A 576716-nucleotide genomic window follows, 5' to 3' on the forward strand; every position below is an offset into this window, starting at 1 on the left:
CCAATGCTAAGTGTCTACTTTGATACTGCTCCTGTCTAATATGCATTAATATTTTCTGAAAGATAGGAAACTGCATAATTAACTGGCTATATTTAGTACTGAAGAGTTGCTACTGACATCTGTATCATGCAATTTTTTAAAAAAAACAATGATTGTTTCTCTGGTAACCATGGAGGCGAATGTATCACTTTTGTAAACATCTAATCATTTAGGGGGAAGAAAAAGTAGTGTATAGGAACTACATGCAGGAAATTAAAACAAAATCCTGGGGGGGAAATCAAGTAAGACTGAAAAGATTTGGCAAATGAAATGTGGTCCTGAGTAAGAAGTCACTACATTATAAACATGTTACTTCTCCTCACATTATTTTAATATAATTTTAAAAAAGCTTTGTAGAATTTTGAAAAAAAGCATTGTAGAATGTATATATGTGTGTGTATATGTGTGTGTGTGTGTGTGTGTATATATATATATATATATATATATATATATATATATATATATATATATATGGAGAGAGAGAGAGAGTGAGAGAGAGTCAGTGAGAGTAACCAAAAAGAATTTACAAAATTACAGTGAAGCTGGGCTTATATCCTGAAAAATTAACTACATTAAAGAGTTACAGTCACTAAAGCAAGATGACACTAGTGTAAGAGAACAGATAGGTATCTAAGAACAAGAATAGAAAATTCCAAAACAGACCCAGGAATAGCACTGATATAGATAAGAATACTACAAACCAACAGGGAGGTTTTGTCCTTTCAAAATAAATAGTGTTAGAATACGCCTACCTTTTTAAAAAACTGAATCTTTATTTCATATTATTCACCAAAATGTGTATTAAACAATTAATGTAAAAAATAAGACCATGAAAGAACTAGAGCAAAATATAGATGAATATCTGTTCTGTCAAAACACTCAGTAAGTATAAAAGGAAATGAAATCAGAAAAAATATTCCTATGTTAAATAGAGAAAAATTTTAAGCTTCAACATGTCGAAAGTTTGGAAGTAGGAAAAATATCTGTAGGATTTACAACAGAAGGTTGATATTTTTTTAAGATTTTATTTATTTGAGACAGAGAGAGAGCACAAGCCAGAGGGAGAGGCAGAGGGAGAGGAAGAAGCAGGCTCCCCACTGAGCAGGGAGCCCAATGAGGGACATGATCCCCAGGATCATGACCTGAGCCAAAGGCATACACCTAACCAACTGAGCCATCCAGGCACCCTGAGGGTTAGTATTTTAAATATAAAGGTATTTTTGTAAACCACTATGAGGGCAACACCCCTGAAGAATAACGAAAACAGAAATAAAAGGCAATCCAAAAAGAAGAAACGCAAGCAGCCAAGTTAAATAAAAGTTCAAGTTCACTGTAATCAAGAAAATGAAAACTAAAACCATTATATATCAGTTTTGTTTATTACCCAGGTGGGATGTTTTTCATTGCAATTACAGAAAACCTGATGAAAAGGTAGCTCAGTAAACCAGAAAGTTTATTATCTCACACAGAAGAATTGGTCTGGTGTCGGTCCCTGCTCATTAACTTAGTGACTCACCATGATGTCCGGGGTTCACTTTCTCCATCTCTGTCATCGTCTGCACACTGCCTCTCATCCTCCATGAGTCCCCTCATGGTCACATTCTGGGTGCAGCACCTATCATTTCTAGATGTCCCCTTCCACTGCAAGAACTGGAAGAATGGACAGCATTTCCCTCTGTGTTTCTTAGAATCAAAGAGTGACCCATTTCCTAGGAGCCTTCAAAGAGTCCCTGCAGGTTCAACTGGCCAGAATTGCGTCCTGTGCCCATGACCAACTGAGTCACCGGGAAGAGATAGGGAGTTCTGCCACCGGCTTAGACTGGCTAACATTTACACTCCATGTGGATTAAACCATATAGGCTGCCAGTGGAGTGTAAGTTGATGTAAACTCCCTAGGTAAAACGTATCAGAAGCTTTGAACTCCACAGACCCATAAGCCCGCAATTCGAGTCCTTCCTAAAGAAATACTCTTCAATGGGCTCGTAAAATGCTGTTCACTTAGTTATTTCTAAGAATTAAAAAATCAGAAAGAAGCCTCATGTACAAAAATAAGAGGTGAGTTAAATAAGGCTAGTGTTCCAAGGGAGAATAGTATGGAACCAGCAAATTTATTTTTATATACAATGATTTATATGGACATATATTCATGTTCCATTAAGTGGGGAAATAAGGCTTAAAATAACATCCCATCTTTTAAAAATACATGTAAAAGTCTAGAAAGGTATATACCAATATCTTAATGACCTATGAGTGGTGTGATTACTGCAAATTAACTTTTTACTCTATTTTAGGGGTATTTTCCAACCTTTTTTATATAAATGTTATTTTGTAATTAAAATGGAGATAACATTAAAAAGAAAAAATACTCCATTCTATTTTTTCTTCCCTTTCATAGCCAAGATGAAGGCACCGACAAGTACGTTAGTCTGGGATGTTTGTGTCAATGAAGAGGACGCTGGTTCCTTGGTGCGCTGCCTGGTTCCTGGCACCGGGAGCCCTGGGAGGGACAGACGTCCAGCAGAGCACGCATGGGCAAAAGCGCGAAGACTCCCGCTCCTCAGAGCCTGGGAGCACCATTGTTACCTCCACAAATGTCTCTCCCTCATTCAGTTCTTCAAACACAATAGGAAAGTGGCTTTGCGTTCTTTTTAAGTAGAAATTTAAGTAGGTGCTTATGTTTGTGTTGAGAAGTAGCTGGTGGCAAAGGGAAGGAGCTGCAGGAAAGAATCTATACAGATGTCTAGCAATTTTGTGTTATCATTAAATAGTACAAATGCCCACCCTTCTGTCACCCTCCTTTCTGTGCGGAGTTCAGAACCACTATTCCTCTTAACCACAGAAGCTATTTGGAAGAGTTTCCTAACAACTGTCATAATGAGAGCTTAAATTACAGCATCTGGGTCGCCTTGCTCAATTTTTTGCACATTTCATCACATTTAATCCACATGACTACTTTGGGAAGGTGATGCTATTTTTAGTGCTCTTTTCACTGAAAAGGAAACTGGTAACTTTTTTTTTAAACATTTTTTAAAGTTACTTTTAAAGGTCGCAGGGCTAAGAAGGAGCAGAAGGCAGAGTGTGTCACTATCTGTTAGGCTCTGAGGTACAAGCTGCCCTCTTCTTCTTCTTCTTCTTTTTTTTTTAACAGATTTATTTATTTATTTGAAAGAGAGACAGAGAGAGAGCAAGAGAGAGCACAAGCAGGGTGAAGGGCAGAGGAAGAAGCAGACTCCCTGCTGAGCAGGAAGCCCAACATGGGACTCAATCCCAGAACTCTGGGATCATGACCTGAGCTGAAGGCAGACGCTTAACCGACTGAGCCACCCAGGCACCCCATGCTACCCTCTTCTTTACTGTGTCTCCTTAAGTCTGGAGAAAAGGGGTATAAGCATCATGATGTGTGGCTGAAGGGCAGAGCCAGAGAAGGTACAACATCCGTGACCTCTGTATCTCCCAGCAAAGTGCACGTGATAGCTGGCTGTGAAAGAGCTTTCGGAAGGGGTATGTGTTCGTGTGCGTGTGTGTGTGTGTGTGTGTGTGTGTGTGTGTGTGTGTTTATGTAGGAGCACTGGGCCTGTGTCACTTGGTGAAGCACACACGTGTCTCACTCGGCACTGGATCTTAGAAAGAAAGCAAATTAAATTGCAGCTGCATTTTTCAAATTCTGTGGAACAATCTTCTCCTTTAAGGCATCCAGGTTTGCAACACTTGACCCTTGATTCCTAAGTTATGGGACAGTCACCCTCTCAACATGGATTTGCCCGTGTGCTCCTGTAAATATACAAACACACTCAACACAGACTCACAGCAGGATTTGTCACTTTAAATTGCCTGGTTCCAGGAGGGGTGAATGTATAAGGTCTGATGAGGTGTGGACATGGGTGAGCTCTGTCTGATCTCCTGGGTGCATTACCTTTGGCAGAAGCTTCCACTTTCAATGTGAAGCCTTGGGTCAACTCAGGTATGGAAGTCACCACGGCCAGCATTCATGCAACCGATTTTGTTGAATACCTTCTATAAAACAGAAATAAAAATGATATAAGATTGACCTTCATACATATATATATATATATCCCTCAAATGTTATGCATATAATACATATGATATTTTTATATACCTCTCAACTTGTGAGTTTCTTTATATGACTATTAACTATAATATATATGATATTTTTATATACCTCTCAATTTGCGAGTTTCTTTATATGACTATTAACTTAGGGCTCTGTAAGTATGACTTATGTAAGTACCTTTCCAGATTCCCAGGAAAATTCCGGAAACTGGTACATGTGGCATTCTTTGGGGTGGGCTATAATAAACCTTTGTATTTTAGGATGGAAAGGTTTTTGGTCATTGTCTCATGATGGCTGCTTAGGGCCTAAATGCTTAATTGCCACCACTTGTTACTACCGGGAGGCCTCGTCCCCACCACCATGCACTGTCCACAGCACAGCTGGTGTCTCCAGGGCCCGCGGGATTCTACGGGGCACAGCTTCTGCTGGGAAGAAGCAACTGTCTACCACCACGGTCACACTGTGTTTTATTCTCAGTCCTGAAAGCCAACAACATATTTTAAAAGGAACTGTATTCCCATCTTCATTTCACAGCTCATTGATTCTTTAATAGAGGAAAAGTTTAGAAAAAGCAGGTCACTAAAGAGGAAAAGCCAATAAATGTGTGAAAATGTTCAAAGACACATAAAGCAAAGTAAGACTGAGGTACCAATTTCATCTTTCGAATTGGCAAGCATTTTTATTTTTATTTATTTATTTTTTATAATAATTGTTTATTATGTTATGTTAGTCACCATACAGTATATCCTTAGTTTTTGATGTAGTGTTCCATGATTCATTATTTGCGTGTAACACCCAGGGCTCCATGCAGTATGTGGCAAGCATTTTTAAACAACGACAGCCTAACTGGCGATGGTGAGGGGGCGCTGGAATTCTCCTGGCAGAATATACACTGGTCTAGAATTTCTGATGGCAAATCTGGCAAGATGCAACGAAAGCCCTAAAAAAGCGTGCATATTCCATGACCCCAAATTTCCACATGTGTTGACTTTTTGTAAGAACATAATAGCAATCATGTACACATATAAATGTCTCAAGATCCTTATCAAAATGCCATTTAGGATATTTAAAAAGTGGAAATAAATTTTAAACAATTGATGAAGTCAACTTTGCCACCATACAGTACTGATTAGGTAGAATAATCTTTAGGAAAATACAATATTTTTTCTCCAGAGTATAAAATTATTATCCCATTTGATTTTATATAATATTATATATATATGTATATATATATATATATATATATACATATATATTGTGTGTGTGTATGTGTATGAGTATACTTACAGGGTGGGTGTGAAGGAAACAGACTGGAAGAACAGATATCAGAAAATCACCTATGGTGTTCTCTAATCCAGTAGTATTAAAAACAATTTAAGAATTGGGTAAGGAAAGATATAAGGCCAAAAATACTACTTCGTGGACACAGTTTCTGTGTGAAAATAACTAACTGTACTGTGACTTCAGTGATCCAGTCAGTGCCTTGTAGAAAGCTGGCATTTAATTTCTTGCAAATGCAAATCCAAATACGGGTTCACCCAAGCCCTGATGTCAGGGTCTCAGTTAATAATAGTCTATGAGACTGGCCAGCCCCCTCACTAAAGTCCTTTCTATTAATAAAAGCTACCTTGTCATGAATACTTAATATATCCTGAGCTCAGGGCTAAGCACCTTTTGGTATAAATTCATATAATCTTTTCACTAACCCTATGATCTAGGTAAAATCAATCCCCTTATTGTTGAAAACCCCAAATTTGGGAGAGATTAGGAGGCCTACCCAGGTCACAGAGCCAGTCAATACCAGACCAGGGATTGAAACTCTGTGCAGCCCTACACCTTCACACATAATGCCTATAACACAGCCTCCCACCCGCAGGCCTGCTGTCACTGCACCAGGAACCTTCAGGGCAATGGCCTCAGAAGCATTTCAACTCCATCATGGACCCAAAGCACACCAGCTTCCTGTTTCTTCTTCTGGCCAATTGAAAGTCAACCGAATACTTTCTTATAGATAATCTGAAAGATACCTAGTGAGCAAAGCAGAAAAGGAATATGTTTGCCCAAAATTCTTTAGGTATGTTTATAAGAACATACATCTTGGAAATAGGAAAAGGTCCAATGAAGCTAATGTGTTTTGCATAAATATTATTCTTGTACCTCAGAGCAAAGCAAATATTGGTTTACACATTGCTAAAGAGCCTTAGGGGAGAAATTAGCATGAAAACCATTTGCTTCCTAAATACAAAGCTTAACTCACAAAATCCGGCTGAAATAAAGATGGCACAGTGAAATAAATCTGAGAGTAAACATCTCTGAGATGACTTTGGAGAAACAGAGGAAACTGACAAGAGCCATACTGTCCAGTAATCTGGTGGGTGGTCCCCTGGGGCCGGATGCTTTGCTTGCAGCAGGATGTTATTAAACCAGGCAGGGGCAAACAAGAATCTGGGTGGGCTGCCTCCAAAGCCAACGCATGTCACCAGGAGGAAGAAGGAAACACACCAGACCTAGAAATAGCATGGCGAGGCCAGGAGACATTGAATGCTTATCATTCTTAGGGCTGGGCCCTTTGGCATTCACAAAATTCGATCCTGTCCCAGGACCTCATCTGCAATAGTACAACAAGTGGTCTACCTATTGTCCAGCATCTGCCCCTATAATTGTTCTCTCTCCTGAGGCTGAGTTGTATTGTGCTTGTACCAGAACAATCAGTCTAGAGCCAACACGGCCCTGAATCCTCCTACTTCCCACAGTTCTGGGTCAGGTAAGGGTGTGCCGGTGGGAGCTGGGCTGGGAATCAAATTGCTAGCTAAATTCTGTGGGGAACCCTCACCTTGAAAAACCCCTTTGGCTTTGCATTGCCGTGAGCCACTCAGCCCTTTTCTTTACCTTGTCTTTTTATACTGCTTCCTCATGCCTCTAAGGTCTGGCATTTTTGTTGCCATCCTGTGTTTAGCCAGAGAAGAAAGGCATGCAAGATGAGAGAACAGAATTTTCGAGCTCCTGCCCAAATCCATTTTCTACTGGGAGCCCATGGAGCCAGCTGATCCCAGGGTTGGCAAAGAGATGAGGAGTAAGAACCAATGCTCTGCAGCCATCTCTAACAACCCTGGGAAGAATTCCCAAACAGTACCAGTTATAAAAGAACCAGAGATGACCCTTTCCTGACCCAGCCCACAGCTTGTCACAAAATCCACGTGTGTCATTCATTCCAAAGATCACTTTAAGTTCGTACATTTTGTTTTCCTCCTTAATGATGCTGTTTGGATAATTTAGATTTTAGAAATATGATGAGTGCTTTAAACACCCTAAGAGATGTATGTTTCTATGGCTAATGTTATAAATAATGATGTGCTAATCTTTGCGGCTTTAAAAACATCTTTACTCCATTATGCGATTGATCAGCATGGCCCAGGGAAGCAATCTAAAATCATACTGAGAAAAACTGGGAAGGAATTTAACAAACTTTGGTGCATTTTTCTTATGGATGTTGAAGGAGATATAAAATAGGTATTTCGCAAGACTTTGGTAGAAGGAATTGATTTTCAATTAGTAGAAGAGAAGAAAACAAGGGTGCTCTCCTCAAAATGCAAAGGATCAAACAAGTAAGCACATTAAGCTCTAATTAACATCAGCAAGATGTTTAATCTAAGACCCAGTTTTTTTAAATCTATAAAATGAGAATAACAACTGTTACTGCTTGAAGATTACATTTTAAAAAGGGGACCTCGGCCCATACGAAGCACCTCTTAAGTGCTCACCATCATCATCACCACCATCATGGCTGTCGTTGCCACTGGAACCAAATGGGATGCCGTGGGAACTTACTCGGCTACAAGGTTGGGACAATGAGGCAAGACCCTGCTTCTTCCCGGGTGGACTGGCGGATCTGATGACCACGTACTGCACGTCCAGTCTCAGGGAAGTGTTTTGTAAACACATACCTCCAGTCAGACGAAGGTCTGGGTAAATTCATGGTCTGCCTGTCAAACTTACATCCCTGCACCTGAAAACACGCCTCTCTTGCCAGTACTGTGTGGACTGTACTGGAATGTCAGATGAGTGACTGAGGTAGGCACTCCAGGGACCCATTTGTCCGTATCTCTAGATGAAGGAAATCTGGAACGCCATAGTTTCACTAGGTAGAAATGGGTAAAGAAAGCTTACCCTGGAGGACACAATTAATAAATAGGCATCCAAGTTCCCTGAAACTCTACCTATTTCTATGCTGTCATGTAAGTTACTTCTTTTGGAGAAAAGTCTTGGTCCTCTTACACGTGGATTCACGTAAACGTTTTTCATCCGCCATTCATTCATCTACCACTTACTGTGTTTTCTTTATGGGAGGTAGAGAGCTAGTTATTGGATCTATGAGCTCACAGGGATCAAGGGACAGTGTCAAGGATTCATCTGGTGGAGCAGGGGACACTTCCTTACACTACTGCCCCAAGAGGGATTATTGGGTGCCTGTTTTCAAAATCATTGGTCCCTCTTCTGCCCATAACCACACGCAGCTCCTTCTGAATATCTGGGGCCTGGATCCCACATCCCTCCATTCTACGAGGTCAACTGAGGGCTAGTGTTCTTGTAAGGTGGGCTTTTTAATTTCTCAAATAGAAGGCACAGGTGGGTATGGAATCTAAATACTGGGAATTGGCAGTTTTTTGCAGACAAGGCTTTAAAGGCCTGGGCGTTCACATAAGGTGACTAACAGGAGTGGTCAAATACACAAGAGTTGCATATAGCTTCCTGCCTGTGGCTGTGTGGTGATGTAGAGCCCTGTACACAGAGACTTCTTGAGAGAGATAGAAGCAGGTGTTGGTATTAGAGGGACATGGCCTCGCACGGCCATTAAGTCAATCATAACTCACTGATGATGGCACCACGAGCTTCATCATCCTTGAATGAAACAATTGTGGACATCTTCAGGAAACAAGGAGAATGCTTGTCCTCTGCAAAACTAATTTTTTTTTTTTGCATAAAAACATTTATCACACAGTTTGTGGAGCTGGAGCTGAAGTCGGTACTGAAGGGAACAGAGATTTGTAAAGATGGGAAGTGAAATTTGAGGTTTCCGTTCATTTTGACACGGGCGCTATATGAAGCACCAAATCCTTGTTTGGCAAGAACAAACCTGGGGCGTCATCTCATAAAGGTTCTGACGAATGCCTTTCAGTGCCAGCGAACAAGGGGTACGTGTCACCAAGTAAGAAGTTAAGTCACTAAGAGCTCATGAAAATAATCCTTCAAAAGGACTAAAGTCCTAGGAAGGTCAAGCACACAGGCAGGGCCATCAGCACCAGAGCACTATGCGTTTGGCAAAGTCACCTTGCTGGTGTTTTCAGTCATAAATTGCTTTTGACAAAACCAGCCCTCTTCTTCACTGAAAGGACGGCCACTGAAACTCAGAAAGGGCTTCAGGTAAGAGTGAATCTGCATAATCACCAGGTAGTGCTAGAGCCCTTAGCACGAGGCTGGGACAGAAGATGCAGGGAGTGGTGGTCTTATTATCATTTATTTTGTATCATTCCCATTTCACATGTGTGTCAGTTATGCCAACAGAGCTTCTCAGAGTACTATGAGAATATGGAATTTAATAGAAGTTTCTTATACCAATGGTATACGTGGGCAAGTGAAAAATCTTACGATGGGTGTTGGAGAGTCAGAGTCACGAGCGACATCTGCCTGATGTGCTGGTGGGGGCGGGAGGGGGAGCAGGAGCTCACAGGGAAAGAGGAGAAGTTGTGTGCACCTGGCTGTTGACACGGGACCACAAAGGTGGGAGTTCTTGCAGAGAACTGGGAAACTCTGGCCTCTGGGCAATCAGTCACCCCTTCGAAATTCACCCCCTGCAGCCTGCAGCCAAGCACCTGGTGGGGGGCCCCGACGCTGCCTTTGGTGGCCAGAGACAGACCAAGTGCGCGAGCAACAGGAAGAGCGTGGGGGCTGGCCGAAGCCCTCCACGCACCTTGTGACCTTCGTCATCATGCTGGCTCAGCCAAGGCGAGCATGCCTGAGCTTCACCTGCACTTCCCAAATCTCATACCAGGTCCTCCTCTGGCTCTAACGCAGAGCCATACGGGGAAGGAAGTCCTGGGAAATGTTCCCTACCTTAGAGAGGAGAGGCAGTGCCACGTGAAAACAACATCTGTCTTAGAGTCGTGATGTCACACGCGAGTTCTGGAATCAGACGTCTCATTCTGAACACGGCTCTGCCCCTTCCCATCTCGGGAACCTTGACAAGTTTCTTAATTTCGAGAAGTGTCAGTTCTTTGTATGAAAAATGAAGGTTATAACAGAATGGACCTCATAACGCTGGTGGGAGGATTACGTGAAAAAAGACTGTCAAGGGCTTTGTTCAGGCACAAAATAACAACAACAACAACAACAACAGCATACAATTTGCCTTGTAATGGCAACGGCATTCAATCCAGCATGGCCTTCTCCACTCGATACCCCAGAAACTGGCCGGGCCATACTGATTAATAGCTACAGCAGTCTAGCCTGCTCCCAATTCAGTCTCGGACAAGACAGATGTCAGAGTCTGGAGGAGAATACATTGTGTCCTGTTTTTCTAACCATGAGCCCTAGCCAGTAAATTACATGAGGAAATGTGCTTGGATGCTAAGAAAACCCTTTGGGCTAGCTGTGTGTTCAGAGTGACATATGAAAGCAGCAGAGATGACTGTCAATATGCCGTTGGGCTTGAAGGTGCCACAGGGAAACTGTCTCACTGTCAACTAGATGTGAACAAACTGGCTTTAACACTGTTGAGTTACTTCTGATGATGGCGAGTCAGTACAATTCTCTTTACATCCAAAAGTCAGGTCTGAATACACTTATCCTCTGTGTTTGTGTGTGTGTGTCTATTCACTAAGCTGAGCGTTTCCATTCACTGAGCACCTACTAAGTGTAGGGCACCATGTCAGGCATTAACTATTAAAAGTTAAAATGTAAAGTTATTTCAAAATGAGGGATAAATAAAACATAGTTCTTGCCCTCAAAAAGCTCACAATCTCATAGATTAGAACAGGAGGCAGAGGCAAAGTATCATGTAGGTTATGGAACGATTTTACAAGTGGTGAGAACACAGGGAAGTGGGCCCCATAAGGAGGAAAGAGCACATATTCAAGTGGTCAGATGTCAGCCCACATGTCACCTCGAAAAGGCCTTGCCCAAACGAAAGCAGACCACCTCCCTCTGTTATAATGTCCTGCTTTATTATCCTCATAGCCATTATCAGAACTGATGATTAAAAACACTTTTTTCTTTCCTATTGTCTCCTTCAACTGGAAGATAAAGTCCACGAGATGAGAGGATGTATCTATTTTGTTTGACTAAGACACTGCTTGTCACTCAAGAGATGCCCCATAAATACCTGCTAAACTAATGACTATGTAACTGATAGGCTCGAAGATGGCCTCACAATGGAAGCGAAGCAATGTGCCTTTACATCCACATTCAGTCACAATGTGTCTGAAGAAACAAGGGATTTCAAGCGGCGTTTGGAGTTAGAAGAGAACAGCGATTATGGAAGAAAGGAACAGGTGACTAAAAGTCCGGAAGTAGATGGCTCAATGCTCAAGCAAGCAGCTTGAACAGGGTACATACAAGTCTTGGAATGATGTATGAATGCATGTGTTAGTTCAAAGAAAATGTGACCAAAGGGGGCTGTGGTTGAAAGGGTAGTTGCGTTTCCGATGTAAGCAAAGTTTTTGAAATGACATTTTGACAACTGATAATTTGTGTTGACTTAGTGATAAGTATTCAAAAAACTAAGCAAATAAAAGAAAAAATAATAATTAAAAACAAGCTAGTTGGGTTTGATGTCAGGAACTCACTGGCGCTGTAGACAGACTCATGCTCTTTGGGGCAGTCACATGGGTGACCCCCAGGCACCAAGCTGCCACTAGAGGGGCATGAGCTCTCTCATGGAAATAAACTCTTCAAACTAGAATGCAACAATTCACTTAGTGCTTGTGGCAGAGGCTATTAATCCTCTCCAAATATACAGTTGCTGAGCATCTTCGGTAGGCCATATGAGTAATTCTTGAAGCTAATGGATCTTTTGCTTCTAGCCCTAGGTCATTAAGAATGGGAGCACCTTCTCCTTGGACCCTCTCTCTGTCGTCTACTGAAAGAGTCGGAAACAAAAGATTCCGAGATGGTCGAATGGCAGGACGGAAGAGGCCTGGGCCCCTGAGTCACTGCCTGGAGAAGAGTCATTCAGGAACATCCCTGATGCACATCCCATGTAACTGAGGGACAAAACCTGGTTGTGTAAGCCCAAGACTCGGGGTGTCTCTTTCACTGCAAGAGACTAGCCATTCTATATACATCAAAACAAAACAAAACACCCCACAACTACTTTTACCCTTTGTTTCTTTTCTGTGGGGGGAGCAGTGGAGGCTTAGCTTTGTTTAAATCTTCATATAGACCGTCATCATATTGGGCAACCACTTAAACAATTCTGCCAACCAGGCTATGACCTTGCTTTAAACCTCCTGTTCCCATTCAGACTTGGCACGTCACAATATAATATTAGTAATATACAGTATTGACTTGATCACCATTTTCCATAATTGTAGAGTCAGTAGATCCCTGTTTCGGAAGTAAGGTTTAAAACACGTCTTATTTTAAGGATTACAGAATCTGATTTCGGAAAGTTCGCTCCAATTTCCCTACATTTTTGACCATCTCTTCTTCCTCTTATTATTTCATTCTTATATTCTAGCTAATACGAACAACTCTACCCAACTGAGTAATGAAGTCTGATGGGAGGAGAGAAGTGAGGAGTCAAGCACACCAGGAATCTATGTAAAATTCAGGGCCCTTCTACTCCAGGGAGCACTGCCCAGCAGAACGCTACGTAAAAACTGCTTTCTGCAGAACGACTCCCTGAGATGCCTTGCGCTGAGGGCTCCAGGGTGCGCCGCACGCACAGAACGCTGCCTCAGAGTAATACAGTTTAGTGGCAATGTGACAAATGCAGCAGCAATCCAAAACCCATAGTGAATTATAAATGCTAACACCCTCAAATATAAATAGATCAAATTAGGCCATGGTCTCTGAGCAGAATAAGCATTTATTTAGAAGACAGAGGCTGATTAGTGCACATACTTGGAATATCTTCTGAAAATGGAATAACATGTGACCTCAGGGCCTCTAGCTCATTTCAGTCACGTGCCCTTGCATTTACTTAAAGTTAACATGATTTCCAAATAATTGGTGAAATTATTCTAGATATTGGTTCAATAATTGCATAAACATTCAAGCTTGAATTTAGAGAGAAAAATCAAATCAATATAAAAACTTACATTCACTTTAAGCCCCAATTATTCTCCTATTTAAGTAAACACAGCTCAAACTCTAAGGGTTTAAAGTTCCTTCTGATAATGACTTTCTCAGTGAGTGTGTGTGTATGTGCGTAATCCATGGTCACTAATGAAAATTTGGACAAAATAGGAAAGAAAAAATATGGGAAAGAAAAGTCACTTGGGATTCTGCCACCCAAAACTACCTACTGAACATTGTTCTGTATATTTTACAGAATTCAAATTATATTTAAAAGTATTATAATGTAAATAAAACTTTTAAGTTGCGTTTTATTTTCACAATCTGTACTGTGGTTTCCTCAAGATCATTAAAAATCATTTTTAATATATGATGGAATATTACTCAGCCATAAAGAAGAATGAGGTCTTGCCATTTACATTGACACAGATGGAACTGGAGGGTATTATGCTAAATAAAATAAGTCAGTCAGAGAAAGACAAATACCATATGATTTCACTCATATGTAGAATCTAAAAACAAAACAAGCAAAACAAAAGAAGAAAACCAGTCTCTCAAATACAGAGAACAAAGTGGTGGCTGCCAGAGAGAACGTGGATGGGGGAACAGGTGAAATAGATGAAGGGGATTAAGAGGTACAAGCTTCCAGGTAAAACAAACAAGTTACAGAGACGAAAAGCACAGCATAGGGAATGTGGTCAATAATACTGTAATAATGTTGTAGGGTGACAGACAGGGACTATACTTACGGTGACACAATAATGTATAGAATTATTGACTCAATATGTTGTATAGAGGAAACTAATGTAACATTGTACATTAATTATATTCAACTTAAAAAAATAAAACATTAAAACCTTTTTAAAAATGTTTTTAAAGGCTACACTATATTCTATACTACAAGTGTATCAACATTTAATCCTACATATCCTTATTACTGCATATTTAGATTAATTAAAAAAGTATAATTCATTTACAAAGAATTGGTTTGTTATACATCATCATGTTTATACATAAATACACTTTATGTGTTTTAAATTATGAACCTAGGATATATTCCTAGAAGTGGAACACTACTAGGTCAGAGGATATAGTCCTTTTCTGAAATATGTTTTTGGCCATACAAATATACTTCAGAATATAAAAGTAATTGTGGAAAAATATATATCTACCAGAAAATTATCACCACTGGTTTTGTTTGCCTTTTTTGATACATATACTTCTTTTCATATGCAAATATAAATTCAAATATGAATGGTACTATGACTAAGTGATTACCTTTTATTTAGCTTTTTAAAGATTTATTTATTTGAGAGAAAGAAAGAGAGCACATGTGAGCTGGGGGAGGGGCAGAGGGAGATGGAGAGAGAGAATCTCAAGCAGACTGCCTGCCTGGTATAGAGCTTGATCTCAGGACCCTGAGATCAGGACCTGAGCTGAAACAAGAGTTGGACGCTTAACTGACTCCGCCACCCAGGTGTCCCTAAGTGATTACTTTATATTAAAATGTTCTGGTGCCCCTCTCTCTGAGCCTCCAGAATCCCCAGGGTTGGGGCAGGTGCAGGGAAAATGAACGTCCAGTCCCAAGGCCAGGACCGGATGGGCACACGTAGGAAAGAGGAGAGCATAAGTGGACTATGCTGGCTGCGTTTAAAGCAATCTGCTTGCTCCTCCATATTTAATGTTCTCCTCTCAGAACCTCATTAGAAATAGTCTGTCACTTCACTCCCAAATGCATTCTGTCCACAGGACTGGCTCCTCTCCAGATAGCATCAACTTCACAGAAATCAATGTGGTGGTGGTTGCCCATTCCAAGAATAATCACTTTAAAGACTCCTTGAATATATAAAATCAATAACAGAGCAAGTCATTCCAATCCATATAATTAAATCACTCCCAAATACCCTTATTTTTTCTCCAAACAATCGTGATAAGAGTCTAAGCTGACAGAATCTCCACAGGCTGCCTCATCTGAGCTCCAGGAGGGCCAAGGCCCGACTCAGACTCATCTTGTTCCTGTAGGCAGGGCTTCTGACCTCGGACCACAGAGCCAGAGCACCAGACTGATGGACAAGGCGAGAGGCCAGGTGGAAAAACAAACACCCCTGTTCTTGTAACAGTGACCGACTGTGTGTCTGCTGGGCTACCTAGTCACTAAAGTCAGTCACTGTCTATCATCAGTACCAGCCGACAATGGTTGGTGCTCACTCAAGAGGTGTGACCAGCAGCAGGCACAGGCCGCCTGGGTGGCTCAGCTGGTTAAGCGTCTGCCTTCGGTTCAGGTCATGATCCCAGGGTCCTGGGATCGAGTCCCACATCAGGCTCCTTGCTCAGTGGGGAGTCTGCTTCTCACTCTGCCTGCCACTCCCCACCCCCCCCCCCCATGCTCTCTCACTCACTGGTTCTAATAAAATCTTCAAAAAAAAAAAAAAGTGGAACAGTAAGGTCATTAGATGCAAGGTCACTTGACAAAAATCAACTGTATTTTGAAGTACCAGCAAAAATAGCTCAAACATACAATTTTAAAAGATACCATTTATGGAGCTTAATTTCCTAGTTTCTGCCCCAGCCCTCCCTGAGGGTAGGCTAACTTAGTGACTCATATCTAAAGAATAGAGGATAGAAACGGGGAAAACTGTGGAGAGCCCTAGCAAATACCACCTCAACCGAGCAATGAAGCCTAACATTGCCAGTGTTGTCACGTGGATGCCATGTGTCCCCTGATGTGACGAGACTTCGCCTCTGTGTATTCTTCCAAAAATCCCACAACCCCAGTCTAATAAAGCAAAACACATGAGAAAAACTCAGACTGGGAACATCTACAGAGTACCTAACATTAGTATTTCATTTATTAATTGTAGTAAACTTTCTATGGATTATTCTGAAATTTCTCTGCAAAAAATCACATCTATTGTGAAAAATGACATTTTAATTTTTCCCCTCCAGTCCTTACACATTTATGTGTTTTCCTGCTTCATTACAGAGACTTTCAGTATAATGTCAAGACTGTCAAGGTCACAAGAAAAGACAAGACTAAGAAACTGCTACAGACCTCAGGAGACTCTGGAGGCATAACGACTAAGTACGATGTGGTTCCCTGGATTGGATCCTGTAACAGAGAGAGGATGTTAATGGAAAAACTAATGAAATCCAACTAATCTGGAGTTTAGTCAACAGTAATGCAAACAAAGCCTGCACTCCTAGTCAGGAGTCTCGAAGAAGGGAGGAGGACCTTCATCAAGGTCAACCCTGCACCTAGTTTGATCCCCTCCACATCATGACTAAGAGGTCACCTGACCTCAACTTGCCTTCTTACAATGACAAGAAGGTCACTGCCCGTACGTGGCTCATCGTTAGGAAGTTCTTCCCTAAGGGCTCTTGTTCTGCCCTCTGGGTGCTGATGGGCACGAAGGGCTGGTGCTGAGAAGAGAGCGCGGATTCCTTGCAACCTCCCAGACAGGTGCCCTCCCGCGGGCTGTCTCTGAATCTCAGTTATTTCCAATGCTGACAGCTTACAGGCCGTGGGGTCTCGCAGTGTAAAACGGCCCAGAGTGAGCGTAGAACGCAGCCTTTATTACAACAGCTGCCGAGGTCACTCAAGCGATTCACGCCATGTCGAAGAATGCATATGTAATCTGGGCTGTTTTCTCTTTATCCTGAAATCTTTTTTTTTTTTAATTTTATTTATTTATTTGACAGAGAGAGACAGCCAGCGAGAGAGGGAACACAAGCAGGGGGAGTGGGAGAGGAAGAAGCAGGCTCCCGGCAGAGGAGCCTGATGTGGGGCTCGATCCCATTACCCCGGGATCACGCCCTGAGCTGAAAGCAGACGCTTAACGGCTGTGCCACCCAGGCACCCCTATCCTGAAATCTTGTAAGCACCTTTTGTTGCTGTCAGACAGGAAATATGGACTTATTTTTAATAGCAACCTGAACAAAACATAATTTGGAAAGAAAGTCAGATTTGAGAGTTATTGATAGTTGGATTTTACCTGTAAGTTTTTCTTCTAATGTCTTCAAAGGATTTTTAGAAGTAACTGTAGTAAATATTTTACAAGAAAATGGTTTGGTGATGCTAAAATTAACATAGACCACGGGTAGCGGTCTTGAAATTAATATATGTATTGAACAAGAATATGCAGTATCTAGAAATCACTGAATGAAGGCTTCATTGAAATAAGTATTCTGTTGGGGTGAGGTGGGGTGGCCATGCTGTGTGAGCCTGAAGCTATCAGAGAAGCGACCGTAGGGGTCCTTAGAGATAACCCAATCCAATCATCGCCTTTTATAGAGGTGAGTCCTAGGCTCAGAAAAGGGAAGGGATTCGCCTAGGCTCATCCTATGAGTTTCTAACATCTGAACTAGAACACATTTCCAGCTCTTTGAAGTCCAGGGCCCATTGTGAACGGCCTGTAGATACAGTAGAAAGTACTAGCTTCCAATTACCTAGAAATAATTGGCCACTACTAAGAGGGGAAAAAATTCCCTTCCAACCCAATGCTTTTTCCTTACCTCTTGGGATTGCTTCCTTTTTGTCCACAGATTTTTTTCCCTAGGTCTCATAAATCAAACAAACAAAACCGAAAAATAAAGTAAAAACTAAGAAACAGAACTTAACCTAGGCAATATTATAGTAGCTACATTTAATAAGTGCCTCCGGTGTAACCGATTTTACATAATCCTCACAAATTGATGAGGTAGATATAATTTCATTCATCTTGTATGGACACCCATGTTTTAAAAACACAGGTGCCCAAAGTCAGGTCACCCTAGGTCTGAATTCCTGCTTGTGCAAGTTACTTGCTAATGTCAGCCTTTGTTTTCTCGTCCATACAATGGAGATGACACCTACTCTATGATGTGTATAAAGTACACGGCAAAACTCCAGGCACAGAGTAATTAATGGCAATTATTATTTATGTGACTATAAAGAAATGGAAATTCCAAAGAAAAATAAACTAAGTTGTTTAAACTCATATAGAGCTGGGATTTGAAGCCAAGCTTGTCTGACATATGAACACATATGAACACATGCGAACACCCTCACACACTGTAAAACGGAGACATTTTCTCAGGTCACAGAAGCCCAGAATTGATGGTCCAGACAGCACTGATGGCTCTCTGATGCCTCTGATGACCCAGCCTCCTTCTACTTTTCTGTCCTGTCTCCTTGAGGCTTGGCCCCACCCTCAGAGTATCTTCATGGTCCCAAAATGGTTGCTATACCATCATCGCGTTAAGAAAAGACAAAAAGAGGAGGGGAAAGGGGAAGAAAAATAGATGCCTCTTAGATGGCTTCTTAATATTTGGGTTCAAATACACCACCTATCACTGCATTATGCCAGGGCTGAGACACTATAGTCCACAAAGTAAAAGCTTGTTAGGGAAGCTTTCCTCATTCAGGACATTTTTCCTGGCATGTGGTATTAAGTCAAGTGGAGAGCAGAAACACAGAGTTAAGAATGTGGTTTCTTAGATTATGCCAACCCACTGAGTAGGCCAGTCTTTCTCCCATAGCTCAGTTTTCTCCCGGGGGAATGAGGACAGACAGTGAGATGATCTTCTAAGCCCTGTCCTGTACATTCCTCTCTGCCAACATTCCTGGCACCCTCAGGAGGAAAAAGATGGTGCGTTCCTGTCAACCACGTGGGCACTAGGGGCACAGAACAGATCATCACTGCCAGTCACACAACTGGCCAATGGTGCTTACTGTGACTTGCAGGCCCGCGTCTTGCTCCGAGCCATGGCATGAGGAAGCCCGTGTTCCCTGCAGCCCTTCCATACTCTTCTCTGCACTTCTTTATTTCTCTGCATGCCTCCAAGCCCCCTACACTTTATTGCTTGCAGCCAGTGCTGTGAGCCCGGGACCCCCACGCTCTATATATTTCTGAGTATTCCAGCAATTTTCCAATCCTTTTTTTCTATTCCCCACCATTGCCCCCCATTCCCGGCTCTCTAAGGGGACTAATCTAGTGAGTTACTCATCCTATGGTGTTAACAGCTGATTATGGCCCACAAGGAGCAGGGGAGGCAAAATGACATTTTAAAATACTCTCCTAAGTGCCTATGATTGCACTATTACCACCTTCTCCCGTAATCCTCACGTGAAGTTTGTGGCAATATCCCCACTTTATGGATAAAGAAACTGAGGCTTGAAAAGAGTAAATAAGGTCATAGAGCTAGTGTGGTACCAGAGTCAGTGTACAAATACGAGTCCATCTGATTCCCAAGTTCGTGAAATATTTGCAATTTCATTTCAGCAAAAATTTACATTTTAGTAAGGGCTTCCAGGGGTAGACCCAATAGTAGAATTTCTGGCTCCCCCTTAAGCTTGAGGTGTGAAACATTCTATGCACAAGATCATTTTCTTGGGCCCTAAGGTCATCCTTTTGCTGCTCCATGCTCTACTCTGGCAGTTAGTGGCAACGGATGAGCCCCATTTATCCTGGACACTGAGGTTTGCACACTGGGCTGCTTTTCTCGCTCTTCTTACCTGCTGGGGCCGATCAGGGAATGCCCAGTACTCTTTGCCAGCTGGCATGTCCTCATTGTCACTTCTGAATTCTAAACAGGACGTCTGCTCTCCCCACACAGGTACAGATGCCTCGGGCTGGCTCCAGGAAAATGCTGTCAAGGCTCCGTGCTGTGATGCCTGCTACATAACTCACCTGAGTTCATGGCCCCTTGAAAAGCATCTTTTTCACCCCTCTGCAAAAAGAACAGAGTGAAAACTAGTTTGCTAACAAAGAGACGTGAACAAATGTACCAAGAAAGAAGTCCAAAGAGAGAGAAGAAGTCAATAGCGCTGAAGAAAAACGAGATGAATGTGACACCTGGTAAGACATTTTTCACCAGCGGTATTGTCATTATAGTCTAAAGAATAACCCCATGAAAGATCCCTGCCTCAGGCTGCCAAAAAGAGCTAATTACACAGAAATATTAGTTTAGTTCAGGTCTCTGAAATGTGTTCAGGAGAACACTAATTTTAAAAAGATGATTAAAAGGTCTTCTTCAGGGAAAAACACCGTGCAGTCAAAAGGATCTGGCAAAACCTAGGATAAACAAAATTGAATGGACTTCTTTACCTCTTTACTGAAGATTTCTCAGCCTTTAATATGTTAATGAACATTATGAATTTCCAAGAGGGGAACTAGAGTATGCAGAATTTTCTAGACTTCACAACCCTTCTTGACCTTCACAAAGTAGGTCTCACTGTTACTATCATCAAACCATGTTCATTTCTTTCCCAGACTGTATTACAATTTGTAATGTTAGACTTATTTCTTGGTTTCCTGGCTTGTGGGTCCTCCTCACTGGACTCTGTGGCCTCCGTGGGGGCTGGGACTGGATCAGTTTCAGTTACAACAGTATCCCCAGCAGTTAGTGCTAGGTCGACACAGAAGACGCTGCATAAACATTAGTTTATACCTTTTTTTCTTTTCATGTGTAACATTTATTGAGTGTCTTTTACATGCTTGTCATGAAGTATCTCATTTAGTTTTCAGAGTAACCCTATAATGTAGGTACCATTACTATTCCCTTTGTACATATAAGGAAGGAGATAGAGGCGCAGAGAGCTCAAGTAACTTGTTCCAGATCAAACAGGCAGTAAGCGACAGAGACAGGATTTGAACTCAGTCATTCTGGTACCAGAGCCAGCATTATCATATTAAGTGAATGTATCAGGTTTTTGCCCAATCGCAGGAGAGAGGCAAAAGTGAAAGATTACAGTAAGTCCTGTCTCAGAGGCCAGCCAGGGTCCCTGGATCCCCTGAATTAAGAGGGGGTGGTCTGGTAGGTTCCCTTTGAATCCCTACCACGTGGCAGACCCAATTTCACACTGTGTTTACTCATTTTATCTTCTATGATGCACTTCAAGGATCAGGTAGTATCGTCTCCTTCCACAGACAACCTAACGAAGGCTCAGAGAAGCTAAGGGACCTATCCAAGATCACTGGGCCAGGAAGCTGCAGGGTAGAGGTTTACCTGATTCCAAAACTCCTGGTCTGGGTAGAGCCATGCAGGGGCAGTGCCCCAGCTAGAGCTTGAAGGAGGCTGGAGGCCTGAAGGGACTTTTCAGAGCAAAAGCTATCATTCCCAGATTCCTCTGTCTTCTGTGGCGGGTCATGACGCCATTCCACAAAGACAGGTGGCAATGATACTTCAGCCCAGATTCTGACCAAGGAACAGATAAGCCCCACTCCTGACTCTCACATGGTTACCTGGCTTACCTCGCCTTTCTGATCTGGTGAATCATGTGGACTCCACAGCCTGAATTCACACCCAGTTCTACCACCTACTAACTCTATGGCCTTTAAGCCCTTGACATCTTTGAGCCTCACACACAGTAATAGGTCCTACTTCACTAGATTGCTGGGATGATTAATTGAAATAACGCTTTAAAGTCAAGTACTTCAACTCATTGCCTGAGACATTTTACATATTTATTAAGTAGTTATTATTAATAAAATAGTTAATAGGCCCTTGTGGTCCATAGGAAACAAACTGAGGGTTGCTGGAGGGGAGGTGGGTGAGGGGATGGGGTAACTGGGTGATGGGCATTAAGGAGGGCAGTGCTGTGATGAGCACTGGTGTTACATAAGACTGATGAATCACTGACCTCCACCTCTGAAACTAACAATCCCGTATACGTTAATTAATTGAATTTAAATAAAAAAAAAAACCCCTCATGATCTAGGCTGGAGACCCTGAGGAGGCTCTGGCATCTCAGTGGCTCCTGCCTTCAGCTGGGGGCACAAGGATATATGGTTAAGTGTAGCACCCAGAAGGTGCTCGATAAACACTGTTGACTTGGCTTCCTCGCCGGTATCAGCAAAAATGAAAGGGCAGGAGGGGATGGATTTCACCGCAGGTGCCCAGAGCAGCGTGGAGCAGGGGCTTCCTGCTTGCTGTGCAAATCTCTAGGGCTCTGGTGGACAGGCACACTCTGTCTGGCGGGGCTGAGGGCAGCTTTCACATCCTTCCTCAGGAGCGCTCTGCTATCTCAAGCAACAGTTGTTTACGTGGCTCTCCCAAGGGGGACACACCAGGTTGAATCAGCTCATTTAGTTTTGTCACCTGTGTGGGCTCTGTCCCCAGTTATGCTATGAAGCAACCTTCTGTCAAGTAGTAACATTCGAGACCCGTTTTTCACACAAATGCTGCACCGAGGGCCAGACAGATTCGGAGCTCTTGTCCAAGGAATGTCTCGGCATTCCTGAGGGCTGGAGCCCTCTGACACCAAAATCTGCCCCGGAGACATTATACAACTCCACTTCCTGACCAAAAATTCCATTTCTCCCCAGAGATGTAGCATCTGGCTGGCTGTCAGGGTTCTAGTCCTAACGCAGCCTCTAATTTGTGTAACCCTGGTATCTATTTAACTTTTTTGAGCTTCCGTTGCCCTATCAGCAAGTTAAGAGTGACAGAGTGGTAACAATTTATTAAGCCATTGTCAAGCACAGCACGGAATACCTTACACGTGTCACCTCATGTAACACTCCCAACTGTGCTCTGAGGCAGAGTCAATAATTCCCCTCATTTTGCGGAACGGAAAGGAGGCCCATCAAGAGCAGATGAATGCTCAGTTCCGTGGCCTACAGGCGGCTGGGCCAGGAGCCAAGGTGGAGACTAGGATCTCAAGTGCTATCAAGTCAGCCTCTGTCCCCAGGGCAGGACGGGTGGCACTGTAATCTGGCCCCTTCGATCTCTGAGATTCTAGAGAAGGTACCAAGACAGTGCCCAGGGGGCCAAGACCAGGGCCGACTGGACAGGCGGGTCACTGCCCAGCGCACACCTCGTCTCGGCCTGCCCTCCTGGTGCCCAGCCCCGGTGCGTCTGCTCACACTCTGCCCCTGCCTGTCCCACCCTGTGCTTCTTCACATGATCTGAGCTTCATCCTTCAAGCTGCGAATCTAGTCTCACTTCCCACACCAGAGACTCTTGGCGGTGGCTGGGTTCTTTCTGCTTATTTGATACACACGTAGGTGACTCTGAATTGCTACTTAACCGTCAGCTCCAGAGCTCGGATGGGGCAGGTGCACAGTGAGTCAGAGGATGACGACTTCCCATGCACGTTCCGCACATGCGCTGCAGCCTGTGGACCTACGCTTTCTCAGCACGTATGTGGTATGGCAGTAAACAGCTCAACGCTATGTTTTCAAACAAACCTCTATTCATGACTTCCAAATTCAGGTTCCCTTTGTGCCTTTTGTCATATTCTACCCCTCTTCTGGTGCCTTTGAGGCAACTGAGGTCTCTGTGGTCTCACAAAACCAGAGCGGTAAAATGGCCATGGCAAAAGTTGAACGAGGAAGCAATGCAAACTGAGCTTCTCCCTTCTAGGTTCCCCAGCTCAGTGCAAGGGCAATGGGAAAAGCTTCCATGCGGCACAGCTAATAAGGATCCCCTCCCATTCCCTCTTTACCAGAGCCCTGTCAGCCCCTTCCAGAGAAGCCACACACAGGTGGACACCTGGAGAGGACGGTCAGCACATCTGCTCTCCAGGGACATGTGCTCATCTGAATAACTGTTGTTGAGAAATACCTTGCAGCTCCAGCTTTTCAGTGAGGCCACTGAGGAACCATGTCACACAGCTATGGCAGAATCTCATATGTTTGCTGAATGTTCCTCCTCCTCCCTCATCTAGACCTGCCCTATGATGGGACATCAGCAGGGGACCACAGACACCTAACACAGGGTGGAATCCAAGCACAGAGGGACCCCGTCAAAGGAACTTCAGAAGAGGCATCATGTCCTGGGTAGGGAATGGTCACGAGTCTTTGTCACCTACTAGAGCTCGAGGCTTTCCAGGCAGGGTACAAGGTGCAGATCCCTCCCACCCCCAACACCATATAAACCTTCTGAGAAATCAGTAGTGAACACACCAAGGGTAGTGAGGCGGACTTCTAGATGTTAACGACTTATTAGGTCTGGAAAACTGGGCTAGATAGGGAGTCCCATATCGAGAAAGGGACTAATGGGCTTGATCAATTCAATTCAGTTCAACAACCAACATGCAGGGAGTCCCCGTGCCAGGCAGTGGGGATGGTGCACTACAAGACGGTGCTGTCGCACTGAGGGTCTCCTAACTACTGATGGAGGGTGGAAGGTGTGGGAGGTGCAGATTCTAGAAAAGAGGCAGGGAACTCAAATCTGTTCTTCTTGAGCCATTACAGTGGGTGGGGATTCCTTTGGAGGTATGACTGGATCCCAGACTCACCCGTGGAGACTCTCTGAACAGTGTAAAACAGCTCTCAAACGTCACGGAAAAACATTCATTTGTTTTTGTTTTTCATTGAACATTAAGGGATTTCCGCCAGGCACCTCTCCCGGTCCATGCTCCCTGCTGCCAGAGGCTGCCTTTGCCAGGGGCACGTAATTTTGGGGAGACAACCTGCTCAACAGGTGCTGGCAGCTTCTTGAGGAGTCCTGAGCCTCATATGAGGATGGTGGCAAAATCCTTTCCTCTCGTCGCTTTGCCCGTCTCAACAGTCCCTGTTCTTAGAGGTGCTGCTTTTTCCCTGAGTTTCATTTGTTTCATGGATGCAAAATTTCACGTCAAGGTGGTTCCATAATGACCAGAAATGAGAGACATTTTCTCAAAAGTAACCCCTCACTGGCGGAGGCCCCTCTTCACTTTGGATCTGCTTTTATTCCCTGTCTTACAGTCTCAGGGAAGAAGCCCCACCATCCCGTTTCCACCTTCATCCAAAAGTTTGACCTTTATGATAAAATGGGCCTGCACGCATCAGTATTTCACTTTCTCACAACAGGATCAAAGCTTCTGTGTGCGCCCCACACGGCACCCACATGAGAGTTTATGGCAGGTTTCACATGGGTCCGCATGACGCGCATTACCCTCAGGAATGAGGGTGGCACGGCGCCATCCTATCTGCCATCCAAATGCCCAAATCCAACAGCCTGCATGAAGACTCTTCTCCGAAATGTCAAGCCAGGAAGACTTTAGGAACAAACCATGAGCCACGTGCACAGAGGACCTCCGCGTATCCACAGATGCTTCCCCCTTTAGGAGTTTGTGTCTATTCTTTGAAAACAAGAAAGGAAGCCCAGGCCTGGGAGTAAATCCAGGCTGTACCACGGATCGCTGACTAGTCCGAGGAAAGTAACCGAACCTCTCTCAGCCTCTGTTTATTCCTCTGCAGGATGGACATGATAATAATAGCTATCTTGTAGGGTTGCTATCAAGGTCCAATCTGATCATGTAGAAAAAGGGCTGGGAGTCCCATGTGCCAATGCCCAATACACGGCAGCTGCTATATGTGAAGATATGAAGACTACTGACTCACAGAGAGGGCTATTCTTCGCTGTCACCTCTCCCTAATGCCAAAGAAAAATCATATTGCTGCAAGCTCAAACTCTCCTTTTGGCCTTCTACTAAGAAAAGGAGGGAGGGGGACACCTGTGCTGGAAAAGAGCTCCACAGAGGAGAGTGACATCACTAGGTAACGGTGAAAAGACTACGGGAGAAGCCCGGAACACAGGCCAGGTCTTTCAACATGCCTGGCTGGACCTCCAAGCTTTTCCTAAGGGGAGCTGAGCTGCTCTGTGTTTCTGTGATCTGGCAGGTTCCAGTGGGCAGTGGAGCCAGGGGGCAGGCAGACAGCCTCCCAAAGCATGAAAACCTTCCAGCCTGGCTCACTGGGTCCATGCTGCTCCCTCAGTTCTCTTAAAGATGCCCTTGGGGCACAGGCTGGTTCTGCACCTGGCTGAGAGGCTGAGAGGGCCACAGGAAATGCTCTGCATTCTTAATGAAAAAGGTGTTTGTTTGTTTGCTTTCTCTTTGGAAAGACTCTTCAAAGAGATTTTAGGGGCTCTCAGATGGGCAAGATTCCTTCCTTCTATTTGTGGCTGATGTGCACCACTTTCCCTGGTGTTCTTGTTTTCTGGGGCTTTTTGTTTGTTTGTTTGTTTGCTGTGGTCTTAGTCTATTTGTTTTACTGACTAAAAGAACAGAAAAGGAAATCTTTGGAGAGAGATTCTCTGCTCACAAAAAGAAATGGCAGAAAGGATTTAGATAACAGCATTTTTTTTTAATATGCCACAATTCTAAGGAAAAATTTTATTTACACACACATACATACGTATGAATAGTGGGACAGTGATTCTACTTTATCTGTAAACAGAATGTATTTGTCTGCCATGTTTAACAAACAAGATCAGAAGGCAAGTAGAAAGGGAAAATAAAATTTGATAAATGTCTATTATGTGCCAGGAATAGGCCAGTGGTTTTCATGTTATTATCCTTTCGACAACCCCATAAAATAGACACCATTACTATTTCCGCTTTACAAATGGGGAGATTGAGACCATCCCCAAATTATGTAATTTGCAAGTGGCTAAGTCTGGATTTGTCTCATGTGAGAGTCTGGGGTCTTGACCACTATTCAGTTTCTAGACTCCAAGAGAATGGGGTAGAAGAAATTTTGCATTTCTCCAGTAAAATAATAAAATAAAAAGAAATACTGGCACTCAAGTACACGTGGTCTTACTGTTGATTTTGTTGGTTTTGTTAAGTTTGCATGCAAATTTAACATTTTAGAGGTTGTTTACAGTGATTACACTCTTGAGTTACAAAGAAACTGAACTGGGACAAATAAAAGTTAATAAAAACATGCATTTAAAAATTATTTTTATTATGTATTCTTAGTAATAGCTACTCAGTTGTTTCTGCCAAGGTGTACAGAAATGGAACGGAGGAAACTATGTGTGGTGGACAAGACTTTAAAACTGAATGAACCTGAGTTCAAATCTCTCCTATTTTACTGATCGGCGGTGTTACCTTAAGGCAAACTACCATTTTTCTACTCTTAAATTTGCTTTTCTGTTAACCGAAGAAAATCATATCTCCTTCAAAGGGGTCTTGTGGGGGAAAGGAATAATTTCAAGTATGTAAAGCACTCCAAAGCAAGTATACATGACATAATGGGAGACGCTAAGAATGAAACTGCGGTCGACATTTTCATTATGTATTCACAAATATTTACTGCATTCTATGGATGGAGAGTTTGCCACCTGCCAGGTTTCTCCTTCAGAAGATCAGCCATTCATAGACAGCTGCGCAGAACCTGGCCAATCAACTGGCAACTATTAAAGGGTGGGACTATCTCCACTATAGGGAAGAGTTCTCAGAGATATCCCACTGGGAGAGATTCACAAATACCACCTTCACTGCAAAAGTGAGGACCTTCTCTCCACAGATGACTACATTTAGTTTTCTTCCCATATTTATATGTTTATTTTTCTAAATATTTATATCTATTATTATATACTGGTTTTCTTTACACACACACACACACACACACACATACACACTTCAAAGTTCCCATCCCTTCGTACTCCCTGAATATTCACGAGAAAAACTAATCCTTATGAGATATTTTCAAAAGGATACTTGGAGAAGAGATTTGCAGCTATTTGGAAGAATTCCTCATCCTTCCTTTCTTTTTGATCTCAAAGTCATGAAGCACTTTTGACTCTTGCTAAGATATTGCCAAACTGATTTTCCAATGTCTTGGCCTTATTCTTCCCAGACTGAACGCTCCCGTTCAGAGCTGCTTAATTAAACTGGGCCCAAATGACTGTTTTCTGTTTTTTAAGATTGATTGATTGATTGATTGATTGATTGATTTATGGGGAGGTGGAAAGAGAGAGAGAGCAGAGGAGGGGCAGAAAGAGAGGGAGAGAGAAAATCTCAAGCAGATTCCGCACTGAGGGCAGAACCTGACTCCAGGCTTGATCTCACGACCCTGAGATCATGATCTGAGCCAAAATCAAGAGTCAGACACTTAATTGACTAAGCCACCCAGGTGCCTCCCCCTTTATAAAAGATTATTTATTTATTTTAGGGAGAGAGAGAGCGAGCCGAATGACTGCTTTTTTGAGTTGCTTGTTCAACTTTATGGAGTGTTCAAAGTAAAATTTAAGAAGCAGACGAGGTAAGCTGCTATTTTCTCCACAGTAAAGGACCTTTATTTGCTTTTCTCTTCTTTTGCTGCAGACCTAAGAACTTCTTCCTGAAACCGTGATTAGCCATCTCCTACTACAAAAGGACTTCTCATTGTGCCAACTAACTAATAACACTCTTTCTGAGGGAAAGACCAGAGGCCTCTGGCTAAAGCATTTTGATCACTTGTTCTTAATGAAATAAAACAAGTCAACAACTAAAAGTCAGAGATAGCAGGATCTAAGACATTAATTGAGGCTGTTTTGTGAGAAAAGAGGCATTAAATGAATTTTCATATAACATTCAAAATAACATTTTGACATATTTGTAGTTTGCCAGGGTGGGAAGTATCTGGGAGGTTAGGGAGGGGGAACTGGCCAAAAGGAAACATGGCTGGCTGATTTAATTACTTCTCTTTGGGCAGAATGATATCCTGTGCAGGAAAGAACTGTAGTATATTAGCCTGTATAAATTATGTTAGTTTTCCTTCCCCGTGGGAAAGGAGGTGGAGCGAGCATTAGTCTAACCAACTCTGCCTAGGGGGACAGCATCATGGGAATGTAGTTAATGGGATTTATTAAATGCATTTTTAGCTTCTGAGCAAAGAAAAGAGATCTCTGAATAAAGGACATTATTGTTTTTATCTTCCCAATCTGAACCTAATCCCACCTTTATGCATACCTTCATTATGGGACAACTCAGGATGTGAAAGGTCCATTAATTTGGGGAGATTAATTCTTTTTACATTCATGCTTTGAAATCTTAAAACATGAGCAGGTCAGCATCTAATATTCAATGATCACTCATTATAAATGTTCTAAACTGTAAAACCTTCTAAAACATACACATTCAGCTTTCCCATGCTCACTCCCAGCTTGCACACTGCATTTCTGGTTGGAAGGTATGCTGGGCTCTGGGGACTGTCTCTGAGGAAGTGCCCCAGGTGATTCTGTTGGTCATCCGTATTGGGCAACAGTTAGAATCTTTCTAACTGTAGCATGCATCAGAATGTCCTGATGCTGAAACGGCTGAGCCCCATCCCTAGAGCTTCTGGTTCAGTAGTTCTGGGGTAGAGCCTAAGAAGTTGCTGTTCTACCAACTTCCCAGGTGATACACTGTGGATCCTGCAATCATACTTTGAAAATCTGATCTAAGACAGGAGTCAGCAACCATATGACCTGTGGGCCAACTCCAGCTTGCCTGCTGTTTTTTGTAAATATAATTTTATTAGAACATAGCCATGCTCTTTCATTTACATGTTCTCTACAGTTGGCATCACAATATAATGGCACAGTTGAGTAACTGCAACTGTATGGCCCATAAGGCCTAGAAAAATTACTATCTGGGCCTTTACAGAAAAAGTATGCCAGCCACTGATCTAGGAGAGAATGGTCTGATCTTGGGCTTTTCCTGGGGATAGGGTTGTCAGATAAAATACAGGGCACCAAGTAAAATTTAAACATCAGATAAACAATTTTTTTTTAGTATAAGTATGTTCTAAATATTGCATGCATAAAACCACTTTGGAAAAGAGTCTAGCAGTTCCTTACGAAGCTTAATATAGATGTAGTGTATGATGCTCTCCTTACTCCTAGGTATTTACCAAGATAAATGAAAGATATGTCCATATAAAGACTTATATACAAATGTTTATAGCAGTTTTATTTTTAATTGCGCAAAACACAAAGCAACTCAAACGTCCATCATCAGGGGAATGAATAAACAAACTGTGGTATACACTGGAATACTACGCATCAATAAAAAGGAATGAGCTGCTGGTTCATGAAACATGAGTGAATCTCAAAATAATTACGCTAAATGAAAAAAGTCTGACAAGAGCAAATAGGTACTATTTCATTAGGCAATATTCAAGGAAATGCAAACTATTACACAATAGTGACAGAAAGCTGCTCAGTGGTTGCCTGGGGACTGGGGTAGCAGGGAGGGATGGAAGGGAGAATTTACAGAGGGGCACAAGGAAACTTCCGGCTGTGATGGACATGATCATTATCTTGTTTGTAGTGTTGATTGCACAGGTATACAAAGATGATGAAACATATCAAACTGTACATTTTAAACATGAGCAGTTTATCGTATGTCAATTACCTGTCCATGACGTTGGGGAAAACTGAGTTCAGCAGTCCGCCTTCTGGTTCCAATTACTGTCTACTGCTCTGAGCTCTGATCTGACACTGCAGGCTGGAGCAGGTGCTGACTCACTCTGGCAACAACCGCATTTATCTGAACTCTTTATAGCTGGGAGTCTAATGTCTCCTATTAGATTATAAGGTCCTGGGAGGTACTTAGATGCCCCTGGGCCTGCGCCTGCTGGCTTCCTGCTCCCTGGTCTGCCACCTCATTGGCAACTTCAATCTGAATTATGTCCTGAGTATATGCTGTTGTAATTAGAAACCAGCTTGGCCCCACCTTGCCAACTGGTTCTAGCCCTACCAAAAAGTGCCTGCCAGCTGCCCAGAGTCCCAAATTCTCATTCCTGGCCAGAGCCAACCTCAGGCCATGTCAGTGAAGGACACAAGTGCCTCTTGCCGGTATGTATTTACATCTCTCTAGCAGCTTCTGTTAGCTCTGCGTGTAAGGCTTTTCCACCATGTCCCAGAGAACAGGTTGAGAGTAACCTTCATCTAAGTTTTCTGGGGGCAAGGTTTAAAGTTTAAAAACTAAAGCTGTTGTCCCTGAAACAGTCATTCCCCTCTGTTAGCTGCCCTGATGGGCTGGCAGGATCTGATGAGAGCAGAGCACAGGTAAGCAGAGAGGTGTCTCAGTCCTGCCACTGCCCCAGAGAAAGGCTGCGTGTGGGCGCAGCAGACACGGGGGCCCTCTCTCCAGCAGCAATTGAGTCAGGGAATTCCGAGGGGAGACTATACCACATGGGAACAGCATTTCCCTGGCTATCTTTTGAAGCAGCAATAATTTTCCCCAAAAATGTTCTCCATACGGGTCTCATCAAGATTCTCAATATTAAATAAATCAATATAAAATGGAATGGTAGCGAAACTGTGGAAGGAGCCGAGATGCCCTTCAACAGATGAATATGGATACAGATGATGTGGTCCATATATACAACAACAATATTACTCAGCCATCAGAAAGGATGAATACCCACCATTTGCATAAACATGGATGGAACTGGAGGAGATTAGGCTAAATGATATAAGTCAAGCATAGAAAGACAATTATCATATGGTTTCACTCATCTATGGAACATAAGCAATAGCACGGAGGACCATAGGGGAAGAGAGGGAAATCTGAATGGGGAGATCAGAGAGGGAGATGAACCATGAAAGACTATGGACTCCGGGAAACAAAGTGAGGGTTTCAGAGAGGAGGGGAGTGGGGGATGGGGTAACTAGGTGATGGGTATTAAGGAGGGCACGTGTTGTGATGAGCACTGGGTGTTATACACAACTAATGAACCAATGAACACTACAACAAAAACTAATGATGTACTATACAGTGGCTAACTGAACATAATAAAAAAAAAGGAAAGGGGAAAATGGGGAATTACTGTTCAACAAGTATCACAGTTTCAGTTTAGCAAGATGAAAAGTTCTAGAGATCTGCAGCAACGGTATGAGTGTACTTAACACTACTGAACTATATACTTTAAATTGGTGAAGATGGGGGCGCCTGGGAGGCTCATTCGGTTAAGCATCTGCCTTCGGCTCAGGTCATGACCCCAGGGTCCTGGGATGGAGTCCCACATCGGGCTCCCTGCTCAGCGGGGAGTCTGCTTCTCCCTCTGCCTCTGCTGCTCCCCCTTGGGCTCTCTTGCACCCCCTGGCACATAAACAAGATCTTTTGACCCCCCCCAAATAAAATGAAACGGTAGATGCAAAAGAAGTCCTCATAAATGTGAAATGATGTGGTGCGGTCCCCGTGGTGGATGGAATTATTATCAGTACAACTAATTAATTTTTTAAAAAATGCTCAATCCAAACAGCCACAGCTTCCCGTTCGGCACTTTGCTCGTGCACGAGGTACTGGCAGCTCGCTGAGATCCCAAACAGGATCTCGCCCATTGTGGATAAGGGACTGGACAAAGTGAGAGAGGTCTGGGTGGGCTTCACTGGGGGTCTGGCTCAAAGCAGCTAAGCACTGCAGGTCAGCACACACTTGTTCTTGGAGGGGCCCTTAAGAAGCAGAGAGAGACAGCAGGCCCTACTCAAACCCGGGCCACGGTGACACGCTGCCTTCCCCGTTCGCCCTCTCCCCACTGGAGGGCTGCTAAGCCTGCTCCACCTCACCGCAGGGCTCACTGGGGTAGACTGCAGACCGCTCGGTGTGGGCCGCTGCAGACGGCTGTCCCCTCGCAGAACAGAAGCTAATAGCCATGGCTCCATCCTGCACGAGACACTGTGTGTTTCCTTACTCATGCCTCCCAACAGCCCTGTCAATCCTCTTCCCGTTTCACAGCTGAGGAAGTTAAGGATCAGTGAGACTACTGATGTTTCTCAAACTTTAGTGTGCACTGGAATCACCTGAGATTCTGATATGGGACCTGGGATTCTGCCTTTTTAGCCGTGGAGGTGAGGATTCAAAGGCTGAGTGGGTTCTGTCCAACTTCAAGGCCCAGGCCCAGGCCCTTCGACTTGACAGTCAGTTGTGTGGGGCATGGGGACACTGTGATGAATGAGGACGAACTCTGCCCTTGAGGCCTCCCCACCTGGTCAGGGAGGCAGACCTCCCCAGGCAACATGAGGTGTGAAGTGCTGTCTTAATGCTGGAAACAAATTCCTGCAAGGGGGAGCCACAGATCAAGGTGGAGAAAGTGGTCCTACAACATGAGGAGCAGAGGGTCAGGGAGGAACTCACAAAGCTTAGCCTTAAAGGAAAAGCAGAACTCAGCCCCCAGGGGAGGAGAGAGTTGGCATCAGGGGACATTTCAGTCTGAGAGGGCGGCACAGGCATCAGGCCCAAAGCTGTGACGGGGAGTGCTGTGTTCCGGAACGGTGAGAATTCTAGTGTGGCTGGAGTGTGTCCTCTGCTCCCCATCTGCACAGTATTTGGCTCTGTTAATCATTTCTGCTGTCCTCCAGTCCTCAGTCCCTCAGGCTGCGGGCCCTGAGTAAGTAGGTCAGGAGGGGGTGGTGAGGGCTGCAGCCAGGTGCTGGAGGGCGTGGGACTGGCCCCGCTTCTGCCTGGTTCTGGCCACCTGCTCAGGCCCATTCCTCCCCCTCCTGCTCCCTGGCCATCCCAGAGCTGATGAGACAGAGAGGAAGGAGGAGGCTAAGGATGCGCTTTGCCACTTTCTACCCTAGTTGCTCCCCAGGAAATGTGTTTAGAAGCTCGGAGCAGCAGGGGGAGGAAGTCCACTACCCAAGGATTCCGGACCCTGGCTGCACAGTTGAGTTACCTGGGGAACTCTGAAATATAAGGAGGCCCAGACCCCACCCCAAAGCTTCTGTTTTAGCAGGCCTGGGGGTGAGGCCCTGGCATCAGATTTGAAATGCTCCCCAGAGAGTCAAATGTGGAGCCCAGGTTGAAAAGCCCTGATATGCACAAACTCAGAAAAGCTTGGGGCAGAGGAAGCCAACATCATTCCTGGGGGAGCAATAAATGTTTCAGACAAATAGCACAGACGAAAAAACCAAACCAGGCTTCTTTTATAATATAAAGAGCTGAAACGCAAGAGGGAAGAGGACAGAGCCTAAGCCATATGCCATTTGTCAGGATTTTCTAAGATTAAATTCTGTTTTTAATAATATTTACGGGCTTCATCTGATTATATCAGAAATATTCTGCCACTGCAGAATATTTGAACAATTTCAAAAAAGTGGGAAGGAGAAAATAAAAATGTGACAACCAAAGATAACCACCCTTATGGGTATATGTCTTTCTAGTCTTTTTCTTCAGCACGTTGGTAATAAGCACATATCCACACATAGCTATCAGTCCAGATCACATGGCCCACATATCTCTTGCTCCCTGATACTACAGTGCATGTTTATTTAATTGTTCACTGTTCCCCCAGCATCCCAAGGAAGTCTCTACAGGCAGGAACTTCATTTTCCTCTCTTCCAGATCCCCAGTGTCCAGAGCATCCGACACACAGCAGGCACTCCGTCAGTACTGGTTGAACGGTGAGTGTATTGATTTGGTTAAGGTCAGGGCTGTTGAAACTTGCATCCGACCCCAGCTCTGCTGCTTACTTCGGCAATTTACCTATATCTGCTAACCCTCAGTTTCCCCCATCTCTCCAATGCGTGTAAGAAGAAAACTGGTCTGACATAGCTTCTATAAAACTGCTCGGTACAGGGTCTGGTACGTAGTAAGTCCTCAGACAACTATTATGTTAACTATTATGTCATATATTTTTTTTCCAACTAACATCTTTCTTTTTTAAATTTTTCATTTAAATTCAGCTAGCCAACATACAGTACATCATTAGTTTCTGGTGTAGTGGTCAGTGTTTCATTGGTTGCGTATAACACCCAGTGCTCATCACATCACATGCCCTCCTTAATGCCCATCACCCAGTTACCCCATCCCCCCACCCACCTCCCTTTCCACAGCCCTCAGTTTGTTTCCCAGAGTCAGGAGTCTCTCATGGTTTGGCTCCCTCTCTGATTTCTTCCCATTCAGTTTTCTCTCCCTTCCCCTATGATCCTCTGAGCTGTTTTTCTTTCTTTCTTTTTTTTTTTTTAAAGATTTTATTTATTTATTTGACAGAGATAGAGACAGCCAGCGAGAGAGGGAACACAAGCAGGGGGAGTGGGAGAGGAAGAAGCAGGCTCATAGCGGAGGAGCCTAATGTGGGGCTCGATCCCATAACGCCGGGATCACGCCCTGAGCCGAAGGCAGACGCTTAAGGACTGCGCCACCGAGGCGCCCCCCCTCTGAGCTGTTTCTTATATTCCCCATAAGAGTGAAACCATAGGATAATTGTCAATCTCTGCTTGACTTATTTCACAAAACTAAAAGGCAAACTACAGAATGGGAGAAGATTTTTTTTTTTGAGATTTTATTTATTTATTTGAGATAGAGCAAGTGAAAGAGAGCACAAGCAGGGGGACAGACGGAGAGGGAGAGGCAGGCTCCCCGCTGAGCAGGGAGCCGGACCTGGGGCTCCATCCCAGGACCCTGGGATCACAACCTGAGCCAAAGGCAGACGCTTAACTGACTGAGCTACCTGGGCACCGCATTACGTCATATATTTCATAGTAGACAAATCCTTTAGGAAGTTGGGAAAGAAGGGATGGGTCATAAAGTCTGCTGGTGTGGAGGGAGGATTAGTAGATCTTAAAGATACTCAGACCTGAGAATAAGAAGCACTGAACTTCAACTGACCTTATCTATAAAGTTCTGTTCTAGAAGACCCCCAAAAAGGCATATTCAGAGTATGCTCTCTCCTTAGAGCTAAGGTGCTTTCTTCGAGACACGGGAAAAGATGAAAAGCACCCTGGAATCATGCTTAGTAAAAAAGCTGAGTGCTATTCAACAACCACTACTTTTCCTTTCCCCAAATCCTTATTCAGAGGGCAGAACTGTGTCCTGGCAAAGATGTGGCAACGCCCCTCATGTGACGTGGAAGGGGTCCCCCCGCAGGTCCACGCTCCTGAAGATGCACATTGCTGGTTCATAGCATCGGCGCCCCCACAGGACCCCTGCCCTGAAGAGGAAGGTTTGTACCTGGCCCTGGGGAAAGTGGATTTAGATCCCATGTCACCTTTGGGTCAACACGAGTTGTCTTTAATTACATGATGATCTGAGAACCATGACAGAAGCTTAAATAGAGGGGGAAGTCTCCAGCATCTGGCACAGAGCCTTCCAGAGAGTAAACTAAATACTCAGTAAATATTTCTTGAATAAAGACCAAAATCACACATACTGATTTGATGTGACCAAGTTTCTTTTTACTAAATGCTACCTGTTTTAGCTACATGGGACACACGATTGGCTGTATCTCTCTATTTCACGCTGAACATGACACATTTTGTCACATCTCTTCCTACCTTCAAAGTGCTCAAAACCCTTCACCTAGAAAGCAGAGAAAGACTGCGTTTTTCCCTTGGTTCATGTCTCTGCTGTACCTGGCAAGCATTCTTGATATATAGCTCTTCCTAAAGTAACGGCCACTGCGATGGATGAGCCCTGGAACGTCGGGGGAGGGGGGGGTGGCGCCAAAGGGTGACAGAAAGCGCAGCAGACTACGGTCTGGGACAGGTTGGCGGCAGAGGCCACTTGAGTTAGAACTACTGGTGCTTCCTAAGTGATGCTTAAGCTGCTTTTGTGAAGCTATCTCGGGGGTAAAAAAGGCGGGCTTTTCCATCAGACAGAAAGAGGTGTAAGGCTCAGCACTGCCAATCTCTTTTCTGTGACTGTGAACGAGTCATTTCACTTCTCCAAGCCTTAAAAAGTGATGGCACGGGTGTGGAGCTCACAGGGTCACTGGAAGGGTTAAATGGGATAAATGCATAGCAAGGATTTAGCAAAGGGTCTGAACTATTGAAAACCTGCAATAATGGTAATAACCAACTTATAATTATAAATGAAAGCAACTATAGCCAAGGTTCACTCTTGAAATAAAAACAGGATGAAGTGTTGCAAGTGGCCTCCAAAGACCCGGCTCTTTTTTTATTCCTTCCTCGCTGTCCGTTGTTCATGACGGAAGCTAAGTGGAGCGGAGAATAACGCAGAGACAAGCTTGGCCCGGAGGGAAAACTCTCCTGTCCCGCACGGGGACACGGCCTCCCCAGACAGCAGCCAGAGCCCCTCCGCTCTTCCTCCCCTCTGCTTCAAGTGTCACTGTCACTAAACCCCAAGGCTTTGGGAAAGGCAGGAAAAAAGATTTATATAATACTTCATCTAAGGGGAAAATAGTTTCCTGGGAGGAAACCAGTACAACAAGCTGTTTTTTCATTATAGGTTAAATGCTCTGCAGATTCAATGTAGAATAAATTTAGATCATAACATTCAAGAGCTAAACAGCTAGACAGCTAACTAAGCGAATACAAACCTAACATCACACACCCCCGATGAACGCAGTCTTTGTGCAGGCTGCTTTTATCATTGGCTTGCTCGTTTCCTTCAGGGCCGAACTGCCTTCAGGTGGGGTCTGGAGTCACTTTTCCTCCCAGGTATGAGCATTTCTAAAGCCAAGCGTGGCATCAGAACAAGATGCGGATGGAGAAGGTGTTTGCAGGGGAGAGGCTGCTGCTGCAGCTGGGTGGAACCTGGCCAAACACGATTCTCTCTCAGAAATGGACTCACATTAACTAAGTGCCCAGAGACTGATGTAGAGTCCAGAATACCAACGGACCACTTTCCCGTGAAAGTGAGCAATTCTGAGGGGACCGCACCTGTTGCACTCTCGATCTGCAGCCTTGTCCCTGTGCACGCTCTCTTCACATGAAGGCCAACGATCAGCAGAAAGTGGCCCCCTACTCAACAAGGGATCACAACAATGAACTCATGCAACAACCACTTACTAAACAGCAGCTCTGAGGGTGACCCTGTGTGAGGTACTGTGAATTACCAACTGATCATACCTCCCTCTTGCCAGCACGGAATCCACAACCTATTAAAGGATACACGCAGGTGCACAGGTAACTCTGAAATGATGCGGAGCGTGAATGATGTGGCACGGGAGGTGTACGATGCTCTGGGGGCCCCGGGCAGAGGCACCCGTCCCAGAATGAGGGGCTGCAGTGGAGCACAGTTGGGAAGAGCTTGGAGGCAGTGCTCCTGAAGCTGACGCCTAAAGAATGATGATGAGGTAGCAGGTGAGGAGAGGCCTGGGAAGTGGTGGGAGGGAGAGGAAAGCAGGGAACTGCATCCTATGGCTCTTAGTTCTTGTGGCTCATAAGCCATATGCCTTGTTCTCTGCCGGGATGTTTGAAGTTGGATATTATTTCCTCAAAGTCCACACCAGGTGTCCTGGCGCTCCTTTTTCTGTGGACATTGCTAGGAAGGCTAATGTCAGTGTCTCCCTTGGTGACTATCACACTGACTAGCAGCCTCTCAGTGAAAAAAATCAAACCAACCTTGCTGGCCTGGAGTATTTTCTATCTTTGACTTCGTGTCTATCTACCCTGATCTATTATGTTTTGGTGCTTTCCTCATTTCTCAGAGATCAGCTAAGTATTTATTATGACCAAGTTGTTATCCAGGGAACATATCCCTTGATGTAATACCTATGTATTACCGATATGGTAAGTTTTGCAGATGGTAAGGAAGATTCTCCCGGATTTGAGGACCAGTGAAATGCAGTAGGCTTCCCTGGATAAGACTACATGGTTTCTTCACTTGTTTGGTAAGTTTATTATCCGGGTGTCCTGTCCCACAGAACACAGATAAGGTGTTGAACAAAAAAACAGACAGAGTTGGGGCCCCAGTGGAGTTCACAGTGAGAGAGACATATGATAATCGAGTGGTCAAGGACCTCACTGTGAAATTACAACTGTGCTAATAAGACACTAGAATAATGGCGGCAAGGAAGAGAGGAGAAGCGAAGATACAAGGAGGGTAGAAGTTGCCACATTATGGAAAGGGGGTAGTTGCAGTCTAGGCAGGACAAGTAAAACCACCTCAAATCAGGTGGTACAATTGTGAACGAGGTCACAGTTTTCTGAGAACTCTGAAGGGAAGCAGAGCCTGACTATAAAGTAGGGCTCAGCTTCTAAAGCTGAGGCTCAGGTGCATTTATTCTGCACATGCAGCCAAATCCGTCAGTATCCCATGTCTTAGGCCAGTGACCTCAGCTGGCCAGAGATGGCACATCTGCTCTCCCTATTTGGGGAAGTGTCTTTCCACCCTGGGAAGTCTGGAAATAAGCCTAGAGTGGATAAAATAGGCAAAACACACCCACAGAATTTACGCTTTAATATGTGGCTTTGAAAGGTTTTGCAATCATAATAACTCAAGTGTCTTTATTTGTTATTTATGGAAGTGCTTCCCAACCTTTACCATGTCATGAGACAAATAATGTTTCAAAGGAAGACTGGGATTGCTAACTGACGGGGTCTGGGACTCTGGATGAGGCTGCTCTGGGCGGGATGCAGTCGGACCACGGACTCTGGCCACCGCAAGGCTCACCTGCCTGCCCCACGGACTGAGAGCATCAGTTCTTGAGACGCCCTGGGCAGACCGGTGGATAAATGCCGATTTAAGGTGTATGAAATGCGTAAGCTCACTAAGCCACTGGACTTGCTATTTTGATTTTAAATGGTTAATGGGTAATAGACTTGCGATTTTATCTTGAAATGTTTACAATAATTTGACTGATTATATTTCTAAATGGTGTTTATTTGATAATCTGATCCATTATGTCTAAAAGTTGAGATTCATTAGTTTCAAAAGCAATGTTTAAGTGCCTAAGAAAATTGTGTTCGACTTGTAGGTCCGCCTATAGCTGTGCCCTGGGAGAATCAGATCTATAATATTTGCAATCTAAAACATCTAGGGAGGTCTGATTAATTAATACAGGTTAAACTTTATAGAAAATTTAATCTGTTAAATTTATAATTAACACCCCTATTAATCAAATGACATTAATCAAATAATTAAACATTTTTTGTTTTTATGCAGAAATTAAATATTCATAAATTAAAAAACACGATTCATCATTCAGATTAAAGCTTAAGAGAAACTAGTTTTCAAAAATGTCAATTGTAGTAATTTTAGTATTAATTAAAATATAAGTAAATCGTAAACATTTCATTGAACGTGTAAAGTCCACCCCATACAACACAAAAATAAACTGACAACATGAAGACAAGAACACGGTCAATAAGAATACATAATACCAGAAATTGATTTGGTCTAGAAGGCCAGAAAGGTTTTCCTTAAGGAAATAAGTTTAGCCTAGAGCTAAAGATTAAAAAACAAGTAGGTCCAGTGAAGGGAAAGGAGAAGAACATTCCAAGTATTAAAGAAGCAGGAGAAGAATGAAAAGAAGAAGCAGCAGAAGAAAGAAGAGGAGGAGGAAGAGGAGGAAGAACTGGGGGCATGTGTAAAGGCCCTGAGGTAGCCTTACACATTGGGGAATTAAGAAAAAAATTGGTCAGTCTAGATCATGGAGAACAAGGGAGAACAGACAGTAAGAGCCCTAAGTATGCCCTCACCTCCTTTCATGTTCTGGATGGAGTCCTCTCTTTAGAGGACTAAATGTTTCTTCATAGTACTTACCATCCCCTGAAAATAAATCTCTATTTTTTAAACTATTTAATTGTTGATCTCCCCCACGAGAATATTTCTCCCACGGCCCAATGAGGGCAGGAATTGTTTGTTTTGTTGACCACGGTTTCCATGGTGCTCTGAACATATGAGCATTCAAAATATATAGGCATATCATGTTTTATTGCACTTTGCTTTACTGAGCTCCACAGACACTGCATTTTTAGAAAATGAAGATCTGTGGCAACCCTGCCTTCAGCAAGTATATGGGTGCCATTTTCCAACAGCATTTTCTCACTTGGTGTCTCTGTGTCAAGTTTTGGTAATTCTTGCAATTACTAGAGTTGAAAAAAACTTTTTCATTACCACATTTGTTATGATGATCTGTGATCGTGATCTTTGATGTCACTACTGTAACTGGTTTGGGACACCCAGAACCGCGCCCATACGAGATGGTGAAGAAAACTGATAAATGGTAAGTGTGTTCTGACTGCTGTACTGACCAGCCGTTCCCCCATCTCTCTACCTCTCCTCCTGCCTATTTCCTAAGACACAACAGTACTGAAATCAGGCCAATTAATAACCCTGCCATGGTTTCAAAGTGTTCAAGTGAAAGGAAGAGTCACACACCTCTCACTTTAAATCAAAAGCTAGAAATGATTAAGCTCAGTGAGGAAGGCAAGGTGAAAGCTCAGAGAGACAGAAACCTAGGCTTTTGGGCCAGTTAGCCAAACGGGGAATGCAAAGAAAGAACCCCTGAAGGAAATGGAAAGTGCTATTCAGTGAGCACATGAATGATGAGAAAGTCAAACAGTCTTCTTGCTGATATGGAGAAAGCTTGAGTGGTCTGGATGGAAGATCAAACCAGCCCCAACATTCCTTTAAGCCAAAGCCTAGTCCAGAGCAAGGCCCTAACTCTCCTCAATTCTGTGGAGGCTGAGGGAGGTGCGAAAGCTGCGGAAGCAGGTTTGAAACCAGGAGAGGCTGCTTCATGAGGTTTAAGGAAAGAAGCCTTCTCTAGAACATAAAAGTGCAAGTGAGGCACCACGTGCTGATGGAGAAACCTCAAGAAATTATCCAGGGGGTCTCACTACAATAATTCATGAAGGAGGTTACACCAAACAACAGATTCTCAGTGTAGACGAAACAGCCTTCTGTAAGAAGAAGACGCCATCCAGGACTTTCATGGCTAGAGGAGTCAGTGCTTGGCTTCAAAGCCTCGAAGGACAAGCTGACTCTCTCTTAGGGGCTAATACAGCTAGTGATTTTAAACGGAAGTCAATGTTCATTTACCAGTCCGAAAACCCTAGCGCCCTTAAGAGTGAGGCTAAAAGTACTCTGCCTGTGCTCTGTAAATGGAACAACAAAGCCTGGATGACGGCATGTCTGTTTCCAACATGGTTCACTGAATATTTTAAGCCCCCTGTTGAGACCTACTGCTCAAAAAAAAAAAAAAAAAAAAGATTCCTTTCAAAATATTACTGCTGATGGACAATGCACCCAGGCACCCAAGAGCTGTGAGGGAGATGTACAATGTGATTAATGTTGTTCTCATGCCTGCTAACACGATATCCATTCTGCAGCCCATGGGTCAAGGAGTCATTTCTACTTCTGAGTCTTATTCTTTAAGAAAAACATTTCATAAGGCTATAGCTGCCATAGACAGTGATTCCTCTGATGGATCTGGGCAACGAAAGTTGAAAACTTTCTGGAAAGGATTCGCTATTCTACAAGCCATTAACATCAGTGATTCACAGGGAGAAGTCAAACCATCAACATGCACAGGAGTTCAGGAGAAGGTGATTCCGACCCTCATGGATGACTGTGGGGGGTTCAAGACTTCCATGGAGGAAGCCACCGCAGAGGTGGTGGCAACAGCAAGAGAACTAGGAATCGAAGTGAAGCCTGAAGATGTGGCTGAATTGCAATCCCTTGATAGCACTTGAAGGGATAAGGAGCTGCTTCTTACAGATGGACAAAGGAAGTGGTTTCTTAAGATTGAATCTACTCCTGGTGAAGATGTTGTGAAGATTATTGAAATTATAACCAAGGATTGAGAATATTACATCAACTTAATTGATAAAGCACTAGCAAGGCTGGGGAGGACTGACTCCAATTTTAAAAGAAGTTTGACAGGGCTATCAAATAAGCATTATGTGCTACAAAAAAATCATTTGTAAGAGGAAGAATCTGTCAACGCAGCAAACTTCACTGTTGTCATATTTTAATAAAGCGCCACAGCCTCCCCAACCTTCAGCAACCATCACCTTGATCAGTCAGCAGCCAACAATTTTGAGGCAAGAGTCTCCACCAGCAAAAAGATGATAACTTGCTGAAAGCTCAGATGATGCTTGGCATTTTTTAGCAATAAATCATTTTTAAATTAAAATGTGTACGTAGTGGTTTTTTAGACATAATGCTACTGTACACGTAATAGACTACAGTATAGTGTAAACATAACTTTGATATGCACTGGGCAACCAAAATATTTATTTAACTTGCTTTTTTGCAATATTTGGTTTCTTGTGGTGATCTGGAATGGAACACACATTATCTTCAAGGTATGCTGTATTTCTTAAAAAGAATGAATCACGCAATGCATGAATAAACAAAAGAAGGGCCTTGAAAACCATGTTAAATATTATGATCTTCAAGCTAAGAGCAGGCATGAGGCCTGGTCAGTGTGCATTTTGAAAATATTTGGCTAACTGCATAGTGAAGACGAATGAAAATTGATGACCACTTTGACTAAGACTCTGGCAGTGGCAAGAGACACGTTTCTAAATCTTTAGAAGTTGAGAGAGCTTGTTGGTAGATTAGATGTACAGAGATGAGGGAGAAGGAGGTCAAGTTTGGCTCCTACAAGTCTGGCTTATGATACTGGATGGATGCCGACCTATTCACTGAGACAAAGGACATTAGAAACTAGGAACTAAACTTGATAATTTGGATATGCTGAGATCAAGGTACCTAGAAGCATCCAAGTATAGATGTCATATAGGCGGTCAATGTATGTATTGGAAACTAGGCTAAAGATTTAAATTAATGGGTCACTGTGAAGCAGTAACAGTTGAATCCGTGGATATCAATGGGGCAACCTAGGCAGAAAGTACAGAGTCAAAAGTACGGAGTGCAATGTACAGGGGGCCTATGATTAAGACTTGACTAATTCTAATATACAATGACCTAAGGACAGATTGAAGTAGATGTCATGTCACAGAAGCCAAAGAGAGAGTGTGGTTCAAGGGGGAGTAGTCAACGGAGTAGTGCATTAACACCAAGAAATGTTACAGAGAGGCTAAATAATGGAGAGCTGAAGGACGGTCACTGGACTTAGAAATGTGGTTACTGGTTATCTTAGCAAGCATTATACTGCTGACTTAATGTGATCAGGAGTCATTTGGAAGTGGGCTGAGAGGTAAGAGGTGAGGAACTGGAGGCAGGCGTAAAGGCAATTCTCATAGAATGACAGGCTGTAAGGGGAAGGTGAGCGGGTATATCAGGAGGATTTTCTCAGGGAGGATTAGTTTTGTTTATTTGTTTTTACTACAGAGGGACTCGAGCATGTGTAGATGTTGATGGGAAGGATCTGGTTTCAAGAAGATTGAAAGGAAATAGAGAAAGACTCCGTAGTCCATGTCCCTGAGAAGAGGAGGGTAGAAATAAGAAGAGAGGGTGAGACCAGGTGGAAACAGATCTAGAGTTCTGGCTGGGAAGCTGAGAGCATTTCCTACATGATGGCTTCAGTCTTCCTTATGAAGCAAGAGTTGGGGTCAACTACTGAGAGAGCAAGGGAACGAAGATGGGATGGCGGAGGTCTGATGATGGAAGAAGGTGGAGGAGGTCTAAAATAACAGAGTTATTAGTCAGAAACTATGCACAGCAGGATTATGAGAATCTGAGAAGTCTACCTCATTTTATGATGCTTCATTTTTAGTGAAACACCCCATCCTACTGGGTGACTGCCCGGCCCTACACAATTACCCAGTGCAGGTAAAAGACATAATGGAGAAAAGACATAATGCAGTACTTTCTAAGTCAAGACTCCTGCTAGATGGCTGCCTTGAGAAGAAAGAGCTGCAAAGGTGTTTGGAAAAGCATGAATGGAATTGTTGGAAAAGCATAAATGGACTCGTTGGGCAGAGAGAAACGTCAAGGAAGGTAAGGATGTTCCAGAGCGGCTGAAGAAGAGACAAGGTGGCAGCTAGGGGACAGGGAAGATGGCAGAGAAGCAACGGAGACAAGGGCAGGGAATGCTTGAACTTGTGATTCTTGAAAGATGGCTGTTTTAGATGATGGTAAGGATCAGACTGGTAGTCTTGGGTAGAATGGCCATGACAGGAAAGATAAGGAGGTCAGGGAGCTGAGAGGCCAGGTGGCTGGATGGGTCATCCATGTAGCCACTAAAATCCCCCAGCACAAGAGCCAAGTCGGGGACAGAGAGAAAGACGGTAAGCCAGGAGACCACCCTTCTGACACCTGGGAGAGGGTGAGAGCGGCAGGAAGGCATCTGAAAAGCAGGAAGCAGGGAGTCTGGAGGGCACAAGGCCTAAGAGGAAAATATGTTTTTTGTCTGATGTTCCTTTGCCAGTTGGATGGGAAGAAATGGTTCAGAAGTGACAGTGGGAAACAAGAAGGATCACACACCCCACCAGCTGACCCTGGAGTCCTGGGTAGAGAGAGAGAACTAATGAGCTCTTGACACGGCTGCAGGAAAACCAGGTCCTGAGAAAAGGGCGTTAAAGAAGGAGGAAAGGTTTTGTTTATCCATGTACATTTTCTCTATTTACTTTACTCTGTTACAGATGAGAAAATTGAGCCTGGGTTAAATGGGTTAAAACCCATTCTTGTGGCACTTTCTTTTAAATACTGTTCATCTACTATCTCTATATGCAGCATCTGAAGGCAAAGCACGTGCCCCGTTGCCCGTGTGTGTATAGAAGAGCCTAACCAGGCCTGTCACGGAGCTCCTGCTCAAAAGACAAACCGGCATTAAGCACATGCAGCACTAAATGCAACAAATAATCTCATAAGAAATGCAGGATTTGGGGGGGGGGCATATATTTGACATTCTTGAATCTCTGTGACAAGTATAAACGTTCTTTAAAAAACATTTTTGGAGTAACAGTGAAATGTTAAACTTATAAATAAAAATACGATTTCTTAGCAGCATGAAAACAAAATAGACACCACCCCCCCAGGTTTTTCTTTCAAACAGAAACATAAGATGAAGCAGACCTCTTCTTTACCAAGCAAACTTGGTGACAGAAGGAGAAAATTCCCAAGGATCAAGATACTGAGATTCCACCTTCAAATTCTGTTTCTCCAAAAGCAGGGAGACTCTCGAATATTTGTAAGGCCAATAACACGACCACTTTTATTCTAACTAAAGAATATCTTTCAAAGCAGAGATGCCCCTTTCCTGTTGTTCTCATATGTCCTCTTCTTCAAGGGGACAAAATGCCGAGCTCTATGTTTAATGTTCATTTTTCAGAAACATAGCAGCATTGAGAAGAAGAGCTTTTACAAGTGTGATATAAACTTCAGACAGAGCATAAAACGTCTTTGATACCATTATGTCACACAGACCTAAACAGAGTTTATAATTCATACATAGGTCATAAATATTCTGTAAATGTTTATCATTAAGCCCCTGTGTGTCAGGAATCCAAAGGGAACATGGTCTAGTAAATCTGCTATATCCAAAACCATCCTGAGTATTTCTTAAGACCTTTCTTTCTGATAACTCAAAATATGATCTTAAACATCAGCCACCCTGTCACTATGCATTGGGTTCAGATAACGCAATCAGCATCATGGTGAAGATCACAGATGGCGGCATCAGGGGTGGTTGGAATCGCGACCCTTGTCATGACCTTTAGGTAACCTTCAGCAAGTCCTCCGAATTCTGAAGGCTCCTTTCCTCATCCTTAGAAGAATACAGTAGTGACATCTACCCCAAGGCGCTACCGGGGGGAGCGGATAAGGTGCTGTGGATAGTCTCTGTGAAAATGTATGATTCAGAGCAGGTCCCTAGAATCAATTAATGATAGCTAATAATTTTATTAATTATAGATACTTATAAATAATTATTGGCCCCACTTCTCTCAAGATCCTGCTCATGTCCCCCTATTTTAATGAAAACCCACATCCCACCAAGTGTCCATGACCTTTCTTCCAGTTGCTGAATTCATACAGGATATACCGTCTGAACTACATGACCCAGTTTTGATCATGTACTATCATGAATTATTCTCCAGGCGATGTTATAACATACAATTCCTGTACTGTCATGCATTAATCACCCGTAATGTTATATGTACAATTCCTATCACTTCCTCTAAGAAGTCCTCCCTGATAGCCCTTACATCTCCATCAGCCTTAACCAGGTGAGCCCTGTGCTTCCCTGGTATTCTATGCCTTTTTTTTCACTGTATCAAATAAAACTGAATTAGACATTTTCATTTATATGTAAATGCTTTCCCCGTTATATTGTATCTTCCTGTGCCTTACTCATCTCTCCATGCCCAGGACTGTTACAGAATGGGTACCAGTAAACTGAACTGCCTCAAACTCATATTATAAATTCCTAGAGTATGGATACTGCTTTTTGACCATCTTTTGGCCACTCTCTAGTAAGGTTGAGTGTCTAGTTGACAATGCTTTCTGTTTAATGATCCTTCTTCCGCTAGCCATCCTACCCATGTGATAACCACTGGAACACAAGTTAGGCAGGAGGTTCCTAAGTAGGACAGGAAACAAAAAATTTTCCATATTAAAATAAGTTTGGGGAACGGTTAATAAAATAGTATTGCAGGACTTTCCAGAACCTTTCATAAGGTAATATCAATTAAGACTCTCCACAAAGGGGAGGATAATTGAAACTTGGTGCTCTTTCTGTTGTGGGAGTGGGGACCAGGGAGTTGTTCCCACGTTACACAGTCTTTTAGAACACTGCAGAGACCAACATGGCCATGATCCATCAATGAGATAACCAACCTAGCCCTGCTGGATTATCAAAGGCTTCTGACCTTTAAAATCACATGGCTCTAACTGATATGTTCCTTTGAACCACGGCTGTGAGACATATAAATGCCATGGTTTTCATACATATTTTTTATCCCTTGTTTCCTTTAGAGTTCTTACTGCTCCTTCCTTCCTTCTTTCCCTCCCTCCCTCCCACCTTCCCTGCTCTCCTTCCTTCCTTCTCCTCTGTCTTTGTTGCCTTTACCCTCTCTCTCTCTCTCCATCTCTTTCTCTTTCTTCCCCTCCTTTTCTCTTTCTTTTTGCTAATTCACTTATTGGGGTTCTTCTCCAACATACTCGTGACGGAAGGAAGTTTATCTATCTTTTTTCCTGCCAAAATTCCAGGGCCTAGAACATCACCTAGTGTAAACTAAGCCCTTGACAAATACTTAGGAATGAAAGAAGTGTCCCTCTTTGATAGTAAAATTTAAATAAATGCTGACCAGACATCAGCCCCAGGAGATCTGTTTGCTAAACTGGCCCGGTATATGATTTTTTAAAGCAAATCACTTAGTAGTTTAGCACACAGTGTACCAACATAGTAATTCTACTGAAACACGAAATCAGTTCCTAGACAAATTATACTTGGCAAGAAAGGAAAATCCCCGAGGCCATGCCTGGGGGTGAAGCACAAACTGTGAAGTCAGGGCCTTGGGAGATGAGCCAGCTGCTTGTCTTATACAGAGAAAGAGGTACCTTTTAATGGAGACAGAAAGCTCTGAGTGATGGGCCAGGAGTACCATGGGGAATTTCAATTTTGCTTGAATTTTTTTTTCCAGTTTCAAATTGCATTTTGGGGTTTCTATAAGATGACTGATTGTAAACCTCTATTCCTCTTGTTAGTAAGACACTGATTATTTGCATTGTCATTACCACTCAGGCGTAAAGACCTAATCAATCGTGCATGAAAACACAGCATGTGATGGTGCTGATATTCCATCATGCTGCAATGATACAGATCAAGTTTCACAGGCAGATTCCCTTGCCCCTTCACGAGATTTCTCCTAACCTGTGGGTACAAATGACAGCACCTATCCCAACATCTCAGGAAATCAGCCAAAGTAATTTCTTTTTGTGTCTCTGGTTGCAATAGCTTGAATGGTCAGATAGGGAAACACACATGACTTAGATGAACGGGAATGGCAGCCCTGTATCACAGTATCAGGGAAGCAATTCTTACAAACAAGGCCATTTACTAGAAAATGCCTAGCTTAGAATTCATCTTGGCAGGAAAAATGGTGTAAGACCTTCTGCCAGAATCCAGTTCCTTTTTTGGTATCACAAAGGGAGAGAAAGCTTCTAGAGCTCCCCCAAAAAGCATATTTCTAAACCATGCCTCTAGGAAATGTGTTTCTGCACCTAATAATGTATGCATTTCCCCTTTGGCCCCCTTAAAGTCTCTTAACTTTTTTGAATTCTTTAATTAATTCTGTCTGGTGAAATTTCCATTGTCCAGACTTAATTCATGATGAGGGCAACGGCACTGCCTGAAGAAGACCAGCGGAGGCCACCACAGCCAGTCCCCATGGGTCAGAGAAGGGGGTCTTTGTTACTTTGGTTTAAAGTTTAATAGAGAGGAATCTTGTTTCCTTATTTCTCAGTTATCTGGAGATGGGAAAGAGTCCTACCTTGTAAAACTTGGTATATTGAAGATCCATGTGTTCTAAATTATGTCCAAGTTTATATTTAATAGACTAGAAAAAAAGGGAAAAGAGCAATTTAGTCATTTTAAGTTGAGGGCCCTGAAGGGTAGAAAAACTCTGAAATCCAGGTAATACACATCACTGATCAGAAGCATAAGGTGTGTTCGGTGATGATTTTCATTAGAAAGAAGCTGAATCAAATATTATACTCCGTATATTCCCACAATGCTTAGCAAAGCATTCAGGTGCACAGGGAATAAAGAGAAAGTAATCGCAGGGCAGGGTATATACCACACAGGCATGCACTGTATAGAACCCTGTCTCAAAGTATTTTTATTATGATAAAACTAATGCATAAGCAATTTAAACATTCTGAAGAGAATAAAGAAGAGAATGGAAAATAAATGGTACTACCTGTTGGCTAATTGAATTTAAAAATAAATAAATAAATAAATAAATAAATAAATAAATAAATAAATAAATAAATGGTAATGCCATGAGTCACAATTTTAAAGTATTAATATTTTGATATGTCTCCCTAGTATTTTTTTAGGCCCACCTGCACATGTGTATAAGGACGGAATTCGTATCACATTCACATTGACTCCTGTAACCTGTTTTTTTCACTGAGCAGAATCATACGAACACTAGTCTACATAAAACATGCTGTGGCTGGGAAATGACGTGTGGCTGACAGTGGTTCACTGTAGTGATCCCACTCAAATGCTCGGCCACTGGTGACATGAAAACCTAATGGAAGCTCAGAGACAGTTCATCCAGGGATGCAGATTCAAATAATATGGTAGAATGTAAAGACCAGAAGCTCTTACTCTGGCCCATCTAAGTCTTCAGCAAGTGTGCTCATTGTACCTGTTACTTGACAAGTTCTGAGCTTGCTTCCATTGTCATTCTCCCTTCCTAACATTATCCTAGGGAGGTCATCCAGATTTCTCTCTGTCGTTTTTGTTATGGAAACACTTACAAAGAATGGCCAAAATAGTTTCTTTGTTCGGAAGTTGTCCTGTACTTCATTAATTACATTGAGACATGGGTTACACAAGATCCCTTTTCGTGTTGAGTTATGCCATGATGCCACCACCCACTCTATGTGCTCGGTCCTTTAAATGGCTGGACTCTTGGTAGAGTTCTGGAGAGCAAAGAAAAAAGGAGGCAGGGACAACAGTGCTAACAGTATAACCATAAAACTCAGTCCTTAAACTCAATGCTATAATTAGTTTGATGTTGACTTTTTCTCACAATAAAGGTGCATTATAATTCACTATCTCATAAACTTCCTTTAGTATAATAAATAATTCATCTGGTCTTTGTCCCTGGTTCTGGATACAGAGCTTCTAAAACCCTTGAAATTCCCTGAGCGATGGGGTGTCTGTTATGCTATTAAGGGGACTCATGGTGGAGACCCTAGATGGCTTCCATCGTGCTAGCTGGGCAGGTCACCAGAAAGATCTACCATGTGATTAGAGGGCTGAGACATGAACCAGCCCAACCTCTGGGACAGGAGGGAGTTGGAAACTGAGTTCCAACACATGGCCATTGATCTCATGAATCATGCCTCCATGATGGAACTCCAACAAAATCTCTGGACACCAAAGCTCAGTGGAGTTTGCTGACTGGTGAACACATTGATATGCTGGGAGGGTAACAAACTCTGATTCCAGGGGCAGAGAGCAGTGAAGCTCTGTGTTTCCTCCCAGACCTTGTCCTATGGGCACCCTTAATAGTAAAACTGTAATCATAAGCATTGTTTTCCAAGTTCTGTGAATAGTTCTAGCCAATTGTCAGACCTGAGGAGCACTGTAGGAACCTCATGGGTTGGTAGGCTGTTCGTCTGAAGTGCTGGTGGCCCGGGGACACACAACGGTTAGTGTCTGAAGGGCAGACTTGTTACGGACCACGCTCTTACACTTGGAGAATCTGGTGCTAACTCCAGCTGGTTAATGGCAGAATTCAAGTGTAGTGCAGTGTATCCAGCTGGGATAGAGGCAAGAATACTTCCCAACTCTCTGAGGTGGGAATTATATTTCCAATTTTATAGGAGAAACAGCAGGTAATACAGGTAGTAAGCAGCAGAACCTAGAATTTTTTTTTAAAGATTTTATTTATTTATTTGACAGAGACAGAGACAGCCAGCGAGAGAGGGAACACAAGCAGGGGGAGTGGGAGAGCAAGAAGCAGGCTCCCAGCAGAGGAGCCTGATGTGGGGTTCGATCCCATAACGCCGGGATCACGCCCTGAGCCGAAGGCAGACGCTTAACCGCTGTGCCACCCAGGCGCCCCAGACCTAGAATTTAAACCCAGATCTATGTGACTCCAAGGTCTGTGATCTTTCTGCTTCATGCCAACTTCTCTAACACTCCCAACTGTCAGACACTACAAATGCTTATCCTACAGCCATTACCAACAATGGTGCTGAAAACAGAACTACTAAGTGAAACATTTCTGGTCCTAGCTGTTCAGTCTCCTTGATGTGCGAAGTGTTCAGAGCAATTCAATTTTGCAGAATAAACCTGCAAGCACTCAGACAAAGGAGACTGCCCTGGGATGTGGCCTAAATAAACAGCTTTCCCATGTGGGACACAGGTCTTCTGATTTCCTCTAAGGAATGAGAGTTCCACAGACTCCAGTGATAATAATTACTGAACTCCTGATGTTTCAGACCACCATGTTAGACTCTAAGGATACAGAAAGGAAAAGCTAAGGCCCCTGCCCTTGAGCAGCTAACAACCCAGTTGGGAAGACAGATCAAAGCAGAGTAGGAGAAAGAATTTAAACAAAAAATATCATCCAAAGCAGATATTCCTGACAGTGACTGTAGAAGGTCCCCTGGAGGAAGAAGACCTAAAGCCAGGCCTTGAAATGTGTACGGGATTTAAAGAGGAATGATTTCCAGGGGCACCTGAGTGGCCCGGTTGGTTAAGTGTCTGCCTTTGGCTCATGTCATGATCCCAGGGTCCTGGGACTGAGCCCTACATCAGGCTCCCTGCTGTCCCTCTGCCTGGCACTCCCCCTGCTTGTGTTCTCTCTCTCTCCCTCTCTCTGTGTCAAATAAATAAATAAAATCTTAAAAAAAAAAAAAAGGAGGAATGATTTCCAGGAATGGAATAGAGCAGGATGCAGTGTGCCTAGTAGAGTGTCTGCAACGGACATGATGAGGATGAGGATGATGACAACGATGACGCTGACTGAAGCAGTTCTGCAGTGCAGACACACGCTCCCTTGTTGGAGTGCCCAGGAATAAAAGAGCTAAGTGTATGTTTTGAAATGAAACATACAATATTTAATTTTGTTCCTAGAGGCCTTTGAATTAGAGGTATTTTTATACCTTGAAGGAAAACTGGCCCTTAAAAGAGGGAGAGACCCCTGTTAAGGATGAAATAAGCCTGCAGATGCTCTGAATGGAGGCTGTGGGTATGCAATAAGGACAGTCCCAAAGCCCGACGTTGACAAAACAAGGAAAGGATTGAATGTGATGCAACTTTAAGCCCCATAGGTCACGGTCCCCACACACTGTTAGCAAGAAGCTAACACAGGTGGCAGACCAGCATCCCCAGACCATGGTAAAGAGCCATCCCTCCCCTGCTCTTTCTGACACTATGTGGTTTGGGAAGGGTTGACCCACCCTATGTTCTATGGCCAGGTCCTGATTGCTTTAAGCCAGTCATGGTTTCTTCTTTGCACCATGATTGATTCAAGATGGACACATGACAAATCTGAGCCAGTAAGAGGAAGGGTATCTAAGGGTCTGAACAAAAGAACCAGAGTGGATCCCTCCTCCTCCCTTGGACAAGGTCATTCAAGGACATCCATGAGCTTGCAGTTAGCAGCAGCCATTTGTGAAAAGGAAAAAGACTCAGAATGTGGACAGGTGCACAGGGTGGAGCCTGAAGATGAAGCCAACCCCACAGGACAGGGCAAAATAGAAAAGCCAGGTTCTGGTTATAATACAGGTGTTACTGGATCCAGCAATGCCTGAACACAGAAATATTTCTAAACTTAGATATGAACAGACACTTTTCCAATGAAGACATACAAATGGCTAACAGACACATGAAAAAATGTTCAACATCATTAGCCATCAGGGAAATTCAAATCAAAACCACATTGAGATACCACCTTACGCCAGTTAGAATGGCAAAAAATGGACAAGGCAGGAAACAACAAATGTTGGAGAGGATGTGGAGAAAGGGGAACCCTCTTACACTATTGGTGGGAATGCAAGTTGGTACAGCCACTTTGGAAAACAGTGTGGAGGTCCCTTAAAAAGTTAAAAATTGGGGCGCCTGGGTGGCACAGCGGTTAAGCGTCTGCCTTCAGCTCAGGGCGTGATCCCGGCGTTATGGGATCGAGCCCCACATCAGGCTCCTCTGCTATGAGCCTGCTTCTTGCTCTCCCACTCCCCCTGCTTGTGTTCCCTCTTTCGCTGACTGTCTCTGTCTCTGTCGAATAAATAAATAAAATCTTTAAAAAAAAAAAGTTAAAAATTGAGCTACCCTATGATCCAGCAATTGCACTACTGGGTATTTACCCCAAAGATACAGACGTAATGAAGAGAAGGGCCATATGCACCCTAATGTTCCTAGCAGCATTGTCCACAATAGCTAAATCGTGGAAGGAGCCGAGATGCCCTTCAACAGATGACTGGATTAAGAAGATGTGGTCCATATAGACAATGGAATATTACTCAGCCATCAGAAAGAACGATTACCCAACATTTGCTGAAACACGGACGGGACTAGAGGAGATAATCCTAAGCAAAATAAGTCAAGCAGAGAAAGACAATTATCATATGGTTTCACTCATTTATGGAACATAAGAAGTAGGAAGATCAGTAGGAGAAGAAAGGGAAGAAGGAAGGGGGGGTAAACAGAAGGGGGAATGAACCATGAGAGACTATGGACTCTGGGAAACAAACAGAGGGCTTCAGGGTGGGAGGGGTTGGGATAGACCGGTGATGGGTATTAAGGAGGGCATGTATTGCATGGCGCACTGGGTATTATACGCAAGTAATGAATCATGGAACACTACATCAAAAACTAGGGGTGTACTGTATGGTAACTAACATAACATAATAAAAAATTATTAAAAAAAAAGAAAAGAAATATTTCTAAACTTTTCATATCTGTGAGCCAAGAACTACCCTCCCCATCCCCATTTTCTGCTTAATTTCGTTTGAGGTCTTTTTTCTCTATCACAACCAAGACATTCCTAACTAGCAACCATAGACAAGCAGGCTCTGAGATTATTTAATTTGTTTCAATTTACTGTAAGAGAATGTTCACTGCAAGTATTAGCTGTTTGTGTAAAACAAATACCCAGCGACATTTTCAAAGCAGAATTCAGTATGGATATTTGTAGTAGCCTATATTTGGAAATATGATATGTGAATATCTGTCAAACCTATCAGATCATAATGACTACCGCATAATGGCATATTCTAATGAGGTTTTATATTCAAAATTCAAGTTCATCAGTTAAGATAATTACATCTGGAATATTACGGGTTGATAAAACATTCACACGCGGTGAATTTTAAAACACTATGTACATGAAATGATTCAGGTGAAGCATTTACCATCTCTTATTCTCACTTTGAATTCAGTGACTTGCTTTTCATTCCGGCAGATGGACCCTGCCTGATAGAGCCTTTAGGGTCTCCTCAAGTAACAATCTCAGTTCGAAGTGGGAGCAGCCACTGCCGGGGAGAAAGCCAGAGATATGGGAAGCAAAGAGAGATGGCGTGCTTGCTCGGCAGTGCCCTGCCTTATTCCCAGATGCCCACGCCTGGCACAACACATCTTGATTCACATTTCTGCCATCAAGGCACTAAGGCGATAGGATGCGAAGAATGAAGGGCTGCTTGGGGGACAGCGAGGATCATCGAAACCACTCCATCCTCACTGGTAGCTCCATGATTACACACCGAAACATTCTCAACCCCTCCAAGTCCCAGTACTGTCACCAGTAGAGAGTCACTCTTGGAAACCACATCACTCCTACCTTAAGAAGGTACCTCTTCTCTCTATGCCTCTGCTCTTTCCCATCATCCTTGCCAAGGGTAACTGACGGGGCCTGAATAGTGCATCAGTGATTTCTCATACAGACTCAGTGGACGCTACAACTCGGGCGTCCAATGTGCCAAAGCCCTGCCGGGCCTTGACAGAGGGCTTCCTGGGCTGCGGTAGAGGAGGATTCTTACGTCTGCAGCATTCCTATGTCTGCACTCCTACGTCTGGGAGTGACAATCTATAGGCCCAGTGTTACATGGAAGACTTTTCCTTCTTCGGTACTTTGCCTTTGTGCCTAGTATTCACCTCTCTGGTGATAACAGCAAAGGTTAGAAACTGCTGTTTTCATGGAGGCCAGAGCCAACAGAACAGCATGTTTAATCTGCTGGATGAAAATAAAAGGTCACATACATTATTATTAATTAATGATAATTAATAATACTGTATGTAAATAAATATGTTTATGTATTTTTATATTTCTTTAGAATACCATACAGTTTTCATTATCTTTTATATATACATAACTGCTTAAATACTATCAACTTTTTCTCATTTTCACATTTCTTTCAAAGATAATCGTTAATGGTAAAATTAATGACAATATATTGTGGGGTTCATAACAGATGTGAAAGTAAATATAAAAGAAAAAGAGCACAAGGTCAGGGTAAGGTCAACAGAAGGGCCATGTCGCAACCCTGTTATAAGAAGCTGAAGCTGTGATGGTGATCTCCAGAGTGGCCAACTAAAAAGTAACGTGAAGAGGTACAGCTAAAAGTCAATGGAAAGTGTAAAATGGAATCCTGGAAATATACCTGATTTATCTAAAAGAAGGCAGGGAAAGAGGAACAAAGGAACTAATAAGCGATGGGACATAGTTATTGGCCAAACTGTGTCCCCTCAAAATTCATATGTTGAAATTTGAAGCCCAAATACCCCAGAACGTGAGTGTATTTGGAGAGAGGGTCTTTAAAGAAGTGAGGTCACTGAGGGTAGGCCCTAGTCCAATATGACTGGGTCCTTATAAGAGGAGGAAATGTGGACATAGACGGGCACCAGGGGAAAGTGGGTGTGAAGACACACAGAGAAGATGGCCATCTTCAAGGCAAGGAGAAAGGCCCGGGACAGCACCCTCCCTTCCTCGGTCCCTCCCTCCCCATTCTCAGAAGGAACCAACCCTGCTGACACCTTAATCTCAGCCGTCCAGCCTCCAGGGCTAAGAGAAAATAGACTTCTGCTATTTAACCTCCTTCTGGTGCTTTGTTACGGCAGGCCCAGCAAACCAACATAGACATGAACAAAACAAATATTAGGAAGCCAGCATAAAATCCAGCCATATCAATACTCAGTGCTGGATGTAAAATTCAGGCATTGCCAGAAAAGACAGAAAAGCAAGGCTGTTCATAAGAAACATACTTTAAACACAAAGACAGAGACAGGTTGAAGGTAAAATAACTGGAAAAGGTATACCATGCATACACAAAGCACAAGGAAGCCGGGACAGCCGTATTACGTGAGGCAAAGTAGACTTCAGAACAAGGAAAACTACCAGAGGGAAAGTAAGGACATTTCATGATTAAAAGAGCAAGTCACTGACAAAACACAACTATTATAATACGTGTGCAACATACATGGATCAATTGTATTTGTACTATTTTGATAATAAACAGTTGGAACATACAATTAAATTTATAATAGCTTCTGAAATATTAAGCATCTTAGAATAAACCTAATGGAAGATATGCAAGTCCTCTGCACGGAAAATTACAGACATCCTCAGAGAAATTAAAGAAAATCTAAATAAATGAAGAGGCATAGACCTGTCATGGACTGGAAGCCTCAAAACTGTTGTCCAGTGTCTCCAAATTGATCTGTGGGTTTAATATAGTCCTAAGCAAAAATCCCAGCAGGAGCGCGGAAGAAAATGGCAGACTAATCATACGGAAATTCGAAGGGTCTAGAATAAGAAAAACAATCGTGAACAAAAAACCAAATTGGAGAACTTCTATTCTGTGATTTCAACATCAAGTTATAGTAATCAAGAAAGGCGGGTATGGGTAGAAGAAAGATCAGTGGGTCAGCGGGAAAGAATGGGGAATCCAGGGAGAGGCTCACACATACGTGGACAACTGAATTTCAAGGCACAAAGACAATGCAGAAAGGAACGCTATTTAACAAATGGAGCTGGAATAGCTGGATGTTTGTGCGGAATAAAAAGAAATCACAGCCGCTATTTCATTCCATATGTAAAAGCTGATTCAAGTTAGATCATATACCTAAACAGAAAGTGTAGGGGAATAAAGCTTCTCGAGGAAAATACAGGAAAGAATATCTTCATGACTTGGAGGCAGAAGATTTCTTACACAGAACACAAAAAAACATTCTGGACAAAGGAGGAAACAAAAGGTAAATCTGACTTTATCAAATTTACATTTTCTGCTCATCAAAAGACCCCATTCAGTACATAACTAGGCAAGCCACAGACTAGGAGAGAATATTTCCTAAACATATATTCGATACAGGATTCATATCCAGAAGTAAAAAGCAAATTGATAAAAAAAAAATGGACAAAACACTGCAAGTGATTCTTCACATAAGAAGATGAACACATAGTCAGTAAGCTTCTTAACATCACTGCTCATCATGAAATGCAAATTAAAACCACTATAAGGTATCATTTCACACCTACGCATGAACAGCCAAAATAAAGATAGCAATATCAAAGGTGGGCAAAATTGAACATGGAGACCTTTCTACGTTGCTGGTGGAGTTTAACATGATACAACAATTTCAGAGAAGCATCTGGCAGTTTCTCATTAAAGTCAAACACTTAGGTGCCCCATGACCCAGGGACTGCACTCCCAGGTACGTACCCAAGAGAAATGAAGATACGGGTCCACAAAAAGACTAATACCAGGATGCTCATAGCAACCTTATTCAGAACAGGTAAAATTGGGGAGGGGATGAAAATCCATTAACAAGAGAACAAATAAACACATTTCATAAAATACTACTCAGCAATGAAAAGGAATATTCTTTTCATATGTACTATGTTGTTCCATTTAACTTAAGTACAAGAATATAGAAGATTGAGGGGCACCTGGGTGGGTCAGTCAGTTAAGCATCTGCCTTTGACTCAGGTCATGATCTCAGGGTCCTGGGATTGAGTCCCAAAACAGGCTTCCTGCTTCTCCCTCTCTTTCTGCCCCCCCCCCCCCCCCCGCTTGTGCTCTCTCTCTCTCTCAAATAAATAAATAAAATCTTAAAAAAAAAAGAATATAGAAGATTGATATATGGTCACAGAAATCAGAAAATCATTGCCTCTGAAGTGTGTATGGTGGGGCAGGGGTGGGGGGGTAAAAACTGACTGGAAGGCATGAGAGAGTTTTCCAGAATCATGGAAATATTCCACATCATGATTTGACTGGCTGTTATAACTCTCAAAACTAATCAAACTGAACACTTAGAATTGGTACATTTCATTGTTTTTAAACTATACCTCAATTTAAAAAATTGCTGTTCTATGACAAAATGGTCAGAGAAAAGCTTGACAGAGTTTTTCAATTTAATTATTTCATACTTCCACCTTGTTATAATAGTCCCAATGGAAATGTGACAAAGAATGTTGTAGAGTCTTTGCCATCAGTGAGTTAAAATCCAGCAGGGAAGCCAGCTTGCATGTGGACACTAGATCTCAAGTCAACGAGATACAAAGCTTAACAGTGGCAACGCAGGAACAAAAGAGGGAGACCTCAGGGTAATGCTGGCTAGCCACGAAAATAAATGAGGGGATCTGTATGTCTGATGTGGAATAATCTGCAAAGATGTATGCTAAGATGAGGGGCGTCTGGGCGGCTCAGTCAGTGGAACGTCTAACTCCTGGTTTCAGCTCAGGTCATGATCTCAGGGTCCTGGGATTGAGCCCCACGTCAGGCTCTGCACTCTGTGGGGAGTCTGCTTGAGATTCTCTCTCTCCCTCTGCCCCTCCACTGCCTCTCGGTCTCTGAGATAAATACAACTTAAAAAAAAAAGATATATGCTAAGATAAAGGAGGAAGGGGGCAGAACAATGTGCAGAGGGAACTTTTATTTGCTGGTATAGACAACAGTCTTTGGAGACATTCAAGAAGCTAAAAAGAGGAAAACTGAGGCTTGGGTCATGTGGAAATGTATTTTCATTGTATGCCTCCCTAAATACTTTGTTTTGATTTTTTACCCACTACAACTACATCTTTTAAAATTAAAGTAAACAACAATGATCAGCAAACAAACAGAAAAAGATGTAGCTACTACCTCTGCCTCAGGGGGAGGAGAACTGGAGGGGTTCAGGAGTGGCTTCATGAAAGAGTGGGCATTTGAGCTGGGTCTTATACGATGGGCAGAGAGTGGGGCTCAGACGCCGGAAAAAGGGAATGGTAAGAGCCAAATTTCCACACCTTGAGAACCAGCAAATAGCGCACCATCTTTCTCTCTGTACCGTATAGTCCAACAGACTCTTCCCTGTGTAATCCCAAGGCTAAGAAACAAACACATACTCCGTTCCTTGCAACTGGCTCTTACTTAGGAACAGTTCGTATTTTGAATGAATTGCATGTTCTGATTTAAATGTTTACTGTAGGTAATGTTTTGTTACCTTCTCGGCATTCATAGAGGGAGAGAAAAAATAAATCTATCCAGCTGTTCTTAAATTGCTTCTCAACATGCAGTGCACCTCCCCAAGGGTTTTCCTCAGACGGCCCCTCTGCCTGCTGGGCTGACGCTGCTGCTGACTGATCTCCAGTGTAGGAGGAACCCGGAGGGAGACCCCTCTGTCCTGCAGCCCGCCCCACCCCCTCACAAGGATTTAGTTCCCTTAAACCCATTCCATCTTCTATAGCACAGTGGAAATTCCTGCATGTTTCTGACATGGGTATGGTGCCATTTCTGGTTTCCTATACTGACTAGGGTTTTCTTCCCCGTTTTTGGATTCTTTTGATCTTTTTGGTCAATTTATGGAAGGGGAGGGAAGAGCTCAATTTCTAAACCTTAAGTCACCGTCTTTCCTAGATGCCAGCCTGAGCCATTAACTTCACAGTACTGGACAATACCAGGAACCCGTCAAAACCTGCCCTGTGCTTCTATGTTTTAGGCAATTAATCTTATTGTGTTATATCGGAATTAAAAGAGTAGGTGTTTGAGTTATATAGACAGGGTTTAGATCCCAGCTCCATCACAGCCTCAGGCAGTGAATGAAGCATTTATTTCCTTATTTATTTGAGAGAGAGAGAGAGAGAGAGAGCACACCAGGGGAAGGGTAGAGGGAGGGAGAGAATCTCAAGCAGACTCCACGCAAAGTGCAAAGCTTGATGCTGGGCTCGATCTCATGACCCTGAGATCATGACCTGAGCCGAAACCAAGAATCAGATGCTCAACTGACTGAGCCAACCAGGCGCCCATGAAGGAACCATTTTTTAGCCTCATTTTCCTCACCTGCAAAATGGAGAAGTTAACAGCATCTACTTCAGAGAATAGTTACGAGGGTAAAACGAGATAGTGCTTCTAAAGCTTCGGCACAGTGCCTGGCACACAATATGTCATTACGAAATATTTAAAAGCATTTTCCCAATTTTCCCTCAACGTTAGATGTGGTGACTAAACTCAAATGCTCCCACCTAGATTCAGATTTTTCACACCTGAGTTTTTTCAAGAATAGGTTTTTTAGAAACAATAGTTTATTGTCAGGTTGAATTTGATCTAATCCTAAAAGCAGTGTAAGAAACTGGAAAGATGTGCCTTAGCTGTCTAGACAGGGCTCTATGGAGTCCCAAGGCCTCTGGCTCTCACTTTCCCCATCTGGAAAGCAAAATTCCATTTTCATCAAAATTTCACAAAGATGCATTTGGCCTCACTCCTGTACAGATGGAACGACATTCTCAGGTTATGGTGCTGTGGGTTTTTCTTCATAAATAAGGGGATTTGTGCTCTCCCAAGCTTGCTATGTAGAGAAGGAGCCGAGGATTAAAAAGGTGACACGATGAGGATTTAGGCGGATTTATTGCAAATCATTATTGGAGTGCATGAGTTACAGGCCTCAGATTAAGGGAAGTCTCTCTCTCCTCAGAACGTTTTTTTCAGTAGTAATAGGCAGGCAAAGCCTTTTTCTTTTTAAATCATTCTCTAATGAGAAACGGTTTAAGCTGGGGAACTTCTCCGCACAGTAAATTGGACAGTTTCAGGGATACACTGAAAGCTGATTCAGGAACAGAACTACAGCTCTTCTGTCTAGCAGAACCACAACAGCTACATTTAGAATGAGAGGCTCAAAACAAGTGCCCATCAGCCTGGTGCACCACTTGCCCCAGGATCGACCTGAGACAGATGCGCTCATATTAAATCCTCCTCCTGACCTCTCCCCACTGGCACCCCTTTGAACACTGTTCAAAACTTTTGAATGGGGCATCTGGGTGGCTCAGTGGGTGAAGTGTCTGCCTTCTGCTGGGATCGAGCCCCATGTCAGGGTCTCTGCTCAGTGGGGAGTCTGCTTCTCCCTCTCCCTCTGCCTGCCACTCCCCCTGCTTGTGCGTTCGCTGTCAAATAAATAAATAAAATCTTAAAAAACAAAAAACTAATAGCCCTTGGATGGCTTCATATTTCTGTCTGGGTGAAAACAGCAGATCCTCAGCATGCCCAGCAAATTCCTGCCTGGTCCGGATCCTGTTTGCATGGCCTAGAGATTCGGCCCTCACTTGCTGCATGCCAGCTACACTGTCTTCAACTGGAACATACTTCCACTGCCACGGGGCCTTTGCAAATGCTGTCCTCTCTGCTTGCAATGCTCCACTTGCCTCCTCTTCATGCTTTAGAGCATAGCTCAAGGGTTGACAATACCGTTGGGCATCTTTGTAACTCTTAAAATCAATAATTAATTATGTAGTTAACTTATTAGTATTATCTGCATCTAAATTCTCCATTAGAATAGAAATTTCCTGAGGACAGGTACTGTGTCTACTATATTAACAATTCTATTCCTAATGTTTGCACGAGGCAAGCGTTCAATAAATAATCACTGACAAAGTGAATGAACGGATTCCCCTCCTCTATCAGCACCAGAAGCTTGGACTGTAAATCTCTAAACACACCAATCTTTGAACAGAAACTTGAGTCACTCGGCTCCATGAGCGCTAGCTAACACAGACTTACTGTGTATCTCTGTTGTGGTGTGTGTGTGGATGGATGGACAGCAACTGATCTATGTTCTCACCCTCTTCTCTGCTCTCTCTCCCTGGGTTGCATTTGTGTTCCTAGGTTCCCTGCTGTGTGGCCCATTGTCTCTTCACTTCCTCCATCCTGTGCCTGTTAACAGTTATTCCTCCTTTTCTCAACTCCTTCCCAAGGGCCAGGAACTTCCTATGATTTGGCAGCTTCCTTGGCATTCATCATACTTGGCTCCCAGGCTCCTGATCTGATGGCTCTCTTACTTCCAAAGTCTGCTTACTTCCCTGCCAAGATACTTCGGAACTGTTAGTCCCAGAAAAATACTGAGAAGATAGATCTTCCCTCTCTCTTTGTGTTCATCAGGGGTACTTGGCTTCAGGGCCATGAACTTAAAGGCAAAGATTTTTTTTTTTTTTTAACCCTGGGATGAGTTGCAGGAGCCCCACAGCTCATTTTCCACTGAATATGGCATGGATCTCCTTAGTAATCCCTTTAAAACAATAATGACATAGCTAGTTCTTCAAGAGGATGAAAACTGTCTGATTTTGGAAATGAAAACCATTTAGGAAAAAAATTTTAATTACATGTAATATTATAGGGTCTGGGAAACTGTTATACTCAGTACTTATTTATTTATGTGTTCATCAATGTAACGAGCATTTACTGAATGTCTGCTATGAACCAGGCACTGCATTTATATCTAGTTGGTGATACAATGGTGTACAAGGCAGATGGGAGTTCTGCCTGCCTGAGCCGGACACTCATGTCACAAGAAACAGATAGTAAACAATAAAATATACATGTCTGGCAAGTGTAACCAATCAGGATATCATGAGTGAGTTATAAGCACTGAAAATCTCCATTTGTTTTCACAGCAAGAAAGGCACTGCTATTTGGCCTCGGCCATGCTACCTGCACCGTCCAGCTACTACAGTGCTTCTCAACATGTGACTGCAGATCCCCTAGTTGGTCATGAAATTCAATTTTTAAAACATTTTTTTTAAAGATTTTATTTATTCATTCAACAGAGATAGAGACAGCCAGCGAGAGAGGGAACACAAGCAGGGGGAGTGGGAGAGGAAGAAGCAGGCTCATAGCGGAAGAGCCTGATGTGGGGCTCGATCCCATAACGCCGGGATCATGCCCTGAGCCGAAGGCAGACGTTTAACCGCTGTGCCACCCAGGCGCCCCATAATTTTTAAAACATTTTTAATGAATAAACTAGAACAAAATATCAGGGATTATCTCACATAGTAAAGGTAAGTATTGATTATTATTTTAGGTTTAAATGTATGGATACATTGGTTCTGATGTAGAATATGTCTCACTGTAGGACGTTCATCAAAAATGCGTGAAAGCATGGCTTTTTTTTTTTTAAGATTTTATTTATATATTCGTGAAAGAGAGAGAGCACAAGCAGGGGGAAGGGCAGAGGGAGACAGAGAGGCAGGCTCCCTGCAGAGCAAGGAGCCCAATGAGGGGCTCGATCCCAGGACCCCAGGACCATGACCCAAGCTGAAGGCAGACGCCGAAACGGCTTCTTGAGCCAGAACTTCAGCAGCGTCTCACCCCACATGAGGTGCTGAGGGACCATTTATAATGACGGCAAGACAGCTGGCCAGTTCCTTTTGCGTGACAAGAAATTCAGCCCCAACTCACAGGACCTTCATTTCTTCAAACTATCAACTAGAAAATATTAGTCAAACACATGCTCAAGGGGAACTGAAAGTAAGTTATCATTCAGCAGAGGCAATTTTAAAAATGACGCTATGGGGCAGGAAGTATTGGTAGGCCTTCCTAATTATAGATATGCCACAGGATTATGAAGTTACTCAGTTCATTCAGTAAGTCTCTATTGCGTATCTATCATGTTCCAGGAAATGTTTTGAATAAATCTTGCATGGTTCTTACTCTCATTCTGTTTATAATCTTACTCTTCACTTTCTAAATTAGGGATCCTCAACCCAGCAGCAAAATACAATTATCAGGGAAGCTTTTTAAAATTACTGATTCTCATTCCCAGAGGTTCGGTTTAATTAGTCTGGAGTAGAGACCCAGAACGAATATTTTTTCAGCCGTCCAGGCGATTCTAATATTCAGGCAGTACTAAGAAGCAATGGTCGGCCACAGACATTAAGAATCTCGTCGATCTGTGTCTTGTTTAACTTGGCCTAAGATACCTAGGACATTTTCTGTCTCAGGGTGGTAAAATAAGTTCTTCTTATTAAAGTAAGGACTTGAAAATTCTTCTAAAAACATCATCATCTGTAAAATCCTTGAGTTGTTTTTTATCATTATTCACTGGTCGAATATTAGTTAACAACAATTTTTCATTGTTTTTAAACCTTAACTTTTTCCTTTCAGTATTAGCTTTGAATCCCGTTTATGAAAGCCTTTCAATTCCCCGTTATTAACCATTCCTCCTAAGTGATTAATATTAAGGACAGAAATCACCCTTGAATTTCCATTTTTAGCGTCAAGTGTCAAGTTAAAGTTCCATGTATAGACATTTCTAGATGAAACTGTTAAGCTGATCGCCACTTAGATATTTATTTCATTTCTTCTGACCTTCTGTCCCACTAGTCCTTTAACTAATTGCTCACTCGTCTTCACCTTTCAATAATGAATCTCCATATAGCGAAAGTTTTATCAAAAACTTGAAAAAAACTTTCTACCTGATTCAAGCCCTCATTTCCCTCAGCATTCTTTGTGTTTCACCTTTTCAAGAATTTTTCACAGGGTTTAAAAAAAAAAAAAAAAGCTGCTCTCATCTCTAACACCGTGTTTCGCCTTCCCTGAAGGATTAAAGTATCTGATTGCAGAACTCTGTTCTTCCTTATTTCCTTTTCAAATAAAGCTGAGCAAACCAGCTGAAATATTTGAGAGCTTCCTGAGTTTCCCAGCAACTTAGGCTCACGGCCTACTCATGACATTCCTCTTTGTTCCCTTCTGTGGAGACATCTAGAGATGCCTTTCATTTTCTTTCATTTCTTGATTGGATCCTTAATACTGCATGTGAGCTACTGAAACAAACAGTCACTTTGACTTGGGAGCTCCCAGTCTTTGGTCTGGGCCTTGCCACACCAATTCTCTGAGTCCTAATTTCCATATTGGCAAAATGAACAGAGAGAAAAGGTGGGTTAGGTATTACATATGGCGAATATGAACCTCTCGGCACGATGCCTATACTTTCTAGGATACAATAAGAGGTAGACAGGCTCAACACTGAAGTAGTCGGCCGCCCACATTTAATAGCAATCTGTTATATTGCTATAGGGCCTGTAGCGTTCTTTCCCATAAATAATTTCAGTCCAGCTCTCATTAGAGAAAGAAGGCTTAAACACTGGAGAATTGGTTCCCCGGGAGCACATCTGCCACAGGCACATTTGTTCTTTGGTTTGACAAGTATTAATCAGGTATTCTCTCTGTGCCAAGCTCTGGGCTGGGAGCCAGGGTTCCGGCAGGGACAGGGCAGGTGCGCACTCGGTTCCTTGGAATGCACAGTCTTTCCACGGAGACCGAAATGCTCATGAGCACACTGCATCTTGACGTGGAAAGTTGCCTTGAGGGACCCCAGGGCTCCGTGATGGATGAGCCCATTCCTGACAAGCACAGAAACCATGATGCCGCCCATGATGAGGACGGCAACACTGAGCCGCATCTTTTGTTTGAAAAAGCAGGGGCAGTCCCCGTGTCATTCCTTCTAAGGAGTGTTGAGATTCTTGCCAGGGTATGTGGACCAAGGAATAAGTCTTACAGGCACGGTCCAGAGTGAACACGGTCCCTCAGTGTGCCGAGTGCCGCCTGCCCACTTGGCTGTGGAGCTCTCATTCTCACAGGCTGACACTGGTTTGCACGGGTTTGTGCTGCAGCATTGCTCCCGGGGGTCTCACGCGGCACATGTATATCTATTTTGAACACTCATTTGTTTCTTGCTTTTAAAATAAAAAACAAAAAAGCAACACTCTGGCATATATTTCAAGCATTGATGCTTATTACATTTTTTCAAAGGCATCTTTGAATTTATGGCATGCTGTTCCACTTTTTCCTTTATGTTTTAATAGTATATGCCCTCCCTCTTTACTTTATATGATACTACATTACTACACTATAAATCTTTGTATATTATCTTTTATCATGTCACTAATTATTCCTTAGATTTGATATCTACAAGGTATGTGACAAAGAACTCTTACAGCTTTTAAGCTTCTTAAACTTTATTGCCAAATCTCTTTCCAGAAAAATAGTACTGACATGTACTATTTTTGTACCAATATTTCCATTAGCAGGGTATGAGTACCAGATACATCATGTCTTCACTTATTCTGAACACACACACACACACACACACACACACACACAGATTTAAAGTTTATCAAAATAATAGGAGGCACACAATGTCCGATGTATTTTGCAATTTATGATGTTAGCAGCCTTTGATGTTGAATGCCTAGATACATTTTTTTTAATTGGGGGTTACGAATGACAATAATCTATGTCTGTCTTTTCATTTTTGTTTATGGTGAGATCATTCTGAAAGACAGGATGGATCCCCATCTAAACTTGGTTTGGATGTCAAGACTTACAAGTACCACGCACACACGAGGAAGGAATGAAAGTGTTTAATACTTACATAATGGGGCTTTTGGAGGAACATGGCTGGCTTTCTAAAGTGGCCCAAAAATGAGCTGAGAAAGCAGGGAAAGGAGTTGCATATGGTTTTTATGATGATTAGAAGATGGGGCTGAGGTGAGGGTTTCCAGGCACAGATGGAGCTGAGATGGTTTGAACCACCTCCAGGTGCCAAACAAGAGAGCGCCAGCCTTTCCTGGCTTGCCCAGAGGTGGGGCAAAGGGGAAAAAGGAGGAGAATGAGGCTTAAGGTTTGTCAGCAGTCAAAGATCAGAACACGGACTGAGACATTTTATGAGCTTATTTGTTGGAATATTTGATAAAGAGACACTTGTCCTCTTCCACTCTTGGATCACCTGTGGTACAGTTCACAGGAAACTGCTTGGCCCTTTTCACTTACTCACTGTTTTTAAAGATAATGAAGTAATTTCCTGTCATTTTCTGAAGGTGATGGTACAAACTCATGGATTTAAACATATTTGATCAGTTTCAACCTATTATAATTATTACCATTATTGAAATGCAATTTGTCCCAACTTCAGCTAGTGGGAGACTCTTTAAGTCACCTCCGGAGTCTTTCTGTCTTGACCCAAGTAGGACTTGGTCATCTCCTGGCAATCCCCTCTAGGTGTGAGACAAATGATCCATGCTTATCGTGGCTTTCCTGCCCCAAACCTGGAATAAGCTATTTCTTTAAGAAGCCCAGGAGTTTTTCCATGACAAATTTTATGTCAAGACCACAGTCTGGGTACTATATCATTACTACTATGCTGCTCATTATCTCTAGGCATTTTCAGTAGTACACAGAGCTAAGAAATACACATACACAAACATGGGACCTCATGAGTTCATTTTGCTCCTACAATTCAAATTTAAGCCTGAAGAACGTTTACTTAACCTTTTCTCTATTACATACGCACCTCCTTTCTTTCACACTGAGAATCTTGCCTCTCAAGGACAGCAGGAGTGACAGAAAAAGAATATTCCATAATTACTCATTTGTTTCTCATGTATTGTATCCATGACAGTATCATAGTAACCACACTGATACTAGGAGTGATAGTGGTGACAATATGATTGCTGACAATACGAAAATTGTTTGGGCACAGGCTCTGCCCATCCCCCTCCATTTACTGGAGTCCTCCTGTATCTATGCTGGCATAGAAGTAGTGATGATAAACTACGTGTCCTGAGCTCTCACTGAGTTTTAGTTTTACGAGTACCTATATATCTAATGCTCATGGGTCCTCCTACATCTGTGTCACTCTAGTCATTTGGTGAAAAAAAAAATTCTCTGAGCACCACAAATTCTAACATCACCTTGAGTCCTTTTCCAAGTATTGCCACCTCATTTCTCACTTTTTTCTCATTCTGATTTTTTACCATCCTTCAAGGTCTTATATCCTTTTCTTAATCACTTTGAGTTTGTTTTGAAATAGTAGGTTATAGTTTTAATCTATTTTGAGAGCATATCTTTCTGGCATGCTTTCATTGTCTGCAGGGATGCTTTTCTGTTCCTTGTTCTCTTTTTGTGACAATAACTTGGTATGGATTTGACTTGCATACTTCCCTATGGCTGATTTTTGTGTGAAATCGGTTTCCTGAACTTTTCGAAGGAGGTGTGGTTCAGGATAGCTTTTATAACTTCTCAAAGCTCCCTCTTCCATTGTTTTATAATGTTCAAAAATAGGGCAGCCTGCTCCCGGCTTTCCTGGCTCTTACCCTCCCCCCCTTTGTCTTTGTCCCTCTGTCTCTGCTCTGTTCAGTTTGCTTCTCCCAGCAGCTGTGCCTCAGGGCCGGGCCCCTGTCCTGCCAGGAGCTCTGGCTAGTCCGTATAGAGAATTCACAGGGGCTTAACTACTGCTGATCCCTCAAAACTTTTTAGTATGGACTCCTTACACTCATCCAGTATTAGAGAGAAGGAACCCTTCCTCATTTCTGCTGCTATTGTCACATTAGCCTACTGTGTTTTCCAGTGAATACCTATTGAGTATGTGGGGGTTCTCCTAGTCTCAGCTCTGTCAGATACCACCCTGTTGTTCCATTCTTCCACCACAAAAATGCCAATACCATGGAGAGCTTGTGGTCACTGATTTGTCACTATCTGCTTGGATTGAATGCCTCTTAGGTATTAATTTGGGCCTGAGAAATCCAAGGCTTAGAAGTTTCAAAGAAATTAATGTGCTACTTTCTAGCATACCTACTTATGTTTATCTAAGAACTGTGGTTTCAGAAGCTGTACATACCTACAAATAAATGGCAGAATCTTACAAGGACAACCTAGAATTGCAATGGCCATTATGGAGAACATTCCCATCAGACAAGATCGTTCGTTTAAGAAATGTACTTGAAAGCAAGGGCTCCCAAGTCAAATAAACAGAATAGGATACCTATTTTAATTAGAATGTAGGGGCCTCTGAAAGGCCTCAAGATTCCAAAAGTCTAATGAAAATTAACGATACAAGAGGAACCTAGAACAAGACTATGAGACTGATGGGACTCCTACTGCTCCCCTCTATCCTCCTTTACCTGAGTACTCAGTCTACTAATGCTCTGAATTGTGTGTTTCCTCTGAAGAGACTTTAAGACCATAAACATAAGTCCACCAAGTTAGTAGTCCCTGTACCACCTGGGCCTGTCCCATGGTTGAGAGGACACTCTGAGGAATACTGTAGTAAACTGCTATGAGTTATTCCCTAACAAAGCCAAGAGGAAACTAAAAGTAAAATTAACGGTAAACCTCGCCAAATTCTGCTAGATACCAGGGCTACACTTCCTACTTTAAACCTCACTCACTCCAGAGCCTACAGACGGGTTTCTGGGGAAACTGGTAGAAGCCAGCAAAAGGTGAAAATTCTTACCAGAGTCGGCTCTCCTGGATGTTTGTACTGCAACAGTAGAGAGAAGGAGGTAACGTTTCAGGTTGTTCCCTTCCTTTCCAAATCCAGACTCTAACGAATTTAGTTTTGGGGTACCTGCTGGATGCTGATCCTTTCTCTCTCAGGAGCAGTTATGTCCTTCTTTGTCTTGTTTTGTGTCCTGAGAACCTGGCTTGGCTTTCTGCCCAGCTGGGACATGCAGGTTGCCAGTTCGAGTGTATGCAGACAGTGCAGTCATCAGGGTGGGAACTCCAAAATATGGCTGCACAGAAACATGCGTTGTATTCCATTTACAGCGAGGGGCCTACCAACTGTTGCCAGGTTTCAGGTGAATTGTCTAAGTCTTTCTTTATTTGGGCTATTTTGGGGAGCGGCACTGAAACTTCAAGGGTAGTATCCTTGCACCTTCTTTGGGGACATCTCTGTGTCCAAAGTTTGTTCCATACTGCCAAGAATATTTACTGTTTGTCCTAACTGGAATCTGACAAGATATTTGAAAGGATTTTTTTTTTTTTTTTTTTTTTTTTTGCCAGCTCTGTGGCCAGCAATTGCCCAAATTGGAAACAGATATTCAGAGCTTAACAGAAACTCTTTTTAGGCCTTCTTCCCTGAGCTAAATGAAACTATGCACCCAGAGGGAAAGAAAAACATTCCCAAGACAAACAGCTCTAAATTAGAACACAGGAACCACCAAACAAATGATCTCCCTAAGACAGAAAAGGAACGACAAGAATGACTGACTTCGAGAAGGTGAACCCAACATCATGACCTGTGAAGAGCTCACACAGATTCAGCAAAAAGTGTGACAACTCCAGAGCAGCAGCTCGGAGGAGCTGGCAAGCTACTGCCCTAGTTAGTTATTTTTTTAAATATCACCTCTCTCAGGCTAAGAGTCTAATCAGAAACAGAGAATTGTTAAAAACAAGACAACAGGCCGCAGGTGGAGTTGCTCATGCTAAGCCCCACATCACCAAAGCGAGACCGAACTTTATCATAGTTTTGGCTCTCCTGGAAATGGAATTGTTCAGGAATCACTTGACAGATACCTGCCTTCCTTTAAAGGAAAGTAACCTTACAATAACTAACCTGCTTTCCTGCTTAGTATAACTGCCTTGTTCCTGCTCTCTTCTGCCTATAAAAGTTTTTCATTTTGTACAGTTCTCTGGACCTCCTTTCTACCTGCTTTATTGGATGCTCCCTGATACGTGAATCGTTGAATAAAGTCAATATACAAAATTTACTCAGATGAATTTTGGTCTTTAACAGTAAACAGGGGAGGACCTTTTAAACATAAAAGCAATGGAAATAGTCACAAAGGAAAGTATGATTGAGCCACCCATGTGAAATGTAAGACCCCTCCTAGATTTTCAGTTATCACCACAGCATTCAGCAATGACTCCCAGAGACAGCAGAACTTCTCTGATACTCAGAAGTAAGTGAATTAAGATGTCCTCCATTGGCTATAGTCTTAAAACTGTCTTAGATTCAGCACTGAACTGGCCAAGACTGACCTCCTGATTTATACCAAAAGGTTAAAACCAAAGGATTTGAATCTTGTTATCCAGGTTGATGGAGATGCCCTGGTTTGGCAAGGTGCTAACTCAAGAACTAGAGAATGAAAGAATCCATTTCTCCCGGTAGTTGATAGTGGGTCCCTGAGAATTCAACCCTGAGAATCCAGGATCGGTTGGGTACTGTACGACACTGTAATACAGTACAGAGCCTCGACCTGGAGTGCATGCAGGATGGGTAGGCAACAAAGACAAGTGGTGGTCACTCTTGCTTTGGTTAGCCTCGTGGTTGGTGTATGTGACAGTGAATTAGAGGAATCCAAATTTACCACAGGCGGTCTCAACTCGGAGAAACCCAAAACATGAGAACAAACTTATAAAACCGGTAAGTTTGGGAGGTGATGGTTAACACCCCAAGATTATTTTTTTTATCAATTCATTTAATATCAACTAATTGCAGTGCTTCTAAGTTTCTCTGCAGGAAGCAAGAAGGAAAATAGGAGGTTAACACGGTTGGGGTCACGGCCAGTGGAAGATCCTAAGAAATAGATGAAGCTTCTCAATATTGGTGAATAATATTTAGAAATACATTTACTGGATAAATGTTGACCTAGTTGTATCAAATGTCAAGGCCAAAGTATCTGAGTGTTTGTGAAGGGAACACTGAGTGTTTGTGAATGGAACAATGAGGCGGGGGCAGGGACTGGAGTGAGGTACTCAGGGAGTAAACATTCAAGGGAGGCAAGGTTGACCCTGCACGCAAGTGACCCCAGGAGTGAGTGCCTGCTTAAATTGTGGCCTTGGGCACCTTACTCCCCTCAACCTTGTGCTGGCCTTGCTGAGGCTGACTGTTCTGCCACAGCAGCAAAGGGACTCTCTGATCCCTAGTTGTGCCCTTAGACCTTTGTCCATGCAAATGTACATCACATAGCCCCTACAGACCCAGACTGAGAAAGTTAGTTATGGGCTAGCCTAAGGGGAAATTTCACTCGGCCAGCGAGGGTAACTGAGGGCTCCATCTAGTCCCTGAAGAACACCTTCTCTAAATTCATCCCCGTCTCACATGCCAAGAGCTGTTAATAGGAATATGAACAGTAAAAATGGCAGAGAGAAAAAAATAATCTTGTCAAGGAATGTACCTTGATTTCTAAGACCTGCAACTGACAGGGCAAGAGACATTCTGCGTCAGTTTGCATCAACAGGTCCCACGTTTTAAGCCCTCTTAGTCTACACAGCAACCAACCGTCTAGTGTGGGGGTGGAAGCTGTCAGCGTGAGCTATACTCCGCAGGTCTCTCTCACCGTCCTAGAGGAATGAACCGGACTTTCTGAAAGAAGGTAATTTTGCATGATTTCTTTCCTGTTTTCTCCCTCAAAACACTTGTGGGCAAATAGGGTTCACATATGGAGTGCTTTCTTTTGCTCTATTTTCCATTAATTATGCCTTGTTCACATGGTCTGGGGTTCCTCGCCATCTGGGGAGAGGCATGCCGAAGTGGTACCCACTGGCTGCCTGGCAGCCCTCAGATGGGGAGGAAAGCGCACAGCCCATCCTTTCCGACAGTGGTTCAGTGAGAAGCGCCTTAGGGAAAAGGAGAGGAATCCACTGAGCTGAGGATACAGAGCACAAGTGCAGGTTGGCTCTGCCTCTGAGCCCGGACAGGATACGCAGTCGTCAGGGAACCGATCTCTGCACTTGCACCCCTCCACCCCCTCCCGGACCCCCCTTATCATCACCCACCTCGGCCTTTCTTTGCCGATGACACTGACAGGAGAAAACAGATTCTTCTCTGCTTCCACAGTTCTTTCTTTAAGGAATGATTATCTTATTCTGCCCACTCACTACCTCTCTTCTCATTATTCTCAGCAGGTTCAACATCAAAACCTGGCTGCATCTCTCCGGGGAACTCATTCTTTTCCTGAAGAGCGTGGTTTCACGTGTACTGTTCTGCTGCACCAAGCTTTGGGACACATTTCTTGTTGGAAATCGCAGCCCTAAATTTAGTTTCAGGGCCATAGTCTGCATCATTTCCCCAAGCAGGTCTTACTAATTCTAATACTATAAGAACTGCAGTCCCTGTGTGTAGATCAGTCCCAGACGTTGGCATCATTTGCATCCAGCCTCCCACAGCCCGGTGCCATCCCTCTCTCCGGCCTGCATCTCCTGGTCTCCTTTCCTAGAGCTGAATGCTCCCTATTCCCCCTGAACACCCTCATACTTTGCTCCTTGAAGCTCTTCCCCATGCTATGCCTTCCCACTCCCGTACCCCCACCTGGAGGGTCTTAGCCCCCAGGCCTACCTTGCCCATGGGTGCACTGTACACTGAACTCTTAATCATTCTCAAGGGCAGGGTCACAATGCACCCTGCTGTGTGAAGACTTCCCTGAGCTCCCACTCTGCCCTGTAGACCCAGAGTTCTGACTTGGGGCCCAAGGCCCTTTCCAAATTTATCTCAAAAGACCCAAATTGACAATTTTTAAAGAACGGGATCAGAGAAGGAGCCCCATTGTTCCTTGGGGCTAGCCACAATGAAATATACTCCACCGCCAGACATTTGGAAATTGGAGGTTTCCACACGGGATGTGATGCTGTGGCCCCTAGTCTGCAGGGGGTATGTAAGGTATACACAGAACTCAACAGACCATGCTCGTCTCAGTCTGTTGTAGAGGGAAAGGAAGGCCTGACTGAAACTCAACACTTACTGCACACCTTCCCCCAGGTTCTATAGCAAGCACTGGGGATACAGGGCAGATGACTACACTAGAAGGCTGATAAATGGGCCAAGCAATTTGAGTTTATTTTCCTCCCTTGTGATGAGTTAATGTGGTGATTCTCAACCCTGCCTATGTAGCACAATCACCTAGGGAACATGATTTATGTATTTATTTATGCATTAGTTCCGAATTTCATTTTACAGGAATAAATAATACAGTCACAGGATACAGAGAGCCAAGAGCCTGAAAAAGGCATACAGGAGATACCTCGCCACTTCACTTGGTATCACAGGAGAATAGCTTCACTCCACCGGTCTCTCTATCCCTAGCAGGGCTCTTTACATAGGCTGGAAAGGTGACTGAAAATCTGGGAGGGCAAGGGAGCAGGCTGCTGAAGCCAAGCACAAGTTAGGAAACCAGGCTGCAGCGAGAGGTCAGGCCTGTGCTTACAGGGGCCGGGCAGGATGGGGAAATGCCCTCCTAAGGGTGTCTGGAGTCAGGAGACCCTGCTGCTGGTCATCCGAAGTAGCCAGCTCCCTGTGAGCTCCTCAAGACGTCCCCGCTCAGCCCCTCAGAACCTAGTGCCACACATTCCTCCATCCTCCTCAGACCTGGGGGCATCAGTGCATCCAGATCTGTCGCTGTTTGACTATTCTGTGCTGGAACATGAGCACCAAACATGACTGAAGAGCCTTGCAAATCAGAACCAATAGTACGTTTTCTGCCTTTTACTTAATACTACAATACATGGGTCCTATGAGCACTGGCCAGAGCACGCAGTACCTCATTTAGTTCTTACAGTGTCCCTGCAGCCTAGACACGATAATTACACAGAGGAAGTACATTCTAGAGGTCAGAAGTATGGCATGTAGAGACAGGCTGCTAGATGCAGGGTCCTGTTCCTCCACATGCATGGGGCCTTGATATCCTCAGCATAAAAGGTAACATGGATGTAACATACTTTGCACTGTGCCCGGCACATGCTTTAAGCTCAGTTCATGTGACCTATTACTAGTTTTGGAGGAGAAATATCAACAACCCTATAGGACTACTGACATCCAGGATACCAGAAGCCATCCATGCTATCGCTAAGCCAGGGTCCAGAAGTCAGTATCATATACGAAGTACAACCAATAGTATTCAACAGCACATTAAATGGATCATACACCTCGATCAAGGTCACCTGGATTTATCCTGGGGATGAGAGGACGGTTCCAAACATGCAAGTGAGTTAACGTGAAATAGCACATTAACAGAATGAAGGAGAAAACCATGATCATCTCAATAAGATTCAGAAAAAGCATCTGGCAAAATTCAACATCCTGCCATGATAAAAACTCTCTGAAAATGAGTAGAAGAAATGTACATCAACATAATGAAGGCAATATATAACAAGCCCATAGCAATGTTACACTCACTGGTAAGAAGCTAAAATATTTTCCCCTAAAATCAGGACCAAGACAAAGATGACCACTCTTGCCACTTCTAGTCACCATAATATTGGAAGTCCAAAACGGAGCAATTAAGCAAGAAAAAGAAATAAAAGGTACCCAAACTGACAAGGAAGAAATAAAACTTTCAATATATACAGATGACATGATATATATATGACTATATACAGAAAACCGCAGAGATTCCACCAAAAAACTACTAGAACTGATAAATGAATCCAGTGAAGTCACAGGATACAAAATCAATGTGCAGAAATCATTGCATTTCTATACATTAATAATAAAGCAGCAGAAAGAGAAATTAAGGAAACAGTTTGATTTGTAATTGCACCAAAAATCATAAAATACCTAGGAATAAACTTAGCCAAAGAGATGAAAGACCTGTACTCTGAAGACTATAAAACACTGATGAAAGAACCTGAAGGTGACACAAACAAATGGAAAGACATTCCATGCTCATGGATTGGAAGAACAAATATTGTTAAAATGGCTATACTACCCAAAGCAATCTACACATTTAATGCAATCCCTATCAAAATACCAACAGCATGTTTCACAGAATTAGAACAAACAATCCTAAAATTTGTATGAAACCACAAACGACTATAAATAGTCAAAGCAATCTTGAAGAAAACAATAAAACCAGAAGCAGCAGAATTCCAGAATTCAAGTTATATTACAAAGCTGTAATAATCAAAATAGTATGGTACTTGCACAAAAATACATAGATCAATGGACAGAACAGAAAACCCAGAAATAAACACACAATTACATGGTCAATTAACATTAGACAAAGAAGAAGAATATGCAATAAGAAAAAGACAGTACCTTCAACAAATGGTGTTGGGAAAACTGGTCACCTACATGCAAAAGAATGAAACCGGATCACTTTCTTACATTATACACAAAAGTAAAATCAAAATGGATGAATGACCTAAATGGGAGACCTGAAACCATAAAAATCCTAGAAGAGAGCAGCAATTTCTCTGACATTGGCCATAGCAACATTTTTTCTAGATATGTCTCCTAAGGCAGGGGAAATAAAAACAAAAATAAACCATTGAGACTACATCAAATTAAAAGCTTCTGTATAGCGAAGGAAACAATCAAAACTAAAAGGCAACCTATGGAATGGGAGAAGACATTTGCAAATGACATATTCAATAAAGGGTTGGTATCCAAAATAAAGGCTTTATATCCAAAATATATAAAGAACTGATATAACTCAACACCCAAAAAACAAGTAAACCAATTAAAAATGGACAGGAGACATGAACAGATATTTCTCCAAGAAGACATAGCGATGGCCAACAGACACATGAAAAGATGCTCAGCATCACTCATTATCAGGGAAATGCAAATCAAAACCACAATGAGATATCACTTCACGCTTGTCATTAGGGCTAAAATCAAAAACACAAGAAACAACAAATGTTGGTAAGGATGTAGAGAAAAAGGAACCCTTGAGCACTGTGGGTGGGAATGTAAACTTATGCAGCCACTGTGGAAGAGAGTATGGCGGTTCCTCAAAAAGTTAAACACAGAACTACCCTATGACCTCATCATTGTACTACTGGGCATTTACCAAAAAAATACAAGAATGCTAATTCAAAGGGATACATGCACCCTGATATTTATAGCAACATTATTTACAGCAGCTACATTATGGAAACAGCTCAAGTGTCCATTGGTAGCTGAGTGGATAAAGAAGATGTGGTGTATGCATACAATGGAATATTACTCAGCCATAAAAAGAATGAAATATTGCCATTTGCAATGACATGGATGGAGCTGGAGAGAATAACACTAAGCAAAATAAGTCGGTAAGAGAAAGACAAATGCCATATGATTTCACTCATATGTGGAATTTAAGAAACAAAACAAATGAGCAAAGGAAAAAGAGAGAGAGAGAGACAAACCAAGAAATAGACTCTTAACTTTAGAGAACTAAGTAATGGTTACCAGAGGGAAGGTAGGTGGGGGGATGGGTGAAATAGGTGATGGAGATTAAGAGTACATTTATCTTGATGAGCCCTGAGCAACATATAGAATTACTGAATCACTATATCGTACACCTGAAGCTAATATAACACTGTATGTTAACAATACTGGAATTAAAATAAAAAACTTAATAAAGAAAGAAAAAAAGAGATGTTGGTTTATAAAGAACAAAAAACAAAAACAAAAAAAAAAACCCAGAACAAAACACTCTACAGAGCCACGAAAGATTCCAAATGGTCAAAGCACTCTTGAGAAAGAAGAACAAAGTTGGAGGTATCACATTTTCTAATTTTAAATTATATAATAAAGCTATAGTAATCAAAACTACATTACTGGCATAAAAACAGACACATAGGTCAACTGAACAGAGATCTCAAAAAAACCCCACACATAATACAGTGAACTAATCTTGGACAAATGGTGCCAAGAAAACTGGATATCCACATGCAAAAGAATGAAATTGGACCCTTATCTTACACCTCTCACAAAAATTAATTTTAAATGGATTAAAGATTTAAATATAAGACCTGAAATTAAAAACTCTTAGAAGAAAACACAGGAAAAAGCTCCTTGGACTTTAATCTTGGCAATGACTTTTTGGATATGACACCAAAAAGCACAGGCAGCAAAAGGAAAAACAAGTGGAATTACATCCAACTTAAAAACTTATGAACGGCAAGGAAATAATCAACAAAATGTTAGAACAAATATTGTTAAACTATGTATTAGGAGAATATATCTGTAAACCATATATCTAATGATGGGTTAATATGCAAAATATATAACAAACCTATATAACTCAATAGCAACAAAAACAAAACAAAACAAATAGTCCAACTTAAAAATGGGCAAACAACTGAATAGACGTTTTTCCAAAGAAGACATACAAATGACCAACAAGTACATGAGAAGGTGCCCAATGTCACTCATTATCGGGGAAATGCAAATCAAAACCACCATGAGTTATCACCTCATACTTGCTAGGATGGCTTTTATGAGAAAGACAAGAGTTAAATGCTTGCAAGGATGTAGAGCAAAGGGGAACGTTTTGCAGAGCTGATGTGAATGTACACTGGTTCAGCCGTTATGGAAAACAATATGGAGCTTCCTCAAAAAAAAAAAAAATAGAACTACCATCTGATCCAGCAATCCTAGTTCTGGGTATATTTCTGAAGAAAATGAAAACAGTATCTCAAAGACATCTGAACTCCAATGTTCACTGCAACATCATTCACAATATCCAAGATCTGGAAACAACTTTAGGTGTCTGTAAATGGATGAATGGATAAAGAAGATGTGACATACATTATTCTTTGGCTGAAAAAATTCCATCGCATACGTATACATATATATGTATGTATATATGTGTGTGTATATATATGTATACGTATATGATGAATATTATTTAGTCATGATAAAGGAGGAGATCCTGCAGTGTGCAACAAGATGCGTGAACCTAGAGGACATTATGCTAAGTGAAACAAGCCAGACAGACAAGAACAAATATTGCATGATCTCATTTACATATGTAAAATAAAAAGAAAAAAAAATGCCAAGTTCACAGAGTAGAGAAGAGAATGATGATTACCAGGGGCTGAACTTTGGGGGAAAACAGGGAGATGGTGGTCAAAGGGTATATAAGCCTTTAGTTACAAGATGAGTAAGTTCTGGGAATCTAATGTACAGCATGGTGACTACAGTTAATAATACTGTAATTTGCTAAGAGAGCAGATCTTAACTGTCTTCACCAAAAAACAAAAAAAGGTAACTATGTGAGATGATGGATATAATAATTAACCTGATTATAGCAATCATTTCACAAAGTAGATCTGTATCTAATCATCACATTGTACACTTTAAATGTATATACTTTTATTTGTCAATTATTAAGCTGGAGGGGTGGAATAAAAGAATGTTTTTCAAAGAGTTCTAAGTTTTATGGAATTGCTCCCAAATGATCACCTTGCACATTGACTCCCCAGGGTCCTGGGTTTATAAAGGTTCAGTGCACTGGATATACAGCATCACAGACCCAGGAGGAACCTCAGAGATGTCCAGGAGTATAGGACTATCGTCTTCCAGGAGAGAACACCGACTTCCGGGGACAGGGGACAGACTTAACCAGGTCAAATAGCGAGAGTGTCACCAGCCACACCCACCACCTTTCCTGTCCGAAAACGGAGCTCCTGCACATCGGAGGGTCTCAGCACACTCCACCCCTGTATTAGTTTCTAGGTCTGCCACAACTGAGTACCACAAACTGGATGGCTTAAGCAATGGGAATGCATATGGTCTCACAGTTCTGGAGGCTAGAAGTCCAAGATCAAGGTGTCAGCAGAGGCGATTTCCTTTTAGGCCTCTCCTTGGCTCACAAGCGGCAGTCTTCTGGCTGTGCTCCTACGTGGCCTTTCCTCCGAGCACCTGCACGCCTGCTATCTTTCTGTGCATCCTAATTTCCTCTCTTGTAACACCACCAGTCAGATGAAATCAGTGCTCACTCTAACCACCTCATTTTAACCTAATCACTCCTATAGAGGTCCTATGTCCAAACCCAGGCACATTCTGAGGTCCTGGGGCCTTAGAGCTTCAACATCTGAATTTGAGGGGTACACAGTTCAGTCCATAACAACTCCTTGTATCAGGGATGCTTTTCCCACTCACTTAACTAAACCCTAGCCATCTGCTGCATCCCAACTTAAATATCACTTCCTGAAAAGAGCCCATCCTAACTGCCTCTCGCTCTCCAGAGACAAGTTCAGACCCCTTTCTAGGCCCCTTTTACTTCCACTTACCATGATTGTTATCAGATAAATCACTGTGTCAGTAGCCAATTGGCATTTGTCTCCCTCCACGAGACTTTCGCCTCCCATAGATGGCCGGGGTTGCTCGCTGCTGCATCCTCAGAGCCAACCAGCCAGCAACCCGGCCAATGTTCGCTGAATAAACAAGTAAATTAACAAGGCTTTATAAGGAAGTAATTAAAATCACAGAACCCTCTTTGGAGTTATTGCTTTCAAACTATCCCTATGTTTCCTCATTGTTGCTTATGATGCCTGATATAAAACTCTCCTCATGTCCCAAAGCCCACCTCAAACAGCCCCCTCGCTCTTTCTCCTTACCCAACACACAACTGATTCTTTCTTCCTCATCAATCCTGCAGCACATTATTCTTGCAGTTGGTTTCATGCTTAACGGTGACGTAGAGGGGTAGCTTATTAACATGTTTCTGCCTCACACACACCTCACTCACCTAAGCTATGATCTCCTTGAAGACAAGAACAGACTTTCACTATAAATCCCTTGCACGCAGCCTAGTGCCTGCATAATAACGACCTGGTGCTTTTGGGGAGCAGGCATGGCTGGAGCCCAACGTACACCAGACAACCCACAGAATAGGTAAAAGTTTCTTAGACCATCTGGAGCTAAAGGACGAAGAAAATCAAAGTCCCGCCTTGCAATAGGGGGTCCCTTGATAGTGAAGGGGCTTCATAACAGACACCCTGAAGTTTTGGTAGATGTCTCCTTTTCTCTTCCCTCCCTGCCAACCCCTCTGCTGTTCCTTTATAAACCATGTTCAGAAAACGCCTAGGATATAGGAGCTTTTGGTTCATAGTTCTCAAAGAGTTCCCAACTCCAGATTCATATTTTTTCCTTAAGCAAGCAGCATAGTTATTAGCTGCGGGATATGTAAAGGGCACCGAGAGTTACTGAAGCACTGAGTCAAGAAGTGCAAATGTTAAAGGCAAAAAGAAAACTGTAAATAGAGTCACAGGCTTGAAAGTATAGGCAGCAAAACAGCTGTGGGAGAAAATGTCCTTGGAAAAGAGCCAGATGCTGATTCAGGTGCTGCTAGTGACAATGGGCAGTGCTACCCGGCGGTCCCGTCCCATGTCCTGGCACATGGTAGGAGCTCAACAAAAGCCAGTTGAATGAATGAATGAACTGCAGACACACTAAACATTTATCTTCTTGAAAAAATTAGAATGGAGGAGTTGAACTGGTTTAAAAATCACACTGTCTCCTTAAGCTCTTCCTTTCATGATATATGAATCCTTTAACATTCCCCTTTTTTACTATTATATCAAATGCCCCTCTGCTTCTAGTTATCATGACTATTTGGATGGTTGGCTCAAGCCATGACGATGCACTAAGGTCCAGTCTTTTGTCCCCTTCAGCTGAACTGACCCCAGAATGTGTCAGCACCCCCTGCAAGATCATAAAACAGCCTCGAATATTCAGAGATGATCTATGCTCTTGTTTCTCTATTCATCCCCAACCTCCTGTAAGTGTGATATGTGTTAGCTGCACAGGACTATTGTATTTCTACTTAAAATCGCCCTTAGTCTCAGGTTTTATTCCATTAAAGCTCCTGGCCCATCTCACTTTGTTCTGCTCTTTTCATGTCTGTGGTGAGCAGTGCCTTGTAGAGCCTCTTGCTTCATGGTCCTTACGCACTCCATGTAGCTCTCTGTACTGAGAGTCACTGTGACTCAGGCTTCAGTACCATCAAGGCTTGTCCCAAGTACACTGCTCCTAGTCCCCGCCTCCTCCTGAACAGTCAGTGATGTTTAAATGACTAAACAGGACTTAATGATTTTGAATCAAGCAGGTAGCATTTTCTTCCATGCTCTTCAACAATACCACCTCTTATTAGGAACCCCTGAAGGTTGCAAACCACCAGAGAGGAAGTCGTTTGTGAGTAAAATTGCCTGGAACCAATAAAGGGCTGACTGTCTGTCTACGTGAGATGAACATTTTCTGGAGAGATGACGGCATTTCTCTCACTCTTTCTCTATGCAGGAGGAGATTAGATCATAGGATATTTTTTGTTTAATCTATCTTCCTCTGGCAGTGATAGATAAGTTCTTTGCATACTACATTAAGTGAACTTATGGTAGTCATCTTTGATGGTTATGGTTCTTTTTTTTTTTTTTTAAAGAAAGGGAGAGAGTGAGAAAGGGGCAGAGAGGAAGAGAGCGAATCTTAAGCAGGCTCCACACCCAGCTCCACGCCCTGAAACCATGACCTGAGCCCAAATCAAGAGTCAGACACTTAACCAACCGAGCCATCCAGGTGTCCCTTAGTTATGATTCTTAAAAGGAAATGTGGTGGGATAGAATAGTACACAGAACAGAAAAGAATGAACTACTACATGCAACAAGGATGAATCTCACAGAAATGGTGTTAAGCAAAATAAACCAGAAACAAAGAGTATATACTGCATGATTCTGTGGTTATAAAGCTCAAGTACATGCAGAATAAGTGTTCAGTGACAGAAGTTAGCATGTGATGACCTCTGAGGAGGTTATGGGCTAAAAATGGGCACAAGAAAGCCATCGGGGGTGCTGGAAATCATCTACCTCTTGATGTGGACGGTGGCTGCCCAGATGCATTCATATGTAGGTATTTACTGAGTTGCCCACTGAAGATTTATACACCCAACCATAGGCATATTATGCCTCTATTAAGAAATTAAAAACGGAACTTTGCAACACAGACAGCTGACAATTAGATTGTACAGCACCACAAAATGATGGCTCGCCAAGACAAAATTCAGAATTTAGCTTGCAAATTTGCCTTCCAGGTGGAAAGGGTGCTTACTTCAGATGACCATCATACACTACGGGTAAAATGAATGTACTGACTGTCCCTTATGGAAGGAACCCTGGGGAGATTGCTAAGCCATTATAAGGTAGCTCCTTTCCTTACTCAACAGAATCGTAGTGCATTGCTGACAACATCCCCAGGGAAAATTGCATCAGGGAAAAGTGACATCAGAGACATCTTAATTCACATCGCCACTCACAGAATATTCTTTCTAAAACTTGAAACTGAAACTTCATTTCAAATCCAAAGAAATATGTTTTTCTAATAACAAGAACTTATATTTCTGCTAATGTCAACCAATTCTGAAAAATAATCCATCTGGAAAAACTGTATTAGCTGTGAAAATGACATTTCAATATTTGGAGTGCAGCTGGCTTAAGAGGAAGATTCCCTCTGTGGCCACATGTAGGCTGCATATTTTTCAAATAGTTCAGCCTTTCAGATCTCCTGAAATCCATTTAGTCTGGAAATTACTAGGGTCTAGTTCAATCAAAAAATAAGCCTGGGTTTCTAAAGGGTACAAGAGCCATCCTAGGGGAAAAAAAATCAATTTTGGAAGGCCTGACATAGCTCTTCGCATTGAGATCTGAAAGCTCGCTGTCCATGAAAGGCAGCAGCTGCTGTAGAAGGACTTTCCCAGGCATCCCTCTTGGACAGCTGTGCCTACTTGGACAGCTGTTTTCAGAGGTCATTTAGTTGAGCACACTGGGACATGGATTCCCTAGTGCATTGTTTTCACACAATCTTCTCTGCAAGGGCAAGTGAGGCCTTACTTTAGTGCTTCACCATAGTGTGGGGGGAGTACTGCAGGCTTCCGGTCGAAACTCATCTCTAATGCACATTACCATGTGTGTGTGCCCTACAACCCAATCTTCAGTTTCCTCATCTACAAAAACGGCTAATAACTCATAGCTTTTTTAGAATTACTTTGAACATCAGTGATCTGGCAGAGCCTGGCACTTAGAAAGTATTTAATAATTTCTACCTACTGCCATTATTACCCAAAGGACCATAACTGAGCATAGGCACCTCTGAATGTTGTTGACAGAAGTACGGTGTGCAGAGAGTACTAACCATTCAGTGCCATGGGCCACGTTCAACAAATTTCATTGGGTACTACCTACAAAGCACTGTAGAGGCCACGAAGGCGATTCACTCAAACTCCTTCCCACAAGGAACCCATGGTCAAGGAGATGAGAGAGGCATGCTGTAAGTTATACCTAGTATAGTGACCGGCACATAAAGACACTGCACTTATTTACCTAGTGACTTCCGCTAGTGTTTTTCTATTTTCCATTTAATCTGTTTCTGTCCCAATCTTCATTACTGTCATACTTGTTTCTTTGGGTCATTTGCTCTTCATTTTCTAGTTTCTTAAGATGAAAGGTGAGGCTACTGATTTGACAAATTTATTCTTTTTTTTTTCTAATTTCATACAGTCATTGACAGCTACAAATTCCCCCCTAAACACTGCTTTAGCTGCATCCTTTAAGTTTTGATGCGCTATGTTTTCCTTTGCATTCATCTCAGAGTATTTTCTAATTTCGTTTCTACTTTGGCCCGGTGGTTATTTAGGAGTATGTTGTTTAATTTACACATATTTGTGATTTATCCACATTTCCTTATTTTACTGATTTCTAGTTTAGTTCGTTCATGGTACTGGCACAAAAGCTGTAGGATTTCAATTGTTTTAAATCTGCCAAGGCTTGTTTATGGCCTAACATGTGGTCAGTCTGGAGAAGGCACCACGGGCACTCGATCCAGTGGTGATCTCTGCTATCATTGGGTTGAGTGTCCTACAGATAGATACCTGTAAGGTTGGACTTGGTTTATAGCGTTGTTCAAGTCGTCCATTCCCTTGTTGGCCTTCTGTCTAGTTATTCTATCCGTTATTGAAAATTAACTATTGATGTCTTCAAATATGATTGTCTATTTCTCCTTTCAATTCTGTCCACTTTTGCTTCATGGGGCTCTGCTAATACATACATATATGCTCATAAGGATTACATCTTCTTGATGCATTGATTCTTTTGTCATTGTAAAGTATCCTCCTTTGTCTCTACTAAGAATTTTTGTAGGATGGTATATTTTTTCTGATATTAGCATATACATTCTGGTTCTATCGTGATTATAATTTTCATGGTATATCTTTTTTCCATCCTTTTACTTTTGACCTGTTTGTACTTATGAATCGAAAGTGTGTCTCTAGGAGACGGCATAGGGTTGTATGGTGTTTTCTTTTATAGATTCTGCCACAGGTCTCCTTAGGCTTTGCTTATTTTTCTTCATTCCTTTTTCTTTCTGTTCCTCAGACTGAATAATTTAATTGACCTACAATCATTCTAAATATGCAATATTGTGGCCTCATCATAATTACTACTTAATTCAGGAGATTTTCAAAAAGTATAGATAACTTATCTCTGAAGTCTTCCCCACCTCAAGTTTTTCAAGTTCTTTTCTTGGTGACATTTTGTTTTTCAGCCACATCTTTTAAGGCATCTCATTATATAAGGAAAATAACATTTACCTAGACTTCAGCTTTATCAAGACTAATGCAAAGAAGAGAGTTTCTACAAGTTTGCAGGAAGATACTGGCCAACTCTCATCTCTATTTCCTTGTTGTTTCTCCTGCTAGAAAGATCCATGTGCATCTCTCTGTGCATCTCTCTGCACATCTCAGTCATTTTATGGCTGCCTTATTAGCAAATGTGCTCAGAGCGCAGCTGATTGGTTCCCACCAGCCCTTAATTCAGTAGGCTGTTTACTCCCTCTTAGTTTTTAGTAATCAGATTGCCAAACAAGACTTGGCCTTACCCTGTGCACTTTAGCCTCCTTCCCCAAAACCTTCTCTCATTTCAGCATCAATCAAATGCTGCTTCTGGGTGTTTTCTATTTTACTATTCTCATTTGCTAGCGGATTTGTGGACCATGAGGCACAGGCCACTCTCACCCAACATCCTTTGAATTAATTTATCAAAAGTTTCCAGATGACTGTATTCACATCTGCCTGATAATAAATATCTCCAGCAGAGATGATCCGAAGGGGTCCTGTTTTTGTTCCATCCCATTGTGTGAAGCACTCAAGCACTGTGCTTGCAATTACTGAGCAGTTACAACATATAATTGCAGAGTTATTTTATCCCGCAAATTCTATGAAAGGACAGTAATCAGAGAAAATAAAAGAAAGGAAGAGGCAGGGTATGAGTTGGGAGAAAAATCAAAAGAAGTACTCAAAGAACTGTATAAGAAACACACAAACCAATTTTTCCCTTGAAAATGTAGTTTACAAGAACTGAAAACAACACTTTCTTTGTCCTTCAGGAAAAATACATGCACAATTTATACTAACCAGACACTGACCAAATTTTAAGAGAATTCTCCCACAGCTAATACAACAAAACCTATGGAGAAAGAAAAGCCTATTATGTTGTTAAAGAAAGATTAAAAATAAATATAATATAAAAATAAATAGAAAAGATATATATAATGTTTTTAAAGAAAGATCAAAAGACAATCTCTAGCTATGACCCTAATATTGACAAAGCCTCGTCTCCAAATAGCTTTCTTACCAAATAATGGATTTTTTTGCAATAATTATTTCCCTCTCTAGGGAACAGCGCCTAACTACCACTAACATCTTGAAAGTTCTTGTCTCTTAGCTCTGTAAACCATCAGGAAATACCATGGCTTTTGTAGGTCCCAGGCAACATTCTGACCAGAGCCTAGTAACAGTCACTTCTATCATAAATTTGGCAGTTTCTGCTGGGGGGGAAAAAAGCATGTGAAGATATTTTCCTCCAGGGTATTCATAAATAGGTCTGAATGGTATGCACCCATCTTAACAATGCCAGCAAAGGCAGACCATGACAATGACAGAGGATATCGCGTCTTCTAAAGAACCACCCTTTACTCCCCACAAGATACGGCTCTTAAATGTTCCGTTCAAATTTGATACCCTCTATGTGTCTCAGAAACTGCACATGTGGGTTTTCTCCAGCCCAGCATTGCCAGGAGGAGCACAGCTCTCTCACCATTCTTAAATTCACCATGGATTGGAGAATTCCGCCAGCAGCCTTAAGAAGGAGTTTGGATTTTGCCTCATCCTTTCACTCCATGAACCAAACAGGGTTTTAAGCCAATGTGGCCAGATTGAACACTACTTGTATTATTTAAAGTAAACTTCATTTTGAGGTCATTGTAGATTTCACACAAGTTCTAAAAAATAGTACAGAGGTATTCTGTGCCCACTTTACCCACATCTTGCCAAACCAGGATATCAACATGGATGCAGTCCGGCTAGGGAGCATCTCCATCCCTGTAGGGACCCTTCAGATTGCTCTTTCAGAGCCAGTGACACTCACTTGCGTCCCTGTCACCTTCCCCTGGCCCCTGACTTCATCCACTTTGGTACTCACACAGCACCGTCTTCATTCATCCCTTCCCTCATTCATTTATTAACTCAACAGGTATGTATCGAATCTCATATGTCAAGCACTGAAGACACAACAATGTGCAAAAATCAGAGGTGACTGAGCTTCACAGTCTAGTAGGTGAGGCAGGCACTAACCAATTCAAATAAAAATAAAGTTGCAAATGTGATAAATACCACCACTAAGCAGGAGGTACTCTGAAGCTGTGATAACAGTAAGGGTAGGTGGGAAGGAGAACAGAGTATCCTTCCCAGAAGAAGCCGAGACTGAACCGGTATTTGAAGGGCAACTTAAAGAGTATGGAAACAAAGGCTGTTCTGAGCACACTGGGCAGAAGGAAGGGAGGTACTGGATAAGGACACCAGCTTTCCACCCTTCGGCGTTTCCTCTCGCTCCCCCTTTGTACTCTTGTTATGGTGAATTTTGCAGAATTGATAGTGTAATCTTAGAACAGGGACACAGAGCAGAAAACAGCAGAGCCCATTAAGAGAATTACTACCAAGCTCTACTTAGGGTCTAATTGGCGAGACAAAGTCACTATCCATTGAATATGTTCCAGTCTCTCCTAAAAGAGAATTTCTAGTAGAAAGAACCCTGTTGCTTTGTACTGAGATGTTCTCTTACAGTCTGATTTCACTCGAATTCAGTGGAGAGATTTAAGATTTAAGAAATGTCAAGTGCCTTAACAATCATGATGGCTTTGACCCTGCAGCCCCATAGGAATATGTCCTAAGGAAAAACTCAAAAATGCAAGAGAAGATTTATACATAAACTTTTTTAACCCCATTGCTATTTATTATAGTAAAATAAGCAATTATTCATATGTCAAATAATAGGGCTTCGATTAAATAATTTATGGAATATGCATATGACATAATATCACTGCAGCACCTTATTGTTATATTTTCAAAGATTTTACAATAGAATGGAAAAATGCTCTTTTCATCTAAGTTTAAGCAAAACAAACCAAACGACAAAAACCAAGGACAAAATCTTTATACACATATAATTCCAGTAATAGTAAAGACAAAGAAAATAGAGCCAAGTGATGGCAGAAGGGTAAGTGGTCATTTCTGGGTGGAGGGATCTTAAATCATTTTTATTTTCTTATTTAGCCTTTTGGTTATAAGTGCATTCATTTTACATTCAGAAAAAAATCAATAAACTATTATATACATTTAAAAGCCAGCAATACAATAGGTGGAAGGAGTCATACTGTGGGGTTTTAGCTTCATCTCTGACTGGACCAGATTTATGGCTTTAAACAGCCATTGAACTTCTAGTCCCAGTCCCTCACTCATACATTCAGGAGATGGCCCCCGGCTCTCCCACAGAGCTGTATGAGGAAAGAGACTCCAAGTAAGAATGCTTCATACAATAAAAATGCAAAACTTCAAAAGCAGCACCAATGACATTACACTGCAAAGCACCATATGGTACAACAATCAGTGTATTTTCTAAGAGCCCTGCCCTCCGATCCCTTGGCATCTAAGATGAAAGGCTACAGAAAGCACGAATGCGCAGTAGGTAAATAAATGACGTATCAGTGTCGGCTTTTTGAGGCTGGCACTCCTCCTCTCTGGGACGTGGGACTAGATTCACAGCCAAAGCCCTCTTCCCTCTTGCTTTACACTTGGTTTTAACCAGCTTGATTTTCTGGTTTCTAAGCCAACAGAGAATTAGAGGACATATCCAGGGTGCAGACATGCATTTAGTAGTTAGAAATGACAGGTGACTCTCCAAAACTGAGGAGACGGGATGGGGGGGGGGGCAGATACTAAAAAGCACACAGGCACTCCGGTAGCACAGGAATTAGTACAAGATCCAGATCTCCACATGTGCTCAGAAATGGGTGGTAAGGGCACAGGTGCACTATAGCTTGATGCAAAAATTTCAAACATATCAGTAAATGTGAGAAAAGGCTTTTAACCGAAAAGCATCAACTCAGGTTGGATGCTGAGCTTGGCGAGCCTTCAGTGAGCCTGTCACAGCTCAGCTTGCACGTTCCCACAAGGTCCGGCCGGCCTGAGTGCTTCTGAGAGCTCAAGCAGGCCCAGACTTGCTTCCGCAGCTGGCTCCCTGGCTCATTTGCTCATGGGAATGTTTCTTTTTTTTGTTTCTTTCTACTTCTGGGGAGTTCTCCCTTATACCTAGAAGCACTCTGGGGAAGGAGGATGAAAAGGAATGGAAGTGGTATTTGTAGAAAGGCCAAGGTTGAAAGTCTTGTTTCTTTATTAAAAGCCATGGAAACCTACTCTGGCATACTTCAGCTGAAAGAGAATTTCCTGGAAGGCTATGGGGAGGCCTTCAATAACAAAGTGAAGGCTGATGGGCTTGGCTTGGCATATCCAACCATAAAATGGGAGAACACGTGCCCTGGGTTTAACACCACATCGTGACTGCACACTGTAGAGTGTGATAATTCCCCCAGCAGAAACTGCTGTGCTTTCAGGAATAGATGATGAGAGGAGGGAAAAGTCAACAAAAGCCATCCACACTCAGGATGGCATTTTTAGGTCCCCACTGGTTCCAGCTTGGGATCCTGAGGAATTCCAGGCTGTGTCCACCTACCCCCAGGGCTGGAGGTGGTGGAGGAAGATGGACCCTCTCTGCTGCATCTGTGATTCTGTAGGTTTGACACTGCCACTGAGCTGTCTGCCTAAAAGCCCTGGATCTGTCATGGGTGCATTTCCCTTTGAATCTGATAACTCAGATTAAAGGTAATTTTTCTGTTCTGGTCCCTGTTATGCCTCTGCCTCATCTTCCCAGCTGCCCCTCCCACAGGTACTGTCCGGGGTGATTTGATCAGACACTGCAGGGCTGTGGCAGAGGTCAGTCACGCATCCAATTCCAGTGAAAGGAAGGCTTTTATCTCCTCTGCTGCTTTGGCTCACTTAAACATGGGGGAGCAGCTCTGGGATGAAGGCAAATACCTGGAACACCAGCTGGATTGACAGCAGAACACTGCAGAAGGTCAAAGGGTCGGCTGGATTGCACGGCACAATTATGCACGCTCCAAGTTTTACAGAGCTCACAGCAAACCCCCTGTTATTGACCTAGTATTTGGGGTTGAGCAGACCTTAATGAATGAAGCCTCCCACCGCCTCTGCCAGGTGGCCCTGCTCTCATACCCCAGACTGATTTATTTCTCATTCTTTCTTTCTTTTTTTTTAAGATTTTATTTATTTATTTGAAAGAAAGAGAGAGAGAGAGAGCATGAGTGGGGAGAGGGGCAGAGGGAGAGGCAGAGGCAGGCTCCCCAATGAGAGACCGATGAGGGGCTCGATCCCAGGACCCTGGGATCATGACCCAGGCTGAAGGCAGATGCTTCAGTAAGTCACCCAGGCGCCCCCTCATTCATTCTTTATACTGCTATTCCTCAGTAACGTTGATGGATATAGACTCTTCCAGATTTTATGAAGGTTGAACTATTCAAAGAAATGCATATATTCCCTTGTGACTCTTGTGTATTTAAAAAAAAATACTATATATGTGAACCCAATCTTCTTCCTTGGGCTCTACCTTTTCATTCTTTTGAATTTCAGAGACCTTCACTCCAAAAACGATGGTTGGCAAACTTAAATATCAGAACACAAAGGTTTAAGAATTCCACTTGACAAACATTCATTGTACCCATGGTGTGTAAAAGTATGAAAAGGATTTCAGGATTTAACAAGGAGCCACACACATTTCTTCTACTGGGGAGCTCATGGTATAATGTACAAAATAATAAAAACAATGAAAATAATATCAAACACCTGTAGAGTGCTCACTGCCCCCCAGGACTGATGTAAATGGTCTCCTTTATATATAGCAGTCCACTGAGGTGCTACAAACCACCTGATGAGGGAGGTAGTTTTAGTTCCCAGCTTTACAGATGAGGACACCGAGCTTATAATGAAGCCACGTTCGCCAAGTCGAGAGGCAGGATCTGGAATGGCGGGCCCAGACTCCTGACCGTGAGGCCACACAGCCTCCTACACACAGGCATGATAAACAGAAGAGCTGGAGTATGAGGGATGCACCCCACGAAGGGCATCAGGGGAGCAGAGGAACGCTTCCTGCTAGAACAGTCAAAGCAGTCTTCAAGAAAGCAGCAGCAACTGGCTTCGTCCAGGGAAGGTGAGTAAGATTTCGAAAGATGGGGGGGGGTAATCCAGTGGGGACACACAAGCACAGGGCCAGCGCAAGGTGTGTGACCAAACAGCAGGTCGTTTGGGGTGCTAGGGCAAGCACAGGCAAGGCCGGAAAGGGGAGCTGAGAGGAGCTCCCAAGGACATAGAGGTGCCAGCTGGCAAGCTAGGGGTCTCCTGAACACGCGACGGGGATTCTTCAAACGGGAGGTGCATGATCCGAGGGGCACTGAGTGGGACGGACCCAGCAGCGTGTGGGAGATGGCCGGGCTGGGATGAGTGATGAGGAGGGCAGTCGTGGGGGTCCCTGCCGACGAGCGCAGACAGTGGGGAGACAGAGAGGGGAGAGCACCAGCAACATGTCTGAGCAGGCCGTTGCCTGGAGAGGTGAGATTCCAAGGTGGCTAAAACCTGGGAGGCCACTGACGTGAGGGGAAAAACAGAAGGAGCAGCAGGTCTGGTGGGGAAGGCCTACAATGTCAATCGACGACAGAAAGTGTCCTTTCTGCAGCTGGATATGATGAGTGAGCCTTGGAAGTACCGAAGAGGGATCCCTTGGGGCAGGCGGAGTGCAGTGGCTGAAGCCTAGGACAGGACTGGATGCCCAGGGAAACCGTGGTCCTGTATGAAGGTCTACAGCTCTTCTCTACAATCCCGAATTGCAAGGAGTTCTGAAAATGAGCTCGTTTATTTATTTACTTATTTCGAGTATCAGGCAAAAATACGTGGCCACAAACCTGACACGAGGCCCTTACATCATCTCTACTTCTCCCCGGAGACTAAAAAGTCACATACTTTGGCACAGAAATATCCCTGCGTAGACTATGGCGTGCTGTCCCAGGCCCCCCTGAGAAAGTTACATCATGGAGCTTGTACAGTAGAGACATGCTGGTACCTTTCCAAAATCTCCCAGATCCTGAATTCCAGAGCACACCTGGCTGCTAGAATACTCACTAAGAGATTTAGGGACTACATTTACTTTCTGAAGACAGCAAGCTGAGCAACGATCGTAAAAGCTAATGATTACTGAGGGCTTCCTCTATGCCCAGCACACTTCCAAGTGCTTTATTTTACTTTTCACAACATCCAAAGTGGGAACTATGATCACCTCTATTTTCCAGATCAAGGATTTGAGGACCAGGCAGGTTAGCAATAACAGGCAGGGCTGGTTCTTACCCCAAGCAGGATGACTCCTCGGACCGTACCCTTTACCACTACGCATACTGCCTCCAGATTAATTTCTAAAACTACTTAGAAAAGATCTACTCAATCCTTAGACTAGTGAGTAGCAAGGAACAAGTATCTTTTACCATATTTCCACAGATGACACAAGGCCATGGTCCACCCAGGCTGTTCTCTCACATTCTGGCAAAGCAGAGGGAGCAGTATTAAAGGATATCCCAGGGAAGGTGCTTCTGTGTGCACCCTACCATATGTACGCAGAATTTTCCATAGTTTTCCTTGCCAGGTAAAGAAGCTGGGGATTGAAGCAGCAAAGCAGAGCTGAGAGGAACAGAAACTCTGGAGTCTTATTTCTTTGGTTCTTTGGTTCTACCATCTCATAGCTTATGGCCCTGGTCAAGTTAATTAACCTGTGTCTCAGTTTTCCCTTCTGTAAAATGGGATTAATTTCAAACATATTATATCAAAGAGTTCGGTTGGTCTGAGATAACTCGTATGAAGTTTTGGAGAGTGACAGGGTGATAGTGAATCCTCAGTAAGCTTCGAATATCTGTATTGGGCAAGGCTCCCACAGTCCTAGAACTCCTCATGGGGATTTCTGATGACCAGTAAGTTTTGTATGTGTCTCTGATGTACAGTTATTATTTGCCAAATGTAAATCCTATTCTCTTCCAGTTTTTGCAGATTCATGGACATCAATCCAATTTCAGGATCCTTTCCAATTCCACAGTCAAAAGACAAATTAGGTTACTTCCATCTGTGAATAGTACAGCCAGGACTTGGAAGGATGCTTTTCACTTGGTTTTCTCCACAGTGTTTTCTCTGGCTGTGTAGTCCGTTGGACATGTGTCTATATCTGTGCTGCATTTTGGATTCATCCCTCAGAGTGAGCCCAAGTGAGCCTGCCTGGAGCATTAGGACTAAGCCTGATGTGTGTTACCTCATTCCAAACGGATTCCTGTATAGCCTCTGGACATGGGAATGGAATTTTATTTCTGCTCCATCTTCTTCCTAAGTTAGATTTTGAACTAGAAAGGTTGGTTGGGTTTTGTCCAGATTCTTTTCATTAATGATGAGGTTCGCCACACGCTTTACACATAGTAGGCGTTCAATAAGGGTCATATGGCACAGGCTGTGACCAATGACAATAAAATGGGACTGATCCAGGAGTTTTGTGCTCTGTAGCCCTGAGTTGCCATAGTAATACATTCCATGAAGAGTGGTTTGTCAAATGTTAAGTGATGCTCGTCTTCCCTGATCAGAATAAGTTGTTCTGGTTTAGGGAAAATTCATTGTCTCTGAGTCTGTTTTCCTTGTTTGGCTCTTATCTTCCAGTCAGCAGTGCGGCTACTTGGCTTGCCTTGATTCTGACATAAAGAAAGAAAATGGAAGAATCCAGCAAATACTTAATGGGATGCCCGGCAAAGTAAAACCAGGGCTTATTCATGCGGCAGAGGAGCTGATAATTGCCTTTATTATTCTAGGCTAGATTGAGGTCATTGTCTGATAAAATTGGACAATTTAGGAAATGAGGAAAAATGAACACAACATTTAAGTTTATTTAGACACAACTTGTACATTTTATTTTAATTTCTTATCAACTTTTGGCGTTTAATAAGACGCAACAGGGAAAATGGAGAGGAGAAGGGAGAGAGTCTGGCAAACAGGGAGATATATACCAAGCAAACAAATCTTGACACATTATTTCTTCCACTTGAAATGGAAGTGGTGGAAAAGCAAATAAATATAAATAATTTTGCATCGGGAAAAATATATACTATTTTATTCCTGGAATAGAACACAGTGATAATTTTATGACGCTGTCATTCCATTGTCACAGGTTGCACTCCTAATCCTGGCCTCACCCACTTCATGAATATCTACTCTGGTATTAAAGAGAGAAAGGCAGGAGAGGGAGAGGGGAAGGGAAGGCAGGGTGGGTAGCGCGGCAGGGGTGGGGGGTGAGTGCAGGAAAAGAAAACCGCATAATCCACTGTTCCTCCCACGATGTGTAAACCTCAGTTCTCTAGAATTTTGTTCATCAGATTCTCTTCTCCTCACCTTAATTTTGGCTTTCCTCCCCGCCCTTCCATCACACTTGAATTGTATCAATTCTACCTCAAGTATACAAAGTTGAAAAAAAAATTGTGACAGCAGTCCCCTGAGGCCAGAGTTCATGACTGATTCCTCTCTGTGTCCTTCACAGCACAGCAGAGTCTGTCTCACCTCGCCAGTGATCAATACCCATGTTATTTATTGGATAATTTTTTTTGAGAAGGTCAATATACATGTAGCCCTTCTGTGCATTTGGAGAGGTATGTCCTCTGTCTGGATTTTCCAGCGTCTGTGTGACCCTGGGTTAGTCCCATTCCCTCTCCGGCCCTCAGGGTAGCCTTCTACGGCACTCAGGAATCTTTAGACCCTTCTCAGCTGCTGCTGGTGGCCAAGAAGCCCTGTTTTCTGTGCTCTGAGCTCTTCAGTTATCTTTGTTGTCATCAGAACTCTGTCAGAAGCAAAGGCCAGAACCCAAGTAAAACATTCTTAAGAGGGAGAAAAAGGAAATTATTTGCTCAGGTAATTGAAAAGTCTGAAGAATGGTGATAAGATGGCATACCCTCAGGCTTGTCTGATTTCAAGTACTAACACCATGCCACCGAAATCAGTCCCCCTCTAGCTCTGTGTTTCTTTGTTTCTGTCTCCCTCCACCTCTGCGTGTCTTTTTTTCTGCCAGTTTTCTACAAGTCGGTTCTTTCCACATAGAGGCCAAGACCAGCCTGGAGTAACTCTGGTGGGAAGGGAATCTCTTTCCCCCACTTCCACCCAAAGTCCCAGGCCTGAATGTCACTAGCTCGGAGAAGTCACCTGTTTATCTTTCACCAGTCACTGGAGGCCAGAAGCAACTGTGTATCCACTCCTAGGGCCAAGGAGAGGGTTAGCCTCATGGACTCACAATGGGGATGCGGTGATCCCTAACGTAAAAGAGCGGCACTGGCACAGGGCACCAGAAATTGTCTTCTACAAGCCCCTTCGTGACATCACCGGCTAATGCACAGTGACCTGTTGGGCTCCCTTTGGCCACAGCCCCCGTTCTCCCCCAAGCCCCACCTCCAGTGTTGTGAAGCTGAACAGACCTGTGACAGTGACCTTTCCCAGCCAGTCCTAGAAAAACAGGCAAAACTCTCTGGAAAGGGACGCTTTTCCCGGAAGGACTAAAGACAGCAAGAATTTGGGCCCGTGCTAGATTCATCAGGTCAGACCCCTAAACAGCTGTTTTTTAGTTTTTAGCAGGTGTGTGGTGTGCTGCGCAGACCCCACTCAGTCCCGGGGTGCTCATTCCCCAGCTGTCAGGGGAGCTGACCTGTCCGAAAGCTCACAGCGGAGTCTCCCTGGGAACTGCCTTTGGGCAAACGGAGCTACCTCACTAAGTCAAGCCACCGTGGGTAGGCCCACATTCAGTGACAGGATTACGCGGCTCTGGCCTTCTCGCCCCAACTCAGAACACTCTGAAGCACCCCCTCCACCAGCACCCTGGTTCCAGAACGCACTGTGGCATCAGCTGAGGCCTTTGTCACAACTGCTTTGCTGTTGACCTTCTCCCTCTGCCCGTTCTGCTTCTCTGCCCCCGCCCCCCACCCACAGGGGCTGTGCCCGAGAGCGCCCCCCAGTAACCCTCCTCATGCCAATCTCCCAAGTCTCAGAGTCCCTTCTGCGGAACCAACCTAAGACAGGTTATGTAGCTTCTACAACTTCAAGTCCTAGGATTTACCTACTACTGACGCAGGTTGATTTTGTCAGTAAAAACTCAAGCTTTGAAGTCAGACAAGCCCAGTTTCAACTTTGCCACTTACTAGCTGTGGGAGTCTAGGCAAGTTACTTAGCCTTCCCTCCTTCCCTCCTTCCTTCCTTCCTGTCTTCCTTCCTTCTTTTTAGGTGGGGAGGGGAAGAGGGAGAGAGAGAACCCCAAGCAGACTCCATGCCCAGCACAGAGCCCAATATGCAGCTCCATCTCACAACCCAGATACCACGAACTGAGCCCAAATCAAGAGTCAGAGGCTTAACCAACCGAACCACCCAGGTGCCCCAATTCTTCATATCTTTAAAAGATGGGGATATTAATAACATTATCTCCAAAGGTGGTTGGGAATTTTAAGGGAGACATTTATGTGTAAGATGCTCAGCATACGATCTGGCCTTAAGAAGGGCCCAGGGTATAGCTGTTAATATTTTATAACCCTGCAGTATGGCTACATGAATATGATTTCAATACAGACATAAAAATGTACCAATGGGCAATACCCAGTGTAACAGCAGTAACTGTTCCCACTGCTCCCGAGTCTGAAACTGAAGTTGAGTTCTCTTTTTGGAGGGTTATTAGATAATATATATTAGAAGCCCCTAAAATGTTCAGGACCCAGACAGTCCAATTAGAGGCATTTTCTCTTAAGGAAATCATCATAGTTGTGACTTCAAACTGATGAACTGAGGTATTTAAAATACTGGTATTTTTTAAACAAAAATCTGGGGATTACCTAATGTCAAATAACAGAGAACCATTTCAATCAATTCTAGTATATCCATATGATAAAATAAAATGCAGCTATTAAAAATACAGTGTAGAAACAAAGCCAATGATGTGGAAATAAGATCATGACAATTCTAAGTGAAATAACAGCCCACATAATAGTAGTATGTAAGTTGTGAGCCCAGCTTTTATAGCTGTGGAAGAAGTATGCACAGACACACGGGCACACAGACACACATACACATATACGCACACTCACTCAGTCACACATAATATGGAGAAAAGGCTAGATGGTCACAAATAAAAATCCAAAATGTTAGCAGTCATTATTCCTGAGTAGACTACTGGTAATATTGATTTGTTTTCCTTTGTGCTTTTCCGTATGTTGAAAATGTTCTACAATGAACATTTACTCATTTTGTAATTTTTAAAAAATGTTATTCCTTAAATGCCATCTACCGGATTAAAATGGCTAAATACCATTGTCCTATCTTACTAGAGGTCTGACTTCTAAAACTTTAAAAGCCTTTTAGAAATGCCAACTACATAAGGCTCACACACACACAGTTCCTAAGCAAAACAAAATATGAATACAGCACAAGTTAGTTCCAAGAAAGCCTTGCCAACCATAATTAATTCAGAGAAGCAATCACCAGAGCTGATGTTGTCTCTTGTAAGATACCTAACTCACTCGTTCTCAATAACAGGTTCCACTCAATACGCTCACGGAGACCAGAAGGTGAGTGTCAAATGTGTCTGCAGGGTCCATGCTACTTGGAGGGCATTTATTTTCATGTACTTTCCTCCCAATGGCCATTTACCTGAACCTAAATTTAAGATCCACAGTATGACAATAAGAGCAGTGATTTGAAATGAAAAATTTCCTGGAAAATCCGGGGCACAGGTCCTCACAGACATGTTAAGGCTGCCGCTGCAGATACCAGTGAATGTTCCTTCCTCGCCCTTCCCTATAACATGAAACTTTTGTTCCTTTCTCTCCTTTCTTATTCTTATTTCCATGTCCTTCTGTTTTCTCCGCATTTCTCTTCCTCTCCTAGCACACAGCTGCTTCTGGGCACGGATTTTCTCCGCCGGGGGCTTCTGAGGTTGTGGAAAGCCCTTCCCTAAGCCTGTGTGGTAGCTCAGAGAGGCTGAGATAAGCCTTGGGCACAGTTAGCAACCAGATCAAGTTCCACAATCCTTTCCCGGGAACAATCACAGAGCTCTATCACACACGGCTCCTTCCTTCCTCATCAGCACTGGAAAAGCAGATTATAAGCAATACTGGTGCGTGGTTATCGCTAAACCATTCCAATACGTGCTGTGGATGGACCCTGACAACACTCTTCAGACAATACTCGGCATCAATCTTGATGTGTCTGGGAAGCCATCCATGAGCCTCCGCAAACAACAAAGCCACTGGCCACCTCCGGTATTCCCTAGCCTCAGGAGAATCCTTGGCTGCAGAGCAGGGAGCAGTGTTGGGGCACTAGCCTAGGAGAGGCAGGACACTCTGCCCCTGTTTAGCCACGAAAATGGACTTCAGGTTCACTTAGAATTGGACTAAGCCAGAAAATATTGGAAAGCAGAGAAGTCATAAGGCCTAAAGATCTTACGGTCTCTAACAGACCAGAACCAGGGCAATAGTAAACTAATGCTTAGTGAAACAATGTGGGGCTGGAATGAATGGGGGGCAGAGGGGTACTTATTCACAAGGCTGTTTAAATCAAGCTGTGAGTCTTTAATCCTCCTGTCACTTTTGCTGTGATTAAAATCCCAGTGGGCTCCATCACACGCAGTGTTTATTTTCCAAGGCAGAACAAAATACCTTAATAAAAACAGACAACCATGCATGCTGACTCTGGGATAAGGTCAAGATTAAACCAATGGAGGAAAGAGTCTGTGAGGACCAGGAGTATTTTTTTAAGATTATATTTATTTATATGAGAGAGAGAGAAAGAACATAAGCAGGGGGAGGGGCAGAGGGAGAGGGACAAGCACACTCCCTGCTGAGTGGGGAGCCCTGAGGACACCAGGGCTAGCTCACATGACCCTGAGATCATGCCCCGAACTGAAGTCAGATGCTTAACTGACTGAACCACCCAAGTGCCCCAGGACCCGGAGTATATAACTTAATATGAAAATGACGTAGAAAATCACATCCATATAGGTCCATGAACAAAACAGGCTAGGATGTGTATTGGACCCTACAGGCAGGGAGAAGATGGAAATATGGGAAAGATTAAGCAGCTCAGTAAGCAGATTAGTCATTTTGTAATTAGGGCAGAATACAAAGTAGAGGCCAAGTGCCTTTTACCTGCATTTGTTGTGATTGATTAAAAAAATGTAAATTGTGCATTTTTGAGAAATAACTTCTTCAGTAAGACTCCACGCTGTCATTCTGCATTTAATTTTCTTACATATCTTATTTGCAAATGCAGCTGCAGCTACAGGATATTAACATCATTCTGCCAGCAATTGGTACTACAATGCGCAAACTTTCCACTTGGCTTTCCAAGTTTCTCTGATAGAAGTCTGGATTGTTTGAGATGAGAAAATGCAATCTTCTCTTCCATGCTGTAGGACGACCTTCCATCCTGGTGGAGGACGCTCAGGGGAGGAAGAATGCAGCCTCATTTCTGACAAACTAGTCCAGAGGAACCCTTTTATAACCTTTACCGTTCCCAGAGATCAACATATTTAAATGCTCACCCCTCCACCACCACTGCCACCTGCCACTCATTACTGAAAAACCTCTCTCTCCTTATTGCTTTCTGCATAAACTTGGACTATCAGCCAGTCTATCACAGCTGTTTTCCCTAGGCCCATTCGATCAGCCAGCATGACTCCCCACGACCTTCTTCTCTCTGACCAGCTGGCCTCCCCATCCCCCTGCCCCCATACACCTCTGCTACTGCTGCTCCTCTCTGCTGGGACGGTAAGTGGCCATCTACCATGAAGGCTGGGCACTTTCCACGTTTCATCTCACTTCCGTCTCCGCAACAGCCTGTCATAGAAGATGAATATTTCTATTTTGTAGACAAGGACATTGAGGCTCAGAAAGATTTTAAAACCTGCTGAACCTCACAAGATGTGGCATGAGGATTTGAACCCAGATCTATTCCATGCCACAACCTGAGCACTTAAAACACTGCCTCTACTCGCCTCTCTCTGACCCAAGTACAATTTCCCGGGTCTGGCTCAGGCCTGACTCTTCTTGGAAGTTCAGGCTGGTGAGCGTGGCCCACATTATTCCCAAACATCCTATTGGTCCGAACCACAGAGATGAGCATGGAATTGTTATGTGATTGCTCTCTATGTATTTGTTTGATCTCCCAATTCAATATTCATCTCCTCAAGGGTCAAGAGAGTGGCTCCCATGAAACCCCTTACACACACACATACCCACACAGCTCTGAGCTGACCGATGTACATTCTAGTAAGGATCTAAGTCTACTCCCTGCGGAGGGAGAGTATCATCTGCCTCTCCCTATTCTCCTCCTCTCTCCCCTGAGAAGAGGAAATAGTAATCGGATTGGATTGGCTTCCAAGACTCCAAGCCATGTTCACTAGTCGGTGGGGTCAGTGTGAATTTCCAGGATACCCTCTTTTGCTTCTCCTTTTCTCCTCGCGGCTTAGGTGGTAAAGGAAAGCAGAGTCTGTGCTCACGTAGGAGGAGGCTCAGCCATCTTGCTCTCTCTTTTCTTTAAACACATGGGCTTGACTACTCCTGCCTCCTTGTCTGCTGCCCCATGTGTCTGGCTGGAGGGCAGATGAGATTCTGGAATTTAGGTTGGACCTGAAGATTTTGCAAAGTCCTTTAGGCCCTTAGGCTAGGCTGGATGCTGAAGCCTAGTGCAGTCTAGTCTACAATGTAGCTCTTTACTGAGTTTGAACCAGTCAATAAAAATCATAATACATATTAAAATGGTACATTATTACCAACTTGTTTCCTATATGTATTTTTCTCCTAAGGACCTCTAGAGATAGAGGTCATGCTCCCTGATTCCCTAACCAAATACCACTTAATAGTGCGCCAAACCTCATGGTCTCTCAGACATCCCCTTTCACAAGCTCTTGGTTATTGAGTTCTTTCTCTTAATTCATAGGAGTTTTAATGGAAGATTTACTGGAACTGACCTTTGTAGAAATGTGCGGTATGCATATTTTTTGGTATGTGTTTTCTTTGCAAGTGATAGTCCACCAAGTAATATGAAGCATGAGCTTTTGTGTCAGTCTGGGTCTTCCAAGAAGATGCCAAGATGGATGGGCAGGGACCTTCTTAGGAAAAGGGAATAAGGAAGAAGCCAGAATAAGCTGGGAGAGCCCACAGACGGCGATGCGAGCCAGACCCTGAGTGACAGAGAGGACAGAAAGACGGCTAGCAGTGCCCACGACTGCCACAAAGTCAAAGGCAAGCCCAGCAAACCCATCAGGGAGTTCTTGAGCCACACGTGGCTGTCAGAATCAGACAGCTGCTCAGGGGAAGTGTGGCCTCGGTGCAAACTAAGCCCGTTTTCAGAGAGGAGCATCTGGGGCCTCACCTCTGCTCTGCAGAGTAAAAGAACGGTAAGACGCAGCCTCGTGCCACCACCGCTTCCATCTGGTGTCAGCAAGTGCTGCCTGCCCTGACTTTTCCCTGCAAAACTGTTCTCATTCCCCCCTACACTTCCATTTCCAAGTGGCAAGAGGAAACACACCTTTGAGATAAGAAGTACTCTGAAAGAAAAGCAGAACCAGTTCATTTGGGAAGGCTTCAAACTGGGCACATGCAATCTGTCCAGAACCTGTTATCCTGGGAGTTGGGAAACGCCAGAGACATTACTCCCCCTTCTGTTCCTTACTCTGAAAATCAACGGGGTTCTCAAAACCCTCATGCCTATTCCTGACACCTAGCAACTTCTATTGTTGGAAAAGTGTGACCCAGGCCACGTACTCAAGGGCTATATTGCCTCTGAGGCCTGATTCTCCAAATTGGATGCTGCCTGAGGATGCTGTTACTGTGTGCTGGGAGCCACAAACAGGATGCCATGATCTCTAGAGCATTCTCATGGTAAACAGACACGATGCACTCTGTCTCCTCAGGCTAGCAGAAAGTGAGTGGAAGGGATGTGTGCCCTTTCAGTCCAGCTCTTCCTTCTAATATGTGTTCCTCTCTCTTCTTCTCCATTGGCTGGTGGGCTGGAAAGAGCTCCTAGAACCCAGCGAGAGTGGTGTCTGGGTTCCTAAACGACCCAAAATTTCACTTCCCTTGAGAGTCATGACCTGCTCTGGTCAGACTTTTCTATGTGTCGACTGCATACAAAACAAGCTAAATGTAAAAATTCTGTAATTTATAAAAAGCAATCGTGCATATTCCCAAAAATGTTTTCATGTAAACAGGATCCTAAATGGCATTTTTTTTTTCAAAAACAGCTTGATTGAGGTATCACTGTTACACAAAAACTTTTTCGGACTTAATTAATGCATGCAGTTTGATGAATATGGAGATTTATATTCACTCATGAAACCGTCCCCACAGTCAAGGTAATAAACATCACCACCTGCCCTTTTGTTTGTGTTTTGTAGTGAGAACACTTACCACGAGAACTACCCTCTGGGTGGATAAGTGCACAGCACAGTGTTGCTAACTGTAAGCCTGGTCTGTACAGTGGATGCATCCAGCACAGGTGAGAGCCGAACAACAAGGCCCCATTTCCCTGCCCCCAGGCCCTGGAAGCCTGACCACCTTATTCTCTGCTTCTCTGAGTTTGCGCATTATGAGTAACTCATCAGGCAGCATTTGTCCTCTGTGCCTGACTTTCTTCCCTGAGCACAACTCCAGGTTCATCCACAGCGTCACATGTGGCAGAATTCCCTCCTTTTTTAAGGCTGAATAATATTCCATTGCATGGACACACCATAGTTTTGTTTTCCATTCATCTGTTGATGGACATGAAGGTTGTGTCCACACCATGGCTATTTTCAATAATGTGATAAATGGGGTTTCTTCAAATATTCTCTTCCCCAGGAATGCTAAACTCATTCACAGCCAGCGGGTTATCACTGGAGCTGAAAAAGAGGATACATTTTGCTCACGAGTGCCTTACCCAATTCTTCGCCTTCTTTCTCACCAGCCCCTTCTAAATGAATGAAGTTTATGGCTTGCCCCAAACATGCCTATTTTCATTATTTTGCGGAGGCAGGCTGATTGGGAAAGAGTGCCACGCTGTGGGTGACTTGCAGCACATGTTCAAAACCTTTCCATCTGAAAGTTCAAGAACTTCAGAACAAAGTAGAATCCATGTTGGTGTATACCTGCCTTCCCATAGAGCTTACCAGAGCACGGTGGCCAGTAGATTTAACTTCCAGGGCAACCACTTAAATACCAGTCATCACTAGTAGTTACAGGTTCAACACGGGCTCACCTTGACACTGTAAAGGTTTGATTTTTAACTACTGCTAACAGCTCTAACACAAGAGAAAAACAAAGAGCAAAATCCCAACTTTAATGTTATATTTCACTTGCCAAATGAATGACAGATTCTAGAAATGAAATTTCCAAGCAGTTCTATAAAGAAAGAAGCATAGACATGGATCATCTACCACAGAGCTTCCCAAATTCTGGATTGTCACACTTGACACAAATGAATTACAAATTCCCAAGATACCGACCCCCCAACTCTGTAGAGCTGATGCTGCGAAGGGCCCCAGGGCCTCTTGCCTCAGAATATGAGCAATACTATCCATTCATGCCAGTATGTTACAATTGCTGCCATTTTTCTACTACGGCCAGCAGGACACAAAACTGAGGGAGCACAGACCCGCATTAGCAACCTGTACCCTAGAGAGTGAATCAATCAGGATGCTCTGGACTGAAGTGCTAGAGACACTAACTCATTGAACGGTAAGGAAATACATTAAAAGTCCAATTAGAATCAGTTGAAGGTTTAACAGAGACCTCTCTGAACTCCTCTCAATTTTGTCCTCAGGGGAGGCTGACTTTGCCCTCAGGCTGCCTTCCCTTAAGGGACCCACACGACTAGAGCAATTTCAGTCTTCTCTGCAGCCTCTCCATCCAGAGAAAGAGAGGAGGCTGCCATTTCTGTTGGCTGGCTCTTCAGATTGAGGAAACTGCTTTCTCAAAGTGCCTGGCAGACGTCTCCTCACTGGACTGAACTGAACCCCATGACCCTTCCTGAACTAGTCCAGCTAAGGGTGTATGACTACCCCTTTATAGCCTGGTAACATGAGCCACCTGTGACTGCGCAGTCTGGGGAGCCTGCGGCCAGATCCACTCTAGCCCATCCTGGACAATGCGTCCATGAAGTCGGGGGGTGTGATGTGACAGCTGTTTTGATCGCTGATACATATGTATTAAAACTTTACATAGTAAAATTTTTAAAAGTTTGATCTCCCGCCTAATTGTGTGAGACGAGAGATGCACATTCCACACTTTGGCAACACTGAGAAGAGGAAAAGAGAGTGAAGGGTACTGGGGAGTTAGCCACAGAAGAACAGAGGGTATAGCCTGTTACAGGGACTTGACTCCGCTAATTTGACTGTGACAGAGGATTCACTGAGAAATAGTGGGAAATGAGGACAAAAATGTGTGGACTGTGGAGAACCTTAAGTTGCAGGCTGGGGAATTTTGCATAGGTCAATGGGAAACTTTTTGAGCTTCCCATCATGAAACGATAAAAGAATTGTTTCAATAACATTAAACTGCCAGGTCTATGAAAGACTGATTGAAGTGGCAGATCTTTGCAATAAGAAAGGAAAAAAGGCAGCAGGATTTGAAGTGAGAAGAAGGTGAAATACAGGAGGGGCACATTTCAAAAAGATAAGTGACTAGAGTGGAAAAATGTGCTATGCAGCCTGAAAAGAATGAGTGGCCTTGAATGATTCCAAGATTTACTAGAATAGACTCTCTGATACAAGACCCCATTTGGTTTCTTCAGAGTCACTGAGTGTGTGCATGTATGCGTGTATGTGTGCGGGTATGTGCCTGTACGTGTGTTTGTATTCTCCTTCAGATTTTTGGCTGACCCAGACTCAAGTTCCCTATCCGGCAGGCTTTTGGAGTCCTTCCTAGTACATCTGTGTTCTAAAACAAAGAAGTCAGGAGTGGGAGCTTGACCTCAGAAGGGTAATGATGTCATTGAATAAGTAGATCTACTTAATCAGTCCCCGAACTCAGAGCCCATCATCCGCCCGAACCTCCTTCCCCATCAAGATCACGGCTGGACATCTGCTTTCAGACCAAGAACCTGCCCCAGTTCTAGCCCTACCCCTTAGCGCTGTCACATCCATCCTCCCTTGACGAGCTCCAATCTGGGCCCCACACCAGGGAACCAGGACGAGTCTTCCATGCAGAGGGCTGTCGAAGCCCTGCAAATACACCATCTCCCTGATGCCTAGTGGCATCTTCACAGAAGGGGGGGCAAAGGAGCTGGTGCCGCAGCCGCAGAGAAGCTGCTGTGGGATCAGTCAACCTCGGCACAGAACAGCACTGGCAGCCTTCCTGCTCACTCACCACAGGCTGTTTTACGATCATTTCCACCCTACGTCCTGGATTCTGTGACTCGTGTTTCTTAGTGTTGCTGGCTGCCAGCCAGCACAGGGCTCTGGGAGCGGCTCCTGGCAGCAGCATCCCAGTGTGGTAGAAAACACGGGCCCAACTAGAGGTGGCTGCCACGCTGCCCCCACAGCTGTGGTCTCGGAAGTCAGGAGCACGCCAGGCAGCTGCGCCTGGAAGGGGGGCAGCAGAGCACTTGAGCTCCCTGGCCAGATGCTGGAGAGCTCAAGGTTCCAACAGCTTTGTCTTTGAGGTGCAAAGACATGTCACACAGTCTGGGTTACCTGGGAGGTCATCTCTTGATAAACGTCTGCTCACCTGGCCGACGTCACTTAAGCAAAATGGAGCCCTGGCTTATAAACATCTTGAGTCTCCTTTTCTGAGACTATTCCCTGAGGCTGGACATTAGTGAAATATATACAAATGCAGATGGTCAAGTCTAACGTTCTGCTTCCTAACTGTTCTTACTACTCTGGTTAGAAGGAAGTACTCACTGAGTGCTAGCAGAACGAGCAGTAATAGTAGTAATATAATAACAATTATTATTTTCAGTTTTTCTACACACCAGACAATATACCAGGCACTTTAGATGTGTGACCTCAGTAAATCAACACAATCCTATGAGTTACATACCATTTTTACCTGTTTTACAGATAAGAAAATGGAATTTAAAATGTTAAATGCCCTGCCTAATGTAACACAGCAAATAAGTGGCAGAGCCAAGGTCTGAGCTCAAGTTCGTCACAGTCCTGCGCAAGAGCACTTACTAGGCACCCCATTTGGACCATCTGTAGGAACTTAGTCTCCCCCTGAAACTCACTCTGTTTTTGCAATGGACAAATGCGTGGATTTCATGTAGGTCCGTACATTTTAGCATACCAAAAAGCCTTCTTCCCTCTCCCAAAAGTAAAGAAGAAAACTGTCAAATACTGTTGGTGAGAGTGTAAATTAGGACAACCACTTTGGAAAACTGTTGGCATTATTTACTGAGGTTGAAGATTTGCATATTCTGGGATCCGGCTATCCTACTCCTGGGCGGCTGCCCAAGAAAGACGTGTTCACATGTGCATCAGAAGAAATGAACAAGCATTATTTGTATTAGCCCTAAACTGCAAACAATCCAAAAATCTATCCAGAGGAATAGGGATACCTCATTGGGATACAGCCACACAATGGAGTGCCATGCAACAATGACAAGACACGAATGCCTTTACACACAACAACAGCGGGGAATGCTGTGCTCAGGAAGCCAGGCACAGAGAACGCCTCCTGTACGATTCAATGTATTTACATTTCGAACACAGAAATAAGCGGCTACGTGGCGTTTAGAGATTTATACTCAGGGGATAAAATGATGAAGTAAAGCAAGGAAGTGGTCACCACAGAAGTGACAAAAGTGGAGACCGGGAGGGGAGTGGTCATCACGGGTGGAGGCTGGAAGAGGCTTCCGGGGTGCTGCAAAGTTCTGGGGTATTTGCTTGAGAAGCTACATGTGGCTTGTTTTGTATTAATTTTCTTTATAATCTTCTGCAGCAGAAATGGCTTAAAAACAGGTTTAAGGGAGGCAAAGGCAAAAAACAAAATAAACAATGCAACTCTTGCTTTCGAACTGAGGCTAAAATATCTTGGTAAGCAGCCCATTTTAAGGCAGATTTTCTTGATAGAAGCTGCCACCTGTGGACTCCCTTCCACCCTCTTCACTGATCAGATGCTCCCCCACAACCACCCCTTTTAATTATTAATGTTTTTCTTGTTAAAGAAATGTTTCCTCGCTCCCATCCAGGTGGCTGCACTCAAATATATGTCTCTCAGAAGGAACTGCCTGATTTTTCTGGGCTGCTCTTATGGAAGTAACCGTGAGGTTTTTCAGGTACCCTTGACTCAAGGATGCTTCTGCAACAGGACAATGGAACAGCAAGGTTTGCTGTTTTAATTCACACATCTGAATAAAGGCTGGTCAGAAGGAGAAACACAGGCAGCCATGATACTAGGAAAGACACTTGGACAGAGAGCTAGGGAGGGGATGAAATGGGAGGAGGGGCTGGGTGCAATCTGGACGGGTGACCAGCTTTGTTTTCCAGGGGGCTGGAGCCCAGCTTCTCTTCTGTGGGTTTAAAAGATATTCGGTTCGGGGGTGCCTGGGTGGCACAGCGGTTAAGCGTCTGCCTTCGGCTCAGGGCGTGATCCCGGCGTTATGGGATCGAGCCCCACATCAGGCTCCTCCGCTATGAACCTGCTTCTTCCTCTCCCACTCCCCCTGCTTGTGTTCCCTCTCTCGATGGCTGTCTCTATCTCTGTCGAATAAATAAATAAAATCTTTAAAAAAAAAGATATTTGGTTGGGATGACCCTAAACTCTAAATTCTAAAAGACGTGGCTTTTAAGCTAAGAGAGTTCAGTACAGGTTGAGGATTCTTTGAGTTCCAAGCTCATCAAGAGAGAGAAGTAAGTGGTAGTAAAACATCTAGCCGCAGGTTCTGTGAAATGGTTGGCTACCCTGATCGTGATTTTTCACTCTCTTCCTCTGGCAGCAATCACCTCTACATTCACAGGCCTCACCGAACTAAATCAGTGTCCTAGTTCTCCTCGATGAGTAAGAGCAATGAAGGAAACTTCTGCAAAGCTGTATGTGGCCCTGCATACTTCATTCCACCAAACAGACGTACATACCTGCAAACCCTGAGCAAACCTTTATGTCTCTAAGTACTTGTTCTAAGCTACGTAGATAGAGAATCTGACTTTCTCTTCACAATAACCCCAGGAAGTTGGGTTTACTTTTGTTATCTCATTTTACCAAGGAGGAAACTAAGGAAGGCACAGAGAGGCTTAGTAGTTGATCTTATTATAAGCCACATTACAATCCTTCTGGGAAGAATGCAGTGCGCAAACTGAAATTAATCTCAGTTTTTCTTTCTTCCCTTTGCTTCTCTAAATCTTACTCTCCTTTCAGGATCCACTTAAAATGTTACTTTCTTCATGAAGCATTCATTAATAACACTTACTTTCCTCTGAATTACAAAATATCTTCTCAAACTACACATCTTGACATTGTTGTGATCGCATCCATGCTTTATCTCCCCCAAACAGCCTATAAGCTCATTAAGACAGAAGCCATTTTAAACACACCTGTATGCCTTCCTACCTCCTACCCCCAGCTTGCCTTAACTTCTCAAACGATGATGCTTACAGACACAAAGCACGGACCTGAATTGTTAAATGGAATTGAGGCACCTAATCAAAGTCTATTTTTATTATTTTTTGAAGTACCAAGAGGATTATACACATACATAGAAATTACGTATGTGAGGACTCAAAGAGAAATATTCAATTTTATTCCATGTACTTTGTATTATTTAGATGTCTACAGCACTAGTTTTACTTTAAAACAAAAACAAAACCAACCAACCCTTAAAATGATTTTTAACCCTGAGTTTAAAGTTTCCAGCAGGAAGAGGGGGGCACTGAGTTGGAAGAGCATGAATTGGAAGTAGAAATGTTGATTCCCAGTGTGGGTTCTGCCTTGGATAAGCATTAAAGCTTCCCTGGGCTGAAGAGAAGGGACTAAGCGGAGAGACTATAAAGTCCTGCCCCTGCTCCTTGACATTAAGCCTAAGAATATGTTCCCAAAATTTCATTACTCAATCATACATGTTTTAGGTGACATAATCCTATAAACCTGGTATATTTCAACTTCACACATTTACTGTCAATACCATGTGCTATGTGCATGTGTGTGTTCGCGTATACATGGTTCCTTAAACATGCTTAGGAAAAAATGAAATTTGTCAGGACCTGATAGTAAATGTGTTACTGAAGTTCGGGTGCCAAAATCTCACTCTGAGCTTTCTCAGATTTAAAACCGAAATATATTAAGCCATAATTGTTTAGAATTCTTATTTCCATTTAAAGGGTATGAACATACAGCATTTGCTTCTTACAAAGGAACTGGGTTCTATAGGATGTGTTGCTCCGGTGTGCAATCTTTCCAGGATGAATCTTTGAGCTGTTTAAACTGGGAGCCTTGATTATCAGTTACCTTCCGACTCAGGTCTGAGTTTATAATATGCATTAGTGTAAGGGAAACAAGAGCCAATTCAGGGATTTTGAAACTGTTAGAGACTGATGTACACATGGAACTTCTGTTTGTATTTTTTTCATGGAAGGTCATTCAACAACTGATAAAGAGAAAAGCTGAATGTGTATAGACAATTATTTCAAAATCAATATGCTTTTTCTATTAGCTTTTAAAAATCCGTTTGCATAAAAAGTTTCTTTTCAACCTAGCTCTTCTGAGGGTTTTTGTGGGCAAAAGTGACTAGGGACATGATCTCTGCAATATTTCATTTTGTTATCTCTTATTATTACATGGTGGCCCAGAGCATGGCATGAATAAAGCTGTCTTGTCATCAAAATGCATTCATTCATTTAACAAGTTCCTGAAAATAATGGAACAGTTGCTAAGCAATGGAGAAATTATACATTCTCAGGGATCTGTGCAGGCTCTAAAAGCAAAAGTAGTTCTGGGAATTGGTATAGTGTCTCTTGAATGCAACTAAATAAAACTAAGAAAGCGGCATGCTAACCTAATAGTCAAGAGGCAGTATCTTTATTTTTTTCTTCCCTCTGACCCAGGATTTCAAAGTAATAACACAGGTAGCAAATTTCCTATCAAATAGTGACCTGTGTCCATTTAAAAATTACAGATAGGGGCGCCTGGGTGGCACAGCGGTTGAGTGTCTGCCTTCAGCTCAGGGCGTGATCCCGGCGTTATGGGATCGAGCACCACGTCAGGCTCCTCCGCTGTGAGCCTGCTTCTTCCTCTTCCACTCCCCCTGCTTGTGTTCCCTCTCTTGCTGGCTGTCTCTCTCTCTGTGTCGAATAAATAAATTTAAAAAAAAATTACAGATAGCTGGCAAGTTTATAACACATGTATTTTTAAAAAACTACGGTACGAGAGAATGTATTCTTTGAATTAGGAAGTAAATTTATCTTAGATATATTAAACATATTTCAATTGAATATTAAAGTTTAAATCACATTTATATATGGATTATATCCATAATCCAACCCCTCTCCTAAACAGCCATTATTAATATTTTGGGATATGTTTATCTGTTACTTTTACAGACATGTGAAGTTATTACCTGTTATTATTTAACATACCACACACACTACCCACACACACAAATCTTGTTCTAAATGCTATGGATATATCATTCTTTCCAAAAAACATTTAATTGTTCCCAATGAATCACTATTATAAATAACTCTTAATTATGCTGTACAAACATTTTCAAAAGTACTTTTTCCACTGCAAAAGTAATACATGGAGAGAAGCACCTCTGGAATGGCAATTAATACCTCGGGGACAGGACTCCTATTGAGCAAACTCTGAGTCCAGTCAAATAAAGATTAAGGCTATGACAGGAGATTGTCCAGGAGCTGCCACATGGGTCAAATAATGACAATCTCAGGAGGTCGGGCTTTTGGGAGAGCTCCAAATCATTTTGCCCCCTCCAGTGGCTGCTAGGCTGCTGGCTTTTCCAGCATCACTAATTGTGAGGCTGCTGTCCACTAAGGTTACTGCAGATATCAGGAGAGAGGGATGGGAACAGTGCTAGGTAAAACTCCACAGAACTGGCTGTTCTTACCGAGATTCAGACATTTTCCTTAAATAGGCCCTGTTGTATTGTTCCAAGTCTTTGGTTAATTTCCAGAATTCTCCAGAGAAACACAGCAATTGAAGATACATAGACATACGTGAAGAGATTTATTATAGGAACTGATTCACATAATTATGAAGGCCCAGAAATCCTACAATCTGTCATCTGTGAGAAGGAGAACCAGGAAAGACGGTGATGTAATTGTCTGCGTATGGAGTCCCAAGAACCAGGGGAGCCAACGATTTTAGTATGAGTCCAAAGGCCCAAGAGTTGAGGGGGCCAATGATATAAATCCCAGTCTGAGTCCGAAGGCCAAAGAACCAGCAGTACCCATGTACAAAGGTAGGAGAAGACAGATGTCCTAGCTTAAGCAAAGAAAGCAAATTCACCCCTCCTACACCTTCTTGTTCTAGTCAGTCCCTCAACAGACTGGATGATGCAGACCTTCATTAATGAAAGTGATCTTCTTGGACACCTGGGTGGCTCAATCCGTTAAGTGTCTGCCTTCAGCTCAGGTCATGATCCCAGGGTCCTGGGATCGAGTCCCACACTGGGCTCCCTGCTCAGGGGGGAGTCTGCTTCTCCCTGCACCCCTCCCCTCCTGCTCATGATCTCTCTCTCTCTGTCTCTCTCTGTCTCTCTCTCTGTCTCTCTCTCTCTCTCTCTCTGTGTCTCTTGGGTAAATAAATAAAATCTTTAAAAAAAAATGAAGGTGATCTTCTTTACTCAGTCTACCTATTCAAATCCCAATCTCTTCCAGAAACAACCTCACAGACACACTCAGAAATAATGTTTTACCACCTGTTTGCACATCCCTTAGTCCCATCAACTTGACACACAAAATTAGCAATCACAGCTTAACATTCAAAAATCATATTAACAGAATAAAGGAAAAAAACACCTGGTCAGATGAACAGGGACAGAAAACGCATTTGACAAAGTCCCACACCCTTTTATGATAAAAACCCTCAGAAAACTAAGAATTTAAGGGAACTTACTCAATCTGATAATGGACATCTACAAATAACCACAGCTAACATCACTGTCAATAATGAAAGAATGAATGCTTTTCTACTGAGATCAGAAACAAGCCAAGGATGTGTATGTCTGCTCTCGCCACTTCTTTTTTTTTTTTTGATGTGAAGTTCGATGATTCATTAGTTGCGTATAACACCCAGTGCACCATGCAATACGTGCCCTCCTTACTACCCATCACCAGCCTATCCCATTCCCCCACCCCCCCCGAAGCCCTCAGTTTGTTTCTCAGAGTCCATAGTCTATTCAGTATTACATAATGACCCTTGAATAACATAGGGGTTAGGGGCATAGACACCTGCACAGTTGAAAAATCTGTGTATAACCTTTGACTCTCCAACTACTAATAGTCTACTGTTGACCAAAATCCTTAACATAAACATTCAATTAACACATATTGTATATGTTATATGTGTTACATACTGTATTTTTATAATAAAGCTAGCTACAGAAAAGAAAACATTATTAAGAAAATTCTAAAAAGAAAAAATACATTTACAGAACTGTACTCCATTTAACAGCAACAACAAAAATTCCACATATAAGTGGACCCATGCTGTTCAAACCCGTGTTGTTCAAGGGTCAACTGTAGTAGAGGTTCCACCCAGGGTAATTAGGCAAGAAAAAGAAACAAAGTGACTCCAGGCTGGAAAGGAAGAAATAAAACTATCTCTATTCAAGAAGACATGGTTTTGTGGATAGAAAATTCTAAGGAGTCAATACCAAAAAAATCTATTAGAGCAAATAAACTAAGTTGCATGATACGAGACCAATATACAAAAATCAACGGTCTTTGCCTATGCCAGCAATGAACACTGCAAAAGCAAAATTATGAAAATAATGTCATTTACAATAGCATCAAAAAAGAAAATTTTTAGAAACAGATTTAGCAAAAGTGTAAACTGAAAACTACAAAACATTGGTAAAGTATGTTAAGAAGATATAAATAAGTGGAAAGACATCCCATGATGATGGACTAGAAAATTTAATATTAAGATGGCAAATACTCCCCAAAATGATTTTCAGATCCATTGCAATACCTATCAAAATCTCAGCTGGTGGGGCATCTTCAGCTCAGGTCATGATCCTGGATTCCTGGGATAGAGTCCCGGGTTGGACTCCCTGCTTGGCGGGAGTATGCATCTCCCTCTCCCCCTGCTCCTTCTCTCACTCTCTCTCTCAAATAAATAAATAAAAGCTAAAAAAAAAAAATCTCAGCTGGCATCTTTGCTGAAACTGACAACACTATCCTAAAATTCGCAGGGAGACAAAAGTGACACCAAATGGCTAACAGTTTTTAAAACAATGACACTTTCCTATTTTAAAACTAACTTACAATAATCAAGACCGTGTGATATTGTCATAAGGATAAACATATAAATCAATGGAACAGAATTAAGAGTCCAGAAATAAATGCTTATGATTTATGGTTATTTATGATTAATTGATTTTGACAAGGTTGCCCTGGTAACTGAATGGGGGAGAGAACAGTGTTCCAAAAACTCGTACTAGAACACCTGAATATACATATACAAAAGAATATAACAATGGACCACTTTTTCACACTACATACAAAAATTAATTCAAAACAGGATGAGAGACCTAAATGTAAAACTTAAAATCTTAGGAGAACATATATTAGCAAATCTTTGTAACCTTGGGTTAGGCCAAGTCTCTTAGATAGGACATCAAAATCACAAGCTACAAAAGAAAAAAACAGATAAACTGGACTTCATCAAAATTAAAAACTTTTATTCTTCAAAGGACACTATCAGAAAATGAAAATATAACCCACAGAATAGAAGAAAATATTTTCAAATCATATACCGGATAAGAGAGCTGTTTTCAGGATATATAAAGAACTCTTACACTCAACAATTTAAAAATGGGCAAAGGATCTAAACAAACATTTTACCAAAGAAGATATACGAATGCTCAACAAGTACATGAAAGATGCTCAACATCATTAGTCACCAGGGAAATGCAAATCAAAACCATAGTGAGGTACCACTTCACAGTCACTAATATGGCGGTATCAAAAAGCCAGATAATACCAAATGTTGGGAAGGATTTGGAGAAATTAGAATTCTCATACTTTTCTGATAGGAATGTAAAATGATACAGCCATCTTGGAAAATAGCCTGGAAGTTCCTCAAAGATTAAACACACAGTTACCTTATCACCCAGCAATTTTACTCCTTAGTAACATATACAAGATAAATAAAAACATATGTCCACACAAAAATCTGCACATAAATGTTCATGAAAACATGCTGACAGAATCCAGACCACATGTTGTATGATTCCATTTATATAAAATGTCCAGAAAAGGCAAATTCATAGAGACTGAAAATATATTAGATGTTGCTGACAGCCAGGGGAAGGTTTAAGGCTATAAAACCAAAGTTGCAAGGTGTAAGATATAGAATATGAGGTTTCTTTATGGTATGACGCAAATATTCTAAATTTAGATAATCGTGATGGTCCCTTTGAATATACTAAAACCCGATGAATTACAGACTTTGAAAAGTGTGAGTTTATGGTATGTCCCTTATATTTCAAGCTATTATAAAGAAAATTATAAAATATTGTAACACATTATAATCTTTAAAAATCAGATTATAAGGACTTTTTTCTAAATAGGCCTCCTGAGGCAAGGGAAACTAAAGCAAAAATAAACTAAAGGGATCACCATCAAAATAAAATCTTCTGCACAGTGATGGAGACAATCAACAAAACTAAAAACCAACTTATGGAATGGGAGGAGATATTTGCAAATGACATATCCAATAAAGGGTTAATACCCAAAATATATAAAGAACTTATACAGCTCAACACACAGAAAACATACACTCTAATTCAGAAATGGGCAGCAGACATGAACAGACACGTCTCCAAAGAAGACATCCAGATACCCAACAGACACATGAAAAGATGATCATGACGCACCTTCAGGGAAATGCAAATCAAAACCACAATGAAATATCACCTCACACCTGTCAGAACGGCTAAAAACAAAAACACAAGAAACAGGTGTTGGTAAGGATATGGAGAAAAAGGAACACTCCCTGCACTGTTGGTGGGAAACCCAACTGGTTCAGCCACTCTGGAATATAGTATGAAGTTTCCTCAAAAAGTTAAAAATGGAACTACCCTACAATCCAGCAATCACACGACTGGATATTTACCCAAAAAATACAAAAACACTAATTCAAAGGGATACATGCACCCTGATGTTTATAGCAGCATTATTTACAATAGCCAAGATATGGAAATAGACCAAGCACCCAGCCATAGACAAATGAATAAAGATGATGTGATATATACACATATATCATGGAATATTATTCAGCCATTGAAAATAATGAAATCTTGCCATTTGCAAAGACATGGACGGAGCTGGAGAGTATAATGCTAAGCAAAATAAGTCAGTCAGAGAAAGACAAATACCGTATGATTTTATTCATATGTGGAATTTAAGAAACAAAGCAAATGAGCAAAAGGGATAAAAAGAGAGAGACAAACCAAGAGAGAGACTCTTAATTATATAGAACAGACTGATGGTTAGCACAGGGTGGGGGAATGGGTGACATAGGCGATGGGGATTAAGGAGTGCACTTGTGATGAGTATCGGGTGATGTAAGGAATTATTGAATCACGATATCGTACACATGAAACTAATATAACACTGTATGTTAACTAACTGAAATTAAAATAAAAACTTTAAAAAATCAGATTATACAAAAATATATATATAATGGAAGTTCCCTATATCACTTCAAACTTGCATTGCCTATCCCCCTTCTCAAAGGTACATTCACCACTTTTTTGTGTCATTCATTACATATTCTCTACATTACCAAACATAAATAATGGCATGAATACATTTCTGAATATATTCCTGTTACAAGATAAATTTCTAAAAGAAAAATTGTTAGATCAACCTAATTGCACATGTTAAATTATCTACATACCTATTTATCACTAATATATAGCCAAATTACATTACAGAAATACAGTATCAACTTCCTTTAATTTTGGCTGTGTTGAGAGTTCACACTTCCTTATACCTCCTATAGTTCTGAATATCAACATTCACTTTAATCTTTGGCAGTCTTGTATGTGAAATACTTATATCTTTTAATTTGCATTGCTTTATGCAGCATTAGGAATTTCTCTTTTTTTTCATACACAGTGTAGTTTTATTTATTTTGTAGTTTCAAGTTTTTATTTAAATTCCAGTTAGTTAACATATAGTGTAATATCGGTTTCGGGCCTAGAATTTAGTGATTTCATCACTTACATGTAACACCCAGTGCTCATCATATCAAGTGGCCTCCTTAATACCCATCATCCACTTAGCCTTCCAGCAACCCCCATTTTGTTCTCTACCGTTGAGTCTGTTTCATGGTTTGCCTTTCTCTTTGTTTTCTTCCCTATGTTCATCTGTTTCGTTTCTTAAATTTCCCACATGAATGCAACGTTAGGAATTTCCTGCTCATGCTCTTTGCCGATTTTTCTTTTGGGGTGATTGTTGCTTTTATGCTGATCATTCCATTACTCTATTATTATTTTCAAAATACAGAATGCAAAGGATAATAAATAACCACGTACTCACCAGTCAGAGAAACAAATGCTAACATTTTTATCATATTTTCTCCATATTTCTTAAAGAAAACTCTAAAAATAAAGGCGATGTCTCCTCTGTTCTCCACCACACTACGTTCTTATTCCCTCTCCCTGGAGGTAACCCCTATCATAAATTTAATGTAGATCCATGCCACTGCATACTTTATATATACATGCTTTAATTAATAATATACAATATTTCTATATAAAACATATTATACATATCATTTGGCAATTTGCTTCTTTTTAACTCAATATTGTTTTCAAGAAATCTACATATATTGATCAAATAGATCTTTTTTTAACTATATATACATGTTTTTTTGCTGCATCATAGTATCTCATTTTGTGAATATATAACAGTTAATTTCTCCTTTCCTTTACTGAAGGACATGTGGATTATTATCAAGTTTCTTTCTGAAACAAATAACTCTGAAATGAACAGATCTTCGTTTAGGTTTCCTGGTACTTATGTGCAAGAATTTCTCTATGATACATTCTCAGGAATGAAATGGCTGGCTTATAGGCTTTATTTGTCTTTTATTTTAGTAGCTATTGCCAAATTGCTTGTACAAATTCATGTTCCCATTTGAACAAGCAAGGCCCCTCACCTTGTGGAATTCTGTGTTCTGGTGTATGTCTGGAGGAGGATGGGAGATTATGGAGCCCTATCTCCTTGCATCTGACCCCCCACCCCAGCATTATCTGATTTTTTAAGCATCTCATTATTGTTTTAGTTCATTTCTTCTGATTTCTTCATTTAGTTCATTTTCTTCTGATTACCAGAGTAATTAGCATTACTCTTCATGTTTACCAGTGAATCTTATAATTTTAAAACATAACCCCCATTTTTAAACATGTGCTTTATTATTTGGCACCATTCTAAATGAGCCAGATGCATGGATCTAACTATTTAAAAAAGCACTGTGTAATAAGCATATGAAGTAGTCTGATTATCATAAACCAAGAGTGGGTTTTTTTGGACATTTGGCCTTTTGAAATAGTAATAACTGATGAAAATAAAGAACCAAAGTTTCTGATTAAAAAGACAATTCAGGAAATTGATTTTAAACAAGAATGGCCAATACTTTTGGTTCCTTTTTGATTGAGAGAATATTTTTTTAATCGAAGAAATCTATTCTGAAAATGTCATTTCACAGCACATCTTCCCTTGAAAATGCCTGAATTATTCAGAATCGGGTAGCCCTGGTAAGAGTGGCATGGGTGTAGTCGGGGACACACGGTACACCGTCCAGGTGGTAGAGGCAGGATTGGGGGGTGCCCCAGGCCCTCACAGCTCTAAGAGGGGAGGGACAGGGAAAGAGTTTTCAGATATAATCTCTCAGACCCAAGTTCAGCCTGGAAAGCATTTTCTTAATTTGAACACTGGACAGAATTCTGCCCAAGGCCACTTACCTAGCATTCAGAGAAGAACTTTAATTTCAATCGATTTCAAATAAATGGGCTAATAAATTACTGGGACTCAGCACATAGTCCAGGATGCTACTCATGTCTTATCAATTGTGACTAAGTCGTGATTTATTAGAATTTTTCATAACAATATTAAATTGATGGATTATAACAATTATAAAGCAGCGATCACAAAACATAAGAGTGTGCTTTTAAGAGAATATTTGAAGGATTCTTCAGTGTGGCTTCGCCTTGTCCGTCTATTACATTTTGATGGGTGATACAGATATACCCCTGCAATTTTTAAGATTATAGTCACATTAGGGCTGTAGTACAATTTCCATAGATATTTCTTTTGGACTCTTTACATGTGGCTATTCCATTGTACAATAATAAATAATCTGAACTTCCTCAACGATCACTTCCAGACCTTTGAAGGCATTACTTTCTGCTGCTTCTTGCTGAAATATTTGTTCACCAGAAGCTCTGCTAATTCTCTCCCTCTTCACCCCATACTGCCAACTCCCTGTTAGAAAATGCTAAGCTCCAAGAGGACAGAACGCACTTCTGCTTTTGTTCTCCCAAAGAAGCCCAGCCAGAGAGCAGCACACTCTGTCCCACAACTGCACCAGCTCCTTGGTTTTCCCCTGACCTGGGCTATGACTGGAGTAGCTCATTCTTACTCCTGGACTTGCCCAAGAGCCCTACCTATCCCACTGGCTGCTGACAAAAGCCAGGGACATTTTTGCAATGAAGGCAGCCAAACTCTTCTGCTGATGTGCCTCTGGAATCTTGTCCTAGTCTTGTTGTAGTGGATGCTGTCGGAACCACCCAAATCTCTTCATTCAGATTCCTTGCTTGTTCTATGGACCCATTTCTCAAGCTTCTGTTCAGTTTGCTCTTGGTGGCTCATAGCTTCTGAAAACCTTCATCAGAGAACTACCTCTTGGTTACTGGCGCTGTTTTACCCAGATACTGAGAGCCTAATATCCAGGGAGTTAACACGTTCCTGGAATAAACCTTAGCCAGTGACTGGCTATTGCAAGAGGATGAAAGCCCAGCTCCTTTGAAGGGGGAAGACTCTCCTCTTGATCCCCATGGGGGAATGGGCAAGGTTGGGAATTAACCTGGCATTGCTCGCTTGCTTGGCAAGAGGGACAGGATAGAGGCCCAGTGAGGGAAGGAGGGTCTGATCACAGAAAAAATTCATAGAACACAGGGATAATCCTTTAGATTATATTCTAAATGGGATAGATATCCACTAAAAGGTTTTAAGGAAGGGAGTGGCATGATTTATGTTTTGGAACACTCTTTCAGAAACTTGGGTGGAAACTGGTTTGTAGATAAGAGACTTGGGAGTAGGCAACCCAGTAAGAGGTTCTCCGTGGTGATCAAGTCAGCTGTTGAGACAGATACTTTTGAATACGTGAGCTTCGCAGTGAGAACCTACAAGCACTCTGTAACACAAGGAGCACTGCTATGGGGGTGGAGGTGGGGTCTAAGGAAGGTAGGTTGCCAGAAAAAATATAGGACACCCAGTTAAATTTGAATTTCAGATGCACAGCAAATAGTCTTCCAGTCTAAGTAGGTCCCAAATATTACATGGAAGGAAATGGCATGGAACATTCTTATATTAAAAAATCATACATTGCTTATCTGAAATTCAAATTCCACTGGGCATCTTGCTGTTGTTGCTGCTGTTTCCCATGTCAGGCACCCTACTGAGGGCTTCTAAATGAAGACGCTGAGTTAGCCATCAGGAGAGTTGCAATGTGCACAAGTCTCTTAAATCTCAGTTTTGTTTTTGCTTTTGGTCTGGGTCTGTAGGCTAAATGAAAGCATCCTGTCACTAAGAATTTACAATTATGTACATGGTATGCTCATGTGCTAATAAGTTCATAGGAAGACTTAGACCACCTAATGAAAAAAAAATTCCCAATGATCCAGATTCTGTATCATCAAATATGTCTCTACCCTGACTTTCTGCCCAACAGAGTTTTTTTCATGTTTTTCTTCTCCTACAAAACAGTACTAAGGTGGAAAAAAAGGGGGGGTAGTCCTTTAAAGGCAACTTGTATAGATATGAGAATAATTCAGGAGAATACTGAGTCACACTCTGCCTGGGCCATCAGTGTGCATGCACCTTAGATTGTGCCCAAGAACGCGCAGGGGTCCTGAGAACAATTTCTGACTGTACCCTCTTCTCAGGCATAATTACAGAGCTTCGGCTCTGAAGTCTGCTAGACTTGGCTTTGAATCCCATTTTGGTCACTAAGAATCTACGTGAACATAAATTAAGCTTAGTTTTCTTGTCTGGAAAAAAATCAAACAAACAGAGATACCACACATGGGGATCAGATGAGGTATTTCATAAGAAAACATTTATGGAATGCTAGATTCACAGTAAGATCTCAAAAATGCTAATTGCTGTAGCTATTATTCACCATTAGAGTTCACTATGAACTGACCTTCCCTGACACATTCCTTGAAGTTCTAAATGTTGACGTATGGGCCTTAGGGGGCATATCCCAGAAGCAGACCCAACAACAAGCATTTGTGTGAAAATGATTTTGCAAGAAATGTTCTTAGGAAAGTGGGAGAGGGCAAGTGGAAACTAGGAAGGTAAGAGGTCAGGCTAGGGTGTGAAAGCAAGCAAAATCCTACGGAGGATGGCTTTGTCTCAATCCCACAAGGGGTTCCATGATGGGATAAGTCACACCTCAGTCCAGGTCCCCTCAGGGGACAAGGGGGCTGTATGGCCACAGCCACTGGTTATGGAATGTCCCCAGGCAATGTGTCCATAGGTCTCTGGAGGGAAAGTGAGTTAAGACAGCAAGAGGGCAGCACTTCCACTAAGAAATGGAGGTGCTGGCTGTTTGGAGTAAAATGCTCTGGGAACTAGTGAGCATAAAAAAGGTAGTAGCATCCCCCCACTCAGCTTGAAGCAAAAATCCTATGTAAGAGAAGAAAGAAATATGGTTCTCATTCATTTGCTATGGTACACCACTAAAAAAATGAAAGAGAGACATGGTATTTTCTGAGATGGTAAGCAGTGGAGAATTATTTTCAAATTTTGCTTAATAAATGACAGGTATTATAATCCAACTATTAGTATAAACATCTTCAGTGCTTATTAACCATGAATCCGGGATGGTTGGCTCCTTTACTCTACCTCAACTACTAGCAAATATTACATAGGAAGCCATCTTGTTATGGAAATCCCAAAAAATGATGACTACTTTAAGAAGAGAAAGTTATACACATTGACAGAATAATAGACAAAGAACATGAATAGGCAATTTACAAAACAAAAGGTGAAAATGGACATTAAACACAAGAACACTGCTGAAACTCACTAGTAACCGAAGAAATTTAACTTAGACCATGAGACACTAGTTTTCACCTTTCAGAATTGGTAATGATTTTTAAAGTAATAATACTTAAAACTGCCAAGAACTTAGAGAAAATGAGTACCTTCATACAATGTTCTTGTAAGCTGGTATAACTTTCCTAGAAGACAATTTGACAATATTTATCAAAACAGACAAAAATGCAGGCCTTCTGACAAGACAAACTTTAAGCAATTTTACTTAGGAAATAATTGACAAGTATAAAAATTGATGTCAATAACATTTACTATGATTTAACATATAATGTCTAAAAATTGGAAATACAACATGTTTAGCAAAGGAGAGTTCAATTAAATAGACAGGGGTATACAAAGTGCCATAACTAACTATGGAGCCATTTTTAAATGTAAAATATATTTATCAACAGAGGAAGTTTTTTTTTTTTTAAATTATTATTTATTTATTTGACAGAGATAGAGACAGCCAGTGAGAGAGGGAACACAGGCAGGGGGAGTGGGAGAGGAAGAAGCAGGCTCATAGCGGAGGAGCCTGATGTGGGGCTCGATCCCATAACGCCGGGATCACGCCCTGAGCCGAAGGCAGACGCCTAAACGCTATGCCACCCAGGCGCCCCCCCAACAGAGGAAGTTTTTAATCAAATATTATTAAACCAAAAACGATTATAAAACACAAACAGTGTGGTCCAATCTAAGCACAGAAACAAATCTGAGAGGATGTATATCAAAATGTTAATACTAGTTATTGTTAGGTATTGAGGATGATTTTTATTTCTTCTTTCTGCTTATCTGTATTCTTCTATTTTTTCTATGTTAAGCGCGTATTGCGTGAGTAATAAAAAATGTTATAAAATAACAAGGTATTACCTCTCTGTACTTAGTTGAAAATGAAGTACTCTCAGAGATTGGGTAGCAATACATATCTTTCCATTGTGTTAATTTCCCGTTCCATTAAGCATATGTAATAAACAGTCTGCCTTGACTCCCACTGGTTGGAGGAGACCCAACTGCTACACAGCAAACAAGACAATGGACACCATCCATCCCCACCTTCGACCTCAGCCAGCAAACCACGGCCTTAAGACTGAAAACATCAGGTTTTGTGTTCAGAAAAAAGATTTTGGTCATGCTAAGGATTTAGGTGAGCTAAAGTTGTCCCAGGATAGGCACCCCTTTCTAGAAAGCAGCGGCTGCCTCACTGAACTCAGAATGTTATCAACGACTTCACAATTGGGAAAAGCTAACAAAATGCCCCGTATGTGGTAGAGGCTCAAGAAATGTTTGGATTGCAACTTAATAACCCTCATTTTAGGAGTGACAGAACCAAACTGGAAAGCTAGGATGATAAAATATTTTGTATGCACCACCAGGAAGGCATCAAATCGTCATATAGAAATGGTTTCTTCTTCTCAAAATTCAAAAATTGTAAGGCAACTCCTGACCGACAAACGCCTATCCATTGTTACTGCTGCCCAACTCACTGTTGCTTATTTCAAACAACAGAAACACCAACAACAAGACCTTGGTGCTTTAGAAAAGCTGGCTGTTGAGAAGCAGAAGAAACAAGACCGTGAAAATCTGAAACAACTACAAGCATATCCCGATGGCAGAGTGTGTACTGATCCATGAGATCACCTCCTTCTCCAAAGTACACATCTTCTCCCTACCACCACCCACAGAGATGGGACACTTACCCATCTGAGGATCTTCTCTCTTACCTTTCTCTTTTTTGAAAAAAGTGAGCCTTCATCAATCACCTAGCCAGGCTCTTTGTAAATTCTATATCTAGAATGAATTGGAGCTGTATTTTGCCAAATGTCTAAAGCAGATTTCAAAAGCCATTTCATCTCCAGCCTATATGTAAATTCATAAATTTCTTTGAAAAGTGTTTTTGTTTACCTAGCAAACCAGAATGGAACCCATCAGAGAAAATCTCTTCCTCCATAGAGGTTTAACGAATAAATCCCATCACAGAAATATTTCTGCAAATGAGGCAGGCACTGCATTTTAGCTCCCCTTTTCCACTCCAATAACGCACAGGAGTGAAACATTCCATTAACATGTTGACTACAGGTGGGTGGCTAAGAGTGAATTTTGAGGTTTTAGTGGTCAATTTCCAGATGGAAAAGCAAACAGAGGTACACTGTATCCCCACCCGCAGTACAATCCAACTGTGACCCTGTGCCGGAAATATAGGTTGGCAGCTTGAAATGACATTGTGGACACATACTCAAAATTAAATAACAGGATGTCCAATCCTTCCAAAATGTGAGTAATGAAATGTGTGGATGACTCAGGGACCCACCAGCAAAACCATTACACGTGAAAATACTTGGAAGTAAGTCCAAAAACATAGAGGACTTTTAAAAGTACATGAAGTCAACTATGGATACCAGGTAACACGTCATAGAAATGAAAATTAATAAAAATTAGTCATTAAATGAAAATTTAGTCTGTGGCATTGCCACACTGTGTCCTCCTTTCCTTTCCACCACGTCTCCTTCCCTTATGTGATTTAAGATGCCTGGACGAGTCTGAAAAGGACTCAGGTAAGGAAGCATAGAGAGGCGCTTCAGAGACAGAGACAAGCACACGCCCCCGGCCGCTGCCGAATTTCAGTCACGCTATGCTTCAGCCTGCCACTGCCTCCGGTTCATGAATTTGGTTCTCACATTCTCCTGTCTAAAGGCATTTTCTTCTTTGAGGAATCGCACACATTTATAAAGTCTGAATATCTGCAATGAAGGTTTTACCCTCCATGGCCGGGTTAGCTTCTCCTGTTTTAAAAGGGCTGTAGGTTAAGGTCTTTTCATTCCATAATATATCTTGTTAGCACACAAAACAGCACGGAATATGCAGAAACTCAGTAAACAGGAATCCCTTTAAATTAAACGGTCCCTTTCCCTCAATTATTGTGTATCAGCCCTCCTCACCTGGTGGTACGATCAAAAGTCAAGCGGTCTACCTGCAGCAAGGCCCTAAATCACTCACCCCAAGTCAATTCCCTCAAACTGAGGCCTGGTTCCCTGTCATCCCATATTCTCTAGAAACAAGAGCAGAGGCTACTCTCACTTGGTTCCCACCAGGACGCTCGGGTACAGCTGTGGCTCCGTCGCACCTCAGTGATACAGAGGAGTCCAGCTAACATAGCACACGGAAAAGCGGCTACCTCGCCCACCTCTCCCAGGAAACTTCCCTCTCGGCCACATACCACAGGAGTCCCTGCCCCATATGCTCTTTATTTTATTCATGTGGTGGACATCCAGAAACTTCGTTTCCCTGGAGAATGGGAACAGAGTCTGCATGGACAGTGATGGGCCTTTTTTACTGATTATCATATAATTAGTCCCCTTGTTCTGGGAAGAACTCTTATATTTTACTAGAACTATTTGGCATATTTAAAGTTCCTTGTATCCAGGATTTGTATTTTCAATGACAGAGACAAATGAATACCATATCTAAGAAACTGAGATTTCTTTAATTAAGGAAACAATTCAATCATATATGTCAATTTAGGGGACCCCAGAAAAAAAGTGGCACTAGCTAGCAATATAATATTATGATTCCTTACACTGCATTAGTCTTAACACATTTTGTTAGATTTATACATAAATATTTCATGTTTTTTGGTGCTTTTATAAATAGGAGTGCATTTTTTTTTAAATCTTCAATTGTTCACTGCTGGTATATAGTTATACAATTCTTTTTTTTATACTGACCTTGTAGTCTACAAACTTAACAAATTCACAAATTAGATCTAAGGGTCTTTTATAGATTTTTTTATAGATTCCTTAGGGGTGTGTGTGTGTGTGTGTGTGTGTGTGTGTGTGTGTATTCCTCAAAACCCCCACCAGATGACATTATATTTTAAATTTTAAATAAATTAAATTTATTAACATTTCAATAGTAGTACTATTTTAATTATGTTTTATTTGCCAAATATTTACCATTTCTATTGCTATCCCTTCATTCCTGAAGTTCTAAGCTTCCCTCTGGTATCACTTTCCTTTCACCTGAAGGACATCTCTATGTGTTTCTTACAGAACAAAGGTGCTGGCAACAAATTCTTTTATTTTTCCTCTATATGATAATGCCTTTACTTTGGATTTACTCCTGATGGATATTTTTATTGTTTTTAGAATATGAGGCTCACAGTTCTTCTCGTTCAATATTTTAAAGAAATTGTTCCACTGTCTTTTTGCCTCTGGGATTTCTCAAGAGAAATCTGCACTTAGTCAAATGGCCGTTTGAATTTCGATGAAGTACAACTAGTCTTTTTGTCTTACATCTACCTACGCTTTGGGATCACATCTAAGATGGCTTTGCCTAACCTAAAGCCACAAAGATTTACTCTCAAATCTCCTTCTAATTGTTTTCTCGTTTTAGCTCCTGCGTTGAGGTCCATTTTCCACTTGGAGTTTATTTTGCAGATGCTGTGATGAAGAAGGGGTCCGACATTGTTCCTCTGCAGGAGGATGTTCAGGTGTCCCAGAGCCATCTGTTGAACAGAGTATCCTTTCCCCACTGAGATCCCTTGATGCTCTTGTCAAAAATCAACTGACTGTAAATGGGAGGCACAGCAAACTTTTAATGATGATAATCTTTAAGGACCCCGCCACAGGCAATGAAACTGCCAGTGGCACAGGGACATGAGAAGAAACAATTTTAATTGTACATGTTTGTTTCATTTAAAGGTTTACAATGATCTTACAGGACTTCATCATTTAAAATTTTAGTTTCTACAAAAACATTTGATGCATCTTTTCTAATGAGTAAAACCTATTTCCCAAATCGGTATTATGCCTCAGAGAGGTATATTTTCTAAGGGGAATTTTCTATGCTGCTTTATTTTTTTTTAAGATTTTATTTATTTATTTGACAGAGACAGCCAGTGAGAGAGGGAACACAAGCAGGGGGAGTGGGAGAGGAAGAAGCAGGCTCATAGCGGAGGAGCCTGATGTGGGGCTCGATCCCAGAACGCCAGGATTACGCCATGAGCCGAAGGCAGACGCTTAACCACTGTGCCACCCAAGCGCCCCTCTATTCTGCTTTTAAAGGTATTTTAAGATTAGTTACATACATTCAAATCTGAAAATATTTTCTACTTCCACAAAAAAACCAACAACAACAACAACAACAACAACAAACCAAACCAAACAAAACAAAAAAACACTTGTATGTTTACTCTTCAGGTCTAAGAATTTTAGCCAAAGATACTGGGGCATGCTGACATTCTGACAGGATCCAGCTCTATGACCACTTTCCAGTCTTCCCTTTCCCCATCTTCCAGAGCAGGTGGTATACCGGTTAACTATAAAATGAGGGATATTTTGAATGACTGGTTTCATGAAAGTATATATCATGTCCCCTAATCTTATCGTGTGTTCTTGGGATGTAGCAGGCAATGACAGCAGCCATGGCCCCTGTTGTGAAGGGATTTAAACCACTGTGGAGATAGACATTAATCAAATTATGACATAAGGAAGAGTGCGCGTGTGTGTGCACGCGTACGTGTGCGCTTCTATGCACTTAACAAAGGGAGGTGAGAACCTTGAAGAAAGTCAACAGAGTGCTACAAAATTCTTCAGGGAGGGCTGCCCTGGAGAAGTGATGCTTGAGCTGAGAAGAGTGATGAGCAGGAGTTAAGAAGGTAAAGACGGAAAAAGTTTATTTCAGAGAAGGAGAAACGCACGTTTTTGCAGAGGCCCCACAGCAAGACAGACTCTACTGCAAGAATGCCCAATATGACTAGAGCACAGATTGCCCCATACAACTAGGGAGAGGTGGTAGGAAATGTGGCCAAATAAGTGAGCAAGGACCAGACACTTGCCAGCCTTGCAAAATTCAAGTCCAGCTCCGGCACTTTCTACCGACGTGGCCAGGGCCAAATCGCTTAACCTCTATGAGGCTCACTTTCCTTAGCTACAAAATAGGGACAGTAATACCTACACCTCAGAGATGTTGTGAGGAAGCCTAAAGGAGATATCACACATAAATGTACAGGAATGTTCAAACCTACCAGCTCAATCATTAAACAACAGAATTATCAGAGGTTATTCCTAACGGGTCTTCCTACTCCTCTCCTCTTCCATCAATCCTCTGATCATTGAAATCCTTCCAAAGCATTGTTAATCATATACCTACATGGCTTAAGGAAATAATAATCTTCCCTCATTGTCTACAGCAGTATTGGCAGATAGGGTTCATTCAGCTCAAGAGTCAATCACATGTCATTTACAGTTGATTTCTGGATAAAGGTTTCTGGACTCAGTAGTAAATACTCCTATAACTGACTGGTAATGTCTGCCATGGGCAACATCCAGCAGCTGTGCCACTCCTCAGCACAGAACACAAGTACTTCCTCAGTCTACCTCTTTCCCACTTTTCACTCGCCTGCCCAACTATGCTCTTTCCTCTTTCCCTAATAGAAATGTACCCCCCGAAAATGTACCAATGTATCCAAGAACCACGTACCCTAATGTACACCAGCAATGTGCTACTCCTTGCATAGACAGTGGTTCTCGCTGTTTCTTCTTTCCAACACAGGGAACTCTTTCTCATCCATCAAATCCTTCTATTTGAGAAGTCTGTGCCATGGTTATTCTAGGTCAGGCCCCCTGGATATACGCGGTCATAGGAACATGCCTCTTGCCTTCAGAGACTGCATGTTAGTATGAACTCACAGAATGAACACTGAGTTAGGTGAGTACTGTCTGTTTCTCTCGTCACTGTCAAACTCCCAGGTGAAAGGAGATGGAACTGTACCCAGCCATGCCCTCCCCATCTACCTCTGCAGCTCCAGCACCAACCACCCAGACCACCAGAGCGGCCCGATGCATTCTTGGTAAGTGGATGGACGGCCCCAAGGTACTTCCTTTCTCATATACCCTTTACTAAATTTCTCACCCACCAATTGAATATCAGTGTCAAACTTTGGGTAAGAAAGGAAGGAAAAAAGACAGGTGAAGTATTTATTTTAAATTCCCATGGTCTCTTGATGGTTCCTACATTTCAGTGAGCAACAGTTGCTATACCCTGACCCTCCATGCCTCAAACTCTTCCATTATGCTTCACTGGAAGATCTGCCTAGATTCCCCAAATCGTCACTGAATGGATGGGTTGAAATAATCCAGAGATCTAAAGGAAAAATTGGGGTAGTTCTTCCTTTCTGTCATTGGGCTCTTCTGAGGTGCTAATTTGTTATGTGCCAAGTCGCAGGCTTTGTTTTAGAGTAACCACTAAAGATCCGAATGGAATTCTAACTCTGTACCCATTATTAATTCAAGATTCACATTGAGCCAATTTTAGGTAGTATATGGAGTCTGTTATTAATATCCATAGTTCAGAAGGATTAAAACCTAAGAGAGAGGAGGTAAAGGATATACTCTTCTCAGGGAAATTCTGGTTTCTATGTCTGACTAATAAAACCCCGCCACCAATAAACCTTAGATTTTACTGACAATAGATTTCTAATTCCTAGCAGGGGAAAAAACATCTGGAATATTGGGAGAGACTCTATCAGAAAGTATAGTTTGAGGAGTACTTTGTTGTGTTATAGACACAGGGTCACCTTGAGAATGATGTCCTCCTGCACTGTATTTAACAATATATGCACGTTGGTTTAGAACTCACGAGGGTCTCAGAAAGGTTCCAGTCTAATGTTTTTATTCCACAGATGAGAAAACCTGAAAGCAGTTATAACTCAATCTGTGAGACATTCCATAAAACAGTGTTTTTCAAAGAGTGTTCCTTGGAGCCTAAGTTTTATGAGATGTTAATATTTGTTTCACGAGAGGGGAAAAAAGAATGTCATCAAATTTGGGAAATGTTGGCTTAAGCAAAGTCCAACAAGTACATACTACAGGGATTTGCAAAGCCTTTAATTTGTTAGAAGATGAGGAAAGCCTCCCAAAGGGAGAATACAGTGAGCAGTTCCACCAAACCATTTTCATGAGTGTTTGTCAGGATGGTGACTATGGAGGAATGCTGGGCTACACATGGTTCTGTGGCCCATGTTTCAAGGGGTTCCTTCAGGAGAGAGCTGGGAATGGGACAAGGGAAAGACAGTCAAATTAACTGAGCCTCTGAACAGACTGGCCAGAAAAACAAGGCATAAACAAAGAGAAAAATTCACAAGGAGAGTCCCAACAGCGAAAGAGAGAAACCCAACCATTTTGGTGAGACACTTCCCAGAAATGAGACCCCTGCTCCCTGGTTCACTGAGACAGGCTGTGCCCTGGGGTCAAGCAGATAGCTTTCCCATGTAGGGACTTAACACCACCAGCTCTGCTCTGCCACAAAAAGACTCAGGATGGAACCAAACATAGAGTTGTGTAATAACTGGACTCCTCCTTAATGTCTGTTCACACGGGAAGTAAAATGGAGATCAGCAACGTCTGAGGTAATTGCATTCTGCCTAAATCAATTCTGCCTTTGGTTACAATTGGATAATCCTGCCTTAAATTGTTGTCTAATGTATCTGTGGGTTGTTAAACAGCAAGTGCCTTTCATTTCACAGGAAATGGTTTTTGACTGCATAAAGCCATCTTTGGGGGCGTTTGTATTCCTCTTTATGCTTGTGAGGTGCTTTGGGACAGAGGTCAGTATAAAATCCAGATTTATTGCTATTCTTAGCAATAGTAAAAGTGTTATGAAGCCATTTATTCTGCCTTTGATATTGAGAGCTGAAAAAAAGCCGATTCTCCTGTGTGGAACAGGAGCTCAGCCTCAAATTATAAACATCCATCTCGTCCATGTGCACCAACTCCAGGCTGCAAGTGGACAGGGGCTGGCTGAGGGTCTGAGCAGCCGAGAACTCGGGCATAGGCTTTCCGCAGCTGACAGCCACACCTTCCAATCCAGGTGGAGCCGCGGATGTGCAGAAAGGGATAGCAGAATGCGCCCAGTGTTGTCCCAAACTCTCAGGAGCAGTTCCGTTGTGGTGCCCAGTTTTGTCTGTTGTTGTTCTCTTTCCTTGTTTATTTATTTGTTTTTACTAGCATGATTTTAATGAAATCAGGTTTAGGCTTTTAACACAACCCAGAGTAGAGGGACAAAGAATGATTTTTCTGGCCCACTGGAAATTAGATCTTAAAAATTCTGTTTCTCAGATCTTTTGAGTCCAAGCACTTAGACACTTGGTTTTTCTTATACAGTCTTTCCCTTACGTTCTTACCTTTTCCCCATGATCAAATGAATATTTTGCATTCAAATGTGTGTGCCGTTGAGGAAAAATGGAGAAAGATGCGCTTTGCACCAAGGTCGACTTCTGGCAGCCTTTAATTATTTAATTTGTTATGCTTGCTAATTTTGGTTATAGGAACAGAAGGGTTGTTTCAGTAAATATCAGCAAATAAATACCTTCTAAATCTCAGTCCATGAAGTCTTACAGTTCTTTACAAGAGTTATCAAGGTTGAAAGATACACATTTTCCTCAAATCCGCTTTGCATTAGTCACCCTCAACAAAATCACTGCCAAAATGAAATCCGGTATTGTAGTAAACTAGAGGAAGTGTAATGAGGCTGAAGGAATGTTCAGGGAGGGTTGTTCTAATATGGAAGAAACCAGAACCTGTTAAGTACTGCCAAGAAGATCACACAGACCACACTGATGAGATGGAGAGCACAAATAATGAGTAGCAGTCGGTTCCTGAGAAGATGAAAGAGAGAGAATCCAGAGTACCAGTGGAGTTGAGAGGAGGAAGGCAAAGAGGCTTGCAGAGAAGGCAACAGGAACTCCTCTCCCATGTTCTCTGCCTCCTCTTTAACAGATCACCTGCCTGAGCAGGGGAAGGGCAGAGAAGGAAATTTAGACCTCTTCTGCAGATACAAGAACAGAACAAGCCAAAATAGGTCCACACTGAAGGCCCAGTTGAAGCTGAGCCCATGAACATACAATGGAACCAACCTGCCAGGTGGCATAATTTTCTCCAGCAGTGCTTAGCTGACCAGGTGCTGACCCACAGAAGTGGCTGGGTTAGCACCTTCCAGCAGCATTCACGGTCAGGAATGTTCAGACAAGAAACATCAATGTGGCAGAGGTGTTACAAGTGAAACTAAATGAAATGCAAAGCTGCCCTGCCCTTAGCTGCCCTGAATTTGAGAGTCTGTCTCTGACCCCACCCTGTCAGGGAGGCAAAACCCCGCAGACTTTCTCCCTGTTCTGAAGCTCTACCTCCTTCCTGGCTTGGATAAAAGGGGGAACATGATTACAGCTTAGCACACGGTAGGTGCTGGAAAAGGGTGAAAACGGTGACTGAATGATGACTGAGTCTGTGATGGTCTCAGCAACAGTGGGAGCGCAGAACTGTTTTATTTATTATTTAGTCTGAACAAGAGTCTGTTTGTTTGTACAGCTCCATTTGAACTTTGCTGTAATGCTTCCCCAATGAGGCCTCTTCTCCTCCGCTGGTAAAAATAAAAGGAAGACTAGAAGAATCCAAGGAAGGAAAGGGGTGGTGGGGAAGGGGAGAAGGGAAGAAGAAGGAGAGGAAAATAAAAGAAGGGCAATTTCCACATTTTTTAAAAAATATGCCTAAGAAAGTGACTAATAAAATGGTTAAATGATTTCCAAGAACTCAAACTGTCACCATTCATTATGGGTTTAAATTCATTTTAAAGTCCTGTATAGCTCTTCCTTGGCTTATTACTTCTCTTTATGTACTCCATTTTTTCTGATAAAACAGATTCCTCCACACAATAGCCCGGGTTGCATATCAGCTTTGTTTTACACGGACTTTAAAGACTGAGAGCCATCGGAGCTTTGGTGGAGAGAGGATGGTCCAAAAACTGTGAGGTGTATGAGGTCACGTACAGGGAATCCATACTCGCTAATTATGTTTTAATGTCTGAGCACGTGAGCATTTTTGTGCTGCTAGAGCAGCGTCTCTCCCCTGGCTCGGTGTTAGGTATGGAACAGAACAGACAATCAGACAGAAGAGCACTTAACCGCAGTTCGGTGCAGTGCAACTCTGAAATATACGTGTGAGTGTTTTTCTTCTCCTGATTGTAAGGGCATTTTTTTCTTTGGCATGCCTTCCTTCGGAATTATTTTGAGTTATAGTGATGAGCAAATCAAGGAAAGCATTTTAAGAAGACACAGGATGCCCGTTTAAAATGGGTTATAATTGCAGGAAAAAGAGCTAGCTGCACTGGCTGTGTTTTTCTTCTCCCTCATCTTAGAGCCGTGTCTAGATTCCTATGACATAGAAAACCTTGCAGGCTACAATGAATTTTATTTCTTCTCACTGATTCAAATCCAATCTAAAGACAGGAGTGCCATGGCCAAGCATTTCGGCATTGATTACTGTTTCAAGTAGGGTAAGACGATGGCCTATATGAGAGCTACCGGGTTCTCAGAGTTTGTCCCATAGATTCCAGTTTGTCCTAGCTCCACAGAAGCTTGGTGTCTGAGAGTGGTGAGTTTCAGTGGTTCCAAGGATCACTTTTATTTTTTTCTGGTTGTAAAATCAAGAACGCTTGTTGCATTTTTACCTTTTCACCCACAATAATTATATCTGCTTTGTAGAGAGAAAGTAGTCGTAGTAACTCAGGGCAAAATCTCTGGAGTCCGTCAGAAACCAGGTTCACATCCTGCCCCCGTCATTTATTAGAGGGTCACTTTAGACAAACAACTCTACCTCGCTAAGCTTGAGTTTTCTCATCTGCAAAGGCGGGCTGAAATTACCTCTCTCTCGAGATTTCTGTGAAGCCTCAGTTAAAAAGCTCACCGACAATCCTAGTACCTGATGGACACTTAATCAATGTGCTGGCTTAGCAGGACTGGGGAAGAGCCTGGAGGAGCCGATATCCACCCTAACTGAGTTGTCTAAGAACAGCTTGGCAGGTTCTCCCCTCTTGGCTTCTCCAAGTTCCTGGAATTCTCAAACAAAATAGCAAGATGTGTCTGTCTTCCCAGTTCTACAGCTTAACCTCGATGGGCTCTAGACATTAAGTTCTCTCTTAGACATGAATAAACCCTAACTCATTTTCCTACTGGTTATTAAAAGAGCAAAATAAAATTAGCTTCGACTAGGCTGTGCCTGCTTTCCAATGCTGTGCTGTGGATTTCCATCTTGGTTCAGTACATGATCTCAGAGGTTCCCGAGGTCATGAGAGAAAAGCCCTCCCCCAGCCCACACCTTGACAAGACCACGATATCTTGATACGAAAAGTTATTTTTCAGTTTAAAAAGCATTTTTGACTTATTTTATCCTAACAGTTCTGGGAGCTAGCAGAGATGGCTCTCCTCAAAACCACGGTAGCCATGAGATAGCTAAGTTCTGGAACTAAAGAGACCAGCTCAGGATCCCAAAGCTCATGAGTGCCAGAGCCAAGACCCAATCTCAAGATCTCCAAAGACAAGATTTCGGATTTCTTATTCACTGCTTCTCTGCTCTTGCACTCTAGTCTTCCGTAAACATCTTGGCCAGCAGTTCTCAGATTTGGGTTTGCACAAGGATCATGTGAGGAGTCTGTGAAAATGGAGAAACATAAACCCCATCTCCAGACATTCAGATTCACCAGTTCTGGGATGAAGGCTGTCACCTTGCAGGTTTCAGCAGCTCCCAGGCAATTCTGATGTGGAATCACATTTGGAGAAACTTGGAATTCTTAGAATTCTGTTGGTTCTCTAGCCCACGGTACCGCTCCTCTCAGAATATCCCCTGAGAAGACCAGGCCATTTTCTCAATACCCTTTACAGATGCAGAGACAATTTCATCAGCTTACGCTAAGCTGTGCAGCAGTAATAAAAGATTTCCAACATTAGTGGCATGTAAAAGCAAAGGTTAATTCACTGGGCTCATATTTATGTCCCTATGAATTGGCTATGAATATACTACGTGTCCTTTTCATTTGGGGCCCTGGCCGAAGAACAGTCCCATCTGGGACATTTGATGTCACAACAGAGGCAAAGGAGAGATGGCAGAATCTAATGACGGCTCTTAAAGCTTTTGCAAAGAAGTGTTATACCTCATTTCCACTTAAATTTCACTGGCAAAAGAAAGTCATATGCCTAAGCTTGCTGTCAAGGAGTCAGGAAGTAGACTCCTCCCTTAGAAATGGGCCGGGAGCTAGTTCTAGTCATTATTTTCACAATAATATAATGAACCACAGGGGTCTTATCTGTAGCTTTAGGTGGGTCTAATTGTCCATTTTTCCTGAACTAACCAAGATTTCTTCTCCTAATGAATTATTGCTGGCTAACAATATTTTGCCACCATAATCTCCTCCCATTCTTTATTTACCTATCCTTTTCAGTTATTATGTTTTCTACCTTGTTTTGTCCTATACCTAAATACTTTTGATTAAAGATTTAAGCATCTCAAGTTCCAAGTTTTAAAATTCTATATTGTTGTTAACATTGTTCCACATGAAGAAATGTCTATATTTAAAGATGACTCTGGGTCAAACAGCGAGCGATCCTCTGTATCCTATAATGTCTATTTCTGCTTTTGGAGCATGCCAGTGGTTGCTGGCCACATGTTTCAATCAAAGGCAATTTTACTTTCTCTGTTTAGCTCTGGTTCCCAACCAACAGAGAGAATAACTTTGAAGCTTTCCCATTTTTGTAATAAACAGGCACTTCAAATGCCAGTGTCCTGTTCATCATTAAAATTCATCTTGTATTTTGCCCCTTCCCTGCACCCTCCCAGGTAGATGATGGTAGGTTGGTGGTAGAGCTGAACTGTCTGTTTTGTCCCTGGGTCCACAAAGAATGAACATGACAAGAGTAATCTTTCTTATTTTCTCTGCTGAGTAAGTGGTTGTTAGGTTACATATGAATCCAATATATCTATAGAAGGAGAATGTCATTAGACTAACAAGATAGACCATCAAACACATTCCTCCGCTTCAGAGTGACCAATACTGCAAACATAAATAAATAAATGACTGAAAAGCATCTGACAGGGAGTCAATATGAGTTTGCACAATAAGCTGTATTTATTTGCAATTTGATTTTCTGTTCTTGGGGGATTGCAAATTTTATTTGAAATTTGAGCTTTAACCTAATAAACTACACATAATCTCTGTAAGACCAATGTGAAACGGGAGTAAGCTCTGAAATATCAATACTTACTCATTTTTTCTCTTGTTCTTTCTTTCCTCCTTCCCTGCCTTCCCTTCTCCTTTAAAAATCTGGTGGATCATCAAACTTTACATCAGAAACCAGGGATGTACTGTATGGTGACTAACATAATATAACAAAAAAACATTAAAATAAAAAAAAATCTGGTGGTATTCCCAATCATTTCATTAATAAGCTCTAATTCATCCAATGCATAAAGGTATACTGAAAGGCTATCATGGATCGGGCCCTCGTCAGAGCACTAGAGGCAATTGCTGATAAACAAAACTTAGCTCCTGCCCTCATGGAAATTACATTCTAATGAGCACATGTGTCATCTTGTTTTTTTCTATTCATAGTTCACATTTATTTATAACACATTTCACCAAGTTTTGCTCAACACTTACTATGTGCCAGGCATAGCTTCAAATGCTAGGGACAGAATAGTGAATAAACCGACAAAAGTCCCTACATTTCACAGACCTTATATTTAGTGAGGGGAAGCTGATAATGAACACATATGTAAGACAAAAAAAAATGTCAGAGTGTGTAAGTGCTGTGGAGGGAAGTAAAGCAGGGAAAGAAAAAAAGGGAATGCTTAGGGTTGCAACTAAGATAGGATGTCTGACGTTGAAGAGGAAGGGAGTAAGAGCTTTCTACAGAGGGACAACAGGAGGTGCAAGGGCCCTGAGGCAGGAGAGCACCTGGCATTTTCAAGTGGCATCAAGACAGTCCTGATGAAGGTAAGAACATCCATACATAGTGATGACATGTCTAAGCCAGCTTCTATTTGAGGAATAATAAACACTGAATCATTAACTGGAGTACTATGGGAGTGGGCAGAGCACACAGGATTATAGCTGAAAGAGTTCTGTAATTATTCTTATCACCTAAAATAGATTCATCCCAATGAAAATGAGCCTACTAGCGATGACAGCAGGAAAAGTCTTCACAACCTGTCTTTGCCTGCACACAGTACCCCTTCAAAAAAAACAAAAAATTTGCATCCAGATGTTGACTGCAAGATAATTATTTTTTTAATGTTTTTTTATTATATTATGTTAGTCACCATACAGTACATCCCTGGTTTCTGATGTAAAGTTCGATGATTCATTAGTACTGCAAGATAATTAAAAAGCTTTATTCATTTTAATCCAGATGTTGAAAGTACTCAGCTAAAGAAAAACAAGTTCTCTCCTTCTGGAAACAAACAGCTTGTGTGTCCAGTACTGAATAAAGTACAATGACTTGACTCTATTTTTTTTCCATTTTACAAAAGCTATAATTCTCAAGGAGCTCTGTAATTTCCTAGGCAGCCTATTCCTAAATTCTTCTTGTTTTTCTTCATCCTCTGCAAAGTGACAGACACAGTTCTCTGCACCAAAGTCCTGAAGTTGAGCTAATTTTATAGCAAATGCTTAAAAAAATCATAATTTTATATATTATAAAATCATAAGTGTAATTATAATTAGTAGCCCTGACAATGACAACACATGATTATTTTCAGTGCTTTGTGTTGGTTTATAATAAACAGTTTTCTGGTGCCACTGTTACTGGTAGTGGTGGTGGTAGGAACTCAAGTCTTACGTTAAATATGCTCCTTTCTACTTTCTTTTTAAAAAGCCCATGACTATCAGGCCTTTGAAGACTGATTGTTAGAGGCAGAAGTCCTATAGTTTTATCAAGGAAACTAATACAAATATCAAGAGACCATAATAGCATTGTGGTTTGAGGACGGACCAGAATTTGGATGCTGACAATGATATTTAGAAGCTGTTCAATCTTGGCAGTTACTCAACCCCTCTGGTCCTGTGTAAAATGAGGGAAAAAAATCATCATAGCCACCCCACAGAGCGTATACGAGAAAAGGTAGTATTACCTATAAGATTCTTTGCATAGTCCCTGCACTCAATGCATGTCAGCTAATATTATGAATAAATAACTTCTAGTTATCTGCTCATTTACACAAGGATCTGGCCAAAAGCCAGACATGAGGGATATTATTTTTATATATACCTTTCTCTGGGTCTTCCTTGTTTTCCGGAGGTGGGAGGGGGAGGGGGTCAGAGGACAAGGAAAGTCTTCAGGTTTCAGGAACAGGACATTGAGCGCTCAGTTACTGTCACCTTGAGCTGTCAATCACCTGAGTCACACTTCCCCAGACCATCTCCTGGTTTTGTCCTCCCCGTAGGAACACATTGCCACTTGGTGAAAATGAGATTTGCCCTTTGTTAATAAAATTCTACCTTATCTCGAATCAGAATTCTAAAGTGTATTAGTTTTAAAATGGTTAAATCATTTCTTCAATGGTTTAACTTCTTTTATGCAGAGAGCATCCAAGAGGAGAATCGTTATTAAATACTCAAAAGAAAAAAAAGTCTCTCAAAGCAGGACTGGCTGTTTAATAAATAATCCATTGAATTCTTGCAGCCCTTTCTCTTAGATAAAAAGCAACAGCAAGGCCCGTTAAAGAAACCCATCACGGCAAAACCCACACCCAACAGAAAGTGTCTAATAGATTGAGATGACGGCACAAAGGGCTGAAAGAAGCTTCTCTTTGTAGGGAGAACAAAGACGTTTCTGGCAATTAGAAGCATATTCTTCTGTTTTAGCTGCACTAGAGGGGAGTCTGGGGAAACCAGTGTTTGGGATGCTGTCGGGATGCCCTTCCTCCAAGGCAAGCGGCAGAGCATGTTAGTAGGGGAGAAAATAATGATCGACTCAGTCAGTTTGGCATGGTACTATTTTAAATGCATTATATTATAACTATAGTCTCGTGATTTTTATGGTCCAGCTGTTTTAGTGTTTTATTTTTATCTACTATATGGATGTATATTTGTATGTTGATATAAAGATAAGCCACGATGGAAGGAAAAGTCTAGAACAAATTCATCCCTTGGGGACCTGTACTCATCTGGCAGGCAGGGCACTTCAGATCTAGGACCGTTCTCCCATTCGAGAGCCTCCGTCTCTGCCTTCAGATCTGTACCCAATATTCTGGCCAGACCAATGAATTCGTGGTCTCCAAGTAAGACCTGGCCTCCGACAATTTTAGCAGCCCTTTCCTCTCCTGGCCTGACCCACTAGCCACCCACAATCATGCTGTCTCACCGGGGGCACTTTTACTACCAGGAAGCCGTCCCTCCCTTCCAGCCGCAGAGTCCCTTCTTCCTTGACTTGTCCCCAGGGTGTCCAACGCCACTCTCCTCGAGCTCAGAACCCTGCACAGCCCTCTAACTATTTAGTCATATGGCTCCCCATAAGGACAGAAGTAGTCACCTCCTCATGCCAAGATCCAGCATAACTCCTAACAGAGAGGGACTCACCCAATATTAAGGAAGGCACGTGTTGTGATGAGCACTGGGTGTTACACGCAACTAATGAATCGTTAAACACTACATCCAAAACTAATAATGTACTATATGCTGCCTAACTGAACATAAAATTAATTAGTTAATTAATTAATTTAAAAGAATGAATAGGGCGCCTGGGTGGCTCAGTTAAACGTCTGCCATCGATTCAGGTCATGATCCCAGGGTCCTTCCCCCTCAGCGGAAAGCCTGTTTCTCCCTCTCCCTCTGCCTGCCGCTCCCCTTGCTGTGATCTCTCTCTCTCTCACTCTCTGTCAAATAAAATAAATAAAATCTTTCTTAAAAATTGAATGAGTAAATTAATGAATATACATTAATGAATGAAACCTACCACCAGAGGATAATAGGGTGCTTTTGGTTTGTCTTTAGCTTTCCTTACACTGGCATGCACCCTAGAGCTTCCCAGAGGTACAGATTTTGCTTTGGGCAGTTAAGGATTTGCCTCTCCCCTACTTTTTACTATTCTCTTGACAAGCAGCCAGACCAGGTCTTGTTTCTGAATAGGACTGAAAAAGCTAATTTATAAAACAGAAGAAAATTCAGTCTGGAGTAGCTGGGTAATCCCATTTTCTTCACTGAAAAAAGCAGATGTTTAAAAGTTGTCAATAGATTGATATAAATTACCAAATATACAAAATAACAGGATTTCAGATATAGGGCTGTTAAAATGAATAACTTCAGGTCAAGAATAAAAAATCTTGAAAAATGAAGAATAAATGCATTCACCTGAGGTCCTCTCTGAGTCGGAGAGTTCTCAAGGCTCTGCCTCTGAGAGCACATGGCGGCTGGTAACCAGACACTGGGCACAGAGATTAGAGGCCAGCTCAAATGCACCCCAACAATATGCCCTGAAACTGGGAAAGCCACAAACCACTCTGGTGATATCGAGGGACATCCCCAACACGATCCTGCTTCACTCCCAGATAAAAGTATTATAAAAGGAGCCAAGCTTTAAAATGCTAGCTCTATGACCACCTGTCCTTAAGTCTGCCCAAGAAACTAAAGGTCTTGGTTTTTCACATTAAAAATATTCATTCAATATCTGCCCAAGTGATGCCATCACACACACGGTTGCCCTCTGGCCTGGAGAGGTTACGAGTCTAATAAGGGGAGACAGACAAGTAAACAAGTTAATGCAGTAATCTGCTCTAAAAACCATTACAGAATGGGTTTAGGTTGTTGTGAGGCCATTAAGAAAAACACAGATACTCCACCACAGTGGCTGACAAGTTCAGAAAGGGTTCAAAGAGGAGGCAGCTCCAGAATGGGGGTCTGAGAGGTGATGACGATTGCTCTGCAGCACAGTTCCAGTGAAAGTGTAGTGGATGAGGGAGAATCAGGGGGCAAGGCGTACTCTCTCGGAGTGTGTATTTAAGGGGCTTCCAGCAGTTGATGGGACTAGAACACGGAGTGTTGGGGGCGGGGGAGTGCTAAGGAGTTGGGGCAGGTAGGAGGTTAGGCAGGTAGACAGACCTGATTATTAAAGCTTTGATGTACCCGACTGGGGAGTATGGACTCTAGCCTATAGGTGATAAGAGTCCTTCTTTAAGGGCCAGAAAGGGTAAGAGTACCCCAGAATTGAGGCAATTCCTTTACTCTTTAATTTACATATGTTAGCCCTTGGCCCACAGACTCTCTTTCGTAGAGAGAGTTCATGCTGGGCACCAAAAGCTTTTAAGACCTGTAATTCATTCCCCTTCACTTCGGCCTGTCCTACCTCATCTACTTGAGACCTGCAAGCTTTTCATTGTCTGAGATATTTAACTGGCTCAGAACCAAACCCGTGCCTTCTTGCATGATGGTATGTTCCCCCATTAGGTCATGGAACATGGATATTTCCATCCTTTCGCCTGAACTTCACTTATCCAATCACACAACTTAAAGACTACAATGCTGAAATCCTAGCACGATTTCCACACCCTCACATCTCATCAAACATGACTCCATATTTCTCCATCATATATCCAAAGCCAGGCACCAGGCACGTCATCCCTAGATGCACCTGCATCAGGATTATCTGGATCCAGCCCAGACCTAAATGAAGATGAATGGAGAGTAAGGCCTGGGACTCTGCATTACAGCAAGCTCTCTAGGAGGTCTTTAATCTCACTGATGTGCGCAACAGACTGCTCTAAATCTAGAGAAACTTATGGAAAAACATAGCCTCGTGAGTATTTTGAAAGTAAATGGCTCCAATTTAGGCATTTCAGGGAAATAAATGTTTAGAGCTCCCCAAAATATGATGTTCCTAAGCAGAAAAACACATAATAGTAACTGCCGTAAAGGCTTGTGTTATTCTGCCAAATCAAATGATCCTTTGGTGGCTCATTTCTCCCGACCTCACTATCCGCACTTCTGATGCTGAGGTTACTGACTTCACACCTCTTCTTTCCAATGTCAATTTCTTTTGCCCAAAGCCTTACTTGAAAGTAATGGGAAAATGTGTTGGTCTCTATTCTCTTGGTGCAAAAGTCACCTTTCAAGAGGCTGTCGTTAACTCAATCTCACACTTTCGGCTTAGTTAGCCATTAAATAAGCATGGCGCACAGTAACGGGTGTTTAGAAGCTGTGGGAGAGACTGAAAGAGAGAATGATGTGGACCCAAGTGAGATGGGCTGTAGTGCACCAAGGACGAGGAATGCAGGAGGGCCATGGGAGGACCCTAGTGCAGTGGGGGCACCCTGGCCAGCAAAGAACTGGCAGTAATGACCTTAAGATAGAATGTGGCATCATGGGAGTTAAGAGCAAATTTAATATTGTTCAGTGTTCAAAGGAGCTTTTCTTTGTGGAGTAAAAATGAAGCTATTTCACTGCATATAAAAAATGGTAATATTTCTGACTGTCCCTGTGTATTTTTAGCTGTTGAGATGAGATGACTATCTTATAACCATAGTTAATGCATGATTTTCAATGGTTCAGATTTTCCATGTTGCAGATTTGGGTATGACATTTTGGGATCTCTTTGTGTTGAGGAAAGATAGATGTCTTTCTTTGTTAATGATTTAGAATAATTTTTATCTGAGTTCAAACAGATTTTGTTCTTTTTGAAGACCCTTTTCTCTTTTTAAAATGACAAAGGAAGGGGGGGAAATAGGGCTAGAAGGCATTTCAAAGCCATCTTATCCGGTCTCCTGCCCCATGTGGGAATGTATTTCCATTTGAGCCACTTCAGATACTAATTTGTTTGGACACAAATGCCATGACATTCAAACAAAACATCTAAGTCAGGATTGCTCCAGACACCCAGACCCAGAGGTGCTAAAATGAGGAACACATGAGGTTTTGAGCAAAAAACATATGTCAAGTCAAGGCATAAAAATACTAGTTTATCAATTTTAAGGATTCCATGTTCGCTTCTAAGAACTGTGGTAAATACAAGGTCATCATTTTCTGACCAGCCCTCCCAAGGCACTGATACAAACTGGCAATGCATCTTTGCATAGGACAATGTTGGAACACTGGGCAAATTTTTATTTTGCAATTCAACCAATGTACATGAAACACTTCCAAAGACATTTTGGAAGGAACTGATTCATATTTTATGAAAGACACTCTCCTATTTGGCTTGCAGGAGGGTAAACTGGACAACCTCATGAGACTATAAGCTTTGTGAGGATGGAGACTCTGTACGTACACTTAGTCACGTGATTTTTCTCCAGGTCTATTATACTGCCTGAAAGTAAGAGGTACTTAGAGATATTTGTTAAAGAAATACATGAATTAATGGGAATCTGGTTGTAAGTGGGGACCCGCCATTTTGCCTTCAGAAAGTCAGCCCAAAGAAATAAGCGTGAAAGAGATAAAATATTTGGCTATGTAGATTCTCATCACCGTATTATTAGTGATGAACAAAAACCTAAGGTATAAATGTAAAGAATGGGAGGGTGCTGTAGGTTACATGCTTCCATTTATGGAATGAATAAGTCACAAGATGAAAGGTACAACACAGGGAACTTATTTAAAAAAAATTTTTTTTTAAATAGAGAGGTATGGTACATCCATATAATGGAGTACTATGAAGTCATTAAAATGGTGTTAGATAACTGGAATAAAATAAATTGAGTTAAAGAGAAAAAATTGTATAAAAATTGATTACATAGGTTGATAAACTAGGTTGATAAATATCAAAGCAGATTACTAGTCTTAAATAACTATGAAAATGACCATCACATTTATCAGAGGGTCTTGGAATTGTAAGGAACATTATTTCCTTATTTTTGTTCATTCTCTACTTTCTATCATAAATACATATGACCTATTACATTTGTAACAATATGATATTGAAAATAAAATATAATTAAAAGATTTTCCTCCTCTACCTCTCACCTGAAAACTATACACTGCAAAATAAAATGGGTACCTCCACTGATTAAGCTGTACCAAAGATCATTAGTAGATTCCTTAGTTATCATTAGTTTCTGTTTAGATTAGACAGAAATTCAGTTTTTAAAGACTTTATTTATCTTATTTATGTGGCAGAGGGAGAGAGAGAGAGAGAGAGAGCACAAGCAGGGGGAGTGGCAGGCAGAGGAAGAAGGAAAAGCAGGCTCCTCGCTGAGCAGGGAGTCAGATGTGGCACTAGATCCTAGGATCCCGGGATCATGACCTGAGTTGAAGGCAGACACTTAACTGACTGGCCACACAGGCACCCCAAGATTAGACAGAAATTCAAAGGAAAAGTCAGTGTTAAAAAGTTACAAAGAGATAGGATTTTAATTTTTATTAAGAAATGGCCTTTCTGAAGCCAATCAGAATTTTTGGTATTGGTAGAAAACATAATAATAAACTACAACTTAAACAAAAGGAGGTTAGAGGTGCCTACGTGGCTCAGTTAGTTAAGTGTCCAACTTTTGATTTCAGCTAAGGTCATGATCTCATCTGAAATAGAGCCCTACACTGGGCTCCATGTTGGGCGTGGAGGCTGCTTGGGATTCTCTCTCTCCCTCTCCGCCCCCCCTCCCCCCCGCCAACAACAACAACAACAAAAAAAGAAAAACAAAAAGAAACCAAAAAAAGGAGCTTTGACTGTAATTCTGAGTTCTGCACAAGGGAAGACTGTTTTGTGTGGACTGTTCTAGGAGCACCTGCTGTGTTTGGCCAGGATCTGAAGTCCCCAAGTCTGTAATGGTGCCTGTGAAGGAAAGATATGGCTGTGAAAACCCCTGTTAAGATGCTAAGTGACTCTGAGGGAGGATCACTGTACTCGAAGCAATGAATGAAGTGGACGATCAGCATCACTCGCCACCCCGCCTTACCAGGTGGCATCAAGCTTGCTTGTCTTAGTCTGCTCAGCCTGCTATAAAAAACACCACAGACTGGGTGGCTTAAACAACAAACACTTCCTTCTCACAGTCTAAAGGCTGAGAACTCCAACGTCAAGGTACCAGCAGGTTCTGTTCTTAGTGGGGACCTTCTTCCTTGTAGACAGTCACCTTCTCACTGTATGCTCACATGACCTTTCCTCACTACATGAAAGTTGAAAAGCTCTAGTGTCTCTTCCTGCTCTGTAAGAGCACTGATCCCATCACGAGGACCCCACCCTCACGAACTCTTCTTACCTTCATTACTTCTCAAAGGCCCCACCACCTAACACCATCACTTTGGGGGTTAGGGAGTCAACAGATGAAATTTGCAGGGATGCAAACATTCCTCCATACACCCTTCTTTCTGCTAGTTTCTAGCCAGTTGTAACTGAAAATACAACTCTAAGAAAAAGATGAATGAATATTGTACCCTGAGCACAGAACAAATTCCAGGGTATGGAGCTGGCTGGTACACAGCAGAAAGCAAGGTCACGTGTTGTGAAGGAAAGTCAGGGTAAAGTAAGAGGCAGCATTTCTTGAGGACTTCCCAGGGCCCAAGCATGGCTTTACCCACTATCTGTTCTGAGCCTCACACGATTTCTACGAGCTAGAATTCTAGCGTACATTTTACCCATGAGAAAAGCAAGGCTCAGGCAGGTGCGGTCACATGGCGAAGAAGTGGTGGGACTTACTTTAGAACGCAGAGGTGGTTGGCTCCAAAGCTAGTGCTCTTTCCGCTTACTAATGTTAACTGATGGAACTGAATGTCTATGAGAGCAAGGATCTTTGTCTGTCTCATTCACAAATGCATTCCAAGCATACAAAACTATCCACATGGTGAGTGTTCAGAAAGTGTTTGTTGAATGAATGAGTAAAGGAATTAATCAAGACAAAATATAACCGGCACAGCAAGATCAAAAATCCTACATCCGGGGCGCCTGGGTGGCACAGCGGTTAAAGCGTCTGCCTTCGGCTCAGGGCGTGATCCCGGTGTTCTGGGATCGAGCCCCACATCAGGCTCCTCCACTATGGGCCTGCTTCTTCCTCTCCCACTCCCCCTGCTTGTGTTCCCTCTCTCGCTGGCTGTCTCTATCTCTGTCAAATAAATAAATAAAAACTCTTAAAAAAAAAAAAAAAAAAAAAAAAAAAAAAATCCTACATCCTTCTTTTTGAACTGAATCTTCATAGACATCGCAGATTGAACCCCTTAAAAGGGGGGTAGCTGTGTTGTGGTCTGCAAAATGTTCAGAGTGACAAAGCACACATATCTCAATATTATTCACAAACATAATTAAACGCTAGAAGATGAAATCGCTAGAAAAATATCCATTCTGGTTGGAGGAATGATTCCCATCTGACAGTAATAACATGCCACCTAGCAGGCTCTTTCTCTCCTGGGGCTGCCCATTCAGACTTTCACCTCTCCTCACTGCAGCTGCCCCACTGGGACAGGAGAGCTGCCAAGCGGAGCTGAGACCAGGGCGAGCTGCCATCAGCTGAGGCAGCCGACCTGATGTCTTCCTCCTTTGCAGCTGGCTTTATGCTTTTTATTTCAGCTCTGTCCTCGAATATGGTTCAAGCACAGTGGCTTAACATTTTAGTCAGTCCCCTCTGCTGCACATTCCCAATTTAATTTAAATGATGCCAAACAGCATTTATAGTCATCTCGCATAGGCGGTTCCTCCAAGCAACTCCATTTGAAATCTGCCCCCATGCAATAGACTTTAGTTCAAAAGCCCACCCCAAGGACCATGTGAAAGAGCAGAATTGACTGAATTGTGATCGATTAATTATTATTTGTGTGTTTAGGACAAGGCTAGACCTCTCGACCTGTGTACGTTTGCGTTTGCTATCAAAAATCAACTTTACCTTGAAGGTGCCAAATTACAACACTACTTGGAAGAAAACGTGAACTCTCTAAGCTTCAATTCTCTCTTGTCTATCAGTTGGGACCAACCTAACCTTTCAAAACTCTTGTGAGTATGAAATGAAATCATGTAGTGCCTGTAGTCCTCCCATTCCAGGAACAATCATCATGACCCTGAGAGGACGCATGGCTTCCTCTAGTCACACGGCTGGCAGGTGGCACCTCTGGAATTAGCACCCAGGTTCCCAATTCTGTATCCACTTGTCCTTCTGTCAAATGGCACACCTTCACACAGGAATCAGAGCACATTTTGTATCATAACTTAGCAACTGTCAGACAAAAAACCAATCTAGTATTTTTTAAAGGAAGAACAATATACAAATTATATTTTAATCTAGTGCTTTATTCTCAGAATGCTGAGATAATTCACCCCTTACTTGCATCATTTTGTTAGTCATAATATGAGCCTGGAGGATAATAATTATTTGTATTATTCATAAAAGCGTAACTCATCCTGAATTCAAAAAGTAGGTGTATAGAAAATGTTTTATCTTCCCACAAGAAAAAAAAAAAGAAAGAAAAAGAAAAAAAGCTGTGATTTTTTTTTTTTAAGTCAAATAAATGATTTTCACACCTAACCCTGAATTGGGGTAGTCTGTACTACCAGATATTTAGGAAGTATTTAGGTTCAATCAAAATATTACTCTAATAGGTTCACAAGAAATGCCTAAATAATTAATATTAAAAAGAACCCAATGTGGGCTGTTCTGTTTTGTTGATGGCCAACTTTATTGCAGAACTCACAAATGAGGGGCGTCTGGGTGGCTCAGCCCGTTAAGCGCCTGCCTTTGGCTCAGGTCATGATCCAGGGTCCTGGGATCGAGTCCTGTATCAGGCTCCTTGCTCAGCGGGGAGACTGCATCTCCCTCTGCCTGCCACTCCCCCTGCTTGTGCACTCTCTCTTTGTCTTTCTCTCTCTCTCTCCGGCAAATAAATAAAATCTTTAAAAAAAAAAAAAAAAGAATTCACAAATGAACTGTCAAATTACTTGGCAAGTGAAATAATCAAGAAAGTTTTTAAAAACACTGAAATAGGATCAACATGAGGGTGTCTGCTGAGGCTGCGCATTTGTGGAGCTCTCCACACTTCCCTGGACTTTGCAGCTAATGTAGGAGCCCTCAGACCGGAAAGGCAGTCTGTCAACACAGTGCACAAGTGAATAAGGCTTCTGGGGTTAGACAGGCCTAGATTCAAGTTCTGGTTGCGCCACTTATTAGCCCTGTAACGTGGAGTAAATAAACTTTTAAATGTCAGCTTAGCACTTGTAAGGGGGATAATAATGGGAGTCCTACAGGGTTCCTATGAGAATTGGATGAGATAATATGAAAAATAACCTTAGGGAATTGTTCAGCATGTGGCAAGCACTCAAGAAATGTTGTATGTTTATTTATTTGCTATTTATTTATCTAAATGGCTGCTTAATACCAGGTTGATTACATATCCAGCTGGCATATTCATGAAACGCTGGTGGATGGCCTCCAACCATCACGTGTAGGTGGTCGAACACAATGAACTTCCTCTTCCAGGCTCCTATCATCGGTGTTCAATTACTTTATGGGGGCTACCTCCAGCATTTGAAAGACGACGCAGACCAAACAGGGTCAATTCATTTTTTGCTGGTAACTTAACTCTAGGCTTGGGGCAAGTCATTTAAACTCTCCGAATTTTGGGTTTCCTCAACTGCACAAGTAAGGGAAGTCTCTAAGAGATGTAGAAAGATCGACAGAAATAACATATGTAAAAAGCACCGAAAACAGTGATAACATGGTTAACTTTGGCCGAGCCCTCTTGTAAACTTTTGTTAGCAGTATGGTAAAAACCACTCCTGCATCATCTGTATCATGCCTATTTCATAGGAGAGGAGATGGAAGAAAAGTTAACTCCCATGTTCAAGGTCACACAGCTAACAGGCACCAGAACTAGGAAATGAACCTGTTCTGTCTCACGCCAAAGGCTAGTGCTCATTTCCACCTCCTTACACCACCTCCCTTGGTTCCTTAATACATGTCAAAGTCCAATTTAGTGTCTACATAGTAAATTCACTAAGCATTTGACTGGTTCTCTAAACTGTGTCCTCTATTAAATTTCTCCATCCTGATACCAATACTAATCTTTGAACCAGTGGAGTGTGTGCTCTGAAACTGCTTTCAAAATCAGTGTAGCACCAGGATATAACCACCCACCCACACATACACATAGACACACACACACACACACACACACACACACATACACACACAGTACAAGGACTGGGGACTGGCTGAACTCACAAAAAATGGTACATGCAAGAGGCAAATGCAATCATTTACAGGAGCTCTGGAAATCAGCTAAGTTTCCTCTAAAAATCCTTCAGGACTAAGGAGAAATAACAAGTTACAGGCTAATGAAAAAGCAAGATCTTCCTTCTACTGTGGGAAACGCTATTATCTATCACTGGTGGGCAATGGGAAGGGCTTACTCTATAAAAAAGATGTTCTTGTGTTCTTCTCTTGCTTCAATTTGGAGCCCAGCAGTGTCTGTTTTGACCAGAAAACTCCCTCTCCTTATCCCCACTGGCAGAAGATGATGAAGCTCACTGGAGAAATACTGTGCTGAGATTTTCTTGATACATTAGGCTAAAATGTCTTATTGAATCTTCTAACTCCATAAAATCTGAATTAAAGTGTGAGTAGTACAGTAGTCTCCTCCTTATGTTCAGAGACCATGGATGCCTGAAACCATGGATATACACATCTACAAACCCCATACAGACTATGTTTCTCCACAGGCATGCGTAGCACACCTATGATAAAGCTTAACTTATAAATTAGGCACCGTAAGAGATAAAAACCAGTAACTAATAAGGTAACTATTATAACAATATACTATGATAAAAGTTATGTGAATGTGATCTCTCTCTCAAACTATTTTATTGTCCTATATTCAGTCTGCTTCTTTTATGATGTGAGATGATAAAATGCCTATGTGATGAGACAAAGTGAGGGGAATAACGTAGGCACCGTCATATACCTCTGGGCTACTGCTGACCATCTGATGATACATCAGAAGGAGGGCCATCTGCTTCCAGACTGGATGGCCAGAAGTAACTAGAACTGCAGAGAGCAAAACCACAGATACGGTGGGCCTACTATACCTGCTCACTACCTGATTCATCTTCCTGGAGAAGCACGACATTCTTCCTGGTCATTTCAAAAGTGTGCTGTTTTGCTCGAAATGTAATTGGGAAGCAGTGATTGCAAATAATCAGTAAGAACTGGGCCATTATGGTTCTGGATCCAGCCACACAGCTCTAACTCCCTCTGGCAGCTCCACATCCATCAAATGGAAGATTGTGGAAGGGAGGCCACTGATCCTCACAGGACCTCCTTTTCCATAAATGTTCAGTCCTGGCACTAACGCCTTGGCTCAGGATATAGGTATGCAGCCAGCTGGAAGGATGAGACAGGTCACTGCAGGGTAAGTACACACTATGGACACTGGTAAAATACCACTCCTCATTAAGGTGGAGAGAAGCTTCACGAAGCAGAAGATGGAAATTTTACGTAATTTAGCAATATCCCCTGATTACGTACTAGCTCCACTCTGCTACCTGTTAGATAGAGAAGCGCTTGAGAAAATTATCCAACTTTTTCAAGCCTCAGTTTTCCCATCTATAAAATGGAGACAATAATAGAGTTCTTCATAAAGTTATTGTGTGGCTTAAATGAGATACTCACTGTACATAAAGTAATATTTGTAAGGGCTCAGGATAATACATGGGAAATGCCATATAGATGACTGTTCATTACATAAAAGGTCTGGTCTAGCGCCTGGCAGACACATATCACTGTCATCATCATCATCAGTGAGTCAGGCACTACAAGGACAGGAAACAAAGATTAAAAACATATAGTCCTTCCTGCTGAGGAGCTTCCCTCTAGTGAGGGAGAAAAACATGCAGCATGTGGGAACGCATCCTTCTGGTCACTGATCTTGAAGTGGAACCTGAAACTCTGACAAGCCCTCTCCAGCCTGTCATTCCAGAAGAGACCAGTCATGAGCTGTAATATACAATGATGGCATTCTTCAAATAAGCAGATGCAGGACTAGATTCCTTTCATGCTTCATAGTGATCACAGAAATGCAAAAAGCAATGGACATGAAGGGGAGAAAGACATTAATTCTGCCTGATGTCATTAGGAGATACTTCAGGGAAGAAGTAGTATTTAAGAGGGTCCTTGAAATATGAGAAAAAGTAAAAAATACTGTTGTATTGGGACTTCTTTTTCTAGCTATGACAGAGTGATTGGCTCTAGATTTCAGTGGGCCCTCCCACTGAAAACAAATATAAAACTGGACAAAATATATGAGGCAACTGTTTTTCGACCTGGGTTAGCACACGGTGAAATTGCATGATGCCTGTGGAAGGGAGATGCCTGAGGTGAGGTCCACGATGCTCCCCGTTAGCTGCTGAGGAACAAGTTCCTGACAGGGCACAGTGAGCCAGAGACCGCGCCAAGCATGGCATTCCCATGGTGCTGATGAGAAAAAGATCACAGGCTGGGCATCTGGAGCAACTAAGATTGGAAGAGCGGGGTCCCAGCTAAATGGGAATTGGGCAGAAGGGTCCCCCAAAGCCTATTTGGGAGTTTCCCACAAGGCACTGGCTAAAAACTGGGCTGTGATTATACGGGGTAGACAGTGTGAGACCTACTGGCTGCTAAAGAGTTGAGATCAGAATAAAGAGAAGAGCAGTCAAGCAGTGTTGGGGAACACAAGAGGTAAAATCTAGCCTGAGAGGGTAACACTCATTAATACCTCATTCACATCCCAGATGTAGAGCTGAAACACCAGAGAAGCTATGTAAAGGAGTAAACACTGCATCCTAAAATAAGGCATACTCTACACCTATCCTAAAAAGCCTAACACCAAGACCTGACAAGATCTATATGGGGAGATAAAGCTTGGAGGCTGAATAAAGCTTGGAGGCCACCAAGTTAGAGCAGCTGAGGGAATACCTCAGGCTTTTCACTGATCCACTCTAAATAAAGCATAAAACCAAGGCTACAGAGGTTAAAAGTGATCAACCAGTAAGTGAATTGCCTACAATAACAAAAATTAACACTCTTCAGAGGAACTTAACAGATTCAACAGTTTCTTAAATGTATTCTTAGCAATATCCAGTACAAAATCAAAAATTACTAGAGAGAGAGAGAAACCAAGAGTGAGACAGAGAGAGAGAAACCAAGAGTGAGACAGAGAGAAAAGAAAAATGAGAACGTGTGACCCATATTCAAGAAAGGAGCTAACACTAAAAACTGACTCTAGATGTTGGATTCAGCACACAAAGATATTAAAATATATATGAATAAATATGTTTAGAGAAATAAATGAAAATACATTTGATGATTTAAAGAAATTTTGTCTTAATAATATTAAACCTCATTAGAAAATAAAATTCTTTCTGGGGCGTTTTGGTGACTCAGTTGGTTAAGCATTCAACTCTTGATTTCTGATCAGGTCATGATCTCAGGGCTGTGAGACTGAGACCCGCATCTGGGCTCCACACTGGGCATGGAGCCTGCTTAAGATTCTCTCTCTCCCTCTGAAAGAAAAGAAAGAAAGAAACAAAATCCTTTTTTATCAGCTGGCATCAATCACTATTAAGAGAACCGAAAGATAAGCCACAAATTGGGAGAAAATATTTTCCAAAATACCTATCTGATATAGGACTTATAACCCAAATATACAAAAGACTCTTAAAACTCAACCGTAAGAAAACAAATGATCAAAAAGTGGGAAAATATTAGAAAAAAAGTCTCACCAAAGATATAGAGATGACAAATATGCCTAAAAAAGATGTTTGACATCAGCATGCTTGACGCGCTAGGGAACTGCAAACTAAAACAACATTGAGATCTCATGACACACCTTAGAGGGATACAAATAAAAATAAACCTGACAATATCAATGGCTACTAAGAACATGGAATGACTGGTGAGAAATGAAAATGGCACAGTATTTTACAAGGCAGTTTGGCAGTTTCTCACAAAGCTAACCAAAGTTTTGCCATACAATCCAGCAATCAGACTCTAGGTATTTACCAAGCTGACTGGAAATTCACATCCACATGAAAGCTGCACATCCATTTTTATGGTAGCTTTATTCGTAATCACCCCAAACTGGAAACAACCAAAAAGTCCTTCAATAGGCAAATGGATAAACAAACTGGTACATGCACACAATGGACTATTACTCGACAATAAAAAGAAATGAGGGTAGCTCCCAGCCCCTCCCAACCAGAAAGCCTATTCAGGAAACAGAGAGTTGCCTAATGTGACCCCCATCTCCTTCCTGGCCAGGCAAGGGAGCTGACACATAGCCCCACCTGCTGTGGCTCCTAGTCCCATCCAACCTGAAGGGCTGGTGAGAACACCTGGAAGCTATGCCGCCTAGCAGCAGTAGAGCTGAGAGAAGGGCAGGCACAACTGATAGTTCAGAGCAAAGCCGATGTACCTGTTCAGTCAGAAACTTGGGGTGTGAGTCAGCTTGAGTTAAGACAACAAACAAGGAGCTTTACTGGCTTCAGAGCAGCTTCTCCCACTGCACCGAGGCAGGGAGACCAATTTGTAGCCCCATTCATTTCTGAACACAGCCCTCAGCCTGCCCAACCAGGGAACCTAACCAGAGCACGTGGGAAACTGTGTAGCCTATCAGCCCCGTTTATTCATATATTTACTTTTAAAGATTTTATTTATTTGAGAAAAATAGAGAATACAAGCAAGAGGAGGAGCAGAGGGAGAAGGAGAAGCAGACTCCCCTGCCTGAGCAGGGAGCCTGATGTGGGGCTCCATTCCAGAACTCCAGGATCATGACCATGAGCTGAGCTAAAGTTTCTCCCAATTTGTGGCTTATCTTTTGGTTCTCTTAATAGTGCTTGATGCCATCAGATAAAAAAGGATTTTCTCTCTTTCTTTTCTTTCAGAGGGAGAGAGAGAATCTTAAGCTTAACAGAATGAGCCACCCAGGGGCCCCGAGCCCTGTTTAAAGTGATACTTGAACAGAGTCCAGCCCAAGGCTTTCCCCATCTTCAGGAGAAAACCAGTGGCCTTACCTGGCAGAAAATTCAGTGCACACTCTTTCCTGATTCAGGTCCCCAATAATAAGCCATGCAGGCCCTGGGTCCCCATCCTGCTGAGCTGGCAAAACAGAGAAGCTAATTCCTAGCTCCATATACTACTAAATATAGTAGCTGATCCCAACCACCTGGTAAACCTGACCAAAGAATCCGGGCAACTGCAAATGCCATCCTACTGCCTCACATGGGTAGGGAATCAATCCAAAAAGATCTACCTAACTGTTTTCACCAAGTGGCCCACCCTCCCTTATATCTCTGTCCTCAGAGCTCAAACAGCTGCCTTGCCCCAAAATTGGCTGTAATAGTGACCCCACCTCCCCAAGGATATTACTAGCAGACACGCCCAGACACCTAAATGAGCTGACTGGTGAAGAACCATCTCTACCAATGCAAACATGCAAAGGCCGGCGGGGGGGGGGGATTCCAATAACTCAAATGTGCAGATACCAATGTAGTGAATCAAGGATCACAAAAAACAAACAAACAAACAAACAAAAAACCAGGAAATGTGAACCATCAAAGGAAACTAACAGGCCTTTAATACCTGATCTTATAGAAATGGAAATCTATAAGCTATCAAAGAATTCAGAATAATCCTCTTAAGGAATTTGAGTGAACTATAAGAACATAAAGAAAACTAAATAAAATTAGAAAAACAAAGCATGAACAAAATGAGAAGTCTGAAGAAGCAATGGAAACGATCAAAACCAAACAAACAACGAGAACAAAAAACCCCAGATATCCTACAGTTGAAAAATACAAAAACTGAACTGAAGAATTCAAGAGATAGTTTCAAAACCAGACTTGACCATGTAGAAGAAAGAATCGATGACCTGAAACATAGGACACTAGAATTTATTCAGTCAGAGGAGCAAAATAAAAAAGGAATAAAAAAGAATCAAGAGTCTATGGGAATTATAAGACATGATGAAAAGAAACAATATTTGCATTACAGGAATTCCAGAAGGAGAAGAGAAAGGGACATGAAGTATATTCAAAGCAATAATGGCTGAAAACTTCCCAACCTGGGAAAGAGAAATAGACATCCAGATCCATGAGGCTCAGAAAATCCCTAAAGTTAAACCTTAAGACAGTTATACTAAGAATATTAAACTTTCCGAAGTCAAAGACAAAGAAAGAAATTTAAAAGCTGAAGAAAAAAGAGAAACGTGAAATGCAAGGGAACACTGTTAGACTCTTGCTGGATTTCTCAACAGAAACATTTCAGGTCAGAAGAGAATAAGATGCTAATGAATCGTTGAACGCTACATCAAAAACTAACGATGTGTTATATGCTGGCTAACTGAACATAATAAAAAATAATAATAAAAAAAAGAAGAGAATAAGATGACATATTCAAAATGTTAAAACAACAGTAAACCCAGAATACTAGACCCAGTGAAGCTGTGCTTCAGAAGGGAAAGAGGGATACAGACTTTCCTGAACAAACAACACCTGAGGGAATTTATCACCACTAGACCTCCCTTACAAGAAATGCTAAAGTAAGTTTTTGTGTGGAAGAAAAAAAATTGTTAATTAACATCATAAAACCATAAAAAGATAATGTAAAAGTCACTGGTAATGGTAAATTAGTCAAGGTTAGATTCTGTAATTTGGTAATGGTCATGCATAATTCAATTACAATTCTAGTTTATAAGTTTAAAAAATGAACAAAGCAGTGAATGACGTTTTTAATGTACAGTTGGATTCAGTTTGCTGGTATTTTATTGAGAATTTTTGCATCCATGGTCATCAGGGATAATGGTCTGTAGTTCTCTTTTTAGTAGTCTTTATCTGGTTTTGGTATCAGGGTAATGCTGGCCTCATAGAATGAATTTGCAAGTTTTCCTTCCTTTTCTATTTTTTTTGAAGTTTGAGAATAGGTATTAATTCTTCTTTAAATGGTAGAATTCACCTGTGAAGATATCTGGTCCTGGTTTGTTAGGTTTTTGATTACTGATTCAATTTCTTTGCTGGTTACTGGTCTGTTCAAGTTTTCTATTTCTTCCTGATACAGTTTTGGTAATCTATATGTTTCTAGGAATTTATCCATTTCTTCCAGGTTGTCCAATTTGTTGGCATATAGTTTTTCACAATATTCTCTTATAATTGTTTGTATTTCTGTGGTGTTGGTTGTTATTTCTCCCTCTCATTTGTAATTTTATTTATTTGGGTCCTTTCTCTTTTCTTTTTTGATAAGTCTGTCCAGATGTTTATCAATTTTTTAATTTTTTCAAAGAACCAGCCCCTGGTTTCACTGATCTGTTCTATTGATTATTTTTAGTTTCTATATCATTCATTTCTGCTCTTGTCTTTATTACTTCCTTCCTTCTGATGGCTTTAGGCTTCATTTGTTGTTCCTTTTCTAGCTACCTCCTTTAGGTTTAAGGTTAGGTCATTTATTTGACATCTTTCTTGCTTCTTGAGGTAGGTCTGTATTGTCTTAGGACCACTTTTGCTGCATCCCAAAGGTTTTGGAACGTAGTGTTTGCATTTTCATTTGTTTCCATTTATTTTTTTTCTTTGATTTCCTGGTTTACCCATTCATTGTTTACTAACATGTTGTTTAACCTCCCTGTATTTGTGATCTTTCCAGATTTTTTCTTGTTATTGACTTCTAGTTTCATAGCATTGTGGTAAGAAAGGTGTATGGAATGACTTCAATCTTCTCGTATTTGTTGAGGCCTGTTTTGTGACCTAATATGTGATCTATTCTGGAGAATGTTCCATGCACACTTGAAAAGAAAATGCATTCTGTTGTTTTAGAATGGAATGTTTTGAATATATCTGTTAAATCCATCTGGTCCAGCGTGTCACCCAAAGCCATTGTTTCCTTGTTTATTTTCTGTTTACATGATCTGTCCATTGATATTTATAGCAGCATTATCAACAATATCCAAATTATGGAAACAGCCCAAATGTCCATTGATTGATGAATGGATAAAGAAGATATGGTGTATGTGTGTATAAATATATAAATATGTACATATATATACAGAATATTATTCAGCCATTAAAAATAATGAAATCTTGCCATTTGCAACAACATGGATGGAGCTAGAGAATATTATGCTAAGTGAAATAACTCAGTCAGAGAAAGACAAATACCATATGATTTCACTTATCTGTGGAATTTAAGAAACAAAACAATTGAGCAAAGGGGAAAAAAGGCAAACCAAGAAACAGACTTTTTTAAATAAATTTTTTAAAGATTTTTTAATTTATCTATTAGAGAGTGAGAGAGAGCAAGCATGAGCAGCAGGGAGGAGCAGAGTGAGAGGGAGAAGCAGACTCCCCACTGAGCAGGGAGCCCAACTCGGGGCTCAATCCCAGGACCCTGAGATCATGACATGAGCTGAAGGCAGACACTTAACCAACTCCAAGAAAGAGACCCTGAACTATAGAGAACGAACTGATGGTTATCAGAGGGTAGCTGGGTGGGGCAATGGGTGAAACGGGTGATGGGGATTAAGGAGTGCACTAGTTGTGATGAGCACCAGGTGATGTAGAAAAGTGTTGAATCACTGTATGGCACACCTTAAACTAATATTACACTGTATGTTAACTAGCTTGAGTTTAAATAAAACCTTTAAAAAGTGAACAAAGTAAAAATAACTATAACTACAATAACCTGTTATTAAACAACATAAAAAATATGTAAATTGTAACAATAACCGAAAATGTGAGAGAGAGGAGAAATAAAAGTGTAACATTTAAGAATTCTATTGAAGTTGTTATTAGCTTAAAATGGGGCATTATAATTTTAAGATATTCTGTAAGAGCCTCAAAGTAGCTACAAGGGAAAGACCTATAGCAATTATACAAACTAACTCGATAAAGAAATCAATATATACTGATAACAAAAGACACCAAAGGACGAAAGGATAAGACTAATAGATCTATAAAACAACTAGGGAATAATGAACAAAATGGCATTAGTTCAGTCCTTGTCTATCAATAATTACTTTAAGTGTAAAAGTATTAAATTTTCCAATGAGAAGACAAAAAACAGCTAAATGGATGAAAAACCAAATCCAATAATATGCTGCCTACAAGAGCCTCATTTGGGCCTTAAAGACACACACAGACTAACAGTGAGGAGATAAAAAGTCATTTCAACAAATGGTAATGACAACAAAAATCAGATGTAGCTATACTTATAAAACACAGAACAGACTATAAAAATGGTAAAAAGAGAAAAAAGAAGCCATTACAAAATTATAAAGGGAACAATCCATCAAGAAGATAAAACAATTGTAAACATTATGTGCTCACCATCAGAGTACCTAAAATTATAGAGCAAAAATTAAAAGAGCTAGGGGCGCCTGGATGGCTGAGTTGGTTAAGCATATGACTCTTGATTCTGGCTCAGTTCATTATCTCAGGGTCATGGGATCAAGCCCCACATCAGGTTCGGTGTTCAGCACAGAGTCTGCTTGGGATTCTCTTGCTCCTTCTCCCTATGCCTCTCCCCTACCCCATCCCTGCTCACTATCTCTCTCTCTCTGTCTCTCTTTGTCTCTAAAAATAAATAAATAAATCTTAAAAATATTAAAAGAGCTAAAAGGAGAAAATAAACAGTAATACAAAAATACCTGGAGACTTTAACACGGCACTCTCAACACTGGATAGGTATCCAAATAGTATCAGTAAGAGTGGATTTGAACACAATAGACCAAATGGACCTAAAAGAAACACACAGAACATTCTATCCAACAAGGGCAGAGTACACATTCCTCTCAAGCACACATGGAACATCTTCTAGGATAAGCCATATGTTAGGCCACAAAGTAAGTTTGGCAAATTCAAGAAGACTGAAGTCATACGAAATATTTTCTCTGGCCACAATAGCATAAAGCTAGAATCAACAACAAAGGGAAAACTGAAAATTCATGAACACACAGAAATTAAACAACACTCTCCTCAACAACCAATGGGTCAAAGAAGAAATTAAAGGGAAAACAAAAAAGGTCTCTTGAGAAAAATAAAAATGGAAACACAACACAGCAGAACTTAGAGGATCTATTCGAAAAGGAAAAGTTCTAAAAGGAAAGTTCATAGCAATAAACATCTACATTAAGAAGAAAAGAAGATCCCAAATAAACAACCTAACTCTATGCCTTAAAGAACTAGAAAAAGAATAAACCAAGCCCAAATTTAGTGGAAGAAAGAAAATAATAACGATCAGAGCAGAAACAAATAAAATGGAGAACAGAAAACAACAGAAAAAATAAGCCAAAATATAAGCTGGTTCTCTGAAAAGATAAACAAAACTGACAAACACTTACTTAGCTAGACTAAGCAAGGGAAAAAAAGAGAGGACCCCAAATCAACAAAATTAAATGAAATTTGAAAAATGAAAAAGGAGACATTACACCTGATATTCTGACATTATAACAGAAATACAAAGAACCATAAGAGACTACTATGAACAATTATATGCCAACAAACTGGACATTGTGGATGAAATAAATAAATTCTCATAAATATTCAATTTACCAAGACTGAATCAAGAAGGAAAAGAAAATATAACAGACCAACTACCAGTAAGGAGATTGAGTCCCTAATCAATATTCTCCCAAAAAGCAATGCCCAGGACCAGATGGCTCACTGGTAAATTTTGCCAAACATTCGAAGAATTAACATCAATCCTTCTCAAATTCTTCAAAAAAAAAAAAATGAAGAGGAGGTAACATTCCCAAACTCATTTTATGAGGTCAGCATTATCTGATAACAAAACTATTTTTAAAAAAACCACCACTAGAAAGGAAAACTATGGTATAGGTTACTACAAAGCTACAGTCATCAAACAATATAATACTGGCATAGAACAGACACATAGACCAAATGAACAGAATTGGAAGCCCAGAAATAAACCCAAGCATGTACAGTCAGCTAACATTTGCCAAAGGAGCCCAAAATGCTCAGTGGAAAAAAGACCATCTCTTCAGTAAGTGCTGCTAGGATAGTTAGATATTCACATGTAAAAGAATAAAACTGGACCCTTGTAACACTCACAAACATTAACTCAAAATGGATTAAAGATTTAACTGTAAACCTGAAACCATAAAATTTACAGAAGAAAACACAGGAATGAAGTTCACTAACATGGATCTTGGTAATGATTTTTTGGACAAGACACCTAAAAACACAAGCAAAAACCAAAAATAAACAGGTGATACTACATCCAATTAAAAATTTTCTGCACAGCAAAACAAACCATCAACAAAGCGAAAAGACTATCTACAGAATGGGAAAATAAATTTGCAAACCATGTATCTAATAAGGGGTGAATATCCAAAATATATAAAGAACTCATACAACACAAAGCACAAAAAAAACCAGTAACAGAATTAAAAAATTGGCAAAGACCCCAAATAGACATTTTTAGAAAGAAGCTATATGAAAGGATAATAGGTATACGAAAGATGCTCAGCATCACTAATCACTGGGGAAATGCAAATCGAAACCACAGTGATGTATCACCTCAGGACTATGAAAACGGAATGACAGATTAACAAACGCTGGAGTGGATGTGGAGAAAAAGGAACACTGTGCACCATTGGATGGGACTGTAAATTGGTATAGCCACTCTGGAAAACGGGACCTCAAAAACTTGAAAGTAGAACTCCATATGATCCAGCAACTCCACTTCCGGGAATAAATCCAAAGGAAACATAAACAGTAACTCAGATATCCACACCCTCATGTTCATGGCAGCATTATATCCAATAACCAAGACATGGAAACAATCTATCCATGGATGGATGGATAAAGAAGTTGTGACACACACACACACACACACACACACACACACACACACACACACTGTAATGTTAAACCAAAAAAAAATGAAGAAATCCTACCACTCACAGCAACACAGATGGGACGTGAAGGCATCATGCTAAGTGAAATAGACAGAGAAAGACAAATACTGTATGATCTCGCATATGGAATCTAAAACAAAACAAAAAATACCAAACTCAAACTCATAGAAAAAGAGATCAGACTTATGGTTACCAGGCAGGGGGAGGAGGGAGAGGTAATTGGAGGAAGGCAAAAAGTACAAGCTTCCAGTTTAATGAAAAAGCTCCCAGTGTCCAAGGCTGAAAAAATTTGAGCTACAAAATAAGTAGTATTAGATTATAAACCAAAGTTTTAAAAAATATCTTTAAGTCCATCCTGAAATAAATAAATGATTAAATCAAGTAAATGTGATGAAACAAATCTCCTGTGTGGCATAATTCCAAATAATACATGTAGATACCCCAACCCTCAAGAAAAAGGAAGCATAGATGCCCACTCCTCAAGTAAGGGCTACAGGTGGCAATTTCATTCCAAAGAGTGCAGTGTGGAAGAGGAAAAAGAGAGTATATTTACAGTAGAGAAACTTGGCACACACGCCACACACTACCTCAGCCAGGTGGTCAAAGTCAACATCAACTGTGATAAGCATATAGACGGCAGGTATGCCTGATAAGATGTGAGGAACATGGCAATTTACCTCTGTTGTCTTCCTTTCAAGAATATATAATCCCAAACTAACCACGTGAGAAACTTCAGAAAAATTTCAACTGAGGGACATTCTACAAATTATCAAAACTATCAAGTCATTAAAAACAAAGTTAAGTCTGAGAAACTGTCACAGGCAAGAGTAGTTAAGGAGACATGACTTCTAACTGTACTGTGATATCCTTAATTGGATCCTGCAACTGAAAGAGGATATTAGGTAAAACTAAGGAAATCTCGATGAAGTATGGACTTCAGTTAAAAATAATGCAGTCAGGGGTGCCTGGGTGGCTCAGCCGTTAAGGGTCTGCCTTTGGCTCAGGTCATGATTCCAGAGTCCTGGGATCGAGCCCCGCATCAGGCTCCTTGCTCCACAGGGAGCCTGCTTCTCCCTCTCACACTCCCCCTGCTTGTGTTCCCTCTCTCACTATCTCTCTGTCAAATAAATAAATAAAATCTTAAAAAAACAATTACGCAGTCAGGTTTGTTTTGTTAACCATGACTAATGTAAGATGTTAATAATAGAGGAAACCCAACGTGTGGTAAAAGGGAACTTTTTGTACTATCTCTGCTCTATTTCATTAAATCTAAAACTCTTCTAAAAGAGCACAACTGATGAATTATTGAACACTACATCTGAAACAATGTACTATATGTTGGCTAATTGAATTTAAATAAAAAAATATAATAGAACATTTATCTTTCAAAATATAATAAAATTTACAATAGCATCAAAACCATAAAATTCTTCAGAATAAGTTCAACAAAAGAGGTGTTAAGACTTCTACTTGAAAAACTAAAATTCATTTCTCACAGAAATTGACCCATAGAATCAATATAATACCAATAAAAATCTTAGAAGCCTTCTCAACAAATGAAATTATCAAGCTGATTCTAAAGATTAAAGAACCTAGGATTCCGAAACAATTTTGAAAATGCAGAACAAAATTAGAGGACTTTTATTATTGTGTTTAAAGATAAATTATAAAGCTACGATAATCAAGAGAACGTGATACTATTGTACAGATAGACTCTAGATCAGTGGAACCAAGTAGATAATCCAGAAAAAGACCTACACATATACAATACATTGCTTCCTTTTTTTTTTTTTTTGACAAAAGGGCCAGGGCAATTCAATAGTTAAAGGATAGTCTTTTTGTAAAATAATAGGAAACAATTCAATATTCAGATAAAAAGATGAATTTCACTCCCCACCTTACGCCATTCACAAAAACTAAATCAAAATTAATCATTCACTTAACCTTAGAAGCTAAAACCATAAAAACTTCCAGAAGAAAACAAAGGAAAATATATCTACAACCCTAAGGCAGTCCAAATACTTAATATGGGATACACATTAATAAAAGGACAAACAATCCAATAAAATATGCACAGGTGATTTGAAGAAGATACATCAAGAAAGAGAACATACAAATGGACAAAAAGCACATAAAATGTTATCAAACTTGGAAACAAGCAAACTAGAGTCACAACGACCTACAGCTGCACACCCACTGAAATGACTGCAGTTAAGAAGCCTGAGAACAGAAGTACTAGCGGAATGGGAGCAGCTACAACTCCTGTATGTTGCTGGTGGAAATGTAAGATGAAATAATCACTTCAGGGAATCATTTGGCCACTTCTTAGGAAGTTAAACATATACTTACCTTATGACCCAGCAAATTTACTGCTAGGTATTTTACCTAAGAAATATGAAAATATATATCCACAAAAATACTTACTTGTACAACAATATTGGTAGTAGTTTTATTCATAATGGCTCCAAACTGGAAACGCAAATGTCTATCAACAGGTGAACAGATTAACAAGCTATGGTATATTTACGCAATGGAATACTACTCAGCAACAAAAAGGAACAAGGCGCTGACTCACATACCACAGATGAATCACACAAAGATGCTGAATATAAAAATACAAACACACTGGATATATACTATGTGATTTCATTTCCATTAAGGTTTAGTACCGGCAAGAGTACTTCCACATACATATGTTACACCTGTAACAGGAGTAACAAGCTGGCTGCAAAGGGACCTGAGGAAACTTTCAGAATGATTAAAATGTTCTATATGTTAATTGGGGTGGTGGTTACATTATTGCATACATTCATTAAAACACATATACTAAAAATATATACATTTGATTGCATGCAAATCAACCTAAAATGTTAACTAAGTGTCTAAAAATTTATGTGGTGTGATGGGCAGGGATTACAATGACAAATCAGCAGGCAGTGGGAAATGTGCAGAGACAGCAGGACGTAACCTCTTGCTCTACCCCATGTATCCCGCTGATGTCTGAGAATCCTGTGACAGGGAATCAAACTTAGTTGCCACCCTCACTGACACCACTAGGTAGTAAAGTAAGCAAATAATTAAGTACCATGAGAAAAACACTCTGACGGGACTTGTCGAGGTGTTCTGGGAACACTGGAGGGGACGACTGACTGTCAGGAGGAGGGCTTCACAGGTGACAGAATTTTAACAGAAAACAATCAGGTACGCTCAAGGAAGGAAGGGTATAGCAGTGCTGAGAAAAAAAATCACAAGCAGAGGCAAAGGAGTGAAAAACATAGTTTGCTTGGGGGACAGAAGAGAGATCAAGAGAGATGAAGGAAGAGGGAGAGACAGAAGAATAAAGTAGACGAGGACTGGGTAGGGCCAGGCCCCACCACAAGGGATTCCAATTTTACTCTGCAGATGACTAGGAGGCATTCTCCTGGGAAGAATGTTGTCAGGTTTCATGTACTCTAGTGTAGATTAGGGAAGGAACAGAGAGAGGAACCAGGGGCCAGACGAGACAGGGACATAAGTGAGACAAGGGATAAGAGCCTGAAACGTGGGTTGGCAAGAAGCAGGTGCATGAAGGAGAGGCAGAGTTCGTCACGTGCTAAAATGCCCAAAGCAGGTCACAAATCAAGTTCATTAACCCTCCCCGAATGAAATCTGTCCTAACATCTCAACTATGAAGAGATCTTTCAGCTTTTGAAACTAATTCAGTGTGCCAAGTTATAGAGCTGTAAGTCGAGCCAGAGCCTCGCCGTGCCTGGAAAGGAAGGGATACAGCTCTAAGCATTAGCTCATTCAAATTCCCTTTTACCACCAATACACCCAGCAGGGGTTTCAAAGTGATCGTCCCCATGTTTTTGAGAGTGACTGCCTTTCTACAACATACTGGATGGGAAACTTGTTTTTCACCATGCTGTTTGGTCTTGGTTGATTGCAATTCCTGTGCACCTAATCTTGCCATTTATCTGTCTCCCACATCCGGGGGACCAGACCAGCCCTCTTAATGCTAATGAGATCTGACTGCAGAACGAGCCACTCTATTTAGTGTCTGGTGGCAGCTGGGACAAGAGGCTATCCCCTCACGTCGCAGCATGTTTAACTACCCAGAGGAAAACAGGAACAACTCACTGTCTGAATATTCAGTGGGGATGGAAATGTTCCAAATCACTCCTCCACTGAGTGTCCTGAGAATGAAGACACAATCCAGGGTTATTTTAGATGAGGAGTGTGGTAATGACTCCACTTCCAAAATTCCAGTATTCGTCTATCCAAGAAATAATTACGAAACCCTGCAATGTGCTGGGTCCTGTACTGTGCACTGGGGTGCCTCCTGGTGGGGGGGGGGCGGTCAGTAGAAGGCAGTTCACACACTCCCCTCACAGCTCTGTAAAGGCATGCGGGTGCCTCTTTAGCTCTCCTGGAATGTGGGTCTGGCGGAAGCTACGAGGCAGAGATGTGATGGATGTTCCTGGCACTCGGGGTGCTGAGATTCTCAGCTCACTCTGATGTCCTAGTATGGCCACATACAGGAGCGGAGACCCACCTGCCCTTGGGGACCTGTGGGAGAGAGAAATCATTGGACCCCCGAGGCTCAGGTATCTGAGACTGTGGGAAGAAGCATGTCTTTTCCCTCACCTAAGCCTTTTTGCCTTCAGGCATACCCCTCCCTCCTAGAGAGGCTTCTCTCTCTTGTCTGCTTCTTAATCCACACGCTCAACTCATACGGCACCTCCTCCATCAAGCCTTTCTGATGATCTAAGGCAAAATTAGATGATTTGTCCTCTGTAGTCACACAATTCCTGCATGTCATGGAGATGAGGGTACCATAGCTGGGCTTTAAGAATGGGTAGGATTCTGGGAAAATTATGTCTACAAAATATACTAAAGGGCCAGTCACAGCGTGAAGTGTGGGAGGAGGGAATGCAGTCCCTCGGTCACCTACTCATCCATGCACGTAGCGTTAAGTTAGTGAACTCGGGTGCCAGGCTCGATGTTCAGTGTTGGGAATTCAGTCGGGGCCTGAGAGACATGTACCTGCCCTACAGAGACAAGCAGGCTAGGAGCGAGTACTGGTCGCTCTCCCATGGACATGCCTGCTTTCAGAGAACAATGATCGGCTGTGTCGGCGACTGCGACACCTGTGTCATCTTGACCTACAGCTTCGGTGTCAGGAAAAGAGTTGGGATTTGAAAGCAGATGAACAGAAAACCCCTACAGGGATATGCGTACAGCAGAGATAGCCACAGTCTCTTTCTTTTCCCCCAAAATCTCTATTTGGGAATACAAATATGGCTTTTTCTTTTCTGTTCTCACTCTAGGCTAGATAAGAATCTCCTTAGAAATTTTCTGTCTCTGGAGTGAACAGCATGATGTATTTTTCTGAATTTTTCCATTTACTTCTCCACAGAAAGAAATGTTTGTTTCTAAAAGAAGAGCTCCTTCCACGATTTAGCTATTGTGGACAATGCTGCTATGAACATTGGGGTGCATATGGCCCTTCTCTTCACTACGTCTGTATCTTTGGGGTAAATACCCACTAGTGCAATGGCTGGATCATAGAGTAGCTCAATTTTTAACTTTTTAAGGGACCTCCACACTGTTTTCCAGAGTGGCTGTATCAACTTGCATTCCCACCAACAATGTAGGAGGGATCCCCTTTCTCTTCATCCTCTCCAACATTTGTTGTTTCCTGCCTTGTCAATTTTTGCCATTCTAACTGGTGTAAGGTGGTATCTCAGTGTGGTTTTCATTTGAATTTCCCTGACGGCTAATGATTTTCAACATTTTTTCATGTGTCTATTAGCCATTTGTATGTCTTCATTGGAAAAGTGTCTGCTCATATCTTCTGCCCATTTTTTTATTAGTTTATTTGTTTCTTGCGTATTGAGTTTGAGAAGTTCTTTGTAGATCTTGGATACCAGTCTTTTATCTGTAGTGTCATTTGCAAATATCTTCTCCCATTCCGTGGGCTGCCTCTTAGTTTTTTTGACTGTTTCCTTAGCTGTGCAGAAGCTTTTTATCTTGACGAAGTCCCACAAGTTCATTTTTTCTTTTGTTTCTCTTGCCTTTGGAGATGTGTCATGAAAAAAGTTGCTGTGGCCCATGTCAAAGAGGTTGCAGCCTATGTTCTCCTCTAGGATTTTGATGGATTCCTGTCTCACATCGAGAGGTCTTTCATCCATTTGGAGTTTACCTTTGTGTATGGTGTGAGAGAGTGGTCAAGTTTCATTCTTTTGAATGTAGCTGTCCAATTTTCCCAGCATCATTTGTTGAAGAGACTTTTTTCCACTGGATGTTTTCTCCTGCTTTGTCAAAGATTAGTTGCCCAAAGAGCCGAGGGTCCATTTCTGGGTTCTCTATTCTGTTCCATTGGTCTATGTGTCTGTTTTTGTGATCACAGCTTTGTAGTACAGCTTGAAATCCGGCATTGTGATACCCCCAGCTTTGTTTTTCCTTTTCAACAGTTCCTTGGCGATCCGGGGCCTTTTCTGGTTCCACACAAATTTAAGGGCTGTTGGTACCAGTTCTTTGAAAAATGTCACTGGTATTTTGATCGGGATGGCACTGAAAGTGTAGACTGCTCTGGGTAGCATGGACATTTTAACTATTAACTCTTCCGATCCATGAGCATGGAATATTTTTCCATCTTTTTGTGTCTTCTTCAATGTCTTTCAAGAGTGATTTGTAGTTTCTAGAATATAGATCCTTTACGTCTCTGGTTAAGTTAATTCCGAGATAACATATGATTTTGGTGCTATTGTAAATGGAATGGATTCCCTAATTTCTCTTTCTTCAGTCTCATTGTTCGTGTATAGCTGAGATGCCCTTCAATAGATGACTGGATTAAGAAGATGTGGTCCATACATACAATGAAATATTACTCAGCCATCAAAAAGAATGATTTCTCAACATTTGCTGCAACACGGGCAGGACTGGAGGAGATAATGCTAAGCAAAATAAGTCAAGCAGAGAAAGACAATTATCATATGGTTTCACTCATTTATGGAATGTAAGAAGTAGGAAGATCGGTAGGAGAAGAAAGGGAAGAAGCGGGGGGTAAACAGAAGGGGTAATGAACCATGAGAGACTATGGACTCTGGGAAACAAACTGAGGGCTCCGGGGTGGGGAATGGGATAGGCTGGTGATGGGTAGTAAGGAGGGCACGTATTGCATGGTGCACTGGGTGTTATACGCAACTAATGAATCATCGAACTTTACATCAAAAACTAGGGATGTACTGTATGGTGACTAACATAATAAGATAAAAAATGTTATTATTAAAAAAATAAAAGAAAAGAGCATCTCCTGATAAGTTATGCATCCCCTAGAAACACTGATGAGCTTAACTACTCTGATCGAGTCAAATGCTACAGTATTTGTCACAGAGTGAAGATTGTTTGGATGTGGTTTTTTTTCAAGAACTAGTTAGAAAACTCAGAGAAGGGATTTTCAGATATTCATGTCATTTCCTAGGGTTGTTGTCATTCAATCTCCGCGGGTCTGACCTCAGCATGATTTTGTTAAAGCTCTTTTCAGGCTCCTGGCTCAATAACTTCTATGGCTTATTAATTAATCTTCAATAAGTGAAGTAAATGTAGTTTTCCTTGGGAAGAAGGTAGGGTGTTTTTTTGAATAATGGTGGGGGGGTGATTCCCTAGAGAGACCGGGAATTGTCAGAGGGTCAGAGGCTATGGGCCTGTGAACCCAGAAGGGGGACTTATCAACACTGTGGAAGAGGCCTGGGGGGAGGGTAAGAGCTCACCAAGCCAGGCTCAGGTTGGAGAGGGAACCACCAGAAGAGTCTCACCCTTTACTCATCCAACAATACATTACAAGAAGTCCTGGAGGCCACTGGCCCCCTGGAGAACAACCAAGTACCCTACCTCATGCAGCAGACAGACAGGAACCTGAAGGATCTCTCCTGCACCAGGGCCAGGAGGGAAGTGAGCTCAGGGGATGTGAGAGGTACAGTGAGTGAGGGGAGGAACATATGAAACTTGAACAAACCTCCAAGAGGAAGCGGAAGTTAGCCAGGGGAGCAGGGTTCCAGACACATGAGGGGGAGAGGAGGCAGCACATGCAAAATCACGGGATATGAAGGGTCTAGAGCGCAAACTGCAGGCCACCCTGCTTGGCTAGAGTATTGGGGCCTTAAGGAGTGTAGGTGACGAAGATGCCTGAAGACGCCCATTCAACACTGTTTAATCCTTACTGGGAAAAACCAACAGTCCACTCTACCCTTCTCAGTGAGCCTGGCGAGTCGCCTCACCTCGCCTCACCTAGGTCTCCTCTGTAAAACGGGGATAGTAGCAGCACCTGCTTCACAGAGCTGCAAAGGCAGGAGTAACGGATGTGGTACTCACAGTCCCGCCCCCGTGGCCTTTACATCCGGGTAAATAACACATTCAGGAGACCTGGCCCAAGGACCAGCACAGCAGGAGTCCTTAAAATATTGTAACTGCTCTCCCTCCTTTTTAAAAAGAACTTTTTGTCACCATCATTATTATTACCTTCTTGGCTTTTCTCAAGAGCGATGTTCTTTCTACCAATCTGCACTTTCTGGGAACTCAAAAAATAGCCCTGTTTTGTAAAAGCCAATCCGATTTTTCTAGCTTTCCTAATTCATGCTTCAATGTGAAGGTACTACCTTATGTGCCTACTCAGGGATAATTAGAAAACACATTTATTTCCCTTTTAATTGGTAGACTAAAGACATCCCACGGGGAGAGACATGAACAACACAGAGAGTAAAACTATTTATACAAGGAAATCAACCCCTATGAATTAAGAAGGAAATTAAATGAACTAGAAAGAACTTCCTATGTTCCTCTGAGTTTTAAGGAAGTAGTCCGTCCATCTGATATTAACCAAAGTCATAAATAAAATATTAGCAAATTGAATCCAGCATTAAGTTTAAAGAATGAAAACGGATGTCAGTGCCAGAATGGTTCCATATTAGGAAATGTAGTAATATAATTAATGACATCAATATATGGAGAGGTAAGGGGAAATGACGGTTCTGGTAATGCGGAAGAAGTCTCCCACAGTGGCGAAGGCAGGAGCTCGGACTGAGTGGCTCCAAGAGGGAGTCAGAGGAGGAAGAGCAGACAGCAGCTACAGCAGAGTCTTTCCAGGCTCCGGATAAATGAGCACAAGGAAAAGAGGGATGAAGGGCTAACTTGAGATATGGGCACTGGGACAAAGGATGGTGTCTGTGCTCATGCATGTGTGTGTGCGTGCGCATGCCTGTGTGTCTTTTAAGAAGGCAAATATTAGAACACATTTGCAGCCTACAAGAAAGGAGCCACTGTAGAGGGAATGTGCATGTAAATATTAGGAAAGGAAAAGGAAAAGAGGTGAACCATCTATCAATGCATAGCTGATAGTTGGTTGTATAAGTGGTTAAGGGCTCAGACTCTGGAGCCAGACTGATGGGTTTGGATCCTAGCTCCATCATTTACTAGCTGTGTGACCTTGAGCACCTTACCTAACCTTTCAGTACCTTACATCCTCACCCATATAATGAAAATAATAGTGATGCTCTCCTCGGAGTTGCTATAAGGATTAAATGAATTAATATTTCTAAAATGCTCAGAATAGTTCCCGGCAGTGTGTTAAATAAGACAAAGTCAATGTCTTCAAATGAGTGCAGACTACTTGGTACTACTAAACATAATACCTGATCCTTCTAAGTAGAGAACAGTTATGACGTATGTATATTATATTATACACTAGATAGCATTTCTTGCTCACTGGGTCCACAGAAGCGTGAAATCAAGGAACAGAGAGGCTGTCAGACGGTCAGAGGAGGAGTGGAGACGGAGAGCTGCTGACAGCACCTACACTCAGCATCAAGGACGGCATTCCACAGAGTGCTGAGGATGCCAGATCAGCCAGAAACCCCAAAGTTCCATTTTGCCCCAGAATGACCCTAGCCACTGTAACAAGAAAGAGGGGAAGAAGTGCAATGGAGGAAGGAGGTCCAGCAAACTAGAGTGGGGCCCAGATGAGGGCAGTCCGGGAGAACAGGGTTCAAAGTGGACCTTCATGCCTTGTGCTGCATACTTCCATGTTATCTGAACCTCTGAAAATGAAAATGGATTAATATAATATTTAGTTTCTTTTTTTAATGTTTTTAAAGACTTTATTTATTTGACAGAGAGAGAGAGAACAAGCAAGGGGAGTGGGAGAAGCAGGCTCCCTGCCAAGCAGGGAGCCCAATGTGGGGCTCGATCCCAGGACCCTCAGATCATGACCTGAGCCGAAGGCAGATGCCCAACTGACTGAGCCACCCAGGCATCTCTATAATATTTAATTTCTTAAAAAATTAATAAAGTGCAAGATGTTGTCCTCCAGGGAAAACGATGAAAGTGTATGTGGGATATCCCTGTATTACTTCTTACAGTGCATGTGAATCTACACATACCTCAACAGAAATTTCAATTAAAAAAACAGTAACAAAGAAGAGTTGCAGGAAAGAAAACCCTACACTGTCTTCCTCACTCTGATTCTAGCCACCACTGCAGAGAGGGGCAGATCACCATATATTTTATAGGGAGAAATTACAATCACAACAGAAGGCACATTTCTCTCTATATGTATGAAGATGCACAGGGGAAAAGGCTGATGGGTTGTCCCTCAAGGGCCCGTCAGAATATCCTTCCTTTGCTGTGGTCTCTTTGCCACGGTCTGTGATTTTCTTCGGTTTCACCAATCAGAATCCTGGTGTTGTCAGTGTGCCAAGAACTAGCCCAGAGGTCAGAGGCAAACACGCAGGAGCCAAATTCACAACATTTGCAAAGAACCCACAATGCGGGAACCACCGGGTAGCCAAGAACATGGGCTTTATTAAAAAGCAACCCTGGCTTCAAATTTCTCTGCTGTCACTTACTGTGTGGCTTTGGGCAATTTTCTTAACTTCTCTGGCCTCTGTTCACTCATCTGGAATAATGAGATTATAACGGTACCACCGTATTTGGGAGATGAAATGTCACAGAGACTTCAAGATAAACATAAAGGATTGAAGAAGTACATAGATGTCTGAAACGTTACTAAACTTTTCTACAATAATAGTTAAGGAATTAAAGAAATAGGATAGGCAAGGCCAAAGAGAATAGTGAGTAGACAAAAGGGAAAAGAGACACTAACAATACTCTTAATATATAGAACACTGTAGAAGGGAAGTAATAAATGTGACTGAACAGAAGAACTGGAAGCCTAAAAGCATCTAGCTAGCCTTCCTTGCAAAATCGAAGAATAAAAGAACAAGAAAGAATTTTAGGAATTCAAAATTCTCTTTTAAAATGTGTAACTCAGACCTAAGGAAGGACAGCAACTTGCCAAAGAGACACAGCGGTTAGTGTCGGAGCTGGGACAGACCCACTTCCTAACTCAAATCCTAGGGCTTTGCCATCAGGCATGTCTCCTTCCTTGACTTAATATCTACGCGGCAGTTCCCAGCGTGTTCACCAAAGACAAGACTCTGTTTTTCTGAGGGTGTGGCTTTAGGGACCTGAGGGAGGAAATGAGGGTCACTGAGATGGGAAGGAAGGAGAGTTTGGGAACCAGGAGGGCCACAGGGGTACCTTCTATGGCCAAACAGAATTTTGCATTCTAGCTGTTTGATTTTTCCAGAAAGCATCTGTACAGGCAGAGGAGCAGTGCAAAAATACAGCCACATGAAGGAGGTGGCTTTTGATGTTTTGAAACTAGGGGAGGCTCAGAATTAATTTGCTGCTTCTCTGGTCCCAGGTGACAGCGCTGCTGGAAGCCTGAATGAAGTTCAGCAAATTAATCTTGCATATTTTATGGGTCCTGAATGCTATATACACAGTATTCCTGATGTTGATTACTGCCTCAGTCAGTGCAGGGGGGATTTGTTTCATGATGATTTCAATTACAGATAACTGTTACACCCGGAATCTCATATCAGCTGCTTGTAAAGTGGAACGTGATATGAACCCTGGCTGCCAAAAGCCAAGAGCTGCCCAGCACACACTTTTAATTTAAAGCTCGTGATAAAATTACTCTGTTTCTAGAGAAAAAAGTTCTGTTCCTCCTACGTTTGGGGTGCTTTCCCATTAGTCCTGTCCGTGCTCGGGCTTTGGAATCATGCAGAAATGACAGCACTACTGCTTTATGCTCCTTTCTGTTTTTCTACTGGGAATAACCAGCATTTGAATATCGCTATTTTGTATGCAAAGTTGGGCTGAGGGAAATGACCCAGCAATCCTTACATGCTCAAGATGAATTCCCCGCATTACGTAATAGGTTCCTGGCTTCTTGCAAATGACCTGGATGCCTCGGTATGATGCCCAGAAACACCAGGGGGTGCTGCAGGGAGCCAAGGGACCATCAGGCACCCAGGCTGCCCTAGTCACAGGCAGGGGACCTGAAAGCCAGCCCTCCTCTACTTAAGCCATCAGCGTGTGTGTAGTTGAGGGTAGCGCTCTAAGCCTCTCAGTTTGGGAAAGCCCATGTGTCCAGCAAGTGGGAGCCCCATGCAGAGGCCTCGAACATCACAGCTGGAAAAGAACGGGCACTAGCTAAGACTGACCTCTTCTTCCTCTGGGGGGAAACAGGTCCAGAATGAGGCAAAGCACTCCTCCAAGTCACAGAGAATTGGAGTCTCCCCTCAAACTAGAATCAGACATCAATACTCTAAGTTCAGTGGTAAGTTCTAAAACCCATTATTTCTATTTTCTTACTGGCATCTCACATTAGAGTCTCTGAAAAGGCCAAAGATTATGAACATGTTTCTATAATCACACCTCCTTCTAGCTCTTATATTTTCCACAAATGTTACATTCTCTTTTCTCTTTTAAAAACCCAGTGGTCAGGCACCTGAGTGTCTCAGTAGGTTAGGCGTCTGCCTTCGGCTCAGGTTGTGATCCCAGAGTCCCGGAATCGAGCCCGGAATCTGGCTCCCTGCTCTGCAGAGAGTCTGCTTCTCTCTCTGCCCCTCACCCTGCTTGTGCTCTCACTCTCTCAAATAAATAAAAAAAAAAATCTCTAAAAATAAAATAAAATTAAATTATATTAAATTAAGTGAAAACCCAGTGGTCACAATAGCCAAACTGTGGAAGGAGCAGAGATGTCCTTCAACAGATGAATGGATAAAGAAGATGTGGTTCATATATACTCAGTCATCCGAAAGGAGGAATACTTACCACTTATATGACGTGGATGGAACCGGAGGGTATTACGCTAAATGAAAGAAGTCAATCAAAGAAAGACAATTACTATATGGTTTCACTCATATGGGGAATATAAGAAATAGCACAGAGGGTCATAGGGGAAGGGAGGGAAAAAGGAATGGGAAGAAATCAGAGAGGGAGACAAACCATGAGAGACTGAACTATAGGAAACAAACTGAGGGTTGCTGGAGGGGAGAAGGTGGGGGATAGGGGTAACTGGGTAATGGGCATTAAGGAGGGCATGAGATGTGATGAGCACTGGGTGTTATACACAACTAATAAATCACTGAACACTACCTCAAAAACCAATGATGTACTATACATTGGCTAACTGAATTTAAATTTAAAAAAAGAAAAAATAAATAAAATAAAATAAAATAAAATAAAATAAAATAAAATAAAATAAAATCCCAGTGGTCAGAATGTAACTATCCCACTCCATGAATTGTGGTTTGCAGTAAAGCAGAGAAGCAGATAGCCAGCCCTACGGCCCCCAGAATGATTAAGTTTACAGAACAAATTTGGTTCCCCTTCTCTACATCTGCATAGGTGTGACCATGCACCCATTTGTCCTAACCCATCAGCCTCTGTCTTTTTGGTCCTGTGTACTCCCTGTGTTCTTCACTCCTGAGCCATGGCATGAATCCCACACACCAATGTAATCTTAATTTTTTGATTATGAAGAGAAACAATGTATTGTTGATATTTGTGCGGATCCCCCCAGAAACGACCACGTCCACATTCTCACCAGTCTGTGACTACAAAACAAAATTTCCATTTTTTTACACTCAAATTCTTGCAGCCTAAGCCCCACTCATATACATCCCTCTATCAACTCCCCAGCAACTTCTGCAAGCACTTCCTCCGGAACCTCTGTTCCGACCAGACACAGCTGCCTCCTCCTCCTGGTCTCCGCTGATGACCAATACAGCTTCTCAACTTCTGGGAGAAGGCACCAGGCTTTCTCACTCCCCACAGCACACTGTGATGTTAACAAGACAGTACAGGTTCAGAGAAGCATAACTTATTCCCAAACTGTAACGACACAAACCTGGAACTGTTCTGCAGACCCGCGGGCTCTCCCTCACTCAGCGTGCGGATGGCAGCTGCTCCTTGCCTATCTCTCAGCCCGTCCCAGATGGTGGGGCCCAACTCACTGCCGTCAGCAGAGTGCTCCCACCATCTTCAGGCCCATGACCTCCCCCTGCACCCTCTTCACTCTTGGCTGCAGATTAAGGAAGAAGTCCTTCCACACTTCCATCCAACACCAGAGCCCTTCCTGCTCTAGGATTCACTTCTCAGGGTGACCATGGAAACCCCAATTTCTTCAGGAGGAAACCCACAGCCACGCCCTAGAAAAGACAGTCATAATCGTCAACAGGAAATTTAGCAACATCGGGCCTCTTACTAAATGAAGTAACAGCAAGAGATGTATCAGTGGTCCCAGTCTCCTTCATCATCTCACTCACCAGAAAGACAGGAGTTGAGGCCTGCGCCCCCACCCCCCCGCCTTGTCTACCTTGAGCTGCCCTTGCGCTGTGAGCAGATGCTGGAGTGAGAAGACTCATGGGTCCTCTAAGAACAGGAGTGGGCAGGCAAAATCCAGAGGAAGGAGCAAGACAAAATGAGAGAAAACAGGTCTCTACCTCTACAGGGGCAAGACACACTGTCAGCACTGCCAGCTCCCTTTTTTTCCCCCCCATGGGGTTTTTTCCAGTTTTATTAAGAAATGATTGACAAACATCAACATATAAGTTTAAGGCATACAGCATGACGGTTTGCTTTACATATATTGTGAAATGATGATTTCAATAGGTTCTGCTAAAATTCACCATATAAATAAAATAAAAAAGAAAGAAGAAAAGAAAAAAACATTTTTCTCCTTGTGATGAGAATTCTTAGGATTTACTCTCTTAACCACTTTCCCATGTATCATACAGGACTGGTAACCAGTCACTATGCTATAGGTTACCTCCCCAGTTTATCTTATAACTGAAAATCCCCAGTCTGCCTCCCCACCACCTTCCTCTAGTTCCTTCTCCTCCTCTGCTTCTGGCAACCACATGTCTGATCTCTTCTTCAATGAGTTTGGGTTTTTGTTTGTTTGTTGTTTGTTTTTAGATTCCATTTATAAGTGAAATCATACAGTATACCTTTTCATAACAGAACACTTAAAACCTCAGGCCGCAGCATTTCCGTTTTGTTCTTTGGTACATGTGGGACTTCCCCAGGGAAAATGAGGGCGTTATTAATTGCTCTATATCTGCATGACTGAAAGGGCCCCCTCCAGAGAGGTGGTCCTCCAAGAATTTTAGGAGGTTCTATTCCCAAGACAAATGGCAGCATTCATCCAGAAATGTTGAAACTGTCTTCAACTCCACAAATGGCAGAATTTCTAGCTTCTAAAAAAAGTTTCATGTCCATCAGACTTCCTGCTGCATTCAGACAACACTCTCAATGGTGTCACACAGAGATCCCAACATGGATGGTTTCTAGGCTCTTTAATCCATAAGAGGTTGCTGGAAATACAGCTATGTGTAAAAAAAAAAAATGTAAACCCCAAAACTTAAAAATGAGGTCACAAGATGGCAGAAACACTGCAGGACCGAGTATGAAAGGGCAGTTTTGGTAAACTGGAGCCTTCAAGAAACAACAGTATAATAAACTTGATGGCCCAATTTGGCAAATAAGTTCCTTGAAAATGCTTCATTTCTTTTTCCAAATAAAAAAGTAGATTTCCAAAGCTAAGTGAGTAGGCGGTAAGGACCAAGTATTGTACATTTATGTGGACGGCCAAAAAGGAGAGAGAACAGGATTCAACGATGTCACAAATGTTAGGAAGACACTGTGGGTGGGCTCCACCACTTCCTCACCCAGACGCTCCTGGCATTTCCAAGTGGGCGCTGCCTTCAATGTGGTCCCTGGGGTACTCAAAATGGCACAGGGGTTATGAAGTCAGCAGGGCTGTAGTTGCTCTCAGAGGAGTCCAGAAAAAATGCTCTTTAGGCACCTCGTTTTAGACCCATCTCCAGCTCCCCGCTCACCACAGGACTTAGTTCTACATCACACCAAGGCCCGAGCCAAGAAACGAGGGAGAAAACCTTTCGCTGTACAGGCATACCTTGTTTTACTGCACTTTACTTTCCTGCACTTCACACAGAGTGTGTTTTTTTACAAATTAAGGGTTTGGGATAACCCTGGACCAAGCAAGTCGCCCCTTTTCCAACAGCATCTGCTCACTTCCTTGTCTCCATGTCTCCTTTTGGTAATTCTTGCAACACTTCAAACTTTATTATTATTATACTTGTTATGATGATCTGTGATCAGTGATTTTTGATGTTATTATTATAATTGTTTGGGGGCACCAAGAATCACGCCCAAATAAGATGTTGAACTTCAGTGATCAATGTATGTATTCTGCCTGCTCCGGCCACCGGTCCTTCCCGTCTCTCTCCTTCTCGAGCCTCCCTATTCCCTGAGACACAACAATACCGAAATCAGGCCAATGAACAACCCTACAGTGGCCGTGAAGTGTTCAAGTGAAGGGAAGAGTCGCACATCTCATTTTAAAATTAGAAGCTAAAAATGATGAAGCTTAGTGAGAAAGGTGCGTCAAAAGTCAAGAGAGGCTGCAAGCTCGGACTCCTGCACCACATAGTTAGCAAGCTGTAGATGCAAAAGAGAAGATCCTGTAGGAAATTAAAAGTGCTACTCTGGTGAACACACGAATGATAAGAAGACAAAACAGCTTATCGCTGATGTGAAGAAAGCTTTAGTGGTCTGGGCAGAAGACCACACCAGCCACAACATTCCCTTAAGCCAAAACCCAACCCAAAGCAAGGCCCTAACTCTTCAATTCTGTGGAGGCTGAAGTGGGCGAGGGAGCTGCAGAAGACATGTTTAAAGCTGGCAAAGCTTGGTTCATGAGGTTTAAGGAAAGAAGCTGTCTCCAGAACATCAAAGTGCAAGGTGAAGCAGCAAATGCTGATGGAGAAGCTGCAGCAAGTTCTCCAGAAGAGCTAGCTCAGATAATTCATGAAGATGGTACACCGAACAATGGGTTTGCAATGCAGACAAAATAGCCTTCTGCTGGAAAAAGATGCCATCTAGGACTTTAACAATTAGAGAGGACTCAGAACATGACATATGCTGGATGAATGGGTTCTTCTTTAAGGAAGAAGTTCAGAGCTAAATACCCAAGACAGCTGGAAGAAAGGTGGCTGGCTTCTGAGATGTCCCTTCCGCCAGCAGTTGAGATGGCTTTCCTCAGCATTCTCCAGAGGTAAAGGGGAGGTGGACAGGTTACTCTTCCTTTCCTCTTTTCTCCTGATTCTCTATGGGTCACCACTTACACTGGTGGCTGGCTGCCCCAGGAAGAGATGAGTGAGACCCTACAAAGAACTCAGCACAATGAGTTCATAGCAAGCCCAAACCCTAACCAGCCCATGTTCCAACATGTCTATTCATTGAGAGATCTCTTGCATTTCTTAAGCCCCACTGGTACCACATCACATGCAGTCGCAGCCTCAGGGAAATGAGAATATAAGAACCACCACAGACAAAACTTCACAAACATACATAAACATCAGAAAGAACTCCAAGACAAGCATCATCCAGTGCAGCCAAAATGTTCTCTTTCAGGTGGTACTAGAACTAGCCACTGTCCTGGGCATGTGGTTCCTGGCCCATCTTCCTCCAACTCTCTGGTGAATGTAACTTTGACCCCTTCCTTTATGGATCTAGCTGCCATCGGCTCCTGTCTGGATTGACAAGGAAATGACTTGATGGGGTGTAGTAGTCCACTAAAAAGTACATAGGGGAACATATGTTGGCTCTATAAATCAACAATCTCCCGCGTGACCATTAAATGATTATTTCCTTTTTTTCCTCAAAGAGTCCACGAGGAAGTTATCAACAGAGGTGACAGAGGGTGAGGGTGGAAATGAGATTCTGAGACAAAGCAAACACTTTCTTCCTTTGCCTCTCTTGCCAATGTCACTAAATTTATTGATGGCATAATTGGAAAGTTGGGCTTTGAGCCAAGTGTTGTCTTCTGAATGAGAGGCAGGGGGTGGAGAAGCCATAAAATGTTAACCGCTCCACATGGGAGCTCAGGGCCACCTGCCCCATGCTCTTGTGTCACATCAATCATCGCAGCCTCTAGTCCAACCAAGGGATGAGGCTTCTCTAGCAGACTCCCAGGGATGAATAATAAACGCTGACCTCCCCTACTGCCTACAGCTCTTGACTGTGTAATTAATATTTACAATATGGGCCTGAAGGTAGTTCCAAAGCTCCAGAAACTCCATTTCCCAGACTGAGACACTGAGTGAAGAATGAAACAGCAGCCAGGACCACTAAGCCAACAGTTTTGAAAGTTACAGAGACTCCATCTGTCACTGTTGAATCCCTAGCCCACTGCTCGGTCTCTGGCCCTGAGCAAGAACACTAAAAATTCCTGGTCCCTCCCCTCTGACTATTGTCTTCACGCTCTCCCTCCTACACCCACAGACACATGCAGGGAAACAGAGATCCACAGAAAAGCTCAGACACCATACAGCACACATACACATAAACAGATGGGAGACATGTACGCACACGCATGCACACACACGTAAACACCTGTAACTTAGTAACAAGGCTGGGGCTAGAATTACCATTACTTGTGTCATCAGTTTGACACTCCACTTTGCTAGTGAAAATAGAGCAATTTATACCAGTGCGGTCCTGTCTTATTTTATTAATTTTTCAGTTGCACTGGAAGAGTCATGAGAGTTCTTCTAGGCCAATCTCCTCATTTTCAAGGTGGAAAAACTAAGACCCAGATGAGGAAGGGAATTGCTTTAAGCGAACCGGCAATGGTCGGGAACAAATCTGGCTCTTTGTTTCCAAACTAAATGGTTCTTAGTTAATGGTGATGGTTTTCAGCCACTGCCCCCACCGGGGTTAACCTGATAATGAAGAGGGCTACCAGTTCTTGAGTGGCCCCCACTTGCCAGCCATGGAACCAGGCCTTTGACACACAATACTTCTAATATCAAGATTAATTCTTCAGGGTTCATGTTATCATCTGCATCTTAGAGCTGGAGAAATCAAAGTTTGGGGAGGCAAAATATTCAACTGCAATTGATTATATTGGATCATTTTTGTCTAATAAAAATGGCAAATTAATAATTTTCCCCAAGCCTCAGAACGGGTGAGTGGCCAAGCGAAGCTGTGTCTCCAGGGCCCTTTCCCAACCATTGCAGCCCCCCTGTATATTCAGCCCAGGCCCAGGCTCAGCTGGCCCTCACACTGGCCTGGGGGCTGGGCCTGCTCCCTCTATCACCTCACCCTGGCTCATCCTGCTTGCTTCCTTAGACTACTAACCTCAGAGCTGCTGCCCTCCACTCTCTGCAGTGAATCTCCATCACGGCTGGCCTCTGCTTTTTCTGTTCTCAGCTGTTCTTGCATTGGAACTTTTCCTCTCATCAGATCTCTGACCATCCCTTTGACTCTTCTTTTATCTGTCACGACCCTTGTGCCCACACTGAGCCTCTTCTTTCCACACTGGTCAGGACAGCTTCTCATCTCTTTTTTCTGTCCACTTCCTCATCTGGAGCCTCCTAAGCATTTATTCCTAACATTTTTGCAAGTTAAGCATGGCCACTGCCTTGGCCTTAAAAATATGTCCATAGAAGTTTTGATGTTCCTGCTTTCAAGAGGTGAAGCTTACCTCCCCTCCTCCTGAGCGCAGGCTGGACTTAGTGACTGGCTTCCAACAAAGAGTATACCACAGAAGTGATGGTTTGCCCCTTTACAGATAAGGTTATAAAAAGAGTGCAGCTTCCAATTAGATTCCCCCACCCCCACCCCCTGCCTTGTCAGTGTGCTAGAGGAAGCCATGTCATGCACAGCCCTATGGATAGGTCCAAATGGCAGGTCCTTGCCAACAGCCACATGAACGAGTTTGGAAGAGGAACATCCAGTTGCCAACCAAGTCTCAGAGACTGCTGCCCTGGCCAAAAGCTTGACCTGAAGATCCCAAAACAGAACTGCCCAGGTAGGTTGCTCTTGGGTTCCTGATCCATAAAAGCTATGAGATAATCAATGTTTGTTGCTTTAAGCTGCTAAGCTGGGGATAACTGAATAACTAATACAGGCACCTTGGGCCTTGAAAGGCAGAAAGAGACGACCCCCATATTGATAGTCACATGTCACAAATGTGTTTCTTTATTCATTTTCCCTAATTGTTCCCCACACTGCTTCCTCAATTGACTGGTGGACTAGACTTGTTCCCTTCCCAGTAACCTTCCTTGCCTGGTGCCCTTTGCTTCCAAGACCTAAGCAAATGGGTATTTTTAGACTAACCTTTGTTTTTAGTTCTACTTAGCTAAAAAGCAAAGTAATGAAGAGTAAAACAACAACTAAATCTCCAAAGAGATGATGTACTTGTCTGACATGAGTATATGCTCTGCAAAACAACTTACACAACTAGAGCAGCACTCAAAACCTCTCGCTGCTTTGTTCCTGGTCCCTGACTTTGAGCTACAAGATGAGAATTTTCCAGTCCACTGAAATGCATGCTGACATTAAAACATGTCAGAGTGGTGACAGAGACAAAAGATGTGAATATATGAAAATTGAGTCCAAATCTCAGGAGCGAGCACCTTGCCCTGTGTGGGCATATCATCTGGAACATTTATGCAGGGATAAAATCCTATAACGATGAACACAAAATTTCCCTCTGGATTAGAGTTGATGGTCATGGGATTCTACTGAATAAAAGCTGATTTAATGTACGTAAACTTAGAAACTCTCGTGGCAACTCAGAGGTTTTCACCACAGGAGTGCTACTGTGAAAAGACAGTGTGTGCCTTCTTTAGGCCACGTATGCAGATGTACCCAGTTTTTTCTCTCTCAGTCTCTTTATTCCTCTTGTCCCGTCCCCGTGTCATACTCCCTCATCTGGGTGTTAAGCCACTCTAGTCTTTTCAGAAGAGTTAGGGACAGGTTTCATTACTTGTGGAAGGTCTAGTACACGGAACCAAGGCGTTACGCCCACCTTGTTTGTGCCATGCTTATCAGGTCTTTCAGTTGATCTGGAACAGTATCACTTTTAACCTCTGGGTAACAGCCAAGAAAACCAACCTGAACTTTCTAGCTATTTCACAAATAGCCCAAAGCAAATAGCTTTGGTTGCAGGCACCATCATTCCTCACTTTTGCTCTATTTTGCTCCCCAGCTCTGCCTGCCCTGATGCCCATCTTCAGGATCCAAGATACCAGGTAGAAGCTGACATTAAGGATCTGCTCATCCTCAGAATCCCCAGGCCTAACCCTCTTGTAACAGGGGTGCACTGAGCACACTGCCCAGCTCTCAAGTTAAGCCTCTGCCGTTTGACAGAAACCAGGTTCCTGGCTGTATAAGGTAGAAAGCTGTCCTATAAAAGAGGTGACACCATCTAACGTAAGACAAGGCTTAAAGACGGTCATGTCAAGTGGATAAAAGCAAACCTTAATAAAGACAAAAATAAGTCTGTTGGATTTGCTTTTGAAATTACAGATAAGGGAATTGCAGAATACAATGTGTAAGGGCTTCCTCCCCTCACCAATTCCACAGACAGAACAGATTTCTGAAGCAGCCAACTAAAGGAAATCTGTATTTCAAGAAAGCAAAATCAGCTTTAATCACTCATATTTGGTGATTTATTATTTCCATACAAGCTAAAGCATGAAAAAGGGTAAAACAATTAGAGATCAAAACCTGGAACCATAAACGTAGATGAAAAGAAAAGCAAGCGGGTCTGTAACAGGGACACTGTTTATTGTTCCAACTGTCAACAAACTCTAGGATCTAGCTGTGGGACTTCAGTTCTGTTGTATAACCTCTCTGTGCCTCAGTCTCATTAAGTCTCTTACCTGTAGAGTGAAGATATTAATAGACTCTTCCTCAGAGGATTATTGCAAGGATTAAATTAAATCACATACTAGGACAATTCCTGGCACATAAGAATTACTCTGTAAATATTAGCTATTATTGTTATTACTTACATTACCACCCGATTCTGTCTTTGTGAGCAGATCCACATGGCAAAGCCACATCATAAGCACAGTGTGGCTTGGTAAGCAAGGGGTCCACACATTAGGATGAATCCAATGTCTACTGCCATCATTCAAGATGCATGGTGCTCCCATCTCTATTACATATGGAAGGTTTTATCATTGGACTTAGAATTTTCTAAATCCACTGCTTAAAAGCTTCCTCTATTCTGGTCAGACGAACACTGCTAATACATCATTTTATAGCTCTCCTCTGCCTTTCTCTTTCCTGTTTGATAAGTCAAATGTTCCAGATAGTCTTTCTGAGTGGAGGAGCACTGTTTCTCCTTTAGGTCTCTTAATCTATCTCTGTTCTGACCAGTATGCATGAATTGTAATATTTACCTCTCAAAGGGTTTTCTTATTTAGTTTCCCTCCCTTACCACTTTGTGGCGGGCACTACTGCCTCCAAGAATTTAATAGCTCTTTTTCTGACAAATTTTTTGTCCACAAAAAAATTTTTTGGAAATCTGTAGAATTATCTGAAGAATTCAGTTTAGATACTCCATTAGTTCCTAATAGTCTGATAAAATATTCTCTTTTCTGAGTTTGATGAAGGCAATTTGCCCTGACATTCAATATTGTTGTTTATTTCTATTTAAAATGCAAAGGATCAGCCACAAGGATAAGGTGACTTGAAATCATAGTCATTATTATACATAATCCTGCTAGAGTTTGGGTTTACCTAGGCTGATCATGGGGCATTACAGCATAACTGTCCAAGAAGCCACATTTAAGACTAGAAAAAGCAAATGAATAACATCAGTAATAATAGTTTTCATTTTTTTCTACAGGTATTTTTAATTAATTTTTTAAACTGTCCTATAAACAAATAGATGGTCCTACTTAATTATATTAAAGGGATACTTCAAACCCAATGAGATTTCCATATCAATTATAGGCAATGAATCCACTTTCTCTGAAATGTTATTTTAACATAAACATGATTGGTCAGGTCAAAGTTTCCTAGCTAATACTGCAAGAGGGCTTTCCGTGTACAGGAGATGCTTTCTGCACAATTGGGTTTTCACAACAAACCTCTGAGGTTGGTATGATGCTGATGAGGCACAGATAGGACATTAACTTGCCAAAGGACCAGATCTGGTAAGAGATACAGTTGGGATTTTTTTTTTTTTTTTGAGTCATAACTTAAAAGCAGAAGCTACTCTGGCTATTTCAAGTAAAGAGGGACTAAATACAGGGCTAACTGTCTACTGAAGAATTAATACTACTGTGACATTTTTACCAACGAAAGTCACACATATTTTCATATCACATTATAGTTGATATATTTCAAGAATCTATCCCCACCTCAAAATTAGTGGCTAGATCCCATTATTTACAGCATTAATAAAGAAGCATATATATTATTATATCATGTTTTTATTATTTTCTGTGTTTTCACAGCCAATATAATTGGTTTTCTATAAAATCCCACATTTTTTATTTTAGTCATTTAAAACCATTATTTGAAAAGGGGTCCATGAACTTCACCAGATACTGAAAGGTCCAGGACCCAGAAACATGAATCTCCCTTGGCCTAGAAGGAAAGGGCTGATTCCTGGAATCCACATGCAGAATCTGGAATCTGAACTCCTTTCTATCAGACTCCATTATCTTTGTGTTCATCAGCATACTCTACTGGGCTTTGAGAGTAAGGGCAATCCTTTTAGCTTTTTGGAATACCAGCAAAAACCTGAGTGATCCTAGCTTGCCTGACATTGATGCAGCCTTGGGAACCCTCCAGTGAACACTGGAAGGATGGGTTGTTGTTTTTTTTCTTTTTCCCCATCCAAAAGATCAGGCCTTTTCAGGTGGGAGGTTGTCATCGTTTATCATCTTTGAAGAATTTCACTCTATTTCCCCACACACTGCCTTACATTTGCAAGGTACCTCCTCCAGTGACTTCACAAAGCCATCTCAGAACTACATTGTTGACTCCTGTTTTCATCAGGCAGAGTAATGACATATGTAAAGGCTAAACATTGGAGTGCTCAGAGGAAGAAATGAAGGTCTTATCCTAAGACATTTTCCATGAACCATTTAACTCAAAATGCATGTGTGTGGTATTTTCTTTTCTGACAGGGCTTCCATCTGTGAGTACAGCTAAAAATATGGATGACCTGTTTGTCCTCATGCATCTGAGAATGACAGAATTAGAAGAGACCTCATTTAACAGATAAAGAGACCAAGAAAAATACTCTGTCATGGTTAAGGGCTCAACTGTAGAGTCAAATAGACTTGGGTTTGAACCCCGACTTTTCAAAGTACTTGAGTGACAATGGCTACCAACCCTAGTTAGAGGGTCACTTAATCACAGATTCATCATCTGTGAAGTGGGGGAAATTCACTTCTCAAGGTATTTTCTTTTTTTATAATAAATAAGATAAAGCATGTGAGATGACTAGCACACACAATGAATATTATTTGCACAAACAGAGACAAGACTACTCAAGGTCATAAGATGGGATGGAACAGAGCCAGGTCTGAGATGCAGGCTTCTGGCTCTTTCTGCAGTGTTCTTTTCTGCTTGTAGATCTTCTATGTGATAGTTTTTCTTGCCTCTAAGACTTGGCTAGGCAGCTGGAGAACCCCCTGGCCCCTTTCTACCTTGTGCCTAGAGAAGGAAGGGTATAAAAACAACATGTTTGTGTAACAGAGACTCCATAAACAAGATTTGTTTCTTCCATCATCACAAAATGAAAGAATAATAGCCAAAGAGCTGCCAAGGAGCTTTTCATCTTGTACCTCCTAGTAATCATATTTCTGAACTCTAAGCTCCCTCTGACAAATTGTCTGTTCTCTTTTCACATCTCTGCAATCCATTTGTAGCACATGCTTACCCAAGGCTTTTGTTCAAGTCATAATCATCTTTGGCAAACTTATTTCCAGGTGATTCAACAGATTTCTGAGAGATATGTTCCAAAGTTGTCCTGTCATATACAGGGGACTCCCGTTACCACCCACTTGGCTAAACAGACTCAAAGGAGAGCACCTCCAACACAGCCCAGTCCTCACGGATTCAGAGTACAGGGGAGAACACATGCAAAGAGGCCATGACCCCATAAACCCAGGATTCTCAGGGAACATATGGCAGGAGGTCTTATCTTCATGGAAAAAGTAGTTAGAGAGAACTGCCTGGAGGAAGTCACTTAAGTTGAGGAGCAGTTTGGCAGGTGAAAGAAAAGATAAAGAAATGCCAGGCAATTAAAATGGCATATTCCAAGGCCCACGGGGAGAGAAGCAGACTGGGTTTGGGAAACTAAAAAATATACAATCTGTGATATTCTAGGATTGGTGGGCATTCAATAAAATCTTGCATCTTGCATCTTGGATTAAGAAAGTTTATTTTCCCTTAATACCTTGATACACAGAGCTGTTTATGCTACAATGAGATGGACTCAGTCTTTTTCAGAATGGAAGGATCATCCTTGTAAACCTGTAGCTCAAAGCTGGGAAAGCAGTGATGAGCACCCAATAGCTGCTGGGGTTTGTGGTACATAGAGACCCATTGGGCTGAGCCTGGCAGCTGGGCTGGCATCACCATACATTTACCACCCAATGAGAATGACTCATGCAGGAAAAAGACAGCACTCCCACTGGTACAGCCACCAAGAGACTCCATAGTGGATGGTCTGAGCAGAGGTGCAACTGAATTTCCACTGGGCACTCAGTTTCTCAAGCTCATAATAGCCAAAGTCAAGAGAGCAAGCCACTACTGGTATTCAGTTTTTGTTCATTCAGGCTAGGGTGTCAGTTTGCCTGGGACATGGGTCTTCTGGGAACATCGGGCTTTCCATGCTAACTCCAGGAAAGTGCCAGAAGAAAAAAGACAAACTGACTCTGTGCTAGGCCCCAGGCTAGGTGCTAAAGATGATATGGAGATGAGTAAGACACAGTCTCTCAAGAACTTTACAACACAATTAGTGGAAAAGACAAACATGAAACCAAAATGAGTCTGGGGACCCCTACATATCTTGGTCTTGATTAAGTGGTGAATTCAAAGAAATAAGTACAACTAAAAGTAATTAAAATGCACTTCTATGTTCTATCTCTCAAAGAATATCAAAGGAGATCCAGTTCATCACCCACATTCTTCTTTTTAATCCCCTCTTCTCTCATCTCATATCCCAGTCTCTCTGAAGCTTGATGTGCCTGAGCTTCTGGGGCCATCCTTGCACTTGGCTCCCTCCTAAGGCTTCCCTGGCATCCTACTTACAAGGGACCTTCTTCCTTCTCCCTTCCCTCAATATGCAACATTACTTCCCTACCAGAAATGGCTGCTATGACAAAGTCTCCTCCGGGCCATCCCAGGACAGCTGGGAACCCAGTGACAACATAGTCCCAGTTTTCTTCTCTACCCAGAAAGGACCAAAGCAGTTGTTTTCTCATGTGATTGCTTTTCTTGCAAGAAATTTTCCACCTCATTTCACTCACATAAGCGCATCACTTCAAACTTCTCTGGTAAGGGCCGTGATGAGGATAATGTGTGTCCAGGGAGCTATGTAGCCACAGAGGCAGGCACTTAGCTCAAGAACAAAGCAGAGACTTGGTTGTTGGAACCAAAGTGGACTTTGTCCCATAGATTTGGGGTTGCCCACTATCCCAGACCGAGGAACTCTAATTATAGAGGAAGGGGAGCCCTTTAAGGCTATATCTATCCAACCCACAAGCAAATGAGCTTGAATACAAAGTGAAATGTATAAACCAAGCACATGGTGTTCTATTTACTTAACCACTTAAGAAAAACAGCTTATTTTTCTTAATTTTTATATTTTTAGTAGTTGGGGGGAGATGGAGTGAGAGAACTTAAAGCTGACTCCACACTCAGAGTGGAGTCTGCCGTGGGGCTCAATCTTACAACCCTGAGATCTCGACCTAAGCCGAAGTCATGAGTCAGATGCTCAACAGACTGAGCCACCCAGGTACCCAAGAAAAATAGCTTCTTAAAGGGGACACAGGGACAGAGATATCCAGGTCTTCAGGGACTCATCTATTTGGTCATTAGAAATGTGGATTAATTTTGTCCCTAAAGAAACACTAAGTGCTAACAATATAGGGTGGAGGAATCTTCTGCATTCTGGTTCATATTTACACCTACATGGCCCTTTGCCCTAATCTTCTGTGGATGATCATTATCATCGTGAGGCTGTACAGATTCATACAGAGCCAGACTGTCTTGGTCAGAATCCAGTGACTAGCTGCACGAGCTTAAACAAATTATTTCACCTCTCTGTGCCTCAGTCTCCACCTCTTGAAAACAAAGACAATCACATTATCTACCACATAAAGTTGCTAAGAATATTAAACAAGATAATGTCTACAAAGTATTTAGAATAGTGCCTGGTAGATAAAAAGTATCACATAAGTATTTGTGAAATGACTTTATCATTTTTAGCACCATTTAATTTGTACTTAATTTGTGCCAAGCACTATTCTCACAATTCCAAAAGACAGGTAGCTTTAAATTACCTCTAATATATAGCCAAGGAAACTGAGGCTCAAGAAGCAACTCACCCACTTGGCATCAGAGAAATACAAAAACTACAATGAGATACCACCTCACACTGGTCAGAATGGCTAAAATTAACAACTTAGGAAACAACAGATGTAGGTAAGGATATGGAGAAAGGGGAACCCTCTCACACTGCTGGTGGGAACGCAAACTGGTGCATCTACTCTAGAAAATAGTATGGAGGTTACTCAAAAAGTTAAAAATAGAGCTACCCTACAACCAGCAGTTACACTACTAGGTATTTATCCAAAGGATACAAAAATGCTGATTCGAAGGAGCACATGCAGCCCAATGTTCATAGTACCAATGTCCACAATTCCCAAAATATGGAAAGAGCCCAGATGTCCATCAACAGATGAACGGATAAAGAAGATATGGTATGTATATACAATGGAATATTACTCAACCATCAAAAAGACTGAAATCTTGCCATTTGCAATGACATGGATGGAACTAGAGGGTATTATGCTAAGCAAAATAAGTCAGACAAAGACAAATATATGATTTCACTCATGCAGAATTTAAGAAACAAAACAAGTGAACATAGGGGAAGGGAAGGAAAAATTAAATAAGAGGAAAGTATAGAGGGAGGCAAACCATAAAAGACTCTTAACTATAGGGAACAAACTGAGGGTTGCTGGAGGGGAGGTGGGTAGGGGATGGGGTGACTGGGTGATAGGCATTAAGGAGGGCACTTGGGAAGTAATGAGCACCAGGTGTTGTATGCAACTGATGAATCATTGAATTCTACCTCTGAAACTAATAATAGTCTATGTTAATTAAATTGAATTTAAATAAAAATTTTTAAAAGAAAAAGTAACTCACCCAAATCACATGAATGATAAATGGCAAAGTCAGAAGCTAAATCCAGGTCTGTCTGGCATCAAAACCCATGCTCTGGGTTCTTTTGTCATCCTGACTCCCCAAACCAAGTTTTGGAGAACTTTCCCTCCAAAAGTTTGTTGAAAACCTCCCTCCCCACCTAATTCCCTCAGAAATCCAGGCTAGTCTTGGAAGAACCTCTGGGAGCTGCAGTTTTTCCAAGGAGAGACTCAGCCATGGGCCAGCCAGACTCTACCTGGTCCCTGGCAGGTGAAGTCTCAGGCAGGACCCCACTGCATGAGGATCAGCATATGCCCCAGTGCCCATGTGGGAGCCAGCAACGTCATTTCTATCCAAACAACCTGCTCCTTCCCAGCTTTTCTGCTAGTCACACTCAGGAGAATGCCTCCTTGGGAATGCACTCCCATTTTCATTGCCAAGGGACCCAACGAAAACCTGAGGTCCCTGGAGCCTGTTCCCCTCCCGCCAGTCCTCCTTCCCCAGGGGAGGAGCACCACTTTTGACTTTGGAGGCAACTCAGAGGAGAAGCTCAGGCAGGACAAAGGCCAGGTGATTTCCCCCAACCTAATGCCACAGCTGTGTTTGCAGATCAGCAGTGTGAACAGAAATGACACTGACGATTATGGAAACAGGAGCTAACATGAGCTGAAGGAGTTGCGGTGCGCAAGGAGCTATTCTGAGCAACTTACGCACATCCTCTCCTATTTTCCTCACAACAACCTAAGGCGGTATTAATGACCCCATCTGCAAATGTAAGATGAGACCCAGAAATGGAAAGTTATTTGACCAAAACCCCACAGCTAGCGAGCGGCAGAGCAGGGGAGAAGGCGCAGGTCACCTGATTTCTGAGACCATAAGTCTCTTTCCCCTGTTCAAGGAGACATGGGCTGAGGTCCCCACAAGGCCGTTTCCCTCATGGCTCTGATGATCCATCTTCCAAGCAATAGGTTTTGTTTTTCTGCCCCACCCACGCACCTGTCCCATGCCTTACTGGCCAAGCTGCAACTGCCCAAGAATTCTCCAGAGCGCATTTGACCAAACCAAATAATGTTTCAGAGAAAATTTACATAAATAACTGAGTCTGTTCCAAGGTGAGAGACTGTATCAACGCTTTCCCTGGGGAACATTAGGCTGGCTTTGCAAGCTCAGCAATCAGGCAGGATCCTGCCGCTCTGTACAATGCCTGCCTCTCTGCTAAGTGATTTTGGTTATCGCCCAAATGGGCCTCATCAGCGCATCTGTACCTTTCCGTGGACCGAGGCTGAGATAGCACGCAGCCTCTGCTTTTTCACACACAGCCTCAGCCTATGCTGTAGACTCCCCTGCTATTCGTTAAGCTGCTGTACGCTGAGAGGTTTTTGCCCAGGGCTTTCCTGGAGGTACTGCAGGGTGCAGCACAAGCATTCATGACAACTCCCCCCCACCACCACCTGGTTTGTTCAGACTGGACAGTCTAGCTCAGTACCACTATCCATCCCCTTGGTGATGGCCGTGCACAGCTGCCTACGATAGGCCAAATCAACCCTCCAACATAACGAAGAGGCCACGTGGGCATGGGAACAACCCTTCAAAAACAGCTTCTCAGCTGATGGAACCATGGTTTGGCTGAGGCTTAGCTCTTCCTCTCCCCTGGAGCTGACACCCCAACTCCTTGCCCAACCCTACAGGTCGGGTGGGGTCTATAGTTAAGAACAAGTTCTGATTCCAGTGAGGCTATGTGCTGGCTGTGTGACCTCAAACAAGTGGCTTAGCTTCTCTGAACCTTGGTTTCTTCACCTGTAAAACAGAAATGACAGTAACACCTACCTCACAGAGTTGCTATAATGGTTAAGTGATTTAATGCATACAAAAAAATTAGCACAAGGCAGAACAGAATTAGCATTCCAAAACTGGTAACTGCCCATTCCATGTGGCTGGGAACCGCTCAAGGTACCAACCGCCTCATGCAGGCGGGGGAACTGAGGTCTGTATTTCCATTATTCACTGCCTCCTGGGCCTCTACGTGTGGGGTGTACAGATACTTCTGTCTCAATATACTGACAAGAGAAACCTCCTCTTCTTCTCAAATTAGCCTTAATGCATAAGACCTTCACAACCTAGTCCACTCCATTCCCTGACATACATAGCTTTTAACTCTCACTCCACAGGACTAGCGACACATTGCCGAAAAGAAAATGGTATATTTCACGCCTCTGTATCTTTGCACGGCTTTTCCCTTTGTCTGGCATACCCTTGCCTACTTTCTTGGTCCAGCCTGCTCCTGTTTCTTTCCATCCAAACATCACCTTCTCTGAAAGCCTTCCCTGACATCTCCTCCCACCCAAGCTGGGTCAGGTGGCCTCTTAGAGGAGTTTTCATAGGTCCTTGTTCTGCTCCCATCAATGCCAATACCGCACTGAATCAGAATGGCCGGTGTAGCAGTTAAGTTCTCAGCCTACAATCTAAATTGTACACAAAAAATACCTTTCCTTTGTTGCTCAAAAACTGAACTTAATTTCCATCCAAGCTTCCAAATCGTAATCTCAGTCACTTCAGGTAACATTAATGACCTTAAGATATTCCCAGCCAATCTGGCCGCACCCTCAACACCCACATCTTCCCCAGTTTGAGTCTGGGCTCTGAGGGCCTCATACGGTATTGAGGCATGGGTGGGGTGGGGAGAGAGATGGATGGGGCACTGCTCCTCAGCTGTTGTCATTAACTCATGCTGCCATCTGCTGAGATGCAGCCCGTCCCCCTCGTATCCTCTGTTATCAATCTACAGAGGACTTGGCCTCTCCAAGTCCAGCACTGTGTGCTTACTTCTGCATCTCTCTGGGCACGTGCGAATCATGCTCCTGTTCTCCATGCAACGCTGAGCTCTAAGAAGCCCTCTTGAGGCCACTGGCCCTACACACTCCACATGCTCCTCTCTACTGCCCCTAGGTGTCAGGATAAATGAAGAATAACTCAGGAATTCTTGCCACCCTTCCGGGCTCCCCCAAGAATGTTAAGTGTAGATATCCTCCCTCCAGGTTGGCCCCAAAACTACCTAGATATACTGTCAGTTGCCTCGCCCAGTTTCCCTAGAACTCATCCCTGAGAGTCATGGGACCCTTTTAAGGGAACAGCATCAATGTACATTTCATTTCCTCCCCCCCCCACCCCCCAATGTACGTTTCTGTTGCAGTCCCTCCAATTCTCCTCCTTTAGCCTAGATAAACTTTATCTTTTATGGAGCAGGGGGAAAAATCCCAAACTCTGATTAGTCTTATATTCTGTAGACCCTGAGTCTCTTCAAGGCAAAGATCTTTGGAGCCTCAAATCCCTAAGCTTTTAGAAGTCACAAGTCTTTCCTTTCAAACTATTATCTGTGTCTTGAGTTTTCAAACATATCTTGAAACTCCACGCCAAGACCTGACTCCTTGAGACTCATATCTTTTTGTGTTCTGCTGTAAAAATCCTTCCCAAGGCAAAGAATGCTTTAAGGTATAGTTTGAGCAGGGAATGTACCACAGGACTCTCCCCAAAATGCTAATAACCAGATACAATAGTAAATACATCAAAATAGTAGCTCACTGTCTCTTAACTTGTCTGATTCTCCACCAGACTAAGCTCTCAAAAAACAATTATTTCATTTCTTTGACTAATACCATGTGCTCAATAAATAAATCATTGATTTCCGTTCATAGTATTTGACATTTCAAACAATAAACTATATACTGGACTATTAAACAGGGTATATAGATAAGCACCACAAAGAAAGTAAAGTGTCCTGTATTAGAATGGTAGAGCCAACAGAATGGCTAATCTTGATTCTTCTACCCAGTGTTTACTAAGTTGTTAATATGAGTCAGACACATGTTACATACACGATCTCCCTTAATTTCATCTTAGCAATGAGAACATGCAATCTTTTAGGGAATGAGACTCCAAGTGCCTGGGGCCCAATTTTTTCACAGAAAATGGGACGGCTCTCTGGCCCCACAGAAGAGCCACTAAGTCCAGGCAGAGTGAGATGGAGAACATGGGAAGCTACAGAAAACGAGCATCTTTCTTGGCACTTGTGGCTCTGACCTCATTAGATCTCCAAGTGAAAACCCAGGGAACATATTTATCATTTCATTTCAAGTTTTGTATTATCAGCTCTTGCACGGAGATAAATTCATGGAAGTTAATATGGGGAAACTGGTAATAAGCTCAGGAAGGATCTTGGAAACCTCATATTGCATTTGCCCTGAGGCTCATAATTTGACTTTCAATCAACACAGCTGAAATACGTGGCATGAAAATTTAATCACAAAAGGATACTGTGTATGCCAGAAGGTAACCTCCTTTCTGAGTTAATTATTTACTGTTAAAGGGAAAATATTGTAATGTAAATCACAGGTGCACTCTTCCTCAGATTCTGGCTGGAGTATGGAGACGACTAAGCTCTCTAAAGTCAGATGGAATCACTGAATCAGGTTCATCCCAAAGCCACTGCTGTTCAGCTTTATTACCAAACTGGAAACTAGGAAGGAGGCAATTTAGTACAAGGGAATGGCCACTAGACTTAGACAAAAGACTTGAACTCAAGCCTTCCTCACTTGCTTAAGTCACCGACGACCCTGAACCTGTTTTCTCATCTCTCTCCTGGGGATAATAATATGGACCCGACAGATAGCACGTGGTTGCTGTGAGGACCCAATCAGTTGCTACATGTAAAAGAGCTCTGTGCACTGTAAAACATCCTGCCCTGGGAAAGGAAAGAAGGCAATAACAGGCTGATGCTTCCTGTCCCTCTTGTAGGAACTCAACAGAAACAGCCCACAAGCCCAAAGTGCTCACTTCGTACAAGCACTATTCTAAGTGACTACAAATACTAATTCATTTAAGCCTCAAACAACCCAATGTGTTAGGTTCTTTTATTATTATTCCCATTTATACATAAGGAATTGGAGTCAGGGAGAGGCTAAGTCACTTGCCACATGGCTCTAGAATCCCTGCTCCTCATACCATGGGTGAGGATGTCTTCCTGTCTCCCAGCCTCCCCTCAGACATCTTTATCTTCGATCCCACTGTAAAGCCCTACTTCTTTGGGCCATGAGATAGCTAAAAGAATCTAAATACATCTCTCCAGAACACAGTCTGCCTTGGGACCTGATGTTCTTCCCCCCTCAGTCTATTATTTATGTATCCTGTAGACATGTAACTTCTGCTTGCTGGTCTAACCTCTGCCCTATGAGGTCAAACAGAGCAGTGAGTCACTTTTAAAAACTAAACATCTCAGCCTCTTCAACTCTTTATCCCATCAGACATTCCTAGGACTTTTCCAGAAGCTCACGATCCACTTCTGGGTTCCTCTGATTTTGTCCCCTAGAAATGGGCTGTTGATGATTGGACATATAACCAGAAGAGCGGTCTGTCCAGGACACAGGCCAGGACTATACAACCACACACTAAACACAGCTAAAAATCATGCTCGATTGTTCCACACTGCCATATGCACCTGAACTCAGTTTCCCTGCAGCCTGGTGTCTGAAGGCCCCAAGGTACAGAAGCTCTTTCTGACAGAGAACAATCTTCCTGACTGAGGAAGGCTCAGCCAACCCCGTCACCCAGAGCCCCCAAATAATGATGTGTTTAGATTATCCTGCCCCCCTACCTCCCACAGCCTCCTGGATTCTTCTTCTCATTCTCCTTCCTTCAGGCCCCCCTTTTTTAGCTTCTCTAACCATTTATTAATTCATTCACTCAACAAATATGTATGAAGACTCCACTAAATAACTGGTACTCCAGAGCCTGGCATCAGAAAATATTAGGACTGTTCTGAAGAGGCTGGAGATTAAATATATTTTTTGAAGTCTTTGGGGAATTTTCATTGTTCTGCTTTCTCCGACACACTCTGCTTATCCGGGTATGGTTCTACCTTTACTTAGAGTAGGTGTTCAATAAGTGCTTGCTGAATGTAATTACAAGTGCGCATCTGTATGACATGCATTACGGATGATGATCTATGACATGTCCAAATGCCTGCTGCAAAGAGGTGCATCCACCTTCCTCTGTGGGTTCTAACCTCTATGCTTTCATCTTGCCACTGCATTAAAAGTGACAAATCAGGAATTTTCAGGGAAAAGTTCAAATAAAGAAAATCATTTGCTGATTTTGTCAAGGGCATCCTTAATTCTGGCTTAGCCCTTCACTTTGGGGAGATGCTGGGTATCAAATGGTTTGTTGTTTTTTTTTTTTTTTGAAGATTTTATTTATTTATTTGAGAGAGAGAAAGTGAGAGACAGAGCACCAGTGGAAGGGGAGGGGCAGAGGGAGAAGACGACTCCCCACTGAGCAGGGAACCTGATGGGGGGCTGGATCCCAGGACCCCAGGATCATGACCTGAGCTGAAGGCAGGTGCTTAACCAACTGAGCCACCCAGCCCCCCCAAATGGTATGTCTGAATAGTAATCTCCTTAGATGAAGAGTTTTCTATGACTTCCTTTGTATTTATGACATTTCTCTGTGTAACAGATTATTTAACTCTCAGCCAAAAACAAAGAGCAGAGGTGCTGTTAAGTCCATCTATACTGATAAAGAGTTAACAATTATGAATCATTGTTTTTAGGCCTTGACTTTTAATAGAATTTTTCTCTCCCTTTATATACTGTATCATTTACCTATTGTTGCATCCCAAACCACTCCAAGACTCAGTGGCTTAAAATAACAGCCATTTTATGACTATAATGTGGGTTGGCCAGGCTCAGTGTGGATGGCTTGTGTTGGTGCCACAGGGGGTAAGCTGGGCTGACTGAGCTAGCAATAGAGATCCAAAAAAGCCTCATCCCCATGTCTGGGATCTTGGTGCTGGCAGTGGGCTGAGGTGCCTCAGTTCTCCTCCAGGTGACTTGCCTCTCCAAGTAGCCTCCTTGGAGCAAGATGGCTTGGATTTATTTACATGGTGGCTGGGTTTAAGAGCAAAAGAAGCAACAGAGCTCTTAACATTTGGGCTTTCAAATGCCAGAACATCTCTTCTACTATGTTGTCTTATTCAAAGCAAGTCACAGAGTCAGTCCAGATTCAAAAGACGGAAAAAAGTCCCCACCTCGCAATGGGTGAAACAGCAAAGTCACAATGCGAAGGGCTATACACACAAGAAGGCCTAATTCACTAGATACTATTTTAAAGAACCAGATACATGTAGACTTTCCAAATGGATGGAATGATGTCATTCAGGTGACCAGGAGGGTCTCTCCCGGCCAAATCTTGGTGAGAAGTAACCTGTACTATCTCATCGCACCCAAGTATGCTCACCAGAATCAAAGCAGCCCCCAAGGAGGACTGATATAACTAAAGGAGGATGTCTTTGGGGTCTAGTGGGCAAGGTTTAGCTGAAATGGGGATTATCCAAATCCCACTCCATGGGCTTGTAGCCCAAGAGAGCTGGGTTCAAATTCCACTTTGCCACTTACCAGTCCGGGGAAAGGTCTCAACCTCTATGAGCCTTTTTTTTTTTCCTCAAGAAAAAAATGAGCATAACATTACTAGGGACCCCACAAAGGCTTTTGGAAGAATTAAATACAGTGTTTCAGGTAAAGTGCTCAGCACAGGACCTGATAAAAAGTGAGTGTTTAATAAATAATATCTCCCATTTCACCTGGAACAGAAACTTTTCCTCTACCGAACATGTTCTTCCTCTCTCCACAAGCCTAGTGTTAGAAAGTCGGCTCGTTTTTCCTTGGCTGGAAGCAAGAGTGAAACTCAAAATACTGAACAACCTGTGTTGCCCTGGACTAGCCAGTGAGCTCTGAAGCCAGTCTTAGGGCCCTGCTGTCTGAGCACTAATCCAGTTGCTGGATTGGAGGAGGTCTGGGAGAGCCCCTGGGACAGGCGAGGGCAAGCAGGATGGCACAGGCGTCCACGAAGGCCTTGTAGCAGTGGCAACTGGCCAGGAAGTACAGAAGTACTTCAGTGCTGTAACCCAAGTGTGGCCATACAGTTGAGGGCCAGCTAAAACAGCAGCCCCATCTAGGATGAGAAGTGCCAAGGCCCCTCTTCTGCAGGTGATTTGATTACTGCAGCCAGACTGGAAGAGAGGAGCCAAAACCTCATCCCTCTCATCTGAGGGAGTGAGGTTGAAAAGGCAACTGATACTCAGCAAGGATTCAAACCAGAGATCGAAAGTACAATCTTGTAATTTTTTCAGAATCCTGCAGCATCCAACAGCCTGGCAGCCAGACACGAGACAAATAGGGAAGATGAATATCAGAGACAGCAGATGAGGAGTATCCAAAGGCTCTGATATGGATAGAAACTAGTAAGGCAGGAACACCAAGTATGCAACAATGAGGGACCGGAAGTGAGGTCAGCCAATGAGGCTGAGCTCTTTTTTTTTTTTTTTAAGAATTTATTTCAGGCACCTGGGTGCCTCAGTCAGTGAAGCGTCTGCCTCCAGCTCAAGTCATGATTCCAGGGTCCTGAGATCGAGCCCCGCATCGGGCTCCCTGCTCAGAAGGAAGCCTACTTCTCCCTCTCCCACTCCTCCTGCTTGTGTACCCTCTCTCACTGTCTCTTTCTGTCAAATAAATGGAGAGACAGACAGACAGACAGCATGAGAGAGAGCGAGCACAAGCAGGGGGAAAAGGGCAAAGGGAGAGGGAGAAGGAGTTTCCCCACCATGGATACAGGGCTCAATCCCGGGATTCTGGGATCATGACCTGAGCCGAAGGCAGATGCTTAACCCACTGAGACATACAGGGCTGGAGGTCGAGCTCTTTACACTGAGCGAATGGAAGGAGAAGGGGGAGTTCCTTGGGAAATGTCTACACAACTGCTGCTAAGTCCAAAGGTCTGCAGTTAGTGCTGTGAGGGTCCGGTGACAATGCCCTTGCCTTTGAGGGGCTCATCTGTACACTGACCAGAGAGCTTGCTGCCCAGGCCTTAAGCAGGGGTGTCCAGCCAAGCCAGTGACTGCACTGATGAGAATCAGGAGGGGGAGGGTTGACTCCAGAAAGAAGGGACAAGATGGAGGACATGAACATGCTCTCGGCAAGAACATGGTAAGTGTGTGAGAGACCCTCCCTGGCTGAGCCTTAAACGCCTTGGCAAATGGGACAGCTTTGCCAAAGACGCACCAAGTGACTGGGGTAAAAGTCTCCTAAGCCCACAGAATAAGATCCTATTTCCCAAGCCTAGAATCAAGACATTCCACAACCTGGTTTCAACTTACTTTACCAGCACCATCCCCCAAAGCAGAATCTCATGGAGTGGGGAAATGAAGAGCACATTCTTCACGGAGCAGTTATGAGGAGTAAGAAAGTTAATATACATGTGACTCACAAGTTAAAATACGTGGGCCAAACCTGATGATTGTTTCTCCCATCATGTACAGTTCAGCAGTTGTGCACTGCACAAAGTTGTTCAGTCACTCCAAGCCATGTTCCCATGAGATATGTCTGCCCGAGGGGGGTTACCTTCTCACTGCCCAAAACTCGTGCACGGGCTAGCAGAATCCCGATTGCTTCATAAGATTTTATGAGAATTAACTTAGATTATGATTATTATGTGTTTAGCTCCATGTATGACAAGAATTACATGTTCAATAAATGTTCATTGACATTCCTCTATTGTTGTCGTTGTTTGATCTCCAATCAAAAGAAACTATTTTTCCTTCTCTGCCCAAGCAGTTTGCCCATTGCCTGCTAAATAGGGAATGTGCACTGCCCTCCAAGTTTCTCATCAGCCTGTTCAGTGCACCCTCAGACGGTTAAAGCCTCTCCATGCTACAAGCCCCTCTTCAGTCCCTGCATCCTCTGTAAATCACTCCCTGACAATTCTTGCCTTCCTCTTTTGAACCCCTAGAGCATCAACTGTTGGCATAATTCACTTGGCAATTAATCATTCTGTGCCTTGTCACAGCTCCCTATTGTAGTTAAACCAATTATACTGAACTGTCTTTGTACCTTCCTCGATGCCTGTGTCCTCACCCCATCCTCCCAACTCCTGGATGTCCTTAAAGCACCCAGCCCCGTATCTGCACCTAGGAGGAGCTAGGTGTATTCATCTGCAGAATCTCATGAGATAGGGTAGTGACTTGAAGAGTTAAGAGCAAAGTGCTTTTCGAAGGTTCTGGGATGATTATAAAGAAACCCACAAAAAAGAAAATCAATCAGCACATCAATCGATCAAAATGTCCACTTTTGGGTGCCTGCATGGACAGTCTATGCAGGTGGCTCATGCCCATGTGCTGCCCATTTTCCAGGCTGCTCCCAAACGACACCCAGAGTCCCAATGAACCCCTGTAAATTCACAGTGAAGTTCTGACACACTGTTTATTAGCCAAGGGAACATGGCGGCCTTGGGCATGACTTAATGATTTTTTTGAAATTGGGCAGAGATAAATGCTTGCTTCATACGTTGTACCCCCGTCCCTCACCTGGGACCCTATTCAGTGAATAAGCAGGTCCTGAGCATTGAGTAAAGTACAGAAGAGGACATCGGACCAAGATCATTTATGTGGGCCCCTGCCCCATCCCTATTCCTTTCACCAACAAACCCTTCCCCACCTCCAAGACTCATTCCAGTCCCAACTCCTGGAGCGTTTTCTGGATTCTGCAGCCACACAAATAGCTCCCCTGTTAGTATCAGTCAACCCTGCAACTTCCAAACCATCTCACCAAACATTCTGCCTCGTGCTGTCAAAATCCCGCCAAGGTTTGCTCCTAGTTTCATAAGGTGCTGACGTGCACGTGAGCCCGGAGTACCACCATAATGCCCAATTTCAAGTATTTCTGTTCATCAGAGCAGCTACACTGACTCACTGTAGAAATGTATAAATGAACAGTAAAACACAAAATCAATCTGTATTAATAAAAAGCTTTTATCTGTTTTAAAATGTCTGAGATCTTGTTTGAAAATGGGTCCTGCTGCTGACAACAAAACAAAACAAAAGCTTGAAAAAGACTGCTTCCCATCATGAATCTGGTAATTAATCCTTAATGTCCTAAAGAATCTCTGGCATTGTTATCTTGTATTTTCAGTATTTAAAGACCATGTATTAATTATTAATTGTAGTGAACTTTTTAAATGTTCTGTAAACTGGGTTGTTCCAGGGGCAACAGGGGACTGAAGCTGGGGGTGGTGTCATTCTGACAAAGAAGTTCCAGCTCACCCTGCCTCTCTCCAGTTTGAGGAACCAGACCTGTTCAGAGTGTGCACAGAAGACAGGAAAGGTGCTGACGTTATTTTCCAAGCTTTCACAGAGATAATGCCGCCTGCTGTGCTCCCCTAAGCCATCCTAACAGTGATAAAATCAGTCATCCCAAAGGGGTCACTGATGTTTCACCTCCCTGAGCTCAGCTAATTCTTCTTAATCAAACTGGTGTTCCCAGCCTCCTCCTCCTCAGGAGCCTGCGGTCTGTTGCTGGGTTTGCCAAGTCCCGTCTGAAGATTGTTGGGGGTTGTGGGCCACCCAGAGTTCTTTCCATGGCCAAGAGCAAGCACCACAGGCTATCACAATGTATAACCAAGTATGTTTCAAATCACTTAACACCAGAAATACTTTAAATAAGAGTTAAAATACTAGAAGGCAATTTAGCATGAACAATAAGCACATCCTAGAATTAGACTGATGTTTTACTCCTGGTTTCTCCACTGACTGGCTGCATGACCTTGGGAATGACTCTAACCTCGCAGAGCTTCAGTTCCCTCATTTTTTGAAGAAAATAATAATAACACCTGCCTCTCACACATTTTGAGGATTATAGAACAATACATGTAAAGTGCTCAGAGAGCGTCTGGCACTCAACAACTGTTAGCTATTACTTTTAATGACTGAATTTATGAATTATTTGCTTTTATAAAGTTAAATTCACAAGGCATCACTTTCATTGACGCATATCCTGAAATGCTTTCTCGAATGACAAGGAGAGGTTACGGTGTAGTTAGGCTGTGGGAAATCGCTCACCATCTCAGGAATACCAAACAGAGTGCCTTGCACACATAAAACATCATGGGTTGGGGTGGGGGAAGCTCCGACATGCTCCTCGGGGTACAGCCAGAAGCATTTCTTTGGAAGTGGAATTCTCAAGGCTCAGTGGTGATTTTTCTTTCTTTTAAAGTGTAAGAACTCAGAGATCATGTCTAAAACCCAAAGGCATTCAGATGCTCAGCAGTAAGAAGACATAGCTTTGGAGGGCCAGAGATACGGGGCTCCGAGCCTCGCTTAACCACAAATGGTATGACCATGGACAAGCTACGGAAATTCTCTCAGTCTCATTTCTCTTTTTTATGAAATGAAACAGGTAAAACATATCTTTGTGAACTGTTATAAAGATTAAGTCAAAACACATAAAGTGCATAAGCTGGATTTTTTTTTCCTGTGTGACATTAAGAAAGATAACCCCTGAACATCAATCTCCTCACAGACACGAGGACGAAAATAATCTCTCAGGGTTGTTTGTTTTACACCATTCCTGCATCATAACTGACATGATAAACTGTATCTATTTCAAGTACACAATCTCATAAATTTTGACATATGCGTACACCCACAAAACCACTACCACAATCAAGATAATGAACATATATCCATCAGCCGCAAATGCTCCCTCGTATGTCTTTGCAATCCTTCTTTTCCTGGCCCTTCCCATTACATCCCAACCTATGAATTCAGGCAACCAACAGTTGTAGAATACAGCATGTGCTCTATTTTTGTGTCATATTTTTCACTCAGCCTAATTATTTTGAGACTCATAATAGTGTGTATCCATAATTCATTATTTTTATTACAAGTAATAGTCCATTGGATGGATATAATACAGTATGTTCATCCTTTTGCTACTGATAGACATTTGGGTTGTTTCTGGCTTGAGATTATTCCAAATAAAGCTGTGCTGAACATCCGTATGCAAGAATTTGATACTTCTCAGGTAAATGCCCCTTCTAAGAGCAGAATGGCTGGGTTACAGGGTATAGATAATGTTTGATTTTTGAAGAAACTAAAAAACTGTTTTCCAGAGTGCTCGTGCCATTTCCCACGTCTACTAGCAGTGTATGAGAGTTCCAGTTTCTCCACACGGTCACCAACATCTGATACGCTCAATCCGTTTAACACTAGCTATTACAATCAGTGTGCAGTATCTCACTGTGATCTTCATGTGCATTTCTCTAATGATTAATCACGTCAATCAGTTTTTCAAGTGCTTATTTGCTGTGTTCTTCATTGGAGAGCATAATTAAATCTTCTGCCCAGGTTTTTATTGGGTGGTTTTCTTTGTTTTGAATTTTCAGAGTTATCTGTATATTCTAGATATAAGCCCTTTATCAGATACAGGTTTTGCAAACGTGTTTGCAGATTCTGGATCACCCTTTCATTCTCTTACAGTGCTTTTCAAAGAGCAGAAGCATTCATTTTGATGAAGTCCAATTTATCCATTTTTTGTCTTTTATGGATCATGCTTTTGATGTCATATATGAGACATGTTGGCTTAATCCAAGGTTACAAATGTTTCCTTCTATATTCTCCCAGAAGCTTTATAGGTTTAGGTATTACATTTAAGTTTATGGTCCATTTTGAATTAATTTTTGAATATATGTGAGGTAGGATCAAAGCCCTTTTGTTTGCTTGATTGGTATGTTTTGTTTTGCATGGATGTCCAATTGTTCCAGCACCATTTTCTTTTTAAAGAGTATTATTTCTCCACTTAGTTGTCATTGTGTTTTGTCAAAGATCAGTTCTCCATATACATCTGGGTCTACTTTTGGATTCTCTATTACATTCTATTTTTCTATTTGTCCATCTTTGCAGTGATTTCATATGTTATTAATTATAGCAGTTTTGTAAGAAGTCTTAAAATTAGTAATTTTAGTTCACCAATTGTGTTTTTTTTTTCAAAGTTGTTTTGGTTATTTTATGTTCTTTGAATTTCCACTAGGATTTTAGATTCAGTTTGTCAGTATCTTTAAGAAAAAAAGAAAGCCTCCCAGGATTTTTATTGGTATTGAATCAATGAAATCATTTGGGAGACCTGTCATTAATCAATAATATCTGATGACCAGAATTATCTTAAGTGTTGAGCTGTCTAATCCATAAATAAAATTTCTCTCTCCACTTTCTTAAGTCTTCTTTAATTTCTCTTGTTGTACAGATCTTCTACTTCTTTTGTCAGACTTCTCCATAAGTATTTTACATTTTTGGTGCCATTGTTAAGTCGTATTTTTTTTTACTTCAATTTCCAATTGTTTTCTGCCAATACAGAAATATAATTGATTTTTATACTGACCTTGTATTTGCAAGCCTGTCAAGCTCACTTGTTAGTTCTGGTAACTTTTTCATATATTCCAATGCATGTTCTACACAAAGACAATAATGCTATCTGTGAATAAACACAGTTTTAGGTCTTTGTTTCCAATATGGATGCCTTTTCTTTCTTTTTCTTGCCTGTTTGCACTGGCTAGAACATCCAGGTTGAAAAGACTTGATAATAGGAGACATTCTTGTCCTGTTCCTATTATCAAAGGGAAAGCTTTCATTCTGTCACTGTTAAGTATTTGTCTTCCGGAGGGTTTTGTACCTATCTTTTCAGCTGAGGAGGCTGTATTCTGTTGCTGCTTTGATGAAAGTTTTTATCAGGATTGGTCTTTCAATTTTGTTAAATGCTTTTGCTCACATATTGAATTGACCATATGGCTTTTTGGTTCTAGTTGTTAATGTGATGAAGTACATTGATTGGGTTTTGAGCATTAAACCAATTTTGAATTCCTAGGATAAAGCCAACTTGGTCTCTTTTTCAATACTGAATACAACTTGACAAAATTTTAAAATGCTTAAATGTATATTCACAAGGGATACTCATCTGTAGTTTTCTTTTCTTGTAACGACTTTCTCAGGTTTTGATAACAGGTAAATGCTAGCCTCATAGAACTAGATCAGAAGTGTTCCTTCCTTTTCAGTTTTCTGAAAGAATTTATGTGAGATTAGTAAAACATTCTTCCTTAAATGTTTGGCAGATTTCACCAGAAAGCCATCTGAGCACTGACTTTTCTTTATGGGAAGTTTTCTTAAGATTCACTATCTTGGGTAGCATTATTCAAGTTTATCTGTTTCTTACTGAATGAATGTTGGTAATTTGAGTATTTTGCAGAAATGTCCATTTCAACTAAGTTGTCAGACTTATAGGCATAAAGTGCTTAAGAATATTCCTACAGCATCCTTTTCACCTGATTCCTGCAGAATCTGCAGTGATGTTATTTCTCTCATTCCTGATATGTGTATTCTCTTCTTTGCCCCTGATTAGTCTGGCTGCAGGTTTAATTTTATTGATCTTCTAAAATACATGCTTTTTATTTCATTTTGATTTTTCTCTGTTTTTGTCTCGTCTTTCAGTGATTTCTGCTTTCAACTTATTATTTCCTTTCTTCTCCTTACTTTCATTTAGTTTGCTCTTTTCTTCTGTTTTTTTAAGTGATAGCTGAGATCATAATTTGTGAATTTTTTTTTCTAATATAGGCATTTAGTGCTATAAATAGCACCAACTACAATACTATTTAGCGGCATCCCACAAATTCTCACAAATTGTTCTTTTATTTTAACTCATTTCAAAAAAGTTTCTAATTTCTCTTTTGATTTATTCCTTGATCCATGTGTTATTTAAAAGTATGTTATTTAGTTTTCAAACATTTGAGGATTTTCCAGAGAATGTTCTGTAACTAATTTCTAATTTAACTCTATTATGATCAGACACCATATTGTTATCCTTCTACATTTATCAAGACTTCTTTTACAGCCCCAGTAGTCTATGTTGGTAAATGTTCTTTTCTTTTCTTTCTTTTTTTGGTTTTTTTTTTTTGTTTTTTTTTGTTTTTGTTTTTGTTTTTTTTGAGAGAGAGAGAGAGAAACCGAGCTCACGGGGGAGGGACAGAGGGAGGAGAGAGTCCCAAGCTGACTCCACCTTAGCATGAAGCCTGATGCAGGGCTCAATCCCACAACCCCAAGACTATGACCCAAGCAGAAACCAAGAGTCAGACACCCAATTGACTGAGCTACCCAGGAGCCCCATATGTTGGTAAATGTTCTATATGCACTTGAAAATAATGTGCATTCTATCAATTTGCCAATAAATGCCAATCAAGTAAGGTTGGTTGATACTGTTCTTCAAGACTACTATGTCTTTGATGAATTTTTGCCTGCATATTTGAATGGGGGTATTAAAATCTGACTATAATTATGCTTTTGTTTATTCGTGCAGTTCTATCAGTTTTTGCTTCATGTATTTTGAAGCTATATAAATGGTTAGGACTGTTATGCCCTCTTGATATATTGACCTATTTATCATTATGAAATTGCCTTATTTATCCTTGACAATTTCTTTGTTCTAAAATGTATTTTGTGTGATATTAAAGTTACCACTCCAGCTTCCTTCTGACTACTGTTACCAAGACACATATTTTTCCCCTTCTTTTACTTTTGACCTATATGTATTTTCATATCTCTTGTAAGTAGCATATTACTGAGTCTTGCTTTTTTTATTCAATCTCACAATCTCTGCTTTTTTTTTTAAGATTTTATTTACTTGAGAGAGAGAGTGTGTGCGCAGGAGTAGGGGGGAGGGGCTGAAGAAGAGGGAGGAGACAGAATCTTAAGCAAACTCCATGCTGAGGGCAGAGCCTGACATGGGGCTCGATCCCAGAACCCTGGGATCATGATGTGAGCCAAAGGCAGATGCTTAACCAACTGAGCCACCCAGGCACTACACAACCTCTGCTTTTTAATTAGAGAAGTTATATTTAATGTGGTAATTAATATATTAGGTTTAAGTTTTTCATCTTGTTATTTATTTTCTATTTGTCTCCTTTGTTTTTTTCTTTTCTCTTTTTCTTCTTTTTCTGCATTTACTTGCACTGGGTATTTTTTATTATTTCCTTTGTTGGTTTATTAGCTTGCTTTGTTGTTTTAGTGGCTTCTTTATGGTTTATAGTATACACCTTCAACTTATCACAGTTTTCCTTCAAGTGATATTATATCACTTCATATAAAATATAAGGACCTAACAAACACCATTCTTCCATTTGTCACCTCTAGGTTTTTATGCTATTATTGTAAATTTGCATATCTATGTACATATTATAAACTCCAAACACATTACTGTTATATTTCTTTAAATTATCAATTATCTTTTAAAGAGATTTAAATAATAAAAAATCTTATATATTTACCTATGTAATTACCATTTCTTATTCCTGGGTATAGATTCTTATTTCCATTTAGTATCATTGTCCTCCTGTCTAAAGGACTTCCTTCAATATTTCTTGTAATGTAGGTATGCTGTTGATGAATTCTTTTAGCTTCTGAATGCCTGAAAATGTCTTTACTTTGTCTTCATTTTGGGTTTTTTTTTTTTAAGATTTTATTTATTTATTGGAGAGAGAGACACAGTGAGAGAGGGAACACCAGCAGGGGGAGTGGGAGAGGGAGAAGTAGGCTTCCCGCTGAGCAGGGAGCCCGATGCGGGGCTCGATCCCAGAACACTGGGATCATGACCCGAGCCGAAGGCAGATGCTTAAACAACTGAGCCACCCAGGCACCCCTATTTTGTCTTCATTTTTGAAAGATATCTTTACTGTGTATAGAATTCTATGTTGACAGTATTTTTCTTTCAGTCCTTTAAAGATGCTGTTACATTTCTTCTCACTTGCTTTGCTCCTGATGAGAAATTTTCTGACATCTTTATTTCTCTATATAGAATGTTTTATTTTCCTCAGCTTCTAAGTTTTTCTTTTTATTACTAATCTTGGGAAATGTGATTATGTACGTTGTAATAATTTTATGTCTATTTCTTGTGCCTGCAGTTCATTTAGCTAGGTCTAAAAGGCAGCGGAAAATAATTATGTTTCCAAATTGCAGACTTTCTATATTTCTTCTGAGTAAGAGAAGCAAACTTATAAATAAGAGAACTCCAAAAAGATTTCATGAAGGACATATTACTGTCTGTTGGTGGGGACAATAGCTGGACTTGGGCAAAGTAACATGATCTGGGCAAAGCACTGAATCCAGGAACAAGCAAAATCAATATGGACGCAAGGTAGTGGCTTCTTGTGACACTGCTGATGCAGAGAGGCCTCTTTCTGCTATAAACTCACAGAAATACTTGATAAAACATTCTTCACAAAATGGAAAAATAAACGTTTATGTGAAAGAGAAAAAGAGAGCGAGAAAGAGAGGAAGGAAGGAAGGAATTGATTATTAAGGGGTTGATCATCATATACTTACTGGCCACATAAGTTTCTTCTTCTGTGACAGACCAGTTTATCTTTTGTCCATTTTTCTATTGAGTTTTTGAGAAATTATTTATATATTCCAGGTATTAATTCTTCATCAAGTACGTGTGTTATAAATATCCTCTCTCATTTTCTGGGCATTTTTCACTTTGTTCATGGCAATTTCTGATGAACAAAATGTTTAACTTTACTGTAGTCAAATGTAACTATATTTCCTTAGCAGCTTAGAAATTTTGCCACTATTTTAAATCATTTCCTACCCCAAAGTCATAATATATTCTCCAATATTATTCCCTAAAGTTATATGGTTTGAATTTCACCCCAATTTTTTGTGGTATTTCAGGAAGGAATCCAATTATATATTTTAATATGTAAATGAACACAGCATCATTTATTGAAAGGCTCATCCCTTCCCCCACTGATTTGCAATTCCAATTTTGTCTGAAATCAAGCTTTCCATGTATGTGAAGTTTATTTCTGGATTTTCTATATAGAGTCACTGGTCTATTTCTCTAGCCATATACTAATACCGCACTGAATTACTTTTACAGCTTTAAAATGAATCTTGATATCAGTTAGACCAATCTCCTCTACCATATTTTTCTCCCTTGAGTAGTTTTGGCTATCATTACCCTTTTGCTGTTCTGCATAACTTTTAGGATTAACTTAATTCCCAAAACCAAGCAGAATACCACCATCACACACACACACACACACACACACACACACACACACACAGTAACAAACCTTTTTTTACACTACTTGTAAAAGTTTAGTAAAGAAAGATAAAGCAAAAAAATATTAACAGAAATGTTTATGATGATATTATCAGATCATATTAAGGCAAAATGAACCTTTAGGGATAAAATAAGGTCTTACTTAATGATGAAAAAAATTCACCAGGAAGATATAAAAATCCTGATCTGGTATAAATGCAACCACACAGTCTCAAGATGTATTAAAAAAATAATAGTAAGTAGACTTGAGAGGAGAAAATGCTCTATCACCATGGGATATTTTAACACATTTCTCTCCAAAACTGACACATCAAGCAGATAAATAAATAAATAAATAAATAAATAAATAAATAAATAAATAAATAAATAAATAAGACAATACAAGTTTGAACAACAAAATAAACAATACTGATCCTGCAGACATATCCTACAAATACAGTAAACACGTTCTTTTCTAGCATACGTGGATAATTCACAAACATTGACAATGTTCTGCACCATAAAAGAAGTTTCCACCGAGCAATCAATACCAAACACTGAATTCTCTAACTACAGGACAATAACATTCAAAATCAATAGCAAAATGGCAACTTTTCGAAGTCCCTATGTCCAGCTCTCACAGGGATTTTCATATACTGCCAACCTCTTGGAAAGGGACGCAGTGAAGGGCCTCTCCCATGGGAGTAAAGAAAAAGGACTTAACAAAGTAGCGTATGGAGTCAAGCAGACTCCAGTGGGGATTCTAGCTCATCACTTAACAGCCCTGTGACCTTAAGGAAGTGACAAAACCTATGTGTGTCACAGTTTCCTCGAAGTTGGAATGGAGAGTGTCTTTCTCCTAAGGCTGTGTAAAAATTAAATGAGATCCTACATAGCACCTGGCATAAAGCAAGACCACACGTTAGCAAGAGCTAATGTTTGTTGTTTTAGGTTTTATTTACATTTATTTTGTTGTTGGTATGATTATTTTACTAACATTTGCTCCTCAACATAACAAAGTGAATTCCTCTTAGGTTTTCCACCCAGTCACAAGGCACCCTTTTTCAAATCTGCACCATGGATTTCAGGTTCAAACACAGCATCACAGCGGAGGAGACCGAGCAAAGCAACTAGCTTCTAGTTTCTCATGCTTGATTTCTCTAGGTGTTCCCTGCTGCCAAGGAAGCTTCTTTTCCAGTTCCCTAGTTAAAACATCCAAAGGGGTCATTTAGATTTGACTTCCTTTTACCAAACACGTGGACTAATGCCCTTCTTTCCTCTTTGAAATCCTTCGAACTCTGTGGATGAGTGTGGGGCTGTGCACGCGTGAAAGGCTGATGAACTAGCACTACAGTGACTTGGATCAGAAATCCTGCCATGTCAGACTCTTAGCTCTCGGAAACAAACTGAGGGTTGCTGGAGGGGGGCAGGGAGATGGGGTAATTGGGTGATGGACATTAAGGAGGGCCCATAATGTGATGAGCACCATCATATGCAACTGATGAGTCACTGAATTCTACCTCTGAAACTAATAATACACTATATGTTAACTAACTGAATTTAAATTATAAAAATAGGAAGAAAAAAAAAAGAAATCCTGCCCCATCTCAGTTAGTCCCTTTCTGAGAAGATTCGGTGATATGGGAGAAAGCCTGTGATAAAATGATAAATAAGTAACTATACTGGAATGTGACCATTAGTTCTTCTTCATTTTCTTATGCGTCTGTCTCATTTTGAACTATAAACTGTGCTATTTCTACCATCAGAGGCTGAAGCCAACCTAAGGAGGTTATGAATGCCAAGGTTAAACGTTGGAGTTGCCTGTAGTTCAGTCTCATCATAGAGCCATGGCCTCATAGCAGAGAAAGACTGTGCCCAATTTGTTGTTTTAGCCCAAATACTTAGAATCGGGGCTTGCTGGGTGCTCAGAGAACATGTGTCCAAGAGAAAGAAAGAATGACTATGCAAATAGATGGAGTCAAGAGGAACTGATGTGCAATAAGGTTCACAAGAAAAAGTTCAATGAGAAGAGTGCAAATACACGAGACAAGCACGAACAGTGGAATGTGACCAAAATGCACTTTACTTTCTTCTCCCACTGTCCCTCTTTTTTCCTTATTGAAGTATAACCGACATATCATTAGCCACAAATATTTAAATTGAACTGCATGACAACTTTGACATATGTACACCCCTTTTAACCATCTGCAAAACCAACATCATGAACATATCTCCATCATTCCCAAAAGTTTCCCACCTCGCGCCTCTTTAACGGTCTCTGAAACAGAGGTCTGTGCGCAGGTCTGGCCGGAGCGCTGTCAGGAACACCTGTTGAGGAGTGAGGGCAGCAGGGCTGGAGGCAGGAAGAGCTGGGGTTGGACCGTGATGAAGAGATGACAAAGGCCCAGCCTGGCTGAGACTACGTGGGGACAAGTCGCCCCACACTGAGATAAGGGAGCCTGTCCTGTGTATCCCACTTCCACCAGTCACTAGATCTGGACTTCCCAGTGGGGGAAGCCTAACCTTGGCAGCTTCCTTTGGCCAAGGCAACTCCTGGGGAGGGACTCAGCTGCCGGCTTAGTGGGCAACATCCCCAGCAGTGGCAGGAATCAGGAACCCGCATCCTGGAGGGGGATCTGTATGGGGTACCACAACATACACCTTCACTGGGGCAGGTGAGGGATACAAGGGTAGGTGGCCTGGTCCCTGCCCTCCCGGAGTAAGGAAATCAATGGTTTCCACTTTATATGAAAGAATCCAGTTGAATGAAACCAAAGCTTCTGCCTGCATTGTGCCATGCACAGCTCCAAGCTCTGGACTTTTATTATTGCATTACCACAAGCAGCCACCCTGACCAGGGACTGAAGCACAGAGAGGCCAAATAATCATCTAGCACCGATCACATGATCAGTAAGCTCAGAGCTAACAATCGAAACTCCAGGCTGTCTGGTCGAGTCTACATTCCAAACTACTACAGTCTGCTGCCTCTCTGAACTTCTATTTTTACTCAGATTTTTTTATTATATTTGATACTGCATATCTTATCTTGTAAAAGGTACTGCTGTTGTCTGTTATCTTCAAAACGTGAAAATTGGCAGTTTGGCACACATTGACTACAGAAATCATTCGAAGCCACATCGGCAAAGTTAAGTGATATTCTGTCACCACATTAGGAAAGGCTATCATTATAACTTGTAATCGCTGATGGAGTGAAAACACCACCCTAGAATTAGTCTGATTCAAAGGAATTAGAAATGAGAAATACACACACACACACACACACACTCTCTCTCTCTCTCTCTCTCTCTCTCTCTCCCTCTCTCTCCACAGGGGAGGAGAACTTGAAGGCCCAGGCACAGAGCCTCTTTTCTTATTCCCCGAGAAATGGTCATTTTTTTACTGAAATCATCCTAGTAACTGAGAGATTTCAAGTTTGCACTATGCAGCTCTCTGCTGAAACTCATTACATACCGTATCTGACAAGGCTCAATCATAGAAGCAAAATCACTATGACAAATCAGAGACAGTAAAAGATGAATTATATGCATTTGACTTTATACAGCCAGTGGCGCAGGTTAAGTCTTCTATGTGAAACTATTCCACCTGCTTCTGGTGCTGGAGCCTGAACCTGCAGACAAGGGCATCAGGAAGAGCAGACAGATGGGCAGCGGGGGAAGCAAGGAGAAACTGGAAACTATCAGAATGCACAGAAAGAACTAGTGCCCACTGCAGGCTCCTGCTGCCCCCAAGCTCCTACTGTGATGATGGCGGTATCCTGCCGGGGAAGCTGGCACCCTTCATCACAGAGCTAAGCACAGGTCTGATCCAAGAATCAGGGAAGCTTCAAGGCAGAAGAGCAGCAGGAGCGGGGGGTGAGCCAGCAGATCATCTAACATATGTGCCAACATGCAGAGGGCTGCAGCAACACCTTGTGCCCTATGCTGACCTCCTGGGCATAAAGAATATGGCTGCTGCTTCAAGTCCACCTGCCATATGCCCTGCAAAATGCCTCTGATGATCCAACTGACTTGGAAGCATTCAGGGGAAGGAATTCTGGGAAATGTAGTTTTAGCTAAGTTGATAAAACATAAATTTACGACACCCATTTTTGAGGGCAGATTTAACACAAAAAGGAAGTACTCAGACGCTCTATCTGAGAAAATGTTACCTTAGATCTTCTCAAAGCAGCTCTTGATGTTAAGTAGAGCAAAACTTTGTGTTTGTTTTTCTGCCCAAAGAAACAGTGACTAGTTACTAAATACTTGACACTGTAGATTTACAGCCATTACCTCAGTTAACTCTTATGGTTAATACTATATTTATTACCCCTATTTTACAAAAAAAAAAAAAATGCATCGAAGCTTAGAGAAGTTAAAAGGCTTTTTCAAAGCTACACAGCAAATTGCAAATCTGGTACCCACATCGCTCTGATTCCATAATGCCTGCCCAGCACTAATTCACTCTGCTACTTCTGTGGCACTAGAGAAAATCTTTCCAGTCATCACCTTCTATGGGAATCTGAGAAGAGCTAGACTCTTTAGTGCAGCGGTATAGCCCTACTTACTTTTTCCTGGGTGTACACTGAGAGAGAGTCAGAGACCCACAGAGAATTAGAACTGGAAGGGATCGAACAGATGGTCTATCCCTAGAAACGAAGGAGAAGGGAAAAAAGGAGAACTTAAAGTTCAGGAAGAAAGTGAGATAAGAGAATCACGGGTCTCTAAAACAGAACTAAAACAGGTCTCTAATCAGCAGAACTTAGGTGAGAAGAAGAAAGGTGTATGAGCAGAGGGGGGAAAGCACTCCTATTTTCAAAAGGAAAAGAAGGATTTGTCCAGAGGCATGAGCAGTTTAAGATCAAGTCAGGAGAGAGGGCTGTGTGGGATACCTAAGTTGCACATCTCTCAGTAAGGCCTCGGTAAACCTACAATGTGATGACCAAATGGCCCTATCACTTCCCTACCTTGACTAAACGTTAGACAGGCTTCCCTTTTCTGAGAGCATTTATTTTAGAAAACTTGTCATTGTAAATCCCTTCTCTCTGCTTCTTTGAGATGTAAATCTGTTAAAAAGCTTCTTACCAGTTTTATAATCCTGTAATGTCTTTCTCAAGGAAAAACACATCCCTTTGAAATGTAATTATCAAGGTAGATAACACTCCTATCTCCTAGTTTCTGTGGGAGGAGAGGCGGCTAACGGCCCATGGACACCCTACTCCAAGTTGTAAAACTATCTCCTGTCACAAGGATACAGAAAGTTTACTTTTGCTCTGGGGAAGGCCAGTTAGCAAATGCACATGGCCTACGATCCTCCCCACCCACCGTTCCAGCTGCTAAAAATGTTCTAGCCTCATGTGTCACTAGAGTAGAACTCAGATGAGGTTCCAGCCTCTCCTCTTATTAGTAGTAGCTGTGAATAAAGTCTTTGTTACCTGCTGAACTTCACCCAGTGCAATTTTTGCTTTGACTGTCATAAGTCCAATATGGAATGGGCAGAATTTAACTCTGGTCTACCTATGGAGAAAACATTTATTACGCAAAGGAAAATAAAAGCACCAACTAACTAACTAACTAACTAAATAAGGAATTCAAGTACCTGGGGCGCCAAATCATGAGAAAGACAGACAGAAGTTTAGAACACAGGCTATGGAGTTGATCACTCAAGTGTGAGCCCTCTATCCACCTCCTACCACTCTTACTACTCTTGCAACACCAGCAACATTATTTAACTTTATTTTTTCTCTGGCCCAGCAAAACAGTGATGGGAATAATAGTGCTGGCTGTACTAAGAATTAAATCAATGTGCCTGATACTTCTAAGATTCCTAGGGTCTAACTAGGAATCAAGAAAATTATCCTAATTATCTACCCAGAGGGAGGGTTTTTTTCCTCCCAATTTGCTATTTTGAGATATTCCAAGCCCAGAGAAACATTAAAGCATAGTACAATAACCCATTCCCTTTACCTAGATTCACCAACTGTTCACACTTTGTACCTCTCCCTCTCTTTCTGTCTCTCTCTCTCTGCCATTTGAAAAAAAAAGTTGTAGACATCATGCCTCAATACTTCATCACTAAAAATACGTCAGCATCCATTTCCAGAAAGTAAAGACATTCTCTTACAGAACTGAAGTTCATTAACCACACCCAAAAAGATTCAATAAGATGAGGTTATTCAGTTCATATTTACATTTCTTCAAATGTTCCCAAAATGTCTTTTATTGTTTTTGTTTTTTACTTCCTGATCCAAGATGCATTCAAGGTTCACAAACAATACTTCCCTGTACTGTTTTTGCCTCTTTAGTTTTTTGTTTTTTTTTTTAAATCTAGACAACTTTACAACTCTGAATACTTGTATTAGAAAATAAGAAAGGTCTTCGGGGCACCTGGGTGGCTCAGTCGTTAAGCGTCTGCCTTCGGCTCAGGGCGTGATCCCGGGGTCCTGGGATCGAGCCCCACATCAGGCTCCTCCGCTGGGAGCCTGCTTCTTCCTCTCCCACTCCCTGCTTGTGTTCCCTCTCTCGCTGGCTGTCTCTCTCTCTGTCAAATAAATAAATAAAATCTTTAAAAAAAAAAAAAAAAGAAAATAAGAAAGGTCTTCAATCAGTGACCTAAGGTACAAGTCAAACTTACAGTAAACAGAAAGGAGGGAATAATACACATAGATAGAAATTAATATGGTTTCACTCATTTATGGAACATAAGAAATAGGAAGATCAGTAGGAGAAGGAAGGGAAAAATGAAGGTGGGGGTAAACAGAAGGGGGAATGAATCATGAGAGACTGTGGACTCTGGGAAACAAACTGAGGGCTTCAGAGGGGAGGGAGGGTGGGGGAATGGGATAGGCCGGTGATGGGTATTAAGGACGGCACGTATTGCATGGTGCACTGGGTGTTATATGCAAATAATGAATCGTGGAACACTGCATCAAAAACTGGGGATGTACTGTATGGTGACTAATATAACAAAATAAAAATTATAAAAAAAAAAGAAATTAATAAAACTGAAACCAGACAAGCAAGAGAGAAAATTCCCTTAAAAAATAAATTGATAAATGCCAAGAATGATCAAGAAAAAAGAAGTGAGGACACAAATTACCAATATTACAAATAAAAGAGGTGACATCACTAAAAACAGCTACTGATCTTAGAAGGATAATGAGGAAATATTATAAAGAGTTTATGCCAACAAATTTGACCACTTAGATGAAATGGACAAATTCCTCAAAAAACAAAACTTCCCGAAAGTAACCCAAGATTTACATTAAATATTTTTTAGCAAATATACTACCTAGATGACGTTTTGTATTTCCGACTGCATTCCTCAGGAAGTACACAATTTTAGATCACCCCACTCTGAGATATGCCAGGTTTGATTACTTGGTTAAGGTGCAGAATATCAGATATATCCATTATAAAAACATATTTTCCTCTTACCTCAACAAATCTCTGGGGCGATACTTTGAGACCATGTCAATATCCTGTTCCCCAACAATCTTTCACCCAATGGTTTTAGCAGTCATTGATCATCCTAGCTGGAAAATTTATAGTAATTGATACTTGGGTCACCTGGGTGGCTCAGTCAGGTAAGTGGCCAACTCTGCATTTCAGCTCAGGTCACGATCTCAGGGTCCTGGGTTTGAGCCCCACATCAGGCTCCATGCTCAACAAAGAGTCTGCTTGAGGATTCTCTCTCTCCCTCCCCCTGTGCCCTTCCTCCCACTTGCGAGCGCTTCCTCCCTCTCTCTCTCTCAAATGAATAAATCTTTAAAAGAATAATTAATTGATACTTAGCTGATTACATGAGGTAAAATGCAGATTTTCTAATTGTGTTACCGCATTTACACTTTTTGGCTACCATTCTTTTATAAAAAGAGCTTTTCTTCTCTCTCCTGATCTCTCTTGATGTCTCCCCCCCAATCTCATCACTATGAACTTATGAATTCAGTTTTTATTCAACACATTATAATCAATTATCATCATTCTTTTTAATGTGTCACTTGTACCAAGCCAGCCTTTGTACTTTTCTTTTTAATGAACCCATTAGTCTTTGTGCACTTACTTGCTTTTTGACATCAGATTTTTCAGGCTTACCTTATAAATTCCCTGCTCTGGGTCTAGAAATAGCCATTTCTCTAAGACGCACTTTACCGGTGATCAGTGTTCAGAAACCTGGATCTAGGTGCCAAGTGTACTCAATGCTACCAAAGTGGATTTGCTTAAAGCTTTTTCAGGGATCAGAGCTAGGAAGTGTGTATGTGTGTTCATGGTATCTATCAATCTGTATACATATATAATGACCTCACACTGATACCTCTCATTGAAATCCAGCCTTGTATCTTTTGTCCTTACCTAGGAATGTAAAAACCCTACTTCCCAAAAACATCCACGCATTTACTCATTTGCTATATCCTACCATACACAAAAACAAGTTGCATAATTATATCATGCATACCACCATCAAGAACAAAGCTGCTAAGCAAATGTTAATAGTTCTTTGCAGCTCTTTTTGACTTTATAATAAATTCTATTTAGGGTGTGTAGTCAAAGCCCTATACTCAAAAGTTACTTGAATTTTTTTTCTCTGTGTAATTATTATCAATTTTACGTGCAGCTGGGTTATTTTTTCTGTTTGTATTCAAATTTAATATCTTTTTGTGTTTTTATTGTATTTTTTAATATTTAAGATCTTTGGGGAGCCTGTGGCTCAGTCATTAAGCGTCTGCCTTTGGCTCAGGTCATGATCCCAGTGTTCTGAGATCCAGCCCTGCACTGGGCTCCCTGCTCAGTGGGAAGCCTGCTTCTCCCTCTCCCACTCCCCCTGCTTGTGTTCCCTCTCTCGCTGCCTTCTCTCTCTGTCCAAAAGTAAAATCATTTTTTTTCTTTTTTTTTTAATTATAATAATATTTTTTATTATATTATGTTAGTCACCATACAGTACATCCCTGGTTTTTGATGTAAAGTTCAATGATTCATTAGTTGCGTATAACACCCAGTGCACCATGCAATAAAAAAAAAAAAAATTTAAGATCTTTACATGGTTCAAAACTAAAACTATATAAAAATGGTCCACTACAAAAAAAAAAACAGAGATGGAAGAGGGGCAAGAGTTGCTCCGAGAATACGGGCGTCTGGGTGGTTCAGTCAGCTGAACATCCAACTCTTGATTTCGGCTCAGGTTATGATCTCAGGGTTGTGAGAACAAGCCCTGCGTATGGTTCTGTGCTCAGTACACTCTGCTTCTCCCTCTCCCTCTGTCCCTCCCCGTGCTTGCTCTTTCTCCTTCTCTCTCAAACACATAAATAAATAAAATCTTAAAAAAAAAAAAGAGTTGCTCTGAGGACAGCAACACAGTACTCTGAAAACATTAAGAAAAATTATTTGTCTTTTCATTACAATGAATTCCCAGAAGATACCATGTAACTTATTAACATTCCAGTAGCCAAATTCCTCTAAATAAATTTTAAAAGGTATATATGGATTTAAAGATAGACTGTAATACAATCTTCTTATAGTTCAATCATCTCTCCTGAAAATAATCTGGATCAGTGAGCAATCCACTATATATGTGTTTGGCATGAAGCAGAACTGAGGAAATTAAGAATACAGGGATGGAACTAGAAAGATTTTAAAAATAGAATTAGCCCTGCAGAAATTAGAAGCATCCAAGAGACCGAAATTGAGATCAAACATAACTGAAAACAACTGAACAAGAAATTTAAATTTTATTTTAAAACATTAAAACCAAATTTAAAAAAAAGAAAATTATAAGCCATATACAATAAATGCAGGAGTTTAAAGATACTCAGGGGAAGCAAAAATTTCTTTTTTATCCTTTATAATTTCTCTAGGTGTTGCATTTTTTAAGAAAATGATTTGCTTTACTTTTAAAAGTTATTAAGCTTTATTAAATATTGATTTAATAACACTTTTTATATATGTCTTAGAATTTGCGATATATGTGTACCCACCAATCACAACAGAAAATCTAGACTGTATGACATACTCAAAAGAACAATTAATGCTTTGAAATTCAAAAGCTTGGATCCAAGGCATAAAGTTTTTATCAATAATCCTTTCATCTTGGGGTGCTACATTTTAATGTAAAATGTTTTTAGAAATAAGAACTTTAATAAATATAACATCCCATTTTAAACCTTAAGAAATTCACTGCAATTATTATTTATATATCCTAATCTAGCAAAATCTAAATATAACCCCAGTTTTGAAGGTTTGATAGTTCCCATAAAACCAGTATTTTGATTTTTTGAAGGAATGATTTATTTTCAAGACTTAGTCCAATGAAAAAAGATCATTTTCCCATAAGGAAACCAATAACATATCTCTCTTCAATTTCCTAGAAAATCTAGGCCTCAAAAATGAGACACCTTGCTGACTCATGATTCAGGTACTCAAGAAAGAACTCTCCAGGTGGAGAATTCTAGGCCCTTCCTGTTCCACTTATTTCTTCTCCTTCTTCCCCACTTTCTTCCCTGCACCTACTTGCCAATGTCTTCTTCTGCACAGGGTAGCATCACCATTTGGGGGAAGAATCAAAAGGAGAAATAAATCAGCTCAAGCAAACATCCTGGTGCACAGGAGGATGAAATAAACAATAATAGTGTGGAGGGCATCGGTGGTCATTGTGGTTTTATATACTCCATCTCCAATTAAACCACCTTAACCAAACACCCTTGGATAATTGGTTCCAATGACTAATACATGCCCACTGATCCAGAGCCAGTGGATTGTGGATGACAAACAATAAACCTGCTTAGGATAATGTGATTGACTATAATTCCATTTGAAATAAATGTAACAAATGGCAATGTGCCATCCAGTTAACCATGCAGCACAATTGTAATTGTTAAGGTTGTTCTTCTCAGAAAAAAATTTCTCTTCTCCAAGGATGAGGAAGTTTTGTCTTTCCCCTGAACACATGGTTTCCACTAGGTAGTTGGCTTGTCTTTATTTCACTCTGGCTTCTAGAAAATCTGGAGCCTCTCTAGATCCTGCAGATAGAACTCAAAAGAAATACCTGCATATTAGCTTCAATCAAGGAGTTTATGTCCCTATCCTTATTACTGTCCTATTATTTTTTGCCTATCTCTAAATTTGTTTTGTATTTTATACATTTCTATAAGTCATCTGTTGCAGGCTGACTTCTCCAGAAACAGATCAGAGATAGTTTGGGCGGTGTAAAGTATTTACCTGTAATCAACACTTTTGAAGGGAAGGAAGTAGGACTGGACACAGGGAACATGCAGCCTGATCAACCTCTGTCAACCGGCAGGGTGCTCTGAAGTGAGCACGGTCCTGTGGCAAGCCATACTGGTGGGTATATTCCCTTCCTCAATCAGTCACCAGACAAAGGCTTCCCCAACAAGGATGTGAGCTCAGGCAAGGTAGGTCTCTAAAACTGATGTAGCCTCTGAAGAAGTTGAAATATGTCTGCTAATGGGAATACCCTCAGCTGGGCAGCAAGTCCTTCCTTGATGCAAAACTGAGTGGCCCATCTACCTTTTTAAAGGATGAAGAGAAGCTCCTCCGGGTGTTCTGGTGTACCTCTCTTCATGAAAGAAGCTTAGAAGAGAGATGTTAGTGAAATAACTACAGTGCCTAAAACAGAAGTGGGTTTCAGAGTCCCAACTAATACTCATCATTTTCTTCTTCCACTATCCTTTTTAGATTCCATTAACCATTAGCTACCACTACTGCTGGCCTGGCTACTTACTTGTTAATGTTACCCAGACCTTTAGCCCAAAGGATCTGAGCCTGGGGTCACCATGCTCTTTGGCCAGTCACTATACCAGCCCATTTACAGTCACAACTGGAAAAGAGAATATTTAGATAGGCCCAAGTGAATCAATTGAGTTCTACTGCATTCCTTCCTGCCTCCATTGTGTAATAGCAGCCCTATGTCCTCCAAGTGATCAATTACCTTGCCGAGACAGTGACTCATCTTTTTATTTTTGATCCCCAAACACAAGGAGGTTGACAAATGAAGTGAAAAGTGACAACTGATGCTTACAATTCAATGGGTCTTTTTTGTGTCCCCTTGAGACAATGTACGCCCCATGGGGAGCAGGACCTATAACCCAGCAGAACCCATAATTATGGGGAAAGGAAACATATGACTCTCAGTGTGAGTCACTGAGAGCGATGGTAAGTTGAGTCATTACTATTTCCACCCCTTGGTTCCTATGTCCATGTATTCTTTTTACTGAGGACACACCAGATAAAGGTCATTGATTCAATGCATATAGAGTATTCTAGAAGATGGCATCCCATCTGTGTAGAGCACTGCCTCTGAGCGCCTAATGAACTATCAAGCTAGCAGTTTTTGAGTGGAGTAGAATGTGATATGGTCAGTGACTCTAACTGTCATAGATTCACTCATGAACCTCTTTTGCTATGAAGTGGGTTCCCCAGTCTGATACAATGGTCCACAGCTTTCCATGCCAATGAATCAAATGTTCTATAAGCTCTTGGATAGTCCTGCTGGCAGAGACCATATGGACAAGAAAGGCAAATTCACCCCGAAATACATGTCCATTTCTGTAAGACATAAGAAAATAAACAACTAACCCTTCGGGATGAAATGAGCCCAATGTAATCAACCTGTCACCTACAGGCTATTTGATCTTCTTGAATAATGGTGTCATAGTAACATTGTTCTCTGTTGCTGGCATCTTGGATATCCAGCAGTGACCACAGATAAATAAGTTCATAAATAGGAGTTCATAAATAGGAGTCCAGGCTCTTGGGGTCTTGCCAACATCATTCTTTGCCAATATCATTCATGTGCCCAATGTGCCAGCACTGTGGTGGATGATGACAGACACCGGCTGCTATCAGCTGGATAGGTAATTTTGTTCACTTGGTTGTTAAGTATCAGTTTTATGGTGGATGCTACCTTGTGGACATAAACACGTGGTACAATGATCTTCACCATTCATATCACTCCCATATGTCCATCCATACGTCTCTAACCCAGACTTTGTCAATAATCTTCCATTCTTTCTTCTTCCAGGCTCCGGATCAGCTGGCCAAGCCATTCATCATTGTCCATGAGTTTATATATATTTAACCTTAGGTTAGTTCTCTTTCCATGCAAAAGGGATAATAAGGCCCACCAATCCTCCAAACACTGAGAGGATTTACCTTATCTTTCAAGGCCATCTTTTTTTTTAAGATGTTATTTATTTATTTGAGAGAGAGAGAGAAAGACAAAGTGCACGCAGGAGTCAGGGGGAAGGAGCAGAGGGAGAAGCAGACTCCCTGATGAGCAGGGAGCCCAACATGGGGCTCAATCCCAGGACCCCGAGATCATGACCTAAGCTGAAGACAGACTCTTAACGTCGATAAAAATGGTAAGATTTCATCGTGTTTAATGGCTGAGTAATACTCCATTATATCTATAATAGAATATTTTATAAACACACACACACACACCCCACATCTTCTTTATCCATTCATCTGTTGATGGACATCTGGGCTCTTTCCATAGTTTGGCTATTGTGGACACTGCTATACAAACATTGGGGTACAGGTGCCCCTTCAGATCACAGTGTTTGCACCCTTTGGGTAAATACCTAATAGTGCAATTGCTGGGTTGTAGGGTATTTTAACTCTTGAGGAACCTCCATACCGTTTTCCAGAATGGCTGTACCAGCTTGCATTCCCACCAAGAGCGTAGGAGGGCTCCCCTTTCTCCACATCCCTGCCAAGATGTGTGGTTTCCTGACTTGTTAATTTTAGCCATTCTGACTGGTGTGAGGTGGTATCTGATTGTGGTTTTGATTTTTATTTTCCTGATGCTGAGTGATGCTGAGCATTTTTTCATATGTCTGTTGGCCATTTGTATGTCTTCTTTGGAGAAATGTCTGCTCATGTCTTCTGCTCATTTCTTGACTGGATTATTTGGTTTTTTGGGTGTTGAGCTCAACAAGTTCTTTATAGATCTTGGAAACTAGCCCTTTATATGATAAGACATTTGAATATCTTCTCCCATTCTGTAGGTTGTCTTTTGGTTTTGTTGACTGTTTCCTTTGCTGTGCAGAAGCTTTTTATCTTGATGAGGTCCCAATAGTTCATTTTTGCTTTTGTTTCTCTTGCCTTTGGAGGCATGTCTAGCAAGAAGCTGCTATGGCCAAGGTCAAAGAGGTTGCTACCTGTATTCTCCTCTAGGATTTTGATGGATTCCTGTCTCACATTTAGGTCTTTCATCCATTTTGAGTTTATCTCTGTGTATGGATAAGAAAATGTTTGTTTCATTCTTCTGCATGTGGCTGTCCAATTTTCCCAGCATCATTTGTTAAAGAGACTGTCTTTTTTCCATTGTATATTCTTCCCTGCTTTGTCAAAGATCAGCTGACCATATCCAAACACCCCTCCAGATTGAAATTGAGGGGGTGGAGAACCATTCATCAGGCTAATGGACATCAAAAGAAAGCTGGAGTAGCAATCCTTATATCAGACAAATTAGATTGTAAACCAAAGACTGTAATAAGAGATAAAGAGGACACTGTATCATACTGGAAGGGTCTCTCCAACAAGGAGATCTAACAATTGTAAATATTTATGCCCCTAACTTGGGAGCAGCCAATTATATAAACCAATTAATAACAAAATAAAAGAAACACAGTGATAATAATACAATAATAGTAGGGGACTGTAACACCCCACTCACGGCAATGGACAGATCATCTAAGCAGATCAACAAGGAAACAAGGACTTTGAATGACACACTGGACCAGATGGACTTCACAGATATATTCAGAGCATTCCATCCTAAAGCAACAGAATACACATTCTTCTCGAGTGCACATGGAGCATTCTCCAGAATAGATCACACACTGGGTCACAAATCAGGTTTCAACCAGTACCAGATGTTTTCAAAAGGTATACAGTTCTGTACTGCAGATGGTTAAGATCATACTCCAGGATGCCAAAGGCCCACATTATGATGCTCTCACTGAGGCTTAACACAAACTATACATGACATCTTTTCCCACCAGTGATAACCCCTAATACTCTTTGGTCTGCCAGACTGTGAGGCCCAAGAGCAGTGCCCCTTGCACTATAACCTGATCCTAGTATAGATTCTTTTCCTGCTTGGGCTCCACTTGAAACTGGCAAATGTCCATGCTTCCTGCAATACAGGCTGGAGCAGAACCCGTAGCTGTACAATTTGCTGATTCCAGAACCATAATACATTTGTTTTCTGGTTTTTTGGTTTGTTTTTCTTTTCCATTTAAAATGTCCTATTTTCCTTTTTAAACTAGATTGTGAAGTGCCACTGAAATAGGCAATGTTGGCAAAACAATGTCTGTTGCAATAAAATACATCAGATATTTAAGTAAATAACCTTAAAAATTATGTGGGGAAACATGAACTCAGTCGACTGAATCTGGAACAATGTTTTCTGCACAAGTGAGAATACACATACCTCTTGTTAAAACTGATGTAAACAGAGCCATGGGAACCCTACAGGAGATACAGCCAGGCTGGGGGTGGGGTGGAGGTGGGGGTGAATGGAGGCCGGGGTGTGGTGAGGGGAATGGCAAACTAAAAAATACTGACCAAGGTAGCAGTACCCTGCTCAGTGCAGAAAAACTGGATTATGCATAAAAATTAGGTATGATCTCAGATTAAATCCAGATGATTGTGCAAAAGACACAATGCATGCTATTTAGTTTTAGAAAAAAAAATATACACATTCCTTGAGGTAGGAGACTGCAAGACATAATGACTGGTCTTTTACTTTGGAGGTGATGGACAAGCATGTTCCTAATTCCTAGATGCCTAAAAAATGTATAGGTGTAAAAAAAGCATAAATCTTCACAGGTTTCATCTCATATCTTCTGGAGTACGTGTGTCTTACCAGGACCTCCAGTATGCTGACCACCTCTTGCTCATCGGTCCAATCAACATAATACCAGCATCATCAACTTAATAAATTAATAAGATGTTCTACAGTATGCTCAGGCAGTTCAGATCTCTTTGTTCTATATTATGACAATGAGTAGGACAGTTAGCCTAAGTCCTCAAGCAAAACTAATCCATGTGAATATCTGATCCTCATTTATGATTTGGGATAAAAAAATAACATATTTTCCAAAATAATTACAACATACCTAAGGCCTATTAATCTACTCCAAAAAGATACTACATCTAATAAAGTGCCTGTGACTGGGACTACTATTTGCTTCAACTTGCAGTAGTCCACACTTATCACCCTGGGGACACTGGCTTCTGCAAGCACAGACTGACCAGTTAAATAGAGATACCTTGAGACTATAACCTCTGTATCCTTTAAATCCTAAAGGGTACCATTAATCTTCACTATTTTCCTTCTCCAGAATGTCATACTGTTTTTTTTTTTACTTTACTATCCTGGCTGTGTAGGGAGTGTGGGGGATAGTTTCAAAAGCCTTCCACTTTGCTTACCTTGCTATGGGAGTTTTTACATCACATGACTAAGACCCAGTGTGGAGACAGCACCAACTGCCAAGTATGCCAAAGTCACTTAACATCCTGGGACCGGGGAAATGGCCATCAGGTAGGTTCATGGACCCAGTGGATCTCCTGTAAGCTCAATGTTGGCCAGCACTCCATTTACTACCTAGTCATTCTATGCCACCACTCTAACAAGAGGATCATGATTAACCATGAGTCCCTGGATATTAATATCAACTCAGACCCTGTGTCCAACAGATCTCAAAATGCCTGGGCATTCCCTTTTCCCTAATAAAAAGTTGTTCAAGTAAATGACTGTAGGACCCTTTGGAGAAGGGCTAGAGGAACCATTACCACATAAAGAACCTAGATCTTCTTTCTCCTAGGAATGTGCCTACCACTTCAATAATGACTTCCAGAACTGAAAACTGGATCAGATCCAGAAACTGAACAACGGATCACAACTTTTTATGAAAATCGTATTTTTAAAAGCAGTTTTAGGTTCACAGCAAAACTGAGCAGAAAGTACAGGAAGTTCCCTTATATCCCCTGCCTCTACATATGCACAGCCTTCCCCACTATCACCATCCTCCACCAGACCGTATATTTGCCACAAATGAGGAACCTACATTGACACATGATTATCACTCAAAGTCCACAGCTTATATAAGGGTTCACTCTTGGTGTGTACATCCTATGGGTTTTGACAAATGTATTATGACATGTATCCACTATTACAATATCATTAAGAAGAGTTTCACTGCCCTAAAAATCTTCTGTGCTCTGCCAATTCATCTCTCCCTCTCTGCCAACCCTTGGCAATCACTGATCCTTTTATTGTCTCCATAGTTTTGTCTTTTAAAAAATGTCATATAGTTAGAATCATACAGTATACAGCCTTTTCAGAAAGGCTTCTTTCACTAAGTAATATGCATTTAGGATCATGACTTTTTATTTAAGTAAGACACCCACAGCCTACTAGTTATCCTTTCTTGATTTTTCTATAGCCAGAAACTGAATAGTACCTTAGTCAGCTACCCATCTACTTTTTCGTTAGAGATGTTATTTTCTAATAACCATTTCCATTTATCTGTGGGCTCGTGACTGCCCCTCCATTCTTGCTGGTCATGACAGCACTGCAACAGCCTGGTTTAGGATGTTTAAGTACCACCATCTGGCCTCCATTGTTTCAGGGTTCCATTGTGCCTATTGCAGTCTGTGAACCAAGCCCTGTAACAGACTATGCTACTGCCAGCCCTGGCCTACAAAGAAGAACTACACTGTAAACCGTAGTAACACTGGTGCTCTCCTAACCAGTGCATTTCTTATGCCTTTGGTAAAAGACATGTCCTCTAGGCCCCATAAGCATAATTGGCTCATGGGCCTTCCAGCCAAAAATATTCATTCCAGCATCCCCACATCTACAAGTTCTTTACCTTTTTAAATTTTTTATTTAAATTCAATTTAATTAACATATACTGTATTATTAGAGGTAGAATTCAGTGATTCATCAGTTGCATACAACACCCAGTGCTCATTACTTCAAGTGCCCTCCATAATGCCCATCACTCAGTTACCCCATCCCCCCACCTACCTCCCCTCCAGCAACCCTCAGGTTGTTTCCTAGAGTTCAACATCTCTTATGATTTGCCTCCCTCCCTGTTTTCATATTATTTTATTTTTCCTTCTCTTCCCCTATGTTCATCTGTTTTGTTTCTTGAATCCCTCATGAGGGAAATTATCTGGTATTTGTCTTTCCCTGACTGACTTATTTCGCTTAGCATAATACCTTCCAGTTTCAACATCATTGCAAATGGCAAGATTTCATTTCTTTTTGATGGGTGGATAATATTACATCACACACACACATCACATCTTCTTTATCCATTCATTTGTCGATGGGCTCTTTCCATATTTTAGCTATCGTGGACATTGCTGCTATAAACACTGGGGTGAATGTGCCCTTTCAAATCACTATGTTTGTATCCTTTGGATAAATACCAGGAGTGAAATTTTTGGGTCATAGGGTAGCTCTGTCTTTAGCTTTTTGAAGAACCTTCATACTATTTTCTAGAGTGGCAGCACCAGCTTGCATGCCCACCAACAATGGAAGAGGATTCCCATTTCTCTGCATCCTCACCAACATCTCTCTTTCCCTGAGTTGTTAATTTTAGCCATTCTGACAGGTGTGAAGTCGTATCTCGCTGTGGTTTTCATTTGTATTTCCCTGATGCTGATTGACATTGAGCATTTTTTCATGTATCTGTTGGCCATGTGTATGTCTTCTTTGAAGAAATGTCTGTTCATGTCTTCTGCCCATTTCTTGACTGGATTTTTTGGTTTTTTTTGAGTGTTGAGTTTGATAAGTTCTTAATAGGAAAGGGAATAAAAAGCTTAGATTTGTGAAATTAATCAGAGATCTAAGCTTTTTATTCCCTTCCTTCCATCCTCTGCCATGGAAATTCTGTCATTTTAACTTTGCGTATGTGAGCCCTTGTTTTCTTTCATGGTTTCAGGGGTCATCCTAGCAGTAAATTCACACCATTCCCTGGGATCCTTGCCAAAATGTTAAATCCAGTAATTCAAGAGAGCATTTCCAAGTCAATAAACTCTTCAATATGCAAATTTTATTTCCCATTCCCTTGATCAAGCATCCTTAGAACCCAGGCCCACACTTACTCCCCTGAGTTCTTCCAGCAAATGCTGGCTGGTTCTTTTAGCTCCTCTGGAGCACTGTCCCTTTCCTGCCTTATCAGACTCAGAACATCCTCTGCTATATTATGGGTCTCTAGATATTAATGTCAGTTCACAGCCTGTGTACAACCTAACTTAGTCACAGGACTTTGGCAGTAAGGAAGGTGGTATGGGTCCTGGGACAGACACATGATACCACGTGGGTGAGAGGACCATATAAAGCCTTCCAGTATGAGACTGGGGGGGGGGGGGTACTAACTCTTAATAGAGATGAATGGACCATGTCTGCAGGGTCAAAGGTTCAAAGGTATATGGGAAGTGAAAATCTTGAGAGACATCTATGCAGATGTCCTCATCCCACCAGAATCTTGGATTTTCCCAACCAAAGTACTTGGCATGATGGACTTATTTTGGTGGGGCATTTAGTCATCTCTGAATTCAGTCCTCTGAATATTAATTCCTAGGCTTAGACCTTGACCTTCTCTATCTTCCCTCTAGACTTTATAAAAGCTTCTTTGTATGCAACCAAGAGGTCCTCTGGCTCTTACACTTGGATTTTTAATTGCCTATTATACAACCTCAACTACTCATTATCTTTCTTTGGCTATCAGTGGCGTTTAACAATAGCAATCCCATATCACAATGCTTAACATTATTATCTCTCCTGGAAGTTTCAAATGCATGATATATCACACCTGCTAATGTATTCTCTTCCATTAGTATAACTTTCCAATTCAATACAGGCAAAAGTTTAGGAACCTGATGATCATCTTGTTCCAGGAGCTGTCTATGCTCCACATAAGACCAGTGATTGGATCTGCATAGCCATCTAGATGGTGATCTAGCTTCAAACACCATCTTATCACCTACTTTCTCAAACCACACCTACTACCAATTAATGCAGGTTAGATTCCCTGGAAGCAGAAACTGAGACAGAGTTTGAGGTGAAAGATACTTACTAAGGATTTATGAAAGGAAGAGAGAGGAAGTAGGATTGGACAGAGGAAGAAATCAAACTTTGATAACTAGGCCAATTACGGCAGTGAGCTCTGGAGCAAGTGTTCCTTATAAGAGTGTCCCTAAAATGGCTGCTCCCACCTTGCTCAGTCACCAGGTAAAGGCTACCCAAGAAATGGTGTGATGTCAGGTAAGACGGCTTTCTGCAGCTGAGGCAGACCCTGAAGGATATGAAAGCTGGGGTTTGTCAGCTGACTGTCACCTCTGTGCAAGTCCTTCCTTGAAAGGGGATCACCATGTATAAACGATTATTTCATTTTACTTTCTGCTTGCTTTTTAAAGAAACTTTTAATAGGTTACTGGCCATTTATAGCTGATATAATCCTTTAAGGGCACAACTACTGAAATCCAGAAGTTTACAGCCCAAACTAGAAAATCAATAATTTTCCACAAAATGCATAAAATGAATAGGATTAAATTAGCATTATTCTTATCATCACTTTGAGACACAGTGCCATTTCTGGTCACTCCTCACCTACTCATGAATTAATACCCAATTTTTCATGACTTGAGAACAGTCTAGAGCACAAGATTTTTATCAGATCTATGTTCACTCTGGAGAAGTTTTGCACTGATGGTTCCCTCAACTGAGATGAGATAGAATGCCTATTCTTTTTGAGTATGAGTTTAACATAGTGGCTTCTGGCAATTTCGACTAGATTTTTTTTTTCCTATAGGACTGATTTATTTCACTTTTTTTTTTTTTGCATCACTTTCTTAAATCACTACATCTGAAACTAATGAATTTAAATTTAATTGAATTTAAATTTTAAAAAAGTGTAAGAAGAAGTCTGATTACTGTACTGCTGCTTCTACCTAGGATAAAGAGCCAGGTCTGTCCAATAACCAAACAAGGTAGCATGGGGTTCAGACATACGAAGTAGACTTTCATACTCACGGCTGCAGTTTCTAAAACAAATTACTCTTCCAATAGACAAGAGCAGTGTTTCCTCACAGTGTGATTTATGAACTTCTTGCAACAGAATGACCAAAAGTTCTTGAGGAAAAAAATGCAAATCCCCTAGGGAAGGAGCACCAGAAAATTGTATTTTTATATTTTCAACAGGGTGGTTAGGTGACAATAGAGCACGCAAAGTCTGAGAACCACAGATCAATAGTATGTTCACTATTCAATGACAGAATGAGCTGTTGAGCACTAATGGAAACTGATGTATACTGAGCCCTGACTATGTGCCTGGCATTGCTGTAAGCACTTTAAGTGAGTTGTCTCATTTTATCCTCACTATAACTCTACAAGTAAGAGACTGTTATTACTTTCTTTTTACAGGTGATAAAACTGAGGGACACATTTGGGGAATGGAAGATTTGATATTAAAATATAAGAAGTTTGACTAGAATGGTATGTACTCTACTGTGAGCCAAGGAGAAAACAAAGCTCAAGACCTTACACAGAACCTTGGATATCTGTAGTCTTCTGAACTTTCACCATTGTTAGAAAGGACCTAATTACTTCCGTGCTTTACATACTGATATGTAAATTTTGATATGTATGTAACATTTTTTAAGTTACAAGTATTAACCCACTGAACAAATTGCTGTATATGAGATCCTCTAGAAGTGACAAAGTTCTCCAATAACGTGGATACTGAAGGTTGGATCCCTCAGAAATGTCATCTTAACCTATCACTTTTAAAGAGTTATCTGGCCTGATTCTGACCTGTCTTCAGTTAACATATCTATAAAATAATTAGCTCATTTCCTCCATATATATAACTGCTGTACTGTCATTGTCACATTTTTTTAAAATATGACTTGTTTTACAAGGAGCTCATCAAAAGTGGAAACAAGAACACAGTTCATGTCAGAATTTCAAGAAAATATTCTTTTGGTTATTTATTAAAAACAGAATATAACAAGACTTCATCTCCAGCATTATCAACTAAAAGCCACAACCCAGTTTTCTTGAGAAAGTATTTTATAATTAAGAATATCTTATTCTATACTGCTTCACTAATCATGATGATGAGGATCCCAATCAAAATAATATTTCCAGTGTCATAGCTAATCTTCTGACTTCGTGGCTGTGTAAGACACTTTTGTTGGCTTCACATATTCTCCTCTACACTTCAATGTGATATTAAATAGCTCTTAATTCATTAACATTCTATTCAAATGAGTTCAATGTTTTCATTCCTGATTCTAATTAAAAATGAAATTCCCTTGTCCTTCCAGACTTAAATTTTTAAAAGAAAAAAATCATAATTTTAAGATAATTTCTTTTTAAAAAGGTATTTTATCCAATAAAGCACCATGATTTATATTGGAAAGCTTGTGTAGAGGCTTACAGGAATAAAATTTGTTTGTTGTCAAGCATTTTAGAGAGTTGTAACTAGAGTATTTAACTTCCCTGAGTAAGGAGAGGAAGAAAACACTCAAACTTATTACATACCTCTTAAATGCTAACTAACTCTTCTGGGTGCTTTTTATATGTTATTTCATCTAGTTATCACCATGCATTTGGAAAAAGGTATTATGGCCCCCGTAACATTACCCACCATGTACATATAAGGAGACAAAGTTTCAATGAGGTTCAGTATTATGCCCAAAGTCACACAGTTAATAAGTGAATCAAAATTCCAGGGTCTTCCCCCCAACACCATGTTGCTTCCAGAGAAAATGGTAGTGGCATATTAATGAACTAATGCAATCTGATTTGCTTATAAACACAGAATGGCATTGTGCAAAATACATTATATTATAAGCCAATTCTTTAACCCTAAGTATTACATTTACACACCAAGACAGTCTTTACAAACCATGAGTTGTTAATCCATAAACTGGTTACAAAGAAAAGAATTCTGATTTATTGTTCAGTGACAGAGGTAGATCCTAGGAGTAATCCTGGTTTTTCTGCACACGGGCAATATTTCAATTAAGGAGGTTTCTCTTTCAGAGGCCATCAAAATACTTTAGTGAGTAAGAATCACGGACCATCTGTTAAAAAGGAAATTGGTGAGAATAGGGGTTGTGGGGGAAATGGATTTCTGCATTAGGAATTTCCTTACAAAAAAATGGAAAGTTTCAAATGAAAGTTAATCCTTTTAAAGTCCTGTTATTAACATCAGACTTGGTCTATACCACTGACTTCTTCCTGATCTTAGACAATGTTAAAAGGTCATAAAACAAAGGGGTAGAGTTAGGAAATGCATCACACACAGAAGAAAAAGTGGGCTGTGACCTTAAAGCTTATTTAAAACAACAACAACAACAACAACAAACTACTTCTGTCATCCTTCAAGTTCTTCTGGTTTTAGTTTTCTTTTCAGCTCCCTCCTTGTGTAAACACCCACAGACACAACAGGTAGGAGATTAATTCATTCCTCATTTTTCATTTATTTAAACAGATGAATATTCTGCCTCAGGAGTCAAAACCTGCTGCCTTACATAATTAAGGTGTGTGCGTGCCTCTGTGTGTGTGTGTGCGTGTGCGTGCGCATGTGTGTGTGTGTGTGTGTGTGTGTGTGTGTTATGCACTGTTCTGGGATGTGAGAGGGAGCAGGTGGAAATCGTGAGGATCCAGGGTAGGAAGGCAGAGTTGATACCTCCCTTTCAAAGCTACTGTCTGGGAGAAGGGGTGGGAACTATACCAACCCATCAGCACTCCACATGCCAGTCTCACACACAGATCCTTCTCCGTCATGTTCCCTGGGAAATTTCCCCCAGATTAGGGAAAGAACGGTAAGGCGAGTCTGCCTCGGAAGGCGAGTTTTTACCATTGCAGCACAAAGGACAGAGAAGCGCGCCTTCACATCTTCGCAACTCCACTCACTTGATCAGCTCTACACTTCAGCACCACGGAGAGCGGCATCTCCTCAGCTACCACCCATGGGGAGCCAGATTCCCGCGACTCAACACCGGATTCCGGTCATCTAGAGAGGAGGGACCAGCCTGCTTATTTCTCCCTCAATGTAAGCAACTATGATGATTCTTTCATACTGATTTATCCAACAGAGGTTGTTTTCTTGCTGAAATAGGGAATTAAACTTTTATTTATTAGCCCTCTCCCTCCTGTGCATTGCTTGTATTTTTAGATGTAAATCTGGATCTGAAATCTTTCTTATTTGTTGGGTTGGTAGAGGAATTTTTTTTTTACTTTTCCTTGGAAGTCTAAGTTTAAAAATCCATTTAAAATAGACAACTCATCCTGGTAACCCAACCTTTCTGTGCTAGAGTGCAGTTTTTTCTTTTATTCCTGGAAGAGAGTATATGTGTTGTCTGTTCTCCTCCTACTTCACCACTGACAGCTTTTTAATTTGACATTTTTTGTGACTGTATTTATCTTAACATAAATATGGGGATAGGAAGAGGTAGAAGGCTACCTTCTAATAAGTAGCCACCGTTAAAGAACTACAGGTGGGAAGAAAGAGGCTATTAATTTTTCTTTCCTTTTATTTGTGGAAAATATGTCCTTTAGATGTCCATTTCAACATAATGAATATGCTCTTAATAAAAGAGATGTAATCTGGGCAGGGCTTTGACACAAGCTTTGAAACTGTGTAACACAGAATCTCCTTCTTTACATGTGAAGTTGTAAATTCACTTAAGTGTGATTGAATAGACTTAATCAAGATGCTATTGCCATTAATTGTAATTTAAAGGCTTAATGAATTCAGGGTATATTTGAAAGAGGCAATAATGATTGACCCTGTCTAGTGGCACTCTGTGAATTTTTGCTTCAGAATGCCACCTGCTGGTGGGTCCTGTTTCTGAACCACTGGACACACATCAGATTTATGAATGAATACACATTAAATCCAGAATATTCATTATGAATATGATACAAACTCACTCTCTAAAATCTTCTAAGCAGCGGCATCGGTTTAATTATTTAACAACTTGCCAAGGTTCTACATCACAATTATAATTTCATAAAAATTTATTTCCAAAAATACTTGCTCCTAAGCTTAGGGGCATACAGATTAGCTAACTCCTTCAGGCAGTAATTAACCCAGGGGAAAAAAAAAAAAAAGAAAACTACATAGAGCCTCACTGAGGCTAATTTCAGATACATGTGGTATTCTGGATGAGAGCTGTCAGGATTTCTTGCTCAGGAAAGGCAATCAACATTTCCCCCCAGATAAATATTTAGCATATTACTTTATTCAGTATTGTCATTTCACAATTTAAGGGCCTCTCTTATTTTCATAGTAGTAGATGATCATTTCAGGCTCTCCTGTCACAAAGGTTAATGTAACAGTTAAAAGGTTATACATATCTATTTTATACCAAGACAAATCTTTGGGGCAAAAATATATAACTGTAAGAACTTATCATTTCAGCTCTATCTGGAGATATACACAGTGAGATACAGACATCCAGTTTCATAACTCCCCAGTTCCAAATAGACAAATAAGGATTAAAAAGAAAGAAAAAATAAAAGCACAAAGCATTAGTTATATTTGTATGGCTAATATATAAGGTAGTTTGAAAATAGAGAGAATAACCTCTAAATGATGTTATTTGTTGAAAAATAAGTTGCTGATAAAATCATTTATTAGCATTCAGGAATCCAGATAATATTTTCAATCCAAGATGCAATGGAAAAAATATAACACATTATTGTGTTTAGAAAGTATACCTCAAGCAGAATTGTTTGGAAAGTATATCTCAATATAATGTATCATAATGAGTAGCAGAAGGATATTTTGCTATTCCCATAGGAACTGAATGGTAAGGTATATGAACTCATGTATATTCATGGGATAAGTAGGTGGGTACTTTTTCTTTTATTCAAAAATGCATGTGTTGTACAAGCAAATTATTGCCACTAACTTTAGGTAAGAACTTGAATGCTACAGATCCATAATTATTATGATTATATTAAACTAAGACAGTTAATAGTATCCAATGTTACTAGAGCACTTACTAGGCACTATAACTTATAGGTACTATCTCACCTCAACTTCAACAGAATAAGGAAGATGATACTTAGAAATTAATTGGATGCCTCTGGAAATAACAAAAAATTTTTCAGAAGTGTCTTGAAGAAGTGGGAATGCCCCAGTCACCCAAGGGACTTAATATACCCTCTGATATTAATGGTCTCCTCTAGCAACTTATGGACCATTATTTACAGTGGAGCTGGAAACTAATTTGGCTTTGGAACTCATACCTTATTTTAAAAGCTGTCAGCACAAACAGGAAATAACAGTTACAGGATCCTATGGCTCCTATATTTGTAAACATTAACACCTCTATTTTATTGGTCCTCTTTAATGCCCAACCCAAATTCAAGTATGTAAGAAATGATTATGTTATTTGACCATGATCCATATGCCAGGCATCAGGGGTATGGGGCACCAGGTACACATATGCCATATAAACGAGTAATTTCCCTGCCCTCAAGGATCCTGCACTCTAATGAAAAAATTGACAGTCTAAAGAAAATTAGAAAAAATGGAGGAGGAAGAAAGATGGCAATGGCATACCAGCCCAAAGCACTGGCTTTGAAACCAAACAATTGAGATTCCTAATAGTGGATCTACCACTCACAAGTTATATAGCCTTCACAAAAGTGGTTAATTTATCTCAGCCTCATTTCATCATCTGTTAAATGGGAATGACAATAACAACTGTATCATGTAGTAGTTTATGAGAATTTAAAATGATAATACATGTAAAGTACTCAGCATAATGCCTGCAACGTGGTTAATGTGTAATAAATGCTAATCGTTACGATTAGTCACTGAGGAAAACAGCTAAGCTTATCATATGATTTGTGTGAATTAAAACAGTAATTCGTATAAAGCACTTACCAGAACGTCTGGCACATGGCAAATGTGTAATATGTGTTAGCTATCACTATTCTACAGTCATTTAGAAAAACAGCTAAGCTGGCTGTATCAGTGGAGAGTAAAACGAAAGCCAGTTTATAGCCATTTACTTAAGTGTACTGGTGTGTAAGGTTTGGTCATTCCTGTCATGGACATCTGCATAAGGCTTCACAGTGTCCCGGACATCTGACACACATGACTGCGTCTTCACTGTGGCTGAGGTGCATAGAGGATGGATTTCACTAGTCCCTTATTTTGGTAAGAGAACTGAGATTCAGGAGAAGATTCCAAATCACTTGACTATTTCATCACTGCTGCTCTAGACTAAAACTCAGACTATGTAAACTCGGGAAAGAATGCACAGACCAGAGCTGGGTTTTCCTGGGTAACTAGTCTTAACTCCTGGATTTTGTTTGGTTCTGCATTCGGTTGTGGAATGTTACAGACTGAATTAGCTTCAGGCTTGGGTGATTTCCACAGAGACCTATGGTGCATGGAGCAATTTTACGAAAAAGACAACAAATATCTCCGAAAAGACATTTTGATTAAGTGTCCTTTTCTTCATCAGTAATTAATCACAATCCCTGTCTCCAAAATGCTTAATGGTCATGCTTATTTGCAGCTGGATTTAGGGTGCAGAATTCATACTTTTCATGGATCACTGACATCTGGCTTTCTTCAGACTGGCTGATGCATCTGTAAAAGCAGTTTGATAAAAATAGCAACCAAGGGATCAAGAGGGAGAGTTTAATAATCAGTCCTCCTCTCAAATATGGTTTTGTTTCCACTGAAACCCTTCTTCTCAATGACATCAAATGTCAATGTATGCATTTATGAAAGATGAAAAACACAGTACCTTAATTGAGATGTTTGATGAGTTTGATCACTCATTATCTCAATAATATATGCAAATAAAAAGGCATTTGCATTCAAAGTTCATTTTTAAGAAAAATATTAGAGTAAGGGCAATCAAATGCTAATTGGATTTTAAGGAGAATCATTTTGCTCATTATTGTTCTTGAAACTGTGACAATATCCCCATACTCCAGCAGAGGAACACAGCTGATTCATGAGTGTGAGTTTTGGCCACCAGCTATTGTAAGCCAAATGACTTTATCTTTTTGACCTATCAACTTTTGTGGATCCTTTCCAACCCATGCGAAATGTATGCCTAAAGGCTGACTATCCATAATGTCAAGATTATTGGTAAGGCTAAATGCATTCATGAGTATAAAAATGCTGCAATTGGGCAAACAGGGAAAGGTTGGTGAAAGTGTACAAACTTTCAGCGATAGGCTGAAGATCTAGTGTACAACACAGTGACTATGATGATTGACAACACTGTATTACATAAACAAAATTTTCTAAGACAGAACTTAATGGTCTCACCAAATATAAGCATGTGAAGTGATGAATGTGTTAATTCACTAGACGGTGGGATTCCTTCCATGATGCATACTTAAATCAAATCACCACAGTATATACTTTAAATATTTCATAATTTTGTCAATCATACACTAACAAAGCTGAAAAACTCAATGTTTAAAAAGCATGATTAGAGAGATATCAGGATAAGAGGGAGTCACAGCTAATAAGAAGCCCCCAGTGAGGTAAAAAGGCCCCCACCAATATCTGAACGAATTCCTGTGGCTCCCGGGTCTGTTGTGAAACCCTTTAAGTTGAAAGCAACCTCATTGCATAGGATGCCCCAGTATATCCTTGTATGCATACATGACTTGAGGGCCCATAAGGTTTCATCAAGGCCAAATTCTCCTGGGAAAATAGATAACTGACAATTCTGTAAGCATCTGAATGTATCTCAAAGCTGAGATTTTAAAAGCTGGGAAAGAGAGGCTTGTTTATTTCTTACTACATCTGGGTGTCTGCTTTCAAGGTCATTCAGAAAAATGCATGTCAGATGGGGAGGACATTCGACATTCTGACAAATACTAGGCACACCTATATATTTTTCCTTAATAAAACATAATTATTACAGAAACATCAAGGTTTATACGACACTCTACTCTTGTGCAGAAATTATTTGACCTAAGGTTTAGTCTTTCTGCCTCACTTAAATGAGAACGCTAACACCTTGCTTTTAGGTTTGTTTGTTGGTTGGTTGGTCTAATGAAGGAAATTATCAAACAATGTTTAACATCCTTTAAGTTTTTAAGCTGCAGTGTCTATGATATTTATCCGGACTCTGAATTTAGATTGGGTACTTACATGTTCCCTGTGAAATGTTTCTCTGCTCTGACTTGGTTCAGTAGTTATTATATATCCTTTGAATTAATCTCTCCAGGGCTTGTTGTTAGTTGTATACCCTTGACCTTGGAGTCTGACCTATTCTCCCTCTTGAGCAGACCTCTAATGGAAAAGGACATGGAATCAAGCTCAAGCCCTGGCTCGGTCTAGGACAGATGCCCTCCCATCTCTGACATACCACTCAGATGCTCCTGGGTGGAAATCAACTTTTCTCAAGTTGAGTTGTAATGACTAAATCCAAAAAGGCGCTCCTGAAAGGAGTATAAGCCTCATCCCAGGACACACTTAGTAGTTCCATCAGAAAGACTATTATTCTTCTATGGGCTCAATTCCTACCTGCGTGTGTGTACCCAGATGACAGACCTTGAAACTGACTTTGTAACATCCTCTGAAACAAGGCTCTTTGGGGATACAAATGAAGTGACTGCTTGGCTTTCAACTCAGTCTCTTCTTCTTCCTCTGAAAAACCTGTAAAAATAAATGCTTGTACCCTATTTGCAAGTCCCTCTCTCCTACAGAGGCCTCTAGTGGACTCCCAATCTACCCTGGCATCAGTAAGCAGCCTCTCTCCCTGGAATGATGGCATTGTTGAGAGAAATGGGCTCCGAGAACTTGAATCCCGAGAACCTTTTCCCCAGAAATCTTTTATCAAAATGCACTTCAGAAAAGTGGATGGCAGTTCAGATCTCTTTCTAAAGGAGCTCAGAGCTCTCTATTAGGATTTATCACCTACAGTTATCTTTTGACGGAGCTACCCATAATTATGCCTTTTAATTTTCTGCAGATGAAAAAGCTACTCCATTGAAGAGTTTAGCAGCTTCCCCCAAAAAATGTGTGACTCAGCCTTATGCAAGATTAGAGCATAAGCTCTGGCCTCCAAGTCTTTAGCCTTATGCCAGATAGGGCCCCCTAAAAGAGCTAAAACTAAAGGATTTGAGCAGGTCAAAAGGTAAAACAAGCAGAAAACCAAATGGAGCCCAAAATTTTAAAATTCACAAGATCGCCAGTTTTTTAAATCTCAAAACACTAGAATTAGTTTAAAGGTCTTCTTCTAGGATTACTTTTATTTTTTTATAAAGGGCTTAAGTAAAATAATGAGTATTCTTAATGCATGGAGATATGACCAATAACAAAAAGACTACTGGAAACACGGAAAATAGTTTAAAATAAATCTCCAAGTACTTACTATTTAGAATAGCTACTGTCTTATTGAAATGTATGCCATTCTAATATTATCTGAATAATGTGAGTAGGGGTCGACCAGGAAAAAAAAAAAGAAAAAGAAAAGAAAATATGGATAAGGCCAACTGGAGAATCAGCTGTTCAAGTTTGTAGGGACTTAGGGATCATGCGGTCCAGACTCTATATTACAGTGAAAGCATGCTGAGCCAGGGATCCATTCAAAGTCTCACTGTTAGCTGAAGATGGGGTATCTGACTTAGGCTCAAATGACACAATACCTTTTATTTTCTCTAGTCTGACCTTTTTAAAACCCTGGCAAACTAAAGGACTAGGTCACTTGCCAAAAGTTACCAAGTTGGCCAAAGGTGGAGGCAGGACTCCTACTCTATGCCCTCTGACTTCAAAGCCTGTCTCTCAGTCCTACTTGTGTCAGCATTATCACCTGTAATAGGATCTATGCAAGAATCGCACAAGTAATATATGTGAAATTATTAACTACTTAGTATAGTGCCTGGCACAGAATAGGTACTTAATAAAAGTTTAACCATTATTACCAGTAGTATTAGCATTAACCTCTACACTCTGACACAACAGCAAAGAGCAAGTGAAAAATCCAGCATCTAAACTGACCTGTTCTTCCATGCATACAAAAATCCAGGTTTGGGGCACCTGGATGGCTCAGTCGTTGAGCGTCTGCCTTCGGCTCAGGGCGTGATCCCAGAGTCCTGGGATCGAGCCCCACATCAGGCTCCTCCACTGGGAGCCTGCTTCTTTCTCTCCCACTCCCCCTGCCTGTGTTCCCTCTCTCGCTGGCTGTCTCTATCTCTGTCAAATAAATAAATAAAATCTTTAAAAAAAAAAATCCAGGTTTGATCTGAGGAAGGTAGGAATGAATTTCTTCAGGGGAGATACTTCAGTGGCCATCAGTAAGTGACAATGTGTCTAGGCCCGCTCCCTGCCTCATCTTGCCCTTTGGTAGATGCTCGGGCTGCATGAGGACCAGAGCACTGTGCATGAGCACAGTTCCCATATAGGATGGCCACCCCAGATAGCACAGAATGCGGAAGAAGAGGCATGTGGCCATGCCTGTGTGTTGTCACAGTGACGGAGCTCAAGGGGGTAATGCACCCAAAGCAAAGGCAGCAGAATCCACGGGGGCCATCTGCAGCAGATCCCTGGGGGAACCGGGCATGCCAACAGGCAGGAGGGTACAGAATAAAACCAACACAACTTTCTAATACAAGTCACCTCACTTAATCTTCCAATGGACGCTGTGGCACACAAAAAGTTATCCATGTTGTATGGGTAAATTCACAGAGAAGCAAGGTACTAAAAGCCCAGAGAAGTTAAGTGACATCCTGAACTTTGCACAAATGGAAAGAAAATTCACAGTCCTTGGCCTGTTTCGACCACACGCTCCCTATCTCCCATTACCCTCCACCTGAACCCACATTTCAGTCTGCCAGCATTCCTCTACCCCAGGCGTACTGATGCTGGATAACCAAATCAAGATTCCTCTATACCACTAGGAATAGTTCAGGTTTAGCAACCTGTCTTCATCTCAATGAGAGGAAAATGATTTCCAGTAAGATTTTGTAATTGCTCGTTAAGATCCCAATTGTGAGCTTCTTTTTCATCTCAACAGTCTGGGTTTGCTCTGCCCCTGGGAACCCCGCAGGCCCCTGGGAGAGTAACAGAGCATCTCTGCCTTGTACCCGCACAGGCTGGGGAGCAGCACCTTCAGAAACATGCAGCGCCGGCACACGACACTGAGGGAAAAGGGCCGTCGCCAGGCCACCCGGGGTCCCGCCTACATGTTCAACGAGAAGGGCACCAGCCTGACGCCCGAGGAGGAGCGCTTCCTGGACTCGGCCGAGTATGGCAACATCCCCGTGGTCAGGAAAATGCTGGAGGAGTCCAAGACCCTCAACTTCAACTGCGTGGACTACATGGGGCAAAACGCACTGCAGCTGGCCGTGGGCAACGAGCACCTGGAGGTCACGGAGCTGCTCCTCAAGAAGGAGAACCTGGCGCGGGTGGGGGACGCGTTGCTGCTGGCCATCAGCAAGGGCTACGTGCGCATCGTGGAGGCCATCCTCAACCACCCGGCCTTCGCGCAGGGCCAGCGCCTGACCCTCAGCCCGCTGGAGCAGGAGCTGCGCGACGACGACTTCTATGCCTACGACGAGGACGGCACGCGCTTCTCCCACGACATCACGCCCATCATCCTGGCAGCGCACTGCCAGGAGTATGAGATCGTGCACATCCTCCTGCTCAAGGGCGCCCGCATCGAGCGGCCACACGACTACTTCTGCAAGTGCAACGAGTGCACCGAGAAGCAGCGGAAGGACTCGTTCAGCCACTCCCGCTCCCGCATGAATGCCTACAAGGGACTGGCGAGCGCTGCCTACTTGTCTCTGTCCAGTGAAGACCCTGTCCTCACCGCGCTGGAGCTAAGCAACGAATTGGCCAGACTAGCCAACATTGAGACTGAATTCAAGGTAACTCTCCCACTCACCACTCTGCAGACAGATTGCCCAGAGGGCTCTTCCAGGTGTGTCCAGTAGTCAAATGGGTTGTTTTCCGGTCTAACCCAGGGTGAGGGCCTTGGGGTCTCGCTGGCCCACAGGGAGGAAGGGGAATTCCTCAATCTTGCTAGATGTAGGCCTGAAAGAAAAGCAGCCCATTAGGTGAAATATTTGAAACCGCCTAAATGTGAAGAGGTGACTTAAGCACAAATCTACACAGTAAAAGACAAGCAGCACCACAGGCAGGATGATATTGTGGTTCCAGGGTAAATGCCTCACTTGGTTCTGCCCCAGGTTGCTCAGGAGTGTGTCCTAGACACACTGGATGTTTCCTAGATCAGGTCTGGGACTTCTTGATTGTCTCACCCAAATGGCTTTGACTTGTCCAGATCTCGATCCCATCCTGGACCGTGTTCATCCTAGATTCAGTCTCCTATCCAAGGCTAGAAAGGCTTGCTTGCAGCCCTTCTCAGTCCAGCAAGCTATTACTATTGTTCTGTCAAGGGGCTGAGGGAAAGGTACATGGAAATGAAAATGAAACTGTCTCTGTGTAGTTGGGCTTCTTACCTCAGTAGATGGGCCCAGGACAAAACCCTGACAACACCTAGACAACCAGACTAGCTCAGGGAATGGAGACCCAACTCTGAAGTCCACTATTCAATAGTGGAGTGATCCTGGGCTTCTATTCCCAACTGTCACTCCTCTCTAAAGGAGGTGTTTAAAAACGACCATTAATATGGGTACCATTATTATCCTCCTTTTCGATGAGGGCACAGAAGTAAAGGGGTATCATACAGCTAGTAAGTAGCAAAGCCACTGTTCTAATCTAGGCACTCAGAGCCCAGAGCCAGCTCTTAGCCATTCTGGGAAAATTCTTCATGCATTGGGCTTCTCAGGGTTCATTTGTCTTTATCTGAATGATGAAGGTATGGAATACCCCCACTGCAGAAGGTACACCAGGAGCAGTAGAAACTACAACCAGGTTCAGCATTTCTCATCCTGCTATTCAATCAGAGCCTAGGATGCCCTGGAGCATACAAAAAGGTGTCACGTGCAAAGCTGACACTGGAGCTGGGAAAACATGTTAACTGCAGGAGAAAAGTTCATTGTCCAAACAAGATGTCACTACAAGAGCTGCCCCTGCAGGGGATACAATTAGGTGGCCAAGGATGGGTACTGATTCAGCCAAAGGGGCCCCATGGACCATGGTGTTCTGGGAGATCTCAAAGAAGGAAACAGAACGGGGCTGGGCCTTGCTGAGCAGGAGGAATTGGATCAGTGGGAAGAGAGGGGTGGGCATATGGAGGAGGCAAGTGAAGGTGAAGTCCAGAATGACCCAGAGCAGGCAGGTGACTGCCGAGAAGCCGCGTGGGACTAGAACAAAGACTTCCTGTAGTGGTTACGCAGGAGGAATGCTACAGAGATGGTTCGGGGGCAGATCTCAGAGGGCTGCGTGTGTCAGGCTGAGTACTTTGGATGCTCTCCTTTAGGACACGGAGAGCCACTGAAATTTGTGATTAGGGGACTAAGATGATGAAAGCTAGAGTCTTGGAAATTTACTTCACTGGTAGGTTAGCTGAATTAGAGGATTTGGAGTGTGAGGAACTGTGACCAAAGGGGGGAACAATTTAGGTGTGCATGCATGTGACCACGAAAGCCTCTCTGAAGGCATGGGTCGCCCATAGCCACGGACAGAAGAGCCAGGCTCACAAAAAGCTGAAGGGCACTGCAGACTGTGAATAAATGAAGAATCTTGTCATTAATGTATTTTACTCCACCTGTTCCCCCCATCTTGCACCCATTTACTAAAGTGGAACAAATTCTCTAAACCTGCATTGTTCATAGCATCAACAACAACAAAAATAAACCTGATGGAGGTGGATGAGGGGATTTCCCAAAGAGGCTCCCAAGGAATGTAGCTATTGCCTGTTCTTTCCTTGTCTCTGTAAAATAAACTCCATCGACCAGCGATAAGGTCAATGAAGTCCCAAGGAAGGTTGGTGAAATTGTGCTGGTTCCCTCAGCCTCGGACTGAATCTTCACAGGCCATGTAAAAGAAATGGCTAATCCAATTAATTTAGATATTTCTGGCCCAAGGGGGGGTAAAAAAAACAATTCCAGAAAAAAAAATTTTTTGGATTAGGTTTTCTGGACAATTGCACAATCCTCTACTTATCTGGAATCTGGGAGCAGGCCAGCCTTACTAAATAAAACGATGCTAGACTAACATTTGGAATTACATCTGAGCCATTTGTTTCCTTTACTAAAACCAAAGTCTGGCATATTTTAGTATGTATAATATCTAAAACTGGAAGTCTGTGGAGAGCATGATATTTTGATTTAAAAAATAAATTATGAAAATTAGAGACAATTAAGAGCACTAGTAACACGATGACAAACGCGTTCGACAATGCAATGCCTTACGCAGAGTAAGAGCTAGCATAAACACATTTGCTGGCTATTAACATCCCCCTAGTTCCCTTTGTTTGAAATAATGTCTTTCACACTGGCGACAATTGGCGCATTAAAAATTAACACAAGCGGTCCTTTAGAACTTTGTTACTTATCCAACTATCCTTGTGTGTGCATTCCTGACGTTATAAATCTTCTCAGAGAAGAGAGCAGCTTAGCAAAAGACAAGTCAATTTGTAATAAAAGAATAAAGAGCCAGTGTGTGTTCTAAAATGCACTCTTCAGAGTCTGTCCTGCTTTACAGGGACTACGCGCTGCTGACTGTAGCCACGTGTGTGTGGATGACCCTGTGGTATCAGTTGTATAAAAAAGATCTCTGGTCCTGACTGCAGGTGTCATAACGTCATCCTCCAGATCCTCTAAGACACTTGCTCTGGGAATGGCTGCTCCCGACTAGAAAAGCTCACACAGGGAAACCTAGATTCAGTGGCCTAGTCTACTGTTTTTGAGTCACTGTAATTTATCACCAGAATAGCGTCTAGTCATTAGCAAGATGTACAGCCAATGTCCAGGGCTCCGGTAAATTATGGCTGAAGTCAGATGCGTGCTAGCAAGCCAGTATTTTTGGTTTGGAAATGATGCATCTCTTCAAAGATTTTCCTATGCCTCTCTCATCTTTTTGGGTCTACAAAGATATGAAAACTCAGTGTGGCCAATGGGACCTTCCTAATGTCTTGACTGGAGCTCAGTAATCTAGTAAGCATTCCATAAATCCTTGATGGAGGGAATGAAGGAAATCGTGAAAGCATAATCCTTTCAACTGACTAAGCAAGTGATTATTTTATCTATGATTTAAACTCTTCCTACACGTATGACTCTAATACAGCTATTTGACAGACATGGTGAGATGGGAAAGCTCTACAGAAGGTTACAAGGTGGTTAAGGTGATCAAACAAACACACGTTACATAACAGAGGACCAATCATATGCTGCATTGTATGGATGGTGCCGGTGGCCACTAAACTCCCGGACGGCAGCACCCACAAGTGACATTTTGGTTAACTGGCTGGCTTATCTATAGAGGAGGAGAAAGAGACAAAGAAAGGGAAGATCAGCATGGGATGGGCTATTCAGAGGTGTTTCATCCTGAGAGAGGCTCTCTGTATACAGAGGCACCTGAAGTAGCATGGAAAAAAATAAGGTTGAGTTACAGCCTCTGCCACCAGGAACACCATAAGGCCTTCACATTTCTCTGGAATTAATCTGTTTGGTTTTCTTCACTGATCAGCCTTCTGATAAAACTGCTGAGGATCCCCTTTATTTTGCTGGTATCTTGCCAAACTCCAGGGCATCCTATGTGTGTTGCTTGTCTAATAGAGCTGTTGTATCAAAAGGATTACAGGTGTTAATCTTTCTTTCAACTCAGAGTTACGCTAGCAGCAATGCCTAGTGGGAGCTGGAAGGGGTGGGGAAGCAAAGGACAACTCCGGAAAATTGTGGAGTGAGGTTTAGGGATTTGGAAGGAAAGAGAAAACAGGGCAGGGATGGGAGGTATCCCTCTTGCTCTCTCACCTTTTGCTTAATTTTTTTTAAATTTTTTATTATGTTATGTTAGGCACCATGCAGTACATCATTAGTTTTTGATGTAGTGTTCCATGATTCATTGTTTGCTTATAACAGCCAGTGCTCCATGCAATACATGCCCTCCTTAATACCCATCACCAGCCTAACCCATCCCCTACCCCCCTCCCCTCTGAAGCCCTCAGTTTGTTTCCCAGAGTCCACAGTCTCTCGTGGTTCATCCCCCCTTCTGTTTACCCCCTTCATTCTTCCCTTCCTTCTCCTATCGATCTCCCTGCTATTTCTTATGTTCCATAAATGAGTGAAACCATATGATAATTGTCTTTCTCTGCTTGACTTATTTCACTTAGCATAATCTCCTCCAGTTCCGTCCAAGTTGCTGCAAATACTGGGTAACCGTTCTTTCTGATGGCTGAGTAATATTCCATTGTATATATGGACCACATCTTCTTTATCCAGTCATCTATTGAAGGGCATCTCGGCTCCTTCCACAATTTAGCTACTGTGGACAATGCTGCTATGAACATTGGGGTGCATATGGCCCTTCTTTTCACTACGTCTGTATCTTTGGGGTAAATACCCAGTAGTGCAATTGCTGGGGCATAGAGTAGCTTTATTTCTATCTTTTTGGAGGACCTCCACACTGTTTTCCAAAGTGGCTGTACCAACTTGCATTCCCACCAACAGTGTAAGAGGGTTCCCCTTTCTCCACATCCTCTCCAATATTTGTTGTTTCTTACCTTTTGCTTAAATTTAAAAGTATACCCCTGTCCCCGAGTCAAGGGCCAGGAAGCCCAACAAACATTTGCTTTACCATAGTTACTGAACACTTGGTCATTCAGAATAATAGCAAAACTACAACTAAGAAGGCTTTCCATGTTGACACATCAGCATGGAGGCTGCTGATCGTGCAACTGATTCTAATAAACCAGAGAGGAAAAGAGTACGGGGCAAGAAAGCTAAAGCTGTAGCTTCATAGTGCTTAAAGTGTTGATGACTTTACTGTTTATCAAAGGGTTGTTAACCACAGGTATTATGAAAAAAATAGATAATGAATTATGTATCAATGTTTGTGTTGCCATTTTAAGACCCATAAAAAAACCTCTCTGGGCCTAAAATACCACAGATTAAAAATGCAAATAATGATAAATCAGACCAATCTGCCACCTGCTATGATCTCTACTGAGATCCCACTGTGGAAGGTAAAGATGTTGAGATGACAGTTTGTAATCTGCTTGCAAACTTATCAAAATGGAAGAGGAAAGAGGAGGGGAGAAGGAGGAGTGTCTTTGCTTTGTGGTGGGGAGAGCTCAAAGCACATAGGAACTCAGGCCATATGAAGCCAGGGAGCTAGGAAGCCAGAGAGCTTGAGTAAAGGCCCATCCTGCTCTGAGGCAGTATTGGAAGGCTGAAGAAGCATGTTGCTCCCAGCATCCAGCGGAATCTGTGTTTTGCACCTGTTTCTCATGCTTTGGATATTTTTAGGATTTTTAAATTGTATAGACCAACGCCCTGGGAAAATACATTTCCTTGAAGTTTGAAAGCCTGGCTGGTAGTATAAACAAATGCCTACTTAACATGCAAGAAATCACTTGAAAATTGTTTCCTTTACAATCGGGAAAATATTTTTTAAGCTGCGAAGTCTGCAGGTCTTAAAAGCAAGTTGTTGGGTTTTTTGTTTTTTAAGAGAACCTGGCAGAAACTTCCTCAAAGCACTCACTTATATATCAATCCCCAGTACCTCCAGGGATCCAACTGTGTGCCCCAAGCCCTCTGCTTGAGCATCTGCTGAGACAGAATGTAAGCAGAAAGGAGAAGGATCACAGATGTCAGGGGACAAGCTGCCACGGGATGCCCCCCACCTGAGCATGTGCAAGTCTGGGGCAGTGAGAGCATACATGTCAGTCAACAGGGTCACACTGCAGCCAGAAGCACTGGCTTCCATGTCTGAGAGCAAGATCCAGGGACTAGCTTATCTCAGGAGACGGGACAGACCTGACCTCTGCCCATGCTAGCTCCGTCTTTTCTATTTTCCTACCTAAGCATCTGGAGGAGCACTTTCACGAGGGCATTCATTAATGAGTCATCACAGGAAATGAGCTAATTAACGTATCCTTTAATGACAGTTTTTCATTGCGTCACAAGTAATGCCTAAAGTTATGTGACTGTCTTCTTCTAGGGTTTATGCCAAGAGTACCAGCCTCTAAAATACAGGAAGACAGTGTACGTTGGGTGACAGGAATTCAGGTGGGATAAAGGACGCCATTTGTTAGACAAGGACAAGGGCAGGGGACAGGCTTCAGTGAGCGCCCAGTGCAGCCATGCTTCATATCCTCAAGGCTGTGGAATGGAGAGCCAAGAGCTTGGCCCTGCAATCAGACTGAACCAGCTTCCAGTCCTATCTCCTGGCAACCATGCCATCTTGGGCATCTACTAGAAATTAGTTTTTCTTATTCGGAAAACTAGGGTGTTAGAATTGTAACATGTCCACAACGGAATGCCTGTTTTCCCCACCCAAACACTGGCTCTTTCCCTAATCTCTGTAAATGACAACACAATTCACCCGCTTGTTCAGATGCCTCATCCCGCTGAACCTCCAGAAAGTCCTGGCCCTGATTATGTACACAGCGAATATTAGCTCAGTAAAGAAATAAACGAGTCAGTGAGGGAATTAATGACAATGTCCTCGCAGGGTGCTGGTGAGGATTATATTCTTCATCTAATTTAATCCTCACCAGCACCCTGATTAGATGAAAAATATAAAACTCTTTGCAGAGAACTTAACACAGAATAAGTACATAATTTTCCCCTAGAGAGCACAGTGGGGATGAGCCCGCTGGATTTTCAACACAACGTTCCTTCCAGTGAACACACTGAAGTTTCAGCACCTCCTCTACTCAGTCTTCCTGATTTCTGCTAAGCTTCCCTACCCCCTGCCCCCACCCCCTGAAGATCCTTCTAGAACTAGAAAAACTATAGGCTGTCCATGTGGGCTCCATGGTTAAAAAAAGACCAAGGGAATAGTTCCAGTTGGAAACACACAGACCACTGAGAGTGCATAAGGCTGGAGCGCTGCTGGAACATTACTGTGAGAAGAAATGGCGTGGGCAGGAACGACAGAGGAGCAGAGGGGGTGGAGGAGGAGGAGGAAGGAAGTGGGCAGGCAGAGCTCCTGACAAATACAGACAGAGATTATTTTTTGAAAAATATCTCCGTAGAAAAGATTCATCACTACACACAAAAAAATGGGGGAAAAATCATTTCCTCTACAAGTGCAACTATCAGTGTGAAGTATCAGAGATATGGAGAAATTGGAGACAGTTCTAGAGAATATTAGTCAATGAGTAGCAGCACAAATTACCTCAAATGGAAATGATGGAAATGAAGGACTTTTCTCTGAAAAGAAGTTACAATGCTATATAAATTAATCATCATGGGGTATCATTAATCAAGTCTGCTGCACACCCCATCCACGTGCAGGCATGAATTTTACTAGCAGCAAAGTCACAGATTCAATGTGGAAAATATATGTCAGGAGGATGGGATGGTGTATGGTCTGGAGACCCGGAGAATATCACAACTGGGTGGACCCTCCTTACAGAGCTATCTGAAAATCTGGCATCCCTGCAACACTCATTAAGCCTCTAGTATGAGCAGGGCTCTAGGCTGGGTGCTGGGATGAAATGATGAATAAGATGAAACAAGGTTCTGCCCTCAGGCCCTGATAGTACAGGGGAGGGGACAGGCATTATTCATACAATCATGCAAGGAAATGCGGCTTTACAAATCATGCTGGTGCTAAGCAGTAAAAGGGCAGTTTTAAAGGCTGATTTAGTAGGACAGCTGACTGTGTGTGTGTGCGTGGGCTTGTGTGTGTCTGTGTGTTTAAAGATTCCTCTAAGGAAGGGCACCTGGGTGGCTCAGTCGGTTAAGCGACTGCCTTCGGCTCAGATCATGATCTCAAGGTCCTGGGATGGAGCCCCGTGTGTCTGGCTCCCTGCTCAGCGGGGAGTCTGCTTCTCCTTCTCCCTCTGCCCCTCCTCCGGCTCAAGCACACACACACTCCTGCACTCTCTCTCAAATAAGTAAACAAAATATTTTTAAAAAAAAAGATTTCTCTAAGGAGACAATGTTCAAATGAAACCTAAGGGTATCGGAGAGATAAACAGGCAGCAGGGAATGGGAAAGATGGTGCTAGGCATAAAAAGCGCACCTCAACTACCCAGCAAAGATAGGGGAGAGAGGCCCGGGTAGAGAACTGTAAGTAGCTCCACACTATAGGGAGTGATGGGGAGAGGTGCAGGGGATGAGGGCACTGAGCCACACCACCTCAGCCGTGGCCTTCCCACATAAGAAGCTGGACTTCATTTTCGGGCAAATGAAGAGCCAGCAGAAGGTTTCAGCAGATGAGCGAGTGACTCGTGTGTGCAATCTAGAAACATCCCCGGCACCTGTGGCAGAAAGTGGACTGGAGGGGACAAGACATGAAGGAGTTGGACAGTGGCTGTAGGAAGAAGGGTGTCCTCCCAGGAAGGAGGTGAGTGGCACCCCAGTGCAGAAGAGCCAGCAGATCTCAGTCCGCTGGTGGCTCAGCACAGCTGGAGCGACCCCACAGTCAGAAAAGGTGCCCGGCTCCTGGCTGTTTCCGGTACAGCTTGCTTGTCTGTGAGCTGCGGGGACCCTGCTTCTTCTGTCTCTGGGGCCTCTCAGTGCTGCCCAGTGGAGCTCCGGCTGTGGACAGACACAGAGAAGGAGCAGAAAAGAGCCAGCTCCTTATCTCCTCCTCCACGGCGGAAGCCCTGTGGCGCGGCAGCACGGCAGGAGAGTAATGAGGGGTCCAATGTTCCACCCTGGCATCTGCAGGTGGAGAAGGATGTGGCCCAGGCCAAACTGTTCATTGCCAGTGCAGACGGACTGCCAAGTGGGTTCAGAAGTGACACGGAAGGAATTCCACTGGATTTTAATCTTTCCAGTGCATCTTCCAGATTCTGAGGATATCTGTTCGCTGCAGCGACCAAGTAAACAAACATTTCATTAGAGGAAAATGACTAAATCTTATCTTTTATTTGTTTTTTCAACTGGAGCTTGTTTTAGCATCAATAAAGGCATGAAGTCGACCTCTCCCTCTTCTTCCTCCAACATTTTGGATGTTGAGAGTACCGGAGCAGGAGAACACTGGGGACAGGCAAGGCTTCTCTGGGCACTGAAAATCCTCCCTGGTGAACCCCTGGTTGAGTATAGGGGGGTGCATTAGCCCTGGCACAGCTGTAACAAAGCACCACAAACGTGATGACTTAGCACACAGAGCTTGTGCTCTCACAGTGCTAGAGGCCAGAAGTCCCCAGTCGAGATGTTAGCAGGGCTCTGCTTTCTCTGAAGGCTCTAGGGTAAGATCCTTCCTTTCCTCTTCCAGTTTCCTTGGGGATCCTTGGCTTGTAGACACATCACTTGAATCTCTGCCTCTGTTGTCACATAGTGATCTTCGGTGTGTTTCTGTCTCTTACCCTATTCTTTTGAGGACATTCTTCTGAGGACCAGTCATTTCAGATTAAGGGCCCACTCTCATCCAATAGGACTTCATCTTAACTAATTACAACTGCAACACCCTATTTCCAAAAAAGGCCCCGTGCCAGGGAGGATGGTAATTTGAGGAGACACCATTCAACCCAATACAGTGAGGTAGAGCACCAGGCTGAGATGAACTGAGGAAGACTGAGACCAGGAATCCAAACAAACCCTCAGAGCAGGGAAGGAGAGAAGAAGGCCAGAGGTCAGTTATTCCAGGAAACCAAACACAGCCCTAAACTAGGAGACTAGTCTGGAAGCAAAGGGAGAGATTGCTGATGCTCTCCACTGACCAAAGCACAAGCTGAGACAGTGATACTGCAGTCCTGTAAAAGTATGTATGTGTAGGGTGGGGGAGAAGTGGGAGGCTGCCGACAGAAGCAATGGGGGAAACTCGGGATTGGGGCACTGCCGCTCTCAAAGACATTTTTAAAGACATTTTCAAGGGCTGGGTTTGCGAATAATGAAAAAAAAAAAAACCACTGATTATAGAATTTTAAAAAACATAGTAAAGTAGCAGGACCCAAAAGGTCAGCCTTCTCACCATCTAAAATAATTCATATTTGGGTATGTTTTCTCCTAGTGCTCCCCCAATAGCCAGGTACAAAAATTTGAATGAATCTATGACTCAGATGGTGAAACGTTATCATATTTTCTTTTTTTTTTTTAAAAGATTTTATTTATTTATTTGACACAGAGAGAGACAGCCAGCGAGAGAGGGAACACAAGCAGGGGGAGTGGGAGAGGAAGAAGCAGGCTCATAGTGGAAGAGCCTGATGTGGGGCTCGATCCCATAACGCCGGGATCACGCCCTGAGCCGAAGGCAGACGCTTAACCGCTGTGCCACCCAGGCGCCCCTAGTTATCATATTTTCATTTCCCATCATTCCCATGCTCCCCCACCCCATAAAGCCCCCACTTCAGCGTATTTAATGTATTTATATATAATGTATCACACATATTTATATTAACTATGAATATACGTAGGTATATATGTGGTATTCATTCAAGAACTATTTCTTTTGCACCTGCCACGTGCAAAGTTCTAGAGGTTGGGAACATTTAGAGACCACCAAAACCCTATAATTCTTGCTCTCTTCGAGCTTACATTCCAATGGGGGACTATGGATAAATATACTACTGTTTGTGAGTTACATAAAAGGGACTGTGGTACAAAATTATGACTTCCATATTCTCTCACTTGCCACCATGTTTTTTATGGTCTCTCCACGTTGCTCTATGTGAGCCTCCTTCATTGCTTCTGTCTGCTGCCCAGTACTGCGTTTTGGACATCTGCAGCCTTTCACTTTCTCATTCCCAGAGGGATGGACACTTACATTGCTCTAAACTTTTGTTGCCACAAATGATGCTGCAAAACACATCCCTGTACCCGCCCGCAGTCCTAGTTAAGTGCTCCTATTACAGCCCAGGAAGGAGCGTCCACGGTTAATTTCACTCAGCCAGGCTGCCTGCCCCCCAGAAGGCCTGCCCCTGGGGGCTGTGCTTTGCCAATACTTCTAGGTATTATCCTGCCTTCGCATGTTTGCCGGTATGAGAAATACAGTTATTTTCATTTGCACTTCTCTAATTGCTGATGAGGCTGAGTCTGTCTTGCTATATTGTGTAGCCAGGTGCGTTTCTCCCTTCTGTGAACTGCCTCTTCCTGACATTCCTTCACCCACTTTTTAACAGGATTTCTGTTTGGAGTATTTTTAAATTTTCTTTCAGGAGTTTCTCATGTATTCTAAATATTAGGCCCTTGTCTATTTCAGACATTGCAAACATCTTCTCCCAGGCTATCACTCATCTGCTACATTTGTCTATGACACCCTGTTTTGAAGAGAAACACTTACTTTTGAAATGATTTGTGTATTTGGTCTTATTAAAAAACCCTTCCCCACCAAGGTCACAAGGACATTCTCCTACATTACATCTTTTTTCTTCTATTACCTTCATGGATCCACCATTCACGTCTAGGTCCTAAGTCCAACTGGAGTTGGATTTTAGGTGTAGGGTGAGTCTGCATCACACGTTTGCCTTTCTCCACATGGTGAGCTAGTCTCCCATCATCTATTCAGGAATCCGACTTTTCCCCACTGATCTGTGATGCCGCCCCAATCACGCACCGATTCCCAAATACACATGTTTCTGCTTCTGGACCTTCTGTCCCTCTCCAGCGTCCTATCTGCCCATTCCTCTACCCATTCCTCCACTGTTCCATCCCTACAACTTTGTTTTATGACCCATTACCTGCTGTGGAGGGCCACTGATGTGTTTCTCTGCACGGATTTGTTTTGTGCAATGGTGACAAGACTGTACACAATGTAGAATCCGGGTTCTCTTACTGAGCATTGTGACTTTGGCGTTGCCTCCGCGTAATGTCAACACTTTACAAACAACATTTCCTGGAAATTTTTAGAGTCCTGTGTTGGGAATAAACTTTTCCTCTAAGGTGTTAGGCTCTACAGGCCAGGGCCTATGAATTAACTAACAAAAGACAGATTAATAGGAGAAACTATAGAGTTTATTCATATGCATATAGAACTGCAAAAAAGTGACTTCCTAAAACTCAAGACAGGGATTTATATACCAACTTAGTAAGGAAAAGGAGGGGAGAAAAGAGTTTCTAAGGAAAAAGAAGATTTTTAGAAAACACATGCGCTTTCAGGGAAAAAATGGAAAGCACGAGAGTTTGTGTTGTTTGTTCTCAACTGGGTGCACGCAGACAGTCTCCTTTCTAGCTGCTACCCTCCCCCCATGCCCAATGGCCACAGGAGTTATTGGAGCTATATTTTGGAAACATGCTGCTAACAACTTTTAAAAAGAAGTAAAACTAGTTGCTGTTTGTTCAAATTTTTTTCGCTTAAAATAATCCTGACATTCTGATCAATAAAACTCAACCTCTAACAATTCACTGAGACCCCACCACGCAACAGCTCCTGTTGCCCAGTATAAGGTGAGGGTGGGCCCCAGGGACTGCGGAAGGGCCACGTGATGAAGGGTCTCCAGCCCTGGCCAAGGAGACAGACAGGCCTTTGTAGGGGAGGCCTTCTGACTTCATAGCTGAGAACTCTATAATAAAAGGTAAATTAACACGGGGAAAACAAAAGTTTAACAGCATGAATATCTCATGTGTACAAGGGAAACACCCAGGGAAAAACGAGCAACTCTCGGAGGTAGCTTAGAATTCAGAATTCAACACCATCCTGATAGGGAAAGGGCAGGAGGAGGTACGCCTCTCAGAGGAGAGTAAATGATTTTTAGGAAAGATGGACGGATCCTTAGAAGAAGAGATGGAAAGTATGACAGTTTGTGACACAGTCTGTCTGGGTGTGGGGGCCTCTCCTGTGATGAGTCTATCTTCCGGGTGGCTGAGGCTCCCATGGAGGGGATTTGCGGCAATCACGTTCCTTTTGGAGAATCTACTTTCAGGCACAAAAGGGGCATACAAAGAAACCTTCTCCCTTCATTTGCTCTTTTTCAAGTGCCTAAAGCTCAAAATAATCAATAAACCAAAAGGGCATATTTAGGGGTGGCATGTCCTGAGTTCCTCTAGTCATTTTTTGGGGTGGCATATTCTGTTATCTTTCACTGGCTACTTGGTAATGTCTGCAGCTAGACTTGGTTTCCACAGTGTCACCTTCAGTCACTCTCTCCAAAACAGAATCCACTGCTCCCAGGGGCTGGTGACAATCCATTTACAAGAGAGAAGGGGGGATCCTTGTTTTTTGAAAGGTTCCTTTTAATCAATACCCACCAGTTGGCAGGCATGAGCAGAATCAGAAGACAAATCACTGAAATCTTGATACTCCGCAGACGGCCCTGTAGGACTGGCTTGGTGAGGAGGTTTGTGAGCTCACATCCATCCACCAACCAGCCCAGCCCAGCCCAGCCCAGCCAGTGGGTGGACCAGGCCATGGCGACCCTGGCAATGGGGACCCAGGCAGCTTCACGGCCAGCTGCCAAGGGAGCTTTCACCATTTTTGTTGAAGTTATATGAAGAAGACACTAAGGAGGCCCCTGGAAGTTACACATTAGGGTTAAAGGACAAAGTGGTAGAGCAGAGGTAGGGGGAGCCTCAAGAATGTGAGTGAATGGCCTGCAAGGCTATCAGGCAAGGAAAGTGAGGGCTGGTTTCTGTTATTTCCTAATGATCAACAAGGAGCTAAAATTAAAAATCAATGGTAAGAGGACAAAGATCACAGATTTGTTTTCCAAATGGCTTCAACATGCCCCAGATAGGTTTAATCTATTTCCACTGAATTAAGCCACAAAGAGGATCAGAACCAAACCATGGTAACACCGTCCTGCCTTGTTGCTGTATCCCAAACCGGCTGACAAGCTCCTTGTCAGAGGGCACGTGCTATGACGAGCACTGGGGAGTCTATGTAAGTGGCGAATCACTAAATTCTACTCCTGAAACCAATACTACCTGTATGTTAACTATCTAGAGTTTAAAGATTTGAAACAAACAAACAAAAAAAGACAGGGAGAAGAGGAAAGTTCCTTGTCTGATGCAGCAGTTCGTCCTGGAACAATCAGAGGTTTGGTTTCTCCTTGAGGTTCCCTTTACAGTGAGTGGCATGCAGGAACAAGGGACAAATAGAGAAATCACCCATTTTCTTCTCAAATTTTTATCAAAGTAACACATGATGTAAAAAATAATTCAGGGGCGCCTGGGTAGCACAGTTGGTTAAGTGTTCAACTCCTGGTTTTGGCTGGCGTCATAATCCTGGGGTCCTGGGATCGAGCACCACGGCAGGCTCCCAGCTCCCTGCTCAGTGGGAGTCTGCTTAGGATTCTCTCCCTGTCCTTTTGCCCCTGCTCATGCTCTCTCTCTCTTGCTCTCTAAAATAAATAAATCTTAAAAAAAATTTTTTTCAGATGGCATACAACAGTATACAATGAGAAGTAAGTCTCCACTTCCTAACTCTCTCCTAACTCAACCTTACAAAAATTTCTTTTACATCTGGGCACAAATCTTTTGTTCATACATAGGCATATGTTGATATGTATATGTAAACATATATGTATTCATTCGCTTTTTGCCTTAAGTGTATTAAGACATACTCCACATTCAGCTTGCTTTTTCACTTAATAATAACATGTGCAGAGCAGTCTCTCCGTATCAGCATCTCCAAGTCCACCCCCTTCTCCCCATGGGCTACACGAGTGCTTCACAGAGCAGACACGCTGTAATTCGTGTACCACTTCCTTATGGGTGGACCACTAGGTTCCTTCCAGCTTTCATTTTAATGAACGACGCTGCACTGAACAACAGCCTTATGCTCCTGAAAGTGGAATTGCTGGGTCCCCAGAACACACGGACATTTAAAATTGTGCTACAGACAATGGCCCTCCCAGAGAGGACAGTCCAAAATTATAAATGTCACCAACGGCCTAGGAGACTGTCTTTCCCACGGTGCCCGGCCCCCAGTGAGGGTTCTCACACTTCTTCATTGGGGGATTTACAGGTGAGAAATGGCCACTCGGTACTCTTTGACTTTGAAATTTTTGAGTAAAATTAAACAACAGACAAATTTTGTTTATTCATTTGGGTTTCTTTTACCATGAATTGTTTTTTCCTGTCTTTGTCCGTTTTTCTTGGTTCATTCCTCATTTAAGTTCGTAAAAAATCATTTTTATGAAGAAGAAATCAGTCTTTTCTCTAGGTTGTGTGTTGCAACTATTTTTCAGCTTGTTGCCTTCTTATATTTCTGAGGGTAGCTTTTCTGAACAATGATGTTGTTCAAATTTAACATGCTCTTATTGGTCAGTCTTTCGATTGGGGGTTTCTCAGTCTCCTGTTGGGCTCAGAAAGGTCTCCCTACTCAGATTATTAGAAAAACGCATCTGTGCTTTTTTCCTAGTCTTGCTACAATTTCACTTTTGTGCATTTAATTCTTTCATCCATCTCAAATTCCTTTTGGCCTAAGGAAATTCTCCCACCTCCTTGACAGCAACATCCCTCTGCTCCTTCCAGTCAGTCACCAAGATTCAATTCCATTTGCATAGTCCAAGACCCCTAGCTGAAAATATCAACCAGGGGAACTTCATGTAATTAAGCAAGGAAGGCGGCTGCCAGTGCACGTGACCACCCATTTGCTCATCAAACCCCAGATATACATATTTAAGCCATAAGTTCCTGTCTCTCCTTCTTTCCCATTTCTAAACTATGTGATCAGTAGCTACTCTGAGTGTTATGTACTCAAACACAGTGTAGGGATAGGAAACTCTGCAATAAACACTCTTTGAAATCCTAGCACAGGATCCCTTTCAAAACATGTACCACCTGAGCACATGGAGGAAATGCACTTTTCCATCAGCTGTCAATGAAACAGACCAAGTGGTATTCTAGCACCTGCACTCCTTTGCTGCCCCCAAGACATCTGGAAGAGTTGGGGGACATAGGCTCGGGTCACAGGAGAGCAGGACGGCATCAGAGTCAAGAAAACTAAGAAAGCTCAAGTGGTACACCTAGTCCTAAAATTACAGGGATGTGAGAATGAGTGAGGCTAAATTTTCTCAATACTATCAATTCTCAAACAGAAAAGGCTTCCCAAATGCTTGGCAGCAAAATTATCTTTCATATTATGATGATCACTTTGTCCCTCATACCTACAGTGTGAAATTAATAATAATGGCCTGGTTTTCTGGGCTCCAGAGCAGGACTGCTAATTACTGATGGGTCAACACTTTGAAAATTAAGAAGGGCCACAGTGAAATGCTGAACACTGCTTCTCTCCCCCACCCCCTACACACACACACACACACACACACACACACACACGCACGCATATCCTGGAAATACAACCCGTTCCACATTTACTAATAATACAGGTGCTTGAAACCCAGGGTTCAGAGCTCATGTTTGCATTCTTGGGAACAGCAGCATGAAGCTGTTGGCCTTTTGCAGGAAGAAGACCGAGGCTTTGCCTGTTGAGTTAATAGCTCTCTCCAGCTTCTCCTCCACAGTCTTTGAAAACAGTGGCCCAAGAATCTATCTGATGACAATTTCCCTTCTCCGGTGATTATTAATTTTGCTAAAAGTTCATACTCCAAAGAATTCACCCTTTCAGTGAATTCCCCCTTCTACCACACATCAGAAACTTGATGTTTTATATGCTTAAAATGGATATTTTAACATAAACATGGAGATGAGCTCCAGGAAATATGCAGGAAAAGGAAAAACATTTTAATCTGGCTGACAAAATTAGGAGCAAGAGTTTATTTCCCTAAGTGATAACTCCTCTAAGATTATAAATTCAGAAACCAGACTTTAAACACAGACTTGAGTCTTTTCTTCACCTAAAGCAAATATTTGAGGTGTGTTCTCATGACAGTCAGGGTTTTGGATGTTACTCAAGGGAACCAAATAGCCTGGGAGACTTTTGGCCACATTCTCCCCAAGACATGGCACTGTCAACAGGTGATATGATGTCATAAAAGAAGATCCTTAGGGGCGATGCTAGGATGGGGCATTGACAGGTGAGACTCCAGAGCAGAAAAGTAGAAAGCAAGGCACTGAGTGAAGGGACCCAGGGCTCTCACACGAACTGCTGTGACTCAGGCTCAGGCACTGCTACGCACCTTCTTCAATTATATATATATATATATATATATATATATAAATTATCTCCAATATATTCCTATATATATTCCATGTATATATATATATATATATATATATATATATAATTAATGGAATATTACTATGTGGAACATACATACACACACACACACACACACACACACACCACGTCCTCTTTATCCATTCATCGGTTGATGGACATTTGGGCTCTCTCCAGTTTGACTACTGTCGATAATACTGCTATAAACATCAGGGTGCGTGCATCCCTTCAAATCTGTATTTTTCTACAAAGCATCTAAGTTGAGATTTAACAAGAGATTGTTATTTCCATCTTGCAGATGAGTAAACAACTGAGAGTGGCTAAGTGATTTATCAACAAGGGGCAGTCTGCCTTCTGTGCGCCAGACACTATACTAGGTTCTAGAACTGCAAGTGTGGATGAGACCCAGACTCTGTTCTCAGTGCAAAAGGAGACCAGAGTAGTTACGGGATAATCATGGTGTGTCAGAACAGGAGAAAAATGTTGTGTGAGAACACACAGAGAGTGCAACAAATGGCCTGGTAATGTGAGACAAGGCTTCCCAGAAGAGATGGTATTTTGAAGTGGTTCTTTGAAGATGAGAAGACTGGCAAATGGAAACGAGAAAGAAAAGCATAAAGGCAGAGGAATGAGCATGTGCAGAGGCATGGAAGGCCTAGTGTAGTACCTGGTGGACAGGTGTAGCTAGAGGAGAGTGGGCTTATAGAATGGGGCTAATGTTGGTGAAGTATGCTGAGGTATGATAATAAAAATTCTGGGATTTTATCCTGTAGCTTATTAGCCAAGGGGATGATGGGCTGGCATTTGGGTAGAAGGAGCTACCAGTAAACAGACCAATCAGGAAGCTAGTTCAAAAGTCTGGACACTAAATTACAAGGACTTGAATGAAGGTCATGACAGTGGATATGGGGGTACGAATATGGGGATCAGACACAGAGATACTTTGGATCATAATCCATTGATCTTGGTACCTGATTGGCAAAGACAAAGATGAACCCAGGGTTTCTAGCTCAGGAAGCTGAGTGGATGGGGATTCTACTTCCTGAAACAGAATGCAGATCAGTTTTGCTCATTACATGGTAGACCCATATGTTTAGTTTGGGGCATGCAGAGTTTGAAATGTCTAGGAAACTTACCAGAGTAGATGACACCTGGCAGTTGAATATGTAAATCAGTTTCTTCGAATGTATGTTGGGGCTGGAGGTAAAAACCTGGGAATCATCAGAGGTGACAGCAACATCTGTGGAGATAAATGGAATCACATCAAAGCCTCGTTCTTCTTTTTTCATATTTACAAAATAGATATAGGTCCTACTTCCGAGTGTTATTCAGTCATTCATTGGATAAATCAGTTTAAAGCAAAAAACTGGAATCTGATTTTCCTGATTAGATTTGAACTTATTTAAATGCAATCACTTACTCATCTTTTTCCCATGTCTTCTGGGACTTTTAGAAAGTCACCACAGATGTCTGTGCACAAGATAATGAGCCTTATAATAGTCAGCTTTGGCTCCAAGACCATCTCAAGAGCCAAGTATCCCCCCCTTGTTGTTCCTAGACCAGTTCCCTGGTAGCCACACACCAGCCCTTTCTTGCTCCTCGAGTTCCTACAAATAAAATTTTCAAATTGGACTATACGTATTAAGTCATTTTATAGAGCATTTCTTAATTCCTGTAATGTGGCATGCCCTGAGCTGGAATACACAAATGACCGAAGTTGATGTGTTAAGTATGAAACGGTCAAAACTACAGAAATCACTTGGTCAGGGCTGTTGGGCCCCAAGAAGAAAATGCAGTGGGGTCCCAAGCGTGGGACAGTGGAGCTCCCTGGGGACATCAGGAAAACCACCCTGGAGATACCTGAGAGCCGATCTTGAGAGGGGGATAGGGAATCTCAGAGAAAGCAAAGAGGAGTTGAGTCCAGGCATGGGAACCCAAGGGACAGAGGTACCAAAGTGAAAAGATGAAGTATGAGCCTCCACATGGAGAAGTCATAGTACTAATTTGCCTAACTTGGTTTTTAGTTTTTGTTTTATAATTAGCAGGGCTCTGCAGTTTTTTTACTTGCTACTTCGCCATCTAGTTATTAGCCCCTCGTAATCAATAGCATTTTCAGCAATCACAAGCAAATTTTTAAAAATTACTTCTATACATACACTGTGCTATAATTGTTCTTCAAAAGGAGCCTCATGAACATTTACTATTCTGAATCCATAATCAGGTGAGTTATGACATAATCCTCTGGAAGGGTACGTTATCTGGTGATGCCAATCTGAAATTTGTGTTTCTCTGAAATGTTTCCACAATATACAGTTAGTACAAATAAGATGCATAGGTCATGTTTGCTCTGAACTTCTTTTTGGATCTTCTTTTAATTTGATATTAAACAAAGAAACAAAGCCATGTGCTATCAAGTACAGAAGACTGCAACCCTAGCCAAGATAGCACCAAGCCTGGATACCCCCAGACCCCTTTCCAACACTGAGGTTTAGGGACTTGTTTAAACACCACAACACACTCAAACTTTTTTTTTCTTTTTTCCACTAAGGATTTTATTTATTTATTTGTTTGTTTGTTTGTTTATTTGGGGGGCAGTCACGAGCTGGGGGAGGAACAGAGGGAGAGAAAGAATCCCAAGCAAACTCTATGCTGAGCGCGGAGCCCAACGTGGGGCTCAAGATCAGGACCCTGAGATCATAACCAGAGCCACCCAGGTGCCCCTCAAGATTTTTTTTCTGATTATACTGGTAATACACAATTAACGTAGAAAATGGATTTGTGCGTAAAAAGAAAAAAATCATCCGAAATCCCACTGGGTATTAACATGTTAGAATTTCCTTTCAGTATATGATGTCCCAAACATGCCACATAGTCTCACCCTCATTTTCTCTGTGTCCCTTAAGTCCCATTGGTATTAAAACTTAAGTTTCCCCAATCCATTTCCATCCCTGCATCTTTACCACCTGCACTTGACCAGCTCCAACTATGATCCTACCTCCAGGCCATAATACTCCCCAACACCAAGGCTATCCTTCACACAGGGTGAGAAGGATCTCCCCAAGATGCAAACAAGACCATGTTATTCCCCCACTTAAAAAGTGTCCATGACTGCCCACTGCCTATGGAAGAAAGCCCAAGCTCCTTGTCAGGGAATACAAAACCTGCCATGCCCCAGCTCCTGTTTCCTTCTCCAGATTCATGGCTTCTGCCACCCTCTATCTCTACTTGAATTAACTCCTGTGTGTTTGTATAGCAGGGTTTTGTTTCTCCTTGCCTTTGTTTATTTCCCAACAAGGAATGCCCTTTCTCCACCTGCGAACTGAGTAACTCTGATTTATCCTTCAAGATTCAGCTATGACTGCCTTCCTCCAGGGCCACTTCTCTGAATACCCAGACAGAGCTAACAGCCAGTCTTTGACACTGATGTCCCAAAGCAGTGAGCCTGTATCCGTCCCTCTGTCAGTCCATCACTGCCGCAAGATGGCTGTGTAACAAACCACCCAAACCTCAATGGTCTCCATGTCCATGTTTACTTTCATGTTTACAAGTCTGAGGGTCACAGGAGGAGGCTGCTCTATCTTATTCAGGGGCCAGAGTAGATAGGGAGTGGCACATTCTTCTCTTGGTGGGAGTCACACTTCCCACAGGGCCAAAGGAAAATATCTGATGCCTCTTAAGACCTAGGTTTGGAGGTCACACACTGTCGGGTCCTGGGCTAAAGCAAGTCCCATGACCAAGCGGACATCCACGTGGGAGGAAGTATCCTGGTCTCATGGAGGTGGGGAAGAAGGAGGAAACATCTGCTAAACAATGAGCTTATCTAACACAGTGCTCAGCTCAAAGTTGGTGACTATCTTTATGGTTGCTCAGCCCCAACACCTCAGTCACCCTTATCTCTCTGTTCAGTTTTTCTTTCTTCGTATGCAACTCATCAATAAATCCTCCTGGCTCTATCTTTCAAAGATACCCAGAATTCCATCTACATTTCTCGCCTGCTTGACCATTTACCTTTCTGGGCAAGGCCACCTTCACTTCCCCCCTGGGCAACTGCAACAGCCTCTTAATGGTCTTCATGCTCCTGCTTTTTCCCTTAAAATGTACGCCATCCCAGCAGCCAAAGTGATGTTCTCCAAACATTCATTAGATCACATAAATTGCTTCATGAAACCCTCCAATGACTCCCCACCTCATCAGAGTAAAAGTCACAGGCCTGACCAGTGCTGTTAGGCCTTTAGCCCTATGTTCCCTGCTGTTCCTCTGGCCTCATCTCTACCTGTTGTCCTGCTCACCCACTTTGCCCCAGGAACTGGCCTCAACTGGCTATGCCCCCCTCTTCTGCCTTTGCATTCTCCTCCCTCTTTGCACTGGTGACCCCCTGTCCAGAACACTTGCCTTGTATATCTACATAGCTCCCTCCTTCACCGACTTCAACTGTCTATCCAAAATCGCCTCCCCAGGATTCCCTGAGGAGGTGATTTTGCATAACCTTCACACTGTCTGAATAAAATAGCAATCTACAGCCCCCATGCCCCCCAGTAAAACATAAGCTCCTCGAGGGCAGGGCCTCTGCTTTGCTTATAGCTGTATCTCAACGATTTAGACCAGTGCCTGGCACAGAGTGGGTACTCAGTGAACAGTCATGGAGTGAATGACGAGCACTGCAGCCTAATACTGACACAAGCGGCTTGTGTGTTGTCTCTCCCATGGTGGGCAGCCACGGCCTCTCCTTGTTGCATCTCCAGAGCTGGGCCCAGCTTCTAGAACCGAGAAGGCTCAGTAAGCACATGTTGAACTGGGTGGAACATCTTTGCGAGGATGAATCACTGGAAAGCACTCAAGCTCACGAGCTAACAAGACTCATACTGTTTCTACTGCTTACCAGCTGGGTTTATTTGTAAGGAAATATTTTCCCAGGAATTACTGTGAGATCAGATGTACAGAAACTCAGGTCTCATTTGCACAAAAAGGTGAGCTCCTCCTCACACTTCACTGCAGGACCTTCACCGTCTCCCTATTCCTCTGGTCTGTCAGCTCCATTAGGCAGCAAGCACGCGCGCCTCGCTCTTCCATGTATCTCCAGGGCCCCAGCATAGTGGTCAGCATGTAGGAGGTCTCTATTCATTTTTGTGGAGTAAATGAATAAATGAAAGACTATGCGAGTCCTCCCACGAGCCAATCCACAGACCAAAGTGACTCAGGTGTGCTTGTGGATGAAAGCTTTGCAAGGATCCAGGAACAGGGAATGGTTAATTCAGCACCACTCCACAGCCATACTGTATGCTTCGGCTCCAGTAGGGAAACAGACCCAAAAACACGCTTGCCTCCGTGAACCATGGTCACCGTACTGCCCGCTTTGGACTTGACCTAGCGCGAGCAATGCCGCCTCATCCCACCGCGCTGTTTGACTGAGGAATGAACCAACTGGGTCCCCCAGCCACTGCAGGGGAGAAACTCTGCAAACCCTCAGCTTCCCACCAATTCCCAGAACTTCTCGCCATGTCAACAGTGATCCTGGATGGGGCAGGGAGACCCATTACAAAACAGGGGTGGATGACATCCTGCTGAGAGTCCTAACACCAGAAATCACGGGGGTGTCGCTAGATGAGCACCCTGATGAGAGGCTGAGGGCCTTGGGAGCAACAGGAATTAGTGAGGACTTCCACCCTGACTTCCTAATTGCCAACACACCTTCCAGTAACTTGGACTGTAGGCCAAACTCAGCTCCCTGACCTTCCCCGGATATGCACACGTGGGGTGATGCCTTACTCGGCTGCAGCACCTCTGCCTCTTACCCAGCAGGCCCTCATCTCTCTCTTTCTCTTTACCAGGAAGGACCCTGAACCCACCCCTCACCTTCAGGGTGGTGCTCACGGTTTTAGAGCACGTGCCAGGGAAGTTAGTATTCAGATTGAGTCCTTCCCAGGATGAGCATTACGGAATCTGGAGTCAGCCACAACCGGGTCCAAATCCCAGGTGCCAGTGAAGTCTCTGGGACTCAGTTTCCCTGTCTATCAAAGAGGACTGGTGACAGTATCTACTTCCTAGGTTTGTCATGAGAATTCAATGAGCTAAATAGGTAAAGCATTTGGCCTGAGGCCTGGTACCTAGTAAGCATTCAATAAATGATAACTAATAGTAATAACTGTAATTGTCACATGTTTTTATATTGTCTCCCATTGTAATGCACACAAAGACCAACCAATTATGCTTCAGCCAACCCCATGTGGGCACTGCAGGAAGGCAGGGGAATGGTGGGGCTGCTTCTGTGTAAATGAACCTCCAGGGTCCCTCTTCCTCTTTCAACTCACACATCCTGACTACTGTCCTGATTCATAGCTTGTGGCAACCATCCTACCGTGAAGCACTAACGGGATGGTGGATGGAGTGATGGGTGTATGCGGGGGGAGGGGGAGGGAGGAAAAGAAAGAGAGAAGGAGAGGGACAGGAGGGAGGGAGAGAGAGGGGGTGAGGAGGGAGGAGGCCGGGTGGCTGTGAGGTGTGAGGATGGAGCAAGGCTCACACAGGGAGACCTGCCTTCCAGTCTCAGTTCCCTGTGGCTCCAGTATAAAAAGCAGAAAGCTGAGAATAGGCTCTTCTGGGAGTTCACAGAGAGAGAATCAAGTAGCATCTTTAATTTGTATAATAAGGATGTACAGAGAGTTTACATGAATTCCTCTTTGGATACCTAAGCATGTTCATGTTTATTTAATTATGTGAAGTTATAGAAAACAGTGACTCATGTGCATAACCTATGCACAGGGCCATGTGATGGTTAAAGTAACTAATCCCCATCACGGTCCACACATCAGTGAATGTTCTCTCTCCTCCAGGCCTCTATATTAGCCAGTCACTCTTCCTGGAGTGACCATTCCCTGTTACCTCTGCTCCCCACACCTGCCTTGCCATTCCTAGCTTCACTCAGCCTCAGGCCTCAGTTTATACTCTGCCTTTTCTTCAAAGTCCTCCATATCTGCAGCAAGGTGCTTAGGTCACCATCTGGTCCATACCTGCTTACATGTCATTCCTCGAGGGCAAGGACTGTGTTTCATTGAGATCTGTATCCCTAGTACCTGGCACACAGTGGGTGCTCAAATATACTTGCTGAAATAGTGAATAAAATACTTGAATTACTCATCAGCCACTATTCTTCTTAGGCAAGCCTCTGAATCCATCAGAGGGGACTTGTTATAAAACCCACAAGCAGAGCTATCCATGACTTCTGGGACTTCACAATGTCATGGTGACGGGTTAGGGAGCCCCTTACAATGTCAGAACCTGACAAATAAGTAAACCACAAATCAGGTTGGAAACCAAAGTACCAACAGAGGTACTGTCAACCATGCCTGACTCAGAAAGGTGGTGCAGTCACCTGAGGATTCCCGCTCATCACCCACTGTGAATTATCAAGGACTCTGCTCCAGCGCTGTGCTCCGAGCTTCTGTCCCGCTGCCTGCACATGCCACCTGAGGACGGACACAGGGTGAAGCTGGGAGACTGAATCCAGTGAGGGGTGTGTCAGCTTTATTAGAAAAGGCACTTGAAGATCAACACCTCAAAGGAGACCGATTTTCCATGCTCGCTGCTAACCTACCAGGCACAGGTATCATAATACTGGCTAATACTTTGTCACACATCGTGTTAAGTGACTTATATAAATTACCTTATTCAACTTACATCTTGAAGTAATACTACAAAGTAAAGAGCATTAGCATCTCCATTATACCAAATAAACTACAGCACACAGAGAGACTGAGAATACACTCAAAATCACGCAGCCAGTATCCAGCAGAGGTGGGATCAGAACCCAGACACTCTGATGCGGGAGCACAAGCACTAACCCAATCTTCTCATGCAAAGACTGATCAGGCCTGTGCTGAAAAATTCTGAGATCACCAATGCCTCACATACAAACCATCTTTCCCAAAGCCTGAACCACTTGGCACACGAGACCCCACTGGGAAACGCAGGGAGTAAGTCTGGGATAGATAAAGGAAGGCCTCCTGAAAAGGCAAACAATAAATTCAAGGAGACAGTGGGTGACCAGTGGCAGAGTGAGAGAGTGGGGCCTTTGAGCAGCTCACAGAAGCAGGAACCAGCTCCACTCCACCCCACCCTCAGGGCACAACCCTGGATTTGAGGATCCAGGGGCTGTCTAAATGCCCCTGGGACAGTCAAGGCTAAGAAATGCTGGCTATGTGACTCACGTACAAAACTTAAACTACCTTCCTTAGACCTGTATTCCTAAATGGAGATTAAATGTTGAAGAATATTGGTCTTTTATGATCCTTTGGAGCATGGGCTTATTGATACGGTGAAGGTTAATGAAACAATTAAGTGCACGCATGAAAGCTAAAACATGGATTAAAGCTCTTCAGTTTCCATCTGCAATAATGAGCATCAGGCTCAGGTTCTTACCCCGCACTTCATATCCATTAACAATTCCAGCTACAATTAAGAAGGATTCAGCCATGTGTGTTAAATCTTAACGTTCAGTTTTCTCATCTATCAGCTGAGTGGGGGTGTGCAGAAGGGAGTGCTAGGGGCAAGAGGAGGCTTTGAAGTCCTGCTCGGGGAAAAGGTACTGAGTGTGACCTGTGTGCCTGGAACCATGCCAAGCGCTTGAGCGCACCTCACTGAATCCTCCATGTAAGTGTCGCAACCCTTCCTTATGTTACCCTCGTCCCCAGGTCACTCCTCAGAACCTGTACTCGATTCTCCACAAGGCTCCTTCTATCCCCCACTCTGTCCTCAGACCCCACATAACCTTCAGCTCCAGACAGCCCCCACTTCACCCTGTGGAAGTAAGAGCTCCTCCAGAGCAAACCCCCCAGGTCACTGCCCCCCCCCAGAGATGCACCACCATCTCACTCTTAGAAAAAATGGGCTCCCTAAGGACACACTTCCCCTGAAGCCCTTGCAAGCTTTTGCTCCCACAGTCCGCAGACCCCTGGGCCTGGAAAGGGGGGTGGGCGTATCTCTCTCCTGCTCCTTACCACTTCCAGACCTTCTCTCCTTCTCTCTGCCCTACGAACATTCACCTCTGACTCCTACTTCATCAGATGAGATGACCCAGTATCCTTCATCAGTGCCGCCCACAACAGTGGATCACTCTGTCATTTCTCCATGCTTTTAGATCCTGGACTTCGATTCCTGGCACTTTCACATACACACAGACGATCCTTTTTACACTCTGGCTCAGTTTCATGAACTCACCTCCTCTAGCCATCTTACTACCATGCGCTCACCTGAGTCCACACCTGTCGTGACCAATAAATTCAAACTCTCCAGAGTCTCAGCATCACACCAACACTCTCTGACTACTCGCTCAAACTTCCCCATCTGCCTCTCATATCCCAACTCCATCACTCTTTTGCCTCCCTCATTCTAGCCATCTTCTTTTTTTTTTTTCTCACTTTATTTTTATGGCAGTTTTAGGTTCCCAGCAATATTGAGCAGACAGTATAGAGAGGTACCATATATCCCCACCCTCCCACATGAGTAGCGTCCCCCATTACCAACATCCCCCACTGGGGACACTGGTTACAAATGATGGAACTACACTGACACATTATTATCACCCACAGTCTCTATCTTATATTAGGGGTCACTCTTGCTGTTGTATGTCCTAAGAGTTTGGACCAATGCACAGTGTCATGTATCTACCACTACAGTATCATACAAAGAACGCAGACTTCCCTAAAAGTCCTCTGTGCTGTATCTATTCGTCCCTCCCCACCATCCCACCCCCAACCCCTGACAACCCGTGATCTTCTTACTGTCTCTTTTGCCTTTTCTAGGATGTCATCTAGTTGGACTCAAACAGAGTGTACCTTTTTCAGATGGACTTTTTTCACTCAGCAACATGCAATCAAAGTTCCTCCAAGTCTTTTCATGGCTTTTAAGTGCTCAGTAACATTCCATTGTCTGGATGTATCACCCTTTATTTACCCACTCACCCACTGAAGGGCAGCATGGATACTTCTACTTTTTGGCAATTATGAATAAAGCCTCTATAAACATCCATGTCCGGCTTTTTGTGTGGACATAGTTCTCAACGCCCTTGGGTAAATACCAAGGAGCACAAGTGGTGGATCATATGGGAAGATTATGTTTAGTTTTATAAGACACTGGCAACTTCATATTTAAAGCGGGTCTTTTGTTTTCCTAACCTTTCCGCTTTCCTTCTCCCCTAAAAGCCCTCTCTTCATACCAGTCTCAGTTCCATGGACTATCATTACAATCGCTCTCACACACATGCCTCCATTCCTCCGCCCTCCTCCCGATCTGCCTGTTTCTTTGGCAAAAAGACAATCCTTGTAAACTCTAATTCTCTACCTACTCCATGCAGGACCCAGCGAGGTGAATGTGGTTAGAAAATCAACCACATTAGCTGCGTATTTTGTATTTCTGACCATGAACCTCAAATGGACTCTCGTTGTCCTCCAGCAATTATATTCTATCTCCTGAATCCATTCACTCTGAAATTTTCCTAAAAGCTATTTCAGACCTCCTCTCCTCAAACATCCATCGCTTCCCCCCCGCCCCACCATTTTTACTCTCAGCTGATAATTTTTCCTTCCTATTTCACTGGGGGAAAAAAAAGGTAAAACGACAGGAAGAAAATGTCTACAAATTCTCACCACCAATGTGTCTACCAACTAGCATACTTATCCACACACTTGACCTTCCCTCCTACTATATATAAACCATATGTGATTCTATCTAAACCTATTTCTTCATTTATATATGAATAGCTCATCCTCTGTCATATACACTATTGAACTATGGGATTAATATAATGATCTACTGATATCAAATACAATGATTCCTATAAATTATCTACTGAAAAATTCCCAACAATATACAAATATTATGGTTTGTCCCATTAGGAGAAGGAAGGGAGAGAGGGACGAGGGAAGGGAGGGAAGCAAGAGGGGGCAAAAAGAAAGCTTCTCTTGACCCTACTTCTCAAATCAGCTACTTTGCTATTACTCTACCCCCCTCTGCAATAAAACTCCTCAAAAGAGCTGTCTATATTACTGTCCCAAATTCTCTCTCTTCCCACTCTTTAATCCTCACCAGTCACACCCTCTACTCTCCCAAAAGTGCTCCCATCAAGGTGACCAGTGATCTCCAAGTTGTTAAATCCAATGGTCAATTTTCAATCCTCCTCTTACTTGGGAATAATATTACCAGCTTTATAGGGTGTAACCACTTAATGAAATACTAAAATGTTTAGAACACTTTTATTATAAACTGCTATTATAATCATTTCTTAAACAAAGTCTGCCTAAATAGCAAAGGCAGAAAGTCTCCCAGCATGCACACAAACGGTGATTGATCTCCAACTGTATTTCAGTTGGAGCTTTCAGTGAACATTCCTGCCCAATAACTGTGTGCCTGAAGGGAGGAGAAGGGGGAGTAGATTTGAGGCCCACATCCTTTTTAATCTAATTTCTAAGGTCTCCGTTGAGGAATGAGTGTTAATTATCCTATACTGTGTGGACGTCTCCACAACATTAGTCTGAGAAATTCATTTAACTTTTGACTGATCAGGATAATGAGCTTCTCTCTCTCCTTTCTCATTTAAGTTTGTCAATAGCTTTGAAAAATTTCTAGAGTTGGGATTTGTAACCAAAGTCAAGCAAAGGAACCATCTGTGTTGTTGTGCAGTAGAAATTATGGTGTTGGCAAAACAATAGCTTCAGCACTGAAAATTCAAGGTACAAACATAACATGTTAGATGGTTTGGGCTTGTATTTTGTGTACTATGTGTTACATACTGAGATTCATCTCGAGAAGTGAGCTTGTGAAACTTATGGACCAAAAGAAAGGGAAGAAATTCTGGACCAGTTGAAAATCAAAAAACCTCTATTAATACCGTGTTGAGGAGAGTGCAAGAAATAAATGATGGATGAATACTGTAAACACCGTTCAGGACCTTAACCAAGTAAAAACCTCTGAGCCGGTAATGTGCGGTTGAAAGCCAGCAAAACTGTGGTGTCAACATTTTGTTCCATAAGGTAATACTTTATAAATCTTTAAACCAATGAAAAAGCATATAAATGACTATTTTACTATTCATATTAATAAATGGACCTAAGCTGACTGTTCATTCAAGAGTAAACAATCCGTATTTACAGACAACATGGTTGTCTATGTACAAAATTACAGAGAATCTACAAAGCACCAGTAAGTAAGTTTAGCCAGGCCATAAGATACAAGGACAACACAGAAAACTCAATCATATGAACAACTGGAAACTAAACATTTAAAAAAATATTTCCAATAGCTAAAAAAAAAATACTTAGATAAAAGTCTTACAAAACAAATGCAGAATCTATATGTCAAAAGCTATGAAAAGCACTAAGGAAAGAAGGGAAGGAAGGCCTAAGTAATGGAGAAACAGAACATGTTCATAGTTCAAAGGACTCCATATAGTTAAGATGTCCGTTTTCCCCAAACTGATCTACAGACTTAACACAATTCCAGGAAAACTCCCAGCAGAATTTCTCATAGATATGAACAAGCTTATTCAAACATGTATATGAAAAGCAAAGGAAGGAGAAAAAGTTAAACAATTTGAAAAAGAATGACAAACCCGAAGGACTCAACATACCTCATTTTCAGATAATATAAAGCCAAAAAAGAGAAATACTAAATACTAGTGAAATAATAGATATAAAGTCAAGGAAAGAGAATAGAGAGCACAGAAATGAACCCACGCAAATATGATCAACGATTTTTGACAGCTGTGCAAAAACAACTCAACGGAGAAAGAATATTTCAACAGATGAAGCTGGAACAGACGAATACCTATGCAAAGTAAAAGGAATTTGACCTAAACCTTACACCTTATATAAAAGTTAACACAAAATGGTTCATAGACCTAAATATAAAACCTAAACTATAAAGGTTCTAGAGCAAGACAGAGGAGAACACATTTATGACCTTGTATTAAGAAAAGGTTGCTTAGTTGGAGCGCCTGGGTGGCTCAGTTAGTTAAGTGTCTGCCTCGGCTCAGGTCATGATCTCAGGGTTCTGAGATCGAGCCCCGCATCAGACTCCCTGCTCTGCTTCACCCTCTTCCTCTGCCCATCCCCCCAACTTGTGCTGTCTCTCTCTCAAATAAATAAAAAAAATCTTTAAAAAGCTGTAATACCAGAAGAATAATCATAAGAGGAAAAAAATGATAAATTTAAAACTTCTGCTCTTTGAAAGATGGTAGTAAGAAAATGAAACTAGAAGTCACAGACTGTGAGAAAATATTTTTAAACCCTCTTATAAAACAATTGTATCCAGAAAATATATAAGAATTCTCAAAACTCAATAATAAGAAAATAAACTCAATTTAAAAAATGGACAAAAGATTTGAGCAGACACTTCACTAAAAAGATACAAAGATGGCAAATAAGCACATAAAAAAATGCTCAACATCATTAGCCATTAGGGGATGCAAATTAAAACTACAATGAGATACCACTACACAGAAAATAAATTGCCCATACCAAGTTCTGGTAAGAACAAGGTTGGGCTGGAACTCTCATAATTCATTGGTGGTAATGTGAAATAGTATCCATTCCAAAAACTGAGTAACTTAACGGAGTTACCACTTACTATATAGCCAACAATCCCACTCCTAGATATTTACCTTAAAGAACTGAAAACTTGTCTTCACACAAGAATGTGTACATGAATGTTTATAGAAGCATTATTCATAACTGCCAAAAACTAGGAGCACCCAGATGTCCTTCCCTGAGTGAATGTATAAACAAACTGACATGTACAGGCAGTGAATGTGGAATAAAAAGAAATGAATTACTGATACATGCAGCAACATGGATGAAACTCACAAAGGAATCATACTGAGTAAAAGAAGCCAGTCTCAAACATTACATAATTTACGATTCCCTTAATATGACATTCTGGAAAACACAAAACTCTAGGGCCTCTTCGCTCCTGATCAGCACAGCTATAGCTTGTGGTCCCAAAGAGCACTGTAACACAATGCAGCTTCCAAAAGCTGAATCTCGACAAACTGACCGGGATGCTTACTCTCTGTCCATTCACCAGTGTCCACAAGCCAATAATGGCTCCCCTTGTCACTTTCTTTAAGGACAGACTTGAGTATGCCTTAATAGAAAGTAGAGAATTGTTGCATATATCAGTTCACAGATACAGATGGCAAGGTCCACATTGATATAAACCACAGTGGTGGTTTAATGGAAGTCGGCAGCACTGACAAGACTGGAGACAACCTCCATCTCACTATAACACCAAGAATCGCATTACTGTTCATGACATAACTCCTGAAGAGACCAAATACGAGTTGTACAAAATGAGAAAGATCTATTCAGGCACACAAGAAATCTACTATCTGGTGATGCCTGATGCTGACACCGTCCACAACCCTGATCTCATCAAGCAGAACAAATTCAATCAGATTCATTTGAGAACTGGCAAGATTACAGACTTAATCAAGCTCAACAATGGTAACTTGTGTATGGGGCCTGGAGGTGCTAACCAGGACAGCACTGGTGTGATCACCAGAGATAAAGAAAAGTGAGTTCAGATTCAGAGTATATTTTTGATACATGAATTAGATCTGGAAAGAGACAGAAGAAATCAAGGGTTTCTCCTGTATTTTATATTTTCTTTCCCAAAAGCCAGTCTTGCTCTCACTCCAGTAATTAAAAACCACAAAGGGCGAGAGGTCAAGAGTTTGAAATCAATCATCAAAATAAAGTGGTAACAATAATAAAAACTGCCTAACCACAGACATGTTGAATCACTATGTCGTACACTTGAAGCTAATGTAAACGTTGTGTGTCAACTATAAAAAGCTTTAAATTGCCATTTATAGGCCTTAATATAAATTTTTATTTATTTAGGTGTTTACTTATTTTGTTACTTGTGTTAATTATTGTTAACTATACTAAGCATTTTACATTGTCTTGGTACTGATTCTCCCAACAATTATAGGATGTGCACATTATTACAAATTAAAAACTGAGATACAGAAGAGGTGAATGGTTTGTTCCATTTTCCACAACTAAAAGTAGTAAAATAGGCCCTCCTGATTTTATTTTTCTTTTCAATTTTTATTTAAATTCAATTTAATTCCAAGGTAACGTATGGTTTTTGGTGCTATTGTGAATGGGATGGATTCCCTAATTTCTCTTTCTTCAGTCTCATTATTCGTGTATAGAAATGCAACTGATTTCTGAGCATTGATTTTGTATCCCGCTACATTACTGAATTGCTCTGTAACTTCTAATAGTTTCGGAGTGGATTCTTTTGGGTTTTCCATATAGAGTATCATGTCTTCTGCGAAGAGAGACAGTTTGACTTCTTCTTTGCCGATTTGGATACCTTTGATCCCTTTTCGTTGTCTAATTGCTGTTGCAAAGACTTCTAGTACTATATTGAATAATAATGGCGAGAGTGGGCATCCTTGTCGTGTTCCTGATCTTAAGGGAAAGGCTTCCAGCTTTTCCCCATTGAGAATGATATTTGATGTAGGCTTTTCATAGATGGTTTTTATGAGATTGAGGAATGTACCCTCTATCCCTACACTCTGAAGGGTTTTAATCAGGAAAGGATGCTGTATTTTGTCAAATGCTTTTTCTGCATCTATTGAGAGAATCATATGATTTTTGGCTTTTTCTTTTTGGATAAAATCTAAGACACTGATCGATTTGCGAATGTTGAACCACCCTTGCATCCCAAGGATGAATCCCACTTGGTCATGATGGATAATCCTTTTAATGTACTGTTGGATTCTATTAGCCAGGATCTTGTTGAGAATTTTGGCGTCCATATTCATCAGGGAAATCGGTCTGTAATTCTCCTTTTTGATGGGGTCTTTGCCTGGTTTGGGGATCAAGGTAATATTGGCCTCATAGAATGAGTTTGGTAGCTTTCCTTCTGTTTCTATTTTTTGAAATAGCTTTAGGAGAATAGGTATTATTTCTTCTTTGAATGTTTGGTAGAATTCCCCAGGAAAACCATCCGGGCCTGGAGGGTTTTTTTTTTTGGAAGGTTGTTTATCACTGTTTTAATCTCTTCATAATTAATTGGCCTGTTTAAAAAATCAATTTCTTCCTGTTTCAGTCTTGGTAGTTTATAGGTTTCCAGGAAGGCCTCCATCTCTTCCAGATTGCTTAATTTATTGGCATAAAGCTGTTGATAAAAGTTTCTAATAATCCTTCCAATTTCATTGGTGTTGGTTGTGACCTCTCCTTTTTCATTCATAATTTTATTAATTTGGGACCTTTCTCTATTCTTTTGGATAAGTCTCACCAGTGGTCTGTCAATTTTATTAATTCTCTCAAAGAACCAGCTTCTAGTTCTGTTGATCTGCTCTACTGTACTCCTGGTTTCTAATTGATTGATTTCTGCTCTAATCTTGGTCAACTGCTTCCTCGTGCATGGATTAGGCCTGTCCCTCTGTTGCTGTTCCAGCTTCTTGAGGTGAGAATATAAAAACTGCATTTTTAGATTTTTCTATTCTTTTGAGTGAGGCTTGGATGGCTATGTATTTCCCCCTTAGGACTGCCTTTGCAGTATCCCATAGGTTTTGGACCGTTGTGTTTTCATTCTCGCTGGTCTCCATAAATTGTTTAAATTGATTTCTGATTTCCTGGTTTATCGAATCATCCCTGAGCAGGATGGTTCTTAGTCTCCAAGTGTTTGAGTTTCTTCCAAATTTTTCCTTGTGGTTGAGTTCCAATTTCAAAGCGTTGTGGCCTGAGAATATGCAGGGAATAATTTCAGTCTTTTGGTATCGGTTGAGACCTGTTTTGTGTCCCAGAACATGGTCTATTCTTGAGAATGTTCCATGGGCATTAGAATAGAATGAGTATTCTTTGGTTCCGGGGTGTAGTGTTCTATATATATCTATGAGGTCCAACTCGTCGAGTATGGCATTCAAAGCTCTTCTTTCTTTGTTGATTTCTTGCTTAGGTGATCTGTCTATTGCTGATAGTGGAGTGTTGCGGCCCTCTACTATTAACATATTTTTATCTATATGTCTCTTTATTGTAGTTAAGAGTTGGCTTGTGTATCTTGCTGCTCCCCTGTTGGGGGCATATATATTTATAATTGTCATATCCACTTGTTGGATACATCCTTTAAGAATAATATAGTGCCCTTCTATGTCTCTAACTATAGTCTTTAGTTTAAAATCCAATCTGTCTAAGAATTGCTACCCCAGCTTTCTTTTGAGGTCCTTGGCGTGAAAGATGGTATTCCATCCCTTTACTTTCAGTCTGAATGTATCTTTAGGTTCAAAATGAGTCTCTTGTAGACAGCAAATGGATGGGTCATGTCTTTTTATCCAATCTGCAACCCTGTGGCATTTATGGGAGCATTTAGGTCATTTACATTGAGACTGATTATTGAGAGATATGATTTTAATGATGCCATGTTGCCAGTAAAGTCTTTGTTTCTATAGATTGTGACTTTCTGTTCTGTTTCACTCTTGGGGCCTTTTTACTTTTATAGAACCCCCCTTAATATCTCCTGTAGGGCTGGTTTAAAGGATCTATATTCTAGAAACTATAAATCACTCTTGAAAGACATTGAAGAAGACACAAAAAGATGGAAAAATATTCCATGCTCAAGGATCGGAAGAATTAACATAGTTAAAATGTCCATGCTACCCAGAGCAATCTACACTTTCAATGCTATCCCGATCAAAATACCGAGGACATTTTTCAAAGAACTGGAAGAAATAGTCCTTAAATTTATATGGAACCAGAAAAGGCCCCGAATCGCCAAGGAACTGCTGAAAAGGAAAAACAAAGCTGGGGGCATCACAATGCCGGATTTCGAGCTGTACTACAAAGCTGTGATCACAAAGACAGCATGGTACTGGCACAAAAACAGACACATAGACCAATGGAACAGAACAAAGAACCCAGAAATGGACCCTCGGCTCTTTGAGCAACTAATCTTTGATAAAGCAGGAAAAAACATCCGGTGGAAAAAAGACAGTCTCTTCAATAAATGGTGCTGGGAAAATTGGACAGCTACATGCAAAAGAATGAAACTTGACCACTCTCTCACACCATACACAAAGATAAACTCCAAATGGATGAAAGACCTCGATGTGAGACAGGAATCCATCAAAATCCTAGAGGAGAACATAGGCAGCAACCTCTATGACATAGGCCAAAGCAATCTTTTTCATGACACATCTCCAAAGTCAAGAGAAACAAAAGATAAAATGAACTTGTGGGACTGCATCAAGATAAAAAGCTTCTGCACAGCCAAGGAAACAGTCAAAAAAACTAAGAGGCAGCCCACAGAATGGGAGAATATATTTACAAATGATATTACAGATAAAAGACTGGTATCCAAGATCTACAAAGAACTTCTCAAACTCAGTACACGAGAAACAAATAAAAAAATCATAAAATGGGCAGAAGATATGAACAGACACCTTTCCAATGAAGACATACAAATGGCTAACAGACACATGAAAAAATGTTGAAAATCATTAGCCATCAGGGAAATTCAAATCAAAACCACACTAAGATACCACCTTACGCCAGTTAGAATGGCAAAAATTGACAAGGCAGGAAACAGCAACTGCTGGAGAGGATGTGGAGAAAGGGGATCCCTCCTACATTGTTGGTGGGAATGCAAGTTGGTACAGCCACTCTGGAAAACAGTGTGGAGGTCCCTTAAAAAGTTAAAAATTGAGCTACCCTATGACCCAGCCATTGCACTACTGGGTATTTACCCCAAAGATACAGACGTAGTGAAGAGAAGGGCCATATGCACCCCAATGTTCATAGCAGCATTGTCGACAACAGCTAAATCGTGGAAGGAACCGAGATGCCCTTCAACAGATGACTGGATTAAGAAGATGTGGTCCATATATACAATGGAATATTACTCAGCTATCAGAAAGAACGAGTTCTCAACATTTGCTGCAACATGGACAGCACTGGAGGAGATAATGCTAACTGAAATAAGTCAAGCAGAGAAAGACAATTATCATATGATTTCTCTCATCTATGGGACATAAGAATTAGGAAGATCGGTAGGGGAAGAAAGGGATAAAGAAAGGGGGGTAATGAGAAGGGGGAATGAAGCATGAGAGACTATGGACTATGAGAAACTAACTGAGGGCTTCAGAGGGGAGAGGGTGGGGGAATGGGATAGACTGGTGATGGGTAGTAAGGAGGGCACGTATTGCATGGTGCACTGGGTGTTATACGCAATCATCGAACTTTACATCAGAAACCAGGGATGTACTGTATGGTGACTAACATAATATAATAAAAAAACATTAAAAAAATAATAATAAATAAATTCAATTTAGTTAACTAATAGAGTATTATTAGCTTCAGAGGTAGAATTTAGCGATCCATCAGTTGCATATAACACCCGCTGCTTGTTTTATCATGTGCCCTCCTTAATGCCCATCACCCAGTTACCCCATCTTCCCCTCTACCCACCCTCCAGCCATCCTGTTTGTTTCCTGTAGTTAAGAGTTTCTTATAGTTTGCCTCCCTGTTTTTATCTTGTTTTATTTTTCCTTCCCTTCCCCTAGGTTCATCTGTTTCTTAAATTCCACATATAAGTGAAATCATATGGTATTTGTCTTTGTCTGACTTATTTCACTTAGAATAATACCCTGTATGTCCTCCTGACTTGAAAACCTGTATACTCATTTACTATACTAGAGAATCTGTTGGGTGTTCAAACCATATACCAGCCCACCCTTTATTTCCCCAAGTTAGTTGAGAGTCAGCCCCAATTAAGCCTCTAGTTTTCACAGTGTGCTAAGGAGAAGGGAATATCCTGCTCACCAAGAGGCAACACAGTGAGAGGAAAGACAGCAGCATTCGGGTCAGATCTACCTGTTTTGAATCTTGGCTCAACCACTTAGTAGCTATGTTATCTTAGACAAGTAAACTGCTCTGATGGACTCAACATTCACGGAACATCTATCATGTTCCAAAACATGTTCTAGACTCTATTTGTGAATAAAATGGCAACATTTCCCACCCTCAAGAAGCTTACATTCCAGGAGAGGACATGGACAATAAATAGATAAAATATATAGTAAGTCATGTCATATGGTCATAAAGAGTACTATGAAGGAAAAAGAAGTAGGATAGGATGATGGCAAACAGAGAAAGGCTATAATTTTTTTTTAAAAGACAGTCAAGGAAGGCTTCTGAGGAAGTGACATGTGAGCAAAGACTTGAATGAGTTGTGGAAGTCATTCATGTAGAGCCTGGAGAAAGAGCATTCCAAGCAAAGAAAATAGCCAGTACAAAGGTCCAGTCCATGCCTAATGTCCTAGGAGAACAGCAAGGAAGTCAGAATGGCTGGAATAGACTGAGGGAAGGAGGGAACCATAGGAAATAAAATCAGGAGGAGAATGGAGGGGCTAGAAATGTATGTCCTCATAGGACAACGTAACAACTCCACTTTTACTTTGAGTGAATGGGACACTGTTGGTGGGTTTGAACATGGCAGTGCCATGATCTGACTACTTTTTCTAAGTATCCCTCCAACTGATAATATGGAAAATACATTATAGCAGACCAGGACAGATTTTTTCTTGTCCTGAGCAAGTGAAAGGGTGGAGGAAACTAAATAAGCTGGAAAAGACTAGATCCAGAGTTAGTTTTGTTAAGTTTGAAGTGACAGTTTGGCATCCAAGTGGAAATAACAACTTGGCAAGTGGATATATGAGTCAAGTTCAGGAGAAGGGTGTGCTAAACATAACTTTTGGAGTCATCAGCATATGGATGGTATCTAATGCTCTTATATAAGATCACTAAGGCAATGAGTATAAATAGATAAAAAGGAGAATTCAAAGGACGGGGCACATCTTTGGGGCGTTCCAAAATTAAGACACCAAGAAGATGAGAATAAATCCAGAAAGAATATAAAAAGTAGTCATTCAGGAAGAAAAACACACAAAAGAGCATATGAGGCTGGAAGCCAAGTGAAGAATGTGTACCAGAGAGAAGGAAATAATCATCTATGTCAAAGCTCTTGACAAGTCATGTAGCATGAGGATTCAGAACCAACCATTGGATTTGGCAACATAAAAGTCACTTGTGACCTTGGTAAGAACAATCTCAGTGGAGAAAGTAGATGTGGGTGTGAAAGTCTTATTGAATGGAATAAGAAAGAATGCCTGGAGGGCAACTGGAAACAATGAGTGTAGACACCGCAATTGAGGAGTTTTGCTATAAAATGGAACAGAAAATTGTAATTGTAATTGGAGAGGAAAGTGGGCTCAAGAGAAATTCCTTTTTAAGACGAGAGCATAGCAGCATGTCTGTATACTGAGCATGTTTGTATACTGTAGGGAAAGGGAGAAATTGACAATGCAGGAGAAAGAAAGGAAGGTTGCAAGAGCCCTGTCCTTGAGTAGGCATAAGGGGCTGATATCTAGCACCAAAGTAGAGACGGCCTTAGACAGGAGCAAGAGCACTTCATTCACAGCAAGAAGAGGAAGTAGTCCATGAGTGCAGGCGCATGCAGATAGAAAATATGAGCATGTCCGCATGTGGTGCTTCTCTTCTGATGACTCCTATTTTCCAAGCAAAATGGGAGACAAGGTCCTCATTTGAGAGTTAGGAGGAAGGGAAAGTGTCAGAGGCTGAAGAGAGGAAAAGGTATGCAATACTTGTTGGGAGAGAGGGAGAGTAAACTGCCCAGAGGCACTGAGGACTACCGGAGGTTAGAGGTAGTTAATAGCATGTCTGGGCAGCGCGTTTGTGTTGTGCGGCCACATTTACTATGCAGAGGCAGGAACAGGGCAGCAGATTAAACTCAACTAAGGTCAGGCTTTTGTCCAGTAAGAAGGATGAAATAAGAGGAGGACAAGAGAGTTGATGATATGTACAGGGATGATTATAACTGTTGCCTATGAAGTATAAGCACTGCAAGGAGGGTGACGGGCCCCTAAAAGGAATGAAACCCAGTGAAAGCGAGGTAAAATCAAAGTCTTGTGGCTCTGGTAGAATCAAAGGATCGCTGGAATTGAAGTCCCAGAGGCAGGGAGCTCAACATGTAAAAGGCGGTGGTCAGAGTGGGGAGAGGTGAAGGTGGGGTCATGAAGGAGCTGTGGTTAGGAGGAATAAGTAAGAGAATGAATGGCTGAGTTAAGAATTGAGGAGAAGGTCACTGGGAAAGACGCTGTCAAGGAAATGAGAGGGCGGAGTAATGGGAGGGTCGTCTTCCTGGATCTTGAAACCACCACCAATAGCAACAGCGATGTTGGGAGAGTGGCTGTGAGATAGGGGCTAAAATCTTCAGGGAAGTTAAGAGTGATCCAGAGATGAGTAAGTTACAAAGAGAAGGAAAAGTCGATTAGGCCTGTTTGTTTCTCTCTCTGGGTCTCAGTTTCCTCATTCTTAAGTTGGAAATGCTGGCAATCCTTCCATCATGGGATTTTTATAAGGATTAAGTGAGATGTTGCAGGCAGAACATCTGTCACCCATTGGGACTGACAGACTTTAATGTGTGGAAAATTAAATTATTTTTAAAAGGGTCCCTGTGAACTCCTGCGTGTGCGTCTCATCTACTTCCAACTAAAGTTGGGAAAGTGTGACCTGGGAGGCTTATTGAGCTCAGGGTTGACCCAATAAATCACAATCATCATAATTCCCCAGAGACATTCACCTGTGGTCCTCTCTGGTAAGCCTGGGCCTGGCCATGACCATGCCCCACCATCTGCAGCTGTCCTTACCCACGTCATCTCTGTCTTCCCGGCAGGCCCGGGTTCTGACTCTTCCAGCCATCTGCAGACACCAGGTTTGTTGCCTCCCAGCCTCAGTGTCTAATGCAGAAGGTAAAAGCAAACTACATGCTTTGGCTGCTCTGTCTGGTGGGTTCCCCCTTTCTATGGCCAGGCTTGCTGAAAGAGCCCAGGGAAGCTAAAATCTTAGGGAAAAAAAAATGGTAACTTGTGTTCTGAACTGTGCTGAGCCCAGAAACATGCAGAAGCTCCAGGACAGTGCAATCTGATGTTCCTAGCATGGGGAGCTTGCGCCATGGGCTGAGTCAAGCCCTTTCCTCTTCTTTTCTGTATCTATCCATGCACTGAGCTCTAGGCAGGAGTTTCTACCAAGAGATGAGGTCATGCCTAACTAACAAGGAAGTGTCTGTCTTACTAGGAATAGGCAACAATATTCAGAGACTCCTCCTTCTCAAGAAAGAGACAAGAAAAGTGATGGAGTGGGGGCCACAGGCCCAGGACACCTGAGTTTCAGTAGCAGGACTGCCAGAGTGGAACAGGTCCCTTTTGCTGAGCCCAGTCCCTTGAGGTTCCCATCCCTGGTTCATCAGGGCTCTCAGAATATCTTAGCTAGAATACGCTCTGAGCAAGTTTTACCTAGCACTACTGTTACGCAATCCAGAGAGTGGATCCCTGGCCTCTACCCTCACACTACTCAGAGACCACACTGGCCCTGTTCATTGCTAATTTGTCATTGCCTAGTACAGAGTAGGCCCTCAACAATGAGGGAGAGAAGGAACAGAGGGAGGGGAAGAGGGAGGGAGGTGTTAAGGGTGGAGGATCAGAGAACACAGCTCTTCATCTCACCACCCAGCTCTGTGCCAAAACCTAGAAGACTCAAAGTATCCTCCCTGAATTTTTCTCCATGACAGTCTGCCTGAGCTAAGCAGTTGCCTTTCTACCTGGAATTTCCCTTCTTCTCCTTAAATTATATATAAAAATGAAGGGTGGGCACTCTTGTCAGAAAACATTTTCTTGGGGCGCCTGGGTGGCACAGCGGTTAAGCGTCTGCCTTCAGCTCAGGGCGTGATCCCGGCATTGTGGGATCGAGCCCCACATCAGGCTCCTCTGCTGTGAGCCTGCTTCTTCCTCTCCCACTCCCCCTGCCTGTGTTCCCTCTCTCGCTGGCTGTCTCTATCTCTGTCAAATAAATAAATAAATAAATAAAATCTTTAAAAAAAAAAAAAAAGAAAAAGAAAACATTTTCTTGATCCTCTTCCTAGCAAACACTTATTGCCCTCTTTCCCTAATGCACAGTGACATTTTGACTCAGCAGTGCTGGAAGGAGACAAGAATCATTAATTCAGAAAAATAGCTAAGCTTCTACAGTTTGCCAGGCTCCCACCTATTTACTCAGGAATCCAAATCTGGAAAAGCAAATCTGCATTCCTATTTACCAACTACTATTTACCAGTTTGAAGGCTGTTGACATGGATTAACATTAAAAGTGACATTTGGCTCTAGTGTCCTTTCTGAATAGACTTATTTCAACTAAGAAATGAACAAGGAAACCTCTAAACGAAAATATTTTTGGGGAGTAGTGGTATGAGGGTGACATGAAACATTTTTTTGTCCAACATTTTGGATCATTATCTGGAACTGAAGCAATCTGCTTGGGGGAGAGGGAAGCTGGCATGTCACTCGGAAAGGAATTGAAGGCTCTCAAAGATAATTCTGAAAGGTATGCCTAGGGAAGAGAACAGAGAACTCAGAGGCAACTCATTAAAAAGCAAAACAAAACAAAGGTCAAGGTCTAAAAATGTTTGCTCAACAGGCAAGTAATTTAAGGAGCCACGATTTGCCATACAAAAGGATGTGTGGTAAGAAAGGATCCCGTTAGATTCAAATTACATTTGATTTTTAAATTTATAATTTACAAGATCTGCCAGTACCTAAAAAGAAAGCACACCTGTGTACATTTTTTTCCAGTTTTAGCCTATCAGCCATATCTTTCCAGTAAACTTCCTGTGTAGAACAGTTACCACTCCACGTGGGTGGTAAATGAGTGAAGTGTTATTTCCAGCCTTCAGAGTTCATTTCTTTAACACCCCTCTCTCAGAACTGGGCACAAAGAACTGCTGCTTTGAAAGAGTCAGGACGGAGATCAGCAGCCATCAGAATCACTTAGAGAAAAAGGTTAAAGGGCAGATCCTGGGCATCCTCTGCAGGAATTCTGACTCCGTCAGTCTGTGACAGGCCCTGGCTATCTATAGTTCTGGCATATGCACACACGGTGACTCAGATGCAGGTAGCCCACGGAGCCCACCCTGACCAATCCCCTCTTAGAAAAGAGGCCCTCTAGGTTGCTGTGCCTTCTGGACACAGCACAGCCCTGGTTCCAATGCTCTCCGTAAACTCACACTTGGTGGACAGTCACTGATCCATGCTGCTATAGTGGGCAAGCCGATCTGTGGGGCTCTGGGTGACACACCCCTGATTTCTCTTTATTCTGTTAGAACGATTACAGGAAGTTATCTATGCAATGCAAGGATTTTGTGGTGGGCGTGCTGGACCTATGCCGAGACACGGAAGAGGTGGAAGCGATTTTAAATGGTGATGTGAATTTCCAAGTCTGGTCCGACCACCACCGTCCAAGTCTGAGCCGGATCAAACTCGCCATTAAATACGAAGTCAAGAAGGTAAGCTTCCCCACCTCTCTGGGCCTTCCTGCCTTGCAGGGCAGTTGGCCTAGCTTTGTGCTCATGCATATTTTACATTCCCACAAGGTGACCTTGAAAACACCAATCACCCCACTACTCTCTAGACAGAGAATGGCCAGCCTTGTAGGACTGCCCAGAGCTCCTCTCAGCAACCCCCTTCCTTCACACCCCAGCCCACCAAGAGAAAGGTAGCATGACTGTAATTCCATGAACAGGCTTTCATCCTGGAAAACAAAAGAGGAGACTTTCAGCCTCTAAACAACTGGCAGGGACAATGTGACCTGACATCAGCTAGGAAGCCAATTCCCCAGTTTTCATAAGAAACATATCACTCCGGTCTGTCAATAGCACTGATTGAGCTCTGTGTGCCTGGGGACTTGTTGTGTAGAAAATATTTTAGTGTGGAGGCTTTGTGGGATCCATGGTTCTGGGAAGCTTAGAGGAATTTCACTCCAAAGGCTTATGCAAGTACTTAGTAGGAAGCTCAAGGAGACTTTTCACAGGAGTAAGATTGTCCTACCTCCTCAGTCAACCTCAAGGTGTCTTTAATGGCCACAGGCACCCATAGTGGGTGGTCCGATTGAAGTCCTAAGCAGCAAAAGTCAATTATGTTTCCACTTTGGATGTACTCTGGATTCTTTAGAATCTGCTCTTACATTAGATGATGTCATCCATCCTGATGAAAACTGCAGAGCTCCAAAGATCCACGTGTTTCAATATCACTGTGCTTTGCACATAAGCAAAATGGGTGATCAGCCTTGAAGGGTTTTTATTTTTTTCCAGCTATGTCACAGGGTCAATACTGGGGGTATTTTCAATGCCCCTAAACTGCCCTCTGGACACTTGTCCTCTTGCTTATCTTAATTTGTATGGAGGGAACCATCCTTCAACAACTACATATATCTGCGGAATTCATCTAGTGGGAACTTCCAAGTTTGAAAAAATCTTCCTGCCCTCTTACTTTTAATAACAATAAAAAAAAATCTAAGAAAAAATAGCTTTGTTCAAAGACTCTAGGTCCCAAAGGTAGAGTGGACCAATCATGGGAAATGTGGCCTTTGATTACCACTCAAAAGCATGGGGCTATGCAAAGAGAGGGAGCAGGCTATAGCTTCAAGTACAACCCTATTTTTTTGGCTCAGGAAAACTCATTTTTTCACCAACCCCGAGAGCTCAATGAGGCTTTTCATCAAAGCACAGCATTCTAATCCAGAAGCTGCTGAGATGCCCATGGCCTTGGAGTTCACACAAACCCTGCTATGGAGACTGTTCAGCAGTGGTGAAGATGAGCTTGAGTTTCCAGAACTACAAGCATTTCCTTCCTTCCCTAAACTGGAGAATCCTCCTGCCTCCCAGCACAAGGAAAGAGCACAGGGTGGAAGTGAAGATGTCTCTGAAAACCCAAAGAACAGGAGATGCTTGGCATCTGTGGATTTGTATTTGCAGTTTTGGCTATTCATGAGCAATTCCAACTGCCCATAAAAAGCAAGCATTCACCATTTTTCTGAAACATAAATCCAAACCTCTTAGCAAAACTGTCAGTGAGGGCTCATCAGTCAGCTAGTCTAGCAGTCTGGCCACCACCTTATAGCTACGTGTTCCCTCTTATCGTCAACTGTTAGTACAAAACAGCCCTGGTAATGAATGAGAAGAAAAAGCAAAGTACTCCACAAACATGACGGTTCGGGGCACAATAAAAAGGTTTTATGAGGGAAATTATTTAGTGGTATTTGCCAATTAGGAGAGTCATAAAGGTCTCAGGAAATATCCATCATGAATGTCAAGTGTCTGCAGCAACCCATAGGTGGTAAGATGAAAAACAACCTGCATAAAAAGTCAGCCTTGCCCATTTTAAAGACCTCCAATGGGTAAATTCTCTCAAACCATGTATGCCATTATGTAACAGCAGACAGACACAGTTTTCCTTGACATTTATTCTATCATGAATTATGGTGAAAATACCTAATACTAAAAAGATGTATTAATATTATAATGAGATTTCATTTTTAATTTATGAACTTCAGCAGCTTCCATGGGCACAATCTAACCCTGGGTCCTTGAGTTATGAAATGACCAGCATCAAAGCCTATTTATAAATACATTGCCTTTACACCTGATATATACAATAGCTTTAAGGCTGGAATATAGAACCATAAAAAATTCCTCAGTCTCCATGATATCAAATCAAACCACTAATTCAGTAATTAAAGCAAACTAGTTGCTGCTGGCAGTTTCATGGGCTGCTACTAAGAATGACCTTAAAAAATGGTGTTTTGTTCAAATAAATTTGGAGATCTTCAGTTAAGTAGAGCCAAACAGATTTCTTTGCTTAAAGACATTACAGAGCTTTTAATATGCACTGCTACTCTAGTTAAAAGAAAAAGGGTACAATATGTATTACTTGACCACAGAACTCTTTCTCATGAACACTGATGAAACTCGTTTTCCATGTACAAGTCTTTGGGTAACTCTCATGTAGAATCGGCCTATACGATCTATGAAACGCATAGATCTAAATGAAGTGGGCGCTGCCCTGTGGTTGGTAATGAGCCCTGGATCATGTCCTTCACCCGAACGTCTGCCTCTCTTCAGGCACCACGCTAATGTCTGGTCCTCTGGCTGGCTCAGTCGTTGTCAGCCTCCATTAGATCAAGACAATTATCCCACCATTGCACAAGAAACCACCAGTAAAGAGAAAAGAATCATGAAGTAGTATCAGGAAACCAGATTTTTAGCATGATTCTTTCACTTACTAACCACGTGGTCTTGGGCAAGTCTTTGAAGCTGAGTCTCATCCCCATCTGTAAACTGGGCATATAAGATTTGCTTCCATTTTCTATGAATTTTCAAATGAATTGATACGGGAGGAAATGCTCTGCAAACAGTAAAGTTCCTCTGGAGTTCCACAGGGAAGCATCATTTCTGTTATTCAATGATGTCCCCCTTCCTTGGAATGGGGGGCGGGGGGCGTCCTTTCTTTTTCCAGAGATACTCCCTAACTTTTCCTTTGTCTTCTCCCTAGAAAATGCTAGAAACTTCCCATTGGGTAAGGGCATTGTCATTATAGCCTAAAATCCTTCCAGAAAAGACAAAAGGCCTTGTGAGGATATGGTTGTTCTCCATGACTTCTGTTCTAAGAGGGTAACTCAGCCTCCCCCAAAATCCAGGCAGATGTGTCATATGAAATATAAACCATTGTGTTTGGAAGACAGTGTTGGAAAAGTGGCTCAGAAGGTGCCCTCTGAGGTTAATCCTGGTCCAACCACTTACTAATGGAGTCACTTGAGCAAGTCACTTAGCCTCTCTATGTCTCACTTGTCTCACCTATAAAGTTTGGATAATAATACTTACTTCATGGGATTATGGTAAGAATCGAATGGGATAAAGTAAGTGTGCCTCAAACGGCGTCGGGCCCATCAGCCGTGGGGATGAATGAAGCAGTACCTACGCACACTGCTCTGGCTTAGCGTCCATGCTCATGTTACTTAACACACACGTGTCACCCATCTCAGTCCATCCCAGCCTTAACAGGTTACGGTCCCTTCAGAAGCCATGGCTGCCATATGAAGAAGCAAAGAGGCTTCTCTCCTCATGATGAGTCACACGTAACCTCAGAAGCAATCATACTTGTGCCTCACAGATAAAGAAACCAATCCCTCCAGCTTTGGCCGCAGCCCGCCGTGGATAAGCCTTGGTCTTCTCCTTCAGGGCCAATGTGACTAGCTGACATCTTGCTGTCTTCTCCATTTCTATCTATCGCTGGCCCCGTGGAACCATGCCTAATACCTTTCTTAAAGGCACTCTTCTCTTTCTGCATATCCACTCTAAATAAATGCTTAGGGGACTTCCAGCTCCACCAACAGGGAAGACCCGATCAGTCTCAAAATCCATTTAGGCTCAGCTGGACCCAGGCCACTCTCATAAGGGAGCCCTGTGCCTAGCAAGTGGTCATTGTTGAGTGGCTGGTCACAGAGTCCAGACACAATCCTTGGTGCTCTCTTCAACGTGACTAACTGAAGACGCACATTTGAACCCTTCACTCTCATCCCTCCCTCCCTCTCCTCTTAACTTCTTCTTCATCTCTAGGCTCACAGGGATGTTATCTTCCTTTCTTTCCCCTACATTGTCCCTTGCTTCTTCCTGACTCCAGGTCTGCCTTATGGGGATCATATAAATCTCCTATTCACTGAAAGAACTTTGTAGACTGTGTCATTCAAGCTCAAATGCCACAGGAGAACAGGACAAAGGGACCCAGAAGGTCCTATTTTGCATAGCAGAAGGCTTAACTCTACCGAGAGAGGAGATGGAGGCTGCTTTGGACACAACTAAGCAAAGATCTACTATTAAAAAAAAAAAAAAAAGGAGAACACATGAATATTTTTTACAAAATTATGTTAGTCCCACTGCAGAGACCATGTCTATTATCAGGCAATATCACCAGTAAGGGGGTAGTTCAATCCGACACGTTGTTTCAGCCACTGCCTGTGAGCTCTATAGACACTGATCAGCCTGCTGGGCATCCCAAGGGGGGTGCCCTTGAAGAGCCATGGGGTGGTAGGTAAGGTGGGGTCAGGCATGCTATGACTGCAGCAGCAGCAGCAGCCTCTGCACTCCGCTAACTGAGCAAAGTAGAGTTCACAGCAGTCACTTTCAGACTTGCAGGTGGCCCCCGCTCTCTAGTGTCCTGGCCTGCGGCTTGGTTTGTGGAACCTAAGCATGGCACTGGCCATCTTTCCTCCCAACTGATGAGACTCCCCACTCTCCTAAAGGAGTAGCTCCACTCTGCTGAGCCTTCCAGACTCTGAACGGTACCCTTTCCTGACTCTGCCAAGCTCCTAGGTGATTCCTGGCTCAGAAAGCTAGCCTCATATGAAATAAAGCCCTGGGACAGGGCCATGGGAGGGAGAAGGAATGAAAGGGGGGTTCCCTTTTTCTCCACACCATTGTACTAAGGAGATAATATCCCCTATGGTTTTCATTCACTTACTTAGGCATCATTTAACAAACAGTCACTGTTTCCACTATACCACCAACTCTATGCTGAGCACGGGGGAGACTCAGAACATCAAGACCCAGGCCTCACTTTTGAGGGGTTCATCTAGCAAAAGAGAGAGAAGTGTGAACCACCATTACAATCTTGTCTGAACAGGACAAACAGAAATAGGAAGGGGCAGAGTGGAGGCCAAGGAAGCAGTGACCAGCTCAGTTGGGACCCCCAGGAAAAGCTTCCCAGAAGCGGAAATACTTGACATGGGGCGAAAAGGTTGAAAGGTGCTGGATGGGATGTCCATGTAGCAGAGAAGCGAGGGAGGACAATTTAGGCAGAGGGAAGTGAAAGGTGAGAAGTCACAGATACCTGAGAGAGAGTGGCATGGATGGAGCTATGTTTACAGGGGAACAAGTGCTTTCCTACGGCTGTATCACTGTGGGAAAGGAGCAGACTGGAAAGCTTCTCAGAACCAAATCCTTGAGGGTGTTTCATTACACAGCCACTTGGACTTTATCCTGGCAGCACTATCCAGGGAATTTTCTGTGATGATGCAAAATGTTCTATTTTCTGCTGTCTAACATGGTAGGTGCTAGCTTCTTATGCATGGCTAGCCAGCACTGGAAATGTGGCTAAGGTAATTACGGAACTGAATTCTTAGTATTTTTTAAATGAATTAATTCAAATATCAAAGCCGAACGTGGGCAATGGGTGCCACACTGGACAATATGGCTGTCTTTCCTCCCTCATGCCTTCCACAAGCTTTCAGTGAGTGCCTACAAAGCATGCTATGCTAATGACTGGGGACACGGTGCTGAATAAAAAGGACATGATGTCAGCTGTCATGGGAAAGACAGATGGTAATCAACACATCACACCAATAAATTGTGATGCTGGATTTGAAGTGTTATAAAAGAAAAGACCATAATATTATAATTTCTAAAGTTAGATGTCACCTAATCACGGAGGTCAATGAAGGCTTCTCTGAGGAAGTCATACTTGCTCTGAGAGCTAAAGAATAAAAATTTAACCAGATGTGGGGAGGACATTTCTACAGGAGAGAACATGTTCAAAGCATATTCAAAGGCCCTGTGGTAAGAGAAAACATAGCATATAAGAGAAACTGAAAGAAGGTGAATGTGGTGCGCTGGAAGGCATAGGGAAGACTGGGGTGTGGGATGAATGTAAAGAAGCAGGCAGGGACCAGACCATGCAGAGGCTCCTAGACCATGCTAAAGAATTTTGTTCTCATTTTTTTTTCAAGAATAAGAGGAAGCCACTGGAGAACTTTAATCAGAAGTAGTTGTAAAGATGAGGAAAGATGCAGAGACAGCTTTTCCTCTGAGAAAGGCTGGAAGGCAAACACGGTGGGTATGGATGCAACTTGGGCAAAAGGGACATGAGATTAATAAAGACAGGTGTCATTAAGCTCCACTGACAAGCAAAGCCAAAGTTAAAGTGGCTTTTAATGAAAGAAACCTTATTTATTGCTCAACCTGTTCCCATCTTGGAAGAGAATTCACTTAGGAACCCAGGCTAATAGGACAGCTACGCCCTCCAATGGTCCCACCCAGCCAAAGGGAACTCCAGCAATGGAGGGTCCCACACCAGCAAGGAAATGCTTCCACCTAGAAGTGACAGACATTGTTTCCACTTACAACTCACCATCAACAATTAGTCACATCACCCACAACAGCATGAGAGAAGCCGGGAAGTATAACCCTGCCATATGTTGAAAGGAGAGAAAAATGAAGCTGTTTGGCAAATAGCACTAATGACTACCAAAAGGATAAAAGTTGAAGGAATTCATATTAGTAGCCTCAACTTCTCTATAAATAGGAAGCAGAATCACCCTCTGAGGTGGAAGGCAGCCTGAAAAAAAGTGGGGAAAAAAAAAACTGGGGAAAAATTCCATGGGAGATGGAAGAGACAGCTGAACAGTAGAGCCAACAGCCCAGCCAAGACTGGAGATTGTAAATTCTTTGCCAACAGCCAGTGTTCTTAATAAAAATAGAAAATCTCTACCAAAAAATATAACACACCAAGTCGGTGTCCTCCATGAACCTCAATTCCATGCTGTCGACTTCATTTCAAGATTTTTTCGTAGACAGGGGGCCCAGAAGTACACAGACTGTACCCATAGGTTCCTCTTGGAGAATAACGCCAAGGAGGGAGGGACAAGCTGGGGCAGGGGGCGATTCCACTCACATCACCACTCTGTTTCACACTGGCCAGGGCCTCTAACCCCAGCAGAAGTCCTTCTGCTTCTTTCTTCCAAAAATCACCACTGTGATGTGCACTGTGTGCACATTTTCCAGCCATGCAGTAAAAGAGTCCACTTTTCTCCCTGGGAAAACTCCCAGGAGAAGAAAACAGAACGTGTTGGGTCACAACACAGTGTTACGGTTGGGGACCTGCCTGCTCAAGTTCTCCAGTTAGGAAGTATGTGGCCCGCATTAAGTTGCTTGGCCTGCTGGCTGCAGCAGCCTTCCAGGTAAGGGGGGCCTGACGCTCAACAGCCTACTGACTGAAGTCCGTGTTAAAACACACAAGGAGGCCCAGCGGCAGACGCACAGCTGGCTGCACCCTCACCCAAATGCAACGACCATGGGGAGGGACGCGTGAGAGAGGGAAGATGACCTCTGCTGAGGCTCTGTTTCATTTCCTGTCTGCACAGAGCACAGGGACAGTGAGCAAAGGGGATCTGGGGACACCAGGGCTTTCTGGAGGACGTCTGAGAGTCCATTCAGACACTCACATGCTCTAAGCAGACATTCTCCCACTGCGTTTTCCTGCTGAGGCATCATTTTACCAGATGCTCAGAGTTAAGAAGATCAGAGTTGTCACAAACACAGTCTGGCCGGTCAGGCACGACCCCAAACTGCGCTGCAGGATGCCCAGTAGCTGCCAAACACTGCTGGGATCCACTGGTGTCGAAAGCATCAATCAGCGTCCTCTTTGGGGATTCCTCTCAGCACGTCATAGCCCTCGCCTGACCACATAGCACAATAATTATCAATGTCCATTAATCTCTCAGCTCAGAGCGACTATCTTTTGCATAGGAAAAGGAAGTTTTGTTTTTCTCAAGAGCAAGTCTTAAGAAGGACTAATCCAAGTACGCATGTATCCCTTTTCTGCCTGGAAAAACTCTCAGAGGAGAAAGAGAACCTGTTGGGCAGCAGTACAATGTTGTGTCTGGAATCCTGACCGTGACTGTTCAAGTCCTAAGTCCTTCCCCTACTAGATATGTGACTTCCGACAAATTATTTCATCCCTGGGCCTCAGTTTCCTTAACTCTATAATGAGCGCAAATAATACCTAATAAACAGTGTTTCTTAACACACATAACGCAGCTAGAACATAGTAAGTGCATAATAAGAGTTAGCTAATGGAAGCTGTTTGCCATGTTGGCCTTACAAGTAGAACGATCCTTAAGACTAAACCAGGATCGAGGGAGGAGTTAAGATGGCAGAGGAGTAGGGGGACCCTGAGCTTGCCTCGTCCCTCAAACACAGCTAGATCAACATCAAATCATTTTGAACAACTAGGAAATCGACCTGAGAATTAAGAAAACAATCTACACAATTGGAGGGAGAGAACATGGCAGATATGAGTTTCAGAGCCATGAACTGGAGGAGAGAAAAGCCACAGAGCCTAGGGAACCCTTTTCGAGGAGTGAAGTCAGGGAGACAGGGAGAGAACGGGAGAGAGAGCAGCAGTGCCTAGGGTTCACACAAGGCGCTGTGGTGTGGGGATCCCCTGGGTTGCACTGGGAGAGATGGCTCCCCATCCTGGAGTACATTTGGAAGAGGGTATTTTGCCTCTCCAAGGACAAAAGGCCTGCTGGGAACCATCCAGGAGCCATGCGACAGCAGGGGCCAGAGAAGCGCTCAGAGGGCAGATAACCTGGTGGCAGCTTTACGCTGTGCGTTACAACAGACTCCAACCACTGTGCCTGCCCCGCGCCATGTGACTGCTTTCTTGGGACAGAACGGTGTCCGGCGCAACACTGCCAAGCTCTTCTCTGGGGGAGCAGAGTGGTCCGCACATTGCCAGGCCCTCGAAGATTTGGAGTTTTATTTTTTTTTAATGTTTTTTTATTATATTATGTTAGTCGCCATACAGTACATCCCGGTTTCCGATGTAAAGTTCGATGATTCATTAGTTGCGTATAACACCCAGTGCACCATGCAATACGTGCCCTCCTTACTACCCATCACCGGTCTATCCCATTCCCCCACCCCCCTCCCCTCTGAGGCCCTCAGTTTGTTTCTCATAGTCCATAGTCTCTCATGCTTCATTCTCCCTTCTGATTACCCCCCTTTCTTCCCCTACCGATCTTCCTAATTCTTATGTCCCATAGATGAGAGAAATCATATGAGAATTGTCTTTCTCTGCTTGACTTATTTCACTTAGCATTATCTCCTCTAGTGCCATCCATGTTGCAGCAAATGTTGAGAATTCGTTCTTTTTGATGGCTGAGTAATATTCCATTGTATATATGGACCACAACTTCTTAATCCAGTCATCTGTTGAAGGGCATCTCGGTTCCTTCCACGCTTTGGCTATTGTGGACAATGCTGCTATGAACATTGGGGTGCATATGGCCCTTCTCTTCACTACGTCTGTATCTTTGGGGTAAATACCCAGTAGTGCAATGGCTGGGTCATAGGGTAGTTCAATTTTTAACTTTTTAAGGGACCTCCACACTGTTTTCCAGAGTGGCTGTACCAATTTGCATTCCCACCAACAATGTAGGAGGGATCCCCTTTCTCCACATCTTCTCCAACAATTGTTGATTCTTGATTTGGAGTTTTAAATCCCAGCCACCAGCCAGAGACAAACACAAGAGAACTGTGGCGCCAGGCAAGTCGAAGGCCAGGCACAGACAGGTTGAAGGCAGGGATCTGATGAAAGCCTGGGACACAGGAGAGGAGACTGCTTTTCTGTGAGGGCCTCCTGAACAGAAGTGGCCGTGAGTTCCCCTCCCTGGGGATAAGAGGGTGGGGTGATGCCATCTTCCACCCCGGCCACCAGTACAGTCAGACTTCAGAGAGAAACACAGCACCTCCAGTGAAGACTAGAGTCATTTAAACCAAACCCCAGCCCCCTGCCTGGCAGGGGCATCTTTACAAGGGCAGGTCTGACTGTGAGCCAGCCCAGCAGGCCTCTCCCCCAGAACACCAACACAGGAACCCCTGCATGTACCAGGTCTGCTGATCAAAGAGTGCTCCAAAGAGTCAGCTTCTGTTCTGGTGGGATAGGATCAGGCTTGCTTGCTTGCTTTCTTTTTTTTTCTTTTCCTTTGGTATCAGGCTTATACTTTCATGTTTGTTGGTTGGTTTGCTTGTTTCCTTTTCTTGTTTTTTGGATCAGCCTTCTTTTTTCTTTTTTTTTTTCCTTCTTTCTTTCTTATTCTTTGGAATAAGGTTTATAGTTTTTGTTTGTATACTTGCTTTTTAGTCCCTTTTCCTTTTCTCTTTTCTTGGATCAGAGCTCTTTTTTTAATTTTTCTAAATTAGGCTTATCTTAACCAACAAATCAAAGCACATTTAGCTAAAGGGCCAAACACTCCCCACTGCAAGCAAAGAGGAACTCTGTATAGGAGTGACCTGTGGGAAAGAACAGCCAAAACGCAACAGCAGAGTGCACACGGCATACACCAGAAACACTTCTTGAAGCACCAGGCCCTGATCAGTGTAGGACCCCTTCTTAATATAGTATTACTATCAGGACCAGGAAACAGAACAAGCTTTCTTAATAGACAAAAGACAGAAACCTAGCATGATGACAAGAAGGAGGATTTCTCCCCAAAAGAAACATCAAGAAGAAATCACAGCCAGGGATTTGCTCAAAACAGATATAAGCAATATATCTGAACAAGAATTTAGAATAACAGTCATAAGAATACTGACTGGGCTTGAAATAAGCATAGTAGGCACCAGAGAAACCCTGGCTGCAAAAAGACCTAAAAACTAGTCAGGGCAAGATAAAATATGCTATAACTGAGATGCAAAACTGACTGGATGTAATCACAATCAGGATGGAAGAAGCAGAGGATCCAATAGGTGATATAGAAGATAAAATTATGGAAAATAGTGAAGCTGAAAAAGAAGAGGGAAAGATAGATCACGAATAAAGACTTAGGGAACTCAGTGACTCCACAATATCATAATCATAATATCATAATATCCATATCATAGGAGTCCCAGAAGAAGATGAGCAGGGGAAAAGGGGCAGAAGTTTATTTGAACAAATTACAGCTGAGAACTTCCCTAATCTGGGGAAGGAAACAGGCATTCAAGTCCAAGAGGCATAGAGAACTCCCTTCAAATTCAACAAAAACAAGTCAACACCAAGACGTATCACAGTGAAACTTGCAAAATATAAAGAAAGAATTCTGAAAGCATCTAGGGATAAAAGGTCCTTAACCTACAAGGGTAGACACGTAAGGTAGCAGCAGACCTGTCCACAGAAACATGGCAGGCCAGAAAAGACTGGCATGATATAGTCAGTATGCTAAATGCAAAAAATATGCAGCCAAGAATACTTTATCCAGCAAGGCTGTCATTCAAAATAGGAGAGATAAAGAGTCTCCAAGACAAGCAAAAACTAAATGAGTATATGAACACTAAACCAGCTCTGCAAGAAATACTAAAGGGACCCCTTTAAGCAGGAAAGGGAGACCAAAAGCAAAAAAGACTAGAAAGCAACAGACACAATCTACAAGAACAGCAACTTTACAGGTAATACAATGGCACTAAATTCATAGCTATCAATAATTACCTTAACTATAAATGGACTCAATGCTCTAATCATATCAGGGTATCAGAAAGGATAAAAAACGAAGACCCATCGATATTCTGCTTACAAGGGACTCATTTTAGAGCCAAAGACACCTCCAGATTGAAAGTGAGGGAGTAGAGAACCATCTATCATGCTAATGGACCTCAAAAGAAAGTTGGAGTAGCCATACTTCTGTCAGAAAAACTAGATTTTAAACCAAAGACCAATAAGAGATGAATAAGGACACTATATCATAATAAAGGGGGGGCCTCTATCCAACAAGAAGATCAAACAACTGTAAATATTTATGCCCCCAACATGGAAACAGCCAAATATATAAATCAATTAATAACAAACTTAAAGAAACTCATTGATAATAATACAATAATAGTAGAGGACTTTAACACCCCACTCACAACAAGGAGAGATCATCTAAGCAGAAGACCAACAAGGAAACAATGGCTTTGAATGACACAATGGACCAGATGGGACTACACAGATATATTCAGAGTATTTTATCTTAAAGCAGCAGAATACGCATTCTTTCTGAGTGCACATGGAACATTCTCCAAAACAGATCACATACTGCATCCAAAATCAGGTCTCAACCAGTACAAAAAGACTGAGATCATAACTGTGCATACTTTCAGACCACAACGCAATGAAACTTTAAGTCAAACACAAGAAAAAATTGGAAAAACCACAAATACATGGAGATTACAAAACATCTTACTAAGGACTGAATGGGTTAACCAGGAAATTAAAGAAGAAATTAAAAAATACATGGAAGCAAATGAAAATGAAAACACAACAATCCAGTCCAAAACCTTTGGGATGCAGCAAAGGGAGTCATAAGATGGAAGTACAGAGCAATACCAGTCTCTCTCAACAGGCAAGAAAAGTCTCAAATACACAACTTAACCTTACATCTAAAGGAGCTGGAAAAAGAAAAGCAAATAAAGCCTAAAACCAGCAGGAGAAGGGAAATAATTAAGATTAAGAGCAGAAATAAATGACATAGAAATCGAAAAAAACTGTAGCACAGATCAACGAAACTAGGAGCTGGTTCTTTGAAAGAATTAACAAAATTGATAAACCCTTAGCCAGACTTATCAAAAAGAAAAGACAAATGACCCAAATAAAATCATGAATGAAAGAGGAGAGATCATCAACATCACAGAAATACATTTATAAGAGAATATTATGAGCAATTATATGCCAACAAATTGGACAATCTGGAAGAAATGGATAAATTCCTGGAAACATATAAACTGGAAACTGAAACAGGAAGAAATAGACAATTTGAACAGACCCACAACCAGCAAAGAAACTGAATCAGTACTCAAAAGTCTCCCAACAAACAAGAGTCCAGACTCACGTGGCTTTCCAGCAGAATTCTACTAAACATTTAAAGAATTAACACCTATTCTTCTGAAGCTGTTTCAAAAAAATAAAAATGGAAGAAAACTTCCAAACTCATTCTATGAGGCCAGCATTACCTTGACTCTAAAACCAGACAAAGACCCCACTAAAACGGAGAATTACAGACAAATATCCCTGATGAATATGGATGCAAAACTTCTCAACAAGATATTAGCTAATGAATCCAATAGTAAATTAAAAGGACTGTTCACCACAATCAACTGGAATTTATTCCTGGGCTGCCAGGGTGGTTCAATATCTGCAAATCAATCAACATGATACACCACATAAATAATAGAAAGGATAAGAACCACATGAAACTCTCAATAGATGCAGAAAAGCATCTGACAAAATACAGCATCCTTTGTTGATAAAAAAAAAAAAAAACCTCAAAAAGTAGGGATAGAAGGAACATGCCTCAACATCATAAAGGCCATAAACGAAGGACCCACAGCTAATATCATCTAAGGTCAGGAGCACAACAGGGATGTCCACTCTCACCACTGTTGTTCAACATAGTACTAGAAGTCCTAGCCTAGCAATCAGACTACAGAAAGAAATAAAAAGCATCCAAAAAGGCAAGGAAGAAGTTAAATTTTCTTTTTTATATATAAAAAAAATTTTTATTATGTTATGTTAGTCACCATACAGTACATCCCAAGTTTTTGATGTAAAGTTCCATGATTCATTACGTGCATATAACACCCAGTGCACCATGCAATACGTGCCCTCCTTAATACCCATCACCAGCCTATCCCGAACTTGCACTCTTTGCGAACAACATGATACTCCATGTAGAAAACCAGAAAGACTCCACCAAAATTGCTAGAACTGATACATGAATTCAGCAAAGTCACAGGATATAAAATCAACATACAGAAATCTGTTGCATTTGTATACACCAATAATAAGCAGAAGAAAGACAAATCAAAGAATAAATCCCATTTACAACTGCACCAAAAACCAGAAGATACCTAGGAATAAACCTAATCAGAGGTGAAAGATCTATACACTGCAGAACACTACACTGTACATTATAGGACACTTAGGAAAGAAATTGAAGATGACACAAAGAAATGGAAAAACAGTCCATGCTCATGAATTGGAAGAATAAATATTGTTAAAATGTCTATACTACCCAAAGCACTCTACTCATCCAATGCAATCCCAATAAAAATAACACCAGCATTTCTCACAGACCCAGAACAAACAATTCTAAAATTTGTATGGAACCACAAAAAACCTGAATAGCCAAAATAATGTTGAAAAAGAAAAGCAGAGTGGGAGACATCACAATTCCAGACTTCAAGATGTATTACAAAGCTGTAATCATCAAGACAGTATGATAATGGCACACAAACAAACACGCAGATCACTGGAACAGAACAGAGAACCCAGAAATGGACCCACAACTGTATGATCAAATAATCTTCAGCACAGCAGGAAGGAATATCCAATGGAAAAAAGACAATTTCTTCAACAAATGGTATTGGGAAAACTGGACAGGGACAGGCAAGAATGAACTGGACCACTTTCTTTCACCATACCCAAAAATAAATTCAAAATGAATGAAAGACCTAAATGTGAGCCAGGAAGCCATCAAAATCCTAGAGAACACACATAGCAACCTCTTTGACCTCAGCCGCAGCAATTTCTTACTAGACATACCTCCGACGGCAAGAGAAGAAACAAAAGCAAGAATGAACTACTTCATCAAGATAAAAAGTTTCTGCACGGCAAAGGAAATACTCAACAAAACTAAAAGGCAACCAACAGAATGAGACAAGGTATGTGCAAATGACATATCTGATAAAGTGTTAGTATCCAAAATCTATAAAGAACTTATCAAACTCAACACCCAAAAACCAAATAATCCAGTTAAGAAATAGGCAGAAGACATGAATAGACACTTTTCCAAAGAAGACATTCAGATGGCTAACAGACCCATGAGAAGATGTTCAACATCACTCAGCATCAGGGAAATACAAATCAAAACCACAAGGGTACCACGTCACACCTGTCAGAATGACTAAAATTAACAACTCAGGAAACAACAGAGGTTGATGAGGGTGTGGAGAAAGAGAACCCTTTTCCATTGTTGGTGGGAATGCAAGCTGGTACAGCTACTTTGGAGAACAGTATGGAGGTTCCTCAAAAAGTTATAAGTAGGACTACCCTACGACCCAGCAATTGCACTACTAGGTATTTATCCAAAGAACACAAAAAGGCTGATTTGAAGGGGCACATGTACCGCCGATGTTCACAGCAGCACTATCAACAATAGCCAAATTATGGAAAGAGCCCAAATGTCCATCAACTAATGAATGGATAAAGAAGATGTAGTGTATATATATACAATGGGATATTACACAGCGATCAAAAAGAATGAAATCTTGCCATTTGAAACAACATGGATAGAACTACAGGGTATTATGCTAAGCGAAATAAGTCAGTCAGAGAAAGAAAAATATATGATTTCACTCATGTGGAATTTAAGAAACAAAACAGGTGAACATAGGGGAAGGGAAGGAAAAATAAAATAAGATCAAACAGAGAGGGAGGCAACACATGAGAGACTCTTAAATAAAGAGAACAAACTGAGGGTTGCTGGAGGGGAGGTGGGGGGGGATAGGCTAAATGGGTGATGGGCATATTAAGGAGGGCGCTTGATGGGATGAGCACTGGGTATTATATGTAAGTGATGAATCGCTAAATTCTATTCCTGAACCCAATCCTACACTATATGTCTACTACCCTGAATTCAAATTAAAAACAAAAAGACTAAACCAAAATTTCTCAACCTCAGTACTAATGACATTTTCAGTCAATTTTTTGCTGGGGGCACCATCCTGTGCCTTATAGGATAGTTAGCACATCCCTGGCCTCTATCCACTAGATGCCAGTAGCACTCTCTTCCCATGCTCTATTAAAAAAAAAAAAAAAAAAAAAATGTCTCCAGATAGTCTCTAATGCCTCTGGGGGGAGAGTGGGGACAAAATCATCCCCTGTTGAGAATATCTGGGATAGGTTTCAGAATCTAGGCCATAACCCCTTAACTATAAATCCAGGGGGCAGGGATTATAGTTCTCCAAGGATGTATTACATCTCTCTAGACCAAATCCAAGGTTTGATCAAACTCAAACTCATTTTATCTCTCTAGAACTAAATTCTCAAACTTAGCTGCACAGTGAAACCACCTGAGAGCTTTATTAGAAAACACCAATGTCAGTGTTTCTAACCCACAAAGTTTCTAATCCAATTCTGGGTGGGAGCCCAGGAAATGTGTTTTTTAAAGGCTCTCATGATTCTACATTTTGGAAAAACTGAGCTCCTGGAAGGTGGGACCATCGCCATCCATCCATCTTAGTTTCTGAAGACAGAAAACAGTACTCGGCCTGCACATTATGTGTGCATACAGAGTATTACTCCCTGCGGAGTAAATGAACAGATGGGCATAAAGTGTAAAGTCATAGGCTTTAATCCTTCTCCAACTAACTTTTATTCCCCTGGTGATTAAAAGTACTCAGAACAGAATTCAGATGATGTTTCATGCTGGCCTGGAAGGATGAGTCTACCACCCCCATCTTTTCTATTGATGACCTGTGTCCCTCTGGGGTTGGAACTCTGCAAGAGAACTCTTACTATCTAAAGAAACCCTAACACTGGTTCGGGCCTGGCAGTCTTAGGGATGGAGCAGAGAGATGGGTGGCTGCCAGGGTGCCCCCTGGATAGTCAGGGAGAAAGCATGGGGACTTTGCCCTCCACAGGGGAGTTCACTGACTGTTCCACAGTGGATCTCAGGATTGCTCCTTCCACTTATTAGCTTGAGTTGCTGGCCCACCCCACACCCTGCCTGGCTCAGTTTTGCAAGGGAAAAGCAGAGCACCCAATGCCTCCTCTCTGCCCTGCCTCAGGCCTGCTGTGAATCATCTGACACAACTTCCTCTAAAGGGCAGATACCAGTATGCTTTCGCAAAAGAGATTTCAGATCCTCGAAGCATGGGCTGTCACAAGAGGATAGAAAACTACTGCCTTCAGTTATTTTGCTGCCTTTTGTTCAGCTCTTTCACTATATAAATATTTGCATGAAAGGATAATCCTTTAAAGCATTTTTCTTCTTCTTGGTTATCATGTTTCCTAGGATACCTGGCCTTAGCTTTTCTAACTATCCTGGCATTCATCATGTGCTGCATTTGTTAAAACAATCAGAGTCTGATTATTATTACATCCTGATTTGCAGGTTAACAAAAAGAGAGGAATTTGAGGAGCATTCAAGGGAGACACATAAATCCCCAATGCCTCCAAGAAATAGATGCAAATCAGATGCATTTACTAGCCCAAAGTGGAAAGAACAGCAAGAGCCATTTTCAAATTGTCACTTTTATCCCAGAGTCAAACAGATCTTAGAAATTATAGTCCCCCCAAGGACCTGTGACTAACTTCAGTAATTAAGCTAAAGACCAACTCTCTTTATTTCTGTACTAAACGCTCATATATGGATTCAGAGTCTTAATGAGCATTTGATCTTTCATATATTCCTCCCATTATGTACCATAATGCATTATTCTTTTATTAACATTCATCTGCCTAAGGTCACTCGCAAATTCCCTGATGGAAGGGGAGTTTTCTAAGTATAATTGTGGATAAAAATCTTTGCCAAGTAGAGATCCTCTCACTTAAATAATTCAAGCCATAGTCATATTGTACCTAAAATATTGGAATAGCCTCCAACTGGTCTTCCTACTTCTGCTTTCTCCCTCTCCTCCTCCTCCTCCTACACACACACACACACACACACACACACACACACACACACACAAGCAAAAGTCACAGAATTTTTTAAGGTGATCAGATCATGTTATGCTCCCATTCACATCTTCCATCTAAAAGTGAACAAGACAGGTGCAGCCCCTGCCCTCAGGGAACTCACAGTCTAATAATCATCACTGTGAGAAGCAGACACTGAGACAAGGGTCCTTGTGCAAGTAAGCGATCACAGGAGAATCCTGCCACGAGGGGGCAGAAGCTGGAGAAGACGCTAAGAAGTGGTTTCAGTGAAGCCTAACTTCAGCCTGATCTCGTGGGGGAGCTCTGGAGTGTGAGAAGCACTACATTCATGCCGCATATTGAAGCAAGGGACATCTGTATCAGTCACTCGTTAATTGCGGGCTACCCCCAAGGGGGGAAGGGCATAAACTCCCAGGCATTTCTGGGCAAAGCAGCTCCCACCGGTAGAGGTAAATTTCTGGAGAAGGATATATCAGTGAGCCCTAAGAAACCAATACCACCAGAAGCTGAGGATGTGTATGCCTAACTGGTAAAGGGATCTAGCAGGCCACCAACCACATCTTCTTGCCCTTAAAGTGCTTAAATTTCAAACTACTAACCATGGCCTACAAGGTGCTGCATGGCCTCTCCAAACTCACCTTGCACCAAACTCACTCCTGCTCACTCATCTCAAACTATACTGCCTGGTTCTCTGTTCCTTCGACACTCCACACTAGCGCCCAACCCAGAGAACTTACTGATCCCTTTTCCTCAAATCTCTGCTGGCTGGATCTATCTCACTGTTCAAAACTCTGATATAATTATAATGAAGGATCTCCTGCTCAGAGAGACCCTCCCGATCATCCTAACTGAATGTGGTCACCATGTTGCTCCCTCCCTACTCTCCAACCCAGTACCCTCTCTTATAGTTAACATCTGTTTACGTGCTTACTGTCTATTTCCCCCAACATACTAGACTCTGTGGGAGCAGCTCACCACTGTATCCCTAGCCTAGCAGGCAAGACCCAAGCAAGCAAAAGATTCTCAAAATTATTTACTGATTAAGTGACTGAATAAATGAATGTAACATGCCTGGGTTTTCTTCCACCTTTTATTTTTCCGGAAATACAATAAGATCTCATGCCGTAGATGAGATGCATTCCTAAAAACTAAGGGTTCTCTTGAGGATCAAAATGATATAAATAGAAAAGTAGCCCATAATGTGCTACTGGATATCAGTTATTATTTGTCTCATTCTTGAACTATTATAACAATTGGCACTGAGTCTGTAGAGAAACTCAGATCATTACTGAAAGCCTTATTTAAAAGAAAAAGAAAGATCACTTAAATATAAAATACTACTGTTTGATTAACAAAGTTAGTAACATTTTGGTCTCCAAAACTGAATCCTGAAGAAATTATCAATTTTTGTACTTATTATTCCAAAAAAAACCCATCTGATGTATCATTATTTGACTGTTTGCTTGCTCCCCTTCTAATAGGTATTAGCTCTTCCTGAACAGGCAGATTTACAAATTGAAGGAGGAGGAGATAGTCATGTGACACCTATTATCAGCTAAATCTGTGGACATTAGAAAGTAAGACCCAGTCCCTGCCATCAGAAGCTTACATCCTAAAGGGCTACAGAGACCTGAATCTGGCCCTTTACCCAACAAAGAAAGGAAAGATTAGCTCAGGCAAGAATGAGGTGGGAAGCCTTTAAGGAAGAAGAGGAGGTAGCTTCTGAGTCAGATTGTTAAAGATGTGTCAGAGCTCAAAAGAAAAGGGGAATGAAGATCTTCTAGACAAGGAAATGGGGGGAAAGCACGAAGGTATAATGTTTGGAGAACTGCAGATGGTCAGGATGAGGGCATCTGGGAAGAGAGAAGGCTGGGGAGGAAGGGACGAAATGGGGGTGTGGACTGGGGACCAGGAGCCTGGGGTCATAGGAAATGCGACCTGCTGGGGATGTGGGGCCAGATGTGCTGGGCTGTGGAGATGTGCTGAAATGTAAGGCCTTCATTCCATAATGGAAATGGAATCCATGACGCTGTCCTTACAGTTTCCCTCTATAATCTTACTTATTTTATTTATTACACAAACAGCATAACAATAGGAAAAATTTTTAAAAGGAAAAGAATAATCTCCAATCACATGTCCATATGTCAATTGTTTCCATTTGTTTACATTCCTGCAATTATTTCCCATATGGAGACATGTATTTCTATACTTACAGCTATGTAGTAAATAATTCTGTGATGTTTCACCTAGCATTAGTAGGTAAACGTTTTCCACTTTTGTCTATAATTATTATTTTCATGTCAGGATAACACTCATGTATCATTGTTTATATCTTGTCTACTGATGAACATTCGCTTTTCTCACAGATTGATATTTTACTATTATCTCCATACATATCGCTTCCTTTCCTTCTTTTTGTTATTTCCTAAAACTGACTTTCTGAGAGTGAGGCTTCTGGGTCAAAGGCCACAAATATCTGTGAAACACACTGCAAAATTATTTTTCCAAAGGGCTACACTATTTTTTAGTATCAACAGTTTTATACAATTGAACTGGTTTCATCAGTACTTTGCAACCATTAGATATTATTAGGATTTTTTCCTCTAATTTAATAGACGTAAAATATTGCGTTATGCATATTTTAAAATGCATTCCTCTGGTCATTAGGCAGACGAGCATTTTCTACGTGAAATCCCCCCACCCACGGCCACTCACTACACACCACCACCACCATCCTTCAGCATGTGCATATTGGAATCTGACCTGATCCATGTTGATATGAATGGCTCTTGTGCAATACAGAACTTTTTACATATTTGGGGCCAAGTCAGTACTATGTCATGACTGTAGGTAGGCTTGCTTCCACAAGACAGTTCTAGTAGCAGGGTTTCATAGTGTGTGTGAGAATGGGAACTCGCTAAGGTGCTACTGAAGGAGTCCAGTGGGAGGTGATGAGGGCCTGAAGTAAGGTGGTAACGGTGTTTGTGAAAAGGAGGTAGAGATCTGTAGAACTAGTTTTTTTGGACATAGAAAATAGGACTTTGCAGTCCAGGGCACAAATTCAACCTAGAAGATTCTGTGGGAGACTGGCCTATCAACCACTGGGCAAACTGTATTACTGGGATCCCTAAATTGCCCTGACAGAGACTTCATTTTGGCGGATGGAGGGTACAGGAGTCCATTTTGGAGCCTGGAGGACTTTGGGTAGGATGGGGCAGTGTAGACCCCTGGCCCCACATGGATGGGGGAAGGACTGGGCAGAGGACACGGAGAGAAAGAATCAGGACTCAAGAGAGATGCTTTGAAAGAACACACAGGGTAATTCTCTCTCAGAGTGCCAGCCCTGTCCCCACTCTTCATATGCATGCCACACCTCATAGCCTCAGCCACGTGTCCCCGCATTATGAAGGAACTGAGCCCCAGAGAGGGCGAGCAACTCTCCAAAAGTTACACAACTGGGAAGAAGTAGAAGAGGAACTCCAACTTACATGCCTGGTCTCAAAGCCTCTGTTCTTAGCTACCACTCTGTGCTGGGACCAGGGGGTTAAGACCAGCTCCCCCTGCCTAGCAGGTTGCCAGAAGAATTTCCAAAGGGGGGGCGGGGGACAAGTGAACCCACAAAGCTGAGTGGTCCTGCTCAATCCACAAGCCCTGTGCACGAAGGCAGAGCAGCGCCAGAAAGTGGAGGAGGGGTCTGACTACAGAAACTAACACAGCCAAGATCCTCAGAGATACACAACCTCTCACCAGATCCTCAACAACCCCTTCTTAACAAGTTTCCCCAGATTATTTTCAGTGGATCCAAAACAGTACTTGATTTTTTAATAAAGACCTTCATTCAATGAGCAAAAAGATGTTAAAATGCTCGTTAATTTGGAAGCTGCTTTCAGTAACCATCAGGTTAAATTTAGTGATATAAAGGTCCGTTAGGGAGGATTCATAAAGACAAAGTTCCAGCAACCTAATCTATTAGCACCAGTTACAGATCCTTTGCTGATAACAGACCACTGCCCCCAAAAGACAGTGCACTATGAGGGTGGGGGACACACACGTATAATGTTTTATTATAACTGTAATTGTTTACTATATTTATAAACATTGCACATATATGCACAACCATACAACATGGTTGTTAAAGCCTTCTTCCTGATATAAATGGCTCCCTCCCAGAAAATCAAAGAATGCATGTTTCTGCTGAAAACCAGATCTTTCAACATGACGTGGATCATGCTGAATCTCTTCTGTGCAGAGCAGTGGTTAGAACCATGAGCTCTGGAGTGAGACAGCCCGGAGTCATTTAGGCAATTCACTTAACCTTGCTTCTCCGTCATCTCTAAAGTGGAGGCAACAATACTTACCCTATAAAGTCCTGGAACATAGTAAGTACTGGATAAATGTGGGCTACTAGCACATTACAAATGCTACCTTTCAGGAATTATTCTGACCCATAGCAGGTACTAGTTAGGGGACTAGCTACATATTATCTGGGTGGCAAGCAAAGCAGAGCCCACTCCAAGGTATGATACTCTATTATTAGGGGAAAAAATTCTCTATTTCTAACCTTAATCATCTGTTCTGTAAGAAATGTCATTTTATTTTACTATTAAAATTAAAATATATATAAAATACTGAACAAGTAATTAGTGGAGAAACAGGTATAACCAGTATGACTTTGCTTCATGACTCTTGGGGTAAGAAATCTTGTATATGGAGTGAGAGTATCCAGGTGGTTCATATCTTGGTTGTGTGACCTTAAGTTACTTAGCCTCTCTGTGCCTCTTCTGTTTAAGAAAAAATATAGAGGTGTCTATGTCATAGGATTATTGTGAGATTTAAATTAATCCATGAAAATCACTTAGAATGTCTGGTGCATCATAAATGTTCAATGAATGTTGGCTCCTAACATTACTTCTTCTAAGTCATGTGAAATCTGGCCCCGTATCTCCTACCCAGTTTGCCAGGAAATCCTATCTCAGTCACTCTGGGGCATCCTCCTCTGTCACACCACAGTCCTGAAAACTCACCTGTATACCCAAAGGAGAGCTCTTGGCCTGACCACTTCTTGGGGATACCTGCTGTCCCTAGCATACGCTGATCACCATCTGCCCAAGCTGTAGCTCCATCTAATTCATTCAACAGTTTGGTTTTGAACCATACTGCTTTGGTTTTGTTTAAGCACCTTCTCTGTCCCAAATAGTGTAACAGGTGCTGGGAATACAATAAAACAAAACAGACAAGAATCCCTTCCCTTATGGAGCTCCCAATGAAGCAGGATCTGTGGACCAGACTACTGCTGGGGTCCTCTCCTTCCACAAAGAAGGCCCTTGGCATTGGTCAATTCCCCCAGTACTCTAGAATGACCCCTATCTGGGGGTCCTTCAACCTCTGGGGCAAGTTCAAATGCAATCTGATACCCCCACAGAAAACTCGTAAAGACCACTTCCTTCTTCTAGTCTCAAAAAGCATCTCTCCAGTACCAGGTACCCTCCTCCAACCCCTCCCCTTCACTGGGCCTTGATCCCCCAAAAAGGCCACCATGTGGCCTTTGGAACCATCTCTAAAACCCCAAGAAACTGTGCACCTCCTCCCGAGCCAGGACTGCCTCGCTCACAGAACCCTCCTAGCCTTCTCCGCAGAAGGCAGAAGGCAAAACACCACTCATTCTCCCAGGATGACACTTCAGCTGAGAAAACATGATGGGCTCATCTTTCAGGCAGGTTATTCAGACACCCATTGATGCAGAAGAGATCTAAGCAGGGGCATCTAGTGGGGCCAGATTTCAAATAGACCAGTGGCTGTAAGGTAGGTCAAGAATACGGGTGAGAATCAGTTGTGATTAAGAAGGACACTTCCTCCTCTGGGAAGAAGAGGAAAAGAGGATGAGAATCCTAGCAGAGAAAAGGTGAAAGCCATAGAGGGAGCTCTTGCCCAACTGCCCCATGGAAAAGAAGACAAGACAGAGTGCTGGGGGCTGAAAGTGAATACAGGCATTCAATTTATCTTCTGGTGCATAGAACTTAGTGGCTAAAAAAAACAACAAATCATTTTATCTGGTTATAATTCTGTGGGTCAGGAAATCTGGCATGGCTCAAGGGAGAAGTTCTTATGGCCACATTGCATCAGCTGGTTATTTGCTCAGCTGTATTCAATTGGTGGTTATGCTGGAATGGAAGATTCCAGAAGGCTTCACTTAAATGTCTGGCACATGAATACCCTTTTATACGGTCTTGGTCGGTCAGTCGCGTGCTCTCTCTCTCTCTTTCCCCCTCCTCCTCTTTCTCCCCATCCCCCCCCCACCCCACATGGCTATGTTGTACTCCCTAACAGCACAGTGATCTAAGAGAGGTGGTCTCTTACAAGGCAGTTGCCTTTAAAGAGGGAGCTTCCCCAGGAGTGAGGGGAGACAGTGAAGATGCTGAAGGTCCAGTGTTGGAAAGTTCTGTGGCATCACTTCCGCCACATTCTATCGATCCAAGTAGATCACTAAGAACTAGCCCAACCTCAGTGGCAGCAGAAACAGACCTCACCTCTGTCACACTGCACAGCATGTGAGGTGGTAAATACTGCTGTCACCATCTTTAGAAATGCCATATACCCCAGGTGGAAAAAAGGGTTAGAATTCCTATTTGTGGGGGTACATGGTAGAGTTAAGGAAATGAGCTGGAAGATTCATTCATTCACTCACTCAGCAAATATCTACTGAGAGCCTACTATGTACCTGACACTGTTCTGAGTACTATGGATACAATGCAATAAAAAAAAATTCTTTGCCCTTATGGAGCTGACAGTCTAGGGCAGTGACAGACAATAAATGTATAACATAAATTCTGGTGGCTCCTAAGTGATATAAAGCTAAATAACACAGGGTGAGAGAGAGCAAGGGACTGTTTGGTAGGCAGAGGGAAGACTTCTACTTTGGTCAGGGTGGTCAACTGAGGCGTTAGTATGTCTCAGGAAGAGTGAGGAGACTAACGGAGCTTCATCACACTGAGAAAAAAGGAGAGCACCAGGATGTGAAGTACGCAAGAACCAGATTATCAAAAATCTCATACACATGGGAAGAAATGTTCTTTTTCTCTACCCATAGTAGGTAGTCATTGGTCTGGCCTCTTGTCCAGATGAAGGTGGCCCAGTTCTTAGCAAAAGCCATCCTCACTGGCCCCTTCTCTCTTCGTGGGGAGTTGAGGAGACGGGAGATTACAGAATCCACCATCGTCCTTGTGCCCTCTGACTCATCCTCAGGTCACCGGCCTTCCCTTCTGGATTCTCAGAGCCTGGAGTAGTGTCTTTGCTATATGTTTGACATTATAACAACTAGAAGCTATCTAAATTTGGTCCGGAAAAAATATAAAAAGAATTCTGCAAAGCTCCAGATGGCTTTGTAAATTAAATTAAACTCACAACTGGCCCAGAAACTTTCCCCATCATAATTACATTATTGATCATTAACATTTAAAGAAGCTGCAAACAGAATCCTGGATATTGCAATAAATTATCATTGTCTACTGGGCAGGTCCCATGAATCAGGTGCCTCTGGAGCCTTCTGAGACTGTCTGATGCTGTAATTTAAATGACGTTGTTCTGCTCTTTGGTAAGTGCGAGTGCAGCGGGGGAGAAGCGGGGACAAGTGTGTGCACATACGATCTACATCATGGGCATCTGGCCCATAGATCTACAAATAAAAGAAAGACTGTGACCTCTCCTCTAGCTCCTAAGGCTCCCTGTTTCTCTGAGGCATGCTTAGTCTCCTTCTTAGGGTGATGCTAGGCTCCTAAGTGGCTCCCATCTCTCATCGCTCCCCAAAGGACATCCTACCCTGAGCTACCTACATTTCTCCTGACACACCAGGCTCTAAAGTATCATTAATAATAACAACAACAAGCTATTAAGTGCTTCATCTGTGCCCTTCACCATACCAAGTGTTTTGAATGCACTCAGTCAGGGCACCTTCCATATCATCATCCCCACCTTCCAATGAAAAAGATCTGGCTGAGAGGCAGAGTCAAGATTTAACAACTGGATCTATCTGACTTTGGAGCTCCAAAACCTTTGCAGCTCCTTCTCTTCAGCATGCCCTTTCTGACTCTCCTGGTGGCCTGCTAACAGATCACAGACCTCAGCTCAAGAAACCCTCGTCCCCTAGGAAGCCTCCCCTCACTGTCCCTCCACGTCCCCTCTTGGGATGCATGCTTCTTCTCTGCTCTTTCCTGGCATCCTGATCTAACCCCTGCTATAGCACTGACTGAGCTACAATTAATTTGCCTGTTGACCTGTCGCCCTGACTAGACTTTGAGGGCCATGAAAGCCAGAACATTATTTTTAACCTTTGTGTTCCTGCTATCTGGCTCAGCAGGTATTTTCCAGATAGATGGATAGATGATGGATGGATGGATGGATGGATGGATGGAAGGACGGAAAGATAGATATAAATTTATGCATACATAGATGTAACCTTAAACATATCACGATAACTTATAAGACTCAGTTTCTACTTCTGAAGAATATGAACATTCTGAGAGAAAGAAAAAATGTTACTGCCGTGGGCTGATTAAAAACCAGCACTCAAAGTAAGGCCCAAATTAACTTAACCCATCAAGAACTTTTCTATATATATGTCTTAGGGGTTGACCCCTGAATGACAGGGGGACTACTGCCTCTTCAAATACTAAACAGAAGTGTCAAGAGGACCTTTGCATTGCTTGCTGAATATTCAATACCCGTCATTTGACATGTAAGAATGACATCCAGCAGTCACCTGCATGACCAGAACGTGCCTTTGCCAGAAATAAACAATGCATGTTTCCCAGTGTTTAGGGCATGATAAATTTCCACATTTCCCAGAGAAGTGAAAGGAGCAACTGGGGACGCCCAAGCTGGAAGCATGGGTGACATGGCAGGCACTGCTACCACTAAAAGAAAAAGAGAGCAACCTGTACTAAGCAGCTGGCTAAAGGAATGTGCCAGGCTCTCGGTCAAGTAACAATGTCCCTTAAGGTATCAGACGACAGAAATGGGAAGTGTGACATCGAGAATTAGGAAACATTGCTTACAAGTCATCTGTGTGCTTATAATTCTAGAGAATTATGGTAGTTATTGGGGAGGGGATGTTCATCATAGATCCCCCTATTGCTCGCACAGGCCCAAGAACTACATGAGAAGGACGTGAACACTGTCTACACTAGGTTTAACTTTGTTGGTCAGGTTGGTGCTGGGAAGAAGAATAGAGGAAATAAGGTTAATGTTATGGAAAGACAGAAAAACTCCCAGAAGTGAGGACAAGTCTGGCCAAAACCTGAATATAGGGGCAAGCAGGAGTTCTGAGTTCGGTATGAGGCAGTCCTCAGATCCTCCCTGACCCCCCCACAAGCCAAGATAAGCTAGCTGTACGTAGGGAACTAAGAGTACTGGCTCAGGATCTCACACCTCTGTCCATGTAGCTTTTGGAAGGCTAACTCATGTAGTCAAATGGAGATCAATGAATAAAACAAGTAATTCTCCACTTGGAGTCAACAGAACAGAATTACACAGGCCTGAGCCCTGAGAAGAAGAAACTATGGAACAATGGAAGGCATTAATTCACCCTGGGCATCAGTTCCAGCGACTCTATCGGGGGACTGCCCTCCAAAAAAGATGGGCATGTGAAGATCCGGGCATTTCTGGGGTAGACAGAGGGAGATGTGGAGATAGGCATGATAGTGAGCAAGTGGCCACGCGTGCTGAGAAAGCGGATGACCGACACACCAAAGAGGCATTCAAGGTCCTGAAGAATTGAGCACCCACTACCACGTGGGAGCTGATGAGGCCAGCAACAGAACTGCAGGAGAAGGCCCCTAAGAGCAGAGTGGAGAGCAGAGGGCACGACACACTCCACAGAGACATGGAGCCGCCCAGGAGGCTTCAGAGCAAGCAGACGGCTTCAGTGCAAGCAGTCGGCGGAACAGGGAGCTGACGGCAGGATGGCCAGAGCAGGATTACACGGATGCAAAAGGAGCTGTGCCTGTGCACTGGATCAGCCACCTGGAGACCTTTCAGAAAACATTTAGTATACGAATCAAGGAGAATTACATAGGAGGAGGCCATCATAATAAAATTCTTGCCATCCAGCCTGAAAGGGCTCTGCAACATCAGGATTTGGGAATTCACAAGCTTCCCAAAGGCAAAGGCCTTGACCACCTTGCATACTGCTGTGTTCTCCATGCCTGAGGTGCTCGGCACCAGCAACAATCAGCATTTGCTATCTGTCTGCTGGACAGATGGATGAATGCATGTCTACCCATGGGGTTGGTCTGCACTCATCAGCTGACAAAGTCTATAACATTTGGGTCACTTATCCGCTATTATTTCAATGTTCATGTCTCATATCAAGATACCAGTAATAGTCACATTTTGTGAGTGTTAAAAATTCAGAAGTTTATATTTTAAAAAGTTTGAATTTTAAAAGAAACTAAATCCTGAGTACATTTTAAATGTAAAACTGTATATACGAATAAAAGCATCAAGTAAAAATAAAACACGGGCAAAATATACATTACACAAACATGAGCATTATCAAATCATAAAAGATGAAATCAACTTTAAAGTGTGATTTTAAAATAATTACATTAAGCAGGGTGCCTGGGTGGCTCACTCAGTTAAACATCCAACTCTTGATTTCAGCTCAGGCCATGATCTCAGGGTCGTGAGACTGAGCCCCACACTGAGCTCCACACTGGGCTTTGAGCCTGCTTAAGATTCTCTCTCTCCCTCTGCACCCCCCCACTCTCATGCAAGCATGCGCTCTCTCTCAAAAAAAAATTAAAAATAATAATAATTACATAAAGGTAAAATGTAAAGTGTGTTTTAAAAAGGAAAGTATATCAAATACATCATTGCTGAGTTATATGCATGCACACTTCTTTGCAACACAAACTTGAAAAATTTCGTATCACCAAGTCGTAAATCAACTCCAAATAGCTCCCTCTGATTCATTCATCTGTAACTGACCTAATATTTTAGTAGACAATTTGATAAAACCTTTTTGAAAAACGTATGACCACTCCCCACTCTACCACCTACCACCAGCTCCATCAACCTAGGACTAGAATTATTGTTCTGGTTAAAAGCTATGTTTTCTATTTCAAGAAAGTATGCCCAGTCTTTGACTTTCTTTATTTAATTAAATATAGAAGCAAATTTCCTATATCAATATCAGTACCTTTTACTATATGTTCTGTTTGTTGATAAAGTCTTTAAACTAGAGTAAGAATTATTCTTGGAAGAAAAACTTAAATTTCTTCCTCCTACCATGGAAACTATAGATGAATATTCTGTAAGTGAGCATACTTTTAACCAATTAAAAAAATTAATGCTTGATATAATTCTTTGGACAGGGCTTACCATAGAAATGATTTATATTTCTGACTTTTATTACAGAAATAAGATATTATACCAGTAAAAAAAAAAGTTGTTTTGGCACTTAAAAATTGAATTATACACCAAAAATTGAACTGCATTTTCTGAACGTTGAAAACTCCTTTGAGTTAAGCATAATTATGGTCATTTCTTGGATGGAGAAACTGAGACCTGAGAAGTTAAGGCACACGGTCCCTCACTAGTCAGGGGTAGAGCCAAGACTGGCAACAGGTGGGCTGACACGAAACCTGTGCGTGCTCCATGACCCCACGAATCTCTGCACCCATGGCACAGCAAAGCCACCAGGAAAGGTCTGCAGAGTTACGGGTTCAACTTGGGAACATTATTCAGTCAGAACTCAGGCTCAGAAAATTATAGGAAACTATCTATAGCTCTTCTAGTAAGATGTCAGTGTCAGGTGGGACTTGGCAGGAGACCCAAGATACTCACCAGGTCCTCAGCAAAGCGGTTTTTTGACTGGAGTCTGTACTTTTCAAGGCTGTAAATCTGGCCGTTGGTGGCTTCCACATTAACTGAACTCCTGGCAACATGGCGTGTATCAGGCAGGGAGCCGCCGCTCAGTCAGCTGCTGCCGCTGCTGTGTGTGTGCAGGAGAGAGCACCCAGGGTTTATCTTCAGTGTGAGACTCACTCCTTTTAGGAAGATGAAGTTGTCGAGGAAACTGGCTTCGAGTCCTTCCCCTTGTGAATTCTTTTTTTTTTATTATAATAATATTTTTTATTATGTTAGTCACCATACAGTACATCCCTGGTTTTTGATGTAAAGTTCCATGATTCATTAGTTGCGTATAACACACAGTGCACCATGCAACACGTGCCCTCCTTACTACCCATCACCAGCCTATCCCATTCCCCCACCCCTTTCCCCTCTGAAGCCCTCAGTTTGTTCTTCAGAGTCCATAGTCTCTCATGCTTCACTCCCCCTTCTGATTACCCCCCCTTTCTTTATCCCTTTCTTCTCCTACCGATCTTCCTAGTTCTTATGTTCCATAGATGAGAGAAATCATATAATTGTCTTTCTCTGCTTGACTTATTTCACTTAGCATTATCTCCTCCAGTCCCGTCCATGTTGCAGCAAATGTTGAGAATTCGTTCTTTCTGATAGCTGAGTAATATTCCATTGTATATATGGACCACAGCTTCTTAATCCAGTCATCTGTTGAAGGGCATCTCAGCTCCTTCCACGATTTGGCTATTGTGGACAATGCTGCTATGAACATTGGGGTGCATATGGCCCCTTGTGTATTCTTGATTTTTATCTCCATTGGGACTTGGCTGGCCCACTGACAGAAGCACAGAGAGAGGAGAATCTAATGGCATCTTAAATCATGAGGTCCCCTGGCCTCTGTGGGCTTGGAGAAATCACCGTGGTCCCTTGTGCTTTAGCACGTCTGCCTGATTGAAAATCTCCCTTGCGGAAATATAGGAAATCAATTCAAAACACTATCTTTGAAGTCAGACTGGCCTGGCTTCAAGTCCAGACCATGTCACAATCACCTTTGTGATTATAGCCAAGTTACTTAATTTCTGTATCTCATACTCCCCTATTTAAAATAAGAACATGACAACAGTCAATCTCAAGGAAGTGACATGAGGGTTAAATAACATGGTGACTATTAAGGACAAAGCCCGGCACAGAATAGATGCTCAATAACACTAGCTATTCTTTATTAAAATAGTAATTATTATTTTGTGACTATTTCTTAGTTGATGTCAGCTTACAGTGGTAACGGCATACACAGAAATTAAAACAATCCTCATCTGATCCAAAAGATGATCCACAAACCCTACTGTAGTCTCGTGTTTCAATCCTCTCCTGCACAAGAAAACAAAAGCCTGGTTTAGTTTGTACGGCCTCTCCCTTTTTGCCTTCTAGTAAAGATGTGAAGACAGTTAAATGTTCATCAGACCCTGAGTCATACAGAATCTGTTATATTTAGAAATTATTCTGAAATGATGAGTCACAGAGAAAATCACAGAGCAAACCTTCCAGGCTCCAGAAGAGCATGCAATTTATTACTCGACAGATGTTACTATTATGAGCACCTATCTGTGTAAAACATAAGGCCGCACACCCTTGGGGATACGAAGACAGTTGCTTCTTTCAAAGAGCTTAAAAACAGCGGGAGAGATAAGATGTAAACACAATAGTATAGCTCTTCACAACTCGACCCTTCAGCCATGATTGCCAAGTGAATGGGCCACAGAACCAGACCCAGAGGAGTCCAAGACATCTCAGGGGCTGAGGAACTTGGTAGGACTTGAAAGTGGAAAGTTGCGTCTCAAAGGCTGATTAGGAAGTGAATCACGGAGGAGCAGGATGAATACAGGCGGGTAGGCTACACAGGCCATATTTGGGAACAGCTCAGCTGGAGAAGAAGGCCCAAGAAGATAATCCAAAAAGACACTGCTTCTGTTTCTCTTGCAGTCTCAGGCTAGGGCATAACCCTAAGTGGGGAGGCCAGAGTCCCTGCCCAGGTATGGAGAGTGGCCTCTCTGGCGCTGTGAGAGAGCAGAGGCAGTCATCTGGAGCCCACAGTGGGACTCTGGCCATGAGAGTGAAGTCAGACTGGAAACCCAGTGACCTCGTCAGCACCCTGTGGGCTCAGTGCTATGGGAGGACTCCTGGTGAGCACTGGCAAATCCTGTACTTAGCATTCGCCTCCAGGAGGGCCGGCCAAGACCCTTGGCCATTGCAACTGCACTCAGGGAAAGGCTCACCCACAGCTCTGGGAGGAGTCCGGCACCGTTTATTTAGGTCTCTGCACCCCAGAGACTAAAGCACAGGCTGTTCATGAGCCACTGTCTCCATGAGAAAATCATTCTGTCTCTGATCGAGACAGCTGCTAAGTCACAGGTATAGTGCTCAGAGTAACTCACCATTTGCATCACTCCACTTGGTCTATAAAATTGGGAGGACTGCTGATTTTGAGGTGGGAGAGACTTTTTTGTGTCCTGCTGTCCCTGGAAAACAGGAACAGAGAACAATGGAGCAAGCTACTCAACTGAAGAGATGATAACAAATCTTCATAGGAGGGAAGAGCCTTCAGAAGTAGCCATCCCCTCTCGCCACACAGCAGACTTGCAGGAGCTAGCTGCCTGGCGGGATACTTGGCTGTAGGAATAACTAAGAAGCACGCCAGGGTTGGTTAAGCCTGTGGGTGCTCAAGTGGAAGAGGAGGAAGGGGGCCTGGAATCGAGTGAGAGACATCTGTACAGGCATCCAAATGGATTCTTCCAGAAATGAGGAGGAGGTCTGAAAGACACTAAAGTAGTCAGAAAAAGAATTTTGCAGGTGGGACTGCAAAAAGGTGAGGACAGTGAGGCAGCGTGCTGAGGCAATGCATATGAAACAAAGAAGTAAAAATCCCCTCGACCGGAGCTCCCATACCTGTCTCCCTCGTTGGCTCATTTCCATCTATGCCTCCGTGGCTCCATCCATCCCAAACAGCATGAATGGAGTGGACGGGGGACTAGCGCAGAACTTCCAGTGCTCTGAAGAAGCGAGTCAGAGATCAAATGTCCCCCTCAGGAGGACACAGCCCACTGAGACAGAGTGAAAGGAGACACCCAGAACTCTGGCTGGAAAACCACATGCACATCTCTGGGGCACATCTGAAATCTACAGGCTCACAGAGATGCCCTCCAGCTTGGCAGACAGAAGGAGACAGTGACCTGACCCAGAAGAGATGCAGAAAATTTCCCCTGAGAGAGGCAAGATAAGGAAGTGGCTAAGAAGCTGACTCTAGAGTCAGACGTGAACAGTGATAGTACCGTCAGCTTTATAATGAGCATAATATCAGTTCCCACCTTATTGTGTTAAAAGGATTAAATGAGAAAATGTCCGTAATGTGCTCAGCACAAGGCCCAATCCATATGAGTGCTCAATAAATGTCAGGTTTTTATTGTTTTATTTATGACAGAGAACTAAGACCAGGAAGGACTAAAGTCCAAGCTAACCAGATCCAGAGCATTCCAGAGGGAGCTTAGTGGAATACAAAAACCTCAGGCTTTGGAGTCAGAAAGACCCAAGTTGGAAGCAATTTCTAGCTGTGGGAATGTGGGCAGCTTGAGGTGACTCGGTCTCAGCTCCCTCACCTGCAAGATGTGGAGGAAAGCACATCTTCATTTGTGTATGAGGATGTATAGACATCCATTTTTTTGGAGAAGTTATTGCGAATATTATAGGTAACATAACTAAAATTCCTTCATGTAGCAGGTCCTCAATGATTACCAGCAGAAACACTCAAGCTGTGACTTCAAAAATTTTTACTTTGTCTAGTGCCCACGCTGAGAGGCTCCTTGAAAGAGGTATAATTTTTTGGATTCCCCGTCCAGAGTCCCAAGCCCCACACCTATCTTTTCTCACCCCAGCACCATCGACCCAGAACTATCATGGATTATCCTCCTTGGTGGCCACGTGGGAGAAGCATGGCTGAATAGATAGGTTCAGTAAGCATGGTGACAATGTTGTTTCCATACCAGAATGCTCCACTGATTTAAAACTTCATAAAACAATGGCAATTTCTGCTTTTTTAAAAATTGTAATCAAGCATACTAAATTCTTCAGGAATTTTTAACTCTAAAAACACCATGGCTACTCAATCCTCTGGTGATGGCATAAACTCAGCAAGGAGAAGAATCAAGAGAACCATTCAGACATCCCTGGGGGGGAGCAGAAGTGGTGGTAAGAACAGCACTAGCAGTAATATCTTTACTATTAAGCACCAGGCCATGTTCAGAGCACCCAACACACTTTTTCCACCTCTCCTGGATCAAACTAGGAGCCGTGAAGTGGCTTGCCCAGGGTCACACAGCTAGGAAAGGGCAGATTGGGGTTTGACCTGCATGGGCCAGCCTCAAAGCCTGTGCGTGCAACCGCTCTACTAACTGCTGGCGCAGAAAAGAGCAACGTGAACGTCATCAATGGAGACAAAGCAGTTAGCCGTGCCAAGGCTGTGGGGCTCTCGCGATCAAGTCTCACGGAGAAAGCCCACCAACCGCACCCACTGGTGGGATGATCATTCAGTGTTCGCCCATAAGGGAGGGCCTCCTCCAGACTCGGCAGGGTGTGTTACTCCAAGTCCCCATTCCACCTCCAGAGTCACAGGGCTTAGAGCTCCAGGTGGACAAGGACTGCAAGCTCTCTCTGTACTTCTAGAGCTGGCCACAGTGCCCGGTGAGAGGGAGCACTGAGGACACGCGGGCAAAGTGAATGAATGAACGAACAGATGACCCACCAACAAACTAAACCAGTCAATGACTGACGACACTTCCATTTCTCTTCCCTCCTCAACTTCCCAGACTTGAGAGCTTTCCCAAGACAGAACGGGAAGGAAAAACATTAGCACCACTGAACCCAATCCCACGAGATGCTCCAAATAGGAAATGGCATCACAGAATTATTCTAATTCCAATCGATGGTCCACACTAAGAAAAGCCACTTGGTTACTGCAGCTTGAGACAGTGTCTGTCTCCCTTTGCCAACGGAGAGAGTTCCCAGGGAAAACAGGTTTCCATAAGCAAATAGTGGTGTTGGGTTAAGTGGAAAATCTTGACCACAGTCACATCGGCCATCGCTGGGCCCTTTGATGGTTTAGCTGTATAAAAGAAAGTCATTCTATCTATAAACACTGGATTTTATAAATTTTGTTCCAGCTAAGTTATTCTTCAGCTTATCAAATCATGCATTACCACATCTCATCATTCTGGAAATGAGACTTAGTGTCCGAGGAAAAAAATGTGTGCTTAAAGGATATGGAAATCACAGAGTCTCAAAGCCTCTGAGCTCAAACATAGTCCTCTTTTCCTCCGTGAGAAAGAAGAGTGCCAAATGCAGGACTGAAAAGCTTTTAAGGTGGTGTAGGGGAGGGGCACTGAGGAGGAAGGAGAAGGGTGTGAGGACCGACAGGGCTCCTCACTGACGGAGCGCTCCGTAACCAGTAGGCGGGCATCAGGGTGCAGAATACACTTGATAGTGACCCCGCCTACCCAGCAGAGACCGGCCCATTTTGAGTTAACTGCACAGACAAATCAAGCTGCACCTTCAGGGGAGGATGGGGCAGGAGGGACTGACTAGAGAGGGAGTGGCCTCACCCACATCGTGAGACGACATGGCCCTTTCCAGAGACGCCAACACTTCAAGAATCTGCCTGCTCACACTAGGTAGAGACAAGAATAAAGACAGGAGGGTGAGGGAGAGCTGCAGAGAGTAGGAGGGAGGAAGAGCGAAACAGAGGAAGAGGGACAGAGAAAATGGGCAAGGAAAGCAGAGTCATGTGCTTACTCTGATGTACTGCATACTAATAAAGTACTTACTATTTGCCATGTACTGTTCTGAGCACTTCACACCTAATCCTCATGATTAGCTTCACTTCTAGAAGAGGGAAGCTAAGCATGGAGAGAGTCAATGACTTGAGAGCGTACGGCCAGGAAGTGACAGGGCCAGGACCTGAACCCAGGAAGCTACGCACCAGTCCATGCCCTTATCCACCCCCCATCAGGAAAGTCTTCGACACTGTTGTGATGGGAGGATCTGGCCCAAAGGCATTAGCAACCTGTGAGACAGCCCTAAAAACAGTTAGTTAAGCAATGTCTGTTATCTCTTCAGCAACTATGTATTCTTAGAATGTCAGCTATTTCCCTATGAATGAATATAAAGCAGGGAAACAGTGGAGGTGATGGTTCTTCCCTAAGAGGGAAAGAGCAGCCCATGGATCAAATAAAAGCAGAGTAACAGCCAAGACTGAGCTACCATGCCCAGGAGTTCCCATGTGCCAGCATCATATTCTCACTGTGTCACCAGGGACGAGGAGCAACAAGGCACTTAAAGGGTGAGATGTTAACAGAAAAGCAGCTTCGGGTGTAATGTGATCCTAACCATGAGCGCTGGTCAAACGAGCCACTAGGATAACTGGCATGAGATGGACTCAAAAACCGGCTGCCACACAAGTCCTTGGTTCCTCCCGACTCTCAGGTCCTGTTTTCCTGCCAATCTCCTTGTCCAACGTAGAGGGCCTGGCTCTGAGCTCCCGCTTATCTCTGCAACTTTACTCCTCTCAGCTTCCCCCTCCTGCCCCAGTTCTCTGCACGGTCCATCAGGTGGCTGGATTTCCTGTCTGTGAAGAGGCTGCTTGGCTTCCCGTAAGCCCACCGTAACAGATTCGCAGCTCCAGGCCGTCAGGAACTCCCCGCTATGAAGAGTGGGAATCACACTGCTGGGAAAACTGAGGTGTTGTCATCAGCTCTTCCTGTGAAGTGTACCACATGTGCACAATGGTTTGGGGTGAGAATGGCCTGGGCAAAGCCCCCAGTGTCATCCACCCTTTTGTGAGCTAGATGCCAAAGAGAGCAAACCCAAGACAACACTGATTTTCTTTGTTCCCATTCTATTCTAGCTGTGGGCTTTTCTTCTGTCTGTTCCTTTCTGACCCTACTTCTGAAAATCCTTCCCCTGCCCACCTCCCCACCCCCACCTCACCCTGCAGGAATTCTTCCTGTCTTTGTTCCCTAGCTGAGTGTCCTTTTGGTTTGATTGTTGTGTCCTGGTGGCATGCTCATGTTACTCTCATCTTCCTGGGATCACAGATGATATCTCTCTGTGCTTCAAAAGCACAGTGGAAAAATTCCTTTGCTACACACTGAATTTCAAAAGCCTACCACAAGCATAGAAAAGTGCCCATATAAAGATAAATAATCTGGGCGTCAGCTATTAGCTGCCGTCAGCTTTCTGGGAGCCATAAATTATAAAGTCTGCCCACAGATTAATATCATGTTTGGAGCTAGGTTGCTTTATTATGGGGGAAGAAATGCAGCTATAAAAATTAGCACATGTCTAATCAAAAGAAGACAGAGTCTCCAGAGAGCCCCTTTGTTTTAGTTGTGACCACTGTCTTCCCCTGAGGCAGGCGAGGGAGATTGGGCATGGTCCCCACTGTGCTCCGTCTCAACATTTCCTCCCCTCCAGCTCTGCTGCTCAATGTGTTGTGCTGACTTATCTGCGGGAGGCAGCAGACAAAGCTCGGATGGACTCTCTCCCGGGGTACAGAGAGACCAACGGAGGGGAGCAGCACTGGAGTCCTTCCAGAGCAGCTACAGTGCAGGGAGAGCCATAGGGAGAGCCAAGTGGTCTTCCGCGATTTCATGAGCACACATCCCACCTGCTAATCAGACTGTGAGTTTCCTCAGAGAAGATCCATTTCAGCACCCAGAGAAGGCAGGCCGTTGGAAAACAAAACTGACTGTCCCCCATGCCCACCCACCACCCCTCTGAGGGACCTCAGCTCCCAGAAAGCTGACCATTACTAAAACACCCACATGAGCTTCTGTTGCTTGCTCCACTTTGCTGTGAGCCAGGAACGGCATAGAAAAGCCTCTCACCTGCTGGCCTGGGGATTTCTACCCCAGGTTGTGGAGAATCCACTGCTCTTATCCTCAGAGGGAAAGATCACAGTGGTTGCTATGGGCCCAATAATGCTACCACAAAAGCCTCATTTTCATGAACGTTTGAGGAATAGTATTACCGGGGGCTGCCGCGTGGCCAAATAAACCTTTGACAGTGTCTTCACACGTTGCCTGGCTGCTGCCTTGAGTTCCCAGAAACTGGAACCCAGAACATGCTGCCATTTGCATTGAGAAGGTTTTAAAACATTTATACTATTCTTATAATGAAAAGGAAATGTTTTTACATTTCCTCATAATCACTGCACATATCCCCTTAATGCCAACGAGGCAAATGGATGAAAATTGGCATATTATGCTCCAGAGTAATCAGATGAAAAGTCAGACCCTTTGAAGACTGCCCAGGCTGTCTGCTCCAGGAGATGGATGCAGGGCTATCCTGAATAGGGCCAAAGAGCAGGGCTACCAAAAGCATTCAACAGTTTCCTCTTATCACAGGAGGGAAATAAACTAAGGAGTAAAATTTTCTTACATGTCAACTTCATTCCCATAAAGACTATTGCCTCTTACCCACTTCCACTGACAAGGACTCAAATTCATCTAAACAAATGGCCAAATGGCACCAAATATTTGCAGAAAAGGGCTGTTTGGCTGCAGCAGCTCAAGCCAACTTGAAGACTCCATATATGAATAAGAGCTTGTCTCATGTACCACGTGGGCGGAGTGGAGCCGGGCCCAAGAGAGGGCACACACTGTCTAAGCCTCTTTCTACACTTTTTCATTCTTCTTTCTTTTTAACTGGCTCATTTTGCCACTTAGTTCACACAGCGGAAGATGGTTGCCCACCTCTCTCAAGATCACTTGTTAACTCCCAGTAAATAAAGAAACAGCCTCTCTCAGTCTCAAAAGCCTAGGTGATAAAACAGGATAGGCCAGTTTAAGTCAGGGTTCCACGCTAGACCAACAAGCTATATCCAGAATGGGTGAGGTCACACAATACCGAAGGGCCTAAGAGGTCTGTCTTGTAACCCGGGCATTAGGGCAGGGCAGTTTGAAGAGAGGGAGAGAGCAATGAGAAGCTGCTGCACGAGGGCCACCACGTGTCAGGCTCTGGCAGGTCACGAGAGGTTCTGTGCATCCAAGCCATCACCACTAAAGCCCAGTGGGGAAATACTCAGTTTTAAGGTGTCCTCCAGAAACACTGTAAGCACTTTCCTTAGCCAGTGAAAGAAAAGAGAGCAGAACGCTTCTAAAAACTCATTTAATCCTACAAGACAATAGGCTGTTTGCAAATGAGATACCGAAGCTCACAGTAGTTGGGTAAGCGGCCCAAGGTCACCTGGCTAGAAAACAGAGGAGCAAATTTCAAACCCAAGTGGGACTCCAAAACCCCATTCATGCTCCATTCATGACTCGTGCTGCCTCGCAAATGAACTCTGCCCAAGATAAGCGCCAAGCCCTGAAGCAGCTGGTCCTGTGAGGCCACTGACCTCAGCACCATGACACCCAGCGTCCTCAGGTGGGAAGGGCCTGCGGGGACCTGCCCGCTGCTCTGCCCTAACGCCCCGGCCATGCCCCAGGTAAACACCTCTGCCCCTAGCTACTCGTAGGCCGTATACTGTTCAAGTGCTACCGATGCCATTTTCCTGTTTGCGTTTTGTTTTTATTTTTGTTTTGTTTTTACAGTTCGTTGCTCATCCTAACTGTCAGCAGCAATTGCTTACCATGTGGTATGAAAATCTCTCAGGCTTACGTCAACAGTCTATCGCTGTGAAATTCCTGGCTGTCTTTGGAGTCTCCCTAGGCCTCCCTTTTCTCGCCATAGCCTATTGGATTGCTCCGTGCAGCAAGGTACAGACTGCTTAAGGTGCATGTCATCTGCAGTGATTTCTTCTTTCTCCTTAGCATGACCTAGAGGCCGCTGGCTCTAAGCAACAGCTGAGAGTTTCCCGTGTTTAAAGAAAAGAGCCTTGAGATACTTAGCAAAAGTAGAAAACCACACAGACCTGGCTTTTCTCCATCATTTTTTTAAAACAGAGAGGAGATAATATGGGACATTTAAAACACGTGAGGCGTAATCTGACCAATAATGGAAGAGAGAGGGAAGACAGGCAATGTCCTAGACACGTCCTCTACACTCACAGTAATAACTAAATAATGGTCACAGGAATAGGCAACATTTATTGAGTACTTTCTTTTGGCTAAGCCCTTTTCATGGAAGATCTCATTTCACTCCCTCAATTACACTATGACGCATATACTTTATGCAGTAGGTTCAGAGAAGAGAAATAACTAATAGGCTGAGAGTCGAATGCAGCTCATGCTGGGCTCTGCAGCCCCATCGCTACATCGTCCCAGTTTCCCCAGCTTCCTTGATTAGGCTCTGGCCCACACGGGCAGCTAACTGGGTCACAAAAAGGAAAGAGAAGGAGAGCTGCAAAGGTGCAGAGCTGGGTTCTTCTCTCACAGGGAAGGGGAGTGTCTGGTGGCGGCTGCTAACAGAGGGAATGGAACTTCCCCCACCTCCCGCTCCACCACCCCTACAGCCCAGCCATCTGATCCAGCCACAGAAAGCCAGGTACTCACTCCAGCTTCAGGTAAGAGTTAGCAACTATAGGACCAAATCATGGAGAAACGATTCCACAGGGAATCTGATCAGCTAATGTGGTGAACAAAAAATGGAACCTCTTGTCAACTCCAGTAACAGGGAACTCATGCCAGGATGACAGGCCCAAGACTTGAGGGCTGCTGCTGAGGCCACCTAACTAGACAGGCAAGGAGCTCACTGCCTTCGAGTAAGTCACGTGCTATAGAGACAGGTCAGGATTCGGACTCCGTCTTCTGTGAAATGGTATTAGAAAGTCCTCAAACTGAATATCTGTGGTGTTCAACCTTACATCTACTGAAGATTTTGTTTCTTTGATGCTCTACCATGCCATGGATTTCTAAATCAGAATTCCCCAAATGTTACTCGTGCAAATGAAGGCCATTTTTTCTGTCTTCCATTATGAGCTGGAAAAAGTACAGTGAGTAAAACAAACCTAATCAGATTTAAAGCTAGGTTAGACTAAGCCACTGGTTTAGGCTGAGGTTTTCACACTGGAAATACCTAGTCTGCCCTGCAGGTTAGACCCTTGCCTTCATCCAGAGCCTCAATGGACAGGGACACTCACCTCCATATTCTTGGACCCTAAACTACTGTCGGGACAGTCATTAAAATAATAGCCACTTGGTAGAGAAAACACTGACAATCCTCACTTCTGCTTTTAAAACCAAATGTGACAGCCAGCAGAAAACTGGGACTAGCCAATACCAGCAAATTGATTTGCCTCTGCCTGCCTGGCCACCTGGGGAAATCTTCAAGAAGAAATAATATTCCCAAATTTTTTAGATTTTCAGTAGGTCTAAGAATCATCATCTTGGCCAATATCATGCAGATGTGATGCCCCCCTCCAAAAAAGTACGCAAGGGAAGGGGAGGGAGTTCTGGACATTCTTGGGGTTCAGTAAATCCAGGAGACTGATGCCACCATGAAACATAAGGGTCACATGAGAGTAGTCTTCTAGAACATTCTGGAAGAAATGACTGCAGGAAAATTTAGCCCAACGGCCGAGACTTCCTCTCTGTTCAGATACATGTCTGATTGACATTTAGTGTTTGTGGAGCTTCCAGTAAGACTAAAAAAAGAGCACTACAGATAAACACAAGCTGGCCATTAAGCCACTTGTGCCTTCTGGGCACTTTCGGGGCCGCAAATCTGAATTCCGCACATTGAAGGGTATGTCCACGTCAGAGTGACAAGTCAGTCTGAGGCATGAAATCATTCTTGGTGGCACTGCTCATTCTGAGGAAAGATTCCCTCCTTAAGGAAGGGAACTTTAATTGTCAAAGTTGCTCTGAAGCAGCCAAAAGACAGATAAAACAGTCAAGATATTTTTAGTCTTTCCTTTCACCACTACAAAGAAATCTTTTCAAGTTTGGCAAAGACATTATATTACAGGGGATTATAGAGGGTCACATCTTCCATGTGAAGAAACCAGCCCTCTCCAAAGGCTCCTGATGTCCAGACACAAGGTCCCCCAAGGAAAGCGGCACAGTAGGGAAATCTGTTAATGCTAGCATCCCTCCTGCCAAGGGGTCACTTTATACCTGTCTAATAAATCTACGAAAAAGCCAGTATCATTCCAGCAACTTCCTATTCTAACCACATTATGACACCTGCCTCAAGAAATGAGAACTTGATATTCTTTTCTAAATGCATTCATAAAATGTCACTGCTAAACCTCATCAACCAGCTAATGTCCATCAATGTCTAACAAATGGTGAAGTTTGTTTCCAACTTAATGGTCCATTTATTGAATAGTTGCTGTCCTAATTTAGGGACCACTAGGGACACTGAAATTACCTGATTGGCCTGCCAAAATGACCTCATCATTTCTTTCCCATTGAATCCCCACAGCTGTCAATTCTACTTTTATTTAAGTTTCTGAGGGTCCCTAAGAAAGACAGCTAAATAAGGAGAGTATAAGGTCAAGGATGTCAACGGAAGTTCAGCTTACTAATAGGGTGGTTGAAGAGGGTAATGACATCATAGATGTGTACATAAGATAACAACGGCCGGCCTGGCTGGATCTTAGAGAACATAAAGAGAACAGTGATATTTTTCTAACATTTCTCATCTTAGTCACCAACATGGTTGAGGTCATGCAGCCCACTGGGAGGTTGGTGAGTTCTGACCTCACAGCTGCTCTCAGGTAGATCTTTGCCCACAGAGCTCTTCATCCTCTCAAGAAGGGTTCTGATGCCAAAGGCCCTTTATGGCTCAATGCCTGTTTTGCATCCTTTGTTATTCCATTCTGATTCATAATTTAGGTTACTTGCCCATTAAAATCTGAGAGCTGAAACAGTTAACAGTCGTCCTCACGGGCTCAAACAGGGTCTCTAGAGCAGGTGGGTCGAGGAGGAAGTCAGCATGGTGAAGTGCTGAGGAAAAACACAAGTTCTAATTGTAAAGGTATGAGAGGTGAAACTCATGTCCTCCATGCCTGTTAACTTTGATGGTTCAATTATCCTTAAAACTCAGTCCCAGGACTCAAGCAAGGAGGCCTGTAAACAACTCCAGCCTCCTACCTGATACCTTTGCAGGGTCCAAGCCCTCAGTCCACATACTGCCACGTAACTCTTTTTTTTTTTTAAAGATTTTATTTATTTATACGACAGAGAGAGAGACAGCCAGCGAGAGAGGGAACACAAGCAGGGGGAGTGGGAGAGGAAGAAGCAGGCTCATAGCGGAGGAGCCTGACGTGGGGCTCGATCCCAGAATGCTGGGATCACGCCCTGAGCCGAAGGCAGACGCTTAACCGCTGTGCCACCCAGGCGCCCATGCCACGTAACTCTTAAATGGAGAATGCCAAAGTGTTATCTACCACGCCCCACCCGTAGCCCCGTGCCGAACAAAACACCTCGTGAGGGGGTACAGTAACTCCGCAGCTTTGAAGATCCCTGCTTTGCCTTGTCAAAGTTGAAGTGGTTTGAAACAAGGGTCCTCACACCATGTGGTCCAGGGCCAACCAGGAGAGGATGATGCCTCCAAAGGCCTCTGTGTCCCCTCATCTGCCTCTACCAGAGAGCACTAGATTAAAGAACATCATGCTGTAATTTTTGAAGCATTGTCAGGAAGGGGAAATCGTGCCAGGAATTAGAGCATATTTTGCTCTTATGTTACAAAAGCGTCTGCCCTCAAATCCAAAAGGAGAGTCCATCACCTGTCACCCTGCTGGGACAGGAGTTAAGAGTACCAGAAGGCTGCTCACTTCCATACTGAGCCCAGTCTGAGCCCTGTGACATTCTCTCCCCAACTCTCCATCGATTTCCTAGCACAGGTTACGGCCTGCATCTCTCTCCACTAGAAAATCAGCAACTCTGAAAGGAAGGACCAACTCTGACGGCTTATTTATTCTATCCCCTCCAGTGCCCAGGATCATGTCGCACACAGACAGTACCCCAAAGGGCTCGTGGCATAAATGCATTAGGACTCTGTGTAGCTCCCGCCTTCTGAAGCCTTGCCTGTAAGCTTTAAAAGAGCCAGCTGGGTTTCTTTCAAGTTTCCCCTTAGGAGAATTGCCCGAGGCTCTCTGGCGCCACATAGTAAGCGCTTCCTGTGAGCCAGGAGCTGCTCGATTTTGTGCATATTATTCGTTTCTTATATCAACCCTACGTGGCAAGTTATATTTTATCCCCATTTTACAGATGAAGAAACTAAGACACAAAGGGATTAAGTAAATGCCGCAAACTATGGAGCTGTGATTTACACCTAAGATCTCTGGCTCAAGAGACCTGACCTTAACCACAGCACACACACACCCTCGCCCTTCTACCCTTTCCAATACGTCAGCAGCATCATAACCTTCAACGGTAAACGTAAACATCTTAACTGCTGACTACTTCACTTTGCAATGGACTTGGTTCAGAAAGTTAGAGGTGGCAGGACTTTTCTAGAAGGGAGGAGTCAAAACCACGATTGACAAACAATATTCTTTCCTCTTCTTTCCTGAGAAAGCCTACCTTCAAGCCTATCACTCAGCACCTCTTCAGCCCACAGACAAAGGGTGGGTTCACATGGCCATGTGAGAACTCCCAGCTTAGAGACACCCAGTGAACATCCTCCTACCCCACCCAGAAAAGGAAGCCTCCTGAGCCCTGAGTTAGACATTTTGAATGAGAATTCTACAGGGAGCATAGGGAGAAACCTGCCCCTAATTTAACCAGGATCTCTAACATCCGAGAATCATTCGGACCTTGAGGATGTGCGTGTTTCTTCTTGGAGCACTTGATCCAAAGTTTGCCTCCATTCCGTTTTCCAACTTCTACACTGAGCCCTTCCTCAAGGCCACTGGCACCTGGTGGTGAGTGAGGGTGCCATTTGGTGACACGAGACTGTAGGGAGATGATGGAAACGCTCTCTGGGTGCTCTCCTGCAGATATGACCTACCTCACAGGCACGTGGCCACCGGGTCCCCATTTAGATGCTTACACTTGTGGTCAGGGCTATGAGCCCAGAGGCATGGAACGCAGAGGTGTGCTAACCAGTAAAAGTCCACCTCTGATTGCTCATGAATGCCGTCTGTTTGCTATTAATTCAAGAGCACTACTCAGTCGCTCTCATATATTTCCCAGAGATGAAGAATGGTACCCAGGAGGTCTGGGGTGAGCCAGACGTTGAGATACTACAAGCCTGCATTTCCTGCTATCAGTTCTCCGCTCACAAGGTCCAAGTAATGACACAAGTGCTTTAGCCCGTTATTCAGACTCACCAGTTGTGCGCCGCTGAGCAAACGGCAGAGCAGGCCAAGGTCTACATCTCCCAAAGCTCTACTGTCCTTTTTTTACACCGAACACTCTTCCTTGACCCAGCTTTAATGATTCCCTAGCTAAGAGCTGCTGGCACATATTGGCTGACTTTTCTCCCTTCTTTTACCTCACCTGGTGGCCTTGTAAAAGGAGGAAGCTTTCCCCAGGCGTAATTTGTTTCAAAAATTATTTTTGAGACAAAAAGGAAAAGTCACAAAAAAAAAAGAAAAAGAAAGCCATTGAAATGATTTGATCTCAAATGACCTTTATCAAAGTTTGACCAATTAAAAAGAAGTCTTCAAGCCCAGGAGAAAATGAGGAAAGGCGCACTTATACCTAACCTCGCTTTCCTCCCTATGGCCCAACTCAAGTCGGAACTGAACCCAGGGTCACCTTCCACGGGACGACAGGGCCTTATCAGGGTTTTGCCTTATGTTCTGCAGTAGATACAGTAATTTTTACAGACTCCTCTTCTGCCAGACAATAACAACCTGAAGGAGGTAACACAGAGAGCATTAAATGCCTCAAACCACATCTTCTGGGGAATCCCAAGGCCAGCTCAGGCTCATCAGGTGCCTCCCATGGGTGAGAAGAAGGAGCAGTGTCGCTGTATCCTCATCCAGGTCGTCACCGGAAGATGCTATGTAGAGCCCCACTGATAAAGGATGGGAAACCTGACCATCAGTCCCTTAAGATACAGGTCTATCTCCATGGTCCCCAGCTTTTTCTGACACTTCTGGGACCCTGCTGGGACACACAAGATCTGATCTCCCCACCCCGTGGTCAGGTTCCATCTCCCACTGCCTCTCACTACTCCCCAACTAGGACGTGGTGACGAGAAAGGAAGCAGGGACTACTTAAGGATGTCTCCTGGGTACACCAGCATCCTGGTTCGGAAATAGGGCTTCAAGATTCGAACAGGGTCAACTAAAATGCTGAAAAATTCAAACTAGCTATTTGATACATAAATCAAAATGAGACATGGTTGAATTCACTTTTCTTACTGAATTTATGTGAGATGTTTTATTTGTCCCTACATTTAACTTGTGCATTCTGAATTTAATGTAGCTACCTACGGCCAGAACTAATCTGCAGTCCAATTTTGTAAATAATGAAGCTAAACATTACAAAGAAGGGCCATTTATAAAATGTCTGTAAGTTTTATGGTTTCCAGGTAACGAGAATTTCAGGTTTTCGGGCACTAGATTTAGTGCCATAGGACATTTGACAATGCAAATGAACTGAAAAAAAGTTTTTTCCAGCATAGTACAGATTCCCAATGTCTGAACCTGAGATGCTGGGTGTTTTTAAAAAATTACAACTATCACTTTTTTTTATTTCAATAGATAGGTTCTATGGCATTCGAACCATAGTAAATCATGTTACACTAATAACCAGAACAATTAAAGTAGATGATTACCATGCTGAAGCATATCAAAAGAACATTATCAAGCCATCTGACTTAGAAATGTTATGTTGAACACAGTCATAATTGGGGAAATTTTACCTGCAAAAACCCCTGTAATTGATCATCTGCTGAACCAATACTCTATCTCCCGGGTGACATCTCACTCTAGGACTCCTGAACGGGGCTGAATGTGAACATCAATTAACCAGACAGTGGCTACAGGTGAACATCTGCTCTAGAGAAGGAACTGGGCTTCAGAAAGTTTCCCTCTCTGCTCTCGTCTGATTAGTGTACCAGGGTGAGGGGCAAGATTGGTGCTTAGGTGCAAGTGATAGCAGTGACCTAGAAGGGACCCACACGAGTTCATTAACAGGGGTCGGCAGACTCACCCGGCGGCCCACAGTTCAGTCCTCAAAGACCAAAGTAGCCCTTGGGTGGCACGCCAGGGCCAGAGAAGATGTGGCCAATACTTGCTCCCTAAAGGGGCATCTTCTGGATCATTTCAGGCTCACATGAAACAACCGCACAACTCAATTGTGCACAAGAGCCACAAGGGAAACCTCAGGGAGTTCAGAGTAGTATCAGACTCTATGATCTCCACACGCATGGCAATAAAAAGACAATTTTTTTAATGTATGAGGAAAAAGTCCTCTACGTCTGGAAATTAACCTGTGATTTAAAAATGAAATCCAAAGGGAAACTGTAAAATATTGATACCTGAATATCGATGAACATACTAGCTGTCAAAATTTCTTGGAATATGGCTAAAGCAGAGAGAAGTGTAGAGCTTTAAGTAAATTACCAACATACAAGAAATACTGAAAACAAATCATAAAAAAACAAAACTCAGGAAAATGGACCAATGAGCAACAGAGCATATCCAACATGTGTTTCTTTAAATTCTAACTCTACTGAGATAGCTTATTTTTTTTCCAGATGTGAATGTCGTAAGACGCATATCTACATGGTTGGGAAAAGCCGGGCAGATTACGACACAATGATACATCAGTGTGTTGTACGCCTATTTAAACCACTCCCACTAAATCTCCTAAATAGGAAAAAACTGAATTCAATAGAAAATATATTTGGTTAGGCAGCACCTCACATAAAAGTGCAAGAGAAAAGGCTGTCTGGGTTCAGTTAGCAGCTTCTGTCCATGATGGAGGATTCTCTGGTTATAGTTTGGCAAAAGCATTTTAAAGAGAGACCTGCACCCACCTACAGATGCCAGTTTAATATGTCTTGTACATATTTTGTTTCCAGCTAGGAAGAACTCTGAGGAGCCCCTTCATGAAATTTGTAGCCCATGCAGTTTCTTTTACAATCTTTTTGGGATTATTAGTTGTGAATGCATCAGACCGCTTTGAAGGCGTTAAAAACCTGCCCAACGAAACCTTCACAGACTACCCGAAACAGATCTTCAGAGTGAAAACCACACAATTCTCCTGGACAGAAATGCTCATCATGAAGTGGGTCTTAGGTAAGCAGTCACTCTGTCATTTATTCTCTCCTCCTCTACTAATAATAGGACATTATTAAACTCCAACTTCTGAACCTCTGTCTTTCCTCTTGAGCGCACTCTGGCAGTCAAAATTGTGAGCAGATGACCAACAAAGAAGCCAGAGTCAACGGCTATACAAGCTGGTGTATCAGATGCACAGGCCTGTAACAGGAATCCCAATTTTGGAAGGAGATGTTTGGAGGAAATTTGCTACATGCTTTTCATTACACGTGTATTGAAAATGCTCGTAAAGTAGCCTTGCATGAGAAAACGTATTTTGATCATTTAACTACAGTCTACCAGAAGCCTTAGGATATCAAGGTCTGATTCAGAAAAGAGTATAAAATTGCATAACTTAAATGATAATTTTTATCACTGAATACTAATGTACAATAGAATGCAGATGATAAATATAAGTCTAAAAAGTTAGGGGAGTTACACTTTCTCATTATTTGCATTAATGAACATCATGAAGCTGTGACATTGCTCCTTGCGGAGATGCTTTGTGCTGCCAAGGTCTGCCACTAGAAGTGCCAAGGAAATTTTCCCAATTTCCCCAATGACTAGCTAAGAAAGACCATCTCTCTTTTACCCACTTCGTAAGAACTATTATTAAGAGGAACAAACAAGCTAAACCAAAATGATAAAAGCTAAAACTGTATAGGCAAAATGGGATAGGTTTTTCTAATACTAAAAACTAAAAAACTACTTCATAAAAAAAAAAAATCAGGGGCGCCTGGGTGGCACAGCGGTTAAGCGTCTGCCTTCGGCTCAGGGCGTGATCCCGGCGTTATGGGATCGAGCCCCACATCGGGCTCCTCCGCTATGAGCCTGCTTCTTCCTCTCCCACTCCCCCTGCTTGTGTTCCCTCTCTCGCTGGCTGTCTCTATCTCTGTCAAATAAATAAATAAAATCTTTAAAAAAAAAAAATCAGACTTGGTGGGAAAAAAGGAAAAACTGTAAAATTTATCATCGGTGACATTGCACATTACTAAAACCTGATCAATAGATTATAATATTTACAGCCAAAAGATATGAATTTGTTGAGAATGTTTTGAACAAAACAAAACTGAAAAGAGAACTGAAAATTTTTAACTCTGGAATATCAAGACGTACCCCATTAATTAAACCACCCTAACGGTATACACCCCAGAATTCGCTTTCTTCACAAACATTCAATAATGGTATCATTTCCACTGTGTTCATGTTAACAAACATTGAGTCAAAATGTACACAGGGTCAAAGGATCTGTGCCCTTAATCAACAAAATCACAAAAGAACAAGTACTTGAAAACGGCCCAACACAGCGCCTGCTGTGGTTAAACGAGAGAGCCTAAGAGAGCCCCAGCAGCTGAACCACATGAGAACAGCCTATGATGTCCAAGCTATGGTCTCTGAGCCAGGTCTCTAAATAGGAAGAGGGAGATGAGAAGAATGGTCTGATCCAAAGGAAAGAAGCAGGAGAGCACACCATGCTTCCCACGGGCTTTTCATCAACCAGCCAGTCTCTAACCAGAGGCTCACTTGTAGAGTCCCTGGCACTAAAGTTGTAAAGAGACGTTAAAGCCGGTGGCAGAGTGAGTTCTGTGGCCTGACTTCCACAGTTCAGGGTCTACCCTAATCCTCCCTATGCGCCCTTCCACCGTCACAGATAAACTAAACACTTTAACACTGCAGGGGATGGAATGTTTTACAGCCCCAAATCCATCTGAGAAAACGCTAACCCCGCTGTGACAGGGTTAGGAGTTGGGGCGTCTGGGAAGGGATTAGGTCATGAGGACAGAACGCTCATGGACGGGATTCGTGCCCTTATAAAAGAGCCTCGGGGCTCTCTCACTCTCTCCCTGCCATGTGAGGGTACAACAAGCAGTCTGTAACCCGGAAGAGGGCTCTCACCAGAGTCCAAACATAATGGCATCCTGATATCAGACTTCCAACCTCCAGAACTGTGAGAAAGAAATTTCTCTTGTTTACAAGCCACTCGGCCTGTGGTATTTCATTACAGCAGCCCAAACTAAGACACAGATGAAAAAATAAAAAAAAACAAAAAACAGAAACCCATAACTCACATGTTGGGTTTATGGGTAAAAGCTCAAAGAGTATTTATGGCCCCAACCACTCACCCACGTTTCCCCACCCGGCCCCCACGGAGTAGGCTGTGGTGAGTGCACCCACACCTGTCCTTCAGTGGTAGAGCGAACACAGGTTCCTGGCTCCTACTGAAGCAGGACCTCCTCCTGACCCGTATTTCTCTTCCTGGATGTCAGAGCACTGTCCCAGGAGGAGGCACTTCTCTCCAGCTACGGAGGACCCAACTTTTAGAGCCTGGTCCCAGGGCCTGCCCAGCAAAGCAGAGCTGAGTTTTTAAGACTGTCACATGAAAAGTACTGGGGAAGGGAGGACTTATTTCTCATTGACCTGTTTCCTATTATATTTCAGGTGGAAGAAAGATTCTAACTAATTTTCCTTATTTAGATAACTTTTTCTAACTTTTTATTATGAATAATTTCGAGAATATGCAAAAATCAAGATAAGAGTATAGTACACCCCATGGACCAATCTCTCATGTTCAACAATTAGCAAGTCATGGCTAATCTTTGTTTCTTCTATGCCTTCCCTAGTTCCCTTTCCCCAACGCTGTGGGATTCTGAAGCAAATCTCAGATATCACATTTCATCCATAAGCATTTTTATGTGTATCTACTAAAAGATAAATCATTTTTCTTTTCTTCAATCTTTTTTTCTCTCTGTGCTTTAAGTTCACGGATAATTTTTCTGCACTGTCTACGATTTTAATCCCCAACCAATGAATTTTTCCTTTCAGATATTATATTTTTCAATGCTTGAAATTCCATTTGGCTCTCTTTTTATCTTTCATTTCCTTTTTCATGATGCTTGCATTTTCCTTTAAATCCTTGAACATACTGTGCATGCTTAAAGTAACTGTTAAAAAATCCTTAACTCCTAATTCCATCATCTCTGTCATTTCTGGGTTACTTCCTTCTACCTAATCTTTCTCCTGACATGGATCACATTTTCCTGCATCTTGGTTTGTTAGCAATTTCTGATTGAACGATGGGCACTTCGTATGTTACGCTGCTGAGCATCCAGATTTTGTTGTCTTCCTTGAAAGAGTATTTGGCTTTATTCTGACAAGCCGTTAAATTACCTGCAGATGAGTTCAGGGCTTTTCAAGCTTCCTTAGAGTGTATCTGGAGAAATTTAACCATAAGGATTGTTTATCCTTGTACTACAGAGACATCCATCTACGGTCTCTACTAAATGCCGTGGATAATCAGAAAAGAACTTCAACTCTGGATGCTGTAAGCTCAAACGTCTCTCCACTGGGGGTGAGCTCTGGAAGCTATTCAGCTTACAGCTCTTTGGCTGCTGTCTGCGCAGTTTTACTATGGGCACCTCTAATTTAGAAATGTTCAAAAGGACCCCCACATAATTTTCTGGACTTCATCTGTGGTTTTGTGTTTTGGTATGCATAGTACCCTTCTCTCTGAAACTCTGCCACACAACCTCTAATCATCTCTGCCTTCCTGAACTCTCTGTCTCTTCAACCCTGTGGGACTGCCTTTCATGCCTCTGGGATTCCTCTCCGTGCACTGCACAGTGGAGTGTGCCTCCATAAAGAAAGACATGGTGTTCAAGTGGCTTACCGTGCTGGTGTCCCTTTACTGAAGGAATCTCTCTTCTCAATGTCTGAGGACGGTTTCTTTTTTTTTCTTTTTCTCTTTCTTGGTTTCTTATCCATCATGGCTGGTAACAGAAACCAGAACTCCTTTTCTAAAACAGAACCACAAACATAAAAGAAAATTTATAATTTCTTCGTACCTTCAAATTTCTAGTCAGTACTCGAATTTCTCTGATTGAGGAGACTAGCTGGACAACGACCTGCTCTTCCTTCAGGTCTCCGGTCAAAGTTTACCTTCTCAGAGGAGTTGAGCAGGAGGAACATGCACTCCCATCTCCCTACTCTGACAGGTGAAATCTGAACAGAGACCTGAAGGAAGAGAGGAAGTAAGCTTTGTGGACATCTGGGTGAAAAGCATTCCAGACAGCAGGATCGCTGTGTGTTAAAGGCTTGGATTCAGGGAAACCGGTGTGGCTGAAGTGTAGTGAATGAGGAGAGAACAGAACGAGGAGAGAACTCAGAGGGACAGGTGGAGTTGGATCACGCGAGGCCTTGCAGGCCATGGTACACAGTTTTGATTTTATTCTGATGGTGACAAGAAACCCCTGGAAAAGTTCTGAGCACAGAAGCAACATATGACTGAAGTTTTTAATGATTTGCTGGCTGCTATGTACAGGACAGAGAATTCTGGAACAAGAACAGAAGCAAGGAGACCAGTCAGGAGCCACTACAGTAACGCAGACAAGAAATGGTTTGTTTTGAGGAGGTGGTAGATGGTGATTTACGTTCTGTAAAATCAGTAATATTTACTATTTGACTTTGTGTGGGGTGTGAGAGAAAGAGAGCAGTCAAGGAAAATTCCATGTGTTTTAGCTCAAGTAACGGTATACTAGAGTCATTCACTGCAACAGGAAAGACGAGGGGAAGAGCAGTTTGGAGAGGAAGGAGAGAAGGAAATCAAGAGTTCGGTTTGATACCTATTAGACATCCAAGCAGAAATGTCAAGGAGCACTTGGACATACATGTCTGAAGTCCATAAGTATATAAGGAGAGGCTGGGGCTGAAGGCATAAATATGAGCATGTCAGTGTACTTACAGTAAATTAAGTGTGCAATCACCCCAACTGCAAATGTGGTCAAACTGGGACCAAGCCCTGAGGCACAGGGATACTTAAGGACGGAAAGATGAGACGTCTCCAGCAAAGATTAGGTAAGAGGAGAGCCAAGAGAGTGGTGTTAAAGCCAATCGAAGTAACTGGGTCAAGAACCAGGGAGTGATGACTTACATCGAATGCCGACAGATCAGGTAACATGAGGCCTGAGACCTCACCACTGAATCTAGAAGCTAAGTTCCTGAGTAACCAGAGGGGATGGGATCCAGGACACAAGTGGAGGGCCCAGCCTTAGCAGGCCTGTGGACTCCTCACCCACTGCACCGGGAGGGAAGCTGGAGGTGAGGCCACAGAGCAGGTGGCTTGCTAGATGTAGTGGGGGGAGCAATGTGGAAGTTTTCGGGTATTTCTTCTACTTTCTCAATTCTTTTCTCAATAAATATTTTCTAGTTATTAGACATTATACTAAATATCAGGCACTGTGCCAGAGACTGGGGAAGCAGCTATAAAATAAGACTAACGTTATCTTATCCCCAAATACATTCTGGAGCTCTTGACTTACTACAAGGTAACACTAATCTTTTAGGGAAAGCTCTTGAACACCGTGTATACTACTGGCACGTCCGAAATCTACAGTCTGATCTACTCTGCTCAGACATGGAGAGGCTTGAAGGAGCGTGAGGCCCCTACTGACAGAGCCTTCGAATTCTACTCTGCCAGGCAGGCCTTGATCGGCTAGATACAGAGCAGCACAGTCTTGTCCCCCTTAATGGATCATAGTCAGAAACACAGGACCGTGGACAGACCGATTGTACCAACACTATTACTCCCTATCTACCGGAAGCTGCCCTAGGGCTGAAAAGAACCTTACAACCCTAGCAAGTCCAATCTGCTCCTTTCATGGATGAAGACGGTGGCCACAAAGAAGTGAACGGCCTTCTCCAGGTGGCCTGCTTCTGTCCTTCCCAACCCCAGGCCTCACTACATTCTCAGCCCAGGAGCTAGAGTGATCCATCTAAAATACAATCGGGTTTTGTCCCTCTTTGCCTCGAAGCTCTTCAGCAGCTTCCCATCTCCCTCAGAGTGACACCGATGCCATTATAATGGCCTACAACGCCCTCCACCTCTCCACCCCATCTCTGTGACTGCATCTCCCACCACTTCCCACCTCACTCGCTCTGTTTCAGCCTCACTGGCTTCCTTGCTGCACACTGTTTCTACCTCGGAACCTTTGCTGGGGCTGTCCCCTCCGCCCAAGAGCTCTTCCCACAGACAGTGCATGGCTCACTCCCTCACCTCCTCAGGTCTCTGCTCAAAGATCTTCCTCAAAGCGAGGCCTTTATAAACCAACCAATTCAAAGCCGCAAGTTCCTCCACCCTGACCGCCTTATTCCCCATGCTCCTTTCTTCCTAACAGTTAACATCTCTGACCAAACTACGTGCTTTCCTTTGTTTCCTCCTGTCTCCGTTAATATTAACATTTCTGCAATAATATAAATTTGCAGTTGACTCTTTTCATCTTTCAGTAGCCCTCTCTCCATCTGGCCATGTGCTTTTCCCAATGACCACTTTCAATGCCACATTGTGTGACAATAGTCTAACTTACTTCCCCAAGCCTCTCCTCCTAACAGGCATGTAGGTTGTTCCCCTTATGCTGTCCAGTTCTGTGGAAAAGTCAAACCCAATTAGAAATGCATTCTTCCTTCACTCCAGATGCTTTAGTTGATTACCAATGGGATTTGGGGGGAAAATCCTAGATTGTCAATCCAAGAGATTTAAGACATAGGGGTTGAAAGGCACAAGGAGGCTAAGACACACCCAGAGATAGAAGAAAAGCCAGGACACAGTATTAAGGAAAGCAAGAGAAGAGTACGAGAGGAAGGAGAGCTCAATTTAGAAATAGTAGACATGTGTGTTCTGTAGCACTGTCAAATGAGCTGCTTTCGGGAGGACTCGGCGATCCAGGGACCATCACTCCGTCCAGCCTGGAGAACCTCCGGGATCAGTTCATACCAAAGGAACCTCTTTCTTGCCTGTTTCAGGAGGAACTTTGGGGTAGTTGTAAGAGCTTATAATAAGGCTTTTCAATGGGAGATTGTGGCCCCAGAGACACTCATCAGAGGACTGTGTAACAACATGAGTTGTTCCCAGAAAGCCACCAGGCTTGGAGGGCAGGAAGTCTCTCCACAACGCATGTCATTTCTCCACCTAGGAAAAGACTCATGTCCGAAGACGCATTCTGCACCACTCTTAGATCTTGGCAGTGTTTTCTTTAACAGGCGTCCCAGCATTGCAAGTGGTGTGCAGACGTAAATGCCCAACGTAGTAGAAAAATACACTTAAACAGCTGCAGAAAAGAGCTTGGGACTGGGTGTCAGGAAACCCAGTCCTGTGTCCCTTTGCCCTTCGTGGCCCTGCCTGTCTGAATTTCAGTTTTCACGTGCGTAAAATGTGAGGATCAAGCTCTCCCTCACCCCACCCACCTAGGGTTACAAACTCTCCAAGGGCAGTGCTAAGTCTTAGCTCCAGGATCATACAGTGAGGTCTGGCCAAGAATGAACTTATAAAATTCTATGGCTGGGTTCTTCACCTAATTAATTCTTTTGATGGTTTCCTCATTTATTGAGATCAATTTCCAAGCAGACGGCTCCAGCCAACTTTTCAAAGTTTCCCCCAACAAGCGAGACCAGGTATCTGCTCTGCTTATCACCTTTAGGGATTATCTAGCCGCTCAGAGAGAAGCCCAGTCTCCCCCTCATGGCCTGATGGAAGGTCTACTGGGCCTTCACTAACCCTCCCTGCTACCAGTCTCCAGCCCCAAGTTCTGACTCTTGAGCCATACTCAGCCTCTTCAAGTACCATGGAGGAGCCCATCCTCCCACACTTCCACGGCCACTATCTGGAACACTTTGCCAGCCCCTCTTCCCTCACCTGGCTAATACCTGGTTCCGCACACCAAGTGTCACCCCCTCCACGCATTCACTCCATCGGTGAACAAATACAAGTTGTTCCAGGAATTCTGCTGGGTCTCGTGATTATAGCACGGACTGCTCTTATCCCTGTGTCTCCACAAACAATCCCTGGACATGTTCATTACAGCATCTGTCACCCTGGAGCATTCATTATTGCTTGTGATACATCTGTCTCCAGCACTAGACGGAGCCTGCTAGGGAAGGGCTTTCATCTTGGTTGTGGTGTCCCCAGAATGGTGGCTGACACTGAGTCAGCACTCAATAATGTCTGTTAAGTGGGTGCATAAGTTCCTAACCAATAAGAGTAAGCTTGTGCCTAGCAGAGAGCATGGCAGATGACAGCCCCGTGGAGAGCAAGGTCCTGCAGTGCCTGTGTACCAACTACGTACACGTTTTCTCATCTGTAAGGTGGAGATATTTACAGTTTAACCAGCTATCAGGCTACTAGGAAGGCTCACTGTTGCTCAAGTGCGTAGCACGGGGCCTGGCACCTACCAGGTGCACAGCATTTGTGAGCTATTAAAATTAGAGAAAGAGGCAGAGCTTTGTTAAGAAATTTTTAAATCTCTTAATATCATCTTCCTGCCCGGAAAACAACTGAATCCCAAATACGTATGAGGCCCAGATTTGTTGCAAAGACCTGCCACTGAGAAAGTATTCGGCTGTCACAGCTTGAGGGCATATCTCCCTCCTGTGAGTTCACAGAACACCTACATTTCCGCCCAATAATGGGAAGCTGACCTGAAAGAACCAAGAGGCCTCCAAGGAGGTGGTCTCTGAAGTCCACTCTGCGGAGGACCCTGGGACAGAGGAGAGGACACCCTGGGGCCAGGACCCCTTAAGAATGTGGGTATTTAAGTCTCACAGGCTTCATCGGCAGCAGGGATGGAAGTGAAGCACCTTCTGAACTGACAAGCTCCATGTCGGCAGCCTGCAGGCCATTATTCAGAACGTGCCCAAAAGAAGCTACCCCTTTCCCCTCAGGCTTCCCAGCCCGTTCCACTGTCAGCCACCCTCATGAATTATCAGTGACCTTGCTCTCTGGGCTCCAGGGGCATCCCTGAGGGAAGGGGATTTTGCAAGAAGGAGGCTCCAGTGCCCAGCATCCTTACTCCTGAGCCCCTGGGCTCTAAACACTCCTCTGATTGACAAGCTGAGGGCAAGAGACCGTCACACTCAGCTTGGATAGAAAATGCTGAACTACCCTCCGAACCTTGGAAGCAAGGGGCCTGACTTCACTCAAGTACTTAATTTCCCACGTTTCTTTTTCATTAAGCATTCCTGCTGCTCAAACCTTTGGGCCCATGCTACTTTTACTCATGGCCTTGGAATAATTTAAATTAGCCTGGGTGACTTAATATTTAAATCTAGTAAAACTGACGAGGGCATTTGACTATGGAGGAAATGATTCGCAATGCCCAATGAGGAGCTACTATATTGGTCAAAAAAGTCAGTTTTCTATAAACAATTTGCATTTCAGATTCATAGAGCTTTTGATGCTTGAAATTACCCCCAAATTCCAAGAATATCAAGGGACTTTTCTAAGGTCACATACCCAGTAAGTGGCCAAAGCTAGAACCTGAACCCAGGGCTTCCGGAATTAAGGCCAGTGACAGCCCTAAGTAATAGCCTGCAACTGTCCTAGCGCCCAGCTAAAAGCACTTCCACTAAGAGAGCAGGAATTTTAATTTGAGAGTAGCCAAGAGCAATAAACATTACTTCTTCCAGCCTGTAATGGTTTCTCTAAAAACATTCCTAAAATATCTATTCAGACTGGCACAATTGAAAGTAATTTCAGTGTTAAGAAAATTATTACTTCGCTAAATTACTATACAAATTTTGAAAGGGTAAGCTTGAGAAGGGTGGCTTGCAAAGAAAAAAAAAAAAGGCAAGGTGGGGAGTGTGGGTGTCTTGTAAACAGACCTGCAATGTTTTGGTATATTTCCTATTGTGCAGCCTCAGATGTGACACAGACATGCAGATCCTAGAATCTATTTCATCAAACAAAGCCGACTCCTCTAAACAGAAGCTCTCAAATTAACTTTTCTCCTTAGAGAAACACTTTGTTTCAATTCCTCCTATATAATGGACCACTTTCACCAGAAAAGGGAAAACTCTGATTAAAATTGCCCCTGGGCAGATGAGAGATGATCCAGTGTGGCCAGACACGGGCCTGTGACAAGTCAGCCATGCTCCGTGCCCATGACCATTTGTCTGCGCCTAGTATCATCCTTGACTCCAGGCTTTGTAGACAGCTAAGTCCTCAAAGGTCACTGTATTATAATGCGGTCATCTGCCAGTGTGCTTGGGTTTGAGGTCTGGAGGAGACAGAAGAGGGAACACCAGCAAATGGCTGGGCTGGAACTGTTGGGGGACAGCTGGGGAGACCTGCTTTGCTGAAATCCAGGACATATGGACACAGATCACAGGAAGCTCCAACAGCCCAGCTCTGCAGTCTGGACTTTATCTTAGGGTCAAGGAGTACAGTGCAGGGGGAAGTGACCATGACCCAACCTGTACCTGAGGCAAGGGGTGGAACTAGCAACATTTTGTTTACATACCTCTACATTATTTAATATGTAACAATTAAGATATGTTTTTAAAATCCAGCAAGTTATTTTTAAAAATTAAGAAAAAAATAACCACCCAAAATTAATGCTCACTGAAGCAATCACAGAAATACAGAAAGCGTTCCAATGTGGGAGTTAGGAGAACAGGGTTTTGGGCCTTATGCGGGACCCTCAGAAAGCCCTTTCCCATTCCCAGACCTCAATTTCCTTACATTTCATTTAGAACTGGACGATTCCTTAAGACCTCTCAGTTCTTAAAACGCACAAATGTTGGACATTCTATTTTTCCTATATTACCTCCAAGAATCTATGAAGATGAGAACTCTCTCCTCACTTCTGGAGATGGTTTATCTGCAAGCACAGGGGCAGGTGACGGGTCCTCAGATTTCTAAATCTGCTTTTAAAGAAGACACGTTTCCATTTGCTACTGGCTACAAACGTTCTCAGCTCTCAAGAGCTCACATTTACATTCGTACCCTGGTTCCCTCCGTGCCCCGCTGTGGACAAATGCCAACGGAACTGAAAAAACGAGCCTAACCTTCTCACTCTCCCGCAGGAATGATTTGGTCCGAATGCAAGGAAATCTGGGAGGAGGGGCCGCGGGAGTACGTGCTGCACCTGTGGAACCTGCTGGACTTCGGGATGTTGTCCATCTTCGTGGCCTCCTTCACCGCCAGGTTCATGGCCTTCCTGAAAGCCAGCGAGGCCCAGCTGTACGTGGACCAGCACGTGCAGGACGACTCGCTTCACAACGTCTCGCTTCCGCCGGAAGTGGCCTACTTCACCTACGGTGAGCCGGAGAGCGGTGCTCCGCCCGCGTCAAGCCCCACGCTCCTGGGGCGTGGCCACAGGCCCTTCACGCCACACCCCCTGCAAATCCCCCTCTAAAGCAGCCCTGCTCCTTGCCCCACAGCCAGCTAAATAGAACGTGGAATTAGTGATTATAAGAAATGAATTTTTTTATGTGTTAAGAAGGATGGATTTGTTTTGGTTTCAAAGGCTATTAGAACGTTTCTGGGAGTTTTTTTTTTTTTCTTTTTTTATAACAAAGACCTCTTTTTTAAAAAGATTTTGTTTATTTATTTGTAAGAGAGAGTATGGGGGGGAAGCGGCAGGCAGAGGGAGAAGCAGGCTCTCTGCTGAGCAGGAAGCCCAATGCAGGGCTCAATCCTGGGACCCTGGGATCATGACCTGAGCTAAAAGCAGATGCTTAACCGACTGAGCCACCCATGTGTCCCCAAAGATCTCATTTCTCATGTGGATCCAGGAGCACTAAGGGGAAATATAGAGATGGAAGAAATGTCCTTCTATATTGGATCCCTGTGTTTTGTGCAAAGATAGGTCCTTGATTCCCCAATTCAAAAATACTTTTCTCGTGGCCAAAGTAGTTTTTTGGGGATGCCTTAATTCTTTCAAACCACAAGGCCATACAGTGTGAAGTAGCAGGTTGAAATTTTAGTAGTAAGAGTTGTAGCATACATTTATTGAGGACTTAGTAGGTGCCAGGAACTGTATAGACATACTACACCATAAACTCCAATCCTTGCAAAAGGCCCACAAAAAAAGGGTCTTTCTGTCCCTATTTTACAGATGATGAAATGGGTTTCCATGGCAGGGCTCACAATGTTCTCAGAAATACAGGACTGCCTTGGATAGCAAGGGATCCTCGCCCAACATGAGGAGAAAACCATGCAGAATGGCACAGTGCTCATGTCCCTAGCTTTGGAGTTACACCTGGATTCAAACCCTACTTGTATAGCTTACTCTGAGATTTTGTTTACATTAACTCTTTAGAGCCTTTATTTTCTCATACATAATAGCAGGATAATACCCATGTCAGGAAGTTTGTTTTGTGATTTAAATAAGAGAGTGGATATGAAGAATGTTGCACTGTGCTCTGAAAATACTAAATGTTCACTAAATGGTAACACTTATTATCAATACCGCCTGCTGGTTCATTTTCCTGCTCTAACACTCTACTTTCTGTTCTAAAAGAGAAAGAGAAGTGGGGGGAAGATCTTTTTTATTGTTCCCAATAAACTAGCTGGACACTTAATAGACATTCATTAATGGCAGCTGCTACATCATGAAGGGTTTGAGTGTCAAAAGTCCCTGTTAGATGAAGTCACATGGCTCCTGTGACCTCAGAATGTCCGTGGTCAGGTAAAGCAGTGAGTGCAGAGGGCTGGCCATTTAACACAGAAGTTGAGTTGCTTACCCATATTCTATATAGATCGTGTTGCAGATTATGTCACACGTAAATGTGGTAAGGACACACCTCCTGAGAAACGGGGAACCTTCTAGTTTACAAACCATTCACTCTTTGTTGAATGGTTTAGCAAATTCAGATTTGTTAAAGGCCAAATGGACTTGCATATTTTCTCTTCTGTGCCATTCAGTGTTCATCAATGAAAGAGGAGAGAAACTTGATACTAAATTGGATACTTTTCTTAATGCCCTGATTCAGGCTGAAGTATTATCCACCTGTGACTTCTGTTCCTGTTAAGGATTGTGTTAAGATCTCACCCAACTGCAAAGTACTGCCAATGTTGCCCTTGCGTTGAGGTTCACCCTGTGCCCTTGGACATCTGGCTCATAGTGTTCACTTGTGCTCCAGTTGCGGGGCAAGAGAGCCCCCTGGTGGCCAGCCAGGCGGTGGTGCCTTCCAACCTCTACAGCTCCAAATAGGCCGATGCCAGTTTTCCAGGTTGTGATAGGGCAATTTTTCTCATGGAAAGAGCTCCAAAAAAGAAGAAAATCCCTTTGTCTGAATCATCACCCTGCTCTTTGCTTTTACACCCATCATAACTCTTACAAGCCAGTCCAAGTAGAACACTTTTTCACTAGAAGTCCTGACCTGGACACCAGGGTCCAAGGACAGCTAAATCTATCTTACTAGATAATATAAGTGGCTTTTATTATTACAACTGAGGTTTAATATGATAAATTATAGGAGGAGGAAAAAAAAGAAATTCCTTTTTGGTGTCCCTTTGTAGAAGCCAAGTCTTATTTCATGTTACCCAAATGTGTTATTTATCCTTGGAGGGTGACAGATACATTGGAAAAACATAATTTGTTCTCCTTACTTGTCTTTCCTGGACTTCTGAGTTATGACCTTGATGAGAACATAGAGTCTATAATTTTATTGTATTTCCAAATGTAATTTAGAATACACTACATGAAACTTCGTGGGAAATAGAGGCCTGGCTTCCCTTACTAAAGGTTTCTTGCTGCTCTTTATTATTATAATTGTTTAACACAGTCTAGCCCTGAAAATAAAGGATAAAATTCCTCCTCCATTTCCCTTGGGGTGCCAAGAATTGCTATGTAATCTCCTTGCTATCTGCATTTACCTGGCTATGAAAAGGACCCCATACCCCTAATCCAATCTTGAAAATGGCAATAATAATGCCTACTCTACAGGGCTGTCAGTAAAATTACAGCTAACGTATGTGTAAGGGCTAATTTCAGTTTCTCAATGTTTCTCAATATAAGTTTCACTTAGCATTTCTCAACAGGGAGACTCTCGTCTTTTTCAGCAGAGCAATTTTCATGGTACGGGTCTGTCTGGAGCATTGCAGGGTATTAGCATCTCAGTAATATTCCTGCCCCGGTATGGTGACAACCGCAGACACCCACATACAGTTCCCAAGGATGAAGATGCTGCCCTACAGAGAACCACTGCTTGTCCCCACACGTAGCAGGGAGTCTTTTCAGTGATGGATGCCGCTCCTTGTGCCATAGGAACACTTCGCAGCCTTGTTCTGCTGCCGGAATACACTCTGGACAACTCAGACCCTCACCAGAGGCCACAAGCAGAAACTCTACAGCCCAGCACAGGTCCCAGGACTCTTGCCACCTGGAACAGGGCTGGCATGGCAAACCTGGATAAGCGGTCGCCATATTGGAGACCTCAGCTCAAACCCAGAGCAACTCTTCCAGATGTGCGCTGCCTGAGAAACAAAACCCAAGAGCATTTTCTCAGGCAAGATCCTTCAGATTCCCAGCCCTCGTGTGGGCTCGTGTGTTCTGATCTGTGGCCAGTCCAAACTTGTGGTATTTCAGTCAGTCATCTAACAAACATTTAGCAACACGTGCCGTGTGCCAGATGCTATGCTAAGCACTTTATGCATAAGGTTGATATTATCCCCAACTTACAAATGGAGAAAACCAGGTTCCTAAAGGTTAATTGACTTGCTTGCAGTCATACAGCCCCTGAGTAGAAAGGCCACTGTCAACCTCGGGTCTGTCTGACTCTGAGCCCATGCTTCTCCCCACGGCTTCCCCGTGATGCTTCCCCAGTGAATGGGCCAGGCTCTGCTCGTGGAGCTCAAACGCGGACAAGGAGGACAGAATAGTGAGCAGCAGAGAAAGGTCCATGACAGAGGGCGCACAGGATACGGCAGGAGCAAAGACAGGAATGGGGAGCCTGGCCCAGGTGTGGGAGTCACAGAAGGCTTCCTGAGAGAGCTGACACCTAACAGATGAGTGAAAATGAATCGGCCTCCAAGTGAGGTCAGGGTGTTCCCGGCAGAGGAGCCAGCACATTCCCAGAGGGAGGGTGGCACCTTCAGTGTATTGGGATCAACTTCGAGACACGGGCAGGAATGGCAATGATGAGGTCAGACACCTCGAAAGATGCCTAACTGGTTTCTCGGCCAGACACAGGTCAGCACGGCAGATCCTATCGCCCTCCCCCCTCCCCCCCCACTCCCCCCCCCCGGGGCCCTGGTGACCTGGTGAGTAACCCAGATTGTTTTCTTTCAGCCAGGGACAAGTGGTGGCCTTCAGACCCTCAGATCATATCCGAAGGGCTGTATGCGATCGCTGTCGTGCTGAGCTTCTCTCGAATCGCGTACATCCTGCCAGCCAACGAAAGTTTTGGGCCCCTGCAGATCTCACTGGGGAGAACCGTGAAGGATATCTTCAAGTTCATGGTCATTTTCATCATGGTATTTGTGGCCTTCATGATTGGGATGTTCAATCTCTATTCCTACTACCGAGGTGCGAAGTACAACCCTGCGTTTACAACGTGAGTACCCCAGCGCTCTCCTCGGAGGGTCTCTCTGGGCTCCTCGGGAATCCTTAGGAGTCTCTCACAGGCAGCTCCTTGCAGAGACTCATGTTTCATTGGTATTTCTACAAGCCACAGGTAACTTTCTTTAAGGGTGGTTGTAGTTCACTTTCTGGACATGAAAGAATCCAATTTTTTAAGCTGTATTAAATCTTCTTTTTTTTGCCACTTACATGCTGTGCAGCCATAAGCATGTTCCTTAACTTCTCTGAGCTTTTGTTTCCTTACCTTTAAAACGAGGATAAAAATAATAGCTGCTTAATGGGGATGGTATGAAGATTCAGGGGGATGATACAGTAGCCACATGGTATACTCTCAACACATGAAAGGAATTGTGGTTACTATTATCCATGCATTCACCTGTGCTACCTTGAAAACAGAGCCCTGGGCAAATCTTGCATGCCAACAAATTATCGGAGAAAGGCAGTTGCAATCGGAAAGCAATAAGACTTTAGGAAAAAGGAAAGTGAAGCAGGGGAGGAGGGAGAGCAGATACAGGGTGCTGACCTGGCCACCATCTATCAGAACGTACAACTTGGTCATGACACACTCTCTGGGGAGATCATGTAGAAACACCACATCTCTGAATATCCCATCAGAATGAGAAATACAAAATCTATCAGCCAGAGCCTTTGCATCTGGTGTCTTCCATTAATCAAACTCGCTCCAGAGGACATGAACTCCCCTACCCTTCCAGGACAGCCCTGGGGAAGCCAGGGCCACATAGCATGAGAGGTAGGTGTGCGAGTGCGTGCAGGTCAACAGCTCTGTATGCCTGGCTGGGCCAGCAAGCTCTAGGTGTGGACACTGAGCAAGCCTGGCAGCATCACGTGCCTCAGCAGCAGCCGGGAAGGCCCAGGCAGGGAGGCAAGAGGCATGTGCACCAGCCTGAAACAATGCACGGTCAAGCCAACTGAGAAGTAGCTGCTGTGCGCAGAGCAAGACAGAGCCACGGCCTCCCACAAGGACGTGGTGTTGGAGCTTGCCAAGCCCGTGTCCATGCAGGCCCAGGGCTCCTCCCCGCTGAGGGGGATGCCAGGCAGTGTCCTGGAGGGCCATCGGTAGCCCAGAGGGAGCAGCGGTCTAGAAGAGTCAGGCAGACCCGAGTTTCCATCCTGATACGGTTGTTTACTGGCTGATGACCTTATGCCAAGTCACTTGATTTATCCGTGCCTCTCTGTCCTCACCTGTAAAATGGAAATGACTCTCTGCCTTGTTCATAAATAGCCTTAGGAATAAATGAGGGGGTCATATAAAGGGTCTGCAGCACACAAGTCTTTCCAGTCTAGGTCCTTCCCCCGGCCCACCCAGGCTCAGAACTCCTCCCTGCCTTCTTCAAGCTCCCGCCCAGATTCTTGAGGGAAGGATAGTCACATCTCCAGGCAGAAGCATGGCAGCTGGGACCTGCAGGGCTCACACTGTTGACATGGGGCCCCAGGAACCCTGAGGGGCCTGGGATTTGTTTCCCAGCCAGTGAAAGTGGCTGAGCCCAGCCACAGGTTTCCTGAGCAATTCCCAGCTTGTAGCACGGCCTCACTTTCCCCTTCTTCTGGAGAAATTGCCCATCAGGGGAAGACGCTTACCTCTGAGAACCCAAGCCCTGTGCACTGAGCGCTGTCCCCCTCAGCTCAGAATCCGGAACTGCGCTGCCCTGCCCACAGGAACCACCTAGAAGGGTGGGACCCTGGTGCTGCCGAACCACGGAAGCCGTTACTCCATGGGGCAGAGAAGTAGTGTGTGTTTACAAGAGCAGGTGCCTGGCCCAGAGCAGAGAGATGCAGGTGAGAAGTGCCTGGCTCCGCCCTCTGCCCACAGCAACCCATGGCTCAGACAGACTCGGTGTGAGCGTGACCTCTCCTCTCACTGGCTGTGTGGCCTTGGCCCAGTGCATAAATCCCCTGGGCCTCAATGTCCCCTGCCGCTCTGAAGTAAGAATAGTAAGATGGCCAGCTTCACGGGATTGTTGTAAGGACCCCATAAGAATACCCTGCTTGGCATACAATGAGGCTCCCATGAATGGCAATGACGATCGCGGAAATGATGAATAAGGAGCAGGGGCGGGAGGAGAAGCGGCACGCACACACACCTGGGTACTGATCTGGCTCTACTGGACCCTTTCTGAGCAGTGGCCTCGCTTACAAACTGTGGTCCAGATCAGGCCAAATATATCACCGAATAAGTTGGACTACTTCGTATGACCCCCATACTCAGTGATTAGCTGTGGCAGGAATGAGATAAGTTGGAATCGCCCAAAAGCAAATTTGCTCTAGATCAGTTAGGTGTATCCACTCAGCATGGGAGGCATCGTGACAGAAGGACAGGCAAGCTGTCAGTCAACAAACCAAGGCCTCGATGTCCCTCCTGTGTTTCCAGTCTAGCACAATGCCTTGCGCACACAGTAGGGCTCACGAAATTCTCCACGAACCTGAATGATAGAAGGAACAGGAGACACAAAGCCAGGTTCACAGGTGGTAGGGTAAACATGGGACTGGGAATCTGACCCCGTGAACTTGGGTTGCATTTCTCCTGGCCTGGGTGTTCTGTGCAATCCCTCCTCCTGCTCTTTGCAGGGAGCCTGTGCTGTTGGCACACAGTGGCTCAGAAGGTTAGTGCCAGGACACAGGAGAAAATGAAAAAGATCATGGCTTGAGGGCAGGGCTGACCCGGCCGTAATTCTCAGCTGGATGCAGCTGAACTATACGGGGAATCTTCAGGCTCAGGAAAACCATGGGAAAAGATGAAAGCAGAAGGAAGCGGCAATACAGTGGGCTTGTCCCAAGTCCTGGGAACCAAATGGAGACCTTCTAGACATGAGGGACCCAACCAAAGAGGACCCAGGCCCCCCAGGATGGGGAAGGGAAGAAAAGGTGCGGCGGTGGCAAGCACAGTAGAGAAAGGACGGGATATTTATGGCCTAGCTTAGCAGATCCTAAAATGGGACGTGCAGCTGCAAGACGGTGTGATTGAACAGGGAACAGTCAATAGGGCAGTGAAGTGCAGAGGAGAGAATGGATTTTTGTAAATGTCATCTTTTACCTTCTGACTGCTCCCTGGAGCATGTCCCCCTAAGAGATCTTTGATCAGCAAAAAGCCATGATAGAATAAATGAGATGTGTGCTTTAGGGGACTCAGATCTATTCTGTGTGCCAGCTACGCTGGTGGTAGTCGAATGACCCCCCCTCAGCTGAATGTTTGCTTCACAGCCGCCCACCCCAGGCCGCCCTGCCGACCTGGGGATCTTCCCTCTGGCCTTCCCACAGGGGTGGGGGGCTTTTCTCCTATGGAATTTTGAGCTTGTAGGGTAAGATGGGTCCCCTATCTGTTTCTACAGAGTCAGAAGACTCAATCCTGTAGAAGAGAAATTTGGGCTGGAGCACACTGCAGGTGTCCTCCCCCCAGCCCCACGCCTGCCTTGTTCAAGGACAGCTGGGGTTCCTAAAGGCTGTTCAGGAGGCCCTTCTGAGAGTCAGCTGTTAGGAACTAAGAGACTGCTGCCCCATAAGAGCTCTGCTCACCCTAGCAGTGCAGTCCCCATTCAGATGGCAAAAGCCAGTCCCACCTGAAGCCCACCAGGTTACAGCACTGTCGCAAATGAGAGGGGTGGGGACATTCTGGAACCAAAGGAAAAAGAGGAAAAGTCTCTCTACCAGCTACAGACCCTCAGCCCTTAGCCAAGCCCTGCTCTAACCCCCCACATGTTCCAGTTCTTCCCTCCCCACCCCAAATTCCCATTCCCTCCATCCAGCAGACCTCGGTGAGAGGGTTAGAAGAAAATAGACAGACTGAACTAATTCTGCCCTAGTAAAAATAAAGTATGAACAGTCTCAACTGACGTCAGTGGTTCTCAAACCATACCAGACTTACCTGGGGAAATGGCTAAACTGGGGACTTTCCAGGCCTCACCCCCTAGAGAGTCTAACTGCAATAATTAGAGTGGGGCCCGCAAGTCTGGATTAAGGAGCCACTGGGGGGCTCTGTGAAGGTGGTCCTAGGGCTCCATGGTGACATATGCTGATGCTATCCAACCTCATCCTTACTCACACTGAGAGAAAGAGGCCACTCTCAGCCACACGCATTTCAGAAACAAAGGGCTTGTTAACCTAAGTGAGTGTCTTAGTGGTAGACTCTCTGGCCCTGCAGGTGGGATTAGTTTTTAGTAGTTCAAGTCAGGACAGGTAACCAGATCCAGCAAGGAGCCAGCTCTGGACAGTCAGATTCTGTGAACAGTTCCCAACTTGTCAGCCTCCATTCACTTCAGAACCAAGGGCGCTCTCAAAGATCTGGGTTATTTTTCTTAGTTGCTACTGTGTCGGGGGCTGGCTGAAAGGGGGCAGGGATGTGAGTGGCTGGGTCATTGGCTGGTGAGCTGGGCCTGTCTGGGCATGACAGACGTGCACCTGCCGGCAGCTCATTATCTCCAAGTTGCTTCTATGAGACACTGCGAATGTCCAAAGGGGAGGAAGAGACGGCGCTCAGACAAGGTTTATGCTCTCAGGGTACAAAATCAAAGTATCCCACGGCAGGGGTCAGGAAGCAGAGAGAAAGCTGAGCAAGCCACCAGAGACTGCTGTTTCTTGAAGAAAGTCTTTAAAAAAAGTTTTTGATTCTGTTAGGAATCTGTTCTTATTAGGAACGTATCTTTGACTTGATCATGGAAGTCCGCAGACAAAGAGGATTTGCCTTTTGAGGGGGTTGTTTTGAGATTTTCAGCCTAGAAACTCTACAAAAACTGTGGGGTCCCAGCACTCTGGTTACAGTGTTAGAAAAAGAGAGACAGGGAGCCTGGGTGGCTCCGTCAGCTGGGCGTCCTTCTCTTGATCTCAGCTGAAGTCTTGATCTCAGAGTAGTATGTTCAGGCCCCCTGATGGGCTCCATGCTGGGCCTGGAGCCTACTTTAAAAAAAAGAGAGACAGAGAGAGAGAGAGAGACAAAAAAATCCTTGGCTCATGGATGAAATACAGCTAGTCAAGAATGCACACGAAAAGGGGTAGCCTTCCCTATACTCTGCTTGTGACTATGGCAGGACAGGTCCACAGAGAAGAACGGGAGGGACTGGGGGGCAAGGAGGTGACCCAGAGCAGGGAAGTGAAGGACTCTCTGACATCGCTCATGACTCACGATGGGCTCCTGGTCTCCCCTTTGGGTGAACTTGGCCTCCCCTACTTCATTCTGACTGGACATTAAACATGGGGCCTACCTCCCAACAACCGAGCCAGCCCATCTTTTCCACCAGGCTGTTGTAGAGTCAGCTTCATAGCACAGCTGGGTTGAGGCTTTTCTAATCAAAAATAATACCTCTCCTAAGGTCATTCTGTCTCCCCAGGAATCATTTTAATGGAAGGAGCTTCAGCAGGGCTAAGCAAAATTAGAAGCTTCCGTTTTCCATGACAGTTATGGAAAATTTGCGCAGTCTATAAAGGGAGAAAGACTCATTTGGCCACCAGGGGCAGGAGGTGCTGATTCAGCTCACCCAGCATCGCAGGGCCACAGAAAAGCCAGCTCTTCCTTCCCGCGAACCTGGAGGGGCACTGGGGCTGGGGAGAAGCTCCCGAAGGCCCTGCCCACACGTGGCCGACCCCGCCCCAGCAACATGGGGTCACCCTGCTGTTGAACAACTCGGTGAACGAACACCTGATCTGATCTCTCACTTAATCCTCCAAACTGTGGCATGATAAACACCTACTACCAGAAAACTAAGGCTCAGAGAGACGCTAGACTTGCCCAAATCCCAGAGCCAGGGAGGGGATTTGAACCCAGATGTGCATGACTCCTGTCTTGCACCTTTTGACCTACAATTCCCAAGAGTGGGGTCCCCACTTCCCCAGTGGAGCCTCTGCTCTAAAGTGGAGGGGGAGTCTCTTAAAAAGTTGGGTCACTTTCCTGTGGCACTAAATTCAAAAGCAGAGCATCGCGAATTCAGATGCGGTTATCACTGAGAACCTGATGGCTCTACGTTCGTCATCTCTAAATACGCAGCCTGTGCTTGCCCCCTGGGTAAAGGAGGTTTCTATTCCAAACAAAATTTGTTTGACAACCATTATGGAGCAGCTACAACAAGCCGAGTTCTGTGTTTGCCCTGGGGTCACAGAGATTAATAAGACAATCCTCTTCTCCCTGAGGAACTCACAGACAAGTGCGGGGTTCAGAAAAAAAAACAGCATCAATTGCCACACCACATGATTATCACCAAAGGGCACTTGGGCAGCACACGGAGGAAGCAGCTCTGAACTCTCCCTGGCAGAGTCAGGGAAGGCTTCATGGAGGAGGTGGCCATGGAGGGTCTTGGAGGATGACTAGGAGGGTATTCTAGCCTGTGCAAGGTGTAAAGGAACAGAGGATTTTTGAAGAACTGCCAGTAAGCAAGAGTTTGGGGAAACGAGAGAAGATTACATAACATAATCCAGGAGGATCCAGATTCTGAAGGGTGTTAGGGTCCTGATAGGGTGTTAGAGTCTCTGCTAAGACCTTTTTGAAGAAAGAAAAGCTGCCTTTGGGGAGTGTGCTGGGGCAACTGTGTAAAGGATGGGTTGGAAGGGGTGGGAGGGGAAGCCCAAGGTCGGGACTTCATCATGAGTAAAAACAGTCACAGCCCCTCCCCTCATGGAACTTGCAGACCGGTTGGGAAGACAGACGTTAATCAAAAAAAAAAAAATCACAGGAATGAAGGCATGTTTATAAATTGAGATGTTATGAAAGAAGGGAGCTTGAGAGAAAGGCAGCTCCCAAGAGAGCTGAACGCCGTCTGTCGGGTGGCTGGGACAGGGAGCCACGTGAGGGAGGACAGGACCCTGAGCTGAGGAGTGGCAGGGCAATGGAGAAGGGACGCTGGGGAGGCTGGAGTGGAGATGTGGTGTCTGACTGAATGTGGGGGTTGAGAGGGAAGGAGGATGTTTTGGGGGTTTTGACACTGGAAGGCCCCAGAAGGATCTGGGGGAGACAACCTGGAGGAGCATATGATGGGAAGAAAGGCAAGGTCCCTGGTGATTTCGGGGAGAGATGGGGGCTTTAACCTTCTGCAGGACCCATACGCAGCAGAGCTGAAGGCAAACACTCAGCTCCAGCTGCATACTCAGTGTCGTGGGTGAGGTTGCATCCTAAGGGATAGAGGAACCAGAAGGCCTTGGGAAGGAAGGCCCCGTGCCCAGCACCAGGGGCCAAGCAGACACTTGCTAAAGGAGCAACATAGGGGGCGCCTGGGTGGCACAGCGGTTAAGCGTCTGCCTTCGGCTCAGGGCGTGATCCCGGAGTTATGGGATCGAGCCCCACATCAGGCTCCTCAGCTATGAGCCTGCTTCTTCCTCTCCCACTCCCCCTGCTTGTGTTCCTTCTCTCGCTGGCTGTCTCTCTGTCGAATAAATAAATAAAATCTTTAAAAAAAAATAAAATAAAAAAAAAATAAAGGAGCAACATAGGCCCTTCAGCTAAAAATGCCATGTTGTGCTTTGCAAATAAAAGATTCGGAAATGTCCCTGGCCCATGGAAGAGAATAAAAGGGAGAAAGAAGACCCGTAGAAGCCCCAAGATATCTCTAAGGGAGTGATGAGCCAGCGGGGCCTCCCAACAGCCAAGGGCCATACCGCCAAGAAGGCTCTGGCTGCAGAGGAGGTCCTGCTGGGGCAGCAGGGACTGGATCCTCTTGCCTGCCCTGGTAAAACTCACTATAACCAAGGCCTAGGGAAGACAAATCAAGGAAAGGGCACAGTGTGGCATTGCGGGACCACGGCTGACTGCTGTGTTCTTCGGGCAGAGCATGCTCCATGTGTCTGTCGGTGGGAACCGGGGATGGAACTGACCTGCTGGGCTTCAGAGGGGACAGATTCTCCCAGGATTCCGGGTCAGTGTTGAAATCTGGGCATCTGTGGCACAGAAGTGTTACGGCATGCTTTATCGTATTTTGAAAGTTATAATCTCGCCTTTCATCTTTTAACTGCAAGCTAGGTATAAGGATTGGGGGGAGCTTATTATGGCCACTGTCACATGAAGACAGTCGTAAGAAGGTCCTCAGACATGGCGGAGCAGGCAGCCGTGGTCAGTGAAGGCTCAGAGAGGCCAGGCATCTGGAAATGACCATTATGTGTCAAAAAAGCAGTTGGAGTCTAATATAAGTTCTCGTCTTTGCATAATTCTCCAGGAAGTGATAAAAATATAGATCTTTTCCTGGACTAGCTCAGAAGAATGATTATGCCTGTTACAGCAGGCATTCTACTATCATATAATATTTATTTATGCCCTCTCCTCATGTTTATTCATGACATGAAATTTTAAAAGCCTGGTACCTTTAGGCTTCTGGAACAGGCTGAGAGCCCACAAATTCATGAGGGAAAGGCTTCATGGTCCACAGAAAATCTGCTCTCTCCAATGATGTCTTCACAGTACATTTTCAGGCCCTACCCTGCATCCTCCATCTTGTTCTCAGACTAATCATCGCCACCTTCACAGCGAGAAAGCCCTACCTTTTTATCACTAACAATCGATTCTAGGATGGAAATAGGGTCAAACTGTCCTTCCTCAAAGTGACAGAGTGACAGGAGACCAGGCCGTCCAGAGTTAGCTCCAGAGATACTATCAGAAGTGTAGTTTTTAGGCAGGTCTAAAGCCAGCCGGCTAAGACCAAGTCACCTCATGCCTCAGTTTCCCAGCATTCAATCCTTCACTGACCAAAACTGTTGACGGAGTCCCTACAATGAGCCAGGCACTGTCTGTCACCAATGACAGAGCCGTGTGCGAGTCAGCAGGCCCTGCCCTCATGGAGGTCACACTCCCCCGTGAACAGGGAAAGAGGGACAAGAGGCAAAAGATAATTTAAAGAACTAAACAAAGAGACAAAGAAGATCATTACAGATCAAGTGTTGAGGGCTAGGAAAAAAATTAAAATGCTGAGCCAAAGAGTAACTAGGGATGCCTCCTTCAGCCAGGGCATCAGACAGGCCCTACCTGAGCTGGTGATAATCAGGTTTTCAGTCAGTGCGTGAGGAGGACGACGAGGGGCGGCCACATGGACACAAGGGGGAAGGCTGAGGGAACAGCAGAGGTGGGGCAGCCAGGGAGCCAGCAGGGCTCTGTGAGTGCGGGTGGGGATGGGGGTGGGGGGGTCGGGAGTCTGACTAGGAGGGTCCCTGAGGCCTCCCAGGTTACAGGAAGGACTGTCAGCCCTGAGAAAGTCACTCAAGGAAAGGGGCAGGATCTGATCACTATTTTCAAAGGGTTATGCTGAGAGTTGACTGTAGGCCACGAGAGACTTTCAGCCTGACACCGGAGCCCACAGCAGCTAAGAAAGAGAGAAAAAACGAACACTAATACTAAGACCAGTAACACTGATCACATATTTGTTACGTGCCAGGCAGTATTTTCTGCCCTTCCCAAGTATTCAATTAACTCATTTAATCCTCACAACAACTCTGTGAGGGAGAGATTGTCATTTTCCCATTTTACAGCTAGAAAAACAGAGGCCCAGAGAGGCTGGGATGTGGCCAGGTTTTGCCTGACTGAGAAACTGCCTTGTGAGGGCCTCACCAGAGCCCCCCCACCCTGAGACTGGAATCAGGGACTCCTTCATCCATTCATCAGACAGAGTTTCCTGAAGGCTTTTAGTGGTGCCACGTTCCGTACCCGGGTCTGGAGTTTCAAGGGTGAAGAAAACACAGCTCTGCCCTCGAGGAGCAAGCAGGCTCCCGGGCATCCCTGGAGGAACAAATCTGGACTGCACAGGTTTTGGGCACCCCCGTTTCTTGGCACTGATTCTGGGCTGAGCCTCCTCTCCTTCTGGACACTCTGAATCCAAGTCCTCATTTAGGACCCGGGATAAACCAAGAGGTCACTCAGGGGCTACAAGCTTGCGGGGCATGAGGGCCAAGGCTCGGGCTTCCTCAGGCACTTGGGGCGCCGCGCTGACCTCCGAGCCCGGCCCAGCTGCTCTGGGTCTCCGGGTCCAGGCATTAGAGCAGCCCAGCGCTCTGGCGGGGTCTCTCTATATCCCAAGCGCCGTCCTCCATCATCCCAGCCTGGATGGCAGGCGGGCACTGCTTCTACCTCAGCAGGGCTCTAGCATGGTGCGGGCTTTTGTCTCCCGAGCCTGAGAAACGGCCTTTCGGGAGCTAGCCTCCCGCTTAATTTTAGCCTGCTGTGTGCAGCTTGGGGTAGGTAACCGAACTGAATTGTTTTGGGGGGAAGCGGGGAGGCAGAGTTCCCACACCAGGGGGAGGGCATCATGGCATTCTGAAGAAGCAGCAATTTTCCTAACAATTGCCCCCAAACCCTCGCCTTGTTGATCAGTTTGTTCTCTGAGACCCATACACAACCGCCTCTTCAGGCAACGTGTTATTAAAGCCCCATTATCCAGGCGAGACAGGCCTGGGAGAGAGCTCATTACGATGCCCCTGCCTTCTGCCTGACAAGTCAGCCCCAACCTTCCCCCCACACACACCCCCACACAGTGGGAGCAGCGTGAATCATGGCCCTATTCAACATCACTCACAGGAGCTCTCCCTCTTTTCCTTCATTAGAAGCACTGCTTAGGCTAGGGTGGCCTATTGACTCAACTTTCCAGTTCCTTCCACGACAAGCCCAGTCAAATGTCACAAGGCACAGCCTGGGCTGGAGAAGTCAGAAAGAGGATTTGCATGAAATCAAGGGTTTGTGATGATCTTCTTCGCAGGTAGGAAGGACGATAGGCTTGTTCAGTGAGGTCGATGGCACCTGAGGGATTAGCTCCATTCAGCCCTGTGTGGCGGCACTGGAGGGGCCGACAGGGCGCTGTGTGATCCTGGGTCAGGCCAGGCCAGGAGAGCTTGCCTACTCCAGCCTTGCAGCGTTCTGTCGCCCTGCTGGGTTTGCTTTAGCCTGGGACCTCCACAAGGGCAGAAGCAAGGTGTGGGCACCAGCGTATGAGCACCTGATACATTGCCTGGCACCTAGAGTTCAGTGCATGTCTGGCAATTAAATGAATGAAAATAATAGCTACCACTTACAGGACTTGCGTTACATCCCGTACCTAGGTTGTTCACTTAATCTTAACAGCAACTTCCCTAGCAAGGCACCTCTATCCTCTTTCATAGATGAATAAACAGAGACTCAAAGGGGTTGGTAACATGCCCAGATGCACACAGCCAGTTCATGCTGGAGCTGGGATTTGAACCCAGGCATGCATCTTTGCTCTTCTCACTCCTTTGACTATATCTGGGAGTTTCCCGTGATTGACACAGTTGAAGGAATCTGTGACTAACCCCGTAGGTAGCCAGAGTGGTTAGGAGAAGGATGCGGAGCCCGTGACCATTATCCCTTTGAGTAAAGAACCTCACATTTAGCCTGGAGACCAACTGGCTGACAGTAGGGGTTTTTTGTGAGACAAGTGGTTTCATGGTGATTATTAGCTAAGCCAGTTCCAAGATACTTTCTTCCTGAAAGACAGCCCCCAACCTCCACAGTGACTGGCCTTCTGCCCCATGCCCTGTGTCCCGTAGTTCCTGAAAATTGTGGGTGATGATTAACACATGACTCAGGGAGCATCATGACCACACAGAACATCGAGGCCAGCTCTGGTGCCCAAGCTCTTGGCATTAGTAACATACTGTTTGGCTCCTTTCCAAGGCCAGCCCTCTGAGAATATATTATGGTACGTTTCCATAATAGGTCAAAGTAATACAGCCTTTTCCCACTTGGGGCATTGAGGACAAGTTTCCTTTATTTCCTGCCACATATTAAAGCAGAAGATGCCACTAGCATGGTGCTTCAAGTTAATTATGGAGCTCTAATCATCATAAAAAGCATCAAGTTTTCATACAAGTTTCTTTCCCTCCTTTTTCTTCCTGCTAGGATGTCGGTCATTTTCATATTGATTTATAAGATCTCTTTATATCAGCAGAAAGACACGCAGTGTCTGTCATGTGTACTGCAGGTACAAATTCTTTTCTTAGTCTCTTGCCTTACATTGTTAGTTATTATGACTTTTTTGTATACAAGTAAAGTTTTATGTGCTCATATCCCTCCATCTTTCCCTTTCTAGCTGAAACCTCTCCCAGCCCAATATTATATAAATAGCAATGTTCTATTCTAGCTTTTTAGGTGTCATTTTTAAACACTGGGCTCTTCAATTCCACTTAGAATTGAGTTCTATACTGGCGCTATGGATAACATATTGTACTGCCTACCGTTCAGTCCAGCTACCTGTGCATAACTCAGCCCACGGGGTCCCTTACGGAGACACAACGACAACAAAATTAGTCTATTTGGTTAGTCCAATTGAGTCAAGAGGGGTAAATACAAATGAAAGACCCAACCAATGGTGGATCTAGCCATTGTAGATGATTCGAGTTGATGGACCCGGCCTTACTTTACAGGAGGTCTTCGCTACGACAACCCATTTTGCCCCATAATAAGAGGACACAGGGCTATACAGTCCTGAAAGAGCTTACAAGAGATTATTAAAAATGCATACTTTGCATTTCCTGCCCAGTCAGGTCCGAGTGTTAACTGCTCTGGAGGGGGTCACTTTCACTCAGGAAATCCCAGTGAGTCTGGGCCTCTTGGAATTAGATACTCCTGTAGGTCATAGCCAAATTCAGGTCCAGAGGCTAATCCCTGATCTATAGAATAGAGATGAAACAGGTGTACAGATTGTCTAGAAGCCAGATAACAAACCTAAAGGCTCAGCATTCCAAGTGGGGGGTAGGCGGAGGGGATCCGATGGAGGAGGAGCTAAGCCCTGAATTTAGGGGTCTGTAAATATTCTTTCACTACAGCACACACTGCTTAGTGGGCCAGCTCTGTCTCCTTTAGATTATTCTATTAAAAAACAGAACGCCAAAGTGAAGGCACCAAGGATAAATCAGAGCTTAGTGGCAAAATTCATAGCAAGAAGCAAATAAGAAAAAAAAAAATACACTCTGAATCTAGGCCATTTTCCCTCATCAAAATTCAGAAGATCTTTCCCTGGATGTTCTGTAATTGCTTCCTTCATTTGTGTCAGCCAAAGGTTTGTGGGGTTTTCCAAGGTAAGCGAGGGAAGATGCATTTCCGTAAAGCAGCGCTCAGCTGCATACATTATCCGTTTTGTAGGGTGTTCATGGTAAGCGCATCATCTGGGACCAGTGCCTGCCTGCCCAGCCCCTTGCTCAGATCGTGTGCCCTCCAGTTTTCTGCTGATCCAGCTAGGAAGGGGACAACGGTCAGAGAGATCACATCCTGCTCTCTCCTTCCCGTTTGGGACTGGGGGCTCAGCCGATGGTTCTGGAGTCTCTCTGCCACTGTTCCCTTCCACTAGGGTGGTAACCAAAAGATTACTTCTTAATGGACGACAATACCTGCAGAGAATCACGGCCGCTGATTGAATGGTATCCTTTTCACAGCAAGTGGATCTCGCCCAAGGAGGCAGAGTGTTCCCCTCTTTCTCAGAATAGCATCGGACCTGGGGCTCTAAAGTAATGCTGGATACCCAGTCATTACTTCCAGACCCCCAAAGAAATTCCTTCTTATTAAAAGTCAAATGAATTAAATATTCCAAACTCACAGTTTTCAGAGAAACCGGAAACAAATAATGACAACAAAAACCCACTTCAATTTTCAGTTTTCAGACTCTGGGATACATTGGGAATGAGTCAAACAGCTGGCTAGACACACACGTACACATACACCCACACATACTCACACACAGGAGAGTCGAAAATTCATGCGAGTCAGAGTTGGATTTTTTAGCCTAAGTGACAAGTACTAGTATTTTTGTACATCTTGTCAAATAAATACCAATCCTTAAGAAACGCTGATTTTTTTTTTTTGAGATTTAGCTAATCCTGGCCACTTGTGGGTGAGTGTTGAAAACCTGAAATGTTAAAGAGAAAAAAGAAAGTGCTTTCTCATGAGGTACCCCAGATCTGGATGCAAACCAAAAGCACTGTATATAAGCATTCAGATGTTACTGGATGCATGGGGGTGTTCTAAGCCTCCCAACCCAAACCCAGCTTTCCGATTGGATTCTCTGTTGTAAACCCAATGTGGGGTCCTAGCCACAAAGTACAGATGATGAAACATCCTTGGATCTTTGTCTTTAAGCTAGGGTATTCTGACAACTTCACAGTCTCTAAAGGGTCAAAGAGCAGTGTGTCCTAAAAGCCAGATTTTCCCCACACTGCCCTCAAAGCATGTGCAGTATCTACCTTGAGTGAGCTGCAGGGCGAGTGTGGATGCTGCCTGCTGATTTTGAACAATAAAGACACACCACACTCACACTTCTCACAATTCAACTCCAGTCGTGAGAACATGAGATGTGTGGCTGGCCTCACTGCCCAGAGCCAAGGGGTGGGGAAGCCTAGTAGTTGGAAGTACGTGCTTTTGGAGACCCCAGATGTGCCTGGGTTTGCACCCCACTTTCCAGCCAGATGCCACTAGAAAGGATAAAGCTCTGAGTATCCACGCCTTCATCTGTAAATGGAGGTAATAAGCGAGCCCAACACGGACACGGTCACGAGGCTTAAGGAGCTGCTCTGACCAGCAATGCAGCCTCCATGCATGGACATCGTCCTCTCCCCCCGCACATGGGGCTTGAGACACTCAAGAGACTATTTTAGGAAGAGTGTGGCTGATAAGGTGCAAGAACAAACATTTGACCTGCTGCTTAATTTTAAATGTTTAATTAATTAGAAAAGTGATACCACAGCCAGGAGTCCCAATAAATGGACCGAAAGGAAAAGAAAGAGCCTGCCCTTTATGATATTTTTGGAAGTCTTCTTAGAAATCGGAATATGCCATTATTTCAGGAGACAGGCACCTCCCGCCAGCCCAGCCCCACTGCAGGGTAACCACCGACGTCTGGGTAGTGGGAACTTCCATGTGAAACGTGTCAGCGGATGCAAACCGCCTGAAGGGACTGTCTTTCCTTCTAGGGTGGAAGAAAGTTTCAAAACCTTATTTTGGTCCATCTTTGGCCTGTCTGAAGTGATCTCGGTGGTGCTGAAATACGACCACAAGTTCATCGAGAACATCGGCTACGTTCTCTACGGCGTCTATAACGTCACCATGGTGGTAGTGCTGCTCAACATGCTGATAGCCATGATCAACAACTCGTATCAGGAAATCGAGGTAAGACCAGTTCACTGAAATCGTTCTCTCTCCCTGCGTTTGAATTACATGGCTGTACAAAGCAATGGGGGTAACGACATTAGAAGTTCGTGTGTTATTATGTGTGAAGCCAGGGGGCGCCTGGGTGGCTCAGTGGGTTAAGCACCTGACTCTTGGCTTAGGTCATGATCTCAGCATGGTGAGATCAAGCCCCGCGTTGGGCTCTGCGCGCTGGGCATGGAGCCTACTTGGGATTCTCTCTCTCCCTCTCTCTCTGCCACTCCAATCTCTCTCTTTCTCTGTCTCTCAAAAAAAAAAAAAAAAGTGAAGCCAGAACAGCAAACAACCAGCGTGCTTACCACGCTGCCCCAAGGAACACCTTCGGTCAACCTGCCACATGGCAGAGTGGGCACCACACGCAAAATGGCCCTGGTTGGGCCCTGGTTGGGTTGAGAGAATCAGGACGGTGAATCTTTCCTTTTTCACGTGTCCCCTCGAGACAGCATGCAGGTGGCCCCCGGCCAATTGGAATGACTGTATTGTTCAGCCAACATTCCCTTTGCCTCGCACACGTTATTTATTAAATACCTACTGTATGCAATGCCCTTGCCTAGCACTGGTGACACAGAGATGACTTAGAAGGTCCCTGCCCTGTAAGAACTCAGTCCCTTGAGAAAAACAGATACATCGATGAACACACTCCATTGCCCTGGGTTCATCACACCCAGAGAAGTTCTACCAGGTTCAAAGCAGAGAAGCTTCCAGAGGTGGGGCTTGAAGGCCATTCGAAGAGTGATACAATTTTGCCAAATAGCTAAGGGAGTCCAGAGAATGTCTCAGGAGGCAGTTTATCAAGATCTGAAATGCACAAGCCACAAGCTATTGATTGCAGCCCTGCTTGGAAGGGCAAGAAATTAACAAACTAAATGAGCATTAAAGGAATCTAGTGAAATAGATGATGATGCATTCCGTTAAACAGATTATAATGCATCTGAACAGCAGAATAGTATGCAACCTTAGAAAGGATGAGGACGTTCTCCACACACTGATGGCGACAGACCTGCAAGTCACAGGGCTAAGAGAAAAAAATCAAGATGCACAACAGTGTTTATAGTGTGCTCTCCCTTGTGTAACAAAGGAAGAAAAGGGCATTCATGCTCACTTTTAATTGGATAAGCCTTTAAAAAAGAAAATATCTCTGAAAGGGTCCACAAGGCACACACGGCGGGGCTACCTGTCGGGAGGCAGTCGGGGGGTATGGGGGGCAGAATGCCTTTCTCTTTGTGCCTTTCCATGCTTTTTAAATCTTATTATTGTTTTAATCATTACAAGGTAAAATAACAAAGCTAAGGATTAATAAAATGCACTAACCTATTTTGAATGGACTCAACAATTGCAATTCTAGGAACAGACCCAGGCAGGAGTATGTTTTACATAGGTGTTCACTAAAGGAAAGACGTGCAAATAGCCCATCGACAACAGGGTTTCGATAAACTCTGACAGAGACTCTAGAACACTGCATATACAATGAGAAAAACTTGTTTGTGCTGATATCACAAAATCTCTATGATACTGTTAAGTGGGGAAAAATGCAAGTTGTGGGAAAAAGCAGATAGGAAAATCGTATTCACATAACAATACGAATGTGCATATAGAGAAAGAAGCAGCAGAGAAAGGTAGAGAAGAGGTACCACACCCCTGGCCCCTGGCCCCTTGACCAGGGGCATCCCCTGGGGAAGGGAGTTAAAGGAGAGAGCTTTGGAAGGGGACTGCCACACCTTAGCACTCGGGTCTTTCATAAGAAACAAGCACTAGTGTATTGCTCACCGGGAAGAAATGAAAGACCTCCCGGTATTCGTTTGCGGGGCTGTGGTAACAAAACGCCACAAACCGGGTCCTCCCACGGTTCTAGACGCTGGACGTCCCAGATGAGCGTGTTGGCGGAGCTGGCTTCTGGGCGTCTCTCCTCTACTGGCAGACGCTGCCTTCTCATGGCCTCCTCGCATGGCCTTTGCTCCTTGCGCGTGTGTCCCTGGCGTTTCTTATGCTCCGTATGAGTTCACCTGTGACGTCAGATCAGGGCCCACCCTAGCAACGTCATTTAACTCTACATACCTCTCTAAAGGCCCTATTTCCAAATACAGGCACATTCTAAGGCCCTGGGGGTTAGGGCTTCCACTTAGGAATTTTAGGGGACACATTTGGTTCATAACACACACCTCCCCCAAAACAGAGTATTCTAAACAGGAGCAACAACACGTGCCAAGGCAGGAGGGGTGAAATAACACGGTATTCTTGGGCTGCAAGAGGTAGACTGTGCCAGGAAAAGACGCAAGAGGCAAGAGGGAGAGGAGCCAGCATGAAGCCTGAACCCCCTTCCCCACTCTCCCTCTGCCCCCCATGCTCCATGGACAAGCGTATGTTGTAATGGTGTACATATTTGGTCACTTATGTGGATGAGCTGTTGCTAACCAGCCCTCCCTGCTCTTCTGGGCCTCAGTTTCCCCAAATGTAAGAGAAAACAGATGGTGCCTGGATATTATATGCCAGTCTCTGTACCACCTACCCAGGGCACTGTGCCCATCCTAACAAGCACATTGTGCTTTGGTCCAAATGAGTATGGCATGGAAACCACACGATTAGTGTGGAGAGATGCCCACTAGTTTGGAGCAGGACTGGGCACAACCAGGACATCACGTGGGCTTGTGATGTCAAGTTACCCCAGCACAGCATTGTGCCATGAGGTGGAGAGAACATACTGCAGCCCACACACCCCCTCCCCCGGGGCTCCAGGCTTCTCTTCAGGGGAGAGCACGTGTCCCTTCCCATCTCACCGGGGATGCGTGTGCTACGACTCGGAAAGGCGGAACGAGGCCGCTAGGCAGTGCCCAGTATCCCTGGTCCCACTGAACTTTGAAGAAGTACACATTTGTGAAATCTGCCATGAGAACACTTACTTATTCAGCCATAGATCTTGAGCACCTGCCCCCCAAATCCACGGACCCGCCTGCCTCGACACCTGCCACGCCCCCGCCTGCCCTCCTGCGGGGGGAGAAAGGTCTCCATCTGAGCTGCCCTGCCCATGTGCCTGGGCTGCCTGCCCTCTCACCTCCTCAGGAGCTGCCACCGCACGTCGTCTCTGCTCCACCCCCAACTTCACCCTTCCTGTCAGCATCTAAATGAGACTCTGGATCTTTAAAAAAAAAAAAAAAAGTAACTAAAAAAATCCTCCCTCGATCCCACTTTCCAGCTCTTTCTCTCCTGCTCTTTCCTGCCAACTTTCTCAGAAAAGCTGTTTACGCTTCTCACTGCCTCTTCTACTCATTAACTCCCACTCTTCTCCACTCTCACCCCACCCACACTTGACCCGGTAGAGAACTACTCACCCCGTGGAGCTCAGCTCCGACACCAGCCATCAGGCAGCCTGCTCAGCCCCGGGGGCCAGGTCAGGAGCTCTACACCCAGAGGACCCCATAGCCTTTAGCACAACTCCACGTGAAAGACTAGGTGATGAGCAGTTCACCATATTCATGTCATGGGCCAGACTGTGTGCTCCACGAGGGCACGGACAGTCAGTCCCAGTGCCTACCTAGCCCAGTGCCTACTAGGCCACCCACATAGTCGGTTCTTGATACCTGTTTGCTGAATGACTAAAGGTTGAACTCTAGGCACTGTGCTAAGTTACGGAGATGAAAATAATACTTACGGAGGGCCTACTAATGTCTGACTGTAAGTGAACTCATTTCATTCTCATAATGACCTATGAGGTAGGCATTCTTACCGCCATTTTACAGATGAAGAAACTGAGGCCCAGAACAGCTAAGCCACCTGCCATGGCTACACAGCTAGGGAGGAAGAGAGGCAGAACTGGAACCTAGGCAAGCTCCAGAGCCCATGCTGTCACCACCATACCACCGTTCCTCTCAGGTCAGGTGTCCCTGTTACATCTCCCTGTCAGGCAGCAAAGGCAGGGAGCAAACCCTGCCCTCATAAAGCTTCCAGTCTCAAAGACTCCAATATGATCCCCCAGAGACTAGGCCAGGTGCTAACAGGGTCTCAGGAAAAGCAAACAAAATGGCCAAGCCTGCAGGCAATAATTCTTGTATCATGTGACAGCTCCCAGCAGGCTCCTGGGGGCCCCTGCTAGGTTCACGGTCCCTGGAAGTGTAGCGAGTATCTGCAAGGATTGGAACCCACCCCCTCAGGGAGTGCATACTCAGTGCCCATCTCAGGGCTACGTGAGGGAGGCAGCAGCATCTCCATCTCCCGGTGAGCAAGCCCAAAACCCTTGCTTATGTCATACAGCTAGTAAGGGGCTGTGAGTCCAGGTCTGTCTGACTCCAAATCCCACGCCTCTTTGCTGCTCTCAAACTGCCCCACTAGGACAGAAGCGTAAAGAGCCTGCCTGTAGAAAAAAAAAAAAAAAAAACCCACACCTGCTACCTCTTAGGGGGCCCACTCAGCATTCTGGCATCGACACCACGTCAGACGTAATAGATGTGGGGTTTAAACCTAGCACCGCTATCAGGGAAAAGAGCATGGCTGGGCTACTTCGTGCTGACTATAGTCAGGTCTGTTTCTCTTAAATGACATGTGCAGAATCTCCTCACATCCTCTGTGGCAGTACTCTGACCAATAAGATATATGCTTTCTAATTAGAAATGCGCAGTGATACGATACAATATGGGAGCTGCTCACCACATGCACCTGTTAAGTATGTGAGATGCGACAGGTCCAAACTGAAATGTGCTGTAAGTATAAAATACACACCGATCTCGAAGACTCAATAGGAAAAAAATGTGAGTTATCTCATTAAGAATTTTTATAATGATCATACACTGAAATGATAACATTTTGGATCTCCTGGATTAAATAAAAGATATCACTGAGATTCATTTCACCTGTTCTGTAGGGGCACTTAGCTGGCTTAGTCAGGAGGGTGTGAGACTCTTGATCTCAGGGTTGTGAGTGAGTTTGAGCCCCACTGTGGGTGGAGACATCACTTAAATAAATAACACTTTAAAATAATGTAACCTTTGATGAATCACTAAATTCTATGCCTGAAACCAATCTTACCCTATATGTTAACTAACTAGAATTTAAATAAAAACTTGAAAAGAAAAAAAAATTTCCTGTTCCATTTTCCTTTTCATAATGTGGCTACTAGAAAATTTAAACTTACTTACATGGTTCCCCTTTGTGGCTCACTTGATATTTCCACGGGGCAGCAATGCTCTAAAACGCCAATACTTTGATGCCGTGGTGGTTTGTGAATCGGCAAAGCTGTCAGTGGCTAACAGGATTACGTGGCAGTGAGAAAAGGTCTCTGGTTTGTGGCAAGTGGAGAAAGTTTGTGAAAATGCCCAGCGGAGAGTCAGGCTGAGGTTTTCAGCAATGAATGCTAAGGAGTTAGGTAGAGATCTTGGGGATGACTAGTTTCATAGGGTTTTAGAAGAGCTTCCCCATCTGGAGCCTTTGTAAAGAGGGAGAACATCCTTGGACCATCAGCCAGAGTCCTGTTTTCTAGAAGTCTGCCGTCAGAGCATGTGGCCTGTGTCCCGCTGCTCACACTGAGCTCCGCTGTTCAATTGTGGCCTTTGATGGTGTGTTGTTTCCCTTGTCCCACAGGAGGATGCAGACGTGGAGTGGAAATTTGCCCGAGCAAAGCTCTGGCTGTCTTACTTTGATGAAGGAAGAACTCTTCCTGCTCCTTTCAATCTAGTGCCAAGTCCTAAATCATTTTATTATCTCATAATGAGAATCAAGATGTGCCTCATAAAACTCTGTAAATCCAAGGCCAAAAGCTGTGAAAATGACCTTGAAATGGGCATGCTGAATTCCAAATTCAGGGTAGGTAACATGGGATTTATGGGGCAAGAGAAGGCAGCAGGAGGGGGCGGGGGAGGGGGACGGGGGTGCTTGATTCAGACGGTACCGCTGATACGGGGGAAGTAGGCGAGGGGCCCCCACTTTTCAGAATCCGCGAGCACATCAGCAAAGGCTGCCTGTGGTAGCTGCCCTTCTCCCCGAAGTTCCCTGAAGAGGTGGCCTGTTGGGGGCTGAGTGGGCCATGGGGCTGAGCCATGCAACCATTTTGTGGGCCCCCAAAGAGGCATGGTTCTTCCCAGAAAGTATCTGGAGAATGCTCTCTGGGAAGAAAGTTTCCCTGCCCATTATCTCCCCCCCTAGAGATCCTCCCCCACCTTAGTAGCATCTGAAAATCTCTGAGGAGTCCTGGAAGAAAGACACCCCCTATCAACTTAACTCCATGCTTCCCCAAGTTGACCAACCTATATTCTATAACCTGTAGTCATCCTACAGAACCAAGGCCCCAAGAACACTGTTCTAGGAAGCCTGGCAGCTGTGGCTGTACCAGCTTCCTGAGGGTCCTCTTTTTAGAGACAGCCCCATATATGGGTGCTCCTCATAGATGGCTGTCGTATATGCTATTTGAACATGTGTGTGTGTGTGTGTGTGTGTGTGTGTGTGTGTGTGTGTAGTATTTATTATGTATTTGGGTTTTTCCCCCCCAGAAGACTCGCTACCAGGCTGGCATGAGGAATTCTGAAAACCTGACAGCAAATAACAGTTTCAGCAAGCCCACCCGATACCAGGTAACCACACCTTTCCCAGGTATGGGCAGCAGCAGACACTATCCAGACATGGATTTAGTAACAGGGCTGTGTCAGCTGCCCCAGAACACAGCCTCATTTCTTCCTTCCTTCAACAAATACGCACTGAGTGACGACGATATGCCAGGCACCGCACCACCCACTGGCGATGGAGACAGGTTCCTAGCCGGTGAGGCATGGAGACAAGTAACAAGTAAACACACAAGTAAATCCATAACCTCAAATTGACAAAAGTGGAAAGAAGAAAACAGCAGGGTACAAACATGGAGAATAAGAACAGCAGGGTGCAAACATGGAGAATAAGAGGGAGCCCCTGCCTAGGTGTGGTTATCAGAGGAAGCATCTTCAAAGACAGGACAGTTAGCTAAGACCTCAAAGAAGGAGGCATCCCTGTGGGGCTTCTCCCAGGCTTAGAAAAGGCATCCACAAGAGCCAGAGGGGAGAAGTTTGGCAGGTCCAGAGCAGCTGGAGCCCAGCAGGCAGGGGACAGTCATCCAGGTGCAAGGGAGCGAGACCTGGACTGGGTGTGAGTAGTGATGGAGAAAAGCAGACAGATTCAATATACGTTCTGGACACCCAGGCCATGGGACAGGCTGCTTATCTGCAGGGACGGTACCCAGCAGGACTCCCAGGAGTCTGTCTTAAGCGACCAGGTGGACATGGGTGTCTTCACTGAGCACCTGACTTAAGACCGCCAGCCTGCCAAAGTCTGTTCTTGTACATAAACCTTAGAGGACTTTTTATGCTTACAGCCCTTTGCATTGCTTTTGGAAATTAATGCCACATCTCTGTATCCGTTTGAGTCAGCCCATGAGCCAGTGATTAATGGTAACTACGGGTTATTGATTATAGAAGTACAGGCCATTCATTTCCTGCCTTCCCCTTCCCGATGAGCAGTTCTATCCATGCTGATCAGTTTCTATCAGTGGTAAACTTGAGGCCGTCTGGAGCACGCGTGCGGTGGAGGCGCGGGGCCCCTGGTGCCACCGTCCCAGAGGGAGCAATGAGCCTTCGCATCTTCCAGACGCAGGTCTCTAAATGTATCTCCGCCCCTATTTCAGAAGCCAGCTACGCAGGTAGGAGGATTGAAGTGCACAATTAAGAAACGGTTCATCCCTCAAAGTACTTAAGAGTTTGATGAGCTGACACAGGCTAAAAACTGGAAACAGGCAAATCTTGCATTTAATCATGTGCAAAACTGGGCCTGACCGGTTTGACCTGCTCTGAGTTGTGTTACAGCACAAAGCCTTCGGTCAGTGGAAGGATTTCTTATTTCTCAGCTTCTCAAAGTATAGATTATCTGTGTCACAAAAAGAGATAGAAAGCCCTCATGGGTTAGGGTCAAATCTCTGATGGGTTGCTTTCGAGAAGAATCAGCTGCCGAGATAAAGGAAGACTAATGATGTGGTGAATGTCCTGTACCCAGAATGAATCCTTTATGAGCAAGACTGTTTTCAAAAGCAGCCTTGGGGTGATCCCGTTTCTGTCGTCCCTCATCACTGGCTGAGTCCCTGCTGCCATCAACATCCCCAAAAGCTTCCCGCTGTGATTACAGAGATTGGGTAGTATTGGGCTCCAGGCTACTGATGACCTTGGGCAGCCTGCTCCCCACCCCACCTACTTTGTGACTCCACCAAGAAAAGCCTTGGGCTATTTATTCCAACAGCTGTCACAGAAAAGAAGAAAGAAAACCTGAGGCCAGTAAGCAGCAGAGGGAATGGGTTGAGAGAGAGCAAAGAAGAGAGAGCACTTTGCACTCGCCCATGTGCTCCTGTGCTCAGCCCTGCAAGGTGAAGTCTGGGCATCTTCCTGAGCCATCATTGCTCAGACAGGAGAAAAGCAAGAGATGGCATGAAGGACAGTGGGGTGCAGGCTAGACACTAGCCCAGGTGTAATCTCACCCTATGCCAGTGAGAGAGGCAGTAGCTTTAACCCCATTAAACAGAAGAGAAAACTGAGGCTTCGTGGTGAAGGTCCACAGCCGGTTGAACTATCTGTCTGACTCACAAGGGTACCCCTCTTTTACTACATCACACTTCCTAGGCACCCAAGCCTTGCTGAGAAGTGCCCTGCCTGCCTGAGAAACGTCTGAGCCTATGGAGCATGAGGGGAGGGAGCAAGGTATAGAAGGAGCTTCTAGAACGAAGGATTGGGGCAAGGGTCTGGCAAAGCATCTTCTGTTTTCTTGGGGTGGCCTTCCAAGTTGCACTACTGTCTTCCTAAAGCAACTTCCAAATGTGCAGAGATCAGAAGGAGCCTGGCCCACTATCTCTTTCTTACACTCCTAGCTGCACCCAGAGCCGGGCGCCTCCCTGAGGACATGTGACCGAACCACAGTCCCTTACACTGTCAGGGCTCTGAGAAGTTCTGCAGCATTCCAAGTAAGACAAAGGCCCCGTCGTGCATACACATGGACTCTTCAAGCTTGTTGCCTTTCCATCTCTTCAGGAGATCTGCTTGATTTTTCAAACTCAGTGCTTGGGGTGTTTAAGCTTGTCAATCCTTCGACTGCTGGGGGTTCTCTGTCGTAAGGGAAGGCCGTTCCCTCAGACCAGAGGCTCTCTGAGCTTTGCTTCAACTTCAGCTTCCAGGGGTCTGATGGCTCTTTTTCACAAAACTGCTCCCTTACTTTTGGAATGTTGGGTTTTTTTGTTTTTGTTTTTTTCCAATCTGGGCTCAAATGAAAGTAAACAATGAAACAAAACCAAGATACTGGTGAGGGGGTCAAAGGATGCCTCCCATCAAAGCTACTCTGTGACCTGTTCCAAAATCCAGGGTGCCTGTCTGCTGGGGCGTGTGCAGACTCACCTACTCCCACTCTGAGAGCTGCATTTCCTTCTTGGGTAATTCAAACAAGCTGCATCCCAAATGCACCAGAGAATCCAGGCACAGTCTGTCCGTCACACGAGCCCCGGTGTTTGGGGTGCAATCCCTTCCCCAAACCCAGTGGGGAGTCCTCCGTTTCACGCTCTAGGTGGCCTTTTCTGTAGAGACCACAGCAAACAGAATAGACAACTCACCGACGCTGATTCCTTCTATTCCTGGTGTCTGATAAACCCTAGTTTAACAAGTGGCACGTCTCTTCCAAGTGTCCCCGATTTCTATTTTCCTGGGTGGCAACACTGTTTCCCTCTAGATTCTGCTTTGTTGACCATCTTCAATGTCCCATCTATGTCCTCTTTGTTTACATCTTGAGCTGCTCTGGATGCACAGAGATGCTTGTCTTCCATAGAAGGCTTTCTATTCCCCCCCCCCCCCGCCCGCACCAGTAACATCCCTGGGAATGTGGGCAGGGCGAACTGTGAGGCTCCTCCTTCCCTGGACCTCACTGTCATGACCATTCCGACCCCTCGCACGTCTCATCCTCACACCCCCAAGTATTAGTTCTTTGGCCTGAGTTCGTCACTAGCTATACTCACCTCCAGCACCTGCTAAGGGCAGGAGGGCAAGGTCGGTGGAATCGACACCAACGGGGGGACACATCCACTTGGGGAGTTTATTATCTTCTTGAAGTGAAAGAACTCTATGAAAGAGCAAGGGGACATCTCAAACCCATCACAAAGGAATATTCTTTTACCCTAAACACAGTAAAGGAGGGGAGACTTTTGGTGTCCATCTTTTCTGAAAACAGATATCCCCTCTAGCATCTGTGTTAAAGAGAACTTTGAGCAGTTTCTAACCACTTCCGCATTTCTGGGGACAAGACTGGCATCTTCTCCTACATACCCCAGGTTGTCTAACATGTACACACTAGAGGGGGAACCAGGTGCCCATCAGGACACAGAATCCCTAAGCGGATGCTAGGCGGTCACACTGTTCTCCTTTAAGGCATCTGTCACTCCTGGGAGTGAGGTGGGGGTGGGAGGAAGGGTAACGGGTCCCTGCCTGTCTGCAGGGCTCATGAGAGTCTGCTTCCCTACTAAGCTTCTATAATCCTGATGTGTGGTGAGGGGCTTAATAACAAATGTTTGTTTCTCTGCCCTTGGAGCCACAGATGTGCAAACCTTAGTTCAGATGAGGCATGCCAGCACTCAAGAATGGACCATGAGCTCTCACGACAATGACATACCAGTGACCTTCTTCTCTCAACAGTTTTTTTTATAGAAATACCCCAAGGGGTAACAACTGAACAAAGCCATCCATCCTCCAAAAATCTAGCTGAGGCTTCCTCCTGCATACAAAACTGTTTTTAAAGGACAAGTAGGTACATACAAGCAGCCCAAACCCCCTTTGACCAATGGGAACCGGTTTCCTGCATCTCATCCCCTAAAGCACCTTGCACACAAACTTTTCCTGAAGGTTGGAAGAAGCCCCAGCTTTGGTTTCCATTTTGATTACATCTCAGATCTGTCACTTCCTGGCTGTGTGGCCTTGGAGAAGTCCCCTCGCTCCATGAGCCTCAGTGTCCTCATCTATGAATGGAGGCGACCTCCCCAGGCTCACCAGGTTTCTGGGAGGATTCAGGGAGGTCATCCTGTCAAGGAGTCTAACAGGACTCCTAGTCGGCTGGAAATACTCAATACGTGTGTTTCTTTGTTTCTTTTCCACCCTTCCTCCCCTCCTCCCAGAGGGCCATGCCACACTGAAGGGGGCTTGTGAGCGGGGTCTCACCTATTCAAAACAAACGGAGTTTGAGGGACACACTGTGTATTAATAATAGACATACCATGGAATCTTTTAACATAATAGGTTGAGTCATGTGCTAAAACACAGGGTATGCCGTAAGCCAGGAGGACGGGGGTCACGGCCATTACCTGTAGAAGCACTCGACTCGGCGGCGTCGCAGAAAAGAGAACTCTCCACTTCCCATCTCCAGCCTATACTTTTACCCCACACGTAGAAAAGTTCTTCAACTGATGAATCCAGAAACTAAAGAACTCTTCATTCTTGAGGTTTTCCTTAAAATGGCAACAAACTTTAACTAGATGCCCCTGATTTGCCTCAGCCTGAAAATTTGCAGAATACTTCTGAATTCTATATTCAGGAAGAATTTCAGATACCTGGGTATCTGGGTTTTGGGGGGTTTGTGCTTTTTCCCATGAGAACTGGCTTGGGACAAAGTTGGTTTTGTGTGGGTTTTACAGTTCAAAGTGAAAAGAACATTACTGAGTCCCAGGAAAGGCGTATATTCTTACAACTTGGGTAACCTGTCTCAGGGACGAGGAGAATGTCCAGGAGAAATCTAGCAGTGCAGCTGAACCACTAACATGGCAAGACCCCGGCCTCTCTGACAGAGGGCAGCACGGAGGTAATCTGCTCACTCACTGTTCGGCCAAAATAAGATCACTACTCGAAGCACAGAGCCAAAAAGACCAGCAGCCCGAGGGCTGGGGGTGGGGGCAGCAGTGGCCTACAGGTGATGCAGGGCTCACCCCAGACAGCCTTTGCCGGGTTCATTTAGAAGCCTGGAGTCACAAAGCCTGGAGAAACTGGGCTGAGGTCTTAGCCATCAAAGGCACTGAGGGAACCCGCAGTTGGTGACAAGAATGTGCTAAATCCTTCTTTGCCACGCAGCCCTCCATGTCCCTTGGCTTACAAAAAGCTTTTCCTGAGCCCATGTAGTCAGAGAGAACTCAGTAACCTGACTGACCACACAGAGCACGGCTGGGGACGGAATTTAGGTCCCTTCCATCTAGAAAATGCTACCTCTGTCCCCTGAGTCCCCAGGTGTGAGCAGGTCACAGGAAGGGATGAGCAAGGAGCAGGGAATCCCTCCCTCTCTGCCATCTGCTCAGCCCTTGGGAGATTCAGAAGTCTCCGCTCTCTGAGTATTTCTAAATCCTGTGGCTTCCCAGGAACCCTCCAACGACTAGCTGGCGAAATCTAAAGTTCACCTCCTGCCGTCTTTCTCGCACTTGGCTCTATTCTTGGAGTCTCTGAAGTGTTTACTCCTACCTCCTCATTTGCTTAAAGAACCTGTATCTGCATAATAGACACGAGGACAGGCCAAACCCTCCCCTCCAGCACGACCGGCAGCCCAGCTTCAGGCACGGGGGCTTTCGGGGAGGTGGGATGCTGGCAAAACCTCCCGAGGCCCGGCTGCATCTGTTTCTGCCTCTGGTAGGAATTTTCCAAGGTAGAGTGGACTTGTCCAGCCTGGTCCTGACTGTGTGCTAAGCCCTGGGAAGAGGACATGACTGGCTAAGGTCACAAAAAAGGTCAGGGTGGAGTCAGGCGTAGGTCCCTCAAACAGCACCTGTGGATCTTAGATGACGGTCTCTCTCTCTCTCTCTCTCTCTCTCTTTCCCTGGCTTGGCCTCCCCCTTTTGAGTGTCCTGCTCTCACGTCCCAGGGGCAGGATCATCCTAGGGAAGAGGTTAAACAGACACAGGCCCAGGTTCCCCCAACAGGCGAGGCACCCTGAGAAGAGAGGCACCGGGCGTGGGGATGCTCCTAGCCGCTCTGCCGGGGTGGGGCGGCGGTGCATACATACACCATGCGGGCTGCTTCTGTCCTGGGCCAGGTTTGTCTGACCCCTTCCTTGTGCTCCCATTTCAGAAAATCATGAAGCGGCTCATAAAAAGATACGTCCTGAAGGCCCAGGTGGATAGAGAAAGTGATGAAGTCAATGAAGGTGAGTGATGGGCTCTTTTCCTGCAGGTCGGCAGTGGGGCGCCGTCTCACCCAGCTAAAGTCGAGGTGGTGCCGGCGGAACTGCGTCCTCTCCTTGCTGCCTCAAGTGTGGGCAGGAGGAGGTCCATGTGCCTGTGGGGTGGAGGCCTCTGCCCCTCGCTGGCTGTGGGCTGGGGCCACCCCCCGCCCCCCGGCTGCCTACAGCTGTCTCATCTCGGAACCAGCCCCCCGGAGCCCCGAACCCTTCTCCAGCTGCCACCTTCCTTCCTGTTCCATCCTCATGTCTCTCTGACCCTCTGATGCCTTCCTCGTCCACTTGCAAAGACTCACAATTAGACTGGGTAATTCAAAATCATCTCCCTAGTCCAAGCTGGCCAATGAGCAACCTTAATTCCACTTGTGACCCTCGTTCCCTGTTGCCATGTGAAGTGACCGTACTCAGACCAGACACCAGGGTTGAGGACCTGGTCATCTCTTTGGGGGCAGGGGGTTGGTAATAATCCTGCCTAGTGCAGCGACGGCTGCCTCGATTCCCCATCACGTCCCCATGGGTGCAGGATGGCCCAGAATTCCTCATCCCGAGGGTGCACCAACAGAGAGCCTCAAGCAGACCCCACACCTCTTTCAGATCCTGCACAGCCTGTCTCACTGCCAGGCCCTCAGAACCTGACAGCCAGCAGGGTTTCTCAAAGTACCTCCCCCCCACCACCACCACTTGTTAAAAACGCCCATCCCGGACCGCACCCAGGCCTAAGGAATGGGCATCTGCGGGGTGGTGCCTGGGGGCTGTGCATTTTGATAAAAGCCCCAGGTCATTCTGATGCACCCTGAGGTTTGCAGCCTACATCATTTTCACCGCTCCGGTGATTTTCCAGTCCATTTAAAGCCGTTACTCTTAAGTGAAAAGCAAATTACCTTATACCAGGTCATTAATCTTCATGAGACACACAGGACAAATATTTGCTACCTCAAAACAGCCTTCCCCACGAATGAAGGCACTCAGTGTCCCCCTCACTCGGGCCACAGGGGCCCTACTACAAAAGCCCGGTCGCTTGGTGACCCTCTGCTTCCTCCTGGAGCCTCCAGCAGGCAGCCCGAAGACCACCAGCAGCTGGACTCAGTCCTGGGCTGACACTGTCCAGGGGCTGAACAGCAGCCCTCCAGCCACCCCTGCTGTTGCGTCTGGAACGTGACACCATCAGGCGGCCTGCCAGCCACCTTGAACAGGGCGTCGTGCAGGTCGACAGGAATGTAGCTGATGACAGACGGTGGGGTTGCCAGGTTTCCTGCCACTGGAATTCTACCACGCAACCGGGGCTCAGGAAAGCACCCCATGAAAAGGAAACAGGGGATGTATGCGTTTGTCAAAACTGGCCAACCTGTACCTTTAAGATCTCTGCATTTTCTGTACACAACACATAAGGAGAAAAGAGATAGGAATGACGTGCTCCTGGGCACTGGACTCCCATACGAGGCCAGTCCAATATCTATAATTTCAGAAAAGAACATTCGTGAGTCTTCTTTGTAGTTCACTAAAAGATTTGCACAGCCCTGGCCCAGGTGGATTTCGACCCACGTGGTTCACCGTGGAAACCAGGCCAAGTTCCCACCCAGTGGCCCCTTGCTATGGAAGGAGGCTGCGGCCTCCGCGAGGCTCCCATCAGGCTGCCTCCTGCACCATGCCCAGCCAGCCCCCTCCCTCTTGGGAGTTTCTCCTCTGCAGATAACAACCACAGAACACAACAGGGAGCATCAGGAGAATGACTATTCCAGTTAATGACGGTGTTGCTCAGAGTCTTGAAATCAGGCGTTAGTGCTCCAGGGCCAACACTCTAACATGGTACAAAATAGGCGCTAGGAAGGCATGACCCTGCTCCTGACCCCTCCGTCCTCCGAAACCCTTCACAAAGAGCTTGACCAGGAATGGGAGGAGGAGGGTTTTCAATGGACGGATGTGCCCCTCAGTGGCAGGAGCTGGGTGGGACTTCGGTGGAAACACAACTCCCGTCCCCGCACCCCTACCCTTGGTGGGCCGGCCCAGCACGCTGATACTGTGCTGGAAAGACGTGTGCCCCAAACCTATGTGGAGTGAGCCCCTTGTGCCTGCTCATTCATGCTCACCAAAAGCTCGTCTGTCCTTGCAGGTGAACTAAAGGAGATCAAGCAAGATATCTCCAGCCTGCGCTATGAGCTTCTGGAAGAGAAATCTCAAGCTACTGGGGAGCTGGCAGACCTGATCCAACAGCTCAGTGAGAAATTTGGAAAGAATTTAAACAAAGACCACCTGAGGGTAAACAAGGGCAAAGACATTTAGCAGCCCCCCTCGGCATCCGTGACTTCTACCAGCATTCCCAGGCCAGGATGGATTTCCTAGCCGCCAGGCCTGGCAGGGAAGGGTCCTGGGCCCACTCCTGTAGGACACTAAGGGGACCCACTGGCTCCGATGTGAGCAGAAGCTGACGTGGGCAGCATCGTGGCCTGCCTTGACCCAGAACTGTTGTGAATCTAGGCTGTTGGGTAAGAAAGGCCAGCACAGGAGGAGGGGAGGAGATGTAACATGTGTGAGACCGTTGGTCCAGTCACAGTGACACACGTGAGGAAGAGGCCCTCTTGGATGCACACACGTGCCCTCCCACCGCATCCGGACCGCATCCATCTCTGTGTCCCAGGAAGACGAACCACCTCATCCCATGCGCCCCTTCTCACTCCCTCCCCACCACCTACCCACATCCCAGCAGAACCGGGAGGTGACCTGTGATCTATTCTTAAGTGCCAGACGAGAACACAGAGAGCCTAATAGCAAAATAGTTCTATTTGTTTATAAAAAAAAAAAAAACTTTAAAAATGCTAAATCAAAAATTGTACTGTAGGTAGCACTGTTTAGAGAACAACAAAATCCAAATGATGTATTTTTACCTTTATTATGATTATCTTGTATTTACTATTTTTACCTAAAATGGAAAGAAATAAAATTACCTCATAATAGCCTGGGGAGCCTGTCGATGTGCTGCGCTCCTGCTGTCCTGTGGCCTGTCTGGAGGTGGCCTCGGAAGCCCACGGGCCCGGCACTTCTCTGGGAGGAGAGTGGGGCAGGTGTGAGGGGAAGAAGGTACCAACTCCCCTCTCTTGAGATCCTGTAGCCAGGACCCTTACCTTCCAGCCCTCCTCCAATCCGCAGACCTACTGCGCCCAACTTCACTGAGGTCAGGAAGGGGGTCCGGAAAAAGGTGAGGGAAGCAAAACATCTCTTCCCACCCACCTCTCGCCCTCTCTCCCCGTGTGGGAGGGGAAGGGGTGACGGTGAACCCCCCCCACACCCACATCTTTTTCAAGGAGCAACCTGCGAGTGAGTGGGGAGAGCGGCCACCAGAGGGAGCCCCAGTCCCAAACAAGACCCATTCAGAGCAGGCTGGAGAGGATGCCCAGGCCCCTGGCCCCAAGGGAACTTACTGGTAACACTAGTGGGACGTAGTGAGCGAGCACTTGCTGGGTACCAGGCGCGGTGCTGAGAGCTCTGCCTGCATCCATCCACTGAACCCTCACGGCAACCCTGCGAAGAGAAAGAGGCTCGGGGTCACAAACTCAGATGCCCTGCAGACACCCTGGGAGGGCAAAATATATGTGTGTGTCTGTGTGTGCATGCGTGCATGCGTGTGTGTCTGTGTACCTGTGTGTCTATGTGTGTGGCTCTGTCTTGTACGTATATATGTATGAGGGGGCTTGTGTTTCACAAGACACAGTGCATCTTCCGAGATCCAACATTCTTTACTTAACACTGCTCTAAGAAAAGAGCAGATACGATGGGGTAAAAAGCAAATCTGGAATTTGGTGCCAGCACGGAGGTGGGGGCAGAGCCATGACACACAGGGCAGCTGAGCCCTACCAAAGTGGCCCCCAGACACTTGGCCCAGCCAACTGTTGCTGTAAAGAACACAGGCCCAGCTTTGCCAAATCTTCCCAATTTCCGGGGGGGTGGGGGAGCCCACATTTGTTGGGTCCCTGGCAGCCAAGAAAGGTGGCTTCGCACCTGGGCAGTCCTGGCACCACCGTCCAGAGCTCCAACAAGAGGGAAACCGAGCTGCCCGACGGGTGGCAGGGCATACTGTATGCTCAGACTGGGAGTTTTCACCTGGGTCCCTGTGAGGGGCCGTAGATGCATTTCAAAAAAAATCTATAAATCCTCAAGCGCCCATCAGATTGTGTGCTTGTCTTGGTGATGGCACGTTGTTCCGGCTTATCCCAAATACTCATCCATGGCCCCCCAAAGCCTGCAGAGGATGACAGAATTCATCCAGCAGATATTTACCACCGAATCCCAAGTGCTGAGGATGACACACATAGGAATGGGGGGGGGCTCCTTTTTAAGGCTGGACTCTGAATAAGAAAACTGATGTGCTTTGTAGGAAGAGAAATTGATTTATCCAGGGGACAAATTACCAGCACTTCTGGAAGATTTCCTTTCAGATCCCTCACTTATCTTCATCAGAATGCTAATAAACACTTGGAAAATGCATTATTCAATTTCTCTATCTGCCTTCAGCCAGAGGCAGGTGGCAACCCCATTTTCAAATCCTGGGGTGCCCTTTTCCTTTCAAACCTAAGCCTCAAATTTTCCCTCTGGGGAGATAAAGGAAAACCAGCCCCACTAAGTAATTAAAAACTAAAAAGGAAACCTGGCACCATCCATTAGGCTTTGGATGCCGCGCCTGGGAGGTAAGGGCAGTCCAGGAATGGACTCATGGCTGCCAGAGAGAAGCGGGGCAGAGAGGGACCCCTCTTTCATGGGAAGCCGTTACAAAGGCCTTGGAACTGAAGGCTGGCAGAACTATCAGCTGGAGCTGAGGCAAGAGCCTAGTGATTTTCCAGGCACTGACAGCCTCCCTCCCGCCCTCACCCCCATCTCCATGGCTCCTATTGAATTAACCAGGTGAGAGAAGCGACTCTTGGAGAAACAAAGCAGGAGAGTGAAGAGTGGCATCTGAGAGGGGCTCACAGACAGGGGAGGAGAAAGAGCCCAGACCCTCCCCAAAAGTCCCCAGACCCCCAGGCTTGCCCGCTTCCCCAAGCACCCTATCCGTCCCCTTGGAGCAGGCTGCACAGCCATCCGTATGTCGGTCTGTAATGTTCCTGTGTGCCTGTAACATCTGTCTTCACTGCTTGCAGGCGGGAAGCTCCATGAGGGGGTCTGGGTCTGTTTTATTCCCACGCTGCACTGCACGGGGCCAGAGAGTAGCCACTGAGTGAACATGGCTGGGCCCTAGCTTTCTAGAATTCCTTCAGAGGGCACCCCTGGGCTCTGAAAATCTGGCGAGTCTGCAGGAAACACACATTTCCCTCCTGGCCACGGCGTGGAAGGAGCCTCCGCTCCAGCTCCCTCTGTCCCCATGGAGCTGCTTCCAACGGGGCCGGGGCCACTGAGGGACTAGGGCAAGGGGGGCCCAGCCACGGCTGGGGAAACCAGCGGTTCAGCAGCCACCTCTCCCGTGACGTGTCACCTTCTGATGGCTCCTAAGAGGACTCGACAAATCCTAGTGACACTTCCTGGGCAAAAACCCCCAATTAGGCCCTGCAGCTCTTCCTAAAGGACATGCGCTCACACTCTTGAGAAGGCTTGGCCGGCCTCCCGTGCCCAGCAGTCACAGAGTGTCTCCCGCCCTCCCACAGATGCCAGAAGACAACACAGGGACCGACCATCGACCCCAAACCCTGGCCTAGGGGACAGTCCCTCATGCGAGGCCACCTCCAAGAGGGGCAGGTCGTGGGAGACATCTTCAGGTCCGCTTGCCCCCAGAAGGCCCAGACACCTTGCCCTGCTCCAAGCACCCGGAGTCTGGTTAAAAATAAGCAGCCTCGGGCCGTCACTCCTCAAAGGGTTCATTAAGGCTTATGTAAAGTGTGCACTTGAGGCTCCCAGAGGCTGACAGGAATTAGGAGTTGGATCATCTGAGGCAGGGAGGCAACGCCCCCATTCTATGTTTATCCCATGTCTTTGCCTCACCCCTCGGAGACTGAGTATGCTAGAGGGAAGGGCCCCCAGGAGAGACACAGGGCATGCACGTTTGCCCGCAGCCTGCGGACGTGGCAGGGGCCCAGCCTGACCCAGCCTCCTCCCAGCGCTCAGGGGCAGAGGCCGCCTGAGCCGGCTCTTCCTGGAGGAAGGCTTACCCACGCTTTGCTTCAGGGAAGGAAGGACACAGGCACAGGAAAAGAATTAAGGTGTCCGGGCTGGGATTTCCTGAGCCCCGTGTCTTTAAGGAAAGGAAAGGACTGAGGGAAGAATCACAGAGCTGGAAAGAAATGGTGTCTGAGGAGCACAGGGCTCTCCCCTACCCGCAAACGCTTCCCTGTGACTGGGGCGGGACAGGAAAGGAGGCCAGGTCCTGAGAAACGAAGCTCAAGGCAGCAGGGTCCGGCCTGTGGAGGAAAAGCAGCCCATGCCCAGAGACATGAGGACCACAACTGGAAGGCCGTGTCCTCGCACAGCCCAGCTGCCCCCCATCCACACCCCGGGAAGCAGGAGGAGGAGGAAGGAACGGCTCCCCCAGCCCAGGCAAGGGCCAAGTGCACTCTCAGGATGATACGGTTAAAAAGTGTGGATTCCACGTCCTCCGACTGAGTCAGAAATAACTGGGTCCAGGAGAGCGTGCTGTGTCTGGACAGGGACACAGTGTCAGCTGTGCCGATGGACCAAAGAGGCCCATGGGTCCTGTGGTGCTGACCCCACACACACCCAGGCCCATGGCCACCTGCCCCAGTAGCTACAAGGCAGAAAAAGGCAACTTAGATCCAAACAAAAGTTTATCACGACACTTTCGGGCATCTGAGTGAGATACAGACCCTGGCAGAGTAGACAACACTTCCAACTTTGCCACCTTCACCCCAACCCCAGCTCTGTATACGCACACATAAAGCAGAGGGGAGGTCATGGGACACACAGGCTTTGTACTGGTCGTGAGCCACCCGGTGGCTGGAAACACATCTCACCACCAGCTCCCAGGCACAGGCTGGCCCCTGAGCCCAACTTCACCGACCAGAGTACCCAGAGCCCCAGAAACCAACATGGCCCCAAGCAGGGCAATCACATTCTGCCTTGAAATGTATATACCTGTGGACACTGGGAAAGAGAAGTCCTTTTTCCTACTGGGGTCGCTGAACAGGACAGTGTGAATCCGAGACACCAAGAGACCCCTCCTTGCCTTACAGACAGGGACTGTCCAGGAAGGAAGCCAGACAGAGGTGAGGAAGACAGGAGAGGGGAGAAGTAAAGCCAGGAGGGAGGGGAGAGGAGGAGAGGGGCAAAAGGAAGTGAGGAGAGGTGGGGGAAGAGAAGAGGAGGGAGCAGTGCAGAGTGTCACCGCTGTGCCCGTCTTCCTACAGCTCTTCCTTACAGCCGGGAACTGTTCCAGGAGCCTTCTCAGCTTAACACAGGCAAATAAACCCGGCTGTTGACGAAGCTGGTCTGCACTGGCTTTCTAGACATCCTTCACATTCCGGGAGGACACAGAAATGACGCCAGGACTTCTTTGCCCCACCCTTCCCCTGGGGCTGTTTGCTCTTTCTGTGGTTAGAGGCGCAGGGCCAAAAACTGCGGGTTCTACTCCTCCCGAGACTCAGGGAAGTTCTGACAATAGCTCACGTCCTCGAGCTGGTGAAGCTGGTCGAGAGCAAATCTACAAGACACTGGACAGGAGGGCTACCGGGGGCCCAGGTGACACGAGCTCCCTGCTCTGCCCAGGCTCCAGCTCTGAAGGATCCAGAACTGGCACCCTGGGCACCTCTGGGAGGGACAGTGGCCCCACCGAGGCACCTGTCAACAGCTGTGCAGGCAGCAAGTAGTGGGGAGGTAGAGAGGAGGGACGAGGCCGCCAGCTGGTAACCAGACGTATGGTTCTTGTTCAGGGTGGGGGTCACTACTCAGAGACTCTAGAAATAGAGTTGAGGATGACCAGTTTCTGTGGGTGAGGCTCCCACTCCAAATAGAAAATAAAGAGCCTTATTTTGTAGGTACATGCAGTGAAGGAGACTATTCGAGTTGCATAAATGCAACTCAATATTGGCCATGAGAGGCTGCTTCTGCCTTCCAGGAGCACAGAGCATGGGGAGTCGCATGAACCCCAGCAGCTAGACTGCTGACTCGGAGGATTTTCAGGCTGGTGGGGCCAGGGGAAGTGGACCTGAGCTTGGGCTCAGGTGTCAGACAGAGGGGAGATGACTCTTCCAATCATTCCAGTAACAGCACAGAACAGAGCCGCGGGGTTCCATGCTCAGCTCCAATCAATCACAGGAGAGACAACCCAGCAAAACAGACCCTCTGGTGCTTTCCCAATCAGCAGAACTAGATTAGAAGCCCCCACGGCCGTTGAGCCCTGCTGAAGGTGACCATTTCTGAGCGCCGAGCTGTTTTCTCAGACACATCTTTCCATAAAGACGCTCAGAGCATCATCGCTGTCTGTCACCAACAGCGTGAACAGAATGTATTCTGCGCTTCAGCAAAGGCCATGGGGGCTGGGGCCCGGCCGCTTCTCATGACGTTTCCCCTCTGAAGATACACAGCCTTGCTTGCTGGGACGTGGGATTCCTGAACCTTCATGTCCCCAAGCACCAGCTCGCAGCAACTGCTTTCCAGCCAACTGAGGCTGCAGAGACAGGTCGGTATAGATCAGGATTCTAGTCACTATAGACAGATTTTCAGGGCTTCCCCCAGAGGGGAGCAATCTCACGTTCCTGATTCTCAAAGACCTCCCGGTCTGTCCTCCCCCTACAGACGCAGGCCATGAAAGATTCAGCCTGAGGTGAGGCATAGGGAGCTCTTCTGGAAGACGGAGCCAACGGTCTGAGGCAAGAGCACAGGTGTGGGAGTGGAAATCACGGGGACTGTCCCTCCACACATAGCCCAGGTGTGCGTCACACACAGGGTCACAGGGCAGGGGCCTGCGGAACAGTGAAGAGACCCAAGGTGTGCCAAGTCCAAGAGCGCTGCTGGTCACCCCTGGCGCCCACCACATGGTCAGAGAGGAGGAGAGGGACCTGAGGGTGAGAACGGGACCCGGGCCCAAGCCCCCAGCCCTCTGGCAAGAGGAGGCTGAGCCACGCACGCTGCTGCACAGGTCCACCTGGCCGCAGAGACCTGGGGGCAACCCCAGCAGATGAGGAGGGCGACCCCAGCTGTGGCCATGCAGGGACTCGCCGGGGCCCTCTGAGGCCACCCGCAGAAGGAAGAGGCCAGAACCGACGTGAAAGAGGCAGCATTTGTGGGACGCCGCGTGGCTGCGGAGAAAAAAAGAAGAGAGCGCCTGCTTACCTGCCACGCCTCAGCGTCTCCTCCAGCACCAGGGGCAGCAAGCTCCCACAGCACGGAAAGGAGGACCGTCACCCTACAGGCCTCCCAGCCCGGGACCTGGCAGCACCTGCAGCACGGGGGGGCAGTGCACAGAGAGCAAGGGTGCACGATGTCCAGGCATGGCCACTGACCTGTTCTAGGAAGCGTTTGGGTGACCTCCTAAGAAAGAAAGGAAAATGAGGCTTCTGTGAATTAACACATCAGCGGCCCCAACGAAACATGCCTCCTGGTTCTCCAGCCCTTGCTTAATCCCGGCCCACGTCCACGCTGGCTTGGTCAGGCGACTAGCGGGAGCCAAGCGGACATTAGCAAGCAAAGAGCTAGCAGAGGCTGGATAGGCACGTACCCCCTGGGGCTTGTCTTCTAGGAAGCCAAGGCTGTGTCCTGAAGAAGCTGGGTTACTGAATGTTTGAGGCCACGGCGGGGAGGGGGGCGGGGAGGAACTTTGGAGCATGAGAAGCCTCTAGAACGTTGCGGCCTCTCCAAGCTCCCAGCTGAGTGCCGCCACGGGAGAAACTCGGCTGGATGAAGGGCCGCCCAGCTGAAGCCTGTCAAGCATGGAATCATGGGAGGTAATGTCTGGAGGCGGTGTATTACCCCAGCTGTAGATTAACAGAGGGACTGACAGGTGGTCCACGAGCTTTTCACTCCATGTGAAGCCCATCTGCCCCAAGAGGGTGACTTAACTACCAAGGGACTCAATGAACATGCCTTAGCAATGCCACTCCGCTAGCATTAATCAAGCCACAGACAGGGTTCCCAGTGACCTAGGCCAGCTTTGCTTCACCCAGAAAGAAACCCTGTCTCTGTGCACTAACAGAAACCCCCAAAACAGGGCCACCTGGGTGGCTCAGTCAGGTAAGCGTCTGACTTCAGCTCAGGTCATGATCCCAGAGTCCTGGGATCAAGCCCATGTCGGGCTCCCTGCTCTGCGGGGAGTCTGCTTCTCACTCTCCTTCTGCCCCTGCCCCCAACGCATGCTCTCTCTCCCTCTCTCTCTCTCAAATAAATAAAATCTTAAAAAAAAAAAAAAAAGAACCCCCCCAAAACAGCTCTGGCCTCTGCAGAAGGAAGCTGCCTGCAGATGCAGCCAGCCCCCCAGCTCCTGCATGGCCGCACATGGAGCCCTGAAAGGATGCGTGGATTCTGGGGCGCTGGGCAGGATGCAGGCCCACAGGAGAGAAAGGAGGCGAGCCCGGCAACAGTTAAGTGGATCGGTGCGATTTTAATAAGAGCGCTGGACAACTCGGAGGTGATGTCACAAAGCAGCCAGTGACTCACTGCCCAGCGGACAATGAGAACACGCCCTTAGGTCGCCAATCTTACAGGTGTCAGAGTGCTTTCGTGTCCCTGACCTCTTTTAATTAAAACAACCCAGCAAAGCGGGCGGAGCAGGATTCATTATTGCTGTTGGAAAGAAAGAATTTAAATAGCATGGGGGACCCATTGAGTAGAACCCCCATGAACCGGAAGTTCAACCCCTGGGTCCCTGAGTCCCGTGGCCTGAGGGCAGGGTGGGAGCCATGAACACAGCTGAATCGAAAGACTGCCCTGGGGCGGGACACCAAGTGAGGGAGCACAATCCTGAGAGGCAGCCTGACGTAGGAGGCATGCTCCTTGCTGAGTATTTCTCACTGTGGTCCTAGAACCTCCTGCTTGGGGAGCACACTTGTCCTCCTGCCCTGGGACGCTCAGTAATAATGTAGATCCGCAGACCGGGAGTGGGGCCTGTATTTAAGATGCTCCCAGGTGGTCAACCGTATTTGAACACTCTTGCTCCGGAGGTCCCTTTGCTACATGGCACGGTTATCAGGTTACTTGACCCCTAAGAGTGGGAATGGGACTAGGGCCCCATGATCCTCGCTCGAGCTAACTCTCTGGTCTTCACCAAGGAGGTGGGCCTGTTCCAGTTTCGGGAAGGCTCTCTAAGATCTGGGCACCCAGGGAAGATGGAGGATAAAGCACCGGAGGCCCCAAGAGAGGTCGGGGTGAATAATTCAGTCCCCCTCTACCCTACGCTGCATATCCATTATTAAACCCCATCATTGTGAAGCGAAAACGCATAGTAAAGGGACAGGAAATACGAACAAGGGGGTGGGGTAATACGTGCTCTAGGATCTTGTCTTCTGTTTCCTGGAGGTGAGGCGATGTCATTCTTGAACTGGGGCAAGGACGTGGTCCCCGCCCACTCTGTCCCGGGGTCCCGGGACTCACGGGAGTCAGAGAGCAGAGCCCTCAGGTGGACAGCCTGCCAGGGTGGGACAGCACGCTTCCTGGGTGCCCTGGCATTCGACCTCCTGGGGGGCCCACTCGTCCCCCATGTGGGCAGGTTCTGCCAATGGAGACAAAGACGTCCGAGAAAAGCTCCCAGCAGGCTGAGGGAGTGGGCATGGGGTAGACATGGGAGCGTCCTCTCCTCTTGCCACCACAACTGGGGTCCTCAGATTTGAGACCCATCTCTTATTTCTGTCACCCTTTCCTTCTCTCTGTGATGGAACCGCAGCCACTTCTGATCTGAATCAGGAGGAAGTGTGCTGTTCGAGTGCGCTCATAACTGGAGCTAGTAATCTGCTCCTTAATAACCACGGTGGGTCCCCGCTCAGCTCACCAAGGCCCCCTCCCGCCTCTGTTCTATTTTCATCCTGGCCTTCCCAGGTGGGGACTCCTGAAAGGGGCCCAGCGGGTCTGCCGTCTTGTCCCTTTCTTTCCAAATGGCCTTAACAGAAGACCCCAAGGGTGGGCCTTGTCCTCCTTGTGATTCAGACTGAGGCTCTGATCAAGGGCTCAGAGGGGCCAGAGAAGCAGATTCCCAGAAAGGACGCTATTTTGGGAGCTTGGACAGTGGAAAGGTCCAGCCTACTCACTCTCTGGCTCAGCAGAGCCCAGCCAGGACCCTCCCGCCTGTGAAGGAGGAGAGACATTCTCTCTGAAGCCAAAAACGGCGAGTGTCTCCTCCACCCTGGCTGTCCTCTCAAGTGGGTGCAGAGAGGATGGAAAAGTGTCCCCGGTGACATCACTGTCGGTGCCATTGTGAATCAGAGCTTTTGGCTCCAGGACTCCCGGCTGGGCCCACTTCCTTCCTCTCCCTGCGGCCCAGCCCCACCTCCAGCCTGTGCCTGCAGGGCCAGGGAGAAGGGGGGCTCCCAAGGGGCTGAGGGAAGCATACCAGATGAGGAACCCAAAGAGGGGAGCCTTGAGAGGGCAGAGAAATAAACAAGCAAATTACTTTTGCTGTTTCCTTTTATACTGTTTTTTTTTTAATTATTATTCTCATTATAAAAGTAAACGGTAGTCACTAGAGAAATTTTCAAAATCCTCGGCACTCAGAAGCAAATGAAAATTGTCTTTAATCCCACTGTACAGAGATCGTTACTGGGGGTATTTGTGGTTTCATTTGCATGTGTATATCGGTGTTAACCCACAAGCTCAAGGAGCTCAAGGACTGTAACACTATATTCCCGTTAGCCAGTCTCCGCGAGGAGCACCCCTACTATCCCCGAGGTGGTAGGAACCTCAGCTCCGAGAATGCCCACACCCACTCTCCTGGCACTGTGCTGGCTTCTGCGGGCTGCCAGCGGGTGGGTGGTCTTCCCACCCACAGCCCTCTCTGCGCTGGCATCCACCAAGCACCTGCTGCCTGTCTGCTTCCTAAAGGTCAGTCCTGGAGGGCGCGGTTAGCTGGATCCGAATTCCCATCCAAAAGTCGCCCATCTGAAAGACACCTCCACTGCATGCCCTTCTGGGAGCATTGGCTCCGAAGCTCTTCTGTATCCAAATCCTTTGGAGCTGGAAGAAGCTCGCTGTGGCCCTTGGCACTTGCCCGGGTGGGCTTCCAGGGATCCCTCTACCCCCTCACCCCCAGTGCAGCTCGGGGAGTCACCCATCCTCCAAAGGCTTCTGCCTCCCTGGGGCTCTACCCAAGACAGGTATTGATGACCTCCTACTCCCTGATCCCCAGAATTTCCAGGTTTCTGCCATCCCTCTCGAGGCACAGAGGTCTCCTTGTGTCCCACGCAACTTCCCACGTCACCCTGCCCTGAGAGCAGGAAGGTCTCCTGGGATGTCAGGGATGGGGAAACTTGCCCCTCCACAGGGCTACCGTACAAGGTTGGGTACACACTACACAGAGGTGCCCTGCTGAGTGGTGAAGCTACAAGAGGCCAACGCCTGCCCTGCCTAGGAGAAAGCCCCCTTTCCCCGATTCCCCTGAAGGTGCCGTATGTGGCAGGCACAGCCCTGCCCTTACTCAGGACTCCTTGTTCCGAACCTCATACCCAGACTTTTGAAACTTAAAAGCCAGTCATGGCTGAGTCCTGCGCTGTTGAGTCCTGTGCTGTTGTCCCCTCCCTGAGGCAGCTAATGTGGCGCTGTGTGACTGCTGTCTGTCTGCAAGGAAGCGTCATAGGTGCCAGGAGACGCCTGACGGTATCACACACACCCACGCACGTGCACACCCACGGGCACACTCCCAGCTCCAAGGCTGGATTTGAATCTTTGGGTTTGGAGCCAGAACCTAACTTTAAAAAGCTCCCCCAGGTGGGCCTGCAGGGGTGGGGGAGAAGAGGTACCATGAGGAGAAACTGAGACCCAGTGCCTGGAGCACCCTGCCCCCCAGCCCTCGGCTCTCCTTGGGGTGGGGGCTAGGGGGGTGCAGGCCATTGCCTTTCTTGCCTAAGTGGGCGAATTCAGGGCCCAGCTGGGCTGGATGGTGGAGGCCCTATCTCAGAATGCCCCTGACACCCCCAAGCATCTCCTCTTTTCCCCTATTTGGTTCTGGTTGAGACGCTGAGAAAATCCACACAACACCATCTCTGGGGGAGCAGCATCTTAAAGGCCTTCATAAAGAAGAACCAAACAATTCGAGTCATTCAGCCCACTTCTCTTACCCAGCAGAGCGAGCCCACGGGCAGCCTCCTTGGTGGGGGGGTGGGGGAGGCAAGCCCTTCCTCAGCATCGACAGGCTGCGGGCCCACACGTGCCTCCCTGCAGGACACCCCCAAAATTCCCAACGCAGAAGAGCAGGTCGGATTTCTGTGGCCTCAGCACAAAATGGCAATGCTAATGTCGTTTCCAATTTAGGTTTTAAAATGCCACTTAAAGGACAGCTTCAGTTCTCTCACTTAAAACTTTTTTTAAATAATCACATTTCCTCATGAATCAGGCCGTGGGCATATCTGTCCTTCCTTCCCTGTCAGGAACTGACAGAGCAAAAAGGATATTTTCTCAGATTGTTTTCATAAGCAGTTGCTGCTTCTTTGGTTGTGAGGCCTTTCTTGCTCCTATCCCACATGTGTGGCCCCTTCGGCCCGGGGGCCTCTGGATCCGTCAGGACCCAGCCCCTCCCCTGCGGGGGCAGACGACAGCCCTGGGGCAGAGGTGCAGTCACCACCAGGAGGGAGGACAGAGCTGTTCCCCAGACACCGGCCAAGGGGCAGGGTGGGAGCAGGGTGACTGGCTGTAGGGAGGAGCTTACCCAAAATTTAAATTATCGGGCCCCCTAACACTTTTATGGGAAAGACACCAAGTTGTTTAAAACCAACCAACCGGGGCGCCTGGGTGGCACAGCGGTTAAGCGTCTGCCTTCGGCTCAGGGCGTGATCCTGGCGATCTGGGATCGAGCCCCACATCAGGCTCTTCTGCTATGAGCCTGCTTCTTCCTCTCCCACTCCCCCTGCTGTGTTCCCTCTCTCGCTGGCTGTCTCTATCTCTGTCAAATAAATAAAAAATCTTAAAAAAAAAAAAAAAAGATAAAACCAACCAACCAACCTTGGGGAAAAAAAGAAAACATAATTTCAAACCCTGAAGGATTATGATTCCAGATTCTGTAAATTTGGGTTTTCCTCCCTCTTTCTAGTCAAGGATGGAAAACCTTCCCTATATTTTAAGCATAGGTGGGGGGAGGGACATGAAAATTGACTGTTGTTGGAAGGATGTCTCTCCTATCCCACCTTCCCATTAACTTAAAAAAGTGACTTGAGGATTTGTGCCCATGAAGACAGGGTCTGCAGAAGGCCCAGCCCAGCCGCCAGGGCCTCAGCAAGAGCCTTCTCTGGAGGACGGGGTTTGCAGGCTTGGCCTGGTCTTTGGGGAGGGAGGTGAGTAGGGAAGGGTACCTGTCCTTGCAGGGCCAGGACTAATCCCCTAAGATGGAAGTCGGGCTTCTAACTGCACCCAGGACTCAGCACAGGAGCAGGACTTGGAGGCAGAGCTCAAGCCGGTGCCTGCTGCAGCTTCCCAACCTGGCGCAGCTCCCCAAGGCCTACCCAGAGACCTGGCCCAGCTCCCCAAAGCCCACCCAGAGTGCTCACTCTAGAGGCAGCTCAGAGAAGGATGTAGTGATGGCAGGAGCTGGTGACACCCCTTCCTGCAGGTAGGTCCCCAGTCCCAGAGCTTCTTGCTGGCTCAAACCAGGTCTGTCTAGCTGGTGCCGCCCTCAGCCATGGTGGGGGCTGCAGGCCACCCAGGGCCATTCCTCTACTCCCCAGGTACAGGTGCAGCCATACCTGAATCCTCAGAAGGTTGAGCCCAGGGGCCCTTTCCAGTCCTTCCTTTGGGGCAGGCCCCCTGCCTTTCTTACTTCCCATACCCCAGACATCAGGCAGCCCTGACACAGTCGGAAGCAGAACCAGTCCTTCAGTTTGTCTGTTCTTGGGAATGCTCAGCCTCACCGATCTCGGTCAGCAAGCGTGGAAACACCCCTCCCCACCGCCGCAAACATGCTGGAGCCAGCATCTCACATATCGAGTCGACAAAGGTGCTGCATCCACTAGCCAGGCCTTCATCTGAGCTCTAAAGGACCCTGGGTAGAAACAATAATGGAGGCTGATAAACAGGAATATTCTCGAACAACCCACCAGACTGAAGGGAGGAACATAATTCGAGCCCATGTGCTGATGCTGCACGTTCCAACCTTTCTGCCATCGGTGTCATGTCAAGTTCCTAGCAGGAGACGGGAGAAGAGTAGAATTCTAAATTGCTACTGCTTGTCTCCAGGATGACTTTTATTTCCTTCTTTACCCTTGTCTATATTTTCCAGATAATGACCAAATACTACTCTGATAACCAGTATAAAAATAAGAGGAAATGAGTTTGACTTTAAAAAGGTCAGTGGGAGCCACTGTAAGTCCTTGACTCCGGCAGTGACCTGAAGGTGATCTGGGCTCGTGCTGGCAGGGGAGTGTACCCGGGAAGGATGGAGGTGGGTCTACCACGAGGTCCACAAAGCTTGAGCTTGGGGGCCCCAGCTCAGGTTCACCTGTATAATTTGCAAAGGGAAGGCATTTTATCAGGTGAGACTGCCGTCTTCCCCTACAGCTCCCTCTGCCACCCTGGTCATCCCCAGGACCACGCCCACCACCCGCTCTCTGGGCTCCCTGGTGCCAGGACACAGAGGTTCAAGGTCAGGGGTGGAGGACCCCCCCCCCCCCCCGCTGAGGTGTTCCTACACGCCTGGTAGCAGGAACCGTGGCTACAGAAGGGAAATGAGGACGCATGGGGCACCCGAAGGCCGTCTGGACCGTTCTCACACGTTTTGGATCTTTGTCAGCTTTCTATGATCCGTAATTTATTTTGATTCTGTTTCTCTTTCTACGTAAATACTCACTTGAAAACCTAATTTTGTGGTGTTATTCTCCAAGACAGCCCCTAAGATGCACAAGGGCCGCACCAAACCTTGCTCTCCCCCTGAGGACGGGCTGCAGAGGGACGAGGAAGGGCAAGAGGCTACTGTAACGTCAGAGTCTGGCAGCGGGGCTCAGCCCCCAGGCAGGAGCAGTCCGGATGGAAATGCCAACGGCGAGGAGACAGAGAGAGAGAGAGAGAGAAGACCCAGCCACGACACATAGCCCGGGGCCCTCACGGACCCTACATTGCTGGCCAACAGGCACAAGGCCCTGGCCACGGTGGGAGGATAGGGGAGACAGTGGGCTCTGACCTTGGCCCAGACTCATGGACGAAAACTCAAGGGCGTGACTCTCAGCCTTAGAAGATTCTGAATGTGAGACACGTGGTCAAAACGTGCTGCCAACAGCCGGAGACGGCCTGGGTCACACCCACCCAGGAAAGAGGAAGGCTTAGCTGGGGCCAGGGCTAGCAGAGGGGGCTTCTGAGGAGAGGTGAGGCTTCCTGGGGACTTCAGCCCCTGGCACCTAACCCTGCCTCCCGGCTTCTACAGCCCTCTGCAAAAGGCCACCAGCCCAGCCCGGGCAGGGGAAAAGGGACTCGCCTCTTGACCACACACAGAGCCCAACCTGCCCGCAGCTGCACACATCCCGCCCGACAGGAGACCCCTGGCCGGGCCGAGGCAGTTTTAGTCGGAGGCGCTCCCTGCCAAGTCCTTCCTTGCCCTCTGTTCTCACGAGCCCCAGGCTGCACCGCGATCAGAAAGCCCTCCTGCCTACCCTGCCTCCCGCACCTTTGGTCTGCCACAGGCATTTCCGCCAGTAAATCTCTGGCACGCGCTTCTTGGTGGACCTGACCTGACACAGGGCCCAACTGGATTTTTCTTCTTGCCACAGGCAGAATAATTAGAGGAGATTAGAAGCCAATAATGCTTGCATCCTGTGATTCAGGGATGTTTAATGCTTTACCAACGGGCAATCTGAAGTCGTGCTCCATCCCACCTGACGGACGCGCACTCAGTCTTAGGAAATACAATCCTAGAAAAGAACCACCTCTTCCTGAATGAGTTCTTGTGCCCTGACATCACCACCAAGTTCCAGACATTTCCATGAAGTAGTTCTCCCTCAATGCCGCAGATGGAACAAGTTGGGAGGGGGGCTCCCAATTGGCTGAACAGACCTTCTGCCTCACCTTGCTGCCTGTCTCTACTTCCAGGCCAGAGACACCCCATCTGGTGCCCAATCTCTCCCCAAGTGTAACCTCACGAGCCAGGTACCCCCACACCCCGTCTGGAAATACAAGGGCAGGACCAGAGGACCCAGCCAGACTGCCAGGTGCCCCTGAGCCTGGCTACTGATTCCAAACACCAGCCCTGTTCCAAGTCCTGCTGCTCCTTTTGGTACATGCAGGCTCTGTCCCAGCTTTGGCCTACTTCCCTTTCTTGGCCCGAATGGTGGCCTGCTCCTTTGCATGCAGCAACCCCACTCATTGACTCCACACCACCCACACTGGTTGGGTCCAAGCAGCAGGGGGAGTGGAGCTTCACTATCATGCAAACCTCTGTCCTTTCCGGAAAAGTCTCAGTGATCCAGCTCAGGGGGCGGCAACTGGTCATCATCGGTCTCAGCAGCCTTGGAAGCTTTGTGTCTCTGCGGCCTGCTTAGCTAGAGGCCACACAGCTAAAGGCATCCAGAGAGGCAGCTGAGGTCACATGTTGGTGGAGCCATAGAGAAGAATATCAAGGCATAATCAGTGAGACTTTGTCCAAAACCTGGTACACCCAGGGTCATCCCATCACCAGAGTCAGAGCCACCTACCAGCACCTGCACACCAAGTTTACTCACGCCTACTTCCAGGCGTCTCCAGCCCCAGCCCCAGCCAGCCCCATGAATCTTGTCACTGACTCTCTCCATCCCACCCTCTAATCCAGCAAGAGAAGCCGCAGGCCCATGGCACCAGAGGACAGAGGTGGAGATGCCCTTTCTGGGAGGAGGACATCTGTGAGCACTCTCCTTGCAGCTGGCCTCACGCTCACACCCCATCCTTTCCCCAGGCATCCTGTGCCCCAGACCAGGCTGCAGCCCCTCACAAGGTCCGGCCTGACCATTCCCCAAGGCCCAATACTGCCTGTTTCCCCCTTGGAAAAACACTGTGTTTCAGAGCTGGGCTTAGCCTGCTTGCTATTTAGTTCTTAAAAGGGTCATTCTAAAATGCAACCTTAAGTCACCAGCCACTGTGGTTGCTGAAGCCATCTGTAAAAAACAAAACAAAACTAAACCAGTGCAGGGGGCCATGGTTAAAAAGAAGAGGTCTGCAAGCAAGGGCACCCTCGGCATTCACAGAGAAACAGGCACAGCCCACAGCGGCCACGGAAAGCCACTCCAGCGGCAGCGAACCCTGACCCCAACATTTCACCCTTGACCTGCACCCAGCCTCTTGGGGACATGGAACCGTTCAATAATAATTCCCCTCACTTGCAGGAGAACCAGAAATAGCTTCACCCCGCTGCACGGGCCACGCAGCACAATTTATGGAATCCTGGGGCTCTAATGCTCCTAGTCTCCCCAGTTTCCATTAAGCAGCTGCCAAATGGCCCAGTCGTGGCAGGAGAGGCACCCTCGTCTGGCCTGCCTGGCCCTCCACAGACAGGCCAGGGCGCAGGGAGCGCGTGTCGCTCGGCAACCACGTAATGGGGACGAGGTCGCTCTGGGGTCCTGGCCCCGTGACCCCTGCCTGTCAAAGCCAACTCCGAGCCCCTTTATAATCTTTTCCAAGACTTAAATGTACGAGTACACAAAGCTCCCTTAATGGAAGGTCGCTCTGGCTTGTGTAACAAGCTGTGTAAACTTCATCTCTGCATTCACTCAGCACCGGCCTTGTTTACTTTCCCGCCCGGGGACGTTCGGGGAACGTGACTGCCCTCCCAGGGCTCTGAATATCTTTCGGAAAAGAAACAGTGCCCTCCCCGCTTCGAGACCAAAAGACCCCCAAAAAAGGGCAAGATACCTTCTCCAACTTGACCAAAATGCCAGGCAGCTGGACCACACGCTCTCTGGCTGGTGTCTCCCGGGAAGCAGCAGCTGGAGACGGGGCGGACGAGCACAGGCTGCGGGATCTGGGCTCCCTTGCCTCGGGACCCAGCTGTGTGGGCCTCGGCAAGCGACACCACTTCGAGAGGCTGCAGCTTCCTCCTTGGGGAGAGGGAGGACCCAGCAGTGCCTCGCTCCCACGTCCCCGTGGGGAGAAAGACCACGCTGAAGCCCAGGCTGGAGCTTGGCCTGTGGGAAGAAGCCCGTGAGTGGCAGCTCTGCCCGTGGACGCGGTCATGGTCACGGTGAAGGGCATGGCCTCTGGAGCCATGGCTGCCTAGGTTCCAGCCTCAGCTCCGCCACTCACAGGCTACAAGCCTTTGCATGGGTCACTTCCGCAACACGCAATCTGATGCTGAAGAGCAGCAGCTGCGGGGAAGGGGTGAGCGCGCCAAGGACCCCAGGTTCAGAGATGTCCCCTCCCCCATTCACGAGCAAGGGCACTGCAGGGACCCTGCATCCACACCAAAAGCTTTGCACGCTCCCCTGCTCCGTGCCCACTTCCTGATGCTTATGGCATGTTTCCAGAGCATGACCAGAATTCACTTCCCACAATCCCTCATTTTAGAGCCCAAAGGTCTGGAGCCTGCCCCAGACTCCACTGAGGACCGCCCAGCTGAGCCGCTCCGGCTTCCTGCCCTCACCTAGGGTCTTACCTGAACTCATGGGTCGCGCAGAGATGACGTAGGGAGCGCAGGGCCACGTGACTCCCCATTCAAAGCAAAGAGGAAACCCCAGGCAAAATCCCAACCCCAGCTATTCAAGCCCTACCGTTCTAGCCTCACCAAGACCCAGGGAACCGCGACGGCAGGGTCTTCGCCTGAACAAAATCTCTTCCATCCAGGCCGCGTGCTGACCCTCCCCCAGGCTCCAGGCGTCTGGGAGGAAGCCTGCTCTGATTTCGCATAATGTCCCCTGGGATCCTGCTGGCTGAGAAAAATGCCGTCCAAAATAGGTCAGGCCTTCAGAGAAAGGACTACCTCCCCCCATTCGAGCAGCCCCCTCCCATGGCCACCGCATCACTCTTAATGTGGTGGCTGTCTTGTGCTAACATGCGTAAGCCTTGCTCCTCTCAGAGCCAGCTTTCCCTCCAGGAAAATGAGGGATTGGTCTAAGCATCAGCCAGGCCTCGGGGCTCAGCATCCTGTGCCCTAGAAGCACCTCGGGCAGCTCCCCAGAACTAAGGTGGGTGGAGGAGGCCGTGCTCCTTCCTGCCAGGTCCTGCTGTCCACGCCATGCACGCACATCCATCTCCCTGGGGAGGGCCCCCTCCACCCATCTGTGGGACCCAGAGGAAAGTACCACCCAGGACCTGCAGAGCCGGAGGCCTCACTTGGCTAGCAGTCGAACACTCTGGAGAGTCAGGTCTTGGACCCTAACGTCGGTGTTAGACAAAGAGGTTGCACAGGTGTTTCTCCCGGGCTGAGATGGGATTTGTGGGAATGACCTCTGGCCATGATTGGCCTTGCCCACCTCAGTTGGTCATGTTAGGCTTGTGGCCAGGTGTGGTCAGGGCAAGGGGAAGAACTACCTTATCTCTTCCTTCTGTTCACTCAGCCAGGGCTCACCAAACTCTCCCCACGCACTGCGCCTCAGGACGGGGTGAGAGACACAGCTATGAACATGGCTGACCCTGTAGGGATCTCAGACAAGTGGCCGGGCCACAGAACTGAGACTCCGGGGAGGGGTGAGGTATCTAGGGTGCAAAGCGGAAGGAGGTACACTCAGCTCCGACTGTGCACGTGCAGGACCCCGAAAGCGAGGGCCTCCATAGTTTCCTGCCCTGGGCTTCTCACCCGCGGCCCCCCAGCTCTGGCCCAGTCAGTGATAGTCCAGGGCGGTCAGTGCTTCCGAAGAGGTGCAGGGGCTCTGGCAGCCGGGGCAGCAGTTCTTAGTCCAGTCTGGGGGGCTTAGACAGTTTCTCAAACGAAGGGAAGAATTTGGACCAGGAGAAACCCTCTGTCCCATTGACGGCTCACCTCTCTTCTGGCCACCTGGCCTTTGCCAGGGCTGGCAGGTCAGGTGGGCCATCACCACCCTCACAACCCGCTCCTGCCCCCTGTGCCAGCAGAGACCAGGCAAGGGGAGCTGAGTGAGTGAGCTCACAGTGGGGGGAGCACACGCAGCTTCAGGCCACAGCACCAGTCCCAGCTTGTCAGGGAGTGCCTCTGCCACTGCCCCCGACCCCCCTGGAGGCAGTGTGTCCTGCCTGCGCTACCCAGCAGCCAGTGGGGCTCCGCGCCAACCTGGCTATGCTAGGAGGGAGAATATCAAGGAGAAGAATGGAAGCAGGTGTCCACGTCCTGCTGAGCCTTGCCTCTGAGTTGGTCTGCTGTCTCTGTTTTGCCTAGTCTCTCTTCATAGGTCTGTAACCATTTCTTTGTCCATCAGTCTTTCTGTAACCCTATTTTTCCTCCGTCCCTCTCTCTGTGTGTCCCTCTGGCCTTAAGTGATGTGAGGCCAGGCCAGTGCAGTCGCAGTGTGTCCTCTCTCGCCCCATTGGTTGGCAGCTGCTCCCTGGGGGCAGCCGCTGTCAGTCCCGCCCCCCACCCCCCCGCTGGGGACCTGAGCGCGCTCGGAGCCGCCTCGGAGCGCAGTCTCCTGCTCAAGACAGGAGCGCAGCAGCCAAAGCAAGTGGGGACAGGCTCGCCGCACACCAGGCGTCTGAGCGGGGACTCGCGGCTGCAGGACTGCCTGCTCCGAGACGCAGCGGCCACGGCGGCGCAGGAGGACTCCCCGTCACCCGCTCTCGGTGCATCTGGCGTCCGGGCGCTCAGCAGTCACCCCGAACTGCGGCCACACTCGCCGGGCACCTCTCGCCGCCGCTGCAGCCTAGGGGAGCCCCGAGCCCGGAGCTGACCGGAGCTGGGGGCCGGAGCCCAGAGCGCGGCTCCAAAGCCGGGTAATTGGCACCGCGGGGGGCGACGGCAGGACCTAGGGAAAGCCCGAGGGTCAAGGGCGCAGGGCCGTCCAGCTCGGAGCCCCGGGGCCCGCCGCCCCGCGGGGACCGCAGCTGAGCGCGGAGGCGAGGGAGCGGCGCGGCCCGGGCTGACCCGAAGGCACCGGCTCCGGGTCAGGTGCGCGCAGCAGGGCGGGAGGAGCGCGCCATGGAGGCGCCCGGCGGCGCTGGTCGGCGCGACACCAAGTGAGGCGGTCCGACCGGGGTCGGCTGCCCCGCGGGCCATGTACGGAGACGTGTTCAACGCCACGGCCGGCCCCGAGGCGGCTGGAGGCGGCGCGCTGGCCCTGGCAGCCACGGTCAAGGCAGAGGGCGCTTTGCCGCTGGAGCTGGCCACGGCGCGCGGCATGAGGGACGGCGCGGCCACAAAGCCCGACCTGCCCACCTACCTGCTGCTCTTCTTCCTGCTGCTGCTGTCCGTGGCGCTCGTCGTCCTCTTCATCGGCTGCCAGCTGCGCCACTCGGCCTTCGCCGCGCTGCCCCACGACCGTTCGCTGCGCGACGCCCGCGCGCCCTGGAAGTCGCGGCCGGTGTAGCGGCGGGGGGAGCCAGGGCCGGCAGCCGCAGTGTCCCCGTCTCACCGGCGGCCGCCGGGAGGAGCTGGGCCGGGCGAGCCGGACGGCCGGGGTCGCTGGCCCCGGGGAAAGCCGCGCCCTGACCCAAAGACCTTTTGCGACCTCGAGCGGCCACCGGGGCGTAAAGGGAGCGGGAGGCGTTCGCAGGCTGCGCAGGGGCGTGATCCTAGCGGCCGCGGGCTACCAGGGTTCCGATCCCCTAGCGGAGTCTTTCTTCCCTCCGGACAGCGGGTCTAGCCCGGCTACCTTCCTGAAAGACGGCGAGCCAGCCAGGACGCAGGAGCCTGCCGACTGCCCTGCTTTGCACAAGGAAGGGGCAGGCACGGCTCGGCTAGGGCGCAACTAGCCGGGAGCTGCCTGTCCGGACTCCCTGGCCCCGCGGCTGTCTTCCCGCGGCTACTGCCGCCTCTTCCTCTCTTTGGCACCGAGGACCCCTCCCCCCCCCAATCCGAGCGTGAACTCAGCCGGACTTGGAAAAGATGCCTTTTTGGGGCTGCGTCGCCCGGGGGAAGCGAGGGGATGCCGAGTTTCAGTAGGTCCCGCCCGGGTCCAAGGGCTCTGATTTCTCTGTGGGCACGGGCAGAGGGGAAGCTGGTCTAGAGGACAGGGTCGCACCTGCAACGCACGGTGGTCGGGGATCCGCGTCCCGCACTCTACAATAAAACCTCACCGAATTAGACCCAGTGCTGAGAACGCTCTGGTCTTTGGTTGCGCCACTTTGGAAAAGGGGATTAGGGCCTGGCGAGCGGGTGCAGCGACCCTCAAGCGCAATCCGCCTCCTACTTGGCCTTGACCCAGGTCAGTTTTAATGCTACTTCCTCCTCTCCAGCTTTTCCCCAGCCTCAGTCAGTCAGTTGTTCTGGGGAAGTGTTTTCAGAGCTGGTCTCAAAGAGGAACTGCTGCCTCATCTGCTAAAATACATTCCCTGTGAAGGCTCCATGGAGACCTTCCTACAGGCGCTTCCTTCCACCCGGTCCTCTCGCTCGCTGTCAGAGACGCTTGGGCCTGAGCCCTACCAAGAGCCAGTTCTGGGCCAGAACCATCTGGTGATGGAAGGACCTGGGTCCAGAGATGGGATCAGCTGCTCAGCTTTTCTTCCCAAAGTAGGCAGAAGCCGGCTCGGGAGAGCACAGGGGAGAAAGCAGTGTGTGAATAAAGCCAGCTATGAGGGGTGATTGAAGAGAAGCTGAGAGAGAATAAACAGAAAGATTTGTGATAACCTTGACCATTTTCAAAGTTAACCTAATTCTAGGGAGTCTACTTTAGGGGGGTTTAAAATAGTTTCAGGAGTTACCTGGCTCAGTAGGGCACTAGAGCTTAGAGAATGTGTGACTAAAAAAAGATGTGGTAGTTTATCTAATTCAGGAGTGCTAAACCACCTGAGGGTCACTCGGGGTTTGAGAATCTGAAGACGCTAGGATGTTGCATCAGGGCAAATGCAGACAGACACAGGATTCGGCAAACCTTTAATAAGGGTTGCCTAAGGACCCCAGCCAAGGGGGAAGGGGAGGGATTTGCTGGGGCTGGATGGAGTCTTAGGCCAGGGCTCCCCAGCGCTGTTTCCCCTCAGCTAGCGAGCGCCCGAGATTCCCTCCTGGCGCCTATCCCAGGAAGCAGGACCAATGAGCAGGAGACAAGGGCTCACGTTGGGCTTGATTAACCAGGTCTTGGAAAGCTAACACTGACGGTGTTCGTTCCGTGCTAATGGTGCTCATTCTATGAAGACCTCACAGAACATTTTAGTTGGGTCTTCGGAAACGTAGCCAAACCTCTCCAGCTTGTCCTAACGGTCACCCCACTCATCTGCATGACCCTTGGCTGCAGAGAAGATGAAATGACACAAATGTAAGGAAATACGAGGCCCCCTGGCCGGCGTAAAGAAATAGCACACTGCTGATAAGGGGGACCCTTTTTCGGCCTTGATCTGGGGGCTGAGAGGAGTAGGAGACTATGAAGAGACAGACTACCCCTTGTGCACATCTCCCGACAGGCAGCTCTAAAGGCACAAGCTCTGGAGTCGGACGGCTTTAAATGGCCGCTCACTGGCTATGTGACTCCAGGCTGCTTCCTCATCTGTGAAATGGGTATTCTGTCACCCAGCTCTACAGGTTGGAAACGTGGTAACAAATGTAACATGCTGGCTCGCTAGCCCCCAAACGTTAGCTCTTACTCTGAGCCTCAGGCTGGAGGCGGCCGTGCGGAAAGGCGAAGCTGACCCCCAAACAGTACGTGCTGTCACTAGGGCTCAGTCTCCGGTGACCAGAAACCAATGCAAAGGCTGGGCCCTGCAGGGGGAAATATGACTGGCTCAGAGGTCACCTGTGGTTCCTGGGCCAGAATCAGCCAGAGCCCGAGTGATACAGGAGGCTTTTGAGATCCCTTGGTACCATACTGGCCCAAGGCCTCAGGAGGTGGAACTTGAGCAGTGGTAAGATGGAGCCAGCCTGGAAAGCATCTCTGTGTGTCTGCAGGCTTGCAGCCGCTTCAGCCACCTGAGCCAATGGCTTGGCCACTTCAAAAACACAGTTCCTTTTGAAATAAACTCTTAGGTAACAGGGCCTACGCAGAGATGGACTCTAGGAACCAGGCGGGGTCCGTGAGAAGAACTAGACTGGGGCGCTGCTTTTGCCAGCACTGTGACCCCAAATACTTTCATTCTCTCTCTAGGCCAGTGTCAGACTAGTTGAGCAGTAACAGGCCTTTTTCATGTTGGACCCTAGCCCCAGATTCTTCCCTGGAAAGCAGGGATGTGGCTGAGTTCATGTCTACCCTCTCCTGACGGGCAGGGTCAGTGGAGTACAATGTGGCAAATGGACACGTAGATGGGGGAAGCAGGGAGGTAGGTCCATACACACATATCCTTCTGTCCTTTGCTCTTCCAACAATCCCATGAACCCTTGAAGCCGCCTCTGGAGTGAGCTGGACAGGGCAGGCTAAAAGTAAGAACAGGACCCACGACACAGGCAATGGGGCTGCTCCGCCATAACCAGCCACTGGGAGCAGGCAAGGGGGCCGAGCACACCTCCCTGATGGGGACTCGGGGGGGTGGGAGGGTGGAAATCAGGGAAGGTGGCTGCAGAAGCCAGGAACCAGGAAGAAGCAGCAGAGTGTAGGGACTGAGAGCCTCAGTCCTGCCCCTAGGTGGGAATCTGACCTGGGCCACCCACGCTACACCTTGACTGTGTTCCTGGATTTCTGGGAGCCTCACTTTGCTCACCTGTGAAATGGCGAGCACCTGGCTCACGGGGTTCTCAACATGGTGTGAGCCACGGCAGGTGATGTGCTTGGCTCACGCGTGTCACACAGTAAGCGCTCTGGATGGGAGCCCTCCCTATTGCTAACGAGGAGGACCGTGCCAGGTGTTTGCAGCAGCACTAACGTAACTGCTCCCCCCAAGGACTTGCAGTCCCTAAGCCTGTCCCTTTCCGGCAGTCCCGCCCAGGGTTGGAGGGCAGCTGTCCTGGGTTTTTTCTCTCTCTGCACAGTCTCAGTAAACCAGCTCATCCACTCTCATGGCTTCAGGGGCTTTTCAAATGACTCGCTCCTGACCTTATCCCTGGGCCCACTCGGTATCTCCACTTGGACAGCTCCTGGGGAACCTCAGACTCCGCATGTCTGAGAATCATCACCTTTCGATAAACAGCACATCTTCCTCCAGTCTCCACCCACTCAGTATTGCACCAGCATCTGGTGGCCCAAAGTCAAAGCCGCGGTGGTCGTTCTTGACCCCAAACTCTTCATCCTCCCACATGCAATCCATCACCTTCCAGACACCACTCCACCGCATCTACGCCTCTCCAGCTCTACCACCTGGATTCCAAGCCCGACATTCACTTCTGCCTCTCTCCAAAGCAACCTCCGAGCCCAGTACGTGGTTCCAGCTCCAGCTTATACTCCGATGGCTTTTCCTGGCCCTCTGGATTTAAAACAAAGCCCTAAGCTTGGCCTTCAAGACCCAGCACCATGTGGCCCCCACCAACCGCTCCAGCCTCACCTCCTCACATTCCTTCGTACCCCAGGCTCTAGTCACGGTGGCCTTTTTTAATAATATTTTTTTATTCTGTTAGTCACCATACAGTACAACCCTAGTTTTTGATGTAAAGTTCCAGTCACGGTGGTCTTTCAAGCCCTAAGGTCTCCTGCTTGAGCTATTTGTCTCCCCTCCCGCATCTTGCTAGTGCCTTCTCATCCTTCAGGTCTGACAGATCTCCTCCTCAAAAGGAGATCAGTTCCCTTCGGCCACAGCCCCCAGTCAGCTCTCTTATCATAACTATTAAATAACTGTGCAATTCAGAGCCTAATGCCTCTCCCCCTCCTACCCTGTAAGTTGTATGAGGTCAGGGACAACATCCGCCCTGGTCACTGCTTCTTCCCCAATGCCTAGCCAAGTGTTAAACACGAAAGAGACACTGAGTTTTGGTTGAATGAAAATAGAGTGGAAAGACAGAGCTAGAGGCTTAAGGTGAATTTGCCTGTGGGTTCTTCATCTGAACGCTTTGCCTTTGATTTTCTGCCTTAAACTAAACTTGTATCAGATAAAATACTGAGTTGAACTCTCCTTATTGATTGGCCCTTCAAGTGGCCACTTTCCTGGAGGTGGTAATCCACAAAGTTGTTAGCAACTGACATTTCCTGTCTCCATCTATGTAACACCTCAGTTATTACTGTGTCTCCTGCAGAGACGAAAGAACGTGCAATTTAAGTTTGTACACTTAGCTATTACTGCATGAATCACGCTTCTTCCTTCAGGGAAGCAGAGATCTTTGCAGCATCATTCATGCTTTCTGGATTGTCTTGACTAAGAAGCAGTTAAATCACTGCTTCACACATTGACTTCCTCACCTCTTCCTGAATTTGGATCAAAGATTTTCTTCTCAATGCGACTTTCCCTGGATCCTTGATCTAAAACTTCAACAATCTTCCTCCCCCAACCCTGGATGTTTCAAAACTCCCTTTCCTACATTTTCTCCTTAAAATTTCCTACTACCCTATATATTTTATTGTTCTTGTTCTGTGTCTCCATCAACCAGAATGAAGATCCTTGAAGGAAAGAACTTTTGTTTTATTCCCTTCACCCTATGCCTGACTTCTAATACTAGCTGAACGAACGAGCAAACCACCTGGATACTGCTCCACACCAGAAAAAAAATACATTCAAGAAAACAGCAGCAGAGTCTATTGCTTCAGGTCTCCATTCTCCACTTCTGCTGCTTCTCCACCGTCCACACTGATCGGAGAACCCGAACTAGATGGACAGGGGTCAAAAACACTCAGCTGTTAGCTCTGCCTTCCACAAGGCCAGCTGCCAGCCCTGCCACAGCTCAAAGCTCAGCCTGGGGTAAAAGCACTCAGGGAAGAGCGGGCAAGAGTGAGGGAATGAGTCTGAACTGTCCTAACAAAGAACACTCCCCGCTGCCGAGCTCCTGTTTCACATCACCTTCCCGGAGTAGCAGAGCTTTGTCATCCTCATCCCCGGCCTTCCACGTCCATGTCCAAGCGGCTACTCCAGTTCCTGCCGCCATAGTTGCACTCCAGCTGTTGGGAAGGGGCAGGGGCAAGGACCTTCCTCTTTGGAGCATTATGCCAAATGGTACCTGTTTCTGCCCCTATCCTTAGTCACAAGACCATTATCTAGGGAAAGGGAGGCTGGGAAGCGTGGTGTGCAGCTGCACCTACGTGTTGTGTAATTAAGGAAGGGGAGGGTGGCTACTGGGCAGATTCGAGCAGTTTCTTACACAGACAAGGAAAGCAAAGCACCTGTCCTCCCATTTGTACGTAACTAGTTTGTGTTTGCATTCACCACCTTCCCGCTCGCTGCTATCACTAAGTAGGCTAAAGCAAATTTTGCAAAATGTAAAGAATTCTATGTGAAGAGAAAGCAATCAGGGAATGTCGACTATTAATCTTCTTAACAAACATTGGGATAGCCCTTCAAACTCCTCTGTGTTTTTACCCACAACAATCCCACACACACTCTTCGGCAGAATTCATCTTGTATTTGGAAGCACAAACGCAGTCACTACGCTCTGTCTCTCAAAGGCGCCACGAGTGGTGCCCTACCCGGATGTTCAGTTAAAGGCTCTCATGCACAACTGGGGATGCTACGGTGAGATCGAAAACCGGGGTGCTAAAGTCAAACTGACTGCAGGGCTCTTAACACCACCACCCCTGCAAGCTATGAATAAGCACTTTTTGGTTCTTTTTCGGTCAAATACATCAAGTAAACTGTGCCCTTTGACTTTCTCTGAGGAAAATATTAAACACCAATAGGCTAAAGCTGTCAATTTTGTAGGTCTTCTAACCAACAATTCCAGGAACCCGATAACTTCAAGGTAAAGATCTAAAAGTTCAAGGAGAGGGGCGCCTGGGTAGCGCAGTCGTTAAGCATCTGCCTTCGGCTCAGGGCGTGATCCCGGCGTTCTGGGATCGAGCCCCACATCAGGCTCCTCTGCTGGAAGCCTGCTTCTTCCTCTCCCACTCCCCTGCTGTGTTCCCTCTCTCGCTGGCTGTCTCTCTCTGTCAAATAAATAAATAAATAAAATAAAATAAAAATAAATAAATAAATAAATAAATAAAAGTTCAAGGAGAAAGAACAGATACTGGTCTCCTAACTTCTTAGTCTCCCCTTCTCCGATAAGGCATGCAATAAAGAGATCTAATATTTAAAGCGCTGAGCTATAAACCATCCAACTAAGAACTACCATATTACAGAACTCAAAAGATGAGTTCTAGTATAAAAACAAATCCCATCTGACTTCTGTCGTCTCATTCATTCCACAAATACTGGAGTGCTGACAATTTATCAAGAACTGCTCTAGCATTGGGAACACGGGTCTGGCCTCAGAGACCTTACATTCCCATGAGGTGAGACTGTCAGTAAATGGGGTAAAGAAAGAAAACCTATAGTACGTCAGGTGGGGATAAATGCCATAAAGAATGAAAACCTTTTCCCTTCTCCTTCATTTCCAAGGTCTTTTTTTCCTTCTTTCTGAAAGCCTTCTCGGATTAATCCCAATCGGCTTTGTCACTTCAGCAATCTCACTAAAATAGCTGGATAGCTAGGCTTGATGTTGTACATTTTGGAAAGTCTGCCATTTGACAAAAGAAGATACTGAAGAGAGGACAACGTTCTCTCGGGTATATAAAATCCAAGAAACACTTGGAACCAATTTCTCTGAGTGCTTTCAAAAAAGAAGCTATAGTTCCACTCCTACTAATCAGCTAAATTTTGGTCAAAGAAAGGAAAGGACTAATGCAGAGCAACTCCCCCACCAGGTTAGAAGGGAACACACGCTACACACGGAAATGTTTAATGGTTAGCTAGTGGCTTGGAGTTTTTTCGTTTATCCTTTTCTGTACTATTAGAATTCTCGGCATTTAGCTCAGATAAAAGTATTCCTTACAATGAAATAACATGTGAGATTTTTACTGGATAGGGAAGGGAGTAACAGATTAAAACAAAAGTATAAGGATGCTTTCAAAATCCATCCCCAAACATCAAAACACTGCCCCAGGAGCTGCCTCTCGCCGAACTTTTACACATAGCCACTTGATACGATATGGGTAATACGAGTCTAAACGCCCCTTCCCCCATTCATCCCACATAATTGAAGACAAGGATGGTTAAGGAAGCTACCAACTCTTCCTATACTTTCCCTATAGTCTCATCCTCCTTTCTTTAACTACAATCACAAAGTGATTTACATCAGAAGACACACCTTTTTTTTTAAATCAAGTCTGTATTAACGATAGGCTTACAAATTCAACAAAAACACAGTAATATTTAACATGTTAAATGGAGGAACTTTAAAAAAAAAATACTTCCTGCTTTGAAGCATATATACTACAGAGCTCTCCAGATGTCCTTTCTTAAAAGTGTGCCCTAGCCTGCTGACAGCCTTCTTATAAGTATGTATAAAACCTGAGCTGGGGGCGCCTGGATGGCTCAGTCGTTAAGCGTCTGCCACGGCTCAGGGCATGATCCCGGCGTTCTGGGATTGAGCCCCACATCAGGCTCCTCCACTGGGAGCCTGCTTCTTCCTCTCGCACCCCCGCCCCCCGCCTGTGTTCCCACTCTGTCAAATAAATAAATAAAATCTTTAAAAAAATAAATAAATAAAATAAAACAGCCCCTGAAGCCACTACTGAATACCTTACGCTTAAAATAAAAAGGCCTAAGAAGGAACTGATTGGCAGAAAGTCTTGAAGTCTTGTCTCCAAAAAGAATAATTAGAGTTTTTACACTTATTCTTTTCGGTTAAAATATTTAGTTTGGGTCTTCCTCCTTTTCTAGCAGGGAGCACATAGATTTACACCATCCCTTCCTAATGAGAATGAGTTTGCATTTCTCCCATATACAACACAGCAGTGGTAAAAGCATGTAATTGGTGGGGCTGATAAAACTAATCTGTGACTTAAAGAAAATTTTTTTAAAGGAGAAAATAAAGAAAACTAATCGAGGGCATTTCTCCTAAAGTCAAGCAGCATCAAAAATAATTCCTCTCAAAGAAGCAGAAGAAATGCAAGAGACAGTAAGAATAAAAACGAGTTCTTGTGTGCCAGGCACTACCCTAAGTACTTTATTTGTATGACTTTTATCTAATCTTCCCCAAAATACCCTGAAGTAGACTGGAAACTGACGTACAGAGAAGTTAAGCAACTTGCCAAAGGGAAGGGCACAGAGCTAAGAGAGCTGTGAGGCCCAGCACCCTCGCGGAGGCAGGCAGAACCCAGAGCCAGTTCTGCTAAGAGCTACTCTCTCTCTTAACCATCCGGTCGACACCACCCATTTACAGACAGACCGAGAGAAATCAGTGTTTAAGCAAAAATACCCCAGACTAGATCTACTCCTTCAAAACACAACTAAATTAAACTCAACAACAAAGAATAATACATCAACTCTCTTACAAACAGAATGGAAAAACACTGATCATTCTGAGCAAATCTCCTGCTGAGTGGAAGGCATGGATGGTATATCCACTTTCCGTTGCCCGCGCACGCACAGATAACACAGCCAGTCACAGCAACTGGTCATCTCATCCTTTTTCGTAACTGCAATCACTGAAACACGTTAAACCAAAAGAGAGTACAAAACAAAAACAAAAAACAAAAAAACCCACACACAAACTGAGCAGGTTTTGAGATTTATTAAAATAAAGTATTAGCAAACAATATGCAAAAACAAAGTTCTTAAGAGTTATGGCTTTGAAAAGCACAATATAGTAAAACCTAATACATTTTTATAAGTATCAAAAAGGCAACAGAATTGAAGCATGTTGCTAGAATTTCATTTTCTACAACATAAACAGAAGCAGAACAAATACAAATAGAAGATCTATAGTGCAGCCATTGGTTTGCTCTTTCTCATCTGCATATGAAATACCTTTTTAAGATGGGCAGGTACATACAAATATCCAGTTTTCCTGATTACAATCCTACCCAATTTTAAAATAAGTGATTTTCAAAATGCAATTTTAACCCGCCGGATGAAGAAGAAAATCACTTGCCCAACTATTATCTTTAAGAGTCCCTACGCATAAAATACTTCATGAATAAATCAAAGCAACATCATCTCCAATGATATGAGAAGGGAAAATCTGATTCTAAAAAATTTCTTCTTTTATAAGGAACCCACGTGGAATTGTTTGGCCTCACTGTAGTTTTATTATAGTTAATACCAGCTAGTATCAATAAGGTGCTACTTATTAATGAAGGAAAAGAACCTACCTGTACACAATATTTTGAACTTTTTAAGAACACCATCTTCAAATGAATCCTTAAAGGACAACGGTTTATGATGATCGCAAGAATTCTCAGAATTGAGTTATCTGGACAAGAACCGCACACCCCTTTTTCGCTCTGCCTTGAATGACAGAAGACTCCTGTTCTTGGATCTTTTCGCCAAAACATCCCATCACTTGTTCTACAGCAACTGCTACCAGCAAGTATTATATCATAAGTTCTTACTTAAAAAACAATTTTTTTTTTTTTTGCTATGTAAAATCCCTCCTATTGGTTTTTGTAAACCATCCAATTTCAGGTTAACACTTCAGTTATAACACAGTTGTATTTTAGAAGATATATTTCTATTATGAATCATCCAATATAACAAAGGCTTGATAAATACTGTTACCTCTTGTAATCAGGAAATGCTAAACTGTAATCCAGTGAATTCCAAAGAACTGTCCAGCAGGCACAACTGTCGACGCAGAAGAAATGCCTTGAATTGTCACTTTCCATACATGTATCCTCTGTGAGAAGAAAACCTGCCCCAAATCCCACCTGTATCAAGGAAAATGGCTGCGCTCTGGAGGAAACAGGCCTCCAACCTGAGATCACCCCCATAAAGCTGCCCTAGTTAGTATCTCAAGAGACCACCCATAAACCAATGTTTAGGAAACCTCCCTCCCATAAAAATCACCAAACATGCCGAAACCACCATGCTACCTCTTTAAAAGATCCTTGCTTATCTAGCTCATTGGTATAATGAGGACACATACTCATATTCCTATCTGAGAGTGAGTGAGGATTTAACTAATAAGACAAAGAAGGGGCTCAGACCCTCTTAAAAGTTAACAGATCCAAAACTGAAGTCATCGCTGGAAGGTGAATTCAAAATTATCAGAAGAGCCTTCCTTCTTCAGTAAGTACGAAAGATTTTAATATATTTTAAGTGGGAAAGTGGTAACAATGCAAAGTAATGCTGAGCGAACAACTATAGAGAATACAAAGAAATGGATCTAAGCTGATGTATTAGATGCTCTCTGTAACAGAAAGACGGTACTTAAACAGGTACTATCAGACTTTTGGGAGGTTCTCTGCTATTGGTAGGATTTTCTTTTTTGTATAAACCTCCTCCTTCACCAGAATACTACTACAGGAGGTACCCTTGAGGGCTTTATACATGTGAGCCCCAGTTCTCATCTTGACAAGAGATTTCAGATCTTAACACTTATTGATCATTTTATATCTTAAAGGATATTTTACTCTCAAATGTTATGGAAAGTATAAAGGCGCTACAGCCTCTTTCTGTACTATGAGGTATACAGCTCACGGAACTACCTAGTAATCTTACTGTGGATTTCAACTCAGAAACCCAGCCAACTCTATTACCACGGTTCCCTTATATAACAATAAAATGTGAAAAATGATTTATATTCTGATATATATGACCTAACATTTTGATTGATGTCTGCTTTAATCTCTAAAGAGTAAGTGTTAGCTTCGGCAGATCAGTAACATGCCTACTGGTTGACATTCCATAACTGAAGCCAAGCAATACTGAAAAGACCATAATACTTTGTTATGTAGAGATGCTGATCAAACGCAACTCTTAATTTTCCCCCAATCATCTTTCTGTGGCATTAATTCATTACTCAGATTAATTTTGATTCTATTTCTCTTTTTGCATTTACCAAACCGGCTGTCATTTTATTATTTCCAGACTCTAGTCTTTTCAGCTCACATATGTTAATATCTTGTACAAGCTATAAAACGTGATTGTTCCAGTGGTGTTGATGTTTCCATAAATTTGACTATAAACCATTCTAGAGATTAAATAAAAATTTTATACTGTAGTTTTCTGAAAAGGTTTCTTTCAGAAGTGTCTTCTTCTCATTGGTCACTGGCAATTTTTATTTCCCGTCCATGCATTTTGGGCACCCTCGGGAATTAGAGAAGCAGCTACACTGAACACAATTTTCACTTAAAATCCACAGATGCAGAGTTAATCACTTTAAGGAAATACAACAGGCTTATACTTTTCCATGAAACTCTTAACAGTTATGATCTTCAGTACTGCCCTTCATGAGATAAAATTCCTTAGGGAAAACACAGAAAAGGCCAATAACATAAAACCCTGCCAACTCTAAAGGCTGTAACATGAATAAAAACAATTTTTAATTAACTCAACTGAAAACATCAATAAAACAATTCAATAGTTTCCACCAGTTCAAGCCCACTGAAGTTGATTACATGCATCTGTCATTCAACCCGGGTGGTTTTTTCTCCTATAAATTTGTCCCAAAGATTGTGCCATAAGCCTGGTAAGTAAAAGAATACTGTAAGTAGCTAGGTTCGAACACAAAGCAAATAATCCTCTTTCATGTGGCTGACACAACTCTGGAAGACGAAGAATGCATGTCATGTAAAACTTATGTTTAAGGCTCAGGTGACGGTCAGAAAGTATCCTTTTACCCAGCAAAGGACTGCGAGCTGAAACACATAGGGTTCCTCACCTGAAAGAACTAAAGCCATCCACTGGCTGCACTTTGTAAAAGCAATAAATAATGGCACAGAAAACAAAACGAACTGCATTCTCCTTTCCTCAAAAAAATGCATTTTTTTTCTTTGAAAAGCAGAAAGGGCAAAGTAGAAAGTCAAGCCAAACTAACATTTTAAATAGAAGACTGACATGGCTCCATGTATTTTCAAAAGGCACCAGAAAATAGCTTTCTCCGATAGGTAAATTAGGTCTTTTATTTTTCCCCCAAAATAACGGCTCTGTTCTCATGCCATAACAAAGTGTCATTTGCTCTCTAGGAAAAGAGGTCAAAAATTCTTCACCCAGAGACTTCAAGCATAACTAGATTGAATGGGTATTTCTGAGGGCTCATGTCTTTCCTCTCTTGAGGACTGTGTTCTGGGAGACGAGCATCCACAGAGGTGCAAAAAACCCGAAAAAAACCAGCATGCAGTAACTGACAGAACAGTCTGCCGTCTTTGATATGTGAATATTTTAAAGTCAACTATCTCCACAACCACTGCTTATTCATTCAAATACCAGACTAGCAGCCTCAACTGGGGGCCAGACTGAAGAGGCTCTTCTGGCTACAGTACACAGGTCCTTTCCTTGCTCAGGGCAACTGACGCCACTAAGATCAACGGGATTAAGTATATGACTTTCCAACATAAGTAACGCCCATAAAGCGGTAGGGAATTAAAAAGGCACCTGAAGTTGGAGCTACAGAATAACAGTCTTATAACCTAGGTAGAAAATACAACAAATGCTAGAAAAAGTATAACCTCCTACAACTGAAATCTATAAACTGCAGTGTCTGTTAATACAAAAGGGGACCAAGGAAGTAAGGATGAGCATCCAAGCCCAAGTCACTTGAGTGTGTTTCACAAAAGGTTACACTAAAAACTGTCACCCATCAAAGTGCAAAGTAAAAGATTAATGCATGTCCAAACTAGAGTTCCCGCAACACTGGCCAAAAGCAGCAAAGCTGAACAAGGCTGTGCGTGCACTGTCACTAGCTATAAAGCAGTACTTATGACAGATTCTGAGTGAATGACATATACTGGACATCTGTTGTTTACAATAATTTTTTTTTTAAAAAAGGAAATGTTTTACAAAAGATATAATGAGTGAAGTTACAACAGACTGACAAACATTTAGCTGTATTAAATGTAAATTTTATGACATCACCTAGAAAACCATCACTTTGCTTTTACTGAACACAACTGGTTAGAGCAGTGCATAGTGTTCCTTCAAAAAAAAAAAGGGCGGGTTGTTTTTTTTATAGTTTCTTTTCGGCCCCTACCATATGCTTTTACAAAACAATGAATTACATGTTCTCCACACTGGTAGGACAAAGAAACTGGTAAAAGTAGAGCGTCTGTAGGGTTAAAAGGAAAAGGGAAGACTTTTCATGGCATACCTATTATAATTTGTCATCATGTGATGTATTACTTTTAAAAAACTGAATAACAAGTTGGGTGGGACAAGAAGACAAAATTATGACCCAGTTTAAGATCAATGCTAAACTTGTGAACTGGGTACAACACTTACTTTGTATTTCTTACAACACTTCTGAGAGTTAATCACATGAACATGAATAACAAACAAATGTAGATTCATCACAAAATACAAATGTATTGGTCACAATTATGTAGAAAAAAAAATAAGCTGTAATATCTGTTTTCCATGTAAGCTCACAGTATCTGTACTGAAAGTTTCCCTAAAATTAAAACAAGTCCACTAATAATATAATCGAAAGGACTACTTCTGCACTATGAGACGGAAGATATGGGGTTCAGAGGGGAGCCCATCTGAGTCAGGACTTTATCCAGCCACTGAAGAGGCCCATGAAGATGAATCTCAATCCAACACGGGGTGCTGGTGACATCCTGCCGGTGGTACTCGGCTCCCCAGCCCTAAGAAAAGGAAAAGATGTCATAGCAAATCCCTCTTTAAACTGTCAACCAGCCTAAAACAATTTTAACATACTAACAAAAAAATACTTTAACAGTGGAGACCACAAAACCAATCTCAGGATTCACCATGGAATTAAAAGCAGTAGTGCTGAAAGAGATAGGATTCCCTTAATAGAAACCCTTGGAGCATGGTATGTTTCAGAATTCTTTTTCTTTCTGAAGTTTAGAAAGTTAATACAGTACAATATCTCATAATGAAAACACTATTATTTCTGCAGTGAGATACATTCTCACTTAATGGGATAAATAAAACCCACAACAGCCTTATATAAGTTCACATCAGATTTTGGTATGAAAAAGTTTTGGGTTTTGAGGTTTGGGATTTTTTTAACTATCACGTAAGACACCGTAGATCTGATCAATGCATGCAACTGTAATTAAAGTAGCTGAGATGAATTAAGCTGGAACGCTTTAGCCTAAAATTCTAGATAAAGATTTTAATAGAATTTTTTTCACTTTTATTTGCCTGGATTCATCAAGCTCTCTGCTTTACAGCTTATGGTAGTGTTGGCCCAGAAAAATTAGGCTTCGGAGGGGAGGAGATGGGGGAGTAGAGATTAAACATATAAGTTATATCTCTGGGGCACTTGGGTGGCACAGTTGGTAAGAGTCCTGGGACTGGGCCCTGCATCCCTGCCCTGCATCCCCCACATAGTCAGGCTCCCTGCTCGGCAGGAAGTCTGCTTCTCACTCTCCCTCTGCTCCCCCCTCCCATACTCTCTCTCTCTCAAACAAATAAATAAAATCTTTAAAAAAAAAAAAAAAGTTATGTTTCTACGGAGGGGAATGCCTTTGGGGCTACTGATAAGCTGATGTACAGAAAAGACCGACAGCAAAGCAGCAAAGCAACACTGCTGCAGGTCTGAATGCCAAGAAGAAAAAGCCCACTCAAAGCATCTCACAATTGTTCTTCTTTGGTTAAATCCTTAAGGACCAAATGGACTGAGTACAGGATGCTTACATGTGTCACTAAAATTCTTCCCTAATTTTACCCACAAACCATCATCTTCGGAAGGCCAGTAAAATCAGGCCAAGAGCAAATGATAAATTTGAAAAGTTCTTTCAACTTTGCAAATCCTTAATAACAGAGGTTAAATGAAAGGAAGATAATTTTAGTCTTCTAAAGAATTTTTTAAGTCACTCCAGGGGGATCTAATAATAATTGAAAGTGCTGAAGCTAAGGAACTTCAGAAGCAATTTTAATATTAAATGCTTTCTAGCAATTCAGTCTTTAACAGAAGCTCTTTATAAACTCAGCCCCTATTCAATATCAAAATCAGTATCAGTATCATGCATTTTATAATGTCTGGATTATAAAATTAAAACTTAGACCTATCGTGTGGTTTTAAAGCTTGAAATTCAAGAATATCATTTAAAAGCCTATTAAAAGTCAGGTCAAAAGTAAGTAACGACTTTCATTTCACAAAGACATTTTAAAATCATAACCTAGAGAAATATAATATACATATTTACAGTAACTCTAATTAAGCTACAGGTTACAACCCACTCACCTTGACAAAACTCATTCGAATGGTACACATTTTGGTGAGCTCATACACGGCCTCAAACCCATGGTTGACAGACTGAGCCAGAAGCTGAGCAAACTCCTGGTTGTTAAAAATTTTGAGGCTGCAACTGCTGGGAATCTTACAGACCGTGGTAGGGTGAAAGCCGTGATGAAAGTTGCAGTTCCTACTCTGAACAAATATGCTGCTGTCACTGAGGCACTCTGCGTACACCTCGCCACCAACGTAGTACAGATGAACACCTACAAAGACGAGCGTTACAAGACTCACCTTAACACAGCAGTACGAGGAAACCAAAGAGGCTGTATAAGGTACAATCAAGAATACCCGCTACCTTACAGCAAACGCCCAGCAGCCTGCAGACAGAAGCTACCACTAGAGGGCCTTACGCTGCCGAAGATAACCAAGAGGTCTCCCGAGGTCCTTAAAGAACGAAGACTTGAGCCTCAGGTTGGTAGCTTACTAGGTTTATCAGTTCTTAGGAGAGCTTCTCTTTGCCAACAATCATTTATGATCTCTATGAGAGTAAGCGAAGGCAAAAAGACAAAAAAGCACCTATGATGAGTCCTTTCAAAGGAACACTTGGTGCTAAGTTAGTTTAACTATCACAGTCAATTGGCAAAATGCTCTGCACTCTTTTTTACTAATGGAGAGTACAGGAGCATTAAAAAAGACCCTAAGTCACTTATGTAATTTCAGGTCACAGGAAGAGACTTTAAATGGCAGGTTTATTTTACTTCCCTTGAAAAGAATGGTTCTGGTAAATACAGTTTCAATATTAAAACTTCAAATTCTATAGCTAAAGCGGAACTTACTTCCAACTTTTCACCACCACAAACAGTGCTAAAAAGACCATTCTTGTACACTCATACCTCATACACATGTGAGTCAAAGACTTATATTAGGCTATGATACGAAAACCATGTTTTGTTTCTGAGCAAATAAAATGACCCATGGAGGAAGGGATCGTAGAACTGGATACTAGGAAAAATGGGAAAACAGATTCCAGAATTTAAGAATTCACCAGGTAGATTTCTCTTAATCAGTGTAGTGGGAAAACCAATACACAGAAGTGAGGCATTTCACCTACAAAATCAATGCCAAGTTGGCAAGAGAGTCAAAAAAGAACAGAAACTTTCTTTTCGACTTATTTTTGGCCATAGTATTTTGCTGAATCTCTTCTATAAGAAATCACATTACAATTATAATTGTATCTTTTGTAGGTACAAGTATAGTTTACCTTTTGTAGGTAAAAGGTGTAAGTGTACCTTTTGTTCTAACTTGGACTAAGACTTTCTCAAGTCCAAGAAGCAAAACAGAGCAAGTGGCGAAAACTAAACTTACAAGACAGGCAATATACTCTACCTGGGATAGGTTTCCTTCCTGACCACTTGATGCATGAGACTCAGACATTTCACTGAGGTGGGAAAAGTTCCTCGTTTGTTGTGGCAACTGTCTTGCGGGATGAAATATAAATAAAACCTAGTTACCTGAATTTAAAAGGCAGAAGGGGTGGTGGTGAAGCCACTGGAGACTTGTTATCATTCAAACTGGACTTCTTACCTGTAACCCAGCTCTTCCAACATAACAGAAATTCTTACAAGACACCTCAACTCAAAATACCATAATTAAAAAATTCTAATCCTTCACCAGCATTCATATATTCCACAAATATTTGTTGTGTATTTACTATGAGCCAGGCACTGTTCTAGCTGCTGAAAATAATGCTGTGAACAAAGCAAATTTCTGTCAAGTTTATATTCTAGTCAAGAAGGCACTCAAAAAATAAATACAGAAATAGTATGACTTCAGATCCTAAGTACAATGAAGAAAAAACTAAGCAGGATAAAGGAAAGAGGACTGATTAGGTCTTGACTTAATACATTCTCAAGCACCTGCAACTTGAGTGCACAGCCCACGCCTCAGGCTCATGGTATTCTCCAGAACCTTACACAACTCACGGTACACAGCGAGCACAATAAATGACTGATTTCAACTGAATGCAGGGAAATGACAAAATTACCTTTTCCGATATGTCGCCTAGTGTTTTCAATTGTTGAATTACGATTAACATTTGACAACAACCCCAAGCAGAATCTACTTTTGTTATTCGAAGGGTCTGTGAATCCATCTACTAACACGCTAGTAGAAGATGCATGAAAAGCCTCCCCAACACGATTGTTTAATTCATAGTAGACAATTGAACACCAATGTTTGGGCTCTTCATAGGCAACAGGCTGAACGTCTATAAACAAACCAGACAGAAAAAACGATTAATGAGTGAATTAGAAACCTCAGATTCTTTATGTGTTTCCCTTTAAGCCAACCCAAGCACTCCATGAAAAATATTTTCAGATATTTCACTTAAGTCTCACTGTCCTCCCTGGCTTTGAGTCTGTATCTTTAAAAAAAAAAAAAATCAGTAATGTCTTGAATATGATGACTTTAAAACTTACCGAAATACAAGGATAGGCAATATCACATTTATTTTATTTTTTTATTTTTCTTTTAAACTTTTTATTATTGAAGTAGAGTTGACATGCAATACCATAATGATTTCAGGTTGTACAACACAAAAACTAGATACTCCTATACAGTACTCAGTGCTCAACATGATAAATGTAGTTCCCATCGGTCACCAAACAACACTATACATTATTATATTATTACATTATTCTCTATGCTGTACTTTTCATCTCCATAACTTATTTAATATGTAACTGGAATTCTGTACCTTTTAATCCTCTTCTGTTTCATACACCTACTCCCTTCAGCAACCACCAGTTTGTTCTCCGTGTTTCTAGTTTTTTATTTGGTCATTTGCTTGGTTTTTTAGATTCCACATATGTGTGAAATCATATGGCACTTGTCTTTGTGCGATTTATTTCATTTAGCATAATACCCTCTAGGTCCATCCATCTTGTTGCAAAATGGCAAGCCCTCATTCATTTTTACAGCTGAATAATATCCCATTGCGCATATATCTCCTTTATCCACTTATCTATCGATGGACACTTCAGTTACTCCCATATCTTGGCTACTGTAAATAATGCTACAACAAACACAGGAGTGCATATATCTTTTCAAATTAGTGTTTTAGAAAAAAAAAAATTAGTGTTTTCGTTTTCTCTGGGTAAATACCCAGCAGTTGAATTACTGGATAACATGGTATTTCTATTTTCAATTTTCTAAGAATCTGCACACTATTTTCCACAGTGGCTGTACCAATATGTACTTCCACAAACCGTGCACGAGGATTCTCTTTTCTCCATGTCCATGTCAACACTTGTTATGTGTCCTTTGATACTAGCCATTCAGACTTGTGTGAGGTGGCATCTCGCTGTGATTTGATTTGCATTTCCCTGATGATGAGTGATGCTGAAGGCCTTCCCATGCGTCTGTTGGCCAACTGTATGCCTTCTTCGGAAAAATGCCTATTCAGGTTCTCTGCCCATTTTTCTAATCAAATTGTTTGGTTTGGGGTTTTTTTGGTGTTGTGTTAGTTCTTCATTTATTTTGGATACTACCCTTTATCAGAGATACCATTTACAAATATCTTCTCACATCCAGCAGACTGCTTTTTCCTTTTGCTGAAGGTTTCCTTAACTGTTACAAAGCTTTTTATTTTGGTGTAGTCCTAACAGTTAACTTTTGCCTTTGTTTTCCTTGCTTGAGGAGCCATACCCCATAAATACGTTGCTAAGGCTGATGTCCAAGTGATCACTGCCCTATGTTTTTTGAGAAGTTTTATGGTTTCAGGTCTCACATTTAGGTCCTTAGTCTATTTTGAGTTTATTTTGGCGTATGGTATAAGAAAGTGGTCCGGTTTCATTTTTCACATGTAGCTGCCCAGTTTTCCCAGCACCATTTACTGAAAAGACCGTCTTTTCCCATTGTATATGCTTCCCTCCCTTGTCGCACATTAACTGACCATATAAGTGTGAGCTTATTTTTGGGCTCTCTATCCTAGTCAACTGATCTAAAGTTGATCTTACAACTTTACTGATTTCATTTTTTAGTTCTAGTAGTTTTTCTGGTGGAGTCTTCAGGATTTTATCATGTAATTTGCAAATAATGAAAATTTTACTTCTTCCTTTCCAATCTGGGTGCCTTTTATTTCTTTTTCTTGTCTGATTGCTGCAGTTAGAACTTTCAGTACTATGTAGAATGCAAGAAAGGGGCAAGAGTGGACATCCTTATCTTGTTCCTAATCTTTTTTTTTTTAAGATTTTATTTATTTGACAGAGAGAGAGACAGCCAGCAAGAGAGGGAACACAAGCAGGGGGAGTGGGAGAGGAAGAAGCAGGCTCCCAGCAGAGCAGGGAGCCCGACGCAGGGCTCGATTCCAGGACCCTGGGATCACGCCCTGAGCCGAAGGCAGATGCTACTGAGCCACCCAGGTGCCCCTCTTGCTCCTAATCTTAAAAGAAAAAACTTTCAGCTTTTCACCACTGAGTATGATGTTACTTGTAGGTTTGTCATATATGGTCTTTACTATATTGAGGTATGTTTCCTCCAAATCCACTTTGTTCAGTTTTTATCATAAATAGATAATGATTTTCGTCAAATGCTTCTGCATCTACTGAGACGATTCTATGGTTTTTATCCTTCGTATGTTACTAAGGTAATATATCACACTGGTTGGTTTACAGATGCTAAAACACCCTTGCACCCGTGGAATAAAGCCCACTTGATTGTGGTGAATGATCCTTTTAATTTACTGTTCGATTTGTTAATATTTTGTTTAGGATTTGTGCATCTAAGTTCATCAGGGATATTGGCCCACAGGTTTCTTTTTTTGTGGTGTCTTGGTCTGGTTTTGGTGTAAGGGAAAGGCTGGCCTTGTAGCATTAATCTGGAAGCTTTCCTTCCTCTTCTATTTTTACAATAGTTTGAGAAAAATAGGTATTACCTCTTCTTAAATGTTTGATAGAATTCACCTCTGAAGCTATCTAGCCCTGAGCTTTTCTTTGTTGGGGAAATTTTTTGATTACTGATTCAACTTCATTACTAGTAATCAGTCTGTTCAGATTTTCTACTTCCTCCTGATTTAGTTTTAGAAACATGTCATTTACATGTTTCTAGGAATTTAGCCATTTCTTCTAGGTTGTCCAATTTGTTGGCATACCATTTTCCATAGTAGTCTCATATTCCTTTGTATTTCTGTGGTTTTAGCTGTCACTTCTCTCTCATTTCTGACTTCATTTATTTGGGCCTCTTCTTTTTTTTTTTTCTTCATGAGTCCAAGGGTTTGTCAATTTTGCTGATCTTTTCAAAGAACCAACTTTTGGTTTTAATGATCTTTTCTATTGTCTTTTAAAAATCTCTATTTCGTTTGTTTTCACTCTGATCTTTATTATTTCCTTCCTCCTACTAAGTTGAGCTTTGCTTGTTCTTCTCTTACTAGATACTTTAGATGTAAGGTTAGATTGTTTATTTCAGATTTTTCTTGTTTCTTCAAGTAGGCATACACTACCATAAACTTCCCTCTTAGAACTGCTTTTGCCGTGCCCCTAAGGTTTTCAACGGGTGTGTTTTAACATTTTAAATTGTTTCTCTACCACAATCTAATCGAGGTTTAAATTTGTAAAACAAGCCTCTGTATCAGCAACCTGAAAGACTTAACTACACCAGTATTTGTAAAATTATTCTAAACAAAACTATGAACTAAAAAACCAAGTGAGACTCTCAGGCAGGCTAGGGTAACTTCTACAGTTTGATAAAGAACATTTACAGGAACCTTATACCTAACTTCATACTTAATGGTGAGGAACTAGAAGATTTCCTGCCAAGATGAGTAACAAGTTAAGGATGTTCTCACCACTCCTTTTCCAACACTTTACTAGAAGTCCTAGCTAATACAGTAAGAGAAAGGGTAATAGAAAGTACACAAATTGGAAAGGAAGAAATACGATTGTCTTTGTTCACAAATGACATGACTGTCTACATAGAAAATCTGAAAAAAATGACCAAAAAAACCTCCTGGAACTAATTAAACTATTATAGCAAGGTTGCAAGATGCAAGGTTAATATACAAAAGTCAATCACTTTGCTATATATATCAGGAATGAACATGTGAAACTTGAAATTAAAAATTCATCACCATTTATATTAGCATTCAAAAGAAGAAATACTCAGGTAAAAATCCAACAAAACAGGTATAAGATCTATATGAAGAAACTATAAAACCCTAAACAGAGACATCAAAGAGGAACTAAATAAATGCAGAGATAGCCTATGTTAATGGAAAGGAAGTCTTAATACTGCCAAGAAGTCAGTTCTTCCCAACATGATCTACAGATATCAACGCAATCCCAATCCAAATCCCAGCAAATCATTTTGTGGATATGAACAAACCGATTCTAAAGTTTATTTGGGGCAGCAAAAGATCCAGAATACCCAACACAATACTGCAGAAGAACAAAATCAGAAGACTGACACTATTCAACTGCCCATAAAGCTACAGTTATCAAGACAGTATGGTACTGGCAAAAAGAATACACAAACAGATCAAAGGAACAGAAGACAGAGCCCAGAAAATGACCCATATAAATACAGTTAACCAATTTCTGATGAAGGAACAAAGGCATGGAGAAAAGACAGTCTTTTCAACAAATACTACAAGAACTGACATGCACATGCAAAAAAATTAATCTACACACAGACATCGCACCCTTCACAAAAATTACCTCAAAGTCAATTATAGACCTAAATGTACAACATGAAACTGTAAGAATTCTACAGGATAAAATAGCAGAAAATCTAGATGACCCATGAATATGGTAATCACTTTCTAGATACACCAACAAGGCATGAACCATGAAAGAACTAATAAGGCAGAGTTTATTAAAAAATTAAAAGCTTCTGCTTGCAAAAGACACTATCAACAGATTAAGAGGACAAGCCACAGACTGGGAGAAAGTATGTATAAAAGACATACCTGGTAAAGGACTATTATCCAAAATATACCAAGAATGCTTAAAATCCAACAAGAAAGTAAGTAACCCAATTTAAAAAATGGGTCAAAGACATAACCAGCCACCGCATCAAAGAAGATATATACATAACAGATAAGCATATAAAAACATGCTCCACATCATGTGTCATCAGTAAATGCAAATTAAGATAGCAATAAAACACCACTATACACCCATAAGAATGGCCAAAAATCAAAAGAGTGACAACACCAAAAGCTGGTGAGGATGTGGAGCAAGAGAATTCGCATTCACTCCTAGTGGAAACATAAAATGGTACAGCCACTTTGAAAGACAGTTTGGTGGTTTCTCACAAAACTGAACATACTCTTACCATAAAATCCATAAACATGCTCCTCAATGTTTACACAAAGGAGCTAAAAACTTGTGTCCACACAAAAACCTACACACAGATGTTTATAGCAGCTTTATCTGTGATTGCCAAAACTTGAAAGCAACCAAGATGTCCTTTTGCAGGTGAATGGATAAATTGTGGGAAATTCCAGATGATGGAATATTATTCAGCTCTACAAAGAAATGAGCTATCAAGACATGAAAAGGGATGAGGGAACTTAAGTGCATGTTACTAAGTGAAAGAAACCAATCTGACAAGGCTACATACTGTATGATTTTAACCAGATGAAATTCTGGAAAAGGTAAAACTACGGAGACAGTAAAAATACCAGTGGTTGCAGGTTCGAAGGAGTGAGGAATGAACAGTATACTGTAGATATACTTCTGTATACCACCAGTACTATAGTGGTACATACCTGTCATGATTCATTTGTTACAATCCATGAAACGTACAACACCAAAAATGAACCTTAATGTAAACCATCAATTTGGGGTGATAATGATGTGTAAAGATAGGTAAGACTGTAATAAATGTACCACTCCAGTGTAGGGTTTTGGTAGCTGGCAAGGCTGGGCATATGAAGAGGCAGGGGGTGCGTGGGAACTCTCTGTACTTTCCACTCTTATTTGCTGTGAACCTAAAACTCACATAAAAAATAAAGTCTGTTTTACAAAAAACTAAAAGAAAAGAAAAAAAAAACACAACTAAGTGAGCATGAACTTTGGGTAAAAGGTGATATACATCTAATGTTAAACACCAGAACTGTCTATGGAAAAAGATATATACACAAAATAAACTACCGGCCAAACTCTTATTATTGTAAAGTTAACAATTCATAATGGACGTGATGGATGGGAAGGACACATGTAAATTTTTCACCCAGTGCTTGCAGATTATCTTTCTTGGGGCTGAAATCAGAAAGAAAAGACAGGAACCCTCAAGTTTCCTTTCAAAAAAGGCAGAAATTAAAAATGTCCAAAAAACCCTCAAGAATGGCTATGTGGCCTAGGTAGGCAGTACAAAATAATTGGTAAACTTTTAAGACTCAGTTTTGATTATTCAATTGCAAAGAATTCAGATAAGGAGGAACAGAAAAAATAAACGAATGTGGACCCATAAAGAGAAGTCCTAAGGGCTCACAATATAAAGAAGTTTATATAAACGATGGAACAGGGAGGGGCCCACAACCAAAGACACATACAAATGAGTTGCAAGCAGTTATAAGAATAGTGTCGGGAAAGCCAGAGCCGAGAATGAGCAGAAGCCTGTCGAGAAAAAATTGCTAAGCAAAACTAAAAAGACAATTTTGGTTCAGAGAAAAGAAGAAAAAGAAGAGCTCTGCTTCTGCTCCAAGAGTAGGACATATTGTCAACTGGCAATTCAAGGCGCTGCAGTTTAACTCTGATGTCCCTTTCGTCACCTCTCTGTCAAAATAAAAGAGACAGAAAAAACACAAAATAGAATTGAGACGAGAGGAAACTTTGGTGAAAAAAGACATCAATGAGGGTGAGAAGACTTGAGTGCCAAGTCTCCCTAAAGGGACTCAGCTGTTTGGCTACAACAAATGATAGTGCAAGGAGGACCTAACAGACAGCACCACGAAGCTGCACTCTGATCTCTGGACGGCCGGGACAAAGAAGGTAAGGAAGATGACAAGGCAGGTAAATCCAGTCCCAAGTTTCAGAAGAAGAATGAGAATACCATTTACTGGTTATCCCCTGATACGCGGTATGCGTTGGCCATTACACATAGTGTCTAATCCAATCGACAACCAATAATTCCTGTATAAAACTTCTGTTTAATGTACAAAATGGGGAAAGAGAAGCAGAGAGATTTTAAATGCTACCTGAGGCTGCAAAGTGAGCAGGGAGAGGTACAGGGATTCATATCGAGTCGCATTTTGCTCTAGATTAAGGTAGGTTCTATGAATTATCAGAAAATTAGTATGATAAAAGTCCTAGATAAATTCTAGACCTTGAAAAAGCAAAGACAGTATTGATACATTAACAAGACTACTAGGGAGAGCTGAAATTTAACTGTTCTTAGAAATGTGGGGCTCCCGGGAAAGCAAAGTATGACAAATACTCCTTCAGTATCATCACAAGCACGCAATGTAAACATCATTCTTTTAAGACATGTATAAAATGGCAGTACCTTACTTCTCCTAAACTTGTTACAGACTAAATAGATTAAAGTCTCAAAGCAAAGTGACTTTAGGAGCACCTGGGGGATGGCTCAGTCAGTTAAGTGTCTGCCTTCCATGATCATGGGGTCCGGGGATCAGCCCCACATCAGGCTCCCTGCTCAGCGGGAAGTCTGCTTCTCCCTCTCCTTCTGCCCCTCCCCCCACCCTTGTGCATGCGTGCGTACTGGTGCTCTCTCTAATAAATAAACATAATCTCAAAAAAAAACCAACAATGACTTTGGAACCAGATACCACTTCACATCCATTAAGGTGGCTATTTAAAAAAAACAACAACAACACGGAAATTAGTAAGTATTGGCAAAAATGTAGAGAAATCAAACTCTAAAGCACTGCTAGTGTTGGGGCGCCTGAGTGGCTCAGTCTGCCTTCAGCTCAGGGCATGATCCCAGGGTCCTGGGATCGAGCCCCACATTGGGCGCCCTGCTCCGCTGGAGCCTGCTTCTTCCTCTCCCACTCCCCCTGCTTTTGTTCCCTCTCTCACTGGCTGTCTCTCTCTGTCAAATAAATACATAAAATCTTAAAAAAAAAAAAAAAAAAAGCTCTGCTTGTGTTAATGTGTAAATGGTACAGCTGCCTTGGAAAACAGTTTGGCAGTTCCTCAAAAAGTTAGAGAATTACCACAGAATCCAGCAATTCTACTCCCAGGCATAGGATACCAAATGATTTAAAAAGCAGAGTCCAACAAACACCTGTACAACAATGTGCATGATGGCATTATTCACTCTTCTACCAACAGGCAGAAACAACCCATATGTCCATCGACTGACAAATGGGTTAACAAAATGTAGTATACGCGTACAAGAGAATACATTTAGTCTTGGAAAGAAATGAAATTCTGATACATGCTATAACATGAATAAACCTTGAGAAGATTAAGTGAAAAAAGCCAATCACAAAAGGACAAATATTGTATGATTCCACTTAGATAGGCAAATTCATAGAGACAGAAACTAGAATGGTAGTTACCAAGGGGCTAAGGGGAGGGGGGGTTACTGTTTAATGGGTAGAGAGTTCCATACAAGATGATGAAAAGTTCTGGAAATGGACACTGGTGACTGATGATTGCAAGACACTGTGGGTGTACTTAATGATATCGAGTTGTTTGTTCACTTTCCCAGCAGAGCCCCCAAAGCATATGAAGCAAAAACCAACACGAATGAAAGTAGAAATAAATGATCCAACAATAACAGTTGGGGGTACCCAACTTGCAATGTCACACTCTCAACAACTAACAGAACAATTAGAAAGAAAACAAGCAACGATACACAAGACTTGAACAATACTATCAACCAACCTGATGTAACTAAAATCCACAGAACTTATGACACTCCACAGTATCAAAATACAAAGGTTTGTTTTTTTTTTCAAATGCACCTGGAATAGTCTCTAAAACAGACCACTGCTGCACCAGGAGTTGGCAAACCTTTCCTGTCCACCAAATCCAGGAACACATAAAAAGGATGAAATACGATGACCAACTGGAATGCAAATATTTTAGGTTTTACAAGCCACATATTATTTTTGTCACATATTTTTCTTCTTTAACAACTCTTTAATAATCTAAAAACCATTCTTAGATCACAGGCTATACAAAAACACAAACAATTCTCAATAAATTTTAAAAAGAACTGGAATCATACAAAGTTATTTCAATGCTTTGTAATCCCACACGGGAATGAGATTAGGAATCAACAGAAAAAACTGGGGAAATCCCAAAATATGTGGAAACTGATTAATGTATTACTAAATAATCCAAGGGTCAAAGTAAGAAATCACAAGGGAAATTTAAAAATATTTTGAACTAATTAAGCATGAAAACAAAACATACCAAAATTATGGGATGCAGCTAAAGGAGTGGTCTTGAATTCCTACGCTAAGAAAGAAGAAACAACTGAAACCAATACCCTAAGATTTCACCTTAAGGAACTATAAAAAGAAAACTAAACGTAGAGTAAGCAGAATAAAGAAAATAATAGCGAATGGATTTGGAAATCAATGAAAAAGAGAAAAACTGGTTCTTTCAAAAGATCAACAAAATTTACAATCCTTTAGCTAAACCAAGATACAAAATACAAAAACCAGGAATGAAGACGTCACCACTAACCCCTACAGAAATTAGAAATATTGTAAAATATACTATGAAAAACTTTATGCCAGCTAATTAGACAATTTAGACAAAATGGACAAACTCCTAGCAAGACACAAATTACCAAAGCTGACTCAAGAAAAAATAGACTCTGAATAGACTGATCCAGCTAAGGAAACTGAATCAGTAATTAAAAATGTCCCCACAGAGAAAAGTCCAAGCCCAAACGGCTTCACTGTTAAATTCTATCGAATATTTAAAGAAGAAATAATACAAATAAGCTCTTCCAAAAATAGGAGGGAACACTTGCCAACTCACTCCATAAGGTCATTATTACCCTGATACCAATGTTAAAATAAAGACATCACAACAAAACTACACACCACTATCCCTCCCTCACAAATATACAAGCAAAAATATTCAACAATGTATCAGTAAATCAAATCCAGAAATACATTAAAAAGAATTATACCCCAAGACCACGTGGGAATATCCCAGGAATACAAGCCTGGTTTCACATCAGAAAATAAGTTCATGTAATACAACTTACTAACTAGAAAAAAGAAAAAAACCTCATCTGATCCTCTCCACAGATGCAGAAAAAGCTTCTGACAAAATCCAACATCCATTCATGGTAAAAATTCTCAGCAAACTAGGAATAGAACTAATAGTTTATGGCTAGACCCTCCAGAACAATGGTGAACAGAAGTAGTGAGAGGAGGCATCCTTCTCTTGTTCCCAATTGTAAGGGAAAAGTAATTCAGTCTTTACCATGGAAGATAACTATAGGTTTTTGATACATGCCCTGTAATGAGAGAGAGAAAAAAAAAATTTAAAGGCAACCAGATTGGATAGCGGGAAAAAAAAATGCTATTTGTTAGTGACATGTTCTTGTATTTAGAAGATCCTAAGGAATCCAGATAAACACGCACACACAAAAAATCCCTACTAGAATTAATAAATGAATTCAGCAAGGCTGCAGGTTACAAGATTAATATATGAAAATCAACTGTATTTCAATATATTTAATTAAGAAGAAACCAAATTCCATTCATTTAGGAATACATCTACAAAGAGAAGCAAAGGTAAAAAAAAAAAATTATACTGAACAAAGGAAGATCTAAATAAATGGAAAGACATACCACACCTGTGCACTGGAAGATGATGGCAAACCTCCCCCAACTGATTTAGAGATTCAACGTGATCTCTATCAAAATCCAAGGAGGGGATTTTGGGGAGGCAGAAATTAACAAACCAATACCAAAATGATACGCAAATGCAAAGAATGAAGAAGTGCTAAACAATTCTGAAAAAGAACAAAGTTGGAGGAATAACACTTCTCGTTTTCAAATATAAAGCTTTAGTAAGTATCTTAAGACTATGAAGTATAGACATACCAATCAATGAACAAATTGAGAGTCCTGTAATAAACTCTTACATTTATTCCATTGATTTCTGAAAAACATGCCAAGGCAATTCAATGGAGAAATGGTAGATACTCTTTTCAACAAAATAGTGCTAGAACCAAATGAATGTCTACAGGCGCAAAGACGAACGTAGATCTTTACCATACAGAGAGCTTAACTCAAAATAAATCACAGACTTAAAAGTAAAAGCTAAAGCTATAGAATTTTAGAAGACGAAAGAGAAAATTTTCATGACTTTGGGATAGACAAAGATTTCCCAGATACAACACCAAAAACATGAACAAGGGAAGAAAAAAGTGATAAACCAGACTCCGTCAAAATTAAAAACTTTCAGCTCTTTCTGCCATCTTGTAGCCTGTAGAGGCCTGCTTGGAACAGGACTCCTAAAATGACAAATACGTCTGGAAGGCTGTGGTCCAGCGCCATTTTTGCTGGCTCTAAGTGAGGTCTCCAGAACTAGAGGGAGCACACAACTCTTCTTAAAATTGAAGGTGTTTATGCTCGAAATGAAACTGAACTCTTTTCTAGGCAAGAGATGTGCTTCTGTGTACAAAGCAAAGAACAATACAGTGACTCCTGGTGGCGAACCATACAAAACCAGAGTAATGTGGGGAAAAGTAACTCGTGCTCATGGAAACAGCAGCATGGTTTGTGCCAAATTCCCAAGCAACCTTCCTGTTAAAGCCATTTGCCACAGAATCCGTGTGATACTGTACCCCTCAAGGATTTCAACTTACTGAAGAGAAAATAAAGGTGTACCAAAAAAATCCACAAAAAACAAAACAAAACAAAACAAAAAACCCTGAAAACTTTTGTGCTTCAAAAGACATTAAGAAAATGGAACAACAATCCAGACTGAGAGAAAAGATCTGCAAATCATACATCTAATAAAGGACTTCTATCTAGAATATATAAAGAACTCTTACAATTCAATAGTAAAACAACCCAGTTAAAAATGGACAAAAGATTTAAATATATGAACAGCTAGTAAATACATAAAAAATGCTCATCATTGGGGCGCCTGGGTGGCTCAGTCATTAAGCGTCTGCCTTCGGCTCAGGGCGTGATCCCGGCGTTATGGGATCAAGCTCCACATCAGGCTCCGCCGCTGGAAGCCTGCTTCTTCCTCTCCCACTCCCCCTGCTTGTGTTCCCTCTCTCTCTGGCTGTCTCTATCTCTGTCAAATGAATAAATAAAATCTTTAAAAAAAAAAAATGCTCATCATTACTCATTAAGAAAATGACGGAAAATTAAATGCAAATTAAATGGAAATGCAAATTAAAACCATAATAAGACACTACCTCATACCCACTAAAATGGGTACATTCAAAAAGACTGATAATAACAAGTATCAAGAGCACGTGGAGACGGGGCACCCGGGTGGCTCAGTCAGTTCCTCGTTGGGCTAAGCAGGGAGCCCACTTCTCCCTCTCCTCTGCTGCTCCCCCTGCTTGTACTCTCTCTCTCTCTCTCTCAAATAAATAAATAAAATCTTTTTAAAATAAATAAATAAGAGCATGTGGAGAAAATGGAACCCTCAGATGTTAGAGAATATAAAACAGCACTGCTACTTTGGAGAAATTTGGCAGTTTTTCTTAAATAGTTAAATTCACCATATTCACTCACAAATTCCATTCTTAGGTATTTACCCAAGAAAAATAAAAACAAAACCCACACAGAGTTATACGCAAATGTTCCTAACAGTAGTGGTCATACTAGCCAAACACTAGAAATAACTCAAATGTCCACGAACTGGCGAATGGCTAAAAAAAATGTGGTACATCCGTACAATGGAAAACTGTTCAGCAATAAAAAGGAAAAAACTACTGATACATGTTTCAACATGAAAGAACCTTGAAAACATTACGCTAAGTGAAAGAAGCCAGATGCAAAAGACGACACGTTACGTGATTCTACATACATGAAATGTTTAGAAAAGGTAAATCTGTATACACAGAGAACAGATTAGAGGGTCTCTGGAACTGGACAGGACAGGAGGACAGGAGCCAAGGATGGACTGCAAATATGTACAAGGTGTCTTTTTAAAGGATTATGAGAGTTTCTGAAACTAGATTGTGATGACGGTGCAAAACTTTATACATTTACTAAAAATCACTGACTCATACACTTGTAATGGATAAATGTTATGGTTTATGAATTATACTTCAATAAAGTTGTTTTTAAGAAGTGGTAAGAAGTTAAAAAACAAATAAAATAGCAGCAACAACAAATTATGATGAGAATTTCTCTTACCTCTGCTGGATATACTGGGCATAATCTGAGGAATCATATTATTGCTTGTATCCATTGGCTGGGAATTATCTTGACCCATTTGATCATCTGGTGGCATATAGGCAGGAGGAGGAGTATCAGCTAAGAAGAAGAAATGAGACAAGTTAAAGTCCCAAAAGAATAGTTAATATCTTCATCCTGCTTTAATGTATTCTAAAAGCATTAAAAAGCTCCTAAGATCACCAGCAGGATTTGTCACTGAGCATTACAGACAAACAAAAATGTAGGATGCTACCTGAGGCAAGAGAAAAGGAGAAAAGACAGCACACCCGTTAGTTAGTGAAAACATGGTAAAGGTCCTCATGTATTCGGTCCAACCCAGGATAGTAAGATCAGTGCTAAAATTCACTAAAATAGAATTCAAGGTCTAGAATTTTGTCTTTATGTGCTTAGAATCATAAGCTGGGAGAAACTGCAACAACTACAAACCGATCCGCAGGACACAGATTATCCTAGTTTGAGTGTATCTCTATAGAGATACTTTTAAATTATCAACATCATCACACACTGTATGTTGTTAATTAACACCGGAGATTAAAAACTATACTCCTATGAAACGTACCAACATGAACAGCAGCTAGGCGTCTAATTCTTTTCAACATTCTAAAATAGCTGTCATGCCCTACTAAATGATTGGTAATTCTTAGGAAATCTGAATGTGAACTAGAAAATCTTTTTGAGTTCCAGCACTCATAGTTAAAAACCTTTGCATAAGCTACAGCTATATTTCTTTGTCTCAGTAACTATAAATACTGAATAATATCTACCTTCCACTCCAAGGTTTGTACAAGGTCTATTTTGACACAGAACTGTAAGCAGACTGAATCTAGGGCAAAGTATGAAAATCAGTTTTGGAACAAATACCTAACAGCAAGTTAAACAGTTGATACTTTATTCTTCTTGGAAAAAAAAAATCAACATGCAGTAAAGAAACCAGAAACAATAGACTTACATATGACTCCACCTGCAACAGCAGGCATTCAACTATTTCTTGACAAAGTAACATAATGATGCACCCATATATGACACGCCCCTAACAAAATCTGGGCACCTTATAAAATCTACTTATGAACTTTCTCCAGGCAAACCAGTTCATCAGTTACCTAATTAAAGATAACTGGGGTGCCTTTTAACTTTCCAAAGTCTAGAGTGATGTGACCAGCAGTAAAGTTAAAAAATAAAAAAGCACAGTCTTTAGAGTCAGAGAAACCTAGGTCGGAAACTCCACGAAGGTACTTCAACTCTTGAAGCGAGTATTAATTTCTTTATCCACCAGTATAATCGGAGTACTATCTATCTCACATGGTTGTTCTGAAGATTAAATTTAATGCGGTATCTTTCATCACAGTACCAGTTATACAAAAGGCACTCAATAAATGGTACTTCATATTATAAATTATTTGAAAATATTTAAGTCAAATATGGCTACTTCTTTTCTGGGGGGGTAGAACTTTTATTTTTAATGCCTGGAAGTACATAATTTAGGTGTTTGGGCCAATAAATGATTCAATGATACCTAAACACACTTCCAGTTTTCCAGATTACCTACTCCACGTCATAACCATCAAACACATAGTCTTTTTGTCTTCAGGTTTTTGATAACTTATTAGAACACTCTGCCTTTCACACATAGAGGACTCCCTATGAAGCCTTTCAAGTTAGCACCATTGGCTTCCCTCTCAAGCTGCAGTGGCAGCCACTTTGCATAGCTGGTTATAAATGTATGTATTTCTGTAAGTTTACCCAATCATTTCACAAATATTTAATGAGGGTCTACTGTATACCAGGCTCTGATACAGGGACTGGGGATGTAACAGTAAAAAAAAAAAAGAGGCTAAAATTCCCTTTTTCGTGGAGTGTATAGTCAAGATAGGGAGAAGGAAAGGACAAAATATAAATACAGACAATCTGTTGGACAGTAATATAAGCTACAAGAAAAATCAAGCAGTGAGAGAAAGACGACAGGATGAAAAGAGAAAGTGTATTTTTTTTTCATTATTCTTAAAGGATCATCTCTCCAAAAATGCTTGTCTTTTTTTGTTTCGTTTTGTTTTTTTAGAACATTCAAATTATTTCAACTAAAAAAAAAAACAAAACCAGTTCATCCATTTCTCCTATCCCTTGACTCTGGCAACTACCAAACTGTTCTCAGTATCTATGATCTGGGATTTTTGGGAGTTTTTTTAGATTCCACATATAAAAAAAATCATATGGTATTTGTCTTTCCCTGACTTACTTCATTCAGCTTAATACTCTAAAAGTTCAGCCATGTTGTTACAAATGACAAGATTTCATTCTTTTTTATGGCTGAATACACCACAATTTCTTTATCCATTAATCCATCGATGGACACTTAGGTTGCTTCCGTTTCCTATTATAAATCATGCTGCAATGAACCTGGGACTGGCAGATGTTTTCAAGTTAGTGTCTTCGTTTTCTTCAGATAAGTACCAAAAACTAGAATTACTGGATTACGTGGCACTTCTATTTTTAATTTTTTGAGGAAACTCCATAAGGTTTTTCTTTTTTTTTTTAATTTAAATTCAATTAATCAACATATATTATTGGTTTCAGAGGTAGATGTCAGTGATTCATCAGTCTTATATAATATCCAGTACTCACTACATCACGTGCCCTCCTTAATGTCCATCACCCAGTTACCTCCAAGCCCTTCCCTGTCATCAACCCTCAGTTTGGGAAACTCCATACTGTTTTCCACAGTGGCTGTACCAATCTGCATTCCCACCAACCGCATGAGGATTCCCTCTTCTCCACATCCTTGCCAACGCTTGTTATTTCTAGTCTTTCTGATAATAGCTACTCTAACATGTATAAGGTGATAGATAACTCATTTGTGGTTTCAATTTGTATCTCCCTGATGATTAATGATGCAGAGCACCTTTTCATGTATCTGTTGGTCATGCGTATGTCTTCTTGGGAAGGCGGCCTTTTCAGGTCCTCACTTTTTAATTGGAATGTTTGTTTTTGTGCTATTGAGCTGTATGAATTCTTTATGTATTTTGCTCATTATCTCCTCATCAGATATATGATTTTCAAATATTTTCTCCCATTCAGTAGGGTGCCTTTTCATTTTTATTAATGGCTTCCTTTGCTGTGCAGAAACTTCTTGTTTGATGTAGTCCCACTTGTTTTTTGCTTCTTTTGCTTTTGGGATCAATTCAAAAAATCAGCACCAAGACCAATGTCAAGGAGCTGCCTATGTTTTCTTCTAGGAGTTTTATGGTTTTAGGTCTTATGTTCAAGTCTTTAATCCCTTTTGACTTAATTTTTGTGTATGGTGTCAGATAGCGGTCCAGCTTCATTCTTTTGCATGTGGTTGTCCAATTTTCCCAACATCATTTATTGAAGAGACTGTCCTTTCCCAGTGTATATTCTAAGCTTCTCTGTCATAAATTAACTCTTTATCTAAAGTGTGGCTTTATTTCTGGGCTCTCTCTTCTGCTGCACTGACCTACAGGTCTGTTTTAATGCCAAGCCCACACTGTTTTAATTATGGTATCTTTAAAACCATAGTTAATTATACTTCAATTTTTAAAAATTTGTTTAAAACATTACTATAGTTTTGCAATATAGTTTTAAATCAGGCAGTGTGATGCCTCTAGCTTGATTCTTCTTTCTCAAGATTGCTTTGGCTATTCTTGGGTCTTTTATGGTTGTATTCAAATTTTAGGATTGTTTTTTCTATTGCTGTGAAAAATACGGCTACTTCCATTTTTAAAAAACATATGGTACATGGCAAAATGAAATCCATAACTCTTCTGGAAATCAAATAATTACCAAAGAACACAGAGTCAAAAATAGCTACCTCCTAGCATGTAACAATTCACCCGGAGGGCCAGCAATATGAAAACAACTGCTGATTAATCAATAAAATCAACAAAATAAATTCTTACCTGGGAGCTGAAATGGACTTCCTGGTCCAGAACTTGCTGGGGAATTGGGATATGTGCTGCTAGCAGGGGAAGGGGGATAAGGGCTATTTGGAGATAAGGGAAAAGGAGTGTTGTTGGGCTGGTGGAAAGAATCTGGAAACGTTGCATTTTGTGGCATGTGCGGCTCGTTGTGGCTCAGGTTTCTAAACTGAACCAAAAGGCTGTGTTGTGGATTGAATTCATTGTGACGAGGCACTAATACTGGAGGTAAGACTGAAAGACAAAAATCAAAAGTCATCTGTCAGCAAAGACTAAAGCAAATATCCCATACACATTCAAGGGTAGATAGAAAGGATTCAGTAAAACTGTAAACTTATTAAACCAATTTACTTTCAGGAAGGGCTGCTTCATAGAACCTTGAATGTATATTTACATAATAACTAAACCAAAAGCACTCTAAGGATTTAGGCCTGTATAAAGAGCTCTGGAAAACAGAAAATCCAGGAAAGATACCTCTCCTATTCAGGAAAGAAGACATATTTAAAAACAATCATAACACAGAGAATTTAATGTAGTGAGAGTTCAACAGAGGTGAGCACTTCCAGCTAGCAAGAATCAAACAAAACACTTTGGAAAAGATTACATCTGACTGGACATTAAAGAACAGGGAGTACCAGGTGCAGGGATAGTAGAGAAGGAGATGGGGAGACTCCAGGAGGGAGATAAGAAAGCATATTCACAGTTGGCCTGAACACTGAACTAGGAGCTGAGATTAGAGTGTGACACTGAGGTCAGCTATTAAAATGCCCAGAAAGCCTCTGTGTTTCCAATTTTGAACATTTCAGATTTCACATTTTATGCTCTTCGGTCAAGTTTTCCCTAGTGAAAATAATATTTCCTATGTAGAAGTCTTCCATTCAAAATCAGTTTTCTAAACATGATCATAATGAAAATATATCCAACAAAGCCTAAATATTTTAAGAGACCTATTTTTAAAAGGTTAACTCTATTCAAACATTCAGTTTTTCTGAAGACTCAAACGACCAATCACATAGAAATATCTGACTACCCTTCCCTAAGGAAGTTGAAACAAACATGATTTCTTTAAACTCTTAACTGTATCAGTTCATCTCTTTTACAACTTTTCAGTATCTGTCAATGTAATTTTACTTCCAAAAATCTCACTTTGACTCGGACATCATTCAGCGGCAACAAAATCAAGCTGTTTTTAAGTTAACTAGGTCATACTTCCCTGCCTGAACTAGGGATGTACCTGAGGAATGAGGGGCTCTCTACGTCCGTATCGGGACTGTTTTTCGTCTCTTTTCTTCGTACTGAATCGGTGTTGTAATTATGTGGTTAACATCTGATTACAATTGTTTCGCTCTACTGTGCATTACCAACTGCTGTTCCCTTTACAGAATGATGGGACAGCTGCCATTGGTTAGGAGGCATTAGACAATAAGAATTCTAAGTTTAGCTGGCTAGCAAGCCGAAAGACGAAGTGAAATAACTAATGAGGAATTCAATCCAGTAATACCTTTATTTTTTTTTTTTAGAGGCAGAGCTAAAATCACTGACTTCTTATTATCTATACACATCACTTTTTAAAGACTATTTTAATCCAAAATACATAGTTTAAAAAGACAGATGCTACAAGAGATAACAAACTAGGCAACTTCTAAGCCTCCTCCCATACTGTTTCCAGAGACAACAAATTTAAATTCTTAGCCACCTCTTCTGATACTTACTTTGCGCATTGCTAAATAATATGCTTATATTGCTATTATTAATTTGCCAAGACATCATTTGCTGATTTGCTATTGTGGCAAATGGAACAGTTTTCTTATATCATTTTACCCCACTCCCATTCCCATTCCCCTCAATAAATTTACATAAAAAATGTTGGTTAAATCAACATCTGGTGTTTATTATATGTACAAATATTATTCATTCCTGAGCCAAGTATGTACTATGATTCTATTTTTTTTCTTGAACAGTGCTTTAAGTAAAGCTGATTACTGACTTGTCTTCATTTGCTTAATCTTAAGTACACACCACTAATATTTCCAGAAGTCTAATAGGTTTGTTAAACTCCTATCAATACTATTTTCCAGATGCCACAAATAAACAATATATTAACTCATTTTTTCCCCTGGACCCTTCATCCTTCTATGATCTAGACTGGTAGCTCCCCTTAAGTCTCCTAGAGATCTCAAGTCCTTAGACTTCCCTTCTCTTCTCTCCTGTTGGAACCCATTTTCTAGACCTTCTGCTCTATTAGTTCCCTAAGAAGGGTAAAAGGAAGGGGGCACCTGGGTGGCTCAGACAGTTAAATGTCTGCCTTGGACTCGGCTCATGATCCCAGGGTCCTGGGATGGAACCCAACATCAGGCTCCCTGCCTCTCCATCTGCCTCTCCCCCTGCTTGCTCGCTTGCTCTCTCTCTTTCTCTCTCTCAAATAAATAAGAATTTTTTTAAAAAGGGGGGGTAAAAGGAAGATAAATTTTTAGTCCTTGCATATATGAAAATATCTTGTCTTTTGTTTGTCTGCAGATTCCAGAATAAACTTATTCTCTCTGAATTTTAGGGGTACTGCTTCACTGTCTTCTAGAATCCACAACTGCTCTGAGAAACCCAACATTCTCACTTCCAGTCCTTTCTATGTGTCCTGTTTTTTCTCTCTGGGAACTTTCAGAATCTTCTTTTTTAACCATGATATACTAAAATTTCATGCGTGGGTCACTTCTCCCTGACAGCACCATCACGACCGTTCTTTTAGCTAGTCTCCATATCCAATGTTATTTCCTGAGCCTTTACACCATACCAGGCTTTTATTATCTCCATGTGAAATCCAGCATGGGAGACATCTTCTAAGGTGGCCACCATGATTCCTGCCTCTCAGTGTTCACCCTTGCATAATCCTCTCCCTTTCAAGGTATTATCTCTGGCTGTTCACCAACAGAACATGGCAAAGGTGACAGCATGGTATAAGAATATAATGCCCTTCTATCAAGAAGACCCTCTCTCTTCTTACTGTCTTTGAAGAAGTAAGCTGCCATGAATGTGAGCTACCTATGAAAAAGGTGGCAAACAAATGAAGGCAGCCTCTAGTCAACCACCAGCAAGAAGAGTCCAATAGCCCACAAGGAACTGAACCCCATCAACAATCACATGACCTGGGAAACAGATGCTTCCCCAGCTGAGCCTTACATGAGACCCAAGCCCTGACCAACACCTTAAATACAGCCTAGCAAAGGACTCAAGTTAAGCCATGTCTGGACTCCTGTCCCACGGAAACTATGAGATAATAAATGTGTATTAAGCCACTTACTTAATCTGTTATGCAGCAAAAGATAACTAATACACCCAACTAGTATCTCAGTTTACATAATTCATTCATTAAAAAAAATATTTACTGTGTACCACCTACTAAGTGCCAGGTAATACTACTATTCTAAGTACTGGTGATACAGTACAGAATGAGACAGAGGAAGTTCCTGCTTACATCAGTCAATAAATAAAATAAATATCTAACACAGCATCAAGTAGTGATGGGGGTATTTGAGCAAGGACTGAATGGAGTGAGAAAATGTGCCATGAAAAGATTAAGGGGGAGAGTTAAGTAGAAAAAACAGAAAAGAAAAAAAAGTCTAGATGCAGGAGTAGGGCAAGTCCACGCAACAGAGGAAGTTTAAAGAGAGGTTATGTAGGGGCTTGTAGAAATCTGTTCTAACTGTGATAAAAGTCTTTAGTGTTTTGAGCAGGCACAGACGTCAATTTGGTATTTTTTCTTTTTCTTTTTTTTTTTTAAGATTGATTTATTTTACATAGAGAATCTCAGGCGGACTCCCCACTGAGCATGGAGCCTGACATGGCTCAATTTCACGACCCTGAACTCATGACCTGAGCCAAAACCAAGAGTCAGATACTTAACTGAAGAGCCACCCAGGCGCCCCATGATTTGCTATTTTCTAAAGATCACTCTGGCTGCTGTGCAGAAAACAGAATGGATTGGGGGGAAAGAAAAGAGGCCGGGAGACCAATTAGGACACTGCTTAAGGTGGAAGATGATGATGGTCTGTCCTAGAACATGAGAGATGGTAAAATGGGACATTATTAAGATATATTTTGAAGGTACGGCAAACAGCATTTGCTCATAGTTTAAATGAGGACTTCAGATGGAGAAATAAAAAATGACTTCTTGGTAGCAATTACATGAATGCTGATGCTATTTACTTCAACAGGGAAAACTGGAGGCAAAAAGGACTTGGTGGGAAGAAAAAATCAAAAGTCCTATTTAGACATATTATATCTGGTATGTTTATGAGACACTCAAGTGGAGATGTCAAAAGGGCAACTGAATACAGAAGTCTAAACTCAAAGGAGAAGTTCACTCTGGAGTTCAAAATGTGAGCATGAGCTTACAGTTTTATGACACGTGACAGCATGAGAGCCCACAGAGGAAAAATATAGATGTAGAAAAGGTCTAGGGACTGAGTCATGTGAAAACAGGAAAATAAGCCAATAAAGAGACTCAGCAAAAAGAGCCTGTGAAGGAAGAGAAGCAGAAGACTGTCATGTTTCAGAAGCCAATAAAGCAAAAGTTGTGAGTGGAAGAGAAGAAGAGCAAGTGTCTCAAATGACGTTGAAAAGGCAAGTGAGATGAGGACTGAGAATGACCCCTCCATCCAGAAGGCAGTCACCGGTGATCTTGACAAGTCAAATGGTAGAGAAGATAGACCAAGCGGTGGGGTGTCCAGAAAGAATGGGAGGAAAGTAACGTAAAGATTTAAAAAAAAAAAAAAAAAAAGGAAACTCCTATAAAAGGACTCAAAGAAACAGGAGACTGGGGGTGAGGGGATGTGAATGGGGTCGGGACCAGAATTCTTTAACTTCTGTTTTAGGATGGGCAGTAGCATGACATGCTTATGTGCTGACAGAAACAGTCTAATAGAGAGGAAAAACGCAATCCTAGGGAGAGGGGTGATAACTGTATGAACAAAGTTCTTGAATAGACAAAAAGGAGTGGGATGGAGCACACATATGGCGCTTAGGTTTTAGATAAAACAGAGACATGTCATGCAGAGGAAAGGCACAGCATGCATACAACCGACCAAGTGATTCGTGGACATATGACTGACTGCTTACAGTGAACATGAATTAGAATTAGCTACTTGGGAGCTATTTTATCTATATATAAAAAGCTAAATTCAAAATCCACTATTTTTTCAAGATTAAAATTTTTAAGAAGGAAACACAAGGCTAATGCAGCTTTTTAATTACTCAATCCACTGAAACGTAAATCAGAAAAAGACAAGTTTTTGTAATTCTTCTCAACGTAAAACCTACCTGGACTCTCCACTCTCTTATAGTGGTATGGGTTGATACAAACTTCTTTCTGCTTAGATCCAAAAGGAAATTCACAAATATCCAATGGCTTTAGCTCATGATGACTCTGCAAATCAGGCCAGCGCCAAACACGACAATATATAACATGGGGTAAGCCTTTTCTGTGGGAAACCTGCAGGCGTCCATCTAAAGATCTGGGAATAGTGACACATTTACTCGGCTGTCCTGGACTGCTCAAGGCTTTCTCCAGTTCTTCCATGGCACCCTTTTTCTTTTTTAGCTTTTTCACCAAAGCATCGACTGCTTTTTCTGCCCATTTCTCCTCTTCATCACCTTGCTTCCAGCCCAACAATCGCTTTACTGCTGGACTAGTAAAGGAAAACAAGCTGGCCATTGACGTCATTTGATATAAATCTTCAGAGACCTTCTTGCAACTCAAAGTCAGTGGCTACTCAAAGAACAGCTCACAGATGAAAAGTCACATACAGGTTCTAAGCAGAAGTTCCAATTAAAAAGGGAGGAGTGACATTTATCTTCATAAGTGCCATAAGATTCTTTCATTGGTTCAAGTCCTAAAAAAGAAAGAGGGAAAAGGATAAGACCCCTAACTTAAATGAATGCAATTAACATACATCTAAAATCAATATAATCGGAAAGTATGTTATTTTTAAATAAGAGTAGAAAAACATTACAAAGTAAAACAAAAATCTAAGTCTAAAAAGAGAAATATTCCCTAAAGTCCTGTGACCACTCACTTCCTTTCTCCATAACGTGAACAAATAACTCACTGGCAATGCCAAACAACCACCAAAAGCAAAAACAGATTGCTCTACCTCCTCTCCTACATATTTTCCAAACAAATAAGCCTCTAGACTTTCATTTCCTTTCCTCAGGCCAATAAGCCCCCAAACGCCCTTCTAAGGTTTGATTGTGAAGTACTTCTCTTCACTGAAACCCATGTCACATGCCATGTCAATTTTGAACACAGTATGTCCTAATGTTAACAAAAGTCTTCAGAGAAATCTCTTTCCTAAGGTCATTATTCTCTGTAAAGTGTTTCACAGACTTATAAGGTTTGGGGAAGAGCTTTAGTCCTATTTAAGACACATTATTAGATGCAAATTTTATCAAGCTTTGTATTAGTTTTTTCATAAGAGATAACAAATCCTCAGATAAATCATAGCACACATAATTGCTAGAAAAATGGGAAGTATCTAATTTTAAAACTAAAAATGCTGAATAGATTTAAAGGGAATAAATTCAAAATTTAACCCAAAAAAGGACAGTTTGTAATTTTATAATCCCTATTGCCTTCTGGGGTATTTTAGGCCTGTTAAGTTAAAGAACCTGCTCTCAGCAGAGCACCCGCTGCGCGCTTACGAAGCTCTTGGAGATGATGACAGGAGGAAGTGATGTGCAGCAGCACTGCACTGATAAGAATGGGTACAATTCCCTGTGGTCACTACACAGCCAACTACAGACAATGAGCAGCTAGTGAAACAGCAGGAGTAATGTTTGGAAAAAGGATGTCAGTAACAAACTGGAAGCCAAGAGGCTTCTTTTATTGTGCCTAAAATTGCAAATAATGCTGCAGCTCTGCCTTTGACAATTTCTACCAAACTTCTGGCATCAAGACCATTCTGGATTGGGATCCATCTTCCCAGAAAAGAATATGTGTGTTCAGTTAAAACCCAGGTAAACACAAATGAAAATAAAACTGAGTTAAATTCAACCAATAATAACTAATTGCTTGCTATGTGCCATACCCTGTGAACTGCCATGATGGTGCTTACAAAAAAAAAAAAAAGTCACACCAAATTATATTTCATCTTAAGACCCAACAGATTCATTCACTCAACATACACTTACTGAGACCTAGTAAGTGCCAAGCATTGTTCTGGATACTGATCAACCAGCACTGGCTATCCAGACTGCTACGAACCATGGTTAGAATCTAGAACCATGGGTGCAAAGGTGTGCAGAAGTAAAGTAATACTCCTTCTGTGTGGATGGACTTCCCAACCCTACATGGGATAATTCTGCCAGGCAGGCAAAATTAAAGAAATATAAGGAAAGACTGGAAGTGTATTTGTCAGTAACAGGTCACGGACGGTGAAGTGTTATATGCTAGAAGCGTGGAGCTCAGGTGTAGCTGCATCAAGGATATAGGATAAAAGCCATCTGGGCCAGAGAGTAAAGGTAACAAAATAAACCAAAATATCATTGACTTGCCTAAAACAAGAGAAATTTCAGAGGCATAGGGACACAAACAACCACCAAAAAATATGTGAGCAAACATGACTAGAGCATTTCCTAAAATAGAGAACAGACAGCTCTGGCTAACTTATCCAGTAACACAGAACATAATGGAGAGCAGACAGGATAGTGCATGTGTGTGGGAGAGAGAATATATGAACAATGGAGAGAATAAGCTGAGGAAAGGGACAAGAGGAGAAAATTCTGAAGACCAGACACTAGACTGTAGTTAACCACTAGACGGTGCTTAATAAATGTTAATTACTAATCCCACTATCTTCATCCTCGTCATCAAGTACTAACCATACTACGTATTAACCAAAAAAAAGGGAAAAGTTACTTCTGCATGTACACAAAGAACAAGGACTAGAAGGCTACATACTGAATTCGTAACTGCAGTTACCTTTGGGGAGAGGCATGGAATGGGGGAGAGGCATGGAATGCGGAAAGGCAAGAGAAAGGGGTCCTTGTGTTTTGTTTTATGTATTTCTGTATTGTTTTAACTTTTTCACAAAGGGAATCTATTAATGCATTACTTGCATAATACTAAACTAAAAATAGTAAGTAATTTAAAACAAATTGTCTTGAATAGCACAGAGTTACGAGTGACGTACAATGACGAGGTAAAACTAACGCATGCTGTGTTAGAGGTCAGGATGGTTTCCCTTTGAAAGGAAGGGTGTTAACTAGAAGAAAAACTCAGTTTCTGTCAACCCGGTAAAGTTCTGCTTCTCCTCTGGGTGACTCTATGGGAAAGCTCAGTTTGTGAAAATCCGGCTGGTGGGATACTTAAGATGTGCACACGCTTCTGCATGTTTTAAAATTTTTCTGGACATATAAAAAGTTTTTGCGGTTTCCTTCCCATTTTTCTCCCCAACATCAATCAATTCCCCTTCTCAAAAGTAATCCTTTTGTGTCTGTCTTTCATGTCCTTACAGAGAAATTTAACACAAATACAAACAAATACAAATATATACATAAAACCTCTTTTTCCATAGTGGTGTTCTAAAAAGAAAAAGGTACGGAAAAACATATGAACAACATATGCTCAAGATCTTCCCATTCTAATATAGAAAGTGCTTCCACATTTTTTTCTACTATATAGAATTCTAGTATACAAGTAATCTTACAAATATGTCAAATTATTCCTCTGCTCAAAAATTATTCAGTGGCTTCCCATTACACTTAGTATCCAAATTCCTTAACATCACTTTATAGGGCCTACAAGATCTGGCCTTTGGCCTTTCCTTCAAAGTAATTTCTTACCATTCTCCTACCCAACTTTGCACTGAATCACTCCTTTCCATTTCTCAAGTGCTCCAAGGTCATTTCTACCTTAATGCCTTTGCACTTGATGTCTCCTCCCTTGGAATTCTCCCTGATCTTATTTAACATGCTTACTCTTTCAGTTAATTCAGCTGCTCAAATGTCACTTCTTGAAAAAGGACTTCCCTGGCCACTTTTTATCTAAAATAGCATACATCACACTCCCACATCATTCTCTACTCCCTGATCCTGCTCACTTTTCTTTCATGCTATTTATCCTAACCCGATCAACATATCAATTTTATTTACTTAATATATGTCTTTCCTCACTGAAATGTTAGTAGGCAGGTAGCTTCATCTTCCTTATCCATCATCAAATTCCCCTGGACTGAGAACAGTGCCTATTTATTAAGTGAGTGAGCAAGCAAGTAGTGAGTGAGTGAACTAAAGAAAAGCAACTCAGAAAAATACACATTCCTTTATCAGAGCAACCGTATGAAAGTTAAAACATTGTATTTATGGATATGCACAGATACAGTAAGAGAATAGAAGCATGGATAAAAATGAATCCTATCAATCTCAGGACAATGAGTCCTTGTTGCCACTGCTAAGGAAAGAAGGCTGAAGAATGGAAAAGCTTCAGCTGTTTTAAAACCAAATTTGGTTTTAAAATATCTGGCACGTCATTGTTATATTCTCTCTTCTCTATGTTAAAATACTTCATAACTCAAAATATTCACAATTTTTAATTTTTATTTTATTTTATTTTATTTAAAGATTTTTATTTATTTGACAGAGAGAGAGAGACAGCCAGCGAGAGAGGGAACACAAGCAGGGGGAGTGGGAGAGGAAGAAGCAGGCTCCCAGCAGAGGAGGGAGCCCGATGCGGGGCTCGATCCCAGGACTCCGGGACCACGCCCTGAGCCGAAGGCAGCCGCTTAACGACTGCGCCACCCAGGCGCCCCCACAATTTTTAATTTTTAAAAAGTAGTGTGATGAAAAGAGAAAATGATCAGATTCTGTCCTTTACAAGATATAAGACCATGACCGGTATCACTCTAAGTCTGATTCTTCTGTAAAAAAGGGATGATAGTTCCTAAGTAACTGAAATGTTGAAGTAATAAAATATGTAGGGGCGCCTGGGTGACTCCGTTAAACATCCCACTCGGTTTCACAGCTCAAGTCATGATCTCAGGGTCATGAGATCTCGGAGACCAGGCTCCATGCTCAGCTTAAGATTCTCTTTCCCTCTCCCTCTGCCCATCCCCCCTGCTCGCATGCACATCCTCTCTCTCCGAAATAATCTTTTAAAGAATAACGTGTGTGCACATATGTGTAAACACACACACACACAACAGATGCTTTATAAATTAAAAGCACTATTCAAACATGAATTATGATCATTAGTTATTCAAAGGAAGAAGAATCAAGACTCAAAAAAATGGCTGGATCTGGGGCACATGGATGTGTTAAGCACCCAACTCTTGATTCTGGCTCAGGTCCTGATCTCAGGGTTGTGGAATCGAGCCCTGCATCGGGCTCCACACTGGGCATGGAGCCTGCTTAACATTCTCTCTTTCTCTCCCACCCCCTCTGCCCCTCCCCACTCCCTCTCTTGGAAAAAAAAAAAAAGGCTGGATCTAGTATGAACCTAACATACCCACCACTATACCACTATATACACATTCTGATCCACCCCAAATTCCTGTACTTTTGCCCATCTGGGTCTTCCAAGAAAAATCTCTGTCATCCTTAATGATAAGCTCAAGGCCACCCCCTTTGGTGAAGAATTCCTTTACCACCCGATTCTAAAAAGGCTGTGGTCACTGAATATCATAAATATTAAGACAGTGATAACAACATAACTTTGCAAATGGAATACAAAATCCTTCCAGAAGGAAGTCTTCAGCACCTGGCACCATTCCATGCAACACACCACATACTAAAGAAGTATTTAATGAATGGTCATTGATTTTTCTATCAACGGTACCTTGAAATTAAAGATAACTTCAAATTGTAACCCAGGTGACTAAGATAATGATAACTCCATTAGCAGAATTAAGGACACTCAGAAAGTAGTTTAGTCAGTAGAGAAGATGGTTAACTCTACTGGAAAAAGGTCATGACTGGAGATACAGGTTTAGCAAGGAAAAGATGAGAAAGAGATTTAAGATTTTGCACAAAGAGCTGAAACAGTAATAAAAAATAGGTTCAAGAGAAAGAAAAGGGCAGCATGTTAACACCTGCATATTAGGGAACACTGACTAGTACGGAAGAGAAAAAAGTTACCAATGAAGTATTGTTAAAAGGAGGAGCTTAGAATTAGATACAATGGTACTGCAGAATATCAAACACAAGGCAGAGTTTAAAAAGAGTGAGAACAAAGAAAAGGCCAATGACTGGTGAATGAGGATGTCATTAGCTCAACCTCAAGAGACCAGTTGCAGAAAAAAGAATGGGTGAGAGTCCAAAAACCTAAGACCCAATATTACTGTTTTCTTAAAACTAGCACTGGGAAAGGAGGGACAAACCATGTACTCAACTCTTTAAATGATTAAAAATCTTAGAAACCTCTCATGGTATTCTTTCCAAAAATATTTTATAACTTTGCAAACTGTGTAAGTGGTATGAGCAAGCAATCCAAGTGCTCATTATCTAAGTCCCACCTTACAAAGTTAAAAAGAAAGGAACAAAATTCATCATAAGAATTCACTGATGAATAAGCAAAAGAACTGACCAGGCATTTCACATAAGAAAATATCACAGTGGCCATTAGATGGTAAAATGGGTTCAACATTATTAGTTATCAAAAAAAAAATTTTTTAAAGAAAACAGTGAAATACCACTGTATTACACATAAATCCCTATGACCCAGCAATTCCATGTCCAGATATATCCAACAAAAACAAGTGGTACTGTCATCAAAAGCAAGTACATGTTCAGAGCAACTTTATTTTTACTAGCTCCAAATTGGAAATAACCCAAATATCCATCAACAGTGGAGTGGGACAATAAATCATAGTAATAAGTTCAAAGAATAGAATACTTCACAGCAATGTCAAAGAACAAACTAACATATGGAAAACATGGATGAGTCGCACAGGCATGATATCACAGAGATAAAATAATGAAGAAGTCCGATATAAAAGATTACACATTATATCATTCCTTCTGAAAGACAGGGAAAAACCTATGTCATCAGAGACAAGAAAGTTACTAAGTGGGGACAAGGGAGAGCCTTCTGGGGAGAAAGCAATATTCCATAACTTGATTTGGATGACGATGACACAGAAGTACACGTAAGTAAAAGTTCACTCAGCTATACACATAAGATTTATTAAAAAATCTTTAAAAAAAGTGTTAGTGAACTGATCTCTTAAAAAGTGGTTCCCATTCACTACCATCTCCTTCACCATAATGACTTAAAAACCAACAGTGAAAGTGAGAGGTTTGCAAAATATGGTTAAGATTTCACAAAGTTTAGGGGCGCCTGGGTAGCTCAGTCCTTAAGCATCTGTCTTTGGCTCAAGTCATGATCCCAGGGTCCTGGGATCGAGCCCCGCATCGGGCTCCCTGCTCCGCTGGAAGCCTGCTTCTTCCTCCCCCACTCCCCCTGCTTGTGTTCCCTCTCTCGCTGGCTGTCTCTTTGTCAAATAAATACATAAATAAATAAAATCTTAAAAAAAAAAAAAAGATTTCACAAAGTTTATTAAAATAGTGCCCAACAATGTAGCATTTGGGATTTACTTTTACCCTACTAGTCCCCCAAGCAAGTAAATTAATCTGTTAACTGTTTCATGAGTTCTGACAAAGGCCACAAGACTCCTGAGCCAGAGACAAAGGACTTTATCACTCATAGCACAGCAAGCAGCATAAGCCTCAGATTTGTGGTTCCCTTTCCCTCCAAGAGACCCATGGGCACGGGAATGATGAAATATGGCCAAGATGGACGGTATGCCTGCAGTGAGTTTGCAGTGATGAGGAACAATGAGCTTGGGGAATTCACCACTTTTACATTAAGCAAGCCTCTCTTTGTGGAAAGAGAACAGCTTCACTATCAAAGGATTAACACTGGTCCTTAGTAAAATCGATGTTTATTTTTTATGGATATTTTTGTAAAAAAATTAAAATGCTCTTTATGTTAGTAGCACAAATGACAAACATAAAGGATGCCCTATCATGCTATTAAATTACTGTGAGAAAAATTACACCTATTAGGGGTGCCCGGGTGGTTCAGTCGGTTGAGTGTCTGACTCTTAATTTTGGCTCAGGTCATGAACTCCGGGTTGTGAGATCGAGCCCCGCCTCAGTACCCACACTGTGCATGAAGCCTGCCTGCTTAGGACTCTCTTTCTTCCTCTGCACCCCCGCCCCCGCCTCCACTTCCGGCTCATGCGCTCTCAAAAAAAAAAAAAAAATTAAAGTCTATCCATCAAACTTGATTCATTCTTTGTTCATTGTAAGAATACATGTTTACAATTATAACCTAATGTTTTTCTAAAATTCTAATTTTTGAAGATAAAGTACCAATTATTCACAATTTAGTTTAAAATGCTGATCAAATTTTAAATGGTTTCATTTTTTTTTTAAAGATTTTATTTATTTATTTGAGAGACAGGGAGAGTGAGCATATGAGACAGAAAGAGAGAGAACCAGTGGGAGGAGAGGCAGAGGGAGGGGGAGAAGCAGGCTCCCCACTGAGCAGGGAGCCGGACAAGGGAGTGGATCCCAGGACCCTGTGATCATGACCTAAGCCGAAGGCAGCTGCTTAACCTGAGCCATTCAGGTGCCCCTAAATGGTTTAATTTTAAATGCGCTTTTTTAGAACCAATTATCATCAGTTCAGGAAAACCTACACATGACAATGACCTTTTCTTGATGACTTAGTTATCCTTATGAATCTCTCCACTGCTGTGCTGTGTTGGGAATTCTCTGTACAAAGCACGGGGCCTGGTCTGCATTGTTACCAACTAAACAGACAAAAGTGCATCAATGATCTTGCAAAGTTACTTACACACATGAAAACTTCTGGACATCTGGCTTTCTTAAAAGAATGTAGCTATTTCAAGGAATCCAACAGCTTCCTTTCTAAAAATCAGTTCCTTTGATGATGATGATAATGATGGTAACAGTAATAAACTACGAACGTTTATTGAACAATATGTGAAGCACCTAAGACCTTACACTGAGAGACCAAAAATGATTAAAATCTCAAAACAGCCATTTCAGGTAAATTACATTATTCTCATTTTACAGATGACAGAACAGGCAAAGGGAAATTAAATGTAACTTGCTTATTTTGATAGATAAGAAATAGAGCCAGGAATTGAACCCTAGCAGTCCTGCTCCACCCACACTCCTAGACACTATATACACTGCCTCCTAAAAAGAAAGCCTCCCACCAAGGAATATTCTTTCTTTAAAGATCTTTTCTATTGTTCTCCATAACTCTGACTTCTCCAAAATATTCAAATCATTATGTTATCACAAGATTATACAGTTTCAGCGACCAAGGATAATCCTGTTCAATATGCTCATTTTCAAATTGATTTTCTGTACCACTTAGCATATCTTATTAATTTCTTCATCTACTTTAACCGTCTCTTTTCTCAATTGAGCTAAGTCAATAGGTATGAAAGACTGTTTACTACCATTGTAAAAATTTATGTTTATTATGACAGCCTCAGTCCAAAGCTTTTTAAATTTTCATTAGTAATTTTTTGCCACAGTAATCACTAGAAGACAGTATGTGTGTGTATATGTCTGTGTGTGTGCACATATGTATACACTATACACACACTTTTAACAGCCCAACTCTATCTCACTCATCCACTTTCTTAATATTTAACATTTAGGGGCGCCTGGGTGGCACAGCGGTTAAGCGTCTGCCTTCGGCTCAGGGCGTGATCCCCGCATTATGGGATCGAGCCCCACATCAGGCTCCTCTGCTATGAGCCTGCTTCTTCCTCTCCCACTCCCCCTGCTTGTGTTCCCTCTCGCTGGCTGTCTCTATCTCTGTCGAGTAAATAAATAAAATCTTTAAAAAAAAATATTTAACATTTAAATTTCTAAATAAAATTGTTATACTGGGATTAAAACTTTTTTATTGTACCCATATGATAGATCAATTTTCCCCTGTAAACTTTCTTGTAGGATATATCAGATTCAAAATAACACCTTGATCCACATTGAAATGAAAGTATCAGAGTGCTTGGGGTATAGCAATAGATTCATTTCACTATCTTCACTTGAGTCCTTGGTTATGAAAGAATTTCTCATTATGTATACAAAAAAAAAAGGGTAAGATACTATACTTTTTCTAGCCTGTATATATTAGCATATGTTATGTGAACTCCAAGAAAACACGCAATACCTTTGAAAACAGGTTTTCCAGTGACCAAAAGGTTTCATTTTGAATCTCTTATCAAAAAGTTGGTTCAATTTTTCATAGCCTTTTTGCCTTTCACTATATAAAATGAACACCTATTCTCAGTTCAGTCAGCTGTGTACATAACCATTCACAGAATTCTTTCCATAGTACCTCTAAACTTATCCCAGTAATAGAGAAAAGTCCCAAAAGGCTCGATTTAATAACTTCCGTCTTTAGAGGTTACATATCGCTGGGCAGTTAAACGTGGTCCTGCTCTGTGTTCCCTTTCTACAATGCTTTCAGAGTCTACTGAGGCACATACATAACCAGTGTTCAGAGTCTTACTCACACAACACACATTTACTGAGTGCACCTAAAAAGGGCAAACCACTAAGCCAGAAGCTAAAAGGCTGAAAGATCAATCAGGCCCAGACCCAAACTTAAAAGAATTACAAATTGATAATTAAAATATGCCCAGACCTATCTACAATACACAATGGAGAATGGCAGATGCCCTAAGGGTGTATAAAGTGGTAAAAGAAATGCAGGGGATGGCCCTTTGGGGAAGGGAAGAAGGGGAGAGACAAGATGGGTGAAGTAGCTTTATCACAGGCATAAAAGCAACTGTGGGTAAAGGTACAAAATCTGAGTTTTTATCTACCAGGATGAGAAAATACTGAATTCAGTTTGCTAGTCATAGGCGGTAGTATTAAAGAACTGGCTAGAAATATACAGTAAGGCTAATCTATACAGGGATAGTAATATATGCACTGTAACACCTAAAAACACCAGATTTGAAGTCTAATCACATCATGCATCTAACATTTCCCCTAAACCTCTGTTTCTATTTTATATAGTAAATATCAGTTCTGAGAATTAAATGAGGTAAACACTTAACTCAGTGCCTGGCATGGTGCGCACGCAGTACTGTAGTTACTATTGTTACAATAATCATAAACATCTTGCTATCAGACCAAGATTTTAAAAATATAGCTGAGCTACTTTATTTCAACAAATATACAGTCATCTACCAGTATTTTATTAACCTTGAAGGAAGAACAAGCTGCCAATTAAACTATCACACAGTGCTTTCTTATCACTTAAGACTTTTCTTCACATTATCATCCTTCTGCCCACAAGACTGTAGGTCTGAAGAGTGCTCCAATATTACTCTAGGACTGTCACTCAAGCCAGACACCCACCCTGCAAGTTCTCATACTGGTGCTTCACCTGATACTTGCTTCACCTTCCCAAAGGTTGTGAATGGTAGAAATGACAACAACATGAACAGAAAGGCAGAGTTTATGCCCACGCAATGACAACTAATCACAACTACCACCTGGCCAAAACCAACACTCAAATACCATCGAATGTAAGACATATCCCAATTTCAGAGATGTTATAAGGTGAAAAAAATGTAACTACACCTTAGAATAAGGAAATAATGCAGCTTTTTCTTTTGTCCTCCCCCAAAGTCCCTTCTCCTGTTCCCCATCACCTCCCACCAGTTTATCTGTCACCCTCCTTTCTCTTTTCTTCTCACTCCTTTGACTCTTTTTACCTGCCTCCACTTCTTCATTCCTCATAGCTTCTCCCACGTTCTTCACTGCTTCCCTCTGTGCTCTCCTCTAAGTAGAAAGGAAAATGCATTTGACAGGCCAGATATGTGAGACCTGGCTTCTGAGCAGATTCTATTTGTGCCTCTGCCATCCTCATCCTGGGCCATCTAACACACTGAAGCTATCCTAAGGTACACCACTGGGAATAATACATATTTGCTATATATTTAATTCCTAAGAAAGCAAGGACACTTTAAGGAACTTAACAGGGAATTACTGGGGTGCCTGGGTGGCTCAGCCCTTAAGCGTCTGCTTTCGGCTCAGGTCATGATCCCAGGGTCCTGGGATTGAGCCCTGCAGAAGACTGCTTCTCCCTCTCACACTCCCCTTGCTTGTGTTCCCTCTCTCACTGCCTCTCTCTCTCTCTCTCTCTCTCTCTCTCTCTCTCTGTCAAATAAATAAATAAATAATCTTTAAAAACAAACAAAAAAACAAAATAAAAAACCAGGGAATTATTTTCTTTTGCAATAAACATCCCTAAAAAGCTGTTTCAAACTGATAACAGATAAATTTATTTAACATTTTTAACATTTTAATATTTTTATAAATAGTAAAGCCGTATAGGATAATCAGGGACATTAAGACAAATTCTGTTTTCTCTTTTTTTGCTCTGAGGCCACACTAAACCAACCTTTTACAATTCTAAGTGTCAAAATGAGCCTTTTCCTTAAAAGCCAAGTCTTGTTAGGGTAATGCAGTGTGGGCTAGTTAATAAAACAAAAAACAGAAACTAAACTGAACATGCCCAAGATACGTTTCAGGGAATTCCTATTTCTACCTTTAAAACCAGAGATTCCCCCAAAATCTAAAATCCCATTAGGAACTACACAGGACAACCTGTGTAAGGTGAGCCAGTTAATTCTCAACAATATTGCAGTTTGAGTGAATAATTAAATCTAGTGATCAAACACCTTCAAACTGAGATTTAGGGGGATCATAAATATAACAGAAAGGAAGAGGAATTATCCCAATACAACTGGAAAACAGGGAGTGAGGGGGAAAAGGTAAAGCGATTACATACTTGTGAATAAGACTGCTGAAGAAAAAAATAACTGGGCTGCAAATGGCTAGTGACAAAGTGGAAGGCTTAGCCAATGTACAAAAAAACATAGCTCTGCCTAGCTCCAGGTCCCTCCCCTCCAACCACAGGCACTGCACTAAGGGGAAGAAATGCCTTACGGATGAGGTGTGGATAACTGCTCGTCATTTTAGCACGAATTCTGGGAACAATTATCACAAGATCAAAATACGAATATGACGATCTATAACTCACAATACAGTTGGTAATAAAGGACAAGAATAAGGAAAACCAAGTATCATTAAGCCAAATGAGGCAAGACAACGACACTTAGCCAGTTTGTGAAACAAAAGGGAAAGGCACCACCAAAGAATGGATGCCAAACAGGGAAGAATGAATATGAGGCTACAGTCAGGCTGCTAGAAAAAACCCTATGTGCAGTGCAGAGTTCTAAGCAGAAAGATATATTTCAAGAGGAATTTCAAAAAGTCAGAAATAACCAAGGAAGAGACTTAATCCAGGGGACAGAGAAGGTAGAGGGAAAACACGGTAGAAATCCAACTATGACGGGAAGACACACCAGCTCAGGGGTACACAGACCATGATAGTGATGGCAGTAGAGACAGAAAATGAAGAGCTGTGATGGGCATTACAAATAAACAATCAATAGGACTTGGAGACCACCTACAAGAGAAACAAGGGCAAGCAAGAAAGGTAAAGGTTTAAAAGCTAAAAAGGGCAATTGTAGTTATAGGCAAGATGAGGCAAGAAAGTGCTGGTGAAGGGCTGGCTGTAAGGGCATAAGCACTGATACACCTCCAAGGAGATGTGAAATTAAAGCTCAAGAGAGACACAATATGTAGATTTGCAGGATCAAACAAACAGAAGTAAGGTGAATCTATGAGAGTAGGTATTTCATTTATTCACCATTTACTGGGTCTAATAAGCCAGAAACTCAGGCTGAAAAAAACACTATCTGTAATCTCAGAGATCTTGAATAATGGAAAAAAGAAGAGGTTCTACGAAGAACTTCATATGCTAGTTAGCACAACACTTAATTTTCTTCTAGCTCTGTTTCCATATGATAACAAAGATGGGGGATTAAAATAGAGTAAAAAAGGAGGGGGGCACCTGGGTGGCTCAGTCGGTTAAGTGTCCAACTCTTGATTTTGGTTCAGGTCATGATCTCAGGGTCGTGAGATCGAACCCTGTGTTGGGCTCTGCGTTGGAGCCTGCTTCAGATTCTCTCTCCCTCTGCGCCCCGCCCCCCACTAGCTCAAGAGTGCTCACTCTCTAAATAAAAAAATAAAATAGAATAATTAAATTAAATTATATAGAGTAAAATACATATACAGCAAGCCCAGAAGGCCAGTAACTGAGCAGGCAGGAATGTGTGCTACTTCTTATGTCAGAACCTGGAGGTCCTTAAGAATGTAAGTATGAACTTATTATCTGCTATCACCTTAGCCTTCTATAGTCTACGTCTGGTTTACGAAGACCTGACTATCTAAGCCTCTCAATTATTTTGTCATTTCTCTGATGACCTCAGAGCTAGAGAGAAAACCAAAGTAACAATAAGACCAAGAAATTCTCGTGTGTTAAGTTCCCAGAAATTCTTCGAGAAACTGCAAACTACTGATGAGACAATAATGCAGAGTACCTAATAAATACAAAGAAAAGCAATGATATCTAGCTATAAATGAAAACACTGTAAAATTAAGAAAGATCATTCATTACAAAAGGATCTAACACATTACAACACACACACACACACACACACACACACACACACGTTAATTCTATTTCGGCTCAAGCATCCCTTCTTCAGGGAAGCCTCCCTAGACGCTGCGTGTACGTAAAATCCCCCTATTATATACACTTAATGCATGTATCATATACTTACAAAGCGTGCTACTTTGAAGCACTTAACATACCTATATTTTTACATTTAACTGTCCAACACGGAAAGAGTGCAAATTCTTCAAGACTATAAAGGAGAGGAACCGTAACTATTTTCACTTACCGCTGAAAGCCCTGTGATACATATGCTCACGAAATATTTGTTTTAACGAATGAAAGAGAATGTGCTAAAAAGGTTTTGAAAGGACCTCAGCTGAAGGGTTGGGGTACTTCTCACTTTCTGCTTCATACAACTCTGTACTTCTTAAAACAAACGTACTTCTTATATTAGTCAGGGGAAAAAAACAAATTTCAAATCAAAGTCCAGCTGTACTTCAGCCATTTTAAAATTCTTACTAAAAAGCAATGAGAAACGAGGGGCAAACACCTTCTGCTCCCAATTCATCTTTCAAAAGCATTTATCTTCCCATACTGGAATGTCTTTTGTACCTCAGAGATTCTACAAACGCCATTCTCTGCCTGAACCACTTTCCTCAAGCCTCAACCACTAATTTCTAAGCTCTCTCATCATTCAGGCTTCAGCTTCAGCTGTCATCCCAGAGACCTTCCCTGATCACCCCATAACCCTTTATAAAGTAGGTTTCCCCCAATCCCTAATCCAATACCATGCTCATCTCCTTCACTCTATGAACCAATGGGGAATTATTTGTTGACTTGATTTTTTCTCTCCCACTAGAATGTAATTTTTAAGAAACAATACTAAGCATATTCAGAGAACTTGTTAAATTTATTCAAGTAATTCATTCAAAAGTATATTTTTTGAGGTAGCATTCTAGGCGCCGGGAACACACACGTGAATAAAGGGGACCAAAACCTTTGTCCTCATGTAGCATTACATTCTAGTAGCGGGAGACAGACAAAAGACAATAAACAAGTGATTATTACAGTTGGGTGAAAAGGGCTATGGAGAAAAATAAAGCAGAGGAACGTAGATGGGAAGTGCTGTGGGAGAGGTGTGATTTTAAACAGGGTTGCTGAACTGGGCCTCACTTGAATAGGTACCAACAGAGTCAAAACTTGAAGGAAATAGGAGCAAGCCAGGCAGGTTCTGTGGAAAATCACGGGCAGGCAAAGGCAACAGGCAATGTAAAGGTTCCAAGATGGGAGCATATCTGGCACTCTGGTAACTGCAAGACCAGTGTAGCCTGAGAATAAAATGAACAAGGTGGGGGAAATAAGAAACGGGGTTAAACAGGTAAGAGACCCGCATATAAGGACACTGACTGTTAAGTCAAATGAGGAGCCATTTGAGAGTTCTCTGATGGAGACATGACAGTTTTGACTAACAACACTAAAGAATTAACTCTGGCTGATGTGTTGAGAATAAATAGTAAGGGTAAAAGTGGGAGACCAGTTCCAAGTTGCAGTCAGCTAAGTGAGAGATGATAATGGCTTAGACCAGAGTGATGGCAGTGGGTGGAGAGAAGTAGACAACTTCACATACATTTTAGGGAATAGTAAATTTCCTGATGGAAGAGATATGGGGAATGTGAGAACAGAAGAGTCAACAATGATTCCAAGGTGTCAGCACCGACTACTGGAAGAACAGGATTTGGGGGAAGGCCGATAGCAAAGCTAAAGGAAGATGAGGAGTTACATTTTACATACATTAAATGTATGAATGAAATGTTATTAAGCTTTACCAGGCTTCCATTTCAAATGAAATCATATGAACATCAAAAACCCAAAGATCCTGTTCTTACCTCCAGCTACTTGAGTAGGACCTCTTCATCAACTCCCATAAAGACATCCACAAATCACCTTCCACACTCCTCCCCAGACACAGACACACACAGGGCTCATGCCCAGACTTGACAAAACAATTCATAGAAACAGCTCCCTCACTTTCTGCCCCAACACCTCTCTAACTGCTTCAATCCAAAATAAAAGGCAAGCAACCAATCCAAAAATTTCACCCAACACTGTCAGCCAAAACAGAACCTGCTGAGCACATCAACCCACGCAAATAAATGCCCATGTGGGTCACAACCCATCAAATCTCAGCCAAACCTGTAGAAAAGAATTACAGATGGAGATGCTAAAGAAAGAAATTTCTTTTTTTTTTTAAAGAAGATTTTATTTATTTATTTGACAGAGACAGCCAGCGAAAGAGGGACCACAAACAGGGAGAGTGGGAGAGGAAGAAGCAGGCTCCCAGCAGAGGAGCGTGATGTGGGGCTCGATCCCACAATGTCAGGATCACGCCCTGAGCCAAAGGCAGATGCCCAACGACTGCGCCACCCAGGTGCCCCTAAAGAAAGAAATTTCTTATAACCATTCCACAAAATTCAGATTCATTAGGTTTGAGATTAGGGCCCTACCTCCCACCATTTTAACAAGAGTCCCAAATATGCAGCAGGTTTCAGAACCAGGGCCCTTAGGATCACCTGCAATGGAGGAAAGTCACTTGCCTATATATACATAGGCTATAAATACATATATATACATATACACATATACATACATATATATACATCTCCAAGGTAACTTTTTTGTGGCTGGTGGGGGTAAAGCTTTAAAAAAAATCCTTCCCTATGTTTCTATTACCAATAGTAGTCACCAAGTATCAGCACCACTAGTGTCAAACCAATCTCAGATCCAGACATACAATTACTAAAACATGTAAGTAAGCCACATCCATGGCAGCAGGCAGAAAAGAGAAACCATGGGCAAGTTGCCTACAAGCTTTCCTAGATTCAGAAATCCCATTCTTTATGGGAACATCTATAAGGAAGAGGGGCTACAATCAAATGGGCATTGAAAAAACTTTCGGTAGAGAAACTGAAATCTCCACTTTTCCCAATCATGGCTCTTAATTTCCAAAGATACTAAAAGTGCTCATAGTGGATTTCAAAGCCATTCAGGAGCTGAACTCATGTTCCCTGACACTTCTCACAGAATAATCTTACACAGTCTCTCTTTGTGCCCACACAAGTCTCTATTTTTTTATCTCCCACATCCAGACTTTTGTTTCCCAGTTTTTAATCACTCTTTAAACTTCACCTGCTCTTCTAAGTCCTCTAATTAAGCAGAGCCTGATCTAGATGTATACTCACCCCCACAGAGCCTGCAAGATTTCCTATATTACTACCAGATGTGCTTGAGTATACTTGTACAGGCTTGTAGGCACAGGAATAGACACAGAGCTGGTCAATCACTACACTGCTTTCCTTTAAATTATAAAATCGTCCAGGGCAGACACCAAATCATTGCACTGTAAAATGTGTCTCAGGAGCACAAAGCACTAACCTGTATACATAATGCTTTAGGAAGATGTTCTCCAGATACCTCATGTGCACCCCCCAGAGTTCAAGTCACAAAGAAGAAAAGGGAGCAAATATGGCTCTGGGTACCTTTTCAGCTCCTGTCATCATTCATTTAATTTACACTTCCACCTCCAAAGAGTGGAAATTAAGCAAGCACTCGCTAAAGTGGGTAAAGAGATGTGAATAAAGGGAAAGAAAACAGAAGACTAGCTTTGAAATATTTCTACAGTACCCCCTTTCCTGGGAACATACAAACCAGAATAACTAGATCTCAGGTTATACAGCCTACCAGTTAGGATGCAAGACAGATCCTAACACATCATGAAAACAAAACTGACAAAACAAAACTTGCCTTGAAAGCACCAACCATATTCTGAGATCATAGTTAAATTTGAAAAGTGTAAGACACTTTTTAGAACTCCAAGTGCTATGCTTAGAGAAAGGTGGGATAGTGACACCAGTTTTTTTCTTACTGTTATTTTCAGCAATAACAAAACACACACAGAAATCATTTTCAGCAATAACAAAACACACGCAGAAATCAAAAGGAAAAATATAGTTAGGATCTCACAACACATCAAACCACTGTCAAATTTTCATAGAGTATACTAGTCTGGAAGTTGTATATACACAATAGACAGAGACTGGTATACCAAAGAATTCAAGAGCAAAACCTGTTTACAAAATGTACTTTAAAGGAGGGCACGTATTGCATGGTGCACTGGGTGTTATACACAACTAATGAATCATCGAGCCTTACATCGAAAACCGGGGATGTACTGTATGGTGACTAACATAATATAATAAAAAATCATTATTAAAAAAAATAAAATAAAATAAAAACAAAACAAAACAAAACAAAACAAAAAAACAAAATGTACTTTAACACTAGCTTCCAAAATCAATTACAATTATAGTACTGCCCATAGAGAACTAATAAAGAATTCCTTCTTCTAAAATAGTATCACAACCAAGTTAGGAATACTATAATAAAAGCAGGAAGAAAAGTCACTTAAACTGCCTCTCTACTATGATAGGACCAAAATTTCTCCACCTAGCTGCCCAAAGCAAAACAAGACAAAACAAAACAAAAAAACAAACCTACCAAAACTTAAAAGCTAGGAACTAGCTTACTATTTCTGAAAAACCTACTATGTAATTACCCTATCTTTTCAAACTTACAAAACAGTAAAATTTTAGAATATGAAGGTGACATACAAAAATGGGAAATATCGTCCTAACAACAATCTATTTCTTAACAATTCTTCAAAAAGAATTGTGTATCTTAAAGTTCCAACTAGTAAACATACCTCTCAGATTCACAGTTCTAGACAATGGCAATAAACTGGATAATCTAGCACTAAAAATTCCAATTCTTTTACTCTATTAGCTTTGGAAGGATAAAAACAAGGTGTGAGAAGCCATGGACAGGCTTCCTGGGGTCATGCATCATCTTTTAAGTGGGAAAGCACCCTACCTCTGTGCAGCCTTCTTGGGTCCTATCCTTCCAGATAACTCTCTTCTCCAGAATATTCGGACTGATAGAGATAAAAATCATCTCTCAGGCTGCGACTATCCTTTATAAAAGGAAATTTTCGTCAATGTCTTTGACTTTACAAGTAGACCAGCAAACCCAGGGGATGTAAGACAGTGGTAACATCTGAAGAAATAAACTATTTTGGCTTCTTCTTTGTGGTTAGTATGAAACACACACACACACACACACACACACACACACACGAGAAGACAGGGAACATGGACCCTCTAGAAGAAAACAGTGAAGTATGATAAACCAAAGGAATAAAGGTAGCTATATCCTAAAGTATACTTAAGCAGGCTCTGAAATTCACCCAAATGTGTGGCTCAGTGCCTAAACCAACATATACATCTGGTAATAATAAACACTGATAAGTCATAAACAAAAAGGGCTTTCTTAATTCAAAAATTCTAGAAACTACTGGTATAACATTAAAATTTACATAAAACCCTATCAAACAATATGTGTGAAACAGATGTTTTTTAAGATAGTATTAGTATTTCAACTTAAATTACTAAGATGAAAAACTGGTATTTTACTGCCTAGTCTTCAGAACACTAAAAAGCCAGTATCTTTGATTTGACCAAGTTACAAATCTGTTTTCAGTAGACAGAGAAAACATATTGCCTCTGTTTAACGCAAAGGACAAAAAAGATCATCACTGCGAATCATAATGTTTGGGTTCATGATGAAAACAGGAAACAGACAGGCTGCCCAGGTATAATTATGGTTATAGTGTAATGTGCCTTCAGGTTCAGCCAAAAATTAAAACCCAGTGAAGAGTAAGCAGAATTTACTTGCCTCTACCTTGCTGTAGAAGGGAACTTTTAATAATACTTCCAGCAACATGTTACATAACCAACAGTAAACAACAATCTGATTCAAACCTCATTAGTAACAACATTCTGCCACTGTCTCCCACTGAAATTAATAGCTGACTTTGCCAGAGGGGAAAGAAAAGCAACACCTATCTACCCATTTCTGTGGCGCCTACCTAGGTGAACCAGACAAGTAGATAACACCACCAAATCTGCACAGAACCTACAAAAATAATTTATTCTTCTCTTTTCCCCAGTTCACTGCTGGCTTTCCTCCTTTTTACCAGACTGTATTATATAGATGCATTTAAAATCTAAGAGGAAAGCGAGCTGAAGAAGTTCACCTAACTTTTATTGCCTATTTTAGCTATTTCAGATCTGAAAGGAATGGAAGGATAAACGATGAGTGAATTTTTGTAACAAAGATACATGGTAACGTTTATGCAATAAAAACAGCTATGTGAAAAAGAACTGCACACTGACTGAGAGATCCGCAATATAGAGGGAAAGAAAGGAGGATGTAATCGTGCAAACAATCAAAACAAAAATTAAATTTTTAAAATCTAAAACGTATTATGTACCACCTTTGTGAAGGTTAAATTTTGTTAAATTGTCTCTTATGAGTTGTTCCCTATTCTTATAATCTCGGGGTTCACCACAGAGGGAAAAAATAGCTACCAAAAAAAAGAGTAAAAGAAAAAGAGGGGGGGGTGCCTGGGTGGCTCAGTCATTAAGCGTCTGCCTTCAGTTCAGGGCGTGATGCCAGGGTCCTGGGATTGAGCCCCGCATCGGGCTCCATGCTCCGCTGGGAGCCTGCTTCCTCTCCCATTCCCCCTGCTTGTGTTCCCTCTCTCGCTGGCTGTCTCTCTCTCTGTTAAATAAAGAAAATCTCAAAGAAAAAGAAAAAAAAGAATTTGTACAAATCTGTAAATAATCCCTTATTAATTTGAACACACTAATTTCCTAACAGTATTCTGATCAATACATGTGAAACTGTCACATTTTGTCTAGGTATTGTTTTCCTTACAACAACCACTACCACATTGACATCTAGCAGAAATTTCACCGTACTTGCAATGTCACTACATCTACTGGTACTAAGGTTTTTGAGCCTTTCAGGTTTCAAATTAAAATTGAAAACTCGCTCTGGGCAATTTGGACTCTAAGGAAATTCAAGTACTCTAGTTTTCAAGAACTTACATTTCTTTTTTTTTTTATTTTTATTTTTTTTAAAGACTTTATTTATTTATTTGACAGAGAGAGAGACAGCCAGCGAGAGGGAACACAACCAGGGGGAGTGGGAGAGGAAGAAGCAGGCTCCTAGTGGAGAAGCCTGATGTGGGGCTCGATCCCAGAACCCTGGGATCACGCCATGAGCGACTGTGCCACCCAGGTGCCCCCTTAAATTTAATTTTTAAAACAGCAACTCAAGCACCCTTTCCTCTCAACTTCTGTGAAGCCAAGCCGCAACCTACCCCTATCCAGCCTTTGTTGCTAGATAAGAGCACTTCTGGCAGTGCTAGGCAACACGCATGATGTGACAAACCCAACCAGACTTCAAAACTTTTTCCACAGAAAGATAAGGTAAACAAGATATACTTAGCACCACACCCATTTAAACGCACAAGCAGCCAGGAATGTCCCACCCACCCCCCCCTTCTAGACCTCCAGCTGGTCAGGAAACAATGTCTCTGCAATCAAGATAGTGATCTGGCCCAGGGTGTTCGGGCATTCCTCACCTCCAGGATGGCCTACAGCTCCATTCTCCAATGCCATCAAAAGCAGAATTGGAACATTTTGTTAGGAATCGGGCACACGTCCAAATACCCGGGCTATCCTTGCCCCAGTTCTTTTTGCAACTAATATCTGGTTTTGGCTACTGAGCATGCTCCGACTTAAGACAGGCGCCACATGGGAGTTTTCAAAGCTTAGGCTCCAAACTCCACGTAATAACAGCAGCTGAAAGGGGAAGAGAGGGAAAAGGGAGGGGGAGAGACCGGAATATGAATTTGAGTGCTGATACTAAAGTGAAAGACCGGACAGAGACCGAATATGATGACGGCAAACAGGCACAGCTTGGCATTCTCCTTGCACCAATGCAGAAGTTCACAAGAAAGGAAAAGAAATTTTTGCAATGGTGAACACTGGCACGGCAAGTGGCAGAAACCAGGTCTAACTACCAGTTGAGTGCAGTAGCAGGTCACAAGTGCCCAGAGTGTAATTCCCACCGATAAGCGTGGATCCTTATCTCTGAAACACAAAGCGACGGCGGCACGGATTCATCAAGCCATTGGACAGCTTTGCAGGGTAGCAGATCAGACGGCTCGACCGACACGGCGATCCTACCAGGGGTGTGACTGAGGGTGGCGCTTAGATGAGGCAGAACAAACCGCTCCTCCGGACCCAAGCGGGGCCGGGGATCCACCCCCCCCCCCACCCTCTGCCCCGAGAGCGTCCGGAGCGCCTCCCTCCACAGTCCGGGCGGCAACGGCCGCGCAGGGAACAAGGCCTGCCTCGGGACGCCCCCGACCGCAGTAAGGCCTCCGCAGCCGTACGGGCGGCCCCATCCTCGACAGCTCGAACCTCGGCAGGCCGGGACTCAGCCTACCTCCCGCCCCGCAGGCCCGGGCGGTTTCTGTTCCGCCCGCGGCCCAACGCCCCCGCCTCGGCCTGACTCCAGCCACCGGGACCTGCGGGCGAGCCGCGTCCCGGAAGAAGGGGCAGCCCCCGGCCCCGCTCGCCCACCCCGGGGCCCCACACTCACTCACCCGCCGGCTGGACACACTCCCCCGGCGCCGGCGCCGCGCTTCCCCTCAGTGCAACTTTATTAGCAGCTCGGCCGCGGGACACGCGCACGGCGCCCGCTCGCCCAGGACCCGGATGAGGGAGGGAAGGAGCCGGGGAGGACGCCGCTGGGGTCTGCGCATGCGCGCGAGAGGTCCAGTGACCGCTCTAAGGGGCCGTGAGGAAGGAAGCCTCCGCGCTTGGCTCCGTGCGGCAGAGCCCGGCTTCCGATCCGCCCAAGGCTCTTATGGCAATGGCCAGGCCCAGGGAGTCGGTGAGCTCCCACCGCCACGATGGCCACTAGTAGTCTCCACTAACCAAAGCAACCCACATTATGAGAAAATAAAACTATTGCCCTCCATAGAGACAATGGCAGATTTTCTCAGTCATATAAAAACTGTAGAAAAATCTTCAGACACGAGTTTGCTACTTTCATTGATTTTTTAAGTAACTATATAAGTGAAGAGAATCCTCTATGAAAACAAGCTTCAAAACAAACTTCTGAGAGCTTACTAGATGCAGCCCTAAGACCCCTCCCATATGGAAATCTTGGCAGCCTCTGTTCTCCCCAACCCTTCTGGCAGAGCCTGAACTTGGAGTTTCCCAAATTAGGACTGTCCTTGTATTGGGAGAGCAACCCCAATAGTTAAAGATACACACATGCTTCTGGACAGGTGAGGCCACTGCCTTGCCCAAAGGTTACCTGTAGGCTGGTATCCCTCCCCTCCGCCTCCTGGGGCAAGAACCTGTCTCTTCCGTAGTAGTCAATCGGGGCTCTTCTCGTTGCTCTTTTCCTCAGAATTCCCCCAAAGCGTCAGCATTTGATATGATACGTGGTACCACCTAGGGAGTCCAGTTTGAACAGTACTAGTGAAGAAAAACTTTTATAATTTTGTTCTCATTTTTAAAAGTTCAACACGGGTTTTCCAGTACTCCACTGTAGGTTTCCTTTTTAAGTCAACTAATCTAAGTAAAAATGAAAATTGGAGTCATTTCCAAATCTTCTCCCTCATAGCCTAATTCTATCCATCATGAAATCTTACCAACTCTACCTTCAAAATAGATGCCAAATCTGATTTCTCACTGCTTGCTATTATCATCTCCATGGCCTGAGCCAGCATCCTCTCGCACAAATGAGCCGCTGCTATTTTGCTCAGGGCTCCCTCAGTTTGTTTCCACAGTGAAAAGACTAAGTAAATGTTGCAAAAGTCTCTGCATGAGAGGTGGCCATCTCGAATGGGACAGGGGCCCGGTGAGGAAGTGCAGTGGGCCACGTGGGGAACCAGACAGTGCGTATTCTGATCAAAGGGGCAGCTGCTGCCCCACTCCAGCCAACTGCCACCATGGGGAAACGGAATAAGGGCCAGTGTTAGCAGATCTTCTGATTTTTCAAAAACAGCTGGAAATCTGGATGTTAATGCAAAAAAATCTCACTTTTATATGCTTAGCCACCTCTTTCATTCTTTCTCACTTTTTTCCCTTTCTCAGACATTCAGGAGGCCAATTCTATACAAGCCAAGCAAAACAAATCCATGGTCCCAATTTAGCCCATTGACCATTGGTGTGCAGTCTCAGGTCTATATCTTAAACCTCTTTACTATGTCATAAATTTTGTGAAAGTAAAGTCTGTGTGCTTTAACTCTTTGTCACACTCACTGATTATTTGTTGGTAATTCAGAAGTTTCCAGTCCTTGGAAGGCACATATTTCTGGAGACTGCATGGGTTTACAACTCCCAGAAGGGCCCATAACCCTGCTTTGGAGGGTGCCTTTTTTTTTTTTTTTTTTTTTGGAATTAATGTTTGCAGAGTGTTTTGTTGAACATCATAAGACATAACAATTTGGTTTAAATATTTTGTATACTACAGCCATTGTACACTTCAAACAGCTAGTAAAATCCTCCCCCAAACCGTTTGCTGTCTCGCAGTCACTGCATATTATGCAAGGAACAATTTGTGATTACAGAATTCCTATGAATGCTCACATTGCTAATCTCAAAGCCGACAGTTTTGTTTCCTGAAATATGTGTTCACATAGCGATCAAAGCAACCAGAGACTCCAACCTCTCCCAAGTCGCTACATGGGCTCCGCTTAGGTCTGAAGTTGGAAGAGATAACATAGAAGGAGGAATAGAAACTTTAAGAGCACAAAAGATACCTCCCAAAGAACGGAGAAATTACCCAGGCGCAAAGGATATAGAAAATCAGAGAGATCACTAAACGTCTAGATGGTCGAAAAAATTATCAAACCGTCAGTGAACTGGCATGCCGGGGCCCTAGGAATGGAGTAAGCTAGTTCCTGTTTTTGACAATCAAATGGATTCTAAAAACAAATGTAGAATGGGATGGTCTGAACAAGTACATACAGTCTCTGTGGGACATCAAAATAGATAAACTGATTTTTCAGTTTAGCATTCTCCCATGAGAATCCGATAAAAGCGGCTTCAATTCTCAATCTTACTTTATTTATAAAGAAACCTCGTTCTGGGTAATATAGGCCAGTGCTTCTCCACCAGGGGTGACTGTGCCCTCCTCCCCGGGGAACATCTGGCAATGTTTGAAAATAATCATGACTGTCGCATCTAGGAGGATGATGCTGATAGCATCTCTTCTCCGGAGAGGCCGGAGAAGCTGCTAAATACTCCGCAATATACAGGACAGCCTCCTTCCACCAAGAGTTATCTAACCCAAAATGTCAGTCATGCTGAGGTTGAGAAACCCTGTTTGAAGTCCCAAATAGGTTTTCTTTAATTCAGTTGATGTTTAGGGGGGGAAATGAGCCTTTTCTTTGGATTTTTTTCCAAAAATAAATAAAAACAATTGTTTTAGTTATTCATTAGGTGGAACGAATCAGCCTTAATGTTTAGCCCATGACCTACTCCCACCTTGAATTTTCCAGAACCAAAAAGAAGGTAATTTTCAGGAAAGATGGGACCATATATGAAACATGAAGAACTGGAATAATTAACTCAGTCTTTGCATATTCTTAATTTTTAATGTAAAATTTAGGGTAATTGAGGCAAATTGGTTTTGGTGTCAAGTATCCTTAATGAATATGTCAATTCCATCCTTTGCTATAGTTCTGAAGATTCTCCCTTAACAACTAGTGCGCACCCAGAGAAATGGAAGAATGTGATGATGTCTGGAGGAGTCACCAGTGGAGAAGGACTGGTGAATGACCACAGAGATCCATAAAGGGTCCTACCTAGTAGCCACCACAAAGACTCCCACTTCCTCAGACAGTCCTGGCAAGTGGACACGAGAGGAAGAAATGTCTGAGTTTGAGTGACTCCTCTGAACAGTGTCCTGGAGACGATAAAGCTGACTTTCCAAGTTCTAAACATTCTGCGTATGTTCTTCAATTGACAGACTGGCCCCACCTCCAATCTTAATATGAGAAACAGTGCAGGAGGCAGAGCTAACTGGAGAAAAGTGTGAAGACAGTGAGATCCCAAAGAAATGGTATACAAAAACCTGAGAGAGGGATGCCTGGGTGGCTCGGTCCGTGAAGCATCTGACTTTTGATCTCAGCTCAGGTCATGATCTCATGCGTTGTGCGACTGAGCCCCACATCAGGCTTCTTGTTCAGAACTGAGTCTTCCTTCTCCCTCTCCCTCTGCCCCTCCCCTGCTCATGCTCTCTCTCTCTCTCTCTCTCAAATAAATAAATAAAATCTTTTTTTAAAAATGTGAGAGAAAGAAAAATCATTAAGATTTTCCAAAGAAACTTCACGTCACTGTTTTAACAGAATGAGCCAGAAGGTTCTGTACAAACCAGAGAATACACTAAACTGATTTTATTCAAATTTGAAAGGGTTTTTTTTTCCCCAGTAAGATCTGAGTGTTCTGGTGCAAATGATCCCTTAATAGTCCACAGACCCTTTAGTTTCATAACTCAGATGTCGAGAGTCTTAATGTATTTAAAAAAAGAAAGAGAAAGAAAGAAAGAAAGAAAGAAAGAAAGAAAGAAAGAAAGAAAGAAAGAAAGAAAGAAAGAAAGAAAGAAAGAAAGAAAGAAAGAAAGAAAGAAAGAAAGAAAGAAAGAAAGAAAGAAAGAAAAGTAAAATTAAAGAATGACAGCTGCCTCTCCTAGAGGCTCAGGACTCTGCAGACCATGGACCCCCTGAAGCCTCAGGGACAGATATGAGAGACCCTATCCACTCCTCCCCCCGGAATGAATATGCACATTTTTGTGTATATAACTATGTACACATTTTCTGCAGAAAAAAATCCAAAGCTTTCATCAACTGCTCAAAGGGTTTGCCTGACCCCCGAAATGTTTGCAAATGCTTAAAGCAGTGGTGACTTTCTGTGTGGTGCAAATTTAACGTGTCCATTTTAAGTTCTCTTCTCTTTTTTAGAGCAACGTAATCGGGAGATTCCTCTCGAGGGAGGGCTGCTCGACACAGACTGTAGGAACCTGGCTTGCCCGTCTGCAGCCATCTGCTACATTAAAGAAGGCCTCCTATGGCTGGAATCCAAAACACAAAATTAAAAGGGTTGCTTGCACCCAGAGTCATAAAACAAAGAGGCTTTCTAAAGCAGGACTTGGAGTGAATGCTCATTTCTTCCTGTCTTAAACAGCATCTGTTCCTCCTGACGGCAAACACCCTCCAGTTAACTCAACTGAGCTCCCCAGTTCTACATTCTCAGTTTTCATCCTCAGAGACTCAGTCTCAGATGAGCCAGCCCACAGGAGCACATCTGCCGCAAATCCAGAGCAGCAGGTGAAAATCTGGGCGTGCTATGGAATTGGGGAGAGGGGAAGCAGACAGAAGTTCACGTTCTCTAGAATGCCTAAAATCTTGGTCACCAGAACTTTGAAGTCAGACTTCCTGGTGTGAACACCGACTGTCTCCCTTACTCCCTGTGTGACCTCGCACAAGTTCCTTAGCCCATCTGTGCCTTAGTCTCCTCATCTGTAAAATGGGCGTTTAACAGTAGGATCCACTTAATAGAATTATTATGAGGCGTAAATTAATAGAAACTTGATAGGCACTTAGAACAGTACCTGGCACATAGTACGTACAATAGAAGGCATGTGTTTTCACCAATATACCAGCAACCTCTCAACAGTCTTCGCAAATTCATTTCTTACACAAAATGTGCATGTATTTTACCCAACAGTAGACCCTCTTCTCTTCTTACTTTAATAGGTGAGTTCATTCCCCCTCAGGCCTACGGTACTATCTATTCCAGACAATTCCCAAATTTCCGTTCCCATCTTGGACTTGGCTAACAAACTCCAGGTCCTTGAACTCCCCTCTAATGTCTCCACTGAACTGTAGTAATTGTGGATTTTGTCTGCCTGCCATACTCTCCAAACCCCTTTCTCCTGCCTCCTTTGTGGTACCATTCCGCTTTGGTATGAAGCACGGTCCCTGACACCCCACCCCAGAGATGGGCACATGACCCAGGAGGGTTATCACAGTTTCCCCCAGCCGGGCCACCACAACTGGTTCATCGACAGGCATATGACCCAAGGAAAGTAACATGTATTATCTCTTCGACTGATGTATGGATGTTGAGAGAGGGAAATCCTCCTCCTTACTGTTGCTGCTAAGCTAAGGGTGTGTCTGAGGCTGCCAGAGGCCATCGAGCCACCACATAGAGCGAGTCCACTTGGCAATGAAGCCAAGAGAGTGAAGCACAAATGAGATACAGTGGAGAAGCCATGACAAAAAGCCATTGATCTGGCTGGGCCTAAAGCTCGAAAGTTCTTCCTTAGACTTCCCGATTACATTAGCCTCTACATTCTGCTTTTGTTTAAGCTAGTTACACTTCCGCCTCTTGTAACCTCTGCCCTTGGTAGTCTTGCTGGATTTATCAGGTGCAAATGTGAACTCCTGATACTTGTCATTCTGCCTTCCCAGCCTGGTCCTGCTCCCATCCCCCCCACATCAATGCGTGGCAGCTCCATTCACATAGTTGCTCATTCTGGGCAGTCATCTGTGGTAGATTGGATTATTGTCCTAAATCTTCACTCCTTCCCTGTTGTGGAATTACACATCTGCACTCTCTGCCACGTGACCTTACACTAACTTTCTCTAGAGAAGGTGGAATATACTGACTTCTCTGTCCCTCTGATGTTGGCTTTGGCCAGTAGATGTGACATGAACATCATCTTTAGATGTGCTTGACAGTGACTTGCTTTTCTGTGCTTTTGCCATCTATCATTGAAAAAAGTAGACCCCAGGTAGCCATTGGTCCAAGGGGGATGAAAATACAGGTAGAGCAGAGCTGACCCCAACCCACAGCCTAGAGCCTAGCTCAGCAGACCGGTAGCCTAAGGCACAGCCGCCCAAGCTGATTCATAGACCCATGAGTGAAAGATTAATGTTTGCTATCTCATGCCACCGAGATCCTGGGGTGGTTTGTTATACAGCAATAGCCAGCTGCAACATTCTTCACTTACCCCTACCCCTCAACCTTGTTTATTTCTTCATTTCTTCACTCCCTCGTTTAATAATGTGACAAGTATTTATGAAGCAACTACTATGTATCAAGCATATTTGGGCACCAGGGAAAAGACATTAAACAAAACGGAAGAAAATCCAGGCTTTAATAGAATATTAAAGATACTTTTTTAAATATGAAAAGTAAATTTTAGTATGTTGCCTGGGAAAAAAATAAAATCATAAATGGAGGACGGAACAGGTGCCGGGATGAGGAGGGATGATCGCTGCTACGTTGATGGTATAGTCAGGGTTAAATAGGGCTGCCCTTCCACCTCCAATCCAGTATAAAGTCTTAGCATTTCTACCGTCAAACCATCTCTAAAATCCCTCCACTTCTCTCCACGTCTACTATCTACAGACAGTCAGGTCCAGTCACTACCATCTCTCCCCAGACTCTCTTCTGCTTCCACCAGCTTTGCTCCAGCCCCTTGACCACCCAACAGCTATCATATGGTGAAAATGTAAATCAGGTTATGATCACTCTGGAATTAAAGCACTTCAAGGTCTTCAAAGTCTTTCCTTGGCATATAGCATAAAATTCAAACTCTCTACCACAGCCCTGCCCTGCCCTATACGGTCCCTGCCATCACCAACCTTCTCACACGTGCCTTGTACACACTGGCCTTCTTTCTGTTCCTCACATGTCACAAGCTCTTCCTTCACTTCAGGCTCCGTACACGCAGTTCCCTCTGCTTGTTCTCGCTTTTCACCTTGGACAGCTCTGAAATGCTTTGCCTACCACTCCCCACCTGTCTCACTCTTTCTCAGCTTGAAGGTCAATTTCTTACAAAAGCCTTCCCTGGCCACTTTTGCTCCACTGAACCCACTACCCTGTCTAGATTGGTTCCCCCATTATATATCCCCAAAGCATCCAGCTCTTGCCCTCTTCTCACATGTCACGATTTGCTCAAAGTCTATCTTCCCCCCGGGAGTTAAGCTCCCCTTCACAACACAATCCTCAACACTTCGATCAGTGCCTGGACTGCTGTAGGCCCTCAGTAAGGAGTCACTGAATTTTCTGCTTCAATTTTGGTTTTATGCTTGCTTCTAATAAAAGCACTTCATTTCCATTTAATTTTTTAAAAGTTCTTAAATCAGATTTTACTACGTAATAGGGTGTCACTCCCCTTATCTCCCAAACAGAAACTTAGCCCTTAGATTTAACATTTGTGCATTTGCTTATGCATTCAACTTAAATATTTATGCAGTACCTATATGTGCCTGACAGTGTGCCCACTCCTGGGCTACAAAGATGACTGCCCTGTTGAAGCTCACAGCGTCCTGGGGGGTGTTTGCTTCTTTTCTGTCTCCAAGATCCTTGAAAAATCAAAATCTGTCATTTCAAAGGTGTAAGCCCAAGCATTCTCAGGGGAGGACACTCTTCAGACCTTTGAGGAGCCTTTCATTTTATAAAAGCTCCCACATGTAATAGGCCAATTATGCCAATGTCAAACAAAGATTACGTTCTGAAGGAGTAAAACTAAAGTTTAAACAATTCGGTACACTCATTGGAAAGGTTGTTACAGGGGGCACCTGGGTGGCTCAGTCATTAAGCGTCTGCCTTCTGCTCAGGGCGTGATCCTGGCGTTCTGGGATCGAGCCCCACATCAGGCTCCTCTGCTGGGAGCCTGCTTCTTCCTCCCCCACTCCCCCTGCTTGTGTTCCCTCTCTCGCTGGCTGTCTCTATCTCTGTCGAATAAATAAATAAAATCTTTAAAAAAAAAAAAAAGGAAAGGTTGTTACAGGAAGAGCTACATCCCTTCAGACTGTATTTCCTGGATGTTTCATTCCTAGGTATGAATTTTTTTTAAAAAAATAGCTTTCAGTTTTATAAAAATAATGCATATTTATTGGAAAAATTCAAATTATAGAGAAAAGGCAACAAAAAAAAAGAGTAAAAATTACTTGAAATCACAGAGAGAGAAACAACCATGGCTAATAAGTTGATATAACATCTTGCCAGATATCTTTCCATGTGTATGATAATAGCTGTTATTGATCAAGGATGTACTTTATGCTCAGTACAGAGCAATGTGCTTTATGTATTTTATTAAATGCCACATTAACCTCACAATGGAGTTACCATTGCTAACTTTACGATCCTCTTTTTTATAAATGGAGAAACTAAGGATGTGGATGCATGTATTTCTACAGCCTCATTGGGCTTATGACACCCAGAAATATTTCTAACCTTGGAGGGCCCCTTTTTTTAAGAACTGGTGTTCATAACTATTTTGCTGATCATGGAAAGATATCACAGAATGTGGTTAAAATATTACGTACACTAAGCTCATTCTTCACTTCGCGTGTTCCGTAAAATCTTGCATTCTCTGCTTTCTATAACCCAGTCTCTTCCACCTTCTCCCACCACCCCACACACGGCTCTTCTTTCCCCTGTCAGTGAACTGGCCTCTTTGCTGTCCCCCCTACTCCCAATCTGCCATCACACTCCATCAATACACCTTTGCCTTCAAGGAACCTCTGTAGGAACGTCCCCTCCTGCAGCCTGCCCGGACCTCAAGGATCTTTCCCAGGTGCATGGCATCGTGGGACGAGCATAAGAAGGAGAAGAGATCGGCGATGTTCAGATGGTGAGGGACGAGGGGCTTCCCGGGCATTTTACAGATAAGGAAGTAGAGACTCAAGAGAAGTGAAATCAGTTCCTGAGTGTATACGGACAGTCAGTGATGGAACTAGAATTCAAATCCAATGAGTCTGATGCCCAAACTCCTGCTCTCTCACCACTGTGCACACCACCCGCTCTCCTGAGTCACACTCGCTGAGATACTCTACACTTGTGCACCCCCACAAAACGGTTCTTGTAACAGTCAGGGAACCACAACACGCAGCGAACTGAGCTGGAAAAACAATAGGTTACTGAGTAAGAGAAGGAACGAGTGAATGAACGTGTCAAAGCACACAAGTGCCATTTCTAAAGCGAGTGTGTGTCATTTGGTGACGGTGAAGTCACACAGAGCAAGCAGGCCATAAAACTTTGTATTCATTCTAACAGTCAGGTGAGGACCCTGAGCAAGCTCAAAAGGCCCTGGATGAATGGAGGTACTGTTCCAACATGTTTATCTTGAAGTGTAGTGAAACCTATTCATTCTATTTGTGTAATGACTAAGGCCACTGTGGATGTATCGTTTACAATACGATGGCGTTACTCATGTGCCACATTAAAGCTGATTTGAACTGATGAATCAAATCAGTTAAGTTCCTCTAAGTCGACGCTGGCTACCCAGGTCACGTGGTGTAACGTTCCCACTGCAGAGAGCAGCCAGGCCTGCTGCTCTCGTCGGTGTTACTTCCACAAACCTGGTTTTATAAGAGCGCTATCGCACCATGCACCAAAACCAGGCGTTCAAACGTTGCAAAAATGAAGTAAGAAGTCAACAGAGTCACCTGCCCCAAATGTGTAGCAGATAGAATAGCAGGAGCCTGATCATGTGGTCAGAAATGAGAATTTACATGAGGTCTGAGCTCCAGTGTGGTTCTGGCTGTGACGTCTCTGAGGTCTTAGCAAAAACCATCTGGGGGCTGCTACTGGTTTTCAGGACCACAGGAAAGAACCTCATACAGGTTAAGGTGTTTATTTTACTTGCTTAGGATTGCTGGATGAGTTTCTCGTATCAGCCAGGCACCACGATGATAAGGAAACTTTATTTATTCATTCCTATTTTGCATTCCTCTATTTACTCAAAGAAATAGATGTCCGTAGAAAAGAATACCCACCTCTCTCCTTGAAACTCTCTCCCGGTGTCTTCCTGCAGTCAGGTCTCTACTCCTGTCTCTGGCTTCGTGACTGAAATCTGATTCATTTATTCACTCAGCCTGCATTTGCCGAGTGCTTGCTCTGTGTCGGGCCTTGGACTCTACACGGGGAATGCCTAAAAATGCAAAAGCAGGCACTGTTCACAGGGAATACAGTCAAGTCAGGAAGATAGACGTAAATCCTCCATCTAGAATCTGCATGCTTACAATGATCCCCAAACACCCCCTTTCTTCTTTTGATCAGCACTGGCTGAGCTCAACTTTTTAAACTACATGGCTTCTTTCCCTTCCTCTACTTATCTCATTAGCACATGGCAGGAAACTAGTTTCGAGGTCTATAAGCAACCTCACGGAAAGATATAGATTCACACCTCACTTGCTTTTGTCGTTTTCGCAACATGGACAGAGCCAAAAACAAATTGGAGTCACCAAAGGCCCCCGGACACCCACGCAACCACACCTGCTTTGCCTCCCAAGGGAGTTAGGAGCTGGGATGCGGGGACTACTGCTGAGTCGCAGAGAAGCCAGGTCTTCGCTGGGCTGCTGGAGTGCACCTCAAGGGCCCAGCGACTCTGGGGCTGCTAGGCTACCAGAAACAATTTTCGTCATATCAGGAAAGCAGACACTAGACATAGGTTTTTGTGCTGAGTGGTTTCTAGAGGCTACCTCTGGAGACTCTTAGCAGCCTTAAGGAAGAACCAAAAAGGTCAATTTTTTTTTCCTGCATAGCACGTAATGGGAACAACCACACAGCAACAAATCCGTTCCTCCTTCTCGCACTTGGGTTATTCTTACCCTTTGAAATTGTAAGAAAGGGATGAACAGGAGCTAATGTAATGGTAGAGAAGCCAAGAATATGTGGCGGAAAACATGGTTTCGTTGGCGAGGAAGTCACGTTGTTCCCAGGGCTACCAAGACTGAGCTGTCTGGCAGACTTCTAGAACAATACCCCGGGTGTGATGAGGGATTCAGCCAGCCCTAGAGGGACCCTCCTCCTCTTTCTTCACTTTTCTAGAATTCTTGGCGGTTAGACTTCTCAAGAGACACTTCCAAGGTCTCCACCGTCCAGAATGAGCTCTATCGGTCGATTTCATACCCAGCCTCCCGGAGCACGATGGCTTCTTCTCCCGGCAGCTCTTCTGCAATCTCCCGAGGACTCCAGGCTCCTCCTCTAGGCGGCAGCGGCCAGAGCTAAAGAGCTGCTCCCACTCCAACCACACGGCCCATCTCACCGCCACGTCTCCAGGAACGCAGGGGTCAGGTTGCTCTCCCGACAAGCTTGCTGTGGGCCCGGCGGACACCCTGTGCTTTCTGTAGGCCAGCCCGGCCTGCGAAGTGAGGGCCGGGGCCTCTGCTCAGTCGGGATCGCTGCCCCCACACAAGGCACGCATTGATTTGTTCTCTCCATCCAAGCGTTTGTCATGCTTTCGCTAACAGCCTGCTCTGCGCAGGCGCCGTGACAGACGCCAGACGCCGCGGAGAGAAGCACGCCCAGGCCTTGCCCACTATATAACCTAGTGGGAGGGGCACGTACGCATCACGTGACCACACCGTGTGTCACGTGAGGGTGACGTTTGGGTGCGGTCGAGGGTGAGGAAAGCCTTCAAGGCACGTGTGAAGCCCCCAGGGCGGGAAAACCAAGGCGGGACAGAGAAAGCAGGCACGGCTGGGCCTGGAGACCCGACGGGACGGGCCTGGAGACCCGACGGGACAGCCCAGGGCTTTGCAGGCCACGGCTCGTGTTTGGCTTTGTCCTAACTGTGCTTCACATGTCGGAGCCGGGCCTCACACAGCTGCCTGCCCGGTGAGGAGAAGGGCTGGTGGTAGCAGGGAAGAGAAAGGGGTACAGAGGAAGATGGGGTTACTCGAAGAACAAACTCTCTATCAGCATTTCAGGAACACTACCGTTAGTCTCCCCTGTGACTTCTATCCAAGGTCAGTCCAGGACCTTGGCCGCTCCAGCATATCCCACTTCCCAGGCCTTGTGCCGCTTTCTTGTGCTGTGGCCCCGTGACTGTAGGGACCAGGTCACCCAGCTCCCTGGCTGCTGCTGGGGAGGGAGGGGCAGGAGTGAGCTGGGAAGTCTGGGGAGCTGGAAAGGTATGTCTGGGGCAAACCAGCTCCATGGAAGACTGAGCCCACATGCTACTTTCACCCTTCCAGAGGATGGGAAAAGACACTTCCTCCTGGGGGAGATCAGGGAGGATGCTTCCATGACTCCTAGATGACACAATATCCTGGATGGAGTGACCGTGGGAAGACTCATCACACCTGGACTTACTGCTGTGATGTCGGGAAGGGGTAGGGACACGTCTATCCAGTTCTTTCCTGTGGTGCATGGTACAGTGGTCCACAGAAGACCCACAGTAAATGTTCGCTAACTGAATTCCAGTGCAAAACATACAGAAGATAATTTTATTTTTCCCTTACTACCTTGAAGGAAAAATCTGGGATACCCCAAATTAATAGGGAAAACAATCCCATTTCTTGCCCTCTGAGTTGGGTGAGCTCATTATAAACGTTTTAAATGGGTGAAGAAGTCTTAGACTAAACCAGGGCTCCTGCAGACTTTGCTCTCATTATCTTATAAGACGTTGATTTTGTTTGTTTATTTAATTGCGGATACTTCTTTTATTTTTGCCCAGGTCAGTGTTCCAGCAAAGGTTGGAGCCCAGACAAGTTTTCACTCTAGAGACAGGTCTCCTGGCCTTTCCGTGCACGCGTGTCTGTGTGTGTCTGTGTGTGCCTGTGCGTGCACATGATCCTCTCCTTTGCAGTGACCTAGGAAGGAAGTCCCTACATCTGGCTGGCCAGCCAGGAGTCAGCAGATTATTTCAAGGCTAGGGGGTGAATTTGGTAGGCCTTTCCCTTATAAAAGCACTAGGAATAGCATTTTGCTTACCTCTGGACCTGGAAAATTCTTGCTCAGGAGCCCTATTTTAAATGACAGTAGAGAGGAGAAGCCCAATGTAATGGGGCTATCCCTAAGAGAGAGAGAAAAAAAAAGAAAAAAGGTACTCATTCACTTGCTCTTCCCTGCAGCCAAGACCTAGGGACTGGACCCTGAATGAGGCTAGGTTTCCCTCCAGCTCTCTAGTGGGGGAAGGGGGTCTTGGGTGCCCTGCCTGCTGACTGGCTGCCAGCTTACCAGGGAGCCCAGGCTCTCTCCCAGCCCTTTGCAGGCTGGAGCCCTGGTGCTGTCTGCAGAGCTTTGTACACTTTTGCCTGTGAATGTTTTTCTGGGGAGAGGCCCTTTTACCTAAGGGTTTGTGATCGCCAAGAAGCGAAGAACCTCTCATCTTTATAAAGAGAATTTTTTTTTCACAATTTATCTCACCTTCCAGAAACACAGATGACCCTGGCCTCATTCCTGTCTGATCATCTCAGAACCCCTCCAAGGACAGGTGGCACACAGTGGCCCACTGAGTCGATGAAGGAAGGTGACAGAGTAGGAAACTTCCTGTGGGACTGGAAGGTGGATCTCCCTGGGAGATGTTTGCTCCTTTGAAACAGAACTCACCATGAGGAGCTTTCTACCCCCACACCAAACCTGCTACCTTGTGCTTCTCCTCAGGCCAAACAGCTCCAAGATTCTAGGTCCAAGAGAGCTTCTTCAGATCCTCCCAGCACCCTTGCTTGCTCCAGGTGGCCCCTCAGATCTCAGTTCCGATGGGAGCCAGGCTACTGAGGAGGAGGTGAAGAGAAGGGGGGCAGGGTGTGGGTGGGGAGTGGAGAGCCCAGGGTCTTGAGACGGCCCTTCTCTTTCACCTCGTTTACTCCCAGACTCCAGCCTCAGCAGTCTGGTCAGAGGGGCCTTCAAGTTTGATCTGGGACAGAGAAAATAAAATGGAGTGAAGCATCAGGCCAGGAAGGAGGGTGAGGGGAGAAGAGGTGGGGATTCATAAGGAAGAGTGTGTGTGGCACAGAGGAGGCTGGAGGTCAGAACGGAGAGTCGGAATCCACCTGAGGGAAAGGAGCCAGGTTTGCCAAGGCGAGAGCAAGGCTGGGTTCCCTGGCACAGAAAGAAGTGTCCAGGCTTTGGGTTGGGAGCTCTTTGGGTTGGAGAGGGAAGTGGCCCGGGAGTTGGCGCCTGTGGGCAATGGCCTGGGTTTCCTGAGGAAGGAAGAAGGCCCAGGAGTCCGGATGAGAAGTGTGCGGTGTTGAACCAGACGGTCTGGCATTCTAGATTCCTGTCCAGTAAAAAAAAAGACGATTAAAACTAGACAGTCAAGCGTACGCTTTTATCAAGCTCATTCCAGGTCCTCTCCATCCTCATCATTTCTTAATTAGCAGGTACTTGAGTCAATTTCATTCTTCATGTCTCTCAGTAAGGGAATGAGTGGTTAGTACACACAGGGATCCAGCCCTGTGAGGACTCCTTTGGTCTTGGCAAGTTCAGCCTCCATCTGTTTCCAAGTAAAATATTCGGAGGCTGTGTGTGTGTGTGTGTGTGTGTGTGTGTGTGTGTGTGTGTAAAAGGAGGAGTAGTGGCTGTAGTCATGTCTATCTCCATAAAAGCCATCATTTCCTTTATCTTCCTCACTACCCCCTTGTCATCCCCGTCCACTCTCTCCATCTCCCTTGCTCCCCACCCCCCCAGCTCATGGCCATTCTCTATATGGAGGGCCTGTCTACAAGCGTGATCACTCCCCACCCCCTCCACCCCTGTCTGTGTCTCATCTCTCAGATCCCAGCACCACTCCCTTAAGACAGCCTTCCCTGAGCCCCCAGTCTAGAGTGGTTCCTTCATTCTAGGTTTGTGTGGAAACGTGTTGGATTTTTCAGGACCCCGTGTCCCTTTGCTCTTGGTCATTATTTGATTGAGGGTACCTCCTTCAGCAGACTGCAGTGTCCGTGAAGACAGACATGCCTGTTTACGTTCACCGTGTATCTCTCGAAGCTCACACTGGCCCACGGCAGGCGGCCCTGCTTCTCTTCCCCTGGAACTGTCACCCATTCTTAAGAGGGAAGTACACGCTCTGGAAATCCACAGATTGGGTCAAATGTCTTTTTCCAGGGGGTGACTTTGTAAATATTCAAAGGTTGTTTGCACGACTCCCCTGTAACCTTCTCAATGTCAGAAAGTCTCCAACGAGGGTTCTGGCCCTTCTGCGGAAATAACATGAAAGTGGTGGAAGCTGTCAGATGAGGCAGAATTAAGGGTCCCAAAGACTTCCCATCCCCTGTCTGCTTTTCAATAGGTCCAGCTGATTTTACTGCATCAATAGAGGCACCAGTTCTGTTCCTCCAGCTCAGGAAGCTGTTGCTGGGGAGAAGGGCCCCTCCGTGATCAGCTGAGCACGTCCTGAGAAGCTACACAGAGATGCTGCCCGGTCATCTGGCGCCCAGAACCGTGCCCTGTGCGTGATCAGATTTTTCTTTTCCTGCTTACCCGGAACCAAAATTTTAAAAATTTCAGGGTCCTTAGAGGAAACATGACAGTTCTTCTGGGCCTCTGGGAGGAAGGGGAGAAAGGAAGACGTGCTGTGTGGAGTTCCCAGCATGTGAGATGGATAGGGGCCCAAAGGAAACCCTTCCTCCCAGTCTGACTCAGACCTGGATCTGCTCCCAAGGGGGAGCCAGCTCGGACCAGAGCCTCACTGCACCCCAGATCCACAGGAGCTTCCGGGCAGCCAGACCAACAGCATCTCCGCTCTGAAGCTGGTCGACTTTTGCTGCCCTCAGCAGGGAACGGATGTCCTGGAGCTGCCTGTGCTCCCGGTCCAACTTGACCACTGCCTACCAAGGATTCCACAGAGCAGCCCTACTCAAACCACCTCTCCAGATCCTTGAAAGTGCGCGCCAACCTAGCTCCATGTCCTGAAGGCCAAGCGTGTAGTTCAGCCGCATTGGCTTAATTATCCTTAAGTTTGTGTGCATTTTCCTAATCATCTTTGCTGCTTTTTAAAAAAGATTCTATTTATGTATTTGAGAGAGAGAGAGAGAGAGCACAAGCAGGGGGAGCATCAGGCAGAGGGAGAAGCTGACTCCCCACTGAGCAGGGAGCCCCACGTGGGGCTCAATCCCAGGACCCTGGGATCATGACCTGAGCCGAAGGCACACGCTTCACCAACAGAGCCACCCAGGCCCCTCTTTACTGCCTTTTTTTTTTTTTTTACATTCAAACTTGATACACCTCCATCGTGAAGAAGTCCAGCACTATAGAAATGAATAATGTCGAAAGTGCAAGTCTCCTGTACTCTCCCCACTCCCCCCTACCAGCCCCATCAAGATAACGACTAGGTCAGTAGTTCTATTCATCTGGATCCTGTTTCTGTACACATACCAACAGAAAGCATTTCACTACGTTTAATATTTTGCAATCTACCTTTTTAATTTAAATATCTGGAACCTTTCCGTGTCACTGTAGTCTATGACCTAAGTCACCTCAGTATTTTCAACATCTCGTATAAGTGGGTTTTCCATGGTCTCTCTCTTTTCTTCCCTGGGATTACAAGCCTGGCGCAGGGAGCATCTTTGCATCTTTGTGCATTTGGACGGGCACGTGGGTTGATGCCAACCCTCTCTATGACTGGCAGGCTGCGGGAGACAGGTTTGTGCCCCTGCCTCTGGGCATGCACGGGCATGTTTCCGCAGGACAGATTTCTCGAAGGAAAAGCTGGGTGAAAGGGTAGGCGCATCCTTAGTCTTGAGAAATACTGCCAAATTGTGTTCTACAAGGGTTGTGCCAATTTTCAGTCTTCTTGGCACCGTGTGAGTCGCTTGCTTGTGCTTTAATGCCATCCTGGCTCTAACAAAGGGTGTACCAAGGCAGGGCCACGTGGATTGCGTTCCTGCGCTTGCCATGGGATTCGCGCTCAGCATAGTGTGGGCGGCACCACGCAGCCCCTGCCATAAAGTCCCACTCGAGGTTGCACGTGAATAACAAGACGGTCCAAGGAAGCTTCTGGGACAGTCTGAGAGACGGAGGAGGAATGGAGGTGGACAGACAGCCAGGGAGATGCCTGTGTCCTCATTCTTATCCAAGAAGCCCATCATTTTTTCTTCCAGGCTATTCTGCAGCTCCCCCTGCCCACAGACACACACAATCACTTTTGCCGGTTTCCTGTACCCTGGACTCCATCACTTGTCTAGATAGATGGTCTGAGGCTCACTGGAGATTCCGTTATGTCCCTGCTTGGCCCTGCAGGTGGACAGGCCTGCAGTGAGCTCCCAGTGCGGTATGATCCTTAGGTTCTGGGAAGACACAGGCATTTCAATTGGTTAGATCTCAGCTGTGTTGTCAATCATTTTGTCTTGCAAATTTCCCATTGCTCTATCGACTCAGCCCGCTCCTCTCTGTATGACGCAGGCTGCTGTGGGAAGAATGGGCCTTTGATCTGTGTGACCAGAAATGGTTGGAGAAAGAAAGTACAAGCCCAAACGGGACCTCTGGCCACACGCTTGGATTCGTCACTACAAGACAAGGCAGCTCTGAAAATAACAACTCACCAGAAGGAATAGTTGACGTGTATTCAGTGCTTACCGTATGCTGGCTACCATTCCAAATACTATCTAGTATTATGTACAAGATATATTTTTAATTCTCTCTTCAGTCTTATGATGCAGGAATTATTTTCTGAGTTTAACCCAAGTTAACTAGGCAACCTGACCCCTCCGTTCGATGCAGAGCTTTTCTAGTCACACGTGTCTGATTTTGTAGCGCATTCCAGACCCATCTCATTTGACGTTCAAACAAAGCAATACTGAGAGGCTGGGGGAAAAGGTATTAATGCGCTCATTTGACAGGTGGGAACACTGAGGCCTGGAGATACGCTTCGTGTCAGACCCCGTCCCCGTGCTGGAATGTGAACCAAGTCCCTGGATGTTGCGATTTTTCACATGACACCCCAGTTGAGCGTCTGTCCTTGGGTCCCAGGTATTTCTTCAAAGCACAGGGTGTTCTCAGGGCTTGAAGCACTGGGCACTGAGCCAGCACAGGTGGCTGCCGGCCAGGTGACGGGATCTGCAGACAAGCTCGGTTCCTGCCCGCAGCCTGGTATTCCTCGGGCAATTATTTTCAGAAGCCATTGACATCGTGGTTGGCTAGCAAGCCTGGCTCTCACCCGCTGCCCAGGAATTGAACTGCTCATTGGCCCATGGCTTTATGAGTGTCAGCTGCTTTTTCTCATTACCACTTTCAATTAACTCATTGTTCTGCGTCCAAGCTAACGGCCCCCCTTGGGATTCATTTACATTAATGTTGGGGCCCTGGTTTCTTTCTTTTTCTTTTCTTTTTTTTAGAAGAAAAATTCAGGTTTTGTGAAGTGAACAATTAGAAACATCAGGGGTAGAGGCCCTGGTTGTGGGTCCGGGATAGAAGGGGCACTCATTTCCCACAGTGGTGCTGCCAGGCCACTAAGACACATTGAACACATCCTTCAAGGCCCAGTAGAGATAGCTGAGGCTGCAGGACAAAGACGCAGGTGGGCGGGGAGGCAAAGTGCTATGCAGCTTGAGGAAGGCACCTTCCTACCCTGTTGGGACCCACTCGAACAGAAGCAGTCACAGTCTTCCGCTACAAAAGGAAGAAAACTGTAAGAGAACAGAAGTTTATGAAACACCTACTACATGCAAAGTGTGATCGCCTTCGTTTCACATAATCCCCAAATAAGAACGAGTATCCCCCTTTTATAGGTAAAGACACTAGGGCACAGAGAGGGGTGGAGACTTGACCAAAGCCACGCATCTAGGTTGGAATGGCGGAGTGAGGATTTACACCAGCAAACAGGGACAAATGTGGGGAAAGGGAGTGTGGGGGATGGGAGGGGCACAGGACTCTCCGAAATGAGTGATAATTCCTTAAAACCCTTTTTAAAAAGTTTCCTGTGATGACCCACCTACTTTTCATGCATTTCTTTGGGAATCACTTGTTCCTTACCGCCATATAGATAGACCAAGAGTGCTCACCTAAAAACCAGAGTCTTTGGGGGTATTTCCTCGTATGATTTTTTTTTTAAAAGGCTTTTGCTTTTCCTCCCCTTCAAGGTCCCTGCTTCAAGGTCCTCCCCATTGGTCCCTGCTGCTGTTGCAACATGGCTGTGACCTGTACATCAGAGTGACCCCTAAGGAGGAGACCCAGACGACCGTTCTGAGAGCGGAAGACAGGAGGCAGAGACGTAGGCAGGCCAAGCCCACACCTGGGACTGGCACCCTGCTTTTCCAGAAATGTCTCAGGGGAGGTCTAAGTACACTGAGAGTACGCCCTCGAGCTGGGAAGCCCCACTGTGCCATCCACCAAGGGACCTGGGGTAAGTCCTTCCCACCGAGGCAGAGCCTCAGTTTCTCCACCTGGAAAGCGAAGGAACGAGATGAGCCACCTTCTGGGACTCTCCCAGTTCCAAAGTCCTCTGCTATGTGTCAGAGAGGATCCAGGTCTCATTACTCCAGAAGCTGACAAAGCGGCCTTCCCTATTATTTTTTCACACCCAGTAACTTGGACGGTGACAGATTTTGCATTTTTTCCCCTTTTACGTGTTATTTTAAGTTGTGAGCTTATTTATCTCTGTCTTTGATCAAGGACACCTACTCTGAATTTATGGGACCTGAATTTAGCGATAGAGCAAATGAATCCGAGAGCTGAACACCCCCCGACCCACCCCCAGCCGCCGCAGCATCCACCGCCCCTGGGCTCCCTGAGCGCCGTATAGATAAATCCTCGGCACGTTCGCGGCCCTTCGCAGGCTACCTTTTGTTTCTCCTCTGGAGGGTGTTCGTGTGTACGAGCGAAAGGAGATGGAGCGTGAAGAAGCTGAAAGATCTAAGGGAGAGGAAAGGCCGGAAGTTTACAGGGAAGAGGGCTAATCCTTGCCAAGGGGGTGAAAAAGTCAGACATCTGGTTGCTGGTTGTGTTTCCTGTCGAAAATCAGGGCAAAAGGTCCCCTACAACTTCGGGTCTGGGTGGGAGGAGAAGAAAAGGAGTAGGAGGGTAGATGGGAAAGAAATCCTGTAGCCGGGGGAGGGGGAAGGGGCCGGGGGAACAACTGATCCTGTATTCTTGCTGCTCAAATCTTCTTCCAAGAGTGGGAAGGAGGTTTGGCAAAATATTCAAAGCAACCCAGCTTCCGGGGAGTGAGCAGTCTCTAAGAGGCCCTTACAGGTTTGCCCTTGGCTCAGCGACAGGTTTTACGGAGGAGCTGCAGGGCTATGGTCCAAAGTCCTGCCAGATAACAGGAGCTGGGAGGTACCCGGGAACTCTTCATTAACGGTGCAAACGAGCAAGAAGGAAAATAAACAGACACCGGATGCTTCGTGTGTGCCCTGACTGCAATAAGCCCTTACGTGTAGACAGCACTTTGTACTTTGTATTTTTACAAAGGACGGTGTCCTCCTTCCAATTCCCATCATCCCACCTTGGTGAGCAATGAGGGGGTCAGGCCTGGGATATTAATCCCCATTTCACCAAAGAAGAAATCAGATGAGAAAGGAGAACTAATTTGACCGACACCACAGAGCCTCCGGAGGCCTTGATTAGATGCCCCCCCAACCCTGGCCAGGCCCAGATGTGTCCTTGTCCCCCCAACACCCTGTGTCACCGAGAACTGAGGAAGGCCTCAGCCCTGTGTGTGGGGACCTGCCGCTTTCTGTCCAAGGTGCTGCTTCTGGGCCGTGGGGGAGAACTGGATCTTTGTAACTGAGAACTCCCAGAGCATTTGGCAATGAGCGCTGGTCTCATGCCTAGTGTGTCACAACCAAGCAACCCAGCTGGAAATTCAGTTTTCCAGGGGCGCCTGGGTGGCTCAGTTGTTTAAGCATCTGCCTTCAGCTCAGGTCATGATCCCAGGATCCTGCATGGGGCTCCCTGCCCAGTGGGGAATCTGCTTCTCCCCCCACCTCTGCTGCTCCCCCTGCTTGTGTCCCCCCCCAACTCTTGTAAATAAATAAAGTCTTTACAAAAGATATTCAGTTTTCCTTCACATGAATTTCAATCGGTAGCTCTTCATTTACTTTAACTATTGTTGAATTTATGACACAATTCTTTCACCTTTCCAACATTTTCGTGATAAAATATCAGGGCAAATAGTTTCAATTTTATGTTTGACCCTTCAAATAGAAGTGATGAGTTGGCCTGCCTGCCTTCCCTCCTTCATCATTCCACAAATATTTAATGAGCGCCAGGCCAGTGCTGAGAACACAGCAGGGAGCTGAACAGGCACAGACTTGGACGTCATGATGGGGAGGACCGACAGTACACCAGTTAACGTGTTTGAAACTATGTTATCTCTTCATACGTGCCTAGAAGACAAGGAAGTGCTATGGTAGAGAAAAATGAACCGAGGACCTGTATTTAAGACGGGGAAGGAAGAAGACCAGAAGGGAAAGCAGGATGGGCAAAGGGAGGGCAACAGCAAGGGCCCCTCGACGGGCTGGAGCGTGAGGGGCCTAGGAGTGTGAGAAGAAACCCAGTAGGGCCTGAGCTCCTGGGGGCTCCGAAGGCAGCCGCGCATCCAAGTACATCCAGCTACACGCTGGGGAGGGCACTTTCACCGGGAACCTCAGTTTTCTCATCTGTAAAGTACAGGGACTGAGACCAGCCTCACTGGCTGTTTGAGACCATCATGAAAGTGCTAACAATGGAAATCCTAAACCGAGACATGCAAACGTGTCTTTATCACTTACCGGATCTGCTTCATCAAAACGTCTCATGGGTTCTCCTCGGTGGCGGTTGGAGCACTTCGCTTTGGCTTTCTCCTACCATCAGAGTATTGAATGATCTGTAAACACACACTTGAGAGTTTGGGACCACAAAAGGATGCCACAGAGCTCTGGCCCAGCACACTGTCACCCTCCCATTGGTCATTCCAGTGCTGATGGCAGGTCTAGCCTAAGTAATATACAAGGATGGCCTTTGCATCCTTGCAAAGGATTCTTCCCATTCTTTTATCCCTGCCACATACTTGGGAGACTTTGAAAACTTAGGGGACAGATGGAAATTAATACAGACAATTGTTCTATTTACAGTAAGGCAGTGTTTCTTTTTTTTTTTTTTTTAAAGATTTTATTTATTTATTTGACAGAGATAGAGACAGCCAGCGAGAGAGGGAACACAAGCAGGGGGAGTGGGAGAGGAAGAAGCAGGCTCATAGCAGAGGAGCCTGATGTGGGGCTCGATCCCATAACGCCGGGATCACGCCCTGAGCCGAAGGCAGACGCTTAACCGCTGTGCCACCCAGGCGCCCCAAGGCAGTGTTTCTTAACCTTAGGTCATCCAAATGTCCCCTCTCCTTTGAGGCACCCACATCTTTGAGAATCACAGAATCTTGGGTGGTTGGTATTATAAATATAGGGGTGTTTTCTTGTTTCCTAAGAATTATATTTTATATCATGCTTTAGAGCTTACAAAACCTTTTGATGAAACTTATTGAAGGCCTGGCAACTCTGGGAGACAGGCGACCTATGATGTTCAAAGGTACCACCCCACTTAATTGTCTTCATAGAACTTTCTGGTAGCCCTGTTATCTGATGGAGGATATTAACTGGTGAATGCATTTTGTTTATCACCACTTTTCCCACTTGTAGAATGTAAACTTGAGGATGCCTGTCTTGTTCACTGTTATGTGCAGAGCGCCTAGAAATTTGCCTGGCCCACAGGAAGCATTCGGTAACAAGGAATTTGATGAATTAATTAATGGATCTCATTTTACAGATGGAGCACCTGAGGCTTAGTTACCAAGGTTCAGTGACTTTTCCAGGTTCACACAGATGTTAAATGGTGGGGCCAGGACAAGATATCAGATCTTTGCAGTTCTCATCTAGGACTCTGAGATACTACCCCTCTTTTTATGGTATAACCATAAGTTCGGAAATACATGAAATATATTATCATGTAGGATCTGAAATATCTGAGATCACAGTCCCAAGAGCTCACTCCTATCATCGACTTGGTGTTTTGTTTCCTCAACAAAGGAGATCAGAAACACCAACTAAAGTGGGAAGGAGCAGGAGGGAATGCCACCGGCTGACATCCAGGGAGAGGCAGAAAGACCGAGGGGCAGGCCGGGAGCTCCAAGGCATCAGCCGGCCAGGGCCATTTAGCGCACGGATAAAATGTACCGCACATTGTCATAGGTCTAGATGGGAGCATCCCAGCATTTAATGGAACTTTCTCGGGGAAATTCCAAGTTGGGGAGGGCACGCCATGAACTCTAAGAGTGGTTACCTGGAAAATTGGAGCACACTGGGCAGATTTCCAATTTTGACTTTGCAGACCCCTGTGCTGTTTATGCTCACAGAGCGAGGTGTATCAAGCATAACCAAAGCCCAACAAAAGCAAAAGAATTCACTGTCTCTAGTATGTTCTATTTAATAAGCCTGGAAAATATGCACTTCAATGTAGAATGTTTCCATAAAAAATAATTAAAGTCTGAAGAGAAATAATTAAAATACAAAGGACGGGATCATTTTCACTGGCAGGTCGAGTTGCTGCTATGAAATAATAATGCGTAACCAGTACTGAAAGCCTGTGACCTGACAGGCTCAGTGCTAAGCATTTTGCTTACTCATCTCATGTAGCTCTTTTATCACCCCACATTTATGGGAGAGTTGGGCTCATAAGATTAAGAAACTTGCACAGAGGCAAGCTACGGAGCTCAGACAGAGCTCGGACTCCGACGCAGACCCTGGCAACACCTGAGCTCAGGTTCTGTAACCAGTGCCCAGAGCTGCTCTGTGTTTTATGCGAATCCTGTATGCAGGGGGTTTCGGCAGATTAGAGGTTCACAGAAGTGTCTCCATTCTACAAAACAGCATGCCTTCAATTCTTTCCCTGCTCCCTGCTGCTTACAGATGTTAATTAGCAAACCCTCTCTCCCTTCCAGCTGCTCTCCCTCCCCCAAACCCGAAGCCCCTTAGCACCAGCTCACCCTGCCCAGGAACTCAGGGCTGTCTCCTTGCGAACAAAGGGCGATGATAACCCCATGTTCACTGGATTTAACGTAGTAACTCCTCTGTGTCCTGTAGCCTCGAAAAAGGTTGTTTATCTTGCTATCTATTCGACATTTACAAAGGAGCATACGAAAGTGAAAAGATATTTTCCTTTGGATCAAAAAAAGGATTTGGACACTTGAGCTGTGAATTCCTCAAGGGCCCCAGTTTTGCTTTGTATCTTTATGATGGAATGTGACATTTTGAAATATGGAGATGTTTGTCATGGGTCCAGGTTGTACGTACTTACTGAAACAATAACAGCAACAAAAAAAAGATGAAGGCGAATTTTTAGTATTTTCTGATAAAATCATTTGCTTTTTAGCTTTGAAATGTAACCTTGATCTGCTGGTGTCCGCTCAGAAGAAGGTGCTCTGGTGCTGCCTGAGGCTCAGAAGATAAAAGACCTATCCCTTCCTGGAGGGAGGGGGGAGAGAGGGAGAGGGGGAGAGGGGGAGAGGGGGAGAGGGGGAGAGGGGGAGGGGGAGGGGGAGGGGGGGAGAGGGGGAGAGGGGGAGAGGGGGAGAGGGGGAGCCAGCGAGCTTGGCTTCTGGATCATCCATCAGCATAGAAGAAAAGCCTGCAGCTCTCAGAGGGGCAGTAGCCGGCCAGTGGAGGCAGCTACCAGCCCCATCATGCAGGACCAGGTGTTAAACCTCTCTCAACTTCATCGGCTTCCTTCTCTATAAAACAATCACAATAAGGGGTGCCTGGTGGCTCAGTCTGTTAAGCATCTGTCTTTGGGTCCTGAGATTCAGCCCCACATGGGGGTTCCTGCTCAGTGGGGAGCCCCCTTCCCCCTTGTGCTGTCCCCCTCCCTCCCTCTCTCTCCCTCTCAAATAAATAATTTTTTTAAAAAGCACAGTTAAAGAATCTATCTCATAAGGTTATTGAGAGGATGAAATGAAATAAAACATGTTAAAAGCACTTAAATATTTCATAACAGAAGTAAATTCTCAGTAGAAACTTCAGTTATCACTATAGTCTCAGTGAGGTGCCAAATATTGAATCCACAAATCACACAAATTGTCACACTATGGTTCAGATAAATGCCACGAAGCGTAAAGTGCAATGGCAATGATAATGAGAGGCTGTAACCTAGGCTGGGGGGGTCAGAGAGAACTTCGAAGAAGTGGAGGTAAAACTGAAACCTAAAGGGTAAGAAGAATCCTTCAAGTGGAGAAAGCCAGTACTATTCCAACTGCAATTTTCAAAAACCAACGACAGTGTGTATGGTAAGTTTCAAAGGCTGCAATTGTGAAAAGCATTTATATGTTAGTACTGTTTTTTATTTGCTTATCTTTGATTATTAATGAGATTGAATGCTTTCAAACATTTATGGGTCATTTGAGTCTTTTTTAAATGATCTTTGCCTAACTTTGTTATTGAAGGGAACTGTGTTTTTGTTTTTAAAGGCTGTTTATATATTAAGGATGTTAACTTTGTCATATTTATCATAGACAGCTTTTCAAATTTGTAATTTACCTCAGTTTTGTGATGTTCTTCCGAGTATATGTGCAAGTGCATTAATATTTTGAGAAACCATTTGCTATTGTTGTTCTTTGTTAAGAGTTCTTGCCCCTCCTGACATCACTTACCTGTATTTTCTCCCTTTTTGATGGTTTTATTTTTGATTTACACACTCAGAAGATTTTTTAAAACTTCCTGCAATATGTTTTATTGGTTCTGCACCCACTTATTTGGATTCTTACTTGTTGGAATTAGCCTCTATCATTTATCCTCCGTGTAGATCATTTCCTTTCTCATAATCTTCATTGCTTTTCCCATTTCCTTTGCATTTTGTGAAGACCGATGAAGTTCAACCTCCATGGTAGTGATTTAATTTTCCGGGCATTTAGCTCTGAATAGCCTCCCAGCCCGATGATTTTAATCTCACCATTAATACACGAGTTTCCTTGCCTTCTTGATATCCCTTTTCATCTTGTGTTTTTTTCTCATGATTTTCTACTTGTATTCATGGAAGTATATTAATGAATGAGGCCAAACAATTTTCAAAACTGTTCTTCTGCCTCTTGCCATACATCATTTCCATCGTTACATTCTTCCTGTAAATTTGTGAGATGTTATTTCTACTCTGGTATTCTTCAAGAGGGCTTTAGCTGTCCCTTGTCGGTTCCTCCTGCTCAGCTTGGTTCTGCACAGAGGGGGATCTAACTACAGGCTGTCGTGTGGGTGTGTCATCCAGCTCCACTTCTCTTGGCTGTGACAGCTCAGGACCCAATTCCCAATGTCCAGTAGGAGTAACTGTCACGGTTTTCAACAGAGACTTTTTTCAGAAAAAAATCTTACTTGGAACTCCAAGACAAACACCTCTAAAGTCATAAAAGTTTGATTGAAGCAGAGGATAAAGGCCCAGACCATCACTCTGTCACATGCCTCTCTTGTCCTCAGATGGATTTTCTCCTCCTTCCCAGATCCTGGCTTCCTGACTCATCGAATTGCCGCACAAACGAGAAGGGCAACCCCTCATCAGGTGCCGTTAAAAGATTTCTTCTCTCTTCCTTATGGTCCATGCATCGACCTTGGGTCCTCAGCACTTTGAAAGCTCCTTATCCTCTTTCTCTCGTGCCCACCCCCAAAAGCCCTGCTCTCCTCTGTTCTGTTATTTGCAGCATCTGGAGGGGTGTAGACATGTGGGACTAGGGGTGGGTGGGCGCCTCGGCCCGAGAGGTTGAAATGCCACCTTGGGGCGCTCCTTCATCCTTCCCTCTGGACCCAGACCCCAGGAGAGGGGGAGGAGGCCACCTGGGCAGCATGCCTCCTGCCCCAGAGGCCCCCACCAGGCTCCATCCCCACCCAGGGCTCAGACGCAGGTGTGAGGGCCCCCTTTCTTTCCAGTTTGCTACAGCTATGACCTTGCTTTAGGATATTTCGTTCTGTTCCAGAGCCCCACAAAGTCGGCATTTAGCTAATGAGCACCATATTACTGAGTCCGTAAAAGACCCCATTGTTTCCCCCTCCCCTTTATGGAGGGACGTGGCTTCCTGAGGTAAATTAATTTGCGGAAGGAGTCAGAATAACAAATAGGTTTACAATGAGCGAAGCTTGAAGCCCCTCGTGCACGGGGTGGGGCTTGGGGAAAATATGACACGGTGGATTTCCAGAGATTAGGTGATCCCGGTTTTATAACTGTCAGAAAACCAAGTATATGTATATATACACGTGTTCATATACCAATGTTCCTCTTGCAATGAGTTCTTTTATGAAAATAAATGAAGGAAAGTGTTTCTGTGAGTTCTTCAAACTATTAACTCTAAACAGTTTGCAAAAGCCAACCTGAATCCTACGTCTCTCATCTTTTCTCAAAGATGAGTACTTTCAGAAGAGAAGTCTTTTTTCAACGTAAAATACAACAGGGAAATACAACAGATGAAATTTTTAACGACAGGACGACGAAAGCCTGCCAGGTAGCAGACACTCACTAAATACTTATCGAAATGGCAGGTCATGAAATAAAACCGTAACGCTCTTCTGCAATCTGATTTTTTCTCTCGCTAACATCTTGGGCGTCTTTCATGAGGGTCAGTGGACGAGGGAAGCTAAGTGCTGCTACGTGTTACGTTGTCAGAGGCTCCGTCAGTTGACCAGACACACATGGCGGTGGGAGACGGGGTGGAATTTCAGAGTTTGAGTCCGAGGACTCTACGTAAAAAGCCGGAAATAGGTCAGGACTCCTCGACCCCGTCCCTTCATTCCGGATACACTTGGAACGTTTTAACCTTTATGGTTGAACCTGAAACCAATGACGAGAATGGGCCAGGGATGAATATTGACATCCACGTTCAAGGTTAAGAAAGATGTGAAGGAGCAAAGTGAAGTTTAAATAGAAAAGTAGGAACAAAAGTTTCACATGGGGCATCACTGATTAGAGGAAAAGAGGTTTATGTTTCTTTGGAAAAAATTAAAAGTGAATACTGTTGGAGTTAAATTCTTCTACCAAATGACTACCCAAAAAGCCTATAAAATACGTATATGTCTGCGTTCGTGTGTGTGTATCATTAACGGGATAGGCAGTAAAATGTTAACGCTGCATTGATTGCTTTATGAGTCACTTCTTTAATTTATAAAAATAATACAACAATAAAATTCTACATGCGGAGGCAGGACAAGTTTCGTACCCCTTAGGTACCAGGGGTCCGGTCCGGTCTGCATATAGCCCTCTGGGGAATGACCCGTCCTGAATTCCATACTCTCCTGTCTGATCCCTGTGGCCGGGTGTCATGACCCCAGGCCAGCAGACGGTTTGTCCTCCTGACAATCGGCTCAGAGATGGCTGTGTGATCCAAGGCGAGACTCAGACATCAGACAACAGTCTAGCTCTTTTATCTGAAACAGCATGGTGTCATCTTTGCCTGTCCCAGAATGAAGCCACATCAGAGTCAGTCAGTAAGGAGAAGGAAAAAGAGAACAGAGAGAGCTGGAAAGACTGAGAGAGAGAGAGAAAATAGATGACAAGTTTGAGCCTCTCTTTCTTGCCAGTTGACTCCCTATTGTTTGAATCAATACATTTCTCTTCCTCACCTAAGCTAATTTGAGTTGGTTTCTATCACTGATAACTGTAAGAAGCCTAAGGCAACATCTCAGCCCCTAAAAGTTCAGGACGCATTTACGGACATGAGCTGTCTGGGGGTACTTTAATCAAGAAAGCTCATGGAATATTACATCAAAAACTAAGGATATATTGTATGGTGACTAACATAACACAATAAAAAATTATTAAAAAAAAAGAAAAAGAAAAAGAAAGCTTTCCCCTGCCAGTATGATGTGATTTTAGCCCAGGATAAATTTTTCTATGAGAGCCACTGCCTCATGAATAAAGAGAGCTTTGGGGACCTTCTCTTGCTATTATCAAGTGGTTTGTTTGTTTTGCCAAAGGGTATTTTTCTGGAGTATTTCCAGCGCCCTCCCTATGCCCTAAATCCTCATCAGCACTTGCTAAATAGAGACCCTCATTCCTACAAAATTTGGCCCACTCCCACCATCCAACCTCATCCCCTTTCACCCTCCCCCTGTTCACGAAATTCCAGACAAGATGTTTTTTCTTTCATGACCTCAAAAATGCCAAACTGTCACCCAACCCCAGGCCCTTACCCAGGCCGTCCCCTCCTGCCTGCAATTTTCTGCTGAGACCCTCTCCTTTTTTCACTTGGCTGCCTCCTCCTGAGTCAGCTGGGATTGTATTTATTCCTTCTTCCTGCTTCTTCAACAATTGAACCTAAGATCTGTTATCAGCTCTCACCTTCGTCTTTGCTTTCATGGCATTTACCACAAACAAAACATAATTACACAGTTAGCTGTGTAATTTCTGTATTTGACACCTGGCTGTATTTTCTGCAGCCAGGTGTCAAATATCTCTCTCTTTCCAAAGATGACAAGCCCCACGAAGGCAGGGTCTGGATCCATTTCATCCACAACTCCTTCCTCAGTATCTAGAAGAGCGCCTGACCCACGGTTGGCCCTCCCTAGACAGTTGCTGAGTGGGTGAGTGAGGGCTCCCAGCCAGCCTTGCAGACACTGGAGAGTTCTTCAAACACAGTCAGAAGGAGGCCTGCTTTCAGGAACAGCGCGTCTCTTAGGAGCCTTGCCCACAAGACACTGCATAGATTAACGGCCTTTGCATTGACTTCAGTACGACTTAAAAAAAAAAAAAAATCAGGAAGGAGAGTTGCCAGGAAGGCTCTGGAATATGGACAGCAAATGGATGGCATGGAGTTCCGTGTTTCCATTTGTCTCTTCCAGACATCAGTCAGGACTCACCTGAATCCTCTTTAGAGGGTATTTTGGGGCCACTGTTCAGTCAGATTAACTAGAGAACTCCTGGCACAAATTTATTTCCACAGCATGAGAAAGGTACCCATCAAACACACTTAAGCAGCAAAGTTGAAGAAATTTGGCTGATGAAGGTGTTGGACCCTCAGATCAGAAGGGAGGAAGGTGCTTTTAATATTAGCATGTTTTTAAATTTTATGAGCATTTTTGTATTATTTCGTATTATTTCTCACAGTGTAGAGTAATACCAGAGCAAAGGCTTTGGAGTTAGCAAGACCGGGTTTTAATCAGGCTGTGGGACTTACTAGCTGTGTGACCCAAAGCAAGTTGCTTAACCTCTCTGGTTCTTCTGAAAATGGAGGATAATATCAGAACCTCCTGCATAAGGTTATAGTGAGCAGGTGGGCATGGAAATAGCATCATCAATACAAAGCACTTAGCACTGAGCCTGGTACCTCATGAGCTGTTATTGTGTGACTGATGTTGCTGTTGGAGATAGAAGTAAAGCAGCTGGAATGGGGGTGTCTGGCACACAGCAAATATCCGTGGACTAGTGTTACTCTTTTGGGTCCGGCACAGGTGATAGTCCAACGTTTACCACCCCTGGCACGAGCCAATCAGAGGGAAGCAAGGCACTGCCCCTTGGGTGGTTGGATTTCTGGCGAGGAGTGACACAGGGATGAGGGATGGCAGGGACGGCTGGGAGGGTGAAGAGTCATTTTGGGGGATCCGGGCAGTGGCTCGTCCCAGCCAGTGTACAAGTGGTTCTGCAGTGAACCCCCAGCACACCGCCCCGGGGGCAAACCAGCTCAAACCAGCTCACGTCAGGCCGGGAGCAGGTACTGCGTTGAAGCCTGGGGAGCATCCCAAGGGCACAGCTGATTCCCCCCCAATTAAAAAATCGGCTCACACACACCACCGGGGCATTGTCAGGCCTCGGTCCCCTTTCTGGACCCTTCTTCTTCAGCGACTTCCTGCGCAGGCACCAGGAACGCTGTCCACGCCCAGACACTGGAAGCCTCTACACCTCCAGGGCTGCACTTTGCAAGGAGCGGCCTCAGCCCAGGTTCCCCTCCCTCCCCACCCCACCCCAGGCAGCAGGGGGAGCCGCCCCTCCCCCACCAGCAGGATAGCAGCCATCTCACTGTCCTGGCTGTCACTCCCCACGCCAGCCTGAAGGGCCCTGAACTTTTGCCCCGTTTCCCCGCTTTCCAGCAGGGCTGCCAGACCCTCCGATGGCCCAAGGCTAAAGGGCTGGGTCGGCCTTCCCACCCCCGGCTGACTCCCACTCAGGAAATGGCCAGTCTCTATTTTGAGCAGAGGAACGTGTCACACCTCCCTGGGCCGGGACACCTCCTCCCTTGCCAAGAAACCACACTCCAACTGTGCTTAGCCAAAGACATTTCAGTCCTGATCTGCAAAGGCCTTTAGGACCTTTCGAGTTGCTTCAATCCTCTGAGCCTCCAAAAAGTACATCTTATTTTCTCTGTCTCCCCCCAAGGCAGCTATATATAGCTCCAGGCACAGCGGCTAACCTTGGAGGGCTGGACACTTGGACAGGGTGGACCTATTGTTTCAGCACCCGCCCACTGCAGCCAAAGGCCCCCGCCCAGCTGGGAGCTGGAGCGTGCAGGGAGAGGTGCACACAGAGGGAACGAGTGCGGCCCCCTCAGGCCCAACACGTCCAGCCCTGCCTCTTCTTCGCTGTGCACTTCTGGACAGTTGGCTTGACGTCTCTGAGGCTCCTTTTCGAGATTGTCAAAAGACTACAAATTTCTTGGACGGGTCAAAAGGGTGAGTGTCTGTATCTATGTCAAGAATCCGGGTCAAGGAGGGGGTCAAGTCAGATGGTCAATAAATACCTCCTGAGAATTATACCATGCGGTGACTTTTGGAAAGCTCTAGGTATTTGGGCGCTTGAGAAGAAGGTCATCTGTGTGTCTCACAAACAGCACACTCACATGTACACTCAGAAAGGTCTATTTGCTTTTTCTTAATGTTTAACTCTCCCTCCTGCCCCATCACGAAGCTTGTTGCTAACATTTGTGGAACAAAAGGTAGAAGAACAGGGAGGCGGACATTCCAGGCGCTGATATACTCAACAGCGCTATCGAGGTGTGACCGACACACAAACCGTCCCCTGTAGATTCAACACACGAACACACCCACGCAAGCATGGCTGCCAGCAGAGAGGGAACACCTGTCATGCTCCCCAAGGACCCCTCCTCCTGCATAATTCCACCCTGCCATACCTCCCACCCCACCTCTACCATCCCCAGGCAACCACTATTCTGCTCTCTGTCAAAGGGATCAGTTGGCATGTTTTAGACGTTCCTGTCAATGGCAATGGATCCAGATGGTCCGTACTCCTTTCATTTCGCTTCTACATCTCAGCATCATTATTTCGAGATGCATCCATGCCCATGTAAATACCAATATTTCACTCTCCTTTATCATCAGGTAGCATCCCACTGCATAGACGTCCCGCAGACTGTTTATCCACCGAACGGTTTTTGACTATTTGTTTCCTATTTGGGGCTATTATGGATAAAGGTGCAAGGAATATTCACGTACGAGATTTGGTTTCTATATATGCTTTCTTTTCTCCAGAGGAAACAGCTAGAAGTGGAGTAGCTGGATATGTTTTGTGCATGTTTACTTTTTAAGAAACTGTCCAACTTCTGCTTACACATGGCTGTACCCTTTTCCACTCCCACCCTTGGGCGTGACTAACACTTGGAATGGTCTTTTCCATTCTAGCCATTCTGACGAACGTGTAATGGAATCTTACCGTGATTTTAATTTGCATTTCCCTCAAGAATAATGGCGCAGAGAATGTTGCATCATGTGCTTATTTGTCACCTATGTATCTGCTTTGCTGCAACATCTGTTCAAACCTTTGGCCCTTTACTGAAAAATGAGCTGTTTTCTTGATACGGAGTTTTGAGAGTTTTTCGCTTCTGTATATTCTGTACACATAATCAGTTGTGTGATTTGCAAAGATTTTTCTCTAGTCCGTGGCTTGTCTATTTATTCTCTGAACTGCATCTTTCAAAGAGTAGAGTTTTAAATTCCAATGAAATTCAAGTCATTTTTTTTTTCTTTTATGAATCATGAGTTTTGATCTCGTATCTAAGAACTTTTTGCCTACCTCAAGGTCAAAAGGATTTTCTCCTACAAGCTTTATGGGTTTTGGGTCTCACGTTTAGGTCTGTAATCTATTAGTTCTTTAAAAAAATTGTTTTTTAAGATTTCATTTTATATATGGTGGGGAGTATGGTCTTTCTTTGCATATGGATTGCCAACTGTTTCAGCCCAACTTGTGGAAAAGAGCACACCTTCTTCACCAAATTGCTTTTGCAAATTTGTCAAAAACAGTGTCTATTTTTGGAATCTCCATTCTGTTCCATTGATCAATCTCTAGGCCAGTATCTTCGTCTTGAAGATCGTAGTCTTCCAATCACGTAGTATTAGCCTTCCCATTTTATTCTTCTTTTTCAAAGTTGTTTGGGCTAATACGGGTCTATTACTTTTTATATGAATTTTAGCATGAGCTCATCAATATTTAAAAGAAAAGCCAGATGGGATTTTGATTGGGAGTATAATAAATCTAGAGAACAATTTGGTGAGAACTGACCACAACACTGAGTCTTCTGACCCATGAACACACTATGTTCTCTCCATTTATTTAGGTTTTTAAAATTTGTCTCAGCATAGTTTTCAGTCTATGGATCTTGAACATGATTTGTCATATTCACCCCTAAGTATTTGATAATTTCTGGTACTATTGCAAACAGTATTTTTTAATTTCATTTTTGGTTGTTTATTGCTGTGAATGGAAATGCAATAGATTTTTGTATGCTGATCTTGTGTCCTGCAGGCTTGCTAAACTCGTTTATTAGTTCTGGTAGCTTTTCGTAGATCCCATCAGATTTCCTGCATAAATGATTATGTCAATGGCTAATAAGAACACTTTTACTTCTTTCTGATTTGGATGACTCATTTCTTTTTCTTGACTTATTGCACTGACTACAACTTTAGTAAAATGTTAGTTCAAAGTGCTAGGAGCAGACGCCACTGTTTACTACTTGATCTTATAGGGAAAGCCTGTTAGTCTTTCATACTGAAGCATGGTGATAGATGTAGACCTCTTGTAGATACCCACTAGCAGGTTGAGGAAGTTCTCCACCATTCGCCTAGGTTTCTGAGAGTTGGTTTTTTTTTTTTTTTTCATCAGGAATGGATGTTGGATTTTTAAATGTCATTTCTGCATCTAGGATGTCCTTTTTTGCTTATTAATACAGTGAACATGTCAATTTTCAAATGTTCAACCAACCTTCCATTTCTGTGATAAACCCTACTTGGTTATGATACATTGCCTTTTTATAGGTTGTTGGGTTTCTATATGTTAAAATTTTGCTTAGAATTTTTGCATCTATGTTTTTGAGGGCTATTGGTCTATTGTTTTCTTGCAACGATTTTCTGGTGTGGAATAAAAGTAATGCTAACCTCATCACATGAGTTGGTTTCCCCTTGGGTATGGTCTGTTCTTGGGAGGGTACCCTGAGGAAAAAGCTCACATAGACCCCAGAAGACCCTCAGGGCCATTCTGTCAGGTGACTTGAGTGTTCCAGTTACTTGGAGTATGATCTAGAAGAGTTCTGCATATGGTTCCTCTGCCACTTCCTTACTGCACTGTGCACAGCATGACAGACAAGGCTCTTTAAAGTACCAGACACAGGCTAGGGCCCCTAATGCCCAGGACTAGGGCGCACCACCACCATAAAACCTTCTGGAATCCTGACTAGCCATCATCTGGAGTCTTTGCTCAGTATGAAGCTAACTTCTCTCCCTTCTAGAAGTCTCACTGTATGAATCATTCTGGTGAAAACACTCTAGTGAGTTTTCAACTTGCCTTGGCTACGACCACCTTCCCACTCAGACAAGCTCAGGGCTTTCATCCTAAAAATCAATAAAAACCAAAGCTCGGGAAGCAGGGTCTTCAGGACCCTGACCACCCTTGTCTCCTCTTTTCCATGGCCCAACTTCCAGGAAGAGCTGAACACCCTCACTCTGTCCCCACATCTCATTTCACAAACGGGAATCTGCCGCTCACCCTCACCACTCCTGCCAAGGTCACCAAGAAATTCCTTGTTGCCGGTCACTTGGGAGCCCTTCTCTGCTTCACGAGTCACACCCTCGGGCACTGCTGGCTGCGTCTCTGCCTTGGTTCATCTTCTGTTGACTTCTGTAACAGCTGGTCCTCCTCTTTCACTGGCTTTTGTGTCTTTCACAGACACCAGACATACTGGTGCTCCCCTGATATCTTTCTCCTATTCTTACTTCTTAGATTGATCCCCCAATTCCAGGGGACGTACCCCACTCTCACCAGCAGCCACACGTTTGCTCAGACTGACTACAGGCAGCCCTGTTCCCACTGTGCTCATTCTGCAGGGCAGAGCCCAGATTTGAGTTATGCACAACCTGGCCATATGTGACCGCTCTGCCTCTCCATACTCCAAACGTACCACGTGACACCCTCCACAGCAACGGTCTCCAGGCTGTAAAGCTTTCAAATGCTGAATTTACCCCTTCATCGTCTTTGACAGGCCTGGTCCGCAGATGATTTTGAAGGGTGTGCTGTCTGGCTAATTCCAATCCCCAATCATAGACGGGGTGGGTTTCTCCACTGAGAAAGGTCACCACATCCCGCGGCAGGGGTTGTCCCTCTTTGGGACTGTGTGTTCTTCTGAACCAGAGGAAGGGATGGTGCCTGATGCTAGCTGTGCCTCTCACTCTGCCTCTCTGACACCGAGTTTGCTCATCCAGCAAATAATACGGTCTACCTTACAGATGGTGGGGAGGAATATGGAGGCATGGGTATGGAAATGACCCCTGCCTTCTGTCCCCCTCCCTGTTCCCTAGGGCACTCAGGACAATATCTCTGAGCAAAAGATACCTCAGGAAAAAAATTACCCCAGGGAAGGAAAAGGAGCCAAAACCTTGGAAGGTACGTCCTGCCTGACCCCTGCTAGCTCTCAAGGTCTGTTCTACTTCTGTCGGTGACAGCGCCATCTACGTCTTCTTCCATCCATTCAGGTAGCAAAGGCTCAGGGCTTGCTGCTGCCACGTGCCGTGGCGGGCACCGGGAGACCAGGACCCTGGTGAGACAGATACAGTCCCAGCCCTTGGGACACTGCACTCTGCCACGCTTGGGAAAGGTCTGAGTTCTCTAGGTATATACTTGCTAATGGAGGAGAAACACTGGCTTCTGGGGCAAAGCAGCAGCAGGGTGGAAAGGAGAGAGGTGGCCCTTTATTTTTTTTTTTTTATTTTTTTTTATTTTTTTTTTTTAAAGATTTTATTTATTTATTCGACAGAGATAGAGACAGCCAGCGAGAGAGGGAACACAAGCAGGGGGAGTGGGAGAGGAAGAAGCAGGCTCATAGCGGAAGAGCCTGATGTGGGGCTCGATCCCAGAACGCCGGGATCACGCCCTGAGCCGAAGGCAGACGCTTAACCGCTGTGCCACCCAGGCGCCCCAGAGAGGTGGCCCTTTAGAGTATTCAAGGAAGGGCTCTCTAAAGAGGTAAGTGTTAAAGAACGAGATTGGAGGGTGGGGAGGTTTCTGAGAAATGCTGGAGCCGCTACCAGGGGCGTGCTTCGGCAGTGAGGGAAGGCCCTGTGGTAGCCATCCAACAGGGAAGGAAGGAGGGGCACCCGGTACCATCGGAAAGGTAGCGAAGCACCAGAGATCATCCAGGGCACAGAGCCCGGGCTGGGTGCTAAGAACAAGAGGCCTTCTTCTGAGCAGGAATGGATACAGTTTGCTTTAGGGTTTCCAGGTGGAGGATTTCCTTACTGTCAAGTCCCTCCACCAGGGGGAGCACCTGGTACGCACCGGCTGCAGCCTCCCCTTTCTGCCGGCCAGTTCTTATTCTTACACCCAGAGCCCAGGCCCCCCAAAGCACCCGCTTCCTCAGACCTGGAGCTGGGAACGGACAGGAGAGACAAGACTGTTGGTAGTAAACAGAGTTCATTGCTTACGGGGTCCTACGCACCTGCCTGAACGAGTTCCCGGCCTCTATCACACACAATACTATTAATAGCCCCATTTTTGGATGGCAACTTGGCAATTACAATTTTAAATGTGTATATTACTGCCGAGCAATTCCACTGCTGGGAATTCATCTTCAAGAAAGACTTGTCTATTTCCATGAAGAGACTCCTGCAGAGATATTCATTGGAGTGCTATTTGTAAACTGGTTAGAAAAACAAAACAAAACAAAAACAGAACAACCCAGAAACAACTTCCACGTCCAATCCTACCAGGAGAAGGGCAAAATAAATCATGGTTCATGTATTCTTGGGGAGCTATTATAAATAATGAGACATCTCCAGACAGTGCTGTGGGATCATTTCCCAGACACAATGAAGTTTCCCACAAAGCCAAGGCACTGCCATCCCGTCATAGCAAACAAAACACAGACATAAGCAAAATAAAGCTATTTTTATTTACCTTCATATGTAAATTTATAGAAAGAGGACTAGGAAGGAGGCGCAGCAACTTTTTTAAAAATAGCTGTTTTCTCTGGGGAAGGGATGGGAGGGGAAGGGACGGGATGAGTAGCTCAAATTAGGTCAAGGGTGGCTTTCATTACTTGTACTGGCTTTAATTGCTCGTACGTTTTTTGTTTCATACAAAATTTACCAAACCAATCAAACGTTTGAGCTTGAAGGTATAGAACTAGGAATTGGGGGAGCTGGGATTCAACCCAGGTTGGAGGGGGAGCCCGGTTTCTGGTATAAAGCGGTCCCACTCTTCCTAGGCACCCACTCACCCATGTTCATTGAGCATCTGCCGTGGAGTGGGCGCTGTGCTAGGCACAGGGAGACCGCGAAGAACAAAACCGAAGGTCTCTGTCTAGTGGAGCTTACTACTTGTTTGAAATATTTTTTAAAGGTATTTTTTTTTTGTTTGTCAGAGAGAGAGAGCACGCACAAGCAGGGGGAGCAGCAGGCAGAGGGAGAAGCAGGTTCCCCTCTAAGCAAGGATCCCAAAGCAGGGCTGGATCCCAGGACCCCAGGATCATGACCTGAGTCGAAGGCAGATGCTTAACTGACTGAGCCACCCAGGTGTCCCTGTTTGAAATATTTTATAGCAAGACAGGCACACACACACCCTACAGGTAACTCTTCCCCTTCCCCGAGTTCAAACTTTGGTTGGGCCACTGAATAACTGGGCCGCTTGTTAAATTCCTACCATTTCATTTACTGAAACCCTGAGTCTCTGTAAATTCATCCACAAAATGGGGCAACATTACCAATAAGGTTATACATGAGACAGAAGCTTAACCCAGGGCTTGGCACAGTGGTGTATGCTCAGTCAACGGGGACATTATTATCCTTGAGGTTCTAGTCTTTTTGTTGACCATTGTATAGGTGAGGTCTCTATCCAGCTCTTGAATGATCCAAGAGGGAAGAATTGTAAAGAAGGGGTGGGGTGGGGAAAGGGAAAGATAATTCATCCTACTTCATCCTTGAGAGAGATTTTCTTATGAGCTATGAGGCTTTAAAGTTTTGAGCTTCTAAGCTCAATCCTGGGCTTTATCTTGAGGCCCAGTACCGGGAGAACCCCTCAGCAATTCACCCATGCCCCTCCAAAAAGCATTTGCCCATCACCAACTCTGTCGCCAGGGGCCAGCTCAGGGCCGGACTGAGATGAAGCGAGCTGGTCTCAGCCCTAGCTAAGATCACACGCTGTAGAGGGAGATTTTACAGACTTGGGCTGCCCGCTCTGCTCGGGGACACCTTGAAAAATTTCTAGGCAAGGACTTCTGGAATCCCTCCTTCCCTCCCGTCAGGAAGTCTCCCCTTTCCTCCACTCGGTGGGGAGGGAAGGGCTGAGAGACTTTGGACAAGCTCGCGGAACACAGGGAGCAGGCAGGACCGAGGGAGGCGGGCAGGTCTGGGGGCGTGGAGAAAGCCCGGCCGGCCCCTCTACGTCACTTCTCTCCTCTGCAGTTGAGAGGTTGAAATTGCATACCTCACGGCGGGTCGGCTTTAGCTCAAGCGGTTACTTCGCGCATTGTCTTCGGACTAGCAATCCCTTCACAGGGGTTCGAGACCCGCGGGTGCTTTCTGACCCTTTTGTCACGTTATGCATAATTCCCTCTCTTCAAGAATTTTAAGTTTTGTCCCGTTCATTTTGCCCCATTATTTATCTGCTGGTAATATATACTGTGGTAGCTTTACTAGCCCGAGGGAGAATATGAAGAGGGTGACTGCTGGGCCCAGAGTCAGACTTATCCTGTACCACAGAGAGGCTGAGCAGCCTTAGGACCTGCTGCTTAGCTGGATACTTGGGCGGCGGAGGGTGGGTGGGAGGGAGTGTGAGGATGAAGACCTGGACAAGAGAACGACTGTCGAGGTCAAGATCAGAACCCTGTGGTATGGATTATGGATTTCAAGTACAAGACAGTCTCCCGAACTTTGATTAACAATTGGTGCAATTTAGTGTTATTTTACCCTTACAGGCTATTTTGTTTGAGTATACTAAGCTCCATCAGAACCTGCTGGATCAACCACAGCTAGCGAGACGTCCCCCTCCTTGCTCGCCCCAGAGTTTTCTTTCAAGTCCTAGAACACCCCCGAGGTCTCCCCTCATACCCTGTAGCTGCTCGGTCTTATGCGGACTGCTCCTGCCCAAGCCTCCCTCCGCATCAAAACGCAATCTCTCCTTTTATCGTTGCCTCACCCCTTACCGGTCTCCCTCATCGCGCTTGCACAATTCCCAGACGCTTAATGGGACTGTGTTTAATGTGGGGCTCTCTCTGTACCCAGAGCGTCTAGCCCTCCTCGGTACGATCGAGTGAACGCACACTTGAGGGCTTTATAGACGTACAGCCCAAGTTCCGTCGGGAAAGGCCTCTTTGGGGGGAGGGGCGGGCCTTGGTCGTCAGGGGACAAAATCCTTGCAAACTGGGCGGTGAGACTGCGCCCCGGGCAGGGATCCTGACGGCGCTCTCGGGCTACAGTTCCGCGCCCCGCTCGAAGCCCCGCAGCCCTTCGGCGACGGCCGACCGGCGGTCCCTGCTTGCCGCCCACCCCCCTGGACTGTGACCCGCCACACACGCCACCGATCACACCACGGTGACGCAGGCTTCGGAGTGTTCGCAGGGGCGCTGTTCCATCTCCCCGCCGCACAGGCTCAGCCGTGTGGCCTCCGCACCCGCCTCCCGGGGCGCGCCGCCCCTTCCGCCCGCACCCCGGGCACAGACCCCAGGACCAGGCCACCGTTCCCCCCTTCCCCCCCCCTCCCCCGCCGCGCAGCCCATCCTCTCCCTGCCCGACCCGCGCGGGATCCTGCAAGGGTGCCAGGGGCGGCGAACAGCCGGCGAGCACGCACCTCCACCGGGGCCCAACAGCCCTGGAAGAGCGGGATGGACCCGGGATCCCAGCCCTGCCCGCTACCGAGTTCCCCCCGGGGGCCTGCAAACTGGCCCTAGCGCGGTCCACCCCCTCCCAAAACGAAAGTAAAATATACACCAACGAAAAGGGTTAGAGGTCCCATGGCTGTGCCATCTTTTCTGTGACTATCCTACCCCTCTTCTCTCCCTGTCACCAGCTTCAGTCCCCCAGGCATTCAACTGCCAGTCTGTGGCTGATTTCCCAGTGCAGAACTCTCATCAAGCCCAGGTCTTTTTTGACCTTCAAATTTTAATATCCAGTTGCTTCCCTGAGGTATCTCTGACATTTCAAACTTGATTAACCCAAACTCTTGAGCCGCTCCCTGCTACCCACCCAAACAGGTTCCTTCCTAGACTTTCCACCTCGACTCCTTGACAGCAGAGCTGGGCTCTGGCTTTGGGTTAGCACGCATCCCCCCCGGGGCAGTGTCACCCGCTAATTTATTATGAAAAAAGGAAGGTAATGCTCAAAGCTACTGGGGTCCTGTTAGAAGGGTGCGGAAGCAAGCTGCTACAGAGGGGCAGAGATGTGACACGAGCCCATTGGGATCCCCAAACCTCTTTCTGGGAGGATGGCTGGAGACTCTCCCACCCTTAATGCAACAGCTGGGGCAGGCTGGGGGTACACGGTAGAGTGAAAAATCCTCACATTTGGCAGAGGGTCAAGCGCAGACCACGTGCTCCTCTGCTCTGCCCTCCACGGCTCTCGGTGGATCTGACGCTCGCTCTATTTCAGACCTGGAAGAGCATTACAGCAACACAGTTTCTCCTCTCTCTGAAGAGCTCTCATCCCTCAGCTCTCCAGAGACCTGGATGGGGCCACACTCTGCTCTATTGTCTGGCCCATCTTGTTGGTGTCCTCATTTTTAAAAACTTCCATGCAGTGTCAGGCAGAACAGGTGGGCCTCGAAAGGGCGCCTCATGTGACTGCACCAGCTCAGAGAGTAGGGAGCTGGAGGACTGGGCTTGTTCTGCTGGACTGAAAGGGCCACTTGGCCCCCAGTGGCCTGACACCCTTGTTCTCTCCTGCTCCGTCTGCTTCCAGCTGCGCTTGAGCCCCCCTGTCTTCAGGGCCCAGGAATCCAGCTCAGAGAAGCCTACCTATACTAGATTCTTTTAGAAAAAGGGGACCAATGAGAATGCCCCAAAGCCCCTGTCTAAAAGCCAGAAGTTCCTGGGATGCAGTCATGTATCCTTGTAAAGGTTATCCTGTGTCCTGTAGGGAAGGGGATCCTGGCACCTACCTCGGGGGTAGGCATGGGGCTGGTGGGATGGGGGTCTCTCCATGCAATAAATGGTACTGGCATTTCTCCACCACTTTCTAGCAAAGTGCTTGGTATACAACAGGCATTCAATACATATGTACTGAAAGGAAGAATGCATGAGTGTTCAGAATGATTATCCCACCCCCTCCTGTCAGGGCGGGTACCAACTTTCCCTATGTCCTCACGCTAGGGTAATCCCATTGCTTTCCAGAGACAGGTGTTTAGGCTCCAGAAACTGATGCACTGAGAAAAAAAAACTCAACCTAACAAACTGTCTTGCATCCCCCTGGCAGCTATTAGTGAACCAATAAAGATCTAGAGAGAAGGCTGAGCCAGATCTCTTCAAAATCAAGTCAATGGTTTTTCTTCCAGAATGTTCATTTTTGCCTATCTGCATAATGATACCTATCTGGTGGCCCCAGATCTTGTCAGGAACTAGGGAATTCTTGCTGGGTTCCAGTGTGGCCACCAGAAACCTTGTCTGCTTCCTGCTGAACCTGACCTGGCCTCCGGAGGAAACAAAGCCCAAAGCAGAGACAACAGAGACAGCCGACACCCCTTCTCAGCCAGCCTGGAACTGCTATCCCAATGCAGCCCGTTTCTCAAACAGGGGTGCTCCAACTGTACCCTGCATCCGAATCACCTGGAAGGCTTATTCAGAATGCTAGCTCCAGCTCTGTCATTTAGCATCCAGTAAGGTTGAGGTGGGGCTCCCCAGAGTTCATTTCTGCTAAGTCCCCACATGATCCCCACACTACTCTTGGAGAAACACTGGTCTAGGGCAGTTCTTCTAAGTGTGCTGGGACATTTGCCACTTAAAATGTAGCCCCTGGACCAGGACCATTCAAGCCAGCTGGAAGCTTATTCTAAATGCAGAATCTGAGGTTCCTTCTCAGGCTTATTGAATTAGAATCTTCATTTTACCAAGTTTCAATAGCACGGACCTGGGCTGTGTGTTAAATATGCAAATTCCTGTCTTTACCCTGGCCAACTGAACCAGTCCCAGAGGGTCCCCTCTGCTATCTGCATATGTACCAAGGCGGAGGGGGGATGCTTTTGTATGATGGTGGTGAACCTCTGTTCTGCCCATTAAATCACCCAGGAGAGTTTTTGAACTACTAAAGCACATATTTCCTTAAAGCCAATTAATGTCCAACTAGCCAAGGGAGGTCCTCACGTGCAGCAGGATTGAGAACCGCTGCTCGTGGGGCGCCTGGGTGCAAGTGTCTGTTGAGCGTCTGACTCTTGGTTTCAGTTCAGGTCACGATCTCAGAGTCCTGGGACCCAGCCCTACCTTGGGATCAGCGCAGAGCCTGCTGGAGATTCTTTCCCTCTCCCTCTGCCCCTCTCTCCACTCGCACACACTCTCTAAATATATAAATAAAATCTTAAAAAAAAAACCAAATCACTGCTCTGTGGGTTGTTGCTGAATGCCTACCTCCTACCCAAGGTAGTGGCTACAAGAGTCTAGAGTCAAGAGTCCGTTCAGAACCCCGATGTAATTTTTTTTTTAAAGATTTTATTTGTGAGAGAGGGAGGGCAAGGGGGAGACAGCACGAGCAGGGACGAAGGGCAGAGGGAGAGGGAGAAGCTGGCTTCTCCGCTGAGCAGGGAGCCCAATGTGGGATTCGATCCCAGGACCCTGGGATCATGACCTCAACTGAAGGCAGATGCTTAACCGACTGACCTGAGGCACCCCTGTCTTAATCAACGCTGCCTCCTTGAGTCAATTATACAACCTCTCTGGCCCTCAGTTTCTTCCTCTCTAAACTAAGACACTAAGATAAAAAAAAAATGTGAGTAGAACATACATAGCGCAAATCTTTGCACAGCTCGGCCTTCAGTAAGAGAGGTCTCTGATTATTACGATTGGCACCAGAGTGGGACGGGTGGAACTCCAGGGTCTTGTGACTCAATTTCTCTCCCACCAGCCAGCCCTAGAGCCATGCTTCGCTGCTATAGGACAGAAACTTGCAGGCTTTTATGTGTGTGAAAATGCAAGGTGGGGGTTTGTTCCCAGAAGGTCAAGTGAATGCTCAGGGGCTCAGCTGAAACGCACCGTGATTTGTCGAATACAGTGACACTGTGGGTGCGGAGGCCCTTACGGTGAGCCAGCCCGCCAGGGGTGTACCTGGGAATACCTCCAGCCTTGAGCTGGTCTTTTGTGAGTCTGGGAGAGTTTTAAGGTGGGGAACGCCCCTGCTTTCTGGAGCGGGTACACAGAAGGGCCTTCACACAGCCTGGCGCTGAATCCCAGCCTCGGAGACCCCATCTTGACCCAGGCTTTTCTTGGAACCAGGGCAATTGAGAGGCCCCTGCAGGTGCTGAGTGGAAAAAATAAAACTAAATTCACAGGATCATTTCCCAAAATGATTTCGGTAATATTGAAAATATAGTTAGAAAGATGATAAATGTGTTTTTCTTTTTAGTCGTTCAGTAGTTTAAAGGACTATATTAATGTCTATGGCCATGTGAGAAATTATCACAAACTTAGTGGCTTAAAACACCACCAACCGTTTCTCAGTTCCATGAAAATTCTGGGTGGGCTCGGGGTCTCCTAGGCTGACAATATGACGTCGGTGGGCTCTTACCTGGAAGCCCTGGAGAAGAATCCATTTCCAACTCCTTTAGGTGGGTAGTAGAGTCTAGGTCTTTGGGGTTGTAGGTTCAAGGTCCCCATTTCCTTGCTGGCTCTCAGCAGGGGAGACGCTCACTCCCAAAGGCTGCCTGCATTCCTTCCCTCTTGACCGGCTCCAAATTCAAAGAACGTGGGTCCAGCCTTTCTGGAACACCACTGTCTGCCTGACGTCCACTTCTGCCACCAGCTGGAGAAAATTCTACTTTTAAATCCCTGTGATTAAATTGGCCCCACCTGGATCATCTCCTTTTCGCGAAAGAGGGAGTATCACTAGAGAGCCAAGGTCACGAAGGCCCCCCTCCTAAATTCCATCTACCACAACACCTGTTTTGTTTTTGTTTTGAAACTTATTTTGTTTTAGCAGAATAAAGGAAGGTTATGAAACCTCACGTATGATCACATATGCCTCAAAATCAAAATCTGAAAGAATGTGCTTCAATCATTTGACAAAGGTTATCCCTGGTTGGTAGAGTTATAGGCGACCTTTACTTTTTCTTTCTGCTTCTATTTTCTAAAACTTTTACAAGGAGAAAGTGTTAATTTTGCAAAAAGAAAAAACTTATCTTCAAAAGCAAAGAAATCTGACTCCGAGATGTTAAAAGACATTAAATTAACACCAATTTAAGGGTGTGGTACAGGTGTGAGCACCGATATGCAGATCAAAGGAACAGAAAATGAGAAAATATGGCCCTGAGATACAAGCTGACACGAATGAAAATCAAATGTATCTCTGAGAAGGCAAACAATACAATGGGGGGGACGGAACTGCTGAATTCCTGGTGCTGGGATAAAAATTGGGAGGTGACGTTTTTCTGAATTCTCGTCTCAGAGTAACTCGAATTCAAATTGAATTTAAACATGAGCAAGAAAATGATGGGTGCATTAGGAAATAACATTAAATTCACAAATAAGAGTTTTCTAAAGCTAAAAATGGGGTTAAGATAGATGACAAAAGGGCTTTTATTTTTAATCATTTACTGGTGTAAAGTCCATGATTTCCCAAAAAGGTATAGGCTCTTGAGAAACACCTTCAAAGAATGACTTCGCATAAAGGGTATGCCTCCTGGTTGAACTGTCATGACTGTCTATAAATGACAGATAAAGGTGTTTCCACGTCACTCGAGGGCCCAGGGGTTTCTGTCAGTGGATCCTGTCATGTTGAAAATGTTTTGAGTTGGGAGTGAAGGTCTTCCCGCACTCCTGACAGCCACAGGGCTTTTCACTTGTTAGGTTTGCACAAGTGGGGCGCACCGAGAGCCCCTCCGAAGGCCTCTCCTCCTCAGGCCCAGTGGCGGCGTGCTCTCTCCCCTCTTGCTGTCGGCCTGCCTCTGTGCCATTGCGGGACCGCCTCTGCGCTCTTAGAGGCTCAGAAGCCGGGTTGCTGTGGATGCCCACTCATTTTATATTTATCAACGTGTATTTATTAACTGTGTGTCTAAGTGGGATGCTTCGGAGGCAGAGGACTTGCTGTACCCTCGGAGCTCGCAGTGCTAGAGAATTCGGGTCTGTATGAAGTGTACGTGCAGTGGGGCTCAAGGGGGAGTGGTTGTCAAACCGTGTACCAGAGGTACCCTCCCGAGGACAGGGTCCCAGCTTGTATCCAGAGCTTCTGGCTCAGGAAAGACCAGGAACCCCCGCTCTAGGCTTGAAGTTAGTAGTGTCTGAATGGTGGTGTTTCCTCTCAGAGGAGGGCTGGGATTCGAAGCTGCATCTTGGCAGTTTAGAGACTGTTCTTGCTTTGCTCTCAGACATGTTCTGAGGAGCTGTGCCTGTGTGTTGGAAGACCTGAGGATACGGTTGTGTGTGTGAGTGCGTGTGTGGTGTGTGTGTGCACAGTAGCCCCGTGTTCTTCCCCTCCCTGACCGTGGTGTGACCAGGCCACCCCCAGGGCTGTCTCCCTTACCCTCCACTTCTTGGAGCCAGACTGAGAGCTGTCACCTGGGAAAGGTCCCCGAATGCAGATGGCTTCCTTGAGCTCGAATTACTTGTGGGCTGTTGCCAGGAAGCCATAGGGACTTCCAGGCCCCACTGACAGGGGGAGAGTGGTTTTTCCATCTGTTCACTCAAAAACTCATTTCCGCCCAAATGAGGATATTTAATCAAAAGTCTTTCCCCTCTGTCACCGCTGCTCCCAAACCTCAGACCTTCTTCTTTCAATACGACTGGAGGAAGAGGATCTCAGGAATGGGGGAAACCACCTAAGCGTGAAACCCCAGGCGAGTCAGAGGATCAGATCACCTGCTCAGGATTAGGTCACCTGCTCGGTGGTGTGATTGACCAGCCGTATGTTTGTTCTCTGGACCAGATGTTCTCCTCCTGGGGCCTGCAGGCCCACGGGTACCCCCTCTCCGTTAGGGAGGCATCGGAGCCAAAGTGGACTGAAGCAGGGCGGAGCAGGCCACCCTCTGCTTTCCTGGGAGAGAGCTGAGGAGAGCACTGGGCCAGGCTTCCTCTAATCCACATGCTTTACAGCCTTCTGGGAGGAGCCCCCAAGGGTCTGGGAAGCCTCCTCTTCCTTTTCAGAGAGCAACAAGGGGCTGGGCCCACCTTGTTGAATGAAGGGGCTATTGCCTGTCCAGAAACCGGGCTCTGGAGTAACTCCTTTTGAGCACTTACTGTGTGCCAGGCCCTGCGCTAGATGCTGGGACAGAGTGGTGGGACAGAGGGCAGCTCACACCATAGCAGGGGAAGCCAGAAAGGAAGTGGAAAATGTCTCCGAATAAGTTATTAGGACTATGATAATGGATGCACAAGGGATGGCAGAAGGGGCTTCTGAACCAGGCGTGAAGGATGAAACTGAACGAGTAGACAATTTCCAGATTCTCTTTTACCTATAGGGTTCTCATTTCCAGAAAATGGCGTCTATTCACACACTCAAACCACAAAATGTATCCATCTTGTCCTTGTTCTATCTCACTCCAGATGCAGTCCTCTTGTCTCTGCTGACCATGTGCTTGCTGAGACTACTGATGACATTCACGTGGCCAAATCCAGTGGGCATACCAATAACTTAACAAGGCTGACACTCCATCCCTCTTGGAAGGCTCTCCTCCCTTGGCATCCAGGGCTCCACACACAAGTTCTCAGGTCTTTCTGCAGCTTTCTCTTCCTCTGCCAGGCCTCTGGATGCTGGAGAAACCCAAGGCACTCTTCTGTATCTGTGCACTCTTGCTAGGTGATCTCATCCAAGCGCTGTGTGTGAATAATTCTTGTGTGCAATGACTCCAAACACCTCAACTCAGTCCTGACCTCTTCCCTGAGCTCTCGGCTTGGGTATTGAAAAGCCTCTTTGACATCCCACTGGGATGTTTAACTGGCTTCCCCAACTTCAAATATCCAAAGTAGAGCCATCAATTTTCTCCTCTTGACAACCTCTCCCTCACTCTTCTGCATTTTAGAAAAACGGGCACCATCTTTTAGCCAGCTGTTTGAGGTGGAAACATTAGCATCTTTTTTTTTTTTTAAGATTTTATTTATTTATTTGACAGAGACAGCCAGCGAGAGACAGAACACAAGCAGGGGCAGTGGGAGAGGAAGAAGCAGGCTCCCAGCAGAGGAGCCTGATGTGGGGTTCGATCCCAGAACGCTGGGATCACGCCCTGAGCCGAAGGCAGACGCTTAACGACTGCACCACCCAGGCGCCCTGAAACATTAGCATTTTTGAATTCTCCTTTTCTTCCACACCACTCCTCCAGCCCAATTCCAAGTCCCGTCTGTCCCACCTCCAGGACAGACCTCATCCTTCCATGTCCTCCTGTCTCTAGTGAGACCACCTTGGTCCTCCATCATCTCTTGCCTACATGACTAGAACACCCTCCTGACTTGTTTCCCAGCTTCCACTCCTTCCCTCCACCCTGAAGCCAAAGCAATCTTCTAAACACAAACTGGGAAATTTAGAAAATAATGCCATTTACAATAGCATCAAAAAATTAAACACTCAGGAATTAATTTAACCAAGGTTCTATGAAGGATTTTATGTGCAAAAGGGCAATACATTGTTGAAAGAAATTAAAGGAAAGAACAATAAACTGAAGACACCCTGTGCTCGTGGGTCGGAAGACTTAATATCGCAGAGATGTCTATACTACACCAGAAGGTGATCTACAGATACCGCAAAATCTCTACCCAAATCCCAACGATGTCTTTTCGCAGAAATATAAAAATCCATCCTAAAACTCATATAAAATCTCAAGGGACTCTATATAGCCAAAAAAAATCCCAAAAAAGAACAAAGACAGACAACTCACATTCTGGATTTCAAAACTCACGACAAAGCTACAGTAATCAAAAGAGTGTGGTTTTGACATAAAAACTGACATATAGACCAATAGAAACAGAGGGCAGGCATAAAACCCTGCATTTCGGCCAAATGATTCACAGCAATAGTGGCAAGACCATTCAAAGGGAAAGGGACCGTCTTGCCAACAAATGTTACTGAGAAAACTGGATGTCTCCATGAAATGAATTCAGACTCTAATACCATACACAAAAACTAACTCAAAATGGGTCAAAGATCTAAACATAAAAGCTAAAACTATAAAAGTCTTAGAAAAAAACATAGGGGAGGGGCGCTTCGGTGGCTCAGTCGGTTAAGCGTCTGCCTTCAGCTCAGGTCATGATCCCAGGGTCCTGGGATTGAGCCCTGAGTCAGGCTCTCTTCTCAGCGGAGAGCCTGCTTCTCCCTCTCCCTCTGCTGCTCCCCCTCTTGTGTGCTCTTTCTCTCTCTCTCTCTGTCAAATAAATAAGATCTTAAAAAAAAAAAAAGAAAGAAAACATAGGGGAAAATCTTTATGACATTGGATTCTGTGGTGATCTCTAGCATATGACACCAAAGATACAGGGAACAAAAGAAAAACAGATAAATTGGACTTAGTAAATTGGACTTACTAAAATTGAACATTTTTATTCATCAATGGGCACTATCAACAAAGTAAAAAGGCAACCCACAGAAAGGGAGAAGATAATTTGCAAATCATATATTTCATGAGACTAATATCCAGAATATATAAAGAACTTCTCTAACATTCAAGAAGCCAACAACCTGATTCAAAAATGGGCAAAGACTTGAATAGATATTTCTCCAAAGATATACAAATGGCTGATAAGCACATGAAAAGATGCTCAACATTGCTCATCATTAGGGAATGAAATGAAATCAAAACCACATCCATTGGGATGGTGGTTATAAAAACAGAAAACAGCAAGGCAAGGATGACATGGAGAAACTGGACCCTTGTGCACCGTTGGTGGGAAATAAAATAGCACAGCCGCTGTGGAAGCAGTATAGCAGTTCTCAAAACCTGAAGGATTTTTACTTGAGAGAGAGAGAGAGAAAGAGAGGACGTGGGGGGAGGGACAGAGGGAGAGGGACATGCAGACTCCCTGCTGAGCACAGAGACCAACGTGGGGGCTCGATCCCAGGATCCTGAGATCCAATCAAGAGTCAGGCGTTCAACCGACTGAGCCACCCAGGCGCCCCATTTCCTCAAAAAATTAAAGATAGGATTACCAAACAATCCAGCAATCCCATTTTTGCGTGTATACCCCAAATAATTGAAAATGGACTCAAATACTTGTACACCCACGTTCATAGCAGCATTCACGATGGCCTGAAAGTGGGAGCAACCCATCCTCAATCGATGGATAAATCAATAAATGAAACATGGCATATGTGCAGCGGAATATTCCTCAGCCTTGACAAAGAAGGACATTCTGACACAAGCTATCACGTGCATGAACCCAGAAGGCATCCTAATGAAAAAGCCAGTCACCAAAGAATAAATACTGTACGATTCCATTTATATGAGTTTCCTAGATGGTCAAATTCATGGGGACAGAAGGTTGAACATTGGTGACCCAGGGCCAGGGGAGCAGGAGGAATGAGAACGCTGAGCTCCTGTTTAGTGCATTTCAGTTTTGCCCAATGAGATGCAAAGAATCCTGGAGACGACTGCACAACAATGGGAATGTGCTTCATGCCACTGAACTATACACTTTCAAAATGGTTGGAAAGGGGCGCCTGGGTGGCTCAGTCGCTTGAGCGCCTGGCTCTTGGTTTCGGCTCAGGTCGTGATCTCGTGGGTCGTGGGACTGAGCTCTGCATCGGGCTCCCCACTCAGTGCAGAGTGTGCTTGAGAGTCTCCCCTCTGCCCCTCCCCCCACTCATGTGTACTCTCTCTCTCAAGTAAATAATCATTTAAAAAATGATTAAAAAGGTAAATTCCACGCTGTATTTTACTGCAATGAAATTTTGATCACAGCACACACCCCCCCTCCCCCAGGTAAACCCTCCAGTGGCTTCTTGTTGTCCTCAGAATCACATCTCAGCCTCTCACCATGGCCTCCAAGGCCAGGCGGTCTGGCTCCCAGACACCTCCCTCGCCAGAGGAGTTTTCTCTGCTCTCCCCCTGCAGGTGCCGGACTCTAGTACTTCACACCCACTGCTCTTTCAGCCCAGACCCCCCTCGCTGCCACCCCCCCCCCCCCCGCCATTCTTCAGGTCCTGGTGCTCGCTTCACTCACTCCACCACCTCTCTCACTACTGGTGAGCTTCGGGATGGCAGGGACCTCACAGTCACAGCTGCCCGCTCTGGATGGCCCACGTGGCTAGCCTCCAACAAGCCTGAGGCCACACCAGGAGGTTCCTGAGGAGCAATCATGGCCCTACCTTCCTCCCCCAGGTCCCAAAGTCCTCTCCCCACCAGAAGTTACCTATGTCTGAGGCTCTGTCTGGGGCCCTTTAGGCCTGCCGAGGGGTGTGTGTGTGGAGGGGGGGGTGAGAGTGTGAGTATGTGACTGTGTGAGTGTGTGTGCATGTGAGTGTGTGAGCACTTGTGAGTGTGTGTACTTCCCTGAACCATCTCAGTCTGGGATTTGGCCACAGGATCCCACAGAGGGGATGTGTTTCTTTCCTTGCCAGGCAGGCATGGCCAGAAGTGGCCTCATTTGACTTCCCGGGAGAGGGCACTGGGCCCATCCCTCATTCCATGGCCTTCTTTCCTGGCTTTGGAAAGATTTCTGAGCACAGTATTCCGGGCAGCTCCTTCAGACCGTGATACTGAAGTATGGCTTCAAGCACAGAGGCATCTTCCCCTGCAGGAGAAATCCCTTTCCTCTCTCTCCTATCCGGACAGGCTGTGCACACAGAGATCAGTCCTGCTGGGGTTCTCAGAAGCGGTGGGGGTCTCATGCCCTTTCTGGCCACCCTGGCACCTGAATCCTACTTGTCCAAGCACCTTGGTGTGGGGGCAGAAGGAGCAGAATGCCTAAGAGTGTGGGGTTTGGAGTCACACAGGCCAGGTTTACGGGCCAGCCTCTGCCTATTCTGTGGCCTGGCAAACTATCTCTTGAAGCTTCCATAGCCACAGCAGTAAAATGAAAACTATTCATACATACCTGTTAAATAGGACTGAAAGGAAAAGAAAAGATAATGCATTTCAGTGCATAGCCCATGGCGGCGACCCCTTCTGGCCCCAGAGCTGGGCTGGCCTCTCAGCTGGCCAATGAGACCAAGTCTAGAAAGCCTCTGTCCCTGCGTGGGAGAGGCCCAGCCCCGACCCCCAGGCACCAGGGCCCCTGTGCTCAGGGTCTTTGCGGTCCTCTCTACCCCAAAGGCCCAGCAGCTGCCTAGTGACAGCAGAGACAGAACGGAACTAGCAGAACACCTGGCCCTTCTCCCTCTCCTTCCTTTTCCTCACTGGGGCTCAGCAGGCAGGGGTCAGCCCAGGCCTGGGCAACCTCCTGGCTGGGGCTGCCCTCTGGCCTCTGTCGAAGGGAAGCACAGGGCAAGCATACACCTCCCTCTGGCAGTCACCCATCCCCCAAACATCCAGGGGCCTACTCCTCAGGCCTGGGCATCCATTCCCAGATAGAAGCCCCTAATGCTTAGCCCAGGGTCTCCAAAAAAACACAGGTGGAGGTGAGGGGTATTCAGGACCCAAAAAAGGTTATCCTTTTTGGCTGGGAAGGGAAGGCAGGGGCTCAGTCACAAGGGGGACACTCCAGCTGAAAGAATGGAGCCCCCCTGCTGGGGAGGCTGGGAGGGAGGCAGGGCAGGGATCACAGGCACAGAGGGAGGGGTTTTGGCATTTTTAAGGAACTTGTGTTGGTTTTTATTTTAAATGAAGGGATCTTTAGAAGTGATACTAACCACTTCTTAGGGTTCTAATGTTTTCTTGGAAAGTCTGGGGTGTGCATTTCGGGTACTTAAATGAAATATAGCTGTAGCAAATCCAGCAAGAACTAGCCCTCGCTGGCAGCCCAGCCCGCATGAACCCCAGGCCCCAGTGAGCAGGGCAGAACAGGACTGGGAGCCGCAGAAGGCTAAGCGTCATCTCTCAAGACACCCTCTTTGCTAAACCCTTTGCCTCCAGGTTAGCTCCTGCACCTGCTCTCCTCTCCTCCCACTTCCGAGAGCTCCCTGCATCCCCTCCTCCACCCCTACTTCTTCAGATTCTTCCTCATCCATCATGGAAGCCTGGGCGGGAGTGCCATGAACGAATTTGCAGTTCCCTTCCCCATGGGCATGGAAGCTTCGAGAGATCAAGGCCTCACAGCGATATCTGTGGAGTGACCTATGAGTGCCATGAGGTGGTGGATGAGTGATCGTAAGTATGACAGGTAGTGTCTGTCTTCCCCAGACTGGGTGGGAGGGGTTCCCTCTGCGCCTCCACTGCTCTATTCCCAGCTGCGGCGCTGAATTCCCTGGGTCTCCTGGTCCTGTAGGTGAAATGAGCTCCACCTGCTGGAGGCAGCAGGTAAGGGGGCTGTCTCCAGGTAAGGGGGCTGTCTATCTCCAGGTAATGGGGCTGTTTCCAGGTAAAGCGGCTGTCTCCGGGTAAGGGGGCTGTCTCTGGGTAAGGGAGCTGTCTGTCTCCAGATAAGGGGGCTGTCTCCGCATAAGGCGGCTATCTCCAGGTGAGGGGGCTGTCTGTCTCCAGATAAGGGGGCTGTCTCCAGGTGAGGGGGCTGTCTGTCTCCAGATAAGGGGGCTGTCTCCAGGTGAGGGGGCTGTCTCCGCATAAGGGGGCTGTCTCCAGGTGAGGGGGCTGTCTGTCTCCAGGTGAGGGGGCTATCTGTCTCCAGATAAGGGGGCTGTCTCCAGGTGAGGGGGCTGTCTGTCTCCAGGTAATGGGGCTGTTTCCAGGTAAAGCGGCTGTCTCCGGGTAAGAGGGCTGTCTCCGGGTAAGGGGGCTGTCTCCAGGTGAGGGGTCTGTCTCTGGCAGAGGCACCGAAGGGCTCTCGGCTGCACTGATCAAGATGCCCTAAGGCCGTGCTAGGCATCTTATGAGGATCATCTCATTTCTTCCGCAGGACGGACCTGGGACGGAGACGCCCGGGTCAGCCCCCTGGTACTGATGAGGAGCAGGCCTGAAAGTTCCAGGCCACACAGGCAGGGAGCAGTGATGCCCCTGCTGCACCAGCCTGTCAGTGCTGAGGACATTTCAAAATGGAGAAGACAAAGGAGCCGGGGAAAGGATTTATGTGGGGGTCGGCAGAGGGGGTATAGTCCTGGAAAACCTGGGCTGACTCCCATGCCGAATGGTGGTCCCTGGGAGGCAGGAGGCTTGGGTGCCGGTCCCGGCTCAGCTATCTGCTGTGCTGCCAGGGGCTCCCCCTTTCCTGAGCCTCAGTCTCCTCATCTGTATAATGGGACCGTGCAGGAACCTCTTCACAGGGTAGTACTGAGCGTTCAAAAGTCCAACACAAAGGCAGAGGTCATGAGGCTGGGAGATGGGCACTTCTGGCCAAGAAGAGGCGTCAAGGGAACACAGAGGACTTGAGCCCCCAAGGCCCATGGAGGCTGAAAGGAGAACGAGTTCAACAAAGACAGAGCAAGTCCCACAGACCGTCCCCTCAGGGCTCCTTGTCCCACTGCTCCTGGGTGCAATCTCCATTGGAGGACCAGCACAGCCCCAAAAAACAGACAGCCCCCCGCCCTTGCGAATACCCAGGCCGGCACACAGTTCCCGTCCACACAGGCATACGTTACTTTGGTTTTATTATTACAAACACACGATGGCTCTGCCACACCTGGGAAATCCTGGGCTCTGCATGCTCTACCTACCCTCCCTTCTCTACCTGGACAGGGCCACCAAGAAGCGTCCAAGCCACGTGCAGGCACAAGACATGTTTGACAGAGCAGTTGGATTCATAGCTTATAATGATGCCATTTCTCCAGTTGTAAAAGAGCTTTACAAAAACCGTGCCAGGACTCCCCCCATGATGCTGGATTGCCTGATTCGTGTTTTGTGAGCTCCACAAAACTTCAGCCCCCCTTTCCAGAGCACTTGGCATGGGTGGGAAATGGGACAGATCCTTTGTAGAGGCGACTGTAAGGCAGTGACATCCAAGTCTCCGCATGCAGTGGGTAAACCGCCATGTTTGGGGGTAAAAAACAAATAAAAGGACATCTCTTTCCCTCCTCCCTCCCCCCACCCAGGGCTCAGATCTCATTCCGGTGCAGCCCAGGTACACTGAAGTGTGATATTTGGTTTCAAAAACATTCAGTCTCTTTGGTAAACTCAGAGAAAGTGGCGGTGAGCTGCCGAAGTGCGTTCTTCCCGCATCCTCCGCGCTAATGCTTCATCCTCTCTAATAACCGCTGATACACGGGGGCTGGACGAGAGAAGTTTCAAGGTGAAAAGGATGCAGACCGCCCCCTATCTGCCTATGACACTGTCAGAGTCAGGAGCTCCGGCCAACGGCCCCCTCCTGCTGCTCTCGCCTGCCCCCTGCAGGCGCTTTTCGGTTTGGGAGATTTCCTTACTCCAAGATGTAACAAGAACTGGGATCTCCTCCATCTACCACCATGTGCGCCTGCCAAGCGCCCGTGCAATATTCCCAGGTTCCCAGAGCCAAACACTCACAGCAACCCGAACAGCTTGGTACTCTTAGTATCTCCATCTTATGGAGAAGGTGTTATGTGGCTGACCCCAAAGGTCACCCTTGTTTTATTGCACCATGATGTTCTGATCTACGTACAGCAGATGGCAGGTCTGGGCCTGCTTGGGGGACAGGCCCAAACACGCATACAAGGACTTTAAACCCAGGCCAGACTTACCTAGTTTCACAGAGGTCTGGGCGGCCTGAAAGAAAACACCAAGTGTCAGGTTTCTAGTGAAAGTTGTACTGGCCCCTGCTCACAGCAGTGGCTTTGCCCACAGCTACCCCTACTAAGAAAAAATGCTGGGAGTGAGGAAGAGGAAGGGGAACGTGTAGCTGCTGGGTCCTAGGGAGCCCCTAAGATGGCCTTGGCAGCCCCAAGCAAAGTGTAAGCCCCAACCAAGTAGAGTCTGGGTGGATATTTCTGGGAGACCCCAGAGCCAGGCTTCCACCGAGACCACAGCCTAGAGCTTGGGGAGCTGGGACGGCACAGAGGGTGGTCCTCAATGGTAGGAGCTCAAGGCCAAGAACCCTTATCAAGGGGCACGAAGGAAACCCCTTTGTCTAAAAGTAAAGGACATATTCCAGCTCCAGGCCTCTGGGGTGAGAACTACCTTCAGCAGCCTCTTCTCTTGAAATGCAAACTTTCTATAAGGTGCCCATGTTCCCGAGAGGGCCCACCTCATGCGAAACAGCAAAGGAGCCAGAGTAGGGCTTCTGGGCCCCAGGCAAGCTGGGGAGCAGGAAGAGAAGCACAGGAAGAACCAGAGAGGTTCTAGAGGGAAGCAGAGCTGAGGCAAGGAAGGGAGATCCCCCCCAACACCTGCCCTGTATCCAGAACCCACACCACCATCTTGGAGAGCCCCTGCATTCCCCAAGTCTGGCCGTGTCATGAAAAACCGAGGGTGATTTAGAGGCCCGGGCTCAGGCCAGGCAAGGCCACGGTAAGGCAAATTCAGGATGGGCTGCCCTCCTTGGACAGATGGATTCCAGAGCTTTATCTGTCCTCCCCAGCAGTGGCTTCCCCATGCAATGAGGCTCAGAGGCCTTGGTGTAAAGGCCTGGGCTCTTGCTCACGAAGGAAGTAGGGGCCGCCTGGGCTCTTTTCTCGGAACTCCACTCAGGCGGGAGCTAAGGATGCCTGCTTGGGAGCAGGGAGAAATTTCACAGGAGCTCTGGGGGAGCAGCCAAGGAAGACAGGAACCCGGAGAGCCCCCTGCATGGGCCCAAGCCGAGGACCCAAGGCTACTCCGGCCATGGGCAAACCTAGCAGCATCTTACCCTGGAATACGCCGACGCCTGCTTGAAGATATCAAGCGCAGAGTCTGCGAGTTCATCCCCTCGCTCCTGAGGTCTGACGGCTGGAGACGAAAGCAAATGCAACGTTGGTGAGAGAGAAGCTCCTGGCACAGCATTCACAGCAAGCACGACAGGGGCACTGGTAGGCTTGCCGGCTCACATTCCCCCATGAATTTTTCCTTCATAACTTGCCCTAACTCACGGTGGAATTTGGCCCACGGGGGAAGAACGCAAAGAAAGGTGAATGCACAGTGCAGACAGAGGCTGGACTCAAGTTCAACCTTGCTGCAGGTAAAGAGCACTCCCATGATGCACACGCTGTAAGACGTGTGCTCGGAGCCACGTTCACAGCATCCACGTGTGACCGATAATGGGCTGTGTCTGAGCGGGGCTAAGACAGGCAACTCAGCAAGAAGAAACGTGTCCTCGAGTTTCTGCTGTGGCGCATTTGAAACCAACAGTTTCCAATTCACTTTTCCATCGGCCACAGCGATGCTGTCCATGGAGGCTCAGTTGGTATATTGCGCACTATTCTTATCTTTGCATAGAACAGTTTTCCTGCTGAGTACCAACTGCCGTGCGTGGAGAAGGGTCAGCTGCAGGCTGAGTGCGGGTAGGATCCTTTAGCGCCTTACCTGGAGGCTGCAGGACACTGGAGATGGCGTAGACCACGCCATTGGTGGCCATGATGTCAGCTTCTGCAACCGGCTCCTTATTGACACTCACTACGTTGTTTTTCTGGGAGAAAAAGAGACGACAGAGACTATATGGATCTTACTCACTCCGTAAGTGTTTACTGAGCGCTTCCAGACACCAGATCCTGTGTCAGGTGTGAGGGATACGCTGGGGAATGGAATAGCCCCTACCAGCCACACGCCTTTAGTCCAGTGGACACATTCTAACCCCGGCGCATGGCTCAGCACGGTGTCATCTACAGAACAGCCTCGTGCGCCCGTCACTTTGTCCTCACAGCAGTGTGGGCCAAAGAGGCAGATATCACTGCCCCACTTAGCAGAAGAGGAAACGGAGACCCAGGACAGGCCCAGTGCCTCCTTTAAGCTAAGTGGGTAGGATGGCGAGGAACAGAAGCCAGGCCTCCAGCCCCGGGCATAGGGGTCCTTCCACTTGTCCTCAGTGGCCTCCCTTTCTCATAGGAAGTGCACCCAGGCGTCCACCTCAGTCCTTCCTGAATGACTCATGGATCCGACCCAAAGGGGAAGGGGGAACGGAAGCCTGGGATGGGACCCCAACACCCAAAACTAGGAGTCATCACATTCTGCCTCCCTCCATGCTTCCTCAGGCTCTGGACGGAAAGTGATGAGCAAAGGGATGGCTGAAGGTCAGGAGAGAGGAGCCCGGAGCAGACGCTGAGCCAGCCACATTCAGGAAGAGTGGTGGCTCCGCAGGGAAGCCCAGTGACCTTGGCTGGTGCAGCCAGGGAGGCCACAGGCAGCTCCACTGAGCTTGGCTGCCTATCTGTTCTCTGTCTCCAGTAAGGGAATCCCCCGAGGCAGCTTCAAAGTGGAATGCATGTCAGCAAGGTGCAGAGCAAGGGAAGGCCCACAAACCAAGCATCTGAGGAGAAAGCCTCTTGGGATGGTGTGGCTCATGGTGGAGCGTGGTGAGCCCCAGATTTGAAAGGATGGGGTGGGAAGGGGCCTGGGGATTGATCCCTCGAGATGCATGAGTAACTGCCCATCATCTCCTCAAGGGAAAGAAAATCTAACGGCCTCTCTGCCATGCCAGTTAGACGCTGGATTCCCCAGCAAATCTGAAAGTTCTTATTCATGTTTAACCACAATCTCGCCTGATTTCCCCAAAGACCCTTTTCTCTTTTCTGTCTTTGGACAGAAGGCACTCAGAGATTCAAGGTGCATCTTCCAGACCGTGTGTGTGTGTCTGATGCTGGCCCAGGGGCTGAGAGGTGCCCTGGAGCCCCAGTGGCAGTGCATGGCTGGCCTTTAGTTCTCAAGCACACTCACTGAGCTGACTTCCAGCTTGTCCCCCTGGAGAGACTTCAGCCGCACCAGGGCCCCGATGCCCCCGCTGACCAGGATCTCATCGCCAACGTGGTATTTCAGGATGTTGGCCAGCTCTTTGGCATTGCCTGCAGGTTTGTGGGAAAGAAAGGAGAGCAGAGTGAATTCCCAGGTTGGTAACTGGCATAGTCGAGAAGGGCCAAGAGCGGATGCAAGTGGGGATGGCCGAGACGGAGAACTCCCTGACCAGGTGAGGAGCACACAGTGGGTGCGCTCAGCCCTCTGACTTGCCGCCTGCAGGAGGCTCAGGGGATCGAGGCACGTGTCTGCGGCCATGAGTCTGCCTCTGCAGTTGGGGGGCTGCCAGGTTGAGCAAGTGCTCTCTGTGCTGCTGAGAAGGAGTTAATCCATACTCCTCTGTGAGTATGACTCATTTTTCCATGAGCTAAATATTTGCTTGGAAAGCCAGGAACCTTTCCAGCACCGGCATCTGGGACATTTCATCATCAGTGTGGCTCCCGATGGTTATAACACAGTAGTGAAATATTTACACATTCTGCCCTCAAATGCATATTCTGGGGCAGCCGTTTCCTGCAGGGAGAATTTGAAAGAGTCAACAGCTGCCGTCTGGGGGGGCTGCACAGCCGATGAGGTCAGGGCTGAGGGGGGCATTCCCTCCGCAGCATCCCTCCCGTCACGTCTCGGCATTCCTTCCAGCCCACATCAGCCTCTCCAACAACTGGGGAGAGCATCCGATTGCTCATAAAGGTGCACAGGCATTTTCCAAATTAAGTGTGGGAGGCAATTCGTAAAGCCGCCAGCTGTCCTCTCATCTCCATCACGGCCGCCCCGCTCCTCACATTCCCAGCCAAGTGCCTAGATTTCCCCAGGGCTGCTGGATGCCTATTTCCAGCATCTCCAAACTGAGAACGGAGGAAGTTTTAAAGCATTTTGGAGAGTTCACTAGGGTACTGACAAATCTACATTAGTGCCACGGGATGGAGCCACCAGGTACCGAGTGATTTCCAAACATCCACAACTTGGCGGACAGGAATTCCCATTCCACAGAAATCCTGCCTCGAAGTGCTGAGCCATGCCAGCCTCGGGTGCAAAAGGCTTCCTTCCTCCAAGACGTCTAATACCTAGATTGACTTCTTACACCTGGCCAGCCCTCCATCTCCCAGGAGCCCTGGGGGCTATTCCTGCCTGCAGGCCTGGCCGAGGGCACGTTTGGGAAGCTTTGCCCAAGCCTCCTCCTGCTCCTGCATAACTGAAAATGAAAGGGAAGCCGAGCAGGCTCAAGGCCATCTGGGGAATATTCCACTCCTGCTGGACCAGGAGAGGATGGAAAGTTTATGTTCAGGATGAACTTCTCCCCTCTTCTCAGGAACACACGTCAGCATCGAAGACACAGGCATTCGTTTGGCAATAAAGAATATTAAACAGGACAGAAATTCAGCCCACAGCTGCCGGCAACCTGAATAGAAAGTTCCTTCCTGCTCTGGAGCTGGAAGGAAGGTGTAGATGATGTGGGACCCAAGGTGTGGCCAAGGTCCTTTCTCCTCCTCCTCTTCTCACGTCCCTTCTCCTCCTCCTCAGGCTCACCTTTTTGTGAGGGTGGAAGTGTATCTCACGGGTGTGCATCAGAACTCAACACTGCGTCCCCGCCCCCACACCCCATCACGCAGCCACCACTGGGGGAGGACGTGTGCCCCGCACTGCGGGCAACACCTCATTTACTCCACATGACCCACAGCAAGGCACTCTCATTCTTCTAACGGGGAAAACTGAAGCTCAGAGAGGTCAAACAACTTGCTAGAGGGCACTTGGCCCGTGAATGCCAGGGCCAGGAATTGAAACTGCTGTTAGGTCATCTGGGAGTCCAAGCCCTTAACCACTGGGATTATCTCTCAAACATCTTCAGCTAAATTTCTCAGGGCCGGGAATAGCTTCTCGGTAAAGCTTTTGCCCTGAGGGACATTTCATGAGGGTAAAATGGCTTCGTTATTGCTGTCCTCACAGGTCCTTGCGGGGAAGACATGTCTTGGTGACGGGGCTGGTTGTTACCCAGTCAATGCCTCTCTACTCTTCTCTGCCCTGTGTGGTGCCCGGGGAGCCTGACTGCTGTGAAGCACATCCTTTCATAGCTGACAGGAGGTCCACACAATGGGCATGGGGGAGGAGAGCAAGGAGGCTAAGGGAGTCCTGGCCCCCTTGCCTTGGTTCTGCCAGAAGCCGCAGGTGGCTCTGGTTGCTGTCCCGTACCCCTCCTCCGAGCTCGGGTTCTCCCTGTCCCCTCCTCCCGCAGCCTCCCCATCCCTGGCCTGGGGTGGGAAACACTTTTCCTCAGGTGTCATCATCCTTTGCTGGTCCCTAACTCCTGCCCACACTTCTGCAAACAGTCTCCTCATTAAGTCCCTTTTGGTCAAACCCTGGGTAATGTGCCCCCAGTTTCCTGCTGGTCCCCTGACTGCTCCAGTCACTTTAGAAACCGTGTGAAATATACTTCGCTTGGTCTTTACCCAAGAGTTTGTTCAGCTCTTCTGGTGGCATGGATTGGAAGGCCTCATTCGTAGGAGCAAAGACTGTGTAGACCCCTTCCCTGTTGAGCGTCTCTGTCAGCCCGGCAGACTGGATGGCGGCTACCAGCATGCTGTGGAGACGCACAGAGAAAATGTCACCTGCCTGTGGCAGGGAGGGGGTGCTCACCTTCCCAAACACCTCCCCACTGCGGGGAGGTGGAGCCCAGAACTAGAATTCACGCCCCTTGCTGGTTCTCACCCCCTGCTCATGCACAAAGAGGGAAGATCCAGTCTGCGTCTTCTCTCCATAAATGCTCAACAGTGTCAAACAGCCAGAGGTCAGAGGCCAGAGGGGGAAGGAGGAAGGAAGAGGCCAAGCTACCGGGCCCTGGGGATGTGAGCGGAGTGCAGAGGGGGGGGGGGGTCTCCCAGGCTCTGGTGTCACAGCACCCAGGGGCGAGTGAGCAAGTCAGAAATGGAGAGAGAGGGGTAAGAGAACAAAGTGACACAGGGAGCCTGAGAAGGAGCGACAAAGAGTCTTCCCGTGCCCTAGGGAGAGCTTGTGCAGACTGAGACTCATCCCACACTCAAAACCAGGTGCTCTCGGCTTACTTGGGACTTTAAGATGAGAGTGTGGTGTCTTTCTTGCACTTCAGTGTGCAAATGCAGCCCCCTCCCTGTTCCCAAGGATGTGGGGATTACAGTCCAGAAATAAGCCCTCTTCTCAACCCAAGCTTCCAGCGTGACCCTCACCCCTCCCAGATCCCCAGCCCGGAAGGTCACCAAGGCACCGCCAATGTTCACTGAACCCCTGAGGAAGAGGGGAGCTGGATAGCTGAGACCCAGCGTCCTGACCCGGCATGACCACTTGGCAGGAGTCTTCCCTGGGATGAGGCTGGTTACCTGAAGCGATTGTCCCCCTTCAGGACGTCCATGACGGTCCCCATTGGAGGGGTGAGCATTCGGTCCATGGTGAAGAGCGTCCCGTACCTCCCCCTCTTGTCATGGGCGGCAATGCAGCTGTTCTCGATGCACAGGCTCTGTGCCAGAGAGGGGCAGACACAAGGCAGGTCATCCACCAGTATGTGGGCCTCCTGACGTGCTCAGGGTACACGCTGCTGTCTTCATCCACAAAGATCAGTGAATATACACCAGAATGGGTCATTACGACTAGGATAAAATGTTGTGCTTTCTCCAGGGAAGGAAAAATAAAAATAGTGTTTCCTAAGGAGAAAGGGCCATTGGGCCCCACTAGAGTTATAGAGAGGCCCCACGATGAGACTATCACATGACATGGGAGGTCCATTGACAATGATCAAATCAACAGATCAACTCTACTGAATTCTTTATTTAACAGATGATGACCATCTTTAGTCGATGGTACTGGCTGGTCCCAAGGAACGGCTGTGTTGTATTGTGCTTTCTGGTTGATATTTCAGAGTAACTGTTGGGTTTGAAGACAGGAAAGAGACAGAAGAGAGAAGAAAACCTTTTGGACCAGTGCTTCTATTCAGGGGGCTTCTCCTCACATAAGCTAAGGATTCATAGCTCCCCTGTTTATCATGCTGAGCTCGATGTGGACCACCGTCTGCCTAGTCGGCTCAGACAGCTGCGTGATTTATTCCCAAAGGCCTCCCGCAAAGGAGATTCTAATCCTTCTGCAGGATCCCATTTTGATCCTTTCAAGTCAGATTTCCAGAAATCCCTTCCTTTCTTATTAGAAACCAGTTCTCAGGCAAGCTTCTGCTTTTGAGGACTTACATAAAATTAAAAAAATATATATATATATTTCACTAATTCAGTTTCCATTTCTTAGAGCTGAGACAAAGAAAGATCATGATTTAGGAGCCAAGACTTACATTGCGATAAACAAAAACTCTCAGTTTTTTGCCACCCAGAGTGTCCAGGGTCTGTCCATGATACAGATACTTGGAGGCCAGCTGGTCTTTAATCATGTGATTCAGAAGCAAATTCTTTGTATGTGAATCAATGTTAGGGGTTCCATCTGCAAGAGAAGGTATGGTTTAGGTCCAGAGGCACGCTCCAGAAAGGAAGAGAATGAGAGACAAACGCAGAGAGAAGCCCAACCGTCCTTGAGTTTGGAAATGGGAGATTGAGAAATCCAGCGAGGCTGCCAATATTCCTTAACATCTGGTGTCTCCAGCAAATCAACCAAACAAAAGAAGGTCTAGATAATCGTGGGTGTCTGGAGTCTTGCCCGTAGAGGGAGGGGAAGGCACGGACACCACTTGGTCCCCTCCTCCGCCTTCCCCTCGGCCAAGGCTCAGCTGTATCCTCACTCTGACCTTCTGATGATCACATGAGCAGTTGATTCTGCAAATAAAAAGGCAAGAGAGCGCTCTGCTCTCCAGCCAGATGCAAACTCTTGAATTCTGAGGACCAGACCCCCAAATGCATTCTCTGCTCTGCCGAACGATACAGCAGAGCCCCTGGGGTTTCGGTTGAGCTGGGTGGAAGCACTAATGTTCCGCGGGGTGCCGTGGAGGTGACCGGCTCCTGGGGCTGCCTTCGCCACATTACCTTTGAATACGGAATTCATGGGGGCCAGGAGGGTCAACCGCTCCTTTCCGGAGAGATGAGTGCCGAGGCCAGCCTGTCTGAAAAGGTCAACGGCTGTGGACACATCCGACTCTGCGGCCAACTCAAACAGCGTCTTGGCTGCAAGGAAAGAGAACGCAGGTTCGAAAGTTACAAGTACTGTTTTCATTTACCCTCCGTCCGCCCCACAGCATGACGCACACCAGCAGGAATGTCATCTCGTGAGTCAACAGCTCTCTCAGGCCCGCTGGGGCACAGCGGGCTCGTGTCATCGGGCCACCGGTCCCCCAGGTCTCACTGGGCAGGGGAGTGAGGTGAGGTTCAGGAGGCAGAGGCGGACCTCTGTCCCCACCCTTGGGCAGGGTGCCATCTAAGGCCTGTGGCAGTGATGTGCCGTGGCTTCTGAGGAGCAGATAATGCCAGGGGCCACACCCACAGAAAGTTTTCCTTTGGCTTGGTTTTCTCCAATGACATTGCTTCATCCTGGGCAACCGACCTCCCTAGAATTCCAGAATGGGGCTAGCCTGCTGAATAAAGCCCAAGCCAAAGCCCACTCAATCATTCCTCCTAGGGGCAGGGACCCTGGGATGCTTGGTCACCAGTGACAGGACAAATGCTCGGAGATCAGGCTCTCTGTGCCCGATCAGAGTGGGCAAATCTCCTAAATGGCTTCTGTGGTGGAGTCACTCCCACCAGCTCCCCTCAACAGCTTCCAATGCCTCCAAAGTGATGCCTGGACTCCCAGGCCCATAGCTCAAGATCCCTCACAGTCTGGCCACAACCTGCCAGGTACCCAGGCCCTCTCTCCTGAGAGGCTGTGAGCTGGATGCAGGCAAGGAAATGGCCCTCGAGATCCCTGAATTCCCCAAGTGTCCTCATCATGGATGACAAAGGGGACAGCAGGATCATGGCCCCAGAGGCCTGGCTCACCTGAGTCTGGGATGAGCAGCTCATCGATAAAGTGGATCACACCATTGGTGGCCAGGATGTCTTTATTGGAGATGATGGCCTTCCCATTGATGGTGAGCATGTCCCCGCTGCAGCCCACCTCCAGCGTAGTGCCCTCCAGGGTCTCCATGGACATCCCTGCAACGATGGCTTCTGCACACATGGCCGACTTCAGGATATGGTTGTTCAGCAGGTCTGGGGGGCGAACAGGACACAGGTCAAGGCAGTGCCGGCTCTAGGCTGATCTCAGAGGCCAGCTCGCAGCCTCCGTGGCTGTGAGGATTCTATTCTCTCTGATGCTGACCTTCAGATGAGGCTGGGGCAACTGTGCAGCCTGGGGCCTCCTCTCCTCCTGCTGCTGCCCCCTGTCACTAGCCACACTCAGCAGGCAGACTACCTGAGTCTGAATTCCAGCTCGGCCACGTACCCGCTGTGGGACCCTGGGCAAGTCACTGAGTCTCTGGGAGCTTCCTCCTCAGGCAAAGATAAACCTGGAGATGGTGTAAGGGGGACAGGGACCCGGAATGGAAAAGCACCCAGCCCAGTGCCCGACAACAGGGGAAACACCTAACAAACATGAGTGACTAGCTCATTAGCACCCGAACTCGAGATTGATCTCTCTTACTAGCACCTGAACCTCAAAACAAGTTCACCCTGGGACTCCGTATCTGCTGACCTTTAGAACAACGTAAAACGTGGTATGGAAAGATGCAGACCATAGCAAATGAGAGCTCTAGATGATCTGCACGTTCTACCTGTTTTTGTTCATTTTACCCAAGGGTCTACTAGCTGCCAGGGTCTTTCTTCGGGCTTGGGGATGGTGATCAAGAAGACACGGTCTTTGCCACTCCCTTCGCCCCACCCAAAAGTCATCAATAGAATCATTTATTTCCTTGTCCAAGTGGCCTCCAGGGACAGGGTAGAGGTTGGGGGTCCCGAGGAAGCTGCAAGAAGCAGTGGGGGGGACAAGACCCCTGCCAGGCAGGGCAGGTTCCCGGACTGCCGCTGCCCAAGGTCACCAGGGCCCTTTGTTTTACAGTCTCGCCACAGGGGCGAGTTCAGTCTGTGCTGAGTGTGGGAACCAAAACCGCACTGTCACGGACAGGAGGAAGCTCCGAGGGCCTGCAGAGCCACGGGGCTCCCGCACGAGTGTCAGGGGACTTGAGAGCCATTCAGCTGGCGGGACGGGAAAGGACAGCCAGGCTGCCATGGCAACGAGGTCTCAGTGATTTAGCTCCTAAGGCGAGGAAAGTAAAGGCTGGGTGGGGTAAGGGTGACCTGCTAGGGCCGCGGGGAGGGAGAGCAGGGCAGGGCTGGAAGCCAGTCTTCAAACAAGACACGCCAGCCCAAGGCTGACTGTCGCCTGTCTGCCAACCCACTAGAAAGAGCCAAGCCTGTTGGGCTGGACTCCTGTCCCGCTGCCTTTGAGCCAGCCAGCTACAGCCCCATCCCGAGGGCCTTTGCTTACAGCAAACTGGTTACTGAGCAGGAAAAGGCCGATGTGCAAAAAGAATAAATTAGGGCTGTCTTTTTCTTACAGTAAGAGTTCTGATATCTTCAAAGACGAAAATGTACTCTGTACAAGACCGGTTTTAGAGAGAACACAGCTCTAAACAGAAAGTTCAATGTGCTGAGATGTGCCCACGTCTCCGCTCCTTCAGGAGGCCTCAGGACCCCTCTGGCTGCACGTGCCCCACCCCCACCATCGTGGGGGCATCTGTGTCATAGCGCTCACCATTTCAGATCCCATGACCTGTTTTAAATCCCAACCAGGCTTAAACTTCCTTGAAGACAAGTCTGTACCACGTTCCCTCCTGGAGCCTCGGTTCCTGCCACAGGCCAGGCACGGAGGCACCACAACATCTGGACCCAAGAGATCCCCATCTGTGCTTTTAGACATGTGCCCTCGCCAGCCCTGCGTGGCTGCAAGGAGAACACTTTACAGTTATCGGGCATCTGAAAGGCAGTAGGTATTTTAGATCATACAGCTTGCAGGTGGGTTTAATAGACTCAAACGAAATGAAGTCATCCGTGGATTGTATTTGGGAGGATAAGTGTGTTTGGGGTCCGCAGGGGACCAGGGGGCTACTCCTCTCTGCGGGAGACTCAGGGGTCAGCAGGCAGCAGCTCAGTGGCCAAGCCCCGCCTTCGCTCCTCTCCCCTCTCGCACATGCTGGGTCCCTCCCTCTCCTCCAGCAACAATCAATACACCCCTAACTTAGCAGCTCACTGAGGAGGCATGGAAGGACCCAGCTATGAAAAGTCAAGATCAACTATAACCATTATCAATTGTAATTCTGGATTATCCATGAGGTCCCTGGCCAGACGGGAAGAGTTCAAGGGTCAGCACGATGGCCCCATTCCAAAGACGGCAGTACCTGCCATCTCCTCCCCACACGTCCAAGCTGCTGCCCGCTTGGCAGCCTTGCTCTGGCTTTGAGCATCTGGGCCTTTAGCTCTCTCTGAGTCTGGCCAGGACCTGCTTTGGACCTCCAGCCCTGCCTTGCTCCTCAGCACAACTGTTGCTAGAAAAAGACTGCTGGTTCTCTCCTTGTCCCTCTGACCACGGCTCTGCTCTGGCCTCTGCAGAGACAGGGCCAGTTGGGAGCAATGGGACAGGATGGCAGGTGGTGTCCGTCTCGTACAACAGCAGGCCTTGGGCTCAGTCTGGCCGCTCGGATGAAGCAGTAGCAGGAGCTGAAGGGTGCTCACCTCTCAGGGCTTCTGGGTCACCCAGGATCCTGTTCAAGGTTTCCGCAGGGATCTTCTCAAAGGCCTCATTGGTAGGGGCCAAGAGCGTGAACTGGCCATCACCTTCGAGCACAGTGTTGAGCCCAGATGCGGCCACGGCAGCCTGCGGGGCGGGGAGAGGATGAAATGTTTCCTGAAGGCTCTGGGGTGCTCCACAGACAGGAGTCATATACGGCCTCACCAGGCCTCCCTCAAAGGGCTCCAGACTCTTGTAGAACCCAAGATGAAATGACAAGAGACCAAAGCTCACCTCTCACCATGGCTTCCGGGGACCTTGCCAGGCCTGAGCTCCCACCACTCTGGCCATCTCTCAGTTACTTCCTGTGCCTTTGGCCTGCCCGCCCCCAGGCTTTGGCCACGCCATTCCCTCTGCCCTTCCTCCTTTCCTTGCTTCTCTGACTCCTGTCCCTTCATTAGGACTTGACTACAATGCCACCTCTCTAGGTAGCCAACTTGGCGTTCCCCCCATCATCACCCCTCCCCCCTGCCACTGCCCCCGACGAAAATGAGCCTGTGGTAGGTATTTTCACAGCTTGCCGTCCTCCTCGCGTTACACTTAACTAGCTCCTAACGCTTAACTAGTTACACAATACTATTTGTGTGAGCTCCAGGAGCGGAAGCATCACATCCCCTGCTTCTACAGACCAGCCCGAGGAGCTTCTAAAAGCAGCAAGGGCCTCCTGCTGCCCTGGGGATGGAGCTACAGCCCTCTGCCCAGTCTGCAGCCCTGCAGGGTCTGGCCCCTGCCGGCCCGGCTGCTCCCACCTCACGCTCGAGCTGTGCAGGTGTCTTCACTCTGGTCCTGCCCGACTTCTTCTTGCTGTTCCTGCTCCTGAGCCTTTGCTCGTGTTCACCCCTCTGCGTGCTGTGCTCTGACCCTGCATGTCACGTAACTGTCCATTCTCATCCTTCACGCCTCAGATCCAAAGTCACCTCTTCCAGAGAGACCTTCCCTGAGCAGCCAGTGCCAACTGGCCCCCTCAGCTCACCACTCCCTGACTTCACGATGCCCAGCCCTGCCCACGGCTACCTCGTGTGCATCTGGTCTGTCTCCCCAGGAAGAACAAAAGTGCCACCGAGGACAGAAATCTGTCTCGTTCACCTGTGTACCCCCGGCACACGGAACAATACCGGGCAAGTAGCAGGTGTTACTAAGTATGTGTTAGTGGAAGGAAGGTGGGTGTTAGGGAGGCCCAAAGGGAAGGAAGAAAAGAGGGAATATTTGTCAAACCTAAACAGTAAGGGGAGGTTACTCAGTGGGAATCAACCACAGTTAATCAAGGGGGCCACCAACTTTGTGCAGACATCACTCCCTTGCAGACCTCTGACCTTGGAGTGACCCAGAAGGGAAGAAGGGGAAGAACTTAGACAGCAGGGTCCCCCGCAGAGCTGCTTCCTGAGGCCACCTCCATGCCAGCCTGGCCTGAGGGTGTTTGTCTCTCTGTGTTGGAGATCTCCAGGGGAGGAACCACCCCCCCCCTTCGGTATCCTTTGCGGTCAGGAAGTTCTCCTTGAATCAGGGCAAAACCCCTGACAGGGCAGCCTGTGTTCACTTCCTCTGAGCAGCCACTGCCAAGAGCAATGCCTGCTTGCTGCTCCAGTTCTAAGACAAACGCCTGCTGGGCAGGGCAGAAGGAAAGGTATTCTGTGGCTGCGGAGCGGTCAGAAGCCAAACCCAGACTCCCATGGCCTTTCTGCTGGTCTGGGCGCCAAGGAAACCTTAGGAAGGCTGGAGCAGAGGTCCCCTGGCGGAGACACACGGTCCAGAAGATCATGAAGCCTGATGTTATTCTAGCGTCGGATATGCATATGGGAAGTGCCCCCTGGGGGGGAGGGGCCCTCTCACCTCTGGAGCCCGAGGTGCAGGCCCAGGCAGCCTAGGGCTCAAAGGGACCCTCCGTGCTGCAGCTGCAGACTACTGAACATTCCAGGGGAGTCACGAAAGGACAGCTTTGCAAAGGAGAGGACGGGCAGAGGGAATTTCCCAGCAGAGGATTAGGGTGTTTCACTGTGGTCAAGCTGAGAGCCTGATGAGTGGGCCCTCCATGTTCACGGGCTCTTAAAAGAACTTGCTACACATCTCCTAAATGCCCATGAAGAGACGTCCTCTGCTTCTCCCGCAGAAGGAGGCCCTTCTGAGAGGTGGTGTGTCCCCAGGGCGGGCCCCCTCCCACGGCAGTCCCTCACCCGAAGGGTCTCGAAGGTGTCCTCGATCTCGATGATCTGCTGGATGTTGTTGGTGACGGTGGAGATGACCTTGTCAATGAGGTGCACCACACCGTTAGTGGCGTGGTGGTCAGCTTTCAGCAGCCGAGCACAGTTCACGGTCACAATCTGTCCAGAGAAGAAGTGAGGATGAGCAGTTCGCCTACCAGAGGTATGGGCTCAAAGCCCCGGCAGGGGAAACCACAGGGCAGCAGGTGGGTCCCACGGCTGTGGCGCTAGAGGGTGTGGGGAGAAGCAGGTGCGGGAGGCAGGGATTACCTCCAGCATCCCTCACCCGCAGAACGACACCCCAGAGACCATCCCCACGTGCAGACCGGGTGTGGGCTCAGGGTGGACAAGGGCAGTGCTGTGTCCCTGGGGACTCCCTACCCCGTTAGGATAGTGGTGGATTTGGATGCCCGAATTCTGGTACATGGAGGTGAGGGCCATGCCGTGTTTCAGCTCGTCCGTCAGGACCCGTCTGTTGACCATGTGGTAGCGAAGGGCATTGAGCAGCTCGATGTTGACATTGCTCACCAGGGAGTCCAGTACTTCCTAGAAGGAAGGCCCAAGGGGCAGTTAGGGGGCTGCAGACCACAGGTGCACGAGGTGGCTACTTGCTACCCGGGGAAAGGTGCTTCTGAAACCAAGGACCCCTCCTCCCTGAACACAACATCTGTCTGCTCCCTGGGACGGGTGGGGCACTGGAAGCCATCTAGGGAGGTGTATTTTAACTCAAGTTCCCTGACTTCATCTGAGGGCTCAAGGAAAAAGTTTCCTGCAACAGTGGGAAATCACTACAGAGTGTCTTGCTTCCCGCCCGCCAGCCCCCCACCCCCCACAGGAAGTAAGGCTCTCCTCTCACAGCTGGCAAGGAAGCCCAGGCCTCGTTGCTGGGGGCGAAGATGGTGAAGCTGCCGGGTCCTTCCATCTCGGGCCTCAGCTTCTCCGTGCGGTCCGTGTACAGCTGAGTGGTGGTGGATCCAACGACGCCCAGGGTCTCGTAAAGGTTCGAGAGAGGTAGGGCTGCGGGGGCAGAGGACAGAGGAGGGATGGACCCGTGGGGCCCACCCCAAGCAGACCGCACACTGCCTGGTCTGCGGAACGCACGGTACTCTGCAGGACAGGTGTGCGGGAAAGCCCAGGGACGGCCACCACGGGCCAGCCTAAAGCTTGTCACATATTCCTTTTTTTTTTTTTTTTAAGATCTTATTTATTTATTTGACAGGGAGAGACAGAGCACAAGCAGGGGGAGCAGAAGAGAGAGAGGGAGAAGCAGGCTCCCCACTGAGCAGGGAGCCCGATACGTGACTCCGTCCCAGGACCCTGAGACCATGACCCGAGCCAAAGGCAGATGCTTAACTGACTGAGCCACCCAGGCGTCCTTGTTACCTGCTCCTTAAAGCAGCTCTAGAGGTTAAACACCTCCCTGCTCAGATTCTAATAATTTGTCACTTTTCATCATTTTAGCCACAGGAAAATGAAGCTTCTGTTCACGGACATTTAAAGATTTATTTATTTATTTGAGAAAGAAAGAGAGAGTGTAAATAGGGGGAGGGGAAGAGGGAGAGAGAATCTCAAGCAGACTCCTCACTGAGCGCAGAGCCCAATGCTCTCCCTCTCAGGACCCTGAGAACCTGACCTGAGCCAAAAGTTGCTTAACCGACTGAGCCACCCAGGCGCCCCTGTCCATAGATATTTACATAATACCAGCAGGAATGTACACCAAAATAGATATCCTAGTTATAAACTGGGCTTTCAGATTTATCTAGTTGTTGAAACTGGTTTCCTAATGGCCTCTACTGGAATGAAAGACCATTACAAATCTTCCAGGTTCTTTGTCTATTTACGAGCAATAAAATGTTATTTCCTAAAACCCTAAAAGCGGGGGTGCCTAGGTGGCACAGCAGTTAAGCGTCTGCCTTTGGCTCAGGGCGTGATCCCCGCATTATGGGATTGAGCCCCATATCGGGCTCCTCTGCTATGAGCCTGTTTCTTCCTCTCCCACTCCCCCTGCTTGTGTTCCCTCTCTCGCTGGCTGTCTCTATCTCTGTCGAATAAATAAATAAAACCTCTAAAAAAGAAAAAAAACCCTAAAAGCGGCCTGAGGCTTAGGAGGCCTTCCCCTCCTACAGGGCGTGAGCTCCCCTGCTAAGGTCATTCTCCTCTTGCCCATTCTCCCACTTGCCCTTCCATCTAAGCCCCCCATCCCCATGCCAACCACACCCCCTTGTAACCTTGGCACCAAACTGCCCCTTCAAGTCCATCCCACATTCTCAAGGAATAAATAGCAAAATTTAGAAGTTAAAACTACCCCTCTGCACAGTCCCTGAGGGGGATGCTTAAGGGAAGGCCTCTGATAAAATTCTCAGGTGCCCCAGTCTTTGGCCCCTGTGGCCACGCGTGGTTCCCTGTGCTGGTCTACCACCCTCCTCCCTATGGACTCCGAAGGACAGAGGGAGGAGGGGGTGGCTAGGTGCTCCAGACTGGCTCTCCAGCAGAGCTGATCAGAAGTGCTGGGTGTAGTCAGAATCCTTCCCAGCCAGAGACAACAGCCCAGGCCTGGGAGGCAAGCAGGGGCAAGCTGGAATTGGAGTCGGTTGCACCAGCCTCGTAAGGAGGTCAGCTCGCTCAGGAAGGAGCAGGGCGGGAAGCCCCCTGCTCCCAGCTTCCATGATCTGGACCCCGCCTGGAGCCAGAGGGCATGCAGGAAAGATGTCCACGCAGCCCTGTCGCCCGGACTCCCATCTGGATGGACTGTTTCGTGGGTGCTCCTCCCTCCCTGCCTCCCTCTCCGTCCCAGCACCAACGTGCCAGGCCTGGCTTACTCACCTGCGGGACAGCCCTTCTCTCCTGGCACCTTTTCGTACCCAGGACAGCACTCATAGCTGATGACTCTGCAGTGAGACAGACACATATGTGAGGGCGACGCAGGGCTTCCCTCCTCCTCGCTGTCGTCGGGAAGAGAGGCCCCCACAGACAGAGGAAGGGAAATGATGGTACAACAGGCTGCTCTCGAAGGAGACTGTTCACGCGGCCGTATTAGTATATCAGTGCATTTTGGAGCAAGGAGCTTGTCACTCCTCCTCAGCTTTGGAGAATGTTCCCAGTGGTTGCCACCCCTACAGCAATCCCAGTGGGACTGCAGCAGCACGTTCCATGGGGGATTAGAAGACACACCCACCAGGAATTTGTCTCCAGCATCACTCAGGGTGAACCCCATGGTTGGCATTCTTGAGCGGCTGTGGGGAGGAAGGGGGGCGTCCTGGACCCTGTTCCGGTTGAATCTGCCACTAACCCACTCGGACCTCCCCTGCCAGTCCTGTCTCCTCCCTGCGTCTCTGCTCCCCCCTCCGTAAAACCTATGTGTGTATCCTGCAGTGGCCATTAGACTAAATCTCATGCTCATCTATCTCTCCGCTTTCATAACCAAGGAGGATAGCATAGAGACGATCTTCACGTTTTTCTGTCTCTACAATTAAACTTCAAAACTTTTAAAATTAAAATAAAAACAAAGCTCCTTTGGCTTCTTTTTCATTTCTTCAACTTGAAAACAAGATCTTAATCACAACATTGATGTGGTTTCAAATCGAAAATGTACAACGGAATACATAGCAAAGTGTTCTCCATTCAACCTCATCCCTCAACCACCCCATCGTCCTTCTAGGAGGCCACCGAGACCACCCGTTTGCGAGATTCTTTGCTATCCAGATGAAAATGAGACTGGCACTATACAGTTTTAAACTGTGAAACCATTTGGCGGAAAAACCTTAAACTTTCTCTTCTCCCAACTCAGGCCAGCCCATTACGGAACGTCTGTCAACATTCCCTGGAGGTCTGAAACACACAGCTTTGGCGAACCCACTGTTCTGGGGAAGCCCAAGAGACTGAATTTCAAATTGTATGGCAAGGAAGTAAGTGTTCGAAAAGCTTACAGCTAAGAAAGACTTGCTTCTCATCAACTTCCCAGGTTCTGTGTAAGGCCAGCCCCCACTGGCACTGTGAGCACAGGCCTCTGACAGCCTTGGAACCAGTAGCAAGTGGCCATGTCCTGTCCCTTCTCTTCCTGTACAGGGATTCACCCTTTGGGACAGGAGACAGCTGGGGCTTGGACTGCAGCAGGTTTTACCATGGAACTGCCCACCACGGAGCTCTCCCAGGATGTTTAATGACCTCAATGGAAGACAGGCAGACAGACAGGGAAGAAATAGGGCTTTGGAGGCGGGCAGGGTGCTCTCAACGCACCCAAGCCATTCTGCTCTTATTAATTCAATTGGAGTCATCTCAGGGAAGCCCCTGTGAGTCATGAGAAGAGGAAGCCTACTTCATCTGTTGTCCAGGGGGAGGTTTCAGAGAAAGACTGGCAAAGATTCTCGGGCTGCCAGGGAGCTACGGAATCACTTTGCCAGAAGTGGGTCCCCTAGGAAATGGCTGAAGAGTGACAAGGCACGTACCTCCATCTTTGCCCTGCTCCCTCTGTCCTCCCACCCATCTCATCCTCCTTCTCTCCAGCCTTCCCCCTATCCTGCTCCTTTCTAACCTTTCATCCCCATACCTGTAAGGGCTCTACTTATATGAGCTAAACAGACTCAGGACTTGCCTTGACTGACCCACAATTTTATTTTCAGAAACTAAAGTCATCTTCTGCAATGAAATAAGATTTGACTGATACACAAACTTTCAAAGGCAGTTCGGTGTCATAGAAACATGCTGGGGACCTGGCTTGTGACCCATCGGTAACTAGCAGGGTGACCTCAAAGGTCCACTTTTCTCAGGGTCTCAGTTGCCTCATCTGAGAAATGGGGTGAGGTTAAACAAGGTGGTCTCCAAGGTTCGTTCCAATCTCACACTCACGGTTCTAGTCACTGGGATTATTTCTAGGGGGCAGAGAAACTGTCTTTTGAAGGAGACTGTCTGCCGGCTTCTCCCAGCTAAATCTCGGGAGAGCTCCAAGCGCTAGGCCCATAGACCAGGCGACACGCATGCACCAGACCCCAGGGCTTCTCTGATAAACACCAGGGCTCTGTGGCTGGGGTTAGAGATGTGGGATTAAGGTCAAGTCTGCCAAAGCTTAGCTTCTTTCTCAAAGTGCCTGGGTGACACTACAGTTGGAGGATGGGTCTTCTCCTCAAAGCTCTCTGCATCCCAGGGGGCCCCCGGGCATAGGGGTGCCACACACTAAAGGCGTTCGAACCTCCAGCTGTGCTGGCCAACAATTCTTCCAGGGTGTCGGCTTTTGAGTTCCATCTCAAAAAAAACAAAAAACAAAAAACAAAAAACCAAAAAGCAAAAAACCAAGGGAGAGTTCCACAGCTCAGGCGACTTCACCAGAATTTCACTGAGGACAGAGAGAGCCAACTGGCCAAGTGCGGACCCCCTGGTTCCTGTGGCTGTGTGTACATGTGCGTGGGGGCTGGTGGCAGTGGGTCATGTGGGGAGAAAAGGGGCTGAGGGGCTGAAGGGCTGGGAGGAGGAACAGATCTAAGCAGAAAAGTCTCAGTGTGGAGGAGACTTAGGATGGAATTAGAAAGCTGCAAGGGTTCTCAGGGGCAGAAGGGCTTCTTAAGATCACAGCTGGGTAGGGGCAGACCTAGAACCCCCCCCTGGGATTTCATCAAGTCCAATCCCTTTCCATTGCTCTTGGCAACGTACAGACTGGGGGCAAGCAGACTGATCTGACACTGAGAGGACACAGGTGCTCTCTTCAGTGTGGACAAAACCCCCCACCTCATCGGCCCCCCTTCCCTGAGGGCTCTGCACCTGAACCCCACAGCGGCCGGATACGGGTGGCACAGTGCCGCCAGCGGAGCTCAGTCCGCCAGCCGAAGGCTTTTCCCTGGTTAACCAAGTGTGGCTCTGCGAGGAAGCTTTCCCCTCGTCCTCCCCTCCCGCTGGCCTCTCCCTCTTCTGCCCTCCTGCTGCCACAGTCTGGCATCCTTGGCACTCCCTAGGTGTGCAGGCGTGAGCCATGCCTCTCACCCCCAGCCTGGCAGGCTTCTGGGCTGAGAGGCTTCCTCAGCTGGCAATTTCCCTATTCCCAACTGTCCCCACAATACCAGCTCTGCTCAGAACTGTCTGCATGGCCCCAGAGAAGCAGAGGGCAGCTGGAAACTGCAGACTGAGAAGATGGTCCATTGAGACAATCTTGACCAAACCTCACTGGACTCGTGGTGCCTGTTCTCAGCCCACATGCCATTCCCCTTGAGCTCTGGCCCTGAGGAGAACACGGGTGCTGCGGGGAGATGGGGCCATCACAGGGTCACGGGTCTGATACCTTCTCTCTAGGATGAAGGTGGTAAGAATGGAAACTATGGGACCCTCCATCTGCATCTCCCCAGTTCCTTGGCCTCCCTGTGCAGAGAGGACCAACCTACTGGTCTCTGAACTGCATCTCATCAGGGAAAGCTGCTCTGATGGGAGGCTATGGGCTTCTCTTCGACCTCACACGGTCCAGTAAGTAAAAACCTCAGTCAGAAAAAGAACCTCTCTAGGACAATGGGACAGAAATATTCTTGTTCCAGTTTCCCTGGTCTGAAGAACCATTTAAGGAAGAAGGTGAGGGAAGGTGCCCAATCTAGAAGGGCATTTAAAGGAGGAAGGCAGAGACAGCATCGATCCAAGCTCTAAGGACAGAGGTGGCTGGGAGGCTCTCCGCCATTCCCCTCTGGAGTGTGACTCATGATCAGAGACAGACAGAAGCATTGCTAGTTCTTTCCCCAAAATGATTTTCCAAGAAGTTAATATAGTAAGTTAAGACAATCAGTCTGCCCAAGTGCACTTTGCAGTTCTGGCTCGTTGTCACGGCTGTCAGTGTCTAGGGACTCGCCAAACTCTGGAAGTAGGCGGAGCAAGGAATGCAGTCTGAGCTCCAGTTTCCCGCGACAGAAGGTAAACCACTCAGCGTGTCATGATTTCCAAGCAGAATCGCAGAGCAAACACAGCCCGATATCGTCTAGACATGAAGCCGTCCCCCACGGACTGCCGGCCTGGAGTGGTTCCTTTTCTGCTCTCCTGGCCTTGGAAACTCAGCTCAGCTTTCTTAAGTCTCCAGCAGAAAATCAAAATCTTCAGCTCCCCGATGAAAAGGGGCTCACTTTAACCTAATGGCCACCACCAAAGGCCCCATCGCTAACCAGGGTCCGGCTCGCTTCATGAGGAAGACAGAGCCTTTGAAAAATGTACTTATGCGTTTGGTGACAATCGGTGTGTATGCAGTGTGTGAGGGCATTTTGGGGGCTCCTGGACACTGTCTCTCTTGAGTTCCCATGCCCTTCATCGGACCAGGGTGTCCCCACGCAGCAGGGGGCAGAATGATCACCAGACCGGGGCTGAGCAACCAGAAGAAGGCTGGTGACTCTGGGCCAAAGGGCCTCTGCTGCCCCTCAGGAGGCCTTGTCTCTGGGACATTCAGGCGGAGATTTTAGGGCTGTAGAGAGCGATGTGGGTGGGGCAGGTCACCCGGGCCCTAAAGGGCTGCTCACCTGTGGATCTCCTCACAGGACTAAAATTAGCTGCTAGGTTTAACTCTCCCCGGAGGAAGCACAGCAGAGTAGCTAGACCTGCCCCCACCCGCTACCCAGCGGACGACTTCGAGCACACTCATTAGGCTTTCTGAGCCTCAGTCTCCCCATCAGTAAATGGGCTAATAATCAGACCGCTCTCATAGGGTGACTATGGGAATTCAGTGGGCTCACATATGAACAGCACTTCACAGATGCTTGGTATTTACTAAGTGCTCAGCTGTTGAGCTTTAAAAAAAAAGTTAGGTATAAACTTGAAAATTGTAGTTCGGTTAATAACGTCATTGAAAGCAACGTCCTATATGAGACCACTGATCAAGTCACCGTGTGGTAAACAAATCCTCCATAAAATGCAACCTATAGAACGCAACAGACAGGGCCTGCATTGGTTTCCCATTGCTGCAGTCACAAATAATCCCAGATTTGGTGGCTTAAAACCACACACACTTGTCACCTTACAATTCTGGATGGCAGCCAAAAAGTGGCCTTATGAGGCTAAAAGCAAAGGCTGTGTTCCCTCGAGCGGCTCTAGGGGAGAACGTACCCCTTGTCTGTTTCAGCTTCTGGAGGCTAGCACGCACTTTTTGGCCTGTGATCCCATTAGTCCAACTTCATCTCCTTCTCTGAATCTGACCTTCCCGCTTCCTACTTATAAGGACCCTTAGAACGACATGGAGCTCACCAGATAACCCAGGAGAATCTTCCCATCCCAAGATCCTTAACCTAATCCTATCAGCAAAGGCTCATTTTCCTTTAGTTACAGGTTCGGAGATTAGGATGTAGACATATTTACAGAGCTCTTATTCCGCCCTACCACAGGGCAGGACCCCAGATGCTATGCGGATTCATGGAAATACCAGAACAAAACCCCCCTGTCAGCTAAGCTGCCTCCTTGCAAGTTACAGAGTGGGACAGAACCTTCAGGAAATCCTGTACAGCAAAGATGTTGGGCAAAGCCCTGGTGTTCAGTATATGTCACATCTCAGTTAATTTGAAGCACATTATCCATGGGGTCCCAGGAGGCTGCACGGGAATATGAAACAGGGTCTGGGGAGAGCCTGGCATCCCTGCCTGGCCTCTTATCATCCTCCTGGGACCAAGGTTGCGGGAGACAGGACAGCTTCATGGCAGATGCCCTTGGATGCCCTGCCAGCATGAGACCCGCCGGAAAGAGCTCTGCCGGCTGATGGACAGGCTCAGCCATACCCCAGCTGCCTCGGCTAAAAGTTGAATCTCCATGCTCTAACGCGGTGCTGGAGAAGCGTTCATATCTCAGCCCTTGCGCAGAGCAAGGCTGGCTCCTAGAGAAAGGGGTGTGACCTGCCAGCTCATCTTGCCTTTGCAGAATGGCTACTGAGCTCACGAGCGTGTCGCTGCTCCTGAAACAGCTTCAAGACTTCTGGAATGGACCGCTATGGCCCCTACCTGGTCACGCCCCTGCTGGCTACGCCTCTGCCGTGTGTAGGATGTCTGAGCTCCAACGAGGCCTATTACCTCCCCATGATGTCAACGCCGACCCGACTTGGCCGTGAAGCGGGCCTCCCTCTCGTGGGGCTCACACAAAGGAGGCCTGTCGGGAGGCAGCAAGGCTGCCTGACCACAATTTCCTGCACCGTCGCTCGAGCTGCTGCACATAAAGTTTTTATGGTGACTGAGCAGACTGGGGCCTGGAATCGCAGAGTGGGATGCTGTCTCCGCCAGGCCCCCTTGGCTTGGTTAGCTATTGTATCACTCCGGTGCTCTTTAGGATCTGGAATAAAAACCAGTGTGAATTTCCAAGTAATAAAGTTCACTCAAGTCGCTAAATAGGGGCCCCCTGGTAACCCCTTCCTGTAATAAAATCCATACGGCAGGCTTGACAAGTAGCACCAAACACGCAGGTTCTCCTCTCTATGGAACTGCAGAAAAGCCACTGTCTGAGGACGGCGTAGTGTCCTCTGACCGGAGCGCAGAGCGTGGCCGTCCCCTCCCTTCCTCCCTGGAGCTGGGAATCCAGGGCCTCACAGAAGCAGACAAATGGCTCCAGGCTCCTGGGTCTCTGTGTGACTGGACACTGAGAAGTCTTCTCCCCGTGGCCCTGGGCTTGCAGCCACTGTCTGCTTTCAAATTTAAATTCTTCTTCCAGACCTGGGCCCTTAGTTGACCTGTGCTGCCTCCTGCCCTGTGACACTTTGCCTCCTTGTACCCCAACACACACCTCTGCTCCGGCCTCTTCTCTAGAGTCTTGCCGAGAAAATTCTCACTGCCCAGTTGACCCCCTGCAGAGACGGTCCTGTTTGCTTCAACCACAACAACGCTACCCATTTCCCAGCCTGGTCTCCACTCCAGTAAATGCACCTCGGGACCCATTTTCACAAGGGTGATGTCAACTCCAGCCAACACAGCCCTCTCCCAAATCCCTTCCTGACCACCTATGGCACTGAATTTCCGGGGGACAGATGCAGCTCTCTCACGGGCCTTGGGCCCCGTCCACGAGCAAAGTGCAAGGCTGCCCCATCTCAGTCCTCTGACAATGAGGAAGAGTTCCCCTTTCCCTCCCTGAGTCCTCTGGACCCCTTCCAAGTGAGCTCCACCTTCCAGATATTGCATGTGATGTTCCAGGAAGGGCCCCTCTTGTCCTGGATCATGAAGTTTTATATCAACTCATGTTTTCCTAGCCTCAGTTCCTCTTTTTGAAGTTGCCCAAAGCAATGGCCACACGGAAGAGTTGAACATGCACACCATGGCCTTGTGGTTTGTCAGACCAGCTCAGAGGCTGCGACTAGGCTCTGGGAGCTACCCGACCCCACTCCACCCCTCCTTCCCACCCACTGCCCACCCACCTATTCACTTTCTCTCCCGGGCTCCCCCTGCGCTCACTGGTGAGGCTGCCCCCCCCACCACATCAGCTCTCTCTGAAAGCCAAGCCTGCTCGGAGGGAGGAATCGGCCATCAAGAACATTTGCCAACACACAGCTGTGCGGCCTGTGCCCCGTCCTGACACACAGATGGAGAAGGGGGTAGGTACTGAGAGCCTGGAAGCCAAGATGACTCGTCATTGACAGCGGTGTCAGCTGGGGAACTGCTGAGGAATGTTAGCAAGCTACTGCTAACCAGACAGGCAAATGCTTACACACAAGGCCACCCAAAATGCCATAGCCGATGCCACCCCAGTGCCAGCTCGACGTCGCAAACAGCTCTCATTTTTAGGGAAACCAGAACTAACAAAAATGTGGAACTCTTGAAACCCAGGACTCTTGAGATGGAGAAGAGCTGTTTGCTTGGAACATGTCTTTAGCCACCTTCTGAGAAGCAATCATGTGCAGGCTCGCTCTATGTTTAATTAAGTAATTAACTGTTTGAGTAGATAATACACACACACAGGGGAAAATCAAACAGTACTAAAGACTTGTTTGTTTAACTGGGGACACCAAGGAAGAACGTATGGTATAGAATTCGCATAATCTCTTTTTGTCCACCGCAGGAAGAATTGCTGCTGGGTGCTGATGCCCTGAACCCAGAAGGTGTGTCCTCTTAGCTCACTCAGCCCTCACCTTTGAGGTCGGGCATGGTCAAGCGGGAGCCAGCAGTTACGGATCTGCCCTACACAAGCTCCTGGGGGCTGCCGGTCTCTCCCCAGCTCTGCCATGATCCCCAATTTCTCTGGATTCATACCAGGATCCATAACTGCCTAAGACAATCAAGGGTCACAAGCTGGGCTATTTATTTTCTACGTCCATTTTAAGGAAAGAACATTTTCCCTTCCTTCAGCAGGTGATGGAGTGGGAAGAGAGGTCTTCTCAAAAGCCATGTCCCAGGCAACACATTTAAAAATCCCTGACACAGGAAAGAGTTCAAGACAGTGGCTTACAGGCTCTTCATCCTCCTGTTCTGCAGACCAGAGGAAGGTCAGGCCCTCACAGGCGGCTCAGGAGGTTCTCACAGCACTTCTCCCTGTCTGCAGCAGAGCGCCAGCTTTGAGATCGGCTGACTCTTGGTGCCAAACAGAACTAGGTCGCCCAGGAATTCTGTTAGAACACGCATGCCACCCTGTTTCCACCAGGCAGCAGGGCTGCTGGGGCGAACGCCACCTCCCCGGATGCTGCTAGAGGCACCAGCAAGGCCTGTTGTAAGCACACGGGTCCCCATGCCATTGGCACCCTCCCTTCTGTCCGCACGGCCCAGATCTGCAAGAACAGCAGGGAGCAGCTCCTGATGGCCTACTACGTGCAAGGCACCTCACTCGGCCTCACGTCTGCGTCACTGCATTCACTCCTCGTGATGATCCCGGATCCCGTAAGGGCGTCCTCTGTCATCCCGAGCCAGCAGATGAGGCAGTCGAGGGCTGTGACCTGCCCGGCTAAGGGGCACAGCCAGCCTTGGAACCCAGGAGGCCAAGCTGATGCTCTGCTGTCTCCTGTTTCCAGGCACTCCGTCTTTTGGGGGTGTTTACCTTATAACTGCAGAGCAGGAGTGGTGTGTAAGTTCACCAACGGGCTTTCTTTCCTAGAGACAGAGGCTGGGGGCACCTCCACTCACTTGGTACCCCTTAGTGAGGATGGAGAAGTGCACACACACTCCATATTTCATGCTTCTTATAATGCCACATCAGCTCTGAAAACTGTATCCAAGTCTTGTCAGGAGCCTTAAAAATACAAACCCACCCTGGCCAGCTGACTAAAAACGCCACTCCCAAGCACACAGCTCCCTGACATGTCTGCACAAGCATCCTCATGACTCCTGCCGCAGCCTAACCTTCCAGAAGGCCGCCCCAGGCCCAGGGGCCCCATGAGTGCCCTACGCGCAGTGTAGCCATGTGGTCTCGAGCGGCCGCAGACACTCACGTGGATTTGCCACAGATTTTCCTCTGGTACCACTGCTTGCAGTTGGTGAAGTACTTCTTGTTGGTGCCGATGAGCTTTTGCACAGCACACACGTTGGGGCTGAGACGAAAGCAGCCGTGTTAGCAAAATGGGCAGCATGGCTATGCCACCACCAAGCCTTTCCCCCCACGCGGGCCCCCCGGGTCATTAGAATGTTCTAGACATGGAGAAGGTATACAGTCATTTCAGGGTTGGTTTTGGGGGTAGCTCAGGGGTGGACACTGTCTCCAGCAATTTCTAGCTGCCCCCCTCCGCAAGTTTCCTACCACATTAGGTATTGTCAGAGCGTATCTCACACACTGACATCGTTTCACATCAGGATCCTTCTTCGACGCAGATATTTGGTATGCATAGATAAAAGCATCTCGAAATGCTTAGGTCACACGTTACAGATGGAGACAACAAGCCAAGGAGTATGTCTGCTAAGCAAGCAGCTTTGTGAGAGGCTCCCAGCCTTTCTCTGTTCCCCCAACCCCTACTGAGCCCAAATGTCCACAGGCTTTAACCCAGCCTCCCAGGGCACATAGCCAGCCCTACTGTCATGAGGGGAGGCCAAGGTCTGGACCCGGCACCTCCCAGGCAGCTCCACACAGACATACTCTGCGTCCCTAGGCCAGGAGCTTGGCTCTGAACACAACCATGCTGACTGCGCTCAGGACCTCGTTAGGAAGATGCTCTCCCACTGGACTCTCCGTTGTTCACTACTTGGGCCCCAGCCTGAGTCGGCTGTCCCCGGAAAACCTTCCTCCAGGGCCCCAGGCGACACTCTTCTGTGCACCTCTGACCTGGAAAATGGTCCTTGTTTGATGCTTGGTACCAAACAGAATCCAACATTGATCAGAGGACGTATCTCTCTTATCTCCAATGACCCTCCAAGGAATAAGGTTCCCTGCCTTGTTCTTTCTTTTACGTTCCAGATGGGGCCTAGCACTGGGTCAGGGTGAAGAAAGAGTCTGGAATGACCTTGCTGAAAATACTGCTCCCAGGCCCACCCACTCAGAGGAGTCCTCAGGAACTCTGGAAAATGCCCACGGTTCTGCCGAGAAGCCTCCCTTCCCAGAGGCATGGGGGTTCGTTTTTATGTTTTTTAATCAATGTACCAAGTCGTGCTCCAGACCACGCTCGGGCCACGTGGTGGCAGGATCGTGGGAAAGCAGTGAGCCGAGGCTGTGTAGTAACATCTGGGACAGGGTCTTCCTGACCTGAGACAGGAAGTTCATCGGCTGAAGCACAAGTCAGTGGAAAGCAAAGCAAAGAGCCCAACGCTTCCACAAAACCTCTGTGTCCTGAGAAATTCAGGTGTCGCTTCTACATATCAGTTCCTCGGCTACTTGAAAAACGCACTCTGTAAGCATCACTCGCTGCCAGGGAGACGCGGCTCCTTTAGCAAGAGCTACACCCTCCATCCCGCCCTGCTGGCTGCGGGCACGCGGGCAGTTCCCAAACACTCAGACTCGGGTTACTGGGTAGGAGGGCGCACGGACCCTTTGCTTCTCCGCCCTCTCTCTTCTCCCATGTGGATGTCACCTCTTGTCCGGTTTGTGGCTCAGGACGCCCAGGTGAGTGGCCCAAGGAGGCCCACTACCTATCAGTGAGTCGGTGTAGGAGGTGGAGGGCAAGGGAAGTTAAGGGTGGAGAGCAAACCCCAGGCCAGCAGGGAGGAAGCCCGTGTCCCCTTAGCCCTAGCTGGGTCTGACCAGATGCCCACAGCCTCCAGAGGATTCTAATGGAAGTCCCTTTGCTCCTCTGTCTGCTGCCTGGGATTCACAGGTTACAGCCGTCCTCAGATAACCCCTGGAGAGTCCCCACTGGCCACACTCCAGCTCTAGGTAGTTTATTGCTGGACAATCTCAGAAGCTCTTCTATGGGACCGGGCAGGAAACAATTACTGTCGATGAATTCCCTGCAACTTTCTGTAGGCGGCTGGCGAATCTTCAGTGAGTCTCTTGTGGATATGGCTTCAACATTCCTCTGTGGAGTGAGTTTCCACTGCTGAAGCCCTTTGAGACAGGAGCGGAGGCTGGGGGCGGGCGGGGGGGGGGGGGCTTGCCTTCACAGCAGGGTGGGAGGGGAGGGTTATATACAGGAAATCTAGGCTGAAGTTTAACTGAAATGACCTAGCCATTTCTGGGCCTTCTGCCTCCAGCACAAGAGCTCTGCTGTTCAACTTGGATTTGAGAATCAAGTGCTTCAGAAAAATCTAGTCCAGTTTCGGAGGCTGAGAGTCAGAAGTGTGAATGCATTTTTATTTCTCTGTCAGTATTTTTTCCCCTCTCTATAGCAACATGGGTGCAGCCGGGAGTCAGGAGACCACGTCACAGTCTCTATTCTCCCAACAGCTCTCTGTGCTGGAAGTAAGTCACTCCATCCCACTAAGCTGCAGTTTCTCCATCTGTAAAATGGGAACATGAACAGCAGATCTCCCGTGTGGTGGTGAAGATGCAAGCAAATGGGGTGTGGGGTGATCGAGGGCCACGCGCATGGGCAAGGCACGCTTGCTAGCTCTCCTTTCAGGTCTTGGAGCACACCGTATGGCCTTAAAGCAGCAGAGATTTTTTTCCCTTTTCACCACTTCTCACCGTGAATGGAGGGTTGGAAACTGAACAAGGTCATGCATTTTGCACAGGGCACCACACCCATGTGCAAGGCTGGGCGGTCCCGTGGTACTTTCAGGGACACTGACGTCCTAGTGCCTGCAACCATTTTGTCACAGTTCATCTGCCCGCGCGCCCACACTTTCCTGGGGAAGGGGTGCAGGTGTGACTTCTCAGACCATTCTGCCCATCACAGATCTCTACAGGCCTTTCCCACTGCACCCCAAGAAGTGCCACAACAGAATCAGCCTGCAGAGGCCTGGGAGGAGGAGTGCAGAGGAAGTTGATCTAATATCTGAAATTCATAATAAAGAGCACTTGCTTTGGAAAAAAAAAAAAAAAGAGCAGTATTTCCCAGGTGGTCGGTGTCTCTTCTGAGCTCCCATGGGAAGGAGGTTTTCTGCAGAGATGATTCTTGGTGGAACCCCACCAACACCTTTGGGGAAGCTTCACTGTGGTGTGCAGAGAGACACCATTCTGGGTGACAGTGCTGCAGGGCACACTATCCGGATCCTCTCCTGACTTAGTGGCTAAGATTCAGAGGGAACAGAAACCTCCCAGGCAGACTGTGGCACTCCAGCAGAACATGCTTCTTTGGCCAGAAAGGCAGGAGAATAAAAGTGAGCTGGGCACAGACAATGAGAATGCCAGTGGCACACACACAGTGGGACTTTTATGCCTCATATGCCCCTCAACTTTCTGAGCTGGCCCTTCACCCTTCTGCACACACAGCCTAAGTCCAAGGTGATTCTTCCCCTGCTCTAAAGACCCCTGGGCATGGCCTGGTGTTCTACTCTTTCCAGGAGGGCCCTGAGGCTGCAGCTCCCCCTGCCTTCATTCCACTCTGCAGACATGCCCCTCCCTGCAGCCCTGTGCACCTGACAGGCCAAGGAAGCCCACATATAAGGCCACAGGCAGAGGGCACAAGGACGACTACTCCCGATGAGGGGCAGCCTGCACCCATCCCCTAGGGCCTCTGAAGTCAACTCTAGTCACCCCCAACAGTGAGTTTAGACTTGGGCCCACATCTGCCCAGTCATGTGGCAGTCTGGGCCCTACTGGGTTTGAACGCCAGACCCAACAGCGTCTGAGCTCCTGCTAAGGCCCAGGGGCATGTGGGCTGCCACGTGACTTTATCCACATACAGTTTTTACCTCGATGTGAAAAAAAGGGTTGGTGCAACCAAGTCGGGTGGAAGCTATGGCCAAGCCTGGTTAAGTGTGAGGCACGATGGCTTAGTTTGGGACGTAGAAATACTAGCCATCCCTGTCTGGGTCTGGGCCGCCATCTTTACCAGGTTAGACCCTCTGCCTGGGCTTGCCTCCTAAAGCCAACACATGATCAGTGTCTCAGAGGAATATCTGCAATGATAATGTCCCCCACTTAGAATCCCAGCTATTGCTTTAAGGCAGATTCCAATCTTGGCTCCACTGCATACTGCAGGACTGTCAGAAAGTGATGTGTCTCTCCGATCTCAGTTTCCCAGTCTGTACCACCTGTGTGGGGCCCATGGAATTCTGTCCTCATCTGGCCGGGGAGGAGATGCCACACTGCCATTGCTGTGCCTGGTGGTGGGCGCAGAGCCTGGCCAGGTGAACAGGAGCCTCTGGCTTCAGACGCTGCCAGCTTGGGTGGCCCAGTGCCACCTGTGGAGACGCTCTCCGAACAAGGACCTGGCCCCACTAGAATACGTACCCTGCTGGGTGGGCTTCCTCTCTGCCCAGGCCACCTTTCCAAGGTTACTCTGGGCAGAGCTGCCAACTCCCCCTTCCTCCTCCTGGGACAGGAAGCTGAAAGTCCTGGCCGTCCCAGCGCTCTTGGCCCCATGGGGAATGTTGCTGGTCAGCGCTCCCATCCCTTCCTCTACAAAGCCTCCCCTGCGGACATGCCCTGAAGGTCCCCCCACCTCCCTCCGTCCACCCCAAGCGCGCCCGGTCCCTCCCGGCGCCCCGTGCCATCAGCTTCGCGTCTGCTCTTTGTCCCCCGCGCCCCCGGCCCGTCCCGCGGCCACCCCCAGCGCGGTGACCGGCTTACCCGTGCTGGCGACCCCGGAGCCGGCTGTGCTGTAGCACCAGCTGGTAGGGCGACTTTGCGGGTCCCGCCAGGGTGGCGGCGGGGCCCAGGGCCAGCGCCAGAGCGAGGGGTAGCAGCCTCACGAGGAGAGCCATGGAGCGGGAGGACGCGGACCTCGGGAAATGAGAGCGCCGCCGCCCGGGCCAGGTTAAGTAGGCGGCGAGCGGGAGGGAGCGGCCGCGAGGGGCGGGGAAGCCGGGCTCCCGCCGCCCCCGCCTCCGGCCCGCCGCCCCCGCTGCGCGGCACCCACGCGCGGCTCCCGCGGCTCCTGGCGCGCGCTCCCCCGCTCCCAGGGGCGCCTTCCCCAGGGGCCACCGGCCCTCCGGCAGGCGGGGGTGAGAGCTGCCAGCCGGGGCCAGGCTCCTCGCACCCCTCTCTCCTCCAGGCCTTTGGTGCCCCAGTCCGAGATCCCTCCCGGGCTCCCTCCAGCTACAAAACTCTGGGGGAGAGGGGCACTGCTGCTGCCCAGCGCACTCCCTTCACACTTGCCTCTGCATTTCGGGGAACAGCCCTCACCCCTGGCTTGCTAACCGAAAGATGGGTAAGGAGTAAACCTTAAGATTGACAGAAGCCAAAAATATGTGCGGCAGGTTTTGTAGGACGCTAAGCTACCCTGGGAACCCCGAGACGGGTGGGGTCCCTCACCTTGTTGCACACTCATTCTCCTTCCCTAAACCTCTCTGCAGCACTCTGTGCCTGACATATGCTGCAAAGAGATGGTAGGGGCAAGATTTCTGCCCAGGAGGAGCTCAGCGCACCTCTGCACATGGGAGGGGCCGTCAGTATTCGCCCAAGCACCTATTAATCACCCACTAGTTCCCTGGCGCTGCTAGCCCTGGGGAGGCAGTGATGGCCTAGTGAACGACACCTAGGCTCTTTCTGAGAAAGCTCACAGTTGGGCGATCCACAAGCCAACATTGTGCCATGGAGAGTGGCACCTGGGGCCTTGGGAGCCCCAAGGAGGCACCTGGCCCTATGGAAGTGACACCTGCTCTTAGGCCTGAGGGTGAAGAGGAGTTGGTCAAAAAAAGGAGGCCTGTGTTCAGGGAACTCAAGTTGTCCTGTTGGCTGAAGAATGGGGAGGTGGAGTCAAGGATAGAGGAGGCTGGAAGGTGTGTCACTGGGCCCAGACCCAAGCTGAGAGTTGTGCTCATGATGGAAAAGCAGGCAAAGGACAAGATCAGTGTCAGGAGCAGGCTATGAGAGGTTCAGATAAAGCAGGGCAAGAATGGAGGCAGGACGGTCAGGTGACGAGGAGAACGGCCACATGAGAGCTGGACCATTAGTGGTGGAGGTGGGCATGCAGAGAGGTGCGAAAACTCGAGGGGTATGTAGGAGGTAACAGACTCAGCAGACTTGGGGGCTGTATATCAGGAGGGGAGAAGGAGGAGGAGGCACAGTGACTAAGGCGCTCTTGGCATGGGCACCTTGGTGGGTGGTGATACCATTTTTACAATAAGAGACACGGACAGGGTTGCAGCCTTGCCAAGAGAGGGTAAATGGTTTTGGACAGACTGAGTTTGACATGCTTGTGATTCATCCAGGTGGAGTGTTCCCCAGACGGCTGGATGTAGACTGTGGCTCTCCAGGAGGGGGGGATTCACATGTGGGAGTCACGGTGGGCGTCCCTGAAGCTGAAGCTGAGGGAGTGCATGAACTCTTGGGGAGGGCAGACAAAGCAGGAGGTGGGTGATGGCCGTGAAGGTGAGGACGGTGAGGACGCAGGGCCCAGAGCAGCCACAAAGCAGGTGGTGGAACTGACAGGGGAGCAGAAGGAGATGGGGGGTATGGAGCTGTCCCTGGGGAGGGGGGCCCGCAAGGAGGGGCTGTTCGCAGTAATGCTGCCCACATGACAGACCCAAAGAGCCTGCTGTGTTGCAAACAGAGAGCCACTGGGGACTTGGCTGTGGGCAGCAGGATGGCTGAAGCCAGACTGTGGTGGTTTGACACAGAGCGGGTGGGGTGGAGATGCGGTGGAGATGCAAGTACAGAATATAGACGATTCTTTCAAGAATCTTGTCTGGGAAGGGAAGGGGAGGGGAGTCAGGGTGGGGGTCAGGGGAAGACAAAATCAAAGGAGGCTTGGACATGTTAGAATGCTGATGCAAAGGAAGAAGAGAAAGAGGGAGGGGCGCCTGGGTGGCTCAGTCCTTAAGCGTCTGCCTTCGGCTCAGGGCATGATCCCTGTGCTATGAGATCGAGCCCCACATCAGGCTCCTCCGCTGTGAGCCTGCTTCTTCCTCTCCTACTCCCCCTGCTTGTGTTCCCTCTCTCTCTGGCTGTCTCTCTCTGTGAAATAAATAAATAAAATCTTAAAAAAAAAAAAAAAAAGAGAAAGAGGGATAATCAGAGTGGGGGGTGCAGGGAGAGACATAGAGCAGAGCAGTTGAAGGGATGAGGGCAGGGGACTAAGGCAGTTAAAAGCTATTGGGGTACTGACTTGGGGGAACTGAAGGGGTAGGGAGGAGAGGACAGGTTTCAGGGAGATTTCAGGGTAGCATTGATTTGGAAAGCCGTGGGCATTGGAGAGTAAAGGAGTGAGGCAGGTGGTGAGAGATAACCAAGGCTTGTAGCTGGGATGACTGAATGCACGATGAGGACACTGGGAAGCTGCACACTGGGGTGCCAGTGGGGAGTGAGGTGTGACTCCAGGTGTGTTCACATCATGCCTGGTGAGGCACCTGCATTTCCAGGTGGAGAGGTCCTGGAAGGAGCTGCCTTCACAGGGCTGGAGTCCAGGGGAGGTGTGAGGACAGGAGATGCAGATTTGAGTCACCACACTAGCAGATGGTGGCCAAAGCCATGCACTAGACGAGGTCTCTGGGGCACCTCTGTTGGAAAAGAGAAGGAGGAAAAGCAAGGAGAGGGGAGAAGAGGAAGCAGGTCCAAGCCCTGGGGAGAATCCATCTAAGAGGCTGAGGGGCTGAGGCTGCAGAGAGGCCAATGGAGAGGAGGATTTCAGAGAGCCACCATCATTGCCAGGTGAGGCAGAGAGTTCCTGCTGGATCCTATCACTGAGTGGGTTCTAGCCTCTGGTTGGCACTCGGGAAACCAAAGACCAGAAGGCTAGGGAGTTTCCTGGAACTCCAGCTTGTATCTACTGCATTGAAGACTAGGGGATGATGTGGGGTGGCCTTGACCTTGGGGAGAGCCAGGTCCTTCCCTGATGGCCTCCCTTTCTCCCTACCCCCCAACCCCCCAGAAAGAAGGGGTGGGACATTCACTCCTGGCTAGCTGTGGGGGCCTCTGCCACTTTGGAGAAAATATTCTCTTTGCCTGTCTCTATCCAGATGGGGATCATTCTGCTTGCTGGTGAGCACTGTCAAGCATATACCTGAGTCTGGGATAAATGAACTTTCCTGAAAACAACTTTCCAAGAGAGGAGAATGTCTCTCCTGCTGCCTTAGGTTCTGGGTTTGAGTCTTTGGGATTCAGCTCCACTTGATCTGTGAATCCTTTCCCTCATCGTGGGGTTTATCATCATTTCTTTTCTTTCTGGAGCCTCTAGGAGGAAAATCCAGAGAACTGGATAGGAAGAACTATTTTGATGATTTCCACACCAAAAAATGCTATTTTCTGACTTTCTGCTCAGCCAGGGGTAATGCAAAGAGGTGTCTTTGGCAATGACCCCACTCAGTGAGTCAGTCTGGATGGCCGCTCAGATCACCGGCTGGGAAGGCTGCGTTGGCTGGGCTGAGGTCTGAGCACACAGCAGCCTCCATGGCCAGGCATCTGAGCCTGAGCTGCGGTAAAATAACTCCTTTATAAATCTGGGGTATTTTGACAAGAACCTAGGGTAGGAAACAATAGGAAGTTTCTGGGAAGGAAAGGGGGGAAGTAGCCCTTGGCAGTTTTGCTTGATGGTTCACCTTTGTCACTGGAGTCCTCACACCAGGGTCCACCAGGTAGATAGCCAGCCTTGCCTGAGTAACGGCATTGGTACGGCGGAGGTGTGGGGTCCAGGTCCTGGAGGCAGGTGGCCTGAGTTCAAATCCCAGTCCTCCTCCTTACAAGCTGTGTGGCTTTGGGCAAGTTGTTCAACTCTTCTGAACTTCAATTGCCACTTATCTCATAGACAGGCTAATAAAACCTACCTCACAGGACTTTAGGGTAGATTACATTATATAACTCAAGTCAAGCGGCCAATAAATAGGAGTTGTTTGCTTCTCCCCAGTAATGGTTCTATATAATAGAAGTCACTGATTGGCAAGAATAGAAGCAATCAGGGGGAAATGATCATTTAATTAATTTCAAGCAGAACATTTCTCTGTTTCAACATGACTGCTTGGCCGAGGACGTGAGGAAGCCCTCAAAGAGATCCAAGCTCAGGCTTGAAATTTTCCCCTGGGGCCAGAGCCCTGGCTGCATCTCAACTGTAGGGAAGACGCCTCTTGGGTGAAGGAGCCCTGGGAGCCCTGCCTTCCCGGCCCAGCTCTCCCTGGAGCAAGATTTACGGACTTTGGAGCAAGTCAGGTAATCTCTCTGTAAAAGTTCCCTCATCTGTAAAACTAACATTCGATGACTTGAGTTTTTCCATGAGCTCAGTAAGAGATTACAGCGATATTTCATTTACTGTTTAGATGTAAGAAAAAAAAAAAATTCACCGTCATGCCCACCACTGCCCCCTCTCTAAAACCATAAAACAGAGCCCCGCGAATGTAAACATGTTCTCCCACCAGAGAGAGCTGCTCTGAGGGGTGTTTTTGTTCTACGGGACAAGATGCAGCTGGCAGAAAAAGCAGGGGTCCTCCATCCATGCTGACCTAGAGCCAGCCAGGGCTAGCACAGCTCACTAAGAGACTGCTCACTTGGAAAGGAGTTTCTTTTTCTTTCCATGTCAGACAAACTGAAGAGAAAGAGCGGCTTGTTTGGAACAATAATTACTAGACTTTTTCAGGCACTTTATAAAAATGACTACTTTCACATACTGTGGCTCATGTAAAATCCCCCCAAACAGTTTAGTTTTTGAAAATAACCCTGTTGTGCTTGACAACAGGCCTTAAACATCAGGATGAATTCGTGGTTCCAACAAGTTCCCCACAATGGAAACCCACAGAAACTGGCTTGGGGTCTGCGGGTGGGAGAGCCGGCATTTGCAGCCTGGCCAACTCCACGCCTCCCTCTTGCCACCCTCCCCGGAGTCCCTGGCGATGTCCGCGCATCGGTGGGGACAGACGAGATGGTCAACATAATTTCCAGAGGGCACTGGGCCTTTCTAACTGGCCACCGTGTAGTGAATTAGCTCTTAAAATTCAGTACCTTCAGATTTGCTGGGGAGAAAGAAGGATGGGTTTTGGCACGAGATATCTCACTTTAAAGAGCACATGAATCCCGTTTTGAAGAACGTTTCCCTTCTTTGTACAACACACAGCATTTAGAACAGTACTTTACCCACGGCAATTATCCATCCCCCTAACAAACAAATGCACAAAATGAAAATGAGGGGGTGACTGCAGTGCCATGTAGGGAATTCGGATTTGGGCTGTCAAGGGCTCTCCATAACCTTGCCACTGAAAATGGGCGTGGCTTGTTGGTACAGCAGGATCTTAGACACCCTCTCCCTGACCCCCCATCAGACTCTGCATTTTAACAAGATCACCAGGTCATTTGTGGGCACAGCCCAGTCTGAGAAGCACAGGCCTGCAGGGTTTCAGGTGAAATAGGTAAAGCTCAGATGAGTTTCAACTACAATTCAATTTATGGAAAGCTTTTCCAGAAATACAGACATTGACAAAACGAAAGACACCTGAAAATGTTTACCGCGCACATGAACCCGTTGGAAGTGTGGTCAGCTGCTGCACTGAGGCCCAGCTGACTTTGTGAATGAGAGTCAGGATGCCTTGGTGACTGGCAGGTGTGCCCCTCCCAGCTCCCAGGCCCCAGCTAGGTCCAGTGGTTGGATATCCAGTGTCTTCCACACACTGAACAGGGAAAGGAAATTGTGTGCAGTCAGGCTCACTTTCAATTCTCGCCTTTCCAAGCCTGCAGAGGGGGCCTGGGTGGTCCACCGGTTTGCAACAGCCAGCACTGAAAACAAACCTGCGGCTTCAGGCTCTGTAGTTGATGGGGACAGAAGAGCTGTCACAGCCCTCAAATGGCACCAGGCCCCCGGTGGTTACTTTCCTAAATGACTTGCTGTTTTCACAACTTCTCCGAACACTGGCTGTCTTAATCAGGGCTTGCCAAATGCTACTTGTTGGTTAGAACCCAACTTCATTTTCCAGGGAAATGGATTTTTCACAAGAGAGTTGCATTGATTTGACTCAGATAAAACGTCCTGGAAGAATAATCCAGAGGCACTTTTGAGGTTGCTTCAATCACCTGACCTCAAATACTTTCGAGGAGTGATGCCCACAGTAGGGAACTTGAGACACAAAACGGACCCACGCCTCTCCTCTGCTTCCCTCAAGTTTTCCTGCTTGGAGGGCAAAGGCCTCAAAGAAACAGACACCACCCAGTGGCAATGCATTCCGAACTCCAGCGAGCCCTACCCCTATGGCTCCTCTTCACTACTATATTGTTGCCAAAGGCTCCGCCCTGGGCTGGAAGCCCTGCAGCCAATTTTGCCTTTCTCCCTTTCCTGCCCCTCCATGTGCAAACGGTCCCCAAGACCCTCCAAGCCTGCCTTCCGCACCTCTCCCCGGTGTTTCTAGCCCCTCCATTTAGCACTCAAATACCCACTGCCTCACCTCCCACCAGTGGCAGCCCCCAGTCACCTCAGCCATCCGTCTTGCCCAACACTGCCTATCTTATCTTCCCCAAACACCCCTTCTCCCAAAACACTGCTCTCTTAGGACACTCCCAATGGCTTCTAGTGTTTATGAGAGAAAATCCAGACTTCTCTGCCTGTTTTCTTTCATTTTAATGGGCATTTTTTCCCCTTCATTTTAATGGACCTTTTCCCCCTCTGGTTAAAAAAAGAATGCATGCAGATGATACAAAGCTTGGAAAATGCCGAAAAGGCTAGGTCATAGAATAAAACGGATCCATCCATAATCTCTACACCGAAAGACACTTCCTACGCATTGCCCTTCTACTGTGCCTGGTCTCTACAGGCCTCTATAGAATTGCTCCTTTTGATGGATCTTCCCTGCTTTCCCTGCTTTTCCCGTGCTGGTGTGAGCCCTGGCTCCTGCGAAGCACAGCATACAGCCCACACAGCCCCTCTTTTGCTCTCCCTAGGCAGAGCACTGGGCTGCTCTTGGCTCCCACTTTCCTATACACGCATGATCCTCTCCCTTTAAGAACAGCATTGCTACAGAGAAGCTGTGTGCCCTTAGGCAAGTTCCTTAACCTTTCTGAGCTGCTGTGTGATCATCTGGTCCTCCTTCCTTGGCTTTTCCATTTTAGGGAGGCTCTCCTTTCCCATGTCGCCTGGCCATTAGCCCTTGGGTCTGCCGTGACAGTTGTTAGCCCGTGTGTTTACACATGTGCTTCTTTTAGAATTTCAGAATCACTCAGCCCAGTTAACATTTACAGATTCATTAATTGACTGCTCTCTGTGTTCTGGAAAGTCCAGTCTGAATCCCTTCTGGAGCAATGCGCACCCATTGCAGTGCATTAGTCTGGGGGAGGCGGAGACTGACCCTGCTTTAGGTGGCCACTCCACCCCACACTTAGGACTCGCCTGCCTTCTGTGGCCCTCTGGGTCAGGCAGAGACCCAAGGGGCTTAAAGAACAGAGGTCCTGGCTCCTCTCCCCGTCTTCCCTAGCAGGGCTGTTCAGTCCCCACAGGAAGGAGCCAGCTTCTCTGGGGCTGGGTGCTCCCAACATCACATCCTGATTCTCTGACTGCCCCCCCACGCCTGTGCTAAGTGCAAAAAGAAAGCCTCCACTTCCTCAGCCCCATGCTGTGCGAGCATCAGAGAACAGAAAGGGGAAGAGGCTAGAACTACACAGAGGGACATGTCTCCAAAGCAGCCATTCTGAGAGCATGTGAAGCGCCTAAGAAATGCTTTGATCCTGACACCACCCTGCCTCGCCAAAAATGACTCTGGACATTTGAATTCCTGGTATAGAGGGTGGTGTATGCAGGTCAGGCAGCTTGAGAAGTAAGAGACACAACACTTTGCCTGCTGGCTTGCACACCTGGGAACATGCCCATTCTCTAGATCAGCACCTTTACCCTGGCATGAAAGGGGAAAATCTCCCCCCACTCGAATGTTCCCTGATACACACCCTGACTTCCTTGGACCCTCCACTCCTCTCACGCAGTGGTCAGGTTCTGGACCCATCCAAGAGGTCACGGCCCAGAGCATACCTGTCAGCCCCAGCCGCCCCTCTCTGCTGCTGGTTGCCCTGCGACGCCACCCCCATCCCCCAGCATTTCCTCCTCAGCCTTCCCTCCGCCCTGGGGGCCCCTGACCTTTCACTGGGATGGGAAGGCTCAATGCTGTGATAAGAGCAGTCACAGAAAGGGGCTTGGACTGCTGCTTCTGAAGACAGCAAAAGCAGGGATTAGCCCGGGATTCCTCCAGATGAGGCTGTCTGGGAAAGGCCGTGAGCTTCAAAGCGACAGGAAGGCAGTCCGAGGAGGAAAGCAGATCCGTGCACGCGTGTGCACACAGGGGATATGAAGCCCACTGAAGATCACTTACAGGTTACCGAGGGCAGGTACTGCTGTAATTACTTTCCACGCATGAAGTCATTTCATCCATAAAATAATCCTATGGGTTGGGTATTTTTCCTGTTTTACCGATGAGGAAGGCAAGGCTGGGAGAGGTGAAGGAACTTGCTGGAGAAGTGACCAAGCCAGTAAGCTTGAGTCAGCATTGGAACAGAGGCAGCCCCGTTCCTAGCACCGGCCCTGCCTGTACCACTGAATGCTGCCCCTCAGCAGGCAAGGTGGTTGCACACTTTTTGAGAGCCCTAGAACTTTCTCTCCCTTGCACAGACATTCTCTGAGCAAACCCCTGGGGTTCCCCAGCAGACTTCCTGGTGAATGAGGCTGTTTGGGTGAGGAAAGTGATGACACCCCCCCCCCCCCGCCCCCCACGTCATTCCCCTCCTGCCCCAGCGACCAGGGGCCTCAGCGCTGGCGCCACCATTTACTTTCACCATGACATCAGTGTTCCTTTGAGTGGATTGACCTGAAGTCTTTAGCCATCCTCAACAACCTCACCGTTGGGCCACTCCCATCTGTTGCCTCCCCTGCGTGCCTCCTTTAAACTGTAAGTAAGTAAGACTTCCTCTGGATATGAAGTCTCCAGAAGGGAGGGAGTTAAACAAATAAAAATGCTACTTAGCTGGCATGGGCAAGAGGGGAATTGCTTTCTTGAATCTGTGGGAAGCACATCCCCATCTTTTCCCCAGGGTTTAGACCTGTCTGCGGCACTGACATTGGGCTCCCTGTGGCCTGGGACCTCCCAGAGGGAATATTCCCCAGCTGCAGCCCAGTTTACCCTGGGTATCCTCCAGGCTCCCATGCTGACTTAGGGTCTCAGCTTGTGTGGATTCTTAAACATACAGCAGCAAGTGTTGGCAAGGCCTCACCATTCTGCTTTAATTACCCAGACCCGTCTTTGCAGCCTTCCGTACTTCGGCAATGACCTCTGCCTGACTCTTTGGTTGGCACGGATCATTTTCTTTCCTAATATATTTCACACTGGAGATGGACTGCGTATACTAAGCAGTCATTGTTTCTCTTAAAGCACTGTAAAAGTGTGTAAGATAAGAAGTGAAAAATAATTTTTTTGGGTTCTCGGCACAACCCCCCATGTGACAACACTTCAGCCAGCCTCATTGAAAAAAAACCCCAATCTTGCCTTTGATACCTTTTAAAATTAGTGCTCAAACATCAATTATCCGTGCCTGAGAATTCTTCAGACTAATGGCACAGTCCCTTGAATTAATATTTAATACAACAAAATCCCAGGACAACAAAAGAATTAAAATGACCCCAGAATCTGTAGAAAAGATTTGTTTAGATTACTGAGCACGTTTCTGAAGTCACTGTTGAACCACAGTTTGAGTAAGTTCTGGCGTTCTACCTCATTAAAAAAAAATGCTACCGTCGATGTATGGACGTCTTGCTCCAGAAAATGGTTTGGGACTGATTGTACAAACACTCACAGAACTCAGCCTACAAGTTCAGCAACAGGCTGCGTGTGGCAGTTCTAGAAATGACTCAGTCATTCTCTGTCCATGAGGCACTCAGTCTGGTGGGGGAGCCAGGCGCATATACAATGAAATAAGTGCTTAATACATGGCTGCATGGGAAGGAGCTCCAAAGGAAAGTACCCAACCACACGGGGCGGAATGGGGGAGGCTAGTTGAGGGTGAGGGGAGTACGGGGGGGGGGGGGAGTTGGGATTCTTCCCAGAAGAGGTGATTCATCATTTGGTGGGGAGGGAAGCCAAGTCAGCAAGGTAGACTGCAACTCATCAAACCGAAAACCAGGGACAGGGTTAGTACCAGAGACATTCATATTGCTAGTCTGGGTGTCTGGTTCTCATTAGGGCTTTACAGTTCCCAGGACATACAGGAGCCTGGAAGAGTTGCCTTTCCGTGCATCCATTCTTAATGGCCAAGGAAAAGGCCGTCTCGATTATTCTACTTAAAACCATCCTCCCCCCCTCCACTGTATAGCAATCTACTAAATATCCTAAGGCTTGATTTTTGGTCCTTTTCAAAAAAACCCATCTTCTGTATGGGCACTTTCCAAACTTCACCACCTGTCAGCACTCTGGAATGGGCCCCTAGGCCTTGGGGACTATTTCGTCTTCAGGGCCCCATCCACAACGAACGGCACAGTGCGCCGGGGCCGTGCAAACACAGTTCAGCTGCCTTTTCAACATTTTACTCACTTACAGTTTAACGGAGGAATGCGGGGGAGGCAATAAGTGTGTCCCTGTGTGTGTGTGTGTGTGTGTGTGTGTGTGTGTGTGTGATGTGCAAACAGCAGACTCTTATCTATGTGTCCAAATCCGATGAGCGCAAATCCTAGCGAGCCCCGGAGACAGATGTGGCCGGGTCCTGCCAAGCTGGGGAGGAACACGAAGCTTGAGGCAGGGCTTAGAAAGGCTTGGCTTGCTGATTAAAGTCCAACACACCATGCAACTTCAAAACATGCTTATTTAGACGTAAAGTTCCTCCAAGACCCCATAAATAAGATCTTGGCCTGTTTTCAGAGCATGCTGTGACTGTCGTGGCCTCTTTTTTAACTTTGGTGCCTATAACTTACGCTGGGGACCTGAGTGGATCACTCCACACCAGTAAATTAATAAATAAAGCAGCATAAAGGAAGACGGCAGGGTCATGAGGCCCAGGCTTTCATGCCTCTTCTTTCTTCCTAACTGTTTCCAGATGTGGGGATTGGCGCCGGCACTCAGTGACAAGAACGAATGAAAGTCCTTCCTCCCCAGCTAACAGCAGGCGGCTACCGTCCCGGCAGGATGGCCTGTTTGTGTTTGCATTTCAGAGGGACTCCCTTGGCTGGAAGCATGGCACTTGTTGAGTGTGTCACTGGCAAGGGCCAAGGAGTTGTCTGTGGCCAAACACAAGCCCCTCGGTGCAAGGCCCCTCCTGAAAAAGGTGGCTGTGGAAAACTGCATACTTAGAAGAGGAGTCCTGGACCACGGAGAGAGACAGGGCCTGGATTTGGGGACCCACATCCCAGCAGCAGAGAAATGGCACATGCGTAGTCGGTAGCATGGGACCCCATTTTTACCATTGATGAAATGCTTCCCCCAGAGCCGCCGAGAGGACAGTCACCAGATGCTGTTCCCGACTTAAGGGGCTTACTGCCTGAGATGGGGCACACACCCACCCATGAAACCAAACCAAAGGAGGGACCCGGGCCAGAGGAGATTTGTCAGGAGAGACGTCCTGGAAAATATGCATGTTTGAGTTCTCGTAAAGGACGGTCAGGGCTACTCTTGGGAGAAAAAGAAGTGCTCTTAGAAGATGGCTGGCTCTAGCATGGTTCCAGTGGCCAGGCTCCGTGTGTGGGGGAACTTTGCCTTCAACCTCAGACCTCGGTCAGCGGAGCAGTCAGGCTGCCAGGGGCCCAAGGCCTGGAGGCCAGGCCAGCAGGGCCAAGGGCTCCCACATTCTGCTCCAGTCCTCTTCTGACTTTTAGGGAAGTCTCCTACTGATTTTTATTTGTCAGCCAACCTGCTCATCATAATCACAGGGAAAATAAACTCTGAATTTTTCAAACTGGAAACATATCAATCCATTGGACATCAATGTGGCCTTCTCCAGCAGACAGATAGGGAGTCTGTACGCCTGTGTGGTGGTATCATTGACCATTCCAGAGCCAAACGTAAGAATGAATTTCATTGTTTATAGAACACAAGTAGCACTTTACTTGTGGATTTCCAAGAAAATTTTGCAACTGGGAGTGCTCTGAAAAATCACAGAAAATCTTTGCTTTCATGCCTCAAAGGCCATTTGATCTCAGTTGGTTTTGCCTCGCAGGCAGCAGAGCTTGACTTCTTGTTTCATTTGCAGGAGTTCATTTTGCAGACTGGAACAGAAAGCCCCAGAAAGCGTGAGGGTGAGGGGGTGGCCAGGGCCACTTTGGGGAAGCAACAAAGGCTGCGTCTGTCTGCTGGTGACGGGATCTGACCTTCGGTCACAGAGCAAGAGCGTACATGGACAACCCTGCTCTCCCGTCCCTGCTGCTGACTCTGTGCCCTTCTTTGGTCTTGGAATGAAAAGGCAGGCTGAGACAAGCCACACATTTCCTCCATCCTACAGGCCCAAAGCCCCAGCCCCAGGGCTACTGGGTGTGTATGCCACTTGCAGGTGAAATGCTCCTTACATCATCCAGATTTGGGAACAATGCATGAAAAGCCACTTCAGAGCGTGGCTTCCTGAGGACTTGTGTCTTAGGGGCTAGAAGATAGGGTTCTGCTAGCCCTTTTCCCGGCCCTGGCTAGACTGGGTTCCATGCAGTGCTGCCCAGACCCAGGGATGCATGAGATGAGTTCCCAGAGGCAAGAAATGAGCAGATATGGGGGTAAATACAAAAGACGTAGAAAATGCTTTGTTGTTTGCCAGAAGCATACCATGATCTGGGAGGGCCGACAAAAGGCAAGAAATCAAGCTTAGGACTTGGGAAATCTTCATCTCTGTGGTCAAGTTTGCTAAGTCTTTCCTGTTCTCAAAGCTCAGCACATTCTTTCTTACCTCCAGGACGATAGACACACTGCTCCTGCCATCTGGCTTCTACTTGTCCATTTGATTTTAGTTTAGACAACGCTTCCTCCAGGAAGCCATCCCTTCCTTGATGCCCCTTTTCTGGGCTTGCTCTGGCCCGTATTTCTTCTACTACTGTGGCATCTGTCAGTGTTGCAATTGTTTGGTGATATCTAGACCGCAAGTTTGGTAAAAGCAGGGAGGTGCCTGCCTCACTTACTACCCTATTCCCAGCATTCGTTCGCCGATTCACGGATCTCTTCATGGAGACCTGGTGTGAGCCAGTCAAATGATCAAAGAAAAGAGACGTCGTTGTGCAGCTTTATTACTCAGAGGCGGCACGCTGGAGGAGGTGCACTGTGACGTCTTCTTTGAGGAAGCTGGGACACGGAAGACAAAAGGAGGCACGGAACCTCACTGCATCAGGCTACCACCCCCCATGGGGTGTTCTATTCCATGGGAATAAAACCTGGGAATCATCAATAAGGCGGAAGGGTGCTTACATTCCGGGAGCTCCCACCACATGCCAAGATGGTTTTCGAGATGCCAGCCATGTTAATAATATCTGCCATTCATCCAGAACTGGCTGCAAGCCAGGCCACTTCTTGGGCTCTCTCATTTGCTCTCTCAACAACCCTGCGGAGCAGAGACGGTTGTTCATTTTTGCAGATGAGGGACTGAACCTCACAAAGGTGGGATGGGGCCAACGCTGCATGGCCACTGAGCCACATTTAAAGGTGATATTTAAAGATTTTAATTGTACATTTAAGTAACTACCAGAGATGCCAGAGTACTGTATTTTGAATATGGACATCCCACTATATTTTTGTCAAAAGATTGGAACCTATAGACTTAGTGCATGCAGTTGAGAGAAAACGTCTGCTTTCTATCAGCTCTGCTGCTCACCAGCCAAGTGGCCTTGGGCTAGTTCCTTAACCTCTTCTAAGTCAGGACTCGTTGTAAGGTGGGAATAATAGTAGTACCTAATTAGAGGGCTGTTGGGAGAATTAAAATAAGCTAACTCATGTAAGGTGTTTAGAATAAGGACTGGCCCATACTGCTAAGTAAGTGTTTGCTATCATTATTATTTAAATGTTTTACATGATCTAATTGCAAAGTCAGTCCTCATTGTCAATATTAATCAAAGCTGACTTATTTTAGGATGGAAAAGTGTCATTTCATTTTTTCTGAAGATTGTATTTATTTATTTGAGAGAGAGAGTGTGTGGGGGGAAGGGGCAGAGGGAGAGGGAGAAGCAGGCTCCCTGCTCATGGGGCTTGATCCCAGGACCCTGAGACCATGACCTGAGCTGAAGTCAGACACTTAACCAACTGAACCACCCAGGTGGCCCTGATTTCATTTTTTAAATTCGAACAAACATATTGCTACGGGCCCTCCTGAGAAGCATCTCTCTTACAAGTTCTGATTCTGGCCGAGACAGAGAAGGCTCTGTGCCCATGAAGCCATGTGCAACATCTTCACTACTTCCTGCTTTGATCTCCAGAGCCTGCATTTTCTAGTTGCCCTTTGGTGGGCGTCCTGGGCACTTACGCATCCTGCAGCAATGCCCTGTCCATGGCAAGCCTGATGAGAGGGAAATCCAGCCTGTGCAAAGTGTGAGAGATTGGGAGGGAGAGGGAGGAGGGCTCGGCAGGTCAGCGTGGAGCACGGTGATCTCAGGCAGATCTGTTGTGCGAGAGCACACGTGTGCAAGCTGAGCAAATGGAATCTGGTAAAAGCTGTACATGCCTGCCCAACCCCTGGGAGGTCTTCCTCTAGCCCCGGGGGTATGTGTACTTCGATTTATTTATTTATTTATTTATTTATTTATTTATTTATTTATATCTTTTTTTTGAGAGAGAGAGAGAGAGCACGAGCAGGAAGGGGCAAGGGAGAAGGAGAGGATCCCAAGCAGGCTCCAAGCTCAGTGCCGAGCTGGACGCAGGGCTCGATCTCACGACCCCGAGATCATGACCTGAGCCCAAATCAAGGGTCAGACACCTAACTGACTGAGCCACCCAGGTGCCCCTCTATGCTTCCTTTTTAAAGTCCCCACTTGTCCCTGAAGGGCAGTGACCACAAGTGAATGAGGTTGCCTTCTCTCAGCAAGGGCCAGCATCCCAGAGCATACCAGGGGAAAGAGGTCCAATGGTTTCTGTTTCTCCTCCGCAGGTTAAACTGCAGGCAGGTGCTCTGCTTGGCTAAGCCCTGTAGACCCTCCTGCTACTCCAAGAGTGGTCTACGGACCAGAGTTACTGGCAATACCTCAAGCTTCTAAACAAACCCCAGCCCCACTGAATCCGAAACTGCTGCAGATGCACCGTTCTTAACCTGGACAGCATCTTGGAACGGGGAGCTTCTCACAAAACCCGAGGCCGCCCGCCACGCCTCAGACCAATGAAGCCAGAATTTGGTTCTGCGGTCCCAGCCGCAGTTTGGAAGCTCCCAGGGCCATTCCCGAGTGCAGTCAGTGCTGAGAGCCACTGTCACAGACCTGTCCGCCGTGGTACTGCCAGGCTGGGCTCCTCTCACCTGGGCCACTGTGGCGGCCCCCTGGCCCTTTCCCTCCTGAGGCCAGGCCCTCCACCACCTGGCCCTGACAACCCTTCTCAGCCTTTCTCTAAACGCTCCTCCTTCCCCAAGCCTGCTTCCAAGTTTCCCATGTGCGCCCTTTCCATCTGTCTCCCGCTTATTTCTTGTCCAAATGCTGCCCATCTTTGGAAGTGCACCGTAAATACCTTCTCCGCCTGATCCCCTCTGCCTGGTGGTGATCTCCCCATCACAGTCTGACTTGCACATGCCCCTTCCTATTTTCTGCTTTGCATTCACATCGGATGTCCTCATTCTCCATTTTTCCTCACCCCCTTAGGCTGGAAGCTGCTGTGAGGGCAGAGTGGGGTCCACTTACTCTCATTCATCCCACCTTCTGGATCGGCACACAGAGCTGTTCACATACAGCTGTGCCCCCAGGCAGAGGGCAGGCCCAGGAGAACTCCATAGCCTGGAAAATTCAGGCAGGGCCTGAGAGCCCTTCAGTCCTGCAGACCGTCTCCACCCCCACGGGGGACTATTTGGCATGGCAATTTGTTTCATTAAATTAAAGCTCTTTTAAAATAACTCCTCTAAGGGGAGTGGGCAAAACCCACATTAGGCAAGTTGCTTTGGTCTCTGCAACATAAAAGCTGTCTGGAAATACAAAGTTTTCTATCATTTGTAGTAACGTTAATACAGAACTTCAAATGTGGGCCCCCTCCCTTCTAAATAATAGCCTTACTCTTTGGTGGGATAAGATAGGCTCACTACCACAGCCAGCAGAAACCTGACCACCAACTTCAAAGGATGCATTCTCCAATCTCTCCTTCCAGCTCCCTCTGGCAGCCTGAGCCTGGCCTCAGTTCAAACCCATAATAAATGTTTTTTTTAATGCAGAGACGTGCATTAGCATTTAGGCTTGGACTCCTCCTCTGTTTTCCCTTCATGCTATGAAAATCATTCAGTGATTTGCTCGGGCAATGAACCAGATATTTAATGTCTAGAAACAGGACACAGGGAGGAGGGCTACCCCCACCATCACTGTCTCCATGTGCCTTTAAGCAGGGCTGACCTGTGCCTTCCTCCTCAGGGACCTGGGGCAGCAGCTGCTGCTCCTTTAATGTTGGGAGGCCTTCTCCACTTTCACCTCCTGCCCTTGCCAAGCACCTACCCACCCTTTTTTTTTAATTGAAGTATAATTGACATATAACCTTGCATTAGTTTTATTTGGATAACATAATGATTTGATACATCTCGCAAAATGATTACCTGGTAAGTCTAGTCAACATCCATCACCATACGCAGTTACAATTATTTTTTTCTCATGATCTTAAGATCTTGAGACCTACTCTCTTAGCAATCTTCCAATTTGCAATCCAGTATTATTAACTATAGTCACAATGTTGTATGTTATACCCTCAGGACTTTATAAGGGGAGGTTTGTACCTTTCTGCCCCCTTCACCCATTTTGTCCCCTACCCCTGTCCTCCACCCCGGTCCCCAGTCTGGCAACCACCAATCTGTTCTTTTTTAGATTCCACATACAGATGAAATCATACAGTATTTGTCTTTCTCTGTCTGACTTATTTCACTTTGCATAATGCCTTCAAGGTCCATCCATGTTCTGGCAAATAGCAGGATTTCCTTCTTTTCTTCTGAATAATATTCCAGTGTGTGTGTGTGTGTGTGTGTGTGTGTGTGTGTGTGTGTGTACACCTCCCCTTTTCCTTTATCCACTCATCCATCAATGGCCCTTGGGCTCCTTCTATATTTTGGCTATTATAAATAATGCCGTAATGAACATGGGGGTGTAGGTATCTTTTCGAGTTTGTGATTTAGTACGTACTTTCTCTATGGCTCTGCCAGCCTATTTTTTAGACAGGGCTCTGATAAGCATCAGTGTGGGTCACATTTGTAGTTCATTTGTCCTCTGAGATCAGCATTTGCACTGACAAGGTTCAAGTATATGGCAGGATTTACTAAAGAGCCAGAAATGTCTGCCTTCTTATCTTCTTAGCACCAAACCATAGGTCTCAAGAGAAATTTGAGAAGGTATTCCTTCCTTAGTATACATTACTCAAGAGGAAGAATATTTAACAGAGATGGAAATGAGCCTGTCCCTCCATGTCTCACCTAGGCATGTGGTGTTAAGGCAGCATATGCCCCACAGGGCTCCAGATTAGAGCAGGGCAAATTTACATTACGCCTTTAAAGGATCTGCTCGAGTATTAGGCTTGGAACAGGCTGCAGAAGCTGCTGGGAGGTGTCCTGAGATCTTTAGGAATGTACAACCTCGGATCACATTTGGCTGAGGACAAGACTTACGAGAGGAAGTGGTAGGGGAAGGGGCCTTTGAAAGCTGCTCCTACCCTGGGACTTCGTAAGGAGTGCAGCCTGCCTCATCCTGAGTTAGGAGAAGCTGCCCACCCTTCTCCGACTTTTGCTTAAGTGTCCGTATCTCCACGGATGTTTCCAGCACACTGTAGGACTTTGCACCATTGCAAGGCCTCACTCACACGGAAACTGCAGCCCACGGTGGGAAACACTTGAGCTCTCTGCGCCAAACACTGAGAGACTTTTGTTTGCACCTGCCTGTACATTGATCTCATCCCAAATAACAGCACCATCGTCAAAGCTCTAAATACTGCAGGGCCCCTCGCTCCCAAAAACTCTTTAAGAAAAAAGCCACCTCAAAGTCAACCAGGCCCTCAGAGATTTCTATTCCGACCTCAGAATTTCTGATGAGAACTGCAATTTTGCTACTTACTGGGAAAAGCATGAATTAGACACTTGTAGTAAGAAGAGGAAATGGCTTTTACCAAATATCAGCGTTAATTCTCCAGATTCCGTTTAATTACACAATACGCTACTTCCTCTTCCTCAGTGAACATGAACAAGCAATTGTCTGAAGTATTAAATAGACAAAACCACAGTGCATACTAACTAATAAATCCTAAAATTATACGTGTGTGCTCTTCACGGGCAAAGACAAGCATATGGCGGGATTCCCGCCCCCGCGCCCTCCCAGGTCCTTGGAGACTCCAGGAAACCATTTTCCAAGTTCATTTCTGAGTTACAAAACCACAGGCTGATAATAATAAATAGTTAGCTTTTAAATCTTTGGCGGCAACCACACGGAGTAAATGATTCCCTTATTAACCTAGGAAGAATAATCATCAAGTAAGAGATCCTCTCTTGTTCTTCCATCATGATTTGCTTCAAATGCATGTATTCAGCCCACATTCAATGTCCTCACATATGTGAACACTTAGACATTGGAAGGCATTTCCCGTTAGCTGTCATTGGGCACTGTTCTTCAATTTAAAAAAAAAAAAGATTTAAAAGATTATCAAATAAAAAATATTTCGAAGCTTAGAACAAATCCTCTTATTGTGTTCATAACTACTTTCTATCTCTTACTATAAGGCTCCATCAAGCAATATTTTTGGCTGTTTTCCCAAACACTCAGACCTATTTTACGTGAGGTGTGAGTCACGGCGGCATGGCTTTCATGGTTCGGGACAGACTCCTGGAGTGAAGACTAAAATGGCTCTTAAGTTATTGGTGATGATGGACTGGGAACTAGACATTTATCCAAGTGAAGAAAAACAAAATAGGAAAGTGTTGCCTGCCAATTTTAAATAAAAAGAGCTAATTGTCTTATATGAGTGTGTCACTTAGAAGTAGGGAATCGCGGCAGGGCCTGGAACAGACATTAGTGAGGAGTTCCATCATGAATGAGATAATTTAAACTCTAGAGTAAAATGTGGACTTGTGTTTCAGGAAAGGAAAAAAATGTGTGTCCTTCTTCCATTCAATGCTGTTTTCTGTGTGGCAATTCAATAAACAGTGAAGTCAGTGATTTCCTAAAATGTCTATGTTAATGCAAACATGATTTAACATATGTGGAAGGAGACAGAAATGACTGACGTATTTATATCTAGAGCTTTTGCCCTTTGATACCCCATCTGAGGAGAGCTTCATTTCTGCCAGATCATTTACTGGAAATTTTGTTTTCAAATCAGGATATCAGGGTGAGGAAGAAAGAACCAGGAAGGAATGAGGAAGAAGCAGGAGGAAAAGGAGAAAATTGCAAAGTCTTCGTTGATCTGACTCAGCACTGTGCACCAGAAATATAATACGAGCTACACACATCCTTTTAAATTTTCTAGTAGCCATATTAAAAAAGCAAAAAGAAACAAGATTAATTTTAAGTACATATTTTATTTAACCCAATATATTGAAAACATCACCATTTCAACATATAATGAAAAGAAAAAATTAGCCAGATATTTTAAATTTCCTTTTCTTTCTTCTTTTAAGTAGGCTCCATGCCCAATGTGGAGCCCAACAGATCAAGACATAAGCTGAGATCAAGAACCAGATGCTTAACCAACTGAGCCACCCAGGTGCCCCGAAATTTCCTTTTCTAATTTCATACCAAGTTTTCAAAATCCCATGTGTCTTTTACACCTAAGTGCCCATCTCCATTCAGACCAGCCATACTCTACGTGCATAACCGCCACACGTGGACAGCGGCCACCACGCTGGACCATGCAGATGCAGGAAATGAAATACGAAGAGGTGGAATAGAAGTAAAAAATAAAGGCCATATGGGCCGTGGGGAATTAGGCGCTTTGGCAAGGGTAAGAATTTTGAGGAAATCTGTGCTGGAGCAGCTGTGAACTGTGAGGTGTAAATGAACAGAACTGCCGTGAAGCATGTACTTAGATCCCCTTCAGAATTATCAAAGAGTAAGAATGAAAAATCTTGAGCAACTTTGAGATTCATTTGGAGAGAGAGTCTGTTTCTTGAAACTGGACCATTGGTACTGGCTTTATCAAGGTTTCACATCCAATCACAAATGGAACAGAGCTGAAGGAAAAGGTAGGGTGGAACGATGCAGGTGGTGGGGGCAGAAGCCAGAGCTGTATTATTATCTTGATCTGCACAAAGAAGGCCTATCCCTTGTCTGGCATGGGTCACAACCAATGCAAAAGGCCACAAAGTCAGCACGTCAGTACACTGGAGTCATGGAGCAGTGGTCTCAAAACCCTTGGGGGAGAGAGGCATGGCCATGTGGCAGAGATCCTGACATGTGGGTGTGGTGTGGGTGGTGCGGTGGCAGGGGACAGGGTAAAGGAGGCCTGCCACCAGCGTGCTGCCCTTGGGCGTTACACACTGTAGGTGCACCTCAGCCAGGAGATGAACAGGAGAGACTGATGCTCAAGCCTTCACATGCGGCTGGAACCCAAGAGTCAGGGTAGCCCAGAGCTCTGAACCCTTCCTATGTCACATGGGAGTAAAGTCATCCCAAATCAGCAGGCCAGCGCCATTATGGTGGCCATCTTGTGAGATCCTGTGAACGAAATACCATGCTGCTCCGTGAGGTGAGCTCCTACTCATCAGACCATCATTCCGGAACGGGGCCCTGTCCATAGGGCCCCAGGATAACGCCATGGATGTGAGTCCTCAAGTTTCTCAGAGCATCTAGTGGACTCCATGTAGGTGAAAGAGGCTCAGAGGCCCTAAGGGGAAGAAAAGAGGACCAGAGCTCATACAGATGGGACTGACAGCTCCAGCTCCAGTAATTTCAAGGAAGTTACTCCAAAGCATGGGGTCCCCTACGGCATGGGGCCCAGAACAGAGACTCCACTTTGCCGGACTAAGGGCATTTGGGAGGAAGCTCTGCTAGCATAAGAGAAAATAAAGTCAATACAAAGAAAGAAACAGAGCAAGGGAAGCCAAGTGACAGAGACAGTCCTTCTGACACTGAGCCCCTCAGGTGAGTTCAACCACTGTGATTATCAGTCTTGGCAGCCAACAAATTCCCTTTCTGACTTCAGCTAGTTTGCATGGTGTCTCTGTCACTTACAACTAAAAGAGGCCTGGCCAGAGTGGAGTTGTTCGGTGCTTTCAAGCCCAAAGCTGTGGTTTCCATCCTCATGGGAGCCAGTCCCTCTCCTCTACAGACAGTCCCAACATGCACTGGAGGGGCCAAGCAAGTAAGGTTGGAGCAAAAGTGCAGCAGAAGTCACCTCCCTCCCTTAAAAGCAGCATGAGAGTGTGAAGGGTCATTGCCATGGAAGGATGAAACCCTGGTTTTATCATGATGTCTTCTCTAAATGCTTCCATGAACAGATTTGTGCCACCCTCCTCCACCCAGCTCAGAGCATCTAGTGACTTCCCAATGCATTTAGACTGATCTGTGCCATCTGGCCCCAGCCCACCCATTTCTTTAATCCCATGCCTCCCACTCCCCACTTCCATGTTACGCTCTTCAGCCATCTGGACTTCTTCCTGTTTCTTTAACATGCAATGTTTAGTTCTGCCTCAGGGCCTTTGCACTAGCTGTCTCCTCCATCTGGAATGCTCTTTCCTCTGCTTCACTTCTCTTTGTCCTCAGACCTCACTTTAAAGGACCCAAGTCTTCCCTGACCCCTAGCTCTTTCTGCCATCCTGTTTTTATTCCTTTAACAACTGCTGTTATTTGATTTGTTTTGTTGGTTGTTTATTATCTGTCTTCTCATTATAGTTAAAACCCTTGTGGGCAGGAATCTTATTTGTCTTGTTCACTGCTATATCCTCGGTATCTACCTGGCACACAGTAGATGTTCAGTAAATATGCATCAATTACAGAAAGTGAACGCACACAGGCTGTTTGGGTGGACAGACACAGCTTGTCTTCCAGGGAATACTGTCCTCTCGGCTCCTTAGCAAAGTCTGGAGCTGACTTATTTATTCAGCTTAGCCAGTCACTGCTGAGCACGCAGTCTACATAGGCTCTGTCAGAGGTGAGAAGTGTACATGGTTCTCAACCTGCAGGATCATAGACTGATGGAGAGACAGACACATGGACAAACACGAGACAGTATGAAAAATGCTGGGATCCAGCTGGGGAACCAAAGAGAAGGCCATGATCTTTCCATTGGGCTCAAGCCCTTCAGGCAGCCAAGCCAGGGAAAACCACAGAGAAGGAGCCTTTGGGATGTGCGCACTTCCCTCTCTTGCAACATCTCACAGACACGAATTATAACAACAATTCTCCCCACTCTTGTCTTTCCCTCAAGTATGGATATAAGTGAGAGGCACCCGTGTGAGCAGTTAGTCCTCAAGGAAGTTCCTTGTATATTCTAGGGAGAGCTTCTGGCTGTCTATTCTGTTTGCATGTCAACAGCCAATTAGATTATTTATGCCCCAAAAGTGAATTTTTGCATTAACCCGAATATCTGGTTTTGGTGGTGACTTATAATCTGCCAAATTAGCTAACTGCCCCTCCTATCCTGGCTGGGGATACGGAGCTCTCACAGGAGACCCAGTGGGGGGAAGCGGGGCCTCCTTCTCAGGAGGACAACCAGTCAGCACTGTCCCCATGGGGAGGACAGTCCCTGAGGCCCCAGGGCTTCATCCCACTGCCCCAACGTGGTGGGGGGGTCACCCCTAAGACCAGCCTCCTCAGACAGCAGGGGCCCCCCTGCTCTTTACCATGGGTGCTGACTCACCTCTGCCCGTCAGACTCATCGAGAATACGGAATTCTGACTACAGGAAGAAATCTACCTGGAGCAGAAGAGGCTCCAGGACAGGTCCTGCGGTCTCTGCACACCCTGATGTATCAGAGGTTACTCACTCGTGCCTTAGATTCCTTGTCTAAACACAGCCTGACAAAAGGGTCACGGCTGATTGTCAGAATGAAGCAACGCCCAACTCTTTATGGAGAAATTATGAATCAATTATAAAAGGGAGAATGGACTCCTCACTTTTCAAAATGGGCCTGACATCCATTTTCTGCTACATTGAACACACACATGCACACAGGCAGGATGATTCAAAAAGACAAGACCTTTGTAAACTGCACACTGATATCATTTACAGGCCATTTTGTGTAAGGAAATCTAGCAGACAGAGACAAGCAAGAGAGGCTAGAGCTGAGCCCTCCTGGCAGGAGGCAGGGCACTCCCACCATGGAGGCTGGACTCTGGAAGGTGTCTGAGTTTCTGCTTCTTTGGCCCTTAGAGGTGATCTATCAGCCCAAGGACAGCCCAACCCTCCTTTCTACAGAATTCCCACGGAATCACAGCAGCCAAAAAAGAGGGTGAACATTGGAGCTGGAGGCATACTGGAAACTCTCTAGACCAATCCTCTCATCTGGAAACAAGACAAGAGAGTTCCAGAAGGGTGCCCTGCCTTGCCTAAGGTCACACAGCAAGTCCATGCTGGAGGCGGGACCCAGAAGCCAGAGTGTACTCCCAGTGCACCCATCAAAACATACCATCTGGGATTGTGGCTTATTTTCCATGTGTATCTGTTCTAGCTCCTTAATGAGACTCTAATCTCCATTGGCTACTTACAGTACTTTATTCTTTGTGAGCCCAGCAGCCCCTCAATGAGAAGGTTCCTTGGAACTTGCGTTTTTAAGTGATGCTTGGTTAATAGCTCCCTACTGAGTCCTTCTCAACTTCTCATGAAAATACCATAGATGACACCGGAAACAGTAAAAACATTATTCTGTGAATTAGGATCAATATTCAACCAAATGCCAGGCAAGAAACTGGATTAAAAATGCCATTTCAGGGGCACCTGGGTGGCTCAGTCAGTTAAGCATCTGTCTTCAGCTCAGGCCATGATCCCAGGGTCCTGGGATCGAGCCTCAGGTCTGGCTCCCACTCAGCGGGGAGCCTGTTTCTCCCTCTGCTGCTCCCCTGCTTGTGCTCTCTGTCAAATAAATAAATAAAATCTTTTTTTTTTTAAATGCCATTTCAGGACCTCCCATTCTGTGAGCCAGGGAATCAGTCCCTAAAACCAGAACCACAGGGCTGACCTATCCAAAACATCGGGACACGGTCCAGAGTGCTCTCTGTGTCCGCAGGCACCCCTCTGCTCGTGTCCTGGGAAATGTGGATGGAGAGGAACAAGGCTCCACAGTAGCCAGGAGGGGAGTCTTCACAGACATAAGAGTCACAGCCTACAGATGGCACAGCCTGGAGGCAGGCACACCAGGGCACCGTTCTTCCCACGATCTCCATTTCTTCCTGGTGTCAGAGAGCTCTCCAGTGGGGCAGGAGAAGAAGGATTTCAGTTAACGGATGTTCAATCAATGCAAACCTGCTGGTCACTGGGAACCACAATCTCTAACTTGACTACTGGATAGGGCTTTTGACAGACACTCTGCGATGACAGAGGCAGCCATCAGCATAAGCCGCCACGACCTTCTCCACGGAAATAATGGATCTAGATAGACCTTTCACTGTGGAGGATGAACAGAGGGGGAGAAACAACAAGAAAATAACATCTGAAAGAAAAAAAAAAGCCCTCAGGTATGCAGTTTAAACATTTTTAATGCAATACCAGGAAAAAACCAATTGACCCTCATTCAGGGCACAAGAAGCAGGGCCGATGCCAGACCAAAGTGAATGAGTACCAAGAAGGACAAGCGTGATACTCAGAGAGAAGACAGAGGAGAAAGGCAAACTGATGGAAGTGACAAGGACGAAGAGGAGAGCTTGTTTCGCCTTCACTATCTTACCAAATCCAAGAATTACAGAACAACCAATGGGGACGCCTGGTGGCTCAGTCGGTTAAGTATCCGACTCTTGATTGTGGCTGGGGTCATGATCTCAGTGTCGTGGGACTGAGCCCCGTGTCAGGACCCAAGCTCAGCACAGTCTGCTTGGGGATCCTCCCTCTCCCTCTACCCCTCCTCCTCTCGCACACACACTCTCTCCCCCTCCCTAAAATAAATACATAAATCTTAAAAAAAAAATTAAAGAACATCTTAAGGAAGAAACTCACACAACCAGAACAAAAGTAATAATGAAAGATATAATTTATAAGAATAAAGAAAACTTTATTTAGTAAGCAACTTGAAGGGGCTCACTGCATTCGAAGGAAAAATAACTTAAAGAGGGCTGTGCAGAAAAGAGCTCACAAAGCAGGCCTGCAACTGCTACCTTAGGGAGCCTTGCTGGCTGGTGTCTGGGAACTCGGCTGGACAGTAGTTCCCTACACTGATAGAAAGCTTTGCCTAACTGGTAAGAATGGCGCATGGTGCCTAAACTGTTTTTTTTTGTTTTGTTTTGTTTTGTTTGTTTTTTAACAAATATTGTGGTTTATGCTGAAACCTGCTCTCCTTCTGGTAGTCTGGAATTTTGATCCACGTTACGTTGAGTGCCTATATAATCAGACACCAATAAAAACTTGAGAGTGGAGTCTCCAACAGGCTTCCCTGGGCAGACACATCACACATATGCTCTTCTGTGTGACCCTCTCACAGGACGGAGAGAGTAAAAAGCAGCCTGCGCCTGTATTCTGCCACACTCGCTTGTGCTTCTTCCCTTATAAGCTAGTAGCATATTTCCCATGACTTTGCTGTAATAAATTTTAGCCATGAGGACACTTCATGTGGAGTTTTTGAGTCATTTTGGTGAATTTCCAAACCTAAGTGACAGATGGCCTTTAGGACCCCTCACAGAGGGGCTTCACTTAAAATGCATTCTAGCAAAATATTTGAATTTTAAGAATAATTTAATTTTACATTATAAGCATCAAGGAAGAAAAACACAACTTCTTATAAACAAGATAAAAATTGGTTGGCTTCAGACTCTCTTCACCACTCTATGTGAAGCAGCCTTCAGAGGATTTTGAAGGGAAAGAGTTGGGACCCAGTAATTTTGCAGCTTTCTGGGTAAGGGCAACAGACAGACATTCTTAGATATGTAAGCATGCAAAATGACTTCCACTAATGACTGAGATAATAAACTCCAAGAATGTGAGAATAGGGAATTCTGGATATGCACTTCTTCTTTCATGGAGATGCCAACCTCAAAATCCAGTTGGGTTTCTCCATCGGAGAATTCTGCAACTTTAGCCTCATCTCTTCATATTTTCCCTTAGTGTTTTTCTGCCTCTGCAGTTCTGCTGAGACCAAGAAATGAGTTTTTTGGTGCCATCTCCCACACTTCAAATTTAGGAGGAATCCTCTGCTATGGTTGATGACCATAGAAACTATCAGGCAGTATACTTCTATTCTTAACGATTGCTAAACTTAAAGGACATCAATAGGCCCCAGTTTCTGAGACTTACTGTACTAAGGATTGCCGTGCGGGGTAGCATTCTGAGCCCACATGGGCGCTCAGGGGAAAGAAGGAGGGATCGATGAGGGATGCCGGTCTCAGCGAAACAAAATAGAACACGGCGGTAAAGGTATCACTCATTTGTCATCCCTGATCACATGCTCAGGATACTGCCATTTAAAAATTAATGAATAAAAAAACCTTAATTTTGCCCACAAAAGAATAGTTGCACAGTGTTAGAAAAAAGATCATTTGCATTTCAAGAGGCCTGACTGATAGTTTTCTGCATTTGAAAAAAAAAAACCTAGGGTTGTGTGGGGGGGAATATTCCCATTGAATGACGTGGGTCATTTTGTACGTGTGTGTATGTCTGTGTGTGTGTATGTACCAGTCGAGTTAAAAAAAAACCACTCAAATGCAAAGATCATCTGTCATCAAACCCTTCCCTAAATAGTTTTTGACTGGATCTCTAACTGTTCCCTGGTTAACTAACTATGCTTTAAAAAGCAACTAGATCTCAACTGCATAAAAGTCATGCGTTTTACAAAATCATTGCAAACTTACCAAAGTGTTAACCAAGGTTAACTCTGGGTGGTAGATTTTAAAAAAAAGATATTTATTTATTTATTTATTATTTATTTTAAGATTTTATTTATTTAACACAGAGAGAACACAAGCAGGGGGAGTGGGAGAGGAAGAAGCAGGCTCCCAGCAGAGGAGCCCGATGTGGGGCTCGATCCCATAACGCCGGGATCACACCCTGAGCCGAAGGCAGACAGACACCTAATGACTGAGCTACCCAGGCGCCCCTATTTATTTATTTGAAAGAAGAGAGAGAGAGAGAGGAAGAGAGAGAGAATGAGCAGGGGGAGGGGTGCAGGAAGAAGCAGGCTCCCAGCTGAGCAGGAAGCCCAACATGGGACTCAATCCCAGGGCCCTGAGACCATGACCTGAGCTGAAGGCACAATTAACTGACTGAGCCACCAAGGTGCCCCCTGGTTGGTGGACTTTTGAAGGATTTTTAATTTTCTTCTATTATTTATCCTAGCTATTCTCTGTGCCCCTGCTCGCCATGGGATCCATTCTCCAGTTTTCTCTACCTTGCGCTGTGATCCTGGATCTATGACCTCTATAAACCACATTGCCCAGGCTCTCTTGCCCTCTG

The 576716-nt window shown here is 44.6% G+C and overlaps 4 protein-coding genes, 1 long non-coding RNA gene and 1 pseudogene across 7 annotated transcripts; 3 read left to right on the forward strand and 3 right to left on the reverse strand.

The window, feature by feature from the left end:
* Nucleotides 1-992: 992 nt before the first annotated feature.
* Nucleotides 993-385222, reverse strand: LOC148110119 (uncharacterized). Its single transcript, XR_015724562.1, has 9 exons — nt 384833-385222; nt 378982-379081; nt 378508-378604; nt 335577-335703; nt 259556-259659; nt 241222-241370; nt 19899-20113; nt 16458-16514; nt 993-4053 (listed from the first exon to the last, which is right to left on the reverse strand). It is a non-coding gene; the product is annotated as an uncharacterized LOC148110119 (long non-coding RNA).
* Nucleotides 240434-378048, forward strand: TRPC7 (transient receptor potential cation channel subfamily C member 7). The gene is made up of 11 exons (XM_045795027.2): nt 240434-241204; nt 283653-283835; nt 323337-323501; nt 331672-331888; nt 342761-342994; nt 346972-347236; nt 362152-362347; nt 367955-368176; nt 368860-368940; nt 375457-375532; nt 377676-378048. Exons 1-11 carry the CDS (start codon nt 240452-240454, stop codon nt 377843-377845), a joined length of 2562 nt encoding a protein of 853 aa, XP_045650983.2. The 5' UTR covers nt 240434-240451; the 3' UTR covers nt 377846-378048.
* A 13230-nt stretch (nt 385223-398452) lies between the features above and the next one.
* On the forward strand, nt 398453-399791 carry SMIM32 (small integral membrane protein 32). Its single transcript, XM_045795078.2, has one exon. It carries the CDS (start codon nt 398764-398766, stop codon nt 399073-399075), a length of 312 nt encoding a protein of 103 aa, XP_045651034.1. The 5' UTR covers nt 398453-398763; the 3' UTR covers nt 399076-399791.
* An 8454-nt stretch (nt 399792-408245) lies between these two features.
* SMAD5 (SMAD family member 5) lies at nt 408246-462438 on the reverse strand. Of its 3 annotated transcripts, XM_045794637.2 has the most exons (8): nt 462281-462423; nt 461252-461471; nt 439443-440014; nt 434112-434363; nt 430159-430278; nt 416881-417102; nt 414843-415099; nt 408246-413271 (listed from the first exon to the last, which is right to left on the reverse strand). In XM_045794637.2, the coding sequence occupies exons 3-8, from the start codon at nt 439843-439845 to the stop codon at nt 413128-413130; spliced, it is 1398 nt and encodes a 465-aa protein (XP_045650593.2). In that variant the 5' UTR covers nt 439846-440014; nt 461252-461471; nt 462281-462423; the 3' UTR covers nt 408246-413127. The 3 variants fall into 3 exon arrangements, with proteins under 3 accessions (XP_045650593.2, XP_045650592.2, XP_045650595.2); XM_045794636.2 differs by lacking the exon at nt 461252-461471 and having other exon boundaries at nt 462281-462438; XM_045794639.2 differs by lacking the exons at nt 461252-461471; nt 462281-462423 and adding an exon at nt 458635-458757.
* On the forward strand, nt 428294-428645 carry LOC123790504 (large ribosomal subunit protein eL33 pseudogene; annotated as a pseudogene).
* A 54155-nt stretch (nt 462439-516593) lies between the features above and the next one.
* On the reverse strand, nt 516594-548938 carry TGFBI (transforming growth factor beta induced). Its single transcript, XM_045794640.2, has 17 exons — nt 548768-548938; nt 544101-544199; nt 534590-534654; nt 532623-532783; nt 532148-532312; nt 531740-531886; nt 529514-529655; nt 526784-526996; nt 525836-525973; nt 525154-525299; nt 524198-524334; nt 523295-523425; nt 520776-520900; nt 519429-519531; nt 518776-518855; nt 517673-517697; nt 516594-517227 (listed from the first exon to the last, which is right to left on the reverse strand). The coding sequence occupies exons 1-17, from the start codon at nt 548899-548901 to the stop codon at nt 517187-517189; spliced, it is 2052 nt and encodes a 683-aa protein (XP_045650596.1). The 5' UTR covers nt 548902-548938; the 3' UTR covers nt 516594-517186.
* Nucleotides 548939-576716: the final 27778 nt, after the last annotated feature.

The sequence above is a fragment of the Ursus americanus genome, chromosome 5, assembly GCF_024610735.1.
Source record: "Ursus americanus isolate L20-20 chromosome 5, mUrsAme1.1.p, whole genome shotgun sequence".
NCBI lineage: Eukaryota > Metazoa > Chordata > Mammalia > Carnivora > Ursidae > Ursus > Ursus americanus.

Excerpts from the sequence above, each read along its gene's own strand:
- TRPC7 (XM_045795027.2), top strand. The coding sequence starts at position 240,452 with ATGCAGCGCCGGCACACGACACTGAGGGAAAAGGGCCGTCGCCAGGCC. Across the intron at positions 241,205-283,652 it reads ACATTGAGACTGAATTCAAG|AACGATTACAGGAAGTTATC; the intron begins GTAACTCTCCCA and ends TTATTCTGTTAG. Across the intron at positions 342,995-346,971 it reads AGTGGCCTACTTCACCTACG|CCAGGGACAAGTGGTGGCCT; the intron begins GTGAGCCGGAGA and ends GTTTTCTTTCAG.
- SMIM32 (XM_045795078.2), top strand. The coding sequence starts at position 398,764 with ATGTACGGAGACGTGTTCAACGCCACGGCCGGCCCCGAGGCGGCTGGA.
- SMAD5 (XM_045794636.2), bottom strand. The coding sequence starts at position 439,845 with ATGACGTCAATGGCCAGCTTGTTTTCCTTTACTAGTCCAGCAGTAAAG. Across the intron at positions 415,100-416,880 it reads TAGGCGACATATCGGAAAAG|GTGTTCATCTGTACTACGTT; the intron begins GTAATTTTGTCA and ends TCGTCTTTGTAG. Across the intron at positions 413,272-414,842 it reads TTCGAATGAGTTTTGTCAAG|GGCTGGGGAGCCGAGTACCA; the intron begins GTGAGTGGGTTG and ends TCCTTTTCTTAG.
- TGFBI (XM_045794640.2), bottom strand. The coding sequence starts at position 548,901 with ATGGCTCTCCTCGTGAGGCTGCTACCCCTCGCTCTGGCGCTGGCCCTG. Across the intron at positions 532,313-532,622 it reads CCTGGGCTTCCTTGCCAGCT|GAAGTACTGGACTCCCTGGT; the intron begins GTGAGAGGAGAG and ends CCTTCCTTCTAG. Across the intron at positions 526,997-529,513 it reads TGACCCAGAAGCCCTGAGAG|ACCTGCTGAACAACCATATC; the intron begins GTGAGCACCCTT and ends TTCGCCCCCCAG.